Source organism: Hylobates moloch, unplaced genomic scaffold, assembly GCF_009828535.3.
Source record: "Hylobates moloch isolate HMO894 unplaced genomic scaffold, HMol_V3 SCAFFOLD_13, whole genome shotgun sequence".
Classification (NCBI taxonomy): domain Eukaryota; kingdom Metazoa; phylum Chordata; class Mammalia; order Primates; family Hylobatidae; genus Hylobates; species Hylobates moloch.
The window spans coordinates 79,616,915-80,116,914 of record NW_026652288.1 but is presented as its reverse complement, the minus strand read 5'-3'; the positions used below and the strand labels follow the sequence as shown (position 1 = coordinate 80,116,914).

The following is a 500,000-nucleotide window of genomic DNA, read 5'->3' as shown; positions in this document are numbered from 1 at the left end:
CCTCAAACCCTGCTTTTAAAACCAAGGTTTCACATAATAGAGTTTTTAGCATTAGGGAAAAAGCAGTTACTTTATATCTAATCATAAATATATATGATTGTAACAATATAATTTATATAATATTGATAAAAATTAAGCTGTTGCAATAAAACTGTCCCATCAACCCAAGGTGGTATATTACCATTCTGTTGACATTCCATTTTCAAGGATATTTTATGTTAGGTTGTAAGTACAGACTGACATCTATATTAATAAACCATATATTGAAAAAAGGAAAGAATGATATGGGTGTTGGAAAGTGGCTTTTTCTAGTATGGAGCATTAGGCTGGAAGGCTGGACTTCAGGAACTGACATTTACAAAATACCAAAGATAGTAATGAAGTTTGTTGTTGTTTCTTCTCTCGACTGACTTTAGACAGTTGTCTTCCTAGTGGGATTGTTTGGAAATTATTCTTGATGTAGATCCTTCCACAAGGTCTATTTAAACCTCTCCCTTCAATGTGCTACTACAAAAGAAATTCATCTTGTGAATGAGAGGCGGCACGTGGTGACTGACTAAATTGTTTGACATGCTCATCAGCATCCTCAAACCTGGACCATTTCTACCTCAGCTACTGACCCAATCTGTCATGTTGAGTTGTGCTCATAGGAAAAGGAAGGAGAGATGTGAGCATATTCTTTCTCTCTGAGAACCTGTCTATAGATTCAATTACATATCTACCTATCTATCTATAGATATAATGAATACCACATATATATAGTATTTATTCTTCCTTCTCTTTTGCTATATGTAATTGGCTTCCCCCTCTTTTACCCAAAACTAATAGTATCTGGTATTTTGTTTTTGTTTTTGTGTTTTCTCTGAGAGGGAGTCTGGCTCTGTCACCAGGCTACAGTGCAGTGGTGCAATCTCGGCTCACTGCAACCTCTGCCTCCCAGATTCAAGCGATTTTCCTACCTCAGCCTCCTGAGTAGCTGGGACTACAGGTGTGTGCCACCACACCTGGCTAATTTTTGTATTTTTAGTAGAGACAGGGTTTCATTATGTTGGCCAGGATGGTCTCGATCTCCTGACCTCGTGATTCACTTGCCTCAGCCTCCCAAAGTGCTGGGATTACAGGTATGAGCCATCACGCCCTGCCGTATCTGGTGTTTAAACATATTTCTTCCTTCGCCTAACCTGTAGGACAGCACAAAAGTAGTGACTGCTCAGTGTTCTCAAAATCGTGTTGCTGAATTTCAAGTTTCACAATATTTAGGGATAGTGGTCTCTCTTTTCTCTTTTTTCAGTGGCTGGGAACCTCATATATTCGCTCTTGTGTTTTTGGCTAGCCTGTGGATTAGGATGAAGGCCAGATAAATCAGCAGTTTGTAGATAGGGTGATCATTCTGATCACCAGGGAAGTTTCAAAAGTACAAATTCCTGAATCTACTTCCAGACAGCCTTATTTACCTTACAGATCTAATGTAGAAATCAGGATTCTGTATTTCTGACAAAGCTTCCAAGATTGCTTTTGATTCTCTCACAGGTCGGAACCACTGTGGTGGATCTCCTTTTGGAAACCAGGAGACTGTTGGATGCTCATGACTCCTTCTCTAGGTTTTTCTCTGATTTAAAAATCTTTGACAGTTGGCATGGTATCTGGGTGGTGTCTATACATATTGATAGCTGTCCCATATTGATAGGGACAAAGTAGGGGCCTAGTAAATATTTTGATTGATTTTTAGAGCATGTGACATATTTGTCTTACCACAATAGTAATCAGTCATTAAGACCTTGTCTTTGAACTTTATGTTGGTTAAAGACATGATTAGGCTTTTATATAAATTGAACAATTTAAAAAAATGAACACTAAGGCTTATATTACTTTCTTTCCCTCCCTCCCTCCCTCCCTTCCTTTCTTCCTTCCTTCCCCCTCCCTCCCTCTTTCTTCCTTTCCCCTCCTCTCTTCTCCTCTCCTCTCCTCTCTACTATTTTTCCTTTTTTTTTTTAGAGATGGGGCCTCACTATGTTGCCCAGGCTGGATTCAAACTCCTGGGCTCCAGTGAACCTCCTGCCTCAGCCTCCTGAATATATTATTATTATTGTTTTTTACACAATATTATAGGCACCATTGGGTGAACTAACCTCTTGAATGGGGAAAGAAACTTTAATTTTTTTTTAAATTTTTAATTTTTGTTGGCACATAGTTGGTGTGTATATTTATTGGGTATATGAGAGATTTTGATACAGGCATACAATGTATAATAAGCACAATAGGGTAAATGGGGTATCCATCACCTCAAGCACTTATCCTTTCTTTGAGAGAAACACTCTTAGGATCCTTGCACATGTAGTCATGGCAAGATTTTGTTGTATTTTAGAATTCCAGACAATATGAAGTCTAGCCCAAGTCTACACAGCTAAAGATCTTAAACTGAAAGTTCAGGACACATGGACAACAAAACATGGTTGCTAAAATGAAGGGGGGGCATAAATAAACGCACATCATCAAAGTAAGAAGGCATAAATAGAATAGTAAGGAAAACTATTAAATAGAGTGAATTGTATAAATGGAAAATGGGAACTTACATGGAGAAAAACAGAAGAGGGAAACGATATAGAAGTGCTTTGTTTCTCTCCAAAATTACACAAATGTGATTCCAGGCATTGTGATGAGGAGCCAGGAAGAAAGAATAAACAAGAAATTATAGGCACATAGCAAAGGAGAGTGGTTAGCATATAGGACTTAGGCAATGTAGTGCAGTATTATGGAAGCTGAGAAATCTAAGGAAGAATAATTATTGCTCAGCTGGGACGGTACTTTCCTCCTTGTTGGATTCCTGGATATAAAGCCCAAAGAGCACGTGACTTTTCTGAGAAGTTTCACTTAGTTTTCATCAGTGTTCTCCATTATCTGATTAAATGATAAATCTGCTTTCATTTAAATATATGTATTCAATGCTTGCTAGGTAAGAGTTACACAGGATAGGTGTCTAGAATTTAAAGCAGGGATATTTCCTTTTTTTTTTTTTTTTTCCCTGAGGTAAACTTTGAAAGAAAAGCAGAAGCAAAAATAAAGGTAAAGAGATTAAAAAAAAAGAGACATTGAGGCTGGGTGTGGTGGCTCATGCCTGTAATCCCAGCACTTTGGGAAGCCAAAGCCAGTGTATTGCTTGAGCCCAGGAGTTAGAGACCAGCATGGGCAACATGGCTAAACCCTATCTCTACAAAAATACAAAAAATCAGCTGGGCGTGCTGGCACATGCCTATAGTCCCAGCTACCCGGGAGGCTGAGGTGGGAGGGTCATTTGAGCCTAGGGTGGGGATGGGGGTATTGGGGGGGTTGTGTGGAGAGGGGTTGGAGGAGGTTGCAGTGAGCCAAGGTCACACCACTGAATTCCAGCCTGGGTGACACAGCCAGACCCTGTCTCAAACAAACAAACAAACAAACAAACCCCCCCTAAAACAAAAGGACATTAGGTATTTAAAAGTGTGCCTTATTGTAATAAAAAAAATAGCTCAGACCCACCTCTAGCTATTTGAATCTATCTCTTAATCTTTAAAATGGTTTTTTTTTTTTTTTTTTTTTTTTTTTTTTTACCTGTAGTAATTCCCGTGTGATTTTTAGTTTTCTTTGGTTTCTAGATGATAGATACACCAGATTCCTCATAACTTATACTCTGGCAATAGGACCATTAGGATTCTGAAAGTATTTCTTCCCGTTTTGACTTAGCAGGCTTTCACATCAAATACTGTGACATGCCTCTGAATTTCTCTCTCTGTGGCCAGGAATAGAACAGTCTAATACATAGCACTTTCTTCCCTCTTGCCTTTCCCCTCCCCCCATACACCTGTACCCCACGATTCCTCCTCTCATGGCAGAACTGTGACTGTAAAGTTGTGTTATTCTTCCAGCAGTGAGCTTCAATAGAAAGGACAGGGCTCCTAAACGAATAAATTTGTATCTGGTTGCCAGGACCTCCAATGATCTGAATGTGGTTTTGCTGTCATCAAGAAGCCCCCTTTTTCTCTCTTCCATTAGACTAAATATAAATCTTTGGAATTCTTGCTAATGTTAAAGTAAGAGTTTCCTAGACTTCAGAGTTTAAGTGTAGTCTCATAGGACTTCAGACCTTTTATTATTTTTTCCCCTGGCCTTTTCTTATGGCTATGAATAGAGGAAGTTGGAATGTATCTTTTGTGATTTGCTCTCTTACCTTCTAATTTGAAGAGCTTCTCAATAAGCTAGAATTGTTCCAAATCAAAGCTTCTGCAAAATAAAGTGGTTTGTAATCATATACACTTTTGCATTGTTGGCACATGTGCTTGGCTACTTTTTTAATATAAAGTACTTTTGGGTACCTTACGGAGAAGAGGATAATTCAACAATTTATTTAAGAGTTGACTCCTCTGGAGCTTTAATATCATATCAGTTTCTTAGGAAGGCTAGCTGCTGGAAGGTTAATGTGTGATGACCACGTTCCCTGGCTGGGGGTAAATGAGTGCTATGGGCATTTTTTTGCTTTAAGTGACTTGATTGGGTACCATCTTTCATGGCACCTGGAAAGCCAATTAATAGAGAAAGTGAGTTATTAATCTTTTTTCAGCTGTGCAAGAAAAAGAATCAAAACATAACGGGTACATTCTTCTAAGTGTGAAAAATTACCCACTTTGTCTATTTCATATTTCTTAAATTCCAAAATTAATGACTTTTCCGGAAAAATGCATGTATCTCTGTGGACACAGAGTTTATGAATGCAAGGGGGCATTGCTGGAGAGTTGAAAGGAAGACTTCTGGGTAGGAGAAAAAAACATGTACACCTTGAAATGTACATTTTTCATACTTTCATATGATTAGTTTTTCAGAAGGACTGTTGTGGAGATAAGCTGCTTTTCTAAAAGCAGCTACATTTAGCTGATGCTAAAATAGGGGTGATAGGTAGTGGTTTTGATTTTAAGTCACTCATAGGTTATTTTGCTGGGCTTTTGGCAATTCTGCTTTTGGTTGATAAAACCACATCTCAGATTTAGGTTCCTATGCAACTGCTGGAATACTAAGACATTGTAGATAAAGACTCCCTGCTGGCTTCCTACTGACAGGACACCTGATTGGTGACCTGTACTTCTTACTGTTCCACACATTTGCATCTTTCTCATACTGCTTGTTCTGCTAGGAACACTCTCACCACCTTTACCTGGGAAACCTTGTTCATTCTTATCAGCTCAGTCACCATCTCCTCCTGGAAAGTCATGACTGAGGCTCCAGATTGAGTTCAGTGCACTTCTGTTATAATCTGGCTCTTCCCCTTATGGAATTTGACTAGAATTGTAATGATCTGTCCCTGTATCCGTCTTTACTATTAGAATATTAATTTTTCTAGGCAGTGTGCCTTACTTTGCCCTAGAAAGACTGCTAGGATATTCTAACACTCATCACAGTGCCCAAAGATGTTTTTTGAGTTCAACCAAGACCATGATTAAAATGGAATTATGAAGGTCTGCATTCAGATTCCTTGGTGGCAGTCTGCCTAGGAGGCAAGGGGTAGATGAAGGGAGTCTGTTCTCAGGCGAGTGGTTGGCTGCTTTTGCATGAAGATCAAGTAAGATCAGAGTAGTTGCCATTTGACAAATTCCTTTCAAGCAATTGCTTCCATGTGTCAGAAATGGTTACAACAACAATTGCTACCATTATGCATTAATGATAATGCATTAACAATAGTGCTTGTAGCATTTGATTTCCTATAAAGTGTTTTTCAAATATTTGTTATATCATTTGATCCTAACAATGACATTGAGAAAGAAGGATTCCTTTCTATTACATTTTGCAGGTGAGAAAACTGATCCTGGAATGGATTCATTCATTCAACAAAATTTTGAGTGTATACTATGAGCTAGGCTCTGAGGCACAGGAAAGTAAATAAGACAGATACGGGCCCAATCTACACAGAGCTTGCATTTTAATGGGAAAGACAGACCCTAAAAATTAATTACATAATCAATTGTTTAATTTCAGCCTTGATTAGTGCTGTGAAGAATTAAGTACGTGTTTGTACACATAAAAGAGAGAACATGAGACCAGTGGAGCAGATCTTGTATGAAGAGTTAGAAAAACAACTTGTGTAAGGGATGGGTATGTTGAAATAAAGGAATGGGCAGGAGTTATCTGGGGAAGGGAAATGAGGAAATCAGGGCACGGGAAGGAGATTTACACCTCTGAGCAGCTAAAAGGAAAAGTGTAGGTAACCCTGGGAGAGTGGGGGGAAACAGAGCAGGTGATAGGCAGATGAAAAAAAAAATTAGTGGGTTTTGTTAGTAAGAAGCACACGAAGACTGTTAGGTTTGTTCTTTACCACAACTTCAAGCAATGGCTTTGGGGGAAAATGACTTGACATAAAAAGAGGAGAAGTGAGTTGGCCAGAAAAGTAACCACAGAGCCTGAGATAATGCAAAGCACCAAACGTTTTCAGATCTTAGAAGCCTTTTAACACATTTAAAGATGTTTATTTACATCCCTACTCCATGGTGATGAAAGCTGACCCCGAGCTGGGTCATCTCAATTTTCTTTCCTATTGAGTTTCATTGTGGGGTGTTCACTCCAAGTTTTCCCAGGTCTTGTTGTGGCCGGTGAAAAACTATGACCATACTCAGCCTCATTTTAACTAAATTAACTAGACTTGCAACCTCAGTGTCAGCAAACAATGAAAGCTTACCACTGAACATATGAAACAAAAATGAAATTAGCCAGCGGTAGGAAACTACAAACAGCTGAGGCATTCAATTGTTAGCCATTTGAAGGATTAACTTCTAAATCATGTAGAGCTCCCTTGGTAGTTTAACTAGTTGGACACTCAAGGGTATATAAAAACACACTTTAAAGTAGAAATGTATTTCTTCACCTATAAAATAGAGATTTATTGGCAGGTTGTGATATTATTAATACTGGATTTCCTTGCCTTGGCCCGTGAACTTAATCATATTTTCCTTTGCTTTCCTCACTTTCAGTCTTGCAACTAGGTTTCAAAACAGATACCATAGAATCAACTACATCTCCAGTCAGGTAGGAGGACATAACCGTCTAGGTGGACTGCTGAAGAATTGTCTAAAAATCTCTGCTTATTTCTCTGGAATTCTACTCTTGCCCTGTGCTGTTTTTTTCCACACTCCAGATTTACACAGCTCATTGAATATTCAACCAGGCTTAAAGATTTTATTTGATGGTTACTTCAATAATAATTATGGAGGCTGCCAAACTCTCCTTACCCTGTTAAAAAACAAACAAAAAATAAACCTGCCATCATAACAATAAAATCTCACCAGTAAGATGTTTTCACGATATCTCAAAATTCAGTTTGGTGGTTCTTGCAGGATTGGTAGACCTGTTCTGAATTTACAGCCAAAGAAACTCAATTAACGGCCATTACTATCAATTATTTTTGTACATTTCAACAGCATTTGTTGAGAACCCAGAAGCTTTTTTAAAAAGAATGTTGGCAACTTGTATTTTAATATTTCATTAAAACAAGTCCACTAGTTCACCTATGTAAGTGTTTATTCAATTGGAGGCTAATTGAGTAATTAGGATTGATGAATTTTATATGGAGTTTTTCTTTTTTTAAACCCAGGTTAGAAGGCAGCTGGAAGAGGCTATTTTCTGACTGTTTCCTATTATCAGAATCTCTCTCTACGTAGATGTATCTATAATTTTCCCCATCACCAAATCATTTTCAGGAAAGAGCCACAAACTGGCATGTTTCTTTTCTTTCTTTATTTAAAGAGGCTGAAGTGAAAGGGGAAGAAAAAAGAGTGGAATCACCAAGAAAACCCCAAACAAATAAAGTGCAAACACAGAGTGACAAGCACACTCAGACTCTGGATTGGTTATGGATGAGACGACAAGTATATGATGAAATTAATGACCCTCTGTCAACTTTTTAGATCTCACTTTTAAAGAGAATGGACCAAAAATCAATAGCCCCCAAACCACCAGTACTCCAGTGAACCAGTCTTTCATTTATCTTACTGTTGGCACTCAGATAGAAATGCAGCCAAGCACAGCACAGAGCCTTCACTGGGAGTCATCATCACAGGCAATGTTGGAGCACCCCAGTTAAGGGTCAAAGGTGTGTACCAAGGCTTCTTTGAGAAGGACCCGCTTCTAAATACCAATATTAGTGTTCGCTTTATTCAGCTGAAGTCCATTTGGCATATGCATATCCAGTGTTTGGGTTTTGAGAGGCTGCCTGTTGGACTGATGGATTCCTAGCCCAGCAATAGTAGGGGATGGCCAGGGATTGTACTCACTCTGGTTTTATACCTTGATTCTTCAAATTTTATATCTCAAGTGTTCAGATGGCAACAAAATACAACTTTAGAATCAAAGTAAAGTAGACATACAAGTTTTAAAGATGTGAGTTTGTAAAGACATGTGATTTTTACACCATGACTGCATCATGGTTCCTAAGTAGCATAGTGTTTGAAGAACTCTTGTTAGAAAAGGATCAGGTAAAATGTAGAGTTTATATTCAGACTATTATGAGCTAAAGCCCAGAAGATCTGTAATTGAGCAAAAGAAGAAAACATTTTAAATACCAGATGAGTTGTAATTGAGCTTGTAATTTTTATGGGTATTCTTAGAAGTAATCACTTACCTCCAAGATCGAATTTTCTAGAAATAAAATTGGTTAGTATATCATGAGGATTTTCTTACAGTGAGAAAGTCATATTAAAATGTGAAAGATAAATTAATCTATACTAAGTGTTCAATAGCTCTGTTAACAGCTGAGGCCAAAGTGAAATGAAATGATGTCATTATGTTAAAATGGATGTCAACACACACAGAAAAATTCAGTGTAAAATGAGAGAGATCACATTTTGATGATAATCTAAGACAAGCGAAGTGTTGGCCATTTATCTGGCTTTGTCCAAATGGAATTTAATCAATGGCTGTCTTTAAGGTTTTTATTTTATTTTATTTATATAATGAATACTTACAGAGCACTTACTATGTGCCAGCCACTATTCTGAGCACTTTATACATAATAGCCTATTAAATAACAATACTAGGAAACAGATATTATTATCCCAGTTTTACAAATGTGGAAAAAGCACAGAGAGGTTAAGTAACTTGCCCAAGGGCACATGGCTAATCAGTGACAAAGCTGAGATTAAAACCCAGGCAGTTCAACCCCAGAATTCATGCTCTTAACCTTTAAACAAGGCTGTCCTAAGAATGAAGAACTTAAAACATCAGAGGGAACTTAAATAAAGTACAAATGTATAGGTGAAAAGAGCTTAAATTGAGAAATTTGTTAGTAATAAGAATTTTGTTTTTATTCTGATTCTAATATTCTAATGTAAGTATTCATTGTAAGATTTGTTTTTTTTTGTTTGTTTTTTTGTTTTTTTTTTTTTGAGACGGAGTCTTTCTCTGTCCTCCAGGCTGGAGTGCAGTGGCGCGATCTCGGCTCACCGCAGCCTCCACCTCCTGGGTTCACGCCATTCTCCTGCCTCATTGTAAGATTTTTAAAAGAAAAAATTCTTCCACATAAAAAAGAGGTGAATTGAGGAAACATTTTCAACATTTTAAATATTAAATATATTTGACTTGATATTTGGAGCCTGACACAGTAAGGCAGAGAAAATCAGTAAACACTTTAAAAATTTACTATTTAATGTTTAATTTAATTTCTTAGTAGAAGAAAGAAAATTTGAATTTTGTATTCTCAACATAGACAAAGATTTGATGCTTATGACCGTGAACAATGGTGGAGTTGCTCTTCTTCTCACCTGAATTGGGATAGCTGTATACAGAAGGAAGTTATAATATATTATAAATTGATATAGAAAAATACCATTTAAGGGGATACATATGGCCATAAAGCTCAATAGATTTAATTGAATAATATACAGTAATCCATCAGTTTCCTGAAGAATTTTCCCCACTTTCCCCCATGTAATGCCCTCCGAATTTGCTTATTCTAATCCAGTGAGAATTAGAAAAAGCAGGTAGAACAAGAGTGAATAAAAGTAATAAGCAATGAATGAGGGTCCATGGTGCTTTTCAAAAACTAGAGTGTGTGAGATTTACACTGCGAGACATCCTGATGGACAACAGGGAAGGTTTTTGGATAGTGTTTTGAGATTTTCTTTTGTTTCCAATCCAACAAAGAATCTTGCTGTTATGAAAATGATCACAGAGGTGTGCTTTACATTTAAATGCACATGCCAAGTGTAACTACATTTTTACATTCCAAAATTTAACAGACAACTGTTTTGAAATGCTTTCAAAACAAAAATATTCCGTGTCTCAATTGCTTTGGAAATGTTAGCAAAACTCCACATGTTAATCTTTAATATGGCCATATGCAAGAATCCTCACACAAATGTTGTCTCACGTGATATAGGAATGGCATCATTACCTTGGATGTCCTGGCTCTGACATCCATTGTGCTGTTGCTCTCAAGGGTTCTTTGGCCGGTGAGGTGGGCATGTGAGTCTTCTCTTCTGCCTGATTTCCACTCTGTGGGTGTCTCTCAGCAAGCTTTGCAGAAACTTCATAGATTAAGGAGGAACCTTCATTAGTCAAGGGCATATATCCCTTGCAGAAAAATAGGTGAATTAAAAAAAATTTTTTTTTGCAGTCATACTTTTAGTTCTCCTAACAAAATTATATTTGATAAAAATATGATAGGCATCTGCAGTTGGTATCTGACACCATGACAGTGAAGATGCAAATTACCATTTAAGGGGAAACAAAGGCCATCTTACTGCACTCTCCCAACTACTCCCAAATCCAATGGCAATTGGAGAAATGAAAAAATTTAAACGTATAACTTGATCCATGTAAATATTTAAGGTTTCACTATCAAAGTAGAACAAGTTACACAGAATTTCTCATATGGCTAAATCATCTAAATGAAAAGTTCAAATATATTTGAGGATGACCTTAGAGTTTAAAATATAATAATTTTCTTATTTTTATTCTGTTTCCACTCATACTGATTGAAGCTCATCTATCTGGAGGCAGAATCTACCTCCCTTGTTCATTTTATCCTTTAAGTAGGGATGACACTCAGCTGCTTAAATATTGCTTAACACTTTTAGCAAAACCAGATGCCAAGCTCCATTTTGTACACTTTTTTTCAGTTGAAATAACTAATTTAACCATTACAAATTAGTCTTTAAAACAAACCATCTGAACAACAAACTAAGTATGCCCAGGGAACAGGTGGAGTTCTTATGTTTTCACATGAGCATCAAGCTAATATCTGTGCAAGATGAATGATGCCATACAGGAATCTCTGCTTAATCCTTCCATTTCCCAGTGGGGTGGTTTCTTTTTTAATGCCCGGTGCCTGGGAAAGGGAGTCCATTTCCTTCTACTTAACTTGCATTGTAAAATTACATGTGTGTGTTATTTTGTATGCTCACAGACATATAAATGTGTGTCCACACTGTCCATGAAATATCTTGAACTGAGCATTTGTCCAAGTGCTTCATTAGCTTAAATGATGAAAATGAGTTTTTATGCTTGCCAACAGGAAAATTTTTTGTCCTACTGAACTGGGCTTTGAAAAGCAGTTTATATCTCAGCTTCTTATTTGGTAAATAAAAATTAGTCTTTATGTTTCTCACATGAGGTTGTTCTTTAGTATTTGCATTTTTTAGAAGTTTCGTAAACAAGCAATTTAGACACAAGAAAATTTTGTTTTTAAGAAATTTTCAAAATAATTATTCTGTAAATCCTAGAACATAGACTATATTTGCCTTTGGCATATACATTTAAAAATAAAGACTACCTTTACAGCATTCATTAATGGCAACAATATTACTTGTTGAGTTTGAAAGAAAAAACCCCAAGCCCCTATCCAAGACTGTTGCCAGTTTTTCGTAAGGATGTTTTCCAGTGTGATACAGATAAATAAATTTAACAGCATAAAAATTTCAAGTCTTCATTTTTTTCCATTAAGCTAAATAGAAAATTAACTGATTTGAGTGCTACCATATGAATTCAAGAAACACATATGGGACATCTAATTTTTGCCAGGAATGTAGTATACACTAAAGAGTAATGTTGTAAAAGCAAAACTTCGCACTCCTTGCTCTCAGGGAGCTCCTAATCTAGAACATTGTTGTCTTCTTTTTTCTCTCCTGCCTGCTGGCAAAGATGGGAAAGAGCCCTAAGTAAAAACATCTGGCTGTCTGACATTAAGCCCATCATTCAGCACGTGTGCAATTTTCTCATCAACAGCTTAGTCTTTTGGTGTAAGAATAATATTACATCTATATAATGCTTGAACTCTGGCATGTTGAGCTGTTACCTTTGATTGAAAGTATAGGCTTTCCCTGCTATCTGCTGGCTACCTTCACTGGCTAGAGGATTGAGTTGTTGGTAGAATTTGTCTCTCACTGGATCTCTAGATTCATGGAAAATCTACTCAGAGGTGTCTAAAATTTACACTTTAGAATGCCACCAGGGTCTGGCGATTGAGAGCCCAGTTACATGCTCTGATAGTGAATTTGGAAAGGGATAACAAAGTTGTATAACAAAGATGAAGTAAGAAGGTAGTTCTTCTACAAAAATATCCGCCTATTATTTTTTGGTGACTAAATGTAGACTTAAAAGGCATGGCATGAAACCATCTCACCAGGGTTCCTACTGCTCCCATTGGTCTGTAAGATCCTTGGAATTGGCTGAAGCCTTTGATTTCCCAAAAGATGCCTTAAATCATGCTTTCTATAAAGGTTAAAGAACTACTTTGTCAGCTAGGTGTTTTGCTACTGCTACTTTTGCACACACAGGTAGCTGTGATTAACTTATATGCTTCTATAACTTATCACTTCCAAAAATTTATTTTTTCAAAAATGGAGAGCAATAGTTTGTGTTGTTCTATTGTTGTTTTTTTAGACCTGTGTGAGCTGGTTCAGAATTGCTGGGAAATGTGGCACAGTGGGAACCAAGAAGCCTGGGTCTTTCATTGCTATTTATTGGCTAAACGACCTTCGCCAAATCTCTGAAAAGTTAAATTTTTCATATTTGAAAAATAAAGATTCTGTATAAGTAGAGGCACAGATTTCTTTGCAGTCCTAAATTTCTAGAGTTCTTCAAACTTTGCCATGATGTCAGCTTCCTCTGGGCAATAACACTAGCCTGGTGTTTGTTTACATCTTTTTTATGTAAAAATATCTTTCTGTTTGAACATCCATCTGCACCATGGTTTCTGTCCCAGATGATGAGTCTGATAAGACCACAGCTTCGATCATTTAGAAGTTGATCATTTTACAGCTAATATGTCAACTAATTTAGATAATAGATGAAGTAGGAAAATAAGAGAGTTGGGGTGGGGCAAGTGGAAGATTCAACCCTAGCAGAGCTGAACTGTTGTGTCCGATATCAATATGCCCTGTTCTTGGGAGAAGATCCTTGGTACAACTGCTTGTCTGTTTTAGAAAAAAAAGAAAACATTGGTTTTCTCTAGGAGCTGGTATTTAAGGCTGCAGGTTTACTGGCTGAGAAGGAACAGGAAGGCAGGAGGGCACCAAATAAAAGATAAGGATTATTTTCCAAGAAGGCCCTGACCAACTGATACCTGAATCTGGAACATGATCTTCCATATATATATCTTGGACTTTCCCGTAAATTAATTGGTTCCCCTTTGTGGATGTTTTTGGCCCTTTTCTTATTTAATCCTTGTGTGGCACCATGATTTGCTATCACACTGCCATTTCCTCTTTGTGCTTTTGACAAAACCTGAGTCTATGGAACCTGTAGTGGACGGGGCTAATGGGGGCCTAGTTGGTACTTGTCCAATTTCTTGCAAGGAGACTGAATCCACTCTCAGTGAGATTTGTTCTGAAGGGCAGAAGCCAAGTCTTGTCATGTAAAATAATAAATGTGTTTCAGATAACATATTCTTGTACTTTTTTCCTAGAATAATTAGAACATTCATACAAATAGATTTAGTCTCCTTGAAATGTATTTAATTGCCTCTGTTATAAATGACTTGTAAACATGTCCATGCCATCTAATCTTTCTGATTCTCAGTTTGTAAAATGAGGGTGCTGAACTCTATGATCTCTAAGGTCTTTTCCAACTCTAAATTCTATGACCCGATACTTCTATTGTTTAGACAAAAAATAGGTCTGTTCTGAAATGTTCTGTAAGTTAGGCAGCAATCCAAACTGACTTTTTAAGAATTCACATAAGAAAAAAAATATTCTCACATAGAGTTCTATAGGATGAAGAGAGGGCCCATTCACTATTTGTTTGCTCTCTGTGGGAAAGCTATTCTTTTTTTTTCCTCTTTGAACAATATAAGGAAACAACTTATCTTTTACAATTTTTGGATTCAGTTCATGGAGGGTGTCAGTATTGTCTAGTGTTCCCAATGGGGACGTGGGAGTCTGAGATCCCAGGACTGGTTCCCAGCTTTTCTGCTCCTTTTGTGACCTTCAGAAGCCACAAAACAACTCTCAAGACTCAGTTTATCTGCCTGAGAAATTGGGCTCTTACTTCTTTACCACAGGGAAAACCTATTCTTAAACATTTTGGAAAAGGGTTACAGCAGCCTAAAGAGTTAAGAAGATTAACTTTAGTCTTTCGGGGTGTATACTAATGCCGGTCTTGGGTGCTTCTCCACTACCTAGCACCAGATGGTTTTGCACAAGTAGTATAGGGTAGAGCATCACAGGCCTAATTCAGAAACTATAAGAATCCAATCAAAATGGGGCTGGCTTGAACTGGAGGTGACCTTAGTACACCTGAAACAGATTTGCTATGTAAAGTGTTAGTAAATCAAGTTGAAAGATAAGAAAATGTAGGATTTGGGGCAGGGGACAGGTTGAGGGGGAAGGGGGAAGACAAGCCTGATGATTTTGTTGGAACCATCTACTTCTATGTAAACAGTTATCATTTAAATTAAAATGAATCTTAGCTATAGCTTGGGCTGAGCAAATTGTCCTGCATTACTGCACATATTTTCAGTAATAACTGAAAACTAAAAGCAAGCTTCCTATATTGTCTGGTCAACTTTTCAGGTAAAAACACTCAATAAAGTGTGAAGAAAGTGTGACAAACTTAATATTGTTTTACTGATTTCTCCAAATTAACATGAACCAGTGAGGTTTTACTATTGTCAGAGACTTGAAACAATCCAGATGTTCCTAAAAATCTCATGTATGGAGTGGGTAAATAATATTGCATATAGTTTCATAGTAACTGCTTGATTCAGAAATAGGTTGTAAATTTCAAATCAATCCCTAGAACCTCACTGCGCAAAACACCAGGTCGACAAAATAATTATGTTTGAGGTTTATGGTTTAGGATCCAACTATAACATCAGATCAGCTTTTGTGAGTAAGAGTACTATTTGATCAGGATTACATCAGTAAGCATGAAATGTGCACTTGGATTTCCCAAGCACATGTGAAAATGGGAAACGCTCTAAAACAACCTTCCCAATACAGGTAGAAATAGCCATTTTGGATATGTACTCCTTTGGCTTCTGTGTAAGGGAATCAAGTCATCATTCAGACATGTTTAAATGCTGCACTTGAGCTGCTTTTTTGCAAGGCATGAACATGCTGGAGCTGCACCATGATTCATCATATTAAACTTCATTTGGTAGAAACATTACAAGGGAACAGGTTCTCTGTTTCCTAGGAAGTGCCTCTGCTCTACATTACTTCCCAATCGCCCTGCTCACCACTGCCTCTTTATTTGTTTGTAGCCTGTACCCTTAGTCCAGTGTGCGGCTACATTTGGACCAGAGGCCCCCATCCTGTGAAAAATTTAGATGGCTATAGCAGTAATCAAAAATACCAATAAAGTGTCACCAGTCCTCACTGGTGATGTGGGATGGCGGGTGAGTGAGATATAAAAATAAATCATGAGGCAAGACATGATTGCTGCTCAGGCAACCATTTCCAAATGTGAGTGCACCCAGGTTGCATAAATGGTTCGGAATATTCTCCGTTAGGCCAAAAGGCTTGCAGATAACAGCATCAACTCATCAGGCTCCAAGGCTCCCAGGGACTTGGGAGCAGAAGAGTTGTTGCTCAAGTGGCCAAGCCAAAAACATTTATATCTGGGTGCTGTTGGATAAGTGGCATCTGCTGACAGGAACTGCTTGGAGTAAAGTTGGTTTTAAAAAATAAGCACCACAGCTCTCTGTGTTTAATACAGGACACCACAGCTATATTTGCTTAATGCGGGAAGCTTTCTGAGGTGTAAAGAATGGTTAAGTAAATGAGTGGGATACCATTAATCTTGGTTTGTTTCAGCACTACGTCTTTAGCAGTTGAAGGCGGGGGTGGAAAAGAAAAAGACTTGCTCCTAGCTCATAACCTGAGTGTTAAAACTGATGTCCTTCCCATTAAGGCCTGTAAACTCATTAGCACATGGCAATTTATCCTCTTTTATTTCTTCTCAATTATCCTATCATCCATTGTATCTGGATCTGATTACCCTTTCCCAGAGTCAAACATTATCTTGTAAATCATTTGCTTTAAGTCCAAGCCTGCCATTGCGCAGCCTGGGATTTGCTTAGGCAGGTAATAAATCAATTAGTATTAAACCTGTGGTGTCATCTATTTTCTTTCCTTGTGCTTAGAAAAAGGAACACCTGAAAACCTAGCTTAGATTACATCACATTTTTGTGTATGCTTTTGAACAATACAGAGACATTTGCTCCTATTCCAAGGGGAAGAAAAGATAAGGGAAAACAAAACAAAAAAAACAAAAAAAGAAATCCAAATCCTCAGTGAGGGCCTGGAAGACTGATGGCATTACGGGTATGTGGCCCTCATATTTCAGAGGTGACATTTTTAGTAATAATTGGGAACATCTATTATTCAAACATGAACATCAGAGATTCCATTTAAGATGATAGTCTCATTTTTATCCTCAAAATATGGTTATGGAGGCTAAAAGAAGATTGTGGTTCATTTTTTTCTTCTATTATTCTTTTATGTATGTTCTGTTTCTTAGCACACATACAGGTTGGCCTGATATGATCAGATAAGAAGAGTGAATAATTTTTAGGTGACTGTCCTCTCTTCCCTTATATATTCTAAAGGATGTCTCTTCTCCCTTTAAGTACTATACTAATTTACTTACTCATTTTATCTGCACTCCTGGAGCTAGTGCTTAATCCTGTGGCCGAGTTTCTGAACAGTTAGCCCAACCAAACAATTGTAGCTCAAAATTAAGCCCTGTGAGTTCCTAAATTAAAAGAAAAAAAATCCTCTTGGGCATCTCAACAATGAGTAGCCTCTCCTAAGTGATGCCCCATCCATGGGCTATATTAATTAGTGGAGATTCTGGCCCTCCTGCTTGGGGAAGGGGTGCCTGGAAGGGACTGTCAAACACGTGGCAGGGCCCCAGCAGGGGAGCTGGTTTTAGCTGTGGAGAACAGTGATAGAGCTGTGAACAGAGCTGGAGAACGATGAGGTTGGAGGGATTGGATGGCAATTAACAACAACTGGCCCTGGGTCTGGCTGCTGAGACAGCAGCCAGCCCAGCCCCCTGGATGTACTTTCCTCTTATACATCCTGCCGCTGACCGGCCTCACATCAGGGCCTCCTGCCTGCTTCCAGTGGTTCTTCTGGTTTCAGTCCTGGGTTTTCATGTTAGAAAAGCACACCCAGCGAGAACATGTGTGTGTTCTTCCTCCTATGGGTGGAGGGAAGAATCCTAATTTAGTAGTTTGTTTATTACTAATACTAATTAAACTTTCAGTGCGTAGTATTATGGTGGGTATAGGGGTCGCAGATAACCATACAGCTATGTTGTCCCACCTTTATGGAGGGGATGATGGAAAGCACCTCTGGAATGGTGCAAAGTCCCTCCCCTAGGACAGGGAATTTGAATCATGGAGTGGGCTTGTTAAAATGCAGACTCTGATTCAGCAGGTCCGTGGTGGGTTTGGCATTCTGCATTTGCAACCAGCTCCCAGTTGACATGGATGCTGACAGTCCATGGCACTTTATATTTTCTTTTCTCATGGCAAGAGTAACTTTTCAGCCATTTACCCTATTATAGTCATTTACAAATGCATCCCTTATTTCCCACTAGGTTCCAAGACCCTTGAAAATACACTGTTACTGACTTGGTGAATATATAATGATTAATTGCCTTGATTTGTCAACTAGGGGTTCTGGAATCTAAACCCACTTCTGCTGCAAATGAATTTTGTGACAATAATCAACTTTCACTGAAATCCCCCCATCTCTGTATTGTACAATGCAGGGGGCAGGTGTGGACTAGAATTTGGGTGTCTTTTAAAAGCAAGAGCAGGACCCAGGTGTGAATGAAGGAAAAGATTCATGTAGTGATGGGTCACAGGGAACCCAAGAATGGATATAATGTCTTTAGGGCTCTGGCATTTTTTTTTCTTCCCAGGATGTGGATCCCATGTTGCCAGACCTTATATATTTCCAAGAAGCTGGAAATCTGATTTTTTAAATTAATGTAAAAATCCTCTCACTTTTAAGTGTTGACAAGTAAAATCATTTTTTTTAAAGGAAAAGAAACACTGATAATGAAATAATAGACTTTTGCAGGCCAAAGACTGCCTATGTTTGCCGCCTCTGGCTTGGACTAGGCTCAAAAGCTTTCTACCAGAAACACATAAGAACTACATTCACAAATAGCAGCCACGTCAAACCAATAAGAGCAACATTCATGATGGACAAACCAAACTAATTCCAATGGTGATTTGGAAGTGGCTGGTGTCTCAGAGCTCTGGACATAGGATCCTGAGTTTCATATGTAAGACTGGTGGAAGGGGCTGTACGCTGAGCACTGGCAGGTCATATGAGCTCTCTCAAAGGTATTTGCTCCATGCATGGCTTGTAGTTGGGTTTGTTCACATGTTTACTGTTCTGGAAGTTGTGAAACATGTTTCCAGTTTTTGAGGTGGCTGTACTCACCTGTAAAATGTTCCGAAATTATGAGAGTCATTCTCATAGAGATAATGGGGCTTATAGGATAATCCAAAGGAGGTGATAACTCATCAATCAGAGAGTAATAATCTTTACCTTTTAACTTCTATGATCCCTTTAATAGGAACCACTTGTTCAACTGTCAAAGTTTTTCTCTCGACTCAAGTGCCATCACCAGCCCTGATTAGAGACTACTACACTTTTCCCCAGAGGTGGTGCAGTATAAATGCAGAGATATACTTTATTTTACATGGATATAAATATCCCTAAATTAGGGTGTGCACTTTCTTCATATAACTTTATTTGGTTGCAGAAAAGAATTGAGGGTCACAGAAGAGCATTATAAGAGCTGCATCTTCAGTAGTTCACAACAGATCCATACCTATCTATCATTTTCTGATGTTCAGTTTTTCTGACTTGAGTTCTCTGGAGCTAACCTTATAATGACACTTAGCCTATTTAAATTCTTTTTTTCCCTATCCTTCTTAGATTGTGTAATTGTTACATTCACATGAAGATGTGTCATGTCCTGAGTTTTATATCCCGGAAAACATGTAGTAAGTCAAACTTGCTCAGACATGATGACACCACATAGACATGGCTGATTGTAAGAGGAGACAAATGGTTTAGTCTTAGATGTGAGATAAAAACTGGGGTTACTGGCAAGCATTAAATATTTATAAAGCAGCCAATCTTTGGTAGTCATCAGGGAGTATTTCTGTATGAGGCATGTCAGGCTTTATAATTAGTTATGGGACTTATTATTTTTTGAGTTTTTTGCCATGCTATTTTCTGCCTATGAAGGTCCATTATTTTAAATGTGTAATAAGAAGAAAGAAATATTGTTTGAGAAAGTGGTCACTTTTCAGTTTTTAAACTTTTGAGTAATAATTTATGTGACAGACTCAATCTAGTAGTGACTTTGAATTTTTTAAAATTACATTTTCAAGGATAGTGTTACACCAAAATAAAGATCATGAACTTTAGTGTAAGATAAAAATAATTCTAAATTTAGGTATCTTCATCTGTCTTAAAGCTTTCTCCATTAGGAATAATGAAAATAAAATAAAAGACACAAAGTAAACTTCACATTTTCTTCTGGAAAACACTGTACTTTTGATTCTTAGCAGAAATGGCCTTGTTAGTACTTATGGCATTTGTAAATATAACTAAGAAAGGGCTTTTTTTTTTTTTTTTCTGAAAGAAAGTTGCTACATTACCGTCATAAGTTTCTAAAAACTCTTAAGGGAGAGGAAAAGAAAAAAATCCTCCAAACCTTAATAAAAGTTCCCAGCAAAACCATTAGGGATTTCAATTATGAAGCTGTTCTCAAGACTCTTGTAAAGGTTATTTGTTGAACAATTTCTCTCTAACAGTGTATGACAAATTACTCGCTTGGCACTGTAAATGATGCACAAGCCCTTTAATTAGAATATAGCACTCGATATCTTTAAGACCTTCTAACATTTCTTAGTTAATATTATTCCTCATGAGCCTTTCCAAAGAAATGAGGACTTGTTTGTAGAGTCGAAATGGGTGATGGAGGAGGGTGGACAGGGACCTTGCACAGGGCTGGGAATACCCAGAAGCCACACAAAGAAAGGAAGGCTCTGACCCCAACAAGTTTTGATTGCAAAGGCGACTCTGATAACAGAGTTTTTTTTTATTATCCATTGCTTTTAGCCTTATTTACCATCAGGCTCTCTTGCCACAAGCATGCTTTTTAGTTCTGACAGCCCTGAATTATGGCCATTGTGGGATCCTATCTCATTAACTGAAATGGGAGAATAAAACATCAAACAATCATAAAAATAGTTTGGCACTGTGAAACCACTTAGGAGCAGCTGTCAAACAGGTTGGAAGATAAACTTCTAAATAAAAAGAATAGAGAGAGCTGCAGTGTCCTGCCATATGCTTCCTCGGCATTATAGACTCCTTAATAATATGAAGTGCCCGTGTTTATGCAGAATAGGCCAGACACTCCATATATGATATTGATTATGCCTTAACCCCAATTTAGTAAAGACCTACTCCTCCTTTTCCTAATCAGATATTGCAGAAGCAGTTTTCTGAAAGAAAAAAAATGTCCCTAATGCCAAGCCATATTTTATCTGCGAAGGCTGTGGCGGGAGATAGGGCTTTGTCTTGCCTGTCATTGTGGCTAGGAGCCCAGTTTTAGGACAGCAAGGCCCCTCTGGGGCTCTTCTCCAGCAGTTTCCATCCAGCGATTCAAAAACATACATCTTTATCAAGCTGTTGTTGTCAGACAACATTAGATAATTAATAGGCCATTTGTCAGCCTGCACAAAACATGTTAAAATCCCAAACACAATCAGGATAAATATAGTTGCTTGCTCTCTGAAGGCTTTTTGTTCTGTCATGCAGCCATTGCAGGCAGATATTTGCTATTAAATGAGACTCATTATTAATCACATCTAATGTTAATTAATTAACCACCTCTGTATATTGAGGGCTCTCTGTGACTTTCAGTTGTTTTAAGAAGCTAATTGGTAACTTAGCAGTTTACATCTAAGTTACTATTTCTCATTCCATTCATGTCAGGATTTTATTTGGTGAAATATATTTGTTTGCATTTGAGAAATTTCCCCTAAAAAGCCAGCAGTGAAGAGTCTGTGTGTAACTATGCAAGAAGTGATTAGGGAATGAAAGCTATGGAAAAATATGTAGCTGCCATTGCTTTTTCTCATGCCTAGCTTATTGAAATTTTTTTTTTGTTATTTTCAAACCTTACAGAAAAATAGAAATATTCAAATCTAATTTTTAGTAGATGACGAAAATAAGGATGATACCCAGGGTTAGCCAAATTAGGTATTCATTCATTCACTCACTCATTCAATAAATATATGGCAAGTATGTGTGGTCAGCTATTGGTCAATTCTAGGTCTTGTGGGAAACCTGGCCCCTCTGAAGCCAGCACAGATCTGCATTTTAGTTGTTTGAAACTGTGAGCTACTAGAAAGCAGGGACTCGACATCCATGATACATGTCCCCTTTGTGTCTAGTACTGTGTTCCTTTACGTGGTAGATGCTGAGTTTGCATTCCTAGAACTGAACCAACAAATTCCAATACAATGTAAATATCTTCTAAATTCTGATTGACTCATGAAGGAAGATGCATAATATAATTAACGAAATAATATTATCAACATTGATCCATCATAGGTTTATGTAGTGCGTTTCAGTTTACCAATGGATTTCCCATATGTTAACTTATTTAATTTTTAAAATGTTAACTTACTTAATTAAAAAATTTTTAACAATCATTTTTGTCCTACAAATAAGGAAAAGGCCTGTGTTTCCTAAGCAGGCTCAAGCTTGACCTCTATCACTTGGCCTTTCAAAGAAATCAGCTTTGCTCTGCCAGTCTACCAAGCCGTAGTTGGGCATGCGGCCATGAGTAGTGATGACCTGGCTTACCAAAGCATCTGAGAATATTGATTGATGTCTATTGGAAGATTTGATCCATTCAAAGTTTTTTTTTAAATCGATGGCTATTATTTGGGAAGGACTACCTTGAGGGAACACATATATAAAAAAGCATTACTAGAGACTAGTACTTTGAGAAGAGGAATTATTTGAACATTTCATCAGATAAACAGACAAGCAGAAGTAAGGGGGAAAACCGTTCCCCATCTTTGTGCTTTAAATTATCAGTTAGTGGTGGGGCTTTATGCCTCAGTTTAAGGCAAACCATGTCTATTTTAAACATGCTCACAGGATAGCTTTTTTCCACATCTATTATGAAAATATTTTTAATGTCTTCTGTAATTCTTATTTGTATGTAATTATGAATGTCTCACTAAGCGATAGAAATTTTGTGTAAACTGTATTTTACATAGAAATAAAAATCAAAAAAATAATTACATAGAAATAAAATTACAAGAATCATCAATGGTATAATACACTAAAGACATCTCTCTAAAGTGTAGCATACAAAATATAATTTATAACATTGCTCACTGAGACCTAGAATATTTTCCCTCACTATCTGGAACTTGTTAGAAATAGGCATAAGAAAGAATGGGACATTTTCCAAAGTTGATGACATGGACGGTGGAGTACCTGGAGATATATGTAGTGTTGAACAAACAGGTAAACATGTAACAAGCAAACCAAAGACCCAACAGCCAAGCCAGAGCTTTCTATCTACTTTCCCTTCTCTTTATAACCACTGGAACCTCTTCACAGCTAAGATGGTTAATATTTTCATAGTACATATTCCTATACATTTTTACAAGTAGAGTTCTTTTTATGTGTAAGACTTTTTTTTACAGAATACTTTTTAAATTGGAAATAAGATTCTGTGCACTTCTGAATATCATATCTTGCTTTTTTTTTTTTTTCACCGTCTTAACTAAGGTCTAAATGAGAGAGAGAGAGAAGTATTTTCAGTCCAAATACATAGGGCATGAAAATCTCACACACACATGCATAGAGCAACTTCAGAGCTTAAATTGTTTTATCCCTGTTGAAGGGCTGTTGTTGAATTATACGTAGGGTGGAGAAGATGACTGGATTTAAAAAATGTCCTTTAGCTAACAAAGATCTAGATTGGAATTTAACTTGAACCAGTCTGAGTGATATTCCAGAGGCTTTTATTGCTGGAAATAATATTGAATGGAAAACAGTTACGCTAAGTGGAAATATTTTATATCATAGGTTGCCATACTCTAGATTATAATTATATGGCTTTTGCATTCGGTTCCCATTATGAACTTGTGTAAGATCCTTTTCTTCTTATGCAGAGTCTTGGCCTCGTTTGTAATAACAGCTCCTGACGCACAGCTTTTGTGAAAGTCTCTGCTTTTACTTTTTAAAGGTAAACTCAGTGGTATGTATGTGTAAGGAAGTAGGGATATTGGCCACATTGACTAAATCCATTGTCAGGATCTGTGTGTTTTCACGCTCTCTCTCTGAGGTAAAAAATGAAGGCTCCCTTCAAGAGAACACAGCGTGACTACTCCAACTGTCTTCTCTGGGCTCTTTTTTTGTCATCATTTTTTTTTCATTTTGTCCTGAAGATGTAAGCTGCTGTTGTCTAGAGGGAGAGGAAAAGGTTTTTCCTAGGGATGTTAATTTCAAGGCTGAGTAGTTTCCAGTCACCAGGCCTTGCTGGAAGTTTCCTTCAAGATTTGCCTGGAGGCAGCAGGGGCCTATTTGTCTCACCTGCAAGGAACATGGCCTTAAAAAAAATAACAAGAACTTTTGGAAGCTTTTTTAATTAGCACCTTGGAGTCTTTGGCTTTAGACTGCTTATTTGTTAATTCTTGTGGTGATTTTCTTCCTGGTGCTGTGTGTTTAAAGTATTAAATTGTGAACTTCCCGTACAGTCTTCAAAGCTTTTTACTCAAGTTGCCAAATAGGTTTATGTTAGTGTCTTGAGCATGACACATATTTCAGAAATAATATTTGTTCTGGCATAGCCTAATAACTATAAAATTGAGATGCAAACCAGAAAAAATTTCTTTAAAGTCCGTAATGCCATTTTAGAGGGAAATATTCTTTATTCCCTAGACAGAGTAAGAAGCTGCTCTTGTCCAAATTATGAGTTGTGAAACCTTCAGACATAAAAGAAAGCAAAATTGTTGACATGTTATTGGGATATAACTTTTCTCTCCAGTGTTTCTTTGTTGTGGAGAGAATAAGGAAAAATAAAACAGCAGCAATCTTTCTACAATATTCTTACAGAGGAAAAAGAATTAGAGGGAATATGCTACCCAAGTTTACACATGCTTTTTACCTCTTTGGTCTCCAGTTTGACACCATTAAGGAAAGTGAGGATCTCAGCCTATCACAGTTGATGGTTTCATTGTATTTCTTTTTTTCCAATGGTATCACATCCTATATTTCTTTACATATTGTCTCAGACATACATGCATGTTGTTGGATAATGGGATATTCAACATAGCTTACCGCCACCCCACCAAATTATTAAGCTATTTCAAAACAAGAAATAATGCTGAGGGAAAATTTGTATTAGCTTGATTGATTATCTTATTTTAATCCATATTAAAGCTTTAAGTCTCTAGGCGTGGCTCTTTACTTCTAACACCTCATAAATTATAGCTATAATGAAGCAGTCATTTATCCTGAGCTGATGATAAATGGCTTGCCCTAGGAGGAACTAAAGAATAGGCAAGTAGATCATTTTCATATTTGGTGAAAACAATATTAAGTACCCAGACCTCAGTGATTGCCCTAATAAATGAATAATCTGAGGTGAGGGGCTTGGCAGTCAGTGTAAAAAATAACCTGAGCTTTCTCTATCATTTGTCAGGCTTTGCTATGACAGCATGCATTATGGGTAAATGAGCAATCAGCAAGAACTATGTTATGGCTGGGATGTTTTTGAGAAATTTATCATATGCATTGCTTAGTACCTTAAGACCTTAAGGCTTAATGGCTATAGTGCATGACTGCAAGTGAGCACTGTTCCTATTTACCATGGTATGCTTCATTTGTGCTCCATCTCTCACCTTAAAGAAAGAAAAGACCTTTCGTGATTGAGCTTCATTTGGCTTTGCTTTTAAAACTTTAAGGTCTTTGTATGATGTTCTCTCTGTTGACAGATACTACTCCTGGTAGATTGGCTAAAGGAGATTTTGGAGATGTGATTTCAAATAAAATTTCAGGGTCAAAAATTTATCATGGTATGGAGGTGTCAAAGTCTGGATTCCAGTGTACCTGAAGCCAAATGTATTATGGAAAGTGACATTACCTCCTTATAATAGTATTAAATATTTAATGGTACTTCAGAATTAAATGATTTTCCACCCTCCTCAAACCACCGAACAGTTGATCTCTTTCATTTATTATGGAATTGGAAATAACCAAGAGTAGTTGAGATGTGAATGCTTCATTGGAATTATGCAATGTGTTATGACAATGTCTGACTCATTATGGTTTGCTGCCATGTGTAGTGAAAAAGGAAAACAGGATGCAAACTCCTCTTTCCAGGCCAGGGGTCTCACATGCACACTCCTGTGGATGCTATTCTAAAATATTTGATTAAAGAGAATGTGGCTTTACCAGTACTTCTCTTGCCATAATATCCCAAATTGACAGGTTCCTTTGAAGTTAGATGTACACCGAATTAAAAATCTGGCTTTACCTCTAGTTGGATAAATTTATTTATTAGTTACTCTGAACATCATTTTACTCCTGTGTAAAATGGTGAAAACACTGTCTTGAAGGATTGTTGTGTGGTACAAATGAGATAATGTATAGAAGATGCTTAGCATGTGATGGGTGACCTATAAATAAATACTAAGTTAGTTCTATATCTTCTTAAAATCCTGGTCAGGCACCTAAGCATTCTCATGGTGTATAACATGAGTGGCATTTTATAAGATATGGTAGCAAGGCTAGTTGCTCAGTATATTAGATCAAGGAGCTCATGAGACAAATTCAATTACATGAAAATATTTTTTGAATGTCTACTGTAGGTCAGGTTCCAGTGATGACCTAAAGATCACCTCGCCATTGGTCACCATCATCACTGTAATAGCTTCTAATTTCTCCCCTCTCCTAGCTCTCATCCACAGCAGTTTCCAGTTAAATTTCCAAACTACAGATCTGATCACACCATGACTCCTAGTTGCCCAGCCATTTAGCACCACAAACAAGGGTTTAAATAATATACTTCCAACATACCATTTCAGCTTCATATCTTGCCTCCTCTTTTATGCCTATATTCCAGCTATGCAGAGTTACTCACCAATCTTTCATTTGTAGGTCACATTTGTGTTTTTTCTTTGCCTAGAATGTACTTCCTTCCACTCAACTGTCTTGGCATGGCCAAATCCTCGTTCGAGATGTATTTCAAATTTGAGCTTTGGTGTGTAGCCTTTCCAGTCTTTCCAGGTTGAGATGGTTTCTTCCTCTTAGTTGTTTCCTGAATACTTTGTATGTAATAAACCACTCATCATGTTGTGCTGTAAACATCTGTTTGTGTGCTCTGCTTCCCACTATGGATTCCTTGAAGACAGTGACAGAGTCGACATTTTTACTTCTAGAAATTAACATGGTACCTGGAACACAGTAGACACTTTATAAAGGTACTTTGTAAACATAAGAATCAATGAGAAAGGTGTGATTCAGCCTTTCTTTGGACATCTCAAACTCAGAGTCAGAAAAATTCTCAGTGGGGGGAGATAGTAGATAACCATCCACCTCTTCTTGTGATCTTAACCTACAGAGCCCCACATCCTGCATTATTCATCAGTTCCCTCCCCCAATCAACTAAAATTTACAAAACGCCTGCTTTGCCTGGCCGCCTTCTAGCTACTGAATGAGAAGGTGCATTTTTATAGGAGAAGATGGAGGTGGAGCAGGATAACTCTAGGGCATGGGTGGCAGAGGGCACCAATAAGACTTAATTCTTCCACCCTTGGGAATTGTAGACATCTTCATGAGGGGTCAAGAAACTGGGTGGTTCAGAGCAATTTCCTTTACATCTCAAGGATGAGGAAGACTTTAACTAATGTAGAATCTTCTAGATTGTAGGTAAAATGAAGGAGTTGGATTTCAATATTTTATAATGAGGATCCCTTTTCATAACATAAAAAATTCTTAGACCTGTAAGTATTTATTTGTTGACAAAATTATACTGAAAAAAATAACTGAAAATTCAGTAACTGTTAATTAATTTTCCACTTAGTGAACCACAGTGGCATGTGCAGGGAGTGCCTAAAGCTTGTTGCATCCCTGAACGAGCCATCCTGATAGGGATGAGGGCAGTAGCACTGCATAGTCATTAGGAGCATGGGCTTTTGAATCAGGCAGACTTGGGTTCAAATCTTGGTTCTGACACCAGGTGTGTGATCATGAGATCATTCATGAGAATAGCCCCATGATTCAATTACCTCCCCCTGGGTCCCTCCCACAACATGTGGGAATTCTAAGAGATCCAATTCAAGTTGAGATTTGGGTGGGGACACAGCCAAACCATATCATTCCACCCATGGCCCCTCCAAATCTCATGTCCTCACATTTCAAAACCAATCATGCCTTCTCAATGGTCCCCCAAAGTCTTAACTCATTTCAGCATTAACCCAAAAGTCCACAGTCCAAAGTCTCATCTGAAACAAGGCAATTCCCTTCCACCTATGAGCCTGTAAAATCAAAACAACCTAGTTACTTCCTAGACACAATGGCGGTACAGGTATTAGGTAAACACAGCCATTCCAAATGGGAGAAACTGGCCAAAACAAAGGGGTTACAGGGCCCATGCAAGTCCAAAATCCAGTGGGGTAGTCAAATTTAAAGCTCCAAAATGATTCTCCTTTGAATCCAGGTCTCACATCCAGGTTACACTGATGCAAGAGGGGGTTCCCATGGTTTTGGGCAGCTCTGCTCCTGTGGCTTTGCAGGGTAGAGCCTCTCTCTTGACTGCTTTTATGGGCTGGCACTGATTGTCTGCAGCTTTTCCAGGTGCACAGGGCAAGTTGTCGGCGGATCTACCATTCTGGGGTCAGGAGGATGGTGGTCCTCTTCTCACAGCTCCACTAGACAGTGTCCCAGTAGGGACTCTGTGTGGGGGCTGTGACCCCACGTTTCCCTACTGCACTGCCCTAGCAGAGGTTCTCCATGAGGGCCCCGCCCCTGCAGCAAACTTTTGCCTGGGCATCCAGGCATTTCCATACATCTTCTAAAATCTAGGCAGAGGTTCCCAAACCTCAATTCGTAACTTCTGTGCACTCACAGGCTCAATGCCACGTGGAAGCTGCCAAGACTTGGGGCTTCCACCCTCTGAAGCCGCAGCCCAAGCTCTATGTTTGTCCCTTTCAGCCATGGCTGGAGTGGCTTGGACACAGGGCACCAAATTCCTAGACTGCAAACAGCCCGGGGACCCTGGGCCCACCCACAAAACCACTTTTTCCTCCTGAGCCTCCAGGCCTGTGATGGGAGGGGCTGCCATGTAGGTCTCTGACATGGCCTGGTTATATTTTCCCCATGGTCTTGTTACTTATGCAAATTTCTGCAGTTGGCTTGAGTTTCTCCTCAAAAAATGGGTTTTTCTTTTCTACTGCATCATCAGGCTGCGAATTTTCTGGACTTTTACACTCTGTTTACCTTTTAAAATGGAATGCTTTTAACAGTACCCAAGTCACCTCTTGAATGCTTTTCTGCTTAGAAATTTCTTCTGCCAGATACCCTAAATCATCTCTCTCAAGTTCAAAGTTCCACAAATCTCTAGGGCAGGGGCAAAATGCCTCCAGTCTCTTTGCTAAAACATAGTAAGAGTCACCTTTGCTCCAATTTCCAACAAGTTCCTCATCTCCATCTGAGACCACCTCAGTCTGGATCTTATTGTTCATATCACTATCAGCATTTTTATCAAAGCCATTCAACAAGTCTCTAGGAGGTTCCAAGCTTTCCTACATTTTCCTGTCTTCTTCTGAGCCCTCCAAACTGTTCCAACCTCTGCCTGTTACCCAGTTCCAAAGTCACTTCCACATTATTGGATATCTTTTTCAGCAACACCCCATTCTACTGTTACCAATTTACTTGTTTTCATGCTGCTAATAAAGACATACCCGAGACTGGGAAGAAAAAAAGGTTTAATTGAGCTTACAGTTCCACATGACTGGGGAGACCTCAGAATCATGGCAGGGGGTGAAAGGCACATCTTACATGGTGGCAGCAAGAGAAAATGAGGAAGAGGCAAAAATGGAAACCCTGATAAGCCCATCAGATCTCGTGAGACTTATTCACTATCACGAGAATAGCACTGGAAGGACCAGCCCCCATGATTCAATTACCTCCCCCTGGGTTTCTCGGACAATGCGTGGGAATTCTGGGAGATACAATTCAAGTGGAGATTTGGGTGGGGATACAGCCAAACCATATCAGTGTTGCTCATGAAAGTTTGATGGGGAGTGTCTAGAAATCTGTGACAAGAAGGATGGGCTATGTCGTGACACATCTGGTAAAGGCTTTCAGGTATCTTCCTTGATGTGAGAACTGAGAGTCCTTATAAGATTTGAGAGTAGGTGACAAGATCAGAGTGATACTTCAGGAACTCTGAAAAAGATTTGGAAGTAGACATTAAGAGAGACAGGGCAAAGGATAACTTAAACATGTTTCCAAAGTTATCTGCTATCAGTACGAAGAAAGAGCCCTGTGATGCAGTTACGAGAAACTTATGAAAGAGTGAGTTTGGGGATGAAAATATGGGGATTATAAGAAATTCTCTATTTAGTGGGATTTAATGTGAAAAGGGCTCACAGACCTCAAGAGAGTGGAGGAGCCAGAGCTAATTATCTAGTGCTGAGAGTCCTCTTCTGTCCTCAGAGAGACCTGAAGCAGTTGTTCAGAGTAGCTGGATTTTTCCCTCTGCTCCTCAGGGAGGGATTGCTAAAATAAAAGCCCAAACTGAGCTCTGCTGGGTTTTCAGATGAGCAGGGCAAGCATCAGACCCAGCACTGTCGGTGGGAAACAGCAGAAGAGTATTGAGAGGAGATGAGCCTGTTCAAACAGGATAATGAAGAATAAAATAAATGCCATGGGATTGGATAAGATGGAGGCTGTTGGCAAAGTCAGAGAAGGGCTTTTCATGGAATGATGAGAATAGAAGACAGGTTAAAGCCTTAACTGTTCGAGGGCAGATAGAGAAGGCATTCTGTTTTTTGTTTTGTTTCCCTGCTTCTTAACACTGTGATCGGTTCCTAAGATGGGCAAAGATATTACAATATAAATGTGGGTATTTAATGCAAACCTATTTCATAGATCACAATAGGTCTGGGGGGAGATTGGGGCCAGATTTCTTCCCCCTTCTCTTCCCCCCACAGAGAGTAGGGCAGCACCTTAAACACCACAATAGTTACACCATAAATATTTTATGACTGAGTGAGGGTAATGAAGGGACCTAATGTGAGGGGCATGAATGGAATCTTTGATGGTGGCATTTGGAAGAGAGTCAAGGAGCCTGCTCACAGGGAAGAGACCCCACTGGAATTTCCATTTGCAATATATTCTTTTCCATGGGATACCAATAAATTTCAAAGCAGATTGGAAGGAGAGAAATCCCAGTTCTGGTAGATACTTTAAAATATTATGAGTAGAAAACGTAATCTTTATAAACTCATTGTGAATTTTTTTTTTTTTTTGACGCTGTGGTGGAATAACTCCTCTTTCAAGGGGTTTATTCACTGAAATTCAGCAGACAGTTACTGAGCACCTACTGAATATTAGACACTGGACTACGTTCTGTGGAAGTGTTGAAAAGAATACAGACCTCCATTCAAATGACTGTAATACAAAGCAATGTATTAGGGCCATAAAGATACTACTCCATTTGACCAATTCTGTATTCAGGGTCAAAAACTGTACATAGAAAAAAATGTGAAAACCTCATCGATGGTGGTGTTTCCAAAGTCGTGGGGAACCTTGTGTCCAGTAGTAGAAAAAAGACCACAAAAACTGTTTCTGTGCCTTCATCTGCAGTAGCCTCACTTTTAGAAAACTCTTCTCATTTACTTGTTTTGCCTGTTTGCCTCTTTTGATGTCTTTATTCTTCCACTAAAATTAGTGGTTCATTGTCTCTACAATCTCCTTAATATGTGATTCTTTGACATGAAACATCTGAAGCTTCCTTTCCTGGCATGGAAGAGATTACATTAGTATACCCACCTAATTGGGATGCTTACCTGCCTAGTCACTATGGATATTTTTATCTTGTTACTAGAAACCTCTTATGTTTTCTGTGCTTACTAGAAAATAAAAGCAGAATATTAAAACTTTCTGATTCATATAGAAGTTACTCATAAGAAGTGTAACACAAGCCTGGGCAAGGTGGCTTACACCCTGATCCCAGCACTTTGGGAGGCTGAGGTAGGCAGATCATCTGAGGTCAGGAGTTCGAGACCAGCCTGGACAACATGGTGAAACCCCGTCTCTACTAAAAATACAAAAATTAGCTGGGCATGGTGGTGCACGCCTGTAGTCCCAGGTCCTTAGGAGGCTCAGGCAGGAGAATTGCATGAACCCGGGAGGTGGAGGTTGCAGTGAGCCAAGATCATGTCACTGCACTACAGCCTGGCCAACATAGTGAAACTCTGTCTCTACTAAAAATACAAAAATTGGCTGGATATGGTGGCTCATGCCTGTAATCCCAGCACTTTTGGAGGCTGAGGTGGGTGGATCACCTGAGGTCAGGAGTCTGAGACCAGCCTGGCCAAAATTGTGAAACCCTGTCTCTACTAAAAATACAAAAATTAGCTGGGTATGGTGGCACGTGCCTGTAATCCCAGCTACTCGGGAGGTTGAGGTAGGAAAATTGCTTGAACCTGGGAGGCGGATGTTGCAATGAGCTGAGATTGTGCCACTGCACTCCGGCCTGGGCAACAGAGAGAGACTCCATCTCAAAACAAAACAAAACAAAACATTAACCAGGTGTGGTAGTGGGTGCCTGTAATCTCAGCTACTCAGGAGGCCGGGGCAGGAGAATCACTTGAACCCGGGAGGTGGAGGTTGCAGTGCGCTGAGATTGCACCACTGCACTCCAGCCTGGGTGACAGAGCAAGACCTCTTTTTTTTTTTTTTTTTTTTTAAAAAAAAAAAAAAAAAGAGAAGTTGTAACACAGCTAAAAAAAAAGCATCTTTTATTTCTGATATTCCCATCTGCCAAAAATTTTATGCATATTTGACATAATTGCAGACAAGTCCATTGTAACAACTAAAGTGTTTCTACATGCATGTAATACCATGGTGTTATCTGAGATTTGAGATGTTGTACATCTCAAATTTGCTAAGAAAATGTAAAATGAACACTCTTCTGTCTCCTATAGATCTTTCTATTTTTTGATAAATATAGAATTCTTGGGTTTGGCGAAAAGGACATATGCTTACTAGTATATGTCAGTGAATGTGCTAACAGGCTTGTACTGGTTCAGAGTTTTAAAAATGGGTATGATTCAAATATTTAAGTTGCTATATACACTCAAAGTATTGTTTGGTGATAGAAATTATTATTATTGTAAAATTTTTAATTTGGTACAAAATCTTTGTCATACAGCACAGAAACGTGAATATCTTGGTTGTGCTGCTTTAGAGATGAAGGTTCCGTCCAAGGCACCAATGGGTTCAATTTCTCCTGGAGAGCCGTGGACTCTGTCCACTCAGCCCAGGCTGAGCGGTCACATCAGCCAGCTTGGGAAATGGCTGCACGTGTGTCTACCCAGGCTGCCCAGAGCAATGTCCAGGATTATTAGACTCATTGTTATCTGTATTCCTCATGTCAGTGCAGTTTCTGTTCCTCTAGATTATTTAAACTATTTGGGAAATTAATTGTGCACCTAAGGTATGGTCAGCTCTGCAGATAGGAGGATCAGTTGGCCTCTGTGCCTTTAATGAGATCAAATTTTCTCAATGATCCTGGCATTTAATCCTTGGTAGACCACCCAACATGAATCTCTCTTCATATCCAGAGGTGATTACTTGACTCTTGGGTCTGGGGTGAGCTGTCTAAACTGGTGGAGAGAAGGGGCTAGTTGTGTTTAATTTCTCATCTCCCCCTCCCAACATCACCAGTATGAAGGGGAGAGAGAAGTTGTTTCCTTCAGAAGCTTTGGAGGGCATAGGGTTTATCCCTAAAAAGATGAGCCATGGTAACAGGTCTCATTACAAGTGTGACAATTGCAACTTGACATAAAATAATCCAAACCTTGTCAATTCACTCAATTGCAAACTATTTTGAGTGTCATCTTTCCCCACCCCAACCCCACTCCCTCCTCCCACCCCATCCCCAACCCTTTTAGCACCTTACATGTCAACAGCCTTCCATCTTCCTTCAATCCCTTGCTCATTGGGTTTCCCCTGCCTGGAATGCTTTTCTTGGACCTCCACTTGGCAAATTTTACTCATCTTTCAAGGCTTCCTTCATGAAACCTTCCTTGGCCCCATCATGGGCTCCACAACCCCTCTTTTTTGATTCTCTTTTAAAGCATTTAGCATTTCAACAAGAAGGCTTCCCAACAGGATTGTGAGCTGTGTACAGCCAAGCAAAATTTTCTTAATTATTATTATTTTATTATATAATTCTTGATATATTGAAAAGAATATATATATACATATTAAACATACTATATATGATGTAGGTAGAAGTAATGGAATATAAAAATAAAATAAACACTTGTGAACTCACTGCCTAACTCAGGAAGTGGAACACAACCAAATTATTTTATCTCTCTATGTGCATTTTCCCTATTTCATTCTTCTGCCTTACTCTAGAAGTAAGCCCTCCTCTGAACTTTAATCGTTCTTCTACTTTAAAAAATGGTTTTATTGCTTATGTATGTATTACCAAACAATATATTGTTTGGCTTTGCTTGTTTTTGAGTTAGAAATTTTTTCCTGGGTCTTGCTTTTCTACATGCAATATTTTGTTTCCAAGATTCACCCATGTTATTCATTTGCACTGTTGTATAATATTTCATTCTGTGACTCTACCACCGTTTATTTATTCATTTTCTTGTGGATGTATCTTTTGGGTTTGCAGTTTTTCATATAAGGAATGTGGACAAGAACAGCCTCAAACATGTCTTCTAGTATGTACATACAAGACTGGAATTGGCATGTCAGGGATATATCACAAGATACTACAATATTGTTTGGAAGTAATTGTGCCAATTTACACACACACCAGCAATGTGCAAGAGTTTCTGCATTCTTCACATATTTATACCACTTGGTATTACCCTATTTGCCAATCTAGGAGATGTAAAATACTATCTCATTATAGCCTTAATTTGTGTTTGATTTCACATGTTTGTGGACCTTTTGTGTTTCCTATTTAGTGAAATCCTGTTTATGTCTATGGCCTATTTTAACTTTGAGTTTTTGTTTTAGTCTTATTTATTTTAGAAGTATTCTGGATACTAATATATTCTGGATACTAATATTTAGTTAATAATATATTAACTATATTAATATTAAATATTATTAATAACATTAATATTCTGATACTAATCCTTAGTTAATTATATATATTTTTAAATATCTTTCCTAGCTTGTCTTTTCTTTCCTTATGCTATTTCTAAATGAACAGAAGGTCTTATTTTAATGTAGTCTGTTTTATCAGTTTTTGCTTTTATGGGTAGTAATTTGTAGGTCTTGCTTGAGATTGTTTTTAATTTATATTTTAATCTTTGCCCCCAGCATCCAACCTAGATTCACAATTACAGTAAATCTTGGTTGAAAATAATGAATTAATAAATACTATGGACAGAAGATTAATAAAAAATTATTTTATTTGACAAGCACATATGGTTTTAAATGATTGGATCGAACACTGCATATTGGAACAAGAAAACCCGATAGTACCTGAAACATTTCTTCATGTGCTGGCTGTGGCCAGCTCTATGGCCAGCCAGTACCCCATCCACATCCCTTCACCATTTCTGTGCATGCTTGCATGACTTCCAAATGCTTTGCCTGAGACTGCCCGGCCAGAGCATGGGGCAGGTCAGAAGTGCGAGGAATTACATCCCCTGGGATAAGCTCTCAACAAATGACTGATGGGAATCGGTGGTTAAAACCCCAGATCCCTCACCTCAGCTGTGCTGATCTAGAGTTCCCCAGTGCTAACTCGATTGATAGCAAACCCTTTGTTGACTTCTGGCCCTTCTCTTGTCTCACTGTCTACTCCCTTAACCCACGTTTCCTGGGACCACCTCTGAAATAAACTACGGACTCTTGAACCATTGTCTCAGAGTCTGCTGGTGCAATTAAGAATGTTTGAATGTCAAATTTTGACTCAGAAACTTGAATACTTATGATTTAGGATTGAATAATCTTATTTAAAAAAAACAAGCAAAATGTTCTTATTGTTATCCTGTAATTGGGCAGCTATTACTGGGTGAAGCAGAGTGAGAAGGTGTGTAGTTTAGGGATAAAGTGCGTGGGCTCTAGAGCTAGACAATCAGGGTTTGAATTATGGCTTTTTAAAAATCATTTATTCTTTTTCCTAATATTACTGTTTCAATTTCCTTACATGTAAAATGGGGATGAGAGTCATATCTACCTCTTGGGCTATTATGAGGATTAAATGAGCTAATATATGTAGAGTGCTAAAACTAGTGTTTGGCTCATGGTTGTGTCATATACTTTCCTGGAGCCATTGAATAATAAAACATCCCTTGATACATTTTAGGAGGATGAGATTTTTATGCATTTCTTGTCACTCTATATATGACATTGCAATTAGGCTCTGCTAAAAGTTTAGGAAGTCTGGTCTAGCCATTCATAAATAATTTTCTAATTGGTTTTAAGGAAAAAGTTCTAATCTAAGTGTTGAACACTACTCTGAGACCCCCTTTAGCACCTGGAGAGAAGGAAAAATGCCATATGAAAACAGGTTTCTCTATAAATCTATACTTTTCATTTTTCTTTAACTCTAGAATAGCTTTACCCTTATTTGCTGGGTGTTACAGGTGGACAAGAGGGAAATATATAAAGAAGGTTTTTGTCTCCAAGAATTACATTCCAAAAAGTTTGACTCTGTTAAATGGAGAAAGTTGTAATTCGAATCTTTGTGGTTATCAAAGAAGGTGCTTTTGTGAATATTATGTTAACTAATCTTGGAGATTCTATCGGTGGATCCGGTTTGAGTTCCCTAAACTTTTCTCTTCTTATGACTAATAATTGCAAAAAAGTTAATATTTGGATATCTCCTATACTTTTAACAATAAAACTTCCTCTATAGAAACTAGGCTTTATCTGAGACCCAATTTAATAGATTGATTTTAGTTAACCAATACATTTTCCTTGCATTTCAAAGTATTTGGGACATAGCTTAGTTCAATGGCAAGTTAACTGGATTTGAAGCCAGAAAATCTGGCATTGTCCACCCCTAATTAGATTTATGACAGTGGAGAATATTAGTTTAATATTGTAAGCCTTGGTTTCCTTATCTGGGAGATGGAGAAAATAATGAAATCTAGTTACAGAGCTGTCTGAATCATAAAGTGAAATACAAAACTCTAATTGGTTCATAAAAGATTTTATTTTACTCATGAGACTTTTAAAGTACTCTGAAATTATTTTTAGCTATAGCAAAATAACTTCTTCATAATTTTTTTCTCTTATATTCTCTATGATTCCAGAAAGAAAATTATCCTTAAAATATATTTTTTCTAATGAATAAAATAATCTTGTTATGTCATTCAAACTCAAATATTTTCAGTTGTATTGATTTGGACTCTTTAGTCAAAACATAAAAATTTATTGAGAATAAAAAATTTCCAAGAATTTTTAATATTCTTAATCCAGAGTCATATTTGTTTTTCAATATAAATAACATTGAATATTTATCCAATTCAGTCAGTCTAACACATAGTTATTGAGCCCTAATTATGTGTTAGTTACTGTATTAGGCACTGAAAAGTGGTTGAAAAAAAGGAATTTTTTATTTGGCAACATAGTATCAATGTCAAAAGAGAAAACTATAATTTCACCATTAATTTTGCTAATCCAAATCGTATTGAAGAAACTGACGTGTAGAAAAGCCATTTAGGGCCAGGCATGGTGCCTCACACCTGTTATCCCAGCAATTTGGGAGGCTGAAGCAGGCAGATCACCTGAGGTCGGGAGTTTGAGACCAGCTGGACCAACATAGAGAAACCCTGTCTCTACTAAAAATACAAAATTAGCCGGGCGTGGTGGCGCATGCCCGTAATCCTAACTAGTTGGGAGGCTGAGGCAGGGGAGGCGGAGGTTGTGGTGACCAAGATCGCGCCATTGTACTCCAGCCTGGGCAACAAGAGCGCAACTCTGTCTCAAAAAAAAAAAAAAAAAAAAAAAAGCCATTTAGCCAGAATTTCCCTTTTTTTTTTGCATCATAGACTCAGAACCAATTGCAAAACATAAGCACAATGTGATATTTCTTACTCAGCTATGTAAACAAAGACATGCATACAAATAAGGGGATATGGGTCTTCTCACCATATTCAGAAATAGTCAGTTGTAGTCTGCTTTTTATGTCAACATATTGTGAAAGATAATTGAAATTCCAGCGAGTGCCTAGTTATTAACAGTGGAGTTGATGCCATTATAATCTTGTAAACATCCAGACAAATACAGCCAGATACATTGAAGAATGATCAAGTGTTGTAACCCACTGTAGTGCTTAATAATGTTACCATTTTGGTCCATTATTGGAATATTGTATCTACTTGAATTAATGTTTATAATGGCACTTTACTGCTATTGTCTGCTTGTTTTTATACTGATTTATGTGGTTATTAGACTGATTGCAATTTATGTTGAATTTTTTCAAGAAATGCAGTTTAGCAGAAGCACAAGTCATTCTAAATAAACTGAATTAAGAAATCAAAGATACAGAAGACACTAGTTTTGGCCCTCTAATTGTCTACAGCAAGAAAATATATATTTTAAAAGGAAATATGAGTTCACAAGAAGATAAATAGACACATAATCCAGAGGCCAGTTGCTGGCAGAATTTCTTAGTTTGATGTGACTCTCTTTTTGACAGTTCTCCTAAGGTAGGTTATTTTGGAGAAAACATATGTTTCCATTTTCTCTCCCTCTGCTTCCCTTTGAGTCCCCAGGCTCCACTAGGGTCACAGAAACATTAAGGCTTTTGTCACTGTGATTAATAGCTCTTAAGATCATCTTTAATTCACTCACTAATGACTGAGGGTCTTTCTGCTCTCCAAGTAATCGGGTGATGTATGAGCCGATAGTACACCTTGTGGCAGAGGTGAAAATCATTCAGGCAATGCAAATATTGTCACGGGAACAAATGTTTTCCCTGTTAATAAAAATTAATGAATTCTACCCAGGAGCTAGTTAAGGAAGCTGTGGCGAAGGAAATCCAAACACAAATAACTTCTGTTAAAAATCACTTACGTATCCTTTCTAGATATAGAAAAAGACCATCATTGCTGCATATTTCCATAAGAGATGAAATAATGACAAACTATAGAAATGCACTATGTTGTTTTTAAATTATCTTTTTCAGGTTCTTGAGTTTATTTACAATTGTGAACTTTGGCATCTTATTTGTTTTAACCTTGGTTAAACTACAGGCTTCCCGTACTGTACTAGCCTAATGAATACATTCCTCTTTTCATAGCCTAGTTAGGACCAAGAATTATAGTGGTCAGGGTTTATAACTATAAAGTGATGTAATGAAGTTTAAATTTGAAAAACTCCTTGTAACACATCATAAAAGATTGATGAAACAGACTGGAGATTAATAAGTGGTTCGAATAGTTTTGAGAGAAAAAACAACAAAAACATTTGTTAACTCTATCATTATATTTATTGAATTCTTTAAGAATAAAAACATCTCCTCTCTTAAAAATTTGCCCCACATCATTAAAGCTTTTTCCTTACTACATCTACCTCAACCCCAGGTCATTTTGTAAGACAATAAATGAACAATGTTGTGAGGTGTGCCTGCTCTTTATGTACAGGCACTTGCTATAGAATTAAATCTGCTGTCTTTTTGTTTCATTTTGATAGTCCATGATTCTTTCTTCTAATGACCAAAATTCATTGTCTCAATGGAATAAATATTTCTGAAATAGCTCCCAGTCCTTCCCCTATCATTTACATCTTAGAACAAAACAAAACAAAAAAAAACAGTAAACTTTTTAAAGACATCATTTTACCTCTCCACAGTGCTTATCTACAAAGGAACATATTACTGAGGAGGAAAAAAGCTCAACTTGTTACTATTATTTCTGGTAGGCACCCAAGGAGAGTAGCTAATTTGTTCTTCATCAATGCCAAGGACAAATTAAAACAAAAAACCTAACTGAATTATGCATTTATATGTGCTTGCTTCTAAAGTATGCTTATTTTCCCCAGATTGTTCAAATGAAAACATAAAAAATTTGACTGTATATTTGTTTAGTATCTCAGAATGTATATATACAATTTTTAAATTAACTGAATTTTAAAATTATTGGAGGACATGTGATATTCATTATCTAAATAAACTAAATTTGAAAAATATTAAAGGGAACATAATCTTAATTATCAATTACGTTTTGACACTTGGAGAATGGGTAAAATTAAAGAGGCAATTTCTGCCACCTCCCCATTATTAAGAATAAACCCTTTTTTTTTTCCCAGATGAATTCAGATAACAGCTCTCCAATGTTAAACTTGGAAGTAGGATTTTTCTCTAGATAGGTGCTTCTCCAAACGCGGTCTTTGAATCTCCTGCGTTCAAACATTTGAAGGGTCTCACCCTACAGTCACAGTAAATCTCTGGGGACAAGCCCTGTGTATTTGCATTTTTAACAAGCACTCTAGATGATTTTTTCACAAAGGTTAAAAACTACTGCTCTCAATGTTATTAAAAGAAATTTCTTTTTTTTCTTTTTCTCTCTTTCTTTTCTTTCTTTCTCTTTCTTTCTCTTTCTTTCTTTCTTTCTTTCTTTTCTTTCTTTCTTTCTTTCTTTCCTCTTTCTCTCTTTTTCCCTCCCTCCCTCCCTCCCTTCCTTCCTTCCTCCCTCCCTCCCTCTTCCTTTCTTTTCTTTCTTTCATTCTATCTGTCTGTCTTTCTTTCGAGTTTCGCTCTTGTTGCCCAGGCTGGAGTGCAATGGCATGATCTCTGCTCACTGCAACCTCTGCCTCCTGAGTTCAAGCGATTCTCCTGCCTCAGCCTCCTGAGTAGCTGGGATTACAGGTGTGCCCCACCACACCTAGCACATTTTTGTATTTTTAGTAGAGATGGGGTTTCACTATGTTGGCAGACTGGTTTTGAACTCCTGACCTCAGATGATCCACTCGCCTCGGCCTCCCAAAGTGCTGGGATTACAGGTGTGAGTCACCACTCTCGGCCTAGTCAAATAAATTTCATCATGACAACATTGGTTCTAATATATAGAATACTTTTTTTCCATTTACATAAAATGAATTTTCCACAATTGGGTCTCACTGTTTCTATAAACTTTTATATCTTACCCTTGATTCCAAAAGAAAAATGTTGAGTTTACACAGCTTCAGTACATACCTGGTGAGTAAAGGGTTTGGGCAAGTGCAGACAGCAAGGAAATCAAATATGAGCTTTTTGCCCAGAGAAGTTCTAATCACATAGTAAACAGTTAGAATTTACACGGGTCTTTATTTAATTAAGCCTGAGAACCACCATTTAGTTGCAGCTGGAGCAGAATCTTGGCACAGAATAGAACAATCTACTGTAGCCTTTAACCTTTTGCCTTTTAACTGTGCTTATAAGAATGTGTGTTTCTTTAAAAAGGTGCTGCATATCTTTAAGCACTGTTTGTAGTCTTTGATATAAGGGTCACCTCACTGTGCACACATTTTAAAATTCAATAGTAAAGAAAAAGAATGAAATAGATGTATAGCCTAACAGGGCTTTTTGTGTTCTATGAGGTTGAAATAATTTATCCACATGATGAACTTTCATATTTTAAATGTTTTCTGTAATTTTTAATGAAGAAGGTGTATGTCTGTTTGTGTGTGAGAGAGGGAGACTTTGACATCTGCTTTACTGTTTCATAAGTCTTTGAGATCAGCTAAGGCTAAATAATGAGAAGAAAAAAATGACAGCCCGGCACAGTGGCTCACGCTTGTAATCCCAGCACTTTGACAGGCTGAGGCCGGTGGATCATCTGAGGTCAGGAGTTTGAGACCAGCCTGGCCAACATGGTGAAACCCTGTCTCTACCAAAAATATAAAAAAGTAGCCAAGTGCGATCGTGCATCCCTGTAATCCCAGCTACTCAAGAGGCTGAGGCAGGAGAATCACCTGAACCTGGGAGGCAGAGGCTGTGGTGAGCTGAGATAGTGCCACTGCACTCCAGCCTTGGTGACAGAGCAAGACTCTGTCTAAAAAAAAAAAAAGAAGACAGTAGTACTATCACAAAAATGACAGTGGAACTATCACTTTTCTTCATGCCAAAGGGAGAGAATTAAACAAGATTCATACTAGGTCTCAAACTGTTGTCTCTCTGGCCTACAGTCAGTTTGTAGACACATGTAGTTTGGCTAACACAATGTGAAAAAAAAACAGGTGAAAAACCTCACCCCAAAATCCAAATTTCTGACTTATCTTGAAGTATCAGATTATTTGGCCATATCAAACCAGTTTTCTCCATGGCAACACTCAGCCATACCTGATAGCAGCTCCCTCCTTTAGATGGAGCATGGCCTCTCCTACCCCCTTGGGTCTGTGCCATCTCCTGTTGCATTACACCTCATTTACCTGGTACACTGGATGCTCTTAGCCATTTCTATATATAAGTACTAATTCATGCTACTGAATTGAGAACCCCAAACAGGAGAATCTAAAAATCTCACAACCATGTGTGTTTGGCTTTAGGATTTGTGGCAGACCAGTCTACCTAATTGTATTTACCATGGAAAATATTGAAATTAGTTTGTGTGACTTTGAATCTAATCAGGTGAGTAAATCAGGGAATCCATCAGGGAATTACAAAGTAGAGAAGTTAACTTGAGCTCAAAGTTTGAAATAAGGGCTTTTTTTTTTTTTCTTGTGGTACCATTTGGCAACAGGTTGAGAGACTTTTATTTTTTCTATGTAGATCTTAGAGACCTATAATTCTGGAAGACCCTGGTTTTGATAATGTTCTACTAGCAACAGTAAGCCAGTGGGCAGTGCCAACTTTAGAAAACAATTATCAGGACATCTATGCAAGGTATCGCAGCCTCTTAGTAACCACAGGAAGTTCCTAGCCTCTTGCCACAAGCTTGAGTTTCCAAGGCTGACAGGTCCCTGCTACTCCCTTCCTACTCCTCCCACTTGAAGAAAGGCCACAAGTTCAGATTTCCCCACCAGCTAATGACTTTGGGTTTGTCTAACTCTGCTGCAAGCTCTTTGGCATAGTTCAACCTTGCTTCTTTCAGAGGACAAATCTTATCTTTTTATTAGCAAACAGGATGGCTTAGATATGTCTTTATAGGACATTTGCTGGAGCATAATTTAATATGACTCATTTCCCCTTATATATAGAGACAGTGACTGAAATAGAGAAAGGGAAAAACAAGCCCAAAAATGTTATTAGAAACTTGCACTTGAAAATGTGTAAAATTCTACTGGAGCTGGGGGATTTATTTAGAATGACTTGGCATTCTTTGCTTGGATGTCTAAATAGGCCTTGTGATACCATTTTTGGCCTCACTTTGAACCTAGTGTAATAAAGAAGGAAATGAAAGCAAAGGTAAACCTAAAGTATTGTTTTACTCTAAATGCTTTCAGTAAAGGGTCTTGTTATCTAATGATTGGTACTAGATGGCTGGTATAAATCGTACGGTCTGTTCTTTGCACTTATGGCTAAAGGAGGCAAAGGCAAAGGAAATCAATTGGAACTAGCAGGTAACAAATGACCAGTCTTAGGCAAACATAGCAGGTAGGGAAAAATAGACTTGTGGACATAGATTACTAGGAAATAGTGAGGGAGACCTTTTTCTTCTTATTCAAAATCCAGTGCAATTATTCAAAGTAACTAATTAGACAATTATGAAACACAGGAATTGTTTTATCTGTTACCACTGTAGGCCTAGAGCCTGAGAGCTATTAGTTTTCCAAGGGCCTAAAAAATTACTTGAAAAAAATTACTGGCTTAAAAATATGAATGAAAATGATAAAATCACAATTAATAAATGTTTATTAATGTAGTACTATGTCATCCAGTCCACTATAATTCAAATCATCTAGAGTTGTGTTTTAATTATATTAAATATAGAGTGTGGTTACATTTTAATTTTTAATATAACATAGGATGCAGCTTCCAAAATTAAGTAGCTAAGACAGGCAAAAGTCTTAAAATGGCCCTGATGAAAGATTGCATTTTATAGCTATATAACATTTTCTGCCAGAGGCCATCCAGAATATTGGAAATGAGGATTTATTGAAAAACAAATTACCTTTAGCTAGTTCTATGAATGGAATGGACTTACTGTTCAAAGTAGAATCTTACCAGGGAAGGCATCAATGAACGTTCTACTTCTAACTTCTCTAAACTCATGCCATTCTTAATCATTTTTCAAAGTTTATTTTCTTCTTTTAGAGTTAAGTGCCCTTCTGCAAAGTACAAGTCAAACTATATCTTTGAACTTTCAGCTGTAAGAGAGACAGTGGGACTCTGCAACACAGAGACTACCTGATTGTGCATTTATGCCATTGCTCTTGCTTTGTTATTGAGGATTTTTTATGCACAATATCTTATTTGATCTTCACAACAATACACTGATATAGAGAAGTGGTGATATCGTTGACTCCATTTGGCCAATAATGACATGGAGACTAAGAGGGATTAGTGACACAGTATAAGGTATGCAACTATTAAGTGTGGAAGGGCCTGGAACTAAAATCTTTTCATGTTAAATCCATTAAACCTGTTACTACATCTAGCTACTGGACATGTATGAGTTAGGATATTTCTAGAGCTGAATTTTCAAGATGTTTTCTCCTTATAAACTTTACATCTCATCTGGTAGAAATTATGTTTACTCATCCGTGCAACATTCAGGCAACAAATATTTGTTGAATATGTGCTATGGGTCAGATATCATGCTAACCTCTGAGCTTGTGATGGAGAATAAGATAAATACATTCCTTCCATTTTGCAGCTTGCATTTGAGGTTACATTCACTGCTTAGATGGAATCTGAGTCAATGTAATCTATTATTTATACTGCAAAATTATTTAATTAAAAAAGTGAATCTCCCCCACACCAACCCTAAGACAGACAGATACACACCCACACACATAACACCTATACACAGTGGTTTAATAGGAAGCTTGATTGAATTGTCCAGAAGTTTGGGGATCCTATAGCTGGAATGACAGGAAAAGCTTATATACAGCATATCTGATCAAGTATTCTGAGTTTTCATTCTGACTGTTACCATAGCATTTTATATTGACAAGGAAGTTTAGAGTTGACTCCAGTCTCTCATTTTACCTGACACTCGTGATACCTTTTGTATATCCTTAGCTAAAATTAATTATATTCTGTCTATTGTTCCTGTGGCTCTTTGGTTATACCACATTCATATATTTTTGGCTTTGTTTTCTAGTATCCAAGTGTCTGGCTCCTTCTCTAGACTATGAGCTTCTTGAAGATGGAGTCTCTTTTCATTTTCTTTGCCCCTTTCTTTTATTTTCCTCCCTTCCCAGTGCCTAGCACAGAGACTTCCAGGTGATGTCAGAGTGAAAACTCAGACCAAGGGCATTGACCTTTGATTCCAATCCCTTTTACCACAAAAGCTCTCATTCTTTTAGTTTGTTGGTCTGAAAAAGTAGATAAAAGCCTTAAGAGTTTTGTTTACAAGAAATAAATTGAGATAAAAGATACGTTGCAAGTAGAAAAAAGGTACAACAGAGTGTGTATGACCTCATGAGCATATTCTTTTCCAACAAATCTTAAGATTTATATATTCGTTTGCTAGGGCTGTCATAACAAAATACCACAGACTAAGTGGCTTAAAGCAGGGGTCTACAATCCTGCAGTACCAGTCCATGGCCTGTTATTATTAGGCCTGTTAGGAACTCGGCCGCATAGCAGGTGAGCAGCTGGCAGGTGAGCACTGCTGCCTAAGCTCTGCCTCTGTCAGATGACTGACAGCATTCGATTTTCATAGGCAAGTGAACTCTATTGTGAACTGCACATGTGAAGGATCTAGGCTCTTTATGAGAATCTAATGCCTGATGATCTGAGGTGGAAGTTTCATCCCAAAACCAACCCCCCACAGTCCATGAAAAAGTTGTCTTCCATGAAACAGGTCCCTGGTTTACAAAAGGTTGAGGACCACTGGCTTAAACAACAGACATTTATTTTGTCAAAGTTCTGAAGTCTGGAAGTCCAAGATCAAGGCTGGTTTCTTCTCGCTGTGTTGCCCAGGCTGGAGTGAAGTGGCATGATGTTGGCTCACGGCAACCTCCACCTCCCGGGTTCAAGCAATTCTTCTGCCTCAGCCTCCCAAGTAGCTGGGACTACAGGCACCTGCCACCAGGACATGGCCTTTTCTCTGTGCCCATGCATTGACTGTGTTCTAATCTCCTCTTCTTACAGGGACACCAGTCATATTGGACTAGGGCCTACCTTAGTGACTTCATTCTAACTTAGTTACCACTTTAAAGACTACCTCCTTATGGCCACATTCTGAGGTATTAGAGGTTAGGATTTCAACATATGAATTTGAGGAGACACAATTGAACTCACCACTTCATTAATTTATTTCTGTCTCTAGTTACCACTTAGCTATCTTTCATACACACGTTTTGTCCTGAAAAGGAGTTACAATGGTAGAAAAGATAGCAATAATCTCTCAACTCCTCTCTGTGATGGGATGCTTTTTATTTTAATAAATATTCTCTCCCTGGCAATTCCATCTTCTGTAGAAGAGATTGCTGCAAAAAACTTAGACCTGGACATAACTCACATCAGAGTGGAGATTTCCATTAGCTTCACCACATCAAGTTCACCAGTCCTTTGGTCAACACAAGTTCATCTTCTTTTTAATAACCAAATGGACAAGTTAAAGCCTATTATTATTTATAGTCAGTAAGGGCAGTGACTTTCTTTTGAATAGGTGAAGAGTTTTCCTTTTATTTTAGACCAAGAATTAATTTGTGTGAAAATATCAGTCTATAGTATACTCCGAACCTCATTCTTTGACATAATTAGCTACCTAGACTCACCTAAATGAAGTGCAAATCCTTCACCTTAAAAAAATACAAAGCTATTATACTACATTAAGAGCTAAAAATAACAGCACTTGATAAAGAATACAGAGACTAGCATAGCTCTGTGACTTTAAATGATAATATATGTATTTAAGCATCATAATTTTTACTAAAAAGTGAATTGGAAATGCTTAAAAGTTTACATATCAGTATTTCTGTTAAATGTGAGGGAAAGGGAATACTGATAATTAAAAAGTTCAAAGAGGCTTTAAAAAAGAATTCATACCTTGAGAAGCTCTCTGTTGCATATCCATGCTTGTTATTGAAAAAATGTAATCTAGTGGAAAGAACGTAGGCTCTGAATGTAGATTTCTCTGGTTTTCAATGTCCTCATTTGTAAATTGGGGGTTGATTAATTTCTACCTAATAGGGTTGTCACAAAGATTTAACTTGTATACATACAGTATCTGGCACATAGTAGGCATTCATTAAATGCAGTCTCTTCCTCCTACATTCTCTGTTAGCCTTATGTTACTAACTGGATGGCTACATGATACCAATATTTTATGATTTTGCATTTGGCAAGAGGATTCTGAAGACTGTATTGCACAATCTTCTCTGCTCCACGTGCAGCTCAATTAATCTCATATTAACTGCAATTACTCTTCTAGCCCTTTTACTTCAGCAATTACTAAATTTGTGACTGCTATAAACTGGTTCTCATATGTTTCATGCTATTAGTGCAGAAAACTATTCATTGACTTTAAATCAGATGGATTTCAAAAGGTGAAAAACACTTTTGAGGTTGAGTGAACTGAGAAGGATGGAAGGCAAACATTAATTCACCACCATGTTTGGATGCTCCAGGTGTCTCCTATGAGCACAGCGATGCCATTTACCAATCTCCCAGTGACATGCCTGAGCATCAGAGGTTCCTTTTCCCTGCCTGAGTGTCCACTGTCTTGAAGTTGTGCTATAACTTTTAGCTTGGATTGTGCCTCGAGATATTAAATGACTTTCCCACTGAACTGCGTCACTAGGGTCTCCCAAAGGATCATGCACTTACCTGACAGAATCATTGGGAAAATGCTAATGACTTCTTTCTTAAAATATTATTAAAATTTTTTAGCTGAAGTTTTCACATGGGCTTTTTGCAAAAAGAAATTTGTGTTACAATGGATGGAGCAAACTCAGCCAAAATTGTATTTTCGTGTTGGGAGTACTGTTGGGGGGAGTTTTACTAGATAATGGCTGCCATTTTATTCATTGATTTGTGAGATAGAAAAGTATTTCTGCAGTGTTTATTGTAGAATATTGTTAAAATACAAAACATAGCAAAGAAAACTATAATACACAGGCTCACCCTCAGAGATAACCACCTTCCACATTATCCATGTGTTACCTTTTCATCTTTGTTTCCTTCTGTATGGATCCTGTTACCAAAAGGCTCTATGCTATCTGCTTTGAAAAATTGCTTTACTTTTTCACTCACTGTGTTGCAAACATTTTCTCATGTTGTAGAATACTATTCTTCTTCAACATATGGCTGCACTGAATTCTACTTTGTTTATTTTCTCAAAGCTTCTATTGTTGGACATTTGATTGCTAAGATTTTTCATTATTATAAAGAATGCTCTAACACTCAGACACAGTAAAATAAAGTGGCTAAGAATGTGGGCTTTTAAATATGCTCTATCGCTTACTGTTTGACCAATCAAAATGCCTTTTCTAAACCTTTGTTTCCTCAGCTGTAAAGTGATATGCTGGTCAGACATACCTCATAGGGTGACTCTAAGACACTAGATATAACGTTTTAGTACGGGGCCTAATTCATAATCAACAAATGTTACATAGGGTTGTTTCTTTATTAGATATATTTTCTTGCATAATCTTATTTCTGTAAATGGAATTTCTGAATTAAAGGTCAGATCTTTTTAAAATTTTTGATTTGTATCAACAACTATGGCCATATCTGGATAGAATTTGAGAGAATGCCTACATGTTAAATACAGATCAAGTGTATGGACAACTTGAGATTGTTAATCATAGCTCCGTTTTCTTGTGCAAAGAGCATGGACATGCACATTTCTTCTCTCTTAATTGATAAGTGATCTGGTGCCACTGAAGTCATCTGTGTAGTACAAAAAAAATTGAAAGTGCTCCAAGGACCTCTGAGACAGGAGAATTAGATTTTTATTCTGTAAGCTTATAAATTTTCATTGATTCCAACTGGTTATCTGAGGCACATGCAAGTGGGGGAGTTTCTGCAAATGAACACTAAATTTTAATTTTCCTCTTTTCCCTCGATTTAGCTTGGGACATCTGGGTCTGGCTTTTCTTATTGTAGTTAAGCTGAATATATGGTGTTGAGTGTTTCTGTAGTATATAACAGAGTCTTTCCTTCAACTGAATCTGAAACCCTTCCAAAGTCAGAAGGAGAAAAAAAAAACTAACCCTGAAAGAAATCACTTGTTTGACTGTAATAATCTACAGAAACTGGTTAAAGCATTAAACAAAAAAATAAATGAATCAGATAGTTAGAACTAGTATGTCAGGAAAATAGAACATAAAATGCCTCTGGAATCTGTAGGATATTTTCTGGTACAAGGGGTTTCTGAGTCATGGTTCATTTACAATGTCTGTTTCCTCACTCAGGGAAGGGTTTCTAATAGATTCAAGGAGACTCTAAGCTTTGCAAATGTCTTGCTCAAATAAAGGCAGCTCTGTGAGGGAAGAGATTTGCTCTGTTTATGGAGAAAACTTGCCAGTCATGTTTCACATTGTGTAGCCTTCAGAAGAACAACCATCTTCTTTCACACGATGGTCAAGATGGAGATTTGTACAACTGTGTCTTCGAGGTCTCTGATCATAGAGGTCATGAGCTGTGACTTTTTTAGACTAACTGGAGATGGACCGCCAACTTGTTCTGGAAGTCGTGGTAGACTTAGAGAAATGCACTGCCAATCAGATCAGAAAAACTTTGAAAGCTTCCCTAAAGTTTTACTATCATAAAATCAGTTGCAGGGTTTAGCTATGCCACTGAAAGGATGCTATTTTCAGCTTTTAAACCAGAGCATCATGGTCTTTGCATGGTAGGAATTTGACGAAACCTCAGCAGTCTTGATGATGCTTGTCTTAGTTTTCAAGGTCAGACTAAGAAATTGAGCTCTTGAGCCAGGCCTACAGGAGGTGGTCTCCCAGAACACTGAGTTTTTCTTTATTTCGATTGGAATAACTACAGGTCTGTTGAGAAGATGATGAAATGTCATGGGCTTAATGGAAGCTTTAAGCATTTGACTATAAATTCTGGCAGAGGAAGAAGGCTACGTTTCTTGGCTTGTTGCATCTTAGACTAAATCTCTGGGACCATTGGAAACTGAGTAAATATCATCCGACTATGTCAGGGCACATCTGTCTTCTACTTATATCCCAGCTTGGTTTTGGTTCTAGATTACATATTACCTCTGGCAATTAATGATGGCTTAATTAATAACATAATGAGGATTTCATATCAGAAAAGAAGTATTCAAAACTTCGGAGGCAGCTTAAGTGGGGCTTAGGAGAACTGAATCTTTGTTTTTGCTTGGAAGTTTTTAGTGAGTGTGGACAAAGTATGAGTCTCCCCTAGACCTCAGCCTCTTCATCAGAAATGGGACGGAGTTAATATTTGGTGATCCCTGCATGTTTCCTATTAATAAGTCATCTTATTAAGAATATGCTAGCGAGACTCCATCTCAAAAAAAAAAAAAAGAATATGCTAAAAAATTCTCACTAATTTCAAAGATATCTACCAAGAATTCCCATCCAGTGATAAATCTGATTAGTTTTGATCATCTTTTGTATAGTTTCTTTATCTTCTTCCAAAATAAGGAGACATTTTCTGTTCACTGCGCTTAAATATCTGCAAGGAATTCTATACAGTTTCCCCTTACAAATAATCAGTTTCCCCTTTCAGGTGATCGGAAAATTTGAAATTGAGAAGAGTATGGTTACAAGCTCTATGGAAACATAAAACTTTTTAACAGAAAGGAATTTTAGGCAAGCCCTGCCTTCCTTGAAACCAAGAGAGGTTAATTGGCTTATGGAAAGTACCAGTTTTTCTGTTTTCTTTTTCCTGTTGATACCTCCATGTGTGAAATCTTCCTCTGAGAAACTTCTGCCTTTTGTGAATCAGTGACATTGCAATGATTCTTAGAGTCTAGCTTCTTAGTGAGTCTTGCTACTAAAAGTGTGATCCATAGACCAGCAACATTAGAATCTCCTAGGAGCTTATTAGAAATGCACAATCTCAGGGTTCACCTAGATCTACTGAATCAGAGCTTGCATTTTAAGAAGAACTCAGGTAATTTCTATGTACATTACAGTTTGGTAAGCACTAGTAGACACATGACCCCAATTTAGTTATTTTTTCTGCTTACCAGAGCACTCTTTTTAAAAATAAGGACAATTGTTACAATTTATTGTGTACCTTCTTTGCACTGTACCATGTCTCTTATTTTCAAGCTCCACAAAATTGGTAGTATTTTATTTTACGTATAAAAATACAGATCTTCAGAAAGGTAAAGTAACTTGTCCAAAGTTGCATGCTGGTGAGCCACAGAGGCTGGATTTAAAGTGAGTATTTTTTGACTATGAAGTCCATAAAATTTTCACTGGGTTATGCATATGGTTCAGGGGATCTGGGTAGGTGAATCTCTGCCAAAAGGCCAAATTTAATTCTTAAGTCTTATGAGTTTTTGAAAATTTTAGTGTTCTATATCTTTAAAATGTGAATAATTGTCTTTCTTGACTCCATTAAATGACATAAATTCCTTTCCATTCAAATGAATGTGATCTGAACTGTTAGACAAAAGCTTTTGGGTTCTAGGTAAACAAAAAAGAAAGAAAGAAAAGAAACAACCAAATATGAAGTTTTGTATATGTGAAAAGAAAATTTACTCTTTCTCTGTAATTTGCTGTATTATATGAATAACATATTTTGTTTCTGGTGTAAACTCAGTTGCATTGTTAATAGTTTTATGTATTTGCTTTTTGTCTTGGACTTTGATTAGATTAAGCACCATTAAGGAATGTGAATGATCATGGCATTCATTTTATCCTATCAGAACACATTGGTTTTCTCTTCATTATTACACTAATTCCCAGTAAGTTTTAACATTACACACACAGCAACTTAGGCAACAAATAAAATAACAAAGGGATGTGAATAAAGTCTCAGCTAGAACTCTGACTTTCAAACATATAATTGAGAGTATTTATTGGTACAAATGAGCCTTATACTGGTGACTAGGAGAGCATATATCTTTTTTTAAAAAAGAAACCAATAAAAAGAGCAAAAATAAAACAATTGTTATTTGTTTATGAAATATAGATGATTATATAGTGAAGCATAAATAGTCTTTCTCTTAAGATTGTCCAGGTTCTTTACAAAAAGTTAAGCCCCTAATTCTTTATTCTATGCTAATTATTCTTCAGAAGCCCAGATTTTCACTTGGATTATTACAGCTAATCTATGTTAGAGACAAGAGATGTTTAATCATGTCCACCTATTTATTCTTCAGGCTCTCACCTCTTACCTTCTGGGGAAGTTGCTAACTTAGAAATATCTGAGAATTTCTGAGCCTGAGCAGTGATATCTTCCAATCGTAGTGCAGAAAAGAATTGTAAACATCAAGAAGTAAGAAATCAAGTTTTGTTTTTTTTTTTAAAAAAAAACAAACAAAAAACCAAACATGCTATAAGTGATTGGTTTGCCAACCACAGAAAATGAGAATTCTTGTTGGTTAGCCTAGGCTATAAGAACAGGGCAGTGAAGTAAGGAGGCAGGAAGAAAGAGATCAAAGGAAAGCAAGAAGAAGACAGTGTTAAGAAGCAGAAGAGCAAACATGACACCATGTAAAAGATGCACTAGAAAGCTGGCAAGAATTAGATCTACTGCCAATGGTCCACTGACCAACAGGCAAAGGAGATTGGCAATGGACCTCATGGGGAGAAAGGAAAACCATCATTTAGAACAGCACAGCAATCTAGAAATACTTGTTATATGGCAAACAACTCCACATTCCTTAACAGTGTCCTGAATCTGCTAAATTCTAGCATGGTACAATTGTGTTCACAAAAGTGAGAAGACAAGAAGATAATACATTTTAAAATGATCTTTCATATTAATAATAAATGATCAACATTTAAAAGCCATCAGAACATAATCATTTAGCCTTCAAAGAACTAGAAACCTTCCCTTTTTACCTGGTTTTGACAGATAATAGAACCCTTTCCCTTAGACCATGTCCTACCTCTTAGTCCGTTCTTAGTCCGTTCTCTGAACCTCATTCCAGTGGGACTGGAGTTTGTCATGACTGCAGTGACGTCATCGGAGATGTAGTTACGAGAAAAATACAGTACACTGTCATCATTGCCAAATGTGCCCACTATAATATAATATTCTATGGAATGTTAGGATCCTTTACAGGAGATGAAAACACACCCTCCATAAAATTATGTTCAATGGAACATTGAAGAAATACACTTTATTTTAGTTATCTTCAAGGTTCATTTATACATACCTATTTTATTTCAAAGTGCATGTTCTTGTTCAGTTAAAGCATCTTCAATAACACTTTAGTGACCATCCTATATTAAAACATCATAGTCTTAGGAATTATGGGCTTGGTTTGTGAGGTTGAAAATTCAGTTCTTCATTTTCAAGAGAAATTGAAAGTAAAAATTGAGTCATGAGGAAAGCCTATTCCTTGAAAATGATTCATAGTTGAACCAGAGGAGTGGGGCTCTCTTCTCCCCTTTCACTCCCTATAATTGCGTCCTTGGAGGAAACTGCCATTCCCTATTTCTAGGGGCTGGCTTCCCATGAGGAAATATGTTTGCTATTTGCCTCATTGTTCAGATAAAAAGAAACCACTGCTACATTTCTTCTGTTTCTTCATTTTCAACATTTCCCCATAATTTGAATTTCAGATCCATGGGTTCTTGGTATTGAAAGGAATCTTAGAGAATACCCAGCCCAACTTATCATAGGAATTTAAAGATGTGGTCATGGTGGGTTTGCTGCAGGGATTGGAGCCATAATGCAGGTCCCATGCTTCCATGCTTTGCAGGTCAGAGTTCTTTCTAGGACATCACTCTGGCTATGCCTGGGACAACTGCTGATCTTGCTCAACAGTAGTTGATTGGTGGAGAGACGCTTGAGCTTGGTAAGTGGAAGACCCACTGTCTTCCACAATGGTTGAACTAATTTACACTCCCACCAACAGTGTAAAAGTATTCCTATTTCTCCACATCCTCTCTAGCATCTGTTTTTTCCTGACTTTTTAATGATCTCCATTCTAACTGGCGTGAGTTGGTATCTCATTATGGTTTTTATTTGCATTTCTCTAATGACCAGTGATGATGAGCTTTTTTTCATGTTTGTTGGTTGCATAAATGTCTTCTTTTGAAAAGTGTCTGTTCATATCCTTTGCCCACTTTTTGATGGGGTTGTTCATTTTTTCTTGTAAATTTTTTTAAGTTCCTTGTACATTCTGGATATTAGCCCTTTGTCAGATGGATAGATTGCAAAAATTTTCTCCCATTCTGTAGGTTGCTTCTTCCCTCTGATGATAGTTTCTTTTGCTTATGAGAGGAAGACTAAATTTGATGATACTACGGATCATTTCCAGCTCTTCATTTTGTTTCCTTAAAGATATGTTGTGACTAAAAGAGATGGGGCCAAGCCAAACCTCAGGTGGCTTATGGAGAAAAGAGGTGTGATTACTAGGATGTTTCTATATCTGAATTTAATGAGTGGAAGAATATGTACCATCCTTTCCCTTGTGGGTTTTTATTTTTCCCCTAACAAAATTGCAATTCTTTACTCAGAAAACAACCTGTAAGTGGTCAGCTTCTACTTTCTGTTTACAAGTAGCAGAGTTAAAAGTAAATTCTAGAAATGGCAAGTACACACAGACAAATTAAATGTTTTTGACAGTTACCTAAATGGCTGTTTAAGAAAGCTTTTAATCTTTTTCTCACTGATGAATTGCCTTAGGATTTTCCAAATTGTTCTGCCATTGTCTCCTTTCACCTGATGTCAATGGCCTCCAACAACTTCTCTACCTTGCTTGACAAACAGGAGTCCCTGCTAGTCATCCAGAACTCATGGGCTTTCTGGCTTGCTCATTGGAACTCAGCACCTTTGGCATGTTTCCTACTGCTGAGCTGAGAACCGACTTTTTCCCAATGTTGTCACCAATTTTCCTGTGGCTGCTATTGGTCCTACTACTTCATTCTAACTATAAGTTTTTTATTTTTATTTATTTATTTTTATTATACTTTAAGTTCTGGGATACATGTGCAGAATGTGCAGGTTTGTTACATAGGTATACATGTGCCATGGTGGTTTGCTGCACCCATCAACTCTTCATCTACATTAGGTATTTCTCCTGATGCTATCCCTCACCTTGCCCCCCACCCCCGACAGACCCCGGTGTGTGATATTCCCCTCCCTGTCTCCATGTGTTCTCATTGTTCAACTCCTACTTATGAGTGAGAACATGCAGTGTTTGGTTTTCTGTTCCTGTGTTAGTTTGCTGAGAATGATAGTTTCCAGCTTTATCTGTGTCCCTGTGAAGGACATGAACTCATTCTTTTTTATGGCTGCATAGTATTCCATTGTGTATGAGTGCCACATTTTCTTTATCTATTTTAACATCGATGGGCATTTGGGTTGGTTCCAAGTGTTTGCTATTGGGAATAGTGCTACAATAAACATACGTGTGCATGTGTGTTTATAGTAGACTGATTTATAACCTTTTGGTATATACCCAGTAGTGGCACTGCCAGGTCAAATGGTATTTCTGGTTCCAGATCCTTGAGGAATTGCCACACCTTCTTCCACAATGGTTGAACTAATTTACACTCCCACCAACAGTGTAAAAGCATTCCTATTTCTCCACATCCTCTCCAGCATCTGTTGTTTCCTGACTTTTTAATGATTGCCATTCTAACTGGCATGAGATGGTTTATCTCATTATGGTTTTGATTTGCATTTCTCTAATGACCAGTGATGATGAGCTTTTTTTCATATGTTTGTTGGCTGCACAAATGTCTTCTTTTGAGAAGTGTCTGTTCATATTCTTTGCCCACTTTTTGATGGGGTTGTTTGTTTTTTCTTGTAAATTTATTTAAGTTCCTTGTAGATTCTGGATATTAGCCCTTTGTCAGATGGATAGATTGCAAAAATTTTCTCCCATTCTGTAGGTTGCTTGTTCCCTCTGATGATAGTTTCTCTTTTTTTGTGCAGAAGCTCTTTAGTTTAATTAAATTCCATTTGTCAATTTTGGCTTTTGTTGCCATTGGTTTTTGGTGTTTTAGTCATGGAGTCTTTGCCTATGCCTATGTCCTGAATGGTATTGCCTAGGTTTTCTTCTATGGTTTTTATGGTTTTAGGTCTTACATTTAAATCTTTAATCCATCTTGAGTTGATTTTTGTATAAGGTATAAGGAAGGGGTCCACTTTCAGTTTTCTGCATATGGTTTACCAGTTTTCCCAATACCATTTGTTAAATAGGGAATCCTTTCCCCATTGCTTGTTTTTGTCAGGTTTGTCAAAGATCAGATGGTTGTAGATGTGTGGTGTTATTTCTGAGGCCTCTGTTCTGTGTCATTGGTCTATATATCTGTTTTGCCACCAGTACCATGCTGTTTTGGTTACCGTAGCCTTGTAGTATAGTTTGAAGTCAGGTAGCGTGATGCCTCCAGCTTTGTTCTTTTTGCTTAGGATGGTCTTGGCTATATGGGCTCTTATTTGGTTCCATATGAAATTTAAAGTAGTTTTTTCTAATTCTGTGAAGAAAGTCAATGGTAGCTTGATGGGGATAGCATTGAATCTATAAATTACTTTGAGCAGTATGGCCATTTTTATGATATTGGTTCTTCTTATCCATGAGCATGGAATATTTTTCCATTTGTTTGTGTCCTCGCTTATTTTCTTGAGCCATGGTTTGTAGTTCTCCTTGAAGAGGTCCTTCACATCCCTTGGGAGTTGTATTTCTAGGTATTTTATTCACTTTGTAGCAATTATGAATGAGGTTCACTCATGATTTGGCTCTCTGTTTGTCTATTATTGGTGTATAGGAATGCTTGTGATTTTTGCACATTGATTTTGTATCCTGAGACTTTGCTGAAGTTGCTTATCAGCTTAAGGAGATTTGTGCCGGTTTTCAAAAGGAATGCTTCCAGGTTTTGCCCATTCAGTATGATATTGGCTGTGGGTTTGTCATAAATAGCTCTTATTATTTTGACATATGTTCCATCAATACCTAGTTTATTGAGTGTTTTTATCATGAACGGGTGTTGAATTTTATCAAAGGCCTTTTCTGCATCTATTGAGATAATTATGTGGTTTTTGTCATTGGTTATGTTTATGTGATGGATTACATTTATTGATTTGTGTATGTTGATCTAGCCTTGCATCCCAGGGGTGAAGCCGACTTGATCGTAGTGGATAAGCTTTTTGATCTGCTGCGAGATTCGGTTTAGTATTTTATTGAGGATTTTCACGTTGCTGTTCATCCGGGATATTGGCCTGAAATTTTTTTTTTTTTTTTTTGGTCTCTACCAGGTTTTTGTATCAGGATGATGCTGGCCTCATAAAATGAGTTAGGGAGGAGTCCCTCTTTTTCTATTGTTTGGAATAATTTTAGAAGGAATCGTACCAGCTCCTTTTTGTGCCTCTGGTAGAATTCAGCTGTGAATCCTTCTGGTCCTGGGCTTTTTTTGGTTGGTAGGCTATTAATTAGTACCTCAATTTCAGAACTTGTTATTGCTGCATTCAGGGATTTGACTTCTTCCTGGTTTAGTCTTTAGAGGGTGTATTTGTCCAGGAATTTATCCATTTCTTCTAGATTTTCTAGCTTACTTACACAGAGGTGTTTGCAGTGTTCTCTGATTGTAGTTTGTATTTCTGTGGGATCAGTGGTGCTATCCTCTTTATCTTTTTTTATTGTGCCTATTTGATTCATCTCTCTTTTCTTCCTTGTTAGTCTAGCTAGAAGTCTATTGATTTTGTTCATCCTTTTTTAAAAAAAAAACCAGCTCCTGGATTCATTGATTTTTTTTCAAGGGTTTTTTTGTGTCTCTATTTCCTTCAGTTCTGCCCTGATCCTAGTTATTTCTTGTCTTCTGCTAGCTTTTGAATTTGTTTGCTCTTGCTTCTGTAGTTCTTTTAATTGTGACGTTAGGGTGTCAATTTTAGATCTTTCCCATTTTCTCCTGTGGGCATTTAGTGCTATAAATTTCCCTTTAAATTCTGCTTTAGCTGTATCCTAGACATTCTGGTACATTGTGTCTTTGTTTTCATTGGTTTCAGAGAACTTATTTATTTCTGCCTTAATTTTATTATTTACACAGTATTCAGGAGCAGGTTGTTCAGTTTCCATTTAGTTTTGCGGTTTTGAGTGAGTTTCTTAATCCTGAGTTCTAATTTGATTGCACTGTGGTTGGAGAGACTGCTATGATTTCTGTTCTTTTGCATTTGCTGAGGAGTGTTTTACTTCCAATTATGTGGTCAGTTTTAGAATAAGTGCTATGTGTTGCTGAGAAGAATGTCTGTTCCTTTGATTTGGGGTGGAGGGTTCTGTAGATGTCTATTAGGTCTGCTTGGTCCAGAGCTGATTTCAAGTCCTGGATATCCTTGTTAATTTTCTGTCTCATTGATCTGTCTAATATTGATGGTGGGGTATTAAATTCTCCCACTATTATTGTGTTGGAGTCTAAGTCTCTTTGTAGGTCCCTAAGAACTTGCTTTATGAATCTCATTGCTCCTGTATTGGGTGCATATATATTTAGGATAGTTAGCTCTTCTTGTTGCATTGATTCCTTTATCATTATGCAATGCCCTTCTTTGTCTTTTTTTATCTTTGTTGGTTTAAAGTCTGTTTTATCAGATACTAGGATTGCAACCCATGCTTTTTTTTTCTTTCCATTTGCTTGGTAAATATTCCTCCGCTCCTTTATTTTGAGCCTATGTGTGTCTTTGCATATCAGATGGGTCTCCTGAATACAGCACACTGATGGGTCTTGACTCTTGATCCAATTTGCCAGTCTGCACCTTTTAATTGGGGCATTTAGCCCATTTACATTTAAGGTTAATATTGTTATGTGTGAATTTGATCCTATCATGATGCTAGCTGGTTAGTTTGTCCATTAGTTGATGTAGTTTCTTCATAGTGTCAATGCTGTTTACATTTTGGTTTGTTTTTGCAGTGGCTGGTACCAGTTTTTTCTTTCTATATTTAGTGCTTTCTTCAGGAGTGCTTGTAAGGCAGGCCTGATGGTGACAAAATCCCTCAACATTTGCTTGTCTGTAAAGGATTTTATTTCTACTTCACTTATGAAGCTTAGTTTGGCTGGATATGAAATTCTGGGTCAGAAATTCTTTTCTTTAAGAATGTTGAATATTGGCCTCCACTTTTTTCTGGCTTGTAGGGTTTCTGCAGAGAGATCCACTGTTAGTCTGATGGGCTTCCGTTTGTGGGCAACCTGACCTTTCTCTCTGGCTGCCCTTAACAATTTTTCCTTCATTTCAACCTTGACGAATCTGATGACTATGTGTCTTGGGGTTGCTCTTCTGGAGGAGTATCTTTGTGGTGTTCTCTGTATTTCCTGAATTTGAATGTTAGCTTGTCTTACTAGGTTGCGGAAGTTCTCCTGGATAATATCCCAAAGTGTGTTTTCCAACTTGGTTCCATTCTCCTGTCACTTTCAGGTATGCCCATCAAACATAGGTTTGATCTTCTCACATATTCCCATATTCCTTGGAGGCTTTGTTCATTCCTTTTTATTCTTTTTTCTCTAATCTTGTCTTCACACTTTACTTTATTAAGTTGATCTTCAATCTCTGGTAACCTTTCTTCCACTTGATTGATCAGGCTATTGATACTATGTATGCTTTACGAAGTTCTTGTGCTGTGTTTTTCAGCTCCATCAGATCACTTATGTTCTTTCTAAACTGGTTATACTAGTTAGCAATTCCTCTAACCTTTTCTCAAGGTTTTTAGCTTCCTTGCATTGGGTTAGAACATGTTTCTTTAGCTCGGAGGAGTTTGTTATTACCTACCTTCTGAAGCCTACTTCTGTCAATTCGTCAAACTCATTCTCCGTCCAGTTTTGTTCCCTTGCTGGTGAGGAGTTGCCATCATTTGGAGGAGAATGGGCATTCTGGTTTTTGGAATTATCAGCCTTTTTGTGCTGGTTTTTCCCCATCTTCATGGATTTATCTACCTTTCATCTTTGCTCCATCTTTGGATGGAGTTTTTGCGTGTTGTCCTTTTTGTTGGTGTTGATGCTATTATTTTCTGTATGTTAGTTTTCTTCTAACAGTCAGGCTCCTTTTCTGCAGGTCTGCTGGAGTTTGCAGGGGGTTCACTTCAGACCCTATTTGCCTGGGTCTCACCAGTGGAGGCTGCAGAACAGCAAAGAGTGCTGCCTGCTCCTCCTTCCTCTGGAAGCTTCATACCAGAGGGGCACCCGCCATATACCAGCCAGAGCTGTCCTATATGAGTTGTCTGTCGACCCCTGATGGGAGATGTCTCCCTGTCAGGAGGTATGGGGGTCTAGGACCCACTTGAGGAGGCAGTCTGCCCCTTAGCAGATCTCGAGTGCTGTGCTGGGAAATCCACTGCTCTCTTCAGAGCAGCCAGGCAGGAACGTTTAAGTCTGCTGAAGCTGCACTCACAGTAACCCCTTCCCCTAGGTTCTCTGTTCCAGGAAGATGGAGGTTTTACCTATAAGCCCCTGACTGGGGCTGCTGCCTTTATTTCAGAGATGGCTTTCCCAGAGAGGAGGAATCTAGAGAGAGGCAGTTTGACTACAGTGGCTTTGCTGCACTGAGATGGGCTCCGCCCATTCCAAACTTCCTGGTGGCTTTGTTTACACTGTGAGGGAAAACCACCTACTCAAGCCTCAGTAATGGCAGACTTCCCTCCCCCAACCAAGCTGGAGCATCCCAGGTCGTCTTTAGACTGCTGTGTTGGCAGTGAGAATTTCAAGCCAGTGGATCTTAGCTTGCTATGCTCCGTGGAGTTGGGATCCACTGAGCAAGACCACCTGGCTCCCTGGCTTCAGCCCCCTTTGCAGGGTAGTGTATGGTTCTGTCTCGCTGGAGTTCCAGTTGCCACTTGGGTATAAAAAAAACAAAACGAAACAACAACCAAAAAAAACCACAAAAAAAACTCTTGCAGCCTGCTCAGTGTCTGCCCAAATGGCCCCCCAGGTTTGTGCTTGAAACCGAGGGCACTTGTGGTATAGGCACCTGATGGAATCTCCTGGTCTGTGGGTTGCAAAGACTGTGGGAAAAGCATAGTATCTTGGCCAGAAATCACAGTCCCTCATGGCACGGTCCCTCATGGCTTCCCTTGGCTAAGGGATGGAGTTCCCCAACCCCTTGCGCTTCGCAGGTGAGGCAACGGCTCACCTTGCTTCGGCTCACCTCACCCTGCTTCGGCTTGCCCTCTGTGGGCTGTACTCACTGTCTAACCAGTCCCAGTGAGATGAACTGGGTACCTCAGTTTGAAATGCAGAAATCACCTGCCTTCTGTATTGGTCTCACTGGGAGGTGCAGATCAGAGCTGTTTCTATTCGGCCATCTTGCCCAGGAATCCTCCTAACTATGTTTTTAAAAGGAAATCTGCTTTTATATATTTTCTAAAACAATTTGAATAAAGTGCAGGGGTTGTTAAAGTCACTGGTGTTATCTTGACCATGAATAAAACACAAAAGTAAGTGCTCAATGGTATACAGTATTTCAAGAGCTGAAATTCAGCAGTTACTGAACTGAACAGTTGAAACTTTTGAAGAGAAAAGCTGTAACCCAAACTGAGAGATTGTTCCAATCATTTGAAAAGCCAGTGGTTGGTTTATAGTCACATGAAGATTAATGACATTCTTATATGTTTCAGTTATATTATATTATTTAGATCATAATGTTCCTAATGTTCTTCACACCTGACTCAAACTTTTCCTTTTTGCCTTTCTTCTGAAGTTAACATTATTATAATTAATATTTTTAAAGTATTTATACTGGGAAGAGATGAGACATTTTGGCATTTACCTTAATTTTCTTTGGAAGATGCTTATTTTCCTTGTCAGCTGTAGGGGGAAAATCCTTCTATGAAAATCAATAGATCCTAGCTTTCAGGAGCATTTTTCTGGTATGACTTTGATGGCATATCCAAGAATTGCCAAAGGAGTGTTTGGCAGATTGCCAGATGAGAAACACAGGGAACATCATCTTTCTTTTTATGGAAAACAGCATGGATTTTGAAGAGTAAGATTGTTGTAATAAAAATAACCCAAAGAAATTTTTTAAAACTTTTAATTAATTTATTTTTATCTTTTTAATTTTTATTTATTACTTTTTTTTTTGAGACAGAGTCTCACTCTGTTGCCTAGGCTGGAGTGCAGTGGCACAATCTTGGCTCACTGCAACCTCCGCCTCCTGGGTTCAAGCGATTTTCCTGCCTCAGCCTCCCGAGTAGCTGGGATTACAGGTGCCTGCCACCACACCTGGCTAATTTTTGTGTTTTTAGTAGAGATGGGGTTTTCCATGTTGGTCAGGCTGGTCTCGAACCCCTGATCTCAGGTGATCCACCTGCCTTGGCCTCCCAAAGTGCTGGGATTACAGTCATGAACCACCATGCCCAGCCTTATTTTTATTTTTATATGGAGTCTTGCTCTTTCGCACAGGCTGGAGTGCAGTGGCTTGATCTTAGTTCACTGCAGCTTCTGCCTCCCGGGTTCAAGCGATTCTCCTGCCTCAGCCTCCTGAGTAGCTGGGATCACAGGCGTGCACTACCATACCTGGCTACTTTTTGTATATTTAGTAGAGACAAGGTCTCGCCATGTCTGTCAGGCTCGTCTGGAATTCCTGGCCTCAAGAGATCTTCCCACCTTGGCCTCCCAAAGTGCCGGGATTACAGGCATGAGCCACTGCGCCCAGTCAGAAATTCTTTAACATAAATATTTATGTAAGGTGTGGATGGCACCTGGCCTTGCAACTTTTGAGTTCTTTGGTGCTTTTGCAGAAGTCATTGTTCTTATATTGGAAATGCCATCTGGAGTCACAATATGCAACTTGGATCAGTGGAGCCTCTCAGAGTGTGGACGTCAGGAAACCAAGCATACATCTCCTCTACAGCTTCTTCATACAGTCAGGAGGGAAATTCACAGTGCAGTGCCTATCCTTGGGTTTTAACCTGCAAGCCGAGTCCATGATATACTGATGTTGTTTACAGAAGGATTTTTCTATAGCATGAAATATCTAACAGAGAGAGTTTCAAGAAAGTCATTTTTATAAACATTCCTGCTTGTGGTTAGTTTGGGATTTGGATTCTTTAGAGAGCAATATCTTTCCTTTCGGTTTTATGACCACCTTTTTCTTAATGCTTAGAAAGCAAAGAGTTTTGCCAAACATTTTTTTTTTTCTGGCAATAGTGTCATTTGGAAAATGAAAATTGAAAGGCTCAGTTTCTCTTACTAAAGTCTTCAGATATTTATATGTAGTTTAATAGTTTCATCCTAAGAAAGTAAAGGACCTTTCCATATTTGTTAGCATATGGAATGGTGATATACATATACATACACACACACACACACACAAACATATGTATATGCATATATTCACATGGAGATAGGCAAGATTACTAAATTCAGTAGTGGAAAATGGGCAGGAGCTATGCTTACAATTCATTTCTATCCCTGATTCTATCTAAATAGAAGACTAAGCATTTCATGTGTTTGTCGACTATGGGTAAGTACTTTTAATTTTTGCTAACCATTGGACAACTCTGCAGATAATAAAATAATGACAATGTTTTGCATTGTCAATTATTTTGTCCTGAAATAACTAGTCTTTGAGTTCATTGAAAACATTTAGAGAAATCTAAATAATCCAAGCAGAATGAAAGGAAAAGGGCGGCTGTGTTTTGATAGGCGTCAATGAGCACGACTGGTTGAGTCTAGTTTGTGATGAGATATTTATTCCCTCCTAGGCACAGTTCCACAACTCACTTAACTTTGTAAATGTGGAGGAGAAATGTCAAATGATGTTTCCTATTTGTCTAGCACTTTTCTTCTCTGATAACAAGTATTACTCATGCTGTATTTCACAAAAAACCATGGAATCTCAGTCTCCAGGGGGAAAAGTTGAGATATTGTCATAGGCCTCTCTTATTGCCCTTCCTTATAAGAAGGCATCAGGGTACAAAGGACACAATAAGTGAGGACAGGTCTCGTAAGCTGCCAAAGGCCATGTCAATGAGATTCCAAAAGAAAAGTCGGTCTTTATTCTATCACACTGTCACATCCAAAAAGGGATAGCTGATGGACAGAACGTTTGATATTTTAAAAACTACCAAACAAAAAGCCCAGCTTTTTCTCCACAAAGTTCTCCAGAAGTATTAGGAAACAAATGAATGCAAATATAATTCAAGTTAAGGTACAATTTTAGCATAGTTGCTTTGTCACAACTGTTTTTCTGATGGCCATTCTTTGGGTAATTTTTGTGCTAAGCCATTTTGGATTTCGCCTGATATGTTGATGGCAGAGTGGTGTGTCTTTATGTGCATGGAAAATAAACGTGAAAAATGACTTATTGTTGCTGTCTGAAAGCTCCTCAGTTTCTGAATTATAAGGCAAATTACGCCTCAGATTTCATTTTTGTAGCCATAGTATCGGTGAATGATAAAAACTAGAATATCTGAATTTGTCTATATCCACACTTGTCAGAAAAGAGAAACAAGGTTAAGTAGTTGTTTAGAAAAGCCCACAATATTGGTTTTTCTCTGACTTTAGGTTACTATCCTCTCAATAGTGTTAAAATTATAATGATCAGCCTAGCTGCAATGGATGCATGCTCTTCTGTCTCACGAATCCAAAGAAAAATTGTTAGCTAATTCAAATAGTATTTGCCATGGTCAGTGAAGAAAATTGCCCTTTGAAGTGCTGCTAAAGTCATGGGAGTACAGTTATGAGGGTTTCAAAATGTGTAGCTGGAAAGTCATTCTTGCAAAGCGTCTATTTGAAAAACAAACGTATTTAAAATAATTGAAAAATAAAGTAGTGCATCACACAAAACTACTCAGTTTAAAGCAGGCAGAATCTTGAAATATAGATGGCATGAGTGTAAAATGTTACAAAATATACTCACCTGTGGTTTGGGCCTAGATAGGTTGAGGATAATATTTTAAAACAAATTGCTATCAAAAACCCTTCAAACCACACCATGAAAATCCTGCAGAGTTGGTAAGTGATTTTAAGCAGAGAACACTAGTGACTCTCCTTTGGGAAAATGGAAAACACAAACAAAATAAGACAAAAGAATCATTTTCAAATTCCTGAAGGGATGTAGATTTAGGAATTGAAGCAATTTCTATTCGATTTTATCAAGTTAGAACATAAGATAAACTAGCAACAGATAATTTGCAATGAGTCTTCTAAAGCTGAAAGGAACTGTGAGAGTCTCTCTTCTCAGCTCGGGCCTTAGGTTGGTGAGATATTATTTGCTCAACTTTATAAATGAGTTGACTGTGACCCAGAGAGGTTAGGTGACTCTCTCACTGTTGCAGAGCTATGGTAAATAGGGCATTCTAACCTAGGCCAATTTTCCCCCTTCTTAAGCATGTCTGAAACTACATTACTCTGTTGTGGTCTGTGAGTTTATTATTTAATATATGTGGCATCACCACATTTCTTAAGCACTCACAGGGTTGGAAACACCATGCTAGCTGTGAGGAGACTGGGATTGCCAACATCAAATCTGTGTTGAATAAAACACTTTACCTATTCTGTTTTTTTTAATTGTCACAAACCTCCTTTTAAAAAGTGTTATTCTTCTGTTTTTAACAGATGAATATAAAACTGAGGCCCAGCCTGCTTACCTTACTTGCTTGAGGTCAGTGGTTAGCATACAGCCAACCAGGATTAAAAGCTAGCTCTGTCTATGTCCGTAGTGCCTGCTCTTTTTATTATTTCTGTAGTCTTCATGGGAAAGGAGAATAAATAATAGTACTGTGGTTGATAATTTCAAAGTTTTTAGTATCTGACAGGAGAAAGTTCTTTAAAGAACACATCTAAAAAAATCAAGACATCAAGACTGTGTTTTGGGAATCCTAATCACTTCTTAGTGAGAACTCTTCATTCTTGCTCTGTTGTTTTACTTACTAGGAGTTTTCCTTTACTGCATATTAATTCCTAGTCCCTGTGGTATGAGAAATTGAAGGAGCAGGAAGGCCTGCCTGGCTCAGTGGGACTAGGTTGCTATTTAGTCTGGCTGTTTCCTACCTTGCATGTCGATTGATTATCCTGCCTATCATGTGTTGACATATTTTCTTTGCTGTACTGATTATACATGGGGAGTGCTAATTCTTTTATTGGGTTAGAGTTCAAAGGTGCTCATCTGTCAGCAAAAAGTCTCTCATTTCATGGCCTGCTTGGCCTCCTCTTATATCTGTCATTTTTATACTGTTCTCGGAAGTTTTCCTCTTATTTCTGGTCCTCATTCAATAGCAAAGATCTTGAAGCATTTTCCTTTGTAGAGGGCTATTTTGTACAGTTTTGGAGACAGATTCTGTTCTTTGAAGATATGCAGAATATTGGCATTTCACAGACTATGACTGCAGCAGTGGAAATCACACTATATCCTGCTCTTTGTTAACAACTCTGTTGGTGCAGATCTCTAAATCTTGGAATTTTCCCAAACATGGTCAGTTTCTGAGGCCAACAAGTAGATGGATCCAAACTTGGATTTTGCATGTCAATGTCACAGTATTCTGGATAACCATCAAGAAATGGAATTCCTTGGAGAAGAGTCTGAGGAATGGTGATTTGATTACATATAACAATATAAAGACTCTTCTAATGCCTAAATTCTTTGTCAGTGCATCTGTGGAGTATAGATAGGTAAATGTTTCCATACAGATAGATAGACAGGTATTTCTTTCCTCTCCTAATTTTGGATTAAAATCCTAAGTAGAAATATCCTCAAAAGCTATTATTTTGGATTATGTGTGAGGAAGTATTTTACAATTAATTTGAGGCGTTTAAGATATAAGTAGCATGCCCTTCTTGAGAATACTGCCAACATGTCACGAGTACATTTTGTTGTAGTTTTATTTCAATTTTTACTTTCCTTACAGGTCCCACTTAGAATTTGATTGAAATAATAACAAATGTTCTATTACAGTAATAATAAATTACAAAAAATGTTTTTGTGAACTGGTAAGATAATCAACGATGACTGGCTTTTCTGTAAATTTTCATGAAGCTTTGACAAGTTAGCCTTCAATGTTGATATAATATGTGTGTAAATCTTAAGTTAGAGAAGTAGCTGGAGTTGGTTGGACCAACCTTATAGAGAGGAGCAAAGTGAAGCCAAGAATTGAGTAGCCTTCTTTTGGAAAAGAAAGAAACATAGTTGTTATTGTCAAATTTTAATGAGTTTATTTGTCATTTGATAGTTTGGGTACTGTAAATGATGGGAGCGATGGAACTGTTAGAATAACCTTGAAATAAGACAGGTGCAGTGGCTCATGCCTGTAATCCCAGCACTTTGGGAGGCCGAGGTGGGTGGATCATGAGGTCAGAATTTCAAGACCAGCTTGGCCAAGATGATGAAACCCTGTCTCTACTGAAAATACGTAAGAAAAAGTTAGCTGGGCGTGGTGGCAGGTGCCTGTAATCCCAACTACTTGGGAGACTGAGGCAGAGAATTGCTTGAATCCGGGAGAGGCGGAGGCTGCAGTGAACCAAGATTGCGTCACTGCACTCCAGCCTGGGTGACAGAGTGAGACTCTGTTTAAAAAAAAAAGAAAAAAGAATAACCAAATAACCTTGAAATAGAATAATATGAGAATATTATGATATTATGCTTGGGCTCAAGCAGACTGGTTTTAATGAGGTGAGACACATGAACTCTCTGAGACTTAGTTTTTAAAATCTGTCAAATGGGACTGTTACCTACTTATGCAGTAGGTTTTAGGGTGACATTAAATAAGATAATGATGTAAAATGCATAAGATAGTGTCAGTCTGGCACATAGTAAGTATTCAGTAAAAGTCAAAACTTTGTTGCTTTCCACGTTCTCATTCCTATCCAAGCCAGCTTCATAACACAAACTAAAAATGATATCTTCATCAGCCTTCAATGGCTTTTCTTGAGTTTATACGCAGACAGGACTTTGCTGATTATGGTACAAAGCAGCTACACTTGTGGCTCTTTCAAGGAATTTACTTCCACAATCACATAGAGATTGATAGACTCATAGAATATGAACTGGAAAGGACCCTGGGGGCTCTCTGCATTCAGTAATTTTACAGATGAGGAAATAGATTCCCAGAGAGATGAAAAGACTTGTTCAGAATTTCCCAGTTAATTAGTGACAGTGCCAGGAAAAGGATCTGGTTTTCCAGAAGCGTAATCTATTGTTCTTATTTATCTACCCTTCTGGTTTAGGAAACAAAGATTATGGTTGAATATCCTGAGTTGTTTGTCAGGATGAACTATTTCAAAATGTTATAGTTTTTAAAGCTACATGGCTAATTGGGGAAAAAATCAAAGTGTATGTACGAGATATCATTAATGGCTAAACAAAATTATAGTGTAGAAGCATGGGTGGTGTTACCTAACTGTGGCTAGGGAAGTCTTTCCAAGCTAACCCATAATCTTCAACATTCTCCACACTCCTCTTCCAATTATTTGATGAAGTCTGTTGGCATTTTCTCATTCTTATGCAAAGTGCTCTGTAAACCCAGCTTCAACCCCCTCTCCTTACCCTTGTTCAATTAAATTCATTTCCATATGCTACTCTGATACAGAAATTTGGGGGCCACTCCTGAGAAGTACAACTACCCTTTTTCTCATGTGCTTACATGTGAATAGATACTGAGAGATTTTAAGAATTCAAGAGGTAGTACATTTAGGGGAAGGGGGACAGTTAAGTACCTAAGTATTAGGAATAGGATGATAGTTAAGTATTAGAAAGTACTAAACGGACATATTGTTTGCTGCAAGTACACTAGCTGTATTTCTCAATATGGCTAGTTTGTGGAGTTTTATATACTTATATGGTACTATTAACTCTTTCTGTATTGATCTGGAACATTCCAAGAAGCCAACAGCAGTCACAAGGCCTTGAGAGTCTCCCCATTGCACAAGCTGCAAATTTACATGGCAAAAAAACATCTCAGTAAGTCGAGGACACTGAATTCAAATGAAATAGTACTACACTCTTCTTTTTTTTTAGCCTGGATTATTACAACGTATAAAATCCCATTATGCATATCTGAGTCTGGCTGTGATACTCTTTATCTGTTTTGAACAAATTCTATAATTGTGCCTTTATCTTATGCAGTTGTATCTCTCAGAGACTCTTTGTGGTTTAAGAAAGATCTAATGAGAGAGAGAGAAGAAGAGAAGGAGGGAGGGAGGGAAAGAGAGAGCAGGCAGTGGTGAGGAGAGACAGAGAGAGAGAAAGACAGAGAAAGAGACTAGATGCTAGAGAAAAAACCCTTTTGACCGTATTGTCTAGCACAGCGAGAGAACATTAGCAAAGCTGTGACTGGCAAGTGTTCATAAACTGTTATCTTCCCCTGGGAGAAGCCAGAGTGGCCATTTCGCTGTGCTATAACTGTAGGTGTTTATTAAAAATTCATTCAAGGCTAAATCATATCACGGAACAATGAATATGGAGGACCAGATCTGTGTGTCAAAGAGAGGAGGCCATATCAGGGCCTGATTGCTTTATTTAGTGGAGTCTGTATCAGGCAGACAAGGGGAATGGGAGGTTTCCTTGGAGGCTTTTGTGAAGCTCTATGCTTCTTCTGGGGGCTCGATTAGAATAATCAGAGGCCTTGGGAAATTCACACGGTTTTGGTGGTGCTGCGATCCATCATCATCCATCATACTTGTGCGCTGGGTGACTGGGGAGCCAAATACCAGGCCGGCGGGGTGGCCAGAGCCTTCTCTGCGTGGAGCTCTCTGGTCTGCAGGGCAGGACTCCAGGAAGCCTGGCAGTGGGAGGGGTGGAGGAGGCTTCAGAGGAATTGGCCCATCGGATCAGCCTGAGCTTGGGGGGCTTCCCCCTCCAGCAATCCCCATAGGCAACAGTGTGGGATCACTGTACTATACTTTTAAAGATTTTTGGATTGTTTGCTTTGGATTTTCTCTGCTTTATGTTTGGCTGGGTTTGTTTGGAGTTTATTTCTAATTTATTTTGAGCTTGCTTTTTGTTTGTTGATAGGCCTTAACAATTTTTTTTTAACTCTCTGGATTGTTTTGTTGTTTGGCCTTCTCCCTCTGTGCGTTTCCATTGTGGGAAAGATTGGCCTTTGTCATTTCAAATTAGGCAAGACTTGTGTGGTGATGTGTGTGTGTGTGCATATTTTGCAGGGAGACAACCAATAAAAACTCCAGTTTATATATTTCTTATATCCTTAGCAACTTTTTTCAAACTATTTTTTTTAATCTAGGAAGAAATTTGGTTCTTAGTTATTTAAAAAAATTTTAAAACTCTTGAATCAGAATAGGGTCTAGTTCTATAGAAAAGCATTTATTGCAATATGATCTCAGAGCCAGACTGCCAGAGAGTCCTCTGTGAGACTGGGTTGCTCAACAATGACTGATTTGGTCTCTCAGTTCCCAAGCAAAAATATTTGGCAGCCAAATATGTAAATTTTTATCTATCTTCCATTTTGGGTTTTCTCAGGAAACCAGGGACTGAGTTAGAACTAAGTGCATGTACACTAATAACCAAACTTATAAATCTAAATTTTATTATGTTCATCAGTTAAGAAAATATACTTAAAATTTATCTTTTTATGTTTCAGAGGGTTAATAGAATTACTAAATTTCAAAAGCCAAAATAAAAAAGAAGCTTATTGTTTGATCTGTGTTTTAATCACTTGGACTTATTAATATAGAGCCCCTGCCATCTTGTTTTTATTTTATTCCATATTATTTTATTTACTTTCAATGGCTATCAAGTGGTAAACACAAGCCCTCCCTAAAAGGGATTTATTGTCATTCTCTTTTGGATGGTGCAAATAAGTCCATAAAATAAATAAGTGTCTTGCAGTTCATTCTTCCTTTTATATTTCTTAAAATGAAAATCCCAAACAGAATGCCTAGAAGTATATTGCAATTTGACAGGATTTGCTTTGTGTGCATAGAGAAAATATGACTTGTAAAAAAAGGAAGTAGAGGAATATATGTACATGCTCTGTGACACTATTTTATTGGTATCTATTGCACCCATTACAATGAGACTCTTGGGATGTTGGACCTAAATTACAATAATCATAAATAATGTTAAACCATAATAAATAAAACCCAACTTCTACCCTCTCTCTGTTTTCCCTTTTCTATATTTTTTTCCACCAAGAAAATACACAAGTAAATAATACAAAACAGATCAATTTGGGGAAGTATCAGATCTCCTTTGGGGAAGAAGGCACATAGGCTGAGGGACCTGTAGGCTGGGGAGCCACCCAGTCCTGTGCTCTGGGGATTTGGAGTTCTGGGATGGGAGGATAAGCAGGGAAGGACACTGTATAGAGAATGTTGATTTTGCAGGATTTCCTGCATATTCAATGAATGAGTTTTAAAAATTATCTTAACAAATTACTTTTCTTGATATTAAGCTACTTTTTTTCTCTCAAAGGTCTCAACAGTAGGAATAAGTAACATGTAAGTTGAATTTTGCTTAATAAATGCCTATCAAAACTGCTGAGGTCGGGAGTGGTTTTGGAGCCTTTCCTGAGGAATACCACTTCAGGCAACACTGAGCAAGGAAAGGGGTGTGTACCTGGCAAGCACTTTGTGAAGGCAATACCTGAGTTAGGATTGCCAAAGTGTATTGAACAACGTAAAGTGTAGGAACATAAGGGTGATCAGGATAAAGGCACAGCTACTAATTTCAAGGCATGAGGTTTGTTAGGGAATCAACATTCCTTAAGAGTCTGCACGACCTAGTGAAGGTGTCTTCTAATGTTTTACCTGGCTTTCTTTTTCCCTTTTTTTTTTTTTTTGAGACAGAGTCTCATTCTGTTGCCTAGGCTGGAGTGCAATGGTGCAATCTCGGCTCACTGCAACCTCCGTCTCCAGGGTTCAAGCGATTCTCCTGCCTCAGCTTCCTGAGTAGCTGGGATTATAGGCATGCGCCATCATGCCCAGCTAATTTTTGTATTATTTTTTCTATTTGTACATGTAAGAATGACATTTTTTTCCCTACTATCCCCATGCTGATCTTCTGATCTCCAGGTTTCCTTCAAGCAAAGGAAAAGCCTGTTGGTTCTACAGCCTTATTACTGTCTAGATGCCCAAGGCTCTATGATTGTCTCCCAGTGGCTCAGGGCTCCTGATTCATTGTTCAGTAGTCTAATCACTTCCTTGATCAGTATTCCAGTCTTCTCTCTGTCTGTGTCCTCAGCCCCCATATGTGTCCCAGTTCCTGGGAGTGGCCAACTTTACTGATCACTGATAAATTAACTCATGACATAGTGTATGAGCTCGTTGAAATTTATTTTATCCCTGTTCCACTGCCTAACTGGACTCTCTTTACTTCCTAAATCTCTCCCTCTTATTCTTCATCCTCCAGCATCACAGCCCCTTTTTTAAGCTCTCATGATTTCTGTCATGGACTACTGAAACAGCCTCTGACTGGTCCATCTGCCTTCTGCCACTTTTAAATTTCTCCTCTTTTTTTGAATCAGAGTGATCATGCTAATATCCAGTTCTGATCTTTCCATTTTCCATATTGACAATAGGAGAAAGGCCAAGCTCTAGGGTATGGCATGAATCCTTTGGTTGTTTGGATCCTCACTACCTCTTTCTCTGCATGTGCACCTGCTCCCTTTCTCACTATAAGTCAGACAATACTGAGGAATGCTTAGTCTCATGCACATGATAAGCTCTTTCATACTTTCATACCTTTAGATATGTCCTCTCTTTTTCTAGTATGGTCTTTTTTTCCCTTGTCTTTTCTCTGGGAAACAACTTCAAAGCCATCTTTCTTCTTCAGCTTATTCTTCCCTTCTTAGGTATGGCCACTTCTTGACAGCCTTCCCTAGCCATTTCTACCCTAAGACGGAATTAATGCCCCCTCTCCACTGAACCTTGGACGTAGTTTGTTGATCATGGGTACTATGTTTTGTTTGCATGTCTTCCTTCTCTACTGAAATGTTGCTCTGTGAGGCCAGGAATGAGGCCAGGTATTTTGGTTTCTAGAGTCCACATTCAGTGTCTGTGTAGTCCATAGTAGGTTTTTAAATGTAAATGGAAAGGAATAAACAATTAATGGTCAGAACTCTTGGAGATGATTTTACCTTAGCCCAAAGAAACAATGCTAAGTGGGTCAGGGGTGGGGGCAGGAGAATTTCATGTATGATAGCAGGTTGATCAGGGCTGTATGTTTTTTGAGTTGGGGAACCTAGCTTAAGGCAGGCCCTTTTCTACTGCATCCATGGAAGCTAAGGGGAGGGAATACGTGCGCATCACGTGCTGTCTGGGGTTTGGCAGAGTGGAGACATCAATGCTGATGGTGCCCAGATCCCGGCACTTAACAGCAGACCCCATAGGTTATTAAAGCTGAGAGCCTATCTAGGAAGATTAGCTGCAGGAAGTGCTTTAACCACGGAGCAAACAGGCAGTCGCTTGATTAGTGCCTCAGACAGGCTATGGCACTGTGGTGTTGGGTTTCCATCTGAACCATTACTGGGATATTTGAGATCTGGAGCTTCAGTTCTAGCCTGACCTTGCATTTGATTTCTGAATCCATGCATCAGCAAAGAGCCTTGTTTGCTTCTCTTAGACTGCATTTCCAAGCAGTGAGTTTTGTGTCCCCTGTTTTTGGACATCTGAAAAGGATGCTGAGAATCAACCCATGTGGTGTTTGTTTAGGTGAGAAATCCTCAATAGCTTCTGGTACTAGGGAGAACACAGTAGCAAATATATCTTTACGGTAATGTGTTTTAAATCAAAAGGGCTCCATATTTTCCCCTGTGTTTGAATGTGACATTCTTGATCATTCCAGACCCACCTGTCTGAGAATGCAGGAATCAAAAACAGGAGTCACTCTCGAATTTCACCTCTATTTAATCCATCACAGAAACATACTGGCTTTTCACTGTATATATATAGAAAACCACACCAGGACATTTAAACAAAGTGACACAGATCATCAGCAGATCAACTGGGAATGACGGCTCAATCAAACAAATGTATGTTGAGAATTTCCAAAGGGCAGCTCTCACAGCAGCCAAGCCAAATTTGTTTAGTACACATGAGTTAGCTGCTTAGAAACATTCACTGTGTTGCATGCCAGATGATGACTTTTCTAGGTAAACATCCATTTAGCAGCATATATCCATCCATGAAAGTGTTGGCGTGATTTTGATCTATTCTTTTGGACTCCTGAAATTATGACTTCATTCCACTCGTAGCCAAGTACCGAACCCACACATGAACCATTTAGGTTAAAAAAAAGGAGGTGGGAGCTATACACTTATTTCAAAATGTAATATAATCATTTAAAAGGTAGGAGAAACTCCATAAAATTGACAGGCCATTTCACTTTTCTGACAAGTAATAAAGTAAGCATCATTAAAATGAACGTCAAATTTCAGGGTAGGGAAGCAGCAGGGAAAATACCTACCTTGTTCTTGGTATTTGGAATAGAATGTGGAGTATTTATCCTACCTCAGTCTAAACTTGGAGACATTCTTTTTGGGTAAGGGGTTGGGAGTTTATTTATAATTGGAATTTCATAATCAGATCCCAAGTAAGAACATTTGGATTCTTCAGAAAAGGGCATTTATTTGTCTTATTAATTCTTCTATTTGAACAATTTACTTTTCTCTTTTAATAGGTGTCACTTAAAGGACGAAAAACTGTACTGAGCACAATCTTCAAGTCCAAAACAAAAAAGCAAAATGTTTCTTTAAAAAACTCCACAAAAACATAAAACAAAACTTTCTGGCAGAACTTTCAAACTCTAGGCTCATTCTCACCATCTGCTTTGAAATCTAGCTTGTGTTGTACAAAGTTTAGCTCAGTACTCTAGTTTATTTATCAAAAGCTTCTCTTTCTGATTCTTTTTCAACTAGAAAATTCTTACTTCTGGGGGCACATTTGCAAGCAGCAAGCTTGAGAATTTTGTTTTTGGACCAAAGGGTAATTATCTAAAAAGTGTTGGAAGAGATCATTGTTTTCCAACTTTAACTTCTTCTAGAAGAAAATTTGACACATGTCACTTACTTGGGCAAGCATTCTGAATGGTCAGTAGTCTACAGTTCTAGAAAATACCTCTTCCCATGGTGGCAATGACTTCTGTAAATGAGAGCTTCCTCTGAAATCTGTCAGATTCAGAGCTAAGTGAGGTACAAAGTTCAACTTTCAAAAACAAAACTCCTCATAATTAACATTTTTTTATTATACTTTCAGTTCTAGGGTACATGTGCGTAAAAGTTGGCTCAATTTGAATTTGAGCATCTAGTGTATTTACAGCACCTAAGGGAAGATATAAAGGTAAATGAAACACAGCCCTTGCCCTAAAGTCACTGGAAATCAAAATGAGGAGATGGACATAAATAAAACTCACTCTAATAGCAACAGGCAATTGACAAAAGGATATGTTTTGAGGTACGTTTTATCTACTTTGTGATCCATAAAGCAAGGAACTCACTCTGGAGCTTGAGGAGATGATGAACATGAAGAGTGGGAATGCTTAACAGATGAGATGACACCTAAACAGGGTCTGAAAGGGTTTCAATGTGTAAATCCTCAATTCTGCCTCTTTAGCAAGGCCTTCCATACCTGAAGTAGCCACCCACTCCTACATTTCACCCTGCTTTTTCTGCTGAGCACCTAAGACTTTCTGATGTTCTCTATGTGTGTGTTGGTTTAGTTTCCCCCTCTACCTGTCAGGCAGTAAGATTCACAGGAGCAGGGGTATTGTTGGTCTTGCTCACTGCTCCCACTACAGCTCTCAGAACAGTAGGAGGCCCTCACCAGGGAGCAGAGAAATGGAGAAGAAGATCAGAAGGCCGACAATGAAAACAACACAGAGAAGCCGCATTCAACAGGATATTTATGGACACAAAATAGATGGGCACATTGACTATGACCAGTCATAAAAGAACTTTGTGAGATCCTCAGAAAGATGTGGCTGATTTTTGTGAAGAAGGTTGAAGAACTCTAACCCTCCTACATTTTTCTAAAATGAATGTCAGTCTTGATGACCCAGGATAAAGTTTTATTTGGAGATAAATTTAGTACTCATCCATGAACAAGTGTATGATATGTTCTTCAATCCCTTTATCCAGGTTTTTAAAATGGGATGTAGAACATTTTTCTATTTATATTATTATTTATGTGCCCCCAAATGTGTATAAATAAGTGGCAATCTTTAAATCCATAGAGAGAGCACTAATGTTCATGCATATAGAAATGTAGTGACTTGAGTTTGCCCCAGAATAATCTTGGACCAAGTGAGGATTTGTTGCAAACAAAAGATTTTGTTTAAATATAAATAAATAACAAAAACAATAGCCTGCCATGTTTCCACATGTATTTAACTACTTCTACAATGTAAATTTCACACAGTCCCAAGGATATCATTTATCAAAGCTCATCCCAGGTATTGGGATGAACCAGAAGCTTTCAAAGTGTTGATTGATCACTCTTTGCTAGCAGTTTACTAGGATTACACAGCCATTCCAAAGTCAACAGCCCGGAAGAAAATAATACAAGGCTTGGAACAAAGGCTGGAATGTTAGGTTAGCAACTGCCTTACATTGCAGTAATACATCAATTAATATTCATAAAATGTCTAGAGGCATGCCCTGGTAAAAGCTCATTCTGAGCTGCCCATGACAATTCAACCTTTTTACCCCCAAAGGAATCCTTTCTACTCCTCACTTTCATATAATAGAACTTTGGGAGAATGCTGAGTGGGGTTTGCCCATCTCTGAACCTAACTGAATTTAAAACTCTTGAGAACGTTATCAAGGTCATGTCATGTATACATACTCTGGGAATATCTGTCTCATGTTTATTCATCAGCTAAGGTTTTTGGAGGTTCACCAACTGCACCATAGCAATGGAAGAGCATCAAGAAAGTTCTTCATGTTCTTTTCTTTGCCAGGTGTTTCAAAGCACACATTATTTTTGAAGTGATGGAATGGGATATTTGTGGGAGGAATTGAACTGCCTTATCCAAGAGATAGGGAAAGAAATAGGTTAATCTTTTGACTTCCCTCATATCCTACACTTTGGGCTGAAATAATGGAATAGGTTTTCATTCTCTATCATTAAATATTGCTCATTGTTCATTGGCCAATAATGCCTCTTTCAAATGTAAACCTTCTTCCAACGTTGTTTAGCCCAGGCTGCTTCCCGCATCATCACAGAAACTATGGCAGGGGAGTGTTGTGGAATTAGCTCATCTTTTTGTACCATGTCAATGACTATGTTGATCTTGTTTTACATTTGGTTTCAACAAGTGTTTATTGAGAGATTTATTAATAGGAGAGTGGTGGTAGACCTGAAAGACAATGACATTTTAGATCTGTCACTTAATAACTTTTAGCATTTGTATATTACTCTAAAGCTTGCAAAAGATGCTCAAGAGCATCATTTATTCTGATTCTTATTTATTTATTTTTTTTTGAGATGAAGTCTCACTCTGTCACCCAGGCTGGAGTGCAGTGCCATGATCTCTGCTCACTGCAACAGCCGCCTCCTGGGTTCATGCAATTCTCCTGTGTCAGCCTCCCGAGTAGCTGAGATTACAGGCATGCACTACCACGCCCAGCTAGTTTTTGTATTTTTTTTAGTAGTAACAGGCTTCACCATGTTTGTCATGCTGGTCTCGAACTCCAGGCCTCAAGTGATCCACCCACCTGGGCCTCCCAAAGTGCTGGGATTACAGGCGTGAGCCACCGTGCCTGGCCTATTCTGATTCTTAATACAGCTTGGTGTCATATTTTGAAAACCAGTGTTGTCTTATAGAAATACAAATGTGAGCCACATAGTAATTTTAAATTTTCTAGTAGTCACATTAAAGCAGGTAAAACAAAACAGGTAAAACTAATTTTACTAATATGTTTTATTTAATATAGTGTATCCAAAATTATTTCAGCATGTAATCAATAGACAAAAATTATCAACAAGATATTTTACTTGTTGTATCAAGTGTTTGAAATCTCATTTGTATTTTTAAAACTTACAGCACATCTCAAATTGGAAATAGCCACAAGTCATGTGCTCCATTGTCATATGTGACTCCTGGCTACCATATATGACAGCATCAAATATGAATAAAGAAACTGAGGCTCAAATACATTAAGAGAATTTTCTGGGGTTATATAACTAGTTTGGTGGACTTGAACCCATTGTGTTCTTCTGGTTTAAACAGGAATTGGCTTGGATCTATGGTTTATAGATTATTTGAATTTCTTGCGATATTGTAAACTGATACTATAGAACAGGAAGCTGCAGATGTTATGAAAAATGATTCTATCAGGTCAGTAAAAATTCTTTATCGCTAATTCTAGAAATGCCATATAATTGGTACTTTTAAAAATAAGCTTCATATGGAATTCAGAGGCACAGCCTGGTTTGGGGATAGCTTCTATAGTTTCTGGTCTCCTTAAGGCTCATTTCTGTATTCTTCCATTTTTATATTTATTTATTTAACAAATTTTATATTTATTTGTTTATTGAACATTTACTATGTACCAGACACTATGCTTGGTGCTGCAAAGGCACCAGTGAAGAAAACACACAGGGTCCCTATCCTCATGAAGCTTATGTTTTACAATCTATAAGGTATGGCTAGTTCCTGGCAGGTGCTGCTGCAAATGTTGGTGGAAACAAATTTAATTGGTAATGTTTGATACTGGTTTACTGTTCTTCTTCCTGAAGAACTTAGTAAAAGTCTTGAGAAAAGGACATAAATATGCATTATCCATGTAGAGACTTTTTGTTTGTTTTTTATTCCTTTTTTTTAAAAAAAGAAAAATTTGTTTGAAGAGGTTGCAATGTGAAGAGGACATGATATAAACTCGGAATTGATTGTGTTTGGTTGTTAATCTATCAGTATCTTGAGCATTTGGAGTGTGTGTTTATGTGTGCACATATGAGTGTGTGTAAATCTAGTAGTCACTTTCCCTTTCTTCAGTGGGGCATTTTTACCATACCTTTAAGCAGACTAAAGACACAATTTGTGTGATGCCTTTTGAATATTTATGTTGGAACTTCCCAATTTAGAGAAGGAGAAAAAGGTACCAGCCAATTTCAGTAAAATTGGCTTGCTTTGGCTGATGTTTTCAACTCAACAAAATCACACTGAATCATTGTAATGAACTAGAAACATTGCTGGATCCTGGGGATTTGGCAGTGAAACAGGCACCCACGCTCCCTGTCCTCATCTCCTTATAGTCTAGTGGAGTTTTGGTGGAGGTGTGCTTTAATCATCTTTCATACTTGGGCTCTCTTGAATTTGGAGTGTGCATGATCGTTTTGTGACTCACCAAATATTTATGCAACTTTGTTGCAGTTGTTTATTTGCTCATTTGTTTTGTGTATATATTTGACCTGATGTATATAATGCTGTTTCTTGGAAGAATTTATAATACACTTCTTTTCCATCTAGAAAAAAGCAATTTGGCTCAGCTGGTTTTTCATCAGCCAAGCATTTTCATTTGACCCTTTAAGCTATCTAAACTTCGAAGAAAAATGCAGATATGCCCTACTTTTTGAAATGGTGTCGAGATCCAGGAGGGTTAATTTAAAAATTCATAAATCCTTTGTACTATGCAAATTAATGACCTGTAACCTTTTTTCCAGGTGACTTCTTTTGACTCAACTATGTCCAAATAAATATGTTTATTTAGAAGAGTTCAATGCTACCAAAACCTGACACGTTAAGCATCTCCTATGGCTCACAATATGTACCAGAGATGTGGACCACCCTCTGTTTTCTCATTATGTCAAATAATAGAAAGTGGAAATCACTCTAATCCTTTCTTCTGTGTCTGCCGTACCTCTGCAAATATGATAAACTCAATCCAATTAAAAGTCATTACCTCTCAAGGCTTGGCCACAGTCTATACCCCTTTGTTTCACAATCCTCTTAATTATCTGCCTTCATCACAACTAGAATTTCTAGCCAGCATTCACTTCAGCTTTCTCTTAAAAAAATGGAATATCACTTTTAGAGTTGATCATTGAGGTCATTTTCTGTGCCATTCACTTGACTCTATTTAATGCAGCCTTATATTACATAAGTTAAATCCTCCTGGGCATTTGCCTTATCTCCCCAACAAGATTGTAAGTCCTTTGAAATCAGCAATTTCACTTTATTCTTTTTTGTGACCCCCTCATGGTGATTTACATGTAGAAGTCTTGTTGGCTAAACGATTAATGTTTTGTGGCATATGTTGGATCATAGTTGTTAAGATTTAATGGTGGTGATGAGTATTAAAAAGTTGAATGAAGTAGACATATTAATACAACAACAGCAACAAAACAACCAAGCAACAATAGCAAAAGCCTGTTAAATTATTATGTATTCTATAGACTTCAGGTATCTCTCCTGTCTCCAGCAGATTTTCTTAACATTATATGCTTTTGATAGAATTATAACATTTATAATTTTTTCTCATTAGCAGTCATGGTTCGTATAGATTTACATGGCTTTATCCACAATATATTTAAGTTATCAAGAATTTTAGGTGTTTAGATGAATAAAGTGAAAATTTTCTTGCTTTCTTTAGCTCTGAGATTCTACAATGCTGTTAAAATAGATATTTCAATTGATTATCCTGAGGTTTAAGCAATATGATGCCAGAAGATTTTATTTAACTTAATTAGCATAGCTATGGTCTGTTAGAAGAAGCAGTTAAAGAAGGTTTACCAGAATAAATTCATAAAACGATCAGCAAAAGCACAAAAAAATCACTGAAATATTGTTTATTCTAGTGAATAACACCTGGATCTAAGTAAGAGTTATTTTATATCATGTTGATATAAGTGGACAGCAAAATATTATTATATTACTAAATATGAAGCTCCAAATATGTGAATTTTGGGTATTCTTTTTTACAAAGCACCTTGATGAATGAAAAGCTCCTTTTTTGAGATCTTTTCTCCCCCACCAAATAAATACAGCTCTCAAAATGAATTTTGCTACTTTGGCTTTTTGTTAAGTTACTTTGACTATTGTAGACATAGGTAGAAATTATTTGAGAAAAATTCATTATCTGGTGGGTAGTATAAGACACCAGAAGACAATAGTACTGACACTTCTCTAAGAACTCCTACTCCAGATTGGTGCCATGCCACCAGAGTTCCAGGGTGCTCTGGCCAGTCCCCATTTGAATACATCACTGTTCTGAGATCCATCAGGACTATCTCTGGTTATTTTGGAATAACTTTCAATTCTAGCTGGAAGATAAATATTGTGGTTTGGATCATTTGTAGGCTGGTGGGAGTTTCACTGGTATCACAGCAGTCCTACCTGATTCACAATAGAACTTCTGGGCTCTTTTCAGTGAAGCAGATCAAGCAGAAATACATATTTAGTTGACATGGGAACTACCCACTGCTCTATGCTGTTTTCTCTTGGCTTACTTTGTAATGGAAATGTGGGCATGCCATTTTAGAACCTGTCGCAATGTTTCATCATTTTATGAGTTATTTGGAAGCATCAGTGAGGGTAGATAATCCTCCCCAAAATATTCTGATGCTCACATTACTATGAAGAGCTTAGTGATACTCAGAAATAAATGTGAATGGCAACTGCTTTTCCACCAATAATCAAAATGAGAGGTTTCTTTAAAGATGTAATACATATATAGCTCTAGCAAACCTAAGGATAGAGGTTCTACGAGACTGGCCTGCCCAATTGCAGAACTACTTATATTCAACTCTTTTAACGCTCAGCACTTTTCCTAACCTCATCTTAGGCCTTATTTTATTTCGTTGTCATATACGTTACCATCTATGTCTTCACTACTGAACTTTAAACTACTCGAGGGCAGACATTTTATCTTATTCAACTCTATTTCTATCCTTAGCAACTTGCACAGCTCCCAGGCACAACGTGGTATTTATTGAATAAATGTTTTGGAATGGGTAAATGAATTCAAGTCTGAGCAGTAGCATCTTTGGCAAAGATTATCACCTCAACACTTCAATCATCGAATTCCTCTTTTAATGCTAGAAAAGGATTTAAATCTGTGCACTTTTCTAGTCTGTCCACAAAATTTCAGTTGGAATGTGCAATTGAAGCATTCACACAAAACTAGTGAAGTCTGTGACATCTGTTTAATCCTTCACTTTTCATAGTATGGAGCCCACCAAAGATTTTGAAAGTCAAATGTATATTTATTCCATGAAGGAAACTTTATCAAGCAGTGCAAAAGTTTACTGGCACTAGCTGGTGATATAATGGGTAGCTTAAATCCTGCTAACTGCAAATAATTTTTCAACAGTGTTTATGATTGTGGTAGAGTTTAGTGAGGCAGAAGTACAGATAACATAAATATTTCGACAAAAGCCGATTGTACTGCAGCCATAAATAAATTAGACCCAGTTTGTAAATAAATTTAGTTTTTGCCAGCAAACATTTATAATCCTCTCTTGCTGCAAACGATAGTAATTTATATAGAAGAGGTCCTGAATGCATTTTTTTTTGAAAGTCAGTTCCCATTAGAAGGCAGTGCCTGGTGCCCATCAAGTGTCTTAGACTGTGTGACTCAATTAGACATGAAGGATACTGTACAGACCACCTAATGCTACTAGTTATTGTACATGTTGATAATGACAATTTCCAGAGACCATACATAGTTTGGTAGTCTATGAAGTTGTCATATTATATCATTCCCTTAAATACCTAGCTTGTGTTACCACTTAGCAATGTTGAAATTACCCCCTCTCAAATTATAAGTGCTATTTGGTGTATGTATACACAAACACATAGCACATCTGTTCATATTTTTCTGCAAACATTTTTAATCAAAATATATAATGTTTTCTCATACTTAAAAAAAGCAAAAACCTTCCTTTATGTTTTTCAATGACATTCTCTTCATCTCTGTGGTTTTGAATGATTTTATATTTAATACGATGTGGTATTGGGAAACTCAATATGGGGGCCTTTAGAGCTTAGAATGGGGGCAGAAAATTGCACTCCTTAGCAACATCTAAACTTGTTTAACACTGAAGATACTGTGCTTGCAATGGGGTAGAGTTCAAGCTAAAATTAGCTAAATCAAGGAATTTTTTCCACAGAATCACTTTAAGATGAGAAAGTATTGTTGTCTTTTAGTTACCAAACCTTGTGAGAAAAAAGACCATTGCTCATTTTCAAATAAAACATTTTGAGACTCTAACAAAATTTCAATCTTCTGGGCACTCTCTGCTTCTTATCAAACCAAGAGTGTGGTTAAGTTAGTGTTCTACTGCTCGTTCATATTCCTTTTTACTGGCAAGCCATTGCTACAACTCCCTCTTCTGCCAGACATGCATAATTATTTTCTTTTCTTTATGTAAGACTCCTGGCTGTAAGAAAGCTCTTCTGTTTTGTGGTAATAGGGAAGGGTCTGCATCAAGTCAGCTGTGAAAATGAATTTGAACTTACATTTACACTGTTTATCCAGTTCTCCTGCATGCCCATCTCTGTGTGCCATGTGGTAGAAGGTAGATCTCAATCTCATTTACATTTTGATCTTCATCTTTTGGGGGTTGTTTTGAATATTTTCACCCAGAATATATTAGAATTATAGCCTCCTTGCTACAGAGTGCACACCATCCTCCTTCCTTTAGTGTGTAGCTCCTGAGTTTTGGTCTCTCCTTTGGAGGCAAGAAGGATCTCTGCCAAAAGCCACCAAGCCACACTTAGGTAATTATAATAAACAAGTTGGGGCTCTCATTTCACATGCAGAGCTGAATGAAGCAGAGCTGTGGTCACAGGGATCCCAGTTGTTCCTCCATTAGCAATGGCACATTAATGCTCCCTCATGTCTCTGCCCACCTTTAAACACTTTTTTTTTAAAGGAAGTAAATCCGGTCACTCTTTAGCATGTGAAGGGGTGCAGCTTTCTTCTGAAACCACCATCAACAACATAAACAAATTAGAGGTAGTAAACCACACGTTCTGCCCACACATAAACCACAGTCCTCACCAGAGGGCAGTCTACTTAATGTGAGAATAACAGCCCAGTTTTATAAGCCTCTACTGGGAATAAATTCCAGTTTCACTGGTTAGAGCAAGGTTAGGCAGCCAGAGCACAGTCTCTCCTAGGTTACACGTTGGGAGAGACCAAACCAATTCTCAGAGTGTCTTTCCAGGAAATACATTTTAAAAGCTTTTGGTACACCAAATTTTGACCACCTTCTGGTTTTTACTATGTAGAACTGGGATTGCTTGAGTGGAATGGACCTGGGGATGAACTTGTCCAATATGCTTATTTTATGGATAGGGAACAGAAATCCCAAGCAGCTACGACTCTCAGGCTCTGCCTCTCAAGGTTACTCCAGGGTTCAACAACATATTGACGCAAGCACAACTCCATGCCAGGACTTGTGACCCTCCTGCTTTCTCCAAATGCAAATGGCATAGTTTACAATCCTCCATCTTGACCCATATGGGAGTTGTAAAATATTCTCTATACCTTCCTGATGCTGATATACTTCCTTTCTTGACAATGGTTAGTCCTCAGCTAATGTGTCCAGCCCTAAACTAATGTGTTCCGTCATCAGTAAATTCCTGACTGTGATAGTCTTTTCTTAAATACCTGTTTAAACAGTAATTTAGATAAGAATGTCCCATTTGTGTGCAACAGGAAATGCCTGCCTTCTTTTAGATACGCTGGCAAATAATTACTGTAGATATGGCTGGAATACTGAAAGGCTGTACTCTGGTCATTTCAGATTGCCTGAGGAGTAACCACCCAGTCTGCTGCAGTATGAATTCAGGACGGTTCTACTTTCCTCTAAATGAATCTGAAGGAAAATCACTTTGGGGACATAGAAAGCTTATGAAAAAAAAAAACCCATCAGGTCCGTCAGAGGTTGCCAAAAGTCTCTTAAAAATTTGTACTGGCAAAAGAAAGTCGAGGCACATAGTTAAAATGTAAAAGAAAAGCTATCTATCTGATATGTGATAAGTCTCTTCTTACCTGGTCATTCCAGTGGATATTGGTGACGGTGGCTCCTTAACAACAGAATAAGCCAAACATTAACCAGCTTGTGTTTTCCTTTGGAACAGTACTCACAGAACTTTAATGTCTTTGCGTTAGCTGTTTTAGATTCAGTAACTAGATACCAAATGGCTTTACTGGTACCTCAAGTGTGAATTTTCTAGCAATTTCTTTCCATTACCGTTTGACAAAGCTTAGTTCCATCTCTGAAGAGAAAGTTTTGGAAGAGGCGAAGCCCATTTTTTAATAGCTTAGGAGCTACTAGTTTAATTCCCAAATCATACTTATTTAGTGAAATGTCTGTGAAATTCCTAGAGGAGTGGAAAATCTCTTAACCAGAATTAAAAGCCACACGACATGCAACAGTATGCCACAATACCAGGAGAAAAATGAAAGTTTGCTTATCAATTTAATCCCTTATTTTCCATCCATATCACATTCTTTGCTATCTCCCTTGCTGTCTTGCCCCCAATATTTCCATTCTGAGTCTTTTGACAGCTCTTAAATGAAATATTTTTAGGAAACACTGGGGGGAAAGTTCTATATGGAAGACATGGAATAGCATGGTACAATGAAGTAGCAAATACTAAAAGTGCAAGGAAGCTTAGAAGGTCATTAAAAAAATTCCAGTGCCAAGCCATGTTGATAGATTATTTCCAAACATAATGGTGTCTAGAGACACGGGTTCTACAGATTCAGTCCACTGTCCAAACACTCCATTTAAGTCTCTTTTCTTCTCACTCCCCTCTGGAGCAGGACATGCTAAAGACTATGTCCATCAGCAGTTCCCATTCTATTCCATGTCTCTGTTTTCTAAGCCTGTAATTCTGCACCCTTGCTACAGTCTTCACAGCTTAAGTTAGTTTTCTGGAAATTCATTTTCCCTACTTTTACTAGTTTCCTTTCTTCATTTCATTGGGATCTTAAATTTCATTATCTTGGGGCCATTCTCATAGAAGATTTTGCTGGCCAGTTCATAGCCTCCTTCTTTGTTCTGTTTGTGCATCTGGCATTAGTTGAGCTCCACTCTTTTCCCCAAGCCCAGCACGTGTTTATTCACTGTGTTGCTGGTGCAGAAGAGCTGGCTCCCGAAGTCCTCTGCTTTCTCACAAACATGCCTCTGTAACTGCTCTGGAATTGTCCTAACAAGGGAAGAAGAGCATGTCCGGTTTTAATTTTGTGAGGAAATTGATGTCGTCCCCCTCCCTTCCCTGCCGCACTGTTAGCAGGCATCAGCTCATGGACTTGTGCTCATGTGCTCACGTCCTACCAGGAGGTCCCTAGTGGGGCTTTGAGGTTTGGCCGAGCCTGCTCTCCTCCTAGAGCAGGGCACACATCCTCCGCTCTCAGCCACGTGTAATCCTTCCTGTCTGCTTGCGAGTTGGGCACAAAGTACTGGCGCTTGGGCCCACCCTCTTCTTTAGTAGCAATTAACCTTTACTACAGAGCTTCCTTTGAAGTTTGCTCATGTTTTTATTACAAAACTGCAATGAGGAACATAATGGGGGGAAATGTCTAAATTTCTGAGTTACCTAATCTGTTCAATTCCCTAGTTGAGCTCCTCTTGGCAGTTGTTTCATGTAGTTATGATCTCAACCAGTCTGCCTGAGATCTCAAATCATGTTTCTGTCTCAGCCTATTTTTAAGATTAGGGAGCTATTACACACACACACCCCTACACACAGATTGCAAATACACATGGATGTGTGTATTATATGCATATATGTGTACAGTTGAGTATAAATAATTAACTTCTTAATAACTACAGAAATCAGTCTTACTTTATAGTCAAAGTATGTATATATGCTCTTAGTAAATATTAAACTTTTTAGTTGCTGAATATTTTCTATCAATGAACTAATGTGAAGAGTAGAGAGAAAAATTATTCGTGTTACTATCACTAACGATAATGCTGAGTGATAAGTATTATGATGGGCATTAATGGTGAAACTCAGGATTTTGAATGGCATCTGACCAGATTTGCAGTTAAACTAGGCAGAAAGGCCAAAAGAAACAAATGGTGAGTTATATAAAACCCGCAAAAAGAGAATGCATTTAGGCCAGCCTTGCAAATAAGAACCGAAGAATTACGAGTGAAATGGCATTTTTTTCTAGCCTGCCGTTCACAGGCGCTCAAATAAATGAAATCATTTTTTTTTTCTGCTTTTCACTCAGCAGTAAATCACTCATTGGTAATCTAAGGTTGGTAGAAAAGCAACTATGAAACTCAAATAAAATTCAAGGGAATCTGTTTTTCCCTTCTGTAGGTAAGGACTTTGTAAGAAAAATGTAAAAATCACAAAAGAAATATAGACTTAGTTCCATAAAAGTTAAAAAAAAAATCAAAATACCAAATGGCAAATTGTCTACTAGGAAAATTTAAAATACAATATCCAAGGGCTAATTTATTTATCATTAATAAGACAGACATAAAGGCTTAATTAAAAGTGGACAAAAACAATGAACAATTTGCAAATAAAGAAGTTTGAATGACAAATAAGAATATTTAGTTTCTGTAATCAACTGATATGTGAATTAAGCAGTAATAGATATATAATTTTCTTCATTAAAAACAAGACATAATAATAAATGCCAGTATAATTGGTAGAAGTGTAAATTGCTATACACTTTCTGAAAAGCAATCTGTCAATACCCACTAAGTTTTCTTATAGGAATCTAACCTAAGGAAATTGAAATGGATGAAAATAAAAATTTAAGTTAAGGAAGGCTCATTTTCATGATATTTATGGTATCAGGAAATTAGAAGCAACATAAATAAAATCCATGGAAGTAGTTCAGCTATTGTGGGTTCATATAATGGAATATTATACAGCAATTAAACGTAGTTTTAGAAAATAGTAAAATATACATAAGGAAATGTTTATAATAAACTATAATCCAGTGAAAAAGTAAAAAACCAAAGTATTCACACATTATGGCTACAATTTTGATAGAACAAACGAACTTTAAAACATATCTTTAAAGATCAAAAAACAAGTTGCCTAAGAGTTAGAGGGAGGACTGGGTTTGGACACCCAGCTAGTCTCAGCTGACTTTGGATAGATTGAATATCAGGTCCTACATCTGCAAAATGGAAGATTATTCTTATCATCATTTTCTCAATGGATTGTTTTGAGCATTAAAATGAGAAAATGTGGATACATCTATGGAAGTTACTATTATTGGTATTATTTCTGCAGTTTCTTCTCTTTGAAGGTTCTGATATGTTTTCAAAATGGAATACTTCTCAAGTGGAAACCTATGGTAGTTATTCAAAGACACATATAAATAAATATAATTTAATCAAAATGTGGCCTTTCCCTTGGTCTCTGAGGAAATTAGAACACTTAAAATTTGAATTGAAGAGGTTGACTTCCAAGAGCAATTTACCAAATCATTTGTCTCAAATCCAACAATATGCTTGTCTTTCTTTCCTCACTCAGTTAATGACATGCCTAAAGGATGCATGAAGCAAATTACAGTAGCAGACAGCTCAGCTCCAAGAAGTTACAAGCGTTATTTATCTTTATGGGACCACTGATATATATGGCACTTCTTACCTGATACTTACCTATTGTAAATGTGCCCAATCTGTCAGTGTGATATCTGAGAAATGCTTTAATTAACTATAGTTATAGCTGAGGGAAAGGATCTACCAATTTTTCCCCGATAACAGAGATTTAATGGCAATATGATAATTGAAGTAATTTATCATTTAGATGAAATGTTTTAGCAGCTTTTTGGATAGTTCTTTAGTAATGTATATGGAGGCATTAGTTTATTTTGGTTTACGCAAATATTCAATGTGGTGTGATAAACTGCATTTGCTGTTGAAAATTTCATAATGCTAGATTACATTGAAATATTGTTGCGTGTTTTGATACGTAAAACTCAGCAGTTTAATATTTTCGCTTTTGTCATCACAGCCTTTTTTATATTTAATTTGGATGATATTAGATTAAAAGTGGCTTGAAAACACATTGCCTGCGCTTGCATATATATTTAGTGCTTGCATATGGATGAATAGGTCCGTGAGTTCTTCTTGTGAATTTGCTTGACCTATATAAGTTGTTCTTTAGGTTTAATTGTACATTTTTGTCATTGTAAGCAGAATTGCATTCAGGCTTTAAATTAAAATTCTTCTGTGCAGCTGCCTGGGCACACACGTGTATTTTGTCTCCACAGGAACTGAAATCTAAATGCACTCGCTTAGATTATGCATTGGGAGAGTTTGTGGGTAATTCAGAGGTCATGGGATAAGCTATGCCAGTGGGAGGGCACAGATGGGCTTGTCTCTATGCTTTTTTTGCCCGGGCTGGAGTGCAAGAAGGTGATCTCGGCTCACTGCAACCTCTGCCTCCTGGGCTCAAGCAATTCTTGTGCCTCAGTCTCCGGAGTGGCTGGGAGTACAGGCATGCACCACTATGCCTGGCAAATTTTTTGTATTTTTAGTAGAGATGAGGTTTCGTCATGTTGCCCAGGCTGGTCTCAAACTCTTGAGCTCAGGCAATCCGCCTGCCTCAGCCTCCCAAAGTGCTAGGGTTACAGGCGTGAGTCACCACACCCAGCCTCTATCCTTTTTTAAAGATCACTTTCATGAAAATGAAAGTATGACTGATGTGACTCTATGAGGAAGTAGGGGAAATTTTACTGATCTTTAATAGATAATTACTGTAGGAATATTGTTCTATTTATTTTGGTGCCTTTTGGTTTCCTCCTGCTTGCATGGACACATTTATAGAGTACACAATGTTTTACAATTTATATTTCTCAAGAAAAACAAAATTCTAACAATGGGGGAGAAACCTCTTTAAGAATGTGTAAAATAACTTTGCATTTACAGTAGTTGAATGTTACAGTTCTGAAGAGATGTTTTTATAGGTTTTTACCTGTACTAAGACCATTAGTGAGCTTTTAAATGTTAGGTTGAAGTGCAAAATCTCCCTGAAGGCTAAAATTAGATGGACTTTGTTGAGTATGTTTGGACCTTAAAGTATACTTCTCTGATAATATTTCTTTGGAGAATTATTAAAATTGTTGGCCGGGCACGGTGGCTCAAGCTTGTAATCCCAGCACTTTGGGAGGCCGAGGCGGGCGGATCACGAGGTCAGGAGATCGAGACCACGGTGAAACCCTGTCTCTACTAAAAATACAAAAAATTAGCCGGGTGTGGTGGCGGGCGCCTGTAGTCCCAGCTACTCGGAGAGGCTGAGGCAGGAGAATGGCGTGAACCCGGAGGCGGAGCTTGCAGTGAGCCGAGATTGCGCCACTGCACTCCAGCCTGGGCGACAGAGCAAGACTCCGTCTCAAAAAAAAAAAAAAAAAAAAAATTGTTTCCTTTGATGTTGGGTTTGGAGAAAAGTTGACAATTCATCATGTTCTATTTCTGTAGGTTTAAAGGTGCTTTGTAGGATCAAAAGTTCCCTATATTTGGTAAAAAAAAGTATTGATTTGGATTCATAGTTTAATAAAATTATATGTTAAATTAATTACGTATTTAACAAGTGTTCATTAAACACCTATATGCAGATCACTTGGACAATTCTGAAAAAGTGAGACTCCTAGTGTTTCCCATCATGGACCTATTTCCCAGTTGGGAATGAAACAATCATACACATTAAACCATAAGCATCAATGCATGGTATTTGATTGCCAAACTGAGGGATAAAATTGTGTAATAATTCAAGGAAAAGAATACTAGTGTTAAATGGGATGGTGATAGGACCAGCTGGAATTTGACTCAGGAGGATGACTGCAGAGGAGCAGAGAGAGGAGTGCCAGGCAGGAAGAACTGAAGAAGAAATGCTCACTGAGCTCAGAAGAGAGTAATAAGTTTACTCTAGCTTGGGGGTTCCCTTTGAGGAGCATTGAGAATCAGATGGAAAGGAAGAATGGTTTCAAAACGACAGAGTTTTTAGTCCAAGCCTAAGAGGTTTATACTTTACCTGCAGACGCTGGAGATTATTGAAGGCTGTCAAACAGGAAAATAGATCTGCCAGGAAGGTAAACTCAGCAGTGTTAAACAGGCTCAGTGTTGATGGATAGTGGAAAGAAGCTGGAGGCTGAGACCCATTTAAAGGACTATGAAAATGTTTAGGTATGAAAATGTGGATTTGAAAGAGTTGGATGAAGGTTAGAATCTTGCAAGAAGAACAAATAGCATTTAGTGACTAAACAGTTTAGAAGACAAAGGAGAGAAAATGGCTATGTTATTTTAAAGCCTCTAACATGAATAATTAAGAGAAAGATAGTATTCATAGCAGAAAAAGGAAAGTGGACAAGAGACTCAATTTGAGGGCAGATGATAAGGTACAAGATTTTGGACATGCTGAACTTGAATGATAATGAGCTTGTATGTTGAGAACCTATGTCCCATAGGTATAGGGTTGGGTTCTGGAATTCAGTTATGTGCTTGGTTTAAATGGCATTATCTCAGTGTTTGAACCAAGAACCAAGCACCTCATTAAACATTACTTTTGCATGTACTGTCACTTTACACTTTACAAAACTTTAAGAGACAGGAGTCATTACTTGACGGGCAATTGCTAATGAGTGTTATAGTTTGTTACAATAATGAATCTGAATAATGAAGGTCTTCTATATTCTAGCCCAAAAAAGTCTCTTAGAAGACTTTAATTTATAGAACTGCAGGATTGTTAGGGTCTTAAAGTCACCTAGTTTAATCACCAACTTGATGCACGAGTTAAGGATGATACATCATCCTTAACTTGGGGTTGTCCAGGCTATAGTAGAACCCTGATCATGGAGCTGGAGGCAACCCATTTTACCTTCTGGTTTTTTTGTTTTTTTTTTTTTTTTGATATGGGCTTTCACTCTCTTGCCAGGCTGGTGTGCAGTGACACAATAGCTCATTGCAGCCTTCTCGAGCTCAAGCAATCCTCCCGCCTCAGCCTCTCAAGTAGCTGGGACTACAGGTGCATACCACCACACTCAGCTAATTTTTCAAATTATTAACCTTTGACTAGCTCGATTGAAGTCTGTTTCTTTGTAATTTTCATCTGTTTTTCTTAGTTCTTTCCTTGAAGTTCTATGAGTCAAACAAATCAGGTATGACTTTCAATTTGTAATCCTAGCAGACAAGAAACATGTATTCATTTGCTCTAAGACAACTGAAATCCCCTTTGACTGGTTTCATAAAATCCCCACACAAGTTTCATAGAGGTCTTAAGGTCTCCCATGGTCCACTCGTTTACTTCAAGTGTGGCGCCGTGCTGCCTTGGGGCTCCTCAGTGCTCAGTGTCCTAACTCTTAGCTACGCAACCCTGCTGTCTGCTCAAAGGTCTTGCCACCTCCCCAGGTGCTGCTCCGTAAAGATGAGCAGTGCCCCATACAAAGCTTTTCTAATCTCCCTCATTTCTCAGTCTGGAGGAAATTCTCTGGCTTTTTGGTCCATGTCAAGGGACCCTTCCTCTCTCTTTCCCTGCTGGAAAATTTACCTAATTTCTTTAATGATTTTAGCTTTTACGAATATCCAGAGGCATCACTGGCTTCAGGTAACTTTAACTTTCTGCTCTGCATAAGTTACTGAGGCAAGGAAATACCAAGGGCTTGGTGACATGTTCAAAACTGGAAAGGAAATATAGAGAAAGAAAAAACACAAAGTAATATCCCAATAAATAATCCTGCCACACACATTTAAGCCTTGTTGCACATGGCAGCCTTTGGAATTTTTGATGACTCTCCTGCATTTATTCCAAGATAACATTGCATGACAAAACTTTCTAACATAATTTAGAATCCTGTCAGCTCCCAATTTGGAATTGTTTGGGGGTTGTAGTTACACACATGTTTATTTCTTGTCTGTACTTTAGTCAGACCAATAATGAAGTTGCTGATTGTTTCCCAGATGGATAATGAATTGAACTAGCCCATGCAAGTATTGACAATTGAGGATTAGCTCATTTGATTTATGGATTCACCACAGATAAACCACAGAGGCCGTAATCTCTAGCCTCTCCCTGGCCTGTGAATAATAAAGATTTTAATGAAGGCACATCGTAACGATGGTCTTTCCTATTTAGCCTTCAAAGAACAACATAATAAGGTGGCTACCCCTGTGGAATTTTGTCTCTTCAATATCAGAAGGAATTCATGAAGTTCTTATTTATTCACAGACAATGAGTGTGTATATGGCACCTACCCTGAAATACCTTTGGAAGACATGCCAGATGCAGATGGAGTAGCCAGCACTCCCTCCCTCAATATTCAAGAGCCATGCTCTCCTGCCACATCCAGTGAAGCATTCACTCCAAAGGAGGGTTCTCCTTACAAAGCCCCCATCTACATCCCTGATGATATCCCCATTCCTGCTGAGTTTGAACTTCGAGAGTCAAATATGCCTGGAGCAGGACTAGGAATATGGACCAAAAGGAAGATCAAAGTAGGTGAAAAGTTTGGGCCTTATGTGGGAGAGCAGAGGTCAAACCTGAAAGACCCCAGTTACGGATGGGAGGTAAGAATATATTTTGAGTTAACACATTTATATATTGCAGCTGTGTAAAGAAGAGATTGTTTAAGCAGCCACAAAATAAGCAAATTATATTTGTTACAATATGTTTTCAACAGGTTTTTAAGATTAAACTTCCTTTACAATCTCACTTCTTAATACAAGCGATGTATTGCTTAAAGGTATAGCATGATAGGAGGGAACCCAACCTAATATATGGTCAAAGAATAGTATTGATTTGAAAAAATACTAAAGGAAGAAGATATGATTTTATAGTTAACATTTGGAAACATTGGCTATGACCATATGTAGCATGTGGCATTAGCAAACAAGCATAATCATATGACATGTTTATTGCATTTTATCTTTTTTGGGGTGGGGAGTTGGAGGATTGGAGGAAAACATTTGCTTTCTCTACTTTGTGGCTATGAGTTAATTTGGTTTTATTTTCATTTTGTGCTATGTTCTTCTAATATATTTTCCCTCTCTTTTGATAACCCTGCTTTAATTATACATACTTCCAGAATGTCAGCACTGTACTCATCACTGAATTATGTTATGGTTCTTTATATTCAAATGATTTAATGAGTAATTTGTGCATCAAAACAGAGGCACAAAATGGTTATGAAAATTAGTCACTCTTTTCAGCCATATTTTTCATAAAATCCATTTGGCAACATCCAAGAATTAGAAGTTATAGTCTGATTAAAGAATCTAAGTTAAATTTATTTCAATAAAGACAGGTAACTATGTTATTCTTCTGAGTGTAAGTTTTATACAGATTCAGTAGATATATATACTTTCCGTTTATTTCTGTAACTTGAAAGCTTTTGTGTTTGAATCATTACATCATAATTTCTGGAAAATCCTGTTTCTATCTGAAAAACTTGTAGGCAGTTTCTGCAGGGGTAAGATATTTTTTAGAGATGTGGTTGACCTTTGGTTTCCACAGCATTTCAGTAGACAGAAATCAGATAAACTAGATTTATTTTCATATGTTTCCTTAATATTTATGATCATTAATAGAATATCTGGTTAGCTTTTAAATAGAAATGAATATTCAGTGCCTTCAGGACTTAATTTCAACTTTTTGTCCTCTTGCTTTATATGTATCCTCTTGTGAAATCTGTTCAAAATGCCATTATAAAAGCAATTCTTGTTCAAATTCTGAAATGCCAGCATCCAGCTTTGACATGATTCAAGTGAGAAATCCTTCCTTAGTTTCGTTCTTAACCATAGCCCCAGTAAAGCTGAGGTTTAGCTGCATTGCCTTTAGACACATGTACTGATAAGACAGTTTTTAAAAATCACTGTAGCATTAACTGATATGTGAGTTGAATACGTTTTAAACCAAATGCGTACAAACTTTACGTCATTATTGTTCACCTTAAAATAATGGCTATAAACATTCTAATAATAAGTAACTCATTAAACTTTTATTACAAAATCTCCAGAGTTAAGCAACAAGTGCAGTACTCATCAAGATTATCCAGAAGGCTTGGAATAAACCATAGCTTAATAATGAAATCATTTTTCAATTACAGGCTTGGTAAATGCAGGACTGTGCCTTTTTAACATAATACCTATGGATTGGTGGATGAACCTGGGAAAAAATTCTGCATTTGGAGGAAATTAAAAAATAATTATTTTTTTCTCCTTGGAGTGAAATGTCTTCAACATATACACTGGCAAATATTTACCTTGAGATATGTAAAATGATTCTTTTCATTGTGTCAAAACTGAGTTGTTTTTATTGCTTGGAATTCAAGACACCTTTATAAAGTAGTTCCTGACTTTTTGGCCGAAGATCACATATTTCCTTTCTCCTCTTTCTCCTTCAAGAATTCAGCTGATGGCCAATTCAGTAATTTTTCCCATCATTTTAATGATTACCCTTCCTTTTGAGAATGTGGCTTGTCTGCTCTTTAGGTATTATGAAAAAAACCAAAGAAATGACTTTTTGTAATTTTGGCAAACTTGTTTTCCACAGAGGAGCAGTTGAGTTCTTGATTCTTCTTAGGTTTTTTTTTTTTTCTTTTAATCTTACCTAGTTAATACAAAACCCAATCATGATTAGCAAGGGCACCTTCTCAAAGGCATCTCACCCAACCCCTGCCGGATGACTTTTATTTGTCCCCATGTCATCTTTTTCTCAACTCTAGCTGGTTTTTCTCCTGTTTAGTTAGAGATAATTGTGATTAACTAGTGTGACCTCTCTTTTTGATATGCCTTCATTTTTGAAAAAAATAATGAAGGAGAAAAAAAACCTCTTAGGCCTCCTCCCAAATAAATACAGAGAAAATCCGTGTTCAGCAAACAATTGTTGAGGGACTACTATGCATCAGATTCTGCATTAAATGTTCCCCCAATAGAAACTCAGCCTATTATAACTGAACAAATCATTGCTGTCTCTAGTAGGACCCTTGCTCTTTTCTTCCTGCAAAGCTCCCCTTCTTATACATTTCCTGTTTTAATAAATTCCATTGCCATCTATCTAGTTGTTCAGTCCAAAAAAAGTGTCATTTTGACACATTTCTCTCCCACATCAACCATGTCTAATTGATGGTTTCTATATTGTATTAAGTCCCCAAACTTACTTACTTTTCTTTCTTTTTCTCTTTCTTTTCTTTTCTTTTCTTTTCTTCTTTCTTTCTTTCTTTCTTTTTCATTTATTTTTTATTATGATTATACTTTAAGTTTTAGGGTACATGTGCACAATGTGCAGGTTTGTTACATATGTATCCATGTGCCATGTTGGTGTGCTGCACCCATTAACTTGTCATTTAGCATTAGGTATATCTCCTAATGCTGTCCCTCCCCCCTCCCCCCACCCCACAACAGTCCCCGGAGTATGATGTTCCCCTTCCTGTGTCCATGTGTTCTCATTGTTCAATTCCCACCTATGAGTGAGAACATGCAGTGTTTGGTTTTTTGTCCTTGCGATAGTTTACTGAGAATGATGGTTTCCAGTTTCATCCATGTCCCTACAAAGGACATGAACTCATCATTTTTTATGGCTGCATAGTATTCCATGGTGTATATGTGCCACATTTTCTTAATCCAGTCTATCGTTGTTGGACATTTGGGTTGGTTTCAAGTCTTTGCTATTGTGAATAGTGCCGCAATAAACATACGTGTGCATGTGTCTTTATAGCAGCATGATTTATAGTCCTTTGGGTATATACCCAGTAATGGGATGGCTGGGTCAAATGGTGTTTCCAGTTTTAGATCCCTGAGGAATCGCCACACTGACTTCCACAATGGTTGAACTAGTTTACAGTCCCACCAACAGTGTAAAAGTGTTCCTATTTCTCCACATCCTCTCCAGCACCTGTTGTTGCCTGACTTTTTAATGATGGCCATTCTAACTGGTGTGAGATGGTATCTCATTGTGGTTTTGATTTGCATTTCTCTGATGGCCAGTGATGATGAGCATTTTTGCATGTGTTTTTTGGCTGCATAGATGTCTTCTTTTGAGAAGTGTCTGTTCATGTCCTCTGCCCACTTTTTGATGGGGTTGTTTGTTTTTTTCTTGTAAATTTGTTTGAGTTCATTGTAGATTCTGGATATTAGCCCTTTGTCAGATGAGTAGGTTGTGAAAATTTTCTCCCAGTTTGTAGGTTGCCTGTTCAGTCTGATGGTAGTTTCTTTTGCTGTGCAGAAGCTCTTCAGTTTAATGAGATCCCATTTGTCAATTTTGGCTTTTGTTGCCATTGCTTTTGGTGTTTTAGACATGAAGTCCTTGCCCATGCCTATGTCCTGAATGGCATTGCCTAGGTTTTCTTCTAGGGTTTTTATGGTTTTAGGTCTAACATTTCAGTCTTTAATCCATCTTGAATTAATTTTTGTATAAGGTGTAAGGAAGGGATCCAGTTTCAGCTTTCTACATATGGCTAACCAGTTTTCCCAGCACCATTGATTAAATAGGGAATCCTTTCCCCATTGCTTGTTTTTGTTAGGTTTGTCAAAGATCAGATAGTTGTAGATATGTGGCATTATTTCTGAGGGCTCTGTTCTGTTCCATTGATCTATGTCTCTGTTTTGGTACCAGTACCATGCTGTTTTGGTTACTGTAGCCTTGTAGTATAGTTTGAAGTCAGGTAGCGTGATGCCTCCCGCTTTGTTCTTTTGGCATAGGATTGACTTGGCGATGCGGGCTCTTTTTTGGCTCCATATGAACTTTACAGTAGTTTTTTCCAATTCTGTGAAGAAAGTCATTGGTAGCTTGATGGGGATGGCATTGAATCTATAAATTACCTTGGGCAGTATGACCATTTTCACGATATTGATTCTTCCAACCCATGAGCATGGAATGTTCTTCCATTTGTTTGTATCCTTTTTTATTTCATTGAGCAGTGGTTTGTAGTTCTCCTTGAAGAGGTCCTTTACGTCCCTTATAAGTTGGATTCCTAGGTATTTTATTCTCTCTGAAGCAATTGTGAATAGGAGTTCACTCATGATTTGGCTCTCTGTTTGTCTGCTATTGGTGTATAAGAATGCTTGTGATTTTTGTACATTGATTTTGTATCCTGAGACTTTGCTGAAGTTGCTTATCAGCTTGAGGAGATTTTGGGCTGAGACAATGGGGTTTTCTAGATATACAATCATGTCATCTGCAAACAGGGACAGTTTGACTTCCTGTTTTCATAATTGAATACCCTTTATTTCCTTCTCCTGCCTGATTGCCCTGGTGGGCTTCATCCCTGGGATGCAAGGCTGCTTCAACATACACAAATCAATAAATGTAATCCAGCATATAAACAGAACCAAAGACAAAAACCACATGATTATCTCAATAGATGCAGAAAAGGCCTTTGACAAAATTCAACAACCCTTCATGCTAAAAACTCTCAATAAATTAGGTATTGATGGAATGTATCTCAAAATAATAAGAGCTATCTATGACAAACCCACAGCCAATATCATACTGAATGGGCAGAAACTGGAAGCATTCCCTTTGAAAACTGGCACAAGACAGGGATGCCCTCTCTCACCACTCCTATTCAACATAGTGTTGGAAGTTTCTTTCTTTCTTTCTTTCTTTCTTTCTTTCTTTCTTTCTTTCTTTCTTTCTTTCTTTCTTTCTCCTTTCTTTCTCCTTTCTTTCTTTCCTTCTTTCTTTCTTTCTTTTTTTTTTTTTTTTTTTTTTTTTTTTTTTTTTTTTTCTTTCTCTTCTCTTTTCCTTCCTTCCTTCCTTCCTTCCTTCTCCTTCCTTCCTTTTTCTTTCTTTTTTGGTCTTATACTTTAAGTTCTAGGATACATGTGCAGAACAGGCAGGTTTGTTACATAGGTATACACGTGCCACGGTGGTTTGCTGCACCCATCAACCCGTCATCTACATTAGGTATTTCTCATAATGTTATCCCTCTCCGAGCCCCCCATTCCCTGACAGGCTCTGGTGTGTGATGTCCCCCTCTCTCTGTCCATGTGTTCTCATTGTTCAACTCCCACTTATGAGTAAGAGCATGCAGTGTTTGTTTTTCTGTTTCTGTGTTGGCTTGCTGAGAATGATGGTTTTCAGCTTCATCCATGTCCCTGCAAAGGACATGAACTCATTCTTTTTTATGGCAGCATAGTGTTCCATAGTGTATATGTACCACATTTTCTTTATCCAGTCTGTCATTGATGGGTATTTGGGTTGGTTCCAAGTGTTTGCTCTTGGGAATAGTGCTGCAGTAAACATACATGTGCATGTGACTTTATAGCAGAATGATTTATAATCCTTTGGGTATATGCCCAGTAATGGGATTGCTGGGTAAAATGGTATTTCTGGTTCTAGATACTTGAGGAATCGCCACACCGTCTTCCACAATGGTTGAACTAATTTACACTCCCACCAACAGTGTAAAAGCATTCCTATTTCTCCACATCCTCTCCTGCATCTGTTGTTTCCTGACTTTTTAATGATCGCCATTCTAACTGGTGTGAGATGGTATCTCATTGTGGTTTTGATTTGCATTTCTCTAATGACCAGTGATTATGAGCTTTTTTGCATATGTTTGTTGGCCACATAAATGTCTTCTTTTTTTTTTTTTTTTTTTTTTTTTTGTTTGAGACGGAGTCTCGCTCTGTCGCCCAGGCTAGAGTGCAGTGGCGCAATCTCGGCTCACTGCAAGCTCCGCCTCCTGGGTTCACGCCATTCTCCTGCCTCAGCCTCTCCGAGTAGCTGGGACTACAGGCGCCCGCTACCACGCCCGGCTAATTTTTTGTATTTTTAGTAGAGACAGGGTTTCACCGTGGTCTCGATCTCCTGACCTCATGATCCACCCGCCTCGGCCTCCCAAAGTGCTGGGATTACAAGCGTGAGCCACCGCGCCCAGCCCAATGTCTTCTTTTGAAAAGTGTCTATTCATATCCTTTGCCCACTTTTTGATGGGGTTGTTTGTTTTTTATTTGTAAATTTGTTTAAGTTCCTTCTAGATTCGGGACATTAGCCCTTTGTCAGATGGATAGATTGCAAAAATTTTCTCCCATTCTGTAGGTTGCCTGTTTACTCTGATGATAGTTTCTTTTGCTGTGCAGAAGCTCTTTAGTTTAATTAGATCTCATTTGTCAATTTTGGCTTTTGTTGCCATTGCTTTTGGTGCTTTAGTCATGAAGTCTTTGTCCATGCCTATGTCCTGAATGGTATTGCCTAGTTTTTCTTCTAGAATTTTTATGGTTTTGAGTCTTACATTTAAGTCTTAATCCATCTTGAGTTAATTTCTGTATAGGGTGTAAGGAAAAGGTCCAGTTTTGGTTTTCTGCACATGGCTTGCCAGTTTTCCCAACACCATTTATTAAATAGGGAATCCTTTCCCCATTTCTTGTTTTTATCAAGTTTGTCAAAGATCAGATGGTTGTAGATGTGTGGTGTTATTTCTGAGGCCTCTGTTCTGTTCCATTGGTCTATATTATCTGTTTTGGCACCAGTACCATGCTGTTTTGGTTACTGTAGCCTTATAGTATAGTTTGAAGTCAGGTAGGGTGATGCCTCCAGCTTTGTTCTTTTTATTTAGCATCATCTTGGCTATATGGGCTCTTTTTGGTTTCACATGAAATTTTAAGTAGTTTTTTCTAATTCTGTGAAGAAAGTCAATGGTAGCTGGATGGGATAGCATTGAATCTATAAATTACTTTGAGCAGTATGGCCAATTTCATGATATTGATTCTTCCTATCCATTAGCACGGAATTTTTTTTCCATTTGTTTGTGTCCTCTCTTATTTTCTTGAGCAGTGATTTGTAATTCTCCTTAAAGAGGTCCTTCACATACCTTGTAAGTAGTATTTCTAGGTATTTTATTCTCTTTGTAGCAATTGTAAATGGGAGTTCACTCATGATTTGGCTCTCTGTTTTTCTATTATTGGTGTATAGGAATGCTTGTGATTTTTGCACATTGATGTTGTATCCTGAGACTTTGCTGAAGTTGCTTTTCACCTTAAGGAGTTTTTGGGCTTAGACGATGGAATTTTCTAAATATACAATCATGTCATCTGCAGACAGAGACCATTCAACTTCCTCTCTTCTTATTTGAATACTCTTTATTTCTTTCTCTTGCCTGATTACCCTGGCTAGAACTTCTAATACTATGTTGAATAGGAGTGGTGAGAGAGGGCATCCATGTCTTGTGCCAGTTTTCAAAGGGAATGCTTCCAGCTTTTGCCCATTCAGTATGATATTGGCTGTGGGTATGTCATAAATAGCTCTTATTATTTTGAGATAAGTTCCATCAATACCTAGTTTATTGAGAGTTTTTAACATGAAGGCCTGTTGAATTTTATCGAAGTCCTTTTTTGCGTCTGTTGAGATAATCCTGTGGTTTTTGTCATTGGTTTTGTTTATGTGATGGATTATGTTTATTGATTTGTGTATGTTGATCCAGCCTTGCATCCCAGGGGTGAAGCCGACTTGATCGTAGTGGATAAGCTTTTTGATGTGCTGCTGGATTCGGTTTGCCATTATTTTATTGAGGATTTTCACATCAACATTCATCAGGGATATTGGCCTGAAATTTTCTTTTTTTGTTGCGTCTCTGCCAGGTTTTGGTATCAGGATAATGCTGGGCTCATAAAATGAGTTAGGGAGGAGTTCCTCTTTTTCCATTGTTTGGAATAATTTCATAAGTAATGGTACCAGCTCCTCTTTGTACCTCTGGTAGAATTCAGCTGTGAATCTGTCTGGTCCTGGGCTTTTTTTGATTGGTAGACTATTAATTACTGCCTCAATTTCAGAACTAGTTATTGGTGTATTCAGGGATTTGACTTCTTCCTGGTTTAGACTTTGGAGGGTGTATGTGTCCAGGAATTTATCCATTTCTTGTAGATTTTCTAGTTTATTTGCGTGGAGGTGTTTATAGTATCTCTGATGGTAGTTTGTATTTCTGTGGGATTAGTGGTGATATGCCCTTTATCATTTTTTAGTGTGTCTACTTGATTCTTCTCTCTTTTCTTCTTTATTAGTCTGGCTAGTGGTCTATTTTGTGAATTTTTTTTAAAAAAACTGCTCCTGGATTCATTGATTTTTTTGAAGGATTTTTCGTGTTTCTGTCTTCTTCAGTTCTGCTCTGATCTTAGATTATTTCTTGTCTTCTGCTAGCTTTTGAATTTGTTTGCTCTTGCTTCTCTAGTTCTTTTAATTGTGATGTTAAGGTGTCGATTTTAGATCTTTCCCACTTTCTTCTGTGGGCATTTAGTGTTACAAATTTCCCTCTAAACACTGCTTTGGCTGTATACACACTGTTCTTTCTACCTGGGAAACTGTTTTCCTCCCCATCTTTAGCAAGTTTCTATTCATTCCTCAAGTTTGCTTCTTCCATGATATTACCTATGACCTTTCTTTCATCCTCTTCTTTTCTTTAGAGATAGAGTCTCCCTTTGTCTATATCACCCAGGCTGGAGTAGTTTGGTGGTTTGATCAAAGCTCACTGCTGAGCTAAAGCCATTTTCCGGCCTCAGTCTCCCAAGTAGCTAGGACTATAGATATGTACCACCATGCCTCGCTAATTAAAAAAAAAACCATCTTTTGTAGAGATGGGGTCTCACTATGTTGCCCAGGCTGGTCTCAAACTCCTTTCCTCAAGTGATCCTCTTACCTTGGCTCCCCAAAGTGCTGGGATTAAAAGTGTGAGCCACCATGCCCAGCCTTATGTTCTTTCTAATTACAATATATTACTACCTAAATTTTGTCCCACCAAGAAAGGTGGATCCACTTACTAAAGATGAGGGTTTTCTTATGTTTTCTTCTAAAGATAGCCATTATGAGACAACGTGGGAATTGCACGCAGAGCAGTAGAAAGCAGGCTTCTGGGGTGAACTTCTTGGGCTGAAAACACTAAAACATTGTGTAGTATCCAGATTATTTACATAGCTTCCCTAACAAAGCAAGAGTTCTTGAGAGCTTGCAAAGGTATATTCTTGTAGTGCAATGTTTTGATTGTGTTCCATATATTTTTTTAATCCCTGTGGCACTATTCTGAAAATAGTGGCATTAAATGAAATAAGCAGACTGTATTAGTCAGCTTGGGCTACCGTAACAAAATACCATAAAGTGGGTGGCTTAAACAATAGAAATTTATATTTACACAATTCTGGAGGCTAGAAGTTCAAGATCAAAATTCCAGCTGCTTTGGTTTCTGGTGAGGGCTCTCCTCCATGCTTGCAGACAGCTGTCTTCTCATCGCATCCTCATATAGCCTTTTTTTGGTGTGCATAAGCAGAGAGAGGGTTGGGGTGGGTGGAGAGAGAGAGAGAGAGGGAGAGAGAAAGAACAAGCTCTGTGCTATCTTTCCTTATTAATATAAGGACATTAATCCTATTGGATTGGTGACCCTCTCTTGTGACCTTATTTAACCTTAATTACATCCTAATGGCCCTATTTCCAAATACAGTCCTAATGGGGGTTAGGCCTTCAACATATGGATTTTAGGAGGACACACATGTTCAGTCTATAACACAGACATTCAACAAATAATTGTTCAATAAATAAATGAGTGAATGAATGGATAAATGAAAGAATGGATGGATGAATATAGGATTATGTGACTCTGAAAGAGGAGGCAACGAATGAGAGCTGGAGTTGTCCATGGAAAAATCTAGAATCTGGAATTTAGACATGTGTAATCCAGTCTTGCTTCTGTCACTAACTGTGTGATTCTAGGGAAACTACTCTGATTGATTTTTATTTGGTCAATGGGTCAATAATAACTGCCTCATGATACCCCATTTTCCATGATGTGATTATTATGCATTGCATGCTTCTATCAGAATATCTCATGTATATGCCTACTATGTACCTACAAAAATTAAAAAGAAAAACTTAAGAAAAAGCTGCCCCACGTCATTAGTTGTTATATAACCAGAATTGTGTAGAAAATTTGGTAGTCTCTTCAAAGAAAGTTTTTAAAAGAGAAAGGTCAAAGATAACATTATAAATAGGGGCCATCTTTCTGAACTTTATTTAAGTAATAAAAAAATTAAATATATTTCCTGAGTAAGATACTTTGGAAAATCCTTGGTTTATATGTTAGAGAAATAAGATGCTTTTGAAAATATAATTTATAGACCAAAATATATGGTCTGGTAAAAAATAAGCTATAGATACCAGAAACATCATTTGTATGATTTTCTCTCAAAGCAGTATTTATCCAACCAAGAGAAACTTTAAAAATAATATTAGAGTTTGGCAGCAATTGCCACCTCACAATGCATGTGACTTCTCTCCAACAAAAAGATCTTTAAAGACTTGGAATATGCTTGTCTAAAGGACTTGAAAATAATTAGTGATAGAAAGCTTTTTCTCAGGTTGTGAACTTTAGAGTTATGGATTGATTAAAATTATTGAGTAGAAAATAATTTTTTAGAGTTCTGTTGGTTCAAGATGAGGTTTTTCTCATGTTCCCTTCTAAAAGTGGCCACAATGTAATAACATCGTAACTGCATGCGGAGCAGCGAGAAACAGGCTTCTTCTGGAGTGAGACTACCTGAGCTCAAGTCCTCCTCAGGTGTCCCGTGGGCTTGAGTGATTCGGGAAATTTTAATTAATTATCTGCCCCTCAGTTTATTACATGTCACATAGGAATAATAATTGTATCTAACCAATTAGAGTTGTTGTAAGGGTAAAATGTGACATTGTGTGTTGGGAGCTTAGCACAGAGCTGGTAGAAGAACCCAATAAATGTTAACAAGACGACAGCAGCAGCAGCTTGGCTAAAATGCAGATCTAGCGTAGGGTTATTAGATAGGGCAAAGGCCAATTATTATATTTTATTGATTGATTTTTATAAGTTATTGCTCTTTTTCCAATTTCTTGTTTCCTAGAAGTTCAGTTATCTCTGGATGGTCTAATTATTTGACTCTGGGTTTGTTTGAAATGGAAGCACTGACCAGTGAAAACGAGGATTCAGGAGAGATCACAAACTTCTTGTTTACGCAAAAGAACAATTTAGGTGGCTTAGTTTTTAATACTCTGAGATAGGCCATTGAAAAAAAAAAAGTTTTGCTTCTTTAAAATATTGCCTTGTAGCACATTTCCTTTGCCAATCTTTATTATCATTGGCCATTATAAAACTCTGCAAGTATAAGTCAGTTGATGATGCACCTGTCACGTGCCAGACCCAGCGTTGTGGTCATCTCAGCCAGAATTGCTCCAAATTAGTTTGATCAGTTAAAATACTGGCTGTGAACTTAGTTTTCTTCTTTCAAACATACATACATTTACACATAGAACACAATGACATGAGTAGAGAGTGAATATCTCTTATGTTCTGTTAAATAGGTGGAAAGGAATAGTGGAAACAGATTACACTGGAGTCAGAAATTCATTAACTAATTTTGAAGCAATGCTTGGGCAATGCATTATGTTTCCACAGTGTAATCCTAAAATGTGATATTACAGTGAAGATGTGCTTCCTTGTGTCATTTTAAAAATAAATAGTTCTCACACTTTTAAATTTGATTTTAGATTCTGCAGTGACGCCTTACATATTGAAACAGGCAATCTATGTTAACTAAGACACAAATATTCATTAAAATGGCGACAACAGCAACATTGCACTTTTAAGATACCTGACAACTGTGGTCAGCGTCAGGAGGCTGACAAACAATGTATGCTTGATAAAGAAGAAGAATGAAATAATTTGACATTTTAGAGATGTGCAACAGATTTCTTGTGTTTGGTTTATTTTTTATTTTTCGGCTTTATTGAGGTATAATTGGCAAATAATAATTGTATACATTCAAGGTGTACAACGTGATATTTTGATATACATATACATTGTAAAATGATTACCACAATCAAGCTAATTAAGACTCCCATCACATCATGTAGTTACCTGTGTGTGTGTGTGTGTGTGTGTGTGTGTGTGTGTGTAGTGAAAATGCTTAAGATCTACTCCCTTAACAAATTTCATGTATACCACACATTATTATTAATTATAGATGCAATGCTGTATATTAGGTCTCCAGAATTTAGTCATCTTACAAGTTCCAGTTTGTACCTTTAACCAACATCTCCCCATTTCCCCTACCTCTTAGTTCTTGGGAACAACCATTCTACTCTCTGTTTCTATCATTTTTTACTTTAGATTCCACATATAAGTGCAATCATGAAGTATTTGTCTTTTTGTGTTTGGCTTATTTCACTTAGCATAATATCCTCCAGGTTTGTCCACATTGTCCCAAATGGCAGGGTTTTCTTCTTTTAAAAAGCTAAATAGTATTCCATCGTGTATGTACCACATTTTAAAATCATTCATCCGTCGCACTCAGGTTTTTCTATATTTTGGCTACTGTTGATATAATGTTGCAATCAATGACTGTGTGAGTGCAGATGTCTCATTGAGATGGTGATTTTATTTACTTTGGAAATATACACAGAAGTGTGATTGCTGGATCGTAAAGGAGTTGTATTTTTAATTTTTTGAGGACTCTCTATACTGTATTCCCTAATGGCTGTTGCAGTTTAAATTCCTACCAACAGTATATAAAGAGCCACTTTTCTCCGCATCTTCGCCAATAACAGTCATTCTAACAGTTGAGAAGTGATATCTCATTGTAGTTTTTTGATTTGCATTTCTATGATGATTAGTGATATTCAGTATCATTTCATATACTTGATGGCTATTGTATGTCTTCTTTGAAAAAACATCTATTCAGGTCCTTTTCCCCCTATTTAAATTGAGTTATTTTATTATTAATGTTTTTTGCTATTGAGTTGTATGAGTTCCTTATATATTTTTGGATATTGGCCCCTTACCAGATATATGGTTTGCAAATATTTTCTCCCATTCCATAGGTTTTCTTTGTTTTTGTTGATTGTTTCATTTTCTTTGCAGAAACTTTTTAGTTAGATGTAGTCCCACATGTTTATTTTTGCTTTTATTGCCTATGCTTTTGGGGTCATACTAAAAAAATTATTGCCAAGACCAATGTCATGGAGTCTTTCTCCTGTATTTTTCTCTGTAAGTTTTATGATTTCAGGTTGTAGGTTTAAGTCTTTAATCCATTTTGAGTTGAGTTTTTTTGTATGGTGTGTGATAAGTAAGGATCAAATTTTATTTTTTGGAGTTAGATATTCAGTTTTCTCAGCACCATTTATTGAAGAGACTATCCTTTCCCCATTGTGTGTTGTTGGCACCTTTCGTGAAGATCAGTTGGCTGTATATGTGTGGCTTTGTTTCTCGGCTTTCTATTCGGTTCCATCGGTCTATGTGTATGTTTTTATGCCAGTTGCACTAGATGTCTTTGAGTAACAATATTTCTCCCCTAGGTCCCTTTAGGTTGGCTTGGGCACAAAATGAATTTTGACTGGTTTGGCATTTATTTCAGGGAAAAAGTTTAATTTATTTATGAGAAAGCAAGTGCACTTGACGAGTTGCATACTCTTAACACTAGATAACTAAGAAGTGAAGTCTTAATGGTTTTAAAATGAGGAGGAAGACTACCAGCTATCCAAAAGATTGTCTTTGATGTGTAGTTAAGAAAGAGAAATGTAATATAATAATAAATGTGTATTACTATAAAAGCCTACATTACAAAGTATTAAGCTTTGCAATATTGTTTTTAAAATAATAAATATAGTTTGGATATTCAATTTTATCTTGTGAGGAATTAAAAACAGAGAAAATGCCAAGAGAAGTGAGGATTAGTTAATGGGACCCTGAGTTTGAATGTCATTAGTGCCCAAGGAAATATTACAGATTCTCTTAGAATATAATGAAATAAAAAAAGAGGGCTGGGTGAGGTGGTTCATGCCTGTAATTCCAGCACTTTGGGTGGCTGAGGTGGGAGAATCAATTGAGCCCAGGAGTTTGAGACCAGCCTGGGCAACATAGGGACACCCCATTTTTACAAAATATAAATTAAAAATTAGCCTGGCATGGTGACACGTACGTGTAGTCCCAGCTACTTGGGAGACTGAGACAGGAAGATTGCTTGAACCCAGGAGGTCAAGGATGCAGTGAGCCATATTCATCCTAATGCATTCCAGCCTGGGCAACAAAGCAAGACCCTGTCTCAAAAAAAAAAAAAAAAAAAAAAAAAAAAAAAGGCTGCAATCAAGTTTATAGACATTTACCCTCCAGAAGCACCATGGACTATCTCTGGTTTTGACCTGGGCTCAAGAGGGACCTTCTTTCTTATGGAAAGGTCAGCTGTCCCCTTTCCTATATTCACATATGCCGTGTCCATACCATGAGGCTTGCTTGCCTTATTCTTTCTTCTATGAAAGGTGTCAATGAAGTCCAGCATGTCTATTCCTCTTATTGCTGTTTGGGCAACCTCTAGTACTTCCAAAGTGAAGTTGGTGATGTGGGAAAGCCTGATGTCCAAATTTAAGAAAATTTCCTCAAGTATGAGGAGTCTTCTGTTTTGCGCTGTCTGCTTTGGTGATCAACCAGAATTTGAATGTGAATCAATCATTTTTCAAAGGAATGTTGGGTGATTTTTCTTCCGGTTAGGAAACCTCATGTAAATTGTTTATCCCAAAACAAACCCTCATGAGTTTCTTTCTTATTATTAATCACCATACTTGCATGATTATTGCTTCCCTCTTTAGCCACTAAGTCAATAGTAAAACTCACAATAAAATATTCAGGAAAGAGCCACTTTTAATAGTTTTGACAGTTGTCTAGGATTTGGCAATTACAGGGACAGAGATTCTTTACGATGCTTAATATTCTAGAATACTTAATTGAGACCACTGCATCAGAATATTCTATTCTCTATGCCTTTTCCTTGAGGATAAATTAAGAAGCAGTGAGAAGCAATAGGAAATAACCAATTCAAATCTATCTTTGAAGGATAGGAGTTGGTTCAGCTTCTTTTCTCCCTAGTTCATTCATCAAATGAAGGTAGCAACATGAAGAGAATTTGTTCCAATAATGATAAGTAGGTAGCATGAAAAAATGGGGAGTAGGAGGGGAACTGTACACTATTCCATTTGAATGATAAATAAAGATTTTTATTAATGTAGTATCTTAACATCTCAAAGTTTATTTACATTGATAGAATCATACAATCATTTTGATAAAATGCTTCTCTTTATACATAATTCTGTCCAAGGTAGTGATTTTTAAAATGAATTATTTCAGCTATAGGCAAATTCAGTAAATAAATACTATACTCACTTTTGCCCTAGAACCTCTTTTGGTCTTTCATGATGTAACCGAAACTGAAGATTGGTAAAATATTGTGTGCTTTTTAAGATTATTTTCTGCATGTTAATTAGTAGAATTGTCAAGCTAAAAAATCACAAAGGGCAAGAAGTGGTCAACTATCATTAGAACAAGGAATAATATAAAAAGACGTGTGCAAATAGACACCAAAAGTTACGTCTTTAAAGTTGATATTCGATATAAGATGTTCATAAAGCACAAGAAATTTGACAGTACCTTTGTTTAAAAAAGATACTTGCTTGCACTGATGGACGGTAAAGCAAACATTTCATAGAAATGGCTTATCTCACTGAAGTGCTCCACAGCATGGTGTGAGCTGGGTCCACATGACCTAAGGAGATCTCGGAGACATCTTCTCAGAGGGATATACCTGCCTAGGAACCAGACAACCAGCTTCAAGAACAATTGAAAGTTAATTGTATTATTGTTGGTCATGCCACCCACTGCCAATAGACTACTTGCAGATCCAGCCCCTTTACACTGTTGAGCATTTATTCCACCAGCTTTCAGACCAGACTTTTATTCCACCAGCAGAGTGCTGCTGAAGACACAGAAAATAATTTGTTGATACTTCTTAATCTAATCCTAGGAAGTCAGCCATAGAATGTCACCTGATACAGGAGCAATGTTTCTAGAACCCACACTGCACAATCTTGTATACCATCCCCTATGACACACACAGGCAAATACACATGCCTTCTTGTTTTAAATATTTATCATTTTGGAATCTACCAGTACTGTATTTGATACCTGATGCTTTCTTTAGGTAAGCATATAAATCTGGGTGCCTTATAGTTACACCTTGGCAGTAACTACAAAAAAATTGTTTAAGGTCCATCAACTTCTGTCCATCCCCATAAAAAAAATTAAAAAACAAATCACATCTTTTCTAGAAACATCACAGGGGAATTCCATGTCTAATGTTATATAAAACTTAAACCCACTATCAGTGTATATTTCTGCAATTCACTTTCTTAGTCTTTCAGTATCTCACACATCCAGCAGGTGCTGCTTTCAGACTCTCTCCTCTCAAAATTCTCACTCTCCTCATAATCCAGCACTCTGCATTTCTGTTTTTTCAGTCATACGGAGACATTTATTCAATATAGTCTTTTTCTATTCTCTGGGTTACCCAGTGACTGGATTTGGCTAATAAAGGAGGACCTAAAAGTTGATTCAGGAAGACTCCTTCTTCCTGGGGGCACAGTGGGCAGCAAATAATGAATACAGTTAACCTCTGCTCTGAAATCTCTTTTATTCTTGCCATGCCTACACTTAGGGTTTTCCTTTCATAGAAGATGTGTGTGTATGTACTTTCTATGGCTATTGGCCAGTCAGTTCATGTCACAGACCCATGAGAGGTGGATGCTTTTGCCTCCTACCAACTGGCTGGGAGTGTTGTTTTCCTCTGACACTGCAGCTGACCTCACAGGCTTCCCAGGTGTGCATGGCATGGCAATGAAACCTCACTTGTTGGCAGCCACAGGTGTGCATGATTTGTTTTTTCTTTGTTCGTTGTTTAGATTCTTGTGGTAGGAATTCAGCAGGTGTGTGATGCCAGCATAGAATCTCCACCCTGGCACAGAGGCCATCTGTCCTCAGAAAAAGGTATTTCTTGTTGATCTCGCAACACTACTGGCCTGAATCCATGTTTTCCTGGAAGCCTCACCCAAGGGAAAGACTCTGACTAACCAATGAATTAGGATAAAGTCATCACAGATGAGTATGAAGCATTTTTTCAGATGAGTATGAGTCTCCTTATGTGAATGCACTATACAGGTAGGAGCAGGTTACCTGGCTTTGAACTCAAGTTTTTTTTTTTTTTTTTCCTAGTTTGAGGTGGTATTATTGCAATTATAGGGATGTAGGAAATCCTGGACCTGGTTTCTGAAGGGATATAAGCCATCCTAGAGTGCTGTTGTTGACATATAAATTTCTGCTCACGTGATTGAGACTAAACAGTAGGAGCACAGATGGAGAATCTCCCCAGAAAGTCACCAATCCTGGGGCCCAACCAGTTCAGTATAGGGCAAGGTAAACCTGAAGGTCATTCCAGACCTCATCTAGCCTTAGTGAAGGGTGGGGAGAGATTAGCCACAGTAACACTGTTTGAGAGAACCAGATAGCAAGAGAAAGAACACAATTGCTGTCAGTCTAAGTCAGCAGTGTAGGGCTGAAGCCAGTTAACCTTTTCCAGTCCTCTCTCTCCATTACCTTACTAAGGCTTCTCTTGGCTAGCCGTGATATCTAAAGAAATAGATGCTTTATAGATAAATATCTAAAGAAATAGAAACACACACCTTAGATTACTCAGTTTTCCTTTGTCACAGGCTCTTTCCGAATTTTTCTCTTTAGAGTGTCACTTGGAGTTTATTTGATGTTGCTTTTACCTGCATACACATTTACTTGCACAGGTGGGGACTTAGGGGGCAGGGAGGCCACATACTGATTTTCCCTCTGGACTCCCACACCTCTCTGAATATAAGCACTGGTGAGGAATGAGTCAGGGATATTGCCCCAGAACATACCCATATGGTATGGATATTAAATAGAAATACAGAAGCTTGATGCCATTTTGCCTTCATCTCCAAAAGTAAATCTAATTGCTAATTCCCTTAGGTAATAGAAATGTACCACAATGCCATGGTGACACAGGTGAGAGAAGCATTTGTTCCAAAGAGCAGCAGATGGGATCTATAAATCATACTTGGGGAAACGAGGTGTCACATGTGAGTATCGGATAGTCAGTAGACTAGTTTCTGTACCTGCATCTTAACTTTTACAATGCAGATATGTATTTTAACATGCATTTGATATAGAGTCACTAGCTGAAAAGAAGCAACTATACTAGCCCAGGGAAGTAAAGATTAAACATCATACGAACTGTTAAAATCGGTTTTATGTCTGTTATCCTTTTGCAATGGTATTTCATATCCATCTTTAGCTATTGCTGATATGTTAATTAGAGCATCCCTTAAAACTATAGTTCTTCTATAGTAACAAATAAATAAGATAAAACCCTTACATTGAGCCCCAGGATTGAGAAGGGTCAGCGGTATATCTAGCACTTGCCTAGAGCTTACTTTATATCCAAGTCATTATCTCCTGTAAGAGACAAGGAGAGATAAAAATAGATTTGTTGCCCAATGGATGATACTCAAGAAGAAAAAGAATTATCATTATGTTTAATAAGAGAACTGACAAGCAATCATAATTCTTTCCATTAAGTAAATATGTTAGAAAAAATTTATTATGAAATGACACATTATGCGAGCCAGGAATCAAAGATGACATCCTTGCATTAAATACGGTAGATGCCATTAAGGAAAACAGTCAATATGTCACTAAGCCATGGCCTGTAAAAATTAAATTGATTTGGTAAATGTAAGCAAGATAGATCTGTTTGCTTTCATCATCAATTTTGAGTGGGTGAACAGGTGATGTCACCAACCTGGGAGCGATAAAGATGCAGGACCATCTGGAAAGGCAGGTGATGAATGGGCAACTGCTTTTGGATAGTGACAGTGCTGTGGTACTTTGTCACTTGGGATGCAGTACTTAATAACTTTTCAATACCATCATAATAAATTTCACTGCCTTATTAATATAGAAATGGTGAGTTATTACCATGATGGTGAGTGTAAATAACTGGAGATGCAGCCGTCAAAAGCTGATTGTCTGGGCATGTTTCTTTAAGCACACAGTTGACTCGTGATAATCAACCTATGTCTATACCAGTAGAGTTTATTGCACTTGTCAAAGGAAAAAGTAGTATTATTCAAAATTATATGAAGCTGTAATAAACAAGTTTAATATATTATCAGACTTTTCCTGTAAGTTTCCAAACATGAGGCAGTAAATCATTTTTAATAATGTCTTTTCATGTAAAATAATGTCCTTATGCAGTAATAATGTCCTTTCTTAACTATTAACAAAACAGTCGACTTCTTTGTATGTGTTTTAAAGGGTATTTTTATTTGTACTTTTCAATCATTGGAATTCTGTGGAATGAAACCCTTTTGCAAATAAAGAGCTAAGGCAGGAACCTTAGAACATTTCATTAACAAGCTCAAAAGTTGCTGAGTACAGGCCATGTCACACGTTCCCATTTTAATTGAACAGATGTACTTAAGAGTAAACCACAGCAAACGCAATACAGACAAAATTATAAACATGTGTCACTAAGAAGCAAGCAGGAAAGAGCCTCTGATGAGCATCTGTGTGTATTTTATGAAGCCAAAGACTACCACTTCATAAGTTTGTCACTGATGTCTCCAGTTTAATGAGGAGAAACAAAATATGTAGATAGGTGTAAGTTGAAGATGAATTACTAGATCAATCACTTAGCACCATTCAGAGTGTCTGCCATTGTGTGGTGGGAAAATAATGAGATCTGGGATGCTGTTCTTATTTATACACTGAGTGTTCAGTCTGGGGGTGGAATATGGAAAACTTCCTCTTTCATGTCACTGTGGTCTTTATACGGTTTTTCGGCCAGGCTGACTTTTAATTCTGACATTGTCTTTCAGGCTGCAGTCTGCCAGCCTCTTAAATGAAAAGCCTCTCCACCATTTCTATTACTGCTGAAAAGAGAGCCAGCAGTCTATTAACAGGCAATAAAGTTCAGGAAGCCCAGGACTCATTTCTTGGGTCAGAGGTGAAAATTGCATACTAAATGAAACAAAGGTGTGCCTTGATCGCTCAAGAAGCAGCACCAGAAAGAGCACACGTGTTGTTAGCCAGAAGTCGCCCACTTAAAGGGAAAGGAATAATTGTAATAATGTTGGCCGGTGGAGTTAAGTACTCAGTTGAGAGAAATTATATCAATCTGACAAATATAGCCTTCACAGGAGATAAAGTCTCTAATGACCTTAAATGCATATATTTATCATTTAATTCAACAAGCCTATTCCCTTGGGCTTTGGACCAAATACATTTCCCCTAAAGTTTAGAAATTTTTTAGTAGCCCAGAGAATAATGGCCATTTGTCAGAGGGTTTCAAAGCTAAACACAGTTGGAAGCAAAGGACAAGAGGGAAAAAAATGGCTAATAGAGTCTTTCCACCTCAGAGAATATTAATATGAAGTTTTGTTGATGCATGAGCTGCGGTATTTCGTGGCTGAACAGTAGGTGGCATACGGGGTAGTGAAGAAATGGGGAAATTTTAATCTAAGCGATTTTCATCTGATTTCATTAACTTCCGAATATGTCATCAGTGTACACAGCACATTAATTTGCAGAAAAAATAGGAACACTAAATAGTCATGAAATGTGCTAGTTAAATGTGGAAAAATCAAAAGGATCCCACAGAAATGGAAGCAAAAGTTCTAATGTTTCATCAGGTAAAGTGTGTGTGAAACAGGAAAGCCCCAAGAATAAAGGGGCCCTTGTGTATGGTGGGCTTTTCCTCACTGTTATTCTTGGTCTCAACTTGATGAAGTGTATTCGTGATATACACGAAGCACTGTGACTCTTGTGTCTCTCTTTGTGAGACTGTCCATGCCTTTGTTCCTGCTGTCAGTCAGTTGTTCTTTCTCTTGGGCAGCCACATTGGTAACCGCAGTATCTACTTGCAAATAGATTTCTGTAAAACCATATTATCCTTCAGGCCTTTACTCCTAGCCCCCACCCCTCTTTCCTCAACAATCTGGCCATTCATGTGGCATAGCTCCCTCGCTTGCTTCTTTGCCATATGTCTAGTGGTTTGTGTTTCAGGGAGGCTGTGTGATACACTGGAATGAACACTGACTTGAATTTTTGCACAAGTCAGACTTGGGACCTTGGAAAAGTCATTTGACTTTGCCCTCTGAAGTCTCACTCAGGTCTCTTGTAGCCGTAACTCTGTGAGTCTTCGAATTCTGTCTCTTACACCTGCTCTTTAGTTCTTTTCATCCTCATGGGCATGCTTTATATTGTCATGGTTTTGGAGGTTTTAATTTGTTGTTGTTGTTGAGAAAAGCCCACCAACAACAATAAACCAAACCTCCAAAATTAATACTTTTAATGGCAAAACTGCAATTGCTTTTACACCAACCTAATATATTGGGGCATGTTTTGAGAAGAATACAAGTTAACTTTAAATTACATAGAAAATAGATACTTGTTTTATCATTTCTCCTGTGTGAAACTAGTGTCTAGTTGTGTTTTGTACATCTGAAATCAAAGCACCTTTGATAGGTGCATCTCCTCTGCATTTTATGTGTTAGCAGAGAAGGTGGCTTAAGACCAAAGCTTTGTTTTAAGAGGAAAGTAAATTGTTTAGAGAGAGAATTCTATTCCTCGCCATCTTTGAAAAGATAGGGTATGAACTGCATTCTTTCTCGGGGTATGACTTTAGTTCAGCCTCAATATTGCATTTGGTCCTCTCAAATGTAGCATGGCTGTAGTGGACTTTTGTCAACAACAGCAAAAGAGGCAGTATAACACAGGGACCAAGAGCAGGGGTTCTAGAGATTCATGGACTGTGTTCAAATTCTCTACCACTGACTAGCTTTGTGACCTTAAGCAAGTACTTAACCACTTGTTGCCTCAATTTCCTCATCTTTCAAATGGTATTAACAATAGGATCTACCTCATAATTTTGTGAACATTAAATATGAATATTTCATTGTAAAGTGTTGTGAAGAGCTTAGAGCAGGGCTTGGTAAGCTGTAGTGAGCACCTCAAAGCAAACTGATTTTAATAATCATCATCACCATCATCCTTCCAAAGTCGAGGGTGCTCTTTTTATCCTTGTGAAGGAAGGATTGTGGAATTCATTCTTTTGGGTTAGAGCTCTTGAGGTTGGCAGAGCCACCATACCTAGAATTAAATATTATCCCCTTTCTGAATACCACTGGGAAGTGGCCTTCACTAGACCTAACATGTTTGAAACATTGATTCATGTTCAAATGGTTCTTTTGCTGAAGACTTTAGTAAGTGTCCCTAAACAGTGCACAGGAGGAGCACTAGGGGTTTTGGCTTCGTATCTAATTAATTTACGTTCTTGTAGTGTGGTGGAGCAGGGTTGAGAGAGGTACGAGCTGTACCTTTAAACCTTCATAAAGCGTTCTCCTTCATCCCTAACTCCATGAAAGAAAGCTCTCTTCCAAAAGCTCCCTTTTAAGGGTTATCTCTTCTTTTACTTTTTTACTACCCCTTAATTTGGCCCCCAACACCCTTGTGTCTTGTAAACTCTGCCTCCTCAGGCTTCAGCCAGATAGTGTAATCCAGCTGGTCTTCTCCAGCATGGAGAAGTATGATCTGGTTTAGAGAACTAGGGGAAGATCCACATGCTTTTATTCTAGTTCATTCTCTTCTTCAGTATGGACTGACATGGTATCTTTCAGAATAACCTAATAACAAATATGCCTCATGACAGCAAGTATCTTCCCAAGGCATCAGTGTTTAATCTTAAATGAAGAAGGCATACTCTGCCCATTAACAAGATGTTGACCTTATTCCATATGAAATTACAACCCTGTCCATCCTGTGAATTTGCTTTTTTTTTTCCCCGGGGCTCTTCTCCATCAATGGCCTGTTAAATGAGAATGGCTGTGAGTCACTGAGAATAATATCATAACTAAATATATTGCAATAAAGTGTATGGAAGTATTTCAGATAAGTGGTAATACATCTAATCTTTTTGTACAGTCATTTGTTTATTCTTAAATTTTTCTTTAATTATGGTACCTGGTTGTCCAGTGAGTCCTGGGACTTTCTGGGCAGAAATTTGGGGATTCATAGATTTAGACTCTACAGAAGATCTATTACAGCTTTTCACATCTAAAGCTATGCTGTTCATCATTGCCTTTGAACCATAAGAAATGTCAAAAATTGTAGGAGCTTTTTTCTTCCAGAGAAATTCCAAAATATATGCTACTGGAAATGGAGGGCAAGCTGTCCAACTCACAGGATATTAGAAGGGGTATACTTAAATTATGTGGTTAAGGATTTATGGTTGAGTTTGCCTGAGTGTGGGTAGATGCTTCCTCAAGGAAGAACTTGAAGGGCAAGACCAGTTATAGGAGGCTCTGGTTTCCCTGGAGTGTACTTAACTCCTTTCAGTTCTCCTAACCATTAAGACTGAATGTTAATGTCTGCTAGCATCTGCAGTATGAACTAAATTTCACAAAACTACCACATGCTATGATTCTTTACTTACTCAAACTCTGCTATATCCTAAGTTCTCTCTTCATGCAGGGGCTTCCATTGAGAACAGTGTGGATTTAGTAATACATTTAATTGGAATGTTTAATAAGAAGTTAGAGCCTTTTTTTAAACTTGGAAAAGGCATCAATCTTGAGAACACCAGATGTGAATATAATTTTAACAAGAGAGTTTTCACTTTACTTGTATCTTCCAAAGCATGGAGATTCTTCTTTGAAGATATTCATTCCATAGAATATTGTCAGCAATATAAAGGTTGAAGAATAGTTGAGTTTGACTATAGATAAGCCAGGTTAAAAATACAGAAAGCACTTGACGAAATCATGAGTTGTTATGATTCAAATTATAGAGCTCCAATACGGACTCCTGAACACTGATTTTTCAGGCACATTACCAAAGGTACTATAGTCAGGTGGTATATAATGTCACTTGGTGGGCTTCACTCAAGTGTTCATTTGAAGTTTGATTCCTTACTCACCTACCAAAACTGATTGATAGAAACGTAGATCTCCAATTGACTTTAGTTTCTGCTCCACAAATCTGTTATGAATCTCACTGAGAATCTAAGATACAGTTGTAAAGTATAGTTGAAGAGTTTTGGTTTCTATGTATAGTCTAACTAAGCACCTCAGAGCACTGATTGCCAGTTGCAATCCTCCAAGTTGTGTTGAGAAAAGAAAAATAAGTTATTTCACCTTCAGTTTCCATGAAATAGGGTGAAAGGTACTATAATCAGGTAAGGTGACACTTAAAATATTAAAACTTTTATAAAGAAAGGCAAAATTATGATGTGATATGTGCTATAGACATAGGTGAACATGACTGTTTTTAAACCAAATTCTGGTAGAATAGATTTGGTACAGTTGGTATGAGGCTGGAGGATTAGTTAGTTCTAGCTGAGAAAAAGAGATGAAAAAGAAGTACTAATTGCCACAGTAGGATGTTAGAATTCATTACCCACGTCGGTAAGGGTTAAAAATTTAGCATAAATGAGATAGTATTTCTACCATCAGCTGTTTCTCACCAAGATTCTGTTGCTGTAGATTTGTCTGTTGTCCTTTTGAAAGCCACTTATATTTTTAACTTTGTTATAAGTCTTATAAGTTTATTCAGTTCTCCTGGAAAACTTTATATTTACTCTCTCATACATTAAATAGTACCTGTTAATTTTTGTGTAGGCCCTAAATTCTTCCTCCCTAGGAGGCCCTTAAGCTTAGCAGTTTAGAAAGGAGAGAGACGACTGCCTTTGGGACAGTTATCTTTTTGTCTGCTTGTCCTAGGGCTCAAAACCCTTCTACCATCTTGGTCTTCTGTTCTATAAAAGGAAAAGGTGATTTTTTGTGGCTCTGAAGAAGGCATACAGTTCTTGATGTAATAAGCTGGCTCTCGATACAGTATTTGAAACGGGGCCACTCACAGGTAGATTACAAAAATGTCACAAGAAAATTATGTAGTAATGAAAACTGGTCTAAGTTTTAAAAAATGAGTGCCCTAGTATTTTCAGGAAGAATGGAAACCTCTATTTAATATAAGTCCTTTGGTCATTGAGATGTGTCAGAAACCCTGCCCTTTATTCTGAAGTGCCATTGTGTTAGCGCTGAAATGTAAAAATAATAAACAGCTGACATTTTAGGCACAGACTAAACATCAAGCAAATGACATTACATCAAAGCTCTTGAGAGAGTTACAAGACGACAATATGCCAAAAGAAGAAAAGTGAGAAATAGTCACAAAGTCTTCTGTTTGCAGTAGTGGATTTGCCAGTGCCAGTGCATTTACCCATGCTTATAATTAGGGAGGTTTTATTTGCATGCAAAATTGTTTTTCAAGTTGGATTTACATAAGGCGCTGGTAAAGTGCATAAAATAACACATGGTTCCAAAATTCATTCTTATTTTTGTTCATTATTAATTAATTATTATATTAACTTCAAAGTGTGTGTGGTGTGTCTACTGTGTGTTTTTACAAAATGCCCAGAGAATATAGCAGTGAAAAATGATAGACTTCTTTTCCTCACCTCTTCCTTTTTGCTTCCTTTCTTCCCTCTTTCTGTCTTTATTTTCTCTAGTTTTCATTCGTTTATCTTTTCTTTTCCTTAGGCAAATGTCAGTATAACTCCTTTTATCCAATGGTTTTGGTTAAATTAATTATCTATCTAATATATGTGTCACCTTCCTTCAGAGCAAATATTCATAGGATTTGACCATCTGAGGCAGTTAGTCATTTTTTTTTGAGGATGCAGGTGGGAAGCACACCTGTAGTTAGTCTCTTGCAGGGCATTTGTCTATACCTGAAATTATTTGCAGGTGTTAAGCATGTGCTTATGAAGAAGGGAACTAGGTATCTGAGGTCCAGAAAAAAAATTGCCTCATAATTTTAATATTATTTCCTTTCTTCCCTATGTCTTGGTTTCTTGGAAAACAAATGCGTGTAATTTTAACTTAATGTCCTGAATGACTGACTGCAAACAGGAGGTAGAAACGCAGCTTTGGCTCTTTTATGTGGTTCATATAAGTATTCTCTCTAGTTCTGAGGATCTATTTATATTTGACCTTTTTAGGAAAAATGCTGTAAAGTTTTCTAGTTCTGAGGATAAAATTGCTCATTAAAATCTGTGATGTGTAGCATTTTAATGAATGTTAGCCACATTTTAAGGCTATTGTTATATAGCTCTTAGTGTTCCCAGGATTCCTAATAAAGAGCAAAATTATCTAAACTATTTAATGATTACTAGTGGGTATTGGTAAGCTTTTTTATGAGCTTTTATGAAAGCCTCTTAACCATATGTCATGTACCATGGCATAAAAAATAGAAACAGAAATGCGGCAACAAGGATCTCAATGCTCTGTTGACATCAAATTTGGCAGATTTTGAAAATTCTGTGATCATTTTTCTCTTTATGTGACACTACTCTTGTTCATTCTTCAAAAACATTTGCCTTAGCGTGGGGAATTATAGATAATTTGATGCAACAGGTTTAAGTTACCATTTTCATAGTGAAAAGAATAGCTTAGCATGATCCCGATTTTCCTTGGTTTCCTCCCATTCTCAAAAGAAGCAGAGGTATTCACATTTCTTTGTCTAACAGTTTTATAATGTCTTAAGAGATTAACAGTGAGCATGAATGAGGGCCTACGGATTAGACAACAAAAAGCCTGGGACGTCCACTACCTTGCTTGCAGATTTTACATTTTCCAGCATTGCTGAGCGAGTATAGAAACTAAGAAAAGATAATAAGTACCAGAGTCTGAAAAGTGTTTAGTGATTCAAAAAATTCAGATGACATGTCAGAACTGACAGACTGATGGAGCCGTCCGTGGCAGGGCCCACTTTTTTGTCTTATGTTCGGCTCTCATACTGAGTGAATGCAGATGTTATCGCGGTACCCCAGACAGACAGTCAGTGAAATGTGACAAGCTGTCAGCAAAGTTACACTACGTTGATTTTGTTAAAACATCCACAAGCTTTATAGTTTCTTTTTATATAAAAAACTCTTACCTCATCTAGTCAAGAAAATGGAAACTGTTGAGGACATCACTTGTGCTTTTATTATCCTTAGAATACCTTGGGTTTTTTCTCTGGGGAAATTACACTTAGCAAATTAAGTAGTAATGTACCCCAAGTCTTGAGTCTCAAAGTATCTCACAGTAATTGTTTTTCTTTTGATTTGTTCTACAATTTTTGCTCAATTTACATTGCACCTCAACACTTGGCAAAGAATGTTTCAAGAACAGAAGGAGTGAATTTTCTTCATTTAAATTAGGAGTCAAGATGAGAGGTTAAAAGTCTGAAGGGCCACTTTAAACAAAAAAGCTTTCTTAAAAGAAGCTTAGGCATAGAAATTGAAACTGTGAATTTAGAGTAATTAAAAACGAAGACCTTTGCTTTTACTCTTTATTTTTAGGCACTGAAAATTAACATTGGCAGGAGAAAAATCCCCATCAAAAACATTCAATCCGTTTATGAAAATCAATTCTGTTTTCCATGTATCGTTTAGACATTTAGATTTTTCTTATGAAATTGGAAAACAAAAAAAGAGATGAAATTCTAGAGAATCTTCACTGCTATATGGTATTTATATCTAACAGTTAGGTTTACTTATTAAGTGATCATTTTTTGACATCAATTTCAAATTCAATTTTACTCAGGAATTTATGTCAGAACAAGTAAAACAATAGTTAATTGAGCAAAAATGTAAAAAGAACATGCATTTGGAAACTGCTGTCTTAACGGTGTTCCTGTTAGTGATAATAATGCTATCTTTTAAACCAAAGAAGACATCAGTGATGACATTTGACTTTAACATGGCAGTTTATTTTTAGCCTCTGGGTGCAGTAATTGGTTGTTTTTTACCCCATGTCAAAGTGCTTCTGTTGTCTACAATCTATTTAATTTTGAATTACAAGTTGTTTGGTAGAAGATTACTTTGCAATCCTAGTTTCCACAAATTAACCTCTGTTTACACATTCACTTTTGAAAACCAAAGGTGAAAGGAAAACATAAGCCACACTTGTTTTGTTCCATTTATATTGTCACCAAGGACATTAACATACAATGAGAAACTGTTCTGTGATTTTGCAAAATGAAAAGTCAAGACATTTTGAAGATAGCATCTAGCCCAGTGTTTTTGTAAAACACAGAACTAAACAATCAAACGAAATTATGCATATGGAGGAAATGATTTAGAATATGTTTCGCTGCTAATCGCACTCATGCTGAAGTTTTAAATTTCATCTGTCTGCTCAGATCTATTGTGAGCCATTAAGTGGCTTCCTTTTTTCCCGACAAATTGAATGCTGCAACTGCAAGGAGCTCTTTTGTTCTTTTAATTCAGTCAGCATGGAAATGATTTTCTCATTTCAGGCCCTTTTCTGTCCTCTCTTCATTGTGTCAATAAAATAGAGTTGTGCAGAGCTGCTCTAATCAGCTTAGAGTGCTAATTCATTGCGCCGGGATGCTATCTGTGTTTGGCTACAGGTGGGCACTCTAAGGGGTCAGTCTCCAGGGGAGTGTAATTGTGTGTCTCCTGGGGCTTGTTTGCAGAATGACCTAAAGCTGAAGCCCCAGCTCAGGAAGGGGGGGAAAAAACTGAACAAACATATGCCCATGCAAACATATACAGCTGTATTTTCATGGCATCCATTTACTTGGTTCGGCATCCTGAGGTTCTAGCAACATTCCTTGCATTTTACCTGTCCTCAGCGTTCTATGATTAGTCATAAAACATGAATTCTTTTAAACTTTGCACACATTTTCTAAAGGTACAAGCTTTTTGGTATTTCCAAGATACAAGTTAAAGGTTAGGCTAGGATTTAACCTATGGGTAATACGACCAAACTAAACTTAAAAAGAGAAATAGAAAGTTCCAATTTTGAAAAATATATCATTTTGTGTCCTATGAAAGTAGCTTAATACATAAATATGGAAATATTATGAACTAGTAAATTCAGCTTTATGGGGACTGAGGAATTTCTGGCAACTTTGGAAGAGATATAATGATTAGTTGTTTGGAATAAAGAGAAAAACTGGTAGGCATTAGGTTTTTGAGATTTAACATGTTCTTGGGTAGCCTAGGGGAATGGCAGATCTTTCTGGGATTATTGTTAGTGTGAGTGTCAAAAATATGCTGTGAATATGAACTTATTTACTGGGGTTTGAGATTTTTGGTGTTAGGATTAAAAATGCTGTAACATCTTGTTTTTATTGTTTTCTAACAATATTTTGATGTTTTGCTTTGATTTACATTGAGATTAATTCCACTCTCAATGGAAAATCTTCAGGACTTTATAACTCACGTTGTTATGTAATAACTATAAGCAGGTTTATGAAGTAGAAAGAAAAGAAGCAATAAAAGATTTCAGCTATGCGAATCTACTGCTTAGCTATGGAGGGACTGAACAAATATTCTTTGATTTACTTAAGAAACTCGAGACTTGCCTATATATTAGAAAAAAAGTGTATTCTGCTTATTAACAAAAGAAGTGGGGGGAAATGTCATATTATTTAAATGATTTGAGAAGAAATTTGTAGTTATGTTGTGATAAATTCAACTAGCTTCACAACATGTCAGTTTACAGAGTTTCTATTGTTATATATGAAGCTTCGTATAAGGAAAATAATTGGCTTGTGGAAATGCAGGTTCTTAAAAGATACCTAAGAAAAAAATAAGGTTATCTTCATGATTAGAAGATAGTATTTTATTTTAATTTTAAAATTATTTCCCTCTCTAATGTTTCAGCTACATACCAGAGCTGGTTTGGTTGATCTTATAACACTACTGTCTTTTGGAAAAGATTCTGAATTTTACTTAGCTATTTACATTACTTATTTAGGGTTAACTTGGAGTAGCATCAGGAGATGAAGGCAAGAATATGGCAACTTGTATAAAACCGATCTTTTTTTATTGTCCTCCATTTGGAAACGTTTTTATGTGGGGCCCCAAAATAGTCAGAATTTAAATTCCTCAGTCTCAATTAGAGCGAATTCTCCATTTTAGTTGTTATTAATAATTAATGATTTTTTTGGTATAAATGATTTTATTTCTAAGCAAAAATAGTTTCAACGTTATTTTCCAAAATTGACGAAATAGTTGATTCACTTAATTTTGTGTTTTAAAGTGCTTTCTTCTTAATTCCCGATTCATTATCCTATGATTTTCTTTCTTTCCAGATAACTGAGTTGGAGGCAATTTTAGCATTAGCTATCTCTTATAAACAGCCAAATCCTTTGGCCATGCTTAGGCTTATGTAGCATGAATTATTCAACGAGAAGGAAAAAAGCAGTGTTTTAGCAACTTGTTTTGGTAATTTTTATTTTTATGAAAATAAATTGTGGCCTCGTGGGATAAATCAACAATGTAACTTCCCTTTTGGGGAGAGGCTCTAAGTCACATTAGCATAGTTTTGGTCCAGACAGCAAAGCTCTAACCCTCATTCAGCTCAAATGGGCCACCAAAGAGAGCAGAGAGAGATAAGATTGTGTACTTGAGAGGGGCATTTTTAATAAAGAAATTGTCATCTCTTCTTAGGTCATCTATTTCCCTAATTCTTTTCCGCATTGAATAGCTTTGTTGCAAGAAAAATGTTGGTGAAATGATTTGGTCCTGAGTCCTATTGCAGAATGCGCTGAGTATGGGCTCAAATGCCTGTTGGACAAAATGAAGTTGGTTTGTCTTTACTGTTTATTATGATTGTCATTTGTAAGCTTTACTGTGATGTTTATGATTATTTCATTCCCTGAATGAATAGGATATGATATTAGACATTAAAAATTTTAGTGGTGGAATAAAATTGTTGGTTTGGTTTTTCTGCTACCACTAACTCTTAAGGCCACACTTTTTCCCCCCAACAAGTTTCAGAAAAAAAAAATATTGCAAGGAATATTTATGTGCTTTGAGTTTTTAAGTTAGACAACTCTGCAGTTAAACTACCACATCAGAGTCAAGAAGATAATTTCATAGTAAAGTTAGCTAATTAATAAGATAGTCCCTTTAATATGTGACTCCCACTTGTAGATATCTAGCCCACATATGTCTTATCTGGTGTGACAGATTGTTTTTATAAAATCTTTAAAAATGACCAATTTTAAGAAATTATTAATTTCTTAATTAATATATTTCTTTAAATCTAATTCAGTGATCTTCTAGTAGAACTCAATTATTTTCTGCCTTACAGGAAAATCTACTTGTTTTAAATATTAGTAACTATGGCTATGTAAAATGAAATGTAAAAGAAACAAAACGTATCAGATTTGAATGATTCTCCTTTCCCTATTTTAGCTAAAAAATAGAAATAAAAACATCACTGTTACTTAGTTCTGTAGTTGGCCTCCACAAAACAATTTCTAGAATAAATGCTTATCCTTCCTAAATAAGAGGTCATTGTTGCAGTTTTCCGTGAATCAAAGATGAATAGGGTCCATCTATTATCAATTCCTCAATCAGAGAAAAAAGGAAATTAAGTTCCTAATTAGGTGAATTTGGACTAAAGAGGTGGGGCATTGAAGGGATAAGGAAAATTGAGAGGTAGTTGATGCCATTTCAGACTAATGATAGGAGAGGAAATGAAGATGGGGGTGGTGGGAGTTGAGCTTGAAAGGTCAGTGACCTTATTAGGACAAGAGTAGTGGTAGATCTTCAAAAGCTTTTACCTGCAATAGGCTGACAAGGTGTCAGGTTCTGGGGATGGTCAAAGATTCAAACACTTGAGAAAGAGGATGGTAAAAATAAGATTACATATTTTAATAAGGAATACATTTGAATATTATTAACAAAAGAAAAATGACCGTTATCAGCTTTGTAATTATAATTTTTGCTGAATCATTTTTCTGTGTAGTTTAAAACATTCATTTTAGGTATTAACTGAGTTTACTTTAATGTGGAATAGATAATGCTTCTTTTGAGGGTTAGATTTCACTGTTAGCATAATGAATAGTTCTCTTGTATTAATACCTACTAGAAAGATACATAAATACATTACTGTGTAGATTTATCATCTTAGATACAAAACTGCAGTTATTGACTAAAATATCTATCATACAGATGTGCAATACTTTTTTATGTAGGCAAAACTTTGAGTTTTCCTTAATAATTAAATTATCCAGGTATTCATTGACAAAAATATGTTAAAATTTGATCTTTAGCCATAGTCCTTCAGAAGTTCTCTAGCAAAGGGATTATCAGGATAAAGTGGGTACATCTATATTAAGAAACAAAAGATAATTTGTATAAAAAAATCTTTTCATTAATGTGTTTTTCTAAATTTTTAAAATACAAACGTTGTAAAGAATATAATGAGTTAATAATTCGGGTGTTCAGGAATGTAAATCGGATTAGTTAGATGAGAAAATTATGAGATTTGGGGCAATTTTTAAGCTCTTTAGGTTACATGTGGATTACTAGTACTATAATTTTATGAAATGCACTTTTTAACATTTAGTGTTCTTTATTGAGTAGCATGGGTGCTTCAGAGATGGCTTTGACCTGGATATTTTTATCCAGAAAACAAGAGATTTTTGTTTTATTATTAAAGACCCCCACTAAATAAAATATTTCAGAGTCTTTCCACTTCAATTCTCTCTGTGGTAAATACACAGCCATAGGCCTGTTATTACTTTACCATCCGATAGAGATATAACATGAGTCACATAAGTAATTTAAAATTTTCTAACAGCTGCATTTATAAAAAGTGAAAAGAAATAGATATAATTTAAATAATATATCTAACCAGAGGATCCAAAATATTGTAATTTCTAAATGCAAAAACTAAATGACTGAAATATTGTACCTATTTTGTACTAAAATCTCTGAAATCTGGTATGTATTTCACACTTATAACACCTCATAATTTGGACTAGCCACATTTCAAGCACTTAGTAGCTGCGTGTGGCTACTGGCTGTTGTATTCCACATAGCCTTGGAAAATCTTGAAGACTCAATCTTTTGCAGTGTGATTCAGCTCAATGTTAGTTATGACAGAGAAGGAAGCACTGAAAGCCACTGTGGAGCCATCTGGCCCAGCCTACTCATTTTATAAATGAGGACACTGAAGGTCAAAAGGGTCAGTTACTTGCCCAAGGTCACCCGACTACTTTGGGGGTAGAGCTTAGACCAGATTCCAAGTCTCTTCCTGAATTTTAATTTATTTTTAGTTCTGTTAAAATATGCTGCTTTTGTTGGCTGCTTATGTAAAGGTGTTAACATGTGAAGTGTAAGAGAATAACAAGCACAAAAACAGCTAACAACCAAACAAACAAAATAGGGAATTGTTCAGATAGTCTTGAAACTTTGAATGTTGAAGGAATACCACTTAGGTAAAGGATATTTGTTAAGAATCTTGCATAAACTGCATATCACTTCATTAGACTCTATCATATTTTTATAAATAAATATTGATATTATAAGTAGATATATTAATTGAATTGTAGCCATTATAAACAATTTATTTTCCTATCTCTCTCAGCCCCAAACAGGAAAGTAATGGCAGGGCTTGCATTTCATTTTACATTGAGTTACTGGAATTTTTAACTTGGATTATTGTGATTGAAGCCTTGATAGGAAAATGACTGAGTCCCCGTCTCGTATTCGTTGGCCCACAGAGACTCAAAGAAAAAAAGATCGTTCATACTTCTGCATTTTTCTTTCCTTAGACAATATCTGCAATTAAGCCCCACCTGACAGGGCTAGTAAAATGCTGCTGATTACAATTTATCTAGAAAGCAAAGACGGGAAAGATACAGGTCTTCTTTTACAGAATTGGCAGCTGACGGTTATTGAACCTGAGCTAACATTCCCAAATGAAATGAGGTGCGGCAATTTGAGTCATATGATAACAATGTTGTCATCCTGAAGAACAGTCTCGGTATGAATCAGCACAGTTCTGTGAAAATTAAACATGTGAACACCAAGCAAATGCCACAGAACCTCCCTCAGTTACAGGCATGCATGCCTGTATCCATAGGCGGGCCCCCCACTAGAGCGTGAAGTGGCCCAAAGTTCCTGGAGAAAGAGAGGGGCTGCTGTCACCTACTAGACGAGGTTTGTAATAGTATCGTCCTGTTTTCACTCTCCACAGTAGAAAATTTCTACTAGGCTAACAAGGCAGAGGGTAATGAGAAACATGCCAAGTTTGAAAAAAAAAAAAAAAGAGCAAGAAGGAGGGGTCTAACCTACGAACAGGAAACAAATGTGATCAATTACTCCAAGTGTGGAGCTCACAGATACCTTATCTTAGGGCTCCTTAAAATAAAAGCCTGATTGTTACCAAATGCGTCTAAGAAGTGAGGGAGAAAAACACTGGGGGAGGGGGGAAAGGGGAGGATGAGAGGGAGGGGAATGGGGGTGAACATGACTTTATATTGATGTAAAAAAATGCAGTTCCACTCTGGTTCTTAGTCTCCTGAAGTATTTAGAGAAGTGGTTAACAACCAATCATAGCCTTAACTGTGCAGGCAGTAAAACAACTCAATATTTGAAAAATAAAAGTACCTGAATATGACATGAGGGCAGGGGGAGGTAGACCTAAATAGTAATGTATCATGCTGCTGAAGATGCAGTCATTCTAAGGCATTTGCTCTGTTCTTCATAATTATTTGACTAAAATGTTTTAAAGACAGTCTGTTTTTTGAAATGATTGCAAATAAAAGGTCTATGGCAATAAATATGTAGAAGTTATTAATCTTTTCTTTGACTCAGAATTGAAATATTCATTTTTACATTAGCTGTCTGGCAAGGAAGTCTACATATAAAATGTTTACTTCTCTTATGAAATTAATAATAATAGTAATTACAGTGTTAATACCACTCATCTTAAAAGGATTGCTTTGTAGTTCCTGCAGAAGAACGAGGTAGAATGCCATGAAAAGGTGTGAGTATATTCTACTCATCCTCAAATCAGGAGGGAAATATCATAGTTAAGGCTATGAGTCAAGACCTCAGGGCTGGCGGATCTTGGCTACATATTCCCCAAATTTCCCATAAGTGCAATAGAATTAACACTATCCCTTTCTTGGAGATCCTGGGTCAGTAGGTGTTACAGGATTATGTTATGAGGTGTGACTATAAAGTAGTAAGATTGTTTTTCACACTCTACACCCAGAAACAGCCTCTTTTTACTTCAGTGAATAAAAGCATACTAATTTTTCTAAGGGCATTCACCTCATCTGGTCCTTATGCACACGTGTGCACACACAGACAGAATCTGCAATATTCCCATCTTTCTCCACTCTCACATAAACTACCACTGCTTTCTCAGGGAACATTGACAAATGCATATGGAATAGAGTTATTTCGGTTGCTAGAAATGATTTTTTTTAAGGCTCAGTGTCTTGCTGGGAAGATGCCCTGTAGATAAGCAGAGAAATAATCGCCCATTTTCAGAGGACTTTGTTAGAATGGTCTTGTCATCCTGTTCTGCCCATATTTTTCCAATTAAGTTCTAGCCTGTTGGAATCGAATGTCTTCATGGGATGGCAGACTGCTCAAGTAGGCTATTTTGCACATATTCTGTAGCATGCTTAGCAATTGGGCTTGTCAGTCAGTCAACACGTATTTATTGGGCGTTTATGTGGCGAACCAGACAAATCCATTCCCTGAGCTCTTGCTCTTATGTTCCCAGAGGCCTGTCATCCACACAGAATTTCGAATAGAAATTTTCTTTTTCAAAGTGAACTCATCTACATTTGAATTAGAAGAAGGAAGGTGAGAGTAATTGAATGCTTTTGTTATGGGTCATTTCAATTCATTTAAGTGTAGTTAACTTCTCTTATAGATATCGTTCAGTTAATTCTACCTCGTCCCCATTTTTTGTCTTTTATTTGTGGTTAGTATGATTATGAAAGAAACACATGCATATAGTAAAATTCAAGCAGTGCAGAAGTCTTTTTTCCTCTAGTAAATACTCCATGTCTCTCTATAGTTTCAACAACATCTTATATATATCATTCCAAAAAGTTTACAGGAAAATACATGTACACACACACAGACATTGTGTGTATGCGGACAAAAATCTTTTTCTTGCAAATGTGTACCTATGTATTCATTTATTTGATTTATTTTTGTAGTAATATTTTGGATATCTTTATGTACCTAATTCTTTTAAATATTTATTTAATTAACTAAACATACCTGTCTCCATCCACTAACCCCCGCCACGGAGTACAACCAATGTTTTTGTTGTATCATCTCTCTAAATATATGATATGCATGTAGAAGCAAATGCATATATGTTGTTTCTCTCTTTTACATTAGTATAGACTGAGTATACCATTCTGCAGTTTGCTTTTTTCCAGTTAACCATTTGTCTTGCTGATCATTCCATATCCACATGTAGAGAACCTCCTCATTCTTTATCAATTATTGAATATAATTCCACTGAATGGATATACCATAATTGGTTTGAAGATTTCCCTATTATTAAACATTTGGGTTGCTTTTATTTTTATTTCTTTTTTGCTATTGCAAACAATGCCAAATCAATAACTGTACATGGAGCAAAAGGGCATATGCATTTATAACTATTTCAGGTTTTGCCAATTTTCCATGGCTGTGCTAACCAACCCTCCTGAGAGCAGCATATAGAAGTGCCTATTTCCCCACTCTTACACACCAGCATGGTGTGCAACTAAGTAGTGTCTCGGAGTATTTTTAATTTTTTTTTATAGTAAGAGTGAGGTTAAGCATTTCTTTTCATGTAGTTAAGGATCATGTGTAATTTTTTTTTTTATTCTTTAAATTGTCATTGAAGTGCATTTTTTCCCCCCTGTGGCTTGTTGACATAAAATGACTTACCCATGGTCACATATCTAGTTAGCTACAGAGGCAGGACTAGAATTCAGCTATCGTGGTTATTAACTTAATAATTTAATATTTCTTACTGTAGTACATTAAGAGTAATATGTTATCATTTGAATCCTCCCAACCTTGGGTTATTGTTAGGATCATATGAAATAAGTTAGAATGTGAAAAAACATTTTCAAAACTAAAAAGAGCCCTGCAGAATGCATGATGATGGTTCATTTAATTTTACAAAGAAATCACAAGATTTACCACTTTGAAAATATGTAGTTCATAATGAAAACAGAATAAATAGTTTGACCCGGCTGCAGTCTGAGAGAGGTAAGGCAATTAGGTTGTTATGAGCCTTCTGGACAAGCAGAGTCCTGATTTTACTAGCTTCGTGCTGACATGTATGCCTTGTTTTTTTTCCTCCCCTAAAGAATGGAAAACATTGTACCTTCACAGAGTGATGGCAGTCTTGCTTCGCTTAAAACTTCATCACCCTCTGCATGAGCAATTTGCCTTGTTCTTTTAAAAGTTGGGGGAGGTGGAGGCAGATCATATTTGCAGTTTTTTTCTACTAGATGTTTCAAAATAGGTGGATTAAATGAAATTTCTTCATCTGTGTGTTATTGTTTATCAGAGAAAAATTCAGAACTTTTCGATAATTGGCTTTCATTGTTTTCACCAGTGTTGACTCTAGATAGCACAGAGGTGTATGCAGATATTTCCTTGGTTACTTTATCGTGCCATGTCGTTATGTAAAATCACTTCAAGGCATTTACTTTTATTTATATTTCATATTGGCTGGGCAAACTGTCTATTAATTTTGTGTGCACATAGCTTAAAGACATTAGCCCATACACAGTAATGGCTGGCCTAACTTGCATGTACAAAAGTGGAATTTAGGAGATTAACTTGCATTTGACCTACTTCAGCTCTCCTGGTAATGAGGGGTGCAGGAGCACAGAATTAATCTCTCTCAATTTGTGGCTCTCAGGGGTGCTGCTAAGTTTTAGAGTGCTTGAATTTTAAAAGTCTCCTGTTGTGCTGAGGAGTTTTTGCTACCCAGTAGAACTCTATTGACTATTGTGATTGAAGTGCTGGTTTTATCTATTGCAGCAATATTTGTGGCAAATATTATGAATGCTTGTAAAGTGAGTTAACTGCATTGTTTGGCTCAGACAGTAAAATGGGAAAAACTTGGGTCAAACCTGTGGAACCATGATGTCTTTTTTTTTCTTCCTATCCCTGAAAGTCTTAGTTTAGCCAAAAATGCATAAGCTTTAAACTGCTTTACAAATACACCAGAAGCTGTCTTTTATCGTATATTTGTTATGCAATACTGAGGTACTGCTGCTGGGAAGGTATAAGTCAAGTTGATATAATTTGGATTGATTAGCTTTTAAAAGCTTTGAAATGACAGTGCAATTATTGCTATGATGCAGGTCCCTTACAGCTGGATTAATGCATTTAGTGAACAATTTGGCCATGTAATTTATTTCTGTGGAATTCACATTAACTGTTAAATGCATTTATTCCCCAACAGTTGTATTAATACTGTGATAATGTGCAGCAGTAGTAGCAGGGATAAACTCTAAGAACTTCTCAGTCCCAGTTTAGTTTCAAATTCTCCCTTCATTTCCACTAATTTTTATCATGTAGCAGATCAGTAGCAAACTATGTGATGTCTCTTACCTCTTACTCTTCCTCTGGCTGTCCTTTAATACAAGTGAAGGGGCCAAAGGTTGACAGGAAGCCTATGGACCAGAAATCAAAGATCTGGTTGCCCCTATATCTGCATAATTGCTCCTCAAATTTCAGACAGTGGCCTTGGCCATTCACTATGCAGTGGTTTTTGTTTTAGAAACCTCATTCTGACTAAACTCATAGATTATGCTGAGTAGATCATGCTTAGTCAGTAGTTTCAGATGATAGTGATTGCATAACTATAAAAGGTTCCTTTGAGAGATCATCCTGTTTAACCCTTCATTTTACTGATGAGGCAAGTGGGTCCCAGAGAGGCTCAAGGTCATTTGCTAGGTGGTGGCAAAACAAAGCCTAGAATTCAGGCTTCTTGACACTCAGGGCTTTCACTGGGACTCCGTAGAATATTTAAGATTACCCCATTTACATCTCCTCTTATTTGTCCCGCTTGAGCACTTTATACTCTTTTTAGAAATGTGAGAAACACACTGTGGTTGATGTAGTTTTTTTCAAGATACAGAGAAGGTTTACATTTAGCTCTATCTGGGAAACATCCTGAGAGATTGTCTATAAATAACCTCTAGCTATATTACAACTTCCAGGACACTGCCTAAAGTGATAATTTTACACAAAAAACACATATATGTCATTTACATTATATAGACACACATCCATACACACGCAGTATAGTGTTCCAACTTATGTTCCTTTAAAAAGTAAATGGCTATGAAGCTACCAAAATGTAATATTTTCCTTCTATTCATTACAAAGATCAATCCTTTTATTTTTTATCCCAAAGGTAAATACTAGTATTTATAATATTTATCAAAATGCGATGAGATTTTATATTTTTCCAACAATTTTAAGAACTTGCCAATTTTATGTCTTCAGGTTAGAAAAATAAGTTATTTTGTATTAGAAAAGCAATACTTTGAGTCTCCTTTGGTAACTTTAAAGCAAAAGTTTGTTGACATTTTGAATGTCAACAATGTTTAATAATTTCAAGGATGGTACTGCAAAATGTTTGACTAAGTATGTTCCAACCATAAGCATTTTATCTCCTTAACATGTCAGGTTGGTCCCTTAAAAAGATTTATTGAAATTAATATGTTCTGTAGAGTTGAGTGCCAAGCAGTGTATATTTTTACATATGGAGAAGTAAATTTAAAATTGTACAGTACATAAAAGGTTTTGAAAACAGTTATAAAGATTTATTTAGGCAGTGATTTAAATTTAAATTAACAGCAACACTGACAATTTTCTATTTGTTTAGCTATTAGAAGCTATTTAACAAAATGTTTTGTAGACTCCAGCTCTTAGGCTTTTTTTCTTTTTTAAAAAAATACAACATTCCTTTTTGATTCTGGCAAGTCAGGAGGAATTCCTAGCTCTGAAGGCAGAGCCAGAGTACAGAGTTAATGTGCAGCAGTGGCCTTCTTCCTTGGACCCTAAGATGCTGGAGCCGCTCACTGCACTTTTCAAGCAGCTGCCAACATTGTCAGCACTGATCTGTCAGTAAGGATTTCTCCTGGCAAAACTCTGAAGCTACTTTCTGACATCTTCAACAAACTAATTGTTGTCTCCTGCCTCTGCGAGCCCTCTGAAGTCCCAACGAGTTAGTGTCTTCTCAAGAGATGAGAAAAAGGACTCACAAAATCAATTTATCAGGCTATTACGCATTGTCATCAGCCAAAACAAAAACCTGCTAAAGACAGGAGAAAAAGTAGAAGAAATGGGTCTCTGAGAAAAGGTTACAGAACATCCATCTTCTCTCCTCTTCTGATTGTTTCCTTTCTTTGCCCATTTTCATACCCGTTTCCCTCTGTTAAAAGACACTTTATGACAAGCATTGTAATCTCTTTAGAACGGAGGGGAACCTCTTCTTTAGGACACAATCTTTGCAAGTTGTGAGTGACAGTGGGAAAGGGTCCAGTTGCCACTGAGGACACCAGGCAATAAATCATCCTCCCCTGGCATCAGCTGGCTGGACGAATCCCCACTTCCTGAGTAAGTACCAGGGCCTAGATGTGACAAAACAGCTATTGTCAGCTCCTAGTGGCCACATTCCCACTTTCTCTCTACTGAGATTTTCTATTTACTTGAGACTTTTAGCAGTGCAAAGCATATTGGGAAGAAATATTTAAATAACTACCATTAGAAAGTGAAATATCTGAGAGTTGGATAATTATGATAGTCATCTAAGAGCAACAATTATTAGAGGAAACCTTCTGTTTTCATTTGACGTATCATCAAGCAGTTGCTTTATCACCATTAAAAGTGGCATGTCTTTTCATTTTTTAAATGTTTGATATATACAGTAGTCCTCAAAATGACTTTATAAGAGCAATGTGCAAATGATCAGGTAAACATTTTATAAATAATATGAAAAGATAGATTGCTGTAGTGATAATTTTATAATTTGGTAGAGTTAGGGCATTTTCAAATAGACACTTTGCAGTGATTAAGTTTATGTATACTATTATTATTAATATGCTTGTAAAATACTGTAAAGGGTAAGCTGAGTTCCAGTTATTTCATGTATAGTTAAAAACCATTCAAAAATCCCAAATACAACAGATATTTTATATATAGATAAAATTCATACAAAATTATTCCAAATTTGGGAAATAAAATTTTTACCATAACAGAAGTTTAAATTATACATATTTCATTATAAGCTTGGTTAATTGCTGAATATGTAATATATGACAGCATAAGTACTGAAATCTGAGATTTTTAAATAGTCTTATAACTAAGATAATTTAAAAATTATCTGGAAAACTATATACAGAACATACTTATACCTATTGAGAACATACTATTTTGAGTGGTGAAAACTTTCTTGTGTTTTGAGAACTTATTAAAAAAATTATTTTATTTTAAATTGTTGTGGGTACATAGTGAGTGTATGTATTTATGGGGTACATGAGATGTTTTGATACAGTCATACAATGTGAAATAAGCACATCATGGAGAATGGGGTGTCCATCTCTGAAGCATTTATCCTTTAAGTTGCAAACAATCCAATTACACTCTTTTATTTTAAAATCTGTAATTAAGTTATTGTTGATTATAGACACCTTGTTGTGCTATCAAACAGTAGGTTTTATTCATTTGTTCTTTTTTTTTTTTTTTTTTTGAGAGGGAGTCTCACTCTGTCACTCAGGCTGGAGTGCAGTGGTGCGATATTGGCTCACTGCAACCTCTGCCTCCCAGGTTCAAGAGATTCTCCTGCCTCAGCCTCCTGAGTAGCTGGGACTACAGGCATGTGCCACCAAGCCCAGCTAATTTTTGTATTTTTAGTAGAGATGGGGCTTCACCTTGTTGGCCAGGATGGTCTCAATCTCTTGACCTCGTGATCCTCCCGCCTTGGCCTCCCAAAGTGTTGGGCTTACAGGCGTGAGCCACGGCGCTTGGCCCCTTCTGTGTTTTTTTTTGTTTTTCTTTTTAACCTATTAACCCTCTCTACCTCCCCCGCCAACCTCCCCACTACTCTTGCCAGCCTCTACTCTCTAAGTCTATGAGTTCAATTGTTTTGATTTTTAGATCCCACAAATAAGTGAGAACATGTGATGTTTGTCTTTCTGTGCCTGGCTTATTTCACTTAACATAATGACCTCCAGTTCCATCCATGTTGTCGCAACATAGATCTTACGTTTTTTAGCATAATTTTTCTCAAAGAAAAAGAATGACTTAGTAGAGATTATTTAAATAACAAATCGGTAAAATCTTATTAAAAGTGAGACTTTTAGATTGTATTAGAAAAATCCTTTGTTTACATAATGCTTAAAGTTCCTGAATAAGTATAAAATACAGTCTATCACCCTGGTCTAGTTCATAAACATTTTTGATAACTTACCATGTCTGTCTAATGTTCAGAATGCTTCAAATATTTGTCATTATATTGACAAAATATCTGGATAATTGACAGATTTTTTAATGTTCCACCTGCCTGTCTCATGTAGACACAGCTCATATCTATTTCCCTCTGCAAAAATATATTCTTGTCCAACTTACCTGTCAGGCTCTTTTATGATTATGAAGAATACCTTGCAAGAAGCTGATGGATTCCCTTTTTACCCCCTAAATCATCTTGAGCTGTCACGTTGGAGCTGACACACTTTCATTATCATAAATACACACAATGCAGATGATACACCTCTTTACAATTTAGTAACAAATGGCTAAATGTATTTTTAAAACATTTTAATTGTGTAGAAAGCTATATCTGGTGCATGTTTTTCTTTTTCGTGTTGTAAAATTCAGTGATTAACTGCCATCTTTTAATATTGGTACGGTGATGATCATAATATCAAAAGCATTCTGGCATTATGAATTCATAGTCAGGTGGTGACACCAACCAGACGAGATGATGGTGTATCAGGCTCGATGACAGTTCTATCTCAGTTTATCATCTTAACTAAAAAATAATCCTATCTAACTTGAAATCCACAGCAGCTATAAGTAGAAAATAAATCCAAACCACAGCTCAGACTTGTAACCCAACAGCTATCATAAATAATCAGAGCCTATTTGAAGGTGGAAGATGGGACATTAGAAGCTATTTACACTACTAGAGTGATGCCATCGATCAGTAGCGGCAACCCGTAGATAAGGCTCCTATGATGTCATGGTTATTTATGATGGGCATTGACAGTAAAGCTACTATGGAATTTTCTCCTCAGACAGCTTCATTCATTTTTGTTTGTGATGCATTTTGTTATTAAAGAAGCAATCAATAGCAAAAATCGTGGTGATAAAAGTATTACTTGTTAAATATGTGAAAAATGTGCATGTATGTAAGAATGTGGGACAAAAGATGAAGAATTTAAAAATTCACTGGCAGTGTTTACGTGTTCCAGCTACAAATACATAATAGATTCATTTCATATGTCTTGGGCTTTCTAATGTGGCCCACTTGTTCTTCCTCTTACATCCTATTCTCTTGTTAGAAAGCAGAGTTAAAATGTTGTGGTGCCCTCCCACTTCCCCCCACATCATGTATTTGACTTACTTTAGATAATATAAAATTTAATTAGAGAAATCACGTGTGATAAACATAAACACCCATTGCTTTCTACATAAACCCATCTATATGAGAGCAAATTTGGTGATTTCAGTTTAGTTTTTTTTTTTAAATGTCATTTTTACTTGTTTTGTTTCCGCTCATCCTATAGCTCATCTTCTACTACTGAAAATATTCACTAGACCAGTGCTTCTCATACCTTAATATACACACACATCAGCTGGGAATCTTGTTAAAATGCAGTTCCTGATGGAGTAGGTCTGGGAAGGGCCTGAAATCCAACATTTTTGATAAGCACCCAGGTGATGCAATGACAGTCCGGGGATGCTGGTCCAGGGATCACACTTTTAGCAGCAAGACACTAGGTAAGGTGGTTATTTCCATACATTTCAGTTTTCCCTTCAAATCATTTGCCTGTATTTAAAATGGGTGTTTTTCTCATTGGTGTAGAGCAGTGGTTCTCAAACTTTAGCTGTAGAGAGCCACTTGGAGAGGTGGTTTAAACAGATGTCTGTGCCCCATCCCCGAGTTTCTGATTCAGTAGCTCTGGGGTGATCCCAAGAATTTGCACTTCTAAAAAGTTCCCAAATGACCACATTTTTGAAAACCCCTGGTGTGGAGCCCTAATTTAACATTCACATGACACTTGAAGCCCTTATGTAATGCTGGCAAGGTGGTAAGTTATAGGACAGATAATAAAACAAGGGAGGGGAATTAACATTTGTTGAATGCCTACTGTGTTTTAGGCATTGTATATGCTAACGACCTACATTATCTCATTTGTCTTACCTAATTACCTTAATTTATTCAATATTGATTTTGGATCTACTCTATATAATATTTTCTGGGAATCATTGAAAAAAATGGCCTAAATTCTCATAGTACCATAAAAACTAAATTTTTGCCCTGTTTTCTATGTGGTTCCAAATTTTCACTCTGAGAATGTAAAAACATAGCTTTTTTTTCCCCAAGCCCCCTTTTCCTATCACTCTCTTCCTCCCCATCTGCTAAGACACTATGAGTAATGATAAACAGCAAAGACAAAAAATAACATAATCTCTATCTTCTAGGGGTTTATAGTCTAATGAAGGAGGCAGGAATTCTACAAGATTGTGTGTAGTATAACAGCAGAATGAAATTCTTGTGAAGAAGTGCAGCCTCGCATAGAGGAATGAGATCCATTTCTTACCCTCTCTCCCTTTACTCTCCTTTTCTTGCAGCTTCTATGCTTCCCAACACACACACACACACACACACACACACACACACACACACACACGCCTAACATAAATACATTTCCTAAATACCTATAATTCAGAAAAAGGTGTTATCTATAGAAAGGTTTCTTTGGCCTAAATTACTCCAGTTTTCTGATAGCCCCAGTTCACACCATTTCAATTCAGTGGGTTTCTGTGAGGTGCCTACCATTCCAGAAATTTGGGGCACAGTGGGGACCAAGACACAGCCCATTTCTCCAGAGTTGACAGTCTAGGGCAGGGAGACCTACGAGCAAACAGGCAGTTACGATACAGGGTGATAATTATTACACTCTGTAAGGCAGAGGTGCTATGAGACCTAGCTCAGTTTATTAGGCATCCGGGGAAACTTCTTGGAGAAGTGAAATCTCAGCTGGTGCCTGAAGAATGAGTAGAAGTTCAAGGGAGGGGAGGTAGGAACTGAGGAGGGCCAGGTTCCCGGCAGTTGAAACAGCTTGTTTAAGAGCCTCCGATCCTGAGGGAGTCTGTAAGGCTGTAGATATTCAAGTAGTACAGTGTAGCTGAGCACAAACACCCTCTGATTATATCGCAACCAAATAAGTGCTATGCTTTAAACGTGTGTTTTGTGAATATGCAGCACTTATGAATTCTCTTGTATTCTTGATAAATGGAATAGGCTTTTGAAAACCTATTTTTCTTTGGTAAACAGTATTGAAAATTAGTCACAAAGGACAGATAGGCTATCATTCAGGGTTGGTTGCTGATATCGTCTTTATTTTCCTGTAATGGCTGAGTATAGATTATATTAAACATTAGTCACCATGTGAAAAATACACTTTGACACACAGACACATCTTTTCACATCTATTTGTGTAGAAGGCTGGAGGTCAAGCAGGGGGCAATGTCCTGTTTTAACAATGCCCTTTTATAAGGATTCAGTTCCAGGAACACTTCTTGGGCATCTTCTGAGTACACAGTATTTGGTTCGGGCTTCAGAGTCTGGAGGGCTTCTAGAAGACAGGGACTTTGTCCATGAGGCGTGTGTACATTCCTGGTTTTAAGGCAAGGCATACACAGGTAAACAGCAACTGGAAACTCATTCCCAGGCAACAATGACTCCCTAGGGGTTTGTATCAGGGCCATCAATTATTTTTTTTTTCTTATTACAGTGACATTTTGAGCTAAAAAGATGGAGGTTGATATTAATAACAGCAAATGTGTTCTTGAAACTGACAAAAGGATGCGTGTTGGGAATCAATAAATTGAAATCTCTTCCAAGCTTATGCTTTTGAACCACAGGTCTGAGAGGTCTCATTCTAGTGTAAATCACAGAGAGTCATTCAGATGTATGAGTGTAGAAATGTCCTACAGTAGCAAGGAAATCCTAATAATTTTCCTTCTTGCTTAAAAAAATTTATATATTGTATACAGAGATTAAATGTTAACAATGGTGGTGTTCTTTCTCTCTCCCTACCCAACCCTTAGGTCTGTAATTTAACTTATTGGCTAACTAAAATAACTTCTAAATTAAGCAGTGATTTTACATAAGCAGTTATTTCCCATAGATGATAAATCTTATTCATGGATGCAATCATATATGAAGACAGAATCACTTCCTATTTCATTGAAATTTACATATAAAACTTAACTACTTTGTCTTTTAAAAAATAGTTATTCTAGTCACTTGCAGAGTATCTTGCATTGAATTTCTCTCAGAAAAAATATCTAAAGTTACTGAGATGTTTCTATCAAATATTACACTGTGGTACTGTACATCAAGCCTTTTATGGATCCTTGATTTTTACATAAAGGTAGTATCTCTGAAATAAAATGCTGTTACTTTTTAGTCCTTTTCATTGAATTCATTTATTCTAGTGGTAATGCTTAATTATTTCCAAGAGCATTGTCAAGCTTTTAATAATAAATATTGGAGTTAATTTAAATGAGTCAAAGTTCATTCTCATTTAGCAGCCATCTATTTAAGTAATTTACCTGCCCAGTCATTCCCTTCTGTGTAGCAATAAACGGAAATGGCTGGAAACCTATCACAAAACTTTTAAGGAAGAAATACAGTGTTTTAATGGAGAATCCTTTTAAAAGCATGAGACAAATGGCCTGGAATTGATGCATATTAAACATGTATTTTATTTCAAGCACTGATAAGCGAATTATATTGAGTTTCTTCAGATTTAACATTATCCTCAGTAAAAATAATAGTGTAACTTTTAATGTTTTCATTGTAATGCTTTAAAATATTAAATTTTTCTGTAGGCCATGAGGTAGTCCTTTGTGGTGAGCTTTTATTTGATGAGAGAGAAATATTGTATTTATTAATATTTCTCACTTTTTACAGGAGGCTCTGCTTCTATGACTTCATTTGGCCCCCCGAAAGCTCCCTAGATTGTACTCAGGAAATGTTATTACAAGACTTTGTGTCATATTTTTTGAAAAGATGGTTTCCTGTGACTTACATAGAATAGTGTATGATTTCACTGGAATTTTAACATTTCTGCAAAAAGGGTAAAGAGTCCAGGTGGGCCACAATTACTATTTTATATAAAATGATATTAGAAACAGTAACACCAAAGATGAATCCAGAAAGTCATTTTGAAATCTAACAAAACCAAACGCTAAAAAAATCGCGAATTCTCTAAAACATAGTTTGCATGAATTCTGCCATTGCCTTATTCCTCTAAAATAATTAAGTAATAAATAATGTATAAGAACACCAAAACTAATTTTTTTGTTTCTAAATATATTAAGATAATATGAAATCATAGTTTAGTAAAATGGATTTCTTTTTTTATAAATTCATTATATACATATATTAAATGCAATCATAATAATGAATCAAATGCAAGCATGAATTACCTATAAAACTGACTGTTAAACTTTTCTTCCAAATCATTTTACATGATTTTGAGTTAAAACAAATAAAAGAAACATAAATAATGAAAACATATTATAACACATCATAACAAGAATTGAGGTGTTGCAACTATTTGAAGTCCTATGAACTGTGGGGTTCTGAAGTCATCTTTTACTGTGTGAATCTCAGTTATATATTTACATACTTATATTGAGGATTGCACTTATGGAATATTCAAATGTCTTCTCTGCTTTCCCCAGAACAAACTTTGCCCATTTCGTAAAAGTTCTTCCCCGACCTTCAAGCGCTCACCTCAATTTTTGACATGCTGAAGGAGAGCCATAGAGGGACAGAATTGTATTCTGTTTCAGGAAGAAGACTGAGGAAGATTATCATGAGCTGAAGGAAAAGTAGCACAGAGAATACAGAAAATGCCTTCTTTCCTAGTTCAGAATTAAATCAGTCTTCATCATCACAAATAATGAGCTCTCAGCAAACAGTTCCAAACTTCTTACTAGTGCAATTTATTTGAAGGCTGTTTTTGCTCTTTTGTTTTCATATGGCTTGTCTGATGTTTGTGAGTAGTTTTGTCTCATAGCCGACTTCTGTTTCCTTGTTCAGTCCAGTGGTGAGCAGAGCTCAATGTTCATAGTGAAAAATAGAATGATAGCCACCTAAGCACAGGAATGACAAACCCCTGAAAAAAATGACTGCGTTTTGTATAAACCAGTGGGGGCCATTTCTTTCTTATTTGCCACAGGCCAGCAGAACTGGAGCCCTTTTAGAATTGTAACACTATTTTTCCTCTTTTGAACTCTCTGTTACCTCTATTGAGGGAGTGCAGATAGGCAAGGGAAGTCTAAATAAACTTGGTAACTATGTAATTAAATTCCAAAGATGGACCCCATGATGGTTTCACCTGTCTTATCTGAAGAATTGCATCTTTTCCATTACATGGCTCATTTTCTCCTTAGACTCCACCTTTGGTGGGTCACTGGCTCCAAAGGGATACATGTGATTATTTATTTGCCACTGTAAAATGGCAATTATTTATTTGCTATTTTCTTCTTTTTCCTGATTAATTCAACAAACAAGTTTTGAAAATCATAGATGAGTTGGAAATATTTGATTGTCTTCCCATTGTACCTATTATACAGGATCAGCGTCCTCTCTGACCTCAACTATTTCTCTCTTGCAATGAATGACCTTCTCCCTTTCATCAACCAGCGTTCTCCATCTTCTGTGGTTCTTGCAGGTTGGAATCACCTGAGGAGTTTTAAAACTTCTGATCCCCAAGGCCCATCCTGAACAATCAAATTAAAATCTATGAGAACAGGATCCATTTATCAGAACTTTATAATGCTTTCCAGGTGATTCTAACTTTGAGAACCATGTTTATAGATGGAATGAGCTAATAATGTCCGGTGCTTTACCTTATTTTGCATATGTGTTAATTTGAACCCAATTAGCACATCGACAAAGATTAAATTATTAACTACATTGCCTCTTTCTGTACAATTTCCTTTTGAGCAGCAGAATTGATTCCAGAGCAATGACATTGGTGACTAAAGGAGGAAAATACAAATGAGTAGCTAAAAATAGTTATGCAAATAGACTGGATAAATTAGGGTTAATAAAACCAATACACTAATTCTTTACAGATTTAATCTTATGAGAAAGCAGAAGAGAGCCAGCAAAATTTGCACATTCCATTCTAGAAAGTTTTCTATTTATTTTTAAAGAAAGTGTTATTAAAAGAAAGAAAAACACTCAGAAGGAAGGTCTAGAGAGATGCCTCAAAAAGAGTAAACGGAATTGCTACCATCTGGGTTTGCTCTTATGCTTTAAAGACAAGGAAGGAAGGAAAGAAGGGAGGGAGGAAGGAAGGAAGGAAGGAAGGAAGGTGGGGAGGTAGGGAGGACGGGAAGAAAAGACAAAAAAGTAGTGAAAAGAAAAGAAGTGGAAAGCACAGTTGTTATGTAGAATTCCTTTTTCCTAAGCAGCACAAATAAAAATGATTTGTTTTCATATTTGTTTGTTTTATATTGATTTTGGGTTTTCTTTACCTGCAACAATGATTGCTAAAACATTATATTATCGTAATATAAAACAAGTTAAAAAATTAAAATTTGTATTTACTTGTAATACAAATAATGTGAAAATAGCATATCTGAAACTTTTATTCGACAAATAATTTGCTTTTCATTGCTTAGGGTAGTGGTGTTGGTGTTTAGTTTTGGGATCCAGTCTTGAAAATAAGAAGAGATCAAATTGGGGAGGGATGTCAACCAAGCAACTGGTCAAAGGAAGATTTCCCTATCTCCCTAATGTTTACTGTGGATAATTACTATATCTCCATCCTTTTATTTATTCTATATTTTATTTAATTCCTAAAATACAGTGGCTATTTTCTCCTTCTTGCTGGCTTGGCCAATCACAGCTATTTGCAGCTTTGACATGGTGCAGTTGATGGGGTTGACAGGTCACCCCTCTGTATCTCTTGTCCCTCTACACCCCTCCCCATCATGTCTAACTTTCTCAAAACTTTCTCTTTTTTTTTGGCTTCAGCGAATCCTGACGAATAGTTGATGCTAGATGTGCTTTATTATAAACATGTATAATTTGTAGGCAGACCTTTATATTCTTCTGAACATTTTTGGTGGTCAGACATAAAGGAAAAGGATATTGTTAATTTAAACTTCATAAAATGAAATGCTATGTTTTTGTTAGAACATCATATTTTTCTAGAAAACTTTCTTTTGTTAAAAATTATTTTTTCTTTAATGCTCTGCTTTTTTTTCTTCCCTAGTTGTTTGAATCATAATGGCATTCCTTACTAAATTTTTCCACTGTCACTGCGTGCATGGGTTACCATAGACTTGGTTAATTTGTTTTGGCAGTGAAATTAACTTACCACTAAGTACTGAATCTGAATTATTTAAGACAAAATATCATTAAAGTATAGGAAACCAATAAATGCACTAATGAATAAGCATTGTTTACTGTGTGTATGTGACATTTCACAAATGTAAAATGTCTATTCAGATTTTTATCATTTTCTGAAATACCAAATATGAATGCAAATTCACATGAAATGTCCCATATGGTACAGATGCATCTGTAAGATATGGGTATCTGTATATATATGAGTATGTAGTAAAGTTGTTTGTATTTTGCCCTTATATTGTGTAAACCATGTACATACCAAGACAATTTTGTACATGTTATATCCCTTCCTCTTGCATGCTCATTAATCACTGAGCACTAATAACACATTTTTTTTGTCATGGTACAACAAATATTCTGGCTCTGACTCTCGTTCTGGCTCATTTACATTGGCCTGCCTGTCAGTTCAAAGCTTCAGGGAATTAATATTACAAGATTAAAAAGTGAAGTCCCTTAAACATCCCATCTTATAAACTTGTGGTTAGTTTGGCAGGGAGAAAAAAAAAATAAGCCTTCGAAGGGTAAGGACTTTCAACTTTCTTGGACAAGATTTCCCCTTTCCTTCTTCTCTCCTTTTCCCTGAATAATGGAAGCCCCAGACTCTCTAGGACAAGGTCCTACCTATGTCCTAGTAATGTGATTTTCTTAGGAGTTTCCCCCTGCGGGATACATGGTTAAACTGTGATGAGCTTTTGCAGTATTTTGGATGCTGCTTCCCTTTAGTTTGCCTTTGATTTGCACTTTTTATCTATTTTAGGATAAGAGTCTGTAGAAACACCTCAATAATCCTTTTTTTTTTTAAATAAAAAAGAAACATTTTCCACAGCCATCTGGTTTCTATGTAAATGTATGCAGTGACTCTGGAGCCATCTAAATCCCAGTACGCATCTCACTTGCTCACTGACTCTTTTTTGGAGAATCAGAAGAAGAATCAAAAGCCTCTTTGAGGATTACAGAAAAGGAATTCCACATGTGTTAGTGTGTGCATGTATAGGCAATTTATTTTAGAGAAAAGCTCCACTAAAATCAAATGAATATAATCTAAACATGCTTTTAAAAGATTAAAATAAAAAGAGAGATGTATCTGGAAAGCCCTTTGAATTTTTATAGTAGGGTCAATTTATGTGGTTCATCCTATGTATTTTGAGATCAATCTTAAGTGGGACTTACAATAAATGATGTGTTTAAGATTTCTATAGTCTTCCAGTGTGTTATGACACTTATGAAACTATAAGAAACACTCACAGTAAGCTATTCCTGCCTTCTATTATCATTCTACTGTAAGTTATTTCTGTAGATATACTGTTTTCAAGTTTTTATTATATAAATCCTCTTTATTGCCTTTTCATGGGGATGATAATTAACACTTTTATGGCTGTTGTGTATTACAAGTATCTTTATATATAACATTAGAGTTCATATTCAAAACCACTGTATTAGGTAGGTATGGTTCCCAGTCTTTAGGTGAGAAAAAACTAGGTTCAGAGAGTCAAAACCCAGACAATCAGTAAGTGGTAAAGTTGGGAGCTTAAAGTAACAATATATTTAGATTGCCTTTTCTCTTTATTAACTGTATGGCCAATGGCAATTTGTTTAACTTTTGTAAGCCTCAGTTTTCTCATTTGCAAAATGAGATCAATATCTATATCTTGGTGGTAGTGGTATAAGGATTAAATATATTGTATAGTTAGGATACTTGTACAGTGTCTAGAACATAATAAACAGGGTGGGGTAGTAGTTATTATCATTGATAGTATTATTAGAGGCAGAAGTAGTCACATTTGTGGTGGCATAATAATCAACATCATTATCTAAAATTTACCTATACTTTAGCTGTAAATATATAGGTAATTGAGCACCACAATTGTCATCTATAGCTCTATAACTTACATATACATTTCTATATAGAGAGAAATACATATTTATATAAATTTAGGGTCTGTGCATAAGAGGATAAAATGAAAGCTTTATTATCCAAGTTCAGTAAAATGTCTTTTTATAATGGAAGATTTTACTTAAATGAAAATGTCACTTATTTTGGTAATATGAAATTTCTTTTCTACAGATTACATTTATTTTATTGTCTTGGAAAAAGGTCAAAATCAGGAAGAAAAATATGGATTGCTCTAGGCCTTTATAAAAAAAACACAAGAAAACTTATTTTGCTTAACCATTGCAGATGTCCATGCAAATTTGCACAGAATCAGATGTTGGAAGAGACGAGGCTATAATCTATCATCAGTTTATTAAGATTGTTATTTGCTCTTTTTTAATCTTTTAGACACAGACTGATGGAAATATTATATTTAATGATTTTTTTCTATGAATTCTACTGTGGAACTCAGTCACAAGTTTGAACTAAGTGTCATTATGTTTTCAAATAATAGTTATCTGAGCTCCAAGCAGATTCTTTCCTCTACTTGCAAAGCCTTTCCCTCTTCTTTATCCAGTTAATTCCTAATCACCCTTAAAAATTCCATCTATAGGCTGGGTGTGGTGGCTCATGCCTGAAATCCCAGCACTTAGGGAGGCCAAGATTGGAGAATCACTTGAGCCTAGGAGTTCCAGACCAGCCCAGGCAACATAGTGAGTCCCCATCTCTACAAAAAATTTAAAAAATTAGCTGATCATGGTGGCAGATACCTGCAGTCTCAGCTATTCGGGAGGCTGAGGTGGGAGGATCGCTTAAGCCTGGGAGGTTGAGGCTACAGTGAGCTGTGTTCGCACCACTGCACTCCAGCCTGTGCAACAGAGAGAAATCCCACCTAAAAAAAAAAGAAAGAAAGAAAGAAAAAAAACCACCTACCCATCCCCTTTTTAAGAAAGTCTTCTTGACTCTTGAAATAGATTTAGATATTTCTTTTGCTGACACACAAAACACTTTGTGGATACTTCTATCATGGCCCTTGCCATGCTGCATGGTAATCTGCTTACTTCTCTACCCCCTCGTGTGGTTCTTATAGGTAGACATGTTTTCTTATTCAGCTTTAAATGCTCATTGGCATATTGTACATAATTTAAAATGCTCATGGGATGAGTGGGTAGTAGCGCTTTAACAGTTTCCCCTGTATCCAGAATTTTTGCAGAATTCTAATCTAAAATAATTTTCTCTTAAAAATATTGCAGTGGAACTCCTCTTTGTCACTCATTTATATAAGGAAATACTGGGGCAGGGTAGGTTATAAAATCCAACTTTACTATGAACAAGAACTGGCTCAGGAGGCCAAATATAAACTGGACAGAGCGAGCTTAGATGGCTTCATTCAGTAGGATTCCAACAGCTCTCTGGAATTAAGAATTAAAGGCACGTCTTAGTGCCCTAGAAAAGGATGCTCGATGGTTCACTTTTGCACACAAACAGGCACTTGCTTGCCCACACTCTCCACATAGTTTTGAAGGTAACAATGTTCCAAGTATTTTGAGACTTCCCCTTTGGTTAATGGACAAAAACAGCTTCTGAAATAGAAGCATTATAGGAAAATTCTAATCTTGATCTAACTCAGCAATTGAATATAGCATATGGCATAATTTCTGGGCCACCTGGTAGACTGACTTCAATTATTTTTTGAATCATTAGAATGTAGCATTGTAATTAATTTTTTTTTACAGATCAAGTGTAATAAGATGAATCTCTAATTTTCAAAAAAGTTAATGTTTCCCAAGCCTAAAAAAAGAGAAATGTATATGTTTTCAAAGATAATCTATGTGCATATTAATCAGTATGTTTCTGTATTGATGTTAAATAACATTTCTTTACTTCGGAATGGGTAGCATCACCAGAGGGGATTCTGTGTAAAACTCAGGATACTAGGTAAGGAGCTAACAATATCTACCAGTAGGTTCCGTACCGTATTTTGAATAGTAAAGGATCTTGTTCTAAAGTCAGATACTCAGATGTAAACAGCCTCAAGTCTCGTGTTTTATATTAACATGGTTAGATAATGTATTCCATGAAATATTTTAGAAGCTATGGCAATCATGTCTCCGGGCATCAAGTACAACAGTTCTCTATCTTATAAGCGAACAGGAGGTTGACCTTGTTTTCCCATACAACTGAAGTTGAGAGCGAGGCCCTGTAGGCTTAACATTTTCATTTAGTAGGTGGACATTACTGAAACAAAGCTACTAGACACTAATAGAAAAAGCTGCATCAGCTTTTTCTACGACATTTAATTCATATTGCATTCAGTGCTCTAATAATTTTTATTCCTGCACACTATACTTTCACAGACATTGGTTAAATGCCTATCAAATTTAAGTATATTTTAACAAACTAATAGCTTCCTTTTCCATAATAGAATGTTTTAAAACACTTACATGGTGCGGAATAATTTAGTTCAGTTATATGATGACAAGACTAAACAAACTTTCTCTAGAGTTCTGGGTTTTTCATTTCGTTACTTTGCATTGAGCAAGCAAATAGAGATGAGCTATGAAATTTTAGGACTTTGCCTTGAAACACGATCTAGTTGACTTATACAATCTGAGATGTTGACAAAATGTGCAGTCAATATCCAAATAAATGCAGTTACTTCATTTTATGTCAACGGAGAAGGTGAAAAGTGCAACTTAACTGGCTTGGTAAGATTGGAAGGAGGGGTGGGAACATACAAGAGACAACAAAGAGATAGTTGGTAAGATTTAGTGGCTTGCTTCATCAGGGGTGGTGAGAAGCCAGTGTGACAAAGTTCAGTCGGGTCAAACAAAGTGCAGAAACTTCCTCATAGACACTGAAAGGAGGGTGTAGCATGGAAACAAAATGCTCAAATGTTGTAATCTCGAGACAGCTAAAATGATAGTCGATGTGCTGTTTCTGTCTAATCCTGCTGTTCCTTTTGATTCAGGAAGTAGAGAAATCACCTTATCTCTCATGTACCAGTATGATATAATTAAAATAGGACATGCTTTTGAAGTGAAGTATTTAAGGGCTTCAAAGAAGGTGTGGAGTGTTATAGGATCAGCATATGTCTCCTTCTCAAAGGCAGTTATGAGGACACATTTATTTAACAAAGACATCCTTTTGAAAGAGGAACTGCCTCAGTAATGATAGAGTGTGTATGTAATGTCTATCGAATTATATACATTGCCAAAGACATACGCAGTTTACTCTCTGACCTAGATCTTGGCAAAAAGACAGGTCAATGTTTTTATGCTTTTTTTCTTTTTTTTTTTTTTTTTTGAGACAGTTTCACTCTGTGTCACCATTGCTGGAGTGCAATGGTGTGGTCTCAGCTCACTGCAACCTCTGCCTCCCGGGTTCAAGCAATTCTCCTGCCTCAGCCTCCCGAGTAACTGAGACTACAGGCATATGCCACCATACCCGGCTAATTTTTGTATTTTTAGTACAGACAGGGTTTCACTATGTTGGCCAGGCTGGTCTCGAACTCCTCACCTCGTGATCCGACCGCCTTGGCCTCCCAAAGTGTTGAGATTACAGGCGTGAGCCACCGCGCCCAGCCAGCTAATTTTTAATTTTTATTTTTTTACTTCTGGAGAAAATATCATCCATTTGGCTAAAAGATACATAATTTTCATTATGTTCCCAAATCAAGCTATACTACCATATATACATTATCATAAATGCATGGTAATATACATTACCATAAATGCAAACAACTAAATAATTTTTCTTTTGCAAGGTAGAGCATTTGTTTCAGATGAGCTGATGTCTATGATTTTGCATATGTGGCTATTTGGCAAGCCTTTTGTATCTGACCCTGTAGTTGACCTTGGAATTGGCTTACTTTAACCATGATGGATGTACCAAAAGATTTATTTTTGTCATCTAAGAGTTGAGTCCTAGGCTATTGGGAGCATAAAACTGTTTATTGAAAGTAGGCTTGGAAAACCTTTGCTTTCAAATAATCTTCCAGAAGCTCATCTAATTTTGCTAATTAGAAGGAGATAAAATATACCCACATTGTCCTTTACAATGACTTGAACCCTCTGCCCTTCCTTGATGATAATAGTATTAAACACATGTGTACTTATTACATTGAATATTAATTAACACGAACTGAAGAGAGAGAATTTTGTTACACACCCAAACATATTCATGAAATTAATATTTAATTTCACACAAGTACTTTAATGTCCCTTTAAAAGTGGTAAAAATAGCAAAGGCAACATGATTTTTAACTTGCTGATCTACAAAAAAATGTTTAAATGGACTCCGATTATTGAAGCCTGATTTTAATAAATAATTCAAGAATGAAAGAACAGTCATTTCTGTGGGAAGCAAAAGGATACCATTCAACTAGTACTGACCTTGTCACTGAAAATTAAGTTCTTTCTCTGAATCCAAAAATCAAAGCTTGAAAGGCCACTCTCTCCATAATATTTCATTAACTTTTCGAAATGAAATACCTATTGATTAGATTTTCTTTCAGATAATAAATTCTACGTGTCTAATCTGTCACTTCAATTACAGTATTTACTTGTACACAAGGAAAATGTTTTTACATCTGAAATTTATAGACTTTTTCCAAATAACATACCGTAAGGGTTCAGGTGGCATAATTTTTTGTTTCTTTGAATAGAATATTCAGAGTGCATCTATCCTTTCTCTTCTAATGTTTTGCCTGTGTTGTTTTCTGCCTAGAAGGCTCTCCTCTCTCTCTGTCCCCGGATCCTTAACAAGATCCTAGTTATCTCCAAAGCCTAGTTCAAGTGTTGCCTCCACCAAGAAGCTTCCTTGAGCTTTTTTTCTAAAGCAGAATAATCCCTTCTCTTTCTCTGGGTTCCACAGCCCTGTTGACACACACCGCTGGTGTGGCCCTTATTGTGCCATGTTACCTCTGCCCTAGGCTGGCTTCTAAGCCTTTTATGGCTCATCTTTGTCATATTGCTATGTCTAGTGCCTACCCCAGTGGCAGGCACACAGGGTTGTTGAATTTAGTGCTACACATTATGGAAGCTGAAATGTTTGTTTTGACCCTTTGGTTTGTATTTCTGCTTTGTAGAAATCAACGCAACTTCATGGATCTTTATCTTTTAATAGTTTACATGAAGTATCTCACATCTGGCAACTATCACCCCCAGACCCAATCATAAATAACATTCAAAGTTATTTTACTTCCTTTATTAAAGGGGAGCTGAAAGGAGCAGCAGACTTTGTCGGCCAACTTCTAGAAAGGAAATAAAGGCCACTCAGACGTCAGAAGATTGTATATGTTAGTTGATACAGTGCATTCAGTGTTCTTAAAGGATCAAACACCAAGTTAGTATTGAACTCAATTTTCCATCTTCTTCAACAGTGTCTAAGTTAAGAATCAAAGTTTGTTGGTGTTAAGGTGCTTTAAAGTAGAATGTCTTGGGGCTTCACATACCCTTCAGACACATTTATCCTAAGCTATTCAACAGTGCTGAATTTACCCTTTATGAAGGGGACAACTTGAACTATTTAATGCACCTTAAAAAGTGGTGGTGAGAGGTAGATATTTTTCAGTTGTTATGTCATGGCCTTTATTGAGTATTTCTGAATCCTCTCACAGATAGAAACACTTGCAAACATTCATCCGGAATTTGGCTAGCAGAATAGTAACCCACCAGCCAAAGCCCACGTCATCCAATTTCCAGTGGTTGCTAGAAAGATATTCCAGTGACTGTCTGAAAGCAAAAACAAGCGGACCCGTAGCTGTGCTCCTGTTCTGTGAATGGTGTGCTCTGCAATGTCCACCTTGGGGTGCTTCTGTGCACCTCTGGGCCCAAAGCTCAGTGAAAACTTTTCACTATTCATAAGGGGGTTCTCAAAGCCATGCTAGGTTAGACTCCATGATCTGGTTTTGATCATCCTAGATTTAGTACTCTGCTGCCTGGAAAATATGAGCTGTGAGTGGTGTGAAGAGCTGTTACTGTAGGACCCACAGTTTGCAAGGTAACTTCAATCTGTACCAGGTGTGACTTGATTTTGCTGAGATGAGGGAGTTGGCAGAGAAGGGAGGGGGGTGGTAGAGAAGAGGCTGTGGAAATACCCTCAGTAAAAAGTACCCAGAGTTGAATCTTCTAGCTGTCAGAACAAGTTCTTCCTGGCAAACTGCGTTAACGGCATTAGCCCCAGCCCATTGTCCTTAGTCTCTTCCTGCACTTGTAGGAGTAAAGTTGGTTCTAAGTTTTTGTTATGCTCAGTAATGAGACAGAACAAGGTGACACGGAAGACAGTGAACCAGGGGAGGGAGAATCCGAGGATCTGCACCGAGTCCCTTTCTTCTAGTCATTAGCTGGGACTTTGGCACGTTGCCGAAATTCTCAGAAGGTCAGTTTGTTCCTTTGTCAAATAATAATTAAATCTTCCCTCTACCCAGAGAGTTTCCTAAATGAACTTTTGAAAGATATTGTCTATAAAAATATTTCAAAACCTGTAAAAAATGTTTTTGACAAGACAGATGTGAAAGTATGCAGCACAGCATGTGTGTTTGAAATCCTCCAGCCACGAAGATGATTTTCTTAAAGGAGAAGTGTGTATCTCCCGTTCTCATACTCTGACTATCCCTATACTTCTGACAACTTCTAGGCGTTGGTTTCTGTCCACACAGCCTTGGTCACTACACAAGAGTGTGCTTGGTTTCCTCGTCGGTAAACTGGGGACAATAATACCCACCTCCCAGGGTTATTGTGAGGATGAAACAAAGCAACCTGTGTGAGCACAGAGCACTATGGGAGTTCGCCGAATGTCAGTTCCTCACTCCTTCCTCTCCACCCCCAAGCCTCAACTCTGGTGAAATAAAATCCTCCTTGTATAACTCAGGAAGCCCCAGGAACACATTCCTGCAAGCCATGGAGGAAAGAAATACTTCCCTGTGTCCTTTTGGAGAGAGCGGGGCTTCGGCTGGGCTGATGTCATAGCTATGCTCCTGGCTGCCTTTTGGTCAGAAGAAATTTTAGTGTGCTGAAAAATAGCCAAGGAGGCCTTTTTCCTCTGCATGGGAAAGAAGACATTTTTGTCCATCCTCCAAGTCTTCCTTGCACAGATTACTGTCAAACCCAAGCACTTTATTTATAAAAATGCCAACATACTCTGATTATTTGGCGAATAACCATGCTGCTGTCAGTGTAGAAACAGCACATAGAGTATAAAAACAATCTCCATTTTTATCATGCCTGTCACAGCTGGGAGGCTGTGGAACAAGGATGCATTGTTTGAGGGAAGGGCTGTAGAGGCAACATTCAGGTCCTTTGGTGGCCTCCTGGGCAGAAAGACTGTGGTCACATTTGGTAAACTGTTACATGTTCTTTTACTGAAAAACATCAGGCTTGCCATAAATTAGTTTCTGGGTTCAATATTGAGATCTTGACATACTGTTGCTTTTAGATAAGCATTCCCTGGCCTGCCTGTCTGTCTGCCTCTCTCTCCTCTAATTCACAGGCTGTCCAAATGCCTACATGCTTCCATGGAACAGGAAGACAGACGCAGTGACTGTGCAACCAAAGGAAATCCATCATTCACTGATGAATTTCTAATGACTTCATATTTTACTACCACATGGAACTCCCAAATAAAGCCTCTAGAAGGGAAACACACACCCAATACTGGGAGAAGGAGGGGTAAAGAAGTGATGGCCCTTTACTCAGCACTGGTTTCTGACCTCAAGCTGGTTCCTTCTGGGTCAAGGTAGATCCTAAGGAGGATAACTCTCCTGGTTTCAGTAACAGTTGTGAAGCATATGTGTGAGTCCATATGATGACTCTGCATGTCTGAGGTCTAACAGATTGGTCCTAGGATATTACATGTTTTCCCTGGAAAACCATTTCTTTTTTTCCTAAATTGTGTTTCATCATTGTATGAGCTGCTGCTGCTTCTTTTATTTTTGTTTTTATTTTTTTACCAGAGTCTTGCTCTGTCACACAGGCTGGAGTGTAGTGGTGCAATCTCAGCTCACTGCAAACTCTGCCCCGCCCGCCCCCCACCCCCACCCCCACCCCGCCGGGTTCAAGTGATTCTCCTGCCTCAGCCTCCCAAGTAGCTGGGATTACAGGTGTGTGCCAACATGCCTGGCTAATTTTTGTATTTTTATTAGAGATGGGGTTTTGCCATGTTGGCCAGGCTGGTCTTGAACTCCTGACCTCAGGTGATATGCCTGCCTCAGCCTCCCAAAGTTCTGGGATTGCAGGCATGAGCCACTGTGCCTGGCCTTTTATGAGCTTCTCAGTGGATGAATTGGTATCATTTACCTTTAGTAGGTATTCATTGGCATTTGCTGTTTCTAAGAATTTTTTTTTTCTTTTTACAGTGGTGAACACTCCAGGAAGAATTAACTGTATAGTCCTTCACTCCTCAAAGAGGAAACTTTATTAAGTTGTTCAGTTGGTCCCACCCTGATAAGTCTTGGTCAGGCTTGGGAAAAAAGTTTTCATGTGATTTTTAATGAAGGAGTTCTTTACACCTAGAGCCTATTGAGACACTAGTGAGCTGCCAAGGAGGTCACGTGAATATGGAGAATAAAGCGGTATACAAAAGACAAAGCCCTAGAGCCTCTTTGTGAATGAATAAAATAAAATTGGGTGTTAGCCCTTGCACCTAATTCCCAATCTGGCCAAATAGTTGTTATCTTTATACCTCTATTGGCAAGTTCCATCACATCTCAGTCGAAAATAAAGAAGAAAAATATTTGGGTCTAGATAACATCGTGGGGTTAGAAATACTCTCAGTACCACCTAAGAGAAAGCACACACAAGATTCAGTTAATTTTCATGCTAAATCCAAGTGTCATATCACACCACCAGAAATTCAAGTAACTTCTTATAGTTCAGAAATAAATGATGGTGTTGACAGGGGGTGCCACATGTGAAGAAACCAATATTATTTTGTAAGATTATGTAAGCAAAGCTGGAGATACATGGAGAAATGGTGTGTCCTTTAATAATCCCAGTTCTGTAAGGACAGCCTCAGAAACTGGAAAAAAAATCTTTTCAGTGGCTCCCTGTGTTCCTCAGGAAGAAATCCAGTTTCATTAGTTTGATATTTAATTAGGACAGCAACCATGAGTAGTGTCTTTCCTCTTTCCTTTCCAAAAATATCTCTTCTACTGTCTGTCTTCTCTAGTGCCGTGTCTCATGTTTTGGTAAAACTAATTGTACCTTGTATCTGTACTGTTGTTCATGTTTGACCTCTCCCTTAAGTGTTAAGCAAGTCCTCCCTGACCACCCTTGTCCCACCCTCCCTCCACAAAACCACATAGGTCCACATTCCATCTCCCCGAAGAGTCACTGCCCAACTCTTCAAGGCTTTGCTTAGCTGCCTTCTTTTCTGAGACACATTTTCTGATCAGATTGAACCAGTTAAACCAGGTTTAAACTCTTTTGTATTTTTTTTTTTTTTTGAGACAGAGTCTCACTCTGTCACCCAGGCTGGAGTGCGGTGGTGCAATCTCAGCTCACTGCAGCTTTCGCCTTCCCGGATTCAAGTGATTCTCCTGCCTCAGCCTCCTGAGTAGCTAGGAGTAAAGGCGCGTGCCACCATGTCCGGCTAATTTTGGTATTTATAGTAGGGACTGGGTTTCACGGTGTTAGCCAGGATGGTCTCAATCTCCGGACCTCGTGATCCACCTGCCTTGGCCTCCCAAAGTGCTGGGATTACAGGTGTGAGCCACCTCACCCGGCCCACTCTTTTGTATTCTAACAGCACTTTTCCTACCCACTTAGCATTTCACAATCTACTTTTAATATAGCAGTTTATATTTTTTTGTCCAATAAGTTTTGCTTCTTGAGCATAGACTGTACATCCTTCCAGTGTCTTAGATATGAATGTTCATGGAATTACATTAGAGCAGTGGCCTTCCTATCCTGGCATGGCTGTACTTACCAAGAGGAAGCACACCAGCTTTGAAGCACAGACCCATTGCCAAATCCCCTCACGAAGACCCTGGGTTATTTTCTGGTAAGTTATTAGCCCCTCTGAGCCTCAGATTTCTCTTCCAGTTACTGGCAGTTCATTTATAAAATATATTCTAGCACAGAACCTGGAAAGTAATATATGCTCACAAAAGGGCAGCTTTTTCCTATCCCTCGATCAGAATTTCTTAGCTTATATCTTCTTGTAATAATGAAGCAAAACCAAAAACACAATAAAACAGTTCTCTACAGTGTTGCTCAAAATGTCAAAATAAAGATGTGGCCAATAAAAAAGAAAGAAAATACAGTTTCATTTCACTGAATTACAATATTGACTATGCTTTTCAAAATACACTTGTCCTGTTGAAATTCTAGGACATTTTCTTGAAAATAACATGGGTTTTTCCACTGGTGGACAATCCCATTCCCTTCCTTCTTTCCTCTTATACCATGATAATCAGTCCACTAAATTGTAAGCTCTCTGAAAACAGGGGGGTAATTGGCTTTAGATGTCTAGAACCTGGGAAAGTGTTAGTCTTTAATTACTGTTTTCTCCTGACCAGCTATACCTCTACTCAGATCCCTCTTTCTCCTCCCTCCTCAGGGAACTTACCTCATGAATTTTTCTTTCTCTCTGTATGTCTTCAACATCACTTTCTATCCTTAGGATCACCAGATTTTCTGGTTGGCCTGAGACAGTCCCAGTTTATTCCTATTGTGTCAGCATAAGTAGCATCCCCTTTTACCCTCAAAAACGTCTGGTTTGTATGACATATGTTTCTCCTAATTATATCTGACCTTAACTTTTAACCATCCAAAAGCTCAAATTCTCCCATCCTAAAAAGACCTGACAAGCACATACATTCTAAAATCCGCATCCAATCCCTTATTTTTCTCTCCTTGCCTTCATCGTCACACGTCTTAAAAGGATTGTCTACATCCATTTCTCCATTTCTTTATCTGCTATTATTTCTCTAGACAATTGTCTTGTCTCTACTACTCTTCTGAAGCTGCTCTGGGCAACGTCACCGTATGACCTCTTACTTGTTAAATCCTTTGAACATGTGAAGGGGTCTGGTTAGGTGATTTACAAGCTCCTTCTCCACCTCTAATAAGATGCTATACATTTGAAATATTTCTTGACTCTCATCTTGTTAACCAAGACAGTTAACTTGTTGAGGTTCTATCACTCATGTGTCCATAGTCATGTTATACCTTATCTCATTTAGTTCACACAACGGCCCTCTGAAGTAGGTATCATTTCCCCACTTTACACATAGGGCAGAAGAGAGATTGGTAACTTTCTCGCTTTCTCACAGCTAGTGATGATGGAGCTAAGATTCTAATTTCCGAAATAAACTCTGTTATTTTTCCACTACACTGTTCTCTCTTCTTCCCAACCAACTGTTAACATCTGTTTCCATATGACCAATTCATTATAGATACTAAAGAGTGGTGTGCTGATTTTTTTTATTATACTTTAAGTTCTGGGATACATGTGCAGAATGTGCAGGTTTACACATGCCATGGTGGTTTGCTGCACCCATCAACCAGTCATCTATATTAGGTATTTCTCCTAATGTTATCCCTCCCCTACCCCCCCAACCCCTGACAGACCCCAGTGTGTGGTGTTCCCCTCCCCATGTCCATGTGTTCTCATTGTTCAACTCCCACTTACAAGTGATAACATGCAGTGTTTGGTTTTCTGTTCCTGTGTTAGTTTGCTGAGAATAATGGTATCCAGCTTCATCCATGTCCCTGCAAAGGACATGAATTCATCCTTTTTTATGGCTGCATAGTATTCCATGGTGTATATGTGCCACATTTTCTTTATCCAGTCTATCATTGATGGGCATTTGGGTTGGTTCCAAGTGTTTGCTATTGTGAATAGTGCTGCAATAAACATACATGTAAATGTGTATTTTTTTTTTTTTTTTTAGACAGAGTCTCACTCTGTCACCCAGGCTGGAGTGCAGTGGTGTGATCTTGGTTCACTGCAGCCTCTGCCTCCTAGGTTCAAGGGATTCTCCTGCCTCACCTCCTGAGTAGCTGGGATTACAGGCACCCACCACCATGCCCAGCTAATTTTTGTATTTTTAATAGAGACAAGGTTTCACCATGTTGGCCAGGCTGGTCTCGAACTCCTGACCTCAGGTGATCCACCTGCCTAGGCCTTCCAAAGTGCTGGGATTACAGACATGAGCCATTGTGCCCAGCTGTGCATGTATCTTTATAGTAGAAAGATTTATAATCCTTTGGGTATATACCCAGTAATGGGATTGCTAGGTCAAATGGTATTTCTGGTTCTAGATCCTTGAGGAATCACCACACTGTCTTCCACAATGGTTGAACTAATTTACACTCCCATCAACAGTGTAAAAGCATTCCTATTTATCCACATCCTCTCCAGCATCTGTTGTTTCCTGACTTCTTAATGATCGCCATTCTAAATGGCATGAGATGGTATCTCATTGTGGTTTTGATTTACATTTCTCTAATGACCAGTGATGATGAGCTTTTTTTCATATGTTTGTTGGCCACATAAATGTGTTCTTTTGAGAAGTGTCTGTTGATATCCTTCGCCCACTTTTTGATGGGGTTGTTTGCTTTTTCTTGTAAATTTAAGTTCCTTGTGGATTGTGGATATTAGCCCTTTGTCAGATGGATAGTTTGCGAAAATTTTCTCCCATTCTGTAGGTTGCTTGTTCACTCTGATGATAGTTTCTTTTGCTGTGCAGAAGCTCTTTAATTTAATTAGATCCCATTTATCTATTTTGGCTTTTGTTGTCATTGCTTTTGGTGTTTTAGTCATGAAGTCTTTGCCCATCCCTATGTCCTGAATGGTATTGCCTAGGTTTTCTTCTAGGGTTTTTATGGTTTTAGGTCTTACATTTAAGTCTTTAATCCATCTTGAGTTAATTTTTGTATAAGGTGTAAGGAAGGGGTCCAGTTTCAGTTTTCTGCATATGGCTTGCCAGTTTTCCCAACATCATTTATTAAATAGGGAATCCTTTCCCCCATTGCTTGTTTTTGTCAGGTTTATCAAAGATCAGATGGTTGTAGATGTGTGGTGTTATTTCTGAGGCCTCTGTTCTTTTCCATTGGTCTATATATCTGTTTTGGTACCAGTACCATGCTGTTTTGGTTACTGTAGCCTTGTAGTATAGTTTGAAGTCAGGTAGCGTGATGCCTCCAGCTTTGTTCTTTTTGCTTAGGATTGTCTTGGCTATACGGGCTCTTTTTTGCTTCCACATGACATTTAAAGTATTTTCTTCTAATTCTGTGAAGAAAGTCAATGGTAGCTCATATTTTTAAATTGTGTAGGTTCTAAAAATTAGACCCACTAAGCATTAGTCACTATCCTAGGAGTGGTGACAGTTGTGGATATTTAAACCAGAGATAAGCGAAGTAGCTGTTGCTATGTAAGCGGTGAGTTTCTGGATTTCAGTAAAATAAACCAGGATTTCATTTCTTGAAGTAATTATACTCTGGAGAGAGGAAAGAAGGATGGAGACAATTATGAATGACCTTGCATCTCTGAGCTGTTGAGAACTTCTGGATCAGTGGCTGATGTTTTCATAGCCTTTTCAAGTGAAACCTTTCAGTGAAGTCTCAAGCCACAGACCACCAGTTGACAAAAGGATTTTTTTTTCAAGGATATTAACCTTAACTTGAGTATCATATAATGATTGTAATATTAAAGAAAAAAAACCTCCAGCCACATTTTTAAAGCTATTTAACCTTTCTGAAAACTGAGAGTTTTGAAACTTTTTAGTATCATTCAATTCGTTTTGAGTGTTGTCATTTCAGTGATTTGTTTAACTTTAATGCAAGAATTGGCAGGGAGTTTCTATAAAACAAATACAACTTGTATAACAACCCTAAGCCAGTAATATTGCTGATACCACTCAAACCCTTATCCCTGGACTTCATTGCTCTGAGGACCGTAATAAGTGAAGAAAACTGTTGAATAAACTCTTTATAAGGTCCCTCACACTGGGAAATAGTTAAGTCCATTTCTTGTCTCTGGAATCATGCCCTTTTTGACCTAATTTACCAAGTATTGTGATTGTCAATATAATGAGAATTCTAAGATAGACAGATGTAAATGAGGAATAATGGGCAGGATTTTTCTTTTAACTAATGACAACGTAGTAATGAAACTTGATTAAAAGTATATGTCTTTTGGCCGGGCGCAGTGGCTCATGCCTATAATCCCTGCAATTTGGGAGGCCAAGGCACACAGATCGCTTGAGCCTAGGAGTTCAAGACCAGCCTGGGCAACATGGCAAAACTCTGTCTCCACAAAAAATACAAAAATTAGCCAGATATGGTGGCACATGCCTGTAATTCCCAACTACTTGGGAGGCTGAGGTGGGAGGATCATCTGAGCCTGGGGAGGTCGAGGCTGCCATGAGCCATAATCATGCTACCACACTCAAGTCTGGGTGACAGAATGAGACCCTGTCTTAAAAAAAGTATATTTTTTTAAAGTGACAAATGTTTGACATATGTGAGTGCATGTGAGATCTCCTGTCTTTGTGACATTTGTGCCCCTTATCTCATTTTACATAGCCATAGACACAATATAAAATCATCAAACTTTGTTGATATGACTGCCTCACCCTCAAATGCATCCTGAGAAATTTAAAATATTTTTATAATGAAACTGTTTAGTATCTGGGTATTTTTGGCAAGCAGTTTGTAGATACTGTTCTTTTATTTAAGGCCACCACCTTTTTGCAAGATGTGAGAGGGTGTTTTAATTCTTCTGCATTGTTTCTGAGCTGTGTGTTTATTTGGCAACTTCATTCTTTGAGTTGTCGAAAGAACAGAAGTTTGTAAATTATACAACACTAAACAGTGGATGCCATCCATGGCTTTTAGCCCAGGCCCTGTCAAATGGTTTTCTATTTTCTGGCCTGGCCTTAAACATTATTGTGAATTACAGAAGCATTAGTATTCATCGATTTAAATCTATTATTTTTTAATTAGTTTCTAAATCTCTAATTTTAGTTAAGAAAGCACAGGCTCTTGTTGAATATGTTGGTAAAATAATTATTGACCAAAGAACAAATAACTTTATTGTTAAATATTTAGGCTCATATTTGGCTTTACCTGTGTTAGGCAATTTTTTTTTATGTTATGGGGCTATGCCTTTATATAGCATCTAGCAATGAAATATATCTATGTCATTACATTGGTGACATTACACCAATGTTGTATAATTTTGGTTAACTGGTAACATTCATGGAATAGATATATGCCATCACTAGATGATATTTGATTCCTTTGTTATTACAAAGGAATACGGGAATTGCAAACTGATTTTAATTTGGCGCTATTTGGGTTCAGTGACAATGTGTTGAGATCCCATGGTACTGGTTACTGTTGAGGCTGGAGGGAACTGTGGTAGTATATGGCCATGAATTTATTATTCCTGTTACATACACTCCCAGAAAATGCTGTCCAAAGACCTAACATGCAAAGACACAAAGCTGTTAACTTTTTGGTAACTTTTCTTCCAGTCACCAGTAAGATGGTTGAATTTGTCTCTTTCCCATCCTCCTTGCTGCTAAAGAAGGAGGCCGAACATCTCTAGAAAAGGTCTCTGTCTGTGTACTTTGATTCTCAACTCATGAGCACAACTGCATTTTACGAAGAATAAACAGATATATCCGAATGAAGTGTGAAAAGAGCCAAACAGGACAGTGTGAGACTTGGATGAGTGTCTGGGTCCCATCTGTTTCACATTTAGGTCCCTAGGGTCAAGGACTACAGGGCCGATTTTGGTGGCTCCCCTGCCGCCCTTCTCAATTGCCCTTTGGACTTGTCCTGGGAGGATGGGAGATGTGGGAAAGCCTTGTCAGCTGGCCCAGGACCCCACCCTATTCTGTATGCATATCTGGATTGCAAAAGCAGCGTGGGTGGCTCTGGGTCTGAGGATCAACAATCTCACTCACTCTGTGTCTTGGAAAGTTACTCAGAGCCTCAATTTCCCCATCTGTAAAGTGAGGATAATAGTAGCTGTTAAGAGGAATTGAAGGCATGGGAACTATACAGGGCCCTGCACAGTGTTTTCCACATAGTAGTTACTTAATAAATGTGCCTGTTGTTGATCTTCATAAATATTCATAAATACTTAGGAGAATAAGGGATAACTATAAATATTCCAGAATCCTCCAGCTTCCTCATAGGAATTTCTAAACTTCCCTCAGCACTTTTTAAGTAAGAATATCATTGCCTTAAAATTCATATCCCTTTCCTATAGTCTTCTCTTTGCCTTTTCCTCTCTATCAGTTTCTGCTGCTAATGCTTGCTTTTTTTTCTCCCCATTTACTCTTCCCTAGTTCCCCTTCTGTCTCTGTTTTATTCTCTTCTTTCTTTTCCCTTTTCTTCTCTTTCCCAATTTCATTCTTGGGCATCTTTTATTGTCCTCTCTTCATTCTCTTCTTATTTCTTCTTGTCATACTTTTCTATCAAAAGGTAGTTGTGAGAATTACTAAGACAATGAAAATCAGTGTAAAAAATTGGAAAGTTATTTTAACTAATTAAACACTAATTTTAGTTAACGGGTGACATTGATGGTGTTACATTGGAGCAGAATATGGACTAAGCAGAGACTATGCACTATGCATGTGCTATAAATCCCCTTTCCTCTTAACTCATTCCATCTTTAGAGATAAATGATCATGGATGACTGATGTTTGAGTTCATTTATTTGTTCATCTATAAATAAGTGCCAAGTATGTGCCAGGCATTGTGCAGCAATTTTGGAGGAAGACAGTTACTATGCAATATGGTCAATTCATTCTTGGTCCATCGTAGGAAGTGGTCAGTGAAATAATTGTGGAATTAAGGCCAAAGAAGAGAAATGGCTGAATGGAGCTGACCTTGTGAAGAAGACAAGGAAGGAGGAAGCTCTGGATGTTCTAGGAAAGTATAGCTTATTCCAGCAAAGTGTAGCTACTGTATGATCTGTAGCAGATCATACAGTATGAGAAGTCAGAAATAAGATGGGACTGGGTCCATAAGGAACCTTACATTCTGAATTTTTTGTTAAGTTAGGATGTAGTAGCATATAGATTCCAAAAGTTCTATGACTTGATAAAATGGAAGTCTGTTTCTTGATCAGTGACTGGTCCTGTCAGTTGTCCTGGTTCAATTGTCTTAACTAGTTAGCCATAGTCCGTCACTTATGAATACTCTTTGCATATATCCTTACCTCTCTTACTTCTCAACTGGCCATTCCGAAGCTCTAGTTTGATCTGATTCTCCACCTACTCTTCCTCTGCACCTCTCTTAAAGAACCATTTTATACCTTCTTCTATTTACCTTAACCTCTATACCTTTTCCCCTCTTCACTGTCAGCTGATAATAACCATATCTGTTATTTCACTGAGAAGCTAGACTAAGATGAAAATATCTACATGCTACATCACCAAATCAACCAAGCCTCCTGTATCTGTCCCCTCTTATTCTGCCTCTCCTTCTGTCACTCTGCCCTTGGTGTCCTTGCTCTAGTGTGAGGTGAATTTCCTTCCATGTACATGGGATCCCATTCTCTCTTACCTCCCGCAGTCATCCTTCAGCTATTCTGCCCTCTTCCTGTAACATCATCTGATTTTCTCTCCTGCTAGATATTTACATTAGTGTATGAACACACTGTGCTATCTTCCATCCTCAAAAACAAGTCTCACTAGACCCCACTTACCACTCCAGTTATTGCATTATTTTTCTGCTCCTCTTTAGAGCAAAACACTGCAATTTACACTTTCTCTTTTTCTCTCAACCTCATCTTACATCATCAAAGAGATTCTCTTTTTAGGCCCATCAGTTACTGTCATGTTGCCAAATCCAATGGCCAATCCTCAGGCCTCATTTTACACTATTTACTTTTACACTTTGACTCAGTTATTCATTTCTTTCTTTCTTTCTTTCTTTCTTTCTTTCTTTCTTTCTTTCTTTCTTTCTTTCTTTTTTGAAAAACTCTAGTTGCTTGAGTTCTTGCAAACCATTCACTTCTGATTCTCTTCTTATTTCACTGGTTGTCTCAGCTTGCTTTTGTAGTTACTTGTCCTCTTTTCACTCTTTAAGTATTGGAGCACCCAGAGGCTCAGTACTTAGATCTTTTCGCATCTCTCTTCATACTCATTCTCCAGGGCAGTGATCTTTCCAATGTCACAGTTTCAAATGGCAGCCCTACTTGGATGACTCCTAAATTTATATCTCTGTCCTAGACCTCTCCCTTTAATTCTACATTTGGAGATCCAACTACTAGCTGACATCCCCACATGGATGACTAACAGGCATCTCAATATTAACGTGTCAAGAACTGAACTTTTGGTTTTTCCTCTCTCCCCAGACCTGCTTCTCCTAGTGTCCTCCTTATTCTATTAAGTGCTCAGGTAAAAAAAAATTGGAGTCAGCCAGGCACGGCGGCTCACCTGTAATCCCAGCACTTTGGCAGGCCGAGGCGGGGGGATCACGAGGTCAGGAGATCGAGACCATCCTGGCTACTCCTGGCTAACACGGTGAAAACCCATCTCTACTAAAAATACAAAAAATTAGCCGGGCATGGTGGTGGGCGCCTGTAGTCCCAGCTACTCGGAAGGCTGAGGCAGGAGAATGGCGTGAACTCCGGAGGTGGAGCTTGTAGTGAGCCGAGATCACGCCACTGCACTCCAGCCTGGGCGACAGAGTGAGACTCCGTCTCCAAAAAAAAAAAAATTGGAGTCATTCTTGCCTCTTCTCATTCTGTCACATCTATATCAAATTAATCATCAAATCACATCAATTTATTTATTAAAAATATAGTTAATTGTCATCTGCTTCTTGTCAATTGCACTACCCTGGTCAACATCACCATCATCTCTTGCCAAATGAAGGCAATGTATACTTGATTGGTCTCCTTGCTTCACCCTTTGTTGTGCTGTAATCTGTTCTCCACATTGCATCCAAGGTGACTGATTAAAAACATAAGTTCGTTCCAGACTCTCTAGTGGCGTCCCAACTCGGAGTCAAATGCAAAGTTCCTACCGTGCTCACAAGGCCCTCGTGGTCTGGGCCCAGCTCCTCTCTGACCTCATCTCCTACCACCTACTCCTGTGTAATCACCACAGTGGCCACCTCGCTTCTCAAACACTCCAAATAGTCCCTACATCTAGGCCTTTGAGTTATTATTTTTAAAAATGTGAACATTTCATCTTAAATCACGGTCGGTATCAACTTTTTTTTTGAATCACAGGCTTTTTCCTCCTCATTTTTGGCCATCTGCAGAATTCATGAAGAAGTTCATGAGCTTCTCTTTTAGTAAAGTATTTCTTAGAGGATATTGCTGTCCATCCTTGTCCAGTTCCCATTTTAAAAATTTAGAGAAACATAATTTTTGAAAAACAAAAGTCCAAAAAAAAAAAGTAAAATGTAAAAGAAACACTTTTTTTCTTTAAGGCTTTTGACTTGATCAAAAAGACCAGGAACCAGATGAAGCCATTTCCTGTATTATGTAAACTGTGTCTAAAGAAGAAATATGCTTGCACTGTACAGGAAAGCATGGTATTGTTTCTAGTGCCATTTGACATTTCTTGCACTATAAAGCAATTGATATGTGCACTACAAGCTAATCATTTGGGGAAGTGTTTTTGATTTTGCTTAGATAGGTATATCATTCAAATTTTAAGACAGTTATTCAAAATTAGGGTGTTTTCAGCTATTTGTTTATTTTGAGAGAAAGTCTCATTTGAAGAAAGTATTATTGTAGTTGGCTATTTTGAACTATCCATGGTCTTTGTATAAACTTACCAAGTTTTTTTTTTCTCTTATTGTATCACAGTGCAAGCCTTATTATTCATTTTCCTGATAAATATTTTCCTTTCCTAAGGCAAAGCTGGAAATTTACTTGTACCAACTGACATAATTGAATATAGTTATTATCCAGTGCTCAAAGCTCCCTGATGTGCTAGACGTGCCCAAGAACTCAATACTGTGACCTTTTTTAAGAGTCATTGTGAAGAATAGCATTAGAGCATGATATAACTGCCACAGCCATGGTTAGCAAAAATGTAATACCTGTTTTCCCACGTCTTTCATGTTTGGATATTACTGTATCTTCTCAATCAGATGTCTCCCTTTGTAATTTAATTTATCATTTGGTTGGTAATTTTGTTGTGTCTGTTGCATGCAGGACCTCTGAACCTACTCTCAAGCAGTCTAAAATCCTTTTAGGAAGACAAGCTGTGAGAAAGAACACAGCTATGTCTGTTAGGAAGAAAAAGAGAAGTACTTAAGATTTAAAAGGGGAACAGGTCATTGCATGTGTGTATGTGTATGGGTGTGTGCACATCATAACTAATTAATGCTGAGGAGACCGTAGATCAGTCAATTATTAACTGATTATGGAAAAGGCATTGAAACAAATACAGAAGCACCAAATAATTGTTAGTGTAGGTTTGCGAACAAGAGTGACAACAATAGATACACACCCCAAAATCAAAACAAACAACCAAAACCTTGCTAGGCAATTCTCTAGGAAATCACTAAACAGCATCATAATGACTTTCCAGAATTAATGGGACTTTCCAAAATGCCTATGGTAATTTGAAAGATTAACCTGTTTGATGACACAATTTGCTATAAAACTATTTGGTTGAGACACATGGAATAGCCACTTTGTGAGTCATAAAGGACTGAGTATCAGCGATTTCATAAGATCAACTGAATATAAGTGATCTGAAGAAGGCAGAGACTGTGTGTTTTTACTTTATACCTCAGGCCTAACACATGAATCACATATAATAGGTGCTCAGCCCATGTTTATGGACTGGATGTTGAATGTGTATGAATATGTGAAATGTGAAAAAGAATTATGGATTTTTTCTAATTGAGAAAAAAAGTCTTTAATTTTATAAAGACACAATGTTATTGGAAAATTAATTGTAAAATGGCTCAAGGGAATTGTGTGCTTTGGTTATTTTTAGTGGTTACAGAGAGTTAAGAAACACTAGGTATTAACAGTCTGTCAATGAATAGAAAAAGGGAAAAGGGTCCGAGGCCACACTTGTCCTGCATTTGAGTGGCCTCTTCCCTGGCCCTGATGTGTGCTGTGCTGGAATGTTTGGTTTTGCCCGTGGTGATCACAATAGGTGCTTCTAAGGCACTTCATAGCATCACACATCCTGACAGGGTCTGCAGACATCATCCAGCCCACACTCTTGCTTTACAGGTGAGGAAACTGAGGCTCAAGGTGGCGACATGAGTTTGCCTCAGTGTTAGTCATGTGGTAGCACAATGGGAAGCAAGACTCAAGTTCCTGACTCTCTGGTTAGTGCTTTATCTCTTACACCGTGATGCTTCAACAAGAATTACCCCAAACTGTGACATGGGTGGTTATATGAGCTTAAGATAAGAGTTGAGGCAGATATGAAAATAAAGCCTATTCCAGATATGGAAATAAAGCCATTTCCAGGAAATGAGAGTATTTGTAATGAAAAGCCGTAAAAATCCTAATAATAAAGAGAAATATGTTTCCTTTTTAGGTTACATCCCACAGCTTTCTGTTTCCCTCTATATGTAATTGTCATTGATTTCCAGATGAAGTTAATTTTTGGAGGAAAGGACTGAAAAAGAAAATGGGTGTATGATGATATCAGAAGTTTATGCCTGGTTGTGAATATTATTCGTATATCTTGAATGAGTTTATTCAATTCTCTGATAATTTTTATAAGATAAAAATATGCAAATATACATTTGCATACTCATATGGACTTCTGAGATTATTTTATCATTTTTTAAATTTAAACTTGCATATGTCATAGAAACCATTTAGGTTTTTTTGTCAAAAGAATGTACTGCTGCTTTGTTTAAAATAGTGTTACTCAGAATTCCTTTCATATCCTTTTTTCTTTTAGATCTTGCATGTTTATAGAGTCCGGTTTCAGGGGAATTCCTTTGGTAGTCTTCATTGAACGTCAGCAAAATATATTATTTTTGGCTTCTGTCCTGATTAACCCAGACATTTTAATGTGTGTTATGATGGGTTATATGATGGATAGTCACCTGTACCCTGTGATCAGCTAAAACTTGGCCACTTGAGTTAAACCTTAGTGGTGGAATGTCATAATTTCCCATCTTTTGTTTGATTAATACTTCCTTTTGATGTCTGAAAGGGAAATGTCTGGAAGTGTCCATCGATGTACAGTCACACTCAGGATGAGAGGGAAGACGTGTCTTTTATGGGGAGAGAATTCAGTTGATCATAACAAGCTCACTCAGGGCAAAGCATCAGACACTCCCTTTTTTTAAAAGGAAAGAAGAAATAAACAGTTTGCTCACCCTTAAAAGTGTTGTTTTCTTAACATTTTATTGACTTAAATGCCTTTATTTGGATAAAAAATAATAGCATGTGCAAGAGAATGAACAAAATTCTTAAATGACAATTGACAAAGAAATTTTGTTATAATGCATGAAGTTATATGCAGTGGCTTTAGATTTATAAATGTATTGTTGTAAGATGTCATATCAAAGTATGTCATTCTTATTTGCCCTTTATTTTTGAAAAGTAGATAGAATATTTATTATGCCTAGAGCAGCCCTTGTGTACAAAACCATGACATTCTTTAACACACAGAATTATTTAAGAACCTTACCTTCTCACTTTTTTGGAGAGAGGGAGTTCCTTATAACTCCCAATTTATAAAATATGTTTCACTGTATCTGTAAATATAAATATTCAGGAAATGTTTAATTACATTCCCAATGTTTACATAGTGTTAATTGATTTGCTTTATTGAATATTTATTAAGCACCTTTTCTAAGTAACTTGGTGTACCAGCAGCACAATAGTAAAATACACAGGCCCAGCACTTGCTCTCCTGGCGTTTATCATCTAGTAAAAGAGACAATTAGGGAACAAGTCAACACATTTACATATAATTACAACTTGTAATCAATTTGCTAAATAAGCAGTGAGGGAGAATCTACCTTGCTGTGAAATGGCAGTGAGGGAGGGGACCAGGAGAATATAGAAGAAAGGAGAAGAGTAACCTAACTAAAGTAAATAGTGTGGGTAAATACTTGAATCAGGAAATAATTTGGTTAATTCATGAGACCAAAGAAAGTGAAAGGAGTAGAACACCGTGAGTAGGGAGAAGAGTGAAAGGAAATGAGAGTGGAGAAGTAGCAGGATCTGGCCCAGGTAGCCTCAGTGGCCAGGATAAGATGTTTGTATCTTATTCAAATTGCTATGGAGCATCAGAAACTAGGAGCAATGGTTCACTATAGGAGTGGGAGGGAACTAGGTAGATGGGAAATGAGGATGGTAGGGAGGCTTTTCACTGTTTATCTTTTTTATACTATTTGTTTATTTAGAAACATTTGAATGTGTTACCTACTAATAGCTTTAAATTTTAAAAATTTAACAGGAAGCCATTTACACTTATAAGTAAGGATGTATCTTAACATGATGCTGCATTTATTTTTATTTATTTATTCTTTTGAGATGAGGCCTTGCCCTGTTGCTCAGACAGGAGTGCGGTGGCATGATCACGGCTTGCTGCAGTGTTGACCTTCTGGGCTCAAGCAATCCTCTCATCTCAGCCTCCCAAGTAGCCAGGACCATAGGCACATGCCACCACACCCAGCTAATTTTTGGTAGAGACAGAGTCTCACCTTGTTGTTCAGGCTGGTCTCAAATTCCTGGGCTCAAGTGATCCTTCCACCTCAGTGCTGGGATTACAGGCATGAGCCTGTACAATGATTCTGTTTTTAAATGAATATTTTGGCATTTGTGTGGAGAAGCGATTGAATGGGGCAATTCTAGGGAGGTGATGATGCAGCTGTAACTAGAGTGATGTTAATAGATTGCAAGGGGGATTATTAAAGATTTGTTTGGAGGGAGAAAGAAAGTCTAAGAATTATTGACGTTAGGAGTAAAGGAGTGTGAGGGAAAGTAGGATAATTGTTTGATCAATGGAGCCATGCCCAGTGATATGAAATATCAGGAGAGAAACCAGTTTGGAATGGATAAATCTGAAATTTTGTTTTATAAATGGTAAACTTGGTATGGCTGTTAAATCCCAAATAGGTGGTATCAAGTGGACAGTTGGATATGTGAGACTGCACCTAAGGATGTGGTTTGGGTTGGAGATAAGCGTTTGGGAGTCATCATCTTCCATATGATATTTAAAGCTGTGATAGTGGAAGGGACCCCCTGCAGGGTAAGGAGGAGAAGAAGGCAAAAGACTGAGCCCTAGGCCTTGCCCACACTTTGAGGCAGAGAAAGAAGAAACCTTTTAGGATGACAGACGTATACAGCCAGAGCAGCAGGAGAAAAACCAGGACAGTGAGCTGTCTCAGTCTGCGCATGTTTCAAGAAGGATGAAAATCCAGGGTGCTCTTGTTCTAGTCTGGATTTTTGCTCTTGTCACCCAGGCTGGAGTGCAATGGCACGATCTCTGGTCACTGCAACCTCTGTCTCTCAGATTCAAGTGGTTCTCCTGCCTCAGCCTCTGAGTAGCTGGCATTACAGGTGCCCACCACCACATCCAGCTAACTTTTGTGTTTTTTGTAGAGACAGGGTTTCACTACATTGGCCAGGCTGGCCTCAAACTCCTGACCTCAGGTGATCCGTACACCTTGGCCTCCCAGAGTGTTGGGATTACAGGAGTGAGCCACTGAGCCCAGCCATGGATTCTGCCACTTCTTTCTATTTTATATGTCATCTAATTTCTTGGAAGTTTTCATTTTTCATCTGCTGAATGGGATGAATTTGTCTGTCTGTCACACAGGCTTGAGATGAGCAATGTTGAGAATATCAGTTGAATTAATATTTTCTTAGTATATATTAATTAATAAAAATCTATTAAACTTATTGTATAATATTCAGCTTAATTATACAAAGGAAGATAATCATGAATTTTTTATTGCCTTGACAGTGCTTTACTTTAAACACCTGTGCATGAGTGTCATAAAAGATATTTAAATCAGAATTATATTACAAAGTAATATTTTTGAATTAATATGTTTACTTGAAAGGAGCGGAGCAGTAACAATGTAACTAGATATACTTATAAAAGGAAAATCTTTAACCAAACTAGAGAATATTGAAATCAAAATATGTTTTTCTGTATTATCTTTGTTAACAACTAATGTGTGTCTAGGTGGAGAGACATTCCCAATAACTGCCATTGTTACAGGGTTAAAAAACTGAGTTCAAGTAAGTCATTGGGAAGGGGAAAAAAAAAAAAACCTTTACACAACTTTGTTAAAGCTAGAACAAAGAGTCCATGGAAAGCACCAGGTGTGACATACAAAAGATAAGGAACAAACTCTTCTGTGTACATATCACTCTTAGATTATTTAATGACTTGAAAGATGACCTCCATTGAAAGGTGTGGCATGAAAGTGAGCATGAAACAGAACACTAATCATATATTTCAGCAACTCTGATTTCCAGTGGGCTGGGCCTTGGTGCTGACAGTCAACGTGTCCATTGTAAGACAGGTTTATTTCTTGCATAAGTTTACCATTATCTTGGAAGCCCTGGTTACTGGCAAGGCACTCTCTGCCTGCTGCCCTCCATGTTTGTTCTTTCTTTCTTTTTTTCTGCTACTTTGGAACTTAGATATCTGGTCTGATTTCTAAAGTACTTTGGGCTTCCTTGTGTTGGGATTTTTTTCCAGCCCCTACAATTAGGCAATCATTTATTAGTCCTTGTCTTGTAATTGAGATGCACATTATCATTCCCCTTGGCTTCTGTGATGACTTGTTACACCTACCTTTTCCACCTCCTTATATCATGAGATTAAAGCACTGAGTGAGCTCAAGTAACATAATAAAATCTGGAATTAATTAACTTCACTGAAGATGATTATATTATGAATTAAGTAGCTCCTTCTCAGAGTGTACTGTAACTACCACAATAAATAAACCTATAAAAATGTGGTTTTCAAGGGGTTTAATTTTCAAAAGAGCCTTCACTAATTCTATTAATATTTATTGAGTCCTATCAGTACCTATTGTATCTAACCTCATTTATTCTGATTAGAAATGTCTTTCCTTTCACAGTAGTGTAAATTTACTGGTGAAAGAATAAAGAAATCTTAAGCTACCCTTTCAAAGATCTTATCGTTACAAATTTTTTTGAGTATCAACTATGAGCCAGGAACCTTAGCACAGTGCCTTGCACGTAGGAGGGACTCAGCACAAGCTTCAGGAGAGAAATTGAGTGGAAAGAGAGATATCTAATTATAAAAACTAACTCTAAGATGGCATTTTAAGAGACAAAACAGAGGAAGTTAAAAAGATACAGGAACAGGAAAAAAGTACACCAAAGTTATATTTATAATCAGCAAACTAATGAAAGGCTTTCTTAATTATTTTGTACTTAATACTATGGTAACAATGTTTTCAAAGTTATCGGAATTTTCAGGTTATTGATTGAGGTGATAGGAAATATTCTATTTACTGTTGCTTTAGCTAGACTGCCACTTTATCTTCTGTGTAGCTCCGTAATACTTATTTTTAAAATATAAGGAAAGTGCTTCAACTTCTGAGTGGTCCAGCACCTTATAAATGTGGCCTAGGGTACAAGAATGGTGTGTTTCATCACCATTCACATTAGATCCTTTAAATTAAATTTATATTTTTATGCATTTTATTACTTGTCAATTGGCTCCAACCAGAGATCAAAAAGGTTGAAAGAATAGGAACTGAGGATACATAAAAAACTTTTAGGTGTATTGATTTGGCTGAATTATTCTCATGGGAACAAAATACAAAGTAAATCAACACTAAAATTAATTTTTTATATTAATTCACCAACTGAACAGATGATGTATAGAAGTACGTGGAAATAGCTTAACATAGACATTTATTTTAAAATATCAAGGCTGTCTTTAGATGCACAGCTGGATTAACTATTAAAAGTATTTTCTGAGCCCAAAACTATACTGATTATTTGATTCAATTGATTCATTGGAAGTGAGAAGATTGGAAAATTCCTCCAGAACCCATCTCTCATGCATGAGGGGTGATGAAATTGCTTCCCTTGAGCAAACACAAAAGCAGCTTCATTGCTTTGTAGTCACTTGGACTTAAAATTCATATTTTTTTAAAGCAACCACATTTCTTGCGGCTATTCACAGGAGTTCTCATGACCCACTCTGATAACCAGCAGTGTCTGATCTCATTGTTTGGAAGCTCATCCTTTTCTTCCTGAGAAGGAACTGTTTATCTGGCATTAGGCCAATATAGCCAAAGGAAAGGAGAAAAACTAAAAACCAAACCAATAAACAAAGTCATTTAGTGATTGGAGACAGTGAGGGAAAATGGCAGAATTGGTGCATAAAGCTTCCAATTCACTGGATTTATGGTATTGGAAACAGGATTTGGCTTTTTGAGTATTTGAAAAAACAAAGAGTTAGACAAAATTAGGACTGGATACTCACAACTTTTGGGCTGCTTCTAGTTGATACAGTTTTGAGAAGAGAGAAAAAGAAATTGAGTTTGAATGCCTTAAGTGGACTGTGTGGCTTGTTTCACACGGATTTCACCACTCCCTGTTATCTTACACTTGAGTGTTCACATCTTTACACTACCACTTAAGGTCCCAGATATTGCAACACCTGTTATGAATGACTTCTTTTTTTTTTTGAGACAGAGTCTCCTTCTGTCGCCCAGGCTGGAGTGCAGTGGCACAATCTCGGCTCACTGCAAGCTCTGCCTCCTGGGTTCACGCCATTCTCCTGCCTCAGCCTCTTTGAGTAGCTGGGACTACAGGTGCCCGCCACCACGCCCGGCTAATTTTTTGTATTTTTAGTAGAGACGGGGTTTCACCATGGTCTCGATCTCCTGACCTCGTGATCCTCCCGCCTCGGCCTCCCAAAGTGCTAGGATTACAAGCGTGAGCCACCGCGCCCGGCCATGAATGACTTCTAATGTGTCTTCCACCTCCACTGTTTTATGAATCTTTAGGTCAGGCACAGAGTTGGCATTATATATATATATATGTATATCTTTTCAATTGGTTACCATGATTCCAGTGAATTTTCTGAAAATGCCATCAATGTGTGTCATTACATGGAGAGGAAAGAATGGCAAGGAACTTTCTTGTTTTGTGGGAAGGGGGAAGTTAGACTTTTGATGATGTTACAGACAATTGGCTTGGAATTTGTAGAGAATACATAAAATGGTTTCTGTCTTTTAGTGAAAATCCAAAGAATTCTCTTGATTGGTGACATAAACTTATTGGTGGTGTTTTTCATGTGACCTTTTTGGGTGATCATTGTCTTAGAAAGGAATAATATAAGAGTAGTTGAGTATATGTCATTTCTCTTCAAACGAATATTAAAGATGTGAAAATGATCTGAAAGAGGACTCCTCAATGTGTTTAGGTTTTGGCTCTGTTCAAATTTTTCTTTTTTTTTTTTTAAATCTTTTAGTTGGTTTAGTAAAATCTAGTTTGTTTCTAAAATGTTACGCCTTTTTTTTTTTTTTTTTTTTTTTGAGACAGAGTCTCCCTCTATTGCCCAGGCTGGAGTGCAGTGGCACAATCTCGGCTCATTGCAACCTCCGTCTCCCGGGTTCAATTGATTCTCCTGCCTCAGCCTCCTGAGTAGCTGGGATTACAGGTGCCTGCCACCACACCCAGCTAATTTTTGTATTTTTAGTAGAGATGGGGTTTGCTCATGTTGGCCAGGCTGGTCTTGAACTCATGACCTCAGTGATCCACCGGCCTCGGCCTCCCAAAGTGCTGGGATTACAGGCGTGATCCACCACGCCTGGCAAATATTACACTTTTTAAATTTATATTTGTTCATAGTTTTTCCCTGGTTCAAAAAATATTCATTCTATTCATTCTTTCAATCAATATTAACCAGGCAATAATTATACTGTAATAATTGTTTGAATTCACAAGATTTCTTTTTATTATAGAGAAAAACCGACAACAACAACAAAACCCTGAGGCACACAGACTGGGCCACGGGAAACAAACTCTGCCATTTTCACAGCAGGAGGTGTTTTGCCGCCCCATGGCATTCCTGTTCCCTCTGCTTGCCCTGGAGCATTGGCACTGTGTCCAAGCTCTACCTTGAATCCCTGATTCTCTTCTGTTGTCTAACACTGTGCTACATTTCTACCAGGACTTGATACATGGACATGTGTCTTCCTTTTCTCTACTTGTCTCGAAGCCACAGATACAGGTTATATATTTTCAAGTTCAGCTATTGCTGGAGTGTCTAGTCTCGTCGAGCCCCAATTGTGTTTAAAAAGGCAAGGTAGTGGAACTCTCTTCATATTCCATATCGTAGAGAGAAGATTTTAAAGCAATCATTGACATTTAGGAGGCATATATTCACTGAAAACCCCTCTTTGACATCTCCTAGAATAAGAACAGTCTTCTAAACATCATCTGGGTATTTAAACAAGCTGCACTGATGTCAGTGCTAAGTCCCCCTCCTTTGTGTTGCCCCCATCATATTGATTTATACTTGAAGGAAATGGACATAAAAGGATCCTGTATTTGGGGTTTATAAATTTTACAGAATAGGCTATAAATGAAGGATTAGTTTGTAAGTTTCACCTTGGTATTATTCTCAGTAATATAAATCCTATAAATATACTTTACTTGATTAACATGACTGAAAGCTGTCATCAAAATTAATGTATCTTTTACAGATCAGAAGCATCTTACCTCTTGGTAATTACATTATTTGATTTTCCTAGAGTAATGGGGAAAATTTTAATTTAGTTTAAAATATGAATAATGTTCACACCTGCAAACCATTATTCTGCCTCCTTAAATTTCAGGGTCTCATTCACATCATCTTACATTTCATTGCTTTGTTTGGGGATGGTGTTGAAAAAGTAAAATCATAGGACATGCCACTATTGTTGATTCTAAGTGAAAAGCCACAGGCTATCAACACTGCTAGTGCTTATTTTCTGCATTATGATAGAAAAAATAAAAGACATATTTTCTCCCAACTTTCCCTAGAGTGGATTGGGTGGCATCTTGCTTCACATGATATGAATCATACATTTTCCTTCTATTCAGATCTCTGTATTTCTATAATCACTTTGTCAACTTTAAGAGGGAGAGGAAAATGTTTTGATTGGAGAAATAAAGTCTGTTCAGGTTAGACATAATCTAGTCAGACACTCACCTTGTGCAGCTGTTTCAGTTTCAGAGAATAATCATAACATTGTGTAGAATGATGATGAGATATGTTATTATCTAACAGAATCACGCCGATAGTTAATTAATTCCACATTAGCCAACTAACATGTTAAAAGAGAGCTGTGGCTAAGGTTTAAATACTGAACCCACAATATAGAAACAGAGCTAAGAAAGATTGCTTCAAGTTAATTCATTTAACTAGTGACAGCACAAGAAACAGAACCAAAAGTTCATGTCTTAGTTTAGGGCAACTTATTGAGCGAAGCCTTGACAAATCATAATATAACCCAACAAGGTGTTGGAGTGGCTATAAAAGCTAATAGAACCACAGGCTCCAGTATAGAAGTACAGTGACCTGATTTAATGGGGTAATGGTTAGTTCTGTTGTACTCTCCTCTTGTTGGAACCCATTTGGGTTATTGTCTTTGTTTGGGGACACTACATTTTGAGAGAGAGATTCATGAACTAGAAAACTTCCAAAGAAAGGGCACAAAGATAGCAAGAAGTGAGATCATGTCAATAAATGGAAGGACCTAAGGATATTTTAGAAGAGAACACTTAGAAGGTACATGAGGACTAGCTTCAAATATCTAAAGGGCTGTCATGTGCTACCATGATTAGACTTGTTCATTGTTTTTACATCAGCAGGTATGAAATTAAGACTATGAGTCTAAAACTTTAAGAGGGTATAGAACATTTGAACAATTATAACTGTTTTGAGTCAACTGGGTTAACTAAAATGTTGTGAGATAGTATAACCATAAGTATTTGACAAATGCTGCAAGATCATTTTATAAATGTTTTCTATTTGAATGATTTATAAGACAGGCTATCATGTAAGATTCTAAGGTTTCTTCTTAGTATGTAAATTCTGATTATTTACTATAAAATATCATTCATTTTCTTACTGTGAGAGCAGAAATTCAATCTTTAGTGGCTTGCATTCTCTTTATTAACAGAGTCAAATCTGTAATTATGACAGTGGGCTAGGCTGCTCTTAAACAAAGGTTATGACTTCATGGCAATAGGCTGAGGGCCAAGAGATAATAATCTTAGGCTGACATAAATCTGAAACAATCCATGAAATTGTTGAAAAACATCAGAGTGCACTCAGTTAGGCTCACCTCTGAAGCACAGCACAAACAATGAATCCCTTAAGTTTTGCAAGGTTTCTATGAGGGACTCATGGCTGTCTCAGACATGTGAGGGAGTGGAGGGGAAAGGAAAATGAAATGATATGGAAGGAATCAAGAATCAAGAGCTTTGTGACATCAGTACATATCCACATTCATAGTGAAGGCTCTCTCAAGCCTATTTGTAAAAAAAAAAGTATGCAATTTGTTTATTTTTATATTTGATTTCTTTGTGGGGCAAAGAGCAGGAGACCAAATAGCATCAGAACTTGAGGTACATTAACCAGAAAAAATGTGTAGCTATTCTAGTGAATACACAGTTTGAATGAAAATGTGGTCGTTAAAATTCCATAGTGGCTGAGCAGTGTGCTGGTATATATGGAATTATGTATATGGAATGGGGCTGTGATTCATGAAGTTCAGTAGAAAAGAGCTCTGTAGATCAGATTCCGGATTCGAGGGACTTTGAGATGAGGTCTGTCTGGTCTGACTGGGGTGAACTTTACTTTGAAAGGTCTTGAGTGATTTGCTGAAGGACAAGCTGTTAGTAAATGACACAATGGCGTCTCAAACCTAAATCCAGTGACCTAATCTTATACTCCAGGCCTGATCTTTACTTAATTTTATTCCAAGAACATTTTGATCCTGGTAGAATCAGGTGAGGAAGGAAGAGCAATCACAGCCTGGGCGGGAAGGAAAATCTTGAGGAGCTCTGGTGTGGGTGTGCACTGGGTGGGGAACCCAGCCCCTCCTCTTTGCCTCGGTTTGGCAGCGGGTTTATAGTCTTCATGCTGGGAGAGCTGATTTTTGAACCATCTGTCTGCAATAAACGGGCCTCCTGAATGTGGTGTCTTGGGCCCTAATCCTTGAGTAATGACTATAGGTGGAAAGTGTCTCTGAGGCAATTCCTAGTGAGAACTAGGAGTCCTAGGAAGGATCTATTTATTAAAAATCAGCCAACAGCAATTTTCCCTTTAACTGTCTTCTCTGAGTCTTTGCTCCTTAAATATTCATGAAACTTGCAGTGATTTCAGATTAAAGATCTCTCCAAGATAAATAGTTCCCAGAATCTTATATCCATGGCGGTATCTGAATTCGTTTCTAAGTTTCCCCTATTATAGTTTGAAATCCCTTTGCAAAGCTTGTATTGCTTTCATTTACTGAAAATGAACAATGCTGAGGCAGCACCCAAAGGACATTAAAACCCCATTATAGTTCACTTCCTGAAACCACACATTCGGTCATCCTGCAGGTAAAATCACTTCCCCGTGTGTACAGGGGAGTGTAGTGTTTCCTTCTCAGTGCAGCTGCAATGTCTCTAAAGTAGTGTCTTTACTAAGTGTTTGTTGAATGAATAAATAAATTCAGATTATTTCATGTCTCAAGTCTTCTTGTGATTGAATTTGATTCTTAGAATGGAGATGGAATCCATGTGACACATTCTATTCTAAGTATCTTCAAATCATTACAGTACCCTAGGGCCAAATTCAATCTTTGATTTGAATTAAATACTAACATAATTTAATTAAATACTAAAATTATAGTATAAGGAGATATGTATATATATAAATTGATGGAAATATTAATAGATGTCAAAATATGGTTTATATTATATGTATTGTATATTAAATGTTATCAATATGAAGACACGTTTCTCTCTGCATCTTCATATTGATAACATTTAATATACATATCTCATAATACATAAAATTCAATACATATATATCTTTGTGTATAAAGAACCATATGTGTCTTCATATTGATAACATTTAATATGGTGTATATTAAGAAGTATTTTTATATCGATTTCCATTCTGTTTTATTCTTTGTAAAGTAGAAGGCATATAAATACAGATACCATAAAGCTAATCCACTCCGTAAATAAAAGACGTTTTTATAACACAGAGATTTTTCCAAGAAGGAAATTGGTTCTTCTACCACCCTCTAAATTGCTCTTTATTAAAAAGAAATGTGTTTGTTCAGGTTTATTTCTCCCGATGCTGGATGATAATATTGCTGTGGATGATGTATAATCAGTTTTTATGGTGATGTTCCCACAAAAGGAGTGGTTTGGAAGTGAACAAGTTACTGTATGGTCTATTCAAAATTCTCCCTTTGTCATGTTAGGCACTTCTCCTACTCTGTTTCTGTTTATGGTATCAAATCATAAGGACCTTATGTGAAACTTATTTCAAACATTTGAGATTTTAGCATACTTTTCAGATTATTACTTGAAACTCTCCTGAAAGTTTGCGCATTTGCCATGAGGAAGAATTTAATAACAACACAGAGTCTTTTGGCTCTCTGACTTTTGTCTTTCTGAGGTATTCTTTCCTCTTAAGCTAAGCTGATCAGTCAAGATTATCATTAATGTTTACATTGAGATAGCAAAAGCTGATTTTTAAAAAATATAATAATTTTTTAATAATTACCAGCAGCATTTGAGTCAGAAGAGATACTTCAAGCTGAACTGTGTGGTAGGTTCCTGAGCTGCCTCAGTGCTGTTGCTTCTGTTAAAAAAAAATCAGTTGTAACAAACCCAGGCAAAACAACCTTACATGGTCAATAGAATTTTTAATTGCAAAGATTTCCTCTGACGTGAGTGTTAATGAATGTCAAAGCAATAACATAAAAAGACATTACTTGTTTAATGATTGATAGAATAAGAAAAACACAAGGTCTTTTGTCAGATAAATGACTACTGTTTGGTGTTCCTTTACCTCAGGAGTATCAAAAGTGATCTCAGATAGGCAATAATAGCCCAGGAGCTAAGGCAGCAAGTATGATGTAGCCTGTTATATTATAACCAAAGGAGGAAGGCTAATTAATTTGTATCAGTGTACTTGCATTCTCACATGGCAATTTTGACATACTTTAGCATTTTTGGTTTGTTTGGATCCTTCACTGAAACTTTCTGAAGAATTTAAATAAGCATATAAAATTGTATGGGACTGGCTTTGTATATCTACAGTGCAGGTGTATTACTAAAGACAATTTAATTATGTCTCCAAATTGTTGAAAGAGCACAGCTGGTGGTGTTTGGTTTTGTACAGATGTTGCTGTGACACAGATCCATAACATGAAATGACAATGGTGACATCTAACAATTGCAAAGTAATAGCCACCAATGAGTTTTGTTTTTCTTAGCTATAGTTTACACCTCTGGGGTGTCTAATATTTGCTGTGATATGCTCTTTGCATGCTTAAAGAATTAATGGTGACATATTCTGTATGATTAAAATAAAATTTCCACCATCTTTACAAGTATGAGAAGCATTGCAGGTCAGTTCTCAGGTTCATCTCAGGCAAAACACCTTTAAGTTTCAAAAGTGCTAAGTCTATTCTTGTTATTTATTTTCCTCACTCCTTTATTACTATAATTCCATTACTTCTTTGTGAATCAAGTCATGTTATGCTCCTTGTAATTGGCTCTAGGAAAAGCTGGTAAACAATCTTTAGGGGAACTAGGTGTGGATTTCAGTTGAAAACTCTGCCCATGTAGCTAATTCCTATTTGCTCAGAATGCCCTGCGTTTACTGATGGTCTACAAAGAACTTGTGTGGATGTAATCTTGCTGGCAAATCCACAATACAACATAATCATGGCTTCTTACAGAGCAAGTTTATTGCAGCTGTTGAGGGACCATGAGAAGTAAACCGTCCTTCTGCGTCCACCAGCCTGCCGCCAAGAATATTTCTTTGGCATTCTTGCTCTTCTCACTCCCGCTCACTCTGTTCTCACAGATCTGGGAGTGTTACAGGATGCCACTTGTCTGTCCTGCTGATTTTCTCATGTCCTGCCTGAAAACTTAACCTAAGATCGTTGTTGTGAGTAAGAGGGCAATGACTTAGGAGTCCCATAGCTGGAGGGGGAAAGCAAGGGGCACTACAGACTGCTGGGGAGGCATCTATGTGGGTCTGGTCAAAAAAGTGACTTGACAATGGCGAGGCTCAGGTTTCATTTTCCTTTTCACTCATCAGGTGTTTAAGTTACTGGAACCTATTCTTGAGTGCTAAAGGTGTTTTATCTGAACAGAGTATGGTTGAATCAGGCCAGAGCAAGGTCAGTTGGTTCAACCAATATGTTACTGTTGTATGAGAGCTGAAAGGCCTGAAAAAGGAAAACAAACAAACAAACAAACAAACAATCAAAACCTCACTTTCTTCCTCCACTTGTCCATGAATATACTTGTGATTGTAATACTTGTTTTTTATTCTGTTTGTGCAGTCATTTCTAAAGGTCTGTGAAAAGGTGTCTTTGCTTTGTTTTGTTTTGGTGGAGGTAGAGAGCAGCAGGGGGAATGTCCCTGGTACAATTTACCCAGAAACTGAGTATTTATGTTGACTTTAAGGAGAAGAATAAGAAAGGAAGTTTTCCCCAGATATTTGAGGATAGGTAACATTGATGTTCAAGCATAAAAAGAATTTGAGAGAATGCTACTAGTTTATTTTATCATCTTGCAATGTTGTTTTAAAGGCATAATGGAAAGGTTTTCTACAAGTACTATGCCCTACAATAAAGTAATTTAATTCATTTATAAAAATCTCAACTTTGAAATACTATATTGTATTTTGAAAGTGATATTATACTTTTTAATGTTTTTTCATAATTATACATCATCATCTGAGACATTTCTGATACCACTTTATAATTTTAGAATAGTAGATTCAACTCAACCCTTTTAAAAATTTAGGTACATTGAAATTTGGGTATGCTGCCACCAGGTGGTGGCAAATCCTTTGAGTCACGTGTTACTGTAATTTAACTTTTTTTTAACCCTTTTAAATAAAGGCAATAGGAAATCTTTCTTTAAACAATATCTTACTCAGAAACCCAGTATATAAAATAGATAAAAGTCAACCTAGATCCTATGGTGAAAGTGGGACAGGAGATTCAAAGCCAAAGGTTTGTGCTCATATCTTTCCTCTGATGATCTCTGAGGAACCTCAGGAAGACAGTTTGAAAATCCCCATCTCAATTATAATGCACATATTTTACCTAACATTAACATAGAAAACATTTTTTTTAATAAAGAAAACTAAGCAATAGAAAAGATAATCTTCTAGAGCAGGAAGAAAGACTGAGAAAGCATTTATCAGAGCAAATGGAGGAAAAAGAGGGTGCTTGTGGATCTGGATCAAATGTGATGTGGTGAGTGAAGCAGGCACGGGCAAGAGCATGAATATAAGCCCAAACTGCTGAGAACTCTGTCCAAGCAGACCGAGCTCTGTTTGGGCACAGTCAGGATGTACTGGAGATTTTGGAAGAAGGGCTGGGGCAGGAGGGTATGGTTGTCCTGAGAGTCAATGATTGACTGAACTTCTTCAGATTTTTAGATTCATCATTGTCCAATAAGCTCCTTAGAGCTCGGGCTGGGATCCCAGAGTATAAGGTCATCAACTTAAAGGCTGATGAGCCTTGAGCTGTATTTGGTTGTTTGTTTTTCTAGTGGCTTCTCTCCCATGTGATGAGAGAGGACAGAACAGACTGCATAGCTGCCTGTTTACCCAGCTCCATACAATGGGGACATTTGAGCAGAGACCAGGCTACTGCTTCTGCCCCTCTTGAGCCATGTCTTGGCTAACATTTTTATTCTGTGACCTTACACCAGTGCCCTCCCAAATGATCAATACATTAGTTAAAAGCAATGTTTTTCTCTGTGTTTGGCTAACTTTCCCCTGAAAACACATGCCAGTAGAAATTGCAAACTCTCCCAGAAATTATTTTCTAAAATGATTATTTTCTCTCAAAATATCTTAAGATACGGAACCTAATGCAAGCTTTGAACAGACATGTAGATAAGGCAAGTATAGTGATACAACTATCCTACATTACAGAAAAACAAGATCCTGGAGGGTTAAATGGAAATACAACTTAAAAAAAACTCACTAATCAACTAACCAAGAAAACCCATAAATAGTTAATGATAAACCAATAAAACCACTAGGGTGTCTTAAATCATATAGTTGTTCTAAGAAGTGTGTGTATATAACCTACATGCAGTAATGAGTTTCTAGTTGACATGATAGAGCAAGGATAGAAAGAGGAAATGTTAGAATTAGGCAAAATGCTGGAAAATGCAAGAGTCATTGGAAATAGCCCTGAGCCTGAGGTCTCCACCTGAGGACTGTGATCAGGTTATTTCAGTGACTCTCACCTGTTACTGGGGCTAGACACTGTAGATCACACTGGCTGGTAATCCATAAAGTATCAATTCATTGATTCAATAAATATAAGCTGAATACCTACTACGTTCCAGGCACTATTCTGAAATCTAGACAAACTCCATACCCTCATGGACTTTTTAGTAGGGGTAAAGAAAATGAATAAATACAGAAACAAATAACTATATAATGTTTGGCTGGGGTAGGGGGAAGGGGGAGGGATAGCATTAGGAGATATACCTAATGTTAAATGACGAGTTAATGGGTGCAGCACACGAATATGGCACATATATGCGTATGTAACAAACCTACACATTGTGCACATGTACCCTAAAAGTTAAAGAAAAAGAAAAAAAAACTATATAATGTTTGGTAATGATAACGGCTATGAAGAAAAGTGAAGATGAGGAAGGGGATAAAGAGTAAAGGGGGAATGGTAGCACACAGAAGGTTTGGTACTTAGAGCAGGGGTCAGGTATAGCCCCTCTAAGCAGGGACACTGGAACAGAAACCTGAAAGGAATAACACTGAGCCATGGGGCTAGCTTCAGAAAAAGCATTTCAGCCTAAGAGAATAGCAAGGTCAAGGCGGCCGAAGAAGAAACCAACTTGATGTTTCAAAGAACCAGAAAGCCAAACACACGAGGCTAGTGCGAATGAATGAGAGAGGAGCAGTGAGGTCAGAGAGGAAGGGCCTCAAAGGCCATGGTGAGGAGTTTGGACTGAATGTGACGGGAAGCCAGGAGAAGGCCCTGACAGCTGTGTGGTGAATAGATGGTGGGGTGAGCGTGAAACCATGAAGGTGAGTTAGGAACCTGCTCTGGAATTCCAGGAGAGTCATGATGGTAGCTGGGATTAGCACTGCTCATGCCAGATAACTTTCTCTCAGACTCTCGGCATGCTCAGTTGATTTGTTTTAGCTGACTCCTCCTGAGATAGGTATTTAAAAGACAAATGTCAGCCACCCCTTTGCTAGTCATGGAGGTACCTATTATTAGTTATAAGATGGCCTGGAGCTGAGGTCTTAGACAAGTCACTTCATCTCACTGAGCTTAGGTGGTCCACATTGGGTCCTTTTTAGGTCTGACATCCTCTGAGCCCTAATTTTTGTGATTGAGCCTTAATGAGCTCCACCACCCAAGATGACCACAGGGGCAATGGAAATCATTAGAATGCCCCATATGCCTCTGAATTGAATATAATTTGATCCAGATCTTTTTCCATTCCCTGGGAGCCTGCAAACATTCTGCGATACCCAAATTCAGATCTTTAGTCTCCTATTACGCGGATTTAGGAAACCCTGATGACAAGAATGGTCACTGGGTAGAGATGGTTCCACCAGAAATCACCCTCAACTTCCCATACCCAGCTCTCATGCACTTCACCCTTATGGTTCTCAAAGTGGCCCTGCGAGCCTTTTCAGGGCCCTCTTTAATATTCATTTGAATCTGATCTTGTGGCTCTGGGAGATCACTGGGAGATAACTGAGATATCTTGCATTTCCTAAATTAGCCTGCACAGAGCTCACAGTAGAATTCTGGCATCTTCTTCAGGAAGCAGAAAATCACTGGGTTGAAACAATCAATCCTGAGTTTCAGGAAGGGATTCTGTAGGGGCCTTTCATCCTTGCACAGTGAATAGATGCTGCTTCATCATCTATCAGTTCAATCTTTTTATTTATGTTTATCTTTATTTTATTTTATTTTATTTTGAGATGGACTCTCACTCTGTCACCCAGGCTGGAGTGTGGTGGTGCGATCTCAGCTCACTGCAACCCCACCTCCCAGGTTCAAATGATTCTCTGGCCCGAGTAGCTGGGATTACAGATGCACTCCACCATGCCCAGCTAATTTTTGTATTTTTAGTAGAGACGGGGTTTCACCATGTTGGCCAGGCTGGTCTCAAACTCCTGACCTCAAGTGATCCACCTGCCTCGGCCTCCCAAAATGCTGGGATTACCAGCATGAGCCCCAATCTCTTTAAAATACAAAACGCCAAACTAGTTGCACAATCATTTGTGGTCCAGTATAAGGGTCATGTTTCGTGCCTCATACACAAATGGTAGACAATAAATTTTAAAATGTGAATCTGTTGAAACAAATATCAGCTCTTGAGTTTTTGCTTGAAGTATGCAGCTCCCTGTGGTATTATTCACATGATCAGATTCTACAGAGGAGAATACCTAGTATTCAAGATGACACTCAAATTTAGACACAGAATCAAATACTGATGTGAAACATGCAGGTAGATCTCCATACTAAACAAAGCAAAAGAAAGTTTTATCAGCATGTATGCACTGCCTAGCAAAGCATTTCAGAAGGTTCTATACATCTGAGGCTTGAAATAGAGCCCACTTTCAATAATAGATGCTATAACAATGACTATATCCAATGGGTTAATTAACTTGTCTTTTAGTTTTAGAAATTTTGACTTAGTTTATGAGGGAACAGATTTTCCTTGTTTTGATGTGTTCCATACGAGACATTTGCCCACTTCTAAATATAAACTGATCTCCCATACTGACAGAGAGGATTGAGCATTTCTGAAGTAGGCTGAGGTAAAGGAGAAATTTGAGAATTTCCTGAGGAATTTAGAGGAAAGTATAAGCCAAGTTTTAGGGCAATTATATTTACTGTTTAAAATTAATAATTATTATACTCTTATAAAATATGTCATGTTACAATTAGTCATAATAGATGACTAATTTTCCCAGGAACTCAGTTCTTCCTTGATAGTGAGTTGGAGGCTGCATACTTTGGAGAAAGCCCTAGAGAGCTGGGCTTATTCAAGTGGGGGAAATGAAGGATAAAGGGTGATTTATTGACTATTTTCAAATAATGGATTTTTCCAGTAAGGAGGATGATGTTGGACTACTGTTCACCGAAGTTTGAATAATATGAAATGAGCTTCGACTGAAGGATGCAGGATTTAGGTAAAGTATATAGAAGGATTTCCTTTTAATAAGTGGAGTTCAGCATAGATGGATTCCCAGGCCACAAAGGTGGTAGTGGTAGTAGGCAGGTGGCTAGTAACTGTTGAAAACGTGAGAAAACCACCAAAAGTAAATGAAAGTATGGAGTGTAGGTCGTGATTTTGTTTGTTCTGCTACATTCTAAAAATTGCAATTTTTTCATGAGAATGAAACATGAAAACCACTGCCATATCCAAGTACAGTCCCTGATCCCATTTAAGAAAACTCCATGTAACATAGACCGAAAACTAATTTTACCCAACCCAACTCGAGAAATGATTTTTTTGCCATTATCAAAGCATTTTCAGTATTTATGATCTAGAAATAGAGCTCTATTCACTTTTATGGTACGATTCTATTCAAAATTAAAATGTACACCATCAGCATCATCAGAGTTTGTTGGTTAAGTCATCCAACGGTTTTTAAGAGCACAGCTCTTTACTTGCATCCACAGCATCTGAGACATGCCATTTTTAAAATCTGTGTATGTGGCTGTCACTAGGAGGTTCATCTCAGGTCCAAGTACACAGTCATGTAGGTCTGGAGCTATTATTTTTTTTTCATGCATCCTGTGGGTGCACATTCATGGTCTCTACAAAGTCACTTTTTTTCTATATATGTTTAAAGGTTATTTTAAAATTATAGAGCAATTCGTGAAACATTTGCAATTATGAGATCATACTCAAAGGAATAACTAATAAATCTGGGTTAAATAATGTTGACTTTTTAAAAAATGATTTCATTATGAGATGTCTTTAAACATACAAGTTAACCTTGATTGTAGTTTTTTTTTCCCAGTTACTGCGTTTTTCCCAAAAATATCTCAAGTGTGCCCCCATGATGTACAGAGACTTTGTTAACATTTGAATACAGCATGCTTTGTCTTTTCTAAGGGATTTTTTTTTTGGGAAATGATTTCTTTTATTTGGACATATTAAAGCATCTATTCTCTCCAACACTATTGTTTAGGGTAGTATCGGGGCTAATATACTTAAGGTTACTGTTGTCGGCTTCTCAAGGTGTAGTCTAAGCATAGAACCTTTCATTAAAGGGCAATGCTACAGCAAACCAAAACAGTTAACACTCCTCCTGGTGCCTTCTCAAGAAGAGAGTCATGTCCCAGAGGTGGGCTCACCAAGCTACTTTTAAATTATGCTTCAATCTGATGACTTCAACAGGTTGTAACTTCACTTAGTGGCAAAGCTTATTTTCAGGTTTCCATATATGAGACGCAAAGAAATAACTAGCTAAATTTGTTTCCCAACCTCAGATGAGAAGTTAAAACTCCTGCTTCTATTTTCTAAGTCCTCCTCTTTATTCCCCTGCCCGAGCACTACAAAACTCATCAGGAATTAATTTTTTTTAGCCAAGTGGTAATAATTTGATTTTAGTCAAACTCTGCATTGGCCTAATACAAATGCCGAGTAAGAGATGAGGGTTGCACAGCCTGTCAGGGGTAGCTCAAGTAGCTGTTTGTTCAAAGCACTTGCTGAAGCAGAAACAACCCTTTTTGTTTTGAAAGCATGTTAATGTGATAATGAAATGCACAAAGCAAAGAGGTTCATCCATATAAATGGGTCATTTAAATAATGAGCAAGAAGGAAGGATGTGGTTTGGTGTCAGTATTGATTAATTAGGACATAAAAATAAATAACCATCCCAACATTGGCTGCCTCCCTTGAAACTTACTCTATTAGTGGGCAATGAAGTTAATGCAATTGACAATATAATTACAGGTTAGTGAGCAGAACAATCCACAAGGAGGTTCTTGTTTCATTTACAGCTTTAATTAGCTAGATAGCATCTCTTTGTTAATTTTCTCATCTCTACCTTGCTAATCTTCCGGTCCTCACAGAAACAAAAAACCTGTTGTTTTCAACTAATTTCTTAGAATGTTTTGGGTACCACATATAGATATATAGTATTGTTCTAGGTATTCAATTCAACTAACTTTTATTAAATGTCTACCATCTGATATTCACTGTGCAAAGCACATGCTCGTGAGTTTATAGAACTGTACTTCAAATAAATGCAACGACGTCCACCAGCGACTTATTTTTATTGCTCTCTTCTCTGGAATCTTTTTGTCTTTCATAAAAAAAGTTCATAAAGTTTCTTTTTTTTTTTTTTTTGAGACAGGGTCTCGCTCTGTCGCCCAGGCTGGAGTGCAGTGGCTCAATCTGGGCTCACTGCAAGCTCCACCTCCTGGGTTCAAACCCCGTCTCTACTAAAAATACATAAAGTTTCTAAGGTCTGGTGTTAGTGGACTGTGTTGAAGTTGATGGCATATTGTCAGATTTATTCCTTCACCAAAGAGTTAACCTTGAGGCAACTTTATGCAATCTATTTTACACAATCGTGATTGAGGATAACACAGGTAGTTGAAAGTTAATTATCAACTCTGCTTCAAATACTGACGGAACACCTAACTTGAGATCTATTAGCATCACTGGAGGTCATTGAGACTACTGGAAGGGCACTTGGAACACACACACACAGACGCACACACAGCAGATTACATGAGACAACAACAAAACCCCATAGAATACCACTTCAGATGCCTCCCTCACCCCAATAAGCCTGAATGTGATTTGATTAGTATTTTCTTGTTACTATTAAATGATGGCTCTGCTGCTCGTTTTGGTTCAGGACAAATCAACTGCCAATTGCTAAATATTCTCAAAGCACTAATTTCATTCTGATAGAACCTTTTCAATGTTATATTCAAAAAGCCCATTTTTAACCTTCCAGTGTAGAAATAACTTTCTTATATTGTGAAATGAAAGAAGAAATCACAATTAAGTTGTGTTTTGGAGAATAAAGAAGAAAGATACTCTTCCTGTTGTAGCAATGATTTGTATCAGATTCCTTCTCTAAGATTTGTACTTCTTATATTTATTTTTCTTGCCTATTCCCCAGGTTTTTAGTTCAAAGTAAATTATCAAGATTTTTTTTTTTTTTACTAAAACTTGCCTCTTTCCTCTTTCTCCCCCTACCCCCCAAGTGTAAAACATGGAGAAAGCAGAATTTTCTGTTTTTTCCATAATGGTTCATTTGTATTCTCTGAACCCAAGACTAAGGCAAGTTCTAATGTCTTACTGTTTTATATCACCACTGAGGTAGCAGTGACATGCTGGCTGCTGATGAATAAATATATTTATCTGGCTTCTAAACCTGCTTACACTGTTGAATAATGAGCAGATGTTAACAATTACTCTAAATGTCTTGGATATTTTGTAAAACTTTTATCAGACTTAGAGTGGTTTATTGATTTAGTCAGAATCATGCCCTGGGCACAAAACATATTGTCGTATGGGATTCAATGTTGGCGGAATGCATGTCCATTAACATTTTAAACTCCGATACAAGGGCCCTGCTTCTGGAACCTTCTGAACAGTAGGTATCTCTAATACGTTCTTGCTCTTCCTGCATAAACCAAAGCATATTTATTGACAATTTTTTTATGGCCTCACTTTTAAGGATACAACAACTGTATCCTTAAAATACAATTCCTAATTGTACAAATAATTAGGAATGAGAAATAATGAATATAGGATTTGAACACCAGCTTCGTGCATTTCAGGTAAACCTTACAATCCAGCACAGTAACAACTACCCATGTTTGTTTCTAAAGTAAATCAGCAAAAATCTATATTCCTATTTCTCTGGAATTATGCTTTTTTATTTTTTTTGTAACATCAAGCCATTTTAGTTGAATGATACAGAAAGTCACTTTGAATTCAAATATAAAATAAGGTCATCCATCATGTTAACAATTTAATTACCTGAGTATATATTTTTCCAGCAAAACAAAAAACCATTATTTGTTGTGTATCTTATTACTGAGTTGTTGCCTCAGGACAGCTTGGCTGTCAGTGGACAGGCTTTGTGGTGAGCAGTGGTAAGATAGGGAGCAGATAAGCCTAGCAGTCCTCTGCCTTTCTTTCAGGCCCCCTCCATCCGTGTTTCCTGGAGGCCTTACCTGTTAGGGTCCTTGTAATCTTTGTGGCAACAGTGAAATGGTGACTTGTAAAGGCAGCGAAGCATGACAGAGAGAGTGAAAGGGTCGAATGAAATAGAAATGTGATATTTTCTGTCTTCAGAGGGCCCAGGAAATAGGACTCCAGCTGCCGAGCTGGGGTTTGGCATTCAGTATCACACTGAGTACAAGGAAAGTTGTGAGATTTATTATTTAGGACTCATGGAAGAGGCAAATCAAACAATGCACTAGTTTCTCTTATTGTTTAAGTAGCTGCCTTCCCAGTGATTTCAGATAAAGGTATAAGTTCAGCGCTGAGGAAATGAGATCAGAATAAGGGAGGCAAATTGGAAAAGAACAGCTTCTGGGTCCTTCTCGGGGCGTTGGAATTGCAGGGCTACCTCCCTTTTGAGGACTCACCAGGTGGCAGGCAAATGTCTGTAATGTGGGTCTGTTGCTGTTTGCTTGCTTGCTTTTTAATTGTACACCCTGACTCCTACAAATACCTATAACAACACAACCTAATACATTGATCATATAGCAACAATCCTTTCTAATCTAGGGAGTGGTGGATATAAAAATGGCAAGGAATTTTTTTCCTGCTTTTACAATTTTATGCACTATGGTGGTTGGCAGTTTTATTTTGGCCTGATTCCTTGCAGGGAGCATTGTCAACCGTGGAAGACAGAAAACAAAGACCAGACTTAAACCAACCATTAGTACATGCTGCCTGTTTCCTGGCTGGATAATGTTACAAGAAGGGAAGGTATTCTATTCTTACTCAGGCTCTGAATTGAGGATAAGTTTTGCATTTCAGAGTGGAAGACTAATAAGCGATAGAGACAACAGGGCTTGGTCAACAACTTGGGTATGAATCACCCAGGTAGCAGAGGGGGAAGCCGCCTAGAAGGAAATCTTTGCTTCTGAACCTCATCCAGGGAGCCCTACTGGGTCCCTCTCTTGTTTAACCTGAGAGAACTCAGTCCAAGAAATACGTTCATTCTGTTCTTGCCTGAAGAAGAACTACTGATCGTTTTATGGTTAAACAAATCCACAGAAGTTTCTTCGAAGTGAATTTCACTGTGGATGATTCAGAAATTGCTGATGATGGCAAGGAGAGGGTAGATTTTCTTATGGGTTCCTTGATAACTTTACAAATGCATCTGATTTTCACAGCGAATGCATGTTTTCATAAATGGAAACAAATAAAACAGTAGGCAAGGGCTTTTTCAAATGCATGCCAAGTACATTAAACACACAAAAGTACATTCACAGCGAAAGTTGGTTGAAAACAGCTGTTTTAAAGGATTTTTGTTGAATGTAGTTAACAGCATCATCATTATAAGGCCTGAAGCAAACGTGTTACTGATTACACCCCATTAAGAAATTGGAATGCATTCCCCCAGGGAAACACCATAGCACATGCTATTTGAAAATAACAACCAGCTCCAAAATGCTCAGCTAAGACTTTGTTACAGATTGTGCAGCCTATCTAATAAAGATAAAACTCTCAGGAAAATGAGAGTACATCTTATCTTAACTAATCAGAATATTTTTCACAATATTGTTTGAGTGGAGGTTTCCTTGGCGTCTTTCACCTTTTCCCCAAGCTGGCTCTGTCTACTGCAGTCACACACTTGTAGCTGAAATTCTACAAGAAACCAGATATGAAGGAAGTTCGGAGATTCAACTTGTTATTGCATGCAAATTCAGCTGACCATTTGTTTGAATGTGAAACTCTATGTCGTTCTAAGTCAGCTTCTTATCAAATGTTGTTTATCCTGGGAGCACAGAGTATTCTTCAGGTGGGACAGAAAGCTCTGATGGGGTCTGTGGGACATGGAAAATTTAATAAGGACCATGGGATTAGGGCTCTGAGAAATAATGTTCATGTGTTGAAAAGGCACTGTCAAAACGCCACAGAAGCAGGGCTGCAGAGCGTCTGCAGCTCAGCTGTTATTGTCCAGCCTGTGTCTGTGCTGCCTGTCCACCGTGGCACAGACACGGCTCTACAAACACTTTTCATAATGGCCCAGAAGCCTCCCGAAGGCCCTGGGGAGTTAGGTAGAAAGGAATTCAATACTTGGTAAGAAGAAGTTAAAAAAAAATTTTTTTAAGGCTTTTATAACTTTGCACACATCTGAAAGAGAGGTCAGATTTCTCCTGGTGATGAAAGAGTCACCGCTGGGGACTAACCTCCTTTCACACCATGGGGGCCACACCATGGGTCCTGTTGTGAAGGGCAACCTCCCCTCTCCCACTTCCTGAAAGGTGGGGTCACTGCCCGAGATGGTGAGGAGGACTGCAATGTCCATGGAAGTACTGGTGTCTTATATACACGTAAAACTCAGTGATAATTATGGCAACACTAACATGAGAAATGATATGATAATAAATTAAGAATTTTGTAGTTATTATTTCACGGTGTCATTCACATTTGACTCCTAGTAATGGGACTTTTGGTGAACGCTCTAAGCTTTGTGAACCTCTATGTCCTTATTTTTTACATGAGAATTATAAGACCTCTCATATACAACTTTTGTGAGCAGCATATTCTTAGTATATATATATGGGTATTTAGCTATACATTTGTATATATACACACACATTTGTGTATGTGTGTGTATGTGTGTGTGTGTGTGTGTGTGTGCTCATATACTTTAAAAACAGGATGTCATCATTGCTTGGGGATTCAGGGCCTATTTGAAATTTAAGATTGTGAGAGAGGCCTAATTATCTGTTGAAGGGGAAGAATGTTCCTGGGAAAAATCCTTCTCCTCCACCAATCTGGAACTTTGGAGACCCTCAGGATTAAGCTGAGGCAAAAATAGACTTCTTAGGCTAGAGTACATCCCTGCCCAGAGTGATCAGGGATCCTAATCTCAACGCTCAGGATTCCCAAGACCACGAAGGAGGCTGCTAGAATGTGACCCCGTGGTTTCTGAAAGGTAATTACATGCCAGATGGCAGTATCTGGGAGCAGGCGGTATCGTAAATGCAGTTCCCTATGTCGTAACCTAGACTTCATTTTCCCTTATCGCATGGTTCTTGGAGTGTGGAAGGCTCTCCTTGGGCAGAGTCTTGATGGGAGAGCTCTGAACTCAGCAGAGAAGACTGGGCACAAAGCCTGGCACCAGCAATTGGCCTGTGCACCTGAAGGAACTGTTTTGAATGGGACACTCTTTACAAAGCACCTTTTGTCCAGGCTGACAGTGAGTGTGGGGAAAACTAGTGGAAATGGTGATAAGTTTATTACACCAAAACTTTGATGTAACAGATAAATCTATTATTGATAACACTGCAACCATGAGTCTTGGGAAATGTTTTTGATAACATGACACAAATATTAGTATTACCAACTATCAGTAGAAGTCATTTGCCAGAAAAAAAATACAGGTGATTTTGAACAAAGGCAATGGTGATAGGGGCCAGCTAAGAGGCCAGGTAACTGTGTAACTCTATCACCATTTCCTTTTTCAATGAATTGTAGGCAAGGTAAATAATTTTAAGGAACCTACATGTAAATGCATTTCAAAAATAATTTCACTACTTAGAGTAAAATTGATGTATTGTCCATTAAATATGAGAGAGATGCCATTAAAATTGTACCCAGAAATTCTGGAGATGAGATCTATAATTAGAAATTTCATCTTCACAAATGAAAGTGAGCTGGAGGTACATTCTTTATCATATGAATATTATTCTGTCTTATTATTGTTTAAATAATTGAGGCAACGTATTATTTTTTCTGGCAAGCAAGCTTTTTTTTATTATTATACAAATAAGTATCTCTTTATTTATTTATTTATTTATTTATTTATTTATTTATTTATTTATTGAGATGGGGTCTTGTTCTGTCACCAAGGCTGGAGTGTAGTGATGCTGTCACATCCAGTTAATTTTTAAATGTTTTGCAGAGATGAGGTCTCAGTATATTGCCCAGGCTGGTCTTGAAGCCCTGGGCTCAAGTGATCCCTCTGCCTTGGCCTCCCAAAATGCTGGAATTACAGGCATGAGCCACCATGCCTGACCTCTTTTTTTGTAATAAGTATACTCATTTTCTTCCATAAACCCTCATCCCTTTCTCCCTAAATTCTCTAATCATTTACTGAACATCTATTATATTCTAAGTGCAGTTTAAGTTACTAGAAACAGATAGAGAAAAATAGGTTGAATCTCTGATCCTGAGCAACTCGTATAACTTCTTTTGTTCAAATTCTAGATGTGATTGAAGTCAGCATATACTTTGAATAACATTGTCCCCATGGAAAAAAAAGTTTCTCATAGAAATTACTGTAAAAAAAGGATCTCTCAAGTGGGTGCCCATATGCCAGTGGTTGCATTGGGGCACAGAAAAAAAAATTAAGACCTGTTTCTACTGTTATACACTCATTTTTGTATTTGGATTTATCAATATCCATATTATTATATCATATTATATATTAGTACAGTAGCACAATTGATTAATTTATAAATAAATATATTAACATATTGGAGGTGCATACTCAACAAATTTTATTGATAGGGTATGTGATGATAAATGCTTGAGGGCTGCAGCTCTAGATTACATTCTTAATGAGGGCAAAGGGCCTGGCCATCTTGTTTGGCCTTTTACTGTGAATGGCTGTGTCGGTCACATTTGGGCACCTAATAAATATTCAGCAAAGAATGAATAAATGAGTAAATAAATAAACAAATGCTTTCTGTTTCCTTTACAGCTGCTAAATAAAAGTGGTCTATTTAATAAATTCATTATTCATAACATGTGGCAATGTGCTAGACAGAATATATTTTATAAAAGACCCTGACACAGACATGTTATCTTCTCCCTAGATTTGGGTCTAATTGTAGGTCTATGCAGCATATCTGGGGGGATATCTTCTTCAGGGTTTAGCAACTTGATATCCCTCAAATCGCACTTCATGGGCTACTCCTGTTCATATTGCTTACTTGCTTGACCTTGAAAATAAGGTATTGTGGAGTCAACACTTGAAGGAATCCAAGAAGGTTATTTGGTTGATCTCGTTTGCTTTTTGGATGGGACAATACAGACAAGTAGGCTTATACTCTATTTTAAACAACTCTATATCCTCCCCCAGGAACCTAATTAAGTGCTGGAATTTGGGTTTACTTTTAAGGATAATAGATATTTGACCAAGAAAAAAATATGGTAAAGGTAAGTTCCTTAGGTTTATTGAATATTCAGTGCTTAATATTGTTATTCTTTTTCCTCTTTGTTTCAGTAGAGAGGAGGATGTAGGTTTTGTGAATTCATAGAAAGCTTGGAGGTTGGCAATATAGTCCCAAGGAAATAATGTGCAAAACAACAACAACAAAAACCCAGGTGACTAAAGTTTTGATATTTTCTGCAAATGTGTTCCTTTTACCACTTCCATATTTACGGTTCAATTAAGTCTTTTTATTTTTATTTTTTTGAGACAGGGTCTCATTGTCACCCAGGCTGAAATGCAGTGATTCAATCTCAGCTCACTGTAGCATCAACCTCCTGGGCTCAGGTGATATTCTAATCTCAGCCTCCCAAGTAGTCGGGACTACAGGGACATGCCACCACACCTAGCTAATTTTTGTAATTTTTTGTAGAGATGGGGTTTTGCCATGTTGCCCAGGTTGGTTTTGAACTCTTGAGCTCAAGCTATCCACCTGCCTCAGCCTCCCAAAGTGCTGGGATTACAGGCATGAGCCACAATGCCCAGCCCTCAATGAAGTCTTTTACAAATAAAGCAAACATATGATTTTGATGCATGACAAGACAAGCACAATGATAAAAATGAATTTAAATCTATCTGGGATCATGCTTTAGAGTTCACAAAGCATTTTCACACAATTTATCACAGTCTCACTCTTACAGCCAATCAGTATATGTTTCCCAATTTTGTGGAGAAGAAATGAAAATTTCAATAAGTAAGTGACATAACCAGGGTCTCGCTATTTCTACACCCAGAGATACTTCCTCTACATTAGTACTCCTCAGATGGCAATGTGAATGTGATTTACCTGAGGTCCTTGATTAAACGCAGAATCCGATTCAGCATTTCTGGGGTGGGGATGGAGATTCTGCATTTCTCACAGGTTTCCAGTAGGTGATAATGCTTTTCTCCAAAGATCACACTTTGAGTGGCAACATTTTGCATCATGATTGGTTCCTCTGTGATGTGATTAAAGACAACCTTGCGGAGTAGCTTTGTGCAATGTGTTTAGGACATTCCAAGCCAAAGGCTTTGAAATTGGTTATGACTGGTTCCTGCGGGAGGAGAGCAATCATAATACCACGAAGAGTTAATCAGTCATTCTCCGTTCTAAACTTCTCTCAAACATGTTCTCTTCTCCATTTCACTTCTGCTGCTTCCATTCGAGCCATCAGTGTCTCTCTGCTGGGCCATCACAACAGCCCCAGATTGTTGGCATCTCTTATTTGCCATCAGCCTCTCCCACTGGCATCAGTTCTTTCTGTCTAAAATACAATGTCATTATGCTGTTCCCACCTTTAAAGGCCCACAATGGTGTTCAATTTCCAATATGATGAAATGCAATTTTTGAGCACAGCATATTAGGGACTTCACAGTTTGACCTGTCTCCTTCATCCATACCTCCAGGTACAGCCTACACTGTGGCCACAACCCCTCCCTATTTAGCTTTAGACACTATATTTCATCTACCCCAACATCTCACATTTTCCAAATATAGTGTGCTTGCTCTTTTGCTTCCATGGAATTTCATTTCTAAATCTGTTCTATTTCTTTACTAGATCTAGTGACAAAAGTTTTTACAATCTAGTGAGATACCTGGAAATGTTCCTTACATAAATATTTGTTGAATGAATATACTAGATGCCTGATATAACTACAATCATTGTTGGATTAGTATGTGAGGTTGGTAAATAGTTACAAAACTTGAAAATAAAATAATTAGGCTTGGATATTTGCCTGGATTTCACAAAAAGATTGCTAAAAGTAATCATATTATGGTTAAAGAATGCATGGAAATTGCAGAAATTGCAGAGCAGTTTATTTAGCTGATCTTGACCAATGACATGCTTAGAGTAAAAGCAAAGGAAGGTCCTAACTCTAGGTTGTGCCTCATCCCGTGTCATGCTCTACAGAGCATCTTTCCCTTCTTGCCAATTTATTTCATTCAGAAGAGTAACAGTCTGAGTGACATGACTGATAATGTTAGCTGGCCCATTTGTATTTCTCTCCTCTGCTTCTGTTCTGTAATTTCTGTGGGACTGCTGTTCATTTCTGAGATCTCCATGGAAGAACTTTAAAGGGTGATGCTTTTAAAAATCTTGACCCTTTTGTAACAACAATGAAATATCAGTCTTGCGTTTGCAAGCCAAATAGCAGAGCTTTTGCCTTTGGGGAAGCAAGAGAAATGACAATAACCAAAGGGACAGTAAGACTGTTCTGTTAGAACATCAGTATTCGGTTTTTGTTAAAAAAAAGAAACAAAACAGCAAGTTGCCAGACAAGCTAATTGCTAAGTAAAATGTAGACTGAATATTGGGCAAGATGTTAAAAACATGTTTGAATAAGTAAATATTAACAATTAGCAATAGGTTTGATTATGCTACATCAAACAAAATGGTATGTGTATAAACACAAAGCCACGTACATGCACAAACATGTAAAATATCTTTAATTTTCAGGAATGGAATTCTCTAGCTTTTCTATTTTCAGGAATCTAGAAGGTTCCCTTTTCTTCTTTTTCTCTCTTTTCTGCTCCCCAAATTTCCCTTTCTGTTCTACTACTACCTACTTACCCGCTTTCCCTCCTCTTTTCTTCCCCTCATTTGTAAAACATATTTCCCACTGAACAACTACTAACAAGCAACTTACTCTGGTCTTTTTTGTTTAGTGGGAGGAAGGAGGGGAATGTGGTGAGGAAGAAACTGACCCAGCTAATTCCAATGTTCCAGCCAGTGAACAAGACATTGGATTCTAAATATAAGACAAAGGCATGATTCAAACCTCAAGAAAGATTGAGATTTGTGGTCAGGAGCCCTAAACCCAATTCTAAGTTGTGAAGATCCTGGTTTATTATGGGGGTGGTTGATGTGAGGACGAGCAAAGCTCCTGCCTAATTTGGAGAGAATGCTTAGAAATTGAAAGTAGAGACCAAGCTAGAAACACATTTGAGTGAACTAAGCCAAATCTGAACGAATGACTTCTTAATCTAACCTAAAATTGTATCAAATGACAGGGGCATAGTTTTTATCCCTTTCAGTCAGAAGTGACTCAGCAAGCACTCCTGAGCCTGCCTAGGCCAGAGCACAGTGCAACATAGTTCATATTTGGAATGTTGGTGCTTTCAAAGTACTGAATGTTTTTAGTGTCTCCACATCTCTGGAAAAAACTGGACAGCTCCCAATATATGACTTGTCTCTTCAAGGTTAAATAAATGCTCAAACAGTGAATAAGGCAAGGAACCGACCAGAAGGAGCCTGAGTTCATCATGCATCAGGAACCTTCATTGCTCCCTTTGGACTGTGCTGGCCAAGACTGTGCTAAAGCAGTTCCATTGACTATTCAGCTCTACCTTTTCCTTATGTTGTTGTCTGTCATTCTAGTACATTGGTTATCAGACAGATTATGAGAGAATTAAGATGAAAAATCTTGTAGTTATATAGGTGAACCTGATAAAACTTTCCAGCTAACCTTTGGAAACCATCCTTAGCAGGTACTGTTTCTGAGATTATTTGAAAGCTTTAATTTTCTATGTTGGCTTTTATGTTACGATTCTCAAAATAAATTTGGAAGCCACTAAGTTTTTACTGCATTCATTTGGCGCACTGTGGTTTAAAGTTTATATTCAACTACTAAAAATAAAATTGATCCCAGTTAAAGGCATTTAGGACTGGATCTAAATGACTTGTAGAACTGGACTTGTCCATATGCAGACTGAATAAATCACCGGAGATTTTTGGCAAGATCAAGACCTGGCTTGGGTTGTGCATGAAATTCCGATGATAGCCCAGGAATGTCAGGAGGCTTAAGGCTAATGTGGTGCTTTTAAGAGAGAGTGAGAAATAAGAGAGCATTTCTGTATATGTTGGTACAGAGCCTGATGAAAAACATAAAGAAAATGAACAAATAAGATCCCTATACATTGTTATTAGTTAAGACGTGCCATCATTCATTCAGTGAATGTTTCTGGAGAGTTCACTTTGTTTCAGGAATTGTGCTTGATACTGTGTTTGTAAATATAGCAACTCTTTTATTTCTCTACTAAGTTGGTCCACTTTAGAAACTTTGAACCAGGAAAATAATTAAGATTTCTTCAGGGTTAGGAAAGAAAACTCTGAGACGTCCATGATTAATGGAATGGATTTGCGCCTTTCTGGAGCAGATGGTACAGGGGCATCTCTTTGGGAGAAACCCTGGTTGGAAGTCAAGAAGAATGTTTTGTGGTGTGAGTTCCCTTGTTAGTCATATTAATAGTTAGAGCAGAGTTCACATCTGGGACCCCTTGGAGAATTAGCCATTGTGAGAACAGTGAACCAAGAGGAAACAGAAGTAATAAATATTGGAAGGCTTAATCTGATCTCTTGCCTGTCTTCAAAGGAAGCTTCATTTGTAAAGGACATGCATGATCGTGAAGAAAGGACCCCCATTAGGCAATGCAGAAATAATAAAAAACTATGTCCAAAGTCCATGGTATAGGGAGGTTAGGGGACTGGCTCTATGCTCAACTGGGAGAGTGATGGAGCTGGACTAAAATTCATCTTTGTTTCCCTTTTCAGGGTCCTCTGCTTCATAGAGCACAATTCTTTCCTTTTACGCTACATTAAGATTTATCCGAAAAAAACTTCTGCATGGAAACAGAAGAATTAGAACCTGATGAGGCAGTTTATGCTCATGCAACTTTGTTTTTTCTCTCTTAAGTTTTTCTTTCTTAAGTAAGAAAGTGTTTCTTCTCCCTTTTTTGTTTTCAGGGAGGGAATATGTTTGAGCTCCTCCTGTGCTTATGGAGTCAAGAAGAAAATGAACTATTCTTGAATACCCTTGAATACCCTTCACCCGTAATACTAAGGATGAAGATCAGAGAAACACCATTGAGGCAGATATGATATACATACCCATTTTCTCTCTTACTCTATAATGCTGCCTGATGTAGTTTGAAAGTATCCTCATAATCTAAAAGAGGGGAAGTAGTCCCATGGAGTGAAATCCTGGTACTCCTAGAAAATTATGACACCACTCGTGTGTGTGTGTGTGTGTGTGTGTAACATAAATTAGCTCATGTTGTATGTCTTTTTGCAGTTTGTGTTTTTCCTTAAATATATTGTTCCTTATAATAATAGTAAATACTTTATATAGTGCTCACTCTGTGCTATGCACTTGCTATGCACTTTATTTAATATAGACTTGCTACATTGTTTTAAATTACATTTAGTTTGGTTAATCTCTAATTTTTGGATATTTAAGGTGATTACATTGTTTTTTGTTTCTATAAACAATGTTGTACCAGATCTTCTTACGCATACCTTCTTGGATAAGGGTGAATGGTTGCAAAGGCATAAAAAAGATCTAGTACACATCACCTGATAACAGTGGTTGCCTTTGAGGAGAGGGAGCGGACATAGATTGAGTTGTGGTTCTAGGGGCTTTAGCCTCATAAGTCATGTTGTAGACTTTTTTTTATTTTTATTTTTTTTGAGACAGAGTCTGGGTCTGTTGCCCAGGCTGGAGTGCAGTGGCATGATCTCAGCTCACTGCAACCTCCGCCTCCCGGTTTCAAGCAATTATCCTGCCTCAGCCTCCCGAGTAGGTGGGATCACAGGCATGTGCCACCGTGCCTGGCTAATTTTTTTGTATTTTTACAAAAATATTTTAATAGAGACGGGATTTCACCATTCTGGCCAGGTTGATCTCAAATTCCTGATCTCAGGTGATCCTCCCACCTTGGCCTCCCAAAGTGCTGGGATTACAGGAGTGAGCCACTGCACCCAGCCGTAGGACATTTTTTAACAAAAACATAGTCTCGTATTACTTGTGTGTTAAGATCATTTTTAAAAATAAATATAAGGCTTGAAGTCCTTAGGCACATAACTTAACCAATCTGATCTTTTTACCCCCCCACTTTCAAAATACCACCTACCATAAATACTTGATGTGTGGCTATGGCAGACAAATGCAATGTTATATGTTACCATGCTTTATAAAGTGCTAAAAATATTCAAGTGACTCTTATTCTAACATACCTGGATTTCAGTCATCAGTAAAGGCACCTTAGAATTCACAAGAAGTAAATATGCCAGTGAGTGTTCCCTAGTTTTAACAAGGCTATCATCTGCGTTAAAAAAAAGAATATATATTGTGTTAGTAAGAATTCAATTCAGCATGGGAATTCACATACAGCTTTGAAATTTCATATTAACTTATATAAATACCAGCCCTCTTAATTTATTACAACTTTACTTGTTAGAATCAGGAGTACTTTTGAGAACTGGTATTGTGTCCAGCATTGCCAACCCATTTAATCTGTAACTCACATGGTATAGTTTCTGGAGCTTTGTTTCATATAGCTGTTATAATTATACCATGTGACCACCCTGAACCTGTGAGCATGGAGGCACACACATGAGCAAATTGTAGCAGTAAAAAAGAAAAAAGAAGAAAGTGAAATTAAATAGTGTATTTTAAATTGCCATTTGCATATCATTAGAAAACTAAAATATTTAGCAGGGTAACAATGTTCCAGCACAGATGACCTTGGAACATTATCAAACCTTCCTGCTCACAAGATATAGCATACTTTAAACGCCCTAGGCAGGAGACCTTCCAAAAACAGACCCAGTGACAACACCTAGATAACCATGTCAATCCTAAATGAATTTCAGTGATAAAAATGTGTATAAATATCTAACTCTATGAGGATAGAAAATGTATAGTTTGCTCCTTTCTCTGTAAGAATGTTCCCTTCTGCAGCAATCTGTTTTGAGGTCAGATCAAATGTTGCCAGTTTGTTTTGATTTCCTGGCTTTTTAAAAGTCCTTGCCTTAATGTCACTACTCTGGGCCATTCATACTATTTTAGCAGGTCCTACGATAAGCATTTCTCCATATAAGTACATGCTTTGAATAACTCAGAGGGGACACACACACACACATCTGTACCTTTTCAGGTAAAAGGACTTCAGTGAAAACTCTCCCAGAAACTTTGCCCTGCCTGTTTTCTGAAAGAGTTTTTTCCCTTCTAAATAAGGATTGAGCCAAAGAAAGAATAAAGGTTCTTTATGGTTTAAATACGCCACTCCCTCTTGTGCACTTTTATGGAGCGATGCCTTTTATTTTAGTTTATATTTTATATCTGTGATCACTTCAAAGTCTATTAAACTCTGGAATAAGAGATGCCCAATAGAACTTCCAGCAGTGCTGAAAATGCTCTGTAATCTGCACTGTTCAGTGTGGTAGCCGCTAGTCCTATGTAGCTATTGAGCACTGGCGTGAATGAGGAACTTAATTTTTAAATGTATTTTAAAAAATTATTTCACGGCCGGGCGCGATGGCTCACGCTTCTAATCCTAGCACTTTGGGAGGCCGAGGCGGGCGGATCACGAGGTCACGAGATCGAGACCACGGTGAAACCCCGTCTCTACTAAAAATACAAAAAAATTAGCCGGGCGTGGTGGCGGGCGCCTGTAGTCCCAGCTACTCGGAGAGGCTGAGGCAGGAGAATGGCGTGAACCCGGGAGGCGGAGCTTGCAGTGAGCCGAGATTGCGCCACTGCACTCCAGCCTGGGCGACAGAGCGAGACTCCGTCTCAAAAAAAAAAAAAAAAAATTATTTCACTTTAAATTGTCATATGTGGCTAGTCGCTACCGTATTTGACAGTGCAGTTATAGATCATTTTGTCACATTCATATAGAACTAGAGAAACTTTAACATTTATATTGTAGACTTTTCATAAGAAAAACTACCCCCTTTAGTTCTATTTAGCATTATTTAATTTGCCTCCAAAATTTGAATTCAAACCCTAGTCTCCAGGGTTTGTTTTGCTTCAACCTTTTTATTTCTTCCTGCTCAACCCCTGTGCTACATTCAGCTAGTAGGTGTTTTTGGCAACTTACATCCAGAAAACAGTGTAGTGCTAGGAAATAGGAAAATATGCTTAGTTCATAATATACATTACAGAATGGCCTTATTAGATTTCTTATTCTCATTATCAAGTTTATATTATCACTTAAAACAAGTGAATGTTTATTGAAAGTGTATCTTTCCTCTATTGAAAATCAGGCAGATTTTTAAATTGGCAGTACTCCTCACTCGTTTTTAAGAAGCTTTGGAGGCCAGGCACAGTGCCTCATACCTGTAATCCCAGCACTTCGTGAGGTCGAGGAGGGCAGATCACCTGAGGTCAGGAGTTTGAGACCAGCCTGGCCAACATGGTAAAACCCTGTCTCTACAAAAAATACAAAAATTAGCTGGGCGTGGTGGCATGTGCCTGTAATCCCACCTACTTGGGAGGCTGAGGCAGGAGAATCACTTGAACCTGGGAGGCAGAGGTTGCAGTGAGCTGAGATCATACCACTGCACTCCAGCCTGGGCAACAGCATGAGACTCCATCTCAAAAAAAAAAAAAAAAAAAAAAAGCTTTGGAGAGGTGTGACAGTCATTCCTGCCTGTTGAGTTTTAGCTATGAGCTGGCTTAGTTGCCTCCGCACAGCCATGATAGCATACAGGGACAAAGCCATCCTCTTCAAGGGTTTCCAAGAGCTAAATTGCCAGTAAGTAGGAACTTCCTGCTGCCCTATGGGGCCTTTGAATGTGATTAGGATGAGCAACGATTCTACCCAGAAGTGGGTAGAATGTTGACGCAGTAAACATGCAGATTACTCGCTGCATACACCCTAGTCTTCACACACACCGCCTAAGATAAAACTGCTATAGAGAAACCGTAGCATTCCCAAGCCCTTCTCTCTGGTTCCTTCTCTTTACTTAGAGGCCAACCAGGATGCGCAGAAAACATAACTGATACCACTTAGATAATTATTGACTAGTTTTAGTGTTGATGGGGGAGGTTGAATTCCTTTTCTCTTCCTGGTTATGTTTCACTGATGCAATTTGCTTATTTCTATGTGGAAGCATGATGGTTTTTACTCTTTGTGATGAGAACTTCAGCAACTGCAACAAAGGTAATTTGGTAAAGTGCTCCTACACAGCATATATGGCTTTAACATTTTGAACTATACCCTTTTTTAATCTATCTGTGTGATTTTGAGTATGCAGGTGGTGGCGGATATACAAAATCATATAGTGTATTTGGTATACCCTTGCTTCGTAACAAATGTTCTGATGCCTTATTTGTGGCAAAGGGATGCTATAGAAAATGTGTTCTTATGAATTTCTAAGTACCCACATAAAACAGCATGTGGGCAGCTGAAATACGACCAACTCATGCATGCATTCCTCTTCCTCTTGAATCCTTGGAAAGTACCTCGATTTTCCTATTCTGTAGCTGACTACCTCTTTTTCATATTTCTGTGTTTGGGGGAGGTAGATGCTTCAAGCAGGAGTTAAGGGGATGAGGTGTTTCTCCTTGGCCAGCTTGCTGTCCTCTCACCCTCACTCCAGCTCTTTCCCCCAGTCCTCTCTGCCTCCCCTCCTCTGCCCTCACCAGATGTGGTGAGGTCGAGACCTCCTGCACCCAGCCAGTGCCCACCCTATGACCCTTTTCTTTCTATTTGAAAAGTGTGAGGGATGGGGTGAGGGGAATGACATTGCCAGACAAAGAGAAGTTTTTCAAAACTGTATGTGCAACTGAATGTGCAGCCACTGACTTTTGAAGGTCACAGGGGCCGGCCAGGTGTGTAAATGATTTGCTTTCTCCCTTTCTTAACATTCTTATTGGGAAGTCATCATCCACTCCAGCTTCTAAGATGGTCTCCTCAGCATTCAGATGTAATTTAAAATGTATACCAGGACCTTGTCAGAAAATGTTTTAAGGATTATCTTTACATATATTGTCCTCATTTGCTATTATGTTTCTTTAATAATATATAATTTTTTTTATGACCAGGTTCCTTCTGCCCCTATTTCTTTTACCTCAAAACATTCTGGGGACAACGTAAAGAAAGCTACATTGAGTTTGTCTCACTAACCAGTTGTGTGGTGCACTGAGAGGGCTAAGGCGACTGCTAAGGTTTTCTGTAGCTCCAGGAATCTGTGATTCAATTCCTTCCAGAGCCTATGTCTCTCCCCGACTCCCATGTTAGCCACTTCTTCTCTTTGACTCCCATGAATCATGTTAGATCTCCAGTAGTCCCTGGGTCCTACTCTGGGAACTAACGCACTTTCACGAGTCTCAGGAGGGACTCCTTTGCGTTTAACAATGTGAATTCACCCTGCCAAAGGGTTAATCTTCCAAGACTAAGTGCAAGCTGGGTAAAATAAGTGAAGATCAATGGTTGAACCCTGCCATGAGTGGGGTGTTCGATCATGCAGGTTTCCAGCCAGATTTTTAGAAATTTGCATCACAGAAGTCACCTGGCTGTCACACTCTGAGGAACGCTGGGTTAATGTGTGGTGAACAGAAATATCAAGTTTATGCCTATAGGGTAGTTTTCATTGGTATGAGCTTAAGCACAGAAAAATGGCCTTGATGGTGTTAATTTTTTTATGGGCAGTTGCACGATGGCTGGTCTCGGAATGTTAGCTGCACTGTTGCAGAACTAAAAATGTTACCCTGAGACATTTTAAGAGAGTAATAAATATCTGGTTTTAAAACACAGACTTTATTTTTTTCTGGAAAATTCTTTTTTTAAAATTATCTTTAAGTTCTAGGGTCCATGTGCACAATGTGCAGGTTTGTAACATAGGTATACATGTGCCATGTTGGTTTGCTGCACCCATCAACTCGTCATTTACATTAGGTATTTCTCCTAATGCTATCTGTCCCCCAGCCCCCCACCCCACCACAGGCCCCGGTGTGTGATGTTCCCTGCCCTGTGTCCATGTGTTCTCGAGTTCAACTCCCACCTATGAGAGAGAACATGCGGAAAACACAGACTTTAAAAAATTATAAACTTGGAAAGTCTTCTTTGGTTATTGTTGTTGTTTTAATATCGGAGTGTTAAGGGTGCCTTTTCCTTTCATGGCTTTCTCCATAAGCAACTGCTTGGCTTGGGAAGTTAGCAATTATTTGATTGTTGAAACATTGGGTATTTGTTCTTTAACAAAAATATGCCTGGTGATGAGATGTGTCCTTTTATCAGGATAATCTGGCTTCATGATGTGAAGACGTGGCTGTGCTCAGGGCTGGGGGCTGCAACCCCTGCTGTACTGTGCCAAGGATAGTCCTTTGATGTAGAAGGAGTGGCTCCCAAGAAGGACAGGTGTAATTTCCAGACCTGGATTGCATGAGTTTGATGCATACTGAGGAAACTAACTGCAACCTTAGTGGTGCTTTGGGAGATAGTTATACCATGGGAATTGACTCCCTTTGGAGAAATTGGACTTGTCTTTGTTACTGTCTACATGGAATGAAGTGCTTAGGCCAGGGAAAATTGTATCTCACACTTAAATGTGGACAAGAAAGACTCAAACTCTTGTCAACATTTTCAAAACGTAAAAGCAGTATTACAAAAAATTTAAAAACTAACAATAATTTTTACTAAAGTTTTGTTTGGCTCTGCCTAATCACTTTTCTTATAGCTTCAACTTTTTCTAAATTAAAATTTTACCATGAATTTGGGCCAGTTATTGCATAGTCTTTATGATTATTGTTGTAATTAAGTGTTAGTCCATCCAGGTGCAATAATTTACTTATTTTTCCTCTAGTGTTAGTTACTTGCATGGTTTAAATTTATACTATTGAATGTAACACCACTATGACAACAACAAAAACCCTACTGAATGTAGGTTTTACCTATTGTTGATATGTATTTAAAGAAAATTTCCAGCAGTAGAATTATCAAGATTGTAAACACTTTAATATTTGTATACATATTATAAAATTTCTGTTCTTGCTTTCTGAAAGGGTTATAACAGTTTTCAAAGCTTTAGGATATAAGTGTACTTTACCTGCACTGAATTTAAAATTTAACATAAATATGTTTAATATATAAGTTGTGGAATTATAATTAAATATACAAATATTATAAATTGCATATAAGTATATAAAGATAGATACAGATATCGATATAATCAGGAACCTTAAATTCCTACTTCAATAATGCATGAAAGTGAGCAATTTTTTCATGTATTTAGGATTTATTTTTCACTTATTTGAATGTCTATTCCTGTCCTCTATTGTAGTTTTTATAAATTTAACTTAGTCACTTAGCTAGATACCAACCCATCATTTAAAAATGTATCACTTATTATCCAGATTCTGATACCAGACATATAGGCCAGAACACTGTCCCTTTCTTACCGGGGTCAGTGAGTTTATAACTACTATACATTGTCCTTTTTTGTTGAGTGCGTTTGAATATGCACAATGAAATGATTCTTTTTTAATGACTCTGTAAGGTAAATGCACAAAACACCTATGCTTTGGGCTGAGTATGAAATACACACACACACACACACACACACACACACCTTTATATACGTATGCAGCTGTTAGAAAGGTAAAATTTAAACAAAAATATTTCTATTTTCCACTTAATGGATAATTATTGCCATAATAACACAAACCTACTCTCTTTTAAAGTTTGAATAAAATTGAAGAAACCAAAGGTGTTTATGTAATTAAAAATAGCACCAAATAACTAAAATAATTAGCTTTTGGTGTTAGAGAAATCTTAAATGATTCAAGCACCTGCTCAAGACATACTTGGGTGCCAGAGATAAATGATACTCTCATTTTTCTAGCATTAAGTGAGGTTTAGTGAGGAATTCCTATTACAGAGAGCATGACTAGGATTTTTATTGAGCAGGAGGCCAACAAATTAAGAAGCATGTTTTAATTTGGCAAGAGATTAACTGGAATCCAGTTGCATTTTCTGCCATGGCAAACCTACAAAATAAAGTGATACTTTTCATTCTCGAGTCATACGCTGAGTGTGTTTTGAGTTCATTGCAACTAAACTCAGTGCCTTCTAATTAAAGCGTTTTGTCCACATGTATTTGGAATTTGTTAGCAGGGAGATTTTTTTAAATAGGTGGTTTCTATTACAAGGAATCAATCAACTAATTTTTTTTTCTTTTTAAAGCTGTATGCAGATACAGGATGGAGAAATAAGCAATCCTTTTCAAAGAGTTAAAAACTTAGCACGCTGACTTCAGCCCTCACTTAATCATTAACCTAATATGCTCCTTTGGGTAGATAGAGCATTCAAAAAAGTCTCCATGCCTCAGTGTATTAATCTAGAAAAGGAGAGCAGCAACATAATGGCAGGCTGACCACCTAGGAATAGCATGAGAACACGAAGGTAAACACATGGAAATGGGCTTTGTGTGCACTGAGAGGAATGTCATTCACAGATGCAAAGTGGTATTCAAAAACTAGTTCTCATAAGGTGCTTATTCTCTTTATTTCTTAAAGAACTCCTTGCTCCTTGAAAATTCAGACCCTTCATCTTACCAGGATAGGCTGGACTTGCTGCTGTTTACCAATTAAATCCACTTAGTAATTAGAAACTGTGTGTCGTCCGCCCACCCCTCAATCTCCCTCTCCCCACCTGAAACTCTTAAACAAACACTGGGTCTGTGATAAATGGTGCATTTTAATAAATGCTTTGTAAAGGCCAATTATGCAGTCAATATTGAGTTGTGCGATAGGAAATACAGCTGCTTAGCTATAGGGAAGATGTCTACATACTACTGGCATCTGTTTGGTAGGTAATGTTCTTAAATGGCCTGGCCTTTCTCCAGACTTTGATTATTCATAAATCTGTTGAGTGCGGTTAAGTTGCACTATTAGCGTTTAATCTTTTATTGAAGCAAACTCAGGAGGCTGAAATCTATTTGCTTTAGCAAGCTTGTTCACTGATAAAAGTATGATGTAAAATTTTCCTTTTGTGAATTCCTCAGTACAAGAACAACACAGCTGGGTACAGCACAGATCATATTTATCTTTTCATTAACTAAAGTACAAGAAGATAGCATCATTGGAGGCTTATAAGAAGGGACTGCTAAAGAACAGTTCTCCTTCTGTTTGCATACCCACTTGAGAAAAGCTTTCCAAACAAGTATTTGAGATACTTGTGAGAAAAAGCTGGTTAACTTGTCCAAAGAAGACCAAGTGAATATATATAAAGTGGTCGGCTTTCAGATAACATTTTTCCCCTGAGTGTTTAGGTTGGTTAAATATTAGAGGAGGAGAGATAATAACACTGTTTGTCGCCATAAACTTAGACATACATCTTTTTTTCACAAGGTTGGTATGAAAAGCTATCAAAGATTTTCCATCCCAGATGATTTAGTTTCAACTTGGTAAAGGACATTGTAGATTGTTTGGATTGTTTTCAGGAACCTGGAAAATTTGTATAGAGTTTATCGTAGATACAATTTGTTGCTTCTTGTGAATAACATAATAACTAATTGGTTGTGTGGTGCTTATTTGCAATGTGCACTATACTTGGCCATCAGAGGACATCTTCCAGAATGAAATAAGTGACTTATGGCTTATATGTACTAATGTAAATTCTGTAAGTGGGTGAGTAAGATAAACTTATGGGAGTCTTCTCTTCCTTTTCCTGCGTCTCTGGATCATGAGGATTGTGATTATTCATGTTTTTGTAGTTCCTCCAACCCCTGGTAAATGGCAAGCAACTGTTGGGCTCTGAAAAAAAAATGGACTATGCTAAAGATATGCTCTCCTTTTGTCTTTTCTACTACATCCCAGTGGTATTCAGGAAGGACTAGGGAGTATGGAGAATACAGAAGGGAGGCCCTTTTCCAGTCAAATGTAGCATTATTTCAATCACCTTGAGCTCAACTCTTGCCCAGGGCTGTCAAACATAGGCTAATGTTCCATCCCAGGGGTGAGGTTACTTTATTACCTACTGCCCACCCCCTCAGCCCCACAGGTCCCTTTCTTAAATAGAGCTAGAAGCAAGTAAGAGCAGCTCTTTCCTGCCTCCATTTACCTATCCTGGTCTTACTCCTGTTTCCTTAGGATCATCCAGCCCAACTCACTTATTTTATAGAGAAGAGACCTGAGGCCATGAGATGTAAAGAGAGGTTTTAAAGGCCATACGGTCTATGGAAAGGCAACGATTAGACACCGGGCCTCAATCAACACTTTTTCAACTTCCCTATTATGTCTGTGTGAGTAACAGAGACCCCAAAAACAGTGGCTTAAAATTTAAAAGAAATCTGAAGACTGGCAGGCAACTGCTGGTACAGCAGCCCCATGATGTTCTCAGGAACCCTGGATCCTTCTAGCTTCCTGCTGTAGTATCGTAAGGTGTGACCTTCAGTCTCACGTTCTCAAGATGGTTGCAAATCGTCAGCCATGCTGTGCATGTTCTAAGCAAGAGAAAGCTAAAGAACAATGAAAATAGTGCGTGTCCATAAGTCAGTCCCCTTTGAGGGGCTTTTCTGGAAGTCTCCACCCAGTGATAACTACTCATTCTTAATTGAACCTAGTTGCAAGGCAATCTGGAAAATGTAGTCCATTCTTTTTCTCTTCCTCTCTTTTTTCTTTCCTTCCTTCCTTTTTTCCTTCTCTCTCTCTTTCCCTATAATGACCTGAATAAAATTGGATCTACTAGGAAGGTTAAAAAAGAGAAAATGAATTGATATTGAATAGGCAACTTCTTGTCTCTGTGCCCTTATACTTCATATTAAGTAATTACTTTAGGATTTGGAAGCATAATAATGTTTTACAGCAGTTTTTCCTTTAACAGTATATCCTCAAATTGCCAGTATTAAAGACCAAATGTAATATGGGACAAGAAGTACAGATTGCTTTATGTGAGTGAAACAATGGGAGGAAAGCTTAGAAACTATTGTCTCTGAACTGTGTTGGCTCTCCACGTTCAGTGAGACACTGGTTCTATTGTTTCCACTGGCTTGGAAGTGAGCCTGGAAACAAATACTGATGCTGACTTCACCTAGGTATGCTTCATAGATAACAACAAAAATCATTTAACTATTTAGAAGTAAATAGTTTGCTTATTTTGCCCTGTACGTTTAATGGTTATACCATTTTCAAATTCTTGAAATTGCAACCCATGTTAAGTAACTTAGAACTTTGACTAACAATGACATAGTTATCCAGGTCTTAATGCAGTGAAATAACTGTATTCATACACAACTTTACTAACAGATGTGTTATAGGCAACACTGAGGAGAAGTTACCTGCCAATATCTCATTGGTCATGAGATTTATGGTGCTGCCTGGCTATGAATTTGTCTCTTACTAAGGTTAGTTTCCTTTTTTGAGTTAATTCCATTTATTTATGGTGATCTAAATGTAAAATAATTATTTAGAGTAGGAAATTACCAAATTAAAAATCCTCCTTGATGTCTGACTGGCAGCCATGTTACCTCATAAATAACACTCTGTATGTATAGATTTTGTTCTTGACAAGATACAGAGTAGAGAACTCTGAAGATATCAAAGAGATTTCAAGAAGCAATAATGCTAGAAGACTCCCACACCTGGAAATCCATTAATGTTACTCTGTCCCCTGAGTAAAGAATGGCTTAATAGCACAGTACTGCTGCCTTGTACCTCCTTATCCACTGACTACCACACTAGTACTGCAGAATGGACAGAGGTCCTAGCGAAGGGAAAGGATTATAGAGAATTAGAATCTGATATGCCACCTGCATGAGAAAACATAGGAAGTACTGGGGGTAGAACACATCCTCTTGCATTAGATTCTCCTAAAGCATGTGACTTGGTATGCATTATTAACTTACTGTTTTATTCTCCCGCTTTTAGTGTTCCATTGTGCTCAGGGCTGGCCAGTGGCCTATGGGTTCCCAGCTCTCTGATGTCACACACTCCTTCATTCCAAATCTCTAGCTTGAAAAGAACCTTATGATGACACTATTCAACTTCAATCTTCCAATGATGACTTCTATGTCAAATACTAAACTCTCTCACTATTTTGAAAACGGATATTTAGAGCTACAAGTTAGAGACAATAACAGCAGTACATACTTTACCAAATAATTGTTGCACTTTCTTGCTATAGAGAAGGATATTGCAAATATATTGATTTTCAAGTAATGGAGTTTCTTTGGAGCCCACCGCACGGCATGGTCGGTCCTCTGTCTGCATTCCATCATGCCTGCCTGCCATGTCTTATCAGTGCAGAGTCCTATGAAGAGGGTTCTATATATTAGCCACAACATGACCTGTGTGGACAAGATCATCCTTAGTAATTACTCACTGGTGGAGAAGTGATTTAGAATGAACAACTCAACAATGCCATTATTTACCATATATCATAGCCATGGATAAGGTAAAAAAAAATCTTCCTTCAAATTCGGATTGATTTATATATGAAGAATATTGGCAACTGAGCTTTATCTAACTTTTTTTTTTCTGTTTTGCTGCTGCTTAAGAAGATGCTAGTTGGTAGAGATCCTGACAGTTCTAGTTCCTGACTAATGTAACTACTCGAAGCAACAGTTAGCCCTGAGCACAGTCCCCAGCCAGGATCTTGGCAAGGGTCCATGGGAATAATCTCTTTCTCTTGGCAGCTGCCTGAACAGCAGTTTGTGGAAAGGACTGCTGTCAGTTGGCAGGATGAGGGTGGGTCTCTACAGCACATTAATTAATGCTTACTCTTTATGTAGAAAGCTTCAGAAACTTGTATAAAATAAATAAATTAAGACAGTATAGTATGTGGTAATTTGGACGTTGTATTTGAAGCAGAGATATGTCTCATAGTTGGAAGGATGAGAGGGTACAAGAAAAATGGCCTCTGATTATTTATTTCCTAGGTATGTTACTCAACTTCTCTGTATCTGCTTTCTTATCTGATTAACAAGGGTGTTGGATTAGAAGAATTCTGAGCTCCTTTCCTTCTAGCATTCTGTGGCTCCGTATGGACCAGATAGTCTCAGAAATGCAATATCTGCACTTGATACTTGGCTTTTTTTAAAAATTGATTTATAACACTCCTACTTCCACAAAGCACTTGAGGCAGCTTGCAACAAAAATACAGATACAATAAAAACAAAGACATGTATAATAAGATAAATACTTAGAAGTAAAAGAAGGGAGAAAACAATATATTCAATCAATTTTGATGAAAGCTAGAAGAAAGTATAGAATCTGTCTCTCAGCCTCTCATCAGCCAAGGTGAAAACAAAAATCAACAGCAACATCAACAATAAACCACCACCACCAATTTATAGAAAAGAAAGTAGCAGCAGTGTTTATTTTCCCATTTTGGTTGTTAGGTTCAATTTTCCCCCAGGAATTTGGAAGTTAAGTAATATGTCATAACATTTGGCAGAGTCCACTTAGATTTCAGGTTTTGATTCTAGGGACATACAACCTGAACCTAGAATACCTATCATCTGAATCTACTCTGTATGGAAGTCATCATATTCCTATTCTATCTACTAATTGACACCATCATTTTTCTTATTTCTACATTTACTTTCACTACTGCTCTGGGCCATAGTGGGCTTTTTTTTCCTTGTGGAATACAAAAAGAATTTTCATTTGTCATCCTTCTACCAACATACTATATAATTTGAAATATTGAAATGAAGCAGAAGTAATTTTATTTAATAAAGATTTCGTTGACAGTTTAGGATTTGTGCTCGTATTTTCCCTACATCCCCAGTTCCTTCATGCTAAAACAAAAGGAAAGACACTACTGTGTAAGCAAACAGGCCCTTTTTAGCTATTATAATCAATCTTTATTAACCTCTGACAGTCTAATTCCTATTTACTTTAAGACAGTGAACTCAAAATTTTATTCAATATTCACTAATGAAATTAATTGAGGCCTAGAATGACCATTTCCCCTTTCATTCAACCATCCTATTCATAAATAAAATAATGTTTAAAAATGAACTGTGTGTGTGTGTGTGTGTGTGTGTGTGTGTGTGTGTGTAAGTGCTCTGTGTATGATCAAAAGAGAGATTCACACCTAGGAGTTCCTGTTCTGTCAATATTCGGTGGCAGGACTTAAATATCTTTCATCTTGGCCGGGCGCGGTGGCTCACGTCTGTAATCCCAGCACTTTGGGAGGCCAAGGCAGGCGGATCATGAGGTCAGGAGATCGAGACCATACTGGCTAACACGGTGAAACCCCGTTTCTACTAAAAATGCAAAAAAATTAGCTGGGCGTGGTGGCGGGCGCCTGTAGTCCCAGCTACTTGGGAGGCTGAGGCACGAGAATGGCGTGAACCTGGGAGGCAGAGCTTGCAGTGAGCGAAGATTGCGCCACTGCACTCCAGCCTGGGCGACAGAGCTAGACTCTTGTCTCAAAAAAAAAAAAAGTATATATATATATATATATATATATATAGTATCTTGAAAAAAAGGCAACAAATACCTAGTTTAAGTTCAGCTCATTGTTTAAGGTAATTTATGGGTTTTCTTGTTTTGGATCAAAGAAAAGACATGAGTAAGTGTTAGGGAAAGAGGCAGCTGAGCTGAAGTAGTGATTGTTTCTCAGTTCTATCCCCAGCCCTTGCAGCGGTAGCAAGCAGCCTGGGGCATCTTTAATGTAACTCCTTGCCTCCTATATAAGAGATGTGCCTCTGTGGCAAAAACAAAATAAATTCATTTTTTCATGTCATTGTATTAATCACAGTAATTAATGCTAGCTGCCTCAACAGATAAATCTCATGGCTTCACATAATAGTTTACGTCTTAATCAATGTCTGATGCTAGGTGATGGGGGGCTTTCTCCAGAAATGAGTTTGAGGACCCAGGTTTTCTTGTGACACTCCACTGCAGTAAAAGGCTTCTAAGTTCACCCTGGGAGGAGAAGAGAATAATGGAGAAGAATCACAGACTCTAAAGAGCCCAGCCTAACATGACCCATGGCCTTCACCTACATTTCATTGGTCAAATTCAGTCCCATGACTCTCTATCAGGGCAAGCAGAGCTGGGGAATGAGATGAGTAAATGTAGGAATTGATAACAGTGTGGGAAAATTTGAGACAACTTTTTCTTGATATCTGAGAAGCATCTTGTGTAACATAAAACTGATTGCGTGATGAATTAGGGAGGGCTTCCCAGAGGAGATATTTTAGCTGAGCTTTTACATTTGAGTAGGAGTTTGGTCAGGAAGGGCATTTTAGGCACAAAGCCTTATTCTCCTGTCGTGAGAATCAAATACCAAAATATGTGCCAGTGTTCTTTGAAATTAAGGTATATTGTTATTATTAAAATGCTATTGGTTAGTAACAGTCTTTGTCCAAAAGTGGCAAAGCTTTATTTTAAAAATCAGGATGTTACTATTAGAAGTTAGAATGTAAGCTCATTGAGAGCAGCCAATTTTTCTTGGCTTGTGTCCATTAGTTTATTCCAAGCTCCTAGATTGGGGCCTGGCACAAGGTAGACATTCCATAAACATTTGATGAGCAAATTACGGAACTTGGAAAGGACTCAGTCCTACTTTCTTTTTCCTGCAAAGACTAGGGTCAATTGCTTCTATTAAAATGGTCTCTTTGTAGCTATAGATAGCATGTTGAGTCAGTATTTAGAAAATGAATGTGCCTGTCTGTACTTCTGTATTTGTAAGCAGAAAAACACACAGGTGGGCACTGCCCAGCAAGTGGTTAGGACCACAGGCACTGTATCACTGACACATTCTTCTTCTTTTGTTTCTTTCTTCTTCTTCTTCTTCTTTTTTTTTTTTTTTTGAGATGGAGTTTCACTCTTGTTGCTCAGGCTGGAGCGCAATGGCACGATATCGGCTCACTGCAACCTCTGCCTCCCAGGTTCAAGTGATTCTCCTGCCTCAGCCTCCCGAGTAGCTGGGATTACAGGTGTCCGCCACCATGCCCAGCTAATTTTTTGTATTTTTAGTAGAGATGGGGTTTCACCATGTTGGCCAGGCTGGTCTTGAACTCCTGACCTCAGGTGATCTGCCCGCCTTGGCCTCCCAAACTGCTGGGATTACAGGCACGAGCCACTGCTCCTGGCCCTTCTTTTGTTTCTTAATCTGCATGCACTTAAGAAAAAGATACTTGTGGCTAATTTATACAGAACTATAAACATCTCACATGAATCATTTGGCATGAGGCACAATTAGCCAATAAATATAGTACTGCATGTATGTAAAATCTGTTCCCAAATAAAAACTAAAGAAAAATAATTTAGATGTATTAATAAAGAAAAAAATATTTTTGTCTTTTAGAATATCAGTTTGTCCCTTACAGTAATGTAAAATTACATTTATTTTATCTTTAGGATATAACATTTCAAACAGAGGCTATTAATTTTTACACTATGTGTAAAGAAACAACTTGAGAGGCAACTTTATTATGGAACCAAGATCATGAAGGGGATGAATAAACCAACTACTTAGAAAAAAAAAGTGCTCTATTATCATGGAATGGTTTTCATTGTTCCTTTCTTATATTTCTGGAATCACTAGAAGTAATCTCCAATCTATGCACTGAATTCTGACATACAATAAATGCCATGATTTCATTAATGATGAAATACTTGTCTGAAGTATAACTTTTAAATATTCAGTGATGATATTCATTGACAAGTGACAACTAAATCTGTTTCTGCTGCCTGCAAAGAACTTCAGGGATAAATATTTATCCTGTTTTATTTCTCTCAGAAGCTCCTATATTGACCCAAAAGTAGAAAAATCTAGATTTTATTCCAACATATATTATCATTCTCAACAAGTGCAGAAACTGAAAAGGGAGAAAACAAAGCTCAATGTATGGCTATTTTAGCAGCCTTTGATCATGTTGGAATATGGGCAGTGAACGGAGACTGATAAACTCAAGCAGTTCTTTGCCATAAAGGCTACTTTAGCGTGAAGCCAAAAAATGAGAGGGGTAGGCTTACTTTTCGCAAATTTAACCAAGAACAATGACACCATTTGCAACCACAGTGCAGAGCCAAAAAAAAAAAAAAAAAAAAAAAATCATTGCGTGCTTGCCAACATATGCTCCTTGGAGAATAACTGGAAAATGAGAAACGCCTGTCAGAGATTAAGTTCTATTTCTAATGCAAGCACAAAGCAGACTGATGTCTTTTTAATGAAAATGAACATATTAAAACAGATGAGTTTTATTTTGTTAGTTTTAATGTAAGTTCTTTAGAACTCTGGTTACTGGGTATATTTTTTTAAAAAGGTAAATTTGAGAATATGATGAGTAAGTCTAGCCAATTTTGGCACCAATATAACTAAAGCTTTTAGTGGACCAAATGTCAGGGAATCCAATGTTATCTAAAAATAAAGGGAGACGAACCTATTAATACCCACTAATAAGAAATTAAAATTGGAGATTAATGAACATTTCCCCCATTTTGTACCTACTTTCAGTCATAATAGTTAACATTTAAATCGTTGCTCTGTGTCAGTCACTACTCTAAGCACTTGATATGCATTAACTCATTAATCTTTCATAAAAACCCATTTTGCAGGGGAGGAAACTAGGTCAGAAAGAGATTAACAAATTTGACCAAGATCACACAACAAGTGATCTGTGAAGTTGGGATTCAAGCTCACACTGTCAGGCTCCGGGGGCTATAGACTTACTCAACATCAACATATCACCCTGCTTTCAGCAAACACATTCTTCATTCAATGCTTTTAGTCAATATGCTCTGGACTCAGGTAAGCCCTCCATTGAGAAACAGGAAAATATGTTTTTTTGAGACAGGGTATTACTCTGTTGCCCAGGCTGGACTGTAGTGGCCTAATCATGGCTCACTGCAGCTTGACCTTCTGGGGTCCGGTGATCCACCTGCCTCAGCCTCCCGAGTGGCTGGAACTACAGGTGTGTGCCACTGTGTCAGGCAAAAACTTTTTTTAATTTTTTTTTTAGAGATGGGGTCTTGCCATGTTGCCCAGGCTGGTCTCAAACACCTGGGCTGAAGCAAAGTGCTTGGGCTCCCAAAGTGCTGGGATTACAGGTGTGAGCCACTGTGCCTGGCCCAGAAAATATTTGGCCAGAAGAAATAAAGCATGATCATAATAGAATCCAGAAGTGTAAGCATAGCACTAAATGATGCCCTTAGGCCTGATCTTCAAGCCAGTCATACTGTATAACGTAAGATTTGAGCCAGTGTTGGTATCTTCAGACATGTAGGAAGAAGTGATTTAACCATGGAGAGTTGTAAAGTGGCAGCTGTTAGGACAACCCAAATTGTTTCTCCAAGAGAAAACAATCCACGGTTAAAAAAAAAAAAAAAAAAATTGGGCCCTTTTTCTTTTTGTCCTGGCTTCTGTCTTGGCTACCTTGGCCACATAGTGTTGTCTGTTAAATATAATACAACTCATTAGGGCAGTCCTTGATAAAAAAATGGTGTCAGCTCTAGAAACTCACTATTTAAGCTTAAAGGACTACATATTCATGATAGAGTCGAGAGCCTGAGATTTGGGATGCAAAACCATAGATGTTGTATTGTCAGTATTCAGCATGTGACCTGAGTCTCATCCATAAAACAGAAATGCTAGAAATGACCACTTTATTTGGTTATTTTAAGAGTTACATGAGATTAAACATGTGAATACAATGTGAAGGCACTTTTAACTGAATACAGATAAAAGTCGATATTATTAATCTTAAATACCTCCAGGTGACTTGATGGGTGTTAGGCAGTGGAGGTACTTAAAATGTTTGTAACAACACTTTTATTTAGTGACTTTGAAAAATACAGCCTACTGATCACCCTCCATTCACAGAAATTTGGGATGAGTGTATCTTCAGTTGTCAGATAGCAAGACATAATTCCTGAAATAAGCATTATCTAAAAGGTAGAAGTGAGCTGCTAACTAACAACAGTGACACCTCAGAAGCACAGAGGTCAGAGAAAGGAGCCAAGAAGAGTTTGATGAAGGGGTTAGAGCAGGAGTGGTTACTCCACAGTTTAACATGGCAATTGACTCAGAATTTAGAAGAACAGCAATAGAAATACTAATGGATTCATCTTTTTAAAAAAAAGAATAAAAGAAAATAACCTATGACTTGGGTAACTTGCTTCACCTCCTGGGCTTCAGTTTCCAAATTGTAAAATGAAGGTTATTGTAAGTAAATAAATTCCAAAATCACTTCTAGTTCTAATCTCTGGTTTTCCAGATCTTTCTATAGTTCTGTAGTTCTTTCCCAATGTATTTGTCATACATTTTCTGGAATCTACGTTTTCTTTTTCTTTCTTTTCTTTTTTTTGTGATGGAGTCTTGCTCTGTCACCTAGGCTGGAGAGCAGTGGCGCGATCTTGGCTCACTGCAACCTCTGTCTCCCGGGTTCAAGTGATTCTTCTGCCTCGAACTCCTGAGTAGCTGGGATTACAGGAGCGCACCACCAGGCCCAGCCAATTTTTGTATTCTTAGTAGAGATGGGGTTTCTCCATGTTGGTCAGGCTGGTCTCAAACTCTTGACCTAAAGTTATCCGCCTGCCTTGGCGTACCAAAGTGCTGAGATTACAGGCATGAGCCGCCATGCTCAGCTACTTTTTCTTACACTGCATGTTCTTTGCTTGTATTTGGGAGTTACACTGCTATCTTGAAATGAGATATCAACATAGGCTTCTATCAATAGTTCATATATAGGTTACATCTCTAAAGGAAGTGGAAGCATTTATCCACACCATTATGGCAGCTCCTCCACAGCTCACCGGTTTTACTTGATGGTTGAGGAAAGGCCAAATTATTATGTGATAGATGGGAAAAGGGAAAGAAAAAGGGGATAAACTTATATATCCAAGTTTTCTCTAGAGAAGCAATCACTTTCACCCTCCTTGCCTGAGTTGCCATAACCCCAAAGCAGTAAGAATTAGAACCTAAAAACTGTGCAAAAATTTCACAGAATTTGGGGATTTTCTTCAATAAGACCTTGAATAAAAATGTGAAGATTAAATAGGTGACTAGCTTCAGTCTAATACTGCATAGAATAAACTGTTATACCAACATAAATATAGAGTGGTAACAGGAGATTGATCAATTTTGGTAGAGAATTTAAGTTTTAATGCCAGAAATTCAAAATTATCCTGGCAGAGGAGAAGGATATGCTTAATGTTTTCTGGAAGACACATGCAAATTACCTCATCTTTGAACATTCCCTAGAGGCTATTATTATTATTTTTTATCCCATTCCCAAGTATTACTCACAAAGTGGAAAGGGATGACCAATTTCTTAAAAGGCTCTTGACACTCTTTGGTGCTTATAATGTATATTTGTAGCCTCCGCTGAAAGCTTAGGTACATGTACACCAATCTATTTATATTTACCTTGTTTTGCTCATTCTTTTTTCTTTTAAACATGGATATTATTTTAATTGAATTTTTAAAAAACTAACTACAGTATTTTCGAAAAACCAGCAGAATTCTCATTTTTGGACCACTTACGAGTCGTTTTTCTTACATTCATCATCTTTGTGCTGTCTGTCTTCCTGGCAGCCTGTCATGTAGCTGTTTCTGTTTGCTCAGCTCTGGCTTTCCTATTCTAAGACTTATTCCAGAAGAATCAGCATCTTGCCCTCTCGGAAGTTAGGAGATGGCACTACGCCTACTCTACAATGACTGGGACCTTGGGAAATTATAGCTGTTGGCCTCAGTTTCCACATCTGAAAAATTATGGAAATGGGGGTATGAGAAGGTAGGAGCAGGGAGCTAGACATGCCCAGGCATCTTTCCTGTCTTATGCCTCAGGGCCTCTTTTCACTGAACCTTTTTCTACTGATGACTGAGTGTATCTACTGGATCCAGCTTAAAACACATTGATACCAACATCCAACATCTCCCGAAGGAGATGTGTTACTTCTTGGACTAACTCCATCTTTTGCCCACTTGAAATCTGTGTTATTGAAGACTTATTTTTATTTTACATTCTCCTAGTAAAAGTCATGGCCATTTAGACCCTTGAAATGACTGTTAGAAATAATTGATCAAAGAATCAAATAATATCTTGGTGCTGGAAAGTGTATCCCACAGAATTATTTTTACTTCAGGATGACATATATAACCTTGAATTTTAAGTTCAGTAGAGCGGGCAATGTATTTATTTAGAGGGCAGGGCCATTAAGGTGGACTGTTTTTTTTTTTTTCTTGTTTGAATTGGAAAAAATGGTAATATATCCTTTACGTCACAGTAGCACCCTAGTGGTTATCATATTGCATTAGTTACATGAGTTTTTGGGGAACATTATACAGTATATACTGCCTCCAGTAAATACACCAGTCATGCATACAGTTACATAGCCAGCGCCAGGAAATTTAGGATGACATTCCCTGCAGGTTAGTAATTCTACCCATTATTTATATTGGTTTGATTTGAAACTAGATGAAGCTAAGTATTTTTGAAGACTTTTCTGACAGAATTGTAGAGAAACCAGAGAATGAATATTTAAAATAGGTTAAATATCTTTCAAATTTTTTTTTGAGAACACTTAAATTTAGTCATAATGTCAAATCATTGAGAAAGGCAGGAAAAGAGTAAAGTACAGGCACGTTTCATCTATAACTTGAAGCCATTCATAAATAAAAATCTATCTTTGGTGTACACTTAACAAAATGATCTTTAAAAATGGATTAAAAAATTAGTAATGAGCCTGTGACAGAGTTGCTAAAGCAGATGTGGAAATTGTGGAACATCGTCTTGGCAGTTGAAGTGGCCTTTCCAGCTGGATGTCTTCAGAAAGTGAGAATTTATGTTTAAGCCACAATACAGAAGTCAGTAATATGTGAAGATGGTTGTCATAACAGTGCAAAATTGTGATGCAAACACTTGATGATTGTAAGGAACTTGACCAATAAAGTCTGTGCTGTCATAATGAATGAAGAGCAGGTTATTTGACACTTCTAAAATAGCATCTTACTTATAATGATGTCGAAGTATTTCATGCCTTTAACTTATTTACTTTGGGAGGAAACAGAAATATAAACAGGCTGATCACCGAGACTACCCCTGAGCCACACGTTTTCTTTTGTCCAATAATCTACATTTACCTATGTTCCTCGCTATGAGAGGGTCCCTGTGTCTAGTGCCTAAGAAGGGTAACACAAGCACAGAGAAAAAAAACAAAGTCTCCAGGTTTTGTTTTGTATTGTTTTTTAACCAGTTGAGAGATGGTATATGACTAGGAAGGACTGCATAGGCTCCTGACTTATAAAATGGATACTACTCAGTTCACAAGATTGGTATATTAGTGAAATATGGTACTGTACTGGCTCTGTGTCATGGATACTTGGTGGGTATCAACTTTCTTTTCTCTTCCCCCTATAAGCAGTATACTTTTGTCAATTACAAAAGTCTATGTAAGCAATGTGAAGAGATAGTAACTGAATAACTTTGGGCAAATTATCTCAACCTAAAGGAAATGGATTATTGGGAATGTCAAACAGATTTCAGTGTTTGTGCATCCTTTCCTTTGGTAGATCTCCAATCCTTTAGAATATTTTGGAAGTGGTGGCCATGCTCCATGGCCTGCTAGCAGCAGTTTAAGCTATGCATTAAGAGGAAGAAGAGCATTCATGGACCGTGTTTTTGCTGTTGCCAGACAAGATAAACTCCAGCGCTACTTCTATATCCATCATCCTGCCCTTCTATTTGTACCATTGATTAGTTCTGTATCCACTTCTAACTTTGATTATTGCCCTAAAAAATTCTAAGATTTTTGGAATGTTTTCCAGATTTTTTCTCATTTCTTCATGAAAATTGAAAGAAATATCTTTTTCCTTTTCATTCCTTATTTTAGGGGTTATCTGAGAGTAATATCTCATTTGTCAAGAACAGAACTTGTTGAAAACAATGTCAAATATTTAACATGAAAGTTTAGGAAATTATAATTCAATGTGCTTTCCTATTACAAGATACATAAAATGTACAGAAACCATGGTTTTTCCCCCTGAGAAAATGGTTTGTTAAGATAGTAAAAGTCACTAGAATGTAAGCTTCAAGATGGCATGAACTTTTGTCATAAAGAGTGCCTGTAACAAAGTAGGTGCTCACTAGCATTTGTTGAATGAATGAATGAGTGTCTGCTGCCTTAAGTAGAAGAGATTCTTGGACCATTTCTTGGCTTGAGAATCTCAGAGAACAGGGCTAGAGCAAAAGCTGAAAGTCAGTTCTCAGGTTTAGGGACCAACTCTGTTGATATCCATTCATGGGATTTCACTCATGAAAGGAATGTGGATGTGCTACTTGGATGTGCTAGACTGACTCCCTACAACATAGATCTCAACCTTTATTTTGGTTCCCAATGACATCTTCTGGTTGATTATAGATGTTAATGCCAAGATTTTCACACCCGGTGCAAACAATACGCTGAGTCCTATAACAGAATGTACCCTGGTGCCCATGGGAACTCAGAATGAGAGAACTGCAACTCATTTTTTAAAAGGACATCACATGATTGTTAGGAGAAATAACTAATACAAGTGGTTTTGACAAGAAATTCTTAAATATTTCATAGGAATAACAGTGTCATTATTCTTTGGATCATCGTGATATGACTCATCAATTATGCCATTGGATTCAATTCAATTTAATCTAATAAGAATGAAATGAGTGCCCACTTCAAGCCTAGCTGTGTTAAATGTAGTTGGGGTACAAAGAAATGTAAATATGATTAGGGTAGATCATTTCATTACTCTTTTGTTAGGGTTCCTTTTCTAAATGCATTTATGTTGACTTTATATGATGGCATGAAATTGTGTTAAGCCATTATAAAAATTATCATTGTTTTTCTTTTCTTTCTGGGGAAAAAAGTGTTCTGCAGATACATACGTTCAGAAAATCATATGAAGTATATATAGATGTATCTCATAAGTATGTATTTATTCTGATACATGTGTCTTATTCAGAAGCATGTATCTTATGCTTTTCATTCTGAAGCTTGCATCTTATTTTCAGAATAAATCTATAATACATAAATACATGTCCTCCTTACATAAAAATACATAACTCTAAGGTCCTGGTAATTAATATGTTTTCTATTGCTGTGTATCCAAAACAACTTTTAGGAAAAGAAGTCTAATAGCTCAAGAAAAAAAAAAAACAAACAACTAAACAGCAGTGGCTTGTTTTACAAATGGGTTTGCTGAGAATTCCTTTAATTACATGCTAAAGAGATATTTCTTGTTCCCTTTGTTGGTCAGCATTAGTAAAGTTCATTACATTAGATTTAAATTATGTCAGTCACTGTCTAGGTGCAGACAGCTTCAGAAAGGCATATTGTAAAAATATAGTGAGCACTGTTGCTGTTTCCAACCAAATTCAATCCTTTTGGTGTTGGATTAACATACTGTATTCATGTTCACATTTATTTATGCTTGGCGGAATTCAACTTCCTGTTTTCCAGAGGAAGCTAAGAACTCCTAATATTAAAAAATAGCTAAAAATCCAGAGTTTTAAGACTCACAAGGCTTTTGAATGTCAAATGGATCTTACAGAAAAATATTTGATGAGTTAAGTATTAGAGAATAAGAAACATATGGGTTAAATTTTACTGAAATGCACATGGGCTTAAGAATTAAGGAAGAAAGGACTTGGCAAAACATGGTTTTGGTTTTGCCAAATCCAAAGTTTGAGAATAGAGTAAGATATTGAACAAACCCAAACCGTACCTGGCTTTAGCCATCTGCTAGCCTGTTGTCTACAAAAGCCTTTTGATGGGGCTTTGCCATTCTAAAACCACTGATGACACCTGAATTCGACATGTGGTGTCCTTTAGTGCCTCTGTGGGCTGGCTAGCCTGACTGCATAAACTTATAGTTCCATATTCTAACAGGTTTGGTGTGTCAGATTTCCCAGTAAAAATGTAGACTTTTACTAATGAAAAAATTAGCCTAAGACTTGATTGCATTTTTAATTCAATAGATGTCACATTTAAATATATAGATACAATATTTGTACAAGTATAAATTATTTTTATAAATATTTGTTATATATAAAATAAAATATTTGAATGCTACTATATTTAACTATTTTACTATATTATCATAGAACTTTATTAATGTGAATATGTACTTGGTCATATCCCATAAATCTCCATTTTCTAGCCTACCAGAACACACTTTCTGTTCTTCTTTTAGGATGCTGAGGATTTCTAGCTTTTATTATCCTTATCTAAATGCATCTCTTCTCCCCCATCTCGAATTTAAAGCTCATTTTGTGAAGAATTTTTGTTTGATTTATACTCTCATTTGTCAAAGATATCTAGGCTAGTATATATAAATAAATAACTTTACATTAAACTTACTGCATGTATTGATATTTTGCAAAACATTTTAATAGACAGACTTTTAAAATGAACTCTTATATCATCTTGTCCAGAGCATTGTCTCCTAAATTTTTTGTATGTTTATGATAGTGTAATTTTACATTTGATTCAATTGATATGACCTTCTACCCACTTCTGATCAAAAACAGGTTTATATAAATTTCCAACACCATAACCTCAATAAAATAAATGACTAAAAACTATACAACGGGTACAGAATACATGTTTGTATTATCTGTATATTATATTGTAATATACAGTTTGGATTATCTTTTTTCCACCTATTTCTTTAAAAGCAATGCAGCAATAGATTCCTATTCTGAGTAGTCAGAACTACCACATTCACACTTGCACAGTCAACAGGGCTTTTAATAAATGAACACCACTTCACTTTGCAAGCAGTAGTGTGATGTGCCTACATTTTAATTATACACATATTCCAAAGTTCCAAGTCTCTCTGTAGTGCAATCCACATTTCATGCTGGAGACACTTGGCCAAGACTCAATTCATATGTCCTACAGGGTTACATATGATGTGGCTCCTCTCCCACTGGGTTACACAGGATATGAGCTGGGTCCTGGCGGCTTCTGAATCAAGAATGAGAGAAGCTCTTCTGGTGTGAATTTAAAGAGAGAAAAAGCCTGTCTCTGGCATTCAAGTCACTGGAAGTTTGGCATGTCTAGCTGGGAATAGACCTTGGCTCACAGAACTGAGAGATAACTAAACAAAGATTTGTTAAATTTGATAAACCCCCTAGCAAAGACCACCTTGCCAACTTTCTTTCTAAAGGAACTTTTCACAGCTGAACTATAAAACCTTGAAAATCAAGGATTTGTAATGGAAATGCTGACAGATGCAACTAACTCAAACTTGTACCAACCAAGCATTGCTATCATATTTTATAACTGTTTGAGGAGTTTATAGAAAGGAATGATACATTTGCTTCATGGGATCCATTTCCTTTGCTAAAATCTACCAAATGTCCCCAGAGTAGACTCCTTCACTCTTAGAACTTTCTTGATATTCTTTTTTTAAGACTAGAAATGTTAAAATTGCTAACTTCTCCTGAGGCTTGAAAGCAACTGTTACCTCATCCTGTATTCTCTTTTTACACTTGATGAAGAAAATTCAGACACTGCCATTGGTGCTTCAGTGTTTATTAGTTATGTATTCTTGAAAACCTGTTTAACATTTTAGCAAATTTACCAAAATTATCATAGAGATGAATCTTCTTTGTGAGTTTTGAACAAGTGGAAACATTTACTCTATTCTCAAAATGTTGGCCAGAAAATGAAAGAAAACTTAAATGCAAAAAGTTACCATCATCTTAAGGGTGGTGTAATCTTTGTACAGATATGTAAATACAAATTTCCATTTATACCTTTTTTTGAATTCATACTGCCTTTTTGTTAATCCTTAAATTTCAATTAGTTGGCCATAGTTCATGCATACTCAAATTGAATTTCATCAAAAATCGTGGTTAATGACCACAGGAATAATTAGGAAATAATTACTCACAGAAATAATAAACTACAGTGTTACTTATTCCCCTACAATAACGGAGAGTTGGCATTTGAATTTCTGAGAAGGTTTAAATATGTTTTACATGCTAGAAAAATCTGATGGGTATAATTTTCTCTAATATTAACCAGTGAGACATGATTGCTCGAGAAACAAGAGAAAAGCTGGTTGGCCAAACATATGCCTTTTGTTTCTACATTTCGCAAAAAGGTCTTCACTTGGTATGTGGGTTCCTCAGCAGAAAGGAGAAGTTACAGTTAACAAATTAATGAAAACCAAGTGATGCCTTTGAAGAATTCTTAAGTGAACCTTAACCAATGCCTTGGGCTACATGTTCAATGCGAACAAAAAAATTAAGGTGAACTGGCCACTGCTACTAAGAGTCAATTGACAGAATGCATGGGTCATTAATTTTGTGTCCTTTGTTTTGTCAGTGTGTTTTCGTGAGGCCTGGTAAAGAAAGTAAAACCACTGATGCTGAAAATTGTCTGCTCTGTAGCTCATTTCCCCTCCCAGCATGCACTGACCCAAGGGAGTGGGCTTCAGGTCGCCAGCCCCCATTTCCCTTTCAAACACTCCCGCCTCCTGCAAGTTTGAGAACAGATCCATTGGGTTGGTGGAGTGGTTAATTCTTTGCAAGTTTGTGCTTAATCATATGCAGAATGTAAGTACCAATAAAAATGAGATGTCTGCTCACAATGTTCCCTTGTATTTAAAAAATAGATTCTGAAACAGCCTCTGTAACCTCGGTTCCTTTCAATTATAGCAGAGGAGAGTGTGAAATTTAAATTGGTTGGTTCATCTTAATTCTCTATTGTTTCATTACCAGTAACCCCTGAGGGCCACCTTTTGGATTTTTGTGCCATGAATGAGTGATATAACTATAAAATGCCCATAATACTGGGGTGGCATGCTAGGACTCTATTTGGCTTTAAACTGTGTTCTAAGCCATTGTGCCCAAAATGTTATTGCTTATCAACAATTCCATAATTCCATATCAAGGCAATCCAGACTCTATCACATTTGATTACCATAAAATTTTATTTAAAAACAGATTTTTTAAGGATCAAAGTTTTAAAAAGTCGGCTACCCTATCAGGCTAGATTCTCAACTCTCAGAAAGACTTTTACAGTCTTCAAAGTAGAAAGGATGCAGTTGGCCTGAATTAGAGTAACCATACCTCTGCCTTGGGCCGGGAGCCAAGGGAGATTTGCAGATCTTAGGCAAACACTATTTGTAGGTTTAGTTGATAGTAGTCCAGAAATCATAGAATTGTGTGTTGTTCTGTCTTTTTCTTTGAATATTTATCAGTAGCACTAGGTTGTGGCAGTAGATGTCAAGTCTAGGGATGATTTGGATGCAATCAGAAATGGTTCAGTTATGGTAGCTTCCCTTCCATTTATTCCTTCATTTGACTTGGTAGCCATTTAGGTGTTTATTGGTTCATTCATTCATTCGCCCACTCGTTCAACAATCATGCCAAGCACATGATAGGTGCTAGGTTAGACAAAGATAAATTAGATAATTCCTAGCCTAAGAAATCGGTTTTGTGGGCTATCAGACATGTAAATAAATACAATATACTGTAGAATATGCTGGAAGGTAGGGCATTCGGGAGAGATTGAGAGCCTGGAACCCTGCCTATAGATTGGACGGAGAGATGAATGTACTTGTAATAGTTTACTAGGGCTGCCCCAACAAAGTACCACAGACTGAATGGCTTAAGCAACAGAAATACGTTTCCTTGCAATTCTGGGGCCCAGAAGTCTAAGATCAAGGCATTGGCAGGCTTGGTTTCTTCTGAGGCCTCTCTCCTTGGCTTGCAGATCTCTACCTACTTACTATGCCCTACTTACATGATCTTTCCTCTGAGCATGCATGCCTCTGGTGTCTCTTTGTGTTTCCAACATTTCTCTTCTTAGAAGTATGCTAATCAGATTAGATTATGGCCCATGATAACAGCTCATGTTAACTAATACTTGTAGGTCCTATCTTCAAATATGGTCATCTTCTCAGATATTGGGTGTTAGGGCTTTAATATATGAGGACATAATCTTGGGTACCATAACAGTACCCAAAAAATAGTACTCAAAGAACAGATGAATAGAGAGATGTCAAATTAACAGGCAACAAAAGGGACAGTGCCTAGAACGGTGCCTAGAAATGCATCCCTGAACATGTTATACCATGTATAGAGACTTAGACTAAGAATTTATGCAATACAAACTAAGAGGTAGACTTAGCAGTTTTCCATTTTATTTGATAATTAAGCATCTACTATCTGCAAATCACTGAGTTGGGCTTTGCTTTAGGAGGACACAAGGAAGTAGCGAAAACAAATCATTTAGGGGCCACCAATCTGCTGAATTTCTATATCTTCATCACAGGTTTTCAATTCTAGCTACACATTATAATTATCCTCATAGATTCAGATTAATTGGTTTGGAGTGATTTTCCCGAGTAATTGTAATGCAATTCTAATAATATTGTCAAGTTTAGAATTATTTGAAACTTCTAAATACATACATAATAAAAATAGTTAATATATTGTTTTTACCCTGTGCCAGGTGCTATCCTAAATACTTAAACACATTATTTTATTTAATCTTCACAACCAATCTATGACATAAGTATTATGATAATTCTCATTTTAGAGATGAAGAAATTGAGCAGCTATGTAAGTCCACTGGGCAAAAGTCACCTAGTTGGTATCATATTGACCGAAATTTCAGGTTTAACTGAATTCTATCACATTTTTAACAAACTAATTTAGAGAAATTTTTGTGCAGACAGTCTTAATGTCCAAAGATTCAGTTTAAATATATGTCAATAAAATTGTATTTTTTAGAAAATTTCTCAGTGCCAAAAGTACTACAGCATATCCATCACATTTTAGGGATTGTGGGATAAGCATGTAGTGAGTGTTTAATACATATTTATTGTCTAAATTGCTATAAGTTTTAGAAATTGTTTTAAGAAACTTGAAATGCAATTACATCATTGCATTAAAAGGCTTTATTAATCCTTGAATAAAAGTATTAGAGGCCGGGTGCAGTGGCTCACGCCTGTAATCCCAGCGCTTTGGGAGGCCGAGGCGGGTAGATCACCTGAGGTTAGGAGTTCAAGACCAGCCTGATCAACATGGAGAAACCCCATCTCTACTAAAAATACAAAATTAGCCAGGGTGGTGGCGCATGCCAGTAATCCCTGCTACTCGGGAGGCTGAGGCAGGAGAATCACTTGAACCCGAGAGGTGGAGGTTGTGGTGAATGGAGATCACGCCATTGCACTCCAGCCTGGGCAACAAGAGCAAAACTCAAAAAAAAAAAAAAAAAAAAAAGCATTAGGTGGATGGTTAGCTTTTTTTTTTCCTTTTTTCAAGGATCTCTTTTTATTCTATATTTTTCATAGGTTTATTTATGTTTTTAAATAATAATGAATGATAGTAATTATTATATACAGTGAGTAGTTTTTCCATGATAGGGTTATACAAAAAGTTTCAGAGGTTTTTTGCAACACAGAAGATTTAATAATAAAGATATGGTTGTTATTGTTATTAACCAATACGTTGTGATGGTGTAATAATATTATATATTTTAATAATATGTAAAAATGGTCTATACCTAAAAAAAAAAGCTCTTTAATACGCCATTGCCAGAGAATTGGGTGTATGTTTCATAATATTATTCATAGGCCCTGGAGCTGGCACACAAATAAAGACCCAATCCATTGTCTTTCATAGAATGATATCGCTTAATGCAAAGAACAGCAGACATAAGGAACAAACACGTGAGAGGAGAGGTAAATACATGAAAAGTGTATGTGGGCCAGGCACAATGGCTCACACCTGTAATCCAGCACTCTGGGAGGCCAAGGCAGGCGGATCATGAGGTCAGGAGTTCCAGACCAGCCTGGACAACAGAGTAAAACCCTGTCTCTGCTAAAAATACAAAAATTAGCTGGGCATGGTGGCACATGCCTGTAGTCCCAGCTACTCGGAGGCAGGAGAATAGCTTGAACCTGGGAGCGGAGGTTGCAGTGAGCTGAGATGGCGCCACTGCACTCCAGCCTGGGTGACATAGTGAGACTCCGTCTGAAAAAAAAAAAAAAAGGTGTATGTGTTCTGTTTCAGTTAATAGATGAGACAATCTAATTAACTTTTACCAAGGTATGATAAGATTTAGCTTATTCAAAGCATGATAGTCTTGTGTACTGCATCTTAGCAAAGTGATCTTGTGATAGTCATGGTTTGGGATGTACCTGTTGACAAATCAGGCAGGTGTCATCTGCTGGATAAGGGCTTGGGAAGGATGTGCAAATATAGTCTTCCTGCTAGAGATTGCCAGCCACTTTACTGACCCAATGTTGTGTTTATGCAGCTTACAGTGTGTTTTTTAAGAGAATAAAATAACTTGTTCAATTGCCTTCATGATCTATCAAAGCAAACACTGTTTTGTTTATTGATAATGCTTTTAGATAAATAGTAGTTCTAATTTTTGTTTTCTAATTAGGCTCAAATATTCCCCTATGATATGGATTACTTTTGGAAAACATCATATTTTAATTGCATTGTTGCTTAATATCTGTAAATCAGAATCAGGGTCAATATCTAAGAATGTCTCATTAACTCTAAAGAGAAATGCTCACTTTTATTTGGAAAAAAAAGTCTTGGCAGACAAGCTGGGAACTACCAGATGGAGGAGGCTGTGCCACATAGATTATAAGTTTTTCCCTCTCGTCTTATTGATGTCTTAAGTTGAACATGTTCCATCTGTCCACTCTCAATAATGAATAGCGAATTTTTTATTGTAAAGGTAACAAATTCCATATAGGGTAAATTAATTCAAGCATATAATGAAATGTGCAAGACTCAATGCTCTGTACTGCGTAGAATTTGAGGATTATGTAGGGAAGTGTGGAAATCCAATACAATTTCTATAACAGAGCATATTTTTACTTGGAGAGGGCATTAGAAACATTCTCTCCTAAGACCTCAGTTTTGTTCTCCTCTAGGGTCTAAAAGTCTGAGTGATAGGTTGTAGAAATTGTTTGAATCTGATGAATTTTTTAAAAAAATTATTAGTTCTATAAAAATGATTATTTAAAACTAATTAATTTTCTACCACCCACAGTAAAGTACGTTGCTAGCACACTAGTAAACAATTGAAAAGCACTAAGCCACCTTTTTAATGTGTTGACTATGTCTAAATCCAGCTTGTCAAATATAATATGAAGATAATGTTTTTAAATTTCTTTATTCAAAGCTTTGGCTTTTTTAAAGCTAATGTCTCTGGTTGGAATTTTTCTTCTATCTTGTGGCAAGGATGGTGGCTTTTCAACATTTAACCCTAGCGTGGCTATTCTGTTGTTTTTCGCATATTTCATTATTGATACTTCTATTATTAATAATATTATACTTACCCTTTATAATGATAACAACAAATATTATTTACATTTTGCATATTTCAAATTGTTTGGGCAGGGCTCAATCTTCATTCTGTCTCTCGATAAATGGGCACCCAGAACACTTCCAAAGGAAAACCAATAAAGGAGTCATATGATTCTTTTATTGTTAAAACAGGATTAAAATTTAAGCAGCTTCTTGGCCTGGTTACTACATCTATTTTTAAAGCCTTGATTTTTTTGCTGTTGTTTGTTTTTGTTTTTGTGTGTGTGAGGGGGTGAGGTTGTTGTACGTATCAACTGTTTGTGGCAATAAGCTTTGAAATGCTAACTCCTTAAATAGTTTAAGACACTTGGCTTCAATTTTTGGTGTGGCAATCTTTTCTTTCTGTGACTAGATTTTACTTTTTGGTCTCTCTGAAATCTGGAGTTGGAAGTTACTCTTTCTTTACTTACAGATAATTGAAGCCGACCAAACTTGTTAAAGTCAAAACCAACAACACCATGCTTTAGTACACGCCTCTGGGTTTAGTCACAGACTCTGGTAGGTTCTGCAAATGGGACAATTTATGCGGTGGCATGTCAGAAACTTAATGCTGTAATTTTCCTCTTCCTAATGGAGAATTAAGAATCTAAAGGGTCTGGGCTGTTCACATGGACCGAATCCCCACGGCTTGGGTGCAGAGGTCTCTCAAAAATTTAGTAAGTGAGAAGGAGAACAAAGATTCTTAGTTGGAGGGGAAAAAAATTAGATCGCCTGTGGCTGAGAAGCTGAGGGGGACAGGTAGGCACAGTGGGGTGCGGGATAATGAGGCACATGGCAAATGTGATGCACAGATGTTAAGCCAACTGTAGCTCCGGCTCCCAAACTTGTGCATGCCACAGCACCATGCCTCGGGGCTATGTCTACACCAGAACATTTGCAGCAGTAAACGACGGCAACATTAGGTTCAAATTAATCTATTACTCCAGAGCTGTGAAATGTTGGTTGCTTGTTTCAGAATTACATTGCCTGTGGGTGAAATGTTTTAGGTAGATTTTAATGCAAGCTCATGGCTTTCTGAGGAGATTAAGAGGAGAAAGGGAAATTAGAACAGTTAGGAGAGTTGTGGAGGGGCACATTTCTGGTTAAAGTATATGAAAAAGTATTACATATTTCACGGGCAGGTCTGGTCTCCTGTTGGCCACCTGCTGGGACTGAAATATCCCACATCATAATGAAGGCAGGTTTGCAGAAGCCTTGTAAATACTTGAGCCCTGCAATTGAAGAAGGCAGACAAAGGGGGCTTTGGGGTCTCCTGGAGACTTTTGAGGGTTAGGCCTGTCAGGTGAATGTTCCAAATGAATTTGGTAATTTATTATTCTGCACTTGTTTAGTGGAACATGTAAAATTTTGCATTTAGGTTTTTACCCTCATGAGTTTAAGTAAACTCCGGAGTAACAGGTAGCCATGTGACGTTTCAGAGTATGTTTCGAAGTAATCTTGTTCTCCCTCTGCCCATTCTTTCACTGACATTGGCAGGTTCATTTTCACAAACCTGTCTGGGACTCAAACCCTCTATTTTTCCAAAGTGGAAAAACCAAACTTTGAATTAACCTGGATTTTTTGGTCAATTAAATAGAGTTTATTCAATCAGATGGGGGAAAAAAACCTGTTTGGAAGTATCTATAAAGAATTTTTTTTTTTACAATATTGTCGTTTTTCTTATAAAAACACTTAATTGAAATGCCTAAGAGCTGCCCAGCACAAAAGTCAATAAAAACCCTAGAATAGAGTTTATAGGGGTTGTCTATGTACATAATTAAATCCTTCAGGCACTTTAAAACTCTGCAAAATAAATGGTTATGCAAGAATAGCCTGCTGAGAGAAGAAATGCTTGTATCAGCTTTAACCAGCTGCCCTGTGTTCCATGTTTCTGGGTTGGAATGAGAAAGCTATTAGAACACTGGAAGACTGCAAGCCACATACAAATCATCTTTGTTACTGACACTTGGGGGAGTACTTTATAGTGGCTGTCAAGACCAATACAAAACATGGTTTGTGCCTGAAAAAGTCAAGTGCCATTATTCAAAAAGAAGATGTTAGTAATCCAAATAACTGAACAACATCCAGGATCTTCATTGAGTTTAGCTGCTATAGATGCAGATTTATTATTGAGTCTGACTTAAGTAAATTAACATGTAGGTTTGCATTCTAGATTTGATGGAATAACAAAGGTTAATTACTTGCAATGATCTATGCTGGAATAGGAGTAAAAGGGGAGAGCTGTATTTAGATTTAATTTCACCATTCTTAAGGGAATACTATGTGAGGGGACGGGATTATTATAGGGGGCAAAGGAAGGAGTGCTAAGGAAAAGAAAAAAAAAAGCAAGCAGTCTAATGAATGTAACCAATAGAAAAATTGTAGGTTTGTTTCTCTCCCTGGCCCTCAAAGTTATGATAAATGATAGCACAAGGAAAAGATAACCTACCATGAGAGTAGGATCACCAAGGCCAAATACTAAAACTCCCAGCTGACTGGCCCATACACTGCAGCCTCTGTTCGTGTTTATTTTTTCTGCTCACTCTTGGTTTCGTCAATCAGTATGATAGACGATAAGTCCTGACTAGAGCAGCCCGCGTCCTGCTCTCTCACGGTGGGTAGCATGTTGTGGTTGGCGCCGAGCAGTCGGAGGATCGCCCGCATCAGGAGCACCAAGGGGATGAGGTTCGGAGAAGTCTTCCAGCAGCCGGCTCCTTGGAGAATAGCAGGCAGGAGCGTTATCAGCGGAGAGTGGAGTTGCCAAGAAACTGACCACACATTAGTAGCTTTGTTTGGGTAGAGTCTAAGGGGGCTGTAGCTCATAGACTTGAGACACTTTCTGTTAAATCATCCCTGGATTTAAGTGTTAAAAGAAAGCTTGTTCAAAAAGAAACCAGGACTGATTGCCGCAGGCAGTCCTGTGACAGGAATCCTGAGAGTCAGGAATTTGTGGATTTGCTGTACTGAGATGCAAATGAACATCAATTTAAAAAGAAGAGAAAGAAGAAGACTCCTCTCGTGATCTACCATTTACTTCTAAATTAACTATCTCCTAATGTGTAAAACGGCATTAAAAGTGCCTTTAAAAGAAGTCTGTAAACACAATGGGGAGCTTTAGCTAGCTGGTGACATATGAAACACTGCTCAGTTAGCCGACAGATCATCAGATAGATGGAATTTCCTGAATGCTATTCACAGATCACTAATGTTGTTTATCTACTCTCTCAGCACTAATACTTTTTACATTTCATTCTAGGAGAAGATTTTTACTTTATTTCATGTATCAAAACTCCTAGAAAAATTTTAATATCACTAATTTTTTGGAAACCTTATTCTGTGGAAGCTCAAAGACTATATAGAAAATTAAAAATGTCCTGACTTGATTCGCTGAAGTAGCCAAAGTGAAATTCTTTTGATATCTTGTGATGCAACATTGGTCAAACATTTCCTGTTCAACATTTCTTTCCTGGGTATTAGTGGTTCCTTTCTCAAGAACAAATGCTTTGGAAATATGGTGCTCTGTATAATTACAAGAAATTTCAAATAAGTGATCGGTACACTTTCCCCAAAAGTAATGCTTCTTGATAGAGTAAGGTAAACTTGACAGTTCTTTTTGTGTAGATAATTTTTCTCCATTTTAGAAATTACACTAATGTGTTAAGGAATGTTTCCCACTACCTTAAGGTACATTCCATAAACAAAATGAATAGTTTCTGATTCTCTTTATACCTGGTGTTATTGTAACTGCTGATGTATATTAAGGTGAAATTTAACACTGGAATATTAGTTTTATTTCAGTTAATTATGTTTCTAAGAGCTCATGAACCCTAAGATTTAGGGTTGGTCTGTTTCTAGTTATCCTGCCAAGTTTTTTACTTGATGGAGGGGGTCTGTTTCATTCTACTTGGCCTCTCCACCTTTGTAACCCCTGGTTTCCTCTTTTCCTGAATCACAAATTTACGTTCTCCCCTTCTGTGAGAAGATTGAACGCTTATTCAACTCCAAAATGACTATGGTCACAAAATATCAACAGTGATTTTTAATAGATCTTTGCCTATCAAAATATTGTTGCTGAATAATAGGGTAAAGGTAGTTGTGGCTGCTGATAGGAAGGAATCTGACTATTAATAAAAAGCAGACAAGGGTCTTGAAACAGTACTTCCACTGTTGCAATTTAGACACTTTATATTACTTTATTTAGTGCAACACCTGCAGCTACTCACATTGCTGGTGGCTGAAATAATCCAGGTCCACACGGAGAGGGCATTACAATTTCATTGTGCTGTTTGTGCTTACTGTTTAAGCCTTTCTCACAGGAGAAAGCATTAGCTAAGTGTACAGTAGATAATAAAAAGGGGGATTTGGGCTCATCTGTTCCCCTTAAATCTGTCTAATAAAATCTCCCCTCATAATTAGTATCTGACTCCTTTTCTACCACTGGCTGGCATCTAGAGGCAGGTAGAGGCACAAAATGGCATTTGTTTTTTAGTTGTCCCCACATTTCATGGCTTTATGGATCATCCCCTCTTCTGAGCCTTCATGATTTAAATTCTGAGACTTAGGAAACTGTATACTTCCTAAGCTTCTCTTCTGCAGAAGTTACAATAGATTTTGGGTGGAAGATGTTTGGAATCTCAACAGGACAAAGAGGACACCTCATTTTAAGGCAATAATAACAAGCCATTCTTCATCCTTAATTGACAACTTAATTTAGATTTTGGACAAGTCCCTTTTAGTGATGCCCTATTTTAATTTCAACCCCAAATGCTGATACTCATGAATTCAAAAACACAGTCTATAAAAAGTTCCAGTTAAATGAATTTTGGTTTAGGCATGAAGATTTAGGGTGGGGGTTGGGGAATGAGGCTGAAACCCAGCTAGAGGTCGTTTCTTCCTCATCTATGCTGGAACAGCTCAGAGTTCAGGGGATTCATACTCTTTTGACTTTAATTGCTCTGGGCCCACTGAGGCAAAGCAATGGTGCTGTATTTGTTTAGGGGTCAAAGAAGCAATCATAAAGGTCTTCAGAATATTTTCAAACATTTGGGGGAGATAGATGGTATTCAGACATTCTGTAATCATAAAACCAGTTTCTAGATAGTTGTTGTATTTCCTAAACTACACTTGCTGAAGTTTATTTGGTTATTGAAACATTTAGCTTAACCAGTCATGTTCTTTCTACTTTATGAAAATGTAGACAGGAAATTATCAGCAAATTGCTCGTTTAGAATTAAAGACAGGAAATGAACTTCAGCAGTTGAATTCTTGTAGTAAAAAGCTTCTACCTAAAGCATAAGTAAAGCCAGCAAACCTTTTATTTTTAAGTCTGGGCTTTGTTATATCAACACAATGGAATTAGATACTCTGTCTTATTTCTCCTCAAAGTTTCCATATTGCTTTTTACAGCATCTACAACTGTTTCTGTTACTAATTTCCTTGTAATTTTTAAAATGTAACTGGGGTTTCTATTCTTTACTTATTTAGAAAAGAAATACAATTTCTTGGATTACATTAATAGATTAATGTAGGATGTGACACAGAAATAGTAAGTTTGCTAGTTTATTTATTAGGATACCCCCCAAAATAAATATCTTTTTAAGTTCTCATATTATTTTTATCTGGAAGTCTAGAACTTTTTAGTTGAATCTCAATTATAATATATTTTAACTTATATTTCTAAATAGTTAATAGGTTTCCCTTGATGTGAACTTTTCAAGCCATTTCTTTTTGATAGCTATTACTTAGATTTTATTCTTGATATATTATATTGTTAGTATGTCCAATATATCAGTGGTATCTACAAAATAATTCCTGTATTTAATTTTCTTTTATATTTTTGTTGCCATTTTTATTTCTCCATATATTTCAAATACTCTAATATTCTTTAAAGTTCTCCTTATTGGTATTACATTATTTAAATAAACCACAGGCATAATTCTCCTCCAACAAAATGATTTGTACCATATCTGACTATTTTGATTACCTTTAAGAAAAAAGGATTAAACAAGAAAGAACCTCAAGCTTTAGCCAAACTGAACAGTTTACTCAACTTTGCTTGAGGTCGTCAGAAAATTCGGGTTTTGTGATTAATTTAAAATTTACTTTTATAGCAGTTCACATGTAACATTTCTTTCAGTATTTTGGAACCCATAAAAGGCAAGAATTATTCTACATTTCAGAAAATATATAGTGTTAATCTATTATTATAGATTCTCTTTATGAAGATGTGATACATTCAGGTAAGATTTAAATAAGTATGAGACGTTCTAGGTTTATTGGTGTTAGCATTTTATAGGATTAATCATAATACATATTTTGTGTAAGTTAGTTTATAATCTTTTGTTAACTGACTAAATAGTGGATGTATATATTCATAGTGGTTTTTCTACCACCATTTTGAAAGTGAAAACTCACTTTTAATTTAATATTCAAACTGAAATTTCCTTAGTTGAATTCTATAAGAGATCTTAAGAGAAAGTGGACTTTCTAATCAGATTTGTTTATCTGAGTCAGCTTTATGCCTTATGCAAACTTTTATAACAGAGTCCAAGGGATATTTTAGCTAAACCTTTGGAAGATATTGCCTCCAAATTGTTTTATTTAGTAATAATTTTATTCAATGGTTTGTTTGTGGGGTTTTTTTTTGTTTGGTTTTATGGTTCCTTTTTGAGTTTCCCTTACATTAATCTGAAGGGCTTGTAAATTTTAGCTTGCCTATGCCTAAGAGTAAAATTGCTGTGGTCATTTCAGGTAGCAAAACATCAAACTTGATGCTCTCTCATGTTTCAGTAACTCTTTGCATGTTCCTGTGAATTTAAACCAGTTTCCTAGTATATGAGTTCATACATCTACTGAAAGAAACATGACTATATTCTAATTAGTATGAGGTTTGACTTAAATCATGCTACAGCTGGCATTTGTGGGCTAATTATCAACATTTGTTAATTTGGGAGTTTTTGAGGATATCTTTGTTTTTGCCAGAAAAATAATTTCTTTTTTCTTTCCTTTCTTTTCTTTTTTTTTTTTTTTTTTTCGAGATAGAGTCTAGCTCTGTCACCCATGCTGGAGTGCAGTGGCATGATCTCGGCTCACTCCAACCTCTGCCCCCTGGGTTCAAGTGATTCTCCTACCTCAGCCTCCGGACTAGCTGGGATTACAGACACCTGCCACCATGCCCAGCTAATTTTTGTAGTTTTAGTAGAGATTGGGTTTCACCACGCTGGCCAGGCTGGTCTTGAACTCCTTACCTTGTGATCCACCTGACTGGGCTTCCCAAATTGCTGGGATTACAGGTGTGAGCCAACCTGCCTGCACCAAAAATAATTTCTTAATAGTAAAGAGTAAGAAAATTTGTGAAGTTAAGTACCAATATAGAGAAATCCAGGATAAATTTTAAATGGTTAAATGGTATGGGACTTCTAAAAAATGGGTGAACTGTATAACTTTAAAGTTAGCTAGTATATTTACTTTAGATTTTTGCTCTGGTGTTCAGGTACATGCAGTGATTTTTGGGGAGCATCGTCATTCTTTTGTTCAGTCAAATATATTCATTTAACAACAGTAAGTGCCACATTTTTTTTTTTTTTTTTTTGGTGATGGAGACACTGCAGTTACCACAGCAGAAATATGTGTTGCCCTCATGAAGCATACATTCTAGTAGGGAGGGCAGCACACTAATAAAGGAAGATTATTTCATATGGTGATGAGTTCTAGAAAAATAATAAAACTGCAGTGGAGGAAGAGTGACTAAGGGTGGTCAGTTAGCACTTAAAATACCCAATTTTATATTGAATACTATAGTGAGTTACACAATCTTTATCTGAGTAAAATGCTTTGGTACTTATTCAGACGAGAGTTCTGACTCTCATGCTTGAGGATAAGATTATACATTTCAGTATTACGTTGAAGATGTTTCATTTTTAACCAGACTAACTTAGTATATTGTTATTTTTAATGTGACCAAAGAAATATTTTCATAGAAGCTAATGCTGAGTCTTTTGATAATTTGCCGTATCTTAGTCAATCCTAAAAAATGTATTTTCTACTATTTATATATTATCCTAGCGGATATTACATTACCTACTGAAGCCTTTGGTTCTATGTTTCATCTACTCAGACTTAATTCAGGAAGAGCTTCATCCAGATGTTTTGTTTATTTGTTTCTCGATTACATGTATGAGATTTCAGAATTTATGAGATCGTAGGTCAAGTGAAAGGTCACAGTTGAGAGGTCAAGTAAGAAGCTAAAATTTGTGAAACCAAAGAAATGACAGGACAGTGCCAAATGAAAGGTCAAAAGTCAAGTGACAGACTCAGTATAGATGAAAGCAAGTGGTGAGTTTGTTGAATGTCTGAGCACGTTGAAGTGTCTCAATAGTCATGCACACAAAGTCAAAGGTTCTTAACCTTGGAATTCACAATTAATAATAACGTGCCACTTGTTGTTGTATAAATATATGTTACTTATTCACAGAGAAAAGCATCTATTACATACAGTCAAAGAGTCTTTTCATTCATTGATTATCATTAATCAGGGTGACCCTTTTTTGATGATGGCTCTTTGAGGTGTATACAAAACATCCAAATTTGGGAAATCCTAAATAGGCTTTTCTTTTTGTCAGATGCATGAAATATATACAATATACACATGGCAGATCATGTGAGGTGTTAAAAACTTACTTAAAAATTAGTCAGAGAATAGATTTTTTCTCTTACAGACTTCACACTGATACCCTATCTGGTTTTATTTCTCCCCTTATTCATTTATGTATTCATTTACTCATGTTTAGCAAATATTAATTAAAAACCACGTCATTTTTAGTTACTTCCATTGCAACACTCTAAGAGAAAGTTTACTTGTGAGAAAGAGTTGCTTTTTGAAATATCATGGCGGGGACATCCTTTCCAAGTTTTATGTGCTGGATAGTACAGATGCTTCTCCACTTAGGATGGGTTTATGTTCCAATAAGCCCTTTATAAGTTGAAAGCATAAATAAAAAATGCATTTACTGCACCTAACCTACTGAATATCCTAGCTTAGCCTAACCTACCTTAAATGTGCTCAGGACACTTACATTTGCCTGCAGTTGGACAAAATCATCTGGCAATACATTACACTATAGACCATCAGTGCCCTTGTGATCATGTGGCTGACTGGATGCTGTGGCTGGCTGGCGCTGCCCTGTACCACATATAGCTAGCCTAGCAAAAGATCAGAATTCAAAAAAGTCCAGTTTCTACCGAATGCGTGTCTTTCTGGACCATTATAAAGTTAAAAAAAATGATTGTAAGTTGAATCATATAAGTCAAGGAGCATCTGTCCTTTTTTTTTTTTTTTTTAAAGCAAAATGGTTTGATTCCAGGACCTATGATTTGGGAGACAGTAATTATTTGTCATTTGGGGAACTAAGAGAATGAAGACATAAGCGATACTTGTTTTACATAAGTATGATATTATTACTATTATATTATCTTTTTTGTGTGTGTGAAGAAAATTACTTTTTCCTCTGCCCTGGTAACAGAGAAACAGGGAAGTCTGTAGTTCTAACTTAGATATGTTTTCATTTATCCATATAGTCTATCACTTTATATTTAAAGAATAAGAAATATTATTTATTTGGTTATTTTTCATTCCTCAAAAGTTTTACTTTTTTATTATTTATTCCTCCTTTTTTTATTTTGCAGGAATAGTAAACACTGTTTTCATACTTGAGAAGTGTGTGTGCATATGAGTGTGCATTTGTCATTAACAGTAAATGGTTCTTTGGGACTTAGGGACATTTTGTCAGTGGTTTGCTTTATGGATCATACAAAGTGACTATTCTTCAAAAGCCAAGCATTTAAAGGAAGTCTCTTTCCATATTCTAGAAATAAACAGCAACATTTCATGACAAACTAAAAAAAATGAATGATAGGTTAGGGATCTCCAGCTCTAAAAAGAGGAATTCACCAAAAGAGAATTTGCTTTTATGTAGAGTCCTGTGCTTTCTTATAGAGCACATTAGAGTGGTTTATTTACAAGTAAAAATCACATTGATGATAATAGAAGTCAGTGGAAAGTCAATAAGAGTTTAGTCTCTACCAAACTATAAAATTGGACTTTTAAATCATAGCGTAAGCCCTATCGTTGTCCAAAAGAAGTGTTTATTTTTCCTAAGTTTTGCCTTTCATATCACTCCCATAAATTTTTTTAAACATATACTTTGAAAAGCTAAGGGCAAGCCCTGAAGGGTGAAATATTGCAAACCAATTAAAAACAACTGAAGTGAGATTCTAAAATACAGGAGTTTTCCAACTCATGAACAATATTTAGAGAGCTGGTTAATTTTAATTCCCCTGGGAACCATAAGTCTGGGCATTAATAGGCTTAGAGTGATAAAAACAGCAATATACTATGCACATATAGATGGTATTGTCAAAAAAAGAAGCAATTAGTGGCAAAGAAAGCATAAGTATGTACACATATGGTGAGCAGGTTGACATGTAAAATATATGGCCAGGAATAAGAGCCAATGACAAAAGAGAAGTGGAAGCTGGGCTACTGTTTTAACTTACACAATAGCAAATAAATGATTTGCACACAAACACATCACTCTAGCCATCTCAAATTATTGAAGGCGCTTTACTGAGTTTACTAGATTTTTTTTAAATCAGCTAAAAATCTATACTACATGACTATTCCTTTCCTTTTTCTTTTTTCCCTTCTTTCTTTTGTTTTTCTTTCGTTTCCCTTTTCTTCCCTTTTTTTAAATTGCTTTTATATGTCTCCCTTATCTCTAGTCTTCTTTCTCTTTCCATCATTTGCTCAATGACGTAATTGACTAAATGGATGGTTCAATTCAATCTGCTTAACTTAAAAGTACTGAAGAATCTTGATAGAACCTAAAATACTGATTTTTCTCAAAGAAAGCACCAGAGAAAGGGGCCAAATGACCCTTGCTATCGTTCTCAGTGGTCATTGCTTGGATGGCACAGAGTACCTCTGTGGGGGTGGGCAGAAACTCACCTTTTCAGCCTTTTCAGGTCTGTTTCTATTCTTTCCGTGGTAAGAATTGTGTGTCCACTCCAAAAAATCTGTCTCATATTCTTCTTTGAATAAAATTATACCTTAAACATTTCTATAAGAAGTTGACCTGAAGGGACACATTTACATTTCACTTTTTAAAAGTTATACAGCTGTCACTATAAAATGTAACAGGCATATTGTAACCATATCTACTATGTTATAGACTTTGTGTCACTTTCAAACGAAATAAGTGGTTATGAAAAGGTAATTCATTTAAAAATCTGATAAGCAGCAACATATATTTTACTCCTCCATAGTCAGGAAATTGGGAGACATGCACAGGTTCACTTCCAGCGTGAAAATCATGTTACTGTGACGAATTTAGGTGCAGCATGCATGCTCTTTACAATGGAAAGTACTGTAGTATGGAATAAACAGTAATAATTTTAGTATTATTCTCCATCCTAACCCTGTTTATTTTGGCTGTGGTTCTTTTTTGGGATGTCATCTTTCTCAAAACCCAATTGCTAAAAGCTGGTTTCACTGGCAGAGAAATAAAAAAGACAGTCGAGTGAGCTTTAGAGAGTGCTGCAATTAGTTCTGTGTGTATGGAACTGCTTATCTGCCCACAACTGGGTCTGAGGAAAACTCTGCTTAGTATTTATTAGGAGTTGAATTTATATGAGAAAAAAACAGATGCTCAATTTTGCTACCTTTCCTTTTAAAGTTTAATGTGCTGTAAAATACAAGGATCTGTACAATTAAAAAGAAGGTGCTTTACCCTTTAACATGTGCCAAATGTCTTTCACTCCCTTTTTACTGCGTATACCTCCTGTTTCTACAAAGCACCCAATAAGTAGTTCATCCCCAGATGACATTTCTGATACCACATGACCCAGATTGCCACAATTTGGGTGAAATAGCCTGAAGAATTATCAAATAAGATAGCTAGGATGATGTTCTGTATTCTCTGCTGTTGGTCCAGCACCATGCTTGGGACCCAGGTATTCTAAAGAGAATCCTTCAAAGGCAGTTCCAGGCTGCCCCACAATAATTGAAACATAGGAAAACCAGTATCAGACGTCACTATCTTTCTTTTGGATTTGAAAACAGGAAATGACTTGGCATTTCTAATCTTGACTGGGAGACAGGCCCTGACTCCACAATTATAGAGCGTAATTACTCCAAGCTCGGTCTATGAAGAACCCCCAACTGCTTGTTGAGGACCTGCCAGGAAACTGACCTGGGTGAATGGTCTGGAAGAGAACATGAGGTGACAAGAGGCTGAGATGCCATTTTCAAGTAAATATACATGAAAGGGCTGCTTAGAAAGGTAGAGGTTGTTAAAATCAGCTTGGCACAGGGATACACTAGAGTTTAAGCTGAGAAAAACTGGCAACATGCAGTGTTTGGGGCCTGAATCAAATATTCATTGAAGCTTTGAATGGTGTGGTTAAAAAGAATCTTTTCAAGAATTTTACTTTAAAAAATTCTCATTTTCAAACTGCACCACCAGCATAGTTTACATGCTGCCTCTTAAAAATATGTATATACATATATATATATTTTACGAATGGTTACTGGATTCCTATGTAAAATGGGGCCATAGTGTCTTATACTCCCTCTGCAACTCATTTCTTCCTGTAAACACGCAACTCTTTGTTGATGTTTCTGATGTTACTCTCTCCAAATTCACAGCCCACTGTGATTCCTATGCCAGTTGCCATACCTGAGTTCTTTGATGTGTCTCCCTTCACTGCCTTTTTTTTTCTTTTTGAAGATTATCCTTTCAGCTATTAAATTGATTCCTAACAAAAGCTTTTGTTGTGGTTTGCTTATATCATGCTTGGAAGAACAGCAAATAATAGGTGACAGTGGTGGAGCTGGAAATTTTTAAAAGACATGATTCTTGGGTCCAAGTCGTTTTTCACTTTTGTTGTAGAATGGCCTCAAAATGGTAATTTTTGGTATTGTCTTTTAGAAGTTTAGAATATCTCAAAACCACCGAAGTTTAGAATATCTCAAAAAGGTGAATTTAAGAGAAACGTGAGAAATTCACAGAAACCTAGGACTAAATGCCTTCTCACATGATCAGAAAGGAGAAAAGGCTTTGGAAGTTCCTTAGAGTTTCTAGCTGTGCTGGCCAGTTATTCTGACCTAATGCATTGGGGTAGGGCAATGGGTACCATGATTGACGGTGTTGGGCTGCTTAGAACTTGTATAAGAATGGCTTAAAGTGACATCATCCCATCTCAAATGTTTGATGCTGAAAAGACTCAGGACTGACAGCTTAGAAGGTAAAAGCCCCTACTGCTAAACGTTGGGACACTGTCCTAACTGGACCAAGTATATAGGATCTGTAGATACATTTGCATATTACTTCATTAAACAGTGAATTAGAAAATCTTGAGAACTTCCTTTAAGAAATAATATTCAAGTTTTTTTTTTCTGTTCATGGGACCATGTATGATTTGTCTTCCATCTCCTGATATTCCCCTCACTCACCTCATGACTTCATCATACTGGTTTCTATTCTGCTCCTCCAAGATTTCCCTTCCTGGGGTGCTTCTCCCTAGCTTTTTGTGTGGAAGACTCATTCTCATCTTTTGGGTCTTGGCTCAAATATCATTTCCTCAGTAGGGACTTCTCTGACTACAGCTGTTTTCTCTGACTACAGCTGACTATAGCTGTCTAAAGTTTCCTACTTCTTTTTCTCCTAATTTCATCATCGTATTTTTTAAAAATGTCCTTCATCGCATAGGTTGTAAGTAACTTCACAACATAGGTTGTAAATAACTTGTTAGTTTATTTACATTTACTTGTTATGATGTGCCTCTCCCTTCTTGTCCTGCCAGAATATAAGTTCCTGAAAGTCAAGAAACTTGTGAGTCTTGTAGACTTCCTCATCCCCAGTATTTAGCCTGGTGTCTGGTGCAAGTAGGTGTTGAATAAATGTTTTATGGGTGAATGAATGCATGAATGAAAAAGTGAATAAATGAAAGAATGAACAACATGTTTACTTTATGCATGCACTACATTTGAGAAGCTTCCAATTTTGTTCAATAGACAGAACAAAAGGAAAAACAGGAAAAGACTACAATTGTAAGAAATTGGGGCCGGGCGCGGTGGCTCACGCTTGTAATCCCAGCACTTTGGGAGGCCGAGGCGGGCGGATCATGAGGTCAGGAGATCGAGACCACGGTGAAACCCCGTCTCTACTAAAAATACAAAAAAAAAAAATTAGCTGGGTGTGGTGGCGGGCGCCTGTAGTCCCAGCTACTCGGAGAGGCTGAGGCAGGAGAATGGCGTGAACCTGGGAGGCGGAGCTTGCAGTGAGCCGAGATTGCGCCACTGCACTCCAGCTGGGCGACAGAGCGAGACTCCGTCTCAAAAAAAAAAAAAAAAAGAAATTGGAGAGATCAAGACCATAGATGCAATAACATCCAGAATTGTCAAAGATTTTATTTCCACCAAGAATATTTTGGGAATCTTTTGTAGAGGGCCTGCTTTTTACGATGAATGAAGGATGAGAGAAGAGAGAGTATTTAAACAAATGTCTATGAGTGGCAAGTTAATAAAAGTGAAAGTTAAAAAGACAATACATTTTCTATTTGTGTTGTTATTTTAATAATAATAACAAAGTTATGATAAAGTGAGGGAACCATTGAAGATCTTATGTGCAGGGAATGGGGGCAGGAGAAACAATTCTGTATGTGGCGGCAAGTATTCTTCTCCATTGTGAAAGTGAACCGATGATTGACCTTCAAAATGACCATCTAGGAAATTTAAAAATTGAAGTAGGCTTGGGTAAAAGTCAGACCATGGGCCACAAAAGGTAGAAGCCTCTTTTCTGCTCTTCAGCAGAAATCTTTAGGCTAAACCTATTATTCCTACTGCTGTGGGTTCTTTCAGAGCAGAATTAAACCATTTCAGAAAACAGTTATATGTGTGAGTTGGAGTTCAGAGGAGAAAACTTACTTTAGAGTTTGATATTTAAAAGATGCTTGTTATGCATCTTTTTAATAAATCAATAACAAAATTGAGAATTAAGTCATAATGAACTGGTATCTTGGAGATACATTCAAACTTCCGTTAGGAAGACTGGCCTATTTATAACATCTGCCCACCTTTAACCTGGTATCTCAAAGAAAAGCTAAGGTCAGCTGTATAAATTGAAATCACTGCATCATTATAACATCAAGGAGGCAAGATGCTTCATATCCCATGTATCTTCAAAAAAGAAAAAAGCTGGCTAACTTGATAAAGGGAACTTGCAAGCCAGAATTTTTTTTTTTTCTTTTTGGCACTGAAAGAGGAAATTTAGAGAGAGAATCCAAGATGGTAGACAGAGGTCTCAAAGTTCTGGCCTGGAGGGAAACGGGGTGAATATAGGAGTTAGGGCTTATGAGAAAAGGTAGCTGCCTCAAGACACCTGAGAAATTTTTTGTAAACATAGAAGTAAATTCAAAGAGAGTATTTGTATATTCAAGTATTATCCCTAAATAGCCCCCTGAAATATTCTTCCTTGACAGAAAATTCTTTGGAGTAAAGAAAGATAACTCAAAAATGTAATTAAGTCTGCTGTTTGGCGTTTTTAGTCTTCCTTTATTTGAAATTTTCTTTGTTTAGTTTTATTTTGGTTTAATCAACTTGATGTTGCAAGTATTTTTTACCCACATTATATTATGACATGAAAAAAATTTGTAGCTGAAAGAATAGAGAAATAACCCATGAAACTGATTAGGAAATCACAGTCTCTTATATTAGTGTGTTTTAAAGCATAATAGCACCTGGCTGCAGAGGCTTCTGAAGTGCAGAGAATCTCACACTCATGAGTGCTATCTTGAGGGCATATTCACAGTAGCCACCTTACCCAAGCCACTCAGATACTTTAGGCTTAGCTTTTAAAAATGACCTGCAGGAGGGGACCAGAGCCATAGAAAGTAGTAGAAACAGAATTCACAACCAGAACCCAGACCTCAGTCAGCTCAACGGGCCTCTTTCATTTCTAAGGACCCTCACCTAACTCCCTGGCTAGTGACCATCACTGACCCGGGATAGTAACCTCAGCCTCTCCATGGATTTAGGATTAAGCCTTGCCAGTCCCTGGAAACTGATCAGAGGACCAAGCGGCAAGTTTCATGGCTGACCAGAGAACATCATTTCTGAGTCTCATAAGCCTTTGGGTTCAGAAATTTTAGTTGAGATGCTGTTGTGACTTATTTGGTCACAGAGAGCTGGTTGCCTCTCCACTTGCCTGTTTGGTAGTCACCAACCATCTCACATGTGTGGATGGCACTTTCTAGCTAAACTTAATCACAGTCCCAACAGGCCTAAGGAATCTCTTCAGCTCCTGTATAAGGAGTTGGTAAGGCTGGCATTTTCTTTACGGCAGAGCAGATTTTTATGAAACCCCTCTGGAAGGTTTTACTATAAGTAAACGGACCATTGACTGGAAAGCCAGAACCAGTGTTTCCAAGCCAGTGCAGTTAACACTCATGTATATGTGAGTGTGAAAAGCTTGGGCCATATAATCAGCATTATTTTATCAAGTGTTTTTGTGTTTTATTTTAAAAGCTTTGAATAACATCTTCACTGTGTCCATTGTTAATCACACCCAGTGAGCCAAAATATCAGTGCATACAGTGAGCTCCAAGAGTGGCCCAGTTTGGGATTTAAAAGGTGTGTTTGAGTTAAAAGCATAAAAAGCCTTAAACTTTTAAAACTGCAGACTATTGTATCCTTCTAACTCCAGAACAGCTCCGTCTAATGCTGTCCAACTTGGCAATAAAAACAAAATGAAGAAAGCCGAAACACTTTTAGACTCACACCAAGTATGCAGTATTTCAGCCTGACAGGATTATTCCTTGGCTGGAGTGACTTACGTTGGAAGGGGAAGTTTGCATGGAAATGCCTTTGAGGTTAATTGTAATGTCATTAATGTGATGTTATAATCACATCTCTGAATTTCCTTCATAAATTTCTTTTCTATTTTTATCCTGTTTTTATTTTTAATACACTACTTTCTTGAAAAAGTCTACTGTAGTCTCACGAAAATACAAACCCCCCTTTTTAAAGCCCCGTGAAAAACTGGTTTTTGCGTAAACTGTAGTTTATAAAAGTGTGGTCATCTGTCCTCTCCTGCTTTGCAGTTCCTTTTTAGTTTTTGATTGTAACATATGCCTGCATGATGAGTGACTTTAAATGATCAAATTGAAATGGCAGCAGATATTGCACTGAGCTTAGAAAAAACAGGTCGTGTGCTAGTATTTCCATTATGACTGTTTAGTATAGTATTGCCCGGAATATGGCAAAACCACCAGAGATAATTCTTTTTAAGAAAATCATCTGTTTAGCCAAATCTGTGGTAGATTTGCGGCACAGACTACAGTAGAGGAGGAACTCAGTATAAACCACAGAAACTGCTCAGGAACGCTGCAAGGCTGTTGTAATCAGATTGCTTGTAGCTACTTGGGCTGTTGTTGGTTCCGTCTGTTGTGATGAGAGCACAGGGCTAGCTACTAGGTTCTCTGGCGTTCCCAGCATTGTCTGTTCTGTTGACCTTTGAATGTATTTGTCTCAATTGTTCTTGGGCTGTGGGAGAAAGACTTTCGGATGAGAAAACAATGGTTCCCATCAGGGACACTGCTCCAAACCCACCCTTTGTTTTGGGCTCACTTTCACAGCAACAAAGTTCCAAGTTTGGTCATGCTGCCCTCCTGCCTCCTGTGTGCTGATTCCCACTTCTGAAAACACATCTTGAATGTGCCTCTTGAAATGTTGTCATTTTTCTAATCTTGTTTCCTTTTTAAAACAAGCATTTTATTCCATGATTTGCACAGTTCTGCATCTATATCAATGACTTTTCACTCATTCCCCCTTTCCAATGCATTTCTTGGGCAAAAGTTTGTGTCCAGCCTGCCATTCAGGAAAGGCAAAGGTTTACCTCAAATGTGCTACTTTGTGGTAGACAGTTGGAGTCAAATCCTGTTCATGAGATTTCTGTCTCCATAACCAGAAAACAAATCCCACTGATACCTACCAATCCTTATGATCTGATACAGAGAAAAGAAAATCTATACAGAATTCTCAGAAACATTTACTCTATAGAGCATTTAGCAAATAAATTTCTGGTGTAGAAAAAATAGGATATTGTACCAAAATTACAACAGATAGGAGACAGAATTTTAAAAGTAAGAATTATGATATTCAGAATTTATTTATATGTGTACCTGCTCTCTCTCTCTCTGGGTATATTTTATAATCAAAATATTATGAGGAAAGTTTGCATTTTGCTTTTTCTCAGATGGTAAGAGGTTTATATTTCTTTCGTTGTTCCGTAAAAATGATCTAGTCCTTTTTCCCATTAGTGAGCTATTGCTAATATTAATACTGTGTACAATCTGGGCCTGCTCTCACCTTTCTCTACAAATCCATCACCATGACTATTTTATAAAATAGTGAGTTTGACTAAATTGCCCAAATATTCCTTTTTCACAAAAGGAAGCTGTGGTGTCCAGCCAGTGACTTGCCTAAGGTCACACAGTGAAAAAACTAAAGATGGATGAAGTTAGACACCTCTTACACATAGGGCAAGGATTTCCTTTTACAGCCTATGAACATCTATTCTCAAATCAAATGATTTCAGAGATTCTCCTGCCACTGCCCTGTATACAAAAACAAAAAACAAAATTTTCTTCCATAAATGGGAGAAATAGAACTGCTTTTAATGAAGTTCTGAGACGCAGCACAAGTTAGTTAAATTCCTTCCAGTTGATAAGCACTTTATGTAAGACCTCTGTAAGTGAAACCTGAAGAACCCCTTTGATTCCCCTTTCCATTATTGATCATTGTTTATAATCTCTTGAACAAAGAGAATACATCTACATTTTATATAGATGTCTAAAGGGAAACAAATCTAGTTTTAATTCCATGTTATGGTGTTGGTTTCAGGACCTTGGGCAAGTTGTCACTTGATTTTCTCATATATAAAATGGAGAGAATAACTGTACCTCCTTTGCCCATAGTAAATATTTGATAAATATTATCTCCAGACCTAGAACCAATGTGGAGAAGTTCCAGAAAAGATGTATTGTTACAGTTTATGAAATTAATAATATGTAATTCACAAAGTTTAAATAGATAAAATACTTCCTATGCACTTATTATGGATTCCTTTATTCATCTCTATAGTAGTTTTAGAAAAACTTATTCGAGGGACTATAGGCCCTGTGGAAACTCACACTCCACTTCTACTCTTATTCTTTTTTTATTCAAGTGATGTTAGATATAATGAACATTAAGAGTAGTGTTCAAGGTTACCTTTAATGTATCCAGGGTTACTCATAATGTTTATTTTAACTCTTTGCACCAGCATTAAAAAAGAAGTGTGAGGCAGGGGTGGTGAGAGCATACTTTGAAGAGAACAAGGAGATAAATGGCCATCTGGGTTAGGCAAGATGGGGATGTGCTCAGAAATTATTTGTTAAGTTAAAGAATGTTAAAGAGACAATGAAAGTTTATGTAATAAAATAAGGAGTCCTTTGCTGATTTCTTTTCTTCTACCTCACAGATAGTTTTTGGAGCCATTCTCTTTGTAGGTTACTTATTTCCCTCACCAGTCTGTGGCCCTTAAAGCAAGGCTCTTGGCTGGGCACGGTGGCTCACGCCTGTAATCCCAGCACTTTGGGAGGGCGAGGCAGGTGGATCACCAGGTCAGGATTTTGAGACCAGCCTGGTCAATATGGTGAAAGCCCCTATTTACTAAAAATACAAAAATTATCCAGGAGTGGCGGTGCATGCCTGTAGTCCCAGCTATGCAGGAGGCTGAGGCAGAAGAATCGCTTGAACCCAGGAGGCATAGGTTGCAGTGAGCTGAGATCATGCCACTGCACTCCAGCCTGGACAACAGAGCGAGACAGTATAAAAACAAACAAACAAACAAGGGTCTTAGGATGAGCTGCCTAATATTTCATCTTTGTCTGCAAGAAAAGAAAGTAGAATAGAATATCTTTGGGTATGGGCCCTGTTTCTGAATTTGGTGTAGAATGTTTTGAGACAAGATACAGCTAAGATCACCAGTCCTTGATAAGACAGAGTTGCTTTTCTCATATGTGCTTCCAAAGTCACAAACAATCATCCTGACTCTCCTTGGCCCACCTCAAACCACTCTATCCCCATTGGTTTGGATATGGTCAAGTCCAGACATGTCCCTCTAAGCAGCCAGGGCAGCAGAATCTCTACTTAACTAACATTAGTTCTTAATAGACTATGGGATATTGAACATAAAATCCAAATAGCTCTCCACTTGTATTTAGGATACTTTTAACATTTTTCTCATAGTGTCTTATTTTTATTATTATATAGTTAAGTAGATCTTATGCTAAAATTCACATAATGATAATATATTCTCTATAAAACTCATTTTGGAGCCCTCTGGATCAATAAATTGGTTAGCATTATCAATATCATCTCTGCTTTGACATACCTGAAAATTACGTTTCTTTAAGTTAGGTAAATATTTAAGTATGAGAAACATCTGACCAATGTATTTAGCAGACTTTGTGAATTTTTTTAAAAAGATTGGTTTTGGAAAATACACACATACATTTTGCCAAGAACTTGCCCCCTAATGTTTAATCTTGTGGCTTTCAGGGGAAATCTAATTTGTATCCTTCGTTTATGCTCGACTCAACAGATTGTTGCACTGTTAGCCAAGTGCTGGATGGTCTTACAGCCCATGGGGCTTTTCAGGTTTCTTGATTCTCTATGGGCCCCCTTGCCTCGCTTCTCAGTCCCTGGTGGATAATGAATGCCATACATTTTAAACTCAGGCCAACTATTTAAAAATTAGGTCACACTACAAACAATGAGCTATCTCAGTATTTGTGAAAACTGCAGAATTATTTCTCTCCCTTCTTCCCATCCCCAATGGCCACTCAGTTTTTACTGTGAGGTTTACTGGGGTAGCTGAAGATGATGACTGAAGGAAAGGATATTCCACTGAAATGATAGACTCAGGATAGAACTGTACTTTTCTATATGTGGATGACAGTGGCCTGGGAAAGGTGTTGGGGCTGCGTTTTGAGAACCCTAGGAGGCCACGGCATCCCCCTCAAGCCATTCAAACACCGAGAAACTCATTTGGGTTTGCGTTGTGTTGGATGACCACTGCAGCTTAATCAAGACTCCTTCTTGCCATTGCTTTGAATTTCCATCCACTTCGCTATTATTGCATGCTCTATCATTGCCAGGCCTTTGTTCTTCCACAAACACTCCTTGGCCCCTCTAGAACACAGTAGCAGTATTGTTGGTGATGAAGGGCAGAGGGGAAGGAAGGCTTGAAATGGGCCCAGCAGGAGCTGATGTCCTCTATCTCCTCTCAGATTATTTTCTCTCTTACCCTCAAGAAAGCTCCCCATACTCCTTAGTATCGATACCACACCATATCCTAGAAGAAAGGCACCCCCGTCAGTGGGGCATAGAAAAAACCTAGGGCACGGTAGTCAACTAGAGTATTCCAGTGGCTCAGAAAAAAATTCTGGAGCCACTCTTCCTTTTCTTGTGAAGAGCTTTTGGGGTTTAACCATGGCAGGAGTTCCAGGTTGCTCTGCTTCTCTTGGTGAGGCACTTAACCTACAGGAGGTTCCACCTGAGGTCATGGGAGTCACTACTAGTGGCCTGGAACTTGAGGAAGAATAGAGGGGCTCACGGTCCAAATCAGAGGAGATGGAGTTTCTGACTTTCAGAGTAAAGCATGAATACCTTTTCCTATGTACATACTGTTAAATCAAGTGGTTGGATATTGTAGTACTATTACTATCAATAATAGAGTATTTGTTCTATTATAGTATAACTGTAATTCTTTTTACATTAAAGTAGAACTAGGACAAACTATACCATTTGTCACATTATTTCCCAGGGTTCTAACTCTAATAAATGAGTTCTAATTTCCCAGCAATAAACATATAGTTAAACTTTATAACCTATCACATTTTTTAATTGGAATTTATCTTCAAACCTCCTGTTAAAAATATAGGACTTTGAAATACTATGCAGCCATAAAAAAGGATGAGTTCATATCCTTTGTAGGGACATGGATGAAGCTAGAAACCATCATTCTGAGCAAACTATCAGAAGGACAGAAAACCAAACACCGCATGTTCTCACTCATAGGTGGGAATTGAACAATGAGAACACTTGGACACAGGGTGGGGAACATCACACACTGGGGCCTGTTGTGGGATGGGGGAGGGGGGAGGGGAGAGGGATAGCATTAGGAGATATACCTAATGTAAATGACAACGGGTGCAGCACACGTGGCACATGTATACATATGTAACAAACCTGCACGTTGTGGTCATGTACCCTAGATCTTAAAGTGTAATAAAAAGAATATAGGAGTTTGAAAATGAAATTTGCCAGTATGGAAGCAGAGATACTTAGAGTCATTCTTATACCACAGAATTAGTGATTACTGTATCCAGTCTCACCATTTTATAGATGGGGAAACTGAGGCCCAGAATGGTTCTTCTGTGATCCCTTAGTATTTCCTCGCTTTGCATTTTCTTTTAGAAAATGTGAAAAAAACTAATTGTTCCATGAAAGAAGGCACCGTTCATTATTAATGGAATTTCTTTTTATTCAATTTTGCAGTGTCTGCAACAAGATTATAAAAATGATAATTTGATTTAGAAGTCTTTCCAGCTTCAGCAAGGTTACTTTGTGGAGTTGGAGATAAATGACCAGAAGAAAACTTCACAAAATTAGTGTTTACACTTAATCTGGCAATGAGCTATAATTTGATTGGTAAAAAATTCATTTGGTGTACCTCTGGCCCTTTGCTGCTGGATAATGAAAATTTATATCTGCGTTTCAGACATCTGGGGAGGGCCTGACAGCTTTGGGGCTGAATGAAAGATGATGTCACACTGACCCCTGTCAGCATTTCCTCATAGACTGGTTACCCAAAACCCAACAGCACTCACACTTTTTTTCCCCGCTGCCAGAGCAGACTCTCGTTTTTATTTTGGAAGGTTAATGACACTGTAAATCTAATAGGCCATTTTAGTGCCATCATGTGGATATTAAAAAATCATGTGACCAGTCAGGGCACCATATGTGGGGTTCACCATTGTCTAATGGCAGGAATAAGAGGCTGTAACAAGGTACTGAGGGCAGCCAGTGTTTGGAATTAATTTCAAAACCATAGCTACCTTTAAACTAATTCTGAATCTCTGCTAATGATTATTGCTTGCCATTTCAATGAAGTTTGCTTTAATTAGCTAGCTAATATCAGATTATGTTGGACCTCAGAAAATAATTTACCACTTATAAATTGATGAGTAGCTCATATTCTGTGGCACAGCACTGACCCACAGAACTTTCTGTGATGATGGGGATGTTCTCTGTCTGTGTTCTCCAGAAACATAGCTAGTGATCTAAGGAAATGATAATTTTAAGTAATTAAAATTTAAATAGTGACATGTGGCTAGTGGTTACCAGTTTGGATAGCACAATGATGGAGCAACTATAATGTAAGACTAGAATATCAGAAAACAACAACAAAAAAGCATTTCATTCAGGTATCTAATCTGCCTTTCATTGGTGCTATAGTGAAAAAGCCAAACTACCTGGTGACAGAGCTGAAGTCTGATTTACATTTGTATCATCATAATGCCTTTTGGACAGGGTAAAAATATTTAGAAGAAAGTGATGCATAAATGAATGAATGAAGTGGTAACATAGATAATGAATAAATGAATGCAAGCAATTTAAGTGATTTTTTTCTATTTTACCAGTTCTTGCTGCCCTTTTCCTCAAGGACATGTCAGACAAAAGTTGTGAGATTTTACAGCCAGATGAATTCTTAGTGATCACTTAGCCCAATCCATTCAAAACCAGACCAGAGTGACTTCCAGGAGCTGCCACTGGCTTTTTTTTTTTTTTTTTTTAAACATCTCTTTACATCTCCAAAAGCTGTGCTTTTGAGTACAGCAAAAAGCCCATAGGTCCAAGAGGGCTAAAGGCAACTGGGCACACAATTCACACTCTTTCACGAAAGAAGGTGGGAAGGGAGGGAACAATTCTTTTTGGATGCTAAGGTAATTGTGTAGACAGATAGAAGTATGCAGAGGGAAATTGAAATAATTTCTGAATTTACTCCAAAATGTTACTGAAGTATTTAAAAATAACCATTCATGACTATTATCTAATGTTACCCTCATGAAATTAGGACAAAGGTGATAGTTCTGGCGAAGAAGAAGATAATGATGATACTATTAGTTAACATTCATTTACTGCATATTGTTTCAAAAATGATGCTAAATTCTATATAAGGATTACTTTAGTTAATCTTTGCAACCCTGCAAGATAGTTCCAGTATTTGTCCATTTTGCAGATGAGAAAAAGAAGAGAGTGCATAACCTTAAGCAAGCTACTTACAACCAATATAAGGCAGAAATGGATTTTAAATCCAAACAGCCTGATTCTAGAATTACATCTTTTAAACATTATTGTATAGAGTGCCTTTCCCTAATCTTCTTCGATTTTCTTCCTTCTTTCCTTCCTTCCTTTATTCATTGATTTAGCAAATGATTTTTAAGCCCCAACTATGTGCCAGATATTGTTCGAGCCTCAGGAAATACACTAGTCAACAAGACAGAAAAAATTCCCGCACTTATGGTCTTTCTCTTCTACTGGTGAGAAAAGACAATAAAAAAGTTAAGAAAAAAGTGTAGCTTATTGGCGAGGCATGGTGGCTTAAGCCTGTAATCCCAGCATTTTGGAAGACCAAGGTGGGTGGATCACCTGAGGTCAGGAGTTTGAGACCAGCCTAGCCAACATGGAGAAACCCAGTCTCTACTAAAAATACAAAAATTAGCTGGGCATGGTGGTGGGCACCTGTAATCCTAGCTACTTGGGAGGCTGAGGCAGGAGAATCGCTAGAACCTGGGAGGCGGAGGTTGCAGTGAGCCAAAATCGCGCTACTGCACTACAGCCTGGGTGACAGAGGGAGGCTCCATCTCAAAAAATAATAATAATAATAATAAAATTAAATGCAAGAAAGAGAAAATAAAGCAGGTAAGAGGAATATGAAGTGTTAGCAGGTGGGAGGAACAGGTAGAAATTTTAGGTAAAGGCGGTCTCACTGAAAAGGCAATATTTGAGAAAAGAAGCAAGTAAGTGTTCTTTTCTTTTTGCTTTTTTTTGAGACAGATTTTCACTCTGGCTGGAGTAAACAGCTCACTGCAGGCAGCCTCTGCCTCCCAGGTGATCCTCTCACCTCAGCCTTCCCAGGTAGCTGGTACTACCAGTGTGCACCACCATGCCTGGATAATTTTTTTGTATTTTTTTTGAGAGACAGGGTTTCGTCATATTACCCAGACTGATCTTGAACTCCTGAACTCAAGTGATCCACCTGCCTCAGCTTTCTAAAGTGTTGGGATAGCAGGCATGAGCTACCGTGCCCAGTCTTATTTTCTAACTATATAGTTAGAAAATGTATATTTATTTACTTATATTTATATTTGTTAAAATATATATAATTGGAATATATTATATATTAGAATTATATATATTAGAATAATATATATATTAGGTCCTTTAAAAAAACTTAATGAGATGGTTCCTAGGTTAGGAGGTAAACTTATAGTTAACTGTATTCTTGACAAAAAATTAGGATGATTTTATATATATATATATACATGCTATTATTATATATAGCAAACTAATGTATATAATATATATACCATTATATATATATATATACACACACACACACACACACACCTATATATGTAATTTAAATTTATGATGACAGTGGATTTGGCATGCAAGTGTGACAGAGAACTTTGTCTTTCTCTCACTCCTTCTACACCACACACCCACCCCTACATATGTAGCTACATGTGTGTGCTCAAATATATAGTGGTGTATATATAGCATCCTGATTTTTTGCCAAGAAGAAAGTTAGCTGTAAGTTTACTTCCTAACCTAGGAATGATCTCATTAAGTTTTTTGTTTTTTTTTTTTTTTTTTAAGACGGAGTCTCGCTCTGTCTCCCAGGCTGGAGTGCAGTGGCGCCATCTTGGCTCACTGCAAGCTCCGCCTCCCGGGTTCACGCCATTCTCCTACCTCAGCCTCCCGAGTACCTGGGACTACAGGCACCCGCCACCACGCCTGGCTAATTTTTTGTATTTTTAGTGGATACGTGGTTTCACCATGTTAGTCAGGATGGTCTCAATCTCCTGACCTCGTGATCCACCCTCCTCGGCTGCCCAAAGTGCTGGGATTACAGGCGTGAGCCACCGCGCCTGGCCTATTAAGTTTTTTTTTTTTAAAGGACCTAATATAGATTGATATTCAAGTTGAGCCAGAGCTATAAAAAGCTAAGTACCTCTGTCTGTGAAATTATTTTCAACTAATTCCTTTGATTCTGTGATACTTCGGTGTTTGCTGTTATAGCGAGATGAGGATAATGCACTGAATTTTACAGTTGTTGCAAAAAGCCCAGAGCAGCAACACTGGGGCCCCACAGACACACATCCAAGATCATGACATAGCTCAGGAGACAGCACACACACACACGCAGCTTTATAGGTAGGGGTAGGTGTGTGGTGTAGAAGGAGGGGGAGAAAGAGAAAGTTCTCTGTCACATTTGCACGCCCAAATCCACTGTCATCACAAATTTAAATTGGATATGGTGCAACATTGTCTGTCAAAATAAAACTGTAAGAGTAAGTAAAGAGAGACCTTTTTAATTCCCTGAATGATTTTGGGCAAGCAGTAGTAGGCTTTTTGATGCCTAATACAGAATGATTAAGAAATAAAAGTTAACAGTGATATGGACCGCATTCTGTAGTATGTGAACACAAAAAGGATACTTTCCTCATTGGATATAGTATTCAAAATTCCACAAGTTCTGGTCACTGTGTGAGACCACAGGTTACAGGCTTTTCTGAGAGACACTCTGCCTCCCCCTGCCTCACCCTGGATGCATAGCACTCCTTGATTTGTAAAATATTCATTCCAGTCAAAAGGGAAGTGTCCTTTTGTGATCCCTGGCATCACTTCCTGTTTTTCCTTGTAAACTTCCCACCCAAGCTGTGGCATTATTGGGATCATTGCCCGAAGTAACTTTCCATTACATTGACAAGTCAAGTGCATACATCTGATTTGAGTGTCATCCTTCCTCCAGATTTAAAAAATTCTACTGCAAATTAAACAACCCAGCTCTTGTGATCCCTGTTGAAAGTTTTATCTTCTTAAAGATCATTCTGAAAAATGAAATTTTTTCATGTCACCCAATTTTGATTAATGGATCATTTTCTTTCCTGTAACTTTTCAGAATTTGTAGATTTGTTAAACCTAATTTATTTTAAAAGCATGCAGTAAGATGTCTCTTCCCATTAAAATAAAAATATATTTCTCTTCTGGATTATCAACCTATAAGCTATATTACTAAACTTTTAGCTTTGCATGATTTATAGTAGTCAAATGATTACTGCCCTAAGCATTAACTTCACTATAGAGCTATTAAAAATATTTAATTAGAGTCACTGAGAATTTAGGATGTATAATAAAATTGTTGTCAAGGCCATGTTGTAAATTCTGATTATGTTTGTAGATGAGTGAGACAAACTACCCTATGCTGAAATTTTTATAAATTTTGAAATTATGGGGATTATATATATATATAAAAAATACATATATATTTTGTTTTGTAAAATAAAATATGTAAAATAAATATATATATAGTTTTTTGAGATGGAGTCTCACTCTGTTGCCCAGGTTGGAGTGCAGTGGTGTGATCTCCGCTCACTGCAACCTCCACCTCCTGGGTTCAAGTGATTCTCATGCCTTAGCCTCCCAAGTATCTGTGATTACAGGTAGGTGCCACTGTGCCCAGCTAATGTTTGTATTTTTAGTAGAGACGGGGTTTCGCCATGTTAGCCAGGCTGGTCTCAAACTCCTGACCTCAGTGATCTGCCTGCCTTGGACTCCCAAAGTTCTGGGATTACAGGTGTGAGCCACCGTGCCTGGCCTATTTATTTATTTTTAAACATTTCATGTATATAGTAGTGAGGTTATGTTAATTGTGCATAATTTACAAAAATGCTAAATATTTTGCTTTTTAAAAATCTTTCTGAACTTGAGCAGTGTTGTCTTTAAGTACAATGTTCTAGTTTATTACAAACCCAAAATGTAATCCTATATCAGAATCTTTCCTTTGTGTTATATATTTTGTTGTCTCCGCAAAAATGTTTTATTAAAAAAAAAAAAAAGACTCCAAGAGTCTAGCTATAGTTCATGTATGCAGGCAAGAGGTGGGAATTCTCTGTGAATGTCCAATAGAAGTGACTACAAACCCATGTAGTCATGTTTACTCAGGTGCCAAAATCCAGATCATTCTGTTATGAGTTCATGTTCTAAATATATGGCTCTGGCTATCTGCATTGTGGATCATCCACCCTCCTGTTATCTACTTGTGCAAGGAAGTCAAAATCAACCCATAGAGATGGGGTATCTGTCAGTTGTTCTCTATGGTATCATACCTGTTTATTTGTGTGACTAGTAGAGACTAAACTACCTCAGTAGATTTTTATGACTTAAATTATAGGGCAATATATTTATTCTGTTTTAAGTACTCCATGTAAATGGTGGCCATAGAGATAGCTTAATGTGCATTTTTTTTTTTTTTTTTTTTTTACAGATAAACACTGTCAACTTTTTACTGGTCTACCTACAGTATTTTTGCTATGCATATCTGTATATCTCTTGCAAAATTAACATTGCATTTTCATAGTTTTATAAACTATTTTTCTTACTTAAGAATATATTGTGAAATTTCACGAGGCCTTTCCCCAATATTGTAAAGTGTTTTCATGAATATTATTTTAATGTATCAGATTGAAACATATAGAATTAGTAATATTTAATGTTTTTTAACCTATAATTTACTTTTTTTTTTTTTTACTAGAGAAGGTCTGTGTAAATTAGCAGTACGTTTATTTCTTCTCATTTCAGAAATAGCAAAAATATATGCAGGAAATGGGGGAAGCCAGAAGACCTTGTGACCTGGCAGCCAGTGGTCAGATGTCATTTCAGAGATTTGGGAAGGTTTCAACTATTGCTTTTCAGATACACCTATGCCTAAACACCACTAGAAATGACATAACTTATTTCTATCCCATAGGCTTGAAATAGGTAAGAGAGAGTTGCTATGAATTTGGTTAAAAGAGTAAACCTAGTGAGAAAAAAGTAGTTCAGATGGTGGTCATTTTGACATCAAATGATGGCAACCCAGTAAGGTTATTTTCACCATCTTACCATCAGAAAAGAAAGATTCGGGATTTGGAAATCAATGAAAGCAGCCAGAAAACTTTCCTATTGTGCAACAAACAAGACGTGGAAACACTCATGAGTTGACTCTACTCAGAGGTCCAGAAAAATTAAGGTTGACACTAAAATAACTTTGGCTTACATACGACTCATGGCAAATGCTAAGTAATGAAAAAGTGTGTCTTTTAGGTCTAAAATTTTCTGGGTTGTGAGAAAATACGAAACATAAATCATATCAAACTATTCCTGGCATTAGGCCTTCAGGATGCATTTGTTTGAAATCAAGGGCCAAATTGCCTGGAAGAGCGAAAACTGCTAAATGCCAGCTGAGGCGGAATGCCAGCCTTGGAACTGACACATCATTTCTGGAGAGATCCATATGCACGACCATAGTTTGTCTTCAAAGTGGTTCCCTTGAATTGATTTTGTAAATTAACAATATTAGGCCTTCTGTAGGATAGAAAGTGCATTAGTCACACTGCTCTTACTTTACCCAGCAAGGAAATCTATTGTTCTTTTGTAATAAAATGGTTCTGGAAGGGGTGAGGGTGATTTTGCCACAACAGGTAAAAGGAATCACATTTAGTCTTCAGGCAGGTTTAATGAGGAATTTTAATAATGAGAGTAAAAAGTCAATGAGCATAACTTCACTAAACAACTCTTAAAGGAAAGCTGAGCCGGCTCCTGTTTTCACAAGTCTGTGTAACCATCGTTGAATGGGTTCCAAGCATCAATTGTTCCCAGTGAGTAAGGACATAGGATATGGCAAAAACTCACAGCAATTTATTACCAGAATGTTTTAAAAGAAATGGAGGATTTCAGAAAAGGAGGAGTTCCACAGATTCATGTTTAAATTCACCACAAGTGATTAATCTTTGTGTTCCATTTTTTGTCCAAGGTCGGTTTTACACACCATGTAAAATTGCTTCTTTTGAAGAAAGTCTGCTTTTTAAAAAAAAAAAAAAAAAAAAAAGGAAAGAGGAGGAGAAAAAAAAGACAATGGGTCTCCTGGAAAATACTTCATAAGGCTTTTTTTTTTTTTTCACATTAGTTCTTTGTTCTTTACTGTTGGAAGAGTTTAATCTGAGGAATATTGTGCAAGGAATAGAGTGGAATATAAAATAAAGTTAAACAAACATGGCTACTTTCAAAAAATTATACTGATTTTCTAACAACTGCCTTTCTATTTTCAAAGCCCTATAAGAAAAGCCTGGGCTTTTGGGCTTTTAGTTTTCTAAATCTTTACGTGCTCTGATTTTTGCAGAGGGTATTCACATTATATATGTGTGTGTATATATATATATATATGTATTTATGATGTAGATTTTGTATATATATAATGAATATTAGATATTTAGATATATATAATCCTGTAGATTATATATATAAAATAGATATTAGACATATGTAAATATATAATCCTGTAGAACTTTTTTTTTCTGAAAACCTAAAGACTTATTTATGCTAATGGTAGAAAATTTTGCTGTAATATAAAATAATAATCAGTTTGTTGGCACCCTTAATTAACAAAAACATGTTTATTAAAAATCTAGGTAGAAATGAATATTTTCAGAATCATCTACTGCAACATTTTAAAAAATTCATTGTCAATTACTTTCTTTACAGGATTTATTAGTATTGGGGTACTCAATGACTTAAAGTCTAAACCAAAACTCTTTTTGACTTATTGAATTCTAACCAAGAGCTTCTGAAAGCTATAACTGAAAAATGATTTAAGAATTTGTTTTTAATCAAAATGGAGTTTCCTAGAATTAGTTTTTTTTTTTTAAACACTCCTGGGATCCATTATTCCTGTTTGTAAACATCAGTGTGTCCTTTCAAATATGTCTTTTCTATTGTTTATATTAAAACCTGATCATATAACTAAATTGAATTTGGCAAGTATATATCGGCCATCCACTATGTTTAGTTTAGTTCTTTTAGTTTAGTTTAGTTCTCTTTCCTACTACTAATTCTACAAGGCTGAGTGAGGCCTGCTAATTTCCACTGATGCTCATACATGTTAGTTTAAAAAAAAAGTTGGCTTTTACAAAGCCACAAAGGGGAACAAATATAACTGTATTGCCTGTCTTAAACCAAAATGCTTTAGCAATTGAAAGATGGGGGCAGTGTAGACACTCAAGAAAGCTTTGGGATCTTTAGATGAATGGTATCATACAGATGTGTATTATTGCTAATTCTTTGTTCTCAATCACTTGTTTTCAAGGACACTAAAATCCATGTAGCCCCTAAAAAAGATAAATAAGGGCAAGTCACTTTTCTTCCTCCAGTCACAGACTAAAGAAATTATTTCAGATAATATATAGCCCTTCAGCCATGGGAGCAGGAAGTGTTTACTGCTCAAGTCAGGGTCCCAGTTGGTAAAATAAACGGAAACTTCTGGTTTAGTTTTAGGGCCTTCTTTCAAATAAAAACTTCATTTTCTCTGGGCAAATACATTGATTTAATTTTGTATTATTGGTAAAATATTCATAAAGACAGGTCAGTCTTTAAAGAGTACCAAAACATAACTTTGCCCATTTTTTCTGTTTAAGGGCCAGCTAGGTTTGTTTAAAAAGAAAAAACTTAAAGCTACCAAAAAGCCTATGGCATTTCTTTCTCTTATGATCTTTAAAACTGGTTCAGGCTCATCTGTTTGGAGTTATTTAGGTGTGTCCCTCTTTGAAAATGGGCCCCCATAACCCTTTTTCAATAGGATAAAAGTTGAGAACATGGAGTCAAAATGGAGCAAAAAGTTGAATATTTCATATGGTATAAACTTTTTTTAATCAAAGGAAAAGAAAAGAAAGTTGCAAAAAAAGACAAAACATGATGAAATTATCTAATTTCTCATATATATTCCTTTCGTTTTTCCTTGCTTTCTCATTTTTTTGTAATCTTCCAGAACACTTTTCAGTTTTAAGCCAAACTTAACTCTACTTTTTACATGCATATTTTTCACTTCTATAAAGACTCATTAATTCAACAGATATTTTTCAAGCACTTACAATATGCCTAAAGGATGCAAGTTAAGTATAAAGAAGAGAGATAACTATTTTTGCCCTCGTGGAGCTTCCTTTCCTGTGATGAAAATTGATATTCTATCAGTAAATAAATAGATAAATTTCAAATAGTGAAAAGTACTAAAAAAAAAGAAAGAAAGAAAGGGAAGTAACAAAGTGGGGGTAATATGACAGTAGTCGAGTGACATTTTCACAGACATGAAACAGTAAATGCCTGGGGATGATAGTTACAATGAGGGGACTGCTTTAAAGGTGGGGGTGAGAGAAGATTCCCTGAAAAAGTGCTATTTGAGTATGGTCTGAACGATAGGAGGAGCTGGTGTGAAAACCAGGCAGGAGAGCATTCCAGGAAGAGGCCACAGCAGGTGTGAAGACCTCAAGGCAAGCAGGATCTTGGCATATTTTGGTAACATAAGGAAGGCCAGGAGCATAGTAAGAACAATTAGATTACTAGGCTAGGTGAGGGCTAGAACTGGTAGTGGAGAGGTGACAAAGTGGAGGTAGCCAGTGTACTTTTGTTACATATATATATATATATATATATACACACACACACACACATATACATATATATATATATACATATACATATATATATTGCTGACTAGAAGACTAAGACTATGTTATAATAGAAAGGTCAAGAGCTTTGGAATAGATTTAGACATGGTTATAGATGTGCCTGTGTTGCTTGTTATGTCTTCACATTGTTTTAAAAGACAGTGCAAGTAGTCATTTGTTAAATTTCCTCCCCTTACAAGCAGTTTAGCTTTTTTTTTTTTTTTTTTTTTTTTTTTTACCTTTTCCCTTTTATTCATTGACATTACAGCTGATTACAGCCTCTGTCCTGCAGGCATGGGAGTATGGTAGAGCTATTCAGATCATGGTATAAAGCGTCTGGGTTTTATTCTACATGCAGTAGAAAGCCATCAGAGCATTTTAACAGGGGATGGCACGATCTGATTTATGTTGTCTAATGATCACTCTGGCTGTTGTGAGAGAAGCAGTTGTGGGGTATTCGTGGAGATGCTGCTGCATTAAGTGATCATTTTGAGGAGTGTAGTGGAAGGAGAGAGAAAAAATGTGGGTAGTTCCTAGATATATTCTAATCAATCTTACCATTGAGATCATGTCCAAGGCCCCAAGGTATATTTCTCAAGCCCCATGAGAGTAGAAAGAATCCTCTGAAAGCTTTCTGATAGATTGAATGCAGATAGAGAAAATGAAAAAATCAAGAATAACACTCAGATGTTGGGCATGGGAAAACAGATGGCAGATGGAGCCATTTTGGGGATAGAGGCAACTGAGAAAAGAGTGTGTTGGCGAGGAGTGTGCAGGAAGGAGGGTACTTCAAGAGTTCCGTACCGAGGAAACTAAATTTGAGATTGCTGTTAAACATCCAGATTTAGATGTCAAGTAGGCAACTGGATACAAAGGTCTGGACTGTTGTCTAGTGAGGTCAAGGCTGAGGATATAAATTTGGGAGACATGAACACAAATGATCTTTAAAGTCCTGGAACTGGATGAAACATCTCAATAAGACAGTGCAGAGAGAGAAGGAAAAACAGCCTAACGTGAAACCCTCAGAAACTACAACCCTGAGAGAAAGAGCTAGTAAAGGAGATGGAGTAGAAACTCTCTGTGAAATAGGAAGCAAATTAGAAAGTTTGAGACATGCAAATCTGTGGAAGAGCATATTTAAAGAAAGAAGTAGTGGTCAATGCCACATAATATCACTGAAGAAGATAGGATCAGAGACCATTGATGGTCAATTGGACAAGACCACAGAAGAATGAGGAGATCACTAACTTCTGTGTCATGGAATGAGCACCATAGCAGAAGACAAGCCGATACACCATCCAAATAATTGAGATGGTGAATACGTAGCAGGGTGTTTTTGTTTGTGTGTTTAATTTTTCCTTTTTGTTTTTTACTAATCAATCTCATCATTGAGATCATGTCCAAGGCCTCAAGGTATATTTCTCAAGCCCCATGAGAGTAGAAAAATCTCAAAAGAGAGAGCTCTCACACATTGCTGGTAGGAATGTAAAATGGAACTGCCATGCAGTTCCATAGTTTAGAAGTTTCTTACTGTATACTCCAGCAAGTCATTCTTAAATAGTTATCCAAGGGCAATGAAAAAAATAGTTCCACAGAAAGACTTGTGCACCACACGTTCGACATACCGTTGATCATAAAATCAGAAAACTGAAACTGCAGAAATATCCATTAATAGTTGAATGAATAAATCCCCTTGATATTTTCATATACTAGAATAAACAAGACTGAAATACTGATATATGCCACTCAATGGGCAAATCTCTTAGAGTTTGTGCTGAGAGAAAGAAACTGGACACAAAGAATCCAGGCTCTCTAATTATATTTATATGAAATTCTAGGACAGGGAAACTAATCTATACTGATTAATAGAGGAAAACTAATCTATAATAATCAATAATTATTTAGGGTTGGGTGGAAAAGGGGAAACTGACTGAAAGGGGGCATGAAGGAGCTCTCTGGGGAGGTGGAACTGCTCTCTATCTCAATTAGGGTGGTGGTTACATGGCTGTATACATTTGTCAAAAGTTATCAGCCTACTTAATGTGAATGAATTATATCTCAATAAAATTGATAGGGAGAAAGAGAGAGAGAAAGCGAGGAAGAATGAGATCACTATTTCTTCTGATTAGCTTCTTTTGCCCTAAATCATTTTCTTATCACATTTGTAAGATCTTGATTATGTTGATAGCCCTTCATTTACTGTTTCATGTCTGTGAAAATGTCACTCAATTATTAATGTCTATTGCATATTGGATAGCTCTTTTTCACAGAGTAGCTAATAATAACGCCACCCTGTCTTCAGAAATATGTTTCTTGGTACAGCTATTTTTGTTTTTTGTTTTTGTGTTTGTTTGTTTTTATTTTTCTTTAAGTTCTGGGATACAAGTGCAGAACGTGTAGGTTTGTTACATAGGTATACATGTGCCATGGTGGTTGGCTGCACCTATCAACCCATCATCTAGGTTTTAAGCCCCACATACATTAGCTTATTTGTCCTAATGCTCTCCCTCCCCTCACTCCCACTCCCAACTGGCCCCAGTGTGTGTTATTCCCCTCCCTGTGTCCCACTTATGAGTGAGAACATGTGGTGTTTGGCTTTCTGTTCCTGCGTGTTAGTTTGCTGAGGATGATGGCTTCCAGCTTCATCAATGTCCCTGCAAAGGACATGATCTCATTCCTTTTTATGGCTGCATAGCATTCCATGGTATATATGTACCACATTTTCTTTATTGTGTCTATCATTGATGAGCATTTGAATTGGTTCCATGACTTTGCTGTTGTAAATAGTGCTGCAATAAACATACGTGTGCATATGTCTTTATAGCAGAATGATTTATATTCCTTTGGGTATATAACCAGTAATGGGATTGCTGGATCAAATGCTATTTTTGGTTCTAGATACTTGAGGAATCGCCACACTGTCTTCCAGGATGATTACACTAATTTACATTCCCACCAACAGCGTAAAAGCATTCCTATTGCCCCACAGCCTCACCAGCATCTATTGTTTCTTGACTTTGTAATAATCGCCATTCTGACTGGCGGGAGACAATATCTCATTGTGGTTTTGATTTGCATTTCTCTAATGATCAGTGATACTGAGCTTTTTTTCATATGTTTGTTAGCCACATAAATGTCTTATTTTGAGTTGTCTGTTCATATCCTTTGCCCACTGTTTGATGGGGTTGTTTGTTTTTTTCTCATAAATTTGTTTAAGTTCCTTGTTGATTTTGGATATTAGCCCTTTGTCAGATGGGTAGATTGCAAAAATTTTCTCCCATTCTGTAGGTTGCCTGTTCACTCTGTTGATAGTTTCTTTTGCTGTGTAGAAGCTCTTTAGTTTAATTAGATCCCATTTGTCAATTTTGGCTTTTTTTGCAATTGCTTTTGGTGTTTTCATCATGAAGTCTTTGCCCATGCCTCTGTCCTGAATGGTATTGCCTAGGTTTTCTTCCAGGGTTTTTATGGTTTTGGGTTTTACATTAAAGTCTTTAATCCATCCTGAGTTAATTTTAGTGTAATTCAAAATAAGGTGAAAGGAATGGGTCCAGTTTCACTTTTCTGCACATGGCTAGCCAGATTTTCCAGCACCATTTATTAAATAGGAAATCCTTTCCGCATTGCTGGTTTTTGTCAGGTTTGTTGAAGATCAGATGGTTATAGATGTGTAGTGTTATTTTTGAGGTCTCTGTTCTGTTCCATTGTTCTATATGTCTGTTTTGGTACCAGTACCATGCTGTTTTGGTTATTGCAGCCTTGTAGTATAGTTTGAAGTCAGGTAATGTGACACCTCCAGCTTTGTTTTTTTTGCTTAGGATTGTCTTGGCTATACAGGCTCTTTTTTGGTTCCAAATGAAATTTAAAGTAGTTTTTTCTAATTCTGTGAAGAACGTCAATGTAGTTTGATGGGACTAGCATTGAATCTATAAATTACTTTGGGCAGTATGGCCATTTTCACGATATTGATTCTTCCTGTCCATGAGGATGGAATGTTTTTCTATTTGTTTGTGTCCTCTCTTATTTCCTGACCAGTGGTTTGTAGTTCTCCCTGAAGAGGTCCTTCACATCCCTTGTTAGCTGACACAGCTATTTTGATCCTTACTTTAACATATAAGTAATTTAAATAAAATATGCCTAAATATGTCCTAAGTGCTGCCATCACTAGTGTGGGATATCTATAGTAATGCTATTAGATTGACATTTTTTATTACCCAAATCCCACTGTGTCTTTCCTTTACTAGTAACTTGACTGCTTGAATTATAAACAGAAGCTGTTATGAGCTTTTGTTTTATAGAAAGATAACTGGAGTGAAGGCATTTCATACAAATTGTACCACAAATTTTAATAAATGTACCCAACTCTTTTGCTATACATTATATATAATGTAATACATATTATATAATGTATATATAATGCAATATATAATGTAATATACAATGTAATATATAATGTAATATTACATTGTGTATATATACATTATATATTATATATTTACACACATATACATACATACATACACACACACACACACACACACACACATATATACTGCTGACCAGAAGACTAAGATTATGTTATAATAGAAAGGTCAAGAGCTTTGGAATAGATTTAGACATGAATCTCAGACTTGTTGCCAGCTGGTGAGAGCAAGCAAATTCCTTCCTCTCACTGAGTTTTAATTTTCTTATCTGTAAAGAGGTAAAGTAATAATTACTTTTCTATCTTGTTATACGATTTAAAGATAACATAAGTTAAGTTTTCAGAACAGTGCCTGACTTGTTACACAGGCTCAAGTGTGAAAGTTGAAATTCTGTGTGTTATTTCTGTTTTCATTCACATTGTCAGCATGGTCAGTGGGTGGTGGGGGAACAAGAGCTGCTTCTAAATTTCTAAGGGATTGCCAATATTGGTTAAAATCATCTCTAAATTCCAAACTATCCTTTTGAACAACAAGGTGACATTTAATGGAGCCTAACAGAAGACATGAGGCATTACCTAAAATTTTTGTATCATTTGTGATTTTTGAGCCTTTGAAACAGAATATCAGGAAAAACCACCAATATCTGCACTAGGAAGCATTCTCCTTTTCTTAGAAATCTATGTAGCTCTTCATCTCCATAAAGAATACACACTTTTTCTCACATTTATACACATATGTACTTATATGTAGTTTTTTCAGGGTTTAAGAAAATTAGATCTTTAAACCTGTACCACCAGGATTCTGAAAGCAAATAAAAGACCTTGCTATCCAGTAAAATTTTAGAAGATCTTTTCTTATATCTATATTATTAAAAATAGTTTCTTATATCAGTGACTGCTGCTCTTCTGATTTTACCAGATATTAATTATAGCTTATACTCTGCTTAACCTCAACTCTTACTGTAAATGTGACTTCCGCCCACTGTGTATCCAGATGGGATATTCTGAGATAGTCGCTTCTTCCTGAGGATATGGAATTCCTTTCCAGGAAACATTGAGAACTATTCTTAACCTGGAACGCCTATCCATCTTGTGTCATCCTTCAGAGATACTGCACCTTCCCTGCTGCTTCTCCAGACATTTATATGCACACTGTTTACTTCTCAGCTATTTTAGGAACACCTTTCTTCCTCAATGATGAAAGCACATTACCATGAAGTGATTAGCTATGAATAATCTTATAATGCCTTTGTTTAGGAAAGAGGTCACCATGCCTCAAGATGTTTTTGTTCTTTACGCTGTATCATCATTTTGTTTACTAGAAGTAGTTTCAAACTGCTTTTAAAGTCATTTTTATTAAACATGATTTTTATACTTAAAATCTGTTTAATGTTTTCATTCGAATATAATAAAATCATAAATTATCTCTGAGCCAGTATTTGTTAACTCTGGATATTCACTAGAATCATCTTGGAATTTGTTTTTTATGTATTATGCCTGGGCTACACACTTAGAAATTTTGATTTAATAAGTCTGGGTGGGACCTAGGTTTAATTTTTTTTTTTTTTTTTTTTTTTTAAGAGGAAGTCTCATTCTTGTCACCCATGCTGGAGTGCGGTGGTGCAATCTCGGCTCACTGCAACCTCCGCCTCCTGGGTTCAAGCGATTCTCCTGCTTCAGCCTCCTGAGCAGCTGGGATTATAGGCACCCGCCCCCACGCCCGGCTAATTTTTGTACTTTTTAGTAGAGATGGGGTTTCACCATGTTGGTCAGGCTGGTCTTGAGCTCCTGACTTCAGGCAATCTGCCCGCGTCAGCCTCCCAAAGTGCTGGGATTACAGGCATGAGCCACCATGCCTGGCCATAATTTTTAAACACTCTGCAGGTGATTTTTAAGTGGAGCCAAAGTTTGAGAGCCAATATTTTGATGCAAACATTTTTTGCAAGCATTAAAACACTACACCTTTTGGGATGATCAAGAGTTCCATTAGATCTCAGAAGAGTCACGGAAGTCATAATTGCCAATGACTGCGATTATTAGATCTTTCAACTTATTTTTCACTAGGATCATTTTTCCTGCAAAAGGGAATTTGCTAAGGGGAGTATAATGTGCTGATAGTGCAGTGAGGAAAATGTGGAAGATTTAACCTTACTTTCATCCCAGTCCTGCCACAGACAGGCTTAGATTCCTGGACAAGATATTCTCTGGATGAGATTCACAAACATGACTACGTCAGGACCCAGGATGGTGACATGAAAGTGTGAAACAGGAAGAGTGGACATTGGCAAGCAGGGTACTCATTCCTGTTCTAAAGGGGGCTGCTACTCAGCCCCAGCCAGTTGTTTCTATGGGAAGATGCAAGTTAAGTGTTACCAAGTCTTTCCATTTTCAAAGAGAAGTAGAAATTTCCTTTTTGGGGTGGAAATTTTCAATTATTATTAGCATCTAATCCCAACTTTTTGTTCATGTGATTATTATTTATATTGTGGGGCTTAATTTGGCCCCCAGGACACCAGTTTGCAATATCTGAGTTAAATGATTTCTAAAATTCATTCAATTCTAACACTCTAAAATTCTAAGCGATCTAATTTGGCCAAAACATGAAAATACTCCCTTAAGATGAGAAGCTTCTGTTTGAATGTGTGCTTATGTCAATCTTCCTCTTCCTGAACCCTCCCATTTTTTAATTACCCCTGATACCCTTAGTCCTGGCAGCTTACTCTTTCTATGCTGACCCATCCTAGAGTTGACGTCTCAAGAATTTAAATAACTCTGGCTAGTACACTGTATTTACAATATATAGGGGATCCTGGTGTTATGTCAAAGGAAAACCTTGTCTTAACTTTTCAGAAGGGAATGGAATGTACAGTACAGTGTGGCCTATAAATCATTTTCAAATTAGTATTCTGTACATCTGGAGAAGAGTACATTTCTACTCATGCATAAATTGCCTATGAACACATTTCAAAAACCTATGCTTAATCTTAGCAATGAACATTTCAAAAAGTAAATTAATATCTTCAAGGGGAAGAAATACAGTATATTAAACAGGAACCCACTAGAAACTCGATAGTTAAGAGTCTGTCAGCGTTTCCATTATAAACCCTGTTTTTGAGGGGTTTATAACTCATTTATAAGAATTCATTGTAGGCTGAGACTTGGCATGTAAGGTCTTAGCCTAGAAGCTTGATGTGATATTAGGTCTGAAAGACCTCAGATTCTTGTCAACGAGATACTATTTTAAGCCTCCAAGATGAGGTCTAAACAAAGACAGGGAGTGATTTAAACCCATAGCATCTAGGGACTGCAGAGGAAAACTGAAATAACTGCTCTAAGATCAGAAAGTTGAGCCTTGGTTTTGCAGAGTCCCACACTGTTGTCTACCCTGAACTGTACATCTTGTACTGCAGAGGATGCGGTCAGCTTTATTTTCCTATTTGGGTCACACTCAGTGTAACTTTAATTCCTCATTTGGTAGCTTAATATATCATCTGTTGAGGTTACAGATTTAGATGAGTGTTTATAAATAAAGCTAATTAACATTGAACTTGTAATTCTTTTTTTCTTTCCATTTGATAAAAGATATTCCTAGGAAGTAGGAATAGAGTATAAAAATGTCTTAGACCATTGTAAATTTCTTGTGTAAATAGCTCTGTGATATGTTGCATGTTTAAATTAGCACAATATGTATTCATTTTAAATATTGATCTTTAAGGAAGTCCTACAATAAATCTGAATGCTCTTTTGCATTACTGTTTACATTAGGTCTACTATAGATTAAGAGAGACAGTTGCCTTGTAAATTTGCTTGCAGAGTAGGCAGGGGCATATAAATAATTCTGTTTCCAATTATACAAAACAATGATGATAAACTATTGGGAGCTGTGGGACAATTGTGCAGAGCTTGGCTGAATCACAGACTCAGACCAGGCTTGTGAGTAACTGATGTGCAGCTGGAAATTGGGGCTATTGTCTGAATCAGGAAACAAATGAAAAAGGGGCATAGAACAAAATTCTATAAATGTAGCTCCATCAAGATGCAGTTCCTTTCCAGCTGTAAAGTTTCTAAAGAGTTACCAAAACTATTTAAAAACATAAAGACAGAATTGTTTGGCTTGGTAATGGCAGCAATTTGTCTGTAACAATGTTAAGTATGTTGTGGTAACCTTCATGGGGAAAACCCTATGGATGGACTTGGTTATGGTTTAGAGTTTCCACCTTCTCCCAGTAGTGTTTCCCTGGGCTGTGGCATGAACTGGTCTTTGAACAATTTGATAGCTCAACCAAATTTCAGCTAGGAATGTTAAAACATAATGATTGAAGATTAAGAATAAATTTACACCTAAGCCATATAATTCCAAGGCCAAGATCAACCCATTCTTCTTCACATTCCTATCATCTATTCAGAAGTGCAAATATTCACATGGAAATGAGGTTGGTTGAAATGTTTAGCTTATATTGGGAAACATACCTGCTAAGCAGCTGAGAAATGTATTCATTTCAGGCTTTCTATTTGACAAGGCTCATTCTCCCAAGTAAAATACTAAGAATGCAATGACAGCAACTGAAGCCGTTCCATTTCCTCTCCTGACTTTAATCTCTCCCTAAGAAAAATATTTCTTGAAATGCTATAATGTGTGTGCATTGACACTCTTACTTAGATATTTAAATAGGCTTGACCTATTTATTCTCTATGTCCGGCAAATTTCTTTTAATGGTTATTTAAAGGGGTGTTAATTATTTTCCTGATTAATGATTATTATAATCATACAGTGCATTTTAGTTTATAAAGTGTGTTCATGTGCATTATTATATTGTTACCTCATTGACATTATTATAAGAACTTCAGTAAATTAATTGGATCAATATTATTATTTTTATCCCAATTTTTTAAATGATGAAAGGAAGTTCAGAGAGGTTAAGTGATGTGTCCATGTTTACTCATCTAGTAAGTGTCAAACTTAGACTCCAATCCAGCTATTTGAACATAAATACCACGTTCTTTCCACTGTGGTATTAAAATGATACGTTTTTAAAAGGGCTGCATTTAGCCTAGGAAGTCTCACAGAAGATGTGTGTTGATCAGTTGGCAAAAAGCACATCAAGGATTCTTGCTACTCATCTCCATGTTGCTTCCTGTCAAGGTGAAGTGGGCAGTGTAAACCATGGACAGTTCTAAACTGTAGTTTTAATCAATGGCTCCAACAAAGTTCATAGGCTCACGTTGACCATGCCTATCCTCAATATACCATGAAAATGCCTACTAAAATAGTCCAAAGGTGAGAAATGAGAGGAAGGTGGTGAGAAATGGCAGGATGATGGCTATGTTGATTCCAGGGCTTTTTTTGGTTTGCTATTTTAGAACTTTATTTGATCATTCTTTGCAGTCCCTTGTATATTACGTTTCAAGAATATACACCTAATAAATCCATCTGCTTGCCTGGTGGAGCTAATTTTGATTCCCAGAAAGTTGGACTTAATTGTTAACTCTATTTTTTTTTTTTTTTTCACTAATAGCAACGTATTTTACCAGATGCTTTTAGTACTGAAAGAACTTTTGGGAGCAAGAGTTGGGTGGAATTTCTTGAGAAGTGTGGAAACTGAAGCAGCCAGTTGTACACTCCCTGGACATTGATGTACTCTTACACCGTGTCTGGTTAGGTGGAACTGTACCATAGAAATAATAACTATATTAAAAATGTAAAGGCCTCTCTGTACATTATCTCAGGGATACAGAGTATTATGTCACTACATTGGATTAAAACTTTAGATGCTAGAATCTTAATGTACAAAGCTTCAAACCTTAACAAATAATATAGAATTTAGTCTATTTTGTTTCAAGGCTTTGCTTTTGTACAGAATTTCTGGCCAACTCTAGGAAGGAAAACATTCTGCTGTAAAGTAAAATACTAATGACTCAAGAATACTCTGTGACACCTAATTTGGTGATTGCCACCCAAAATTATATTTACCAGTTTAAATCAATTACTTGGCATAGTTATAATTACATTAATAACACTGGTTTGCTTTTCCAAATCCAAATGTTCTATGATGAAGAAATACTCTGACTCTAAATGGTTTTAATTAAAAAACCAACCATTTTTTAAAAAGGTGGTAAGAAGTGTATTTTTTGTCTTCACTTTTTGTTTTTTGAGTACATGGTTTTCAAGAAAAAGGAAAGTAATGATTATAGTAAATTACAGGAGTCAGGCAGCAGGGTAATTAACAGGTAATTATCAATAAACAATTTAACCACAAAAGCTTGGATCCCACCTACCACTTGTCAACAATAAAAGCTCAGTAACTCCACATGCCATTGGAAACAGAGTCTACAGGGAGCCCCCGAAAGGACTGCTAACATAAATAAACAATTCTTTCTTGGGAGAATACACAAAGGCCAGGCTGTGAGTGACCACATAGAAGAAGGAAAGAAAAATCCAGTAGGAAGGAAAAATATTAGGAAACCAAACATTTGGTTTCAAATTTAGGAGAAAAATATGAATGTGCTTGATACTGAAGCCAGAAAAATTATCTATGAAATGTCCTTCTCATCCTATACATAAATTTTATGTTTATTTAAGCATGATTGGAAATGTACGATCATTTAGCCAAGTTGGCATTATGACTCAGGAAAAAGTGGACTTTATCCAGGGTTAAATATAGTCAACATGATTTATACATTGAATGATTGGTGAAAAATCCACCAAAAATATATTTACTATGGAAATGTACAACTAGGCTTTGAACCATTTCTAAACTTTATAGAGACCTTGATTGGAACCCTCTTCCTTTTTAAAATGGGTCAGGTATCTATTACTCTAGCTTGAGGGTATGGGAAGTGATTCTTAAGTAGCTAGTGAAAAGGAGCCATTTAATTCAGACAAAAAACCTGACCCTACCTAGTGTGAATAATAGTATAATCATAATTTTAAATTTCATTTTGGCTCTGTTAATGTGGTATTAGGACACAATTTCAAAATAGCTAAATAAGAGATTGAATTTCATTCTAGAATAGATTTTCTCTTTCTGAATTTTATTTTTTCTACACACACACACACACACACACATCTTGTCTAAAATTGTAGTTGAATATGTCACAATCAAATGTACTTATTGAATATTGTCAACAATCGGTGATGTGTTAGGCATAATGCAAAGTTCATTAAGTAAATATGTTCTCTGTCATTTAAGGTGCAAGAAATAAAATTGTTATAGGACACACTTGAAAGATGTACATGCAACTGAATAAACATTGAGCAGATGTACATATTCAATAAAGACCTCACTATCTACAGGGCAAGGGTAAATGTATATTGCAGAGTGATGAGAGTAAGATAGCTTGTGGGAGTTATAAGGTTACATAAGGAAGTCTTAAGAAGTAACCACCATCTGACCACTGATTAGTCAGGAAAGTCTTTGGGGATGAAGAGTTATCACATATACAGTTTGAATGATGGTCAGCAACAAGCCTGGCACATCAGAGTAGGGAGGTCTTGCCTGCAGAGGGAGGACAGAACAATGCTAGGATGAAGCCATGGTCTCTAGGCCTGGGCAGAGAAGCTCAGTCCTGAGCAGATAGTGTATGCTGTCTAGGGAAGACCTTATTCTAAAGCAATAGTTTTAATATTTAGTATAATGTTTAGAGTCCTCTAAGACCTAATTGCCAAAATATCTGACTTGACTTTGCTCTACATTTTGCCTAGACTCCAAACTAAGATCGTTTTCATTTTCTGTTGCTCGGCATTATGTCTGCCTACATTTTTTCCTTCAGATTGCTCACATCCAGTTGTATTCATTAGAACTCTGCTAAATGACAAGTCTCCCATGGTTTTCTTAATTCCCTTTTGAATTTTTTTTTAGACAAACCTAGATCTTGTTAAAAACCCTCCCACTGTGTCTTCTGTTATTAAAAAGTAATTAATTAAAAAGTGAGTTTGGATACATCTATCATATAATTTGAAATTACACATGAACGTAGAGAGGAAAAGTGACTTTGAAAGATCAATTCTCAAATTTTGATTTAAGAACTGTGCTATTAGCTGAAAGAATATGAACCAAGTCCATTCTTTTGACCTTTGTAAAGTCGAACCTAGTCAATTATTGCAGCAGAGCAGGGAAGCAAAGGATAGCTTTGAATTGGTTAGACCCAAACTGATTTAAGTTTGCATGTGGTTAAATAAGACATTAGTTAAAAATAATTAATGCTGTCTTTGACCTTTGAAATGAGGAAGGACATTCATTGTCCTCCCCCAGCTCCCACTCCATTCATGTGAATCTACTTAACTCTTTGCATTGCCTAAAACAGAACACAATGTTTTACTGTATCTTGATATTAAATATCTTTAAAAATATAAGCAGGGTTGTATGCTTCTTAAATGGATGGCTTTCCACCAACTTTCACTCAGATATTTAGATATACAGATATACTCAGATATTTAAAGTATATATTTTCCATGGCTCACAGCTGACCTTTGAAAACATGTAAATATACAGTGCATGTTTCATGAAATGACAGAGTAATGCTAGGATGAAACTATGGTCTCAACTAATCTAATCCCTTTGGTACAATTTGGTAAGATCTTCTTGGGATTGTTAAAAGAATTTTATTGATCATTCTCCTTTCAGGTTTCAATAAGACCCAGAAATGGGTGTAGTTATGGTGTTGTGCATGTATAACTCACAGTTTTTTAGGGAGGTATCCCTAAATTACATTATAGTGCTTTGAAACCAGAAGGAAAAATGAAGCCAGGTGTGGTGCCTCACACCTGTAATCCCAGCACTTTGAGAGGCTTAGGCAGGAGGATCACTTGAGGCCAGGAGTTTGAGGTTGCAATGAGCCTTGATTGCATCATGGCACTCCAGCCTGGGCGACAGGATGAGAACTTGTTTCCAGAAAAGAAAAGAAAGAAAACCAAAGAAAAGAAGTTAACATGTTTCCTCTTTCATTTTTCTCCACCATTTTTCCTCACCATTTTTCCTTTTCTGCCAATCTTCACTTCATTGTGAACAAAGAGGGCCTCTATCATCAGGAAATCTACTCAGCTCTGCTGGGGTGCTGACGGAAAAGAAAGAGCAGAAGTAACCTCAAAGCAGGTTCTAAATAAACAGTCTCCTATTTAATGTAGGATAAGTCTTTATTTTGCTCTTCATTGCTTCCAAAATTAATTTCTACTTCAAATATATTCTTTGGGGTTTAATAAGTATGCTCCACATGCTCCGAAATATCAGTTTTAAATTGACAAATAAATGGCCAGTAGAGGTGACATTGGGGACACATGAGTGGCTGTCAATAAATGTTCAGTAAACAAATGAATAAATTAACTCCATGTGGACCGTTATATAGACCACACTTATTCCATCTTCTTTATCTAAAAAACTCTTATTCTGTCTCTTGGGTCCCTATTTAATTGTTTTTTTCACAGGAAGGATTTTCCTGACTGCTCTTCCCAAATTAAATTATGTCCCAATTATTTGTTACTGTAGCACACTAAATTGCTGCTTGATCTTTTATCATATTTTATTGGGATTCGCTGTTTAATGTCTACCTCCTCCACTGCGCCGGCCTGTTATGTGTGGTGTTCTGTCCCCACTGCCTAGTACAGTAATTGGCAAATAGATACTTGAACTAAAAATTTTACAGGGAAGAGTGGCCAGGAAGTAAATTTCAACTTGAATCAGCAGAAAAGAAATGAACAGTGGGTAAGGTATGCGAAGGAAAAAGAATCTGTGGCAAGAGAAGAAATTAACTAAAAGAAGAGATGCTTGGAATGGAATGAGGGGAAGGTAAATAATGACTTTGCATCAGAACTTCATGCCTAAACCGTGGAAGAAGTAATAGGCACCAAAGTAAGGGAAGTAAGTAGTTAAACAAAAAGAGAGCACAGAATAATTTACAGTAATAATAATCAGAAATTAAAATAGAAATGTACTTTAACAAGGAAGATTTCCTCCACCTATTTTTATTTCTGACTTTTTCTTTTCCCTAGGGAAGGGGACAGCAATGTGAAGTGAAAGTTTGATATAAAGATTTGATTTAAGACATGAATTTTTCTTCAAAAATAAAACCTTATTTCATAGTAAGTAAATATAAGACATTGAACCATTTCAATAAAGAGGGTATCTATTGTTATGAATTGGTCACTACCCCCACATCATCTTTTATTGTCATAAGAATCATAAGTAGTTTACATATTTTAAAAATCAAGTTTTGGTTTTTAGCATTCACATATTTTTAAAACTCTAATGTTGGCAAATAAATTCTATGTTTTAGAAGTTTCATGAAAACGTGTTCTTTGTATCATTTTGCACAAAAGGAACATGATTTGGTATTTGTTTTTAGCAAGTCTGCCAACCACACAGAGATGTTCTTTACCACAGACTTTACCTCTGCCTCCAATTAGAAAACTATAGCCCATAAGAAATATCATTGAAAGATCAATGATAAATCAAACGCCTGTCAGTTGCTACCTCTTTCTGAGGGGAGAAGGCAAAGTCTGCTATAGCAGAGCCAAGCCAGTAATTTTATAAAGAGATCAGTCATTTTCAGAAATCTTTAACCCTTATTCTTTATTGAGTTCATCACTTCACAAATCTCAGTTTGCACACACAAAATGAGGGTGCACATCCTTATCATTTTAAGTCCATTTCCCTTTTTGTAGATCATTCACAGGAGCACTTTTTAATATACAGAGATAATTTTATGATGTAAATTTAAGTTTCTTGTGATTCTAAAATGGATCTTCTGGCTTTAAAAGCATAGCATTTGAAGTAGTCACTAACATTATCATATGAATTGCCTTGTAAACAGATAACACATAAATATGGCTAAGATCAGAAGCTGCTAGAAGTCAGTCATGAAGCCTCTGAGTATATGGATGAGCAGACACCAACCAAAGTAGACTGGGATATACTGGAGACTTTATTCATTTATCATAGTCCACACACACTGCACTTTTTAAATTTTATTTATTAATTTTTATTTATTTATTTATTTTTAACTTTTAGGTTCAGGAGTACATGTGCAGGTTTGTTATATAGGTAAATTGTGTGTCATGGGGGTTTAGTGTACAGGTTATTTTGTCACCCAGGTAACGAGCACAGTACTCAATAGGTAGTTTTTCAAACATCATCCTCCTCCACTCTCCACCCTAAAGTATGTCCTGGTGTCTATAGTTCGCTTCTTTGTGTCAATGAGTTCTTAATGTTTAGCTCCCACTTGTAAGTGAAAACATGCAGTATTTGGTTTTCTGTTCCTGCGTTAGTTCTCTTAGGATAATGGCCTGTAGCTCTATCCATGTTGCTGCAGAAGATATTATCTCATTCTTTTTTCATGGCTGCATAGTATTCCATGGTGTTTCTGTACCATAATTTCTTTATCTAGTCCACTGTTGATGAGCATTTAGGTTGATCCCATGACTCTGCTAATGTGAATAGTGCTGCAATTAAAATACAAGTGCACGGGTCTTTATGGTAGAACAATTTATATTCCTTTGGGTATATACCCAATAATGGGATTGCTGGGTCAAATGGTAGTTCTGTTTCAAGTTCTTTGAGAAATTGCCACACTGCTTTCCACAATGGCTGAACTAATTTGGATTCACACCAGCAATGTATAAGCATTCTCTTTTCTCTGCAACCTTGCCAGCATCTTTTATGTTTTGACTTTTAATAATAGCCATTTAGGACTCTATTTTTATTTAAAGTGTGAATACTACTCATTTTTTGTTTTACCCTTATTACCACTGAATTAGGATGCTTCTTAATAAACTTCTCAGTAGGTAATTTCAAAGTGAGACAAGTAGTTACTATGTGCACTAAGCAAATATGAAAATAAAGCACACGCATCATGTTAAAGCTTTATGAAAATTGTGAAGTATTTTACAATGTGAGACGTGTGTGTATGTGTGTGTGTTTATGAATTAATCACAAACCATTTTGTGCCTCTAGCAACTTTACTTTTCAAATTAAGTCTTTACTATTGTTGTTGTTTTAAAATTTTTCTTTCCTCTTAGAAAATGATTATCTCAGGACATATGACAGCTGAGAATTGGGGAGGAAATATAGAGTGTCTGAGCATCAAGTGAGATATAGATATAAAATGCCATCTCATGCAGGCCAGCCATATTTAAAATTATGTTTCCTTTAGAAAAGAATGCACACACTGATAAGCTATCTCATGTAATCAATGGGCATGGCTTCCTGTGAACTCTATTCATGCTGGATCCCTATAGTTCATAACGATAGGAGAGAAGAAACGTAAAAAGCTCTCTTCCATTTGATAACTATAGAATCCTGGCTAAGTCCAAAGTTTAGCCAGAGAGCATATTGGTTTCAGCAGACTATGGTAAAGTTAATTAAGGGTGATTAATGGAGCATTTCCTTCCAATGATATCTGTGACAGAACAAAGCTGTCTGAGGCTTGTCAAGCAGAATTTGAGTTGAATGAGTATTTATGTGATCAAATCTGAAGGCTGCCTCTTGACAGAGCGAGGATTCATCAATCAATTGCTCTGGCTCACAGTGGTGGGAAATTGGTCTATCCCAGTAGGTTCTGTTCCCATCCCCCATTTTTTTCATTCAGTCATCCCTCAGGCTACAATGCATCTTTAGCTTTTACCTCTGACCACCTTAAGGTGTATCAGAGAAAAGTAAAGGCAAGAGTGAAAACATCTATTATGGTAGTTCTTGTCTTACCTGAATTCATACAATTAATTTCTCTTAAGCAGAGGGTTATAAAGTGACACAGGCCTGAGCAAGGAATTAACTGGCATTAATAAAAGTTATCTCACAACCTAACAAGAAATGATTGTGAGCCTAGTCAAAATTATCACCTTTTCCCGTTATAAAATTGTATGCTGTATTCCCTTATAAAATTGTATGCTGTTTCTTAAGCTACTATAGAGTCAATTAATTCTAAATATTATCTAAAGAACAAACACAGTTTATGCTGCAGGTTTTTGCTTTAGTCACATTCTACAAACTGCAGTCTTCAGATTTGCATTCTCAATATGACAGTCACTGGCCCTGCAAGGAAAGGCCCTGTTGGGCATCAGTTCTGGTTAGACCAAGCATTGATCTATCTGGACAGCAGGCTCATTTCACCTGGGGTATTCAGGATCTTGTTTAATTATAGTGGGACATTGACAATGCAGAGGTATGATCAGGGATTAGCTAAAATAGGTATATTTGTTTTACAAGGGTCTTGCAAGTGACTTCATTTGTATTATTTGATGATCACAAAAAATTCATGCAAATAGAGCAGGTATAACCATTCTTATTATGTAGATGTGGAAACTGAGACTGAAAGATGTTCTATAACTTGCTAGAATGATATAGCTTTATGTGGCTGAGATGGGACACGGATCCACAGTCCCATGTCTACCATAGTCCTTCATCTCTCTTGTAGACTACTGTCTTTCTGGGTTGTGGCTGACTCCTTATTTGCACTCTCAAATGATAGCACAATATTTGCACGCAGAATGTAAGTGTAATTATGTGTGTTTTTAATGGTCAAAGCCACTTAAGCAGCTTCAGTCTGATATTACTTTGGCGGATGCTATATTTAATTCTGAGGTTGAAAGACTGACTGCAACTTGGAGTGGCAAATTCTGGCACAGCCTGTCACTAGGACTCCTGGTGATTTCAGCGGTAACACTCAACTGCATTTAGTTTCTTGATAGTGTCAGCATGGGAAATACACAAATATGGCTTTCCAGATGTGTAAGCCCAACAATTCCTGAGATATGTTGTTCAGGAGGAAAAAATATAGGCATGCATGCCTATATGATTGTTATTGTTGTTGCTGTTATTTATTAAGATGTTTACAAACAAGTTTTTTTACCATTAAATTGCATTTTATTTTATTGTATTTTATTTTTTATTATACTTTAAGTTTCAGGGTACATGTGCACAATGTGCAGGTTTGTTACATATGTATACGTGTGCCATGTTGGTGTGCTGCACCCGTTAACTCGTCATTTAACATTAGGTATATCTCCTAATGCTATCCCTCCCCATTTCCCGCACCCCACAACAGGCCCCGGTGGGTGATGTTCCCCTTCCTGTGTCCATGTGTTTTCATTGTTCAGTTCCCACCTATGAGTGAGAACATGCGGGGACAAACAATCATTTTTAAGATTTTTTTATATAGCAGAGAAGGCACCTTGTTAGTCCTTTATCAGAAAATTGCACTTGTTTCCCAAATCATGCTTATTCATCTTGAAGGGTACAGTAACTGATTTTATAAGCTACATTCTCACTGTCTTTGAAAAGCATATATGAGTAATTATTCAGTAAAATTTGCATTAAATTTTACTTAAAGATTTTGTAATCATTTGTCATTACAGTATTAGTATTTGGAGGAAAAGTTTGTTATCTTTGTTATTTATTTTCAGAGTGCAACATGAGACATAAAAAGGAACATTATTTAATAAAAGAATTGCCAATGGATTAGGTTAATTTCAATTAATATTCATTTCTCTTTATTTAGGCTTAAACATGTAACACTTAACTATAACCCTTAAACTAACACTAACCATAGTTTTATATAGCTATAACTTAAACTGTAACAATGAGTTTTAATTTCTAAAATCAAAACTTTTGAAATGGGTGATCAACATTCCAAAAATTCAAAACGAGCTTTAGCTTTTTAGCCATGTTATCCTTGAGAATTAAATATTTTTTATTTAATATTTTTTTCTTTAAATGTTTTCCCATGAAAATATTGAAAGGCCTTATTCTCATCTGCTTTTCCTTTTCAGATATTTTTTGTGTAATACCACTGAAGACCCCTGTATAGTTCTAAAACTTCTTTAGGCTAATAATTCCTTATTCTGTAAGATATTTTGGGACAGGAAAATTTATTTATTTTAACTTTAGAGAAAAAATCCAAAGATCAGAAAGGAATGACTGAAAGACAGCAATATAGAGAATTGAAATCTTCAGTTTTTCATTTATCCACTCGGCCCATTTGACAATGTCTTCTGATATTAGCTCACTCAGAATTCCAATGATGTTCAACAAATGCAGAGTTGAGAACTATTTTCTTCCTTGTTACGCACACTATATTTCTATGGATACTCTTGGATATTAGAAGCTTTGTGGGTAATTATATCACAGTCTGCTATAGAATTTGAAAGTCTGTCAACTATGATTAAGTCAAGTCTTTGTCCATTCAGTATTTAGACAATTGATTTCTTAAACCTAAGTGCAGGACTTTCATGTATATTAAATTTTAAAAATTAATTCAGACACATAGCTCTGACCTGGTAAGATAATTTAATATCTAGCTTCTGTTATTTTATAGACTTTCTACTTTTAACCCATGTTTGCTCCCGCCCTTAGGCATATGTCATTTCAATATTACCCCTGCCCCCAGCATCCAAGTCGCTGATAAAATGTCTGAATGGAATAGGATAATTTCCAGGTTGCTATTGAGCCATTAATTACCCGTTTGCATATTCTTGAGCCCAAATATCCAACAAGCTCCAATGATACAAATAAACAACAAGATATCACTTCTATGTTTCGTGTGAATGCATGACATCACCTTCCAAGTTACTGTAACTATGTAGGTAACAATAATTCAGGGTAGGTCTTTATGCAAGTTTCGCAGGTCTGCACTGCAATTGCAAAACGGATAGTCACACTGTCTGTAAAAGTATGAAAGTACTTCCAATTGGAATGAAAATCTGGTCATTCAGTGAACATCATTAATTTTGGTGAGTTGGACATGTTTAATTAAACTCTCTTGATTAATCTTATGTGATTGGAAGGAATACGGCAAATGCTGGTTTGGCAGTTGGCAATTTAAAAACAAAAGGAAGTGTCCATGCATAATGCCCATATTCTTTGGTAATACTTCCTACTAGGCTAATCATAGGATAATAGAACATAGCACATTGGCCATAATTTTGTCCACATGGTAGGTAAAATACATTAAAATCAAATAAAAAAAATTTGAGGTTTTAGGAAATGCTAAGAAAACTTGCTCAGAGAGGAAAACTTACATATATATTTCACTGAAGATATTAGTAGTTATGTCTGAATAATGTTACATTCGATATATTGTGCATCACTGCCTTGAATTGCTAAACATGTTTTACAAGGTTATACCTAAAAGATATGGGCTCTGTTATTCCAATTCAGTATTTTTAGAAAAAAATCTTCAACAGAAATAAATAAGAAAGCAAATAAACAAAAGTTAGAGTATGAGTTCTCAGTGAGGAAGTTGAGACTTCATTCCAGACCTATAATAAACTGTTGGCTGTGATCCTCAAACCTATGCACAGTATTTTTCATTTTTAGGTTCCTGAACAGTTCAGTAAATCAAGCTTTTGCATTCTAAGACCAGGTAGAATCAGCAGAGACAAAAACTGGCTAATGCCATTGAAATGGTGCTTACAGCCTTACTCCACCCACCCTATTCTTTGTTCAGTATCTCCAATACACATGCTTCTTTTTTTCCATTTTTTCTTCACAATCTAACATATATCTGCAGTGTACAAAATTCCACCGAATCAGATTTTGATGTTTTTACCTATGTTTCTCCTCTGTTTACTACACGGCAAAGAGATTTTTCCTTCCTTCCCTCCCTCCGTCCCTCCCTCTCTCCTTTCTTTCTTTCTTTCTTTCTTTCTTTCTTTCTTTTTCTTCCTTCCTTCTTCTTCTTCCTTCCTCTTCTTTTTTTTTTTTTTTTTTTTTCTTTTTTTTTTTCTTTTTTTTCTTTTCTTTCTTTCTTTTTTCTTTCTTTCCTTCCTTCCTTCCTTCTTTCTTTTCTTTCTTTCTTTCTTTTCTGTCTTTCTTCTTTCTCTCCTTCCTTCCTCCTTCTTTCCTTCCCTCCTTCCTTCCTTCTTTTTTCCACTTCTTTCTCCCTACCTTCACTCTCTCCTTACGTTCTCCTCCCTCTACCAAAAACATCAGAACAAAACCCATTCCAACATGTTTTCTCCATCTTACCTTCAGCCTTTACTGCCCTCCTCCATCTTATCTGATCTATTCACCCTTTTCCTTTAGGTCTCAACTTAGACCTGCCTTCATCTGGGAAGTTTTATATATTCCCTCTTGGTCCTCTTCCTTTACCCCCATCCCTGGTCCAGGCAGGTGCTCCTCTTTACTCCTATAATCCTGAACGTGATTGTTTATACTTCTGCACCCACCAGCAGATGATAAGTGCCATGAAGCTTTGGCCTATGGCTGCTTTCTTTATGGATGCACAGCCTGGCATGCAGTCGGAGCTCAATAAATAACAGGGAAGGAAAGACAGGAGGGGGACAAGTGGAGAGACGGGCAATGCTTCTTTTTTTTTTAATAGAAAAGTATCTTAAGAGCTCTCTCAAGTTCATTTTCAGATAAAGCACAGCTACCTTCCAGGAATCTGCAGTAGAGATGGTAAGGAGTCAGCATCCCAGATGGGAACTGGTCCTGCTCCTGGTATCTGAAACAGTGCACCAAATGCCAGCCTTCCTATGGGTAAAATTGCCTACTCTGTACATATTGAAAGTGTAAGAGTAGATGTGGCTGCCTAGTAAGGGTGGATACATATTGATATACAACATAATTGGCCCAAACTGCCTGAGTAGTCATTTGTACTGATTTTGTCCCCTTATCTGTTTGTTTCTGGCCGTCTTCAAACTGTGGACTGGGGACCTGGGCTGCTTTTATGCATTGTACAATCTATTCCAAATTTCTCTGAGTTAAAATCTTTACCTTTGTTTGTAAGTTGGATGAGACACCATGATTAAGATATTAATAATTAGCACCTGTTTAGGAGACAAAAATGTCTGTTCAAATTTTGGATTTATCATGTATAAATGTGTGACTTTGGACAAGCCACTTCTCTGAACTTTACTTTCCTCCTCTATATGATCTGGATACCAGTTGGCCTGTGATGAGGTTTTTGAGATGATCAGATTCATGTAAATATATTTTGCAACTCTAAGCAGTATGAGGTCACAAACTGATACACATTGATAACAGGTTCATGGACATTAAGTTGTCCATCAAGAGTGGCACTGAGTTTCCTTTATCATGTGAAATAGATCATAAAATAGGAGACTTTGCTTAATTCTGGAAATATGAAGTGGGATTTGGAATGAGGGGTAGCTGTATGGAGATATTCGTCAGTGCCATCTCTGGTTTTGAGTACCTCTGGAAAAGACTCCCTACTTTATTTTTTGCTACTTTAAAAATTCACCCAGATTTTTAAAATACCTTGAGTCCTGAAAGTTTAGATTTAGATTATATTTATATTATGGTTGAGTACCTTTCTTTCCTTGCCTAGATATGTGAATACTATTTTTGTGTTGCGAGTAAGCTTAAAAATTGACTGTCTAAATATTTAACCAGAGTTATTTTAAAAGAATTTCATTATTTATCTCTTTTATGATTTATATTATCACATTCTACGTCTGCAGTTATGTTTTATCATAAGCAGCCCATCTGCTACAACAGCCAAATTGGAACATTCACATAAGATGAGTTCAGATATCATAAACATGACAAGAGATGGATTACATTTAGTCTTTCTCCATGTTTAACCAATTTAATTTGTTTCCTATGCAGAAGAGGCTCTAAATTTACTTAATATATGTTAGCACTTAGGAACATGGTTAGAAACAAGGCGAAGGTCTTAACCTATTCGTAAATAAATGAGAAGATTCCTGTCGGAGTGAAAGAGAGAGAGAGAATTTATGTCAAACAATCAGGAACTTAATACATAGTGGTCTTTTAGGATGTCCAGTTTGTGTACATACTCTTAAGGCATGATTACGAATAACTTCACTTCCTATAAACAATGTGACTGGAGAAATTACTCACAGATACAACAAAAAGGGGAAGAAAGGTAAGACGTTTTAACCAAAGCCAATAAGTGAATTACTTTCCCTGAAAAGGTTAAAAATGGCAGATTTATTTTTTGCTGCCATAATATTTGTCTTTGTTGGGCCAGCTATCTGAGGTATTCTCCAGAAGATGCAGGGCTCATTGAAACATCACCACATGACCCTAGGTTCAAAGCTACAACAGAGCCCCGAAGGATTCTTTTCCCCCTGGAGTTTGGGGACTCAAGGAGCCTTAACTGAAGGTGAAGTCTGTTGGCTGAATGAAAGTATTGATACTGCTGTAGGGAAAGCTTTCAGTGATTATACTGGATTTCCCTCTGCCCCTCGTAAAGGTCAAGTAGAGGACTTTTTAGTGCAAGCAAAAGAGTCATTCATTTTTCACTCTTTAGGTAAAGGACTTATGTCATATTATTAGTGAAAATGTGATTAACTGTTAAAGCAACATAGGTCTTAATGATCTATAAAGCCATTTCTCTCAAAGTTATGGATTCATTGCTCTGAAGTACTAAATATATGTTGTTCTAGGATCATGCGAGTCATGAATACTAAAAGTAAAAATAAACATATTTCTTTGATGATGATTTATTACCAAACAATTTGGGGCTAATACATTCACATTATAGGATGCAAATATAAATGTGACATAACTGAGTGGGCCTTTAAGATGAAGTGTCATTACTTTTGGAAATATGGGCAGAGCTGCAACTTCATCACAGCCTTTGTAACATAATGTTTTGAGAGACTGTGACTGATGTTTCAACTTGCAGCAGCTTGGTTTCTAAATTCTGTACTTAGCAAGAGAATGGTTTCATTCAGCTTCATTGATGACCTAAAAACCCATATGTGGGGATATTATATGCCATTGTGAATTAGTATGCAGAGTTGGTAAAATGAGATTGGGTGGCTCTTTTCATGTAAGACACTGAGTTCACAATGAGCACAATGGCAGAGGCATGGCAGCAGCAGACCTAGCAAAAAATACGATCACAATCCAATGTCCATAAAGGTAGGCACCAATAGCTCCTCCGTAGCCTATTTGGAAATACTCCTGGAGTACTGTGTCTTGGTCGTACATCATAGTTATTTTTCCTTATTAAGACAAAGACCTGTAATTACCCCCCAGATTACTCAGATAAATAAAAAGCTACACAAAAGGTCAAATTGACCTTGTTTTCTTCCTTAAGTCTCTATTTTTTTCTTCTGGTCCTCTCCATCTTCTCATTCGAAGACCACAATTTGCTATTTATCTCTCTGTTTCTCTCAATATGTCTTCTGTTTATTTCCTCTTCTCCCTTACCTTTTTCTTCTTTTATTTTAATCTCCCGTATTCCCCCAATTCATCCTGTTTCTTGCTTTTTGAATCAGGGTAGGAGATATGCTGACATTAAGTATATTAATAGTTAGATTCTTGGCACTGTCAAGAACTTGCTCAAAGGAAAAAAGATTGTCAGGTATCGAGAGAGAATTGCATTCCTTAAAATAGTGATTATGTGATTTTCTTTCAATTTTTTTTTATTGGGATCACTCATTTTATTAAGAGAATCTAAGTAGATCTCTTCATTTCTCAGCAATTTTTTAATTGGTACAATAAATAAGATAGCTATAATGGTATTTGTGCAAGGCTTTAAAAAATAAGTTAGTAACTAGAAAAGAGGACAGAGGGAAGCAAATGATAGAGCAAAGTACAAATTATATGAGCACTGCGGACTGCTATACAAGTTAGACAGCCCCAGTGTGTGTCTAATTTATGTAGCTGATAACCCAAGTTAACAGAGAGCCTGGCACTATTATGGAGGTAATATTTTCTCAAGGATGTACAGTCTTAAACAACTTCTTCCTGTATTAGGTTCATACATGCTTTTCTTTAACATAAAGCAGGTATGTCTGGTCTGTTGTTCCATTTCATTTTCTTGGAAAAATAAATTTATTGTAGGCCAGCCGAATGGAAATTCTGCTTACTGTTTACGACAGAACTTGCTCTCCCCCTTTCCTGTATTACCCAGGGAATTAGTTTAATATAGAGTCTTATTCCACACCCATTTCTTTATTTTTCCCCTCTCCATCCTACTTTTCAGGTTTCTGTTTCAGAAACTATATTGCCACAGACCAGCTGGTAGCATTTAGCAACCACCTGCACAAGTAGTTCTGTTTCCAATGGAAGAAAATTTAGCTTACATAAGGCAAAAAACTGTAATGTGTTGGCTTTTCCATTTTTATTTGTATTTGTGTATATTTTCTTACTCATTGATGAATGTTCTGCTAAGTGAAACTTAACTCCTTGGTAAAGAATGAGAAACAGTATGGTGTAGCAGTCATTTGTTTCAATAACGTTTGGTTAAATTGAAACTCTGTCAGTAAGGTGAGAGGTTGATCATAGCCAGGAAGAGACTCTTAAAATCTGTAACTTCTTTGAAGGGTGAGAAAGGCACCCTCTTGAATTGGAAACTTCTACCATGATTTTCCAGGTAATAGTCCCCATTGAAGACTATGAAAAGCATCATGATGTGTGCTGGATTCCACAGAACAGCACTGTACAGTCAGACTTCTAAGACCTAACAGTAAATAAATTACTTTTCTATTGCTTCGGAACAAGTTTAAACCTCCAAGTTTTTGTTAAATTATTCACCTAACTACCTACTGAATATTGATCATCACTGCACTACCAGTGACTAATATATCAAGCAACTTGATGTCTTAAATCAAGGTAGCTATTCTGTAAATGAAACCCTATTTACAAATAATATCTGCTGACTAACCTACGTAAAGACAACTGCAGCTCATAAGTCACCTGTGCTTGCCTCTCTCATTTAATCCCCAATCATCACTTTATTTTCTAGGTGGAGGAACTGAGTCAGAGCAAGACTAAGTGATATAGTCAAGGTTCCTTAGCTAGCAAGTGTAAACTCGTGCAGACTTTTAGCACAGTCATTTGAGGAGAAAAGTTCAGCAATTCTATTTTTTTACTGAGGGGTAAAAGTTACTGGGAGTCACACAATATAGTTATGCAGTTATTACATTCAGAAATCTGAACCATGCAAATAAATGCTAGATTTCTTTTTGAATCCAATTTTAAAATGGAAAAGATCCTAGAATAAATTTAATATGATATTTTGGCTTTATAGATTAACAAATTACATGTATGACCAAGGTCACCCAATAGTTAATGGCAATGCTGAAATGGGAACCAAATTTAGTTAGTTTCCTTCCTTCCTTCCTTCCTTCCTTCCTTCCTTCCTTCCTTCCTTCCTTCCTTCCTCCTTCCTTCCTTCCTTCCTTCCTTCCTTCCTTCCTTCCTTCCTTCCCTCCTTCCTTCCTCCCCTCTTCCTTCCTTTCCATCTTTCCCTACCTTTACTCATGCCCAGCTTTCTTCTTTTCTCCCTTATTTCTCAAATGTTTGAGCCCATGTACTGAGCTGGTCACTACTCATCTAAGCTAGGTATTGGAAATAAGCTGTAACTACAGCAGATGCTTTATCTGCCCTTAGGAGATCAAGTGAGGGACACAGTCCAGTGAACTGATACAGAAGCATAAGATACTAGGTATGGGCAATTGTTGGGTGAGATACACAACCAGGTCCAGGGGGAGTCAGAGAAAGTTTCCTTGAGGGAATATTGTCTAAGCCAACACCTGAAAGATGATTATTCCTTTATTCCAATAAAAGGAAGTTGTATAATAGCAGAAAATGATGTGTAGTCATCAGCCCAAAGACAAAAGAAAGCATGCGAGAGCCCATGAACTGACATAAATTCAGTATGAGTGTGGGAGGGCAGAGAGAAGGATGAGAGAAAAGACTCAGTTGAATTACCCTTAAAGGTAAATTGAATTCAGCCTGGCATTAGATGCTTGTTAGACATCATTAGGAGGTGTGCAAGAAAATACTCTTAAATTATGATAGAATGATCTAGGGTAGTGAATGATAGAATAGTAAATCCCCTAAGGGTACAGATTATGAACTTTTCTTGGAGTTTAGAGGCGAAAGAGGTTATTGTGAACCATAGAAAAGAAGGCTTCAAGGAAGACTTTTAAAGATAACTACCACATCTGCAGAGCACTACCTTATTGCATTTCTTTTCTTCATGAACAAATAGTCTTTGCTGTTTGTCTCTATCTCCTCAATTTCCATTCACTTTTTATCTTATTGCAAACTTCATTTTGCCCACAACACCTGAAAAGGTATGTAATATTCCCCAGCTGCCAGAGTGTCAGTTTTTCAGCCCTTCATCCTCCATAACTTTCACGGGACAATTCTTGCCTCTCGGACTCTATGTCCTCTCTGGCTTCTAGACCGTGGTTCATTCACTTCTATTCTGCTCAGTCTCCTTTTCTGAGCTATCCTTATTCTCCCCTCCACAGTTCTCAGATGGTGTTTCCCAGGGTCCACACTTCAGCGCCTTCATCTTCCTGTACTCATTGATTCTCCTGGGTCATGTCCATCAAAAGATACTATCTACTTATCCATTATAGACTTCTAAATCATTATCATAGGCTCTAAACCTATATTTCTACCCTCTTGCTTAATATCTCCACCTGAACGTTTCCATTTTGCACCACTTCAAATAAAGTGAAATATATCATCCCTCTCCTTATTCCCTTTGGGGTTAATAGGCTCACCATCTACCTTATTTCTCAAGCTGGAACTTAGATGCCCACCTTGCCTTCTGGCACTCCTTTTCTCTTCTCCCATGTCCAGTGATTTGCCAAATGTAATGGTCTGCACTCCAGAAATATTTCTTGATTCTGCTTAATTCAAATCACTCTGCCTTTCCCTTAATTTAAAGCCTTACCACCTATTGCTAGGACTGCATGTAAGAGTATTCTAGATGGTCTCCTTTCCATTCGAGACCCTGCTTTTTAACCATCAAATCTGAGTTAAACTTTTATTTACTTAAGGCATTACTCTGGCTCCCTATTGTCCATAGCAGTAGTTTCTCACTGTGTTCTGCTCAGTCCCAAGACCCCATGGGACGCCTTAAAGAGTAGCACTGGGGAAGGGAAAGCCAGGTGGATTGACCTCCTAGCTCCTACCTCTTCCTCAGGCAATGCACCATCACTTTTTACTTGTTCAATATTTCTGGATTTGCTTAAGATTTTGCTTGAGGAAAAAAAATGTATTCTGCACTAAAACATTTTGAAAATTAGAAAGCCAGCCTTGTTAGACTGATATACATGGCCCTCAGTGATTTAATTCCAAACGTCTTTAGCTTCATTTCTCCCCTTTCTCTGCCCCTCACCCTAGTCATCATTCAGAATTCTCCTGAAAGCATTGTGCTCCTTCACCACTGTGTGGCTTTGTTTATGTTCATTTTCTCCCTTTGAAGTCCATGGTCACTTTTATTCTTCTTTTTCCCTACCTTCTCTACCAGGCAAATTCCTGGTCATTCAACTCAAATCTTACTCTTGTAGCTGTCCCCGAGAAAGTACCCTGCAGAAAGACATTCATCATAAATATCTTCTACAGTCCCGGCCGGACGCGGTGGCTCACGCCTGTAATCCCAGCACTTTGGGAGGCCGAGGCAGGTGGATCACGAGATCAGGAGATCGAGACATCCTGGCTAACATGGTGAAATCCCGTCTCTACTAAAAATACAAACAATTAGCTGGGCGTGGTGGCGGGCGCCTGTAGTCCCAGCTACTCAGGAGGCTGAGGCAGGAGAATGGCGTGAACCCTGGAGGTGGAGCTTGCAGTGGGCAGAGACCACGCCACTGCACTCCAGCCTGGGAGACAGAGTGAGACTCCGTCTCAAAAAAAATAAAATAAAATAAAATAAAATAAAATATATATATATATCTTCTACAGTCCTTAACGTATCAGTTGCTTCTACCTCCAGATTGCTTTCTCCCTGCTTTCTTGGAGGGCAGGAAGTGGGGAGTGGCTCTTAAATTTCTACCCCAGCTTATAGGTTTGTGCCTGTGAGGCAGGAAGAGCTGCTCGGTTCAAATGACCTCTGGCTCCTCCTCCTCCTGCTGTTGCTGCTACAATGGTAAAGCCAAAGAACATTTTTCAGCAAAAGGGTGAAATATCAATAGTGGCATTTTAGGTATTTAGGATGGTTGATCTTAAAGTCAAGTGCAGGTTGGGTAAGAAGGGGGAAGTCTAAAGTCAAAGAAATAGGGATCTGAAGGAGATTCTTACAATAGTAAAGTGTGCATTAGATTAAAATCTACTACAGATTCATCGCTGAATTAATGGGATGAGAGACTATATCTCACAGGAGAAAGGTGGAAGGTTGAAATGTGTTCATTGTCTTCAGAAATCCTACCTATGGCAATGAGTGCATTTCTTCATTCCATGGAGTCCAGATAAATCCAGATAAGCTCACCAGCCCTCTCTATCCCCATCACATAGCTAGGGTAACAGTAGCAACAGCAACAACTTGCCTTTGTTACTATGTGCCAAACAATGTGCTATATGCTTGACTTGCATTACCTCATGAGAGATAATGAGATTAGTATTGTAAGTACTATAGTATAATCTTCACTGTAGAGAGATGAGAATCATGAGGTTCAGCAAGGTTAATTAACTCGCACAAAGCCTCGTACCTAAGAAGTTGTGGACCTAGGGCAGAAATTCATGTATGTCTTACTCCTGAGCCAGATCTCAACTCCACTTGCTGTTCAATCTCAGCAAGCTCTGTTTAGCCAAGTATTTTTTTTTTGTATCTAATATCTGAATACTGACAGGTGTTCAAGTAACATCTCATTTATTAATGCAAATCAGGAAAGTTGGAGTTCCAGAGAAGTGAATTCTCAATATATCTGAAGATCACCTGTTTGAGCCCTGTAGCTTCCATAACGTTGTCATTAAGGATGAAAACTTTTCTAAAATCATTAGTACAGAAGGCCAGATAGCCAATTTAGCCTTGTTTGACTCATGTCCTAAATCAAAGCAAATTGACACCGAATGACTTTCTTTTAAGAAAAGTATATAAGCTTTGGCACGTGGGCTTAATCTCTGTGCCACCAAAATTAAAGGGAATTTCTCTACACTTGTGAGTTCTTGGCTGAATGTAATTGAAATTGCTAGAGAACATCCCTGTAAACGCAGACTCACAACTTGCTTTGCTGCTTTAAATAAGTTGGATCTCTACTGTTTTTTCAAAGCGTAGTCAGTGGAACTTGTGCATCAAAAACTGTGATACTGTTTTAAAATGCAGATTGTTGGACTTAATCCCAGATTTATAATTTAGAATCTTTGGGGGTAAAACCTGAGAGTCTGCTTGTTTGTATGAAATAACGAACACCATAAAGAAGAGTATGGTGATGGTCTTTTGAATAAAGTGAGAATAAAAGTGCCAAGCACAGTTGTTAAAATATGCAGACATTTAATAATAGCTGTTAGCCTTGGCAGCTCTATTTTATATTACACCCTGCCAAATGCCTTTCAACTAGTTACTTTCAGAGGTAATTAAACGTAAACATCTCGGCTCTGTGAATATTTAGACTCAGTTCAAGTAGCTCTAGCACCTAACAAGATAATTCCTCTTCCTATCCTTCTTCATCTTGTTATTTAGCTTTGATTTGTATTTTTCATCTCCAGATATAGAAAAATAGTTTTCTAAGGTTCTCTTCTGAGCAAGAATTCTATATGTGTTTTATCATTTAATTCTCATAATAACCTGCAAAAAAAGACATTATTAGCCCCATTGCACAGATGAGAAAGCTGAGGCTTAAATAGCTTAATTAATGTTCCAGGGTCACAGAAGCAGGGAGTTGGTTTGAATCCAAGTTCACCTGACTCCATAATCCTGCTTTTCCTCAATATACAGTTGTTTCTTCTCATGTGGCTCCTTACATGATAGGTGCAGGTATAACTACAGTTTAAGTTGCCTATCCAGGACCTCTGGGTCACACTGTCACTAACCCTATTTCTATGACACATCTCTGGTACTTTTGGAATCCTCACTACTCACAAAGTTACACCCTTGGGAAAAGCAGGTAAATGGTATCATTTAAAGTTTGAGGCATAATTGAAGTCTGGAATTATTTTTAGTAGCAGGTTTTTAAAAAACACATCTCACTAACCTAGTTAAGAGTTGGTGTGTGGAATCAAGGGCTGACCTGTTCCTCTGGAACCATGGCTGATTTTTTAGTCAGTGCTGAGCAATAGGACTTTCTAGAAAAATGAAAATGTTCTATATCTGCATTGACCAGTACAGCTGGCATTGGTCACATGTGGTTATTGACCTATATGGTTAATGGCACTAAATAGCCAAACTATTAATTTTGATTTTAATTAATTTCTGTTTAAATTTAAATAACCACATGTGGCTAGTAGCTACCATATTAGGCAGCGTAGGTCTGGATAGATCTACAGGAAGACAGTTAAGTCAAGTCGTTAAGGATTCAAATCTGGAGCCAAACTGACTGGCTCACTAGCCTGTGTGACTTTGAGCAAATTACTGGGCATCTCTGTTTTTCATTCATTTGAATATAAAGTGGGAATAATAATAGTATGTGCCTCACAGGTTAGTTATGAGGATTACATGAGCAATTTTATAGAAAAATACTTTGTATAATGCTTCACACAATAGTAAGAGCTCAGCAAAGTTACATCAGTTATTATAACCCTTATTAGTTCCACTTCCTACATAATTTAAGGTTGCTTGCCCTTTTTTAAGACTGGAAATCTCCTTAGAAGTGTTGATAACATGGTAGCTGCTAAATATATATGTATCGAATTAAATTTGTGACATCTCTCCGATTTGGAACTTTTGATACACACAGCCTGATATATATATATATATTTATATATCCATACACACACACATACATGAAGAGAATACTGGAAAGGACCTCAGAAAATGCCTTCCCTTTTTGAGATATACAATAAGAAAGTGCAAGTCTGTGGTCAAAATGAATCAGAAGGAAAGAAAGTGAAGAAGCTCCAACACTTACAAAGACAAAACATGCAATCCTATCATCTTTTGTCTCATGCAACTCAAATACCCAGGATCTTTAAAAACCCTATTTAAAGTTTGAAATGTATGAGGAGGTGATCAAGGAAAGGGACATGTTAACAGGACACATGATAAGTAGTAGGAAATCATTTCTTATCAGGTATATTACAAATCAATCTTTGAGATATTTACTGGCCAGTCATATAAGTATCTTGTGCATCAAAACATACACACATGGCTAAAGGGACTTGTATACTACACATAGTGTGTATGTACAAGTGTGTTTGTGTGTGTCTATACATATATTAATATTGACATTAAAATTAGATGGTAAAACCTTTTCATTTAGTGCCAACCAAGTCTAGCCACGATAAATCAAAAATGTGACTACCTTGGCAAGCCTTAGCTTATAAAGACCTTATAAATAGCTATACAAATAATTTTCTAAATGGAAATAATATTGGGCCTGAACTTTAAAGTATTATAGATAGGAAAGAGAGGAAAATAATTGCCTTTTTAGTTTGTGACTATATTGTAAATGCCAGACAATGGAAAAACTAGTAAAATTAAAAAGGAATTCCGAAATTAAAACAACAAACTGGCTCAAAACTGTCTTTTTTCTTCATCTGCATTGTAGATTAAGGTTGACTACATTGCCAATGAGTCATTTTAATGGAGAACAACTCACGCTGCTTAGTTTATGCTGAGCTACAGGTCTAGGACTGATGGGGAGTCCTGGGGGAGGGGACTCAGCAGATAACATACTATCAATGCGAGCTTATGGCTGCTTAGTTGACAGCTTAAAAAGAGAGACCAGCTGCTGGACTGAAGGAAATATAATATGTCCTTTTAATGAGCTGAATTTGAAAAACTTTTTGAGGAAAAAAGAAGCAAGGTATTCATGAAGGGCTTTGTTTATCACAGTTGCCAGTCTACATCTTTATTAGCTTGTAAGAGGTGCCAAGTGTAGATATTTGTCAGTTTACTATGGAGTAATTCTGTCCTTTTAAAAACTTTTAGTGGCATGATATTGAGATGGCCCTATTGTTACATTCTTGTTTAATTGTTGACTTTGTGTTGATTTTATTATTCGAGTAGGCCCCACCTATTGTTTTAGAGGTCAACGAGCTTTTTCATTGCATTTCATCTGAACTGTAGCCCCTAGTCAACTGCACTCTTTCTTCTTAGGCAAACATTCTGCAGCAGCTGGGTTGGAAACTATCATTCCACACATCACAGCAAATCTTAGACGACTTGAGTTTAATTATTCCCTGTTGACTGGCTTTGCCATTACTAAAATCTCTTTTAACACACTAGCATTGAGAGTGGAAGTGTAGGGTTTCTTAGCTCTCAGCACAATAGCTTTTGCATTAATATCTCATGGCTTATTTCATAGAGCAAAGGCCTACTTGTGGTCTTTAAAATTTGTTTAAACATAAATTACAAAGAAAGGCATGGGTGACACATAGCTATATATAGTGAAAATAAAGCACAGCAGTAGCCTTACTTTGTAAAGCGTGAATATTTCTTAAAAAATAATTTTTTTGCCTTTCAAGTGAATGTCAAAGGGATTTTTAACCACCCTTTTGTTTTCCCTGGTTTTTAGAAAGCATTTATGTTTTATTACTCTGTTAAATAAATATTGTGGGCATAGTATATTAAAAATTGAACTTTTCATTATGCTTAACAAACTATAATTTCATGATTAATAGTGCTTAATCTGAATGTTCTGTGAAAACTTTGTACAGCCAAAAGTGTTCAGTGTTACTAAAGATTAGCCACCTCACAAAAGAGACAGTTACGTAATTGTTTTCAAGAAGGTTTGTAGTCTTTAGAGTTATGAGGAAAACAATAAAACATTGGATGTTGGATATCTAGCATAACATATCCTAGGATTTATCACAACCTAGAAATTAAGTAATACAGAGGAAAAGAACTGAAGAATTTATATTTTAAAAATTCATTTTGAAAAATCAAACATGGCAGAACCTATCATGGGGGCACTATTGCTTTCAAGATTATGTGGGGCTGGTGAACATTATCTTGAAGCTGGCAAACGTGACCTGATTGCACTAAATAGATGGCCAGAAACTCCTCTTCTTAGCTGGCTATACATTGTCCTCCCCAAGCTTCAAGCTTCTAGGTTACACCTGCAGAAACCACTGGAACACGGTAGGATGGACTCTGAGAAACTAATGTCCTTCTTGATGATGATTCTTTGACTCTGCTCTATTTGGGAGATAAGGCACATCACTAATTTCACAAGTAATCTTTCAAAACCCCGAATCTGATTATATCTCTCCTCTGTCAAAACCCTCCAGGAGTTTCCCATTGTGTTCATGATAAAGCTCAAAATTCGTTTAATCACTCATGCGGCCCTCCATCATCTGGCTCCTGCAAATTCTTCAGCCTGCCATCTTTGTACATTCTTTGCTCAGTTCCTGAATTTCTCTCAGTTCCTTAAACTTGCTTGCAGGCTTTCACACATTTATATATACATGGATTCCTTCCTTCTTTCAATATTTGTTGAATTCTGACTGTGTCAGGCACTATGCTGATTGCTAAAGGCTATGTAGGAGAATAAAATAGACATGGTCTGTAGCCTCCTGAAGTTTATTAACTACTCAGGAAGGCAGAAATGGGACCAACAGTTACAAAACCTGTACTTTCTTCTTTTTATCTTGTGTATATCTACCACATTCTTTTTTTCTTTTTTTTTTTTTTTTCTTTTTTTTTGTTTTTGAGACCGAGTCTAGCTCTTGTCATCCAGGCTGGAGTGCAGTGGCTGGGATCTCGGCTCACCACAACCTCCACCTCCTGGGTTCAAGCGATTCTCCTGCCTCAGCTCCCCAAGTAGCTGGGATTACAGGCCAACATGCCCAGCTATTTTTTTGTAGTTTTAGTAGAGACAGTATTTCACCAGGTTGGCCAGGCTGGTCTGGAACTCCTGACCTCAGGTGATCTGCCTGCCTTGGCTTCCCAAAGTGCTGGGATTACAAGCGTGAGCAACCGCACCTGGTCCTCATTCTTTTTATTTTTATAATTTTTGTTATTTTTTAATTTTACTTTAAGTTCTCGGATACATATGCAGAAAATGCAGGTTTGTTACATAGGTATATGTGGGTGATGATGGTTTGCTGCATCTATTGACCTGTCCTCTAAGTTCCCTCCCCTCACCCTCCACCACCAAACAGGCCCTGGTATGCGTTGTTACCCTCCCTGTGTCTAGGTATTCTCATTGTTCACCTCCCACTTATGAGTGAGAACATGTGGTGTTTGGTTTTCTGTTCCTGTGTGTTAGTTTGCTGAGAATAATGGTTTCCAGCTTCATCCATGTCCCTGCAAAGGACATGATCTCATTTCTTTTTAAGGCTGTGTAGTATTCCGTGGTGTATATGTACCACATTTTCTTTATCCAATCTATAATTGATGGGCATTTGGGTCGATTCCATGACTTTACTATTGTAAATAGTGCTGCAGTAAACATACGTGTGCATGTGTCTTTATAGTAGAATGATTTGTATTCCTTTGGGTATATACCCAGTAATGGAATTGCTGGGTCAAATGATATTTCTGGTTCTAGATCCTTGAGGAATTGCCATCCTGTCTTCCACACTGGCTAAACTAACTTACATTTCCACCAACAGTGGAAAAGCGTTTGTATTTCTCCACAGCCTCACCAGAATCTATGGTTTCTTGACTTTTAAATAATCACCATTCTGACTGGCATGAGATGGTATCTCATTGTGGTTTTGATTTGCATTTCTCTAATGATCAGTGATGTTGAGCTTTTTTTCATGTTTGTTGGCCACACAAATTCTTATTTTGAGTTGTCTGTTCATATTCTTTGCCCACTTTTTAATTGGGTTGTTTGTTTTTTTCTTGTAAATTTGTTTAAGTGCCTTGTAAATTCTGGATATTAGACCTTTGTTAGATGGGTAGATTGCAAAAATTTTCCCCCATTCTGTAGGTTGCCTGTTCACTCTGATGATAGTTTCTTTTGCTGTGCAGAAGCTCTTTAGTTTAATTAGATCTCATTTGTCACTTTTGGCTTTTTTTGCAATTACTTTTGGTGTTTTCATCATGAAGTCTTTGTCCATGCCTGTGTCCTGAATGGTATTGCCTAGGTTTTCTTCTAGGGTTTTTATGGTTTTGGGTCTTACATTTAAGTCTCTAATACATCTTGAGTTTATTTTTGTATAAGGTGTAAGGAAGGAGTCCAGTTTCAGTTTTCTTCATATGGCTAGCCAGTTTTCCCAGCACCATTTATTGAATAGGAGATCCTTTCCTCATTGCTTGTTTTTGTCAATGCCTACCTCATTCTTATATTTCATGTTGCATATTAAACATCCTTTCCTGAGGGAGACTCCCCTGATCCTTCCCCTATGTTAGATCCTCTTGATATATGCTAAAGCTAGCTTGTCCAATCTGTGGCCCATGGGCCACATGCAGTCCAAGATGGCTTTAAATGAGGCCCAACAGAAATTAGTAAACTTTCTTAAAACATATGAGGGGTTTTTTTTGGTGTGTGTGTGTGGTTTGTTTTTTTTTTTTTTTTTTTTTTTTTTTTATCATCAGCTATCATTAGAGTTAGTGTATTTTATGTGTGGCCCAAGATAATTCTTCTTCCAGTGTGGCCCAGGGAAGCCAAAAATTGGACGTTCTTGTAAAGAAATAAAACGAACCATATTAGTAGAAACTAGACCTGAAGAATTTACAAAAGCCTCACTTGACTCTGTGACATCTAGGTTCTTCTTGAGTTTTTATTGGTCATCTTCCCTCACTTAGTGATATTTAGCTCCTGTGGTTTAAAGCCCTGTCTAGATGTTTGCATGAGGGTCTGCCATAGAAGGAAGAGAAGAATCCATCTGAAAAGCATAGAGGGAATTATTGTTGAGTACCTACCCATCTTAAATATTTTACTGCTATTAAAGTATTTAGTCTTTATATAAACATTGTGCAATGGGTCTGGAGAACATAGCACAAGAGCGCAGAACTCTAGAAATGGTCCGCTTAAATCAGATTCTGCTGCTGGGACCTTTCCGTTTCTTCAGTTGTAAACGGGAAATAATACAGGTTGAGTGTCCGTTATCCACAATGCTTTGGACCAGAGAGTTTCAGATTCTTTTGGATTTTGGAATATTTGCATATACATAATGAGATATCTTGGGGATGGGACCCAAATCTAAACACAAAATTTATTTGTTTTATATATACCTTATGCACATAACCTGAAGGTAATTTTATACAGTATTTTTAGTAATTTTGTGCATGAAACAAAGTTTGCATGCATTGAATTGTCAGCAAAGATATCACTGTTTTAGCCACCCATATAAGGACAATCTGTGGTGTCATATAGGCACTCAAAAATGTCATATTTTGGAGCATTTCAGATTTTACATTTTTGGATTAAGAATGCTCAACTTGTAGTATTTATTTCTTAAGACTATTGGGTGACTTAAATGTGATAATAGATGCAAATCCATGAAAACATGCCTGGTATGTTGTAAGTGTTTTTGTTATTCTCATGTTATATATGAGGAAAAAGACTTGTGAGTTAGGTACTTTTGAAAATTGTAGAGCTAGAAACAGAAAGCAACAGAGGTGGGATTGGAGCTCAGTTCTGTCCAATTTCAGACTCTAGTATCTATTCTCTATACCAGATGGGTAAATACCCACCCAGATTGACACAAAAGGCAATCAATAGGTACCAGATGAGACAGAGTCTGATTTTAAAAGCCTGGGTTTTAAGAAATTGTCTTCATGTCTGCTTTTCATGAATAAAGTTGTGCTTGATTTCTTATGTAATGAGTAGCAGTGGTCATTTGAGTAATGTGGTAGATGGTGGCATAAATCCCTAGGAAACAGAATAGTCTGTTTAATTTTAAAATGCTGTGTGTCAGGTTCAGAAGAGAAGATAAGAAATGACCTCGTCTTATGCTGACAAGTTGCTTTCTCCTAACATACTTTCAGGTGGAAGCTATTTTTCAGAATTTCCGATCCAATATCTTAGAATTGCAAGAAATCATGATTTAGCAATAAAATCCCTGCATTAACCTGATATGGATAAAATATGTCTTTAAACAATTGTCAATAATTGAAGTATTTTGATATAACTGATGTTTAGGCATAAACTTGAATCTAGATTTTTCTATTTATAAAGAGGTTTTCACTCAAGATTTTTCTTGCATCACATTCTTTGCAATTATAATTTTGCTACCTGTCCTTGTAGTCCAGAGTAATTAGAAAGGAAACCTCTGTAGTTTTGATGTCATGCATTAATTCTTGTCCATTACACTAGTAATGTATCAACAGTGCCAGAAGGAAGTGCTTGGTGGTAGGATCATTGCCAATTTGTTCAAAATTTAGTTCCACTTTAATTATCTAATATAAGCCAGAGAAAAAGGTACCTAAGACATTTTTTTTCTGATCTTGGAAATGCTAGAGTTTACTGGCAAAATGTGTATACATGAATAGATACATTTAAAAATAATACATAGACTTCCAGTTGTGAGACTGTGGAAGCATAGCAAAATGCCCATCACTGGGAGTTTGAAAATTTGCCACCATTTCTGGAGATGAAATCTTTAAAATGACAAGCATGAGTTAGCCTGGCAAGTCAAGGGTAGACAGGATATGCTGGGCAAAGAGACATTTACCAAAGCAAAGGCTCAGAAGCTAAAACTTTGGTTCAGGTAAATATTCAGGTGAATATGAGGACTTACAATCCCATTAGTACTTATAAAGTCCAAAATATTACATAGAAAGTAAGAGAGCATGAATGTGACATGGTGGTTGAGGCTACATGGAGTGCCTTAAATGTCCTGTGAAGTTCCTTGGCCTTCAGCCCGTCAGTGTAGGTAGTCACATACAGATAGTCATTCAAGGACTTTAAGCAGGGAATTAACATGATTTGATTTTTACACAAGATAAAGTACTCTGGCGATATTTGGCAGAATGGATTGCACCTGAGCAAGTCTGGATGCAAGGAGTTGGGTGCTATAAAATGGGAGAAGATAAGCAATAGTGAGAAGCATTTGATACGAGAAATATTTTGGAAATGCAATTGATAAAGCTTGAGGATTGGCTGGATTTGGGATCTGAGAGAGTCATAGAGGCTGAGATAGTACAAGCCAGAGAAAGAGGGTGAACACAAAATGTTTTCAGAGTTGCCAGACTGAATTTAAGATGCCTCTGGGACAACAGGATAAACCAGTTTGGAGTTCAGAGGTGAGCTTGTGGTTAGAAGTATTGTCAGGGAATTACCAGCATTGGGGACAGAGGGAGGATTAAAGCTTTGAGAGTTGTTGGAAGAGAGCCTAGTGGGCATGTTAAAGGGAGAATAGACTAAGGATAAAATCTTGGAGGAAATTCAGCATTTCCTCAGCTAGCAGAGAAAATGATCCCAGGAGAGCATCCTGAAAAATAATCCAGAGAAGTAGAAAATGAACTAGGAGAGGGTGGGTCATAAATGCCAAACAAGGAGATCATTTCAAGAAGGAGGAAGTGGTTGTTAGTATCAAATGCTGTAATTTTCATAAATATTTTATATTTGTTCTTAAGCTCATTTTTTATTGCATTTATTGGTGATAGAAATAGGTATTATGTGAATAGGGCCAAAATGAAAATAATACGTCCTTTTCTTAAACTATGGAAAAATCACATTTTGTGTAAATATAATAATTATAATAACAATCCTTTAACTGGTAGTTATATAGTATGTAGGGTTTATAAAGTGTCCTCATATCCAGTGTCATTTGCTTTTCACATGAATCCAATAAGACAAGCATTGGGACCTTATTTTTCTCCTTTTTTCAATTGTAGAAGCTGATGCACATTGAAGCCAAGCAACTTGTCAGGGCTTGCTGCTGGTTAGCTGTAGAGCTTGCACAGCACAGTATTATATCCTTAGCCCCCTGACCCACTGAGGGTTCGTGATACCATGTTAGAAATCCAAAAATGACTAATTGTCCTTTAGCCTAAGGACACAAAGTCTTCACATCCATTCCTCAGGTTTATTCTTTCCTCTTAGTCATTATCATTCAAAATCTTCAATTTCATAAAGTTGCAATAGTCAAAATATCAATTACTATTTTATCTAATCTCTTGTGTTCCATTTTTCATATCTATGGGTAAAATTAAAGCTGTGATTTGTTTCTTCTGAGATTAAGTGTATTGGGGGATAATTTTTATATGGATAGGCCTTTAATTATATATATATACCTATACAAGGGTACCTGCAGAAGTAAACGAAGTGAAAACCTGTAATACAGTGGAAAGTAAGAAAAGACATTGACATTTGTCAGTATTTTGTATAACATTGGGAGATAATATCCTGAATAAAATAAATAATAAACTGTAAAAAAACAAGAAAAACTTAAATCCATGTTTATTGGAGATAGCATGATTATATTACTTGATACAAAGTATCTACCATCCAGTTCTTACACATGAATTACATTTTTCTTTCAGATCCAATCATGGGCAGATCTTTTTTTTGGTAATTTTTTCATATATCCCTCTTAGTAAAAATTTATAGTATCCAGAACAAAGGGAGAATTTCTATTCTTTTTTATTCCTCGATTCTTTCTTCATCAGTATTGCCTGTTTCATACAGATTTCACACGAGTTTCTGTGTCTTATGGTCTACTTTGGATAGAACCCATTGAATGTTGGTTTAATTTCCTATTGCTCATTCTGGAATGACCTGGCATTCCTTTAGTATTTATGTTTCCTCTCTCGGGAGCTTTCTATTTTGTTAGAGTCAGTTCTCTGTCTTCCCTTGAGAAAACTAAGGCCAAAAGTTTTCCCCTGCCCTACCCCTTCATCTATATTTTAATAGTTTGCTCTTCTAGGCCAGTTTTCCTGTTTCTCTTAGTGGTCTTTCCCATTTTACAATAGTTGAGGAATAGCTTCTTATCCTTGTTATTATATATTTTCATCATTGTCTTCCTTTGGAACTAACATAAAATAAGTGCTTGACAAATGATTATCAAATGATTTATTCCAATAATTATTTATCTCATTTATAATTATTTTCATTTTTGGATAAATTTCTAAATACCATTTTAAGATCATTTTTTACTACTCTTTTTAAAGGATTACAATAGCTATGGTATAAATGTTAAAGAGCTTTATAACTCTGTCATAAAATAATATTTCTAACTTATTTTCTCAAATATGTATTGGATACCTACTATGTACAAATCACTGGATAAGACATGAAGAGAGACATGACGATAAGGGTCCTGTCTTTAACAAGAATAAAGTTTATATAGAGAGTCCAAAGTGGATGAATGTCTGGCAGCCTACCTTGAGTTACTGGTTCTTATTAATAGGTTTATTCAGGAGAACCAAAGCAATTCAATTCATTCTCATATATCCAGTAAATGTTTCTAACTAATAGAAAATGACAATAGCATCTTACAACATATTTTTCTTCAAAATCTTCATTATTGTTTCTTTGCCAAAGAAGGTATTTTCTGATAGAAAATTAGTATGTATCACATTAAATTATGCATGTGTATGCTTAGAGAAGAGAGATATTCTTAAAATAATGCTAATAATTTATAAGCATACAGTGACAAAAAAAAGAAATTCCAGGAGTACCTTTGAAATCTTCCTATTAATTTAACAACATTGAAAGCAGAATATCCATTCTGGAGTTTTATCATATGTATATGGAAGACTGTTCTGTAATGTATAAATGAAACACTGCCCAGTAGATTTAGAATTTAGAATTCAAAATTGAGAATCAAATTGTCTATGGTGTGAAAAAGGACATTATGGGTAGAACCTCAAAACCATCAGTAAGTTCACTTTTAAATGGGTTAATAGAATTCCTTTCCAGCTGTTGAGTTCAACGGTGTCAAGGGGAAAAGCTCCCCAGCTGCTATTTTTACTTGAGGGAACACCTAGTTCTCCCAGTCCTGTGTAAATTACCTTGGGGATGCCCTGTGAAGCATTGTGGAATGTTGCCCAGAATTAGAGAAACTGGCTCATAATGTAGACTAGAGAAAAAAACCATAGTTCTAGCCACTTTGTGTTGAATGGAAAAAAAATATTGGCCAAGTGCACATATTCAGCATCCACAAAAGTGTATCTACATTTGAGCTGTGACTTCATCTGACTTGCTACAGTTAAGTACATTGGGAAACAATGTAATTCGAGGGTTGCTTCTGAGAGAATGCAGACGCTTAGCTTTGACTTTTTTTTTTTTTTTTTTTGACAGAGTCTTGCTCTGTCGCCAGGCTGGAGTGCAGTGGCACGATCTTGGCTCACTGCAACCTCCGCCTCCCAGGTTCAAGCGATTCTCTTGCCTCAGCCTCCGGAGTAGCTGGGACTACAGGCATGCGCCACCACACCTGGCTGATATTTGTATTTTTAGTAGAGACGGGGTTTCACCATGTTGGCCAGGATGGTCTCAATTTCTTGACCTTGTGATCCGCCCGCCTCGGCCTCCCAAGGTGCTGGGATTACAGGCGTGAGCCACCGCACCCGGATCAGCTTTGACTTTTAAGGTCTGATTTGGAACAGACAATTTTAATGATTAAAATAAATATCTAAATCCACAGAGGTAAAAATAGAGTGGTTTGATCAAAAGAGGGTTTGTAGGCATGTATATGAAATAGCTTTTGTGATAGTCTGGGGATTTCATTTCCAGTATGAACTACATAAATGGCTAAATATAATTTTCCTAAAATATTACTTAATTGGGCCAGTAGTAGATATCATCTAGGCCTTTGTATTTTGGCTGGCTGGTATTTGCTTCTTTCCCATGGGAAAAAAAAAAAAAAAAAGTAGAACTGCTCTCATATAGAATTGAATAGAACAGAGTATCTTGCTGACCCTCTCTGTTTATTAAGATAAACTTCTGATAAGATGGTTAACCAGGAAGTTGAAGTAGTTCAGGGAAACTAAAGGTTACTTCTTGCTGTCACTATCTGGTGCACATTATTTCACATTTTGGAATTATATTCTGAAGGTTTTTTTTAAGTACAAGAGGTACTGAATTTTGGATGACACTTAGGTTTCTTTTCTGTGGGTACTGAGTAAGTGAGAAAAAATGTCAATATTTTTATTTGTATTAACACTCCTGAGATCAGAGCAAACATTTAGTAATATGAGAGAAAGTATGCCACCTGGATTCTGGAATGTTTGCAAAGAACATAGCAGAACATGTTTGAAAGTAAAATCACCATCATTTACATTTATAAATAATTGTCATATCATATTGATTATTTCAGTTTGAAGTAATGAGGTTAATTTAACTTATTTTGATAACTGCAAAGACTGATTTTCTTATCATAGTTTCAAGTCTTTCTTCTACTTAATATTACTGACCCAGGGAAAGGTTTGACCTGTGACCCAGAATAGGATATTAAGTATTGTGTTTCTGCTAAAAATCATGTGTAATTATTTTCCCTACACTAAATGATAACATAGAAAACAAATTCTTTTTGAAAGCCATTTTCCTCAGGTAATGCACACTGTTAAATTTAATTTAGTATGTGTTTATGGGGTGAACTAGTGCTAGATGAAGAGGAAACATTACCTGTAACTTTTTAAAAAGTGGAGACGAAAACCTGAGCAAATATAATTTTATTTTTGCCTGCATATTTTTCTATTAATAATATGTCTAAATTTTATCTATATTATATGAAGATATTTTATCTATAACAATCTATTCTATTTTTATCTAAATTTTCTCTATCATAATTTTATAGATAATTTTATAATAACCTATTCTAAATTATAAATGTTTTGATTTTATTTTCTTTGAGTTTTTCTTTATGTTAAATAATGTACTTTTGTATACAAATTTACATTTTTCCCCTAGTATTCCAACTTTTTTTTTTTTGAGATTTTCCAATTGTCTGGTTCCAACCAGAAGAGTTCCCTCAATGAAAACTAACATACTATTTATTTATAGTCCCCTCTGACTATAAGGTTCAAGGACCAGGAATCTAACAAAGTAAACTAATGATCTCTCCAAGATAGTTTTTCTTTTTTTAAAAAAAGATTAGATGTAGAGTCATATAGAACTTTTAATTCTATATAAGAAGTGAATTTATAACTTTTTGATTTGCCCGTAACTAATCATTATGCAATTGATATTAACAAATCTGACCTAACAGGATTTTAATGTAAAAACTGGCAAAATTTATTGATTTCAAAGCTACAATTCTTTAAACTCATCTCTCTCAGCCAAATGAAGATAACATAATACCATAATTTAATAAAGAACCAAGTAGTTTAATTTGAAGAAATGGAACCAAAAAAAAAAAAAAAAAAAAAAGCAGGCCAATTGTGGTGACTCATGTCTGTAATCCCAGCACTTTGGGAGACTGAAGCAAGGGGATCACTTGGGTCCAGCCTGAGCAACTAAGCGAGACCCTGTCTCTAAAAACAAATAAACAAACAAAAAACACAACAAAAAACAGATTATACTGTAAGGTAAAAAAACTATTGGCATTATCTCTACAATCTAAAGCATTTCTAAATAAAACTGATTATGAAAAGTCTAAAACTAGTTTTAAAATTTCTTCTAAAAAATGATCAAATTTTTTAACAATAGAATTGCAATTGTTTTCACGTCTTTTTTAACCCAGGCTATGTTTACAAGTGACAAGCTGCTATTCCCTCTCATTGCTCATGGATGTAGAAGAATGTTTTAAAGATATATTCTTTTACAGAATCAGAGTCCATCACTGGGTGGATACTAACACTGTTAATTGAAATAGGCAACCAACCCAACAGGACAAGTACTCAAAAGTCATCTAGAGTATAGATGTAGATTTGTGTAGATTCTAGTATGTTTTATTAAAAACAATTTTGAAGCTGTGTGTGTGTGTGTGTGTCTGTGTGTGTGTATATGTCAAACATACACAATCAATTTTTCTATATTCGGGTTACATGTCTATTCATAGAAGTATAGATCACATATCTATAAAGTATACTTTCAATTATCCAAGAAGACATTAACTTTTTATGGAGGAGGAGTTAGAAGATAGTGATTATGGTGAAAAGCAATTATAGAGGATTTGCAAAAGTAATTTAAACTACTGTTAATCATCTGAATCATCTACATATTGGGAGTTGTTTATTGTGTAGAACTGCACGGTAGATAATAAATACCATGGCATCTTTTCTTCCATCATGCAGGACCTTGAGTTCCTTGACCAGTCACACACATCTTGGAGTGATGCTCTATTTCTCCACTCCCTGCCCATCCTTAGCACATAGCAATGCCTGACCACATAGAAAAGGCTGGAAAGCCCCATGGCGTGCAGTCAAACTGGAGGAGTTAGGTGAGAAGGAGAAGGCACAGGGGGTGAATATGCAGCTGGGAATTTCCATCTAATGAAACCTCTAAATGAGAAATAAATAGATGCAGAAAAAAGTGAAAGACACTATGAAACAAATAATAAATAAAAACCTGGGCAACATGGTGAGACCCCATCTCTACAAAAATTTTTTTAAAAATTAGCCAGACACGGTAGCATGCACCTGTGGTTCCGGCTACTTGGGAGGCTGAGGTGAGAGGATTGCTTGAGCCTGGAAAGTTAAGGCATCAGTGAGCCATGATTGTACCACTGGACTCCAGCCTGTCTCTGGCAAATTTATTGATCTCATAGCTACAATTCTTTAAACTCATCTCTCTCAGCCAAATGAAGATAACATAATACCATAATTTATAAAGAACCAAGTAGTTTAATTTGAAGAAAGGTAACAAAAAAAGGGCCAAGTGCAGTGGCTCACACCTGTAATCCCAATCCTGTCTCAATCAATCAATAATTATAAAAATAGACAATAACATTTTTGCTATGTTTTGCCAAGCAGTTTACATAATTTATGTACATTTATGAACACAGTTTATTTCTGTAGTTTGTATATTTAGTGCATACAAATGTTTGAACTCTTAGTTTACTCTTTTGGATATAAAACAGTAAACCTGTTGTTAGATGTAAGATGCAATTTAACTCTGTACATTTGCAGTAAATAACAATATTCTGTCTCTGTTTTTACATGGATTATTTTTGGTTTTACATTGATTTGGCATATTGCATGATTGCTATTCACTCCCTCTTCATTACCTTACTTATAGTCACATAAATAAGTACATAGATATATTATCATGCAAATTTTTACCTGGGAAGGATTTGAAAATAATTTTAAAATATTAATTTGTTTTGAAAAACTCTTGTGTATTTGTTCAGAGTGATGTTAAAAGAGTGATAAAAATTTAGACAATTCAGATAATGTGCCCTGGAATGTTCAGTAAGTAGCACCTTTGAGAAGGCTAGAGTCCTGAAAATAAGCAATGCACGCCCCCCTTCCCTACCATACTGTTATTATTATTGTTCCAGTGTACATTAACCTGTTGTTTTCTACAGCCAACACACAATAAATAGAAAGCCATTGGCATTTTTTGAAGAAAAGTTTTATGTTTCATTCAAGAATAAATTCTGTCAGCAACCACTGCTGCAAGCATTACCTATGAAAAACCTGTGATACTAATGGGAAGCTATTAAGATGAACAAGTGAAAGAACAGGAATTAAAAAGAGAATTTCTCCCTGCAGTTAGGGAGATGGGATCCTTCAGTGAAGAGTGGAATTCATGATAGACATAGTATGACCCAGCTGTTTGGGAACATTAAAAATCCCTTCACTTAAGCTGTTGAAAGCTGCAAAAAAGACCAAATGTTTTCCATCTCAAAACACATTTTACTTAGCTTTGTTTTGAAAGCTGCTATCTAAACATTTTTTAAAAAAATAACCCAGCATATTTTAACATGATTCTTTCCTTGGGTGCAAATCAGCAGTTATAATTTAATTTAGGAAAGAGAGTGAAAAACGTAGAAGGAAGAGCCACATTTTATTCTTCTACCTTCTTGTTTATCTTTCCTTAAAGTACTTAAAGGACATAAAACAAGGAAATAAAAAAGTCACTAGCATACAGTTTTGTTAGCTTATCTTGTGAATGTTTAACATTATGCCTCAAATTTCGTATGGTACATAAAGTGTTTTGCCTTGCAAGATCATGTATACAGCACTTCAAAAAAGCCAGGGGGACAGCTCACTAAATGTAATAGATGTGTAACAGCAGATCTTTAGATCTCTTGTATTTAGCATGACAACGTTGGGTTCTGTAGGTGCTTTAAACATGATCTCTAAAACCACATACTTTTTTCCTAGTGATGAAAAACATAGACTAATTACACACTTCTGGTATGCTATAGATGGCTTGACCATCCGGTACAATTGCGACGTTTGGTTATATCGCATCTCCTTTTGTCACTGAAATCAATCAATTTTACAACTTCGTTTTCTTAGTGCATTTTCATGCTAATTTTCACTAGAATGAATGCTCAACTTAAGCTTAGTTACTGTTTGGAAATGTTTGTCAAATGGTGCAGTAAACAGTTTACTTCTATTAACAGTTTTAAGAGGTGAAATCTTAGATCTTTCTGATGACATGTATCTATATGTGTCTTCACCAAAGTCTTTAAGAACTTTCACTAAGCGTTTTCAAAAGATGTACCGAAACAGAGGAACCAATTCCCACCTTAAGACTCACTTTATAAACCAATTTATTGCCTGTGAAAACCTATGTTGACTACTATGTAGACAAAACTTTTGTCAGGGAACTTCACTAGGAATGTAGCTCAGACAAGGAATATGACATGAGGTCAGTGTCATCCACCCAGGATGCAGACCACAAGTGCTTTTTGATGATAAAAGTACAAGGAAGTTTAAAATAGTGTAAATAATCAGATAAGGAAGCAAATGGCAAGGACAGATAGGCTAGATTTAGGAGGAAACCACCACTAACAACCCCAAATGACCTTCCCTGAGCTATGAGACATAATTATGGTTTAATGACATAATGTTAAAAATCAAATATAATTGTTTTTATTAGCATACATTTTATGACATAGATTCATAGCTGGGGACATATTTTGCCTTCTTTTATTTTTACCTTTGTGTTTTTAGGGAAATCTAAGTGAAAAATGTAAGATGAGGATAGATGTTTTTTTTAGGGTCACTTTTGAGAACCTTAGTAGATTAAAATTTTACTTCCAAGAAGTGCCTCTCTCCCTGTATTAAGTACTGAATTCCTTTTTGCATTTATCTTTTCCTAAAGGACTATTGTATTATTCGGTTTTCATGCTGCTGATAAAGATATACCCAAGACTGGGCAATTTACAAAAGAAAGAGGTTTATTGGATTTACTGTTCCACATGGCTAGGGAGGCCTCACAACATGGTGGAAGGCAAGGAGGAGCAAGTCACATCTTATGTGGATGGCAGCAGGCAGAGAGAGAGCTTGTGCAGGGAAACTCCTGTTTTTAAAACTATCAGATCTCGTGAAACTCATTCACTATCATGAGGATGGTGCAGGACAGACCCATCCCCATAATTCAGTCATCTCCCACTGGGTCCCTCCCACAACATGTGAGAATTATGGGAACTACGAGATGAGATTTAGGTGGGGACACAGAGCCAAACCATATCAACTATAATTTAAATATATTTAATCAATGAAAAGCTAATTGAAGAAACAGCATGATGCCACAAACCAAACATTGGTTCAGATTTGTTCTTACTTTGATTAAGGTTGAGCCTTGGCAAAATCATGTTGTTTTGCTGGCCTCCATTTAATTACTAGTACACAGCATAGATTGCCTGATGTCCCCAGAGTATATTTTGGTCTTGAAAATACCCCCTAGTGGTGCTTCTTTTATTAATCTAATGTTTATTATTAAACTGAGGTTAGGGGTCCTAAGAGCCCCTGTCAGTCAGTGGTTGGCTCAGAGTGACCCTAAATGCCAACTCCCAATTACCAAGGACATGATATCTTTGGCATCTTAATAGACCAGTCTTTCAGGTCATTATGTCTGAAATAGTGTAGCCTTGGAAAAGAACATGGCAGAATATACAGGCAGATCGATCAGAGTTTGAATCCCATTTTGAATACCTACCAGTTGGGTGACTTTGGGCTACTTCTTTACTCAATCTTATTGAGTTCAGTTTTGTCATCTGTAAAACAAGGATAATAATCACCTTACAGTCAGTGAGTTTTTACATGAAATGATGTATACTAAGCTTTCTACATAGAATAGGCACTTAATAAAGATAGTATTATAATTACTATTTTTTTATCATCTTGCCAGTGTCTATTACTTCTATTACTTCAGTGACTTGCTAATTGGTCACCCAGGATACACTTGCCCTGCCCCTACCCTAATACACTTGCCACATTGTTGCCATTGGAGTTTTCAAAGATGAGAATTTGGCAAGGATTATGTCTGATTTGTTTCTGAAAGAAGGAATACATGAGTGAAATTAACAAGATTGACTAATGTTAGAAATAAAATATTTAAGTACACTTGCTTTAAAAGAAAAAAAATGAATGGATATCTTTTGCCTACACATCCAATCTTAGTCAAATTACTTACAAAGAAGTTAAATCCAGGGGCCTATCTTTAAGTAACTACAGCACAGAAAACTGCACTGAATAGTATATATTTAGGCATTATGCTTATGATTTAAAAGTGTTTTGTGCTTTTTGTTATTATTATTATCATTGTTGCAAATGAGTTGAATATAATGTAGATATAAAGTCCTTGGTTGTTAAACAAAATAGGAAGACCCGTTATCTGAAATAAAATATTTCTAGTTTGCCTACAAAACATTATGCCTGGATATGAACCTTTAGTGTGTTAGTCATTATTATATTAAAAAAAGAATTACTCTTACTGCTTTCATATTTTACCAGAAGAATTATTTCTAAATTTTCCTTTAATTTATTCTGACAGATTCACCCAGCACTGAGTATGAAACTGTCTGGTATATTGGAATCCATCGGAAAATTAATCTATTTGTTTGGAACACACACATGAAGATAAACATACCTCACCTACTACAATCTATATTTTAAAAACATGTGAGGATGATTTTACACACCTAACGAACAATAGTATGCTGGGTTTTTTGCAAAGCAGTTAAATGAACATTGAAAATATGTTTCTCCTAAGCTCCCAGTAATATTATTTTCCACTTTTGCCTGTCTTTTGAATAACAGCAGGTCTCACCTCTTTCATGAAGCTTCCCCTACCATGCCATCCTTTATCCATCTCCCTTCTGTTTGAATCTCTGCAGCACTTATCATTCGAATGACATAATTTAGTACTTAATGACGTACAGTCTTGTACTATTTGCCATTCTTTCAAGTAGCTTAGTCTTGTCTCTCTAAATAGATTGCATGGGACTTAACAGCGGGGACAATCGTTTAATATTATTTTTTTGTTCCCTCTGCCTTCTAAACCTTATCCTGCAGCATATTTGGTTTGGTAATTTTCAACCTGTGAGTCAAGACCCAAGGAATCAGAGAGAGTGGTGTGGGGCTAGGGAAATATCCCAGAGCTATTCTCTGATGGTCTGAGGACATCAGGTAACTGAATTCTTCGTGTCCACCAAAGAAGTGTGGCTGGTGTGCTTGGTATCTATTGCTGCACCACAAATTGTCCCAAAACTTAATGATTGAAAACAACAGTAAACTTTAGTGTTCTCAGTTTCTATGGTTTAGGAATTCAGGGGTGGCTCAGCTAGTTGGGCAGTTGTGGTCCAGGGTCTCATCAGGTCGCAGGGAAAATGGCAGCTGCAGTCATCTAAAGATGGGACTGAGGCTGGATAATTTGTTTTCCAAGGCCACTCTTTCACGTAGCTGGCACATCCTAATTGTTCCCTGCATAGGCCTTTCTACAGGCTGCATCATATCCACAGAACATGAATGACAGGGAGAGAGAGACAGAGAGAGAGAGAGAGAGAGAGAGACTCTTCTTTTTTAATAACCAAGCCTCAAAACTCACATAGCATCCCTTTCTCCTCATTCTGTTTATTGGAAGTGAGTCACTAAGCCCAGCTTATATTCAACATGAGGAGAATTAGACCACTTTTTGAAGAAGGGGAGAGAAAATTTAAAATTTCTAAATATATTTTAAAACCATCACAGATGGGTATTCAGTATATTTATCTTCTCTCTTTACCATCAACATGGTACCTGGAACATGGAGAGGATAAATGAGTGAATGGCTTGTCTTTAATCTGTGACCAGTATTTTTTTTAATCAGGAAAAAAAAAAAGTCTTGTGTCTTCTTTTAGGTCTATCCATATCCTCTAAATTCTGAACTGTTGGCTCAGGGAATTTGTAAATATCCATGTCAGACCCCTTTTGATGGCAATGTCAAGGTAAGAACGTAAAAATAAGACTGTTCCTCTCTTGCTGTATATAAGGATGCTGAGGCTCAGTGGCCATTGCCAGCACTTATATTAGGGTTGGTCTTCCCAGTAGTGGCAATGATTCACCAGGATCCATGCACGGTTCCGTTCCCTTATGCCTAACTATAGGGTGTGGTATGTAACCAATGGCCAACCCAATAGATTTTTTTCATTGGATTTTAAAGCTCCTTAAAGGTGGTGACCATGACTTAATCATCAATGTACACTAAATGTCAAATGATGTGCCAGGATATAGAAGATTCCTCATAAATACTTGTGGAGCAAATTGAACTAAGTTGGTTTACGTGTTGAACTCATTGTCCTGCTATTACAACATAAACTCCCAGCCAGCAGAACCAATTTTTGCACCCAGAATTGAACAGCGTCTACTGAGGTCCTCCAGATTCACACTAATGTCTTATCCTGTATATTGTCCTTCCTTTTCTGTGAATGTTTCATCTTCTTTTTACCACATTCTGAAGAAATGTATATTTTTAAAACTTTTAATTTTTAATTTTTGTGGTAGGGTACATAGCAGGTGTATGTATTTATGGGGTACATGAGATATTTTGATCCAGGCATACAATGCATAATAATATCATCAGGTTAAATGAGGGTATCAATAACTTCAAGCATTCAGCTTTTCTTTGTTTTACAAACAACTCAGTTATACTCTTTTAGTTATTTTAAAATGTACAATATATTATTTTAGTTATTTTAAAATTTATAATAATATATTGTACAATAATATATTGTACATTATTTTAAAATGTACAATAATATATTGTACAATAATATATTATAAATTTTAAAATAACTAATATATTGTTAAATATATAATATATATTCAAAATGACTAATATATTGTAATACAATATATTATTGTACATTTTTAAATAACTAAAAGGTACACCCTGTAGTCACCCTGTTGTGCTATCAAGTACTAGATCTTATTTATTTAGCTTACTTCAAATATTGAGGAAAATGTAGTTCACACGTAATTTCTGTTCAAGGTTTATTTTAAAAAACACATATCATTTCTAGTGTAATTTTGAAGATTCTTATTTTTCTTCATATTTTTTTATCTGTCTCCAAAAAAATCCTTTCTTAGAAAATGTTTTTCGCCATTCGGATTGCAATTCCTGGCTTAGTGTTTAGACACCATTATGAATTTGTATTCCTATCACTTATTTTGGTTATTCTTCTCTGGCTCTGTATGTTTCCATCTCTGTTTCTCAGAAGCAAATTGCTGCCTGAGTGACCAGAAAATAAATTAAAGGGACAAAATATTTGTTTCTCTTTTGACATAAAGATGGCTATATAAAAATCCACCACCAACAAAAAAACCACAGAGGGCATTTGCATAGGAAGTACCAACGATTTTATTGAGTTAGAACTCCATTTAATAATAGCTCATGCTTACTAGGTGCTTAGTATGTGCTAGACACTAAGTTAAGTGCTGTGCATGGATTACCTCATTTAATCCTCTCAATAGCCCTATGAGATACATTTTATCATTATACTCGTTTTACAAAGGAGGAAACCAAGCTGATAAGTAACGTTACATATGTCACACCCCAAGCACATAGCGAAGCTGTGATTTGAATCCAGGCTGCCCCACTGCAGGGTCTGTGTTGTTAGTCAGTATCCTAACTTCTTTTTTAAAATTTTTATTTGGATTTATGCTATCTCTCCAAGTACTGTACTTCTTTATGAGTCTCTATTTACCAGATATTACATTAAGTGCTTTATATACTTCACCTCAATTGTTTAACCCTAATAACTTCTTAGAAGTCCCATTATTGCGATTTTATTTTATTTATTTTTTTGAGACGGAATCTCGCACTGTTACCCGGGCTGGATGCAGTGGCGTGATCTTGGCTCACCGCAACTTCTGCCTCCCGGGTTCAAGCAATTCTCCTGCCTCAGCCTCCCAAGTAGCTGGGATTACAGGTGCCTGCCACCATGCCCAGCTAATTTTTTGTATTTTTAGTAGAGACAGGGTTTCACTATGTTGGTCTGGCTGGCCTCAAACTCCTGACCTGGTGATCTGCCCACCTCAGCGTCCCAGAGTCCTGGAATGATTACAGGCGTGAGCATGCCTGGCCCGCAATTTTAGAGATACTAAAAGAGAGGCTGAAGAAGTTGAAGCAACTCTCTCACTATGACATAACTAGAAGCGGACTCCATCGAGGATCTAACATCAGAAGGCTATGGTCTAGCAGGAAACTGTGGATGAAACTGATTGCTCATGAGGCCAAGTGTTTTCCTTTTTGCTGAGAGGAAGCTTGTAGTTTACTGGGCCCTAGGAAGAAAACTTCCTACCTCATTATGGCAGCTTACCATGTTCAGCCCATCACCCTCCCTGTGAAAGGCCATGGGAGGCAGGAAGTTTGTGAAAACAGATGACTGGCACTTCTTCCTAGGTACGGGTGATTCGAGAGTTGAGTTATGAGAGCCATGAACCTCGGTTACCACCTGGACCACACACAAAAAATTTTGGGGATGAGAATAATTAGAGAAGTGCTGGTTTGCACCCCTCTACGCATAAAAACACACTAATTGTCTCAATTATTTATCTTGTCATTGCAATGGAATATTTTTCATAAAAGAAACCAAATTCAGTGAATTTACATCTTACTGAGAGCTTAGGTTCTACAGTGAGCAGGTAATTGAAAATCAAGTATAATCAAAATTTTTCTCTGTTCAGTTCTTGAACCATCCAGTGTTGGAATGGATCACCGTGGCTTTGGCCAAGCACCAGAGGAAGTGGTATATTTGCATTCAGAGGATGCATGGTGTGAAAAATACGTATCTTTAAACCTGAGAGTCACACTTGATGGAACACGATACTCATAGTACAAAAGGCATTTGAACACTGATTCCTTTTGAGGAAACAGATGATTCGTGTTTCTGTCTCATGCTTTTTCCTGGGTAAAGGCTCATTCATTCTCCCTCCCTCTTTCTCTCTCATCCGTACTCCCTCCCTTCCGTTTCCCTCTGTGTAATAGTTGAATATTAGTAAGTTGAACGTGTATATGTTGTGACTTCACTGTGTTTTCCAAGATTAAAATTCAGCAAAATATATTTTGTAAATACTTTTGTAATGACCTTCTTGAAATCTTCCAACACTGATTACCAAGGAGATTATTTACGGACAATGATAAACAGTTTTATGGTAATTTCTCCAGGGACGACAACCACCACCACATTTTTTAAAAGTTACATAGCTAAAACACTTAGTCATTTAAATTTAATTAATCAACACATTTTTTTTTTGAGAACTTTTGAACTTCGCCAGTTCTTGTAGAATGGATGTGGGGAGGAGGAATATAAAATTCTATAAGGCACAATGTAATACTAGACAAAAGTATGAGTTTAAAATGTTAAACCTGTAGTCATTTCAATCACCTTCCTAGGCTCATAATTTCAATGTTCTCCACATCATGATCCAGCTCTATGGTTTATTTATAAATTGGCAGTCCAGATTATATGTGGAGAGAAATTATGTGTGAATCAGGGTGCATATTTTTCTTTCCTCTTTAAGTATTTCCATTCATGTCCCTTCTGGCATCCCCCCTTCTAGTTGTAGGGCACTGTGTTAGCAAACTTGGATTTGTTTTCCAGCCAAGAACTACATACAAAACACAAATACCTTTGAGAATCTGCTTCTTGGAAGTTGACCAGTACTTAATTCTGGAGTCTATAGACAGGCTATATTAAGATTTTATTTGAAATTGAAGAATTGACTCAACAAAATTTACAGAAAGATATTTTCAAAGCTACAGCTGAAATCAATGTCCATATTTTCACAATGATATAGAGATTGTATTGGTACTTTAATTGCTACTGGAATATTTTGACATTTTACCATTTGATATGCATCATAAGATGTGACACTCACTAAATGGATTATAAACTAAACATACTTTTCTGGCTTTGTAGTGTTGTTACTTTATTTTTTAAGTGTTTGGCTACAGTCATTGAAATAGTGAAATGAAATTTTAGGATTTCCAATGTAGAGAAAGGATAAATGTTTCATAAAATCATTGATAATAACAACACATTCATTGTTTCTTAACTCTATAACAGACATCATAACCAAGTATAAGTAATATGCAGCATCCACCATCAGAGATTCAGAGTGGGGCAATTATTCTGAGGCCAGAATTGCCTGACTAAGCCTTCTTCCTTCCTTTAGTGTACACCTCTTTAGGTGTACTTTCAATAGAAGCAAGCATGTTCAATAGAACACAAATTAATCACAGCCATTAGTGCTCTTTGCAGAGAAGACTGTGTGGTCGCTCCTATGAAACGTTCTCTTTCTCAGGATGATGAGTTAATTCATCTGGAACAACATTAGTTCATCAAGGTTTGTGGTTTATCTAAAGATCAAATTCCTGTAATTTTGTATGCCATCTGATTTAATGTCCAGTTAGTTTAGTGGTTAGACAGTCATGGGCAGGCATAACACATGAATCTAATATCAAAAACTGGAAAAAAGGTGAATTCTTAAAGGTTTAATTCAGGCATCCTTAGACAGAGATTGCACTGCTGCTTTTCTTTCTCCTAGGGAAATGCATATCTAGGTAATGCCAAATCTTACTAAGAAAAGTCTAAATAATATAAAACATTGCATGTGAATATGCCCATGGTAAAAATCTCTGCTTTGGAAGGACTTTTAATGGGAGAGGATAGGAAGAAGTGAGTTGATCTTGAAATGAGATTATATATATTCCTTTGGAAGGTTCTCAAATACAATTGTAATAGTTTACAGGCAAAGGTTCGATTGGCTAGAGTTTACTGATAACCTACTTTCTTTGTGAGCTTTATAGACTTTCCAAATGCTTTCAAGTTGAATAAAATGTGGAAGTTTCATTTTGTCTTTATTTATTTATGACTGTTTTGTAGGGACTTTTTTTTATCAAGAGTTGAGAACAGTCAGTTGATAGAAAAATATATGTATGGGGGATATTTATGCTTTTCTGAAACAAAGTAATATAAAACTTTATTTACAAAATTGCTTTCCTTAGGTGTTCCAGTGGAAGAGGAGAGAGGCTTTCATATAAGTTTAATTACCTATGATGATTCCTGGTCGAATAAGTCAAATAGGTCTCTTTACTAAAGGACTTCCTAGACTTTTAGAGTTTTAGGCTTAAGTGTATTTAGCACATTGGTGCTCATTGTGAAGCTCCAAGAAGGAGCTATCTTTATCCATTGGGTGTAGTTAGCTCTGAGTTGACCTCAGAGCCAATTTCCAGGGAGTATCTGATAATAACTTTTCTAATAACCAATTAGAAAATGCTGGCATGAAGGATGTTTCCTGCCATCAAACCGTATACAGGTAAATTGGCTGATCACAGAAATATCCCAAAAGATTTTAAGAATAATGACTAATCAGTGAATGGTTTTAATATTACACTTAAACATTTCAAGAAAGAGGGCCTGGAAGGCTTTGCAGGAGCTTGATGAATGGAACGATCACTTTGCCTACTTGATCTATTGTTTCATCTCCTGAATGCCGTCAGTATCAGAGGTAAGAGAAGTGAAGGACCTACATCAGCGCAGTTGAAGGGCTGAGAGCTTCTATTCATATTTACAGCTGTTAACCAGTGCTAAAGATTTGTGTAGAGGAAACAAGCAGGAAGTGGGCCTAGAAAGAAAATAAATTTGACATCAAATTGTAGAAGAGGAGATTGCATTTTGAATTAGGGGCTTTATTTTCTAGCAAATCGGTATCCATTGGAGTTTTTGTTAGTGCGGTTTTTCTTTTGGTTTTTGCTTTTTACCTTTTGTGTTTAGGTAAAGCAAAGCATTGTTATAACTTTGTTATTTTAGGAAGACTAATGTTTGGTGTAAAAATGCCACAAAAACTCAGGCCTAAAAGGGCAATAGCCTTCACTAGACCAGTGCCAGTGGGAAAATGAGCACCCTGTAGAAACAATTTAACAGACCAACTGAACCAATGACTATATATTGGGGACAAGTGAAGGAGAGGAATCCAAGATACCGTCCAGGATTTGTGCCCAGAGAAAGGAGAGAGATGGTAAAGAAATGGAAACATGGGGTAAGGCGAGTATGGCAATATTGTGCTATCTGGAGAGGCAGCAGTGGTAGGAATTCCTTTCTAAATCCCTGAAAAAGAATCATCTATGCATCAACTGATTCCTAAGGGGGAATAGTGTTAAATAACCAAGTTTGCTTGGATGTAAATAAAGTAATTCCCCATACATTTAGCCATAATTAATTTATTCTTACAAAGAGTCTCAAAGACAGTTTAGTTTATGATGGAAAGCTGCTATTGAAGATGTCAGTAGGAACAAAACTTGATTCCGTCCTTAAAAATCTTACAATGGTCCTTAGGAGGACAAGAGCATTAAGGACACACCTTACCTGTAAGTAAGGAAGAACTGGCTATAAACCAGGAGAGATGCACAGATAATTTGGGTTGAAGGATGAAAAGGTCAAGCCTGGGTGGTAAAAATCAGCGGGCATAAAAAATGGTTGGTTTAGAAGTATAGATAAGATTTTATCTAAGATAACCAAGGCAAAATAAATTATAGGCTGAGCATTAAGAATGATAGCAATTAAAATTATAATAGCAATACCAATAATAATAGCTATTTTCTATTGACTATATCCCATATCCTCTTCATGATTCTAAGTGATTTACCTACATTGCCTCATTGAATTCTCAAAAAAAAGATGGAATGAATTTATACTGAATTGTTAGGCAATTGGAAATCACTGAAAAACTGTGAGCAAGGGAATAAGTAACAGCAGATGGTTGAGAGGATTAACATCAAGGACTTTAAAATGGTGGAAGAGTGAATGGTGGTCAGAGGATCTGGTAGGAGATCATTGCAATAATTCAGACTAGAGGTAACAGGCATCCAAATTAGGCATTCAAACTAGGTGAGAATGGAAGTCAAGGAAGGACCTGATCCATTTTTTTTTCAACAAACATCTACTAAATACTTGATGTCATGCATTATGGTAGACTCTGGGCAATAGGGGCAAAAATGATAGACCCAATTCCTGCCCTCTTGGTACTTAAAGTCTACCTACCAGGAGACATTGTAGAGAATAAATTTCCTGGCCTTGGTAACAAATATTGACCTAAAACTAGTCCAAGATGTGTGTGTGTGTGTGTTCCTACCCTCGTTTTTAGGGCTCTGGAACTCAGTGGTATTCCACCTTTGCCTCAGAATACTCTCTCTTACTGATTGGCAGAGAACACAGTGGGTAGAACAGAACAAACTCAGCTGCAAGCCAGACAGAAAGACATCTTCATGGGTAGCACAGCTTGAGAGAAAAAAAACATTTTTCTTAAAATTCTTCCCTTCTAAGGTCAGGGTAAGGATTAGGGCAACTGACACTGGAATGGAAGAAAGAGGATACAAAAATACTTACACTTTTCCGTTCCCCAAAGTATAGGCCAGACTATCTTCCTCATTGTGCATGTATGTAAGTTTACTCTAACCCGTTACACAAACACAAATACTGTGAAACTTATAGTATTTTGACCTGTTCCCATGAACTCAGGGCAGTTCACACTCACATTACCCAATTTATTTTCCCAACACTCGTAATAGTCTGATATTATGAAACTTTCATGGAAACCAACTCAAAAGTTAAGTGACTTACCCAAAGGTACACAGCTAGGCGTGGAGACAGGAGGAAAATCAAGCTTCCAACAAACTTTCCCCACAAGATTATGAGTCTAAAAGCACTCTTAGATGGTGTTTCTAAAGCTCGAGGGAAGAATCTGACCCTGGAGTTATTGCATAATGTGGTAAATACTACATTGAAAGATTGAATTAATTAAAATTAATAAAATAATGAAAAATGAATTCCTTATAGAGTTGAGGTTTTTTCCAAAAGCACTCACTACCTCACTTATTTAGTCTCAAGTTAAAAAGAATGAGGGAGTTCACCTTTTGAGACTAATGATAATCATAAGCAAAGTTATCTTTTATAAAATAAAAAGATAATAGTACACTTTTCCTAGTGATATAAAAATACCAATTGTCTGAACAACCAGATTGATATGTTATGCATATTTTGTGAATGTCTCAGTTTTTGTATTTATTTTTTCATCATTTATTTCTTGAATATATCTTGTAATGAATACACATCAAAGAGTTAAACATCCCTACTTTTGGGAAATATTTCTCTATTGTCTCTATTTTGCTACCAAAATTTTACAGTATTTTATTAACATTTTTATTTTATCATAATATTTTCATTTAAACTTGGTATAAATTTGTTGCTGTGCATTAACCACTCAGCATCATAGCTTAGGACTGAAACACATCAAAATAGTCCAGCAAAAAATATTTTAAATATGGCAACCTTAACTGGAGTTTAGAAAAATAAAACTTTGAGTATAATAATTTATTCACCAGAGCTGTTGTTTCAGCAAAGTACTTCATCTTAGTTTCCAAAGAGCTGCTAGTTGTTACTAAATATATTTTAAAATAGAAGCAAAAAAGAAATCCTCTCTCATTCTGGCCAAATATACTATAAAATATTAAACTTTTAAAATCTTTGGCATTTTGGAAAAAGATCAGCTAGGTGATTATGCTTGTATAGTTAATTAATAAGAAAGGAAGTAGGTAATGGTTCACTGGGGAAACTTTTGTTATCACCATGTCTATTTATGAAGGATCCCATGCTGTAGGGACAATAACGGGGTGCTAATTCTGAACGCACACAGTGCCGTCCTACAAAGACATCAAGATTTGTAGGAAATCAACCCTCCAGCAGTCCTGGCAAGCCAGACTGACCCCGGCAAATGAAAATAATCAAAAGTAATTAGAAGCGTGCTGGACTACTCCTCGGAGAGCCGAATAGGAGAGTAAACATGCCTGAATCCTCGAGCCACTGCAAAGGCCCATGTCTGAGCTGTTAGGTGCCCTGACCTTGTCCACATAAAGATGTGATTTATGAAGTGCAGGGCACAGCAGCAGGGCTTCTGTCTTCTCCTGGAGAACCAAATTACTGAGGTGGAGATTAACATGCTTTCAGTCGGGCCCATTTCCAGACCAAGGGAAATTTTTTATTTACATTTTTTTTTACCTTTAATTTCCTCTTTTCTAACAGCACACCCCAATAGATAAAAAAATAAAAAAATAAATAAATAATGAAAAAAATAAAAAAAGGCAGAGTCCACCAAGAGTCACCAGTAATCTCTCTCCAGTGCAGTGGTGATATGTGTATGGGGCTATGGATAGTCACAGCATTTTTGTTGGTAAATTTGTATTGTGCTGGACTGTTTCACTGGATCTGTCTGATCAAAGCATCACAGAATTCACATTCATGCTTAGAGAACCAAGCTTGCAAAATAATTATTAAATTAAAAAATAGAAAGTATTAAAATTAAACAGAATATCACCTTAGATTTCATGGCTTTCTGATCTCGTTTATCTTGCCTAAAAGTCATGCTTCATTACAAAGTTTACTCTATTAAATAAAAAGATTTGGGAGAAGAAATTGTGGGTGGTAGAGAATTTAGAGGAGTAGGAGAAAAGACAAATTGGGAGAAATATTTATATATGAATCAGTGGGAAGTCTCTTGAGTCCTAAAAGACATACTTACATTATTTCTTATCTTTGTGTCAGTTAGGTTAGGTAAGATTTTACAAAATCCTATTCTGACATGGAAAAGGAAGCATTGATTTTCTTTTTAAACACACATCAATATCTATACACGAAGCTAATTTAATTAGCAGGCACTTATTGTTCAGCCAAATGTCAATTTCTCAGATTATTTCATGCTTCTTGACATGAACTGTATGAAACAGGATTTAACAGAATCTCCATGAATAAAACTCCACTTGAGAAATGTAAAAATGCACATGTACGTTCTTGAAAAGCTACAAAAAAATAGTGTTAAAGCAAAAATGTTAGGCTTGGAGTTTAGTGTATATTTAGCCACCTCAAGAAACCCAAAGCTGCAGAATTAAGGGAACTTAGACTGAGGTTATAAAGTGCCTTCCTCTATAAACTAAAAACATAATGTCAGGGTGAATGGGAACATAGTTTATTAACTTTACGGTATTGAAAACTGCCAGCAAGTTGTCTTGTTTTTAAATATTGTCCTCTGCAGAGTGTTACAGTGCTGTTTGTCCACAGGAAGCCTATTAAAAGTGGACAGTGCAGTCATTTCATCTGGCTTTGGCTGGACTGCTTTTCTTTCCTTTAATGATGTGCTGGAATGTACCATGCCCATAGGGTCTCCATTAGCAGAACTTTTACTTCTGGGACGACCATGAAGTTTAAGGCTTAAAAGAGGCATCAGTTTACAGTCTTGTGGGAATCACTTGAATACTGGAGCACTAACTTCTTACTGCTTTAAATAATATATTGACTTATTTTAAATAAACAGTTACACAATGAAGGCAGAGCCAGTGGCCTTATTGGAAATCTTTGGGCTTTTTAAAGATTCTGCAATCCACACAGCTGGGGAAGGAAGGAAGGGGCCTGAGGAGGGTTTATGCCCTTTTCAAACCAGGAAGAAAACACATTAACCTCTCCCACCCCAGCCCTGCCATCAGCCAAAGGGGGATCTTTACAACTCCCAGAAAATCTATCAGCTCACACTCAACCCTCATATTTTCCAATGCCCTTTTCCTGGTAAACAACAATTAACAGAACAAGAAAGAAAAAATAATCATTCTTTCTGGAAAAATGTTTTTAAAATCTGGTTCTCTTTTTAAACATCACTGATGAATCATTCCATTTTCTGCTTTCCCCGAAGCTATACATTTGTTATAGTTCGTTCTCCTACTCCATCCCCTTAATATTTAGATCATCTGTCCTGATACATGTTTGCAAATTAAAGCTGGTTTGAGATTATAGTAAAACCATTATTTTTAATAGCCCATTTCAAGGGCAGTGCTAAACACTGCAGAACACGCATGTTACTGATTACTGCTGAGCAGACAGCGGCTTTTGCAGATTAATTTGTAACTGGGAACTACTGTAAACAGATTTCACCAGAAATCCCAAGGAATAAAGGGAATTGGTGATGGTATTTGGATCCTTGTATTTATTTACTGTTTTAGAAACCTTCTGATGGAAAGCAAGCTAACAGAGGGAGAAGCAAGCCCCTTGCAGAAACCTTTTCCTCTAACCTTCTTTCCTGTTTCATTCATTTATTGAGGAAGACGGATCAGATCTTCTAAATAATTCTTATTTAAATAGCAAGAAGCCCCTTTCATGAGAAACAAGGCCAGTCTAACTACTGTGGGATTTCAGAACCCTATCTTTAAACTTTAAGTTGCGTCAAGAAAAAGTGAGATGACTCTGCCTTTACATGAAGTTATTGTTATATACCCAAAGGAGAAGGGGAGTGGGATGGGGTGGGGGAGAGGGGAGCGACAGACAGAAAGACAGACAGACAGACAGACAGACAGACAGACACACACACACACACACACACACACACACACACACACACACACACATACAGAGAGACAGATTAAGATTTAGTGTTTTGTTAGCTTCCTTTGCCCAGGTCCTTCTGATGATTTCCTTTAGTCTTTTTCACAATTTATTCAGGGGAGAACAAGACTGATGATGACGATAATGATGATATTAATATAATAATAATGATGATGCAGTGAATTCTCCATTCTTCTAGGTACATCTTCCAAGGTCTCGGAGGGTAAGCGTTCACTCTTGGTTATATTTGGGGAAGAGAAGCTCAGACGTAGGAATAGCCTTCGCTCAGGCTGATGTCTACAGGCCTGGACTGCAGTGTGCCCTCCTCCCGTTGTGAGGCTCGGGAGGACGCAGAACGGCGGGCGACGCGAAAGGCAGAGCTGTGTTGCCGGCGCCTGGCGGGCAGAGGCGGTTTCACCTGGGTGGCTGGAGCCGCAGGCGCTGCGCTTTATTTCGGAGCGCAATGCCATCTACCGGCGTCCTGCCGTACCTGCAAGTATCCAGACCTTGAAAGTCGCTCCGCCTCCCCCAACCCGAAGCCAATATAGGAGAAAAAAACTCGGAGGCCCTTTCCACGAAATCCTAATTTAGCCAGGACCTGCCAATGATTCCACACGACCTTTTGTTTACCTACCGACGTTTCCTCGTTTTGAAAGCAGTTTTGTAAAGGGCAAGGAGGTGGGGGCTGCAGGGTTGGGGCAGGGGTTGGGGCGCTGAACTCCCAGACCCCCTGATCAGGCCGCACTGTCTGAAGCAATCGGTTCCCCAGATTACTTGTATTTAATACACAATGCATCATAAAACAAATCCCTCATCCTGACAGGAAGAAAATAGAACAGCTCATAGCTCGAGCCGGTCCAATTTATGGCTAAATTAAAAAAAAAAAAAAAAAAAAAAAAAAAAGCTCCGACAATGGGCAAGTTGAGGAAGGGCAGGAAATCAATGGCCACAAACCCGGAGCTCTTAAAGGTTCTCAAGCGCCCAACTCTATGGGAATATCTAACCGGGTTTTAGATTATTTACAAAGGATTTTTCCTGTCTTACCTACCACTGCTGTGCGACTTTCTCTCAAACAATGGCTATTATCTGAAATAACAGTTCAATGTCACAGATAACAGGCCACCGAAACGAATTAGTCACCACCTCTTGTCATTTTCTCTCCCCCAATCCCTCCCTTTTGCTACTATTTTTGTTTTTAAATCAATATTTTGGGAAAATATAGTTCTACTGGATTTACACGTTTATTTGCACTTGGAGAAAACAAAAAGTGGGTGGCACTTGTGTTATCCCGTTTGCAGCTAAAGTTTAACCGTCAGCACACTTTCCAGCCCCTCTTGCCCCACCTCTCCCCCGCAAGTGTCCCTAGACTCGCTTACTTTGCTTAACTTTCCATTGTTGAGCTGGGGAGTTGGATTTTGTCCATTTGTTTTTATGAATGGAGTTTTGTGATAAAAACGCGTTTACTTCCATTTAGCCAGTGGGATTTACTAAATCTTACAAAGTTGGCCATGAATAAATCTGTAGACCCTTTTATTTTGCTATGTATCCCCTGTATTCTTTCTTCCAATGTCTTTTCTACAATGTGTTGGTTTAAATGTACCCAAGGTATATTAGAAAGCTATTAAACATAGGATAGTGCCGATTACTAAAACCAGCATTTATGATGTTAAACGTTCAAAAATAATCTGAGTTGTCAAATTGCTTATTGCACTTTCTGGCGTTCAAGGTGTTTTAATTAATGTATCAAAGAAAATGGCAAAAACTCACCAGACAGTCATCAATCTCTCTAAACCCATAATACGCTATTTAGGCGGGTTATATGCCAATAATTTTTCAGATTTTAAAATATCTTTAAAGAAAAATATGATTTCAAAATTTTGCACGCCCTTCCCCTGACCTAGCTACAAGAATGAAGGGAATAAATTCGAGTATGAGTTTCAATTAAAAAAAATTTTTTTAATGCTTAGCAGAAAACTGGAAATGTACATATCAACTTTTCACTCGAAGTTGCTGTTTTCTGAGAATTTCTAAACTATTTATATTTAGTCTGAACTAGGGTCCCTATACCCTAAGCTTTATCCTCGCCCCCTCCAGCGCTACCTCTCCCCCGTACCCCCGCCCCCTCCTGCCTCGGTGCACACACCCTCACACCCCTGAAAGCACTTCTCCACCCTTCCCCATCCCTCCCATCCCCCATCTCTCTCTCTCTCTCACACACACACACACACACACACACACACACACACACACACACACACTTGTGCTTTCAAGACATCGAAACAGAGGCTATTTCCCTGGGGAAAGAAATCCTGCCTGGCGAGATCTCCCCATTGGTTGTTTACCCGGAGAAATCTACATGTTTAAGGGGGATGGTGCATCCATAATCAGTCTGTCCCTATAGGACTTGGGTCTTGGCGACCTTTTTGTGACCTGCCCCGCCGGAGGAGGCTGCTGTCACTTTAAAAATTTAAAAGAGGAGCCCGTCTGGCTTCCGATCAGATCACTCTGGGCGGCGGGAGATAGCTCCCTTTCTCCTTCGCCCCGGGTTCTTTCTGGATGGCCGAGCAGATCCTCTTTAAAGAGACAGTTCATGAAATAGAAACCCGGCGGCTGAGCTTGGAGTTGCGAAAGGAGACGATCCCGTGAGGGTCCAGGACCCGCGAAGGCGCTGCGGAGGATCTGAAAGGGGGATAGAGCTCCCCTCGCCTCCCCAGGCCCCCCACCTTTTCAAACTCTCCTCCTCCTGCTTGTTTTCCCCCATTGGAACTGGGAAGGAGAAGTAGAAGTTTTAGTGGGTTTCAGATAACTTTCATTACACATCGGGCTGATAAGAGCAAGAGAAAGTGAGAAAAGAGGGAGGTGATGTGAACCAGAAGGAATAGCTCCGAGCTCATTTAGGAAGGGGGAAAAAGCCAAAACACACCAAACCCGGGTCACCCAGACGAGAGAAGACTTCATTTCTTGTATTAAAAATACACTGTTGGCGGACAATAAATCCGAAACGCGTGGTCCTGGAGAGCAGATCCTAGAGACGGACAAAGTTGTCAGAGACCCATTTGGAAATCGAGACGCGAGGCTTTTTAAAAATTATTATTATTATTTTTAAACATCTCGAAATGTTGCTCGGGATCGTTTGAAAGGATTTTCGTGCAGGAGCGTTGGGGGCTGCTGATTATTTTATTTTGTTTATTTTCATTCTTCTGTGATTGCCTATTATTGCTGAGTTGAGGCCATAGAAATCTAAAGGTAAGAGAACTCCTCACTTTAAAAGGAAAAAAAGTCTGGGCGATGTGAAAGTTTGTCACTTCGGACAGTTTCCTGCCGGGGCACCGTTTCTACGGGCGCCCCCCGCCCCCAGCCTTCTTTCCTCCTCGCCCGCAGTCTCGCGGAGCCCTGCTGCTTATCTACGTTGCTAAGCCGGGCGATTTCCTTGTTCCTCCTGCGAAACGGTGCGGTCTGGACACGTCTCCGGGGTGGGTCGTCCGGCCTTCGGTGGGTTTCTCTGCCGGCTTGTCGGCCTCTTTTCCTTGCGCTCTTCTCCTCCTTCCCCTCCCTCCATGTGTCCCTGTCCGTCGGTTTCGGGGACGCACAAGGTGCGGTTGCCAAAATCTGAATTCCTGGCACTGGCCACGCGACTTTGGAGCCGCTCTCGGCCGAGTTCCACCTTGCCAAGTAACAGCTTTGCTGTCCAACATCGTGTGCTGCTTCGCGAGAAAGTCACATTCGGACCCTTTGGCTAGATTCTGGGGATTTTTTTTTTTTCCGCTATCTTTGGAGCTTGACAGCTTTTAAAAACACAGGAGTGTGTTATATGAAATGACTGAAGATGTGTCGTTACTTTATTTTATTCGAGATTTCCGACACGATTAAGACATTTGGGAGACAAATGCAGTTCTGCTAGCAAATAAAAAGTGAATAATTCACCCTGGGGGCAAACGTTTCTGGAGACAGCTAAGCTTTTGTCTTGGGGCAAGAATATTGAGAGGAAGAATGTTAATATGATGGTGAAATCTTTGAATAATCATGTAACAGATTATATAAAAAGACATTCTTTGGAAATGAACCTTTTTAAAAATTAATTTTGCTGTTGACAGTGGCAATGCTAATAATGTTAACACGGAATAAAATTACACCTACAATTTTTATGTGCAGTGTATGTAATACTTAACTCCCTGCTTCTGTAAAAGGGAATGCTTGAAAGCTAAGGGGATGGATGCTTCTTGACTTTGAAATTAACAAGTTTTCCACGTCTCTCTGCAAATATGAAATGGAATTAGTGTTGCATTTCACTGGCTTTATTCTATGTCCTTTATTAAATATTTCTTTGGTGTGTCAGGAGAACTGCCTTTTTTTTTTTTTTTTTTTTTTTTTTTTGCCATTCAAGGAAACAAACAACAAAAGATCAACCAGAAACCAAACAGACTGAACAAACCAACAAAACTCAGCAACAAACTTCAACTTTTTACTATTTAAAAATGTTCATTGCTATTATTTATGTACCTTCTCAACATCTGGGATGGGGGGAAATCTCAAGTTGCCATTTGAGTTACTCAGCACTGAGAGTTGAAGAAACATCTTAAAGTTCGTAATTTTATTGATAACAAATTTTTAGAATTTGTCCTCTTAATAGAAAGGATATTTAAATGTACACTTCTGTTGTTAGTGTAAAGAGATGACCTTGAAAAAGAAGAGTTTGATTTCTGTGTGTGTGTGTGTGTTGTGTGTGTGTGTGTGTGTGTGTGTGTTTAACAATATCCCTATCTTATGTTCGATTTTTCTTTTTTAAATTTTGGGACCACTTATTGCCCTTCAATTTTCTCATGGCCAAGGGCTTATTCATAGGGCTTCTTGACTAAAGCCCTCGGAGCACTGGGTTTTTCTTGAAGTATATGGTGAGTTAATGACTTGAATCTGCAATTGGGTGATTGCCTGAATTCTATGCAAAATTGCTTTTGGTCTCAGTACTCAAGAGTTTAATTTTAACTTTTATGTAGGTATGCATACAGCAGAGATCTGTAGGAGTTATTTAATTCAATGATTTTTGTTCTAGGTATATTGCTTAGTCTTTGATAGGAAACTTCCTCGTTTGTATTAACTGATTGACATAACATTACCAGCCTTTGTAGTTATTCACCATCAGGCCAACAACTGTACAGCTTTTAATATTGATGTTTAAGACATTATTGCTGTTAGTGAATCAGAATAGCTTGGTTTAAGTACACAAGATCTTAAAAATGGAAATTTCCCTCTTCAATTTTGTTTAGTGTGTCCTAACTAATGATTAACATTTAGATGGGCCAAATGTAAAATTTCATGAAAAATAACAAGATACAAGTATACCTAATGATGGTAGTTCGTTACAGTATTTTAATATATTTTTTATTTGTTAACAAGGAGCCAGCTTTGTTATTTTGCTTACTAGACAAAATACTGAAACATACATTGACATGTGTTAACTAAAACCTGAGTTTGCCATGCTTTGCATGAGTGTTTCTGAATCGATTATTTTAATTTGTTTTTCTTTAGTTTGGTTGGAAGCACCTATAGGACAAATCTTATTATCTCCTTCAATTAAGAGTGTGATTTAATTGTTTCATGATAATGAAATGCTATGAAAAAAAATTTAGGTGGAAGTTTTTAAATTAAAGTGCAAAAATGTGAAAATATGTGCTTACATGAGACTATACAAATATGAAATATTGACTATAATGTTTAGAAATATTTTGTTAATATATGCTGTTCAGTATTGTTTTTTGCAAAAATCACATTGGATAAAATTAGCACTAATTTATGCATATGAAAATAAGCATTTTTGAAACTAATTAATCAGTTTTTGTAACAAATTGCAAGTGCTTTATTCCTTTTTTAAAAAAGCAGTATGTTGTCATTGTCAAGGTAACTTCACATTTCCCCTCTGTTAATGTGCCTGTGATCTGACTTTTTTTAAGGATCCAAAGAAGGAATATACATTTCAATGAAATATTTTCAAACAACTGATTATTTTAATGAGTGGGCCAATATGGCAATTGATTGTTCTCATCTTCTTCCCTCCAGATCTTAGATGAATTTTACAATGTGAAGTTCTGCATAGATGCCAGTCAACCAGATGTTGGAAGCTGGCTCAAGTACATTCGATTCGCTGGCTGTTATGATCAGCACAACCTCGTTGCATGCCAGATAAATGATCAGGTATGTTGTAAAGATTTTCTTGTCTTTCCTTGAGAGCACAAAAGTATCAGTGGAGCCTGAAGAATAAAAATCACAGTGAGCTGCAGTATACCCTTGTGGCCTGTTTGTTGATATTGTGAAAGATAATGCACAAATATAAGTAAAAGGCAGAACAAAGTCATATTTAGTACTACTTTCTTCACATTCTTTGGGTAGTCTATTCACTTTGTACTAGTATCCTTCATAAATGCACCAGTTTTCTTGGTGTGACTGAATGATTTAAAAACTGAGTATTATTACTGCCTACTGTTCAGTTTTTCTTTGCTATCATAGTAGGTACATTCATGAAAGGTATTGAGCTAATCAAGAACGTCTTGTGAATTTATGCAGAAATTGGAAGTGATATACTTGAAATGTTATATAGGTTTTATTTGAAATGTATATGCATAGTATCAGTGTGGTCTTATCTAATTATTCATTTTATATTGATTTGCCTAATTATAAATGAGAACACTTACTTTTAGATTAATTAAAATAGTTTTTTTGGTATATGTTAAAAAGTTTAAAAATAACCCTGCTGGAAATTGCTTTGTGACATTATGGAGGACCATGCAGTGAAGTTGACTTTAATAACAATAACTGTGAAATAAAGATGATGAAAATATCGTGAAACATATTTTACACTTAATAAAATTAGGTTATGAATCTTATAATATAATATGACAATACCTGAAATAACAAGAAATTCAGCCCGTTAATTTTTGTTTTATAAACATTGTTGAGTTAGAATTTAATTATGTTATAATCATTTATTTCTTTTAACCCAATGGTTTCCTAAATCAAATATGTTTCAAAGACCATATTGAAGTGGTTGCTTGGCAAATCTACTATGAAATCACCATCAAGAAGAAGAATAGTTTAAATTAAATGTTTACAATTGAAAACTTAAATAAAGCTACTGTCAATTGGTCTAAGACTCTATTTCATTCATTATTATGAGATTATTCTTTGGCATCTTACCAGCTACCAGATAATTTTTACTGACTAAACGGTGTAAGAGGTAGTAAATTGTAAAATTAGGTTTAAATGGAAATCATTTAAAAATCTTCAACATATATCAAAAATAATAAACCAATCAATTGTTTTTTTCTCCTTGCTATAAGAAAACAAGAGGAATTATTGACAAGGGAAAACATTATTAAATTAGCTATTGATCGTGAGCAGAAAATATTCCATCTATCATATGAGTTACTGTCACCATCAACAACAAATATTTTTTGAGTACCTACTATTTGTAGATGTGAGAAATACATAGGTATTATGAGCGAATTAATGTTATACTCCTTACAAAAGCAACTGGAGGACCTCAATTGATAGCTTTAAGATGAAATAATATAATCATATCATAATAATTGTTTGCTATTCATATTTATTGACAATGGAAGCTATTTCCTTAGACAGATAAAGCTGTTGTAGACTCAGTGAAAAGATCATTTAAGAACGGGACTTGTAGTCAATCTAAGTCTACTTGCAGCCATTTTTTTTTCATTTAATATTTATGTGTGTAGTGTTTTATAATAACTGTACTCTTATTGGGAATCTTGATTGCATTAAAAAAGGGAAACTGTTTTCCTGTTTCTCCCTATGTATTACGCTACTCAGTAGAGTAGGCATTTATAATTTTACCATAGTTAGTTTTGAAATATACATTGTAAAATCCATTGTTTTCAAAAGAAAATATGCCAGTTTTATGCCTTAATGAATAGCATGTTTACTTATTTTGACTAAAGAATCAGAGAAAATACTTAATCTGAGAAAACAGATAAGGACAATATTAGACACATATTTTTCTTAAGTTGTAATTTTTAACTCTTATGCTGACAGAAATCTAAGATGCTAACAGAATGCATATCAAATAATATAATTGTGAAATTCAAGTAAATTCATCCATAAACAACAAGGGAGGAAAGTCAGAGGTAAAAGTCAGATTTGTATGATACGTGTAGATGTACACAATCACTCTTAGCCCAATTGACAAGACAAAAGGGAACAGACACCCAAATAGTGTATGCATATATTAGAAGCATATTCACCTATAAGCACATACAAATATTCTAAAGTCCAATTAAAACTAGCAATTCTAGACAGCTTTGAAATGTGAATGTTGGAGTAGGTACAATGATAAAAGAGCTGACTAAAGAGATTCTCTAGGTCTGTTTTTTGCTCTCTTTTCCACGAGGAATGGGAGCTGCCAAATGGTGAATAAGCACAACTCATCACATAATGAACACTCCCATTGTGGGAGGTATTATTTAATATTTAGCTATAAAGAGAGACCCTGGTATAGGAGTAAGTATTAAGCATTAATGACATCAACTCACCTGTCTAACACAAAAGCAAATGGAACGCTCTACAAGAAATTATAAAAAGTGTTTCTCTTTGCTCTGATTTTTAGATACAGATAAAGTTTATCAAGTGAATTTTAGAGCAAGACAGGTATAAATCCTGGACTCTTAAAAAAAAAGGAATTTGAGATGAAGCTTTCAATTGCAAGTTAGTCATGGTAATAATTAGGTCATCTAACAAAGAAATAAAAAGATTACCCAGGACAAAACAAGAGTGTATAAATTGTACTTTACTTTTTCAAAGATACATATTTTTAAAAATTCTAATGTTAAAAGATCAAGTTTAATCAATTCGGATCAGTTTTTAATGATATGGAGGAGCCATATTAAAGAAAATAAATGTGCTTGCTAAGATTATAATACAGTTTGATAGTAGTAGGACAGGCAAAATGTTGTATGCTGGATAACCTGTATTTGATTTCTTTGTGGGTGAAGAAGTTCTAGAAACAGCGTGGATTTTGGTTTTTAAGTAAAGTTGATAAAAGATGTAATCTATTTTGTATCAGAAAAAAATAAAAATGAAAGCCACCCAGTTACCACTTTCCCTATACCTTTCTACCAGCATTTTATTTAAGGAAATTTTCCTGAGTTTAAATTTTCCAGTAGATTTCTGTGAGTTATTTCATTTCAGATTTTTTTTTTCAGACAGAATGAGCTTTGTGGCAGCTTTCTTTCTTGTCAGTGCTGCCTAGAAAGACTCAAGTTTTGTGATTTTAGATGTCTCTTTCATTTCATGCTTCCAAAATTATTGCAGTGATGTTTTTGGAGATACACATTCTGAAAACATTGACATCACTGCTAAACCATAATTTCTAAGTAGCTGTGGCTTCTGACTGATATCTTTATTCACCCCTGAAAAAATGTATTAACTACAGTAATTTATCTCTATGAAAGAAGCTACACCAAAGACACTAGTAAATTGAGTCACAGTCACACTCAAGTCATAAAATAGTAGATCCATTAAAGATACCCAAGTCTCTTTATCCTTAACATTCTAATTATTCTTCCTTAAAGTTTCTCTGCAATGCTACATAGTTCTAAGGCTGTGGCATGGTGTTTAGCTGGAAATTTTTACTGAGACAGACAATGCTTAAATATTTACATTCTAACAACCTGAAATTATCCTTGGTTGCTTTCAGGAGCAAGAACTGGCCCTGAAAGGCAGAGCAGGGTAGGAGCAAAAGCAGAGAGTTGGTTAAGGAAATCTCTTTCCAGACTAGGTCCTCAAGAGGACTAATATACAGAGGAAGCATAAAAATGTTTTTTTTTCCATTATTCAGAGGTTTCATTTACATACAGAAGCACCCATGTGTTTAATGTGAAGTAGAACAAACATCTACATGATTTACTGTTTGTTTTTTTTTTTTTTTTAAGAAAACTGGTTATTTAGATATTCTTTCCTTTAAAGTCTTGTAGCTATCTTACTTTTACAAACCCTTTTGATTGGTGGATATAACTCATTGCTTTAGATTTGGGTGGTCTCATGCTGTTCTCACCTCTCTCTCCATCCTTGATTAAGTCTCCTTTTGACCCCACATATACCCTTCGTCTGGATCGGAACCAGGACTACCTACCCATAGACCCCCATCCACCTCAGACAAGGCCAGTTCTCCTGTTTGAATAGATTCACAAAGTTTAGGTACTTATGGAGTAGTTCTCTGGACACAACAGCTTTACTCTAATACTTCTTCATAGTGAAAACATATTGGTAATGATAAGAGAGTCACTAAGACACAATTTACCTAAGTTGGCTTTTTAGATTTAAATGAGACCTGCCTTTCCACTTACAATTAATACAGTTTATGTAAGTTGACTATTTAGACTTAAATGAAACCTGCCTTTCCACTGATAGTTAGAATGATCTGGGCGAGTACTTTGGGATAATGTTTTGTATATGTTAGTGTGTGTGTATTCTGTACCATAAGAAGGAACACAATTTTATTCAAACTCCTGGCCTGCCCTAACATGGTCTATGAGTAGAATAAAGTTCTCAGAAACCCAAGACATTATTAATCTTGTCATTTACACAAGGTGATAAGTCCTTTCATTTTTAAGTAGGCCCTTGACAGCTGGTATTTAGTAAGTAGAATAAGAGAAGTCTGCTGTTCACTCTGAATAAAAAGAAATGTGTCGATAAGAGATTATCTAATGCCTGATGTATATTTTGAAGAAATGAGTTACAGAAGAATGAGTGCCCCTCAGAGAATACAAAGTCAGAATTCACTTAAGGATTCTGCCAGCTCCCTTGTGGTTAATGAACGGCAACAAGACTCTACAGTGTTTTCAGTTGGAACAGGCATTGTTCTCGTTTGTGCTTTACCTTATAAAGTTTTAACTGCTTCCAGGACAATCATAGCTGATGTGGCACCCCGCGTTCACTCTCCTTAGGTCCACGTGAATGATTATATCAGACTGCTGTGACACTAGAACAGCATTTTATTGTGAGCTTATTATGGGCTCAATTATTTTCTTTGGATTTTACTATGAAAAAAATCGACTTTCCTGCATCATTCAATTAGTACAATTTGTGCAAAACAGCAAGGTAGGCTAGCTATGTATACTGCAAAAATGTAGTTTGTTACCCTCTTTACACTTTTTAAAAATGTTTGTGTCTACTGTCAGGTAATTTGTTAATTTGCTCTTCCTTTACAAGGGTATCTGTCCACATTTTGTACGACTTCTTTTGATGTTAAAGTTATTATTGGCTTTGGGCATTTTCTTTGCTTTGCTTTTAATTCAAGTTCCACTTTTATACCAAAGTTATGCTCTGCTGTTTTAAGATGAATGCCAGCTGGCAATACCCAGAGACTGGCTTTGTGAACAGTGCCTAAGCTGACTTTGGGGGGATGTTGTCTGGCTGACAAGTTAATTCCTTCACCTGAAGATGAAACTCTTTCAAACATAGTTTGCCATTTGATTTTTACATCATAAAACAAACCTCACCTCATCCCCTGCCCCTAATGAAGTTTCCTTCATGTAACAATACCTAGGATGCAACACTGACATAACACTAGGATTTTTGTTAAGATTCACAAACTGCATAAATTGAAAGAGAGGGTGACCTGAAGTATTAAGTGTACATTTTAAGTAATTAGTGTTTGCATGTATATATCACCTTTCATTCAGGAAGATCACAAAGCATCACATCCATAATAGACTATAGTTATTTCTGGGAGGGCATATAAAAGTCATAAGAATGCTTTACAAGCCATGAAGGAGGATAATGTTTTGGTCAAGGACACAAGAGAAGCCTCCAGCCAAGTAAAACACCAAAGATGATCTTTTTTAGCTTCTTTGTAATGTAATGATGGAACTCTTCCCAAAGGTTTGGAAACCATTCACAATGATCATCAGTTTTTATACAGTCAGATGAAATGACCACATTAAAGACAGGTGGCTAATGGATATTTTTGGGGGATCTGTAGAGAGACCCTCAGAGGTTATTTAAGGAGACATCTTGCAAGGCTTTCAGGCTGGGTACACTGTAAGCTTCGTGTATAATAATGTGCATCTTTATCAATTGCCCTATTTATGCAAACTAGAACTAACAATTCTCTCTCTGTTTTGTTTCATTCAATAAGTTATACTTGGTTTTCTCTTCATGTTACTGACAAAGAGATAAAGATGTGGAGAAGAAAAAATTTCCCCACCAAAAATATCTTGGTCTCGTGGAGTCATATTTTTCATTTAGGAAGTGGATATAGCAAGGCAGTACTTGATCATTTTCAATTAATATTTTCTTGTCTTTAGACTGTGACCCTGAAGACAAATATGGGATACTTTTTCTTTGGAGAAACTAAGGGTGATTTTCTTTGGCAATGCTTAGCCATGATAAAGCTTCCATAGTGTTGGACAAATTTATGTTCTGTCATCAATCTCTGCTGAAGACACTTCTCTTTACCTCTTGTTAATTAGGCTCAGAATGTATAATAGGATCCTTCCTCCAGATACTCCTATTAAACTTTACGTCATTCCTGAATTGGAGTTTCCCACATTACTATGGATAGATCGGGGTCCAGACTATGTTTCCTATTGCATATATTGTATCTGTAGACTTGATGCCACCTCTCTGCAATACCAAGACTGACAGATATGTCCATATGAAATGCTGACTTTGTTCAAACATGCAAACAGCTACCTACCTCCTCTCCTACCCACCCTCCAATTGCTGAAGTTCCATTCAGCTTTTCCTTGTCTTCAGACTAGTAAATTGAATGAAGGAATAGAAAATAAAGCATTTAGGTCAAATGTTGGGAGCTGGAAGAGGAAGAAATCAACTGTTAACTTCAAAGTGAAAAGACATCAATAGCCAGAAAAGGTTTTCTCTCAGTCCAGATTTTGCTGGGAGTACATTTCTCTATTATTTCAATTATTACAACTTCCTGCATAGGTTGAAGGTCATTCATAATTCACGCTTCTGTCATTTTTAGACATGCCAAATGCAGTCTATTAAGCATAAATAAAACTTCCAGTGTTTGATCAGGAAAAATAAACGGAGATTCATAACAATAAAGCCTTGTTCATCTTTTTAAAAGTAAATGTGTTTTCCTTCTTTCTTATTTTCCCCCTTGTGTGCAGAACTTTTCTGTCTCAACAATACAAACATAATACTTCAAATCAATCCACAGATAAAGAATCTGACAGATTCCAGATTTTTTTTCTCTAGTATAATAAACAAGACCCACCTGATTACCATTTGAAAAAACTAATGATAGAGGATTTGGTTGAACGCAGTCCTTCAAAGTATAAAATAGAGTTAGACTGAAAGTCTTTTATGGCATATTAACTTTCCTATCAAAGTGCTTATGAGTGTCTATGCCTGCCTTACTGCTGTCATCTTGGACTTAACCAAATAAAATGAGTAATGATATATGATTAATTCTAATTCCAAGTATATATAATATAAATTTTATAAAACATAATATACAATTACATATAACTTGTATGATTAATAAGAATTAATCATGTGCCATGAAGCATTCATTCTTATTATATATAATTATATATATGAGATTGCTAATATGCAAATTTAAAAATTTCTCCAAAACATATACTTTGCCATATTTATGTCAAATTATAAAATATGTAATATATCTAAGCACATTTATATTTATAAATAACACCGCATGAAAATGTACAGTTTGGAAGTCTAAATTTGCTAAGTCAATTTCATATCACCACTGTCTTTTATACTTAGCATTGTGAGTATTAGCTGAATGGATATTCTCTTTGCATTTGGAACTGCTTTCAGGGTTTGATTAAAATAAATTAATAATTCTGTTTAGGGCATTTAATTTCTATATACATGTATAATATTATAATTATGCCTTAAGCTGTGGGTTTTACCAGTGGTAAAACTGAACAATTTTGGATTTCTAGTTTTGCTTTTCAACTATTTGAATCATTTAGAATTTTAAATAAACATTTAGAAATTTCACTAGTGTGCTATTTGAACAAATTTTAAAAATAAAAGAACATGAAGAAATCTGTTACTAAAACATTTACTATAAAAACTTATCCTTATAAATTGAGGTATCCAGAGATCCAAATATAATATTCATACTTACAAAGGTATAAATATTGCTTTATAGAAAAATAAAGAGTCTAGCAAGATACTGGGAAAATTTAATTTTTTATGTGATAAAATGAAAAAACCATCTCAACTGGCAAAAATTTCCGATGTATGGGAGTTAGGTTACTTCATAACATGTTGTGCTTCTGGATTTTGGTATTAGCTACCAAATAGAAAGTTTTGGAGGAGTTAACACGGTTTTAAAATATTTATTATGACTTTTTTAAAAAATGGAATTTCCATATAATCTATTTTCTTAAACTATAAGGCCCCATTCTTCTTATCTTTCACCTTATATTGGGAAGAATTGAGTTTTTCCTTCTCATAGAACATTCTGAGAGAGAGAGCAAAAATAACAAATGAACAACCTTTTCATATTAATTCAAAATTTTCTAAGTGTTGAAGATTTTTGAGCCTCTCTTTATTTGTTGGGGGTATATTCATTACAAAATTTCAGATCCAAGATATTTTTATTTTGAATCCAGAGAACTTTTTACATAAAACCCCGATAGGAGAGGAGACCCATTATTAACTCTTTTATGGAACTTAACAGATTAATTGACTCCCTTCCATTTTTCTCCAACACAAAAATGGGAGAGTTATATTAGTAGTGTCTCTGCTTCTGGCACATAACACAGATAGTATGTAATTCACTGGACTGCAGTATAGTCGAGATTTTGGGAATACAGTGATTTTAAAGACATTATAACTCTATTTTATAAGCATGGTCAAACATACTTACTATATACAAATATGTGAGAAAATCTATATAAATCACTTCCTTGTTGCATTTTTATTTGCTGAAAGATCTATTTTATAACATAAAAGTATATTTTCTGAAAGGCCTGATTCCTCTAAGATGACATCCCATTATTTCCCCACTATATTGTTTCAGGGCTACAAATTGTCATTTTGTTTTGGTTTAAATTACTCCTGTCACTTCTCAAATGCCTGCTGGCATAGCATTAATGTTATTAGAAAGTAAATTAAATTTATATGTAGACATCCCTAGATTCAAGGATTCAAATTATACTTTTGGGCCATTGTAATTAGCAGAGGAAAACAATGTTGCTTAAGTGTCTCTAAAACCCTAAGGGATGAGAGGTAATGAAGATCAGGTGGTAGAAACACCTTGAGAAAAGGACTAGATTGGTAAGGGTGTGGCAAATGGAACTTCGAGGGACATTCTTATGGCTATATGGGGAAGCATGCCCAGAATCTGCCCTCATTATATCTGGCGCTTGCCAGTTCTTTTCAAACCTCAGTTTCATGAGCACCATAAAAACTCACTTAAAATTGAAAAGAACACCCTGAAGTTAAAATCCACTTTGCTTTTCTTTGCCTTTCATGGCTTGGAATGTCACCTTTTACCTCCAGTAAATAAAGCCAACATCAACACTCTTCCGTGTCTTTTATTTTTTATGCACTCAATATTCTTCACATGACAATCTGGACTCTTAAAGGGAAATTACAGTAGTGATCTATGTCTTGGCAAAGAGAATTGTCTTTATAATATACAGTTACAGTGTATCCATCAATTTCTTTTGTTTCTTAGACTGTTCACATTGGATTGAGTAAATCTAAAATGGAATTAAAAGAGACATGATTAATAGTGGACTACAAAGAAATAATGATATCATAATACTCTCTTAAAATGACCTGACATGTGTGTCTAAGTAGTATTCCCCAACAGAGACAATTGCACTGTTTTACTGTCTTGTAGGGTATTGTCTCTTTAACCTCACTATTTCCGAGAAGCCACCGAAAAGTTCTAATATGTCACAATTCAAATGTCAACATGTTGTTGGAAAGGAAGCTAATAAGTTAAACCTTTGAGAGATGCCAAAAAAAGAGGTGATTCAAACTGTTGAGAGAAGTCCATTGTTTTCTAAGGGGAAATAGAACTCCAGAATGAAACAGGGTACTTATAAGTATTTAACTGGAAAGTTTAGGGGAAAAAAGCAAACTCACACATTATTTTATTATTATTTTAAATCTGGTAATCTTTAAAAAGAACTGTTATCAGTGTACTTCCAAGGACAAGAAAATGTGAACAGCTAGGGTTAATAGGATACAAAGTGCAAATAAACTATTTTTTTTATAGAAACAGCACGTAACGAGGAGTAATTTTCCCAAGATAGTCTGGATTCTATCTGTGGACAAATACAAAGAATCTTAGGTTATATTATAACATATTATAGCAACATTTTATGTTTAGCATTGTTTTCTATAAACCAGCTTCAGGTGGTTCAACTACTATTGAATGAAAAAAATTATTTTATTTTGACAGGAAAGAAGCTAAGCAGAAAATACTCCTCATTAAGTTATTTTTCAAATTTAGCACAATTTTGTGCTCTGGTCTTGTTATAGAAAAATAAACAATTGGACTTTAGAGCCACCTACTGGAATAAAGAGGCACATACAAAGTCCTCATCTTTCCAAAATATAAATAGATAAATAAAATTAAAGTATGAGCATTTCTGCTGATCTTATAAGACATCAACTTATGCAGCTCTTCTTAGTTTGAAATATCACGTGTTCTTGCAAAAAACCATAGTTAACAGTAATATCTTCTAAGAATATATTCTTAGAATATGATGGTGGTTGTTGTGTTGTTGTTTTGGTTGTGTGTGTGTGTGTGTATGTGCGTTACTCAGACGTTTAGAATCTGGACTTTTTTGCCTTAATAAGATTGGTTCTGGGCTGGGCGCAGTGGCTCACTTGTAATCCTAGGACTTTGAGAGGCCTAGATGGGCAGATTGCTTGAGCCCAGGAGTTTGAGACCAGCCAGGGTAACACAGTGAAATCCCATCTCTACCAAAAAATACAAAAATTAGCTGGGTGTGGTGTTGCATGCTGTAGTCTCAGCTACTCAGGTGGCTGAGGTAGTAGGATCACCAGAGCCCAGGGAGGTTGAGGCTGCCTTGAGCTGTGATCATGCCACTGTACCCCAGCCTGGGCAACAGAATGAGACCCTGTCTCAAAAAAAAAAAAAAAAAAAAAAAAGAGATTGATTCTGTTTGTGGACATTCTTAGGAAGATTGGGAGAAAAAACTCATTGGCACTGTTAAAGAGAGAGAAGAATATATGAGGCAAAGGAATAATTTCCTTCTCAGAGTACTGTAGGGTTTTGCAAAGATACTGTGGTATAATATAATTGGTCTCATTTTCACCAGTTAATCGTAGAACTTCATTCTTTCTTCTAAAACCTCTGTCTGATTATGGGATTGTTTAATAAATAACCTTAGAATGAAATGAAAAACTAATGACATTTTTATGGTAGAATGAATAAACATCTAAAGATTTTCATGCTTAAAAGCTTTTCTAAATGAAAAAAAACAAAAAACAAAAAAAAACCTGGTGCCTAGACACGTAAGTTGGACAATGACTTGCCTAAGTCACCAAGCTGCTTAGGGGAAAGGCAGTGGCTCTTGGAAATTTCAGGTCAGGGTTCTTTCCACACTTGCCTCACTGCTTTTCAGTCAGTCATTAACAGATTTATTAAATGCTTCCTCTCCTCAGCACTTTGCTAGAAAGCAAGGGGAATAAGCACCACCCCCATCACCCCGATAAATGAATCAATAAAACGCATAATGCCTACTTTCAGGAGAGAGAATCAGGAGCTGGGCCTGAGGGCAGGACCCGGGTATGGGAGCACCCTTCTGATTGGTGAGAGAGGGGTTAAGTTTTGAAAAACGAAATACTGTCCTTTGTTGTCATGATCCTTTATGTCATGTCCTTTCAACCTATTACCTTCCAAACACATTGTTGAGAAGGTGCTACTTTTGCAAACTTGCTTAAGTGGGGAAGGTGCAAGGTAAGCTAGGCTACTGCTGGAGAATTCCAGGCAGGATTCAACTCTGTGAGTACGTGTGGTTTGCTAGGATGCTTTGAGGATTCAGAGAAGGGAAAGTTCTTCGTTAAACATTACACAGGATATATGTGATGCAGCTAGCCTTGCATTAAGAAAATTTGATTTGTGAAGCAGGATTTGGAAAAGATTTGTGAACTGGCTTGAGAGTCACGGCTTTCCATTTGTCACCAGAGGGCTGGTTTTCAGTATATAAAACAGGAAATCGCACTTCTTTTGATAAAAAATAAAAAGATGTTTGTTAAGGCGTTTGTACAGGTATCTTAGTGTATATCTTGCCCTTTGTTAATATATATACATCTCTCTCTTTCCTGATTCCATCCGCCTTTATTTTGTCTTTAAAGATATTCTATAGAGTAGTTGCAGACATTGCGCCGGGAGAGGAGCTTCTGCTGTTCATGAAGAGCGAAGACTATCCCCATGAAACTATGGCGCCGGATATCCACGGTTAGTACCACTCACGCCACCCTCCTCATCACCTTATCATTGCGACTATAAAGTAGCATCGAAAGTGTCCATTGCTCCTGGTGTTTGTTCGTTTCCCTGGCTTTTCAATGTCAGTTTTAACAAGTTCCTTCTCTTGAAGTAGCTGTTTTCTTGGTTTGACATCTGGCCACTATTACAGTGAAGCTGAAGTAAGCAGAGGTCTTCCTTAAAGTGGAGGTCAAAGGAATTTTGAGTATTTGCACAGAACCTCACCTAGTTAAGCCTTTTGTCAATGCATTAGTGTATGGTGAGAATCCTTTCAGTGTGTAAGGGGTCTTTCAGGGAGCTTGATTTTGAGCTTTCCTAAATCAAGGGGATATTTCTGTCATCTAATGTTCTATTACTGGGAAAAGTGTTTCTACTGCAGGAAAATCTTAGCCAATATGACCATATGGGAGGGGTGTCAGGGAAGGGGCCTTGGGAAAAATGTATAGATGAAGAAATTATAGAGGCAGAGGAATTTTTATTTGCCAGAGGCCTATTCTAAATCAAAAGATAATAAAAAATAATGATAATCAATAGTGATACATGTTTAGGTCAGATAAAGAGAAAATGTTGCTTGTATTGATTTGTATCATTGAGATGGAAATTTAATATATATTTTTCTTCTTCCTCTTTTTGTGCCCTAGTATAATGTGATTTGGTTCAACACAATCTAGTGGCATCTTTAGAATATTTTGTAGTTGGAAGGTCTATTGGGAAGGATTACCCATTCCAACCTACCATAGAGTCAGGGATCACCACCCTTCATCCTTTTAGCATCCCAGATGGGAAAATCTCAGCTTTTGCTTTTACATCTCCAGGAAGCTGCCACTCTTGGCGGGTTCTCTTTACTTGAACAATTTTTCCTTTGGACTGCATTCTGCCTGTTTGTAGGTTATACAAGAGTAGTTGTATTTGCAGGGTGAGGGGGAGGGCTGGCGGTGGGGGCGGGGGGCGCTTTTGGTACTCATTTTCCTCTTAGCAACTCTGACATGCAAATAGCTTTAGAAACCTAGAGTTCCCAATTAGCCTGGTAGAGTTTGAGCCTGAAGAGGGTGTCTGGCCCAATGGGAAAGGGCTCTTTGGCAGCAAGGAGTTCTTAGATGATGAAGAACTGCAATCTGGGCTTTCTCTGGTGCAATGAATATTTCATCTGTAAATGTTAGACCTAAAAAGGTTTTCAAACAATTATTTTTATTTAATATTAATGATTAGGTTAATACTCCAAAAGTTCTAAATAGAAGTGACTATTCTTTTAGGGCTGCCATTCATAAATTTCTTTCCTTTACAACACTCTTGAACCCATCAGTTGCTTCTTGTTTTCAATGTATCATGTTTACATCCATACATATACTACGTATGTTACATATAATTCTTATAATATTTAAATGATGATTTGTATTTTATACTTCTAGGATTCAACTCTTCCTAGGAAAGAAAATAAAGCACATGTATTGCACACCTACTATATGATAGATATTATATACTCTCTCTATATTGTCTCATTTACTCTTTTATGCATAGAACCTGTGGGAAAGAAATTATATCCATTTTACATATAGGGAAATTGAACCTAATTAAGGCTAAGTAAATTGTCCAAGAATGCATGGCTAGTAAGTGGTGCCCAAGATCTTTGCTGTCTCTGATACCTAGGCTTTTTCCATGCATTATGTGGCCTAGAGATTCTGTTTGTGTTCGGACTCCTGGCTGAGGTCCTAAATGTAGATCTTAAACACATGAATAGTATTACAGACTATACGAAATGTTTCTCCTAACCAGCTAATGTCATGGAGAATCCTGTCTTTAGAGCCAAGTTGATTTTTTTAGAACACCTCCCTCTCTCCACCCTTTAAATCCAAAGACAAACTGTTGAATCCACATGGTAATTTCTTTACCTTTCTGTTACCACTGTTACCGGTTTAGTTTAAACTAAACCAGCATCTTATGTGGATTTCTGCAGCAGTGTCTCACTTGGTCTCTCTGCTTGACTTCTCATGCTGAAACTGGGGAAAAGTCTTCTAAAAACCAAGTCCGAATATATCCCTGCTTTCCAACTTTCAATGGCTGTTTTCCTTCTTAGCATAGACTTACAAAGCCCCTGGTGAGCCGCACCCCCTCCAGCTTCATTTTCCACTCCTCCCTTATGTGTGCTCTGTGAACCTACCATACTTTACTACAGCTCTACCTTTCTGTGGATGTGCCATGTTCTTTTTTGCCTCCATCTCTTCCCATTTCCCGAAATGTGCCCCCTCCTTCCACTTCACCTGGCTGATTCTTACTCATTACAGAGCCTTTTCTGAACCTCTTTTCCCTAGATTTGATGGATTAGTCCTATTTCTGTAGGCTCCTAGAAAAATATAGGACCTTTAGGTCCTATGCTTTCATCTGCCATAAAATATATCACAGTCTGTTTGTTCATATGTATATCCCCTTAAATTTCTTACATATTCATTCCCTAGCAAAATGCCTAACATTTGGTAGGTGACTAAAGTATTCCCCCAAAAACATTCAGTCAATGAACAATTGAAGAGTAACATCTTCCTTGGTCATAGGTCTATAAAAGAGGGATTATGTGTCATATTGTTTGCCGTGGGTATTTTTTAGCAGTGTGAGCTGTTTTCAAGACTTCTGTGATTGTATCTGTGTGATCTGTGCAGCATGTGGCATTATGAGTGGGCTGAAAGCTATTCAAAAGGCAAAAATAGAAACAATGCCATCAGTATCTGACATTTTATAACCTTGTTATCTCTACACCCCACTACTACCATTTATTTATCTTATTGATTTAAAGTGCAAATTAATGATATGTTTGCTATTTAACAAAGCTATGCCAATTAGCACTGACCCTGGGGTAACATAAATTAGCCTAGAAGGGTACTAAAAACATCCTGTGTCCCATTATTAGTGATGATGAATGTTAAACTATTTCCAAGTTTGCTGACATTAACCAGGCTTAAGCATGGCTCAGATAGGGACTCTGTGTCCCATGTTCTTTCCAGATAATATGGCACTGGCATAATAAGAAGTGTATGGAATAGAAATGGTTTCAAAACCTTACATAGCCACATAGCTCTATACTCCCTGACTGTTTACATTTGACTTCTCTGAACCTGAAATCCTCATCTGAAAACTAGGATAAAAATCTGACCTACAATTCCTCATAATCAGGTTTTAAGGAATGTCAGTAATCCACGTACAGGGTTGAGAAAATATATGATGCTCAGTAAGTCGTATTTATTATTTTTAGTATTCTCTGGACCTGAAAAGGTTTAGTCAAAAAGTTCTACTGATCAGGAGGATATACTCTAGTCACATCCATTGCTTATGTTATTGTTCCAGTCTCTGTCCTGGGTTCTTCACATATGATATTTCTAATCCACATTAAAATTGACATGATAGAAATGACAATCAAATAATACCTATTATATCTTGTAAAATTTGGTAAGATTGGCTGGTTTGTGATGGCAATTCCTGACCACCCAATCCTAGTAACACCTGAATTGTTTTCACAGAAGAACGGCAATATCGCTGTGAAGACTGTGACCAGCTCTTTGAATCTAAGGCTGAACTAGCAGATCACCAAAAGTTTCCATGCAGTACTCCTCACTCAGCATTTTCAATGGTCGAAGAGGACTTTCAGCAAAAACTCGAAAGCGAGAATGATCTCCAAGAGATACACACGATCCAGGAGTGTAAGGAATGTGACCAAGTTTTTCCTGATTTGCAAAGGTTAGAAATGGCATGTCGTACCATACAACTTGTGTATTTTTTCTGCAATGTTATGCTGAATTTTGAGGCTTTGTGCAGATGGAAAATTTGGAACTCCAAGGAGCTGAACAAATGCACTCGTGACATGTTCAGAAATCATATTTGCCTGGATATTCTCATCTGTAAAACATTTACAGTGAAATTGGAATTAGTTATTTTGATGTCAGATGAAAAATAATGTTATATTATTATTAAGTAGTGTTATTAAAAACTGAAGGCTTAACTTTATAGTAAATTGTGATTTAGAGAAAATATAAAGAGTGCTGGAACAAATTAAAGTAATCATATGTCAAGAAACAATAAAGCTACCCCTAGGAACATTTAGATGATTTTTTAAAGGACTAGATCTGGTATTCACTTAATGACAGGTAAATAATCTTTTGATAGAGCAGTAATTCATGGATTTAATTTCAACATTTGATCTAAGTTGCATATATATAAAAGAATAAGAGAAGCATGTTTGATTTCCCAAAGTGTTGAATTTCCCAAAAGGAAAAAGAGAAACACGATAATGTAAATGAAGTAATTCTTTAACACTTATTTTTAACACAATGGAAATTATATTTCAGTGACATATTAACTTTTTATAGCCTTTTGAATTTTATTCTATAACTTTTTAAAATTGCTGATAACAACACTAGAACCTACTTTTTGAAAAGTATATACTAATTGTACTACAGAATGGTCTTTAAGATCAGAACAGTTTAGAATAGTTAATGGATTTTTTTAATTTGTTTCTACCTAAGGATTTTTGCCTTGGTCCACAAATAATTTTAATAATTGTATTCACTATTTTGCTTTTAAATCTGGAAATTATCCTTGAAACTTGTAATCAGAATTTTAAATGAACATCACATTATATTTAAATGGGAATGGTAGTATATCAAATGGCCTTACTCAAGAATGGGAATTACTTAGATTTTGTCTTTGACAGTCCAACTTCAGTTTACTCTTTTGTTTCCTTTCCTTCTTTCCTGGATCCTTTTCTTCCTCTCATTTTCACCTCATGTATTGCCCTACATCCTCTTCTTCTGGTTACGCCTCTTTTAGGAAAGGATTTCATCTAGTAGTTCTTACTTCCTACTAAGAGTGTACAGCAATACTTCTTGGGTGGAGAAAGCCTCTTAATCTGCCTAGCTGTAAGATTAAGCCTGAGTCAACTCTATCTAATGTGGAAACCAACTGTTATGTTAGTTCAGTTGATTCAGTCAAACATTTAGTGGAAAACAAAAAGGAAATCTAATTATCTGTCATTGCATGAATTCTCAACATTTATATTTTGGTAGTCCAGCCATATGGATAAAGCATGTCACTATGCAATTGAATGCTAATCCTCCAACTGGTATTTTTGGTTATAAATTATATAATCTAGCCACATTCAGAACCTTTGTTTTCTGAATATTTTTTCCTTTATTGAATGCTATGTTGTCACTTTATGCTTTAAATGACAAAAATTACTTTCTGGATATGATCTGTTCTTCTGCTGTCTATTCTTAATGTAAAATCTTGAGAAAAGAATGCAGACAAAAAAATAGGAGCAAGAAAGAAACAAAGGTCGATGTGCAAAAGGTGAAAAGAACTGAAAAGAACTCAAAAGGCTGATCAAGGCTCTATAGATTGAGATAAAATTCCATGAAAAGCAGAGAAGTCTCACTGACTGACTGGATTGCTTCTATGTTTATGAAAGCAATGCACATTTACTTTTGTGAAAATGACTTGCTTTTTCGTGCTTTTTATTACTGATTAGCTGGAAGCTAATAATACTATGCAACAATATGGAGTTTCTGCTCGATTAAGAGAAGCAAAGAAGGGAAAATTCCTTTTGCTTTGTTATCTTTTTACCCCTACATGCTCATAATATACTCATAATGTACTCTTAAAATTAAAACATATCCTTGGAATTAGGGGGAGGAATAAAACTCAACATATAGGCCAAGCTTTTGCCACAGATTTCAGGGTTTATGATTTGACATATAGCATAGTGGAATATATATCATAAAATGGCTTGCCTGTATGGGTTGCTAGGGACGGACAGTGAGAATTGCAATCTGTACAGTGATTTTGGAGGATGTCCCTGACTCATTTTAATGTTAACGACAGTTGTTGGTATCTCTGTCTTAACTCTTTTATTAACATTCCACTCTGTAACAAACAGAGGATTACATATTGTAGATAAAGGTAGGGCCTTTCTTATGGCTCCACACACCTGTACTCTCCTAGTACCTTTTGTTCAGAGAGATATCACCACCTGTGATCAGAATAGCATTTCCAACTCAGTTGATTCATGGGGCAGGAAAAATGAGTTCTTGTGCCAGTACGAATAGAGTTGTGGGGAGGAAGCTGAGAAAGAGAAAATGAAGAAATGCATTTCTAATTTACCAAGATATGAGAATGGGCACTTCATTTTCTTAGATATACTCCCACTCACACAGTCTGTATGACCACTGGATAATTTATTCTAGGTGCACAAAGGTCTTAATTGGTACTGATATTTATAGTATTCATCACACAAAGAAATAAAAGAAAATAAAAGAATGCTTTCATGGTTGGTACTTTTTCTTTTCTAAATAACTTTTTTAATGTGGAGCGCTTCAAATATACACAAAACTAGAGAGGGGATAGGATTTTTAAAATCCCATGTGTTCAGCTTTAATAATTATCACATGAAGCCAATCTTGTCACTATACCTGCTTTGAATTATTTGAAACAAACCCTGGACATTATATCATCTTATTCAAAAATAGTCCAGTATGTGTCTATAGAAAGTAAGGACTCCTTAAAAACGTAAGTTCAATACTACATTAAAAATAATTTCTTAATATTATCAAATATTCAGTAAGAGCACAAATTTCCTCAGTTATCTCATGAAGTTTAGTGTTTTGTTTGAATGAAGATCAAAATAAAGTCCACATATAGCAATTGATCGACAAGTCTGTTATGACTATTTGAATCTAAAGGCTCCCCCAGAAGGCAGTCTCTTTCTCTCTGTGTCTCTCTCTGTCTCTTTGTCTCTGTCTGTCTCTCTCTCCACCACCTTCTTTCTCTTATTACAATTTATTTATAGAAAATTATAGAAGAAACTGAGTTGGATTCTGCTGTTTATATCATTATGGTGTTAACATCTTTCTCTATCTCCTCTAATTTCCTGTAGACTTGTAGTTACATCCCAAGCCTTCGTTGGGATTTATGCTCAGTGTTTCAGCAAGATTTCATTGATGGTGCCATTTATTTCTACCCGAAGTCACATAATGGATTGCCTAGATTCATTAATTCTTTAGGAGCTTCAAAATGAACATATTCTGACTCTATCATTGTTTCATCATTTATTATCTGGATTAATTTCGCGTAGAGAACCTTCCCTTCATAGCCTATTTGTTTACCCCGAAGTGCAGTTTACACAGGAAAAGCAGATATGTACACAAATATTTTCCTTTTATTTACCAGTTTTAGGAATAATGATTTGGCTTTCCTGCAGCTTCCTTGGGAGACCAGTGAGGTTCTGTTTGTGTTTTGAATATCATTATTGATAAAAGAGTTGCTGTTCTTATTGATGCTTCACTTGCCCCACCTTTGGTCAGTGGGCATCTCTTCAGGTTGGAACCCTAATTTTTTGGACATTATCTATAAATTTCTTGCCTTTTGTCATAACAAGATGTTGAAGGGCCATCTTGTGAATTTCATAGTTCAGATTTGAAATAGGCTATTTTACCACGGAGCTCTGGTTACTTTATTTGGGGGTACTATCCCAGTGTGTTATGTGTATATGCATTTAATCAATAAAGGTGTTGCAGACACCTTCTATCACAGTAATCCATTATCTATAATACTTGCTTTTCATTATATTCATGCAGCTTTCATATACAAATTTTAGAAAATGGGGGCAAACATTTGAGAAGATAAAATACTTTAAACTTCAAAACAGAGAAACTATGCTTGTGAGAAACTTCTAATCATGTTTTTCTTTTAGGGGACTTAAATATTGCATCCACTTAAAATATTACACACTTTTTTGCTCCCCAATTCTTAGGTTTTATATATTATGTGTGTGTGTGTATGTATATATAATATATATATATATATATATATATCCATGCATCAGTCCATCCATCCATCTGTCCATCTTTGATTCACTAGAGATTATATACATTAGACAGAATACTTGCCTACATATTTTTAAGCATTTTCTGTTTGAGTGTTTGTGTTTCAGTTAAGTGAGTATTAGCAATACGTGTTGCTGTTAGAATTGTGTAGTGAATCCAAAACTGGACAAATAGCTTGTTGTTTATCATGCTCTTAAATTGGCAGATAATCCTTGCCAGCTGTATCAGATTTATTTTCTAACAACAAGAACACATCTTCATATTGGTGACACAGTCCAGGAGACATAGTCCAGGAAACATAAAATGCACTTTCGTCTGTCACAAGCCTGTTTCTGCTCTTTCCTCCTTCTCAGTTCAACTCCTTTTCCTTCTTATTTCTTTAATTACCAGTTGGACTAGCAATAAAATGATGTTCTGTTTATGAATGCATCCTTTGTCTTTTAAAATCTATTGTTCTCTCAACAGCCTGGAGAAACACATGCTGTCACATACTGAAGAGAGGGAATACAAGTGTGATCAGTGTCCCAAGGCATTTAACTGGAAGTCCAATTTAATTCGCCACCAGATGTCACATGACAGTGGAAAGCACTATGAATGTGAAAACTGTGCCAAGGTACAGTGAATTTGTAGGCTACTTGGCCTCTCTATGTCATCCTGCTCTCTCTTAATCCATCACTTGCTACGATATATAAAAACAAGCCTTCAGAGGGGAAACTATAAATATCTTGAGAAAAGTACACTGAGTGTTGTATGCTAAAAGGCATTAGTAGAGTGTATAAAAACACTTAGTGGGTATCCTTTTATTTTTGTAAGGGAGGAAGTGAGGCTTAATGGTGAGTTCCAGAACTAGGTGTCAGACATCCTTGGTAAATTCCTGGTTCCGCTACTGATTTGCCAGTGTGGAGTTGTTTTATGGCCTTGTGGAGAATGAAAATTTTATCCAATTCACGTTACTGATTTCTTTTAATAGCAATTTGTGAGGAAGTCACATAAAATTTCTGAATGCCTATTCAGAAAGAATGGGTGACTCTTACATTTGCAGATTTTTCCAACCAAGGGCTCACCATAAATTATGACTTGGTTCTAATTAAAATGTATAGAGCCTCTGTCAGTGCTGAACAACATAAGGATGATATGGAAGTACTCAACTTAGACCATAACTGTGAACTGTGGTAAAAGTAATTCACTTCTTTTAATTTCATGTTTTTTAATTAACTCAAAGATGTCCTGGTGTCATTAAAGTTGCTTTCTATTTCCAAAACACATTTCCTAGCATTTTAATAGCTTTTTTTTTCATGCCAATGGAAATTTCTGTACCCCACCAGGTTACTGGGTAATCATTCTCCTGTGTTTACCTTGTTCTATGCACATTAAAATTTTGTATGTTTTTTTCTCATAAAAATTAAAAATACATTTGAAATTTCTTTAGGGATGTTTTGCTCTCAGATGTGTTGGATGGCTTTTTTATTTTTGTTTTTAGTACAACGTCTAAAGGAATGGTTTTAGCTTGCTAGTAATTCACTGAAAGAGTGTTAGAATTTAACACCCTAGGGAAACTCTTTAAATAGATTTAAGGTATGCTAGTCAAAATCCTCCAAATTTTTGTACACAATGTGTCTTTATTTAAAGGGTGAAAATAGCACACAAGTTTTAATAATGGCATAACCAGCATTTTATTATTCAACTCAAGTCACTCTAAATGGTATCAAAAAGGCCTTGAATATGGCCTAATAGTGCCATTCATTATTTGGTTCAGCTGATACCAGTGGATACACCATGGTAAGGATATAGAGCAGAATAATTTACAGTTCCTACCCTAGAGGAGAGTACATTTTGGAAATTGGAGGAGAGTACACTTTTGGTCTTTGGGGAAAAGAAAAACAAAACAAATAAGCAAAATTTCTTCTTGAGTCATCCCGGGTCTTCTTTATTGTGCCCTTGAGTTAAGTTTCTTGATTAATCAGTACTCATTTCCTAGCAGGTTTTCACGGACCCTAGCAACCTTCAGCGGCACATTCGCTCTCAGCATGTCGGTGCCCGGGCCCATGCATGCCCGGAGTGTGGCAAAACGTTTGCCACTTCGTCGGGCCTCAAACAACACAAGCACATCCACAGCAGTGTGAAGCCCTTTATCTGTAAGTTTTCAACACTCCAGCCCTCCTTCCCACATCTGTCTCTTCCCCAAAAGGCACTGTGACCAGGAGAGTGGCTGCACATGGCCGTTAGAGGGTCACCGTGTTAGCTATTTATGGTCAAATCCAGTAGGGCTATTTATGATTACAAGTAAATCTTTTATAATCAGATCCATGGTATTTTGTCCTTGATTTCTGAGAAGTTGTTTTATGATTTTCTTTTAGAAGAAATCAATAACAGGTAGAGAAAAGAAAAGTCATTAGATAATCAAAGGGAAACCTCCCCAGGTTGTAGGATTTAATCAGGACCATCAGATTTGTCTCATATTGTAAATGTTCATGGCTTTGTAAAGCAGCAAATAGCACCCATCACTAAACAAGATGAAATGATTAAAAACCTGTTCTGGATCAGAAAGAGCTGGAAGAACCCCACCTGGGAAGTAGGCTTACGGCTCTGTGTGCATGTATGTGAGTATATGTGTGTGGAGAGAGCAAGGGGGATGAAATGCTTTTTAATCTACCCATTGTTGCCATCGCAGGCTGTTGGATCTGTAGTTCTCTGCTACTTGAAGAAAAGCAGAACATTTTCACTTAGATGCTGGACATGCTGTTTCTCTTACCCACTGCACCAAAGCAAGTTTATAGGCAGTGTGCTTTTAGGGGACATCTGATCTGACCACCTACTTAGAACATCCCTGTACAGAGCACTGTCGTAACATCCTTCAAATACAATAAAACTCAGCTCTCATTTGCTTTTTCTTCTCTCTGCCCACTCCTGTTCTCTGTATTGTGCTCAAACATTTTATAAGTAAAATCAGTTGTTCTTAGTCTACCTGGGCAAAAATTCTGGGCTTCTTTTAATCCATTGCTTGGCTGGGCATATAAATACAATGACTTATTGAGTTGTGCTGCAAACTTCAAGACTGATTTTGGACCCAGACACACATAGAATTGGTTGAAGCATACTCAGCACTTGGCAAGACCTCTGACTTTGGTTTGTAATAGGTATATGAGACACTACTACAGGACCTGATGGAAAAAACTAATTTTCAGTGCCAACATGGAGATGCCAGAGACTAACTCTCCTTTGCCTTGACACAGCTTTCTTTTGTGTGTCCAAGCACCAAAAGAGCTTTTCTTTCCTTTTCCAGCTTACACTAGAGTCCTGTTTTGCTCATATGTTCTTCTGTTCCTCGGGTGAAGAGGACTAGCAGATAAACAAAAGGGTGCTCTCGTCTCCCTTGGGGAAGCTCTGTTGAAGGTCACGGGAAATAAAGCATTCAATAGAAATTTTAGACTTCTTGTCTCAAAAAGACATTCCTGACTCTTAAGTCTTAATGTCCTGAAAATGTACTTGGAAGTACTACAGGCATACGATATTAAATAGTTCATTTATTTCTGATTCCTCAGAAATAAATTTTGGTAAGTTTTATTATGTTTTTATGTGAGAACAAACTAGAATAAACCACAAGGAATTCTGATCACTCATTTAATGCTTTCTCTATTATTTAAAATAAAAGTCAGAAAATATAGACTTCTACTATCCAAGACTCTGGGATCTGAAATTTTAATTGTGTTGAAGACAAGTGTTACTTTAAAGTGCCATAGGGTGTCCCTTTCCAATCAGATTGCATAAAGTATTTCCCTTGAATGTATCTTCAGTAATTATTGGTAAATTTAAATAGCAGATGGCATTCTTCAAATTTAAAATCTGACAGAGAACCATGGAGTAATTATGAATAATAGCCATGTAATTTCAGAACAAAAGAGTTTAAAGATCAGGAAATGGTGTGGAGACTTGAGTGGAGGAGGTTCACCTAGGGCTGATATCTGTTTCTCACCAGAAGGCCACACACCACGATTTACCCCCACTGGTGTGTTTATGGCAACTGTCTCTTATTACATTGTGCTGCCACGCTTGGGCCCAAAGTCACCAGTGCTAAGGTAATTACTCACTGCCTTTACAGAAACCTCCAGCTTTCCCAAATAGAAACCACATGCTCTAATAGGCTGAATATATTCAAAATGCCTCTTAATTTGTTTAATAAGTAGAAAAATGCAATGTTAACTGCTGGCTAATTCCTTATTACTGAGAAAATTACAGCAGAGTATAGACTTCAACATCAATTGAACCAGTTTACCTGGAGACCTGGTAGTTTGTGGTATGCCAGGCCAGGACTTCAAGTGCTGAAAACAAAGCCTCTGCCTAAGAAAACATCCCAGATTCGATGTTCTTGAGCCCAGACACAGACCCACTCAGCCATGTAACAAAGGGAGCCACCAGTAAAGTCAGCTGAACTTCTGTTACTCCAACAGAGAGAAGCTCTTGATTTTTTTTTTTTAAAGCCATCTGATTGTAAGAAAGAAGTGTAGAGAGCAATATTCACTTGCCAAAAAATGGCGAGCCTTTGAAAAACTCTTGTCTTGGTTGAATACTCATCAAGACATTTTTTCAATGCCTTTTAAGAGGCATTGCTTTCTTACTTTTTATAATTCCAATGATAAAATGTTGTTATTGGTTGTAGCTAAATTATTCTAATATATCTAGTAAATGTCTGATGTTTCTACCTTCTCCATTATTTGATTTTAATTAGTGTATCAAACAATTTAAATTAGATGTATATTTATGGTGTATGGTTAAATTGTATATACTTTTAAAGCTGACTCTGGTCAATATATTCTGGTAAAATAATTTGAAAAGATAGCACCCACATCTTCTATTCCCATTAAAATGCATGTTACAGCCTCTATAATGTTGTGATTCATCCCACAATTGAAGGCACCTTTAATATTACCACTTTGATATATGCAACAATACACTTTAACCTTTAGTAGTAAAAGAAAAAGATATACCCTCACTTGGTACTTCCTGTTTGGATGTATGTGGGATAATCCAAGTTCTGGGTGAGTTTTGCTTGACTGAAAGTCTATAAAATCTCCTTGACATGAGTTTTTTTTTATTATTATTGCTTTGACATAGAAGCACAATCATTCTGCCCTTAAAGGCAGCCATCGTATGAAAGCAGTAACTGTTGCATTTTGTCTTCAATTTAATTTCTTAAAATAAATTTGCTTCAACAATTACCAACAAGGTACATCTTGTTTCTGCATGTATTGAACATGCACAGAAGTGTTAAAGTAAGCTCACACATAACGTGGCTCAATCCTGTAAAGTAAAATAAAAAATATGATGCTCAGGGTACTGATACTGTAATCCCGCTGGACCGTGAAGTGAGTGAGGATTCTTACCTGGTAAAGGAGTTATTAAGGGTTACAAAGTTTGGTCTTAAAATATACTTGGCTATAGTGGCACATGTGTGAGGAGGGAGATTCTACTTTATTGGCAAATTCTTAGCAAAGAGGCATATTTCACAGCTGTGTCCTTCTTTCTGGATTAGAGCTTTCGCAGTGCTCTCCCCTACTGACCATAGTTGGCTATAACACACAGAAGTCAAGCCTGAGATAACCAGTGTAGATATGACAACAAGTGGACATGTTTCCCAAGGACAGGGGTTTCATAAATGCAGGAAGGTTAGCACAACCACTGGTGTGAGGGGAAGTCAGAGGACGTGATCATAGTTCATGGGAACCAGCAATGCAGGATGGGCTACATTCAATTTAGTTTCCTTTGCAGGCTTAAAATAGAGCCATTGTAAATTATGTCAGTCTTTCTCAAATCATGAAAATGATTGTTAAAAAAAGTCTCAGAATACACAATGTGCATTGTTGTGTGGCTTTGATGTGTGAATGATGAGAGCATATGATATAATACCAATTAAATAATAGCAGGGCAGTCACAGGCTTTTTCCCCAAGGGGAGAGGCAATAAAGATGAAGTTTCTGGCTGAGGATGTTTTATTTTGTTTTGGTGCCTACAAAATAGAATTTTTAAGTACTCTAAAATTTGAAAGGGGTTCTTGTTGTGTTTTGTACGTAATGCATTTTAAGACTTTAATTTTCAACATTATATTAGTATAATAATTGTGTGGAGAATCAATGCATGATGGAATTTAACTTTTCATAAATATTTAAATACACAAATATTATGCAAAATATTGCACAAGGGGGTGACAAAATATATATATATCTATATATATGAAATATTTGTGCTGCCTCAAGACATTTGTCAGGTTGGTTGCCTTGCTTTGGAATCTAGTGAAATGGGGTTTTCTGTGTTTGGAGCACCCAGATTGGTGCCTCCAATGTCTTTTACTGGCTTCCTAATTGAAATTTTGAGTAAACCAATTGTGATATTTGCTAAATTCAGAAGCAATTGACATAAAGCCTGAGATTCTTTTTTGTTGTTTGCACACAGGTGAGGTCTGCCATAAATCCTATACTCAGTTTTCAAACCTTTGCCGTCATAAGCGCATGCATGCTGATTGCAGAACCCAAATCAAGTGCAAAGACTGTGGACAAATGTTCAGCACTACGTCTTCCTTAAATAAACACAGGAGGTTTTGTGAGGGCAAGAACCATTTTGCGGCAGGTGGATTTTTTGGCCAAGGCATTTCACTTCCTGGAACCCCAGCTATGGATAAAACGTCCATGGTTAATATGAGTCATGCCAACCCGGGCCTTGCTGACTATTTTGGCGCCAATAGGCATCCTGCTGGTCTTACCTTTCCAACAGCTCCTGGATTTTCTTTTAGCTTCCCTGGTCTGTTTCCTTCCGGCTTGTACCACAGGCCTCCTTTGATACCTGCTAGTTCTCCTGTTAAAGGACTATCAAGTACTGAACAGACAAACAAAAGTCAAAGTCCCCTCATGACACATCCTCAGATACTGCCAGCTACACAGGATATTTTGAAGGCACTATCTAAACACCCATCTGTAGGGGACAATAAGCCAGTGGAGCTCCAGCCCGAGAGGTCCTCTGAAGAGAGGCCCCTTGAGAAAATCAGTGACCAGTCAGAGAGTAGTGACCTTGATGATGTCAGTACACCAAGTGGCAGTGACCTGGAAACAACCTCGGGCTCTGATCTGGAAAGTGACATTGAAAGTGATAAAGAGAAATTTAAAGAAAATGGTAAAATGTTCAAAGACAAAGTAAGCCCTCTTCAGAATCTGGCTTCAATAAATAATAAGAAAGAATACAGCAATCATTCCATTTTCTCACCATCTTTAGAGGAGCAGACTGCGGTGTCAGGAGCTGTGAATGATTCTATAAAGGCTATTGCTTCTATTGCTGAAAAATACTTTGGTTCAACAGGACTGGTGGGGCTGCAAGACAAAAAAGTTGGAGCTTTACCTTACCCTTCCATGTTTCCCCTCCCATTTTTTCCAGCATTCTCTCAATCAATGTACCCATTTCCTGATAGAGACTTGAGATCGTTACCTTTGAAAATGGAACCCCAATCACCAGGTGAAGTAAAGAAACTGCAGAAGGGCAGCTCTGAGTCCCCCTTTGATCTCACCACTAAGCGAAAGGATGAGAAGCCCTTGACTCCAGTCCCCTCCAAGCCTCCAGTGACGCCTGCCACAAGCCAAGACCAGCCCCTGGATCTAAGTATGGGCAGTAGGAGTAGAGCCAGTGGGACAAAGCTGACTGAGCCTCGAAAAAACCATGTGTTTGGGGAAAAAAAAGGAAGCAACATTGAATCAAGACCTGCTTCAGATGGTTCCTTGCAGCATGCAAGACCCACTCCTTTCTTTATGGACCCTATTTACAGGTAAGCATGTATGGAAGGAAGATGATGAAATATGAGCAGATGTATGAAAGGTGGTATTTACACTGTAAAGTGATGGCTTTTTAACACATCATTTTTACTATTATAAAACAGAGTGAAGTTGTTTGATCTAGTGAACTCATTTTTTATTCTGAAAGTTGGATCATTCTGTTTGAACTTATTTTTGGATGGTTCTGAAGTTGGGGGTTTGGAATAGGCCTACAGAATTTTTTTCCCTTGACAATAAATTTATTTTTAAGCACTTTTTTTGGAGTGGAAAATATGGGAAAGTCATATTTAAAGTAAATTGTCAAGTGGCGGAAGAATGAGGATCCTGAAGGATTAATGCAAATATGCGTGGGTACTAAAATGGGTCAGGTTATTAGGAATAGGGGGGGATATATAACAGCAAGAGTCCACTCTTTGTTAACCTACCAACACATCCTTAATAAGGGCTGGCCATATTGTTTCTAAATAAATCTCTCAGGAGCCCCCAAGTAAATGAAATATTAATCACAGAATATGTTTTGTATATAATATGAGTAGTTGACTTAAAAAATGTCTCTGTTTAATAGCTTCATTTTCCGGTTTCCTTTGATGTAGCAAAAAAATCTTGGGGTGAAACATACAAGTTTAATAAAAGGCCTTTTTGGCAATATTCAGTAATATTCACTTGACCAAAGTGATTTAGTTTTAAAATACTAGTTTTGTTTAAATGGGTATGAATAATATGTTTGTTACATATTTTGAGTATTACAAACATTTTCACATTTACTTTCTCATTCTAATCTTGAACATTGTCAAGAGTTCATGGAACATGTGGATAATTTTTTATTGAACTTATCTAACGTTGGAGTATTTTCATAATTTGCCTATTTCTCTTTCGTGAAGAGAAAATGTGCTATTATTTAATTCAACAATATTTATCAAGTTCATTTTACTTAATAGGTACTAGAGCTGCAAGTTCTTCTCATTTAAAACTCTTCTTCTATGTATATTATCTACAATGTGTTAACAAGGAAACACTGTCAGTATGGAAAGGACTACCCTCATTTGAATATGATAAAGTAATATCAAAGGACAATACGAAATATCTCAGTGCTGTCAGTACCAAGTTTGGCTGCTTTTTAAAATTATTATATCTTAATTCCTTTGGCAGTCCTGTTACTAGAGAAGGAAAAAAAAGAAAAACATGTCTTCCATATTTTGTGTGTAGATTGTATGTCACACTTTTCGGGTAAGGTCGTATTTCCTACTCGATGTGTCTCAGTCCTTTGTTAAGATAATTTTTAGACTTTCCTTTTTGTACCCTCTCGATAGCAACTGGCTTCTGGTTCTTCCACATATCTCTTGCATTCATCCTCATCACCTACTAGCATTCCTCTTACTCACTGTGATCTCCAACAGCTCTCTGGTGCTTGTCTCAATTAAGACCTAGGCCTGTCATTTTGCCAAACTCATGAAAGACCTAGAATCCAGTTTTAGTGTCAGACTCGGGTTGAAATCTCAGCCTTCTCATATCTGAGACTTTAAAAAAAAATCATAAAATGGACATAACATCACCTACTTCAAAAAGTGAAATAGTATATGCAACACACATATATCACATATACAGTATCAATAAGTGGTAGCTATTTTATTCTGCTTTAAGAGTGCACATGTCTAAAAGTTTTTTTAATTACCAAGTTGGTAAAAGAAATTAATTCAATGAATTAATTCAACATAGGGATATTATTTCCCTATGTGCTTAATACAAAATAGAATGGCAAACATTTCTAAAGCAGAAGGGATATGTAGGTAAGTTTTATGTGTCTCTCTCTACCTTCAGAAAGCTCCCCATTCTCTTTTCACGACACCCATCCTATCTGCCTGCCTTCTTTATCAGCAGTGGCATCCAAAGAGCATATATGCTCTCTATCTCTGAATATATATTAAATATAATTTACATAAAATATGTATATATCAATATATTATGCTATATGTTTAAATATAAATATATATTGAGAGAGAGAGAACCTCAAAGAGTGGCTAGCAGTGTATATACTTGGAAATGCCCTTGCTATTATTGACAAATATGGAAGGAATAAAGTGCATATTTGAGAGAACACCTTCTTGGTAGAAAATGGCTCTAATATTCAAAATCAGCCTTGACCTCATGATTTCAAAATCATTAAGCATTCTTGTCTACATTTGGAATGGAAAGGTACTGAATTCGTGACAAATGCCTGTAATTTAGTGACTCCTCATTTTTCATGTTTTCTCATTATTCCTATTCCTAGTCATTCAGTAGGGTTTTTCCATTATAAATAGGATCTTCTCTCCTCAAGCACCTAGAAGTGTCATGAGTAATCTCCAAGAACTGGACAGATGTCTTTACATTTTTATGAGTGTGCTTCCCAGAAACCTACCATTGACTTTATTGTTAGCTCCTTTAAATGTCAGTGATTATGTAGTGATTGATACGTGAGACTGCTTCATCTACAAAATCTAATTTTAACCTTTCAGAGTAGAGAAAAGAAAACTAACTGACCCACTTGAAGCTTTAAAAGAGAAATACTTGAGGCCTTCTCCAGGATTCTTGTTTCACCCACAAGTAAGTATTTTGGATTTGAGATTTCCAGCTTGTAAACTAACTTGTTGATCCTGAAAAGCAGGTGCAATGAAATGAAAGACATCTTGAGAACATTAGGATTTCCTATGACGCTGGTGTGGAAGAACACAGGAAATTCTAGCAGAATTAAAACCCTAGCTCTTTAAAGAAAAATTAGTTAATATATGTGTAAAAAATAACATGATTTCAGTGTTAAATGATTGTCTGCTATTAACTGTTTATTGAGTTAAAGTGCATTTTGGAGTGAGCAGGATTCATTTAAGACAATAAATATTCAAGGTGTGTTTTGTGTGTGGTGGTTGCTGATACTAAGAAATAGATCATACTGTGACTCGTCCCAAACTCATGAAGGTCATTCTTGTTCTTTTAGGGCTTAGATAAAAACAGGAAATGAGTCTACCTGACAAGTTGTTACCATAGAGGGTGAAGGAATTTATCTAGAGACCACTGAGCATTCCAGCAAAGCTCTGTAATTGCACAAGAATTCACCACAATGCACAGTGCTATTTGCAGAATAGAATTGTGTTCATTTATCAAAATATATAGTTTACCATTGCAAGGAAAATACAAAGCAGCACTATCTCTAATTGGTTCATCTTAAAGTCCTTATATATTTAGTAATTTTAAAAACAGGTTTACATATCAATCACCATCTGGAAAATCGTATTGAAAGAACAAATACGGTATATAAACATCTTGAATGTGGTTTCTTAATTTAAAATTCATTTTACTTTTGTTTAAAGGATGCAAGCTCTGGTCTTTATAGATAGCAACATTTTAATGAAAATTCTTAAAAACAGAATAAACTAATTTGTTCTGTTGCAATATGTTCAAACAAAAAATGATGGTTCTCTAATAAAATCGGGGGAAGTTTATGCAAGCTGTCTTATGGAAAGCTATGAGGTAATTAAATTAATTAAATAAAGATCATGGGATATGGTTCTTTTTTCCTTTTCCTTTCTGTTACCTCTTTAACAATTTTTCAAGTATCTTTCTAGAGTCCTGAATAAAGAGTATGAGAGTTGTAACACAATCTTCTGGGTTAGTTGGGTAAATCTACTATTGCTAAAGCACTCTCACTCCTTTTCAAAATGAGATAATATATGGTTTAGCAGTAAAAGTTTCAGAAACATTCCAGTTAGTATTAATCTTATATAGGAAGACTAAAGAATGTTATTCACATAATTACTTTATGGAAAAGAAGTAAGTTAAAAAACAGTTTATCGGGACTATATTTTATATTTAGACTGATCTAAATAGTACTTGTAAAGTTTCATAGGCTAATGAACTGGAATGTAGCAAATATTTTGTGTCAGATATTGTACAAAAAGTACATCTCTCTTGATACTTCCCTTATAATTATAAATAAATACTTATGAGGATATAATACTCATATATACATTAATGTTACAAAAATTACAGTAATATTAATTACAGTAATCAAGTGATTTTCATGTTCTGATAATCTTTACAATTTAGTAATTAACCATTTCAAAATTGAGTGCTATGGGTTCATGGTAGAATGGAGAAAAACCAAAAAGGGATTCATTGTCTTTGAACATCTTAGTCTACCTGGCTCTTAGTTTTCCCATTTGTAAAATGAGAGAGTCGGGTGTAAGGTTTCTATCCACTTTGAAATTCAAAGATGTTTTGCTAACCAAGGTAAATTTACCAGTTCATAAGATGGGCAGTTTTATCAACCATTAATTCTGTATGAATTCGCAGCTGTTAGCAATATAGTAGGTATATATTTTAAAATAAAATCATAAGAGAGCAAAGATGTTATATTTATCATTCCCAAAGGATCACAAAAGATAAGGATCACAAAAGATAAGGCATGTATCCAGTGCTTCCAGCATAGCAGTTATTCCTGAGATCTTCACAAACACACCTGTGGGAGCACAGTGGCAGTGATTCCCTCCTACACCAGAATGTCATGTCTTGGTGTAAGGGATTCCCTATTGCTGCGTGTTGCTATTAGAACAGGACCCAAGGGTGATGATCAAAATACTTAAAACCTGATGCATCATGAATACCTACCAATCAGAATGGATTTCTGCCATTCTAGAGCAGGATACTGGAGGCTCTTGCTGCACCAACTGCCAATGTTTTATTCGCTGGATAATGGGACTATCTGAGAGGTGTTTGGGGAAGAGGCCAAGGAAGCAGGGGAACATTCAGGTTGCTTAGGGCAAAGGCTATTTACCAACTATTACAGAAACATTTCATTGTTTTTATAACCATCACGGCTGTTTTCGTGTGTCATGCTATATATAGCTGGGATACAAGCTGGGATACAGGTGAGCCCTCTTCCTCTTTCATCACGTCTTACCTTTCCCAGGGTAGCTGGAAGAGTTGGCATTTATGTACACAACATATTTAGCATTGTGCTTGGCATGTGGAAGGATCTAAATGAGGAAGAGCTCTTATTAGTGGGTGTAAAAGCATTTTATTATAAATATAAATATGTATGCCCAATTTCTTTGCCAGGGCCATGCCATGTACCTAGGAGTACTTGAAAAGATGCTTATTGTATTCTTGGCATGACCTCACTGCAGAAGTAAGGGGGGGCACAGATTAAGGAGCCAAAACAGAATGACTTGCCTCTGTTCTTAGCGCTTGTTATGATTTCATAGCTAATGTGCTTGCATAAAACTGTTCATTGCTTCATTTTCCATTTAAGTATATTGGAGCAAATCAAATATTAATATTTGGGGATCAAATATTGGGGATCAAATTCTCAATGTTTTAGGGAAAGGAAAGAAGGATGCTTCATAGAGATATTCTCTGGGCAAGTCTGGTTTTACAATTTTTGTATATCTTTATATTGTTCCCAGCATATTCCTTCCCATTCCATAATTCCTAGTCAGTGATAAGTGAACACCTCAGTAAATAAAAATTTTTTGAATTTTATTGAAAGATTATTAGGCTGTATTATTGCGTTTTGGAATAATACGTATTTTAAAAATTCTGTCAAAAATACTTAGAAGAGGCCGGGTGCGGTGGCTTATGCCTGTAATCCCAGCACTTTGGGAGGCCGAGGCGGGCAGATCACCTGAGGTCAGGAGTTCAACACCAGCCTGATCAACAGAGTGAAACCCCTTCTCTACTAAATACAAAAAAAATTAGCCGGGCGTGGTAGCACATGCCTGTAATCCCAGCTACTTGGGAGGCTGAGGCAGGAGAATCACTTGAACCCAGGAGGTGGAGGTTGCAGTGAGCCAAGATTGTGCCATTGCACTCTAGCCTGGGAAACAAGAGTGAAACTCCATCTCAAAAAAAACAAAACGAACAAACAAAAAAAACCAAGACGAAAAACAAACAAACAAACAAAAACTTGAGGATACATGACTGCATACATCAAAATTAAAAGATAAATGCTGAGGGTCTAAAGTCTTCTCTTACTTCAATTCTTGAAGAAGCATGTTTGCTCTATCAGGCCAGGTGAGAACTATTTAGTCTTCTAGTTTTCTTTTACAAATAAGTTAGTTTACTGTAAGGGAGAAATAAGCATTGTAGAGGCTTTCCCTGCATATGTGATTGAAAATTATTTATGGTCACTATAATTTTGAAAAGGAGTTGAATGTTCACAAATAGGTAAGATGCAGGGAATGTTATTACTGTGTGACCTCTGAATGTCCATTTCATTTGTTCTTATTTTGGATCCTTTGCATTCACCTTGATAGCCCATTTGAACATCCATGGAAGTCATTTTGCAATTGTAAAAGTGGCTATTATTCCTTGGTTTGATTTTCCTATACTTTTACTATTATTTTTGGTTATTTGCACATTTTATTTCCAAATGTTTGGCTTTGAGTACATCTGCAACAGACTCTCTTTTACTTACATTTCTGTCCTTTCTTCATTCTTTTATATTTTCTTTCTTTTAAATTGACTGATTACCCCGCTACTACATTCCAAGGAACCGAGGAGACAGTCTTTTCCTAAGTTATAATTTACACATTGATGTGAAAAATCACTTAAATCTTCTGTTCTTCCTCTTCAATTTTGCTTTCAACAAGTGTTTCATAGGTTAGATTTCTTCTGCAATCAAGTTTTCATCCTTTAAAAACTACATATATTCCTTATTAAAGATACCAAAACATATATAAGCAAAATATATATCTCCTTTAACCAAGCAAAATGATATTTTTAAGCATATATAACTTTTGTGTCTCCTGGAAGAGCTTCTAACCCACTGAAGGTTTTCCCAGTGAATCTTGTCATAAATTGTCATCAATAGCTAGATCTTTTAAGTTTCCCATTAACATTCTTAACTGTTCTGACTACTGATGGTCTGAGTCCTATACTAGTAAAAAGCAAGTAGTGAATTTCCAAGTACATTATCCTTTTGTTATTCAGTGATTCATATTTGAGTAAATATGTTTTCTTTGTTATTAACATTATAAAAATGGAAGAGATTGGATTTTTACAGGAAATGGCCTAATTTTTAGTTATTAAAGTAAAGTAAGGATATTGTTTTATAGCAAGTAATAATTAATAAAAAGGAAGCATCTGCTTTGCTATAAGATTCGCTAGTAGGTAGCATTTAGCTTTCTTGTGAAAATGAACCTTGATTCAACATTCCATTTAGGTAAACAGAGGAAATTCAGCAGAGTTATAACAATATTTAATTTTTATTTCCAAAGCTTTTACTCAAGGTACAGTTACATGATAAGCAAAAATTACTAAGTTAATACAAATGTTAATTTCTCAAAGGATAGATTGCAATAAAGATACCAACACAGAAGTAATTTTTTGTTTTTGTTTCAATTTTGCTCCCAGTTCCAACTGCCTGATCAGAGAACTTGGGTAAGTTTCCTACTTATATTTTTGACTAAAGTGATGTAGCATTAAAAAGAAAACAGCTTACATTCTAAATTGCTGTACAGACATAAATAATTCTGAACCCGTTTCCATTACATGATATGGCTCCAGCAGATAGTTACCCTGCTCTCTCAAGCTGCATTCTTTCAGTTATAATTGGGCATTTAGTGAGCTAGAAATTGTTTACAGAATGATTTTATTCGATAAATCTGATCCATTCCACATAATTATACCTTGATACGGAACTCTTTCTGGACACCTGGGAACACGCTGTTAAACGAGGCTTCGAAGTGGGTCACTAAGTGAAAACAAACATTATTTGGTGGAGCCTGTATCAGCATGTAAAGATGCTTTTGATAAAGCCTTGTAAAGGATAAAACCTGAACTTGTGTGTAGATAAAGGCTGACATGGGAATTCACATCCATATATCCCAGGGCAGAAATTGGTTCTGGCTATTTGAAGATATAAAACTAAATGTTTACAAATTCATATGTAACTAGTGAATGGATCTTTTAGCATCTAGTTTCACTTCCTTGACTTTCAGTTACTATTTCCAGATACAGTCAGTTTCAGTTAATAATATTAGGAGATAGCTTTATTTTTTATTGTGGAAGATATTTACCATACAAAGAATACTGCTTATTTAGTTTTTACCCCCAAATAAAACTCGGTCAGTGGAAATAACATATAGTTAAAAATATTCTCTAAGTATATGTGTTTTTGTTTCTCTTTTTCACTGAAAATTATGCTGATTTCTGATGAATGGGCAAAATCTTGGGATATAGTTTAGCTGTCCTTTTAAAGTCACTGAATAATTATATATAAACTTAGTTGAAGCATTTTAGCACTAACCTATTTCCTCTATTTGATGTTAATTTTTCTTTACGAGAAATTCCTTCATTTTATCTCTTTTGTGGAATATGTAAAATTTTGATTTTTCTCATTCCGGTAGACTTTTAAGGTTTAAGTTTATTTCAAAGTATACAAATATTTATGGAGAGAGAGGGAGAGAGATCAACCCACTAACTTAGGCAAAGTTGTGCAATAGATGGGGTTGTTTTCTGATTATCCTGGCCTGCATTTCCAGTGTCCTTCCTTTGCCTTTCCTGGTAGAGATCTGTCTTCAGTATTGTGCCTCATGGTCCTCATCTTTTCTAAGGTACAGTATGACTTTGACAATAGCTCTGTTGTTAGGTGGTTGAAGCTTAAGGTGTTGACCCCCTACACACATGGCCAATGATTGTACCGACTTACAAAGGCAATATAGACTTTAAGTTAAACTACCTTTTCTTATAATACAACAGCATAGTGATTGCCGTTGCAATGCTTTGCAACATTCTCATTCCATTGAGTCACAGGTTTTTCAGAGATGTGATTTACATTTGTATTATAAAACAGATATTAGCAGGAAATATTAAAGACATATGTTTATCATTTTTTGTGGTAAAAAAAACCTCTATGTGGATTGTTTGTAACACAAAGGATACATGCTTGAGGGGATGAATATTCCATTCTCCATGATGTGATTATTTCACATTGTATGCCTGTATGAAAACATCTCATGTATCCCACAGATGATACACCTACAATGTACTCACAAAAATAAAGAAAAAACTAAGTGATTTCATAATCATGACTGCTGAATATGATACATGGAGTGAGATAACCATAAAATAGGAATATTTACTTCTCCCCTATATGACCATGATTTTGAGATTTCTCAAGATTATCAAGTGAATAAATATAGAAAACTACCAAATCTACAAACTTTCCCATCATAAGTTATTTATGAAAAGTTAGTTATTTTATGATAAAGTCATGTGTAATCTAATTTGTAAAACATTAGGTCACATAATTCATGGTGTCGTTGGACATATCATTTCATATAATCAGGTTGTCACTTTAATAGTTTTAATGAGAAACCTTTTTATGTCATTAATTATTGGCTGCCAGATAATAAATGTTAAGTGCTTAGGACCCAGTTGATAATATCTTGCCTGCTGAAATGTTTTTAAAAATACTAACTTTATTTGACTAGAGAGATAGCTACATTTTTTGGTAGGAGCTAGGGAATTGTGTCTAAATATTAGTTTGCGTCAGTATAAAGTTAATAGCCTCTTGGGGACTGGAACAGGGTGAAATGACTTCCTCTTCCAGACATCTGGCTGCAGATAACATCAACTATTATATATGTAAATAAAAATTACTGTTCCATAGGAAAAAAACTGTCATTTACTGATCTTAGATTAGCCTATGACATTAATGGATCACAGTGTAATATATTTTTAAAATATATGATCTAACTTTTACCCCTTTGATTTCCCCATTCTCAGCAAATTTCTTATTCATAGTAGTACATATTGCTCTTTTCATTTGATTTTTTTCACAATTTAAAAACATATAGCTAGATTCTGTTCCATTTATTCCAGTTTATCTTGATTTTTAAAATTTAAAATGAATGTCGAAGCTTACTATTTCTCCTGCAAAAAAGTGTGTTACTTTTGGAGGAACATCACGTGAGTCAGACCAGATAGCAAGAGAAAGCTGGGATTTTGATCTGTACACTCAATAGAGCTCGTGTTAATCCAATATCTTAATCTAAGGTATTGACTAGGGCTGATGTTGGTCACAGAACTGCGGAGTTACCCCAACTAGCAGATGTCTGAGTCACTTCTGTTTATCTTAATGTGGAAACTTATTCTTTTCAACTGAGGTCAAGTGCTGTAAGAGCACATATTAGGAAGATGAAAAGAAGGATTCAACGAAGGCTTTTATGTTGCTTCAGTGGTTGCTGGCTGGGCAGAAAATGTTTTGTGTACGTGTGTATGTGTGTTAATAGTTACCCTCAGCTCACTTCCCATCTTCTTTCCCTCCCTTCCCCACTCCAGTTTAATCCTCTTTTCATTTGACACCAGAAGCCAAAGGTGGGGGCAGCTTGTAAGACACTTGCATAACCCTTATTATTTTTCCTGTTACCTTTAAGAATGTCATTATTTAGCCATCAAGCCCATAATATATTTTCTTGTTTCTTGATGGTTTTCCCAAATCGAAACAGTTTGAGGTAAAGTAATCACAGTGATCTTTCTTCAAAAGGAGCTAGCTATTAGCAGCTACTAAAGCAAGGCACATTTCTCAACAGCCAATTGCTCTCAAATAACTTGAAGGACTTGTAGTTTATGTGTGCTGAAGATGAAAGCCGAGAATAATAGTCGTGAGTAAGCTATTTTCCGTATAAAAGGAAACGTGTTTCTATAAGATGTTTTGTTGCAGGAGTCTGAGTATGTCAGCAGGATGGGCACTCAAATGATTTAAAACCACTAGATAATGAAATTGTACTTAAATATTAAATGTACATAAATAAAACATTTATAATCATTACCCATGCATTAACTGTTCTTCCCAATAAATGTGTGTGATCATGACCCTTACCCATGCTTGTTACCAGTGCTAATCAGTTTGAAGGCCAGAGGTCATTTTTCACTCAGAAAACTTATTTCTTGCTGCGTGGAATATCAAAATGATTTTCTACAAGGAACAATTATAAGGAATAAATGCAAATACAAGAGTATCATAAAATATTTCTGGATTGATTTTTTAATAAATAAATCCAGAGTAAAATGGACATGCTAATGGTCTGTCTAGAAGGGAATAATGACCATATTCTGCAGAGACAGAATTTCCTCCAACCTCTGTGAGCAGCAGCATCATTCCATATCTCTGCCCTGTGATCAGTATGTGTCAAAATCCTTCATAGTGACAAATGTGCTGTCCACTTGCATCTGTGGAGAATGTTTTAGCAGCTGAGTGATTATGAATCAAACCCCTGAGCTTATAGCCCTTACCGCCTCCCGATGCATTCACATTTGTCGTCTGACAAGTAAATGTATCTTGACTTTCCTCTGAGATTTTTTTGTACCGTGTTTGATGAAAGACATTTGGCAAATTGGCAGTAGTACCCTGTACGTTGCAATTTGTAGCTAGCATTAGGAGTCTGGGCATGAAATGAGAGGGCAGGCTCCAGGATAAAGGGGGAAAAAAAGAGAACTAACTAGAACATGAATAGTCACTTGAAGAATCAAACACACAATATTCCTTTTGTGAGAAGAGATCACGTTCAGGCCATGCTGTTAAGACTTTGCTCTGCTTTAAGAAGCTGATGGTATTCTGTCCAGCTGTGTGTCCACAGCATATATGTCTTGTTAATTTTTCCTTCTGAGTAGGAAATGTTGCCTTTTATTTTTAACTTGAGCTCATAAATTAGGCCTCCATCTCTGTCCTGCTGTCTCATTAGCAAAAGGATAGTTTCTTGGGTTGACCAGTTGTTTGAATTTGCAGTTATCATCTCAGTTCTTATGTGTCTTCTGGTCTATCATCACAGCTCTTTGAGAATTTTATGTAATGCATATAGAATGCAAACACCTTTTAAAATAGCTTCTTGAGCTTTCTAATGGCACACTGCCCTGAGAATCAAATAAATAATGGGTGAGTTGATTTAACAGGATGGCCTGAAAGTTTGTTTTTCTACTTAAAAATTCAGTAATAAGCAGCTTCCAAATAAAATGTGAGCCCTGAGGAAACCCAACATGTTGAGAGGGTCAAAGGAAAGGGGAGAGTCCCTCTGGCTGTGGAGCTTAAAAATCAAGCTAAGACTGGGCACAGTAGCTTGTGCCTATAATCCCAGCACTTTGGGAGACCGAAGCAGGTGGAAGGGTTGCTTGAGACCAGGAGTTCAAGACCAGCCTGAGCAACATAGTGAGACTCCATCTCTACAAAAAGTTTTTAAAAAACAGTGATCAAGCCAACTTTAAAAGTAAATGCCATCCTGTGCTTGTGACTCTCAAATAAGTGTGCAGGTGAACAAAAACTTGAAGATTATAGAGAACAAAAATTAGATTACTGGGGGGAAGAATTGGACAGGGATAGTTTTCTTTCAAGAATGTTTCTCTAAAAGCATGGTTACATAAACTGCTCCCCCTGTCTTACAAGGTACGTGCCAAGTTATGTTATATGAAATTATATTAACATATGATGAACTGTCATTTCAACTTAGTCTTTGTCTTTGATTAAATTAATATTTAATCAAAATTCTTTCTATATTATCCCACTTAAAAATATGGCATATCCAGATGTTAATTTAATGTAGTCTTAGGCAATACCCTCCTATACATTTAGTTTTTTCTTTCTGAGTTACACATATTTGGCTTAAGCTGTAATTTTGTAACACTTCATGTTCTCCCATGCTTTCAGTTCTTTTCTTGGGACTGCATGGTTCTTATGGTTTTCATTGCCTAGGCAAGGCATATAGCAACTTTCCCTATAATTTCCATTATGTTAATATCCATACCATGATACTAATACTGTCATTTAATCAAACAAAAAGTTAACTTGGCTTTATTAGCTCTCTTATGTATTTCAATGTTCAATTATATATCAGATTATGATAAAATGGCCTAACCAAGGTCTTATGGAAAAAGTTCACTCAGCATTTTATAAGCTTGGTTCTACTTATGGTATTTCCCAAATAAATCAATTCTGTTGTTGTTTATTTAATATTGGGATACTACAGTCTCTTTCTACAACCCGTCGCAGATTTCATGCTTCCCTTTTAATGATGTCCTTGGTTTGCCAGAGATTATTATAGAAGACAAGATGCCAAATGCTTCATGGTCCTGTGCTTTTACCTTTCAGATGTCAGCTATTGAAAACATGGCAGAAAAGCTAGAGAGCTTCAGTGCCCTGAAACCTGAGGCCAGTGAGCTCTTACAGTCAGTGCCCTCTATGTTCAACTTCAGGGCACCTCCCAATGCCCTGCCAGAGAACCTTCTGCGGAAGGGAAAGGAGCGCTATACCTGCAGGTAACTGCACAGTTAATTGTGGCTGACTTTCCAGAAATCTCCCCTCTGATTTCAAAAGGCCTTGCTGTTTGTTTTGGAAATTATTCCTGATTAGATGATTAATAGCCACCATAATAGATCTCAAGCACTTCAAAGTGTTCTTCATTTAGTGAAATATAAAAATAGTGTTTTTAAAAAATTATTAAATGTGAATTTTAACACAGGCCATTTGGTTGTGATAAATGAGGTTGGAAACAGTCCAAATACTATCTACTTGTCTCACTTTGATATTTATGAATTTTCTTTCACAATTAATTATTTTCATCTAAAGGTATACTACTACTGTCCTCAAGCATATATTTATTAATTGTCATGGCATTAAAGAATAAGGCCATTAATTAAAGACAAGTAAGGTCCATAAGTGAATAAAACTAGCTAGTAAATTTTTTGTTATTCATCAGTAGTAAAGCTTATTTTATGTTTCTCGTTTTGTGTGTGATTTTTTTTTGCTAAATAAATTATGCTTATAATTTCTGAATAATCTTTAGAAATGTGTAGGTATCTGACTCAGGCATATCACTTTATCTGCTCTTTGAAAAATATGTCACTTTCTTTCCAGAAATAAAGCTTTCATGGGTACATACCTTGATGGATGAAGTCTCAGGATTTTGTCTGATCTGATACCACTCTATGCATAGGGAGTTATCACTGTGGCTGACATGTAAAATGAGTTGAAACATTTGAAATCTGTTTACATCAACCCAGAATGAGAAACGCTCATCATATTTTTATCCCCTTGTCTGGTTCAATTTTGTGAATGTAAAAATATTGAGTTAATAAGAGAGATGTATAGGAGTAATCAAAACTAAAATCTATTTTCATAAATTGCTTGCTTATACCTGAACAAATTCAACCAGATCTTAGAATGCAGTCTTTATTTGTAGAGTTATTTATATTAATATCTGTGAAATGACTTTGTTGTAAATTTTAAATACCAAAGAAATGTGAGTTCCATGCAAGATTAATTGAATCAGGAATAAGCATCTGGCTGCTGTGTGGCTTGAGTGAAATATAGTCGACTGTGCTGACTTTCTCTTATAAACATCTTTTCATAACAGATACTGTGGCAAGATTTTTCCAAGGTCTGCAAACCTAACACGGCACTTGAGAACCCACACAGGAGAGCAGCCTTACAGGTTTGACAATGATATTTGCTAAATATCTTGATAAATATTGTAATAATTAAAGTGAGTTCATGGACACGATTTCATAGGAGGCTATTTTATGCATGTCTGAATAGATGTCTATTCAATTTTGAGTCAAGAAAGAATTGACTAATGGCTAGGATCAAAATTAGAAGAGTTCCGGTTTCTTTAATCAAGGCTTCCTACCTCTCAGTTTAAAAGTTCTAGCACAGTGTCTAGGACAGAGTAAGTATTTAAGACATGCTAGCCATTTTAAATATTATTTTTTATTATCATTTGTTCTCTTTTCTTAATAATTAGGATGATCTTAATTGACAAAAATCATAACATTGCAGCTTTCCTTTTCCAAGCCTCAAATCTCTGCTAGGCGTTAACAACGCATATGTACTTTATTCCCCCAGCACAGCTAAGTCATTTTCCATGGGTTCCAATAGTAGGTTTAAAGAATAGATTTTAGGCTGGGGCATGGTGGCTTACGCCTGTAATCCCAACACTTTGGGAGGCAGAGGCAGGTGGATCCCTTGAGGTCAGCAGTTTGAGATCAGCCTGGCCAACATGGTGAAACCCTGTGTCTACTAAAAATACAAAAATTAGCCGGGTATGGTGGCTCACACCTGTAGTCCCAGCTACTTGTGAGACTGAGGCAGGAGAATCCACTGCAGCTGGGAGGTGGAGGTTGCAGTGAGCCAAGATTGCACCACTGCACTCCAGCCTGGGTGACAGAGTGAGACTGCCCAAAAAAAAAGAATAGATCTTAAACCTGGGAAGTCTTGGGAGAAGAAAATGTGAAACTAGAGGTAGGACAGATAAAATAGAGTATATTATAGAAAAAGGGACAATTCTATCAATAATTTCCTAAATTACCTCTTAGTTTATTCTGTTACATGCCAAAATTAGTCATATGACACATTGGACACATCTAATTTTAATATTGTTTAGAAAGATTGAAAATAGACAACATTTCTCTTTCCAATTTTAAAATATAAACTACATTATTTAATGTTCAATGCCTTGCACACAGTATTAGGTACTCATATTTCTTCAAAGAATGAATATTATACAACTTAATATAATGTCATTCTCCTTTGAAATTCTTATACATTGCATGTATGCAAAATTATTTTTTCCTGAGTGCTGTTTTTCTATTAAAACAAAATGTAAGTTATTTGTCAGATTTCACATTTTTTTTAATGGTAAAATAAGAAAATGGGTCATTTGAGGATAATTGAAATCCTAGAAGAAAGCTAGAGGGAGCTAAACTTAAAACATCAGTTTTCTCAAATTCCTTGCTTTCCTACCTGTTTTATAAATCACTAATTATAAGTGATATATTTCCAATTTATACATGATAGAATGCACTTGATATAACAGGTCTCAGAGAGATGTAATACTGGGAAGTTTTAGATGATTTCCCCTTTTGAGAAAATTCTATTACCAGAAATTCTGCTTAAGTGGAAGGAAAGGTTTCCACACTCATGTTTTGTTATGGCAAGAGTACTGGAAACTATGTTATCATGTTCATTTTACTCTTTCTTTGTACATAAATTCAATGGTTTTATTCCACCCAATAATGGCGCTATTATTGTACATATATATATTTTTAAACCACAAACCAGAATTTTGGTATAGCTGGAGAGCTTACACAATTATTTGTCCAGCCCCTGTTTTTGTTTTTTTTTTTTCCTTGCAGAAGAATTCCAATGAACAGTGTAGAAAAAATGAGGAAAACAAAATCACAATTAGGACACCACAATAATAACTGCTACAGGCAAGATCAATTGAATGTTAAAATGAGTGGATGTAGTGAACTAGATAGATTTTATAGTTTAGTTAATATATAAATGTTGGTTTAATCGTTGTGACAAACGTGCCTGAAATATATTAACAATAGGGGAAAATGGGTACTATGTACTATCTTTGCAGCCTTTTAATAAACCTAGAACTCTTCTAAAACAAAAAGTTTATTTAGGCTGACTGTGGTGGCTCATGCCTACAATCCCAGCACTCAGAGAGGCTGGGGCAGGAGGACCACCCAAACCTAGGAGTTGAAGACCAGCCTGGGCAACACAGCAAGACCCCATCTTCAAAAAAAGAAAAGTTTATTTAGAAAATAAAAAATTAGTGAGTGAAAGTTTAAAGAGAAACAGGATATTTGCAGAGCCCCAAAATATCTTCTGCAAAATATTTGTTAATTAGAAAGAGAAAAAGTAATAACCTTATAGTGGAGAAATCTGGCAGATACTACCTTATCCAAATGATCAGGGTTAACAATGCCAGAAGTTAGACATGTCAGCATCATGTACCCTTGATAGTATGCACTGAGAGGGCATATTACCTCTGTGCTATTTTCCCCCAAAATGTATAACCGCACTCTAATAATGAGAAAATATCAGACCAACCCAAATTGAGGAAAATTCTACCAAATTCCTGATCGGTATTATTCAGAAGTGTCAGGGTAATTAAAAGCAAGGAAAGACTGAGGGACTGTTAGAGACTGTAGAAAACTAAGGAGACATGACAGCTAAATGCAATGCGGGATCCTAGATCAGATCCTGGAACAGGAAAAGAGCACTGGAGAAAATTGGTGATATTAAAATAAAGTCTGTATTTTAGTTAATAGTATTGCATCAGTGTTAATTTCCTAGTTTTAATGAATGTTAGGTGAGATGTTAACACTGGAGGAACTGAGGTGAAGGGTATATGGGAACCCTTTGTACTATCTTTGCAACTCTTCTGTAAGTCTAAAATTATTTCAAAAAGAAAAAAATTAAATAAAAAAATTAAAATGGTATGTACATGATACACGAATTGTCTGCTTCCTGTGGCTGACTCGTGCCTTCTGGAAAGTTCTATTAGGTGTTAATACTTTATATGTAGTAAAAGTTAAACATGATCCCTATGGAGAAAATTGTCTCCTCAGAAAGATAAATACCAGTAGACCACAAGCTCCTTGACAGTGGAGTCCACTTCTTTTTTTTTTAATTTTTATTTTATTTTAATAGACAGTAGGTCTCACTCTGTTGCTCAGGCTGGTTTTGAACTCCTGGCTTCAAACAATTCTCCCATGTCAGCCTCCTGATTCTTAGCAGGAGGAGGGATTATAGGCAGGTGCCACCATGTCCCCGAGAATCCATATCTTTATTCATCTCTGTGTCCTTGATGCATCAGCCCCTCTGTTTTACAAATGAAAAAATTCAGATTTACATATGCTAATTGCCTTCTGCAAAGTCTGGTACTAATAGAGTCAGGATTAAAACCCAGGCCCAGAGCTATCACTTCAGCGTTTTTATTTTACATCATGATCTCAAAGGCTCGTCTGACCTCCATGTCTACATCCAACAACTAGAAAGGCTTAATAGTATACTGCCCATGACTGTGTTATGTGTTCATTTTAAGAATTTCTAAAACTTAGGCACTTATTGGAGTTGTGGAGAAGAAAATGATTTTTTATTTAGAGCGTTCTTCTTCTGGCCAAGACTTTAGCAGAGGAGAGATAGAAAGTAACAACTGATCATTGGTTAGAACATGCTTATTTAGATTTGAGAAGATGATGCTTACTAGATTTGGAGAAGACCCTTTGTGGGCAAGCAGAAAGTTAGAAGCATGGCAGAAACATAATCTCTCTTCCTCATGATTTGTGTAGAAAGTGTTTTCAGTGAAAAATTTTTTTAAAAGTGTTTTGTGGGAGTATGTTTACTCTAACAAGGTTTTCTAGGTTATTTTGCTAAGCACAGAATAAATTGTGCTAAATATAGCATGGTTCTCATTGCAGTGGGCCTTGGAGGTAAACAGAGTTATTGCAGAGAAGGTCATAACTTTCTACGCATTTAAAAAAAAAAAAAAAACAGGGGCTAAAATATTACAACTACCATAATGTGGGGTTTCACACATTTTTTATTAATATTGTAAGTGAGGAAAAAGTTGAAGAAGCTTATGATGCCAGAACAGTTTTTTAAGGGGGAAAAATTAAATCAGTACTTGTGTTGGTTTATTGATACTATGCCAAAGTAACTAGTTCAACAGATTATTTTTCCTATTGAACTGACTAGACTTCTGGCATCACATAAGGACAGCCACAGAAGCCCAAGAACTCTAGTGGAATGGGGTGACTTCTGCTTTAGAGCACTTGAACCACTGACTCTGCATTCAGAAGTGGGAGGAGAAGGGCCCTTCACACATGGAAGGATGAGTTAAGAATTTTTTGTCCTCTAAGATTGAAGTTTTCATTTAAAAGTCATTTGGAGGCTGGACGCGGTGGCTCACAACTGTAATCCTGGTACTTTGGGAGGCTGAGGTGTGTGGATCACTTGAGGTCAGGAGTTCGAGACCAGCCTGGCCAACATGGTGAAACTCTGTCTCTACAAAAATACAAAAATTATTCTAGCATGGTGACACATGCCTGTAACCCCAGCTACTTGGGAGGCTGAGGCAGGAGAATCACTTGAACCCGGGAGGCAGACGTTGCAGCGAGCCGAGATTGTGCCACTGCACTCCAGCCTGGGTGACAGAGTGAGACTCCATCTAAAACAAACAAACAAACAAAAAGGTTATTTGGAGAAAGTTAACTTTTTTTTTTTTTTCAAATAACATGCCCCCCAAAATCATATAAACAAATGATGGCAAATAATGGAATCTTTACCTTAAAATTACAGAGGACAATACCTTCTCGATTACTAAAAACCCTTTTCTTCTTCATTAATGAGAGCTAGGGGAAGGAGGCCTTGCATTTTTATATTTTCATTTTATGACTAAAGGAAAGCTTTAAAAATAATTTATGATATTTTTATCACATGGAAGACAGAAACAACTAACCAACCAATAATAAGTGCTTTCATGAAAAACTGACCTGATTCAGACTGCTAGAGACTCTTTCTTTCAGAAAAAGAGAAATGAAAAATAGGGGGTAATAGGAAGGGAGATAAATGGAAGCCCTTTGCTTTTATTCCAAAAAGAGAACTTAGTGGTATTATTTTTTTTTTATAACAGTTTAAAGATTAACAGAGAAAAGGCTTTGTAGTAGCTGATTCTTGGATATCAGACTAAGTTATTTACATTGTTTTAGTTTTAAAAGTCTAGAATGTTGATTGCTATTTTGAAACCGATAATGGAATTTTCTTTAGGATTAGCAACTGAGAAAGTGAATTTCCTGAGAAATTAATCAGACTGAAATTTTGAATTAAAAAGTGATATTTTATTGTATTTGAATACTATATGAATGTTTTATGTTTGTTTACAAAAAAATTAGTTGTATTGTCCTAAGCAGAAGATGAAACAATGCTACTGTTCCTCAATGTGCTTTATTTTATGAGGTTTACTTAAAATATTGGTACTGATTAATGAATTTGGGAGCAATCAAATCACTAATATTTTATTATGGTTTTTGATAAAGTCATAAAAGTCTTTAAAGCAATCAGAGTCTATTGGAATTGAAATCTTAATTGTGTGAATAGTATTCTCCCTGTGCCTTTTCTTTAAAATGTTGTTTTATGAGTGGAGATGATTTTTGATAGCTGGCTAACTAGTCTTGAGAAATACCTTTTAATGTGCTTGCAAATATTTTCTCTTTGTTTATTTTTCAGATGCAAATACTGTGACAGATCATTTAGCATATCTTCTAACTTGCAAAGGCATGTTCGCAACATCCACAATAAAGAGAAGCCATTTAAGTGTCACTTATGTGATAGGTGTTTTGGTCAACAAACCAATTTAGACAGACACCTAAAGAAACATGAGAATGGGAACATGTCCGGTACGTCATAAATTGTGTTATAAGTCAAAGATGACTTCTTTTTCATGTTTTAAAAGATAATAAGATAATGTGATCTTTCTTCTTTTATTCCATTTTGACGCCCAAATCAGGTCTTATTGTAAAAATTCCCAGCAAGTTTCTGTTGAGATTTTAGAATAATGTGAGCAATGTGATCATTAATTTATAATTCAGTGGCCTTATTTGGATTATGTTTTTATCTTCCTAATGAGTAATTTTAAGCAAAGAGGACAATGACCTAAACTCACAGGAGACTTATGAAACAAGATTTCCTAAATTACAGGAGACAGTCTTTTCACCTATTGGCACAGAATGTGGCCTCTAGGCATGGCAGAGTTTCTAGAGTGGCAGCCCCAGAATGTCACCCTCTGAATATTAATCTAGAAAGCATAGCTGCTTTTGTAAAAGGCCTGCAGCTCAGAGAACCTCTCTCGGTAATTTTTGTTAAGACTAGGAATATGAGACTATTGACATGATCAGAGCAACCCATAGCAAATGATAGTGGTGCTTTGTTTTTGTCACAAATTCTTATATGAAATTAAGATAAAAGTAACTGGCATAAAACTAGATGCCAGTTACTGGGACCTTGCCAGCACATATTTAGCAGAAGGGATTGTAGGTTTTCTAGTCTTTGGCTTCTAATAGTTAGATAATAAGTCATTAAGTAACATTTGCCAGCTGGCATATGTGTGCAGAGCCAACCTGTGCAGTCACAATTTGTCTCCAGAGAATAAAGGTTATGCTTTGCAGGTAGGGGAGGAGAGATATGGAGTTCAGGCAGAGATTTAAGAACAGAAAAAATTTGGATTAATACTGACTGGCAATCTTTATTTATGGAATTTTTAAATTATTAATCTTTCTTCCACTATAAAGGCACATTGTTTATGATCTTGTCTGATTAGTACTTACTTAAAAGTATATACTGTTTGTCTCCCTCAAAGTCAGCAATTTAATGATCATAGTTTTAAAATATTAGATTTTAGGTAGAGAAGTATAATCCAATATGCAAAACTGGCCACACTAACTGTGTGTACCCTTATAGCATACAACTATAATTTTCTTATCAAAGTTATTTTAGGAAAAAAGGTTAAACATGTAACATGTCAAAGTTAATACTTGTTGACCAAGATTATAATCTCTTTTAGGTGAGGGGATGTTCTAACCTCTTGTTTTTGTCATATAGACTATTGTGATGAACTATTATATTATAGATACTTTGTAGGCAAGATAAACAACAGGAAGCTAATGTTGGTGTAAAGCTCAACCACATATAAAGTGCTTAAGTTTAAAAGTTGTTTAAGTTTATGTAAGCCTTACACCAATCCAGTGATACAGGTATTGTGAGTCTTGCAGTTCATGGGCAAGGAAGGGGAAGATCATCCTGTAATCAGCATATCTAATATTGTCCTTTTAATACTGCACCAGCCCCTGGACTGGAGTGTTCTGAATCAACTCACAGATTCACCCAGCAAACCAGGATGCAGAATTTTCAGTGTGCCTTTAAACTGTATTTTGTTATACGCTTTAGCATAGCAGCCAAAAAAAAAAAAAAAAAAAGAAGAAGGCATGTTGACTGCAACTAGGACTTCATATAGTGTGTCTCTTGGCAGAATCTATTTAAGACTTCTTCATAATTTGTCTCACTCTAAATTCTCATTATATGAATACAAACATTCTCATGTCACAATAGAGGTAAGGAAAAGCTAGTGAGAGAAGCAACTTCTTTGCGAGACTGTGCTTCATGATTTCAATGGTTCAATATATTCCCAAAGGACTGTCATGGGCATGTGTATTATGGTAAATTGGGGAGACTTTGACCTTCTAAAGTTATTATTATTAATATTCATAGGGCATGTTTTAAGAAACAACACTGATCAAATTCATAAGGAGTGAGTTTCCAAATAAGTTGCTAGATAAACAATAATCTTTGTCATAAAAGGCTTTCTGCTCCACACAGGTACTGCAACATCGTCGCCTCATTCTGAACTGGAAAGTACAGGTGCGATTCTGGATGACAAGGAAGATGCTTACTTCACAGAAATTCGAAATTTCATTGGGAACAGCAACCACGGCAGCCAGTCTCCCAGGAATGTGGAGGAGAGGTAAAACTGTTTTTTACTTTTTAAACTCTCCCTGTGACGACTGAAATGAACGTGTTTTAGAATATACTTTCTATGCTCACTTTTGTGGCACTACTATTACTTCAGTCACCAAAGGCTGGGATATATCTAGTACATATTAAATACCAAATGTGCTTCCAAGCATTTTACATGTATTAATTTAATTTCATAATAACCCTATGAGATAGCTACTGTAATTTTAGCAGTGAAGGAATGGAGACATTGAAGCTTAAACCATTGTGTCAGAGGTCACATAAGTAATCAGTGGGATTCAACCTGAGCTCTCTGGTTCCAGAGCCCATAATTTTACCAGGATTTAGCTATTTATTTGATAGCTGAATAGAATCTGTGATCAAAATTTCAGAAGTAGAAGAGAAAGCCATCACAGGGATTCAGTTGAATCACTGATCAATAATGGTTACTATTATACATCGTAAATTATATATATTACAGGTAATATATGATTCTATATATCTGTATTTTACATATATACATTTAAGTATATTCTGTATATATGTAATATACATATTATAGTGCGTATGTATGTATGCATTTATATACGAAATACCCATGGAGTTTCTCCCAAACATATTTTATACAGAAACTTTTTTAGTCTTCTTAAGATTCTATTGCTACTTTATGTCCTCTTAAGTAAGTGACTACTCATTTAATTCTGGTCTGTTTGTTTTAGTGGGTATGACCATCCTTGTTTTTACTGACCTGATGCACTGGCTCCCTTTTATCATCACCAACATTAAGCATGAATAGCTTAATTCATTTAAAAAAGCTTTTAATGCTGTTAATGATAATACTTAACAGTTACCCAGCACTTCACATTGCATATGAAGTTAATGAAACACTATTTCACCAAAACTACTGGATTTAATTTTTCTTGTCTGTAAGCTATAATTAATTAAATATCTATTGTTGAGAAGTCGACTTTTCTGAACACAACTATATAGTGACCTGTTAAATTCAGGTGCTACATTGTAAATTTCAAAATAACATGAAATTAGTTAAAAGTTCCATTATTTTTCATTATACAAGTATTGGGTTAGTGTCCTCTGATTTTGATGTTATTAAAAGTCAAATTAATTATTTTATGTAGTTTGTTCAAGGCAAACATCAAATAAACATTTTTTACTAAAATAACAACAACAAAAAAAACGACCACTTCTGTTCTTCAACTTGTATAAAAGTGTATCTAAGAAAAACAAGAAAAAAGATGCTTCCAGTCTGTCTCTGAGAAGTCTGATAACTATACCAGTGTGCAGTTGGATGTATCTTTCCCTTTACTTGCCCATTTGTGTGTGTGTGTGTGTGTGTGTGTGTGTGTGTGTGTGTGTGTGTCTGTGAAAGGGAGAGAGGAAGCAGATGATCAGAAGTACAAAGTAGCAAGAACAAGCAAGAAACAGTAACAATCAGACACTTTGATAATGATATTTACTTGACGCAAATAGGAACTGTTGAACAAAACACACTATTTGGGTTCTGAGATGCCTATTCAAATTTTCTAGCCTTTAACTGGCGATTTGTGAGCCTGTATAGTTGCAACATCTGGCTTCAACATGTCTAAACAGCACAGAAATAAGAAGGTTGAGTCATCTAAGTTTTTCCCCTGAACTCCTATCAGGCTACTTTTGATGAATAATTTATTCTCTGTAAATTGCCACATTTGAAAACTTAATTAACAAATAGATTTCCTTAATTATGTTGGCTTTTGTTACTTTTGATTTTCATTCATGCACTCTTTCGTTCTTTTACTTTTTCATTTTTTTTAAATAAAAATTTTAATCCACTCATGCAAGCAAGTTGGCAGTGTATTTGGAAACTAATTTATGTCTGTGCAAAAGATGTTTTCACCATTCTTTGATAAAAGAGGTTAAGAGATTGTTTTTATTTATTAAAAGCTTAATAATGATATGACTTTCTGGTCAAATGGATTTTTACTATGTGTGTTTGTCACATCCGGAATTGTTTTATATATTTTTTAATCCTGGGAAATCTGAATATTAAATTATACTCATTTTTGTTATGTGGGAAAGTGATGGGGGTACATTGTAATACCTGAGCTTTTTCCACCCTGGTGTTTTCCTAAGAAACAAGGAACTATTTCACATTCAGACTGTAAAAAATAATTTGAAAGTAGTACAAATAAGTGAGCTCTCAATTACTTCCAAATATGGGTAGAGTGGTTAGGTGGAATATACCACAAATGTCAGTATATACCAGCTGTTTCTTGGCAACTACTTTAGCATCGTCTTTGGACTTCTAGATTCACTTTAGGCATGTGTACTGAAGCTACTGCCCATGAGTGATATGAGGAGTTTTCCAGAAATCTATTATTTTAAATGATGGGTACTTATATGGTAATTAATTAGGTAAATTGTGCTGAGAACATATTTATGTGCCTTTTTATATGATATATATAGCAATATCAATTATCAAGCAAAGTCCGATAAGAAATAGGAGACCGAGATTGTTTTTCAGGTTCTGCCAGAGGCTTCATTTATAATCTGAACAATCATACAATTATTTTTTTCTTTATCTTCCCATTTGTGAAGTCACATTATTTTTTCATGGTTGACGTAGAGCATAAACAATAAAACATTTCCGATGTAAGTGTTGAAAATCTAAACTGTTGTTGGGAAGACATAGTAAAGGAACAAATTACGATTTTAAACATGAAACCAACAATTGGACTTTTTTTTTAATGCTTTTGAAAGAATGAATGGCAGTCATTTTAAAGATGAAAAGGCTTTGGTGACCAGTCAAAATTCAGACTTGCTGGATGATGAAGAAGTTGAAGATGAGGTGTTGTTAGATGAGGAGGATGAAGACAATGATATTACTGGAAAAACAGGAAAGGAACCAGTGACAAGTAATTTACATGAAGGAAACCCTGAGGATGACTATGAAGAAACCAGTGCCCTGGAGATGAGTTGCAAGACATCCCCAGTGCGGTGAGTACCTTGGGTGACTTTAGAAACTAAGCTAGAGTAGATCCATGTACACTGTAATTCCTCCTGTGATAAGCAATTTGTGAGTTATAAATCACAAAAATTAAACTTGAATTAGTAAGGGATACTCGGTGGATCAGATTTAAATAGATGAAAAGAAGGTGGCCATCAACATAATCCACAAGCATATAAATACATCAGGTTTGGTGCAACTCTGATTAACCTGAGGTGGGAAAGATAAAATGAAAATTACATAAGTACACAATCATTTATTGTTAGACTCTACCTATAAAACTGAAAGAAAAAGAGATTTTGCATTGTCTAATTATACAATAATCTGGTATGATCATCAGTTAAGTATAATTGAGATAAATTTCACTTCATTAGATATGTATGTGATCTATATAGATGATAACAACTTTTTAAATGAAAAGAAATAACCAGTTAAATTGATGGGATTATTATATTTTCATGATGGATGTTGACTAAATATTGTCATAATTAGCTTTACTTTAAATGGAAATTATGAATATATGAATTCTGTCTCTGCACATTACTGACTAATGTGTCACTGACTTTAACTCCTTATCTCAAATATATGCTTGGCTTTAGTTACTAAAAATCTTAACAGAAATGTAGTTTTAAGACATGATGTTTATAAATATTTATAAAAACCCAATAATTGATGCATGCTAATTTACCTTGCAGATACAATATGAAGTTTGTCAGTTGTATAGATAGATTCAAATGAAAGTGATTTTATTAGATAACCAATGAAAAGAAAATTTCTGTGTTTTTCTTTGCTTCATTTTAGGTATAAAGAGGAAGAATATAAAAGTGGACTTTCTGCTTTAGATCATATAAGGCACTTCACAGATAGCCTCAAAATGAGGAAAATGGAAGATAATCAATATTCTGAAGCTGAGCTGTCTTCTTTTAGTACTTCCCATGTGCCAGAGGAACTTAAGCAGCCGTTACACAGAAAGTCCAAATCGCAGGTACAGATTTTCCTATAGTACAGCATCATGGTTACATTATGCATGAAACGTACATTTCCTCTGATTACCAAAAAGCAAATATTCTATCTATCTTTGAAATATTTTAGAATCCAAACGGGGTCAGATGCCTTTCTAAAAATTTTCATATCTTTACTGTGTTTGTGACCAAATCCAAAATAGTTAAGCAAGAAAGCAATTAATTTAGCTGCATTCTGCGTAGAAATTTTATGACAAACCCCATCCTACACTCATCTTTCCCTGACTTTGTAATTCTCTTACTTCTGTACAGTTAGTTCATCGTGTTTGTTTGCAAATATTTATGTATTACCTCAGAGTCATTTTCCATGTCTATACTTTTGTCAATGTAATTAAAGATTTTTCTGAAAAGTGAATTCTATTTTTTGTCCCCTTTTATGTCTAGTAAATTGTTTGTTAGGTGTAGTTAATTAGCAAGTCATCTCATGTTGTAATTTAATAGTAAAATGAGGATCAGAAATGAAGTGAGTTGCCAAAGGTCTACACCAACTTATTGGCAGATTTTGAAATAAAACCTGTCAATTTTAAATTCAACAAATGAATGAGTGAATGAATGGTACTCAAATTTATTAGGCTCTACAACATTGTATCAGCACTATGGTAACTAAAAATAAATCCATTTAAGGGTCCATAAATAGCAATTAAAAGGGCCTCAGTGTTTTTGTTACAAAATAAAGGAAGTCGGTACTTTTTTGTTTGACATCCACACTCAACCGGATTGTTCATTCAGGTCAATTAAAAATAAAGAAACTTCCTATGAACATATTTATTGGGCGCTGTGGTCTAATTGCCTGATCCATTAGTTCATTTTGTAGGTGGCCTGACCTGCAATGTGACCATATTAGTTTGTACATTTGGAAATGATTTTCTATTTGAGTAAGATGTCTGGGTTGGTCTTAACAGCAAATGTAATAATATCCCAAGGAAGGTGGGAAAAACATTGTGTCAATGGGATAATACAAATCATTAAACAATATTCAACTTAGTAAAAAGTTCTGAGATATTATGTATGGTAATAGGCAAAATAAATGTTCTTTCTCAACTGAAGTCAAAGCAGCCAGCATCTGCAGAGGCTCCCAGAGCCTACCTCCATGAACTTAAGAACATCACTTAAAGACTATAGGTACCATTTCTTCATTGTAAAAGGGGTAAGTGGATTTTTATTCAATGGGGATAAAAATGAAGTTTTCAGTTTTTAACATTAAAGGTAAACTAGCTAGGGTAGACATTTCATTTTTACTTAGAGACATCCGTAAGAGGTGGCTAGTATTTTTTTTTAACCCTTGATTTCCCATTCTTCCATCTTTGTTGATTAGAGATAACTTGAGTATCAAGGTTTTTTGTTACTTGTTTCTTTGTTTTTGAGACAGAGTCTCACTCAGCTGCTAAGACTGGAGTGCAGTGGTGCAATCACAGCACACTATAGCCTCAACTTCCTGGGCTCAAGTGATCCTCCCACCTCAGGCATCTGGATAACCGGGACTATATACGCTCACCCCCATGCCAGGCTAATTTTTCAATTTTGTGTAGAGATGGGGTTTCACTATGTTGCCCAGGCTGGTCTCAAATTCCTGAGCTCAAGCAGCCCTCCCACCTCAGCCTCCCAAATTACTGGGATTTGTATAGGTGTGACCCATTGCACCTGGCCATGGTTTTTTCTTTTTAAATTTCTTTTAATTAATTAGTCCACCAAAAAATGCTTCTCATTTATTGTAAGATATAATACCTAAACACTCCAGAAACTTCCAGAAGTGATAGAAAGCAAAAGGGCTTGAAAACCTACAGATAAGGGATATAATTATAACACATTTTAGTACCAGCATTTTGACATAAAGTCCCAACCCAGCTGGACTGTTACCGTTGTAAGAAACACTAGCATTTTGCAATCCTAAGTCATATTTTTCTTGTTACTTGATCACGTTATATAGATTAGTTTGAAAATGGTCAGGCCTTTTTGCAAATTCACTTTATTTCATAATATCATTCATTCATTCATTTATTAACTACCAGCTATATGCTGAGCACTGATCCTTATATATGAAAATGTTTATTTCCTTTGATTACCAAAAGGCAGATATGCTGTTTTGCCATTTTCTAGAATCTAAAGGCTCAGATGCTTTAGTCAAAGCATTCATATATTTATTCTGTAATTTTATAGTCTGAAATTTTTATAGTGATTGAATTGAAAATAGTTGACCAGTATAATAGTAGCTGCATTTTGCATGTGCTCTTCCTCAAGAAACTCTATCCTGTAAAAATTAATTTCATGGTAATAGGTACTATTTATATATTACCTCAGTCAGGCACACTGAGCTAAACGCTTTATGTAAGTTAGTGCGTGTGATTCCTCCACAACTCTTGGAGGCCGGTACTGTTATTGCTATCATCTGTTTTATGGAGGAAAGTAAAGCTTAAAAGGTCAAGCAACTTGCTCAAGGTCACACAGCTAGGTGAGTAGAGGCAGGTTTAAAGCCAGGATTAAAACTTGAAATTCCAAAATTTTCTTTGTACTCCTTTTTATCTTCCCAAACATCAGAATTTGTTTTAACTCTTTCAGAATACTCTTTATCTTGTTCTCTAAAAGTAGGTACATAATCAGAATAGATAATTTAGGTTCAATGCTCACTTAACCCATACTTTAAACTCTGCCAAAGATAAGTACTCTATATTATTTATTCTTAATTTCTTAGGCTCTAACACAGAGCCTGGTATAGAGTAGATGCTTAAGAAATATTTGTTACATAGGCGGAAGTGGCTTGCAGGCGCCGGAGTTGAGTGCTTTCCGGTGAGGCGACCACCGCGGTGGAAAGTGCAGGAGTGGGAGAGGAGGAGGAGGAAGAGGAGGTGATGGCGACATACCTGGGGAGGGGGAGATGCTCCATCTAGCTGAGGCGCCACCCAGACTGCCGTCACCCTTCTGGGTGACATACCGGCCTTGGGGCCATGATTGATTCCGGAGCGCAGTTAATCAAGGCATAATGGCATGGACTTGACACAGCAAGCAAAAGACATACAGAACATAACAGTCCAGGAAACCAACAAAAATAACTCTGAAAGCATTGAATGCAGCAAAATAACAATGGATCTCAAGTTCAACAATTCCAGGAAATATATTTCTATCACTGTGCCATCCAAAACCCAAACAATGTCACCACACATCAAGTCAATTGAGGACATTGTGGTACTTGGCATGAATCTCAGCAAGTTTAACAAACTTACTCAGTTTTTCATATGTGTTGCTGGAGTTTTTGTATTTTACCTAATTTATGGGTATTTACAGGAATTAATATTTTCAGTGGAGGGTTTTAAGTCCTATGGCTGGTACCTTACCTTAGTGCAGTTTGCCTTTTACTCCATATTTGGCCTAATAGAACTTCAACTTATTCAGGACAAAAGGAGGAGCAACACCTCACTCCCGGTACCAATTTACTGCTATTAGTCCATTTTCATGCTGCTGATAAAGACATACCCGAGACTGGGAAGAAAAAGAAGTTTAACTGAACTTACAGTTCCACATGGCTTGGGAGGCCTCAGAATCATGGCAGGAGTCAAAAGTCAGTCTTACATGGTGGTGGCAAGAGAAAATGAGGAAGATGCAAAAGCAGAAACCCCTGATAAAACCATCAGATCTTGTGAGACTTATTCACTACCACGAGAACAATATGGGGGAAACCACCCCCATGATTCAAATTATCTCCCACTGAGTCCCTCCTACAGCACATGGAAATTATGGGAGTACAATTCAAGATGAGATTTGAGTGGTGACACAGAGCCAAACCATATCAAAAATGTTCTATAAAATTACCTTCAGGTTACGTGTATAATGTATATATGAAACATAAATAAATCTCATATTAAGAAAAAAAAAGAAATATTTGTTAAATGGATCATGAGATATTGTAGAGGTCCAAAAGGCAAATTGCATACATAAAAGTCAAATGTGTACATTTAGAGCGATGACCCAGCAAATCAAAAATCAGCCTGCAAGGGTAGATTTTCTAACTGAATGCAATGATTACGGAAGAAACCACAGACTGGCCACATGTCTCAGCATGACTCCCAGAGATGAAATTCTTCCTAACAACAGAGGCATTTTGTCTTTGTTTACAGACAGTGGAATGTCTTTGGCAGGACTTTAATGATTCCACTTCAGCAGCATTTTGACAAGCAAGTTTAGCAATGGATGAGACCAACAATAGCAAATCAACAGTGAAAAGTTCACTTACAAGTCAAGACCAAACATTTCATTTGAATATTTTGCTTGGCAGTAAATAGGGGATTCTCTGAACAGTTATTTAAAATTTGACATGATAATAGGGAAGAAAGAGTACTTCCTCACAGAGCACCTCCATGCACCTTCTGCTCAGCAGACACTGGAAAACAAGTTCATTAGAACACTGTTGGGTCTTGTGTTTGGTTTTATTTTTTCTGTAGAGCTGATTTGATCCACCTCAACTTATGGGTGCCAGGACTGAGTATGTCAAGCATGGAGGGAAATTGGAGAAAAGACAATGGATTAAAATTTGGGCAGAAATACATTTTAGTTATGCTTCTCCCACTGTCTATCTAACTGAGTGACTTTGGGCAAGTCACTCAAGCATCTTCAGTGCTTTTGGTTATAAAATGTAGGAGTCAGGCTGTATCCTCTACTAGGCCACAAGGTAGGTCTATATCTTATTAATATTTGAGGTTTCAGTCATAAGCACACAATAATATTTTTGGTGAATTGAACATACGTAGTGGATGGATGACTATTTATAGTTGAACAGGAGACTGACTGATTTTTCTCAATGGAGGCACTATTTGCATTTTAGGTAGGATAGTTCTTTTTGGTTCTGTAGCGCATGTCACTTTTGGGGGCCCCTAGACACTAAAGGCCAGCAGCAATCCCATGTGATTTCTACAAAAAAATATGCCTTCTTTGCCAAACACACCCATGAAGGATGCCCCTACTCAGGGTCCCATCCCTTTCCATTTGCCAACAATATTCTTTGAACTAAAAGTGATGTTTTTCAAATGCCATTTACTGAGTCGCTCTCCTTTTTACCCCAGGCATATGCTATGATGCTGTCATTGTCTGACAAGGAGTCCCTCCATTCTACATCCCACAGTTCTTCCAACGTGTGGCACAGTATGGCCAGGGCTGCGGCGGAATCCAGTGCTATCCAGTCCATAAGCCACGTATGACGTTATCAAGGTTGACCAGAGTGGGACCAAGTCCAACAGTAGCATGGCTCTCACATAGGACTATTTACAAGACTGCTGAGCAGAATGCCTTATAAACCTGCAGGGTCACTCATCTAAAGTCCAGTGACCTTAAACTGAATGATTTAAAAAAGAAAAGAAAGAAAAAAGAAACTATTTATTCTCGATATTTTGTTTTGCACAGCAAAGGCAGCTGCTGACTTCTGGAAGATCAATCAGTGCGACTTAAAGTGATTCCGTGAAAACAAAAAACTTGCTGGGCTGAAGGCATCTTCCAGTTTACCCCACCTTAGGATATGAGTGGGTGAGAAGGGCAGTTGAGATGGCAGCATTGATACGAATGAACACTCCATAGAAACTGAATTCTCTTTTGTACAAGATCACCTGACATGATTGGGAACAGTTGCTTTTAATTACAGATTTAATTTTTTTCTTTGTTAAAGTTTTATGTAATTTAACCCTTTGAAGACAGAAGTAGTTGGATGAAATGCACAGTCAGTTATTATAGAAACTGATAACAGGGAGTACTTGTTCCCCCTTTTGCCTTCTTAAGTACATTGTTTAAAACTAGGGAAAAAGTGTATGTGTATATTGTAAACTATGGATGTTCAAACTCAAAGAGGTTAAGTCAGTGAAGTAACCTATTCATCACCAGTACCGCTGTACCACTAATAAATTGTTTGCCAAATCCTTGTAATAACATCTTAATTTTAGACAATCATGTCACTGTTTTTAATGTTTATTTTTTTGTGTGTGTTGCGTGTATCATGTATTTATTTGTTGGCAAACTATTGTTTGTTGATTAAAATAGCACTGTTCCAGTCAGCCACTACTTTATGACGTCTGAGGCACACCCCTTTCTGAATTTCAAGGACCAAGGTGACCCGACCTGTGTATGAGTGCCAAATGGTGTTTGGCCTTTCTTAACATTCCTTTTTTTTTTTGTTTGTTTGTTTCGTTTTCCTTCTTGATGAACTAAATACGAATAGATGCAACTTAGTTTTTGTAATACTGAAATCGATTCAATTGTATAAACGATTATAATTTCTTTCATGGAAGCATGATTCTTCTGATTAAAAGCTGTACTCCATATTTTATGCTGGTTGTCTGCAAGCTTGTGCGATGTTATGTTCATGTTAATCCTATTTGTAAAATGAAGAAGTGTTCCCACACTTATGTTAAAAGAGAGAAGTAAATAACAGACTGTATTCAGTTATTTTGCCCTTTATTGAGGAACCAGATTTGTTTTCTTTTTGTTTGTAATCTCATTTTGAAATAATCGGCAAGTTGAGGTACTTTCTTCAAATGCTTTGTACAATATAAACTGTTATGCCTTTCAGTGCATTACTATGGGAGGAGCAACTAAAAAATAAAGACTTACAAAAAGGAGTATTTTTCCCCACTGTGTGGTATTTTTCCTTCATGCAATTTTACTTTCCTTTTGGGATCCAATGATTTAAAGATATGATGGCTGAGATCTTGATGCCCTACAGATATGTGGAATGTAGAGTATGTTTGTTTTGTTTTGAGATAGCATAAGTGATAGTTCTTGGGCAACAATGAGTCTCGCTCATTGTTCTGAACTTTCCCCATGTGGTGCAGTCAGGGCTCAAGTGCAACACAACCCAGTCCTGGTATCACTTCATGTTCACAGCATCCACTTAAATTAGGACAAAGAGCGACTTACAGGTTTTCTACGGATTGTATGCCAAAAGGAACTCAGTTTCTTATTTTTGTTTCTCATTATGCAAGTAGTGTTAACTGATTCACAAAGGGGGAAAAACCTTTGACTTTTCTATGCTCCTTTTAAGTTTTTGTCCACATGCAAAATATCCTTTTTTCATTGTTATAACCCAGTGTAAACATGATTTGTTTTTTCTTTCTTTGCTTGTGTCAAAAGACAAAAAAAATTACACTGCATAGTGCTACAAATTCTTCAAAATAATAATGTAGCAGTTTTCCAATATTCCATCATTTGATCTACTATAATTTCCTCCACCACTTTAATTTTGTTGAAGACTTTTCTGCTATTTGCTAGTCAGCAATTATATTTTAATTTTCAAGCATATAATTGTTTCTGTGTGTTCATATATGTATCTACAGAGTTGGAATGTGAGTAGTAGTACTTCCATAAGATAAATTCTCTGCCGGGGGAGCAGTTATTTATTTTTTTGCTCTTTAAGCATAAAGCCAAATTGTTTTAGAGTAGACTTATTCCAATTTTGGCTGATTGTAGAGATTTAACAAGGCCTGAATAAATTAGTATGACATGTGCAAATAGATTCAGACCGATTTTTTCATTCATTTGTTTATCCATTCTGAGCCATAATATCAGATACATAGAGAATCTCCTTGCATCCTTTCTAAATGTGGGTAGAATAAGAATTAAAAATATAGGGTATGTTTATTGATTTTTTTTACAGAAAGTATGCACAGGAAGTATTCAGAAAATATATTTAAGCTATAAATCCATTAACTAAGGCAAATAAGAATTTAGTATTTACGACATAAGAATGGCATATTTGAGAAAAGAGAAATCTGGAATATGCAGGGCATTTTTCATTGTTTTAAAGAATGTACCAGGCTGGGTGTGGTGGCTTATGCCTGTAATCCCAGCACTGTGGGGAGCTGAGCCAGGAGGATCACTTGAGCCCGGAAGTTCCAGACTAGCCTGGGCAACATGGCCAAGCCCTGTCTCTACAAAAAATACAAAAATTAGTCAGGAGTGGTGGTGCAGGCCTGTAGTCCCTGCTACTTGAGAGAGGCTGAGAGGTGGGAGGATCACTTGAGGCTGGGAGATGGAAGCTACAGGAATGTACCACTGCACTTCAGCCTGGGTGACAGGGCGAGACCTTGTCTTAAATATATATACAAATTCTGAAGCAGTTCAAGTATTCCCAATGCAACTGGCTTCGTGTTAGGCTTTGAACATAACCTTTCAGTTGTTTGCTAAGACTTGGTTCCTCCGAATTCCAAAAAGGCATTCAACTTTACATTTCTGCTTGCTTCCTCCATTTATTTAGCCAGTAGCCCTTCACCACACGGCCCTGGAGAGGGACAGTGAGATATGGTGGAGACAATCTCGGACCTGGAAATTGAAAGCCTGGGTCTGAGTTCTGGCTCCACCACTTAACTGGCTTCAAGGTCTTGGGAAAGTCATATATCTCCCATTCCATCTATGAAACAACAGTAATAATAACTGCTGTGCCTACTAATTCATTGGGTTTCTGTGAATGTCAACAATCAAAATAACTTTTTGAAAATATTTGGTAAAATTTCTATAAATACAAAACATTTTATAATTTTCATGGTAACAGTCAAAAGGAATAGAAAATGTGTGTGTGTATACACACTAAGTTATGAGGAAAAATTTATAATACAACAGAAATCTAAACTTAAAAAAAAAAAACTGGATATGGCACTTTAGGGAAAAGTTAGATATTTCTTGAAAAAAAAATGTAGGTTTAAAAAATAACATAAGCTGAACTTTTTTAAACACATAAGATGCCCAGAATTATTGTTTGTTTATTTCTTTCTTTTTCTTTTTTTTTTTTTTTTTTGAGACAGAATCTCCCCTCGGTCCCCCAGGCTGGATCTCAGTGGTGCAATCTCAGCTCACTGCAACCTCTGCCTCTCAGGTATAAGGGATTCTCTCACCTCAGCCTCCAGAGTAGCTAGGATTACAGGCACACGCCATCATGGCTGGCTAATGTTTTTTGTATTTTTAGTAGAAATGGTTTTTCACTATGTTGTCCAGGCTGGTCTCTAACTCCTGGCCTCCAGTGATCCGCCCACCTCAGCCTCCCAAAGTGCTGGGATTACAGGCATGAGCCACCGCTCCCGGCCCTGTTTTTTGAATTGACAAATAAAAATTGCACATATTTGCAGTATATAACAGGATATTTTGATATAATGCATTATGGAACGGCTAAACAAGCTAATTAACATATGCATTACCTTACTTTGTGTGTGTGTGTGAGGAGAACACGTATAATCTATCGTCTTAACAATTTTCAAGTAATCAATATATTGTTATTAATTATAGTCACCATGATGTATAATAGATCTGCTGAATTTTTTTTTAGTATAATTTTTGAGGACTCTCAAAAAAATTCAAGAAAAGGTAAGAAAACACATTCAAAGAGTAGGCACATTCATAATTTTATTTTTAGATAATGACCATCTACCAATATTAATTTCCGTAAAGAATAAAGAAAATTATTTATTCATTTTTTAACTGCCTGTTATGTTGATAGCACGCTGGAAATGTGTATATTCATTACCGTAACTAACATTCATAATAGACCTACAAGCCGGCAGTCTTATTCCTCTTTTACGGATGAGGAAAACTGGAGCTCAGAAAATTTAAGAACCTTACTCAGAGGAGCCCAGCTGACTGCCTGGGAATCCAGGAGGGCTGACTCCTTAGCCCACACTTAACTGAGAGTCTCAGACCTCCCGGTTCAGGCACAGCTGAAGAAAAGCCAAAATGGGGCCGGGTGTGGTGTAATCCCAGCACTTTGGGAGGCCGAGGCGGGCACATCACGAGATCAAGAGATCGACCATCCTGGCTAACACGGTGAAACCCTGTCTCTACTAAAAATACAAAAAATTAGCTGGGCGTGGTTGTGGGCTCCTGTAGAGGCTGAGGCAGGAGAATGGCATGAACCCAGGAGGCGGAGCTTGCAGTGAGCCGAGATTGCGCCACTGCACTCCAGCCTGGGCGACAGAGAGAGACTCTGTCAAAAAAAAAAAAAAAAAAGGCCAAAATGGAATATTCCAAAACTGAGGAAATGTGCACCCCTCTAACCCCCACAGTGAGGCTATCAGGATGCAAATATGCCGAGGAGACATTTAGGCATCTGACTCTTGGCTGTGAAGGTTTTGAAAGGTGAGCGCTAAGGACTGGTGTCCAGGCTTTTTAAATTCAGGTTATCTCAAGTCAGAACCAACAATACTAGTGCTTTTGAAAGATTCTGATTCTAGACTTCTATTAAGAACTCAATGGAAGATGGCCGAATAGGAACAGCTCCGGTCTACAGCTCCCAGCCTGAGCGACACAGAAGACGGGTGATTTCTGCATTTCTGTTTGAGGTACCGGTTTCATCTCACTAGGGAGTGCCAAACAGTGGGTGCAGGACAGTCGGTGAAGCGCACTGTGCGCGAGCCGAAGCAGGGCGAGGCATTGCCTCACTCGGGAAGCACAAAGGGTCAGGGAGTTCCCTTTCCTAGTCAAAGAAAGGGGTAACAGACGGCACCTGGAAAATTGGGTCAGTCCCACCCTAATACTGCACTTTTCCAACAGGCCTGGAAAACGGCACACTAGGAGATTGTGTCCCGCACCTGGCTCGGAGGGTCCTATGCCCACGGAGTCTTGCGGATTGCTAGCACAGCAGTCTGAGATCAAACTGCAAGGCAGCAGCAAGGCTGGGGGAGGGGCGCCCGCCATTGCCCAGGCTTGCTTAGGTAAACAAAGCAGCCAGGAAGCTCGAACTGGGTGGAGCCCACTACAGCTCAAGGAGGCCTGCCTGCCTCTGTAGGCTCCACCTCTGGGGGCAGGGCACAGACAAACAAAAAGTCAGCAGGAACCTCCACAGACTTAAATGTCCCTGTCTGGCTGACAGCTTTGAAGAGAGTAGTGGTTCTCCCAGCACGCAGCTGGAGATCTGAGAGCGGACAGACTGCCTCCTAAAGTGGGTCCCTCACCCCTGAGCAGCCTAACTGGGAGGCACCACCCAGTAGGGACAGACTGACACCTCACTTGGCTGGGTACTCCTCTGAGACCAAACTTCCAGAGGAACTATCAGACAGCTGAATTTGCGGTCTCACGAATATCCGCTGTTCTGCAGCCACCGCTGTTGACACCCAGCCAAAGAGGGTCTGGAGTGGACCTCTAGTAAACTCCAACAGACCTGCAGCTGAGGGTCCTGTCTGGTGGAAGGAAAACTAACAAACAGAAAGGACATCCACACCAAAAACCCATGTATACATCACCATCATCAAAGACCAAAAGTAGATAAAACCACAAAGATGGGGAAAAAACAGCAGAAAAACTGGAAACTCTGAAAAGCAGAGCACCTCTCCTCCAAAGGAACGCAGTTCCTCACCAGCAACGGAACAAAGCTGGATGGAGGATGACTTTGACGAGTTGAGAGAAGAAGGCTTCAGATGATCAAACTACTCCGAGCTACGGGAGGAAATTCAAAACAATAGCAAAGAAGTTAAAAACTTTGAAAAAATATTAGAAGAATGGATAACTAGAATAACCAATGGAGAGAAGGGCTTAAAGGAGCTGATGGAGCTGAAAGCCAAGTTTCGAGAACTACGCGAAGATTGCAGAAGCCTCAGTAGCAGATGCGATCAACTGGAAGAAAGGGTATCGCTGATGGAAGATGAAATGAATGAAATGAAGCAAGAAGGGAAGTTTAGAGAAAAAAGAATAAAAAGAAATGAACAAAGCCTCCAAGAAATTTGGGACTATGTGAAAAGACCAAACCTACGTCTGATTGGTGTACCTGAAAATGACGGGGAGAATGGAACCAAGCTGGAAAACACTCTGCAAGATATTATTCAGGAGAACTTCCCCAATCTAGCAAGGCAGGCCAACATTCAGATTCAGGAAATACAGAGAACACCACAAAGATACTCCTCGAGAAGAGCAACTCCAAGACACATAATTGTCAGATTCACCAAAGTTGAAATGAAGGAAAAAATGTTAAGGGCAGCCAGAGAGAAAGGTCGGGTTACCCACAAAGGGAAGCCCATCAGGCTAACAGCTGATCTCTCGGCAGAAACTCTACAAGCCAGAAGAGAGTGGGGGCCGATATTCAACATTCTTAAAGAAAAGAATTTTCAACCCAGAATTTCATATCCAGCCAAACTAAGCTTCATAAGTAAAGGAGAAATAAAATACTTTACAGACAAGCAAACGCTGAGTGATTTTGTCACCACCAGGCCTGCCCTAAAAGAGCTCCTGAAGGAAGCACTAAACATGGAAAGGAACAACTGGTACCAGCCCCTGCAAAAACATGCCAAATTGTAAAGACCATCGAGGCTAGGAAGAAACTGCATCAACTAATGAGCAAAATAACCAACTAACATCATAATGACAGGATCAGATTCACACATAACAATATTAACTTTAAATGTAAATGGGCTAAATGCTCCAATTAAAAGACACAGACTGGCAAACTGGATAAGGAGTCAGGACCCATCAGTGTGCTGTATTCAGGAAACACATCTCATGTGCAGAGACACACACAGACTCAAAATAAAGGGATGGAGGAAGATCTATCAAGCAAATGGAAAACAAAAAAAGGCAGGGGTTGCAATCCTAGTCTCTGATAAAACAGACTTTAAACCAACAAAGATCAAAAGAGACAAAGAAGGCCATTACATAATGGTAAAGGGATCAATTCAATAAGAAGAGCTAACTATCCTAAATATATATGCACCCAACACAGGAGCACCCAGATTCATAAAGCAAGTCCTGAGTGACCTACAAAGGGACTTAAACTCCCACACAATAATAATGGGAGATTTTAACACCCCACTGTCAACATTAGACAGATCAACGAGACAGAAAGTTAACAAGGATATCCAGGAATTGAACTCAGCTCTGCACAAAGTGGACCTAATAGACATCTACAGAACTCTCCACCCCAAATCAACAGAATATACATTTTTTTCAGCACCACACCACACCTATTCCAAAATTGACCACATAGTTGGAAGTAAAGCTCTCCTCAGCAAAGGTAAAAGAATAGAAATTATAACAAACTGTCTCTCAGACCACAGTGCAATCAAACTAGAAATCAGGATTAAGAAACTCACTCAAAACCGCTCAACTACATGGAAACTGAACAACCTGCTCCTGAATGACTATTGGGTACATAATGAAATGAAGGCAGAAATAAAGATGTTCTTTGAAACCAACGAGAACAAAGACACAACATACCAGAATCTCTGGGACACATTCAAAGCAGTGTGTAGAGGGAAATTTATAGCACTAAATGCCCACAAGAGAAAGCAGGAAAGATCCAAAATTGACACCCTAACATCACAATTAAAAGAACTAGAAAAGCAAGAGCAAACACATTCAAAAGCTAGCAGAAGGCAAGAAATAACTAAAATCAGAGCAGAACTGAAGGAAATAGAGACACAAAAAACCCTTCAAAAAATTAATGAATCCAGGAGCTGGTTTTTTGAAAAGATCAACAAAATTGATAGACCGCCAGCAAGACTAATAAAGAAGAGAGAAGAATCAAATAGATGCAATAAAAAATGAAAAAGGGGATATCACCACTGATCCCACAGAAATATAATCTACCATCAGAGAATACTACAAACACCTCTATGCAAATAAACTAGAAAATCTAGAAGAAATGGATAAATTCCTCGACAAATACACCCTCCCAAGACTAAGCCAGGAAGAAGTTGAATCTCTGAATAGACCGATAACAGGTTCTGAAATTGTGGCAATAATCAATAGCTTACCAACCAAAAAGAGTCCAGGACCTGATGGATTCACAGCCAAATTCTACCAGAGGTACAAGGAGGAACTGGTACCATTCCTTCTGAAACTATTCCAATCGATAGAAAAAGAGGGAATCCTCCCTAACACATTTTATGAAGCCAGCATCGTCCTGATACCAAAGCCTGGCAGAGACATAACCAAAAAAGAGAATTTCAGACCAATATCCTTGATGAACATTGATGCAAAAATCCTCAATAAAATACTGGCAAACCAAATCCAGCAGCACATCAAAAAGCTTATCCACCATGATCAAGTGGGCTTCATCCCTGGGATGCAAGGCTGGTTCAACATATGCAAATCAACAAATGTAATCCAGCATATAAACAGAACCAAAGACAAAAACCACATGATTATCTCAATAGATGCAGAAAAGGCCTTTGACAAAATTCAACAACCCTTCATGCTAAAAACTCTCAATAAATTAGGTATTGATGGGACGTATCTCAAAATAATAAGAGCTATCTATGACAAACCCACAGCCAATATCATACTGAATGGGCAAAAACTGGAAGCATTCCCTTTGAAAACTGGCACAAGACAGGGATGCCCTCTCTCACCACTCCTATTCAACATAGTGCTGGAAGTTCTGGCCAGAGCAATCAGGCAGGAGAAGGAAATAAAGGGTATTCAATTAGGAAAAGAGGAAGTCAAATTGTCCCTGTTTGCAGATGACATGATTGTATATTTAGAAAACCCCATTGTCTCAGCCCAAAATCTCCTTAAGCTGATTAGCAACTTCAGCAAAGTCTCAGGATACAAAATCAATGTACAAAAATCACAAGCATTCTTGTACACCAATCACAGACAAACAGAGAGCCAAATCATGAGTGAACTCCCATTCACAATTGCTTCAAAGAGAATAAAATACCTAGGAATCCAACTTACAAGGGATGTGAAGGACCTCTTCAAGGAGAACTACAAACCACTGCTCAATGAAATCAAAGAAGATACAAACAAATGGAAGAACATTCCATGCTCATGGGTTGGAAGAATCAATATCGTGAAAATGGTCATACTGCCCAAGGTAATTTATAGATTCAATGTCATCCCCATCAAGCTACCAATGACTTTCTTCACAGAATTGGAAAAAACTACTTTAAAGTTCATATGGAACCAAAAAAAGAGCCCGCGTTGCCAAGTCAATCCTAAGCCAAAAGAACAAAGCTGGAGGCATCATCCTACCTGACTTCAAACTATACTACAAGGCTACAGTAACCAAAACAGCATGGTACTGGTACCACAACAGAGACATAGATCAATGGAACAGAACAGAGCCCTCAGAAATGATGCCGCATATCTACAACTATCTGATCTTTGACAAACCTGACAAAAACAAGAAATGGGGAAAGGATTCCCTATTTAATAAACGGTGCTGGGAAAACTGGCTAGCCATATGTAGAAAGCTGAAACTGGATCCCTTCCTTACACCTTATACAAAAATTAATTCAAGATGGATTAAAGACTTAAATGTTAGACCTAAAACCATTAAAATCCTACAAGAAAACCTAGGCAATATCATTCAGGACATAGGCGTGGGCAAGGACTTCATGTCTAAAACACCAAAAGCAATGGCAACAAAAGCCAAAATTGACAAATGGGATCTCATTAAACTAAAGAACTTCTGCACAGCAAAAGAAACTACCATCAGAGTGAACAGGCAACCTACAGAATGGGAGAAAATTTTTGCAACCTACTCATCTGACAAAGGGCTAATATCCAGAATCTACAATGAACTCAAACAAATTTACAAGAAAAAAACAAACAACCCCATCAAAAAGTGGGCGAAGGGCATGAACAGACACTTCTCAAAAGAAGACATTTATGCAGCCAAAAAACACATGAAGAAATGCTCATCATCACTGGCCATCAGAGAAATGCAAATCAAAACCACAGTGAGATACCATCTCACACCAGTTAGAATGGCCATCATTAAAAAATCAGGAAACAACAGGTGCTGGAGAGGATGTGGAGAAATAGGAACACTTTTACACTCTTGGTGGGACTGTAAACTAGTTCAACCATTGTGGAAGTCAGTGTGGCGACTCCTCAGGGATCTAGAACTAGAAATACCATTTGACCCAGCCATCCCGTTACTGGGTATATACCCAAAGGACTATAAATCATGCTGCTATAAAAACACATGCACACGTATGTTTATTGCGGCACTATTCACAATAGCAAAGAGTTGGAACCAACCCAAATGTCCAACAACAATAGACTGGATTAAGAAAATGTGGCACATATACACCATGGAATACTATGCAGCCATAAAAAATGATGAGTTCATGTCCTTTGTAGGGACATGGATGAAACTGGAAAACATCATTCTCAGTAAACTATCGCAAGGACAAAAAACCAAACACGGCATGTTCTCACTCATAGGTGAGAATTGACCAATGAGGACTCATGGACACAGGAAGGGGAACATCACACTCCAGGGACTGTTGTGGGGTGGGGGGAGGAGGGAGGGACAGCATTAGGAGATATACCTAATGCTAAATGACGAGTTAATGGGTGCAGGAAATCAACATGGCACGTGGATACATATGTAACAAACCTGCACATTGTGCACATGGACCCTAAAACCTAAAGTATAATAATAAAAAAAGAAAGATTCTAAATGTTTTCTTAATAAGAGCCTTAGTTACCTTGTTTGCAAATTCCTAGCAGGTGGCTTAAGTTTCCTCTTTAGTTACTCTTTTTGTAAAAAAAAAAAAAAAAAAAAAAATTATCCAAAACCTACATTTTGAATGTATTAACACGGAAAGACTTAAGCCCTTTCTGAAATGTTTAGCAGACTCATCACGACAGAAAGCAAGTGCAGCTAAGAAGTGTTCTCATTTCATTCTCTCCAGGCTTAAAGAAATTGTTAATGAATGGAAGGAATGCAGAGAGAAGTGGGAAGAATGGAAGAAACTTACCAAACAAATTGGGTCCAGGAGCCCTGAAGAGACTTTAGTGAACTGGACAGCTGTTCCACAAGATAATTGGGTTAGTATTAAATTGTTTCTTATATTCTGCGTAACCATTTGTCAATACAAGAGGCTGTCCTTGGTGCAACATGTATTTCAAAAAAGAAGAGAACTAATTCACATCCATTAGAATATAGGCTAATATCTTTTAAAAATCACTGGTGAGAGTGTGGAAAAATTGGAACCTTTTGGATTGTTGATGGGAATATAAAATTGTGCAGCCACTATAGGGAATAGTATAGTGGTTCTTCAAAAAATTGTGATTCCACTTATGGGTATACTCTCAAAAGAATTAGAAGAAGGGTCTCTAAGAGATATTTGTACACTCATGTTCATAGCAGCATTATTCGTAGTAGTGAAGAGGTGGAAGCAACCCAAGTGTGCATCAACGGATAAATGGATAAACAAAATGTGGTATATACATACAATGGGATATTATTCAGCTTCAAAAATAAGGGAAATTCCGACACATGATATAACATGGATAAACCTTGAGAACATCATGCTAAGTGAAGTAAGCCAGTCACAAAAAAAAAAAAATAATGCCACTGGGCATGGTGGCTCACGCCTGTAATCCCGGCACTTTGGGAGGCCGAGGCGGGTGGATCACTTGAGGTCAGGAGTTCAAGACCAGCCTGACCAACATGGTGAAACCCTGTCTCTACTAAAAATACAAAAATTAGCCGGGCGTGGTGGCACACACCTGTAATCCCAGCTCCTCAGAAGGCTGAGGCAAGAGAATCACATGAACACAAGAGGCAGAGGTTGCAGTGATCTGAGATTGTGCCACTGCACTCCAGCCTAGGTGACAGAGCGAGACTTTGTCTCAAGAAACAAGACAAAACAAAACAACAAATAATGTATGATTGCACTTATGAGGCACCTAGAGTAGTCAATTCATAGGAAAGTAGAATGGTGGTTGCCAGGGCCTGGGGGAGGGTGGGGAATGGGAAGTTGTAAATGAGTATAGAATTTCAATTTTGCAAGATGAAAAGACTTCTGGAGACTGGCTACACAACAGTTGAATGTACTTACTACTATTGAACTGTGCATTTAAAATTTTAAGATGATAAAATCTTTGTTATGTATATTTTACCACGAATGACAAAGAAAAAAAATACAATCCCACTCTGTTTATATGGTTCTTTTGACTGAAAGAATTTAATTCTATTCAGCTCAAGGAGAGAAGCAAATTATCAGGTGGATGTGGAACAGCTTACAAAATCAAAGGGAAATCTGGAAAACCAGGCCTCATACACCACTCAGAACCAGTGGGTAGGCAAGAGCAAGAACCAATAGGTAGCCTTGGGCTGCTATCATCAAGATGTATCAATTGTCATCATTTTCAGTCTTTTTTTTTTTTTTTTTTTTTTGTCCCTCTGTGTCCAGATTTAAATTTTAGAAATAGAGTAAGAAATTAGCCCTGCTTGAGATCCCAGCACCATCAAGAGCACCATTAATCCCACCTGTGGGGGGCAGGAAAGACTAGTTCCTGTACAGTCATATAGAAAGGCTCCTTACAAATAAGTGGTAATAAGTTATGGACATCAAAAACAACAAATATCCGTACTACCTGTATCACTGGAAAACTAACATATATAAGGGCCAATAATTTCAGGGCCAGACACATAATTTGTTAATGTCAAGGGTAGAGGGATAACATAGATAGCATATACAAAATTAGAACTGCACCAGAAGGACCTGTAATCCTAAAATATTACAGTTCTCTAATTGTCTTAGAGAATTCTTGAATAATTGTTTTGCTTTAAATGCTTCAATTATTAATTTTACTGATGACTCTGCAAGACTCACAATGAAACTGTAGCCAAGTAGCCAAGTGTTACCGAGAATTAAAGCAGACTGATTCATAAAGATATTTGCAACTTCTTTGGGGGTGTATGCAAAAAACATGGTCAGGAAGAAACTAAAGCTTTTGTCTAAATCAAAAGCATTCAGTAAGTCAATATCTAGAAAGGAGAACAGAAACCACTCTAAATATTTTAAGCAGAGAAGAAGGATTTAATGCAGAGGGTTGCATGCAAGGGCACTGGAAGGGCTAGGAGAACAAAAGGAAGAAAAAGATGTAAACGAGAGACCAGGAAATAACTAAGGGCCCCGCTCTGCAGGGAGTTACAGGAGTGTGGCTGCTGTTGCTGCTGCCTGGATGCTGCCCTTATTGCGGTTGCTGGAACCACTGATTGCCTTCACTTACCTGTCACTATTACTGATAAAGTCACCCCTCCTCCTGCCTTCTCACCTCCCTCAACTGCTTTCCATGGTACCTCACAGGAAACCAGGTAGCAAGACAGTGTCGGGGGTGTAGATTTGGCTCATCAGGGCCCCTAGGATACAGTGGAATAGGGGAAAGGTGCTGGTTACCAACAGACTATACCTGGCATAGAACTGCCTAAACTGGACATACATACCTAGTTAGTGGAGAAAGCCTCCAATAGCTCCCCATTGTTCTTCAAATGAATATCATCAGGTTGACATGGCCTCCAGGGGACCTCATGACCTAGTTCTTGCCTGCCTGTTTAGTCTCTCCCTACCTGCCTTTCTCAGATTTACTGGATTACTTTCAGTCACCAAATTCAATTTCACTTCCAAGGACGGTGCACAGTATATGTGTGAACTTGGAGCACTCCTATCTTCCTCCAGTCCAGAATCCCACCCTTCCAGTCACCGCCTATATTCTCACTTGGCTAAGTTAATTTATTCTTCAGATTTTAACGTATATGTTAGTCTTTCAGTGAAACGTTCCTTGATATCTTCTCACTTTCTCTCACCTATTAGTGTAAATTAACCAGTCCTGTTGTATCTCTCATCAAACAATTTGCCACACATTCAATGCACCTATTGCAATTTGTAATTGTATACATAGATATTAGTGTATTATTTAAGAACTCTATTCCTAACGTCTCAGGCTCCATGAATGAACTAACTGTATCTACTTTGATCAATGCTGTTTCTCCCGTGACTACCATGGCACATTGTGCCTATTCTATACATTTTATTAAATAATGAATAAATAGATAAATTATCTAAAAGGACATATACCAAACTATTATTCAGGGTTACCTCTAGGGAGTGCAGTGGGTAATTTTTTATATTATATATCTTTGACTATTTTAATGTTTTCAATAATAATGAATTACTCCTGTTTTATTAAAAATATATTTCTTTTTATGAGCATAACCCATGATAAAGAGATTATCAGTTTAGGAATTTATCCTAAAAATTTGTTAGCATTACATACTAAGATTTGCAAACATGGATATTGATTAAAACATTGATAATAATAAAAAATTATTATCTACAAAGTAGTCAGTGAAAGAGACTCAGAGAAGTAAACTATGCTGTCTGCCTGTTTAAGTACATGAGCAGATAATCTCAATATGTTATTAACTGAAGAAGCAAGTTACAAATATCTGGAAGCTATATCCTGTAACATTTTACTGGTTGGCAAGATTATGCATGAATTTCATTTGCTTTATTCTTGTTGCTTGTCTGCATTTTTACATTATCTAAAAGAACGTGTGGCTTTTTAATAAGACAAACTTTACAAAAACAAACAAATTCTTTCAAATTAGTTAAGCAAAGAGTAAATTATGTAAAGAGAACAAAAGAAATCTTGTGTGTGAGAGTGACGGGCCTTCTAATCATGCACTGTGACGGAGGGCTGAGCCCAACCTGCTCACTATGCAGGTAACACAGTGAGATCTCAAAAGAGGGATGGTGGTTTTGTCTAACGTGCAAGATCACATAGCTGATTTGGAGTCCAAACCCAAGTTTCTCTTTTCTAGGCCACTACAATGAGGAGTGGGTTATGAGCAGAGTGGGGTAAAATCCTGGTATCCAACAAAGGAGGTCGGGTCAAAGGCTTCTGTAGTAAGTTCAGGGGTTAGATTACCTCCAAATGTGCCCAAATTTGCTCTATGCCATGAAAGCCGAACTCGACTTCAGCTTGTTTTCATGTGTCACAAATGAAAGAAAATATGTCTTAATGGCAACAAACATATTGTCTATATTATAAAAGTAGAGTGTATTATGCATTTCCCACATGTTGATTCATAGCAATTTCATTCCTGTTTGGAGCTCTAACTACTTATCAGAAATGGTGATGAACTAATAGTGATGAACAGAAATAACCAACTAAATAGTACTGAGCTCCTGTAAGCAAGAAAGAAGTGTTAAAAGCATCTTACGTAAAAATTCTGCTGTATTTTGACATCTCAGAAGGCAAAGCTCACTTTCAATACTTTCTCTCCATTATTTCCCTGCAGGATAAAAAGTTTTGGCTCCTTCCAAGCATTTCTTGTAGGAAGCAGTATCTTTAAATCAGGTTAAAGAAATCAGGAGAAAAAAGAATCAGAGATGTCCCAAAGAAGCAACATTTACAAGGCTAGCAGGAGGCCAGCTAGTGTCATGACCTTGTCAGAAAATATGCCCTTACCACCACCACTGAAGTCATCCTGGTCTGTGATAATCATATGCGCGTCCTTTTAAAACAATAATATATTATTTTAGGAGGGATGACATATTAAGTGATTTCAATCAGCATTAGTGAATCTGATCCTTTTCTCTGTGATAGTTATGGGAGGAAATGTATTTTTAAGAGGTCAAAAGAGGATGAAAATGGATGTAAGGGGACAGATTTGAGGCCCTCCCTGAGGGGGTAAGACTGGGCTGTAAGAAGCTGAGGATGGTGGCAGCCATCTGAACAATCTGTCTTCATGGGCCAGGAGAAGGTGCCATAGGTGGAGAGAGAATACAGCTTTCGTTTTCGTTTTGTTTTGCTTTGCTTTGTTTTTATCAAGGACCAGTTCTTTCATCAAAATTCACTTTCTAAAGATGAAATTAAGGACTAAGGTCTTCAATTTGACAGAATAAAAAGGCAGTAACAGAAGGATAAGTTGGAAATCTCAATGGACAATTTTCAATAAATGAATATATTAGGATTAAGAGTAGGAAGATTCAACTGGCCCTATGGCTTTGTAAACCTCTTCAGAGCAAAACACACTGACTAAAACCTAAAGATTTAGATTGTTTACTTCCAAATGTCTTTACAGAGAAACATAGTCTTTAGGAAAAAGCATCTCCCTGTTAGTATCACTAATTTAGTGTCAACTGTTATTTAAATGGGTAAATTGATGGCATTTTCTTTACTGTTCTTGCATGTATTTAAAATTAAAAGTTTGCTGTTCATATTCTTCTAAGTCCAATAATTTTTGTGTATAACTAACACAAAAATTAGTTGCTGGGCCATTTCATTTTTTCCTAAAATACCATCCAAAGGTATAAAATGTTAAAGAACAATTAGAGATGGCTCATGCCTGTAATCCCAGCACTTTGGGAGGCTGAGGCGGGTGAATCACCTGAGGCTGGGAGTTTGAGACCAGCCTGACCAACATGGAGAAACCCCGTCTCTACTAAAAACAAAAATAAAAAATAAAAAAATTACAAAATTAGCCAGGCATGGTGGCGCATCACTGTAATCTCAGTTACTCAGGAGGCTAAGTCAGGAGAATCGCTTGAATCTGGGAGGAAGAGGTTGCGGTGAGCTGTGATTGGGCCATTGCATTCCAGCTCAGGCAACAAGAAAGAAACTCCATCTCAAAAAAAAAAAAAAAAAAAAAAGAAAGTAAAGAAAAGAAAAAAGAATAATTAGAGAAGAAAGTGGAATTGCTCTCATTCATGTTAGCATTCAGAAGCACTTTGGGACTATCGTGTAGGCTTTACTGGGTTCCACAGTTCTTAGAAAGGCAACAGCAATGTTGGAAGGGCACAGATGTAGAGTCAAAGAGATCTGCAGTCTTATCCTTTTTGCCACAAACTAGCTGTGTGATCTCACCCAAGAACAGTGAGCCCCACATTTTAATCATTTAAATAGCAACACAAATTTTGCCTTCTCTCTAAGCCACTTGTATCATTATTTATTTAACATCTCTTTGTCTCGATTCATTTTTTACGGCTTGATAATTTTATTTAACATCTTTTTGTCTCGATTCATTTTTTACAGCTTGATAATTTTATTTGAAAAGAACATGTAAATAGAAAACTATTTGCTATAAATATAACTTAATAATAGAAATATGCACAATGAAAAACTACAATATTATTAGATTTTAGTGAGATACAGTTGCTCTTTAACTTATGATGGGGCTACATCCTGATCAACCCATAGTAACTAGAAAATATCATAAATAGAGAATGCATTTAATCCACCTAACTTACCAAACACCATAGCTTAGTGTAGCCTCCCTTAAACATGCTTGGGACATTTACATTATCCTACAACTGGGCAAACTCATCTGGCAACACAGTACGCTGTATAGCACATAGGTTCTTTACACTTGTGGTTGTGACCTAGACTGAGAAAAGATCAAAATTCAAAATTGGAAGTACGGTTTCTACTCAGTGCATATTGCTTTTGCAGCACAGCGACATCGAATCATCATAGGTTGGGGACCATCTGTACTTGTGGTCGATGTTACTACATATTGAAAAATACACATTCTTGTTAAGGAGATCCATGTAACTAGTTCTGTCTAATGGAACGTTCGGTGAAATGACATTTCACATTACTGGTCCAAGTAATTTTTTTTTTTTTTTGGAGACGGAGTTTTTCTCTTGTTGCCCAGGCTGGAGTGCAATGGTGCGATCTCAGCTCACCGCAACCTCCACCTCCCGGGTTCAAGAGGTTCTCCTGCCTCAGCCTCCCGAGTAGCTGGGATTACAGGCATGCACCACCATGCCCAGCTAATTTTGTATTTTTAGTAGAGATGGGGTTTCTCCATGTTGGTCAGGCTGGTCTTGAACTCCGGGCCTCAGGTGATCCGCCCCCTCGGCCTCCCAAAGTGCTGAGATTACAGGCGTGAGCCACTGCACCTGGCCTACTGGTCCAAATAATTTAATTGCATTGCACAATTCTCTCTACCCTCTTCCTATAATGTGACAAAGAAGAAAGCTGCAGGTTTCAGATGACACAGTTGTAAGATGGTGGAGCCTCAGCCTTGGTCCCTAAGTGACAGTGGTGCATACCTGCTTTCATCCTGAATATAAACCCATATAGGGCATGTACTGTAAATAAGAAATGTGCTTTTGTTCAGTTTAAGCTCTGAGACATTGGACGTATCTTTTGCCCACAGAAAAACCTAATCTGTCCTGATTAATACAACCCTGTTTCCTACCCAACTGTGGGCTTTTGGTCTACTTGTTCTTTATTTAAAAAGGGGATATTATGAAGTGTTAGAGAGAGGTTAAAGAAATATTAGCTCTAATTTGAGACTTTCTTCCTTGTGTGTGATGAAAAACTTAAGAAAAATTAAAATGAGAACAATTTTCTTTCATGTACTTCAAATGTATCCCCATTCCTTAAAATATAATAGGAAAAATCAGTCAACTCTTTGCTTTAAATTTCATTATCAAGAAAATGAGATAGGAAACCACTGGCTTTATGATGATGAGAGAAAAATATCTGAAGATGGCAGTCACTTAGCATAAAATAAAAATGTTTGGCAGGCTATATTTTAATGTTTCATGACATTTTGCAGTGTAGCACAGTATTTTAAAGGGCAAATATTTCTTTAGCACTATTTTAGGCTCTGGAGACAGAAGAAAGGATGAAATTTTGGTTGGGGCAAGCTTCTCTGAGCAGACGACATTCATGTAGAGACCTCAATGTTGGAAAGAAGTCCTCCATGAACGATGTGGGTGAAAGTGTAGCAGGTAAAGGGAACAGTGTGTAAAGATCTGCAGACACTCTGATAGATGTGGTGAGGGAGTAGAGTCAAGGAGATTAGATACCCAGGGAACAAGTTGTAGAAGACACAAAAAAGTGTCTCATTTGAAATATGAACTGTAGAACTAATTGAGGGTTTGGCCTGCAACGTAGCCTAATATTACCTAAAACAATAGTTATCACTCACTGACTTCTTACCATGCACCCAGCACTGAGGATAATGTTTTCTTTCACTTCGTTTTTTAACCTTCACAACAATCCTGCCTGTGAGATGGCAGTATTATCATTCCCATTTTCTCATCTAGAAAATGGAAGTAAAAGAGGTTAGGAAACTTACCCAAGACTTACACAGCAGGTCAATAAAAGAGCTGGGAACCCACCCAGGTATATTTGACTCCAAAGGCTGTGCACTCAATCACTCTTCCATCCTGATGACAAGGAATGCTATTTTACTTTTCCACTGATTAACCAGCAATTCCATTTTTCTCTATTAACTATGTCCTGCTCCTTGTCTTTTGAACATTTGGATTCTGATCATGAAGACAGCCTAGGATATATCCATGTGCTTAGAATTTTGCCTGTATAAACAAAACACTTTGCAGAGGAATGCAAGGGTTGAGGGTTGCAAGAACAGTCCAGCTATGCAGAATAGGATGGATGCCACTTAACTTTGACCAATTACTCACATATGTCTTGAACAAGAAAACTATTTGTTGGTTTCCTACAATTATCCATGGAACGGTGCAAAGTTCTGGGTCACGTCACGGTAGGTGGTTGCTTTCCAAGCAGTCATTTTTGTATGTACACGAGTTTGTGTGAGTATGAAAGGATGGAGAGGGAATGCAGAGGGCAAGTGAAATGACAGATGGATTAACAGTTGGCCAGTGGGATGTGGTATTAACAAGTTAGCTTTAAAGAGAATCTCCCTTTATGTGAGATAAACTTGTCATAGCAAGAGGAAGCACAGTGCAAAATGCACATGGTTTGAAACAGACATACCCAGGTAAGAAATATGCCTCTGTTATTAATTAATACATGACCATAGTAAGTTATTTTCTCTTTGATCCTCAGTTTCTTCAACTGTGAAATGGGGATAGCAATAACCACCAAATAGTTTTGGGGAAAAATACAAACATTGGTTGCACATGAAGAATTTAGTGCGAATTCGTGTTCAGTAAATAGTAGCCATAATCAGTTGAGTTTCACTGTAATCCCTCATTATATGTTTCTTTTTAATTTTTTTTTTTTTTTTTTTGAGGCAGTCTTGCTCTGTCCCCCAGGCTGAAGTGCAGTGGCACGGTCTCGGCCCAGTGTAACCTCTGCTTGCCAGGTTCAAGTGATTCTCCTGCCTCAGCCTCCTGATCTTTTTAATTTTTATTAAGTATTTCATTCATCTTTTTAATAGGTAGTTTCTGCTCCTGGTAAAAATTCAAAAGTTCTAAAAGAGTACAGTAAAAAAATAAGCTTCCTTTTCTCACTTGGCAACTTGGTTCCCTTTCAAATATGCAAATCCTATTACAAGATTCTTCGATATTTTTCTAGAAGAGACGTGTATTACTCCTTTTATTTCTCTCACAAGTGGTAGCATACTATATATTTTTAATTTTTTATTTAATTTACTTGAGATCACTGCATATAAATTCAAATAAAACTCTCTTCTTCTTGTTCTCCTTCTCCACTTCTCTTTTTTCAAGTACATAATATTCCATTGTATCATAATTTGATTGGCTAGTCTCCTACCACTGGACGTTTGGGGTGATTCTAATATTTTGCTATAGGGAACAGTAGTTTAGTTAATGTCTTGGTAAAGAGTCATAGAATTGCAAGGTCAAAGATTATGGGCAATAAATGCACCTCTAAAGATTTGCCACTGGTTTACATTCCCACCATTGGTATGTGAGGGTACTTGTTTCCCCAAACCAAATAATCCAGCTTCTCTTTTTTTGCATCTTTGGAAATCCAAGATGATAAAATATGATGCATTTTTTTATTATGAGTGGGGTTGTGTGAATCTTTTCATATATATTAAGACCATCAGAGTTTAAACAAATATTTATAAGGTATCTGCTTAGTTACCTCTTTCTACATTTTGCCTGTTTTTCTGTTGGGTGGTTTTGTTTTCCAAGGAGGTCTTTACTTAAGGAAATAGTCTTTAATTGTTATAGTAATTATAACTGTGTTAGCTTATCTTTGTTATTTTTTATTTTCACTTTGTGAAGATTGTGTATTTTTGTAGTTGAATTAATTGGTCTTTTCTCTTTTTACGTTTACTCATATACAGACCAATGTTCCACACTGATTATTTTAAATTTCTATTTTGTTCCATCTAAAGTTTGTTTTGTTGTAAGGTGCAATTACAAGGTAGAGATTCTGTTAAGTTTCCTAAACATTATTTAATAATAATTGGTCTTTTTACCACTGATTTGAAATGTCCCCTTTCATATATTCGATTTTTATACAAATTTTGGTTTATTTTGGTGACCTTCACTCTTTTCATTACCCAATCAACCTACTGATAAACCAGTAACACAGTTTTAATCAATATAGCCTTATAATAGGTTTTATAGGTTTCCGAGCTTTTCTGCGCAATTATGTATGTTGTACATAGCTCATTCTCAGAACCATTTTATTATATGGTTAATGATACCTCCCTTTCCTTCACCCTCCAAAATTGTCCAGTGTACATTCTGCACAACTAATGAGCCAACCTACAATTATTTAAAAATTTCAGAATTTCTTGGGTATTATCACTTGTTCATTTAAAATGGATTTTTAAATCAGCTTATATAGTTTCATAAAGTCTTATTGACTTGTGTTTTTTTTTTAACTGGGATTCATTAATTTTACAAATTAATTTAAGTAGCATTGATACCTACCTCATCCCATACCAAAAAGTAAAATCAATTCCAGGTTAATTTTATATATAAAAGTAAAAGACAAACAAAAATTTAAGATAACATATAGTCAAAATATCTTTATGACTTTAATCCAACTTACAAGGGATGTGAAGGCCCTCTTCAAAGAGAGCTACAAACTACTGCTCAATGAAATAAAAGAGGATACAAACAAATGGAAGAACATTCCATGCTCATGGGTAGGAAGAATCCATATTGTGAAAATGGCCATACTGCCCGAGGTAATTTATAGATTCAATGCCATTCCTATCAAGCTACCGATGACTTTCTTCACAGAATTGGAAAAAACTACTTTAAAGTTCATATGGAACCAAAAAAGAGCCCGCATCGCCAAGTCAATCCTAAGCAAAAAGAACAAAGCTAGAGGCATCACGCTACCTGACTTCAAACTATACTACAAGGCTACAGTAACCAAAACAGCACAGTACTGGTACCAAAACAAAGATGTAGACCAATGGAACAGAACAGAGCCCTCAGAAATAATGCCGCGTATCTACAACTATCTGATCTTTGACAAACCTGACAAAAACAAGAAATAGGGAAAGGATTCCCTATTTAATAAATGGTGCTGGGAAAACTGGCTAGCCATATATAGAAAGCTGAAACTGGATCCCTTCTTACACCTTATACAAAAATTAATTCAAGATGGATTAAAGACTTAAATGTTAGACCTAAAACCATAAAAACCCTAGAAGAAAACCTAGGCAATACCATTCAGGACATAGGCATGGGCAAGGACTTCACATCTAAAACACCAAAAGCAATGGCAACAAAAGCCAAAATAGACAAATGGGATCTAATTAAACTAAAGAGCTTCTGCACAGCAAAAGAAACTACCACCAGAGTGAACAGGCAATCTACAGAATGGGAGAAAATTTTTGCAATCTACTCATCTGACAAAGGGCTAATATCCAGAATCTACAATGAACTCAAACAAATTTACAAGAAAAAAACAACCCCATCAAAAAGTGGGCAAAGGATATGAACAGACACTTCTCAAAAGAAGACATTTATGCAGCCAAAAGACACATGAAAAAATGCTCATCATCACTGGCCATCAGAGAAATGCAAATCAAAACCACAATGAGATACCATCTCACACCAGTTAGAATGACTATCATTACAAAGTCAGGAAACAACAGGTGCTGGAGAGGATATGGAGAAATAGGAACACTTTTACACTGTTGGTGGGACTGTAAACTAGTTCAACCATTGTGGAAGTCAGTGTGGCGATTCTTCAGGGATCTTGAACTAGAAATACCATTTGACCCAGCAATCCCATTACTGGGTATATACCCAAAGGATTATAAAACATGCTGCTATGAAGACACATGCACACACATGTTTATTGTGGCACTATCCACAATAGCAAAGACTTGGAACCAACCCAAATGTCCAACAATGATAGACTGGATTAAGAAAATGTGGCACATATACACCATGGAATACTATGCAGCCATGAAAAGTGATGAGTTCATGTCATTTGTAGGGACATGGATAGTGCTGGAAACCATCATTCTCAGCAAACTATCGCAAGGACAAAAAACCAAACACTGCATGTTCTCACTCATAGGTGGGAATTGAACAATGAGAACACATGGACACAGGAAGGGGAACATCACACACTGGGGCCTGTTGTGGGGTGGGGGGAGGGGGGAGGGATAGCGTTAGGAGATATACCTAATGTTAAATGACAAGTTGATGGGTGCAGCACACCAACATGGCACATGGATACATATGTAACAAACCTGCACGTTGTGCACATGTACCCTAAAACTTAAAGTATAATAAAAAAAAGAGATAGACAACCTCAATAGAAAAAGATAGACAACCTCAACAGAAAAATAGGCAAAATGCATAAACAGACACTTCACACAAAAGGATATCTCAATATTCAACTTCATCAGAAATCAAGGAATACCAATTAAAAAGCCTCAATGAGATACTGCTTCACACATACCAGACTCAGAAGAGTAAGACTGACGATATCAAGTGTTCATAAGATGTGGAGGAATGGTAACCCTCCCGCATTTCTGGTGGGCGTATAAATTGGTATAATCCCTTTAGAAAATGGTTTAAATGTTATCTATTAAAACTGAAAATATATTATCCCATATGATCTAGCTACTCAACAGAAATGTGTACATATATGCACCATAATTCATACACAAAAGTATTCACAGCAACCTTAATAGCTCTAAACTGTAAGCACTCTAAGTATACATCAACAACAGAATAGATGAGTAAACCAATGATTGTGGTATTTGTATATAGGAAAATACTGTATAGCATTAAAAATTAATGACTGCAGCTACATGCGACAGCATGGACGAATTTTCCAAACACAATTTTAAGTGAAATAATTTAGATGCAGAGAATACATACTGTGTTACTCAACTTAAATTGAGTCTAAAAAAGGCAATACTAATCTATGATAACAGTAGTGAGAATAGTGGTTACTTTTGCATAGGAGGGAAGGAACAATGATATAGAGAGCTTAAGATGGAATTTCTGGGTGCTAATTATGTTCCATTTAATTTAGGTGATGGTTACATGGGTATGTTTGTTTTATGATAATTGATTGAGCTGGCACTTATGATTTATGTTCCTAACTGTGCTTTAAAACACGTTAACATATATGTATGCATAGAAGTAAATATAACATTTTACCTTTAATCTGCTTGCTATTTCGTTACTATCAAGTTTTAAAAGTGAACTTATTTTACATATTTTATAATAAATATTTTTAAAATCCATTAGTTTCTTGTCTTATTCCTTTTTCCTACTTCAATGTGCATTCAATTTCAGGCCTTTCAGGTGTTTACTCATTTATAAATAACATTCTCATATTGCTATTTATTCATTGGTTTCATCTTTAGATACTCTCTTCAGATTCCTATTATGGAAAGTAAAAATTTAATTGTCATATGCAATCCCTCCACACTCCTTCCTCCCGTCTTCCCAATATAGTTACATAACAATTACTGAGTCGCTCATAATTGTTTAAAAATTATGATAATAGATATATTTTGCATATGATTATATAAATATTATTCACAAATCACTAATGCATTACATTTTATTTTTTATTAACTCTTGTTTTCCCAGAGTTAATACTTAACCTAAGAATATCTTAATCTTTTCCAATCTACCTGACAGTCCTTACCATTGACATAAATGTGTACATTTTATACATTTCCTCTAACTTGTTTTTCATAGTTATTAAAATATCAATCATACAACTATTGTCTGCATGAAGGCTCCCCAGATGGTTATATTAATGCGAAACTCAATTCATTGTTCTCTAGAAAACTACCTTCCATAATGTTTCCTCTGTAGTTTGGTTCACAGCATCAACTAATAGAGATACCTGTCTCTACCTTTTCTGCTGCATGGAATCTTTCATTGAGGTCTGCCAGTTTCTCCTTACAAAGTTCTCTTGTGTCTGTTCCAGTGTCTTCCTTTTCCCCCTTTTCCTCCTTGGCTCTAGTGTGGCTGATCAAATAGACTTCTGTCTGGTTTCCTGGTTCCAGTCTATTCACACATCAGCCCTTTACATCATTAACAGATTTATTTTTCAAATCACAGGTCTGATCATATTATGTTGCTGGTAAAAACATTTTAGTAATGTACTTTGAAGACAATTATAATGCTATGCTACCATGAGATAACATAGAAAAATTCTTATGATATCATGGTAAAGTGCTGAAAACAGAATTGTCTATAAGCAGCAATTAAAATCTTGTAAAAGTTAGCATATACATTGGAAGGAAATACATCTCACTGTTCATTGTGAGGGTAGGAGAAGAGGAGTTTATGGATTTTTTTCCCCCCAACACAGGAGAAAGTGTGAAGTCTTCATGAAACAGTCTGTGAACATACACACAAAATTCTACCCAAGTAAGTCCCCAGATGCTTTGCAGACATGGAGAAGACGAACCCCAAAGGATGGTGTATAGTTTAACCAGACAGACAATGGAGGGAAGCATATTCTAGGCAAAAGAAACCCCTGGGTAACAGCCCAGAGCATGAAAGAAATTGCTGGCCTCAGGGAGCTGAAGTTTGGATGGAGTTGGATGCATACGGGGAGGGAGTAGCAGATGAGGCTGGAGAAGCCAGATGGTCACAAATCCCTCAATTGATGAGAACAGTGTGGATTTATACTGCAGGCCATCATGAGGAGCCACTGTAGAGTTTCACAGTAACAGAATATGATCAGATTAAGAATCTAGAAAGCTCCCACTAGGAGAGAGGTCTGTGGTGATCACGCCCAAAAACAGAAATTCTGGGAAATTCTACTATTTCAATGACTGATGACATACTAAGCACCCAAGAAAGACAAATAAGAAAGGGCAGAGAAAAAGGGAGAAAACTGGGATGGTCATGTGACACTGAGAGAGGAGAGTTTTGAGGAGGGATTGGTCAAGTGTCAAATGGACAAAACCAGAAAAACATTATCGATAACTTTAACAATAGGGGTTGCAAGATAGAGGTAAATAAGCCAGATTACGGTAGCTTTGGGAAGCCCACCTGTTGTATTTCCAGGGCCCAAGGCAAAAGTATGAATGGCGGCAAACTTACCACGCGTATAACATCTCAAAGCTAGGAACCAGTAGAACGAACTGTTAAATGTGTTCTATAGTCCCAACTTGATAAATATACCTTGTAGTCACCTGGAAGACCAGGCTTGAATTTCAAACTCTTGCATTCCTGAGTTCTGCTCTAGAATATGATTGCTTGGAGAGGTCAGTCTGAATACCCTGTACCTCCAACAGAAGATCCTCCTTTTTCTTCCCATCCCGGTAAACCTTATATTGTGAGGAACTCTGTATACACACATGTGTGTGTGACCACTGCAGCTACAAGTCCAAACTCTGTCCACACCTCTTTCCCTGCTAACACCCAACCTATGGCCACTCCTTGGCTTGAGGTATGCCCACCAGCTGTGTGCTCTACCCTCTAGAGAACTGACTGGAGAAGCATCCCCACCCAGAAAAAAGATGGAAAAAGCATATTAACATGCTTGGGGGTAAAACACATCCTTGAGAGAGGAAGAGATGGGGAGATACAGTATTTGAGAGCGTGAAAAGAGTGGAGTGGCTCACAGAGCAAGTCCTTGCAGGAGGTAAGAGGGGTTAGGATCTAGTGCAGAGATCTATGAAGAGGGCCTTGGCCTTTGCAAGGAGGGAGGGAGGGAAACTATGAATACAGATCAATTTTTAGGTGGAGAGGGAGCTTAATAGTTGTTCATACTCTAGGCTTTCACTTTCTCTGTGAACTAAGGAAAAGCAGGATTGAGACAAATGAGGAGAGTACGCCTGACTAAGGCAGTTAGCTGCAATTCTTAGAGAACTCCTTATTGCAGTGCTTGGGAGAGGTACTCAGATGAGTGAAAGACCACCAAGTGGTCTTCAGGATTAAGCTGAAAATAATTCCTGGTTGCTGCAAACTGTGTGACCATGGGATGGATTTTTCTTGGCTGTGAAGAAACGGGAGACATAATGTTCACTACAAGGTAAATGCAGGATCATGCTCAAAGGTGGTTTGGTGAACATTTAAAGGGCAATTACATAAAGATTTCTGAGATTTTTTTTCCTAATATCAAGTCTCTGAAAACAAAAATGGAAAAGATCTCCTTCCTCTCCCCAAGCAAAACTGCTTGTTAGAAGGGACTCCAAGAATGCACGCCTCATTTCCAAAGTCCTGGGTAAGGAAGAGAGCTCTACTTCCCTTAAGAATTATTTCAGAGCCTAACAGTTATTGTAGCCAGGAAGCTTATTTTCTCTCCTCCTGATATTCAGTCCAAATTATGTTCTTCTTGATTTCAACCTATTATTGTTAGTCATTTCCTCATGGTTAGCTTAGGAATCTCTATCCCTTCCTGGTATTTACACCTTCCAAATATTATGTCGACTTATCACCTGACATGGCAATAACTGTTTAAAAATACATTTTTGGTTTATATATAGGATGATGGTTTTACATCCTATAAACACACTATACATGGATGTCTAGGGAGTAGGGAAAATACACTTTTGTGTGAGTGAATATATGTTGGCCATATATACCTGATATATGTAATTATAATCTTCATAATCATTCATTTCAGATTTGCCAACTTGCACATGTGGAAATGTTCAATTTGTAATGTGATTATAACACAAAAACAAAGCATGTTTGATACCTGTGGCTTGGTCGTTTCATAGTAAGTGCAGAAAATTCTAAAAACCGTGTTACATTTCATATTCCTGGCCAAGTCAAACTCTGAAAGTAGCTCTATAATTCTTGGGGAATCTCTTTAAGCAGACTTGTGTCAAGGTCAATTAGAATCCAAACAGCCTTTTTCTAATTGGGGTGAGGTATGCAGTCGAATAATTCTGTCATTAAGCAAACCCCTTATAAAGGTTACAACTCTAAGGCAAACCTCAGCCCCAGGGCTGAATAAACACAGGAGAATAAGAGTGCAGCATTCCACGACTGGCACCTTCACCCCATAATCCCTGAGGAGAGTGTTTTGGATTTCTTTCTATGCTATTGCCATCCACTTCTCCTTCTATCCATACCATTTCTCATACCTAGTAAGGATATAACAGAATTAAGGGTACGAATGTAACTTTTCTATTAGCTTTATCCCTGTCAATAGGCCATACTGTTTTTCCTTCTTTAGAATGAGAATAATGGAGAATTCTACAGAATTGGTTCAATTTTTGGGTAAATCCGTATTGACTGTGGCATTCATGGTTTATTCCAATTTGAACTCTTCTGTCTTTCTAAGACTTATCTCTCCCTAACTTTTCTCATTCCCCCAAGCTCAAAGATACATATCTTTGTTCATGCTATTGCTTCTGACAGCGATACTTGATCACTCATAAAACCTCACAGGCTTGAGAAATTGGCTGACCTCGCTCAAATCCTGTCTCCACCAGTTATAGCCTGTGTGACAATAGGTAAGGTATTTAATGTTTCTAAGTCTCAATTTCCTTGGCTGTAATGGTTTACTTTAATAGTAAACTTACAGTTTTGTTTGGGGGAAGTAGAATTAAATTAATATGCTAAGTGCCTAGTAAAAATCATAATAATAATCATAGTAACTAATTTCGTGGTGTAGGCAGGTATTCCCGAAAAAGAGACTTAGAAATGGAGACTTATATGCAGGAAGTTTATTGGGGATTGTTTTTGGAATTAACACCTGTGGAAGTGAAGGAAACTGAACTATGATGCAGTCACAATGAAAACCCCAGCCTGTCTTCTGGAGAGCTCGGGAGCTGGGAAGGCCTTTAGAGTTGTCACAAATCATGGCGACGGGTCTGGTTCTTCAATTCCAGCATCTACTGGTCATTGGATAAGGAGTGGTCCTGCAGAGGAAGCATGGTCTTGGGTGTCTTCATCTGAGGCAATTTCCAACAGCTGAAGGACTGATGAGTAGTGAAGTAGAGACATGTGGATAGCACACTACAGTATTCAATAGAGACTATTCTTGCCGGGAGTGGTGGCTCATGCCTGTAATCCTAACACATTGGGAGGCCAAGGTGGGCTGATTGCTTGAGCTCAGGAGTTTGAAACCAGCCTGGGCAACATGGCAAAACCTTGTCTTTACAAAAAACAAAATTAGCCAGGAGTGGTGGTGTGTGTCTGTAGTCCCAGTTACTTGGGGGCTAAGGTGGAAGGATTGCTTGAGCCCAGGAGGTCGAGGCTTCAGTGAGCTAAGATCAGGCTACTGCACTCCAGCCTGGTGACAAAGTGAGACCCTGTCTAAAAAAAAAAAAAAAAGAAAAAGAAAAAAGAAAGAGACCATTCTTGGCACTTCTTGGATCCACTTCCTGGGAACAACTCCTTCATAGTTATGTTGGATGTCTTTTGCTGAGGAAACTTAAAAGAAGAGTGTTAGTGGTATGAACATCAGATACTGCTGCCGTAGTTGGTCTTGAGTCTGCAGCTGATACTCATTCTCTCCCATCTCTGTCATTTTAAATTCTCTTGGTTAGCACATGAAGGTTTAGATGACTTATCTTATGGCGATGATCCAGAATCTCATTGCCAAGAGGTCTGATCTCATTGTCACCATACCTTTATCGGTCTATGGTTACTTCATTTCTTCATTTACCATCAAAATTGGCAAAGGAGTATCAAGAGACACCCAGGTGGATCACATGAGTACTGAACATATTCCTTCCTGACCCCAGTGTATGACAGCAACTCTCTCTACTCCTGATGATCAAGGTTAATTATCCCTGCTAGCATAGTAATTTCTTTCTTTGCTCTTGGTGTCCTGACATGTAGAGACCAAAGTGATCAGGCAGCAACTGCAGCTCAAAGCTTAGTATAATATCTCCTTCTGAAAGCACTTCCCTTTAGGTATTTCAGTCCCTAAACTTGCAGGTATGGGAAGCACAAATTCCCCAAGTCAATAAAAGTAATGGTAGTAAGACCACTCCTGTTTTCTTTCCTTGGGTCTTGGACCCAGGTATTCTAAATATTAAAGACAGAGAACCATATAATGGTCATTGGTTTAGGTTATATACTGCATCATGAAGTATCCTATTTTATGAAGGATAGGGTCTTATCTTCATAGTCTATCATCTCCTAGCTGGCTGTAATTGCACTATTCCATTACTCTATCAGGCCAGCCGGGTGGAGTAGTATGTGATAATAACCAGTGGCTCCCATGGACATGTGCGCACTACCACACTTCCTTTACTCTCAAGTGTTCCATGGTCCAATGTGATGTTATGTGGGATCCTGTGTTGGCAATCAAACTCTGTGCACTCTCAGCTAATGGTGGTGGGTGAGGTCCTGCAAGCAAGAAATGCAAGTCCGTACTTACAATGCATGTTGATTCTGTATAAGATGAGTTGCTGCCCCTTTCGAGGAAGAAGGGGTCCAATATTGTCAACTTGCCACTAAAATTGATGTCCTTGAGATGTGATACTATAAAGAGCACACAAGTTGGACTCTATTCCTCACAAGCTGGACATTTGACAGTGGAAATAGCTAGATAAGCTTCAGTGAGGGAGAGCTCAGGCTTTTGGTCTCATGCAGATTGTCCATTCCTTCGTCAGGCTATACCATTCATGCATCTATTGTGCAAGTACTGGGGCTGCTGATGAACAGTCTGGCTGACATCAGCTGACTAGGTCATTCATTCTTTTTTCTTCTTCTACTCTTCCAGCTTTATCAAGGTACAACTAACAAGTAAAATTGTATATATATGAAGTATACAATGTGATGATTTGATATGTGTATATATTATGAAGTGATTACCATGATCAAGTTAATTAACACATCCAGCATCTCACATAGTTACTTTTGAAATTTTATTTTGGTGAGATGCTAAAATCTCTCTTAGCACATTTCAAGTAAACAATACAGTATTATTAACGAGAGCCATCATGCTATTCATTAGTCCAGGTTAGAATGTATATGGTCTCATAACTGATTGGATTGTTTACTATAGACTCTGAAGGAATCTGTAGCTTGGTCTCCAATGTAGTCACCACTTCTTGATCTATTCAGTCTAACTAACATGATATCATTGATATAGTAGACCAATGTCATTATCTTCAGAGTATCCATATGGTCCAAGTCCCTGGGACAGGAAATGGGAGATTTAACATAGCCCCAAGGAAAAGAACATACGTAAATGATGTTGTGTGTGTCAAATGAATATGAACTGTTCCTGATCTTTCTAATAGGATTAGAAAAAAATTGCATTCACCAGATTAGTGGCCATATATAATAAATGTATCTGAGGCTTTATTAATCTTCCCTAGCAAATACACCATATCTGGTATAGCAGCCATAATTAGGACTGGTTGAATTTTTAATGGTCCATTGTCATCCTCCATGGTTCATCCCTTGCCCAGTTTCCAGACCTGTGCCTACTTTATTCACTTAAAAAAGGTAAAAAAAGCAAACATTTTAATAACTATTATATGTGCTGTCAGCTTCCACCTCAACCTTAGTGCTCAATGCAGTAATTGTTCCCAGCATGCTGCTTCTGTTATTATTCCAGCTCCTATCATCCCCACTGTTATCAGGAAGGACAGTTCTATAGACACATCTCCTATCACTGGCCCTGGCCTATAGAGGACAGCTATTACTGAACTTCTCAGTGGTACTGGTTCTCCTCTCACCTGCACTTCTTTATCATCTACCCTCATGAAATGTACGCACTGTACATGACCATTACTCTCAACTTTTCTTTACTTATTCTTCCTCATCTGCCTGAATACCCTGGTAAATAAACTTCACTTTGCATGGGCCATAACTTTCAGCAAACTTCCAAGAGCTATCTTAGCAACGTATTAGCTTCATCTCCCAAGGTCATTTTCCAGGGCTTTAAGTCCTATGTGGTAGTTGAGTGTTTCCATATTAATCAACTCTTCCTAATCTAATTTTATATTCTACCCTCCTTAATCCAGCATCCTCAGAACCCAATTTTGTACATACTGCCCTGCCATCTGTTGCCATATGTTGGTTAGGTCCTGTCATGCCTTTGAAACACAGACCCTTTCCTCCTTTAGCATACTGCAGCCCTTCCCTGACTGGGTTATGTTGAGGCTCAATTCCAGTTACCGTAGTTCCCCTTATCCCGTGGTTTCACTTTCTGGGGTTTCAGATACCTGAAGTATCTATTACTATTATTATTATTATTATTATAGTATTATTATCTATTACTGCATAACAAATAACCCTCCCACCCCCAAAATCAGTGCCTTGAAATAGCAATAAACATTTATTATTTCCCATAGTTTCTTTGGGTCAGGGATTCAGGAACGGCTTTGCTGGGCAGTCTCTAGCTCAGGTCTGGCCATGAGGTTCCGTTCCATGTCATTCATGCCTGTACTTGTTAAAAGGTTTGACTCAAGTGAAATAAATATTCACTACTACATACCTGGCAAAATATTCTTGCTGTTTAGCTAGGCCTCAAGGTCTCTCTATAGAGCTGTTTGAGTGTTCATATGATATGGCAAGGGGCTTCCTCCCCAGAGAGAGTGATCTAAGATGCCAATACAGAAGCTTCAATGCACTAATACACACACCATTACTTTGGCAGTATTCCATTAGGCATATGGAACATGCTGGTTTAGTGCAGGAGAGAACTACATAAGGGCATGAAAACCAGGAGGCAAGGATCACTGGGGACTGTTTTAGAGACTGCCTATCACAGCATCCCATCCAAGTTTACAACTCATAAAAATTGTAACATTCACACCACTACTGCAAACCAGTGATCATTGGCTTTCTCCTTATACACCTTTGATGGGGTCCTCATTGCCAGTCGGCCAGCAGTGATCAACTGCCAAAATTTCATTTTTGAGCCTGCTTCCTTGGATGAATCTTGGCACCAAGTGACAGATTTCCTGGAAAACAGACCCTGATGAAGAGATTCACATGTAAGAAGTTTATAGAAGGTGCTGTCAAATTTAACATTTGTGTGGAGGAGGAGCATTGGAAGCAAGATTGAACAGAGGGAGAATTGAATTTTTAGGCAGTATCAAAGACCCCAACTGATATAAGAGGAATGCTGTAACTATAATTCTGTAATTCTTTAGAGTTGTCTTGAATTAAGACAAGGAGATGAACCTTTATAACACCCCATCAACCAGTGATTAGATACATAGGATATTATAAATAATATAAAATATAATATTATAAATAATAGCCTATGCATCAGTGATCTATCTATCTTCCATTATCTATCTATCCACCAGAATTTTACTACTTTCACCATTTCCTATTACTCTTGTCCAATGCACCATAGTACCTTATCATGGCCCACAGTACCCTTATGATCTGAACCCTAGCTACCTCTCCAGACTCCTCTCTGACCATGCTCCCTGTAGCTCACTCCCCTCTAGCACAAATGCCACTTTAACAGACAGGCCACATCTGCACACCTCATCTTAAATACCACCTCTAGACACTCTATCTTCTTACACTACTATATTTTCTTTCATAGCATGTTATCATCCAGTATTATATTAGATGTATATTTATTTATTTGCTAAATGTTTATCTTTCTCACTAGATTGTGCTCTATGGAAGGTCATGGTTTAAAAAAAAATTCACCATTTATCCTCATTACCTAGAACTGTGCCTGATGTACAGTATGGACCTGATAAATATTTGTCAAGTGAATGCATAAATTCATTATTAACTTCTCGGTGTTATAAGAGATTGCATCGCTGACCTTTGTTAGAAATATTTGTGGGTTACGATTAAACTGATGAAGACACAGGCCTCTTTTTATGTTCAGAATTGTCTTCTCTGAGTTAAATTTGGCTTTAATTTTTAAGACAAAAGGCAACATTCTGTTTTCTAAGTGGCTGTATTTCCTTTTGCATTGACATCCATTTTGGAACACCTATTGTACTGTGAACTTTGCTCTTCTGGAATCTATTGTTTGGCTTTGCACCAACATAGAATCTCTTAGAATTAAAACAAAAGAGATTTAAAAGGATAGCATATCACCCCATTTTCCATGGCTTAATTTCAACTCCTGGCATCTAAAATCTCAGGTATTCCCAAGACCAGTCTGATCTGGGGACTGTCAGGGACCCTGCTCTCTCCATAGTCTCTCTGCTACACAGCTTTGTCATTGCTCCTTAGTGTAAATGCTGGGTGTTAGGGGAAATGAAGAGGAGCAAGGTCACTAAAATTCATTTATTCCTATTTGGCGTGTGATTTATGAGAATCTAAGTCTTTCTGTTATTACTTTGGAATGTTTATCCAAGTTCAAACAATATTTACCTTTTAGACATACACCTCTGTAGCAGCAAATCTACAGAGGTTACGTGCACCTCTGCTCTAGTATTCATCCAAAGCCACATCCTTGTGTCTCTCTGAAACATCTAGGAGATTCCCTAGGAGAGTCTTAGACAGCAGAGAAAACACTAGCACTTTGTAAGACAAATTCACAAATATTTAAGAGTTACATAAAATTTAGCCAGGTGTGGGGAACACTTCAATTTTTTCATTTTTTTCATTTTTGTGTATTTGATTAACCATGTTATACTACTAGAATGTAGTAAAACGTAAACTCCATGAGAGCAGGGATTCATTTATATTTTTTTTCCACTCTATATCTAAAATATTTAGAACAGTTCCCAGCTTATACAGGCACTCGATACATAAATCTACCTGTCTATCTTTCTTTCCTTTCTTTCCTTCTCTTTTCTTTTCTTCTCTTTTCTTTTCTTTCTTTCTTTTTCTTTCTTTCTTTTTCTTTCTTTCTTTCTTTCTTCCTTTCCTTTCTTTCTTTCTTCCTTTTTTTTTTTTTTTTGAGACAGAGTCTCACTCTGTCACTCAGGCTGGAGTGCAGTGGCACAATCTTGGCTCACTGCAACCTCCGCTTCCTGGGTTCAAGCAATTCTCATGCCTCAGCCTCCCAAGTAGCTGGGATTACAGGTGTGTACCACCTGGCCCAGCTAATTTTTACATTTTTACTAGAGACGGGGTTTTACCATGTTGGCCAGGCTAGTCTTGAACTCCTGACCTCACGTGATCCACCTGCTTCAGCCTCCCAAAGTGCTGGGATTACAAACATGAGCCACCATGCCTGGCCATGATACATAAATTTATTGAAAGAATTAAGATTGGCTATTTTTTCTGCCTGCATGAATTTGATATCTCTTTATATCCATGTTTAGTTATACAAAACATAAATAAAAATTTTATTACTTTTATTTTTTTTGTGCAGAAATAATCTAACCCTTTTAGAAATATGTTCTTGATTTTAGAAGTTGTCACAGAGTGTCTTGCCTTCCCTGATCAAGGTTTGAGATTTCAAGAAGTGTGAGCTTTTCGTCATCTCCAAAAATCTAAGAAAATTAGGATTTCACATCTTTGGAATGCCTGGTATTAGATCTAGGCTTACCATTAATTCATTTTTTTCTACAAATATGTATTGAGTTATATTTTATGTCAAACACTAGCCTTGCCTAGAAGGCAGTAGCAGTTGTTTTCATTGATCTTATACTCTGGTGAAAAAGCTAGACATTGAACTAGCGAATTCAACTAAGATGAGTGTTGCTGTGGGAGAAAACATTCAAAGAGGTGACCTCCCTGAATAAATATACTTAATTTGAAATCCAAAGGCTGAGTTAAAGTTATCTAATCCAAGGATGGTAGAACAAAGTGTTTCTGATAGAGGAAGTAGCAAGCTAAAAGGTCTCGAGGGGATAGAAATTTTGGTATATTTCTATTTTTGAAAGTAAATTTTATGGCCTAGAGCTCTGAGAGCAAGAAATGAAGTGGTACATAATGAGCCCAGAGAGTATGGCAAGACCCAAACTCCTGGTCTTGAACAATATTGGGTTCTTGAACAATATTTGTTTTTAAACTGAGATCTGACAAGCCTTGTTTTAAACAGTGGATGACATGATCAGAATTGGCTGAAAAAGTAACTCTAGCTTTAGTGTGGAGAATGGTGTTAGAATGACCTTGGGAACACAAATTAGACGTCCTTTAAAAAATCTTTCCTGAGAAACAATAGTGACTTGGAGTAGGATGGCATCAGTAGAGATGAAAAGTCTAGGGAAACAATGGACTATTTAGGAGATAGAATTGCCAGGACTTATGAAGGGTGGGATTTGGCAATTGAAGGAAAGGGCAAAGTCAATAATAACTTTCAGATTTTTGGCTAGGGCAATGGGCTAAATGGTGGGCACATATACTAAAATGGGAAATACTTGGCTGGTTAAATGGTAGTGCCCATTTTCCCAGCACTTGGCTGACGGTCTTTACCATTTTGTCACTGGTACATCCAATCTGCTTGGCACAGCAAATTAGAGCAAGTATGGGTAACTGGACTCAAAAGGAATTGATGAAATTTTGTTGGGAGAACTTGAACTACAAAGACCCAGAAATGACAGAGAGATGCTGTTGGATACTGAAATGCTGTGGGAATATAAAGATGATATATTGTTGCTGCTCTGGCAAACCAGAGCCACATGCAAGTTAAAATTAGGAAAAGGCAGGGAAACCATAGCTCTTACAGGGTAATCCATTCTGTAGAGATAAATGCAGTGGACTTAAAGAGAGCAAGGGAGAGAAGAGACCATGTGGTTTCTGAGAGAAAGAGGAAGGGGGAGGAGATGACTGACACTATTTTGTTTTCCATGAAGCCTGACTGCACTGTTGAATTCTGCAAATGTCTCCTTTATTTTTCAATAATCTACTTTTTAAAATAAACGATGCTAGAATGAGGTTTTGCTCATTGCAACCATTTGATGTCTGTCCCAGATATTCTCATAAGGAAGAAGATTCCTATTTAACATACCAGTTGATATATTTTTCTTCTCTATATAAAGCTGCATCATTCTTTACACAACTTATATGCAATTGTCCTTGGGAACCACATTGAATAATTTAAATTCCTTTACTATACGACTCTCCATTAAAAATCTTAGGGCATCTCCTCTTCAAGTCTTTCATTCTCCACACAAAACATCCGTAGTTACTTTAAATCTTCCTAATATGGTTTGATTTTCAGACCTCTCCCCAATTCTGTCACACTCATCTGAATATCTTATGATTTGTAAATGCTTTTAAAATAAGGGACTGAGAATTAATGCAACACTTCAAGCTCGGAGTAGCATAAGACTATCACCATCCATTGTAATTTTGCAGCAGCTAAATCCCTTTTCAGAAAATTCTTGCATTTGTGCTTTTTTAAAGCATAAATATGCTTCCAGAAAAAATGCCCTTAAAATAAATTATTTGATTTAAGACACTATCACTTGGTAAAATAAAAATATTCTTGTAAGACATGTAACGACATTGTTATTACCAGTTACTTATGCCTTAGCTTCTGGCCTTTCTAAGGAGCCAGCTAGAAGATGATATCTCCCTATCAAAATGAATTTTAAAATATTATACATTTTGAGAGAACAAGATTTCCCGAGCCAGACCACACCCAGTAATGCATGGAACTGGGGTAGCAGCTGAACTTCTATATAAATGAGAATACTGGTGGATTGAGTAGGTTTGGAAAAGGTATCAGTATAAGGAAGGACAGTCAATGAGAGCTGAAAAGGTATTTGAAAAATATCAGTTATAGGTAGTGGTTCTCTGCTGACAACACATTTTTTCAGGGCTGCTAAGAGATAGATCCTTTCTTAAGATTAATCCAGGAGTGGAAAGTAGAGGGCATATAATTTCTGTTCTTCTGGTCATGGTGACTACTCATGACCAAGGAGGATAAGAATAGGAAGAATGCAGCAAAAAATCTACAAGTAGCTGTAGATCTATTGGTCTCTGCAGCCAGGCCCCACGAAGTGGGACACCATTCTAAATATATTAGATAAGGTGATACTTTAATATCTGATCCTGGAAAGACCTTATAGAGGAGAGTTAATAATTGTTAAATTTCATGTTTTTAATGTGTGGGAAATTGAGAAGTAAATGTGAGAAGGCTTTTTCCATAGTTATAGATGACTCCAGGAGCAGAGCCATGCAGAGACACCTCTTCTTCAAACATAGTTCAATTTCCAGTCATGCTGAACCCTGCCAATTTCAAACTGATCCTATGTGTTGGCAATCTGTCCACACACAGTAAGTGATCATGCAACACACCTTCTGCAGTGAGGCATTAGCATTGGCATGTGTCAGAGGTTACCTCTGCCAGTAGAATGGCGGCCCAACTGTGGCTGAAGCTTAAGACACAGAGTTTTCTCACTGTCTCTCTTAGCGAGATTTGCCTGGGGAAAGAAGTGCTTTGTCAAAATAAGGAAAGAATGAAAATAAGATATTTTCTCACATCTTCCCAGGTCTGTCTTAGAAACACATTCTGGAGCTGTAGGTTTCATTTAGCTTTCATAAGATCACAATGCTTAATCTCAGTAGGGTTATCAGTTCTGTCAGGTATTATAAGCCCTCCAATCAAGGCAGTGGGAACCAGTGTTTCTATTTAATACCCGGAGAAATGGTGGAAGTCGGCGATTGATACCAACACAATGATGGGAAAAAGTATCCAGAGGTGCTACTCACATAATCTCATTTTACAACATCTTGAAAATTCAATAGAAAGGACTCCACTAACAATACCATTACACACTACTGATTATTGTTCTCAAATGTTCCTAAAGCTCTAAAAGCATAACTTAACAATAAAAATGCTCTATAAATACATCTAACAATGAACGTAACTGTATTTTTTTCCTTTAAAAACAAAAGCACAGTGTTAGTCACAAGTCATATAATTTTACTTAAGCAATTTCTTGGCTAAAAGTGCATTATCATTTTTAAAACATTATCTAAATCTAAATCTAAGCATAAATAAATGAGCTATTCCTTGACATTAGAAAGTGTTTCCAGATAATTTAGAAAAGGTGAAGAATATTGCATCTTGGATTAACTACTACTTATTTAATATGTGATATTTATTTTTAGATATATTTTGTTTATCATGAGATTTGTCTCGTTTGCAAAGGCATTTGGAAAAAATAAGCAGCATTTCCTTGCAAAAAAAATATATAGTTTTCAAATTTCCTGCTATTTGTGTTTATGATTCTTAGTTTTACCTTTATCCATTAAGATTTTTGGAATAGCATATTTTTCAAATGAGTTAAAATTGTAGGAAGTTACTGCTATATCCTGTCCAAAAAACAAACAAATAAACAGCTGAGAACTATGCATGCAAAGTATGTGTTAGCTCTTGAAAAAGGATTACAAGCTAGTTTAGAAAAATATATTTTGTGCTTCCTGTTTGTACTCACATCATGGAACATAACAGTCTACATTACCAAGAAAAACTGCCAATATTATTTCCCTAAGAATATTATAGTATTGTATTCTGCAACTCAAAGAACAAATAAGTAATTTTTGACTTAATATCAATACTAAAATATCTAGCATATTAATCTTCTAGTTGATAGTTCTAAATTTTAAATTATTTGAATGTTTTTGACAACAGTGAACCACAAAAGTAAGAACATCCTTAAAAAGATTTTCAAAAGTATTACGAAAATCCATGTACTTTTAAAAACTTCATATTTATATTAAACTCATTTTTAGAGTGTCATATGGAATTCTTTGAAATTTATTAAAACTTAAAAATGTTTATGCAAATTAAAATATGAAGAGCAAAAATTTAAAAATAAAGCCTGTATGTTTTATTTAATTATTTAATAATGTCCTAAAGTGTTGTATATTATATACTGTTACATTCTAATATTGATGAAGCTGATGTGTCATTCTTAAAATATATCCAGAATATCTTTTTCATAGCTGTATTATCAGGAAAATTCTCTAAGACCTGTTTTCTACTATAAATCCAAAAAACTATCTGCTTTCATTTTGTTTAAATTCTTTTGGAAATGATTATTTTAGGCTATATTCTTGGATGGTAATTTTATGTATTCAGTCAGATTTGTTTACGGTTTTTATAAACAACATTTATTGGAGAATGCAAGAATCATCAGAAGAGAAAGTTTTAACTCCCTCAAACATAATAAAATGATCAAACGTTTGGAATAGAAACAAATTGTAAAAATGTGTCTTAACTGAGACACATTGCCCTAAGGAACCATGCCTTTGTGTTTGATGATTCTTCCATAAAGCTGAGTTTATTTTTAAAAATTGACCCTTTTAATGTAAGAAAGTTGATGGAGAAAGAATTTCACTTACGAGTTTTTCCACTAGACACTATAAAACTCCATCATAGCACCTTGCATTTTTGGCATCTGCAATTGAACCCCACAGCTGAGTGTTGCCAGATCTTATTTTGAAAAATGGGCTTGTGTCTCTAGGATGCAAATCATCTGGATGAAAATTCAAGTAAAATAGAAAAACCTGCTTGGTCATAGAGGCCCTATTTGAGTTTAGCAGTGAGAAGATCAAAACTTCAACGAGACACGAAGAAAGTTATGGGGAGAAAAGACCAAGAAAAGAGGAAAAGGCAAATAGCAAAAAGAGATGGAAAAGAAAGCCAGGTTTGGTTTGGAAAGACAGATTGCATCACATGCTTCTTGGTGTTGTTTCACTCAAATAATGTTGCCTTCACCTCAAATACTGAGATATCTTGTCTACAATGTAGACTGCGTGTGATCATGTTGGTTGGAAATATTTCGACAATTGATTTAAATTTTTATTTTTCCTTTGGATAGCTAGTGACATTTTAACAACATTTTCTTTGCTGAAGAAATTGAGATTATTGCATATTAATAAAGAAAAATTTTCTAAAACAGATTTGAATATTTAAAAGACATACTAGAATAAAACTTTAGTTAACTTGAAAATACAAGTGGGAAACTTTTTGGAGAGCTGGATCATCCTTGATGACTTTTAATTAAATAAAAACTGAGGACTTTCCTGTTTCCAGATATAATGTTTATAATGTGAAACTATTCTTTATTCTTTTCCATTTTATTTATAGATACCGTATTTATCCAAACTTTCATTTTACAAGGTTTTACATTAAAATTCTAATGAACTATGTACTCACTTTACTGAACAACTCGGTCAATCTGGAAAGTAAAAGCATTCTAAGAGAGCTCAGCATGCATGGGTGGTGCATATGAAATTCAGTTTTGTATGTGCTTTATCTTTCTAAGGACAATGATTCAAAACCAAATCTTGTAACCAGCAGGAGCAGAGGTGTGTCATAAACTAAGGAATTCTAAATAATTCATGGATGTGCATGGAAATAATGTTTTAAAACTGAAGTCAGAAGCAGCTGCTACGGGAAGGTTTTTTAAAAAGAGTCACAGACAACGATCATATTATTTCAGATTAGCTCACACCATTGTGTACATTTACAGTGCAACATCTGTATGCTTCCATTTGTTTGGGAAAGAAAATTTAGGAGATTTAAAACGCACAAACACTGCAAATATAAAGAATCTCTCCACTTCTTACAGACGGTATGTATGTCTCAATAGTAAGAAACACTGTTGCACTGGCAGAATCTACTCTAAAATGTAATTCTGTATTTTTAAAAGTTAATCTAAACCTTGGATCTTAGGCCAGAGAGTCCCTATTCACAAAGTAAGTACAAAAATAAGACAAGTTATTACTTTTCATCTTCCTCCTTTATTTCACAAATGCCCCATTCTGATATAGGATTAGGATAAGGATCATTGCAGATGGTTGGCAACAAATACAAAACTAGTCATTATCCAGGTAAGCCATTCACAATTTTAAAACTGAACAATGATATAGAAGCAAATTATTTATTATTCATAATCCCCAGGTTAGAAGTGTGAGTGCAGTAATGGAAAAAGGAAAGTAATCAAAACTGTATGAGGATAAATACTCAAGTAAAACAGAATATTATTTAAGATCTCATTTGGAAAGGAGATAACTGATCACTATATGAGTGGAACCATTCATCTTCAATTTACTTAAATTGCTTTTACTCCAGGCTCCCATTTCATGGCAGAACTGTTGTTCTAGCTCCGTAGACTGACGTGAAGATAATACTTATAAATATATTTGCCACTGGATTTAGATATTAGAAGAATCTAAATTACCCTAACTTTTCAAATAAAATAATGAATCACAGTGAACAAAATGCTTTATGAAAATAACTTAGTAATATAATAGATTAAATAATACATTCTTGAAAGTAACTTTTATATTAATATTTTATATTAATATTTTACATTCATTTATATTAAATATTTTTCTTGAAAGATGGTAATGTTGACCCTGTAACAAAAAACAAATTATTCATCTTTAAAATTTGGGACAGAACTAGCTTCTTATCTCTTAAAACTCAGTATAAATTACCAAATTTATAATTTGGAATCTCTCTTTCTACCATAGTATGTATTTGATCCTATTTAAAACAAGAGGTTATAAAAAGTATATTATGAGGTTTTTTAAAAAAGATATTGAGAATACTAAAATAATTTATATTGTTGAATGCTAGAATGGATTCTAATATTTTAAGCAGCAGTTATTGTTAATCAGGATTTAGATAGATTTCCTAATGCACATTACTAGGTTACTCTAAAATATTGGCCTTGTTTTAACACAGATCTATGTATAGTCGTAAGACTGCAAATAAGCAAAATTCAATTTAGAACTAACTTTTAAAATATATACCCGAAATTGCCATTTTTTTCTTTTAATTATCCAAGGTGCTGTTTTCTGCTTTTATTTAGTATTGGTCTGATACTTTAAAATATCCTCTGTGAAGCTGACTCAAATCAAAGCTAAATATTTCATCTGGTCTGTGACCTCCATTAATCAGCTCTTCCATAAAATTACAATTTAAAGCAATGCCACAATCTCACCTGTGAATTGTAGTTCAAGGACAAGAGTTACAATATATACACCACGTGACTTAGCAGTAGAAACTTGGTGAGTTGTGAGGATACGGATTCAGTCCTGATTTCACTGAGCACTCAGAACTTCTGTTTTGACCATCTTGCTATTCTGCGTTGATTTGCCAATACAAATAATATGTACAGGGTGCAAATGTGCAATCTTTTCTTCTTTTTCTTTTGGTCTTTTTATCTTTTTGGGGGGTTCTATTTCTCAATCCTGAAGTTCCCCTCACAGCATTCTCTTCAGTTTATTGAAAGAATGTGACATGAAGGAGAAGCTACTTTGTATGTTTCCTATCATGTGAAAAAAGCTCACTTCCATTTGCACATAGGTCAGCAACGAGGTTTCATCTCCTTTACCAGCTTTCATCTCTGTAACAGCTACTTGTGAGTTTTGTTGTGAGGTCTCATCCAGGCTCTGAGAGAAAGTGTGCTGTGATCAAGGGACGATGCCTACCTCTGAGTGCAGAAGTGAAAAGTTTCCATTCTAGATAGAGGGGCAAAGTTCTGCAAATGACCAGCTATGCTTTACTGAAAATCAGAAAATAATTTTGAGTTATTTATACGTCTACTTCAACTGATCTCTGGCTCTATCTGAGGAAAATAAATACAGCCTATAAAAATAAACGTCAATAGCTTTAAAAGTCAGAAATCAATGATGGAATAAGTCCTCACTTGGACAGGAGTTAACTTACTTTTGCCTAAAGCTAAGCAGAAAAAAAAATCATTTAATCATGTTTCAGCACATTAAAAAAATTAGTTGACAATTGGTTACTTGGGCTTGGGCTCAGCTATCTGTAGTGAACATTATTTCAAATTTGGGTTGCAGGTGCTATAGACAGAAGAGCAGGGGCATACCAAAAACAAACAAACAAATACTCCCAAGAACAAAAAAAAAAAAACCAAGTTTATTCAGTCAAAAGAACCATTTATTGACCAAAAAGAAACTTGGGAGCATTTCAAGAAAACATGTACATATTCTGAAAACTAGTTATGATTGAACTCTTTATTCAGTGAGATTGAAGATTTTTTCAAGTTTAGATTTCTTTCTGGTAGGGAGAAACACTATTGTCTTCGTTTTAGAAGTAAAAGTTTACCTACATTTCCTACCCCCCCCCCATCGCAATGTAAGACGTAAGACATTATCCAAGTATTTTGATTATATTTAATGGTTAGAAGCATTCTCCACTCCAGGTCTGATTGGTCTTGACTGCTGTGTTGCTTTTTACTTGGAAAAATAGCTAAGGAACAGTCATCGCAGTCATTTAAAAAAAAATTTCTTTTTTCTAATTGTATTCACAAAGCAAAGAAGAGAACTTTTTTTTTCCAGAATGGAATATGTAAATTTTGAAATACGCTTACATAAATTCTCTCACATGTATACAGTCACTATTTCTCATCAGTAGCATATGTACAGATACAGCAGTCCACAAATGTGTCTGATTATTGAGCCCATCAATTTCACTCATACCAAATAAAGTAGTTTGACTTTATTATTTACATGATTCTTAAAATATGCAGTCTATTGACCACACAAATAAACATGGGCTTTTGGATCAGTATAAAGCCTGGTGTTTATGAACAGGGTTCTTTGTGTTTTTAACAATATCTGGCACATTTAAGCTAAACTCTTTACTGAAACATGGAGCCTGGATAATTGTGTGCTTCGTGATCTATGCCCGGCAGGGGCCCCAACTCTGCTCTTCAGGCAGACAGGAATACAGAAATCTGTTATTGCCGTTTGACATTTTCTTTGAATGATTAGGTCAGTTGGTAAATCTCCACTTCACAGTTCTTAGAAGCCCAGATTTCCCTTTATAAAGCAATGTGGTTCTGATTATAGCATTATTGAAATCCAGACATAGTACCTGTGTTCTGCTAGCAGTTCTACTCCTTGCTTTCTTTGTTAACATAAGCAACATATTGACCCTCTCTCCCACTTCTTTGCCTGCAATGGATGAGAAGATTGAGAAACCTAGGGCTTGTGGTGAGGAGAGTGAAGACAGAGTAAATATTATGCACATTTCAAGTTATGGTATGATCTCTAAAGTTAGAAGAAGAAAATAATAATGAATATTACTAAAAGTAAAAATGTTCTTGTACTGTAGAGCTATGGCTCATCTGTTTTGTAGTTTAATTGTGACTGTCACCAACAAGTTCAGTGTGTTAGACAATATAATTATATTTCAGAGGAAGACCACCAAATATTTCTAGATATACCACAAAAAGCCCTAATTCTACCCGATATTGTGTGACAATTCTGGTTTGTGGCACCATCTTTGTTCACCTGACTTATATGGCAACTTTCTAATTCCTCTTTCTTCTTTAAGTCTTCCTCTCCTATAGTTCATTCCTTACATAGAAACCTGAATTTTCTTTCAAAATTAATGTAAATGAGTTAGCTTCTCTTTCCTGCTGGAATCCTCCAGTGACCTCTCATTATACTCTAATCAACATCCAAACTCCTTTCTGTGACATCAAAAGCTTAACGTGAGCTGGGCTGTATCATTTCCCTGACCTCAATTCTTACCACTCTTCCTCTTTCACACTATGTTCCATTCACAATGGCCTGATCCTGTCTTGAAACCCTCAGGCTGGTTATTCCCTCTTCCTGAAAGACTTTTTTCCTGCCTCATTACACTGCTAACGTCTCATTCATATTTGGAGTTCCAGCTGGTCCATCATGTCACCTCCTCAGAGAACTCTTCCTGGTCACCTAATCTAAAGAAACCTCTAAGGGATTATCTATCATCCTACCTTATTTTATTTCCTTTAAGGCACTTATTAGTCTCTAATATTATCTAGTTGCTTTGTTGTCTCACATGTACATTTTTGTCTCTCTGTACAAGAAAGTGTGCTCCCTGAGGAAAATATCTTATTCATCGTGGGCCATTGCCTGGCCTGGCATAGTTACCCAGTGGGTGAAGTAAAGAGCAAATCATTGAGTTTATCTAAACTCTCTAGTCAGAATGAAGCTCAGGAAGGGTTCCAAAGTCTTTGTCTACTACAACCAACTCAGGGTCCATGAATTTTCATTCACTTGTGTCCACAGCTGCTTTAATTCTTATGAGAGCCCTACATTCATTTAGTTTCTATTAGTACCTAGAAAGAGAACCAAACACATTCTAGATGCTTGGTCAATGTTAATAGAATTAGAATCTTAATATTTTATTTTCAGCAAGTTGAGCAGCCTTAGACTTGCCATATACTTTATTAACTCTACTAAAAAAGCCAAGCTTGTAAACATAAAAAGAAAATATAGTGATAACACTCCCCCCAATTTTCACGTCAGCAAGATACTTTTCTATAATGCCTGAAATATGAAGGCTAAGCCAGCTGAAAGTTAAAAATAATACTTGGAGTTTTTAAAGGAACATATTTCAAAGAGTTTTCACATACCACTGCACTGTATCTGTTCACATAGAATTTAAGGAAGTGTTCTTACATTCCCTTTTCCAGACAGAATCAATGTTAGGTGACTCATCCAAAGTAAAGGAAGCACCCTGTGTTTCTTGTCCCCCGCCTCACTCACAACCCTTCCCTCCTCATCTCCTGTATCTTTACCTTCCTACTTACTGTTTGAATGCCTTTGCTCTTTTTGGTTCACTTTAGATTTTCTTAAAAATTGAATTGATGGTCTTGTTTTTCAATATATTGTTTAAAAGCACACACAAACAAAAGACACAGGAGTGAAAAGAGGGTGATGTTTGGGGAATAGAAAAGAAAGAGAATAGGGAGAGATTGTGGTAAAAATCAGGAGATCCTCAGAAATTCAAGGAACCTTTTTACCAAAGAGGGCAAAGGCCAGTGCTAGATGAATAACTCCTTTTCAATGTTAGCCAGAAGGAAGATTGTGAATGACTCGTACATTTACTCATCATTATGGCAGTGCTCCCTCTATTGTATAACCAGAACCTCCATGTCCTATTTCTAAGCCATCCTGTGAACCACACAGTTGAGGTCATTTAAATGCTTTAGCTATCAAGTACAATTTCATGGGTTGCTAAAGACTATATTTTCAGATGTGATGGATAAAACATAGTCATTTACTTCCTTTTGTGCTCTCATGTCTCCATGACATCATTTTTTATTTTTCTGTGAAGGATAAAACACACTCTTAAGGGTGATAGGGTTGTGGCCAACTAATAAGAGTAGCAAGGATGCCTGTCCTGATTCCACAAATGAAGAAGCATTAAGTACAAGAAATGGGCAAACACCTAAGGAGATTCAGGCCATTGGTGGTGGGAGGGGCTCTGAGCTGGCTCACTGGACTGCGTTGCCTGCACCCACTGCCACAGCCTAACTCTTAGCTCCCACAAGTGGAAGCAAGGATAAAATTACAAAACACTGAAATGTGGTTCCGCAAAGATATTTTGTAGACATTTTGTTTTTCCCCATATGGAAGGGTTAAGTGATAGGAGGAAAATGGGCCTCAAATGTTTGAGAAAATGCTGTATAGAGACAAGTATGAATAATTAGGGAAAGAGCTTTTTTTTTTTTTTTTTAATGAAAAGCTGTGGCGGCTCTATGTATTGATGCATGGAATACCTTCCCAGTTCCAGCTACATCATTCACGGGCAAAGTACAGAGCCTCAGTTTGACATCTTAAGATGGAGATGACATCTGTTTATCTTGCACTTTTATTTTGAGATCTAATCTATTACTAACTTTGTAAAAAATATTTAGTAGTTGATAATTTTAGAAATTATAGAAATAATTTAAACATGGTTAAAAATAAATACTTGCTAGTAGTTTATACTAAGAAACATAGTATTCTTTTCCAAATCTGTAGTAACTGGAACTTTCTTCTGTAATTAATTTTATTATTATATCCTCAGCTATACAGAAGGCATATTAAGTAAAGGCCGTTCTGAAATATTCATATTAATTAAACATTAAATATGGGCCTGTGTAAGAATATGGCCATTTAGAACATTTAGAAAAAGTGAAATAGGTTGAATGCCAGGTCACTGGCCTGTTCATGGGTAAAAGGAATGAGGGGGACTTTTATTTTTTCCTAAAAATAAAAGCTGTTTACATTATAAATTATGAAAATCCATTTCAGTTGATTTAAAAAAATCCTAGTTATATTAGCTGCATGTAGACAAAATCTCCATATACCCTGGTAGCTTATTTTTCTTTCATATTATTATGAAAATGTAGATGTCATAAATTATATTTTATTAAGCCATGTTTTCACTGCAACTCACTACATAAGGATTAAATTTTAAACACCTCACAAATTCACCAAACTAACTCTTAAGATTATCTGAGGATTTTCTTCTTCTAACATAGAAGTAGCTTTTTGTGATTTTACTAATTTAAAAAGTAACACATATTGTTAAAATAAACCAAAGCAAACAAACAAACAAACAATAAAAAAATTCAGAATCTACAAGAAGTTCTAAAAAAGAACAAAAAGAAAATCCTCTGTAAGATGATTACCCAGAGATAATTGCTGTTTTGGTGTATATCATCCAAATATTTTTCTATGCAGTCATTCGCAATTTTTTCCTAAGTGGAATTATACTATATATAATGTTTTCAACTTTATTTAAAGTTAAAATGTTCCATGGCTTTCAATGTCAATATATATTTATAGTATTGTAATGGCTTTCCTAATACCCCATTTGTATGACTATACTTTAATTAATTTAACAAATTCTTCTTCTTTGACATAATTTAAGTTTTTACTTTCCCAATTATTTTTACTTTAAAATCTACACTCTTATTAGTCTGATTGTTACCACAGGATAAATTCCTAGCAGTTAAATTATTAGGTTAAAAATGCTAAAAATTCACATACACAATTTTTATATGTATATTGAGTATATAACTCTAATCTTGTGAATTGCCTGTTCATAGCCTTTGCCTACTTTTCTACTCTTTGTTCATCTTTTTTTCAGACTGACTCCTCATAGTACTTCACATATTAAGGCTATTGCCATTCATTTTGCAAATTCATGATTTTAAAATTCATTTTTAAAATTCATGATATCCAAGATTCCAAGTAAAAAATGGCCAAGTTTGTATGAGCAGAAAAGGGCAGGGGCATATAAAGAAATAGGTATGGACTTTTAAGAAAGATTCAGGGTATCCCTACATACTACTTAAAATAGTAGCTGAATTACAACATAAAAGGATAGAATTTGACATTTAAAAAAAAGTCCTATAGTTAACATTGTAAAATATTGGCCATACTTTAGAAAGAGATGCTGGAATCTTCTGTGGGACTTAGTAAGTGGGACACATACCTTTTGGCTTGCATAATCCACAGGGATGTGTTGGATGACCTCTCAAGATGTCCCTTTGCCCAGGGTGACTATTGTTTTCCATTTTCACGCATGAACGTGAGGTTCCTAAAAGCTCTAATTCAAGGTTCTTTTCAGTTAATTTACTGATGCTGTTTATATTGTCCTTCTTAAATTGCTTAAAAAAAAGATTCTAAACTGCATTGCCAAGTTTAAGAGCAAATATATGTAGGTTTTTTATTCATTTCTTCCTAATAGCAAAAAGTACACACACATTAAGTGTGACTATGAGTCATCTTCCTAAGCTTTAATTTCTTACTGCTCTCTTGTGGCCATTCAAATGAACTGTCCAGATGCTTTTTTTTTTTTTTTTTTTTTTTAACAGATCCTATAATATTAATAGAAAAAAATTTTCCAAGCAGAGTCATTCAATTTTGTTCATGCAGCAAATTTGCAGTCTTTGACATTTGAGCATTAAGGCCATAAAACAATTAATTTTATTATTAAACACTGGGACAGGGTTGCAGAATAAGAAAGGCCTGTAAGCTTCTTGTTTTTTAGTAAAACCAACCACATTTTTATTCATCTATGAAATCAAGAGGCTGAAGTTTGAAATATTTCTGGCTATTCTGAAGGTAAAATAATGCAATTCCCAACTTGTTCCCTTACTGTGGTTTTAAGAATATCAGTAGGTGCAGGGTGCAGTGGCTCATGCCTGTAATCCTAGTACTGTGGAAGGCCAAGGCGGGTGGATCACCTGAGGTCAGGAGTTTGAGACCAGCCTGGCCAACATGGTGAAACCCCGTCTCTACTAAAAATACAACAATTAGCTGAGCGTGGTGGCGCATGCCTGTCATCCTAGCTACCCAGGAGGCTGAGGCAGGAGAATTACTGGAACCTGGGAGGTGGAGGCTGCACTGAGCCGAGATCTTGCCACTGCACTCCAACCTGAGCAACAGAGCGAGACTCCATCTCAAAAAAAAAAAAGAAAAAGAAAAGAATATCAGTAGGGTCTAAGTTTAGTCATCATAACTTAAAACAGCCTCTTTTTGGGGAAGAAAATAATTCAAATAATGGCTATACATAAGAGTACAAATAAGATATAGGTAAAAATTTATTCTATTGCAGTTTGGTCATGTAATACTGCCTGTAAGTAGAGAGGACTCCGGAATTGCAGTCTTAGCAATGTTAAGAAGACAAAATGAATTAAATGCTTTGCAGTCCTGAGTATCACTCATGCAAACTGTGTTGTTCTCTAACATCTCTAATTCATTTGACCTCAATTCCTGTGACTACAGGTATTAAAAAATAGCAGCTTTTAAGCACAGTTAGTATTATAGTTACCCTGCCATAATTAGCATATGTGTACTTGTATAGTCAGCCGTCCTGTAAGATGAGGTCCATGTTGGGCATTATGATATAGAGCTGAACTCAGAGGGTCCGAGATTAAGTTCCTTTAAATAATGTATACTGGAGCAGCATGTATATGCCAGGTCCTGTTATACTATAGTAATCACCTTCCCCCAGAGACATAGTCTCATAGAATTTGTAGTCTATGGTATGAGACAGACAAAAACAAAAAGGGACATGAAGGAATGTGAAACTACAACAATGAAAAGTGCTATGAAAAAGGGTATCAAGTGAGGAAAATCAGATGAGGCTTTCCTGAGGCTGTGATGATACAGCTAAGATGTCAAGATGAGTAGAAACTAATGAGGCAAAGAGGAGGGAAAGAGGAGAAGGATCAATCTATGCAAAGGCCTTGCACTGAGAGGGAGCAAGAAACTTTTAGTAAAAGGAAGCTATGGTCAATGACTCTGCAGTAAGAAAGCAAAAGGAAATGTGGGATGATTTAAAGCTGATATATGTGTGTTTTGTGAGCTCAAGCAGTTAATTTGTCTTTATTATACTAGTATAAGAAAGTTATCAAAATGCTCTAAGTAAGTGATGATAGGCTCTCCTGTTTGTAAAGATTATTCTGATTGATATATGGGAAGCGGATAGACAGGAGTCAGAGTGATGAGAAGAAAGCCCTTTGAAAGGTATTGCAATAGTCCAAGTGAAAGATAATGGTAGCATTGACTGGGATGAGGAATATGTGAATAAAAAGATATGGAAATTGTAAACTTCAGGACTTAGTGATGGATTGGATATTAAGGGTCAGCGCGACAGAAGTAGTGGAGATAATTTGTGGATTTATAGCTTCATAACACATTGAATGCTGGTTATATGTACTAATAGGGGAATACCAGAGGTAACCAGTTTAGGGAGAAAGGGTGAGTTTAAGTTGTATATGAGACAGTCAAGTGGAGATGCCAAGAAGAAGGCACTTTGATATGTCAATCAAGAATTCAGAGGAAGATTCTGTCATAGAAAAATATTTGAGCAAATTTGGTCTTTTTTTTTTATTTACAACTTTTTGGATAAAGGGGGTACATGTGCAGGTTTGTAATATGGGTAAACTGTATCGTGGGGGCTTGGTATAGAGATTATTTTGCCCACCAGGTAATAAGTATAGTACCTGATAGGAATTTTTTGATCCTCTTCCTCCTCCCACCCTCCACTTTCAAGTAGGCCCCGGTGTCTATTGTTTCCTTCTTTGTGTCCATATGTACTCAGTGCTTAGATCCCACTTATAAGTGAGAACATGTGATGGTCAGTTTTCTATTCCTGTGTTAATTTGCTTAAGATAATGGCCTTTAGCTCCATCCATGTTGCTGCAAAGGACATGATCTCATTCTTTTTTATGGCTGTGTAGTATTCCATTGTGCATATGTACCACATTTTCTTTAGTCCACTGTTGATGGGCATTTAGGTTGATTCTGTGTCTTTGCTATTGTAAATAGTGCTTCAATGAACATATGTGTGCATGTGTCTTTATGGCAGAATGATTTATATTCCTCTGGGCATGTACCCAGGGATGGGATTGTTGGGTCGAATTGTAGTTCTGTTTTAAGCTCTTTGAGAAATCTCCAAATTGCTTTCCACAGTGGTTGAACTAGTTTACATTCCCATCAGCAGTGTATAAGTGTTCTCTTTTCTCTACAACCTCACCAGTATCTGTTATTTTCTGACTTTTAATAATAGCTATTCTGACTGGTATGAGATAGTATCTCATTGTGGTTTTGATTTGCATTTCTCTGATTTGTGATGATGAGCATTTTTTCATATGCCTATTGTCCATGTGTATGTCTCCTTTTTAGAAGTGACTGTTCATGTCCTTTTGCCCACTTTTTATTAAAGTTGTTCATTTTTTGCTCGTTAATTTAAGTTTCTTATAGATTCTAGATATTACACCTTTGTAGGATAGTTTGAAAATATTTTCTCTCATTTTGTACATTGTCTGTTTAGTCTGTTGATTTATTTTATTTTTATTTTTTTTTACGGTGCAGAAGATCTTTAGATTAGTTTGGTCCTATTTGTCAATTTTTGTTTTTGTTGCAATTGCTTTTGGTGACTTCATCATGAAATCTCTTCCAAGGCCTATGTCCAGAATGGTACTTCCTAGGTTTTCTTCTAGGATTTTTATAGTTTGGAGCCTAATATTTAAGTCTTTAATTCATCTTGAGTTGATCAAAGAAGAAAAAAATTATTAACATGCAAGCAGTTTAGGCAATAATAAATAACATCTACTATCTATAGCATCTAATGTTTCAGACATTTTCTCAGGGCTTTGCATATATTAACTCGTTGAATCCTCCCACTGATACTATGATGTAGAATTATTATTATCCCCATTCTACGCATGAAGAAAGTGAAGTACAGAAAGGTGAAGTGTCTTTCTGGGGATCACACAACTAGTAAATAGAGGAGTTATGTTTCAAACCAAGGCAGTTTGACTTCAGAGTTCTGGACTAGAAGCAACAGCATGCAACCACTGGGGTCAGACAAGAGTGATCCTGGCCTTTGCCTGAACACTATTCACAGGAGCACTTTGGCCAATGGAGGGGGAAGGTCATGTAGCAGCAGTGATAGAACAGACATGTAACATAAATATTTGCTGATTGATTGATTGAACTGGACATATCATCAACATTGCAGCACAAAACTTTTTAACAAGGGATCTGAGGTTTTAGAGGAATAAGCCTGCCAGCACTATGGTAGGCAGACATTTCCTGAAGTCACATTGCAATGCCTCCGATGAATTACCCACCAATGCCAATTAAATGTAGTTGTAGTTAAACCTTCAGGGTGGTAGGAAATGATCTTTAGGACAGCTTAGGATTCACTGGGGAGTATCCAGTCTACAATGCTATAGTTTCACACATAATTTGAGAAGGAGATGTAGGAAGATGAAAGGCAGCTGATCGATGTCTATGTGGACTAGAGATTCTTCATTCAGAGCAAGTCTGAGAATGTTTAAATCTTTAGAAACAAGTAAGGCTTTTAGCTCTTTCAGATGTTACATCATGTCCTCTGAAATTTTCCTTCAAGTGCACATAACTCTTTTTTTTGAGATGGAGTTTCTCTCTTGTTGCCCAGGCAAGAGTGTAATGGCATGATCTTGGCTCACCGCAACCTCCACCTCCTGGGTTTAAGTGATTCTCCCACCTCAGCCTCCCGAGTAGCTGGGATTATAGGCATGCGCCACAATGACCATCTAATTTTGTATTTTTAGTAGAGACAGGGTTTCTCCATGTTGGTCAGGCTGGTCTTGAACTCCCGACCTCAGGTGATCTGCCTGCCTCGACCTCCCAAAGTGCCAGGATTACAGGTGTGAGCCAGCGCGCCTGGCCCTCATAACTCATTAACATACCTTTACAAAGCACTGACTTTTCAAATGAACGAAACAAACAACAGCAACAAGAACAATAACGGACACAGCAAATAAACCAAAGAGAAAAATAACACAATTAAGAAAAAGTACCTGTCTATGTTTGGGTCTGCAGGACCTGGCTGTATTAATGTGAAGTATGCAAAACTATTGAGAATTTTCCATATCAGATCTCTAGAGGAGTCATCATTCCACACATTTTTGAATTCTAGAACATCACCAGATGTCTCTAACCATCTTCCAGATATCTCCAAGTACAAAACTAGGAGGATGCCTAGTAGGATCAGGCACTATATAGATTAAGGTCAAATGTGGGGCTTTTATTCAGTTGCTGATTGAGGTAGCCAAAAAGAGCTTTATATACTTTGTTCTTTTCCTTTTGGAGACACACATGCTGTGTTGGTAGGGACCCCTGGGATAGTTGCTTTTACAGTCCTAGGGTTTCACTCTGTGCAAATTCCACTTTGTGATGAGACTTTCTTTCTTTGGACGTAAATGTCCTCTAAATTAATTAAAGCCTGGAAGCCTGAAATTAAAAGCTGGCTGCTGCAACATACTTTTAGGTACAAGTTGAATGTAGGACTAAATGTTATGTTTGAAATATAATAATGTGATTAGTTTTAGCCAATACAATTTAAAAGGACTTGTATGTTACTGACGCATGGACAGTCAAGCCCCTAAATTCTCTTGTAAGAAATCTATGACTGTACCCAGTTTATCTTCATGAAGAGAGCATTCACATCCCTCCTTGCAGGTAACAGAAATTCACCTAGAACTTACATCTGCTCAAACCCACTGGTGGAAATGCTGCTTCTCCCTAACTGGAGGAGTTAAATACAGCTTCTTGTGACACACATGCCTTCTGAAAGGGTGAATTCATCACTTTCCTCTAGCAGCGCCACCCTGCCTTGCTCAGCCCTGAGATATTCCCTTAGGTTAGTAAGTTTTCCCCCATCTAGAAAGGAAGTGTTAAAGTTTGCTTTTGCTCAATGAAATAAAAGAGGATACAAACAAATGGAAGAACATTCCATGCTCATGGGTTGGAAGAATCAATATCGTGAAAATGGCCATACTGCCCAAGGTAATTTATAGATTCAATGCCATCCCCATCAAGCTACCAATGACTTTCTTTACAGAATTGGAAAGAACTACTTTAAAGTTCATATGGAACCAAAAAAGAGCCCGCATCGCCAAGTCAATCCTAAGCCAAAAGAACAAAGCGGGAGGCATCACGCTACCTGACTTCAAACTATACTACAAGGCTACAGTAACCAAAACAGCATGGTACTGGTACCAAAACAGAGACATAGATCAATGGAACAGAACAGAGCCTTCAGAAATAATGCCGCATATCTACAACTATCTGATCTTTGACAAACCTGACAAAAACAAGCAATGGGGAAAGGATTCCCTATTTAATAAATGGTGCTGGGAAAACTGGCTAGCCATATGTAGAAAGCTGAAACTGGATCCCTTCCTTACGCCTTATACAAAAATTAATTCAAGATGGATTAAAGACTTACATGTTAGACCTAAAACCATAAAAACCCTAGAAGAAAACCTAGGCAATACCATTCAGGACATAGGCGTGGGCAAGGACTTCATGTCTAAAACACCAAAAGCAATGGCAACAAAAGCCAAAATTGACAAATGGGATCTCATTAAACTAAAGAGCTTCTGCACAGCAAAAGAAACTACCATCAGAGTGAACAGGCAACATACAGAATGGGAGAAAATTTTTGCAACCTACTCATCTGACAAAGGGCTAATATCCAGAATCTACAATGAACTCAAACAAATTTACAAGAAAAAAACGAACAACCCCATCGAAAAGTGGGCGAAGGATATGAACAGACACTTCTCAAAAGAAGACATTTATGCAGCCAAAAGACACATGAAAAAATGCTCATCATCACTGGCCATCAGAGAAATGCAAATCAAAACCACAATGAGATACCATCTCACACCAGTTAGAATGGCCATCATTAAAAAGTCAGGAAACAACAGGTGCTAGAGAGGATGTGGAGAAATAGGAACACTTTTACACTCTTGGTGGGACTGTAAACTAGTTCAACCATTGTGGAAGTCAGTGTGGCGATTCCTCAGGGATCTAGAACTAGAAATACCATTTGACCCAGCCATCCCATTACTGGGTATATACCCAAAGGAATATAAATCATTCTGCTATAAAGGCACATGCACACGTATGTTTATTGCGGCATTATTCACAATAGCAAAGACTTGGAACCAACCCAAATGTCCAACAATGATAGACTGGATTAAGAAAATGTGGCACATATACACCATGGAATACTATGCAGCCATAAAAAATGATGAGTTCATGTCCTTTGTAGGGACATGGATGAAACTGGAAAACATCATTCTCAGTAAACTATCGCAAGGACAAAAAAACCAAACACCGCATGTTCTCACTCATAGGTGGGAATTGAACAATGAGAACTCATGGACACAGGAAGGGGAACATCACACTCCGGGGACTGTTGTGGGGTCGGGGGAGGGGAGGGACAGCATTAGGAGATATACCTAATGCTAAATGACGAGTTAATGGGTGCAGCAAACCAACATGGCACATGGATACGTATGTAACAAACCTGCACATTGTGCACATGTACCCTAAAACCTAAAGTATAATAATAATTTTTAAAAAATACAAAAAAAAATTATTAAATAAAGTTTGCTTTTGTCGAATTCACACCTGGTGATCTCCTATTTTCTGTATTAAGGTGAACTTATTTACTCATTTCCATTTTTAAAACCAGATAACCAGATAATTTATCAGGTACACATGCCATTGTCATTGTCAGCTCTGTCATAGATTGAATCATTTTTTTCTCTCTCAAGAAAACATACAAAATGGAAAATGGTAATAATGATGCTATTATAGAGATGACATTGCATCTGTTCTAATTTTAAAAAAATTAATAGGCTTTGGTACTTTATTACCAGTAATCACCAGGAACATACTTCATAATTGATTATCACTGTGGCTGAGTACTATTTCCTAAGACAAGTGTCTGAGAGAGGTTTGACTCAGAATGAAGAGTCAGACCCACTGATGGGCTTATGACCGTATGCTTATCGACTCCTCATAACTTTCATGGAGGAGGCCTCAAGATATCAGACTGTGGGACTCAAGCAAGAGCTCTGTACATGTGGAATGCACAATAAGACTCAGGCAAGGAAGAGAGATCAGAAGTCTAGCAGACTCTGACTTTCCATATCTGTCCTGACATCATTCATTTTAGCTCATTACTCTCAAAGTGTTATTGAATATATTTCTATATAAAATGTGCTTTAGTAAATAAAGTAACCTATTCATCCTAATTAAAATTGTATTAAGAACTTAATTATGAGTAAATGCTCTTGAATTACATTTATTCTTAAAGTGCTCAGATATCCAAATATTAAATTAATATTTAGTGGATATTTATTGAACATCTAGTACATTCTCAATTCTATCTGCAGATATATCAGAGAGCAGAATAGTCTCAGTCATCACAGAGTTTACTTTCTTGATTGGGAACTAAATAATAAAAAGCAATTATAATAAAATATTATAAGTGTCAATAGAGGGTAAGTACTAGATGCTAAAAGAATAAGTAGAAAAAGGCACCTAATTCCATCGCAGGGCAGGGTCCCATGATTGCCTAGAAGACAAGATAACTAAGCTGCTGCTTGAGGGATGGCTAGGAATTAGGCAAAAGGATCTGAGCTTAAGTAAGAGAGTTCCAGCCAAATGGAATGCCATTAGCAAAGGACTTCAGGGAGAGATGGTTTCAAAGAACCAGAAGAAACTGCCTCCATGTCTGGAGTCAAAAATCCAGTGAGGAGGTGGCAAAATTAAGCAAAAATCAGCATATGTTAAACTTCTAAGCCACATTAAGAATTTGGACTTTGTCCTAAGACCAATGGGAAGCCATTGAAAAGTTACATATGTGGGAGTGTGGTAAAATTAGATTTGTATTTTAGAAAGACTGCAGGCTGCTCTGTGGAGAATACATGTATCCCTTGCTATGCACTTTATTAGATAGTAAGAACTCACAGTTTTCACCTTAGTAAGAGTGAGGAGACTTGGATAAATTTTATACAAAATCCCTTGTCTTGAACCTCTTGCTACTCACAATACCAAACAAATTTAGATAACATAATGTCCTTTCCTCTCTGAACTCTTTACTGTCCAAACTGAGAAATCAAATAGATTCAGAGAATAAAGAATTTTCTAAGTTTAGATGAGTAACAATGGAGGCTGGAGGAATAATTAAGGTAGTAGTAAAGGAAGTAAGTTGCAATGACCTAAATATTTGAGAGAGATGTAGAATAGAGCATCAATAGACCACTATGATAGATTTAATTCTGGCAGGGTGGGAGAAGCAAGAGTAATGGAGGCAAGGGAGTGAAGGATGTGGCACAATTATTTGTTTGGGGGAACTCAGTGGTCTTTCTACTGCTGTGTTAAGAAGTAAGGAGACAGGAGGGCCCTGACGAGGTGGCTCACATGTCATCCCAGGAATTTGGAGGCCGAGGTGGGCAGATCACCTGAGGTCAGGAGTTCAAGACCAGCCTGTCCAACATGGCAAAACCCCATCTCAACTAAAAACACACACACTATATATATATATAAAATATAATATATACACACATTATATATATGTGTATATATACATTATATGTGTATATAAGTACATTGTATATGTATATATTATATGTATATATAACATATGTATATATTACATTATATGTATATATTACATATGTATAATACAGGTATATATACATTTTATATATACATACACACACATACACACACACACACACACACATATATATATAATGTTATCCAGGTGTGGTGTTGTGCACCTGCAATCCCAGCTACTTGGGAGGCTGAGGCAGGAGAATTGCTTGAACCTGGGAGGCAGAGGTTGCAGTGAGCCGAGATTGTGCCACTGCACTCCAGCCTGAGTGACAGAGTGAGTCTCCATCTCCAAAAAAAAAAAAAAAAAAAAAAAAAAAAAAAAAGGGAAGTAAGGAAACAGGAATTGTTTCTGATAAAAAATGGAGTATGGGGATCATAGGATGTAGAATATTATAAATTCTGTTTGGGACATACTGAATTTAAGATCTAAGTGGGAGAGAGAAGTGCAGCAGTCCAGGAAGCATTTAGATGTTTGAGTCTGAAGCTAAGGAATGAGAGCTGAGCTAAAGATACAGAATTTTTAGCTATTGGCTTATAGATGGTGTAGGAGAGACTGCTATTTGCCTGCTAAAATCCACCCTCTTCTTTCTGAGGATATGCCCAACTGAAGTCACATTTCAGAGCTCTCCTGGTGGATCCACGTGGTCATTTGGCCACATATTTACCAGTGGATTGTGGACAGATGTGACATATATAATTTACGTATCATTTCTACCCCTGAGAGTTCTTGTTTTTTTCGCCTCCCTCAGGACCCTATATTTAACAGCAACCCAGCTGCAAACAGCAGCCACTGATGATGCAGGGATGCAGAGCAGCAGGAGAAAAGAAGCTGGGTCTCTGAGTGACTGTGTGGAGCAGAGCCATCCTGAACAACATACCCCTTGACTTTTAGGTAAGGGATAGATAAACTTCATTCCTTAAGCCACTCCTCTTTTTTTATGGTAGCTTTTTTTTTTTTTTAATGGTAGCTTAGCCTTCATCCTAGACAATAGAGATGGCAATCCTAAGAAGGTGCATTAGATACCCCAGGGAAAGAATGTAGAGTGAGGAAAAACAGGTGACAGGATTTTATGAAACATCAATATTGAAAAAATATTTCTGAAATGTGAAAAAGGGGTGAGAAGGTAAAACCTGAAATATAGGAGGAAATCAAGGACTGTGTGTTTTCATATAAGCTGGGGAAGGAGAGTTTCAGGAAAAAGAGAGTGGTTTTTAGGGTCAAATGACGCCAATAGGTCAAATAAGAACAGGGAAAAAAATCTAAGGTCTTTAGTGTCAAGGAAGCCATTGATGACTTCAATGAGAACAGGTTCAGAGGAGTAGTGGAGTGATGAGATGGTAGAGAAATGAAAAAGAGCCTGCAAACTCAGAAAGCATTTTTAAGAAGTTTGCTGTGTCAGGAAAGAGAGACAGAGCCAGAGTTATAGATGGAATTGGAATCAGCAACTAATAGCTAACATAGCTGCGTACCTATGAGGACCAGGTACTCTTGTAAACATTCTACACATATTTCCCATTCGATCTTCACAACAATCTGGTTACGTTAATTCTATTATGCACACTTCACAGGTGGGAAAACCAAGGCAAAAGACATGGAATAGTTGTCCAAAGCCCTGTTAAGTTTTGGAGCATATTTAATCATCTTGTGCTATATACACCTGCTGGTCTGGCAGTCCAGGAAGGTTATATATGTGGGTTATTTTATTCATAACACTGAGAAGCTTCCTATTTTAACTATTCTTGCTGAATTGGAGTTCAGTTTTAAACTTAGGCCCAACAAAATGTTTAACGTCTAGGCAAAGAAAATTAGTTGTTCCATTCCAACCAAGTTCAGAAACTTTTCTATTTGCCTCAGTCTCTGAGCCCTGATTAGTGAAAGAACACATCTAGATGTTCTGTATTGATAATAATCATCATTGATATGGCTTGGCTGTGCCCCCACCAAATCTCTTCTTGAATTGTAGTTCCCATAATCCCCACGTGTTGTGGGAGAGACCCAATGGGAAGTAATTGAATCATGGGGGCAGTTACCCCCATAATGTTCTCATGATAGTAAGTTCTCATGAGATCTGATGGGTTTTCTAAGGGGTTTACCCACTTTGCTTGTTACTTCTTCTTCCTGCTGCCATATGAAGAGGGACATGTTTGCTTCCCCTTCTGCCATGATTGTAAGTTTCCTGAGGCTTCCCCAGCCATGCTGAACTGTAAGTCAATTAAATCTCTTTCCTTTATAAATTGCCTGGTTCCGGGTATGTCTTTATTAGCAGTGTGAGAACAGACAAATACAATTATTATTTGTTAGGCATATCATGAGTTAGTCTCCCCTTATGCATGGGGTAACATATCACTACCTGCAATGTACGCCTGAAACTTCAGACAATACTGAACCCTCTATGCACTATGTTTTTTCATTCCTGATAATGAATATTACTATTAAGTGACTAAGGGACAAGTAGCACAGGTAGCTGACAAAGCGATGATTCACACTCCAAGCAGGACAGAGCGAGACAATGTGAAATCTCATCACACTACTTAGAAGGGGCAGGCAATTTAAAACATGAATTGTTTATTTCTGGAATGTTCAATTTAATATTTTTAGACCATGGTTAACTGTGGGTAACTGAAATGCAGAGAGTGAAACTGCAGATAAGGGAAGGACTACTGACTGATTTGTGGGCTCATTTGAAACTGCTTGCTTTGGATGCCAACATTATTTAGCTTGCTTGTTAGTTTGAAATAAGCACCAAGGGATCTAGAAAAAGAGCTAAGAAAATATAAAAGAAAGGATTTCTGGGAAATGTTGAGGACCCAGTTACTATAGCAGAGACCATGAACTTAGTATGCCATCTATCTGCAGAGTTATATGATTTCCTCTAAATTATGTTCAGTCACTGAGGTGAATATGCTGAGAAGGGAGATGGTTGGATTCCTCAAGACTTGGGTTTCTGCCAGTAGATGATGGAAGAATAATGAGTCAAAAAGTTAGGATATTAAGAACAGAGTAGTTGAAATGATGGCTCATGGGACTTACACTATGTAGAAAAGGAAGACAGGGGAGAGTTGATTAGGAGAAAGAAGAAGGGTCAAGGGTTTTGAATGTAAGCGCCACAAGAGCAGGCATCTTCGCTGGGTTCACTCCAGGAGATCTGATGTCTAGAACAATATAAGGTACTAACAGGGCTCTTCATAATATTTGGTACAGTGGCTAAACAAATGAGGTTAAAAAATTCATGGGAAGTAACTGGGCAACAGTCAGAGAATAAGAGTTTTGGGTCAAATAATTATAGATTCTGAATTTGCAATAGAAAATCTGGAGCAGTTTCAGATAAAGATGAACGTCTCCGATTTACAGCATTGTGGTGGACTCCTGAAGGGTACTGGACTGGAAAAAGTCATTCGAGATGAGACCAACGTGCTGAGAACCAAAGGTTTGCTTGGGCTGAACACAGGTCCTGCCAGGCACTCAGGATAATAGAATTTGGAGAAGAGAGAAGAAATGTAAGCCCAGGCACCAAGACGATCAGTGAACGAGAAGGAATGATTAAGAAGCTGGAAGACAACACACTGTAATGGACAGACAATTGTATGACCAAACGGTATATGAGTCAAATAAAAAAATTCCAGCTACCTCCACTCAATAATAATAATAGTTCGTGTGTTCCATTCGCCTGGTTAAAGTGACTCACAATGGAAGCTTTATAGTCCGATATACCTGTTTTCATGGTCTAAAATAAAATATTGATTGCTCATCTGGAAAATTATTTTATTCTGTGCCATATGGTAAGAATATTGCTTCTTTTTTTCTTTATGTGCCAACACTGGGTGAATTTATAAGGGCAGATTTATTTGACGAAAGTTATCAATCGGTAAAAAGAAAACACATTCAATCTAGTTTAAGTTTCTGATATTTGTGTAATAATGCATTTGCAAGTTCTTATTATTCATTATTTTTTCTAGATAGGAATTTTCTAGGCCGGGCATGGTGGCTCACTCCTGTAATCCTAGCATTTGGGAGGCTGAGGCGAGTGGATCACCTGAGGTCAGGAGTTTGAGACCAGCCTGGCCAACATGGTGAAACCACATTTCTTCTAAAAATAGAAAAATTAGTTGGGCATGGTGGTGGGCACCTGTAATCTCAGCTACTCAGGAGGCTGAGGCAGCAGAATTGCTTGAGCCCAAGGGGTGGAGGTTGCAGTGAGCCGAGATCATGCCACTTCACTCCAGCCTGGGTGAAAGAGCAAAACTCTGTCTCAAAAAAATGTGTGTTCTACTCCTTCTTTATTCTTATTGCAATGACATGCATGATTGGAGCAAAGTATGTCAAATATCTTGGGTTGGCCAAGGCCTTTTATTTTTCATAGTGGTATATTATTTGCTTGTTGGTGTAGTTTGAAGTTAACTATATTCAAATTTGACAATAAAAATATTTTCTTATAAGTGATCAGTTTTCATTTTGATGATGTTATGTAAAGTGTTAAGTATTTTATCATGTCTTGAAACTGAAATTTGTCTCAACTTTTTTACAGTGTGTAGAAGCATGTAAAGGTCCTTTGTTCTATACCTAGAAGAGAAAATGGAAAATTGAGGCAATCACAAATTTAAGTATAAAAATAACTTGGTTATTTCATTCAAAAACATTTTTAGCTGAATTATCTGAATGTCTAATTGTCCTCGTTTATTTCTGTCCAAGGAGATACAGTGTCTGAAACAGAAACTAAATAAGAAGTTTCTGATTCTTTGATTAAAGAATAGGTGAAAATGTTTTGACATCTGTGCTATAATGGATAGAACCTATCCTAGTCAAAAAATCCTTTATCTTGATTGTCAATAGCTAGAATTTAGGGATAGAAGCCAACCAATGCATAGGTTGTTTCAGAAAGGAGTGTTTTCTTGCTGAACTCTTGCTTTCCTTTGTCTTTTTTAAGTTGAAAGTCACCAGGCACTCTTTGATAGCTTGTTCCAGTATTTGCTAGTATTCTTTTCCTTTCACTATTTCAACTATGCTAGTCAAATGAGTTTCCATTGCCCTGTCCTCAAACGTTGTATAGGGCATGATGGCTTGTTTTGTTTGGCAAAATTCTCTAGAACGTGATTCATTGTCTGCAGGTGATTCATGGTTAGGAAATTAATTCTGAACTCTGCCAGTGATTGCGGTTGATTAAAGTCCAGAAGTCCCTGCCGTCTGTTCACTAGCACTCTTTGTCAACTGGAATATTTCTATAATAAAAAGAGCCGAAAGTAGATGTGCTTGATGCATGGAATTAACATGCATGTTTGCATCTTTTGAAACAGCTACTCAAGCCTATGCAATTTTAACACTTGGCATGAAAATCATTCGAAAAGTGTCTGACTGAATGAATCACATTTTACAAATAAATATCTGTCAAATGGTGCAATTACTTCAGATCCAGTCATTAAGCAATAAAATAAAGAAGTAAATAGGATACATCTGCTGCAAAGTGCTATAGATATGTGAGTTTCCTTCTCAAGTTACTTGTCTTTAATATTTTAGCCTAATTGGTAGAATGGTTCACTAGAAACATCTACCACTCAATCTAATTATGGCACCAAAAAAAGAGGGGGGAGAGGGAAATAAGGCTTTCTAGGCTAGTCCACAGGAAAAGAAAAAAAAATTCACTTATACGAGTAAAGAAAGCAAAGAACAGAGATGAGCATAAAGCATTTCTTTTATGTGTCACTATGAGGAATACTGTAAGATGAAGGACCACACATTTGAAAAATAATACCAGCAACTCAAGGTGTTACCTACTTTCTTTCTGTATCAAAACATTTCGTTGTGTCCATGCAAAAATCAAAGCAAATTTAAGAAGACTGTGATTTTTGTTAACAAATGGAATTCTCTGTGTGTGTGTGTGTTTTCTTTAATGAGGAAAGTAAGTAAAAGAACAGGGATTATATTAGCTTTATAAATTCTCTACCACTTTAAGTTTATCAGTGGTACACAATTTATATTCAACAGCAGGCCAGGCAACGCATGAGGAAAATATGGCTTTTTGACACATAAACAGACAACATCAAATATTGAGTCTTCTATCTCCAATTGGCCTCCTTTCTATATAAATAATTATGAGAAGGACATAAGAAATAGGAAACCTGTAAATAGTTTAGTGAAATATTTAAAATAAGTTTTTGCCTGTATTTTATTATAAAAGTAGTACTTTTTGTTGTTAAAACTTTAGAAAAAATAAACAGAAGAAATGAAAAATTACACATAATCTTACCACTCAGAAAATTAATATTGCTTCCTATGCATCTCATGGTTTTTCTATATTTTTCTCTGAATACTCTTAAGCCTTGACCTAAAGATGCCTCCCAATTCTGTTCTCTTTTGTCCATCTCACATTACTGTGAGAAGAACATGCTCAATCCAGCTTATTATCCCAGGGAGGAGGAGAGACACGTGGAGCATATGGAGCAGAGCTGTTCCAGCCAATCCATAGGCCTACAGTGATGCATGAGTAACGATAAATGCATTAATGGAAATAAGTAATAGTTGTTTTGGGGTGATTTGTTATGCAGCAGTAGCCAACAGGTACAATGTGAATAGATATAAATATATTTACTCATACACACATTATATATATGTATATGCAAATGTGTGAGTATATATGCTCACACACATTATAAGTATGCTCTCTATATGTGTATGAAATATGTATATAAAACAAAATCAGAAGCACAATGTCCTTTAATGTGTTCTTTCAGTGAATATACTACCACACTTATATCAAGTGTAAATAAATACTTCCATCTTTGTCTTCCTGCGAGAGTGTGAGGTTGGTGAAAGCAGATACTAACGTATGCTACAGCCTGGCCAGAATATAGCCTACAGTAAGAACTAAAAAAGTACTTGCAATTAAATTAGAATTTTCAATAATGTCATTTTAATAGCTATATTTTATTCCATTGTATATATGCATATATAATAATATACCTAATCAGTCCCCAATTTTTATTCCTGTTGAAATTGGTGGAGTCATATAGTTAAGTCTCTATACACATGCCTGATTTTTTCCTTTGGAAAGACTCCTAGAAGTAGAATTTTGGATCCAAAGTTATAGAAAGGACAGCTATTTAAGTAAAAACCTTTCTATCGGCATCTTAGAAATCATGATTTGGAAAATGATTTTTTGTTTTTGTTTTTGTTTTTTTCTTCTTCTTCTAATATGGCCTTTCTAAATTAAGGCGAATAAAAGAGTGGTCTCAAATTTTTCTTAGAACAGGAAAGTTTAATAGTAAACATTTTTTCCCCTTAACATTAAGAAATTAAGCCGTAACCACTTTCCGTTCTGTCATTTTCTCTTTCTGATTCTTTGGCTTCCTTTCATAGCTAGTCGATGAAGATCTTTTGAGATTTACTATGTGTGGAACACTTATGGTATTAATCTCTTCTCTAAAGGTACTATTCTGCTCTTCCATTTCACACTCAAGCAGGTATATGGAATAATAGTGTAGAGACTATCAAATCATAGGCTGAAATGCCAAAGATAGTACCAATCAAACCAGAGAGAAACAATCTCACCTGCTTTTGTGCACACCCCTATTGTCTGACTTGAAGGGACCTTTCATTGCCTTTCAGTTGAGACAGCTTTCAAAGCAAAGACAAGGAAGTTGACTAGAGGCCCAGAGGAATTATTAGCAGTCATAAGAGAGGGTACACATGCTAATGCTGAAGAACTTATACACAGTATTTTGCTGAGGATACCCTTTAAAAGGAGCCCTAATTGTGTCTGAAACTCTTCCTTCCTCATCTCTAGGGATCATTCTACAATGCAGACTTCACGGCGAACAAAGACATTTGCTTTACAGCTTTCTTTGTAGTACCTGTTCAAAGTATAATAGGCTTGTCAATCCATGGTAATGTTATTCCCACTTTCTGTTAAGCACTGTATTTGTTATAAAACATAAATGATGGTGGGCTGACAAATTTTGTTAGTACAGACACTGGATTTTAACTACGCACAGCCTATTTTAATTGATATGTATTTCTATAGCTTAAAAAACTTTTGTTGGTTGTTTTCCAAATGTGACTGATTTGTATTTTGATGCTGATATTATATTCAGTTCAGGGCTGTAGCTAAGGAAATACAATCAGAAGAATTTAATTTTGCTTTGAAATAGGTATATGATTTGTAAAGATCAGAAAAAAAGAGGGGGTGGGTTTCTTTGAGTTTTAAATGACTGCAATTTTAGCCCACTTTTGATATCACAATTGTCTTGGACTAATTTGAATATAACCCCTTGTAGCAGGGTTGAATCATTTTCTCCAGGATCACAGTTCAATTCCATATATAGAATAAAAACTGAAAGGATTTAAAAAGTGTTTCTAATTGTGCCCCACCCCTAACACCCACAAAGAAGGCTGTGTCTTGTCACTGTTGTACAGTTATGCTTGTAAGCCACTTAAATCAAGCCAAATTTACAGTTGGAAGTACCACATTTCAGTGAAGATTTTTCCATTGATGCACAAACTTCAATTTAATAAAAAGGCCACTGGATTTTGGAACAAATATGAAAAATGATACTCTCTATTTATGTTGGAAACATTGAAGACATGATTCAAAGATTACCCTCATCCTCTCCCTCACAAGAAAAAACAGATGTATACATATATTCAAAATGATATGAATAATGGGGGCAATTATTCAGATATTTGGCCTGAAATATTCCGATGTACTAGATAAAAGTGTTTTGGTATTTTGGGGCTTGAACTATTGAGGTAATTGAACCAATTCACCATTTTACTTTGCCTCTGCAAGTATAGCAGTACCTTAATTATAGTCCAATTTACAGGGTTTCTTTTCCTCCACAGACACTTCAGGGATACTGGATTTCAAACCAGGGAATATGGCTTGATCCTCTGTCACCCTAATTAGCCATGTGACCACAGACAAGCCACTTTCCCTTCACTGGTTCTGTTTCTTGAACTAGATAAAGATTATAAAGCATTCTCTGCACATTTTATGAAATTATGACAAGGCTAAATAACAACATGAAGAGCTAAGATTTATTGATCGCCACGTGTTTTATATACACAATCTCCTTTAATTTTCACAAAAATCGCCATTATGTAGAAGAATTGATGTTCAGAGAAATAAAAAACATTGTGAAAGTCACACAGCTAGAACTGTACAGAGCCCAGACTCAAACCCCAGACTCGAATTCCAATGTATACGTTATATGACTTCTAATGAAGCAAACTCCTGCACATAAATAAGGGATTATTTTTCATATGATTCCATTCAGTGCAATGAACCAGGAAACCTACAAACAGTTGAGCAAACTCCCATCCTGGTGGGTATTTAAAATTTACAGATTTTTCACCTTTTTTCAGCAATGATTCCAGGACATTTGAACAAATGACTCTTAACTGTGTCACTGTTGGGGCTGTCACCACATGTTCATGAAAGACATGTGAAACCTGTTAGCTTTGGCACCACCATCAATAATAACTTTGCCATTTCCCTCAGCTTGGGAACCAATCCCTGGGGTTGGATTTACTAACACCAGCATGAGGTCCCTTATCTAATCAGAGCTAGACTTAGCCATATTTCATTGCATTTGACAAGAAATGATGTAATGGTCTTAGCAGTAAATGAGATATGCATTTGACATTTGAATATCACATAGTAATATGATTGTCAAGTGAATTGCAAATAATAAGTTTAGTAAATTTACAGTTTAAAATAAGGTAAGGTTTTACTCTAGAGTTTTTCTTCCTTGGTCATCATGCTACTTTCCCACACGCATGCATTTATGTGTTGACATACTTACATACTTACTCACTTATCTAAGAAATAATAATAATATGCCTGTGAAAACAACCAGGTTGTGTCTGTTTTAAATACAGAGAAGTCACCCTTTTCCGTGCTCAAGATTTTCCCATATACTGATGAAGAAAATTAAAAATATTTCTGTTTGGATTCCTGCAGTGAAAAATTTCCCATCTGTTCACCATCTCTTTACTCTGCGAATATTTCAAAGGTAACAAAATAGCATGTTCCATCCTTTATAAGCTTCTACCAAAATTCCCACCAGACTACACAAAATATATGCAAAGTAGGCTCACTATCATTTGCATAGCTTAAAAAAGGGAATATTTGCAACTAAGAATTTCAAAAGAAAATATTTGACTTTCTAGAAATAACAAATAAGGTATAATATACAGCAAAATTCCACGAAATATAGAAGTGCTACAAATAGGCTAATTTTACATTAAACTATTGCTAGAAAAACTGCAAACAGAGGTCAATCTTTAACAGATCTAAAAATACAACATATGGATCAAATTTTCCAGTCACAGCTTCATCTCTGTAGATTTTCTTTCCCTTGTAAAAAATCTTGCTATTTCTGCAGAGGAACTGATTAAACTGTCCACTTTAGTGCTGAGCCATGTATTTCTGAAAATGAGCTTCAGCCGACAATGCAGTCTATTTGGGGGGGGTGTGTGTGTGTGTGTGTGTGTGTGTATTTGTGTGTGTTTTAATCTGTCCAACACCAGCTTTTAGGTCCTACATTTCATATTTGACAATTTGCCTTCAGCATAAACTCTCTCGTAGTGGCAGCTGCTTGAATTTTCACATAAATGGTATTCCAGCTGAGAACTATATCAGTATAGCCATGTCATTGGAACATATATTTTTAAGCCTTTTCTAATAATTAACATACATTGTCATGTATTGCTCTCTGTAACTTTTGGCTTTTACCTTAGTAAAAGAGGATGATGGTACACATTTTTAGGTCAACTCATAAACTTCAGAACAATTGAGCTAGAAGATGAAACACTTCTTGTAATATTTTATAACAATGTCTTAGAAAAACTTGCTCTATCATGGACCCAGTTTTCCCCTAGGACTTAAATCACAACGGAAAGTGCTTTGTTTCTTTAGGCCACTTAAGTATCATTTCACAACATAATGCTCTACTAATGCTAAGACACTATGGAGGAAATACTTTGACTAGAATATATGTTTTATCCATGCCAGTAAACAACAAGATATCCTGAATAAGCAAATACTCTAGATAATTGAAGCTCATTCCTTTAAGTCCCCCAATTTTTTGTGTTAAAATATATATATGTTTTCACAGAATTTTCCCAAAAAATGTACCTCCTAACAAGCCTGAACATTTTTGCATAATTCAACTGGAGGGCAAATCTAATAAATATTAATTGTGATGCCTCTCTGGCTGATAATTTCCTTGCATAGGCATGGCACTAATATACAGGTTTGTCCCTCAGGAACCATTTTAGTTCTGTGTGAACTCTTTCTCATGGACACAGCTGATTGGCTCATGGTTAGACACCTGACTTGAACTGGGTAATCAGAGTCCTTATCCATGATTTTCAGACAGAATTAATACAGGGAATAGTCCTCAAATTTAGACTGATGGGAGATACAGACTGTGATGCTAAAGTACTGCTGGCAGGCAGGTTACCCATGACATGCAGGGAGGCAGTCTGCAGTAGGAACAAATGATGAAGAGAGGCCAAGGTGAATAGAAAGACAAAAGATGCTAAGAAAGAAGTTGAAATTTTTTATCCGCTTACCTCTGAGTCATAGCTTTACTTCTGTCCTTCCTGAGATTAGAAGAGTAGCCCTCTTATGAGTTCCCTTTATTGTCTAACCTGGTTCTACCTGAATTTCTGTCACATGAAAGCAAAGAATTCTGATGACATTATCACATATCTGTATTGTCCACAGCTGATTCAGGGAAACTTCTGAACACTAAGCTATTGCAGGACAGATGAAATGGGTTTTATGTGAACCTTAGCCAGTGTGATTTTCTGAAGCAATGGAAGTATTTACAATACTTCTTTTCTTAAATATGACAACAGCACTGATTTTAGACATAGCATTATCTCTTCTTAGACATCTTCATATTGTCTTGATGACGTAGGGTTTATGCTATGATTAATTTCCATCATTATGCTCATATAATTCAGTGACACCTTCAGGAGCTTTTTGAAATAGAAGAGGCTGTGTCCACACTAAATGACCCCAGACAACTGCGCTTTGTAAGATATTGGGTTTGATTTACAAAGATTCTCTGTCATTCCCTCATTAGCTTGCTGTGGCCCTTGTATCTGCCTCTAGAAAGAGGTGGTTTGAGAAACAATATGGGCATTAGAGGTAGGAGATGTGGGTTGGCCACAATGTGAGTAGTTGACCTTTGGTAGGTTATTTTAATATTTGAGCTTATCCTCCCTCTTCCAAAACTGGCATAACAGTAAACTTCCAAAGTAGATTTTCTAAAGAACAAATTTTAAAATGTATGGAAAATACATATTAGGAGTTCTACAAATCCTAGGTCATTTCCGGCAAGTACTTCCCCTTACTTCTAATTTATCACTCCTAAATTGTTCTTGGCTAGGAAAGCATATCTGAAGATATGGGATTTGAAGGCTTGATAGTAAGTTAAAGATAATTTGACTTTTTAAAAAAATCACTTTAAAGATTACTTATTTAAGTATTGCTTAATTTAAAACCACTTATTCATATTTGAGTGCTCTCTACAAAGGCCTCACCATATGTTTAGACAAACACTTTCCCACCCTACCATAGAGAATGCTCATTTGCTCATTCCACTCTTGGGCAGCTATGATTATTAGAAATTTCTACTTCCATTGAGATCATTGCACACTGGAAATGTTTCTACCTATCACTGCCAAACAGGTGGTAGTATGTGTGTTTCTATATAATCACTATTCAAATATTTGAAGGATACTGTCTTGTCCTCCAAACCTTCTTTTATCTAGGTTAAAAATGTCTACTCATTTTACTTCATCTTTCTTAATCATCTTTTCAATATCATCCAGTTCATCATTTTTGAACTAATGTACATCAGATATTATCTGAGTCACTTGGAGTAGAATCCAATTTTTCTCACACCAGCCCAAGATTTTATTTTTTGATAACTACAGAAGATAGCTATCAGACAGAGGAATGTTTATATTCGGAATTAGATTATCAGTGAACCCAAGCTATAGCCTAGTGCCCTTCTCATGAATCAGTAGAAAACTTTGCTCACTATCAATCAAAGCTCAATCTAGTTTTATAAACACATACATGTTATATATATATATACACATATATATACATATATACACATATATACACATATATATATACACACACATACACATATATATATATATACCAATTACAAAATCCTTTGTCTTACCATTTTTTGAAACTAGACGTTTGCATTTTTTATGTGGTTCTGTCATTTCAATTATAAACACTTTTAGTACATTGAGCTGAACTTATTTAAGTATTTAGAATAGGCATCTTAGTCTATGTTCTGTGCAATAACAGAATACCACAGACTGGGTAATTTATAAAGAATAGAAGTTTATTTGGTTAATTGTCCTGAAGGCTGGGAAGTCCAAGAGTATGTTGCTGGCATCTGGCAAGGGCCTTCTTGCTGCATCATAACATGGCAGAAGGGCAAGGGAGAGTGCTAGACAGAGAGGAAAATCAGGCCAAACTCATTCTTTTTATCAGGAGCCCACTCTCAAGATAACTACCCCACTTACACAATAACAGCATTAGTCCATTCATAAGAGTGGAGCCTTCGTGGCTTGTTTACCTTTTAAATGCCCCACCTCCCAATACCACTTCTTTGGCAATTAAATTTCCACACAAGTTTCAAAGGGGACATTCAAACCATAGCACTAGGTGTTCTTTTAGAATCATAACTGTTATTTTGATTTAACTCTAATCAATTCAATTATTGTTCTATATTTTTTCAGCCTGGAAAAAATTCTGCTTTCAGAGACTCACTTTCTCTATTGCCATTTACAAAAATTACTCCAAGTGGTGCTCCAATTTTTTAATTGCTTTTCTTTGAATGCCACTGAGAACTGAAAAGCTCTATTTGATAAGTTTTCAGTGTGTGTGTAGGGGGGGTGGGGGTGGGTGTTTATGTTAAGGGTAATGTAATTTAGGACTTCAACCCAAATGGCCAGTGTAAGAATTAAAGCCAACTGCAAAACTTTGGCAGGAACAGTCCTCATAAGAGAACATTCTCAAGTTTGATAATTTGCTAGAAGTGTCACATGACTCACTGAACACTATTATATTCATAGGTAAAGTTTGTTACAGAGAAGGGGTACAGGTTAAAGTCAACTAAGGGAAGAAGCACATAAGGCAGAGTCAAGGAAAAGTATCTAACATGGAGCTTCCATTGTTACTTTCTTGGCATCGATTCTTGACAATACACAACCAGGAAAACTCACCCTACCCTTTTGTGTCTAGAGTTTCCATTGCTGTTTAATCACATACTGCCCATGTAGTTGAGCTTTTCTTTTTCAACCCCTTCTAGAGGTTGACACCTGTAGTCTCCAGTCTCTTCTGGAAGCAAAACTGATGCTGCATGACCCAAAGCATCTATCATAGATTGCCTTATTAGACTGTCTGTTGGCTAAAACTCACAGGCAAATACACTCATATCAGACATGATATTCCAAGGACCTAGAGATCACTTCCCAATATTAAGGATAAAGGTCAGGATTTTCTTTGAATAAAGTTAATTCTCTACTCTGTAACTATAGACAGTAAACTCATCTATTTTATTTTAAACTTTTTAAAGAAAGACATCTCATTGAACGTTTGTGTTCTCCCTGCCCCCAAATTCATATTTTAAAATCCTAATCCCAATATGATGATATTGGTAGGTGGGGCCTTTGGGAGGTAATTAAGTCATAGGTCTGAATCCTCATAAATGAAATTAGTGCCCTCATACGGAGAGACAGGAAAGAGATTTTACTGTTGACCATATGAGGATACAAGTAGACGGCTGTCTGCAAACCAGGAAGAATGGCCTCACCAGACTGAATCTGCAGGTGTATTGATTTTGGAATTCCCAGTCTCTAGAACTATGAGAAATTAATGTTTGTTTTTAAAGTCACATAGTGTATAGTATTCCATTATAGCCTGAACTGACTAAGACGTACACCGCTGTTCTCCACAGAATATGACATAGGAAGATGCTCTATAAATATTTTGGAGTAAACGAATTAATGTAAGCACAAAAACTTCTTGTTTTTACTAGGATTTCACTACTTTCTTACACTCAACTTTGCTTATCTGCCCTTATAATTTGTTATAGGTCTTTAGAAATGCTAGGCTCATTTTATATAAAAATTCAGATTTCTGTTTTTTTCTTTTATGAAATCAGAAGCTATGACAGAGTCGTGAATGACAACAATTTTGGGAGCTGAAGAGCAACTGTCCGCATCCTACAGGACACCTCCCCAAGTTCATCACAGTTAACACCCAGTCTGCTCCACACACTGTATTTTCTGTCATTTATTTTTTCTTTGGTGGTCCTCTCTTCCTAATGGGAATAGTCAAGTGACCTTTTCATGCAACAAGGGTCCTGACCTATTTGGAGGTTTCAAAGAGAACCTCGCTGAGGTAATAACTGATAATAATTAATTTAGAATGATAAAAAGTAAACATAAAATGCATTTTTAAAAGATACAAAATTAGCGTGAACCCAGGAGGCGGAGCTTGCAGCGAGCCGAGATCACGCCACTGCACTCCAGCCTGGGCGACAGAGCGAGACTCCATCCCCCCCCAAAAAAAGATACAAAATTATACCTAAAAATAAACTCAGTGCTATATCAATCTCTTCAGGTGAATGTATGGATTTAAAGCCATTCTAGTAAAATAGATGCTAAAGCTCCTATAGAAGAATAAATAAGTGAAAATAAGAAAAAAAGTCATGAAAGAAAAAATAATGAGTGGTGCTTTCAAAATTAGATATGTTACTAAAGCTATCATAATGACTCTGGTGTGCTACCACCATATAAACAGACGAATAAATGAAAGGAAATGGAAAACTGAGAAAAAGACTCACAACACATTCATTATTTTCCTCAGTCCAATTATTTATAGCCAGAGAATATCACATGAAGAAAATTTGAAATTCATACCATATTTGAATGAACACAAATGTATTGTTTTGCATACGGAAGTCAAGCAAGACAGTTGAATAAACAGACTTAGATAATCAGAAACAACATGTGCTTACTAATATGATATAAAGGATCCATCTTAATTAGTAGGAAAGAATGGTTTAATCATTGGGAAGGAGAATGGCATAATTTGTTGATTATTTGGAAAAGATAAAGCTTTCTTCCTACCTCATAATATTTTAAAAATTGCAGATGGATTAAAGTGTTATAAAGAACACAGTTTTAAAGTCATAAAACAAGTACAGATGAAAATACATCATTTCTTGGTAGAAAAGCAAACAATTAAAAACAGAATTGTTAATAAATTCAAGTGCATAAAATAAAAAATGATTCTCATAAATTTTCAAAAATAAATAATGGTAAACCAGTGAAAATAATTTTAAAATAAAGTAAAAATAAAGAGCAACTGTTATTTATGAAAAGTATTATAAATTAATAAGATACGTTAATAAGGAATATTGATACAAGAAAACAATAGGCAACTTATACAAATTATGAACAATATAAGAAAACATTTGCACCACAATTATCAAAGAAGTATATTAAAATGTTAATAATAAATGGTTTTTCACACATAACATTGGCACAAATAAACACAATGGCACAAATAAACACAAAGATAATATTCAGTATTGGTAAGGGTGGTAGGAAATAAGGACAGTCATGCACTATTTTCAGAGATGTAAAATAATGCAGCTTTTCTAAAGGTCAATACGGATAATATTTAGCAAAAGCCTTAAGAATATTCACACATGTGAGTCAGCACCCTCACTTAAAGGAATATATTCTAAGAAAACATTTTGAGCTATTAAAAAAGATTTATGCTCATTTTTTTCTTCTTTGTAACAAAAATATTTAGCAATAGGCTGAGCATGGTGGCTCATGCCTGTAATCCCAACATTTTGGAAGGACAGAATGAGAGTATTGCTTGAGGTCAGGAGTTTGAAATCAGCCTGCAGAACACAGTGAGATCCTGTCTCTGAGAAATTAAATAATACATATATATTAAATTGAGAAATTAAATATGTATATATATGAATATATGAATTTCATGCATGCATCAATGGAAGTATGGTAAAATCAATAAGTTATGGTTAACAAGTGAATTAAACATAACCATGAGAAAGTGTATTAAACAAGTATTGTAAAAGTATTGTAAAATATATACATATAAAATTTTACAATTATATAAATAGAAAATCTACTAGAAGAAAGTACACAAAATATTAGCAGTAATCTGTAGAATTTTTTTCTACTTTAATATATTTTTAATTTGAACATTTTCTTTTTATTATTTATGTATTTTCTAATTAGAATAAATGATATATATATGCATTCTTACAACACACACACAGAAAACGCTGATTAACCTACAGCCTCAAGCAATTCCATTTATTTTTCCAGAAGTACATTAACTTCTGTGTGTATCTCTATAAACTTTTAAATATTAAATATATATTCTATTGCAACCAGAAAGATTTAACAATCATAGGTCAAAATATTAAGGGCAGTATCTACAAGCCCATCTTCAGGACTGAAACCATATAATGATATAGCAAAGAAAGTTATGTTGCTTTGTGCTCAGGTAAATCACTAATCTTGACTATCCCCATCTCACCACTCCTCAAAATAGATAATATTGGTTCTCACTGAGCACCTTCAGAACTTAATAAAATGCTTTAGTGGAGGTACAGAGGGTATGTTTCCAACAATGACTATGCACTTTATTAGGGAGAAGATGTATTCCCAGTCTTTGTGATTTTGCTTTGAACACACAAAATTGTTACACAAATTGCTACTCATTTTTAAACAGAAGAAACATATTGAATGCAAACTGAGACTCTGCTCTCGCTTTATGAGGAGGAAAAAACAATAGACAGAAGTATGAATCAATGATGGATTATTCTGAGCTTTGTATGACACAGCTGCATATTACAGGATTTGTGAATACCGTATGTCCACAAGTTTTTGTAAATTGAGGAATATGTAAGAAATAGAGAGTTTACTATAATGGAAGAGCAACCAATGTTACTTTTAAATTGACCTTTGCAAATGGCTGACTTGCCACAAAGAGTAGTTGGACTTTATGCTCAAAAGCTAAGCAAATGTTTCAACATTTAATTTTTAAGATGATTAGCCTACATGTTTTTGATAGTGATAGGAGGAGGTAGAGTCGCTTAATTGTTTAACCCTTATTAGTTGAACGTCTCCTACGTAAAATGTGCCGTGCTGGGCTCTAGGGGTCTAGTGAGGGTGTGGAAGTTTCTTTGCCCTTGTGGAGCTCATGGTCTGCCTAGAAGGAGGTATAGGTTTAAATATTTCCAAAGTATTTTACTGTGGTCAATGCTATCACAGAGGTTCTAGGAGCCACGGAAGCACAAGAAAATTCAAATGGTGCCCAAAGGAAGTGATGTCTAGGTTAAGAACTGCAGGATGGATAAGATAAATTCGTGAGATTGGGAAAGAGAGGTATTGCGAATAAAAAGAGAATGTTCCAGCAAAATAAAATTTCCATCAGTCCCAGAAGTAGAAGGACATATGCCACGTTCAGAGAACTGAAGGCAATTTTCCATGGCAGAAGACAGGCAGAGATATGATTGCACAAGTAAGTAGGGCAGATGGTGAGTGGCCCTATCAGCCATGGAAAGCAATTAGAACCTAATCCTACAGGCAGTGCTGGCAAGGCAAGTGACAGATCAGATTTTGAATTAGAGATCACAGAGATTGGGGTAAAGAGACCACTGAGGAGGTTGCTGCAATTCTCCAAGTGGGAAATCATGTGGTGTGCAATGAGTGGAGGCAGTGCAGATAGAGAGAAGCAGGGAGATTTCAAAGGTAAAAAAAGACAAGTCTGAGATGGCTGAGGATTGCTTAGGAAATACTGGACTCCAGGGTGAAGCCAAAAGTTCTGGCTTTGGTGCATGGTGGTGAGATTAAAAATTAAAAATAAACAAAGCAAGCACAATATGTGGGGAAAGTATGATGATTTGGCATTGGATAAGTCGATTTGAAACAACTTCTGAGGTTATCATACAGAATGTGCAGAGGGCAATTGTATATATAGATGGAAAAGGAGACATTACAAAAGAGAATGAAATACTAAGTGCAGTAAGAAGCCAGAAAATTATAGGTCTTATATCAAAAAATAATCGTCCCTCTCCAAATCTTAGTATATGTGTTATACATAAGAGTGACTAAATATATATTTTCTCAATGAGTTTGTTGAAATATAATTTATACACCACCAAATTCACCAAATTTGAGTGTACAATTTTATGATTTTGCCAAATGTATAGAGTTGTGTAACTATCACCTCAATCCTGGTACAGAACATTTCTGTCATTTCTAAAAGTTCCCCTGTGGTCCTTCACTGTCACACTGCTCCCACTCCTAGCCCCTGACTACCACTGATCTGCTTCATCACTATATTTTTGCCTTTTATAAAATTTCATATACAGAGTAAACAACCTACAGAATTGGAGAAAATATTGTCAAAGTATGCATCTCACAAAGGTCTAATATCCAGAATCTATAAGGAACTTAAACAAACAGGCAAAAGCAAACAACTACATTAAAAAAAAGGAGGCAAAGGACATGAACAGGCACTTTTCCAAAGAAGACATACATGTGGCCAACAAGCATATGAAAAAATGCTCAGCATCACTAATCATTAGAGAAATACATATAAAAACTATAATGAAATACCATCTCACAAGGGTCAGAATGGTTATTATTAAAAAGTCAAAAATTAACAGACACCAGTGAGGTTGTGGAATAAGGAGAATACTTATACACTGCTGGCAGGAATGTTCAGCCACTGTGTAAGGTATTTGGAGATTTCTCAAAGAGCTTAAAACAGAACTACCATTCAACCCAGCAATCCATTACTGGGTATATACCCAAAGGAGTATAAATCATTCTACCTTAAAGACACATGCACATGTATGTTCATGGCAGCACTTATAAGTGGGAGCTGAACATATGTGGATACAAGGAAGGGAATAATAGATATCAGGACCTACTTGAGGGTGTAGGGTGGGTGGAGAGTGAGGATCGAAAAACTACTTGTAGAAGAAATACCATTTGACCCAGCAATCCCATTATTGGGTATATACACCAATGAATATAAACCATTCTAATATAAAGATGCATACACACTTATGTTAATTGCAGCACTATTCACAGTAGCCAAGACATGGAATCAACATAGATGTCCTTCAGTGGTGGACAGAATAAAGAAAATGTGGTACTACTTTTTACTGCTCAGTAGTATTTTTTTATATGGACACACCAAAATTTGTTTATCCATTCAGCAGAGAATGAACATTTGGGTTGCTTGACTATTACGTATAAGGTTGCTGTAAACTTTTAAGAACAATTCTCCGTGTGAACATATATTTTGATTTATCTTGGGTAAATACATAAATGTAAGATTGCTGGGTTTTATGGTTCTTACTTCGTAAGAAACTGCCAGCCTGTTTTCCACTGTGGATGTATATTTTACATTCCCATCATTAATGTAAAAATGTTCCACATCCTTTCAAAACCTGATTTCATCAAGTATTTAAGATTTAGCCATTTCCATGTATGGTATTTCATTGTAGTTTTAATTTGCATTTCTCTAATGAGTAATTATTTGGTTAAATCTGCTTGGTGTTCTATAACCTTCTTGTACTTGGATATTGACATCTTTCTCTAGGTTCAGAAAATTATGTTATTATCCCTTTAAATAAACTTTCTACACCCATCTCATTCCTTGCCTCCTCTTTGAGGCCAATAACTCTTAGATTTGCCCTGTTGAGGCTATTTTCTAGAACCTGTAGGCAGGCTTCATTGTTTTTTTCTTCTTTTTTCTTTTTATCTCCTCTGACTGTGTGTTTTCAGATAGCCTGTCTTCAAGCTCACTAATTCTTTCTTCTGCTTGATCCACTGTGCTATTAAAAGACTCTGATGCATTCTTGAGTATGCCCATTGCATACTGAAGGGAAAATTTAAGTTATTGGCCTTAAATAGGAAGTAGAGAGAGTAAGAGATAGGGGTAGAGAGTTTATTCAAAGGGATACTATCAGAAAACTTCCCAAGCCTAAAGAAAGATATCAACATTTAAGTACAAAAAAGTTATAGAACATCAAGCAGATTTAACCCAAAGACTACCTCAAGGTATTTAATAATCAAAGTCAGGTTAATAATAATAATACATAATTCTGAGTCTTCTCGTGAGCATCTCAATCTAAACTGATTTTTTTTTTTTTTTTTGAGACAGAGTGTTGCTCTGTCACCAGGCTGTAGTACAGCGGCGCGATCTCTGCTCACTGCAAGCTCCGACTCCCTGGTTCAAGCTACTCTCCTGCCTCAGTCTCCTGAGTAGCTGGGATTACAGGCATGGTCAGCCACGCCCAGCTAATTTTTGTATTTTTAGTAGAGAAGAGGTTTCACCATGTTAGCCAGGGTGGTCTCAATCTCCTGACCTCGTGCTCTACCCACCTCGGCCTCCCAAAGTGCTGGGATTACAGGTGTGAGCCACCACACCCGGCCAATCTAAACTGATTTTAAGTGAAGAGGGAATCTGTCTGTTCCCTAGCAGGAAAGGCTAAGTGGTGGGTCAAGGCCCATTGAATCCAGAGGTCCAAGGTTGTCAGTAGTCTCCTTTTATATGTTTAGTTCTCTTTCTTCCTTCTTAGACTTCCTCCAGGTGGTGGCAAGACGGTTGTTTGCAACTCCAGACTTTTATTTCAAAAGCTTGGCAAAATGAGTAGACAGAAGGAATCTTTTTAAATAATTGTTCTGGCAGAAAATGAGTCTTGTGTGAGTTATTTTCCCTTTCCTGAACCAATCACTGTGGCCAGGAGAAAGTGATATTCTAACTAGCCAGGTCTTGAAAATCAGGGACATTTTACTAGATGTTGAAGATTCAAAGCTCAATAGGATATGATCTTCGATCTTTCAGACTTAGTAAACTGTTTATACTGTACTATGAGTCACAAAGGAAGATTGGTCAGTTGTATCATTCAGTTAGTGATTAGGAAGAAGGTCACAATATGTTTTCTATCTTTTGACACTTTCTTTAGTATCCTTGCTTGCTACTGTAATACACTGTGCTACAGTAGCACAGTGGATTAATAGGAAAACAGGCAACAGGTGAGCAAGCTTTGAGAAAAGAACATAGCAACAGAAAAACACTAAATCACTACACTAAACAAATTACATGAATATAAGAGAAAAATAATACTAACATTTTAGTATTAAAAGACACCTCTCTCTTTTTCCTCTTTCATACCTAATACACTTAGGTGGTCGTGTTTGAATACTATGTGACAATGTTGATATTTTTGTTTGTGAATTACGTCCAAGACTAGACAGTTGAATAATTGAAGGCAGAAAAAAATCAGTGCCTTTTGATTTTTGTATTCGCATAAGGCCCAGGATATAACCTTACTCATATTAACATCTCAATGAATTATTTATTGAATGTATGAAATTGTAAATGAGTAACTAAGGATTGTTCTGCATTATTATGTGTGAGACATTCTATGTGCTTTACATATATTTGTCTATGGTATCCTAGTAATCCTCTAAGATAGATTCTATTTATACCTCATTTTGCAAAGAAGAAAATTAATCCACAGAGAGTTGCTATTTGCCCAAGATCTTGTGAGGATCAAGTTTTAAACTCAGGCCACCTGATTTTTGACCACTCTAAGTTGTCTTTCTTTTTTAAAGAAGAAACTTATTGAAATACTTTGTTATAGAATAAGAAACAAAAATAAATATTGCATATTTTAACAGTCAAAAGCAATTGGTCACCCATGAAAAGTAAGATTATAATTAGCTTAGAAATGATCAAAGCACAAGGGTATTATCCATTAACTGGATGAGTCAAATGATGATGTAAGAAAAACCCTTCAGTGGTGAGCTAAGACAATCACCTGAGTGACTGTTAGTCTATAAGAGGGCTAAGAAATGATTATCTATTTGTCCTTAGGCAGCCAAGTAGAAATAAACAAAATTAAGTGACAAGTTGTTTCAACAATTGGTGATGCAAAGAGACCATTCCGAGTTCATTAGACGGCAAATTACTTGACATACAGTAAAGCTTAGTAAACCTCAGCTATTACTGTAGAAGAAACCTAAGGCTTTAACAATAGCAATAGCAGGAAATAACTATAGAACTACCACTAGAGTGACCTGGGACTCCTGTTTGCAACTGTATGAGGATATAATTTTTTTGTTTGTTTATCTCTTCGATCTGTGACTATTGCTGTTTATCTTAACTCCTACATTTGAATAGCTTACGTTGAATTGTTAATAATCATGGAGGGCTCTAGGAAAAATTGTAATTTGAGTAAAATTTGTTTGTTGCTTCTTTCCTTTTCTTTGAGTATTGTTTTAGTATACTTTTGATTTTCTGAAACCTAAAGTTACACTAGCTTAAATAATAAAACAATTATTTTACTCATGTTAGAGAAAGTTCAGAAGTTGGACACTCTTTTGAGTTGACCAATTAGCTCACAAGATTATCACAGATCTAGTTTGTAGTTTTCTCTTTGCTCTGACAGTCACTGTGTTAGTTTGCTTCTGGAGCGGATTCTCCTCTTGGTCACAGGATGGCTTAGCAACTAGCATCCTTTATTTATGCATCCTTAGATGCATGAGTTAGATGTAGACTGAGTGAAAAAGTGTGGCTACCTGTGACAACATCTTGAGAAACTGAAGGAACATATCATGTAGAAATCAATTATTATAGCTCACCAAGTCCTTGATACAATAATGAATAAAACTATAGTTAAATTCCTAGACCACAAATTGCAAGGCTGCCTAATTAAAAATTTTAGTTTTAGTCTTAAGAAAAATTTACGTACCTATTGCCATACAATTTGTTATATCTATAGCTCATCTATTTATTGTCATCATAAAAGTTTCAGCCTATTTTTGAGTAAAAAAGGAATATTTTCTTGTGATATCGAGTTTAATAGTTATTTTCCAACTGCTATTGACTTGAATCACTGATACATTAGTTAGAATGTCCTTCAACCTGTTTTAGAGAATTGTATTTGCTCCCTTAACATTGTAAACACTTTTTTTTTATTAGAGGTTAATTTTGCTTACCAACCTTGTGACACATAAATAATGACTACACTGTTCCTAATGGCAAGTCAGTAGGCAAGAGGTGAACATTTTCTTAATGAATCAGAAATATATTTTGAAAGCATTTCTCTTCATGTAAGGAATTGCAACTAACAATTAAAATAAGTGACTAACAGATTCGTTTAAAAAACCAATGCAAAATCTTCCTACTCTGCACCTAGAAGTCTTCAGCATGTATCATTAGCTAGCTAAACACACACACACACACACACACACACACACACACACATGCACACACACAAATTTTACTAGTATGTAAGCCAAAATTATCTGAGACAGGTCTCAGTCAATTTATAAGTTTGTTTTGCCAAGTTTAAGGACATGCCTGGAAGAAAAGAGCATTGAATCACAGAAACAGTCTGTGGTCTGTGCCTTTCTCCAGAGATGATTCTGAGAGTTTCAATATTTAAAGGGGAAAAGCAGGCTAGAGGGGAAAGAGGGAGGGTATGGTCATCCACATGTTGCAAGAGAAAAGAAGCAGGTAGGGAATTAGTCAGTCATGTATTCCTCTCAACCTCAGTAAATTGGCACTTTACATAATTTAAGGTGAACATAGAGTACTTACCTGTGGAGATATTTAACCTCTTATTTGTAGCTATCTGCTTAGAAACAAAAGAAAAGGCAATGTCTTGCATGACTCAGCTTAATTTTTTCTTTTTGGCTTAGTGAATTGGGGTCTCAGATTTTTATTTTCCTTCCACAAGTATGAGGTTAAAAAAAATGTTATATTTTACCAATCAGCTATACTCTTTGGTTTGTGAAATCTTGGATTAAATGAGATGGCTTTTACCTCTCGTGTTAAATGCTATTGATTATATAAGAAGCTATGGTTGCTACAGTCAAGGACTTTGCCATCTATGTCAGAAAACAATATCCATCCATGAACAATAGATAACAATATAAATTGTGAGTAGTCAATCCCAAATTCTGTGCTGGAGATTTTAAGTGCCATAGGGAACACTCCAATAAACCACTGAGGCTCAGATGTAACTAGTGGCTCATTGTCTCTGACACCCTTCCATCCAGGAATTTTTTTTTTTTAATTATACTTTCAGTTTTAGGGTACATGTGCACAATGTGCAGGTTAGTTACATATGTATACATGTGCCATGTTGGTGTGCTGCACCCATTAACTTGTCATTTAACATTAGGTATATCTCCTAATGCTATCCCTCCCCCCTCCCCCACCCCACAACAGGCCCCAGTGTGTGATGTTCCCCTTCCTGTGTCCATGTGTTCTCATTGTTCAATTCCCACCTATGAGTGAGAACATGTGGTATTTGGTTTTTTGTCCTTGCGATAGTTTGCTGAGAATGATGGTTTCCAGCTTCATCCATGTCCCTACAATGGACATGAACTCATCATTTTTTATGGCTGCATAGTATTCCATGGTGTATATGTGCCACATTTTCTTAATCCAGTCTATCATTGTTGGACATTTGGGTTGGTTCCAAGTCTTTGCTATTGTGAATAGTGCCGCAGTAAACATATGTGTGCATGTGTCTTTTTTGAAAAGATCAACAAAATTGATAGACCACTAGCAAGACTAATAAAGAAGAAAAGAGAGAAGAATCAAATAGATGCAATAAAAAATGATAAAGGGGATATCACCACCGATCCCACAGAAATACAAACTACCATCAGAGAATACTATAAACACCTCTATGCAAATAAACTAGAAAATCTAGAAGAAATGAGTAAATTCTTCGACACATACACCTTCCCAAGACTAAACCAGGAAGAAGTTGAATCTCTGAATAGACCAATAACAGGCTCTGAAATTGAGGCAATAATTAATAGCTTATCAACCAAAAAAAGTCCAGGACCAGATGGATTCACAGCCAAATTCTACCAGAGGTACAAGGAGGAGCTGGTACCATTCCTTCTCAAACTATTCCAATCAATAGAAAAAGAGGGAATCCTCCATAATTCATTTTATGACGCCAGCATCATACTGATACCAAAGCCTGGCAGAGACACAACAAAAAAAGGAATTTTAGACAAATATCCCTGATGAACATCGATGCAAAAATCCCCAATAAAATACTGACAAACCAAATCCAGCAGCACATCAAAAAGCTTATCCACCATGATCAAGTGGGCTTCATCCCTGGGATGCAAGGCTGGTTCAACCTACGAAAATCAATAAACGTAATCCAGCATATAAACAGAACCAAAGACAAAAACCACATGATTATCTCAATAGATGCAGAAAAGGCCTTTGACAAAATTCAACAACGCTTCATGCTAAAAACTCTCAATAAATTAGGTAGTGATGGGACGTATCTCAAAATAATAAGAGATATCTATGACAAACCCAGGAATTTCAATAAATGGAAATAACTAATCATGATGTATTTGGCATTATGACCTACATTCATAAACAAGCAAAGGAACTTTAACAATTATATATTTAAATTACAGGTTATATGTTTCAAACTAGAGCTAATGTAAAATAGCAATGGTTACACAGAAATCAAAAAAGAGGATTCTGTAAAGTGATTCTGAAAACTCTATTGTATAACATAGTGAGTCTTGTGACTTTTTTTTTTCTTTTCTTTTTTTTTTTTAATTATACTTTAGGTTTTAGGGTACATGTGCACAATGTGCAGGTTTGTTACATATGTATCCATGTGCCATGTTGATTTCCTGCACCCATTAGCTCGTCATTTAGCATTAGAGTCTTGTGACTTTTATGAAATAAATATTATAAAATAGAATTTAAATATCTGGCATTACAAATTATTTGTAATTCTGGTTCAATATCAGCATATATATATATATAGTTATTTTGTTTGTTTTTTTTAGGGAAAATAAAGTAGAATTTTATACTTCTAGGAGGGAAAGATTCTTTAGCAAGTCAAATACTTTGGACCATCAACCAATGGTGCCAGGGGTTTTGGGAGATCCATGACATAGAACATCCAGTCCTTGCTTGTAGATGTGTATAACCTGGTAAGGGAGAAAATAATGAAGCATTTGAACTATCAGGAAAGCAGTTAAAAAATAAAAGTAATTCGTGTCTTGTTGTAAAAATGTTCACTAATGCCAACATGGTTTTAACAAATCTAAAGTAATTTTGCCATGATTTGTTTTACTTGCCTAATTATAGACACAGGCTGCACCAGAGTATCCTGAGCCCAGGGAGTATTTCATTTGATAATTATTTTCTAATATTTATTTTTTTCTCTTGAGTCTAAGAAGTAATCCCATACTAGGAGCAGTGGCACCTTCGAAGACTTCCTATTGCGATTTCAGAAGAAATTCTTTAGAATATTTTTTGTGCACCTGGTTCTAGGGATCCTCAGCTCCTCTCTTGGAACCCTTGTTCCCATTCTGAGCAAAGGTCAAATATATCTATTTCAAACTTTTTATTTGGGTTTGCTCTGTCTGTGTCATTTTTTTTTTAGAGTTGTTGCTGTGATACTATGGTTTTAAAAGATGTGAAAAGGAATACCTGTCTGACTTATACCTTGCCACAATCTCCTTAAACTTTGGGGTTGGCCTATAAATGAAAGAAAAGGAAAAGGGGAAACAAGAGAAGCAAGCAAGAATGAGTAGGAAAAGGGCTTTGGAAGGGTGAAAAAGTCGATGTTTTTGTTTTTGTTTTGTTTTCAGGTGAGGGAAGGGGAAGAAAAATAATCTACTCTTTTGCCTAGATAACATGAGTCAGGAACTTGTGGTGGAGGTGAAAATAAACTCCTGGCCCTCCATCTATGCTCTAACCACGAGACTGCCATTTCCTGCTTAGTTTTAAGAAATATATTTTATCGACCCTAAACTTGTTTGATATATAAAATGAATTTAATAATCTTAGGCTCATATAAAAATAGAATAAGATTTATCAGTCAAAAGAATTTCCTGACCAAGGATGCACGGCATTACCTTAGGAACACACCCCAAACCACATCATTTCTTTAATGGTGCCTTTTAAAAATTCCTGACCTCCCACCACTTCTGCCCTGACAGATTTTTCCTGTTTTAGCAGTATACTCTTATCCCATCAAACAGCTTTCAGCTGCATTATTTATTTGGGTAAAAACAACAGGAGTGGAGATGAGGGGCTTATCAATTCCAACTTACACAGTAAAATGACTGCAATTATCGGGTTTGGAGTTACTTTCTTCTTCACCTCTTAAAACTTCCCGCACATTCATGTTCATGCGATGAACATGGTAACTTTCTGATTGCATTTCAACCTCACTATTGTGTTTGTCAGTTCAATACCTTTAATAGCCCTGCCTCTGTGTTCGCCTGAAGCTACTGTTGGTACCTGGGGTTTCACTATTTGGTCTTCTAGTTTTACATCAGAAGCAAGGGTTTACCAAAAGTTCCTGACCCAACCCTGGTTGCAGCATTTCCTTGTTTCCTCAAGTAAGTCAGAGCCCTGTGAGAGGAATTGCTCTGAAGGGTAGGGGCTGAGGCCCAAGTGTTTTAGTAATAGGTTTGGGGTAAGCTGGACATGTCCTTCATGACTAGTCTAAGCACAATAGGAGTGGGGATCTGAACAAGATAGGCAACATGGTAGAATAGGGAAAGAACTATTCTGGAAGCAACCTAGGCAACTTAATACCTAGCCTCTCTGACCCTCAGTCTTCTCCCCTCATCAAAAATACCCACGCAGAAACAATAATGCTCACCCTAGTTACATCACTGTTATCACGGTGATCAAATTTCATCATGCATGGTAAAATCCTTTTAAACTCTTAAGCACTTCACAAATTATCAGCTTTCATTAATATGAATTCCCTGAACACTATTAAGCTGTTTGCCCCAACACTGTGGCTGTGGAACTAGCTTCCTTGAGTCCAGTTACACAACCATCTTTCTCCATCTATTGTACTCAACACCAGCTACTACAAAGGTGGCATAGGATATCTATGGATATCTATGATAAGAAGGTTGCTATCTACTGCCCCATACTGTATTTCCTGATTAAAACAAAAACCCATTTGTGATCATTATTCTTTTCTTTCATTCTTCACTCTATGAAATTTTTTTGTGATAATTTGATCCTGGTTTTGTAGAAAGAGTTATCTCAAGGTGTTTCTCTTGCAGGAAAAGTATCAAGACATCTGTGGATGAGTGCTGATATAGTCGCTGGCAACCTCTCTTCCATTTCCTGGTTGGCCTATTGTTTACCTAATTGCCAGTAATAATATTTCATTGTGTAAAGAATGTTGGCACCAGGGGCCCAAGTTCCAGTTTATTGATGGCTCAGAGCTTATGAATTGATGCCCTCAGCAGGTTGCTGCCCTGATGAATGGCAATTACTGTGGCTCCCACAGAGGCAATTGTAGCCAGAGCATTTACTCCTTTCAAATAATTGCCCCTGAGAAGCTGAACAGGTAATTGTAACATCTGAAAACCATGCTTTTGGCTCTGAATCAAAGAGTATTAATCTCCATAACAGAGGTGTTTTGGAATGACCCAAAAGAGTTGTTAAAGAATGGTCTCTGGAGTGTTTAATTTTAAGAATTGGAGAAACCTTAGTAAGATCCCCCCTCCCTAATGCAAATTAAAATGTTGTAAAGACACCCAGATAACAGTTAGGGGTGCCCACCTTTTGATGTTGTAATATTCTATAGTGATTGGTTGATTTTAAACTATGTACCTATCAGTACTTCTCCTTAAAATGCTTCAAACACCTTGCTCCAGCCAGTATAACCTACCCATTAACCCCCAAAGTGTTATGTGCTTACTCTCACCCAGAATATTTGTTCATACTACCCTTTAAAACCATTCAATAAATGTGTGCTATGAAAAATAATGAAAAAAGTAGAATTATTTGGAATATAATTTAATTTTACACTATGATTTAGATGAGTTTAACAAATTTCTAAAGCCCCTTCAATGTAGATTGTGCTTAAATCTTGGAGTCATACATGTCTTCTATAGACTCAAAGGATTATCACAGTTTGATTTCTGTTTATTTTGGTGCTGTGGGAGAAATAAGAAATAACCACATAGTATAGCTTCTTTGCTTAAACTTTACTTTTAGGAAGAATATTGCACAAAATGAGAGAGCGTATAAGGAGACTAACTCATGATGGTTTGGGGAAAAAATGAAAGTAAAAGGGTAACAGAAAATACTATAAGTATAGAGTCACACCTGTAGCTTTAAGGTCTTTTGTGTGGAATAAGGTTCAGACATCTTTAAGAATGGCATTAGAGGAAAGGAAGAAAATTTTTTAAAGGGAAAAAGCTTTTCAAAACAAATGAGGATATAGAAATATCATAAACCAGCTTTAAATTCTAAAATACTTGATGTTTAAACTTTTTTTTTCAAATTGTTAGAAATAAGGTCAGTGTACTGAAAAGAGAACTGCCAGGTATGTTCTCCTGTAAAGCCAATCAAAGCATCATCATTCAAAGTGCCAGGGACTTAAAAAATATTTTAGTATCATCATATTTCAGAATGATTACCAATGCCAAGAGGAGTGAGTAGAAGTCTTCAGAGTAAATTATGAATCAGTTCGGAAACACTCAACTATTAGAACAAAAACTATGAAAAAGTGATCATGAACTTAGATAAATATGGGATAAAATTGTGAACATGAGTAAAATGAAGTACACAGTAATTTTATAAATAGATACATGCATGCACAACTAGAAGGACCTAAAGGATGCCAAGATAAAGACAGAGTTATTCATGCAGCCACAGACATAAATTACCTTAATTTTTATTTACCTCAAGGTTTTAATACACAAGAATCTCCTTCTTATATAATCATGGTCTTGATCTGCTAATTAGATTATTGGAACTGAAGATCTATAGGCTTGTTGAACTGAACATGAATTTTAGACAGCATTTGTTCCAGGCATCTGTCTTAAGGCAGACAAACATCTGAACCAAGAATGACAAACAGGTATGAATTTAGAGGCCAATTTCAATCCATTTGTAGTGGACAGCCCAGAGCAATGCTTTGAGGTAGATTGTGAGGAAGGAGACCTGTGCCTCATTTATAATGTCTGCCACGATGCCATGCATGAAACTTCTCTGGTCTAAATTGTTCAGGCCCAGGAATATCCCAGACACATATTGGGACAGAAGCTAGCTTGAATGCCATGCATTTGTCCTTATTAGTCTAAACTATTTAGTGTTAAAGAAGGTAGAATACAGACATTCAATCACTAGGTACTCTGGAGTATAATTACAAAGTACAGGTGTATTTAACCTGGATTTTCTTTCACCAAAATTATCTCTGATATATTAGAGGATTTTAAAAAATTGATTTCTATATCCTGAGGAAATCTAAAACCTTTCAGGCTATAAGCTCCTTGCCCTTCATTTCTTTAAGATTTTGGAGATCTGCAAAAATGTGGGAAACGGCAGAGAGCAACAGTTATGTTCTGTAAGTGAATGGCGTCCACGTCAATGGCTATTCTTACACCATGCTCTTGTCATTTAGATGGCTACAATAGCCTAAGGCCTCTGTCTGCTCTATGATTTTTTTCCCCAACTAACTCTATCCACATGCTCATTTGAGCCATGTAACCATAATGGAAATCATAGTCAGTTATCCCAATTGCAAACTATTTATACCTGATAGTCATGCAGCATAAAAAGAATTATTTATATTAAAGATGTGTCCAATTCACTTTGTGGTATGCTTTATACGATCACAATAAACTCTGTTGATTCCAGACCTTTTTGCACAGAGGCTCAGCTCTTTGGCATGGTCTCCTACCATAATTTAAAGCAATCAGAAGACATTAAAATCCTCCATTGAATCCTCTGACCTTGAACGATTTTCCTCTCTTCCAAAGGCTTGTTCAGTCCTTCTGTGTCCTTTCTTTGGTCTTTGCTTTCCACTTTCACCCTAATGCATTCATTCATAAATTCAGCAAACATTCACTGATAATTACCTTTAACCAGTTAGGAAATACGTGCCAGTCACTGCAATAGGTACTTTCTGTTTTTTCTCTTGGTTCTTCATAGCATTCAAAAGATTTCAGAATTACTATCCTCATGTTATGGTTGAAGGAATTGAGGATTAGAGATGTTGAGTAACTTGCTCAATATCACTCAGCTAGGAAACACTCAGTTTGGGATGGGAGTTTAGCTATCTTCTTTCCAGTGATTTCCCTCCCTCCCTCCCCCTCTGCCCCCCAACCCCCTACTTCCCTCCCTTCCTCCCTTCCTCCATTCCTTCCTTCCTTTCCTTCCTTCCTTCCTTTCCTTCCTCCCTTCCTTCTTTTTATTGGAGACAGAGTTTCACTCTTGTTGCCCAGGCTGGAGTGCAATGGCGTGATCTCGGCTCACTCCAACCTCTGCCTCCCAGGCTCAAGTGATTCTCCTGCCTCAGCCTCCCAAGTAACTGAAATTAGAGGCATGTGCAACCACACCCAGCTAATTTTGTATATTTAATAGAGACGGGGGGTTTCACCATGTTGGTCAGGCTGGTCTTGAACTCTTGACCTCAAGTGATCCACCCGTCTCAGCCTCCCAAAGTGCTGGAATTACAAGCATGAGCCACCATGCCCTGCTTCAGTGACTCTCTTTCACTTGCAAATCACTGCTTAATACTGTGACATGTGTAATAATAAGACATTATCTAAATTTTTATGGAACTTGCAAATTACAAACGTATCTAATTCATTACCTGTTTCATGTCCTATATCTATTCAGTCATATGGTTCCATCCTCTTCCCCATTACTGCCACTAATATGGTCCTGCCTTTGTCACCTCATACTTTGTACCAAAAGTCTCTTCATTAACATCCTAGACTCTTTGGCATTTTTCCCTTACACATAATCTGCATGCAAAGTTTTCTCTCTGCTTAAAGACCTAATGTAGTACTTTAACTGGTTTATATGAAATCCCATGAGTAAATACAAAGGAAAATAATGTAATTTATAGTTTATTTCACATATTATTTATTAGTTTATATTACATCTATTCATTCAACAAGTAATCTTTGTATGTGTAGTCATTATTAGTCTCTGTCAGAGATATAAAGAAAAATCAAATTTGGTTTTTTGGGCCAGAACACTCTTGGGGAAAAGTGAGAATTTAAGGTCTGGACACCAAGAGCTATGATTCAAAGAAAAGAATAGTCTTGCAATCAGAGAGTTTCAGACTAAGAATTCATGAAAGGAAACAGATGAATCAATCAGGAATCATCAAGGAGGAGGAAGCATTTGGGATAGACCTTGAAGAAATACATTTTAGGCTTGTGCAAATAGAGGAGGCTGAGAATGCATTGTAAAGACACAGCCAGTGTAACTGTATGAGGTGTTGGGGAATGCCATGCAGGCCAGCATCACTGGAGTTCTGGGGGCACAGAGCATATTCTGCTCTGACAGCTCTGTGCTCTGCTCTTGGACACTCTTGGTGGAAGTCAGTATTTCTCTTTGGTTTTATAACACTGTTCACCTAGTGAACTCTGCTTATTCAGTTTCTGGAGTTTCCTTAAAATAATTTGTTTTTCATTTTTCTTTTACCATACCTAAGGCCTTTTCTATACTCTGAAAAGTTTGATTCTATTTGGCCTTGAAAAAGTTGTCACCAAATCTGTGTGCCAGTTGTCTTCCCAGTTGGATTAGAGTCTCTTCAAGGACCAGGAAAGCATTCTTTTAATCTCACATAAAGCAGAGCTGAGAGCTGAACACGTAGCAGGCACTCAATAAACTCGGGATGCTTTATTAGGTCTTCAGTTAGGTATGTATGAAACAGTACACAGAAAATGTAGCTGAAAAATGTTAAATGACTATGTCAGATTAATCTCGAATTGTTAGCTATGGAAAAAAGTAAACATCAATTTTAAAAAGGACACCACCAGATAATTCTTGGCACATTCTGCTTCTGTTAAAGATATTTGTTCAATCAAAAACACTCATGTTGGATGAATATTGTGGTATGTATCTGGTTTTGAAGATCTGTCTTAGGAAAATACTAGGAAAGGAAAAACCTTAGTTCTTTCAGTTTTAAAGCACCATTCTCAAGCTAGTGTTCATATCTCATTAACTAATTAGACTAGGTCGTATGCTTTTTCACCGGAATTACTTTTACAAATATAAAGAAGTCTATTTCCTTTTCCCCATTGAAATTCAACTTTACCTATTCATGTAGAATTATCACCAGATTAAAATTCATAATCTAAAACTCCTGTGTAATTTGAACAAATTCTGTTTTTAAAATCTGCCTATGGGATCACCCGACAGAACAAAACTCACTCTGTTAAAAGAATAACTTATAGGAGTACTATCAGAAAAGTTGAGAACCCCAAATATGTACACACAACATGAACATACACTGAATTGACATGCAACTGGTAAGTTTCATAAGCTCTATTATGTAAGAAAATTAAGGGAAGAAACTTGCATTATTTCCCTCACTTCAACTTGGTTCTATGTGGGGATAAGGAGGGTTTGTTGAGTCAATGACACTAAAGCTGGATATCAAAGACTAAGCAGGATTTTCCCAGGGAGAGAGAGTCACGTTAGGTGAAGTAAGTGAAAGTTCAGAATGAAGGTTCAAAAGTCAACAGGGTTCTATTGATTACACTGTATAAACTATGGACTAAGAGTTGTGGGGAAATAATGACTAGAAAGTGTCCCCCCGTCATAATCCAGTAGAAAAAACCATTTAAATAATTCCATTATGAAACATATAAATGGAATGAGACCAATATTGGAAGGTTTTCCAGATAGAATGGGATTTGGCCTAGACCTTGAAAGGAGAGTAAGAATCTGGGAGGTGGATTGAGGAGGAACGGGCCCTTCTGGTGAGGAAAGAGTGTGAGTGTGCATATGCCACCATGACAGGAAAGTGGTGCTCTGGTTGAAAAATTGGGAAACAGGGGTTTAATGACAGTGAAAGCTGGAATGGTAGTTTGGAGTTGAATGATAGAGTTCTTTGAATTATGGATCAAGCACCTTGAACACTGAGTTAAGGAGAGAGGGTCATAATTTGATTTCTGTCTTGAGTTTAGCATATAAGCCGAGTTAAGGGATTCTGGGGAATTATATATAAAGGTTAATTGTCACTGTAGGAAGAACGCAGGAAAAAATTGTGTTTAATGTCAGGAGAAGTGGCTGAAGATGAAGCTTGGGAAAATCTTTCATACTAAGAAAGAGAAAAAAGAGGGAAACCAAGAAACATTAAGAAAGAGACTGCAGAGAGACAGAGATAAATGTTCTTGTACACCAAGTCTTAAAAAGAAACAAAACGAAACAAAAAACACACACATTCAGACACATCACCAGGGAACTTGTGGCACTTTGGCTTGTTGGATCTTATCAAAGATTCAGCATATGTGCTATGCAACTCTCTGAAGCAGGAGGCGATACAGGACCTATCCTATGGGATATAAGCCCCACAGCGCTAATCTTTCACCATCTTATCTAACCCAAAGTTCACTTAGTCTATGCGTCTACAGAGTCACTCTCTAAAAACTCCTCATATGTCATTTTGTAACTTAAACCAAATGGGATAATTCTGTACTACAGTTTTTACACTCTTTCCTAATGGCATCTACTTATCAATATGAGGAGAAAGAAATGACTAGAATGGCATTCTAAAGGGTCCTGAAAGAGACTTTTTTAGATCCACACAAAATAATGATCCAAAAACTCTTTTTTTTTTTTTTTTGAGACAGGGTCTTGCTCTGTTGCCCAGGCTAGAGTGCAGTGGCGCAGTCATAGCTCACTGCAGCCCTCAACTCCTGGGCTTAAGTGATCCTCCTGTGTTAGACTTCCAAGTACGTAGGACTACAGGCGCCTGCCACCACGCCTGGCTAAAATTTTATTTTTTGTAAATATGTGGTCTTGCTATGTTGCTCAGGCTGATCTTGAACTCCTGGGTTTAAGGGATCCTCCTACTTTGCTCTCCCTAACTTCTGAGATTACAGGCGTGAGCCACTGCACCCAGCCCAAAAATCTATTCTTTAGGGTACTTTATTATTAAACAAATAATTAATTTAGAACACCATTCTGTAAAGTTTTTTTCCAAACATTTACCCATTTATTGGCCTAAAATAGTTCACATTACTTTATATTTTTTCAGTAACTGTGGGATTGTAATAACATCATTATCACTTTGATTCCTGATATTGGTTATTAAAGCTCTCTCTCTCGATCAGTGTTGCCGTGTTGCTATTAATTCTATAGTAAAATAATATTTTTGTTTAATTTTTCTATTATAGAACTGTTTTTATTTTATTAATTCCTACTGCCATAATATAATTTCTTTTCTTTTACTTTCTTTGGGCTTCTAGTTCTTTGTTTCTAACGTTTTGAGATTGGTAAATACTTTTTTAAGCTTTCTTCTTTTCTAACATATGAAATTAAGTGTATATATTTTCTAAGCATGGACTTAGCTTCTGTATTTTAAAGTTTTGATATTTATATTTGATAATAATTAAATTAATTTTCTAATTTCCATTGTTATTTCTTCTTTGATGTATAGGTTATATAAAAGTATATCGCTAATTTTCAAATATTTGGGAACATAAAAACCATTTTTTATTATTGATTTGTAGTTTTATGCTACTGTGGCCAATGAACATATTTTGAATGGTTCCAGTTTTCTAGTTTAATTAAGATTTGCTTTGTGACACAACGTATGCTCAATTTTGATCAATGTCTCAAGGGCATTTGTAAAGAATATGTCTTCTGCAGGTGTTGGGTATGATGTTCTACATATGCCATTAGGTCAAATTTGTTCGTCGTGTTATCAATTCTTCTATGCCCTTATTGATTTTTTTGTGTATTTGCTATTTTTTGAGATGGAGTATTGTTCTGTTGTGCAGGCTATAGTGTGATGATGCAATCTCAGCTCACTGCAACCTCTGCCTCCCTGGTTCAAATGATTATCCTCCCTCATTCTCCTGAGTAGCTGGGACTACAGGCATGTGCCACCATGCCTGGCTAATTTTTTTTTTTTTTTGTACAGATGTGGTTTCGCCATGTTGCCCAGGCTGGTCTCGAACTCCAGAGCTTAAAAGATCCACTCACCCCAGCCTCTCAAATTGCTGGATTACAGGTGTGAGCCACTGCGCCCAGCCTCCATTTGCTTTTGTCAGTTTTAGATTGAAGAAATTAAAGCAATTGTAGATTTTTAATATTTTTTGTAGTTCTATCAGTTTTGCTTTTACTAGGTAGAAACATACTTAGAATTTGAACATTAACAAATTCCTATTTTAGTTCTGGTAATGATTCTTACCTTAAAGTCTACTTTGTCTGATATTAGTATAGCTATACAAGGTTCCTTTAGTTTATGGTTTACAAAATATACATTTCTTTTCCTTCAACTTTTAGCTTTTTTTATCTTTAAAATGTGCCTCTTATAGATAGTATATAATTTTTATCATTGCTTTTCTTTAAAATTCAGCCTGATAATCTTTTTATTTTTTATAGCATATACTTCATTTTACTTTAATATATTTTCTTATATATTTAGTTTTAAATCTACCATCTAACTATTGTTATATTTGTGACAACATTTCTGCATCCTTTTCCTTTTCTCTTGTCTTAATTTGTCTTCCTAGATTGTTAATTATTCATTTTTCTACTCTCAGTGGTTACTCTATAAATAAAAATTTGTTCTTTTAAAAAAAAATCTAATATCAATTGGCATTGTTTCACCCTTCCCCATAAATACAAGAAACAGAATACTTTAACTTCATTTATCACCTTCATGCCTTTTACATTATCTTATTATTGTCATATATTTTAATTTTACATATGTTTTAAATTCAATAAGACATCTTTCATGTTTTTATAAATCAATATTTCCTCAGATTTGCACTCATATTTACCCTTTCCGTGGTTGATTATTCTTTTTCACATTTTCCTGCTTTCTCTGGGATCATTTTCTCTATCTGAGGATCTCCCTCTAGTATTGCCTTTAGTGTGGGTCTGTTGATGATACATTCTCTCAGCTTCTGCTTATAATAAAATGTTATTATTTCGCATTTTTTTGAAGAATATTTTCCCAAGATGTAGAATTCTCAGTTGGCAGTTATATTTTTTTCCAGTACGTTGAAAATATCATCCCGTATGTTCTGACCTCCATCACTGCCGATCAGTCTTATTAATTTGTAGGAAATATGTCTATCTTGGTTTGAAGTTTTACTGTGATGAGCCTAAGTGTGGTTTATTTTATGTTTTGGAGTTCATAGTACTTTTGTCTCTACTTAGTGACTTTCTTGTTAGGATTTAGAAAATCATCTCTCCTTTCTTTCTAGGACGTCTGTTAAAGAAAAAAACTATTCAATGATACTTGATAAAGCATGGTAAGGGAGACATTATTCAGGACCATTGGGATAGGTATGGGAACCACTGCAAGGGAGTCTTGCAATAAGGGAGTGACACTGAACTCAGCTCCAGATATAGCATGGGCCACTGGGAATTTTTAGCCAAGGGGTAGTGGAAGGATCAGTGTATGGAAAATTACTAAGAGGAAACTCAACAGTAAGGAATATTCTTAATAAATTTACCTAAGGGGATTCTTACTAAAGACAGGTCAAGGGGATCAGACATCATGTGCAGGGTGGTGAAGGATGAAGAACCTGATCTGATATAAAGGATAATTAGATATTGAGGATGAGGGGTCTTGGCTAAACTTACTTAGCAGGGTTCTTTTGCTAAAACTGGGTTTTATGAGGAAGTGCACAGATGGGCCTAGGGGAAGATTCAGAAGCCTGACTAGTTTGACTAAGCAAAATTCTCTCTCACACTAATTACAACTTTAGTAGTTTTGTTTATTTACCCCCTACCACATCCTAAATTTCCTTTATGTAGTTTTCTGGAGTTTTGTTTGTTTACTTTTAATCCCTTTTTTCTCTCCATGATTCAGTCTGTATATAATTTTTTTGTGACCTGTATTCCAGTTCAATAATCTCCTTGCTATGTCTCGGTTGATGCTTACCTCATCTATTGTGTTCTTAATTTCAATGATCACATTTTTTATTTCTAAAATTTTTATTTTATTGTTTTGTGGCTCTCAGTTCTATGCTGAAGTCCTCTATCTTATCATCTAATTTCTTGAATAAATAAATTATGGTTGTTTTAATGTCCATGTCTGATGATTACTATTTCCACATTTCTTCAGGGTTTGCTTTTCTTGTCTGTTTTTTTCTCTTGGTTTTGGACCATGTGCTCTTTCAGACAGTTAAGGTAGAAACAGATTATTCTAAACCAGTCAGATGGGCTTTAGTCTTTGCGAGGGCCAGTCTAATTCCATTTTAGCCCATACTTAAAGTGTGGCCCTTTGGGGAAGCCCAGTTGAAAACTTGGGGTCTTTTCTAGGGTTTCTTGTTGATTAGTCCTAAACTCCAATTTTTGCTACCCAGTCCTCCCAAAGATCTATTTAACTTCTGTGCCTCTTTGCTTTTGCAAGTGAATCAGCAAACAGCGGAGGGAAAATGGTTCAGGACATCGGGCTCATCTTTCTACTTCTGTCTAACCCTGTGTCTTGGATATTGTGACCTTTGTAATCGTTACTGCCTTAATAGCTCCCAATTCTTAAACAGAAAAATATTCTATCTATCTATCTATCTATCTATCTATCTATCTATCTATCTATCTATCTATCTATCTATCTATCTATCTATCCAGCTACCTTCCTATCTATCTGGGTGGGGGAGAAGAGAGAGAGATGCATTTGTGTGTATGTGTGTGTCTATGTGTTGCCCAGTTTTTTTTTTTACTTTTGGTGGGAGGGTTCCTCTGCAATATACTAGCCTACCATTACCAGAAGATGAAAATGTCTGTTATAAACTCTTAAACATTCACCATTTGTTAATAAATTTTTTTCTCTGAGAACAGTTAGCAAGAAACCCTGAAATGCAATCCTGAACTGTAAATTGTGTTAATAAAATTTGTTACCAAAAACAGAAATTAGGAAAGAAAATGAGGGAGAGAGGGAAGAGAGGATAAATGATTTGGCCAGAGAAATTGGAGAAAGTAAAAGAGGAAGAGGAAGAAGAAAAAGAGAAGATACCAAGGAAAAGTTGAGACAACCGATCATTACGGATCTCCAGATAGGTTTCATCTTGAGGCTGTATCTCCACTTTTCTGATTTTTTATATCCTATATCTTTCTTGTATTTGTCACTTCCTGTCCCTTCAACTAAACTGTCTGAAAAGCTCATGGCCAGCCCAGTTACTGGATGCAACCCAACATTCTTTATTCAGACCCTTTTGGGCTGTAGATATACACATGTATGGCCTGCACTTGTATGTACTCCAGCTGAGACTGAACTTTCTCCTTATTTCCTTCTCTACCTGTGATCCTCTTTCAGGTCTTTCTTGGTGTTCTTGACCATCTGACTGATACCCATATTTGTCTGTATTCTGACAAGACAGAGCGGCTCACCTAACTTCAGAACAACATCATAGTTGCCAGTACATAGCAGACCAGATACGCTGTCCAGAATACCCCTCCAAGGTTATTCCAAACCTAAAACTAAGCCAGGATTTTTTCCAAAAATACATCACTATATTTTGTCTTGGGTGTTACTTCCCTACTTGGCAAGCTAGGGCTAGAAAAATTGGAACAGAGATTTCCTGTTAGCCTCTCTTATATTCTTTTCTTTCATATATATATCTTTTACTTGTACTGTCTTTACTATGACACAGTTGCCACAGCTTTCACAATGATTTATAGCCTATCAGAATTTAGTGAAAGATCTACATTTTGTCTCCTATTTTCCTCAAAAGTGTTTCAGCTAAACTATTCTCTTCATACTAAGCAAATGTTTTTGTGTGCATAAATAATCGACTGAAAGAATATTTTATTTTATATTTCTACTTTCATATTGTAGTTCACAGAACTCTCTAACTATACATGTTTTCTCTTTTTCTTAACCTAGTGTAGTCAAACCCATCCTTTGGGGTCATCTCAAATCTTGATGCCTCTGTGGTTTTTTTTTTTATTTTTCAATATTTACTGTGACTAATCAAAAATTTTCTTTAACTAATAACACAACCACTTTATGTAAAGATGCCTTGCCTCCAGAAATTGATGGAAACTCCTTTGTAGCAAGAAAAACATCATTTCCTTATAATACCTATGTTGTTGACATGTTTATAGTTTACAAAGGATTGCTACCTATTTAGTATTATCTCTCTTAATCCTCAAAGAGCAGAGTAAAGTAGGAAAGTGCCCGTATTACAGTTTTAAACATGATGGAACTGAAATGTAGGGAGGATAAGTGATTTGCTCAAGATCATACCCTTATTAAGTAGAAAAGCCAGGATTGAGCTAAACATTCTTATGCTAAAGTCTCTGACCTTTCTACTGCAGCATACTGTTTTCTACTTTTAAAATTCCTTTCAGCCTTCAACAAAGTCCTTCACAAGTCATAAGGGATCAGCGAAAGAATAAATGAATAGATTATGCTTTTGTCCACTTGCCACTTATATATTTATTTAGAAACAGGCCTAATTGGTATTTGCTTCAGAGTAAAAGAAGAATTCCTCTGCAACTGTGGAATACATATAAAGATATAAGAGCAGTAGTCAATGTAAGGAAGGACTAATAACAATTAAAAGTCTCAACGCAAAATATGAATTCTGTGGTGTTATGTTCATGTTTCTAAGTTTGGAATTAAGCTGTTCTCAGCACTTGGGTAAATAGGCTCACTTAAATAGGACAAGTTCTGATATCGTGCCTTAACTGTCTTATCTTATTTAGATACATAGATGGGTTCTGCCTGGTGCATGAGTATGCTTTTAACATCTGAAACACATACAGATAACATAGCCAAACTAACAGTATCATCATCTGCCCTTCCCTGACCCAGCTCTCTTGAAGACACTGTGAAGCATTTTGAGTCAGTTTATATTGCAGGAAATTTTTCTTTTTTCTTTTTTTTTGGCAGGCTGACAGGCCGAGACCAGATCTTCCAGCAACTGGCTTCTTTAGTTCCTGGAAGGTTTTGAAAATGTTAGACTATCTGTGCATTGTGCATTGCCTTTCTCACATGTCAGTAAAGATTGCAATGTATTATCACCACCACTAATTTACTTTTCTGACCGAGAAACATATACCTTAAAAAAATGAGAAAAGAAAAAGAAATCTTAATGATAGCTTCTTGAACACTTTAGGCATTACTGTAAATTAGCTTTTGTGCTAGAACAGTCTGTTAGGTGCCAGGAACAATTCAAAAGGCTTACAATACAAAAAAGGTAAGGTTTTAACACAATGTAGTCTAGACAGAAATTGTGCGACAATAAACTCATTATTGTAAAGTTAAAAAAATAAAATAAATAATGCAAAATTGTTTTTATTTACCTCTTGGTGCTGGATCCTGCCCCCTAAACTAGGGTATTTTTTACTGATATTTCCTCTATTCCAGAATATTTGTTTCAGGTAACTCTCCTGGCCATAGACAGTGATTATAAAGAACAAGTTTAACTTGTGTCCAAATTCAGATTGGCCATCATCTCTGCAGCTCGGCTCTGTTGTGGCCAGTTCTTCAATGTACCTGTGTTGGGGAATGTAGGTCTACAACCCTGCCAAGATGAGGGCCAATTGTTTCATAAATTGGCAGGCCTAGAGCACTGTTACAAGTCAGAACAGTGTCCTAGCAACCAAGTGACTTACTTATTAAATTATCTCATTATTCTCTTACTCCAAATTGGGAGAAAGCTCATAATTTCCTTCCAATATATTTTCCCGTCACAATTCAGTTTATTTTATAATTACGTGCGGGGAAAGAGGTTTTCACTGTGGTGGTGGGTTTCTTTTCCTTACCATTTAGGGTCTTTTAAATTAGAATACATTCTTCATAAGTATATATGTATATACACATATATGCACACATACATATATAAATTAAAACTTCATCTGTTGCTTCCTTTAATCTCTATATTTTAAAAATATACATTTTTTTCTGTTAGTTTAGGACCAGTTCCAACTTCGAATCCCCAATTTAGATTACATGCTCTGAAACTAACTCCAAACATTTACTGAGTTTGAAGGTCACAGTGCTATTGATTGATTTCTACTTATAATGTATGTTGTCCTAACATGAGTTGTGCTTTTTTTCTATAACATTGGGCTAAGTCCAAAAATGCAAGGATCAAAGCATCTGGACTTGTTGCTTTCATGTTTGGCATATAAAGGGGCTGGCAGTCACCAATGTGGTCTTGGCTGGGCCCTACTTGTTTTCATTCTCTGATGTGAAACAGTTGGGAATCACAGACCCTCCAACAGCTAGAGTGGACTCAATAAAAATTGGCTTAATAATCTGCCAAGCATTTGAAAGTGCCAGTCTCCACAATTTTTCAGCAGTTATTGGCCATGACATGCTTCTTTCTTTCTTTCTTTCTTTTTTAGAAAAGAATTTGCTGTGAAATTAGTTTTGAGATCAACATTTGAAATAAGTAAACTATTCATCACAGCAAACCAACTTTACTATCTTTAATCTCATTTTATTCGTTATGTTACATGTCTCATTTTTCTTATATGATGACTTCTTTTATCCATTTGTTTATCTGTTCTTTAAAAAATCAATACGATATATAACAAATAATGCAGAGAGTGCCCACATTTGACAATTCTATTTAAAGTTATCTGATTTTAAAAAATTATTTAGTTATCTTAAAGCTTGTAGTTACTTATACATAAAATGTTCTATATTAAATATTAAAATTCAATTCCAATAAAAGTATTGAACATAACTATAAAGCACTATATTAGATGTGAACATGTATTTTCATTACGGTAAGAAATTTTCCAGATTTTTTTTTACATTAAACTCTAGGGAAATGTATTTTTTTACCTTGAATTTTGTTGCCATGAATACTACTTCGAAAGGTGGAGCTGTTAGCTAAGGCTTATAAATATTTTTATTATTTAGGTATTTCATTGGCTTTGAATATAGTTTTATGTTTATCACCATTTTTACCTTTCTCTACGGCCTTGTTTTTCATCAAAAGATAGTTATAATTAGCATGCATTTTAAGTGAATTGTTAAGATCTTCCAAGAAAAGGCTATACTAGTGTAAGTTTAATAGTATTGGTAGTGGTTATAGGGAGCTAAATTGGGAAAGCATATTAATATTTTTGCAACTAAACTAGAGCCCTTATTTGAATTTGAACTGTTACTGTACCCATTGCAATTAGACAAAGAGAAGCAATAATTAGCTTAAAAATTGGAAATAAATTATCATTATTTGCTAATGACATATTTGTTTCCCTGGGAAGTTTAGGAAAATGAATTAAAAGGCTTCACAAACAATAAATACATTTTGTAAGTTTGTTTGGGATATGTTACTATATCAAAATCACCTGCCATCATGCATCAAAACAATTACAAGAGGTAAAAGGGATACTGCATTTACAATAGGGACAAAAGTGAAATGGAACAAGATAGCAGGAAATGCATAAGATCTATAAGAAAAAAATCGGAAGATACTACTGAAGAAACAAAATAATATTTAAGTGGAAATGCATATATTTTTAGTAAGACACAACATCTTAAAGATTTTCCTTAGTGTATATATTTAGTTTTAAATTTGTAAGACAAAGATGTTTTTTGGAAGTGGATATGCTGTTTCTAAAGTTAATGTATAAAAATAGACAAGTAAGTGGAGCAAGAACAATTCTGAAAGATGACAACAATAAGGAAAGAGCAAGCCCAATATTAAAACACATTATAGTGGTACAATAATTAAAACAGCATAGTGGCACATGGATAGACAGACTAATTAATACAATAGACTGAAAGGGCCATAAATAGATTCAGATATATACAAGCCTTTAGTATATGATTAAGGTGGCATTGGAAATAGTGGAGGTAAAGTGTTTATTCAATAAATATGTTGGAACAACTGAGTAAACATTTGGTAGAAAATGAAGTTGAATCCTTACCTCACATTTGGCTACATCAAAATGAATTCCAAAATGAATCAAACTTTTCAACCCACAGGAGAATGTTTTTATAATCTGAGTGAGAAAAGCGTTTGCAGGTCAGATGTGAATCTAGAAGCCATTTAAAAGAAATAAATTCAATTGCACAAATGCTATAGAATTCTGCATGGATTAAAAAAGGAAAAAAGTAAGAGATAAACTAAAAGCTAGGGAATCTGTAAATGACATAAAATTATAGGCATTATTTTAATAATATTTGAATATTTCATTTGAATAATTAGGTAATAAGGAATCCAATGAAATTTGGGCACAGGATGCCAAAGACTGGGAAAAGGGAAAATAAATAGCTCTACAGCAAATGACAATATTTCAACCTTATTAGTAATGCAAGAAATTTAAGTTAAAACTATATTGAGATATGATTTTTTACCTTCAGTTTAGAAAACAAAACCTAAAAGTTGATATATTACATTAATAAGAGTGTGGAAAAACCTGCTTTTTCGTGAATTGATGTCAATAAAGTGGAATTTTCTATAAGTAATTTGACAACGCCTAAGCTTTTTACATGTATGTGCCCTTTAGCCAAGCAATTCAGCTTCTAGGAATTTATCATGCACATATGGTGGCTCCCGCATAGAATGACATGTATCTGAATATCTATTGTGAAATATTCTTTATTGGGAGCATTAAAACAACCTAACTGGACTTTAATGGAAGTCTAGAAAGAAATTATACCACATCTATAAAACAGAATATTATGCTTCTATAAAAGGATGAAGCATAAATTAGGAATTTTATTTTTCTAATGTAAAAGTAGTCTAGAGCTACCACTGTGATGCCATTCTACCAGCAAGGATTCAGGCTTCTTCCGTCTTTCTGTCATTAATTCTCATGTGTGGTTTACTCCCTACCTATTGCAAGGCAGCTTTTCCATTCCCAACATTTTATTGATATTTCAACCCGAGAGAATTAGATTGTACATTTTTCAATCTTCCAAATAACATTCCTGAAAGAACCAATAATCAATTTCTGCTTCCCTCTCATTGGCCAGAACTGCACTGAACAGCCATCCAAATGGAAAGTTACCTTGGAACTGTTATGTTTTAGTTGGGCACATATCTATCCTGAAAAGAACAGACTTCCATCATAAAGAAGGGGAGATTGTTGAGTGGGTAAGAAAAAATAGATGTGTGTGTATGTTTGAGTGTGTAGGGGATATCTACAAGGAGGAATAAGAACCCAGAGCCCTCAGAAATGATGCCGCATATCTACAACTATCTGATCTTTGACAAACCTGACAAAAACAAGAAATGGGGAAAGAATTCCCTATTTAATAAATGGTGCAGGGAAAACTGGCTAGCCATATGTAGAAAGCTGAAACTGGATCCCTTCCTTACACCTTATACAAAAATTAATTCAAGATGGATTAAAGACTTAAATGTTAGACCTAAAACCATTAAAATCCTACAAGAAAACCTAGGCAATACCATTCAGGACATAGGCGTGGGCAAGGACTTCATGTCTAAAACACCAAAAGCAATGGCAACAAAAGTCAAAATTGACAAATGGGACCTAATTAAACTAAAGAGCTTCTGCACAGCAAAAGAAACTACCATCAGAGTGAACAGGCAACCTACAGAATGGGAGAAAATTTTTGCAA

The 500,000-nt window shown here is 36.8% G+C and overlaps 2 protein-coding genes and 1 pseudogene across 6 annotated transcripts; all 3 read left to right on the top strand.

Annotated features, from left to right (window-relative positions):
• The first annotated feature begins 92,041 nt into the window (after positions 1–92,041).
• On the top strand, positions 92,042–328,808 carry LOC116481219 (histone-lysine N-methyltransferase MECOM-like). The gene is made up of 3 exons (XM_058426197.1): positions 92,042–92,063; positions 92,980–93,317; positions 328,671–328,808. Exons 1-3 carry the CDS (start codon positions 92,042–92,044, stop codon positions 328,806–328,808), a joined length of 498 nt encoding a protein of 165 aa, XP_058282180.1.
• A 5,717-nt stretch (positions 328,809–334,525) lies between these two features.
• Positions 334,526–395,576, top strand: MECOM (MDS1 and EVI1 complex locus). Of its 5 annotated transcripts, none has more exons than XM_058426901.1 (15): positions 334,526–334,660; positions 346,832–346,934; positions 350,468–350,684; positions 355,289–355,436; positions 356,805–356,958; positions 361,270–362,626; positions 365,129–365,216; positions 370,020–370,046; positions 375,751–375,917; positions 377,015–377,092; positions 382,681–382,850; positions 384,826–384,970; positions 387,715–387,951; positions 388,763–388,946; positions 394,035–395,576. In XM_058426901.1, exons 2-15 carry the CDS (start codon positions 346,886–346,888, stop codon positions 394,167–394,169), a joined length of 3,156 nt encoding a protein of 1,051 aa, XP_058282884.1. In that variant the 5' UTR covers positions 334,526–334,660; positions 346,832–346,885; the 3' UTR covers positions 394,170–395,576. The 5 variants fall into 5 exon arrangements, with proteins under 5 accessions (XP_058282884.1, XP_032029854.1, XP_058282887.1 ...); XM_032173963.2 differs by having other exon boundaries at positions 356,802–356,958; XM_058426904.1 differs by lacking the exon at positions 370,020–370,046 and having other exon boundaries at positions 362,242–362,626.
• LOC116481218 (adenosine 3'-phospho 5'-phosphosulfate transporter 2-like) lies at positions 391,757–392,748 on the top strand (annotated as a pseudogene).
• Positions 395,577–500,000: the final 104,424 nt, after the last annotated feature.

Coding starts and splice junctions, on each gene's coding strand:
- LOC116481219 (XM_058426197.1), top strand. CDS start 92,042: ATGGTCCACTCGTTTACTTCAA. Junction 92,064..92,979: donor GGTCCACTCGTTTACTTCAA/GTGTGGCGCCGT, acceptor ATTTATTCACAG/ACAATGAGTGTGTATATGGC. Junction 93,318..328,670: donor ACCCCAGTTACGGATGGGAG/GTAAGAATATAT, acceptor CCATTCTTCTAG/GTACATCTTCCAAGGTCTCG.
- MECOM (XM_032173963.2), top strand. CDS start 346,886: ATGAAGAGCGAAGACTATCCCCATGAAACTATGGCGCCGGATATCCAC. Junction 346,935..350,467: donor TATGGCGCCGGATATCCACG/GTTAGTACCACT, acceptor TTGTTTTCACAG/AAGAACGGCAATATCGCTGT. Junction 362,627..365,128: donor TTTATGGACCCTATTTACAG/GTAAGCATGTAT, acceptor TTAACCTTTCAG/AGTAGAGAAAAGAAAACTAA.